This window comes from Eleginops maclovinus, chromosome 12 (genome assembly GCF_036324505.1).
Source record: "Eleginops maclovinus isolate JMC-PN-2008 ecotype Puerto Natales chromosome 12, JC_Emac_rtc_rv5, whole genome shotgun sequence".
Taxonomy (NCBI): Eukaryota; Metazoa; Chordata; class Actinopteri; order Perciformes; family Eleginopidae; genus Eleginops; species Eleginops maclovinus.
Genome location: NC_086360.1, coordinates 15,149,317 through 15,641,882, shown reverse-complemented (window position 1 = coordinate 15,641,882; position 492,566 = coordinate 15,149,317). Strand labels below are relative to the sequence as shown.

Genomic DNA, 492,566 nt, shown 5'->3' with positions numbered 1-492,566 from the left:
AGAAAGGCTGTTACAATGCTCACTTTGCAGCAAAGCACTCAGCGCAGCATGCGGCCAGTCACTTTTGGTACACAGTTGCAACCATCTCTCTTGCCTGAAGTTAAAGATTGCTCACATCCTCTCACACCCTGCCAGCCCACTTAAAATCAGACTCATTTTTTGTATGTCTAGTTTGCTGCTCACAAAAAGGCAGCAAGTCAAACATAACCCGGGCCTGTGCTGAATTTTTTTTGACCATTAAGAGCTTTTAAAACTCCCTTAATGAGATCTTAGAGCCAAGAAGCATTTGACTGAATGTGTGAATGTGAACAGCTTAACATACTTTATCCAACCTGCTTTGCTCCCTGTCTTGGGTTAACATTGCTCCACACACAGGATACTGTAACCCAGCCATACTGTGTGGATATGGATCATACTTCAATCCCTCAATAATTATATTCTGCTCTTCTCAAGTATAATTTGTTTAATTTCATCACTCAACTTTAATGACATGTTTTTCTTTACTTAAGGTGTGATAGTTCTTGAAAATACCTTTTGTGAAGTCTGTTTTGTAAACAATAGTTTGTTTTTTGGTGGACATTTTAGCCTCACAATGTAATTTACTTCCATTTTTGTTCATCCGGCATTTGGTTTTAGAGAAATGTCACCGTCACTGACAGGAAGAGATGCCCATCTGCAAGCTCTTGGCTATGTCTTCTTCACTGTGTTACAAGATGTGAGCTTTGAATAAGAAACGAGAAGGCTCATTTTGCCCTCAACAGGCCTTTTGTGCTCTGAGAAGATTGCAGTCATCATGAGTAATTTTGGCTGTTCTCATGCAACCCAAAGCAGAGCATCAGTGTAGTGCAGGACAGATACTAGTATGATACACTGAGCCAAGATCTCACTGATGTGCAAAGTATATGATTCGTATTATATTACCTAAATATAAACACAATTACTACCTCTGTAGGTCATGTTTTGTATTTGGTTTGACTATTTTCTGTCAGTCTTGTAATGAAAAAAACGATTTGGCTGATTTTATTTAAACTTGGTCGAAGGCTGTATTATGGATTCAATAAAGACTCATTTAATTTGAGTGAATCTTCATTGTGGGGGGAAAACATACATTTTGTTTTACCTGCATTCATATATGGCATTTTGGCTGCATTCATGTGTTGTGGGAAAAATCGAAAACATTAGTTCTTAATGGGACCCTTTAGTTCTCCTAGAGTTGTGATAACAACTCTGAAACGGCTTTGAGCGTGTTAGGTAAACACTGCAGTATAAGAAAACACATACAGAAATACATCAGCTTTTTAGCATCCCTGCTGTTCCCATATTAGCACTTATAGTTAGTTATCTTATTTGCACCATGTATGTTGAGTTGTTGGAGGAGCATGGGATATAAGATTTTCATTGCCCACATATACGTTGTATATGCTGTGCATATGACCAATAAAACCTTGAAACAACAAATGCATGCAAACCAAATTTGGAAGAAAACGTATTCCCCAACAATCAGGCTACATTGCTACAAATTTCCAATGTAAGGCACTGCTGTTTCCTTCCAACAGAATCCAACCGTTCACAAGCCGATGAGTTGGAATAACAATGTTTTTTATATCTTGCTTGTTCAAATAACTTAATAATAATAACAATACTAATAATAATATAAAGGTCTTTGCAAATGAAATGATGTTTTACCTACTCTACTGTATTTTAACTGATCAAATGTTCTGATACATTACTCAAGCCTTCACCATAGTCCAGAGTTAAGTCAACCACTGATGCGGCAAAGCGGTCTTTGAAGCTGTTAATCAGTGCCGAAGTGGTTTTAGTTTTTCAGCAGTAGCGTTGATGCAGCATGTTTACGGTTAAAAGGCAAGGGTAGCTTGGCCAAACTGAAAGAACTAAATCAAAGTAAAGTGTATTGCTTCTTTAACTTTTGCCCCCCCTGGAGACACTAACCCTAACCTCAGCCAGCATCAACCAGTTTTATCTTTTCGAACCTGGTCACAAGTGAAGTGAATTAGTGCTTCTTAAGAGTACCTGGATATGTGGCTGTCGCTGCTGGCTAGATGATGTAAGGAGCTGTCGGGTTTCACTTTAGTTTACAACATCACTTGATCATTGAGATTTTCAATTTATGAGGCCAAGTAAAACAAATTACCAAAGTATTTCACCTTCAGTGAGGTAGATTATTTATCTTGGTCAATATTCACACATTTTCTGGTCCAAGAGATACATTTGCATCAACTGTCGTTGTTGCACTGTTACTATTGATTCATCTAATTGAATGTTATTTAAATTATAACCGTTTTATTTTTAAAAAAATATACAGTATATTACAAATGGATTTTCTAATAGGATCATAAGGTCGGGGCCCTTTCAGTTTCCAGTTTTTCTTTACAGTTACCTTTTCAGTATATTTCCCTCTATTTAAAAAATCCTTATTCTGTGGTGGTCACAGAATCACGCTGTTGGCCTGGTTATGGATCCACATGGAGCAATCAGCTGCTTCTTTTCACCTGCCAGTGGGGAGCTGCACCCTGAGAGTGATGCATGCTGGGGTTCATGCTATACCTCTCACAACCCGTATTTGTACCAGAACCCCAACCATCTAGGAGGAGTCAAGGACATGAACCCTTATTGGTCTCCCACCCTCGAGCACTGCCAGCTTTTGTTTATTGGGACTGAGTGCAGCTGCTGGGAACCAAACCTAGGTCTCTGCATGGACTGTTTTGGTCCGGGGCCATCCAAGATATTTTATAGATATTGGCAGGATATTGATGACCACATACACACTTTTGGCACTTCAACTACACAAATCATACTCATAAAAGGCTTGAAAGCACACTGTGATAGAGGCTTCATGCCCTGCTCAAACACACTACCCAGCAGTGTAGCTTCCTCACAAATCCTCCACCACTCTGCACTCTGTTCATGATGGTTTGCATGATGATTCACATTTGTTGGCCCTGTCAGCCCCCGAGGATTCTTCCACTTTGCCTCCCTGGCACTGTGTGTGAAAGCAGAGATTTTCCTGATCTGTGTCGACATCTTTAAACAGAGATGCCGTTTGACTCTCCACTGCTCTTCTGTCTCACAAATACAGAGCAACACATAACTGATTTCAGCTGACATTTTTAGAATGTCTTTTTTGTGTTTTTGAACCAGGCAGTTGGCGTAACAGTTGGCATAGTTTGATGTTAACGTTGCTCTACGGTGCTCATGATGCCCACTCAGTGTCTCTCTGCTCTTTGCTACTGGACTACCATGTGTACAACACAAGACAAATTTAGCCCAGGCGTACAGGAAGCAGATGGTAGGGTATTATGTTGACGATCCTCCGATACCACCGATGACTCTTCAATGCGGCCCACTCGGCATATCTGCTTCTTTTTTCCCTCACAGAGAGCACAAATATTAAACATAATGTCCCATTTTTGGTTTGTAAGAGCAACTCGTAGGCACGTACATGTGCATTTTATGGACATGGTAAGCAACTGTAAGCATATACACACTCTTATGGGAAAATGAGGCATGTGGAAGGTTGTATTTCCCAGAATACAGACACATTGTACAGCAGATGGCAAGCACTTTCAGGGTCTTTTGGTGTTGGTCTAGGTGAGATTATTGCAATGTCCATCTGCATGAAATGTATACAAACTTTAGATACAATATGGAACAATCATTTTATAGTCACTGGTATAAATGGGTCTCCATGTTCTTTTGAAGTTATTTAAAAGCATTTCACTCTACAAAATCAGGATCAGACAAAGAGCGAGAGTGACAGACAACCTAATTTCTACTGAGCTAGAACATTAAGAAACGAAACATGCTTACCTATTAATACCTGGCTTACCACTCTTGACTTTAACGAGTCCTGAGATTAAGTTATTTTTTTCTTTGAAGTTCCTATGGTTTTTAAAAGCAATGGCTTTTAGCAGTTGCCATGTTGCTAAAGATAAATGTACAAGTACAGTAGCTCAATCTATTTGTTCATATCTAAATGAACAGACCGTTGAGCAATTTGTTTGGAAACAGAAGCAGTGTGTCCTGTGGTGTTGGTAGCTCTGAGCTAAACAGAAAGCGCAGCACCAAAAATAATATCACTTAAAAATAGTGTGTTAGTAAAAGTGGGCTTTATCTAACAGATTTGAGAGCAAAGTTTGCCCACTTTCCACAGTCAAAGTACTGTGGAGTAATCACCTCAAACCAAAAGGTATTCTAATCTTTAAATCCATTATCCATGACTTTTAATCAGTCTGTCCCTCTGAAACCTGCAGTAGAAACTTGAAAGAGCAGTTGAATGTTATTCTTAACCAAACCTGTAATAAAATAAAATATTTGTTGTTGATGCTTTGGAACTTAAGGGTCACAACAACTATGACTTTAAAGGTTTAGTAATTTCCAACTTTTACTCAGATGTTAATAACATGTGTTGCCCATTGATATAGTTTTCTTTTCATGCAATACATCTAGCATAGTTTACTCTTACTCTAATTTTGTCCATAGAACCAAACTCTGTATATTAAATATGTTTAATATATTACGTATATTACTTTTTGGTTGTTCACATTGAGTTTGGGGTGTGCTAGTGAGAGCGACACTGAGAGGAGGTGGAGGTGTATGTGAAACTGAGAGATTATGTGATGGGAAATTTAGGAAAAATAAAATACCACACAATAGACTAACACACACTTTATACCCCTGAAAGTGTGCTACATCAAGATAACAATGATAACACTTAGCATTGGGGATTGATAGGTTTAGATGTTACTATTTAATGGTGTGTGTGTGTGTGTGTGTGTGTGTGTGTGTGTGTGTGTGTGTGTGTGTGTGTGTGTGTGTGTGTGTGTGTGTGTGTGTGTGTGTGTGTGTGTGTGTGTGTGTGTGTGTGTGTGTGTGTGTGTGTGTGTGTGTGTGTGTGTGTGTGTGTGTGTGTGTGTGTGTGTGTGTGTGTGTGTGTGTGTGTGTGTGTGTGTGTGTGTGTGGCATGCATTCTGTGAATGGTAGTCTGTGTGGTGTTTGTCGGTCTGTGTGTGGGGGGTGCTCTGCGGCTGCAGCAGCTGTGTGGAGGGACCACAGCAGTGACAGCAGGCTCATTTGCTGCATGATTATCGACGGGTTTGTTGCAACTGAGAGGAAAGGCCGCCTTCTTACACACTTTCACACACACTACACACGCTGTTTCTTGTTTAAGCCAATTATGCAGGCCAGGAACCTGCCATATGGCTTCTGTTGCTCAGAATCTGTATTTGTGTATAATGTGTGTGTGTGTGTGTTTCAATGGTGTCATTATAGTACAAAGTCAGATAGAGCCTGAGGCCACAGAGCAGATGACATAGAAAGGGAAATCTTAATCAGTCCTAACAATAAGTATGGCAGCTGTTCGGAAAACTTGGTTAAGATGAATAAAAAAACAATTTGTTCTTTTCCGTTTGTTTTATAGGTATGTCAGTTTACAAGATAACATAAATATGACATTTGGTTGTAAAGCCATTGCCAAACTACAAAATCCAGTTTATTTTACATGTTTTGATATAGGTCACACCATATTATGCTTCAGCTGCAGTGCTTTGTCCCTCTGCTACTGCTTTCTCCGAGGTTTCTATCATTTTGACCCCATTCGGTGTGGGGTTTCTCCTTTGCAAGCATCTACAGACAGTGGGTTTGGTATTCTATGCACGCTGTAGAGCCCTCTGAGAGAAATGTGTCACTTGTGGCATTAGGCTATATAACTACAATGGATTGATTGTTACACAGCAGTCTGGTTCAGTCCTACGGGAGAACGGGGAAAACATCACTGCTGTACCTGCCAACCAGATTCTCCCTCTTCCTCCTATTACTGATCACTGCAGCTGACTCTTATTCTGCCAAACTCTGTTCAATCATGTGTGAGAGCTATAATCAGCAATACAGTTGATTTTTTTCCCCTCACAATTCAGCCTTTGGTGGCTATTTTAGGATGAAGTCAACTGCTTCAATGATGTCATTACCGTGTATACTATCTTGTGTTGCATTGCAGTTCGTTGCTGAAAGAGTTACTGTCACAGCTGCCTGCTTTTGGAGATAGTGATTTAGAGTTTCCAGTGTTCTTCTCCTCTTGGTGCTTATGTCATTCAGAAGTTTAGGCAGGTGCAGTCCTTTTCAAGTCAGAGCAAGCTACTGCAACTTGGTGAACCCCCAGTCTGGATTGGGTGGCAAGGAAATGCAGATCTGTATGGTTGACCCAAGAAAAAGTGATCTCTTGGTTTCAGTACATTGACAAGATTTCTAAAAGATTTTCCCTACAGAACATTTCTTTGCCATGGAAATGCTGCTGCTTTTTCTTTTCCCAACTGACTTTATAGCAGAAGCAGTGCTGCAAATGACGGCTTTGGCAACTTGACACGTTTACAGGCAGTGACCTTAGCTTGTCCTTATGATGGCAATGGGGTGAGTGGTTTTAGTCTTTGTTAAAGCTATTGTGTACAGGCAGAGCTTTCAAATAGTCATGCTTCAGTCCACACTATCTTCACAATTTTTTACTCTTTTGCAATAAAACAAAAATAATTCCACACAATTAACTTTAGCAGGAAATGCATGACAACTACAGCCAGTGGCTGATTCATCTAATGGATGTACTTGGAGCGGGGATCTTGGCAGACGGAGAAGCTGACACAGAGACTACCAGCTTCCCAGACAAACAGGTTGGCAGAAGGGCCTGAGCAAAACAGCCTGTTTCTGATCTAGGGTAATCATATCAGTGCTTCCACCACAGTAATCCATTATGGATTAAGGGATTGGAAAATTCACCCAGCATTACTGCAAAGTCACAGGGGGACACTGTTGCATTTTTGAGTTAAGGGAGAATTGAGAATTTGGATTATTGTGGTGAGTTGTTGGAAGCCGATATGAGAAATGTAGACCCCGCTCTTATCGGTGCCAAAAATATATAAAATACAATAACAAAATAAAAACATGTAATAACAGGGACAGGCACAATATCCTGTGAAAGAATTGATTGGTTCATTAAAACAAATGTTTCTAAATCCTATTTCCTGAATTTAAAACAACTTGGACTCTGTGCTTCTGTTCTCAAATATGGTGCTTTAGAATATACCCGAATCCAACGTGTTTCACAGCCATCCCTATTTTATTAAAATGACGATGCAAAATGTGTCACTAGGGGACATTAAATAAGACCATATCCTCTGGTTACTGAGGAAAGTCCATGAAATTCTTAAAGCTGATGAACAACCCACTTTTTTGAAGTGTTGAAAAGAGGAACCAGCCTCGGGCTTGAGGACCACTGAGAGATGAGAAAATATCTCACACCTGCTCACACCCATTGCGCACTCACACATGAAACATACACTCGCATACACATTCACCTTGAAATACACGCAACTTAAGAGTGTGACTTCAGGCTCTCGTGCTTCTCACTTTGATGTGTGTAGAACACAGTGGTGCATATGTGTGCATGTGCTGTCGTAGTCTGGTGTGCTTTTGATAAAGTGGTATAAAGGTTGGCCGTGCAGATCCAGGATAAACGGCACTGTTTATCTTTATGAGGCTACAGGGGCATCCACTGGAACAACGAGTGTGTCTGCATGAAGACTGAAAGGTTAATGCTCTGCAGGCATGGAGCTGTTGCCACATCCTCATCATTTTAGGTAGACATCCTTCTGTTGTTCTTTCCATGTTTTGTTTGATATTGGAAATGGAAAAATGTACCTTTCACAACTCAAAAAAGTTCACTTAGATTATTAATTTTCAGTTGATATTGCAACTTTCTCCTCTATAAAATGTCACATTGATACATGATCAACACTTTTTCCTAAGTGTATATAAAGATTTTGTTGGATACTATTACACTATTGTCAATATAACACATACATGTAATAGGATGGTATGAAAAAAGCTGCTTGAATCTAAATGTATTATATTCATAAAGCATGGCTGAACTGCTTTAGAGGATATTAAAATATTTTTCATCATGTCACCATTCTTAATGAAATATTGCTTTCTTAGCCTCACTGTCTCCTCCTTTTGTGGGCTATAACATACTACCTCTTATCTGAGACTCTTAGCTTTTTTACTCCCATCAATGTCCAGTTTTATCAAGCCCGATTTATTTTGTGTTCATACAAGAGCAGTCCGTATAATCAACCCACTGATATTAATCCATGAGTTCAGGAGTTGCAAAGTATCTCTCATGTGTTTGAACAATATCAAATGTATTACATTTTTCAATTCTCATTTCCTGCTCTTTGGTGGATGATGTGGTAAAACGGCAAATACAACTCACTCACTGTGTGTTGAATTAGAGCAAGTAGGTGAACACTCAAGTACATTTTGTTTTCAGGCCAAGAAAGAGCAGCTAAACTAACATTGCAGGCGTTACACAAAAGTGGAACGGTAGTCTTGTTGATTTGGCTGTACGCCTCAGAGAAAGCTGAAACAAATGATCTGGACTGATTGAATTTAATGGGCCTAACCTCGTTAGAGTATTGTACTAAATAGCTAATTAACTGAATGTCCAAGACATATCAGTTTACATAAACAGGACTACAATCAAACTTATTGTATCATGGTTTGGAAAACACAACCACTATGACAACCTACAGATCTGGCAACCAACCTCAGTCTCTTGATTGCTCAACAAGAAAAATCAAGCGAATGAATGCTTGTAGATGAAGCCTTTACTCGGCTGAGAAATTGTAACTCAACATAGTCTGACATTCAGATGTCTGTGATTTTCGATGATGGTAATTACGGCACTTTATCTGAAACACAGTATCAGCCAAAATCTGCAGTAGGCCACAAATCTCTCATCAGAGAGAAATGTTAATGCTACTTTTACACCTCCACTCCCTGCAGGCTGAGAGAGGGGATGCCAATGGTTGGAAATCACATAAAAAGTAACGTGGGCAGCAAATGATTCTTAACACGTTTTGGAGTCTTTCTTATTTAACGTCATTAACCATGGGCACTATCATTTAAAAAGGATTTACCCAGGTTTAAAACTTGCTCTCAGGAACAGTAACACACCACCACAATACAAATAATGATATGGCATAATATCTATCTAAATAGTACTAAAACTCAGTGTGTTCTTTTTTTCTTTTTGGAAAGAGCGTTGTCCTCATGCTGTCAGAGCGGGAACTGCTGAAACCTGAGCCAGCTTTAACTATGTCCGACAGCCACACACCTGCACCACGTGCTGTGGCTCTCCATTGTTGGTGCTCTAGGCACACTGTGTATGTGTGTGTTGGGCTATAGCACAGAATCATCATGCCCTATGAGCTGTTGTGTTAATACACACCATTATATATTATACAGTCATATTTTACTGTGCATATACATCTGGTTTTCTCTATTAAGTTGTTGCATTTTAACTTACTATATTTGAGATTATTATACGCTTCAAATAAGGAGAGTGGGTTTTCTGCCGCTACCTGCACTGTTTATCATTTGTGATCTTGTTATTTTTGCGTACTCTATTTCCTGAGGAAGCTGAGATCCTTCAATGTGTGCAGCAAGATGTTGGAGATCTTTTACCAGTCTGTTGTTGCCAGTGCACTCTTCTTTGCTGCGGTTTGCTGGGGGGGGCAGCTTCAGAGCCGGTGACACCAGCAGACTTAACAAACTAATTAAGAAAGCTGGCTCTGTCATCGGTATCAAACTGGACCCTTTTGAAGCTGTGGTGGAGAGGAGGACTCTGAACAAACTGTTGTCCATCATGGATAACCCCACCCACCCTCTCCACCTGCAGCTGGACAGACAGCGGAGCTCCTTCTCCAACAGACTGCTCCAGCTCCGCTGTCACAAGGACAGGTACAGGACAACATTCCTGCCCACCGCAATAACAACTCACTGCTCCATAGCCTCTCTGTTAACTGGACATAACATGCACACTTTACACATACACTTTATACTGTACATTTATATGATATTTTCATTTAATGTTCCATTACATCTACTATCTGTATATTTCTTATTAGTATTTCTAATTTTTGTATATTGTATTGTATTTTGCTGCGGTAACACAAAAAAATCCCAATTTGGGATTAATCAAGTATTTCTGATTAAAATTGTTTGAATTAACTTTATCTTAAACTTAAAATAGCAGTCGATAGTCAACACCAAAGCGTATTCTTTGCATGACTGAGCTTGTTGAATATACGTTTAAGGTGAACAATACGCAGCCTTGTGAAGAATGACTATTGGCTGAATATAGTGCAACAATCCTATGTGTGGCTTCCCACTCAAGCTCCATTTTAGAAGCCAAATGTTACATAACAGGGTAAAGATTTTCAGAAATACATATACTTTTGTCTTCATCAAACTTTTGTCTTTATTTTTTTTCTATTAATGATGTAGCAACACTAAAGGTTTCTGTGTTTCTGTATCACAATAGCCATGCGTGTGAATACTATTACTTCTTTATGTTAACGGCTCAGGCTTTATTCCTGTGAGCTTTTCTTTTGAACAGTCTCTCCTCCGACCATACTAGTACATACTGTCCTACATTAGCAACTGTTTGATAATCCTCCACGTAGTTATTATACATACCGAGTTCATTAATTCTACATGCCCTCAGCTCAGGTTGTGCCTCTTTGTTTTGTTGTTGTCTACTTCAGCCAATAATTAATAAAACAGTTAAGTCAAATAATATCTGAAGACTACAGTAATCTACCTGTAGCCTTTTACCACCTTATTTCTTATTTTCTGTAGGTATCAGTTGACCTATTGGTGTATTATTAACGGAAGTATTATTTTAGTGTAATTAGTAGAGCTTTGTTTTCAGCTTGAAAAAGAGCTGCCCGCCCTAGGCTATACATTTCTTTTTCAGGCATGTCACAAGAACCAAGACTTGGTTTCAGGTCGATGCCAATATGCTGAAAACATGAAGGTACATGTTATTTTGCTGCAGCATTAGGTGCGGTAGGCGTGAGCATAAAGCTGTCCTAGGGATAATAGAACATGGGTTTGGGATGCAGTGAACTCAATGTGAACCATGAAGAAGATGCATGCTATTTTGTTCCCTGATAATGCCACACTAAACACCATTTTTGTTGATAAAGTCAGCAGGAGGAAAGCTAGTTTTTATTACCTTATCCCATAGAGTTGTTCAACGTGTATTCTACCAAACAAGAGAATGTCTCTTTGCTTCTGTTGCAATCACTTTAGTGTCTATATATGAAGAAACAAAACTGATTACTTTTTAAATGAATACATCCTGTTGTGTTGCCTGTCCCTGTGAAATTCTGTCACTAGACTTTGAAGAGTAAGGGGGTGTTGTTCTCATCCCGTCGTGTATATTTGATCCTCGACATTCACTAATCAGTTGCGTAAAGCACAGTTTATTTCAAGACCCTTGAAGCCGTGAGTTTTTAGCCCTGGATATGTTGCAGGGCATAGCAATGGCTTTTCAATCAGTTATTACTTGCAACAGCAATGTGATGTTTGATACTGGGTAAACATTGTAATTTTTGTCACTTTGTTTTTCATGATTGTGATTCACAATTCCTGCCTGAAGGAAACTTAGGAAGTGGAAACCATGTTATTAACTCCACAATGGATGCCCGCAGTTAATGTTTGTTAGACTGGTTATCGATTGGTTTTTAAAAAGAGCTGTTACAATGTTATCGCTGTTTGGTGTAGAAATCTCCAGATTAATACATCCTAGTTTAAATGTAATCCCATATCATTACTAATAATCTGTTTAAAAGTGTAGTCGTTGTAAATTTAAGTAATTTAACTTAATACACAACCTTTTACTTTTGTATTACCTTAACACCAAAAAATGCAAACAAGGCAATCAAAAAGAATCATTAATGTGATGACTTTAAACTTGGTAAGGATAATGTGTTTTAACCTTTTCTGCGGCTGCAAGATACATGCACAGTTACATTTCACTGTGCTTGTTAAATATATACATAGCATTGTAACTGGCATTGTAATGTGATGTTCCCCCTTTCTGCTTTGCATACCACAAACAAACAAAATGGTGCGCTCCAGCTGTTTGAAATTAAGAAAATTGTCTTTTGCGTATGAATATGTTGATGTTCCTTTTTTAATAACTTATTTAGAAATTATAATCCTGCAAGTAATTTCAATTAATACCAATTGTGTTTGTAATCGAATACCTGTTTGTTTCTGTAACTGCCGGGTCAGGGTACCGGTTCTTTTCTCCTGTATAATATGCAGTCCGTTAAACATTCACTATAAAGTGGAATTTCATAAGATTTTCATGCAATTGCTGTTGCTATTCCGTACTAAATTCAACCAAATGTGTCCCAAATTATAGAGTTATCAATGTTGGGGAGTGGTTTTACAGCCCATCATCAGTCAGGACCTGAAACACCCTTTAAGTGTACTCTGTATGCACTGTGGTACAGTGAGCTGCAGACACACTCAGACCAATTTTCTACTGCTGTGGTTGATTAGAATGATTTGTCTTTGATGGCATGTCATATCCAACCTACAAGTTGGAAGATGATAAAATGTAGAAAACTCTCTGGGGTACAAATAGGAGTACCCCACACGCACACACTTTCTCGGTTCTGTTTCACCTTTCCCTCCGTAGTCCTTCAGAGCCTGACCTGTCCTCAGTCTAGAGCGTGTGTCTTGGGAATATTTATTTTGACCTCTTTTATTGCTCCCTTGATGCACTGCAGCTGTGAGCAGTCATGTGTCTCATTGAGAGGGATGGAGAGAGTTGTTGAAGAAATAGGGTGGTTGGGTGAGTCATGCTTCTATTTGATAATGATGGCCCATTGGTTGAGAAGTGTGTCACAATCTCAGTGGCAAGGGGAAGCATTTGACACGCTCAGGACATTCTTTGGTTCCTGCCTGCTTCAATTAAGTTCCTGCTGTTTGTGGCTTTAGAGCCTGTGGCTCCACTAATCTGATGTGTCTGTGTGAGTGAGTGAATTAGTGTTTTGTGTGTGTGTGTGTGTGTGTGTGTGTGTCTGTATGTGTGTGTGTGTTTGTGTGTGTCATTGCTTATGCCTGTCTTGTCCATGTTTTTGTATGTTTTTAAGACCCTGCTGCTGATGCATTTGTGTCTCGCGGGTTTGTTAACTTGTTCTTTTAAAGTTGTTGTCTTTCATTCACCTCCAAAACAAACTTTTGGTGCATTTAATCCCCCCTCTACTGACCATTAGGTCAGACAAGGTTAAACAAGGTTTGTACAGCCACACTAGTTTTAATGGCTCATCAAACTCCATAAAAAATCCTTGATGGATGACATGCAGAGTGCCAACTTTGCTGCTCTCAAGATGAAAGTCTGTGTCGGTCCAAAATCAATTAAGACCTTCCATCTTGTGTTTATCTAATGGAATTAGTTTTATTTATCTTGCATAACTTGAGGAGGCAACAATATTGTTATCATTTTAACATGAGCAAACCTTTCTTGCCAAAAGATGATATGTACTGATTTTCAGTTTTTTTATCTTAACTGTTGTCATACAAATGGTTTAGCGGTGCTATCAGTTATTATAGGCAGAAATGGCCCTGCAAGAGCCCACATCTAAAAGAAAGAGATGTAGTGTTGGTGAAAGACGAGCAGTCAAGGCAGCTTTAATAGAAAATGGCCATGTTTGTGTTTGAGTACACCTCAAGGAAAAAAAAAGGCTCGACTTTCTTGACATTTCCTGCAGCATTTGCTCATTTCTCATTTCAAAAAGTAGACAAGATGCTGTTAAATTTAGCATCTGATGAAAAATTGTTCTTCTTGGTTTGGTTGGGGGTTTTCATCTCAATGTCCCTGTATTTTTTAGCAACTGTTTGGAGCTTTCCGTATATTTTTAACCATCTATCTGTCAAAGATTATTTCAGTCCGTCTCTGTCTCTCAACGATAAGCTGTCTCTTACTTCTCTGACATTGATTGCTGAATCCTTCAAGTTTAGTCTGTGCTCCATAAGAATTGCATACTTGAATTTAGATCAAATTACAGCGATGTGCATGATAACTCGATGTGTCCAAGTCCAACATGCTTAGGTAGATTTATCTGCACGTTTGTCATCTAGGATGTCATCACAGAGGCCCCGATGGCATGACAAATCAATCCAGCGCTATATTCAAGAGTACATTCTATAATGAGCTACTTTAGTATGTTTGACCTTGCTACAGAGCCCATATGTTTAGCTTTCCTTTCTTTCCTTTCATGTTCCTTTTTCACATTATATCTTGAGTCTTTTTTGGTACCTTTTTTGTCCTCCTCTGTTCAATGTCCTGAACACAAATCCATTATAAGTGCTTTACCCACAGTTTATTTAAATAGTAGGAACAATGGAAATGCATGTATTTATTGAGGTTTTCAGTGGAACAGGCAGGGATTAAACCCTGAGCCTTCCATTATCATTACCCGCGGATTCACCTCGGCAGCCATCGATGTTTTCAAATACTTGTTGATTTTTCTTTTTTTTCCCCCAACATGATTTTACTGATTTAATTTGTGTGAATATTAATACTCCCTTAAAACCATTGCATAGTTGCTGAAATGTCAGCTAGCAAAGGGGAACATATTAAATAGAGCAGTTTAAAGGCAAATAACCTTCACCTTGCCTAATTCAACATTTTTCTATTCATTTATAATAGATTGCAAATGCAGCAGCTGGGCTAAATATCTCAGTGTTGTGAATATTTTTTCATACAGAGTATAGCTATGCATGACTATCGGCGTTTATGTGCACCTAAGTCAAGTAAAAGGTCCCCTATTATGCTCTACTATGGCCTATTACGGTGGTGTATTGCTATCACACTAAAAAAAAAAAAATTATCACGTTATAACGTGATATTATCACGTTATAACGTGATAATATAATTATCACGTTATAACGTGATAATTTCACGTTATAACGTGAAAATATAATTATCATGAAATAACGTGATAATTTCACGTTATAACGTGAAAATATAATTATCATGAAATAACGTGATAATTTCACGTTATAACGTGAAAATATCATGTTATTTCAAGATAATGACATGGACGAAACAGCGTTCGCTTCAAAGAAATAGCCTATAAAGGAAGTAAAACGGCCCGACGCGCAACCGAATTGCCCGAGATGGATGTTTCTGATAATATATGCTTTTATTTCCTACTTGGCCTGAGACACTGGGAGATATTGGCATTTCTTAGGATGGACGGAATTATAATAAGCATGCCAACGCTAAGGAGGCGACTGAAGTTCTTGGGGTTGTTCAGGAGGAAAGCCCAGTCAGACTTGGTGGAAGTCGCGCTCTTCATTCAGGAGCAACTTAACCATTATGGAATGTTGCATGGCTACAGGTTTATTCATTTGAAATGCATACAAGCGGGTTTGGTTGTTACTCAGACCACTGTTCGCTGTCTCCTGAAAATTCTCGACCCAGAAGGAGTGGAGCTGAGGTTAAGTACATAAACCCAGGCCCGAACTTCTTATGGCATGTGGATTCATATGACAAGCTGAAACCATATGGAATATGCATCAATGGCGCAGTGGACGGTTTCTCGCGTATGGTTATATGGCTACACGCGTATTCCACCAGTAGCAATCCTAGGGTCATTGCGGGGTACTTTATTGATGAGGTTGACAGCAGGGGCGGCACTCCCTCTCGTGTCCGAACTGATCTGGGCACTTAGAATTGTGTATTGGGGCAAATGCAACAGTTTCTAAGAGGTACCCATAATGATGCGTTTTCCGAAAGATGCTACATTACCGGTTCGAGTAACCATAATCAAAGAATTGAACAATGGTGGGGATTTCTGAGAACACACCATGCGCAATATTGGATGAACACATTTCAAGAGCTCAAAGACCAGGATCATTTTTCAGGCGATTTCTTGGACATGAATCTTATTCGGTTCACGTGCTTGGAAATAATTTAGGTAGGTACAAACCTTGGTTTCCCTGTGTGTTAGGCCTATAGCGTAAAATCTTTAAACCAAACCCTTGCAGGCTGTTCAAAATTGCGCCCTGGTGGCCAGCAGGCCACCAAAGTCCGAACCTCGGTACCTGTTTAAAAGCTGAAAGTAAATGTACGCTAAATGTCTAAATGGATATATTATATTAGTTTCAACTTATGTTTGCCTTGGATAACTGTGATCGTCTATTAGAGAGGGTTGTTGGTGAGATTGGGTCCTCTGCGTCGGAGCGCACTCTGAGAGCGCATCTCAGCTCTCAGCTGACGAAATACAAGTTCCAGACGGTGTCGCCAAAATGTAATAGGCTTTGAGTGGGGCACAATTGATTGACGAAAGCACTTTCCCATAGTGATATTTGATTTATCCATTCAATACAATTTAATTTAATACTAAATATGACATATCGCCAAAAGTTCTATGTGGTGGGGATAATTATTTTCCACAATGCTGGTACTGGAGCAGCACCCGTCAGAACTGTTACTTTCTGCCAACATAAATACATTTGGAACTAGAAGCACTCAGAGAGCGCAAACCTCCGTCAAGACCATGCGGTCACTGATGCCATAGCATCTACACGCCATAACATCTAGACGCTAATGCGGATCTAATCACTTGTTCCTTTTGTCATTTCCAACAACTCCACAAAATTTCATCAAAATCCGTTCACGACTTTTTGAGTTATCCTGCTGACAAACAGACAAACAAACAGACAGACAAACAAACGTACGCGACCGAAAACCAAACCTCCTTGACGGAGGTAATCAGCATTATGGTTGTCCCAAGGTTCTAAATAATATATTTTTTCTCAACATGAGTTTGTCTTTGAATGCCTGAATCAACAAACAAAAACATTTATTCTGTAGGCTACCACATTGTTATCTAAAGGGGCTGTGTTTGGTCTGAAAAGGGGCCCCTGCATAGTCTAATTTCTAGTCCTTTTTTCAGAGGGAGCTGCAGCAAGTGGCCCAGCTTTGGAACTGCCACAGAATTCGCCCAAGCAGGAATGCAGTTTCTCCAAGTGGACAACCACTCATATTGTACAGCATTCCACAACTGTTTGGCAGTACAGATCACTTGAAAACTGTACGACCTCAACAAGTACAACTATGCCGAGAGGAATGCCTGCCAAGAGGACCATTTCCATGCGAAGAGACTGTTTTTGATATTTGCTGTCTCGCAATGGCAGAAAATCATCTGCACACACCCTCTACTGCAGAGGAAGCCATTGAACTGTACCTTTTTTTGCGAGCATCCATCCATACTCTGCTGTAAAGGGAGACATACAGACCAAAACACATTTGGGTTGTCTTTTGCCCGTTTTTACCATATGTTCTCTTTCAGACAGGACAAATAATGTTCAAACTAAGTCTTTATTTTCACTTAACTTTGTGGCAATAGGCATTCTAGCTGTGATTTTTTCCCCTGGTTTACACAATTTACCCCATGATTTCTGGAGTATTGATTCAGGACTATAATGTCAACTGTGTTGATTTGTTTTGAACATTTCATATTTGAGGAATAGACAGATCCCAACCATAATATTTTTGTTTTAATTTATTGATCTATTTTGCCTACTGTAGTTTACCAAGTAATGTATAGGCCTACAAGAATTCAGTGTGGTTATGTTTTCTTTTTTTATAGGATAAAACAAACTTAAATATGACACAAAATAAACTCTTGTGTTTCCCAACATTATGATGCAATATGATCAGTGAAAAAATGAGTGATAAGTGCAAGTCTACATTTATTTTGTAGTAACATGTATAGCAACAATTGTAGTATCACATTGCTGCCTTTGGTAACTCATCAACATGTATTACCTGATAAAACAACAGGTCACAAGAGTATAGAAATAGATTTGTGCTCAATTAACATTGAAATCAATCGGTCTTGAACTCACAGCACTCTGGAACTCATCAACATGAATTACCTAATAAAAAAACAAGTTTAGATATAAACAAACAAGAGCAGCACGACCCCATACATATACAGGTATTAAGCATATCGCTCTCTGTGGGAACTCATCAACAGGTTACATATGGAAATAGATTTGAGCTCAACTAACATTAAAATCAGTCACACAAAAAAGTGGTAAAATCTTGAGCTCTGCTCTCTGAAACTCAACATGTTGAAAGAAAAAGGCTTGTTTTGCAAACGATGTGTACCTCCGTCTCTCAAAAATGAACCTGTTACACTGAGACAGATGAGATACATACCACTCTATACAATTGTGAATGCATATGCGCTTTTATCAGTCAAAATGCTGTCAAATTCAGTGCGCATTTCAGGATAGGTAGCATATGTCCATGGCAGTTCAATAACTGCACCACACGTATGGGCCACAGGTCGTCGGGCCAGTCCATCTATTGGGGTGAACACAATCTCAATTTTGTTCACACAGATTATGTCTGACCCTGTGATGAATCTTAACAACCGTCTGAGACCTGTAGCATCCAATCCGCGAACATATTGTTGAAAGAAACGAAGGCTCTGGGTCTCTCTTTGAGTCATAGGAGAGGCTTCTAGTAGCTTCAGAAACTTTTTGGCTGTTGGTTTTTTTTCCTCATACATGTCCAAGACATGTTGAGGGCTTGTGAATGCATCCTTTAGGAAGGCACCAGCTATCAAGGACATCTTCTCAGATGCATATCTTGGCTTTTGGATAAGCTGTTTGTGTGCCACCTTTAGAAGGATGCCTTTCAAATTGTTTCGTGTTGGAAGGGCTGTCACATCCATGCGGTCCAGCAGATCTATCAGCTCATCCCTGTCGTCCTCTGAAAGATCTTCTTTTAAGGCAGTAGTGATTAACTTCCTATCTGATTGACAAACAAACAGAAGAAGACTTTCAAAAAGCACATCATCTGAGACTTCATTCTCACCAAAAATTAGTGAAACTGCGAAAGCGGGGGATAAGCGACAGGGAAAATAGCCATGGTCTTGAAATCCTTTGAGTAGGATTCGGCCGATGGATTTCCATTCTTCCTCTTGCCATTTAGGACACAGAGATGGAACCCTCAGGTCCTCCCCTTCAGCTGTGTGGTCCAGAAGTTGTGTCCAAAATGCAGCATACACGTCCCTTGAGACACCATTGAGGTCGGCTCCTCTTTCATCAATGTAAGTGTATCGAAGGGAGTGCTTGAGAAGTGCTGAATCCTTGAATTGGGCTATCATCTCTTCCAGAAGATTGACCCTGTGTAGTTTAAGTGTTATATTCACAACAGATGAATCTGTAGAGGTACCTGCTACATCATCTATAGCTGACTCGGGAGCAATTTCTGCTGCACTTGTGGAGCGAGACATGCTGGATGAGTTGTCACTTGCTGTGTCTGGAATGATGAGTGCTGAGCTTGCACTGGGGAATATGACTGATATGATGGCAGTGTCCTCATTGAGCAGCAGGTCAGGTTGATATAACAAAGTGTCATCCAGTTGGCCAGCCATGGGTTCTCCGAGAAAAGGGCCAATCATCACCTCAGATGTGTCTAGAAAAGCTTCTATATCGACAGTTTGAAGAGGCAGCTCGTCCTCTTCATGCATGCTATTCTGCATTTGTTGGTTCATCTTTGATTCTTCCCCGACACATTCTTCAGCATCTTTATCTTTTGGAACCTTTGTGCACAGGTAGAATCTCAACACTCCCATTCTTAGTACGCTGTAGAGTTCCCCAACTGTAATAGCATCATCAAAAATAGCTTCTTCCTGATAATCTACTATGTCATGGCTAAATGTTTCAAACTTTCCTAGCTTATTTTTTCCATTTGGGAAGAAAATATCTTTGGCATACTGCAGTATGTCAGTCTTCTTTGATTCTTTGGGTACATCAAGGGTCCTTGTCCCCCCTCCTTTGCGCTTTCTGACTTGTTTGCCTTCGTGAATCCATCCCAACTCCACTTTTCTTGTCTTCCTTTCTGCAAATTTGTTGCACGTTGCATAATGTATTTTCTGTCTTTTGGTAGACGTCTCCTGGTTATTGTTCTCATCACTCACAGCAATGCCCATTTTTCGCTTCAGTTTTTCCAGCATTGAATGTTTTGCAGATTCTTTTGTTTTGGCAGTGGCACTGTGTTGCAAACAGAAGCGTCTTGCCGCAATCCTGTCTCCATAAGTTGGGATGTAGTCAGCCAGAGTGTTGTCATCCATATAATCAAGGACTGTGGCATCAATCTGTGAAGACATAATAATAATTACAACTCAAATACAAGACTACACAACTTACTGTATGTACACACACAGGAATCAAAGAAGGGGCGTAGTATGATACCATTATCTTTATGAACTGAGACTAAGTGATTATAACAAGTAAACAATGAATGCATACAGTAATTAAATTAATAATCATTTGTTTGGTAATTAAATACATTCTAATTCAATCCTTTTATCTGAAATGATGAATGTATTCTTCAATTGTTGCTCAGTGTGTTTTAAAATTCACCTTTTGAAGGAATTAAGACAAAAAAAAATCAAGTCTCATCAATCAACTTCTCACTATTGGCCATATAGCCTAAAATGACACTCCTAAACTCAGATCACTAATTGTCCAGTCAATCAAACCCAAAAAGGGCCAAACATAAAACAAATTGCAATAGTAATGGTTCCTTTTATTGATCCTTAAACCCCATTGTATCATATTAAAATCTACCTGCATCTACCTTCATCTTGAAAAAAGTCTGTTCTAGAAGGTAGATTTTGAATATGTGATGTAGGGGGAATTTTGCTTTTTGTTTTAAGTTTAGCCTGTTGCTGCAACAGCTGCATAGGTCTTTTTTTAAACCACATAGCCTATTTAAGATGATATCTCATTTGGACATTTAATCATCATATTTCCGAAAACTTTTAAAACAAAAAATAGTTGCCTTAATGTGAATTAACAACTGTGAACGTTTCAAATTGATATCTCTTTGGTCCTATTCATAGTAGGCTACGCGGATTTCCCTTTCGTTGCCTCCCTATGGAAAAATGAATAGGAAATCTCCAACTTTGACGTTAAAAAAAAGTATGTTTCACTATATAAATCTGTAGATTTTTCACATGTTATTTAGATATACCTAGGAATGACTCAAAAGTTGGAATGATTATCATTGCTATTTGTGCCGTGGCAAACGCTAGACTGACTGAACCATCACCCGAATCAGAGTTTACAAGCAAACAGCCTTAGATATGGCGCCCTTTAATAGGCTACTCAAGTTCATGTGAGGCCCTGATGATGGTGTGTCCAAAGTGCTGTGCCATTTTAAGGCTCGTAAGAGAGCGTTTACCGAAGTTACCGGGGAAAGTGCCCAAAGTCCAAACAGGACAGCGCTTGGGAGCAGACTCCCATTTACTGGAGAAGCCAAATAGCTAGCAACTATCCCCCATTTTCAGATTAGCTTACCCTTGCGGTTTAGTGCATGCCGTCAACAATATTGTTCTTTATCCGTGAAAATTGAAAACCACAAACATGTGTCAGTCAGAGCTTATAGCTGATATAAGCAGAGACTGTAAAATAGGACTTTAGTATCTTTGATATAAGGTCACATATTTGCCGCATTTTAGCAGGGCTGCGCACTGCCAACACTGCCTATCGCTCGCTACAGCACCTAGCAGCCATGTTCAGCAGTTCTACAGCAAACTACAATTTGAGGACAGTAAAATACACTTACATGATCTTGCTCCATTCGGAAGAGACAGTCCTCTGGAACACCCCGACCTCGAAGAAATCTCCAGAGTGGAGAATCCACATTTTCAGCCATTCTCAAGTAGGCCTAAACGCTACAGATTGGACATTCAAGTGAAAGGGAAGCGCGCTAGTAGACTGGCTTGGCTGTGTATCAAAGTAAAGCCATGTTTTCACGTTATAACGTGAAATATCATGAAATAACGTGATAATTATATTTTCACGTTATAACGTGAAAATATCACGTTATAACGTGATAATTATATTTTCACGTTATAACGTGAAAATATCACGTTATAACGTGATAATTTTTTTTTTTTTTAGTGTGATAGCAATACACCACCGTAGCCTATGTTATAGGTCTTAAATATATTAAAAAAACATGTCTCCGACGTGTTATGTTCAAAATACCAAACAGATCATACATTTTAGCATGTCTGCTATCCCTCTGTTCCAGCCCCGTTTTCGAAAGTGCTGATTCTGTGACTTTCCCTTACATGCAAATGAGCTGCTGCCGGCCACGCCCCTTTGGAGCGCAGCTCTCTGAAGAGAGAAGTTTCTAATAGTCTAGACGGATTTCAGAAAAAAGGCCTTTTATAAGAAGTAAGGAGCATTTATGGGTACAAGTCGGGAACCGGCCTACCTTACATATTTCAAGGGTGCTGAGTCCAAAAAAACCGGTACCCGGGTGAAATTTTGAGGTTTTGACCTTCTAATTTGCATATTAAAATGGCCGCCAAATTGCCCATCTTGCACAGTTATTGGACCATTTCCTCCTAGTTTTTTTTGTAAGTAGGCAATCAAGATGAGGAAATTAAGTTTCTAGATCGATAGTCAAGGGTCAAACAAGGATATAGTGGAGGCTCAGTGCCTTTTTTATGTATATATATATGCAAAATACCAACTTTTAAGGTGAAATTAAGCATTATTTGTGTCATTTTTTAAGGCCGACATAAATATTAAATAAAAGTTACTCTGAAATTTTCCCTGTTGATATGACATATGATGTACACCATATTATATGATAACAAAGAAAAAAATCCATTGCAAGTTGTCTGAGATTTCATGTTTTTTTTTTTTTTTTTTTTTGCAAATTAAGCATTTGTTCTCTAAATTCTAAGACGGGAAAAACCCAGGTGAATAGGGAAAAATATTCAAAAAGAGACCACCATGAAACGTACCAAGTTGAATATTTAGATCCCAGTCCCATCGCTGAGGACCCTTTGCCTGAGGTGAATTAACAGCAAAGAGGATCGTAACAGTTTCACACGCTTTGGTAAGTTTCCTGCTTTTTGATTTTTTTAGACAAAAAATGTCAATATTCCTTAGTTATTGATTGAGCTTGTTAACCCTATTTATCCAAAATGATACTTTTTCAACCATAGTGGGTCAAAATTGTGTATTTCAATGATATTGAGATGGCTAGCAACTGGGAGAAAACTAGCTAACAGTTAGCTAACAGTTTTGGAGGGGAAAAAAACAGCTAGCTAGTTTTTTTCTCTTCCAGTTGTGCCCTTAAGATGACCACCTCTGTTGATACAAGTTTATTTCTTATAATTCCAACCCAAACATAGCCCTGTGGCAGCATAAATCCCCCTACTTTCTAGCTAGCTAGCTAGCTAACAAGCTATCATAGGGCAATGGATGCTGGGGAGTGACTGCTGTGACAGGGCTAGATTTGGGGGGAGGAATTATCAAAAATACATGTGTCAACAGAGGTGGTATATCCTCAAAGGGCCATACCAGTTATGAAACATTCATGTAACATTAGGGGTGGGAGAAAAAATCGATTCACATATACATCACGATATCTTTTTTGACGATTTTTAAATAGATCTTTTTCTTCTTTATTGTGCAATGTGCATTTGTTCGCCTTTTTTACATACAGAGAGTACAGGTTTTGAAAAGGGTTTAAGTTCACTTTATAATGGAGTATGTTAATTTGGCTCCTACAGTATTTGTGTGCAGATAAATGTTAAAAATGCAGACTAAAAATCGAGAGAATCGGCAATATCGTAGAATCGTAATTTAAATCGAATCGCCATCCAAAAAAATCGTAGAAGAATCGCTGGGGGAGGGTGCTGTCATGCTTGTCATGTCAGGGAAAGCATACAACAAGGGTATGAGAGCTCACAAACTGACCTTGCAGGCCCTATGGCAGCTTTTGTTGCCAACATTCCTCGCGTTTGCTGCAGAATCAAACAAGGAATGCCATGATGAGATCTCTGCTATGGCTGCTGATGAAAATCCTGAAATGATTCCTCAGTTGATAACATATCTGAAGCAGGAACAGTTTGACAGTCTCCTCAAAGATTTCATCGCAAGTAAATCTGAAGATGTCAACTTTGTCTTCTGGTGGAACTACATGGATATGGTCTCAACACTGTTGCAGTTTACACGAGCTCAGCGTGATGGACTCTGGGAGCTTCATCTTCACTCCTTCAGCTGGATGTTGCCGTACTTCATGCGATATGACCACCTGAACTATGCAAGATGGGGGCCAGTGTATATTGCTGAGATGCACCAACTCCCAGAACCTGTACTATCTGAGTTCCAAAGAGGCAACTTTGTTGTGAAGCGGTCCGATCAACGATTCAACCAGGTCGATCCAGACCAAGCAATGGAGTGGATCAACGGAACAGGGAAAAAAGGAGGGGGGATCATTGGCATTACTAAGACACCTTCAGCCCTTTCCAGATGGACACTCTCCTACAACATGAGGTCCCATGTAGCAGAAGAGACACATTTGATGTTCAGCAACACACCTGAGAAAACCTACGTCCACAATGAAGCTACCAAATCCCGTGAAAAGAGAGACAACAGAGACGAAATGGCATTGGTTTTAGTCTTCAAAGGGTTCAAGGTGTTTGATTCAGTCTCCTCAGGCTCATTGCAAAATCTCGCCACGAAAGACGTTGCCACAGAGGCTATCCAAAGCTCATTACTTTCTGCCAAAGACCTAGGACAAGAAAAAGTGAATTCATTCATTGAGAAAAGGATGATTGTTCCTGAGGACAAAGATAAACCAGAGGTCCCAATCCATGCAACCCTACATAAGAGCAAAGCTAAAACATTTGCATCTCTGTATGAAGTGGCCAAAAATCCTAAAATCAAAGACAACAGAACTGTCATAAAGGCTGACCGAAACATTCTCAAACGCCTTGTTACGGCCTATGAGGCAGGTCGTCCAGTTGACTTACCAGCTGTCCTAAAACACGAGCTTCTGCCAGTTCCCATATCCCTTGCTGAAATGAATGGGACACTTCGCACTGGAAACAAGTCTGTATTAGTAAATAAGTTAACTGAAGACATAGTCTGTCCTGAGGCTATTGAACTTCCCGACATGTCATCTTGTCTCATCATAGATGGACAGGCACTTGTGGTTGCCCTTGGAAAGCCAGACAAAGCAGTAACATTTGGGGATCTGGCCGACACATTTGTCAGAGCAGTGTTGAAAGCAGGATGTTACTATAAAAGGATAGACGTTGTGTTTGACAGATACAGAGAAGAGACCATCAAGGGTGCTACCAGGACACGACGCACAAAAGCAGCTCAACCAATCAGACGACTTGTTGAGGGTCGTGATGTGCCTCTTCCAAAAAACTGGACCAATTTCCTGTCCCTCCCTGACAACAAAGCTGATCTTGCCAATCTACTCTCTGAAGAACTATGTGCTCAGGCACCGGATGATAAAGAGATAGTAGTTGCTGGTGGGTTCAGAGACGAAGAGACGGAGGTTAGGTCATCAAAAGCAACAACCAACCTGACTCATCTGAGAGCCACACACAAAGAGGCAGATACCCGATTGGTATTACATGCAGTGCACTGCCAGTCAGACACAGTAGTCGTGTCATCTAGAGACACTGATGTACTTGTGATTCTCGTTTCCCATTTCCCACACGTAGCATGTAAAAAACTCTGGCTGTTGTCTGGTACCACAAGGAAGCCACAATATATACCAATTGATGCTGTTTTTAACAAACTGCCAAAGGATTCAGCACCAAGCCTTGTAGCATTTCATGCACTAACTGGTTGTGATACCACATCATACATTGCAAGTCACACCAAAAGTACATCATGGAAAGTCTGGAAAATGCACCATCAATTGCTCAGCAACCTCGGAATTGGTGATCTCACGGAGGAGACTCAAAGATCTTCAGAGGCTTTTGTCTGCAGAATATATGATGTGCATAAAACAGACTCTGTTGATGCAGCAAGGCATATACTTTTCTCCAGGACAGGTAAACCAGAAGCAATGCCGCCTACAAGCGATGCGCTCCACTTCCATCTGCTGAGAGTACACTACCAGGCAATGGTTTGGAGAAATGCTCACTATGCCACACCTGAGCTTCCTTCACCCTTGGACATGGGATGGAAAGATGGTGATTCAGGACTACAGCCCATTCTTATGTCACAGAACCCAATACCAGAAAGTTGCCTGGAAATGATCAGGTGTGCCTGTAAAAAACAATGCACAACACGCCAGTGCAAATGCCGAAAATCGGGGCTGTTATGCACTGCAATGTGTACATGTCAGAGTGATGACCAATGTCCTTGTTTAAATGTGGAGTTGTAGTCCTCAAGCATACCAAGGCAATGGGTAACCAAAGAACTTGGAAAAGGACTGCAGAAAGAAATACTAATCAAAATGAAATTCCAAAGACAAATGGCACACAAGCAAACTAGAAAGGTATAAAAACAATTTACCAAAACAAGTGACCTATGGAACTTACAGAAGACAGATGAAAGCAAAGCAATTCAGCTAGAAACATGAAAGAAAATATACAGAAACAAGATGTGATCTGTAGAACTGTTCAAGGGAAGTTTCATGTTTTTTTTTTCCCTATTCACTTGGGTTTTTCGATGTTTGAATTAAGAGCATTATGCTTTGTTTGCATAAAAAAATGAATTCTCAGACATCTTGCAATGGTGTTTTTCTTAGTTATTATGTAATATGGAATACATCACATATCATATATACACTGGGAACATTTAAGAGTGATATTGACTGAATATTTATGTCGGCCTTAAAAAATGACACAAATAATGCTTAATTTCACCTTAAAAGTTGGTATTTTGCATATATATATACATAAAAAAGGCACTGAGCCTCCACTATATCCTTGCTCTGACCCCAGACTATAGATCTAGACACTTAATTCATCATCTTTGATTGCCTACTTACAAAAAAACTTGGGGAAAATGGTCCAACGACTGAGCAAGATAGGGAGTTTGGCGGCCATTTTGATATGCAAATTAGAAGGTCAAAAACTCAAAATTTCGCTCGGGTACCGGTTTTTTTGGATTCAGCACCCTTGAAATATGTAAAGTAGGCCGGTTCCCAACTTGTACCCATAAATGCTCCTTACATTCACTTTTTGGGTACATCCCGTCTAGTCTATAACGGAGATACTCAGTTAAACGCTGCCGTGATTAAAAGCCATATTATGTTCCAAACCACATCGAGCATTATTTCTGAACACGTCTCAGTGTTTACCACTAGAACAGTGACATTATATGTATTATACAACAACTCTAAGTCCCTCCTGCAGACATCCTGAATACACAGACACACAGAGGTGCTGCAGAGGGGATTCAGCTCCCGACTGTATATTGCGGACGACAGGTTGAGATGTGTCACGAGGGTGGGACGTTGCCAGGGGTTCAATGTAAAGCCAGCCCACATTTCCGATATGAAATCATATCGGCAGCAAGTCTGGATCAGCTCGTTTGTACCCCCGTTTTCAGAGATGTCGGTAAGAGGTAAAGAGAGAAGGCTGTGTTTTCTGACACACTGTGAGTCTGCTTACACACAGGGGACACATATGTATGTATAAAAGACAGCATTTTGCATAATAGGGGACCTTTAAGTAAAAGTAAATTACATTAAAAAAAAAAAAAACGTTAAACAAGATGTTTCAAATCACACATATTTTTATTTTAACACACAATTCATCTCCAATTAATGGATGTAAATAACAAACACAAATATACCTTAAGTAGTTAGAATATACTATATGATTATTTGTTTTTTGGTAAGAAAGCCACAATGTTCCTTTGCTATTTGTTGTATCAATCGTCCAGCCCTAGGTGACACATATTGTAGCGTTGCTTTGAAAGCTAACTCATGTTAACTCTAACCCATGCCACTTCAGCATTCCATGGTGTCAGTATATCAAGGTACAATTACCGGCAGCAAACATGTACAGTGTTCAGCTATTATCCTGAGTCTTTTCAGCTTCTACTGCTTTTTTTGTAGCCGCAAATGACCTTCCTTTGGATGTTTTAAGATTTTTAAAAGGATTTCCATTTTCAATCAATACTGTACCACATTTGTTGAACCTAGGCCCATTACTCCATTACTTACCTTCTGCCATGTCATCGCAACCTTTATACCATTCAGTGTGTGCCCTCAAGTCCGCTATGACTTCTGCATGTGTCCTTCTGACAGGGATCCAATAGACCAGACGGTTATCTTCATTTTGTCTCTGTTAACCCACTCATCCTCCTTTTTTAAACCATTTTTTTTCTATAGCCCTCCAGGTCAGCTGGCTAGACAAAGGATTAGGCTGCCACTCTATTACCTTAGGAGCATTGGCCCTGTGTACATAAAACATGTGTGGGCGTGTTCCACGTGTCACTAAGTATGAAGGTAATGGTGCAAAATGCGAGAGCTTGTAAAACCTGATGTGAGCACCTATAGAGTACAATGTGAGAACTTGCAGAACAGAATCTGAGATTGTGTGCATACATTTATACTTGTATAAAATATCCACGTCTGTCAACAAAATTTGAAGTCACAGAAAAAATAAAAGGTTTTGTAGCTTGTAGAAAATGAACTTTGTGATGAAATTTTCACTTGCAGAAAAATATATATTTTTTCAATATATTTTCCATTACAACTGCAACTTGGTTATAACAACCTCTCACATCAGTCATTACAACTTCACGAATCTGCTCTGTGGCAGTATAAATCGTCGAATCTGCGGCCTTGACTTTTGCTACACTTCTTGCGATGAATGTGTCGCTAAAGTAATTTTGACTTGTAGATGTGGGGGAGGGAGGGCGGTTGGAGCGAAGGGCCTGAGCAATCAGAACGACGAGGCGCAACTTAGGGTCAGTCACTAGGGTTGCAAAGGGGCGGAACATTTCCGGTAAATTTCCATGGGAAGTTAAGCTGGGGAATTTTGGAAATATTCCATATTGGACACTTTCCATGGGAATAATGGGAGTTATGGGAATTAATGGTAATTTATGGGAACTAACTGGGAATTGATGCAATGGCATGACCAGATATATAAATAGTTAGGCTAGATAAACAACTGAAATGAAAACAGCATCACATTTGAGGTAGCTAGCATCTTTATAAGAGTGCCTCATAGATGGTAAATGAAGTGATGCTAGCTATGGCTTATTTATCATCTAAGTTATCAGCTAGCTATCTACTAGATGAATGCATCTGTATGTGATATTTGCAATTTAAACATAAAATAAATATATTACTGTAGGAAATGTTCTTTTATTCGAGGCCCAGGAGTCCATTAAAAAGAAACGAAGTGAAGCCCCTCATATAAGTTTCAAAAGGAGTATTTAATAAAAGGATGCAGCAGTAGGTTTTTACAAAAGTTTCACAGCTGTGGCTCAATAGCCCGGGACACGCGTCCACAGGCCGCTGACTGAGTGGAGCTCTTCAGTAGTTATTGTCTGGCGGTCCGGAACAAAAGAGAACTCGATTGTACAATACCAACATGTTTTATAGAACCACCCCTTTCCGGCCATACAATAAACAACTTCAAAATAATACGTGCTCCGGTCTTCTGCTCTCATTGGTTGTTAGCGGGGGGCTGGATCCTGTTGGCCGCTTGTCACATGGGGTTCTCCGGATTCTTCTATAGGCTGACGTCGTCGGGGGCGGGTTCTCTTATGACGTCGCCGTCGCCATCTTGTTAGTGATGTCCTGGGGCTCTCACCTACGATATTCTATTATGCAATCCTTCTGAAGTTTATCAGTTATTAAACATGCGATAGTATTATTGCAGCATCAATGAGTGAGAGGTAGAGGCGATGTGTTTAGTATGTAACTCCACGCGTCCTTCTCCCTCTTCTCATATATACAATACAATATTAGTTTATGCTATCTGAGGCTAAAAACAACATCCGGTAATACTACCGGAATTGGACAAATATGATCCGTCCAGAAACAGTGAATTATCTTTTAATATTCCGCTCCAATATATTGATTATTTCTAACATTAGCCCATAATATCATCAAACCTTACTTCACTTTGTGTAGTCCACAGGTTCAAATGTGTGGCTTCAACACTCATGTGCTTTGGGCTCAAAAGTGTGGTCCAGTCTTCTAGAAACTGTAGGGGGTGTGGTCTCAATAGCCATGCATGCGTGCTATGTGCATGCGATTGAGGAATGGCAAGGATATACTTGAATGGCATCTGTTTGTTTTAGTCAAGATTATGCTAAAATATACTTCCCCCATTTATATTTAAATTCCCTATAACGAGCCAACCTTCAATTTGGAAATTCCCAGTTTATTCCTGTTTATTTCCATACATTCCTGTTTATTCCCGTTAATTCCCATGGATGGAATATCCATCTTTGAAAATTCCCGGAATTTTGCAACCCCATCAGTCACACAGTCAGCCATATACAGTGGGGCAAAAAAGTATTTAGTCAGCCACCAATTGTGCAAGTTCTCCCATTTAAAAAGATGAGAGAGGCCTGTAATTGTTATCATAGGTATACCTCAACTATGAGAGACAGAATGAGAAAAAAAAATCCAGAAAATCACATTGTAGGATTTTTAATGAATTTATTTTCAAATTATTGTGGAAAATAAGTATTTGGTCAATAACAAAAGTTCATCTCAATACTTTGTTATATACCCTTTGTTGGCAATGACAGAGGTCAAACGTTTTCTGTAAGTCTTCACAAGGTTTCCACACACTGTTGCTGGTATTTTGGCCCATTCCTCCATGCAGATCTCCTCTAAAGCAGTGATGTTTTGGGGCTGTCGCTGGGCAACACGGACTTTCAACTCCCTCCAAAGATTTTCTATGGGGTTGAGATCTGGAGACTGGCTAGGCCACTCCAGGACCTTGAAATGCTTCTTACGAAGCCACTCCTTTGTTGCCCTGGCGGTGTGTTTGGGATCATTGTCATGCTGAAAGACCCAGCCACGCTTCATCTTCAGTGCCCTTGCTGATGGAAGGAGGTTTTCACTCAAAATCTCACGATACATGGCCCCATTCATTCTTTCCTTTGCACGGATCAGTCGTCCTGGTCCCTTTGCAGAAAAACAGCCCCAAAGCATGATGTTTCCACCCCCATGCTTCACAGTAGGTATGGTGTTCTTTAGATGCAACTCTGCATTCTTTCTCCTCCAAACACCACGAGTTGAGTTTTTACCAAAAAGTTCTATTTTGGTTTCATCTGACCATATGACATTCTCCCAATCCTCTTCTGGATCATCCAAATGCCCTCTAGCAAACTTCAGACGGGCCTGGAAATGTACTGGCTTAAGCAGGGGGACACGTCTGGAACTGCAGGATTTAAGTCCCTGGCGGCGTAGTGTGTTACTGGTGGTAGCCTCTGTTACTTTGGTCCCAGCTCTCTGCAGGTCATTCACTAGGTCCCCCCGTGTGGTTCTGGGATTTTTGCTCACCGTTCTTGTGATCATTTTGACCCCACGGGGTGAGATCTTGCGTGGAGCCCCAGATCGAGGGAGATTAGCAGTGGTCTTGTATGTCTTCCATTTTCTAATAATTGCTCCCACAGTTGATTTCTTCACACCAAGCTGCTTACCTATTGCAGATTCAGTTTTCCCAGCCTGGTGCAGGTCTACAATTGTGTCTCTGGTCTCCTTTGACAGCTCTTTGGTCTTGGCCATAGTGGAGTTTGGCGTATGACTGTTTGAGGTTGTGGACAGGTGTCTTTTATACTGATAACGAGTTCAAAAAGGTGCCATTAATACAGGTAACGAGTGGAGGACAGAGGAGCCTCTTAAAGAAGAAGTTACAGGTCTGTGAGAGCCAGAAATCTGGCTTGTTTGTAGGTGACCAAATACTTATTTTACCGAGGAATTTACCAATTAATTCATTAAAAATCCTACAATGTGACTTCCTGGATTTTTTTTTTCTCATTCTGTCTCTCATAGTTGAAGTGTACCTATGATGAAAATTACAGGCCTCTCTCATCTTTTTAAATGGGAGAACTTGCACAATTGGTGGCTGACTAAATACTTTTTTGCCCCACTGTACCCCTTTCCCACCAAACCGGATCCAGGACCAGCTCGGAGCTAGCGCCCGATAAACACTGGTTCTTCCTGTTCCCACCGCAGCGGAGCAATCTCTCGGCCCCGAAAACTGGAGCTCATATGGCTTCTGCTTCTGAACAGGCTCTTCTTTTGAGCCCCGGTTGTGTTCCCACCGCCCAGACCCGGAGCAGTGCTGCGTCATGGCGCTGATTTTCCCGCCAACGGTGCTCAAAACAACAACAACAACAACACTGCGTGTGGTCCATGCTCGTGTTTCTTTTAATCATACGAAGCCAGATAAATTAAATAACTACTTCTCCAACGTTTTTACTGTTCTCCACGGTGCCGTGGTTCATTGTTTATTAATGTGTTTCAGCAGCATTTACCGCCTGCTGCAGTGCTGCTTGTCCACCGGCGTTTAGTCTGCAGTTAACTCGGCAACCGCCTCTTGACAGTATTCACTGTCTGACACACGAGCAGCTGATGTATACCCCCCATCCTCATCAGTGAATGTGTTTCAGTCTGAACTGACGCTGTTTGGCATAACAATGCTGTTATGAAAGTCCAGCAGTGGCTCATTCAGAAGGGGCATGGACTTGGAATCATAGGGTCGCCGGTTCAAGTCCCCGAACAGACTTGAAAAAATATGGAAAGTGGACTGCTACTTGGAGAGGTCCCAGTTCACCTCCTATGCCCTGCTGTGGTGCCCTTGAGCAAGGCACTGGACACCTCCAATCCCCCCCATTGCTCCCCGGGCGCTGCACAATAGCTGCCCACTGCTCCTAGTACTAGGATGGGTTAAATGCAGAGGACCAATTTCACTGTGTGTGCTCTGCTGTGTGCATGCATGTGACTAATAAAGAGGGTTTCATCCTCCGATTCTATCTCGGGTATAAAATGAGTGATTTTAGCATGGCAGCCGAAGCCAATCTGACTACACAAGCAGTTTTCTACAGGTAGACTATATTTTACAGGCGTATTTTTCATTATGATTTTACTTGTGATAGTTGGACATAGGAACCTGTGTAGCCCATGTATTGATTCCATCTGATTGCTGCTATAATAACAAACAGGAAAACGTCTGTCTACTCTTTACAATGATCGATAACAGCGAACAGATGGTGATTACAGTAAGGTAATATAAACAGCACCACACTAAGCCTGGTTAGTGTTGCCTGACTTTATAAAGTGTGTTTTTTATGTAAGTGTGTGGTCCTAGTCACTTTGGTCAGCACTACTGTTGTTACAACTTGTATTTGCCGTACTCTCCATGAACAGTTATTGCTCAGGTTTATCTCGCGCGAGCTTGCGCCTTGTCGTTCTGATTGCTCCGGCCCTTCGCTCCAACCGCCCTCCCTCCCCCACATCTACAAGTGAAAATTACTTAAGCGACACATTCATCGCAAGAAGTGTAACAAAAATCAAGGCCGCAGATTTGTGGATTTATACTGCCACAGAGCAGATCTGTGAAGTTGTAATGACTGATGAGAGAGGTTGTTATAACCAAGTTGCAGTTGTAATGGAAAATATATTGAAAAAAAATATATTTTTCTGCAAGTGAAAATTTCATCACTAAGTTCATTTTCTACAAGCTACAAAACCTTTTTTTTCTGTGACTTCACATTTTGTTGACAGATACGTGGATATTTTATACAAGTATAAATGTATGCACACAAGCTCAGATTTCTTTTCTGCAAGTTCTCACATTGTAGTCTATAGGGCTCTCGCATTTTGCACCATATCTACCTTCATAATAAGCATCATGTAGCTACATTCTCTTGAATCTATTCTAAAGTGACATGATGCATATCATCCTATAGGGCTTGTTTAGTTTGATCAAGTTCAATGGACAAATAGCACTCCTCAAATATTCCAGCAATTACAATTAATTTTTGCTTATGTCTAATGTATGTATTTTGGTATGTTTCTCTAATTAAAACCAACCCAACATGTGTTCAAATGTAATCATGCAAAGGTTTTTTGGAGTGAAAAACCTGACTGAATATCCAGCCCCGGAAAAAATTTAGACCACTTCTGTTTCTCCTATCATTTTCTCTTGATTTATTATTTAAAGGTATATCTTTGAGTTAAATAACTTCTTTCTTTTATTGTATTCTATACACTACTTAAAATGTTTCTCTGTGTTGAAATTCAACAGACACTGGAATGGCTGCCATACATGAAGAGATAGAGATTTAAGAAACATTTGGAGAGGTCTCTTAATTCTTTCTGGAGCTGTAGTTAAGGAGATGTTTTCACAGGATTAAAAATGGATATAAGAAAAGGAAATTTGACCTCAAACAGTAACAAAGGAGTGCATTAGTTAAAGAACATGATATTTATTGCTTTATTTTTAATAAAGCAATAGATCAGATCCAAAGCTAGTTTCAAATCATGTGACTCTTTGTAAAGCCTGATGATGAAGATATACATATTGCATATACAGTGAGGCAAAAAAGTATTTAGTCAGCCACCAATTGTTTAACGCTTCTGAGCACATAGTACTGATATAGAAAGGGTTATCAGACAGTATGTCTATTTACCAAACATTTCATTGTTGAACCTTTATTTGGGGAAGCAGTAGTTTATGCAGGTAGCACAAGAATCAGCTACAGACAGATGGAAGAAAAAACAGTCATCATAATCCCATATTAAAATGTTTAAAGAACTAAGTTTATTGGCTCAAAATCTACAAACATATAAGTTATATACAGTGGGGCAAAAAAGTATTTAGTCAGCCACCAATTGTGCAAGTTCTCCCATTTAAAAAGATGAGAGAGGCCTGTTCATCATAGGTATACCTCAACTATAAGAGACAGAATGAGAAAAAAAAAATCCAGAAAATCACATTGTCTGATTTTTAAAGAATTTATTTAAAATTATTGTGGAAAATAAGTATTTGGTCAATAACAAAAGTTCATCTCAATACTTTGTTATATACCCTTTGTTGGCAATGACAGAGGTCAAATGTTTTTTCTGTAAGTCTTCACAAGGTTTTCACACACTGTTGCTGGTATTTTGGCCCATTCCTCCATGCAGATCTCCTCTAAAGCAGTGATGTTTTGGGGCTGTCGCTGGGCAACACGGACTTTCAACTCCCTCCAAAGATGTTCTATGGGGTTGAGATCTGGAGACTGGCTAGGCCACTCCAGGACCTTGAAATGCTTGTTACGAAGCCACTCCTTCGTTGCCCTGGTGGTGTGTTTGGGATCATTGTCATGCTGAAAGACCCAGCCACGCTTCATCTTCAGTGCCCTTGCTGATGGAAGGAGGTTTTCACTCAAAATCTCACGATACATGGCCCCATTCATTCTTTCCTTTACACGGATCAGTCGTCCTGGTCCCTTTGCAGAACAACAGCCCCAAAGCATGATGTTTCCACCCCCATGCTTCACAGTAGGTATGGTGTTCTTTAGATGCAACTCTGCATTCTTTCTCCTCCAAACACCACGAGTTGAGTTTTTACCAAAAAGTTCTATTTTGGTTTCATCTGACCATATGACATTCTCCCAATCCTCTTCTGGATCATCCAAATGCCCTCTAGCAAACTTCAGACGGGCCTGGAAATGTACTGGCTTAAGCAGGGGGACACGTCTGGAACTGCAGGATTTAAGTCCCTGGCGGCGTAGTGTGTTACTGGTGGTAGCCTCTGTTACTTTGGTCCCAGCTCTCTGCAGGTCATTCACTAGGTCCCCCCGTGTGGTTCTGGGATTTTTGCTCACCGTTCTTGTGATCATTTTGACCCCACGGGGTGAGATCTTGCGTGGAGCCCCAGATCGAGGGAGATTAGCAGTGGTCTTGTATGTCTTCCATTTTCTAATAATTGCTCCCACAGTTGATTTCTTCACACCAAGCTGCTTACCTATTGCAGATTCAGTTTTCCCAGCCTGGTGCAGGTCTACAATTGTGTCTCTGGTCTCCTTTGACAGCTCTTTGGTCTTGGCCATAGTGGAGTTTGGCGTATGACTGTTTGAGGTTGTGGACAGGTGTCTTTTATACTGATAACGAGTTCAAAAAGGTGCCATTAATACAGGTAACGAGTGGAGGACAGAGGAGCCTCTTAAAGAAGAAGTTACAGGTCTGTGAGAGCCAGAAATCTGGCTTGTTTGTAGGTGACCAAATACTTATTTTACCGAGGAATTTACCAATTAATTCATTAAAAATCCTACAATGTGACTTCCTGGATTTTTTTTTTCTCATTCTGTCTCTCATAGTTGAAGTGTACCTATGATGAAAATTACAGGCCTCTCTCATCTTTTTAAATGGGAGAACTTGCACAATTGGTGGCTGACTAAATACTTTTTTGCCCCACTGTACCCCTTTCCCACCAAACCGGATCCAGGACCAGCTCGGAGCTAGCGCCCGATAAACACTGGTTCTTCCTGTTCCCACCGCAGCGGAGCAATCTCTCGGCCCCGAAAACTGGAGCTCATATGGCTTCTGCTTCTGAACAGGCTCTTCTTTTGAGCCCCGGTTGTGTTCCCACCGCCCAGACCCGGAGCAGTGCTGCGTCATGGCGCTGATTTTCCCGCCAACGGTGCTCAAAACAACAACAACAACAACACTGCGTGTGGTCCATGCTCGTGTTTCTTTTAATCATACGAAGCCAGATAAATTAAATAACTACTTCTCCAACGTTTTTACTGTTCTCCACGGTGCCGTGGTTCATTGTTTATTAATGTGTTTCAGCAGCATTTACCGCCTGCTGCAGTGCTGCTTGTCCACCGGCGTTTAGTCTGCAGTTAACTCGGCAACCGCCTCTTGACAGTATTCACTGTCTGACACACGAGCAGCTGATGTATACCCCCCATCCTCATCAGTGAATGTGTTTCAGTCTGAACTGACGCTGTTTGGCATAACAATGCTGTTATGAAAGTCCAGCAGTGGCTCATTCAGAAGGGGCATGGACTTGGAATCATAGGGTCGCCGGTTCAAGTCCCCGAACAGACTTGAAAAAATATGGAAAGTGGACTGCTACTTGGAGAGGTCCCAGTTCACCTCCTATGCCCTGCTGTGGTGCCCTTGAGCAAGGCACTGGACACCTCCAATCCCCCCCATTGCTCCCCGGGCGCTGCACAATAGCTGCCCACTGCTCCTAGTACTAGGATGGGTTAAATGCAGAGGACCAATTTCACTGTGTGTGCTCTGCTGTGTGCATGCATGTGACTAATAAAGAGGGTTTCATCCTCCGATTCTATCTCGGGTATAAAATGAGTGATTTTAGCATGGCAGCCGAAGCCAATCTGACTACACAAGCAGTTTTCTACAGGTAGACTATATTTTACAGGCGTATTTTTCATTATGATTTTACTTGTGATAGTTGGACATAGGAACCTGTGTAGCCCATGTATTGATTCCATCTGATTGCTGCTATAATAACAAACAGGAAAACGTCTGTCTACTCTTTACAATGATCGATAACAGCGAACAGATGGTGATTACAGTAAGGTAATATAAACAGCACCACACTAAGCCTGGTTAGTGTTGCCTGACTTTATAAAGTGTGTTTTTATGTAAGTGTGTGGTCCTAGTCACTTTGGTCAGCACTACTGTTGTTACAACTTGTATTTGCCGTACTCTCCATGAACAGTTATTGCTCAGGTTTATCTCGCGCGAGCTTGCGCCTTGTCGTTCTGATTGCTCCGGCCCTTCGCTCCAACCGCCCTCCCTCCCCCACATCTACAAGTGAAAATTACTTAAGCGACACATTCATCGCAAGAAGTGTAACAAAAATCAAGGCCGCAGATTTGTGGATTTATACTGCCACAGAGCAGATCTGTGAAGTTGTAATGACTGATGAGAGAGGTTGTTATAACCAAGTTGCAGTTGTAATGGAAAATATATTGAAAAAAAATATATTTTTCTGCAAGTGAAAATTTCATCACTAAGTTCATTTTCTACAAGCTACAAAACCTTTTTTTTCTGTGACTTCACATTTTGTTGACAGATACGTGGATATTTTATACAAGTATAAATGTATGCACACAAGCTCAGATTTCTTTTCTGCAAGTTCTCACATTGTAGTCTATAGGGCTCTCGCATTTTGCACCATATCTACCTTCATAATAAGCATCATGTAGCTACATTCTCTTGAATCTATTCTAAAGTGACATGATGCATATCATCCTATAGGGCTTGTTTAGTTTGATCAAGTTCAATGGACAAATAGCACTCCTCAAATATTCCAGCAATTACAATTAATTTTTGCTTATGTCTAATGTATGTATTTTGGTATGTTTCTCTAATTAAAACCAACCCAACATGTGTTCAAATGTAATCATGCAAAGGTTTTTTGGAGTGAAAAACCTGACTGAATATCCAGCCCCGGAAAAAATTTAGACCACTTCTGTTTCTCCTATCATTTTCTCTTGATTTATTATTTAAAGGTATATCTTTGAGTTAAATAACTTCTTTCTTTTATTGTATTCTATACACTACTTAAAATGTTTCTCTGTGTTGAAATTCAACAGACACTGGAATGGCTGCCATACATGAAGAGATAGAGATTTAAGAAACATTTGGAGAGGTCTCTTAATTCTTTCTGGAGCTGTAGTTAAGGAGATGTTTTCACAGGATTAAAAATGGATATAAGAAAAGGAAATTTGACCTCAAACAGTAACAAAGGAGTGCATTAGTTAAAGAACATGATATTTATTGCTTTATTTTTAATAAAGCAATAGATCAGATCCAAAGCTAGTTTCAAATCATGTGACTCTTTGTAAAGCCTGATGATGAAGATATACATATTGCATATACAGTGAGGCAAAAAAGTTTTTAGTCAGCCACCAATTGTTTAACGCTTCTGAGCACATAGTACTGATATAGAAAGGGTTATCAGACAGTATGTCTATTTACCAAACATTTCATTGTTGAACCTTTATTTGGGGAAGCAGTAGTTTATGCAGGTAGCACAAGAATCAGCTACAGACAGATGGAAGAAAAAACAGTCATCATAATCCCATATTAAAATGTTTAAAGAACTAAGTTTATTGGCTCAAAATCTACAAACATATAAGTTATATACAGTGGGGCAAAAAAGTATTTAGTCAGCCACCAATTGTGCAAGTTCTCCCATTTAAAAAGATGAGAGAGGCCTGTTCATCATAGGTATACCTCAACTATAAGAGACAGAATGAGAAAAAAAAAATCCAGAAAATCACATTGTCTGATTTTTAAAGAATTTATTTAAAATTATTGTGGAAAATAAGTATTTGGTCAATAACAAAAGTTCATCTCAATACTTTGTTATATACCCTTTGTTGGCAATGACAGAGGTCAAATGTTTTTTCTGTAAGTCTTCACAAGGTTTTCACACACTGTTGCTGGTATTTTGGCCCATTCCTCCATGCAGATCTCCTCTAAAGCAGTGATGTTTTGGGGCTGTCGCTGGGCAACACGGACTTTCAACTCCCTCCAAAGATGTTCTATGGGGTTGAGATCTGGAGACTGGCTAGGCCACTCCAGGACCTTGAAATGCTTGTTACGAAGCCACTCCTTCGTTGCCCTGGTGGTGTGTTTGGGATCATTGTCATGCTGAAAGACCCAGCCACGCTTCATCTTCAGTGCCCTTGCTGATGGAAGGAGGTTTTCACTCAAAATCTCACGATACATGGCCCCATTCATTCTTTCCTTTACACGGATCAGTCGTCCTGGTCCCTTTGCAGAACAACAGCCCCAAAGCATGATGTTTCCACCCCCATGCTTCACAGTAGGTATGGTGTTCTTTGGATGCAACTCTGCATCTCCAAACACGACAAGTTGAGTTTTTACCAAAAAGTTCTATTTTGGTTTCATCTGACCATATGACATTCTCCCAATCCTCTTCTGGATCATCCAAATGCCCTCTAGCAAACTTCAGACGGGCCTGGACATGTACTGGCTTAAGCAGGAGGACACGTCTGGAACTGCAGGATTTAAGTCCCTGGCGGCGTAGTGTGTTACTGATGGTAGCCTCTGTTACTTTGGTCCCAGCTCTCTGCAGGTCATTCACTAGGTCCCCCCGTGTGGTTCTGGGATTTTTGCTCACCGTTCTTGTGATCATTTTGACCCCACGGGGTGAGATCTTGCGTGGAGCCCCAGATGGAGGGAGATTAGCAGTGGTCTTGTATGTCTTCCATTTTCTAATAATTGCTCCCACAGTTGATTTCTTCACACCAAGCTGCTTACCTATTGCAGATTCAGTTTTCCCAGCCTGGTGCAGGTCTACAATTTTGTCTCTGGTCTCCTTTGGCAGCTCTTTGGTCTTGGCCATAGTGGAGTTTGGAGTATGACTGTTTGAGGTTGTGGACAGGTGTCTTTTATACTGATAATGAGTTCAAAAAGGTGCCATTAATACAGGTAACGAGTGGCGGACAGAGGAGCCTCTTAAAGAAGAAGTTACAGGTCTGTGAGAGCCAGAAATCTTGCTTGTTTGTAGGTGACCAAATACTTATTTTACCGAGGAATTTACCAATTAATTCATTAAAAATCCTACAATGTGATTTCCTGGATTTTTTTTTCTCATTCTGTCTCTCATAGTTGAGGTATACCTATGATAAAAATTACAGGCCTCTCTCATCTTTTTAAATGGGAGAACTTGCACAATTGGTGGCTGACTAAATACTTTTTTGCCCCACTGTATGTCCTTTTAATAGTGTGACATCACACATCTCAGCAGCAACACAAATATTTCCCCCACATATCCAGTATTCCTTTTGTTTCCCTCTCCTCTGATATCCGCTCTGAAAAGCAAATTTGGTCTCATCTGTAAGCAAGGAAAAAAAGCAATAGCAGGGGCAGTAGGGAGAATAGTACATTTTGAAAAGGGATCACCTCCCTCCTTCCACTGCAACAAGTCATCCAGGCAAACAAACGAGCCGGATAGAATACGAGCGTGTGTGAGAGGGAGGATTGATGGGGGGTATTGATAGAATTTACACTCCTGGTTGAATTGACAATTATCCGCTAGATGAAATTGGAATTGGGTTGTAGAAGTGTTGGGGACCTTTTTCACTGTGAAACCCAGATGGAAATATTGGGATAATTTACATGAGCCCTTGATACCCTCTTTGCCTCATATATTCAAGAATATTATAGCCTACTTTCCTTGCAACTCTTCTTGAAAACAGAGGAAGAGGGACAGAAAGGCCCCCTTGATGCTTTTTTCTAGGGTATAAGGGAAAAGAAAGGAAGTGACAGATGCAGAATATAGCTAGGAGCATATTCAGCCCTTAATTTGCAAACCATAAGCACATTATTGGTACACAATGTCTTCCCTCCTGCCAGTAGCTGGTGGTGCAGTTTGTTTTGGCTGGGTTGCATTTCCTCCCTGAAATCCATACGGTAGGCCAAATACCAACGCTAACACTCTTACCCGGGGCAAAACCACACAAGGGGTGAGGAAGGAAACTGAGAGGAGGAAGAACACAAAAATGAGACTGACAAGAAACCCATCCATGAACATAGTTATCAGGATAAAAGGCTATTAATAAAAAAAATGTTGGCTATGTTGAGGAGAAAAACATTGTTTGGCAGTCACAATCAACCCTGAGGTAATGCATGTTTGGAGACCTTCCTATCTTTGCATAATAAAGTAGGAAATGGATGCAAAGGTTGCAATTGAATGGCTAGAAATAATACATTTTTGAGAGACAGGTAGATGATTGAAATCTCAATTGCTTATTATTAAAAGGAAATGTGTATTTTTTCTGACAAGTTTCTCTGCTTTCTATCTCATCACATGTCTTTCATACTGTACTGTCCTGTATTGTATTAATGGCTGAAAGAACACACACACACACACACACACACACACACACACACACACACACACACACACACACACACACACACACACACACACACACACACACACACACACACACACACACACACACCGACTCTCTCCACAGTCACCTGAGTTATTGTGAGGTAGGAGAGCCTCATTAATCACTCCATGCCAATGAGGCGGCAGAAAGCATAGAAACAAGTTAAATAGGAAGTGGGTTTCTTCCTTTGGCATTGTCACACTGTTGCATTTGTGACGGTGATTGAGTGTGTTTGCCTGCATGCATGTTGCTGGAAACTCCTTTGAGATGCAGCCCCTGATGTATCAGCACTTACAAAATAAAGGGAGATATTCTCAATGCGTGTACCCTTGAAATAATATTATACTAAATATTAGCAGAGGGACTCTTTAAACTGACCAATCAACTTTAAGATACAGAATGTGATTTTGACAATGTTGCCTGAGGCTGACGGCAATAAAATAGGTGTGGGAAATTTGGAAAGGAATGGAGTGAACGTTGGATAAAAGTGCAGCCTTACTTGGATCGAAGACATCATAGTTATAAAATATATACCTTTAGGCCAGGATAAAAGGTTAAAAGTAACCTTACTTTTATAATCCTAAAGGGTGCAGTTAGTGGCTAATACAGCAGTCCTCACTCCTGGAGACCCTCTCTGCTGCAATCTCATTTTTATCGGTCTTTTATAACCCCTGATATAAAAAACAGTATGTTTGGTAACAGCTCAGTGGAGAATGTTACACCGCTGGCTAATAAGGGCTTACTTTGTGTGCCATTAATTAAGGTCTGTATTTACAGGGACTGCCGCTATGTAACTACCAACTGTATTAACTTAAGACTTTCCACTAACTTCAGACTGCTCAGTTTTAAACCGTAAACGTTACCTTGCTGCTGCACTATCATTCTGCTGTCTTTGCAAACAAGTTGGCAAAAATGGCAATTGGATATCTTTTTTATGAATAATAGGATATGACATGAATAAAGGACAGAAGGGTGTCCTCTAAAAAAATAACCACTGATCAAAGCAACTCTTGTTACTAAATGATTGTCCCTTACGCTGTACCTGCTGTTAACTGTTTGAACCCACACTTGCACCTAGCTCACATCATGCTTGCAATTTCCCAACGCAGCATCAGTTTTAACAACACTAGAGTAATTGGACAGCTCACCCTCCTTACTTCAGACTGCAGTGTGATCTGTAGGACCTGTTTTTTGTAATTGTTTTTCACCATATTATGTGCTTGACATGGATGAAAGTGGTGAGAGAAAGATGGCAAGAGCCCTGACTAAATCCTTCAAGGCCTGTATCCCTCCATCCCTTGGCTTTTACATCAGTAGTAAAGTATTCAGGCCTGTCCTTGTGTGTGATAGTCGGTCATAGTCATGCAGTGTAGAATTCTGCCTGAAGCACATTTAGTACATGCAGACCGAGACAATTTACTGTATCTAGGGAACCAGTTTTAAAGAATTGGGTTCCTTAATTTCATACATTTAATGCAATAGTGCAGTGACTTAATGCTGCGTTAGGGATGCACTGCTAGGGGATTACATAATGGAAGAATTGGGAGGGACCGCCTCACCCATAAGCAGAAAAATCCCTTTTTTTGTCTGTGATTTGCTGGAAAGATCCATTGATATTGTTACTCATTATTATGACATTCATCGGGTGCTCGTATTAATGATTCTTTAAATGTGGGTGTGTAGTGCAGGGGATGTGAGGCCGTTCCACTTGCTGACATTTCTATGTCCTATTCGGGACTCATAAAAGTTATTGCAAATAAGCAGGCGTAGACAAATCAGAATAATATTTTGACAGTTTTGCCGCTGAGTTTTATAAGACCCAGGCCAAACCATATCTCAATCTTCCTCCCAGAATCTGTTCCAGCAAGCTCAAGACTCTTTATGAAACATACAAAGGTTTTGTCTCCTTTCATCTTTAATCTGTAGTCCTACTCTCACCATGTATTGCCATGGTATGCATTTCTACTTTTTTCTCCCTAGTCTGAAATACCCTTACAGTCCAGGAAACTCATAGTGCGCAACAAGTTATATTTCTAATAGGGTTATGTCCCCATCCAAGTCACCTTTTTTCAAAGCACTATTACTAACTATAATGCTAGTTATCTAGGCTCATAAACAACCTAGCACATAACCAGGATGCCCAACTTTATATTATTTATCCAATATATCTGAAACAACACTGGAACAGCGAAGACCTTCTCTAAACTACGTCTGCTTGCGGCCACTGTAAAGGGGCCCGTACATAACACCCCTGCTGACAGTCAGGTACTTCCACATGGTTAAAGCTATTTTCCAGCTCACTGTGGCCAAAACAAAGGGAAAAATAGATGAGATGGGTTAGACTTTCATATTCATGGACACAATTTTGATGGGTATTCATTAATAGAAACTATTTAAAAAAGACTGACTAGCATGGGACTCATTTTATATCGGTTTAAATTACTTTATTACAAGAAGCTTTCCAGAACGGGGATTTACCACTACAGACATAATGGTCTATAAGCAGGGAGGTACTAAATACAGATTTAAATACAAGCTTTTAGTTTTTGGTATCTACATGTAATACCTGCTCTTTACCATAAATAGGGGTTGGATATAATAATGGTAGACTAAAAATCAAACATTGCTTGCCTTTTCGTTGGATTTCTGTCATCCTCCCAACAAAAGATAATGATGAAGGGCTCTATACCCTTACACAGGCTTTATCTGGGCTTTGAAGAGGCTTAACACTTTCTGCTCTCCTGAGGGTTTGCCATTTGGCACCCTCTTTTGTCAGATAAATTCATCTGAAGGGCTTACAGACTGGCCAAAGGTGCAGATATTATCAAAGAAAACCTATTTACTACTCTTTTGATGAGAAAATTGAGTGTTTAGTGTCTTTGGCTCTAAACTGTGTTTCTATAAATGTTTATAGTAGGTTATTTACATAGAGTACATGGACTCTAAAAGACTGTTTATGACCATAACCAAGGACACAAGTCAAACACATAGCAGGAACAGAGCCCTCTGCTGTTGGATGGAAGTACTACGGGCTTCTGCAAAGCATCCCGTACAGTTTCTGACACTGTGTCAGGCAATGCCCCCACTGAGGTCTAAGATACGCTGTAATACACACAGACTGAGAATCTGTTTGGCAAATATGGGGGGAAAAAAGGATGGAAATTCAGTTTAATATTGAAAATAAAAAAAATGTGTAGTTTGTTTTGATGATAAGAACAGAAAATCAGTGGTGAAGAAATGAGACCTCATCTTCACTTTAGGTGCATGCAGCTATTACACTGCACCTCCACTTATATACAGATATTTCAGACATGTCATATCATACAAATGTTCACCAATCAATCTGAAGCCATCAACATAGCCAGCCAAAGGTAAGGTCCAGATTCAGACCTTATCTTTGGCTGGCTGAATGAAATTGCAACATATTGATCAAATCTAGTACAGACATAGATACAGAATGAATTATTTGATGAGAGAGGGGGAGGCTTTGAGTGAGAACGTAAAGTAGTAAATCAACATGTTTTCTGCATGTTAAAGAACAGGTTCTCGGACAGTTTCCAAAGGTTGAGATAAATACAGCGGAGTAAACTATAAATACTTTGCTCTCACACAATTTAGGAAGTCATTAGCTCGGCTTTCACATGGCTGCCAATAAGTTATAATTATTGCCTTTTGCAGGTTTACAAACAATACCTAGATTTGAAAAAGCAGCTACAATAGTTTGTCAACTGTTTCAGCACAACATTGTTGTGGGGTAATTAACCATCATTTCCTAGCCTATGGAGGTTATGTTTTTTCGTTCAGTTGGTTGCTTTGTCAGCAGGATAACAGACAAAAGGTTTCTTGTTTTTATCAAACCAAGTGGAAGGTCGTATAATGAGCCAAGCTAGAACAAAATTCATTTTAGAGCGAAACAAATCACAGATAAATACACCATTTTTTCCTGTTAACAATGCTAGATAGGGCATCGCCTTGGTGGAGGTGGGCACTCTGATTACAATGCTATTCTTTATTGTACTACTTGAAAATAGACCAGTACATTTTTAGACTTAAAAACAGGCTTTTAAGTCTATCGATGCTATTGTTGTTACAGCCACAGGTTGGGCAAAATGCGGCAGTGCAAGTATACTCCGATGTGATGTCATGATGGCTCCCCCCACCTCTTTCAGTCTTCAAAATCAATCGTCACGTTGCTATCTTCATCACGTTGATTGACTGTAAAGAGTTTAGGTTTAGCTGTGAAGATATAAAGTCATTTTTAAGTAAAATGTGTAGTTTGTGTATGAATAGTTCTCCAGCAGAAGTTTCCTGTCTGGTTTTCTTAGCTGAGTGAAATGGGGACACAAAGAGCTGACTTTGGACACAAGCTTGCCTGTAATCCATCCTGGTATGCATAGCCAGGGGAGCAGCGGAGCAGTGGAGCAGGGGAAATGAGCTTTCTTAGTCAATATTCAGGAGGAGTTGGAGCAAGTGTGCCAACTATTGCAAACATTGAGTCCCAACTCCGATTTGTCACAGGAGCGACTGTACTCACAGCAGGTCTGAACATCTCCAGTCAGAAGAAGTTGAAGTGGTGCAACGTGCAGTGTCATATTGTGTCAGTGAGAGAGATCTGTTACTCCCTTAGCTTCTGAGCACATTACCGTTTTAGTTTTATGTAAGATAAGGTAAGTTGGACAGTGCAGATTCACACAAGGATAATGAAATTAAAAATAACATTATATAAGTAACTGTAAAAACAAGATATCACAACAAGGTAAATCTTGATAATTTGAATGAACATACAGTATATACATATTAGAGTTTGGGTTATATACACATATAAGGACTATCCGAGGCACTTGGCAGAAATGATTTCCATTTTTGCGTTTTCCATTCAGTTCTGGCCAAGGTTGTTTCTTTCAGTCTGTAGTTACCCATTTGTCCAACATTGTTTAAAATCTATATTTGTGTGTCCTAACCACCATTGTATACCACTCAAGTTTTTTGAAATACTGTATTCCATTTTTTCTTAAATTCTTTTAAAAAACCTGTTTCATCATCGTCATGAGATCAACTAATGGCTCTCAAGTCTGTGGAGAACGAGAGGGAGAACAGAGGAGAGAGAGAGTGGGCAGATAAGAATAGCAAGATATGGAAAGATAAATGAAAGATGAGAGATATGAAACAGGTGAGAGGGAGAGGGAGAGTGAGAGAGGGAAATAGAGAGAGAGAAATAGAGAGAGAGAAACATGAAAGTGGATGTGTGCCACAGCTGGGCTGAAGCTGGGGCAGCTTGCTATTAACAGCATGCAACAGTGTTGAGCAGGGACTGTAAAGTGTGCCTCAATCTGTGCGTATGTCAAGCCAAGGGTTTTCAACGGATTTTATTCCTAAGAATAACTTTGCTGCTTTCAATCAACAACCAGCACTATTTCGGATGAGCCCATCAGATCAAAACGTTCTATTTTTATATTTTATCAATGTTTTTCTTTCCAATTAAACACTGGCCATCTGAATTGAGATTTGCCACCTGTGCTTTAACTATTATTTCCGTCTATGACATGGAGTGGTTTGTTACATTCAAATGTCACTTTTAGGAAAAGGACAATAGTTCTAATGTTGCTATAGCAATATCTGAGGTCCATTCAATGAATGGAGTCACTATTCTGCTTACTGTTGTGTTGTTCTAAATCCATATAACAATCAATAGGATCTTGCACTTTGTTTCCTGTATAGCACTAACTGGACCTGAATTGGGTGTTGATGTTGTCCCATATTTTATAGATGTATACCAACTGAGTTTTATTCCATCTTTGAAAGGGTTTGTGATGACACTTTGTCAGTGCTGGCTCCAGCCTAAGGCAAGCTTGAGACGTTTTTTAGGATTTGGTCTAGAGTACTGATCTCAAGCTGGATTCTTTATGAAATCCCTTAGAGCAAAGCATTAAATGTTGCAGGGAGTGCAAATCTTGTAATAGGTTCATATAAGCCTGTTGACATGGACAATAGAAAACACCCCGAGGTTGTTTTAGACGTTGTACGACAATAATGTACACAGTGTGTAAATGCCACAGCATTAGGAACACCCAGACTTTATGAGAAATACTATTTCAAGTTCTGTATTAATGACCAAATAAATCATGTTTGAACAGCTGCTTAATTTCTTAATGACAAACATGGTGCTTTGAAGACTTTCAGCCTGATAGTCCTCAACGTAGTTGTCATACTCTGTTTCTTTTGGAGCTAGTAAGTGTTTTTTGTTTTGTTTTGCGGTTCAAGCTAACTCATAGCAGAGCAGTTCCCTGCTGTGACCTTTTTTATACAGACCATATTTTTTTGTTTTTCAGCACAACAGATAGACTGAACAGCACATTTTACTTTTGTTTTGTGAGAAGTTTGAACTGTAGTTTCTAAAACTGGATAATCTAACTTTGATCATCATCAGATATGACAGGATCCAACTGTGAATATATTAAATAGTGAAAGGAATGGCATTTTAGAAAAGAGTGTATGCCTGGACAGAGAGGGGAAACAGCAGGCTATCCAACATGAATCAATACTAATCAGAGTACCTTCATCCCATCACTGCACTGTGTTCAGACAGCTGCCTTTCAACATGGAAATGTGTTTGTACCTCCAACATGATGGTCATTTGAAATCCAGTTTATGGTACACACTGTTTTAAAAGCCAGTTTAAATGTTGAGCAGTGTGAAAAACTGCACTCTAGCTAGTCTACTACTCGTATCGCTCAGTTTAAAATATAAGCACAGTTTACACATTGTGGACATTTTGAGCTTACAGTAAATGACAGCACTACATACAGTAACACCTTTCAAGAAACGATCAAATGAACAGATGTGCAGAGTAAAGCTGAGACCGTATGGTGAGAGTAAGATTTCAACAGCCTCCTTCAGCAAACGGAACTGCTGTTCTGAAGCCTCATGGGTAGTTGGTTGGATTTCTGCGTTAAGTGAATTAGGTCAGTAACATAATATATAAAAAGGACACAATAAACAGGATTTAGGAAAGGACCCAGGTGCAGAAGCAATAGAGGAGGCAGGGGTTCAAACGTAACAAAGGGCAAGCTTTTGTTTATAAAAAGCTGTCAAAATGCAGACAAAAGGTGAAACGAAGGAAAAGTATCCAATTAAAACATGGACAAACCAGTGGAAGAGGGAGGCCTGAAAAGGGGAGATCCAAAAGGGTTCAGGGAACAGGCAAACGACAAACAACGATGCGACAAAGAACACAAAGGAAAGCACAGACTAAATACAGAGGAGGGTAATCACAAGACAAGAAACAGCTGGGAAGGGGGAGGAGACACACAGGGGCAACAGGTAAGCACTATCAGACAATCAGACAGTCAGACAGGAGGGAAACTAAAGACAGGAAGTAAACAGACAAGACAGGAAGTGACAAAACAAGATATACTTCAAAATAAAACCGTAAACTAAATACAAAACTGAGATCCTAACATAAACACACTTAAAGCTATAGTCTTTTTACACACATTTGTGTCCTAACAATGTAATGATATGAGAGAATGTTTGAAGAAGGGAAACAAACTCGGTTCATACATTCAGAAAACCCACTGAAATAATATCAATACAACAAGACTGGATCAAAAGGACAAACAGCACTGCACTTTAGTCTGTCCTTAATACTGTGTTGAGAACAGAACGAGACGATCTGTTCTTGCACAAGCCACAGTGGGAGGCTCTCATGTTTTTTCCAGCAGAAAGGGATGCTTTCCTAGAAAGGCTACAAAGCAACATAGATTGAGACAAGGCCTACCCTCCTCAATGCACACTGCTGATCTCTAACCTGTTTTAGCTTTGGCTTTTAACATTTCTGCGCAGTCACATTGCCAGGATACGATGGTGATTTCCATATTCGATGGGGTGGACTGTGGAAATACACTAACTGGAGGATGTTGGCATACCACATAACTACAATACTGTGCTACGAAAGGAGAGGGTAAAACAAGGTTGTGTCAGTATTGGTTTTGCATGTGCGACAAAATGTGGATTTCCTGTACATGCTAGGCTTTATAGTTACAGTTACATATTAGTTTTTAAAACCGAGCAGGCAGTGAGATATCATGTAAGACGTTTACTTTATCTCTAAATGCTCTGCGTGCATGGAGCTGCTTTAATGTGATAATGGCTTTCATATCAGATTACACTACAGATCCAAGTAATGCAATAGAGATACAGTATGACAGAGGGCAACAGGGAATCATTTTTTAACGCTTCTGAGCACATAGTACTGATATAGAAAGGGTTATCAGACAGTATGTCTATTTACCAAACATTTCATTGTTGAACCTTTATTTGGGGAAGCAGTAGTTTATGCAGGTAGCACAAGAATCAGCTACAGACAGATGGAAGAAAAAACAGTCATCATAATCCCATATTAAAATGTTTAAAGAACTAAGTTTATTGGCTCAAAATCTACAAACATATAAGTTATATAGTGCCTTATTTGACAGTGACATTTTTAAGGATCCCACCCAACATGTTGCAACTTCCAAGGAAGGGAAGGGGTTTTGAAAGTAATTAAACAATTTCCCCGAATGCTCTTAGATTTTGAATATACTCAACTCAACAGTGCTTCATTCTGCGACACAATTATGGTGAGTTTTTCCAGCAGAATTAATGTAGTATAATGGTGTTTCCCTCACATACGGGCTGCTTTTCTATCCCCCTCCCATTGTCACAGAAACATTAGCTCTCTGATGCTCATGTCCTCTCTCATTCTTACCCGTCACTTCTTCACTTATTTTCCACTTGTCAGATTTTCACTCACCTTCTCCCTGCAGCTGTCCTTCAGACCTGCAGGCAGCAGCTGCACTATGGTACTTCACAGATCCTCTCTTTCATCTTCCACGTAATTTGTTTTTATATATATATATATACATCTTACACCTGATAGCATTTTTAAATCTTTAGGGTGCCAATTGCAACTCCTACTAGGGTCACTCATGCTAAAAAAGATTCTCTCATGGAACTATAAGCTGCTTAGCATAAATGCACTCACCAAATATCAAATGTTGATGGCCTATATTACCATATTTCAGCTCTACTGAGTGAGCACAGCTCCCTGTGTGGCTTTAAATGTCCACCATTGGTGCCCCCCAACTGGGATTTTTTTGTGTAAGTTTCCTTTTGCCAAATTCTCTATTACACGGTACAACGGAAGACGGTCAGTTCAGTGAATACACTAAAGCTGAATGTTAGTACTGACATTCCTCTCTGACATTGCGCATGCATTTAATTGATCTCTGACAGTCCCTGATGGATAATTGGTTTAATAGGGAGCATGCAGACAACCCTCAGGTGGCAGAAACCCCACGGGCAAAGCGAGTCACTGAAGCTGTTAGTGTATGTTTTCATTCCTGCTGGGCACCATTTGTGAAATGCATGCGTATGGTGTTGTAAGTCACTCTAATGGATGAAAGGTAGCACTCCTGACTTTAACAGCATCCGCAGTGGAATGCTCCAATGCTGTGGGCTGTCGCAGTCTGATAAAAATTCTACTTGCCAACACTGCCGAGTGAACACTTTTCAGTTTTAACACTATATTGGATATGTCTCCTGCTGTTAACTGCTGGAGCCTAATAATAGGCTTATGGCAGAGATGATGGCATACCGAGAGACTCTTAACTTTCGTCAGTCCTATATCCTAAAGCTGAGAGCCAACCGGTCCTAGCATTTTCAACCCTTTAAGCCAACCTTTTAAACTAAAGTGTGTCCCCCCTTTGTATAAAATATACAGTGTCTGTTACTATAAAGCACAATTCAAGCCAGACTTGTTACTCACTTTAATTATGTAGGGCTAGTGCTTTTGAAAAGCCTTTTTTTATTAGCTGTCCGGTTGTGGAAAACACATGCATAATTTCCAGCGTAAGAACAAGTTTGCAAGTCATCACCAGGTCCATTGAGGCCTTTTCCTTAATCAGTGCCTCCACGAGCACTTCATTATGGAGTGTCACTTCACATGGTGACACACTTGCAGAGATTGAGTACTCTGTATTAAGAGGAGGGTATAAATAAGCAATTTAAAAGCGGGACACACTCACCATTCTCGACTGTTTGAAGTCACCATCGATACTTACAAACACATTGGGCTTCCAGCTGTTTCAATGTATAATGTTTCCAATGTATAACAGTGAGTCTATAATATTTGCACTCTTGGTACATCGATACTTGCCTGTGCAAAGACAGTGATTTTTTTAAAAACTGCACTTTAGTTTTCTCCAGATTTGTATTATCTTTTAATTGCCCAAAATCTGTTAAAGTCCCACAGCATTGAAATGTCTCCGGTCAATGTGTCCTATAGCTATATTGAAAATAGAACTGGTGTGGATCGTTAACAGAGCAGATGTGCTGTGGGATGTACAGTATCTTTTTTTCGGGCAACTGTGGCTGCGAGGGACTGCAGTCGCCTTTCAACCAGAATGCTGTGGCTTCGGTCCAAGCCAGATACATGTCGATGTATCCTTGGGCAAGATACTTAACCCTGAGTGGCCCCCGGTTTGTGAATGTGTATGAATGTTAGCTTCCCTAGAGCCAGTGGTACTGCTCTGCATGTATGAGGTGTGAATGGGTGAATGACTCGTATTATGTAAAGCGCTTTGAAGGGCGAAAAATAAGTCTTGATAAAGCGCTGTACAAGTACATTTACCGTTTTTACTGGCTACACCACAGTGAAACATTTTCATGGGGTTTGTGTAATGTGATGCGTTGACATTTACAGACCCCAGCACGCTATGTAAAGCATAACGTTACTAAGCAACTGCCAGCTGGATACTGGCAGATCAATTGCGGACAGAAACTTTCAAAAACTATGCTGCTAAATGAATTACTTCCTGTATATTGACTGGTCAAAAATACCTATTGGGTTTTTTCTGTGTAAAGCACGCATTGCTTAAAAATTATAAATAGACGACGAGTCCATTTTTACATTTTATCTATCAATTTCTCAATACACAAGCACAAATAACCCCGGAATGTCTCATTTGTCTGGGACGTTGAACTCTAATGAACATCAGCATATAAGATACTGTGCTGCATTCAACACTATGATGGAGATGTTACCTAAATGAAGCTTTTCAGAATTGGGCCTTTAACTGCTTCACTTTAGTTTCAGCACTAACCTGATGGACAGTTCCGATGCTTAGCTGGAAGCTCGCTGTGTTTCAGCACCATTACACTTGGACAGCTCCCCAGAATGCTTTTGTTACTTTCTGGCAACGCTACAAGCTAACATTATTATTTTCACCCAAAGACAGCGTATTGAATGTTTTCCTCAAACCCTTGACCCACTTTGCGCTGTCATAATTGTTTTAACCCCTGAAACAATTGATTTTTTGTTCTGCATTCTTTTTGTTTTACTTTGCAGCTTGACTTCTGAGTAAAGACTCCCTGTTTTGCCCAATAACAAGTAAAGAGAAATTCATTGAGGGAGTAATGTAGGAACAGCCTTCGTCAGTTTAAAGAACAACTTTGACCCATACAAGATGTTAAATACCTGTACTGCAAATGTCCTTTTATGTCCCCCATTACATCATCACTGGGGACATTTTTTCTTTACTCATTTGCAAACTGATTTAAACTGGATGGTGGCTCGAGCAGTCGCAGCGGCCCCTCGCAGTCCCGAAAAAACTGGGTTTTCGTCGTTTTCGTCTAGTTTGTCGAGTTTGTCGCTGTGTTCGTCATGTCCGACTGATTTATATCGGAAAGTACAACAATACAGCCGTGAGTTTCTTCTTGGAAAAAGTACAACTTTCTTCAATTTAGAAGCCAAACTCTCCGTGGAACTCAGCAGCCTGGGACTACTCTGCTCCCCCTATTGTGCCGACCCCAACCCGGAAAGGAGACGCCGCAAGCGGTGTGAGAGGAAACAGAAAAGGGGGAAGCGTGGAGGTATCCGGGCGAGGCTAGCGGCTAGCCCACACAAGCCGGCAATTCCAACACTACTCATGGCAAATGTCCGTTCACTGGACAACAAGATGGACAACACACGGTTACTTAAAACAACCCGGCGTGAGGTAAGGGACTGCTGTTCTTACGTGTTCACGGAAACATGGCTCCACAACAACATCTTGGACTCCGCTATTCAACTGACAAGCTAACATGCTACCGAGCAGACAGAAACATAGTTAGCGGGGGGAAGACCCGCGGTGGCGGTGTGTGTGTTAACATCAGTGATGCTTGGTGTCGAGATGCTATTGTTGTTAACCAACACTGTTCCCCGCTGGTGGAGTTTATGGTTCTAAGGTGCCGTCCTTTTTACCTGCCGGGGAGTTTTCCGCCATTCTACTGCTGGTAGTTTATATCCCTCCGAGCCCCAACAACAAGGACAGAGGAGGCACTTGGTGAACTTTACAAAGCCATCAGTGAGCAACAGACGGCACACCCAGACGGCCTTCTCATCGCAGCTGGAGACTTCAACTACGCTAACTTAAAAACTGTTCTGCCTAAAATATACCAGCATGTTGATTTTCCAACCAGGGAAAACAACACATTAGACCTAGTCTACACGACCATCAAGGGAGCATACAAGGCGTCCCCCCTCCCCCACATTTGCCTCTCTGACCACCTCACTGTCCTGCTGAAACCGGCCTACAGAGCAAGGGTAAAGGTTGCCAAACCGGTTTCAAAACAGGTACGGGTGTGGACAGAGGACAGTACTGCTGCACTTCAAGACTGCTTTGATACGACAGACTGGGACATGTTCAAGCAGGCAGCTACTTACAACCATCACATTAACATACAAGAATACACAGAGACAGTCACAGGCTACATCACCAAGTGCATTGATGATGTAACCACCACCAGCGCCATCACCACCCGAGCCAACCAGAAGCCATGGCTGAAAGGGGAGGTCCGGACGCTGCTCAAGGCCCGCGACCTTCAGAGCTGGAGACCCAGCTAGGCTGAGAGCAGCCAGGGCTGACCTGTGTTGTTGCATCCCCCCCCCCCAAGCCGACGACCAGGCTCTGTGTCTGTCCCCAGCCAGTGTGAAGAGCAGACTGCTGAGGATTAATACCCGCAAGGCTGCGGGACCTGACAGCATTCCTGGTCGAGTGCTGAGGGACTGCGCAGAGGAGCTCACGGATGTCCTCACCGACATCTTTAACACCTCCCTGAGCCGGGCTGTTGTGCCCAGGTGCTTCAAGGAAACCACCATCATTCCTGTGCCGAAGAAGTCATCTCAAGCCTGCTTCAACGACTACCGGCCCGTCGCACTGACCTCATGTCATGAAGCAGATCAAATCCACTCTTCCTCCCTCCCTGGACCCGTTTCAGTTTGCCTACCGAGCTAAACGGTCCACAGAGGATGCAATCACCTCCGCTCTACACCCAGCCCTCACACACCTGGACACTAAGAACTCCTACGTCAGAATGCTATTCATAGACTTCAGCTCAGCATTCAACACCATCATCCCCCAGCAGCTTGTGCATACACTTACAGACCTGGGCCTCAGCCCCTCTCTACGTGGTTGCTGGACTTCCTCACAGAGAGACCACAAGCTGTCCGGGTCAACAACAACACATCAAACACACTAACACTGAGCACGGGGGCCCCCCAAGGCTGTGTGCTCAGCCCCCTTCTCTTCACCCTGCTGACCCATGACTGCAAACCCAGCTACAGCTCCAACCACATTGTGAAGTTCGCTGACGACACTACCGTGGTGGGTCTCATCCGCCACAACGATGAGACTAACTACAGGAAGGAAGTGAACCAGCTGGCCCGTTGGTGCCAAAATAACAATCTCTTCCTCAATGTGGGGAAAACAAAATCTACAGCACCCGACTCACCCGCAAAGCACTCAGCATTGTGGGGGACCCCACCCACCCCGACCCACCACCCGGACCCCACCCACCCTCCAACAGCCTCTTCAGCCTCCTGCCTTCAGGGAGAAGGTTCCGCATCCTCCGCTCAAGCTCCACCAGGCTGAGGAACAGCTTCTTCCACCAGGCGCTCAGGATGCTGAACTCTCTCCCTCCCTCCCTCTCTCCTCTCACTCTCTCCCTCCCTCCCTCCCTCTCTCGCTCTCTCTCTATCCTCCGTCCCTCCCTCAATCCTCTGTCTCTCTCTCCTCTCCTCCCTCCCTCTCTCCCTCCCTCTCGCTCCCCTCTCTCCGTCCCTCCCTCTCTCTCCCCCTCTCTCATCTCCCTCTACCCCCGCTCCCATCTCTCCCCTGACCTCTCCGCCCTCCGTCCCACCCACCTTTCCCCACAGCCTCAATGGAAATGTACCAGGACATTAATCCCCCTCCCTCACACACCCGTCCCTCATCCAGCACCAGTCACTTTCTATTATGCGCTGCTACTGAAAATGTACTTTGCACAAAGTATTTTTTGCAGTAAAGCACTACTTGCACTACCGTCAAACTGTGTTGATTGTGTCGAACATATGCATATATTACTTAGTTTTTTTTTTGTATACCCCTTTTTACCCCCCCCCTTTTTTTCTACGCTCTTATCTTTTTATGTTATATGTTCGTGTTTGTATTTGCACTGTGGGACTGCCAGAAACAGTATTTCAATTTTCTGTATGTATAACACATGTGGAAACTTTGACAATAAAGTGGACTTTGACTTTGAATTCGCTATATGCATGGAACGTTACTTGAAACTACCGCAAACATATAAGCCAGCTCATAAACTTTGCTGAGACGTCACTTCTTGTTGTGGCGGCATATACAAACTTGTGTCATTTACTCGTTTACTGTAGAAAAAAAAGTAAAAGATGAAAAGGTTTAAATTTCAGCGCTGTGAGGGGACGACAGCTGAGCACTGTGGCGTCCCTCAGTGTTCGTCCTAAGCCAAATTCAACTCGACCATTAGTTTCAACACTTTTCCCTCCGATGACCAACAACGGAAGAGATGGATTGTCAATATTAGAAGAGCAAACCTAATAATCCCACACCATACTCGTGTATGTAGTCAACACTTTGTGTCAGAAGAAGTCACCGAGCCGGGTGAAGTGGGAGGTAGGCAGAGACTGAAGCCTGCTGCCGTACCGGTGTTGTTCCCCTGGAACAATTACTCTCTTTGAGTGAGAAGGCTTGGCGTTTGGGAACGGAAACAGAGACCAGAGAGTGTGGAGACTGGCGGAGATGTTGGCGCTAGATGTGCCAACGACCACGACCACTGCGTTACTACAGTTGACCGGAAATTCCCGAGCTGGCTTATCTAAAACCAGGAAGTAGCCGTGCATAAAGCAAATTGACACTGCTAACCATGTAACATACCTGTAGCATGGAGAAAGCTAATTATATAGATAGAAGGGAGGGACAGAAGAGTAGGAATAAAGGCGAGTTCCTGTGTAATTACCCCTGAGAACCTCCTCTCAGCAACCCCAATAAGTTCAATACCTTCGCCCCAGGCTAGGATCTACCTCTTTCTCGTTCTCCCCCACCCTACTATTTCTCTATATCTCGTAAGGGGAATGAAGGGTATAAATGGATTTCATTGTATGGCTCACTTCAGAAGACTCAATGCAAGTCCAGATTGATAGAGAGGTGAATACATTACTAATTAAAGACAGGCGAGATTTTGGGAGAGCCAGATTCTGGCCAGCTGTTCTGCCTTAGTTACTCTAGACTGTGTGTGCGGAGGGACAGTGTGCTGTGTGCATGTTTGATCTTGTTGCCATAGTTGGATTTACAGCGGCTGGGAATAGGGCTCTCTGGGAGGTGCTGCCATGTTGCTTGGTGTATTTAGGATTAGATGTGGTCCTGTCATGCCCCAAAACACATCCCTCTCTGCCACATTAGGCAGCCATTAGCAGGCAAAAGCCATTGGTAGGTGGACAGATGAAGCACCTCTCAGATATTGCTAGATAAACACAAAATATACATTTAAAAAAGAGGGCCATCCAGCTATTAGCAGAACAATTGTAATTCATTGCATTACTGGAAAGGGGTGGTGATAAATAGCCTTGCGTTGTCTCTCCTGTTTGTAGCCCAATTCTTATGCAAGCAGCACATGCTCTAAAAACAACCCAACTACTACTGATGTTACAAATAGAAAAGTGCTAAATACATGCTATAAATATTTTTGTGCATCATAACACAAAAGGAAAATGATAGTAATAAACATGTGCAAACACAACAGAATGTTCTATTGTTTAAATTACACATGTCAACCTTTTTGATGGTTCAAACAAACAAACAAACAAACAACAAAGACACACTACAGGATGCTACAGTCTTTTTTTAATGTCAGCGTGTGCTGATATTTGTTCTGGTTGTTTTCTGCTCGAGAATAAACCATCTCTGTGGGTTGTTATTGGCTTTCAAAGTGTGTGATGGCTCTCACGCTTAATAATTGCTGTCTGGTCTTTTGTTTGGAAGCATGAGCAAGTTAACACGCATACATTCACATACAAAGGCACACATTTATGGAAGTTTTATTTCCGACACAGTGATCTTTTTGACTGGACTTTCATGTAATAGGTTCGGTGGCAAAATTGAAAGAGAAGCATAGTTGTTTTATTCAGTGTGCAAAATATCTCATATTACTTCACGCACACAACACAGACAATGTCCTTGAGAGCTAGTGACAGCAATAGGCATGCATACTAACAAGCCACCCAGCTCACACCTGAATTATTCTCTGTCTTTGAGGCGTATATACATGTGTCTGCTCACTGTGTTTGTGTGCTGCGTTTGGTCTGTAAGCTCATCAAAAGGCTTTTATGCACATCCTCTATAGCGCCGAGATACAATCTCACTTACACGGCCCCATGAACACCTCCAGCCTGACTCTTCCACCAGCTCACACTAAGAAAGGGCAGCTACCATTTAAGAACAAAGGAGGCGCTTATAGAATTTTTTTAATACTTTTAATCTTATAATTCGATTTGTGGATAAAACCATAAAAATAAGTAGGTAAGTAAAGTATACATTTCTGGGAAATCCAATCCCATATGTGATGTAGAAATTAAGAAATGTCATAGCCGTCTAGACAGTTGTACTCCTAATCGAGTGGTAAATAAATCAAACATGTATTAGTAGGTAAGTGAATCAATAAAGGCAAGTCTTATATAAATATGCAGCCCTCACACGTGTCGAGCATCCTAACAAGTGGAATATAAACTCAGTATAACATCATACTAAAATGATATAGGTATGTCTGTGTGTACATGTTTTTTGTCAGAAAGTTTAAGGAAAATATAGGCTCTGGGCACTTTTCTGAAAAGTGAAAGGATTATGCATACATTCTGCTTTAAATACTACAATGACATTGGACTGCATTCTAATTTATGACATAGTATTTATTAACTGATTAATCAATTGATCAGTGAAAGATACAAATGCAAATTATCTTTGTTTATTTGTTGGGTTTTAACAAAATGTGTTTGTGAATCTATTACTAGAAACCAACATTTTTCAGTCTATCTTCACTTTATTTTAGGTGACCTGTGCTTTATTTTCTCTTTTATTTTACTTCAGTGTTTTCTGCACACACCCCGTTCAAATGTTTCTTTTACTATTGCAAGATACAGGATCTTTTATTTCACTTTATTACACATCTCTTCTCATTAACAGTGTTGATGAATAACGACGTCCAATTACTGACACAAAGCATAGTAGTTAATGTTATGGGATGGACACAGTGAGACCTTTGAGACACTTTCCTTTGTTTGTGTGAGACTGTGCTTCATACACTCACTGTCTGTTTGTGTGACTGCAAGTTACCTAATATCATTTTATGTCAATGGCCATACTTTTTGCAAAGCCATTTTTGCATTTTTATTTTGTTTACTGCCATCAACAGTGAGTGCTCAAAAACTCTCTTCCCTGGGGATCCTTTGTCTCCACCGACAGTGAGATCATACTAGACAGAGGAAAAAAAGTAAAACATTGCTGCAAGGCATTTACAAAGTGTACAACTTGTGTTACCCAAATGGTGTATACGAAACCCTGGGTTTCTAAAGATGCCTGATGGTGAGATCTTATTCTCGAAAGATTATGTTTGTGAAAGTATATTGCAGTCCAAAAGGAGATGAAAATAAGGCTAAATGGCACTGGTATTAGCATAAGCAGTACACAGTACTCTTTCTGTAATAGGGAAATCACTACTACATTTTCAATATGTCCTAAATTGGAGGTGGTAAGTGGAAAGTAACGACACTCCTATACAGTTTAAGTATATCTTTCAGTGCCAGATACAGTCATGTGAATATAGTCTTCATTGCATACACACTAAACCATAAGTATCAACATCTTCCTCAGCTCCCAGTAGACCACAGATAGAGGGATTACAGTTGCGGATCAATCTTCAGCCGACACACAGATTTTAGATATAGAAGTCTGAGTGGCCAATGTCCATCTGGGGAGAAAAATATCCATCAAATTATGATTTACTAACCGATATGAACTTTGTGCTGCAGGGATGCTCCTCAATGTTACTCTGTCTCTTAAGCAACAGTAACAACCCATTTTTCACTGATTAATTCAGCTCTGATCAATTAAATAGAAGGTCATGCCTTTTCCTCTCTATCGATTCTTGAGAAATAAGTCATATCAAACTATGCAAACGTTCTTAATGTTTTTTTAACCAAGTTATATTCCTGCCATGCCAAAATGTGAATTTAAATTAATGTCCGACAGGAATTGATATGCAAAAGGGATGTCATTAGTGTCAATGAGTATGTGTGCATTTGTGCTCTCCATGTGAATAACATTTGTACACTCATCCATATTAATCAAAGGTCCAGGAAGGTCCTGCACTGAGTGGGTTTACTGAGAAATCTAATCAAGGTGAAGACAGAAACGTGTCTTTTGTTGAGGATTTTTCATGCTCAAGCGGGACAAGAAATAACCCTTTTAGTCTGTAGAAATACATATATCAGTGTTCAGTAGTCCATATTTTTGTTAGTATTTCATTTTGATGCATCCACAAACATTTGGTATTAAATAATTGTATCTTATCTTTTTGTGTGCACATTCCCTTTTTTCGTCTTTCTACCTCTATTTTCTTGCTGCACAAGAGATGTTCCCTTTTATGAGTGAGTGGTTATATAAACATTTAATAATAAATCAATAACTTCAAATAGGAGACGTGAGAGCAGCTTTCACAGCATCAGTATCGCTGTCAGTTTAATCTCCCATTCCTTGAATGCGTACAACAGTCAATCCAATGGTAGCCCGAGGCTCCCAACACTCCTAATCCCTAATCCAAAATCGAGGGCAGATTAGGAGGAACCCTTGGGACTCCAGTCCTTCAGGGAGGCAGGGATGGATAAATGGATGAAAGCGGGTGGGGAGAAAAGAAAAGATAGACAAAGGGATGGGAGGATAGTTGCAGAGGAAGAAAATACAATTTCACAGGATGGAGAGAGGATGTATATGAGGGACAGATGTCGGATATTGTATGAACTAGGAAAGCGTTCTTTCCAGGTAAATGCTGTGACTAGTTTTAACAATGAAATAGATAGAGGAAGAATTAAACCACAGTAGAAGGGTTAAGGTGATGAACATCAGTTAACAATGTATTTTCTTTGAGTGCTCAGTTGATTTTCCTAGATAACCTTAACACAAGACCCCCCCCCCCCCATGTTGAAGAGAGGGAAGGATATCTGATCGATGGCTGCCTGCGGTGCCCATGGCAGAGCTAAAATTGACAGATTACCCCTCTCTTCATCTGTCTGTCTCTCTGTTACACACCTCTGATGGGCACATCTCGTCTCTATACTTGTACAAGGCAACACAGACAGCTGCTGCTGCTTATAGTTGCTGCTTCTTTCTCTCTATTTCTCTCTCTCCCGGGTCTCCTCCCCCTATCTGTCCTTCCCTCCTTTCCTCACTTCTTTTCTCTCTCTCTCTCTCTCTCTCTCTCTCTCTCTCTCTCTCTCTCTCTCTCTCTCTCTCTCTCTCTCTCTCTCTCTCTTTCTCTCTCTCTCTCTCTCTCGCTCTCGCTCGCGCTCGCGCTCGCTTTTGCTCTCTCTCTCCCACACGGACGCGGCAAACCTCCACTTCACCAGCCACGGTGCGTGCTGGGGCTGACGCGAGTACCTGCATACGGAGTGCGGACGGGGGAGAGTCGTTGCGCGCATCCTCGGTTATTTCCTCTCCTGAAAGCCTAGCATGCATTTTTTCAATCCTGACGCGGAAAAGAAGAGGAGTTCTCCTTCTTTGTAGTCGAAAGACCCCCTTCATCCCGGCCTCTCTCTCATCTCTACAGGAAACTATAGACAATTACGGAATATGGTACCTCTCTGTGGTAATGCCATGTGACAAGGCTTTTCATCATTTGGTATTTATTTCCCCTTCAACAATAGTCGCTGGATACGCCTGTGTATTCTGGCGTTGGTGATATTTAAAGAGGGGCCAAGTGGATGAAAAATAGAAAGCCCCTGGGCAAAATGGAAGTTTTGGCCGTTGGCTTGGTCCTCTGAGGCTGCTGCTGCTGGTTTGGTGATTGGTGCAGGGGGGAAACTGCGACGCCAAGTCTGAACGGCTGGGAATCACGGGTCATTAAAACACAACCCGCTTTTTCTAGATAACTAGGCTTTCATTCATATTTTGAATTGTTACAGTCATTTAAACGAACGGCAACATCCTGCAGTCCCTCAGTTCGTCTTTAACCCGGCGAGGTTTGGTTGCGGGGAGCTTTCTCTGCGGCTCAGCGTCTCTCCGCTCGCCCAGCATATGATTTAATGTTTGTAGGAATTTCAACAGGGTGCCAGTCCGTGACAAACCCGGGAATCTCCACTTATTTTCATCTGCAGACAAGCATCACGCTCTCATGTCAGGACAATAATATATCAAGGAAGACATTACAGGGAATTTCTTTGACCGCCCCACAGATGGACTAAAAAAAGCTTCGGTTTTCGGGATTTTAACTCCGTTCGCTCTCATTTAGAGAGCTGTCGTTTTCTCTGGTTTTGGATGAAATATTTCTGGACAACATGAAAGTTATCACTGCTATGTTGCTTGTTGCCGTTGTTTGGAGCCAGGAGTGGAAGTCGGCGCTCTCGGATTCAATCATCCACATTGGTGAGTTACTGCGCTTTTCTCCTCCAATTCCCGGCCACAATAGGGCTCTCTGCGTCTCGCAGGAAACGGGTTAAGGGTTTCAGTCTCGATGTGCTGCAATCACAACATTGCTGGAGATGTTTTTTTGACGTCCTGTGGTAATTAGTTTGCTTTGCTATGCAGACTAATGCATTCGTGATGTTGACAACATACTTGAATCGTGTTTCAAGCAGTATTTTCTGGACATCCACTTCTTATACAGTACGAGCCTACTGATGAAATACATTACGGACGTCATGCACATTTAGTTTGCGATCAAATTGGGGACTTATTGAACATCATCTATAAACTTACATTTTCCAATTGCTTTAAAGTCGTTATCGTTAATCGCCATTTGGATCGATCAATAAAGATGAACGCGCTGAATCCCACATGAATGGCTGTGTGCTCACAGGAAGCGAGAAAACAGGTGGTTTGAGATTGCGTGATGTTTCTCTGCATGGCAGAGGGATTACCTAGGATGGCAGCACAATCTCTACTTTTTTTCCCTGATACACAATGGCATTACCACCTTCCCTTGGTGAGGTGAGCCACTGCAGTGCCAGGAGAAAAAAAAAACGTTTTATATCCCAACGTCTTTTCCGCCTTCCACCACCATCAGTTATATATGGCACTGTTGTGTTGAGTGTGATTTCGACATTAGGGAGCGTATTCTTTCAGGCAATTTAGCAGCACCTCCCGCTCTGACTATAGGAGGGGGGGATAGAGAGCGCAAGAGAGATGACGCTAGTGAGCGTGTCTTGCAGGATGAGATGAGGATGCGAGGTGGTGGTGGGCTCACGTAATCGTTGCACAGCTCAGTGGCCTCCAATGGGCAATAAACCAGAGAGAGAGCAGTGTGTATGTGAATGAGTGAGGGTGATGACCACACACACACACACACACACACACACACACACACACACACACACACACACACACACACACACACACACACACACACACACACACACACACACACACACTCCAGTAGAAAGATAAGCACCTGTCCATGTTGAACTGTTTTTTGACCACATCATGCACATTGCCAAGATCACATCCGTATTTTAACAGACACATTTGCACACATCCACGCTCACACATGGTACACACTATGAGCCACCAATCCAGCCCCCTGCATGTTGCTGCCAGGGAGGAAGGACTGGCCCGTTTGATCCATTTAGGCCAGCTGATATACCGAGCATATCCCAGGCCAATTTAGTGGCTACCTCCATACATCTGCCAAGAGCTGGATTGTTTTGTGATCTTCTCTGGCCTGTAGACCAAGCTGGTGCCTCATATCAGACTCATGCCCAATACATGAGTTAGTCAGGTCAGCAGGAACATAATGACTGTGTATTATGGCATGTGCAACAATATGAACATGCAGATGGTCGGCAATCATACCAGGTTGATTGCTCTCCTTGTGCAGACTTAACATGAGGATATCTTTAATATGCTAATAGTTACACTGGCTTCCCAGTTGTATTGACATTTTGTTAGGATATTTTTTTATAAGGTTATACAGAAACCTTGGCTGGTGGAATATTATTAAAGTCACACACGTGCAGAAGTCTCATCTTTCATACAGGCTTGTAAGCTGTGGTGCTGGCCCTACAGAGGTGGCAGTGGAATCCACTTGTTAGATAGATCATCCTGTGACTGGATGGTTTGATCACATCAGCTGCCACATGTTCTGGAAGTGTCTCACAGCAAGACGCTAAAACTTTACCAGCTCACTGACTGTTAGTGTCTTTAGATAGGAGTGTTAGCAGTGGGACATCTTTAGGCTTACCAAGACCAAGACAGGGATATTCAGCTCTGAAGGCTAACTATAGGTTTCTGTCAGCTACTGGAACTGGGTCAAGGTTCTCTACGCTGACTGACTGTCTCTTTTTTTCATATCCAGGCTAACTGGGACAATACTCTATTTTTCAGACTTAGTGTCTCACTGGCTCTTCTTGTTCTTGTTATACACTAGTATGGGACATATATGGGAGGCTGTACAGACGTGGGATATACAGAAGTAAAAGCTCTCAAATCACCTCCAGTTTACAATCTAATCGATACAAATCCCAATGATACTTCATGTTTGAGGAGCACATTTAGTGACATGAATAATGAGAAAGCCAAGCTACTCCTCCTTGATCCTGTAGTGTGAAACAGGCCAGTGAGTGGTTTACAATTAGTAGAATAGTCAGTAAAAGCGATGGGTAGTTTACTGGTTGGCTGAATGTATTCCTGGTTTATTACAAGTCTATGTAAGTGTGGGTGAAGGTGTGTGAGAGAACGAACCATCAGTGTGGGTGGTTGGTTGGTGTGATTTCAGTTATTGTCTTTTTTCCCCCGCTCTCTCTCCACTACGCCTTGTTTCTAATCAATAGTTCATTTCCTGGCTAGCCTGAAGTACTTTGAATCACAACAAGGGTTATCACCCCAAAAACAATCCTTTTCTTTTCTCATTCAGCCTTTCTCTCGCTCACACACTCCAGAAAGCCTTGGAAACAGCAGGTATACCTGGGTTTTGAAATACCAAGTATTATGATAGACTTTCATTCTGTTTTTTACACATGGTGGTATTGTTAGGGAAAAAAAGTAGCCACTAGTTTCTGCATGTCAACATTTAGCATTTTGCAATAAAGGTTTATATCCATAACTTTCAGTTGCATTTTTCACTCCGTCTCCACCCCACTCTCGCACAGCTAACCTGTCTGTGTGTGCGTCATATTGACTTGGGACTGCATGAGAAGGAAAAACAATACCATACCCAGCAGCCACATCACATTGACATGTCAGAAGTAATCCCTCTTTAATCTCTTTGTTGCTGCTAAAGATGGAATGATGGAAAATAAGCGTGGGGGGAGAGATACACAGGCAAAGAGATGTATATCCAAGTGAGAAAAGATTGAAGATGGAAAGTAAAATAGTGATAAACCAGGGAGAGAGGTGGACTTTGTGTTGTCCTCATGTCTCTACTAAAAACCTGTGCCACCCTATCACAGAGTCACCTTTATTTCTGTAATATTAACATCAGTGGTCAGCAGACATTTTTATCTTGAACTGTCCAGGCATTAACTGTGATTGAGCTGCAGGGGATCTGGCACCACTACCTCGTCCATCTCCCTCTTTCTCTCTCTCCCTCTAATGATCAGCATGCAGCAGGAAGGGGGGGGGGGGTCAACTTGCTTCTTGGCCCTCTCTGCATCGTGTGCTGCATTGCAATGGTCCTCTGCTTTTATGAGGGTGGTTGGTATGGATTCTGCTCATGTGTTAGTGAGAGAGAGAGAGAGAGTAAAGTGTCTGTGTGGTTGTGTGTATTCCTGGTTAGTTACACTCAGAAAGTCACAGTGATTTTTGCTGCCAGATTAAGTCCTCACTTTGTAGTTGTACTGTTCTTTAGCCATGCAGTGTGTCAGAGTGCATCCACTGGCTCACCATGCTTCACAGATAAGTGGAATAAACTAGCAAATGAGCATGGTTCAAATCCTGTATCGAACAGTGACACACTGACCAGACACTGACATCACACAATGTAGCATCACTTCTTAATCTGAGCCTATAGATTCATAATATTTGTTGATGTTGACAAATTGAAAATGAGAAGGACATGTCATATTGAAATGATTATAGAAAGGTTACATGTGATATAACATCTTTATCCTCCACTATCAGATAATTTATGGTAGATACAGTAGATTCCATAGGTACCACTGTTTTCGTCTCCTTGCTAGATCAGAGAAGTGTAGAACCTGAACGAATAAACACTTGGAAGAAGAAATGTGTTTTTTGTAAGGAATCATTGATAACTATTCAAGTGAAGACATTGTGCAAGTTGTAATGGAAGAGGAAAACCATATACAATATCAGTTGTTGCATACAGTATCATGTCATGCCTTTCTCAGTGGGTCCTTTGTGTTGGGACTTTAATAATATGATGTACTTAACGACTTTTTGTACAGTTTTATACCGGAAATGAGGAGGCTTCATGGGTTTCATTTATCTTGTAATAAAAGCATTACATGTGTACAGGACACTGTGAATAGGAGGATTACTAGAGAGCGCTTCATATGTAAATCAGTCATTGCTGAGTTTTTACCGCTTTGGAAGCATTTTTAGTAACCCTTGTCTAGCCAATAATTTTGTTGAATCATTGAACATTTAGAAAACCTATGAAAACAGAGGGACAGAGAAGAGAAGAAACCACAGAAAACATTATTTGGAGGGATTTCCTGGAGGCACATTCAACAAGATGTTCCAAATTAGCATGGAATACATCTCTGATGTTACACCATCCATAATGCTCTATCTAATGAATGAGGAAAGTGATTAGTTTAAGGAACATTTAAACTAATGTTTCCCTCAATGTTTTTACAGTTTGGGTCTACATTTGAAATATAATAGAAACATGGTCGTTATTTACATTCATCTAAATTTGATGAATGTGTCATTGCTGACTTAAACGATCAGGTTCTTGTTGTAGAACAGGTACGCTACTCTTTGTGAGACCCATGTGATTTAGAAAAGGACGGGGAGAAAAAAAGTTGCTTTATCCTTTGATCGCCAAGTTCAGCCTAGGTGATGAGGGAGGGAGATGGGGAGGGATGGACAGAGAGATTATTGGATCTATGCAGTGTGTTTTTGTGTGGCCTGTGTGTGTGATTGGGGCTCTATCCCTTGACAGCACTGAGAGACGGACAAGGATTTTGGTCATTGAGATGGAAAGAGTTGAAAGACTGAACAGAGGTTTCCATTATTTGTAGGTTGAGGAAATGGGGGGGGGGGGAGGAGAGACAGAGGGGGAGATTTGGCATGGCCTGATTTCTCTTTCATTTTGGTGCTATCCCGGTGTTTTCCGTGGAGAATGATTTCTAAATATCCCAGTGCTTGTGAATGGTTGTTCCTGCCTGATTTTGTTTCCGAATTTCACAGCTGTCACCACACTTCCTCTTCTGAGCGGTCAGCTTGTGTTTGTGTGTGTGCATGCCCATTGTGCACTTCATCTTCAGCTGTACCAAGATTCAGAACGGTGGGGGCTATGCGGTGTGTATTAAATGCTTCACATATTTTGAGTTATGTATCTGTAAGTGTTGACAGATGTGCTCGTCCATGCTATCATGACTGGGAGATTTAGCACCTCGTGTTTCTGTGTGCATGAACACTGGAGATTCTGTCTGTGTGTGTGATTCACACAGGTGCACACTGTGTGTCTGCTTTGTGTATGTGTGTGTGATATTCTAGGTATCCCTACATCCTCTTGTGACGGACAGAGACAGACAGCAGCTCTGACGTCGGTACCTGGTCACTGAGGCAGAACCCTTAACCAGGCCACTGAGACAAATAAACTGTGTGTGTGTGTGTGTGTGTGTGTGTGTGTGTGTGTGTGTGTGTGTGTGTGTGTGTGTGTGTGTGTGTGTGTGTGTGTGTGTGTGTGTGTGTGTGTGTGTGTGTGTGTGTGTGTGTGTGTGTGTGTGTGTGTGTGTGTGTGTGTGTGTGTGTGTGTGTGTGTGTGTGTGTGTGTGTGTGTGTGTGTGTGTGGATGAGAAGGACTGACAGGTAAATGTGAAAAGAGGCATGATTGCCTGTCTGAGGTTGACTGCAGATGAATGTGAGCAGAGACAGCCCTGCCCTGCCTCGTCTCACGGCAGCAGTGATGCAGGTAGAGCAGAGCAGATGGCCTGCGAAGGACTTGAACAACACAGGCCATGTTCTCGGATGATTGTGAGTTTTTGTTTATCCCATCAACACACACAGAGTCACATACGCTTAATGTCATCTGGGGACAAGAACCTTGGTATTCACCAGAAAGAGCAGCATGCTTGCTTTTTGTGGCGATTGAATTTAACTGCTTCTGGAAGCAACATCATGCATTTAGATTGCACTCAGGCGTGCATGCATACAGACGTCTAAATATACTATACAGAAATGTAAGAGCAAGCTTTTTTTCTGGCTTCTTTAAAATTGTGTTTTATATTTCAACATTTTATGGTCAGTTTGTTTTGAGGAGTGAAAACCCGTCCTGTTATAGGGAACAGGCAGTAGCTAGAAGTTTCCTCTTAGAGCATACAACAGTTGCCACTAGAGGCCTATTTCAGGACAGCTCTCTAGCTTATCACACTGCCTCACATTGAGGAAGCAATCACAGTGTTTGGCAATCGCTATTTGAAGACAAGCAAAAAACAAATATGAGAAATATAACAAACAGTTAAACACACAGAATAAATAACATTTGTATGCAGGGAGTTTCTCTTTCGAGAAGAATGTGCTGTATGGGCTTGGGATATGTCATCATGTTAATAATGAGGGAAACTTCAAAGTCAAGCATCAAGCTCTACTGTGACTCCGTTTTATGTGTGCGTTTTGGCTTTTGTGTACCTTTTTTAATGACACTGTATGGCCATTCATATGTGGATGTAAGGGTCCTAGCATGGTGTCTATTTATTCTGCTCTTCCCACATTCTTGCAGTAGCGTGAATATTTACAGCTGCCCTCTCCCTTTTTCTCTCTTGTTCGATGTCTCTCTGTCGACAAAAGTACTGTTAGTCTTTCGGCAATCTGCACTGTCTCGCAATAAGGCAGAGGTTGCCCTGAATGTGCATAGGATGTTATTTTTTTCTTTTTCAGTACAACTATATTTGCCTCAGAACCTCAGGTGGGCATCTGTGTTAGCATGTTTATGCAATAGGCAATGTGCACACTGCAGATGTCCAAACCATATTCCTTGTTTAAGGGCTCATGCATGCGTGGGCGGTGTATATATTTGTGTATTGCATGCATATGTGTGCACGTGAGTGATTTGCTGGAAGTGTTTCTCTCTTCTCTGAATTCTTTCCTCTCCAACCCTATGACAGCCATGGGCAGGCTGCTGTTCACACAGCACTATAAAACCCAGGAAGCATGGCATTGGCCCACTTGTTTTACAATGTGCACACACACAAACTAAAGCATGTGCACTTATAAGCACACACAAGACAATCTGCACACTACCGCACACATCCATTTTAAATCCAAGGAACCCTTTTATAGCCTTTCCTTGCATCCTTCATTGGTGAATGATTCATTGAACAGTAAAGCAGGAACATGGTTGGCTGTGAGTTGGCTTGTACTACAGCTCCCTCCACCTTTTCTCTTCAGGAACACCCCCTCACATTTGTGGTAAACCCTTTTAATCTAATAAATACAGAATACTAATTAAAAACAAGTGTTCACAGCGAATAATTCTATATAGGTTAGCAACATTACCACCCCAACAAACAATTTACAATTATATAACAGACAGCTCAAAATAAGAAATCTGATTTGTTCAAAGCAGTGTTATAATATCCAAACACCACGGCTACAACTTCAAATTCCCCTGCCATACTGCATCGGAAGAAATAAACACTGCTCGATGTGTTGTCATGGCTGTTAGCCAGCACAATGCTCACATTCATTTATGGAGGCGTGGATTCAGCAGGGCCCATCTCCAGAGAAAATCCATCTGCTTAAAAAACTTAAACAGTGAAGCAAACAATTTGTTTTTAGCAATTGTCTCGCTTTGTGCAGGCTGCCAGCCCATCCTTTTCCTTATTGCGAACATTATTATTATTTATTAAATATATTTAAGTTCAAATGAGCATACTCTGTAACTTTCTTTAATACTGAATGAATCATATAATATAAAAACAATGTGTCATATGTCAGGCTCCTGTTGACAGTGATTTCTCTTTCCTCACAAAGGCTGCTGAGAATATGTGCTGTTACACAATTACATATAACACATTTGTTTTAATGTGTTATATTTTCAACCCCTCAACCCCTTGTCTCTAAACATGAGAAAGCAAAACTGCCTTAACAGATCACAGCACAAGTCATACATGTTGTTTCCTGAGCAGGGCTGGAGCAGGCCAGTCTCTAATATTATTACACCTTCTGCTAATGTTCACATCACTCCCATGGCTCTCGTCTTATATTCAGAAAGCAGTATTTTATCTACCAAGGATGGAAAACAAATATTTAGTTCTTCAATGCATTTGGTCAATATCCATGTTGAGTTTTTTAAGTAGTGCTTGAAAAATAAAGGTTTTTATTTTCATTAATAACCATTAACAGTACGAACGAGAGTTGGAATTGTTAAATAAATAAAAACATATTTGGGGAATTTGTTATTCTTTTGGGGTTTAAACTGTTTGGAATTTCTAATCAATAAGTCTGAACTATATTAAAGCTCTCCTATTATGCTATATTTTAAAAATATATGGGGCAATATCTATACAAAACTTGTCTGTGAGGTGTTTTGCTCAAAATACCAAACAGATCACCCATTGTAGCATGCCTCATACCCCTCTATTTCAGCCCTGTTCCAGAAGTGCTGATTCTGTGACTGACGCTTTAAATTTGAGCGGACCTGCAGCTGGCCACGCCTTTTTGCAGCGTCAGGTAGCTCTCTGTCTGAAGAGAGAAGTTTCTAACAAGATACTCAGCTAAACGTTGCCGTAATTAAATGCCATATTATGTTCAAAACCACATCAAGCATTATTTCTGAAACACTGCTCAGTGTTTACCACTAGAACAGTGACATTATATGTATTATATATACAACAACTCTAAGTCACTCCTGCAGACATCCTGCACATACACACACAGGTGCTGCAGAGGGGATTCAGCTCGCGACTGTATATGGGGGACGATAGGTTGAGACATGTCACGTGAGCGGGACGTTGCCAGGAGTTCAGTGTAAAGCCATCCCCCATTTCGGTTATGACGTTAAAACTGAGACCTTCAGACTAAGCTGTGTCTCTCTTCCACTGTCTCCTGTGTTTTCTCTCACCCTTCTCCCCTCAGTTGCTCCACACTTTTATTATCTCCACCTTTTGCCTCTACGTTAATATTGGTCTTTACTTTTATTCTCGTAGAAGCGCCGCTCTTTCTCTGTAGCTGTCTCTGCCGGTCTCCACCTCCCTCTTGATGTTTGATTTGCTGTCAGTGAGAACAGAAACAGGCATCATGACAAAGTGTTGTGAACATTTTGTTAATCACTGTTGTTGAATTGTTTGTTTTTACTCTCTGACACACTTGGCACCACGTCACAAAGCTGCCTGAATGTGCCCATCTGGATTGTAGCTTTCATCTGGTGTTCATTTAAACTCTAGAAAACACCAACAAATTGAGTGGGAGGGATCAGTGGAGAGGACATTAGCATGTGGTTAGCATATTTGTGTTTTGAAAATCCACTCCTTGGTTTGCAGCTTAACAGCAGCTGACCACTTTTGTTCTTGCCCACATTAAAAATGAAAGGCTCCCGATGCTTTCATGCCTAAAATATTAGGTAACTGTGGTTAGTCATTTGTGTTAACCTGAATAAATTTTGATTCAACTTCTTGAATAAGAAGACGGAGAAGGTGAGAGTTTAATGGTGTGTTGTGCACAGGGCTCGTTCTGTCCTATTAATGCAACGAGCTGTACTGCACATCAGATTCGAACAGATTGTGGGTCAGTCATAGCCTGACTCATTGACCGCAGACTCCCCCTTACAGCTGTAACCCTCCATAATTGACCACTGCAGCCTAAGTACAGTTGCTGAGCAACATCATACATAAAGACATGGGCGTACTACTTAAGGTGCTCTATGTAGTTTGAGAACAGTTTGTTAATTTATGTCTAGGGATGGGACCAAGACCTGGTATAAAACGGGCCCTGGGGCTAAATTATTAAAGGCCATGGCGTCGATAAGCTCTGATGTAATTGGGTTTGCTATCGGTACAGAACAAATTAAGAAAATATATTTCATATGCATTATTGCTACCTCAATTTTATTTTGCTAATTTTATCTTAACAACTGCATTGTTTGCTTTTTCCAATCCACGAGAGAGATCTCTCTGCGAGGGGCAGCTCTTACACACGCTGCCGCACCGTGCATTACACTAACACAGAGATATTTTATTCACCATAGCGTAAAGAACCAAGTGTTCAAAAGTGTGGTTACACTTAACAAGGCTCTATGTGGACGATGCTTATTGCCACAAGTGCAGTCTCTCCAAACATCTGGCGAAAATGCACCCTATCTCACACCTCTGCTGTCACTCCTCCTCCTACAACCACTGGTCCAATCCAAAGACAATTCCAAACCCCGCTCACGACAGCAGCTAGTGGGAGGATGACTGAGGAGGGTGTCAGCCACCTGGCCCCGACCACATTCGTAGTGAAAGGGCTTTATTACATTTCAACAGTGGAGTTTAAGGGCTTTAGGTAACAGTCTGTCATTATATAATAAGTAAAATTATTTTTGGGGAAATAGTAGTCGTATAAAAGGGATTTGTGTTAGTCCCATCACTCAACAATACAACACACACCAGCGTAATGAATGCGCAGCTACATGAGGTTGACAGACTGTGCTCTCCTGGGTGAAAGTCTTTAGTTTGTATGACCAAATCAAAACCATCCGCTGCCTTACGGACTTTGTCGCTCTTAATGCTACCTTCCTCCTGCACGTCCTGGCTCACAATTGCGTAGGTTGAAGACAAATATGGATCAAACGGTGAATGAAAACAGGCTGCCTTTCCACACTTTAGATGCAACAACACAGATCCTCAGGCTAACAGCTTTGCTGTGACATGACTAATGCAGTGATTGCACGCACTTCAAACACACCTTGATAATAAATCCAGTGTGCTAGACAGACAGTGGTAGTCGGGGGCTGGGGTTGGATGTGTTGGCCATTCAAACAGCACTGCGTGATAATATTGTGCTCTACGTAGGTTTACTGTATTAGTGCCGGCCCCATGGTGGGTCTAGTGTGAGCTTTTGTCCCGCATGTGTAGTGGCAAAAAAATACATGCAGGCATTAGCACTTAACAATATCTTACACCCCATATTTCCTACCTTCCTTATGAAGGGGCAGTGTCCTCTGAGTAGAGGTATTGCTCTTTTGTGTTCCTTTGAATAAACCTACAACTGCTTGTCTCTCAGCTGCCCCCAACGGGATATCATTCACAGCTTGATCATAGCTTACAAATGTGTATCCTCAAGCAGGTCCAATAACAGCCTCATCATTATTTACAGCAATTATTCCATCGGGACTGCTAGAAAGAAGGCTAGCATATTGATTATGACTGAATCTTTTTAGCTGAGCACAGTCACTGTTATAGTAACAACATCCACATTATAGGGTTGGATGTTAGGTGCTGGGTAATGTAGTGCTGTTTTATGCTTGATGTGCACTGACCCTTACCAGTTGGGAATTCAGTTTATTGCCATGCAGTTTTTTTCATACAAAATGTAGACATACTTGTAATGCATGTTGGGAGTCATTATCCTTATAACTGTGTGTTTTCTACCGTAGACCATCTCTTGTTAAATACTTTTCTATCATTGATGCTTTTAAAGATAAAGGCGTTGTATCCTGAGTCTTAAATGATCTGAATTCATATTAAGACCATCTGGCAATTAAACTAAGTACTAGAAAAGTACTATAAATCCATCAATACTACAGTATAAAACACATATTTATTTGCTTACTTTTTATTTTTTGTTTGTTTCGTTTAAAGAAAAAAGGTTTCAGTAGCAAACAGAAATGTTCCCATACCAGGAAGCCCTACCGACGGGTCTTCCTCCAGAGAACATCAATGGGAGCTGTTATTGAGACGGCATCATTAGAACCCCTCTCACTGTGGACAGCCCTCTGGCCTCCCTTTTTCTTTCTCTTGTTTTTCCTTTACTCTGCTGTCTCAGCCTAATCCTCTGCACCCCCCACCACCACCCTCCGTGCCCACACTTGCACTCTCTTGTCTGCAGGCTCTTAAATATGCAGACCTACAATCAAGGACAAATTCACATCCATGTTTTTATCTCTTTCAAGCTTACATTCAGCTTCTCTTTTTACGCTCTCTATTTTGCGGCAATTTTTTGTAATATCTTAAGCGTACTCCATTTGTTACCAGCTTCATATATACATAGTGCTGGAATCTCATGGATAGAACATTTACTAACTGTACTCCAATGTACTTCAGTAGACTCTGAGTTCTCATCTCTTATTAATCGCTGTATTCTGTACTGAACAGAGGACTTTAACATCACTTTCACTTAAACTCCACTGTTTCAGAAGTGCTATCAGACAATATTCAAGTTTAGCTGATTTCAATAAAAAAGTTGATGTGCTCATAAACGGCGAGTCATAGAGAGATTTTAAGATTTTAGAGATTTTTTATGACTTCTTCAAAAGACAACAGATTGAAACAAATCCATGCTCTTAGTGCCTCAGGCTCCTAGACTCTTCTCTCTGTTGGTTCAATCTGCCAATTAAGCTGCTTCAACTCCCTGTCTCAGTCCACTTTTCCTGTCTGTCTTCATTTGGCAGAGCTGTCTTTAGACAGTAAGACCGTCAATATGGAGTTTATGTGGATAGTTTAAATATTTGGCTTTTGTTTTTACTGCGTCAGTGTTTTATTACTGACACACCACAAAGGAAGGTTTATGGTTTGTTTGGCTGACCACCAATCAGTTAATTACATTATCCACCACTGATGACTCTAGAGGCAGAATATTAAGATAGAAATTAAAAGTTAAACAACTTTCCTCATTATCAACATCTTGTGTGCAGCCCTGCTCATCTGGCTGCATGTTTGTGCTGTTCCGTATCTCAACAGAGCTTTTCTAGGCATTTTGACTTGTCAGAGCAGGAAAAGCCCAAATTGACATGATAGACATTAGATGGCTCAGGTTTATTTAAGTGTCTCATGAAGACACACCAATTACCCATAATGCACAACAGCTGTGCCCTGGGATGTGATGCCGAAATTATCACTGATTATTTTCTTCTGTGTTGTTCCTGCTGTGACAGATGCTAAATGATCTGCCATGAAATAGTTCAAGTAAAAAATAAAAAATAATATTTCCTATTCTAGTAAAAAACAAACCTTCTGTTGCAGGAAGGTCAATTAGTATTAGTTTTTGTGTGTGTGTGTCATTCTTTCTTTCTTTACCTTTGTTATTTGTAACCACTATTCACCTGACTGAAACTATCTCTCTGTGGTATTAAATAAAAAGAATTAGAACTCGGTACTGGTAATCCTTATGCAAATGTCTTATTCAATTATACCGTGGTCCTGAGCATAAGTCTTGTAGCTAAATCTTAAAAAGTTAAGCTGCAAATCCTCTTTAGTCTGAAGGTCCCAGCTCTAATCGTCAGGATATTGTTGTTTTTGGTCCTATTAATTCCACTGATTTCCGGTGGCGTGTGTGTGTGTGTGTGTGTGTGTGTGTGTGTGTGTGTGTGGGTTTGTGAAGGAGAAGTATGAGTGGGCGGTTTATGTGTATGCATATAAAAGCTTGCAAGAAAAGGTCATTGTGATTTGTGTCCCATTCCCAAATTGTCTACGTAGCTGTCATTATCCTAAAAACCTATAATGGATGTTCTCTCTCTCATACACACTCAGGCAGACTCCTACACACTCACACTCATTGGGGGGAGTTAGCAGAGCTTAGAACAGGACATGCGCAACAGGAAAACGCTGTAATTCAGGAAAGATTTAGGGGTGAGAGGGAGCGCAAGAGTGGATTAGTATATGTCGTGGTTACAAGTCCAAAGTCAACATCCTAAAGTGGAGTTGACTTTTGACAACAATGGTGAGCTGTGAACGAAATGCACAATCACATGCCAATGTTGATACTGTAAAGAAGGTTTGAGCGTTTTTGTGTACTCTGTCATGGATTTGTGTTAAGTAATTGCATTTACGTGACGTAAGCGGGCTGCTGGTGGACTACTGCATTATGTCAACAAAGGTATGTCCGGGCTCGGTGTAATATCATGGTAACACAATATGCACTGGAACAACACATCAAGGCTTTCTAAAGCATGATGGAAACGTTTTTATCTTGCACCTATAGCAGGAAATTCTCAGCGGAACTATGATTCATACAATAAGTGTCGAATGAATATCGTTAAAAAGAATGTGACAAATCAAATTTCAAATGGTTAAACTTGACGGTGATGGCAGTACTGCAGGTTTTCTGTTTTTGTCTGTCTGAACAAATACACATTTCAGATGTACAGTACACATCACAAGTGGTAGAGCTAGGCAGTCAGCTGTTTATGTACACACACACACCGAGACACTCTACTCTTATCAAAGCCGCCCTGTCTGGCTGTGCAGCTCAGCAGAGGCAGAATATGAGAACAGACAGGATTATTTTTCCATCTCCGTACAGTTGCCGAGGGTTATGCACACTGGACAGCCATCTAACCCCAGCGCATTACTGTGCAGTCAAACCAGATCAGACGTCTGTGCATGCTCCTGTAATGTATGTGTGATAAAAGGTCACCTCAGTGCATACGGCTCTGCCCAGCATGTTTGAATGTGTGTTTTTACATTCTGGAAAAACGAGGAAAAAATACATCTGTGTAATGGGCCTTAGTTTCCTAAGGGGAAAACTTTAGTGGTGCTGAAATTAAGCCTTACTAGAGAGAAAAGTACATCAAGCGGTTAGAGAAAATGTGAAAATTCAGCCAACGCTGTGCACCCCCGTGTGTCTTAACGGCAGTTAATTATGTAGTCTGCTCATTTTAAATAATGTTTTAAAGGTCTGCTAATCTCCTCAAGTTTATTGATTTGTCCTCTTTCACATTATATCCAAATTGTCAGTTGGATGTTGATAAAGAGGTTTGGATTTGACACACTGTTATTTTGACAATCAAAAGGCAATTGTGCAAATATATCATAATAGCTAGAAAGTGTAAACCTTAATAGGTATTATATAACACAGTTATGAGACACATAAGCAGCAATCCATGATTTGCACAGGTTCTGCTTTTCATTTAAATGTATTGTTGTATACATTTATTCCAGCCTTTGCCACCCTTCAAGTTAATTAAGGTAAGGTATCTTGCCAAAGGACAAATCAACATGTTGAGACCTATCACGCTGAGCATTGTTGTGCAACTTCGTAACATTTTACTTGATTGGTGATTGGTCACATCCCTGTTTTCAGCCTGACACTGGAAGGAAATCAGTCCTGTATTACTACCACACCTGGTGAATAATTTTTCATAAAGAAAAATAATAGTTTTTTTTCTAACAAGGTTGTGTTGTTATGCAAATAAAGTAGCAGCTGTCAGGTTCCAGCAGCAGATATTGGGAGGATTTTTTTGATTTGGTAGTTAGTACACAATGGTAGAAAGATGATAGAGTGTCATTGAGAGCCAGAAATGAGTGCATGTTCTGCACTCTAATCCAAGGAGCAACAGCATGTTTGTGCTGTGGCCTTAAGACATGTGGTTAGATGTTTCTGGTTTATTTGCATGCTTTTTTAGGTTGTTATGCAACGGATAGTGAATGTAGTCTGAAGGGAATGCCTTTGGCAGGGGGAGACAGGAACGGTAGAGTACATGCTCTTTCAGCACCATTATCTCCTATCAGTTGAGCTGGGTTTCTTCCTTTGCCAGCCACTACTGTGTGTGTTCCTCAGCATAGAAACCATAAGCAGTCCTTTCACAGAAATGTCAGCTTTTATGAGGTTCCTGCACCGCACCCTGCTACGAGGAAATGGTTTCAACTGTTGCTTACGATATTTATAGGTCATTTCATGGTTTGACTATAATTGTTTTGTGGGGTAGGTGAATTCTTCAAAAGGCAAACAAAAAATACATAATTTATTCCTCATGTAAAGAAGAAATATCCTCCTCAGTTTTCCATGGACTGACAATAATGTATAACTTACAATATATTAACTGGATTTTTTTGGTAACAGTTACCAAGAGGGCAACTTGCCACTCTATGGCCTCAGCACATACTATTTATAACTCTGTATCCACATTTATTGCATGTCTTTCAGTAGCCTCATGTGTAAGCTGTCACAACAATTTAGTAAGTATGTTGCATGAAAGAAACAGCCTGCGGAAAAATATACAGGGAGCCACAGAACCATTTATTAAAACTCATCCAGTCAGCGCGTAGACTAATACATTTTAATATAAAACGTGTTGCTTGTATACACAATTATAGATTCAAATGAGCTCTTTTCAATGTTGACGAATAATCCTAACTGACCTTGGACGCTGTTCAGCGAGTGTACCCAGCAGTACTATCAGCAGGGCCAATGGATGTCAGGAGGCGGGTGAGTCTCTCCCTTCATCTGTCTCGGCGGGACATTAATGGGACCTGATGAGGTGTCAGCTACCTGCTTTGCCAACATACAGGCTCGGTGCTGCTGGCGCCTGTCATTGGCATCAAGTGAGACCGCCATGAAAAGAGCCAGCTTGGTCTGCCCAACTTGACTTTGATGAGGAATGGTACAAGATGCACAGTGTTGTCTCATCACTCTCAGAAACCAGACACTATTTGTGGCTCACATTGACCACAACACTTTATTATGATCTATTGTATTTTAGCAATTCAGCTAATGTCAAGGAAGTCCTTTAACAATTACTCCATATTGAAGGTTTATTTTTAAAGGTAAAAGTGACAAATAATATATTCATTTTCTAATTCAATCACAAGCAGTGGTGTTAATGGTACTAGGATTCTTTACTCAGAATAAAGTTAGACGGTTTGGTCAGGTAGTTCCTCACCTAGTCATAATAATAATCTTTATTTGGGCGTAACGTTTTCCTGGGAAACATTGATAATTTAACCTCTTTTGGCATCAGAAGGTTCTTTAAATGAATCCATGTGAGGGGTTTAAATGTGTAATCACTGCTAACCAAGCTCTAGCTCTTTTACCCCTTTCCTACCAAACCGGATCCTGGGCCAGCTCAGAGCAAGAGCCCAATAAACATCGGTTCTTCCTGTGCACACAGCAGCAGAGCCGGCTCTTGGCGCGTTTATCTGGCTCCAAAAAACTGTGGGTCTAGAGACAAGAACCACATTCGTCACTCTTGTGTATATTTACTTTCTTTCTCCTACCTAACCATCGTTGAAGTTGATGATGATGAGTGGGAAGAACATTTGAATGATGCTTGTGACGAATGGAAAGTTTGTGGAGAAGTCGTCCTATTATTTCCATTAGGTTTTTACAAAGCAAAAACAAAATGAGCAGCGATTCAATATAATCTCCCATTGTTTTTGATGTGAGAGATTTCCACGCGTTGTGGCTTTATGAAGCAGGCACGCTAACTGTTACGTCATGATGCAAACGATGTCGCAATGACGTATCACCACTCGGGCTCTGGGTGGTGGAAACACAATTGGGGCTAAAAAGAAGAGCCAGTTCAGAAGCAGAAGAGCTCTGACACGAAGCTGGAGCTGGAGGGGGTTTGGTGGGAAAGAGGCATCTGAGGGGCCACAAGTTAATGTTACTTTTTGTAATATATTGTTTAACCTTGATCTGCAGAGTATTTTGTAACTACAGTTGTCATATAAGTGAAGGGTAGACTCAATCATTTAACAATACAACATATTACATCATGCAATTGAGGCAATCTGTAAGACTAAACTAAAATGTTTGGGATACATTGTGCCAGCACTGAGCGGCTCAGGAAGAGTTTAGGCCACCATCGTCCTAATGACGTTCACTCCTGCTAGTGATCACATGACTAACCCTCACCATAAAATAACAGACATGATTACATTTCACTGTATTGTACCTTAAATAGTTCCATGTTAAAAATCACATTGATTGATTGGTATTTTCAAAATGTAGCGTCTCTACCCTTTCCCTCCCCGCTTGTCTTGGTTTGACTTAAAATACTAACTAAACAGAAAGTCAAGCGGAGGCCTTGCCTTTTACCCTCACTATTTCAGACTTCAGGGATTATTTGAAGTAGAAGCCTCCTCTATTATTAAAACCAGAAACATGCCATTCCCTTCTTTCTCAATTTGGAAATAGATGGAAAGAGGAAAGTACCAAACAGGGAGGAACAGCGAATCAGGTTAAAAGAGGACAGAACGAAAAATGCGGAATTGAGCAGATGTTCGTGTCTATCCCCCTGTATATCTTATAACTTTGATGTAAGAGTTGTTTTATTATTTCTGTCACATCTTTCTAGTTCTGCCTTTTCCTCTTCTGTTTTTTCCAACCAAACATTGCTACGACACCTGTCTGTCTTCTCACACAGACAGAAACATTCAATGAAACAGTGATGCAAAGAACATTATGCAATAATGTGGACAGAAAAATGGAAAAAAAGCCTTAGCTTTGCATACGCTTTATCAGTTGAACTACCAATGTGGCAAAAGGGGTGTATATTGATATGCTACCGACATTTGTTGCAGATTGGCATATTCTATGCAAATGTGCTTCATTTAAAAACGTTCCTATTCTCAAAGATTCAGGGTTATAGCCACACAGTTAACGGTAAAAGATTAGCATCTTCAGAGCACGTGTTTTTCTCTGTAATATCATTAGCGCAGTATTTTGTGGATCTGACATTGTAAATAATGGATGGAATGATGCCCAATTCATGGTGCTCTCAGCGGTGTACACACTGCTATCATAGGAGTACAGTCATCTCCAAATGCAAATCAGATGTGGATACTTTGATCATAATCTTGTATATCATGCTCTCTAACCCTCGCGTAGTGGTTCTTTACAATGCGTTTCTACTCATTGTTTACCTTATAAAACCCAAACATTAATAGAGTAATACAACACATAACGCATAAAGCATACTGTAGATTGTGTCAGTATTGGTGGTATTGTGGCTTAATGTTAATATAAAGTGTTGAAAAGGAATAGTGTTGTGATGTGCTTGACAATACGTACCACCATAATTTGCTTCATAAAGCTACATGGCTTTTATTTTCCTTATGAAGACATCACAAATAATGTACGAGCTCCTTCAGTTGTTGTACAGGCTTTGCAGGGATAAGGCGTATGCTCATAAAACATTCATGAGCTCCATTCTTTAAATAAAGGGAAACTATGAGAGTTTAAGTGTTCCTCTTTGGAAAATGTATTTCATATTTTTACTAAAAACGTTCTTTTGATATCCCACATGGCTACTTGCACAGAAGAAGTTCATTATTACATTAATAAATAAAGAAATTAAAGCCAAGAGTTGAAGATGTATGCGAATGTAGAAGAGAATGGCAAAGACAGACTTTGCTAATGTCGGACATAGTATGCAGATAACAAAAGCTGTCATATTCAGTAGCATACAAATCCACCGTGATGCGTCATTTCTCAAAAGCAGTGTTGGAGTCTGAAAACATGCTCCACTGGCGTATCTCAGGGGCAGAAAGAAAATAAGACAAGGTCTGATCAGTGGAAGGTATTGAACTATTTAAAAAATGGCATACATCACTACATTACAACATAACTACTTCCTAGGAATTTAATACAAAGTGATAGCTATGTCTGAGGGCATCCGTCTTGCGGACATTTACAAGGAAGAACATACAATTTCCCTCACTCAGAGACACACCAACAACCTTTTAAACTCTTTGCTTGCTTGACCCATGAGTGGTAGACATAAGTGTGCCTTTAGAGACTTGGCACAAGCACATACAAATCAAATGACAAGAAACAATATGTTCTGCCCACATTTTTTATCATTCTTACCTTCAGTATAAGTCCCTGTAAAAAAAACGAGAGTGCTGTTCTACTTTGAACACAGGTACATCTGTAATTGAGTTCATTATGTAACATGTATTTAGTCTATCTGCTTCTCCTATCTTTCACCCATCAAAATGTGGTTGTTTAAGGATAGTGGGAAGCAGATGCTCCCTATAATTTCTCATTCTGGTTTTCCTATTGAGTTACCAAGCAACAGGAGTGGTACTTCAAATCACTCATGAAAAGAGGAGATGGTGAAAGTAAGTAAAAAATGATGTTCAGTGTTTGTGCAAAAAGCTGAAATGCATAGAGATAGGACTAGTGAGAAGAGTTGTAGTTGGATGTGTATGTCATGATTTCCTCCTCCTCGCTTACACAGTGTGTACAAGAGCAATGTGATTCAAGTCAAGCCAACAATGCTTTGGGCTAACAGACATCAAAGACAGCATGGAAATGAGAAGAGTGAATGGCAGATTTACACAGTCAGCTAAATTGACTTTTTAAAATTACAATTAAATTATTTCTATTACTTAGTGTTGATTGCTGTTAAAACCTAATATATGTGGCTACATTTTATGATAATATGACAATTTTACCATTTTTTAATACCCCCAAAGCTGTTTTATATTATCAGTTTTGCCATGAAGGGTGTCAGTTAAAAATGACATTTTAAAACAATATTTAGTTTAATTTGTTAATTACAGCCTCTGGAGTAGCGCTGTGATTATTTCTCTTCCCTTTGTTTACTGTCCAAGGGGAGTAAATACGTTGTGGCGCCAAACGCTTTAAACAGGAAAGTCATGGCTAATAACTATCGTAAATCTTTTTAAGTCAACAATTTCATTTCCGTTACATTGGCTGTGGTAAAAAAAGAAAATAAGGGAGGTAAGGGGATGGGCAGAAGAAGATGGAAAAAAAATGGAAGTAATGAGGCATTTGGAGGAGGAGGTTAGGCATAGAGAGAAGTTTGGAGTGAGAAACGAGAAAATGAGAAAGGAAAGTTAAAAAGATCTGAAGAGAACTGAGGGCAATTACAATGAATAAGTCATTAACAGATTAATATTAAATTACATGGATTAATATTAAAATGATAAGATATATGAATATATAGTGTCAGTCTGCCCTATCATTTCACAAAACAGGAAAAGATTAAATCAGGCAGAGGGTTTTTCAGATCATCCAAGTCCATGCCTGAGACATTGTATTTAAAAAAAGGAGCAGGCTCACTTTATCAAACAAACAATTCTCACTGTGCATTAACTGTAGCTCAGAGTATGACTACAACATGTAAACAGCCATGGACCACAGATTAAAAAGCAAGATGAAAGGAGGGAAACGACTAAAGAATGATGTGGTGCCATACGCTCTACCTGAGGCAACCGAGCCAGCAAAGCAAACTAAATTAAAGTTGACGTGTCTTCAGACTTCTGTCGAAGATACCGCTGCAAGCTAAACATAAAGACACTCACTGCTTATCCAGGTCTTCAGTTTAATGGGCTCCACACCAGATGAAATAGGTTGTGAGTCACAATAGCAACAGATACAAAAGTACACAGCATATATCTTGTAAACAAAAACAAACATCAATTTACAAACACATGCCCTTGTGGAACAGTTGTAGGCTACAGTTTATAGAGCAGAAACGTGGCATTTCCAAATGCTGTCATTCAGGGCTAATAACAACAATCATTTTGGTGAATGCTGAATACAAGTTTTTTAATTTTCCTGACCTATAGCTGAACCCTTCGATCATGAACCACTAGCTAAACACATTGCCTTGCATGCAGGTAGTGATGCAGTTGCATGGAAAAGACATGGTTTTTGCTAGTGTCCTAGTTATGGCATAGCATGTAAATGCATTCTGCCCCACAATTTACATCTGAGTTAACTACCAGCTACTGTACTTCTCCAAATAGTATTTTTACAAGATCTCGTCCAGATCGATTCTGTTTGCTTGGGTAACTCGCACATGATTGTCTTAGATTAGAATTCAGAACAGAGTGATTAACATTGATTGGAGACACAAATATTTTTAGATACTTTTTTTGCATCCAGGTTGAGTTTGTCCTAGTTGGTTTTAAGGAAATACATCTACAAGTCCTTAAAACTGCAGCTCATCCAATGGCCATCTGATGTTGACTCCGATAGTGGTTGCTTTAACTCGCCTCAACTCCACCAGTGATGCCTGTCTTTGGATAACCCATGAGATAGGAGGAGTGGTATCACTGCCTAGATGGCCACCCGCACAGTGGCTCTTCATAAACAAATTGGTCATGTCACAGAGACTCCATCCATATTTTATACAGTCTAGGGTGAATCTGTGTCAAATAACTCAACATGTAAATGTTATTGTTTTCTAAAGTCAGATTCAGCTCCTCTGTCCTGGAATTGAAGTTTTTTCAGTTAGAATCTGTTGTTTGACTTCTCAAGGATTCTCTACTGCATATATTTCAAAGCAAAGGTCCCCTGCTTGGGGCAAGCATCAATGGGAAGCAACATCAAATCACCTTTTCTTGCCCTGCATATAAAGAAAGAACAGCTTTACAGAAGGAACTACAAAGCATTGCAGAACACAGTTAATCACTGTGGGAGAATGCCAGGGGTTGATAAACAGAGAGACAGAAATAAGTAAGCACAATATCAGCTATTTGTTTTCTTTCTTGTGGATTTTCTGTACACCCTCGGCATTGTTCTCTTTCTCTCTTTATTTCCCTACTTTCTGTCATGTTGCTCTCACCATGCTCTTCAGTCTCCACTTTTCCCTTGTACTTTCTGTTTTTCCTCTGTCCTTCTTCCTCTCTCACCAACTCAGCTCCCTCACTAAAATGCTATTCATGAAGTGTCAAAGGTCCAGGCAAGCTTTGTGTGAGACTACAGAACGTGTCAAAAATAAACAGAAAACACAAGAGATTGATTTAACGTTTATCGTAACAGTGCCGGGGCAGAAAATAGCTGTAGGACTGCAGCGTTGGATATGATGCACACTTCCGTCGTCTACGTTGTTATCATTCTGAGCACACTGCTATCCCAACGCTCTGATACAAGTTGTTTCCATAAACAATTTTTAGCTCAAGTGTTTTTTTTCGATTTTACATTGCTATGATGTTTGGCAGAATCTCAAGCACTGATCTTATTGATAAGTTGGCTGTTATTTAACACAATCAATTAATTCCTTAGAGTGGGATAAAGTCATTGACCTGCAATAGTCTTGTGCTGTGTGTGGGCTAATGAATAGCATTTGTGGCTGTGCGTGTGTGAACACCTCAACTTTGTGCATGTTTTTGGCTGTATGGGGTATGAATTGGTCTACGGTCTTCAGTGTCCATAGATAATTGTAGTGACAGCGGATAATCCTTTCAAAGAGTACATCTGAAATGACGCACACTTCATTATTCTTGAAGTTGCACTTTGTTGGCAGTGAAGCTCTCAAAATGCTATACAAATGATAACCCCTTTTTTATATCAAATAAGCAACAGCATGCATGAAAGTCAATCAGTTTAAGGAACCACTTATTCATTCTCTATGCTAAGCTAGTCTGCACTATTATTAGCTTAAGCCTATGGCATTTTATACTGCCTAAATCAGCAGGCGAGCCGGCTCTTCCTTGCTCTTAGCTCTACCTCCCTTACTGGTTTGAATCACTCCCGAGAAATATCATGGTTGCATGTTTTGAGTTGAAACAAATTTGCTCTCAAATCTAGTTTTGGAAGAAAGAACAACAAGTGAATGGTCTGCAGAGTATTTGAATGCTGTCTCTCCACAGTTGGCATGCACAGCGAGTGTCTGTTTGTGTGGGCAAAGCCTGCATTTCAAACCCAGAGATCAAAACAGAAGAGCGAAGCTGGTGTGACAGTAAACCACAGCATTGTTAAGACTTTCAAACTGAGCTGAAATGAAACAATTACACACAAATTGGTTAAACAAAATACTTAGTTGTCTTGCTTTTTAGGGGGCGGCCCACATTTGATATTGGTGTTAAAAGGCCAAACATTTGACTTTGAAGCTAAATGAGTCAAGCACTTTGAAGGTGGATGAGTGAGTTATGGTAGCTAATGGGTCCCCAGACAGACCTTTGCTCTCTGCTTACTGGTGCAACTTTTCTATAAAATTCAAAAGAGCCCTGGTATGCACACTAATGAAAAGAAAATCGTTGTACAGCGCAGAATTGCTTAGAGCAGCACTTGTGGAGCATCCGTAGTATAATTTGAGCTCATTCCTCAGAAGGCATCTCATCTTCAAATGGACACTGTTGTAGCAATTTGAGAATAGGCAGCGACATTTTCAGGTCACAGTTGTTGGCGGTGAGTAAGGTATTGAGTGCTGTTCCAGGTAATTGTCAGTGAAATGGGTTGTTTGTATACAGGGAGATGTGAGTTTGTAGTTATTTAGCTGTAATGGAGAAGGACTCTCTCGCCCACCAGGGAGGATCCCATCATTCAGTGACAGCACTGTTATTATGACATTTTGTCTTTAACCATCAATCCAAGATCTGTCCTTCAACAGTGTATTGTCTGACATGTCTCTATCAAACGGTGTCATTCTTTTTAGTTCACCAGGGAGCATCAGAGGCAAGTTTCACAATAGACGGTGGACTCTGCTCTAGATGTCTCTTATTTTAACATAACTCCTATATTGGTCCCATGTCTATTCTGATGTCATGATTTTTAAAAGATTTTATTTGGCTTTCTCTTTTATCCACCTCTTTTCTTTGTCTTTAAATGACAGCTTGTCCAACATTTGAGAGAGTTGTAGTGCACTGTTTTGATTTTCAAGATGGCCATCTAACTATCAACATTTCTGTCTCCATAGTCCCATAAGAGTTCATGTTCTGCAACTTTGATGATTTTTGCAGGAATACACACTTCCAAACACGTTGTTCAGTTATACACAGTCACACAGCTGAAACAAGAGTTATATAATCGGACATGGTCGTGGCTTCATTAAGATGGACCTTTATCATCCCCTGAAGGGGAAATTCAGTTTTCCACTCTGTTTTCTATACATGCACATGCCAAGTTACATACAGTACATACACAGTCCACACACAGTTATATGGACACATGCACATGCATTTTTTAGAGGATCCAGAGCGGAGAGGAAGCTAGTCTAGCTGGCGCCAGGGAGCATTTGGGGGTTTTGGTGCCTTGCTCAAGGGAACCTCGGCCGTGGCTAACGAGGTGAACTCTCCAGCACCAGTCCACACTCCGTATTTCTTGGTCCGAGCGGGTCGAGAACCGGCTGCCTTTCGTTCCAAAGTCCAACTCCCTACAGACTGAACCACTGCCGCCCCAGTGACAATTTCGACCCACTTTGAAGCAACTCGGAGCAAACTGTGCAACCTTGAAGTTATTTTATGGATGTACTAAATCTTATGTAAATACATTTACGCTGCTGATAAACCTAACCTCTCTGAGTGATTCCACAGCGCTCTATTTACTGAAACTGTCACATTCAGATCGTTCCAACTTGAGATTAGAAGAAGGATGGGGTCCCCAGCTGGGCCATCAAATACTGCTTTATGTTTATGTGTTTCTCTTTGTAGACTTGTGTGCATGAATGTGATTGTGTTGATTTGCAAGTCTGACAGGGCTGCATTTTTGGCCCTCTCAATGTACATTTCTTCCAATACTAGTTGACATACTTTATATATAGAAACATATTAAGGTAAGTCAGAGAGCTGTTCACTGTGAAAAATGTCAGTTTAATGAACTGAAACCGTTGGTGGAAGGACTAGAACTTCCACCACCTAACAATGACTGTTATACGAAGTGTACATGGTTTTTTGTTGATTTATTACATTCTATAAATTGCATGTCAGTATTATTGAATGACAGCTATTTGTCTTGACGGCTAAATTATCATCAAACTGACACATAAATGAATACATTTAGTTGGTAAAATAAAAACAACTCTTGCTATGTAGCATTCATCCAGCTTTAAGATGCTTCTGGTTTGGTGTGTATGTGTATGCATGTACAGCTTGTGTGTGATTTCTTGGATCTGCCTATCTCTGCTCGTCAGAGCCAGAGGGATGACTGCAGTTGGCAGCATTTCCATCTTATGATTTCACTACAGAAGCCAAATAGCACAGGAGATGCAAGGAAACGTGCAAGGCTGAGAAAGAGAGTGCATGTAATGTGGCTATCGGCTAAATGACAAAACAGTTTGTCTAAACCACTTCCGTCTGTTTCTGTCTCTTTGCTTTAGTCAAGCTGTTTAGTTTGTGTGTGCTTCTGTTTCTGGAAAGTTTCGAACGAAGGACGGCCCTCCGGTTCAGGTCACATATGCAACACAGATACAGATGACCCCATTTGAAGCCTCACACTTCAGACAGACACACGGAGAATATATCTGTCCATGGTGGAAGGCAGTTTCAACTCTCCAGGAACAAAGACGGGCCTATTGTTATTTAAATTGGTGTGCTTATCAGTGGTCGCTGAATAGTAAGTGATTCTCATTTTCTGTTCAAAGAAATATAGAAGGAGCCTTGATTTCACAACATTATGGCCCAAACCAGAATGATACTGTAGAGCTGTTGTAAATTAAATCATCTTTTTTTTCTAAAATATTTCTTAACACCTTAGGTTTTGATATACAGCTCTGGAAACATTTAAGAGACCACTCCAATTTTTCTTAAATCTGTATCTCTACATGCATGGCAGCCATCCCAGTGTTTGTTGAATTCCAACACAGTGAAATGTTTTCAGTAGTTTATAGAATACAATTACAAAAAAAGTAATTTAACTCAAGACATAAATAATAAAACAAGAGCAAATTATAATGCTGAAATGGTCCCTTAATTTTGTCGGGGCTGTATATCCTTGTCCCTCCTTATTTCCGTGGTTTGGGCTATGATTTATTTTGATTAGACCATTAGACATGTATTAAACACAACGCAACACTATTCCCTATTTTGGTATTATTTGCACATCACGTAACTTAATTACAGTTGAGCTGCTGTTGCACACAGAATATTTTATTGAATATATAAATTTAACAAAGCGCAGATAAAATAACCTCAACAGAAAAATGGAAAATAGTAGACGGAATCACATCACACAATTAGGGAAAGATCAGAATAAAAACATCCTGAACTGACAGGAAATAAGAAGGCGAGTGACATCTTTAAGTGGATGGATGCTGAGAAACAGAGCCATGCTTGCCAGTGCGGGTCCCTGCATTCAGATGCAAATACAACCAGGCAGGGTAGACGGGGCGCGGATGAGCTAAATATAGGCAGATAAAACCGGGGATCAGAGAATGAGGGACAAATGATAAACTAAAAGACACAGATAGATTTACACGATGCAGGATGGATGTCAGATATAGAAGCGAATATAAAAAGGATAGTCTGGTGGAGAAAGGGATAGAGAGAGAAAGACATCAGTAAACAAAAGAAGATGGAGACAATTCAACCAAGGGAGGATAGGGGTAAAGACTGGAAGGTGCAAACGAAATGAGGCAGCAGAGCCGTAGTTATCCTGAGGGATAAGAGGAGGTGAGGATGTCGGTTTCAGTAGATACTGGGTTTAATGGTCGACATACTTTCTTCAGTCAGATATAGATGGGTCTGTGCTGAGATTCTGTTTGCCTGCACCTGTTTGTGTGGGTCTGTGTGGTCTCTTTATATTGATTGTCTCTTCATGCAAACTGGAAGGGTTTGCTCTGAGCATGCAAAAGATTGAACTGAAAACTCTTTGAACAGAAGCTGCCTACACGTTTGTTCAAATCGACTAATGATGGAGCTGGGCCAAAATACTACAGTAGGTTCTTTCAATTTGAGCTCATACGTTACGCTAAGTTTAATACAAAATCATCAATCACGGCTCCTGTGGATAAACTGTGCTGGAATTCAGCAGGCTTAGAGGAATGTTGACTGTTGTTGTAGCTCACTGCTGTGGGCCGCGTGCTTCTTTGTAAAGTTTCAATCGCAGTGTGTTATCTGGGGTCATTAGGCTGCCCACTGTCTTGGCACAGATCAAGATCGTCTATTATATCTAGTCAGTTGGATGTCTTTTAACTCTGAGAACATTGTTTATGATTTATAGCAAAGATAGTTCATTTATTTTTTTCTTAGCATGTACACTATATAGACAAAAGTATTGGCACACCAACACATTACACCCAAATGCCAAATTATTAGGCATTAATATGAAGCCGGTCCCCCCTTTGCAGCTGTAACAGCTTCCACTCTTCTGGGAAGGCTTTCTACAAGATTTTGGAGTGTGTCTGTGGGAATTTTTGCCCATTCATCCAGAAGAGCATTTGTGAGGTCAGACACTAATGTTGAACGACAAAGCCCGGCTTGCAATCTCCGTTCTAGTTCATCCCAAAGGTGTTCAGTGAGGTCAGGGCTCTGTGCGGGCCAGTCAAGTTCTTCCACCCCAAACTCATTCAACCATGCCTTTATGGACCTTGCTTTGTGTCATGCTGGAACAGGAAAGGGCCTTCCCCAAACTGTTTCCTCAAAGTTGGAAGCATAGAATTATCAAGAATGACTTGAATAGAAGCGTTAGGAATCCCTTTCACTGGAACTAAGGGCAGAGGCCAACCCCAGAAAAACAACTCCATATACCACAGTGTTCCAGTATATTTGTCTATATAGTGTATATCTGGCTACTTTTCTTGAACACACTTGCAGAATAAGATGAATATACCCTTAATTGTCCCACAGAAGGGGAAATTACGTTCTGCATTTGACCCATCCTAGTGTTGGGATCAGTGGGCTGCCATATGAATGGTGCCCGGGGAGCAGTGCAGTTAACGGTACCTTTTGCTCATTGACACCTCAGTAACACTCTATTCGGGGACTTGAACCAGTGAGCTTCCGGTTCCCAGGCCAATTCCCTTTGGACTTCTCCACCAGTGCCTTATTGATGTTTTTAGCCAAAAAATGGTATTTCCTCACATGATAAAAAGAGAAGATTTAGCATTTCCACATGTTGCCTGATCCCCAAATTGCAGCTGGCTTTCAATCAGTGCGTAGTGTATTTTCGTACACAGAAATAGAACACTAACAGTGTGTGTAAATGCATCAGCACTTCCATTTAACATCCATTTGCACCCCTCCAAGTAATATTGATTTACCATCTATGTTCGATGTTCTTTCAATCAGTGTTATTCACTCAATGATTAACTACAAATGAACACTGACGCAATATAAAATCAACTCTGCTTTATATTCAGAGTGATCCAGTGTTAACCTGCCAGCAAATCAGAATGTCAATATTCACTTTGTACAGTCTGAAGCTAAGTTGGGCTGCAATTCAAAGCATACATAATCACCAAGCCAATAATAGAGAATCAAACCTCTTAATGCCAGAGAGTAAAAACAGTGCATTTTAAGTGTGTATTCAGTTTGACGCTAACTTTAATCGAAGCTTGAATGAAAAAGAGACTGATGTCAACACATTTGGATTAATTGGTACGCTTTTTTTTTTTTTCCTGTTACTTCAACTGTGCAGTCTCACTCTCAGGTGACATGCCTGAATAATAATGTTAAATCTACTTAACTGAAGGTATACAACCTTACTTGAAGTAGAGCTGGGCAATACAGCCAAAAGCTTATATCCTAATAAAGGTCATTTCTAATTTCAACTACATTTTATATAACAATATATCAGGTTTTTCACGCTTCAAAAATTAATAATCAATATATGAAAAACACAGTAAAGCCTGATTTCATATACGCTTGTATTCTCTAGTATAATGTTTAAAGTGGATCATTCCCAGCCATTGTTACGCAGAGAACAGCGTGTACCGAGCTGCTGTTGTTTTCTGGAGTAATGAAGCTTAAAGGTTGGAGATACTTGTAACTGGAAGGCTGCCAGTTATAGTCCAGTGTGTTAATCACATTGGATTGAATGGTATTGTGGCAGTCTAATATTTTCTCTCAAAATACTTCACACTTATGTGTATCACTATGTCTTGATATTTGATTTTAATATTTAAATTTGACTCCAAATAATCAATGAATCCTTGGTAATATTTAACAAATGTTTTTTTTTGTCATAAAATGAAACTGCTTCACAACACAATGTGCCGAGAGGAAAAAATGGCCATTGAGTTAGCCTGGTGATAGTATACTCCAAAATGAAAACCAGTTGACATCCAGTTAGATGTTCAATGCAGATCATGTAAATGTGAACTCAGATCCATCAGTGTCATATCTCACAATTACAAAGTTATTATTACATTTGACTCCAAATAATCATATTGAACTATCATCTTAATTTATGCCAGACCTTATTCACAAAATGTTCACAAGCTAATACAACCAAGTGATTTAAGCCAGGTGTTGGTACAACAATGGTCAGAATCAGTAGCTCCGTTGGTAACAATGTAAGGCAGCAGCAGAGTCTCTTTAGCGGAGACTGTATACTATATTCCTCTGTATAGTAAGCTGAGAGGTAACTACTAGACCGTGTGTCAGTGGAAGTACTGTAGCAACAACAGCAGCAGCTTAATCATACCGGTCCACAGAGAGAAACATGAGTGCTACTGCCCGGCAACATATCCTCTCCAAAGTGAAAGCCCAAAGAGAGATGGAGTGCCTTTTATCCGGCCATTACTTCCTGTTCTGTTTAAAGTAGCAAAATGATACCACGACAGACGGGCTGGGGCTCGTATATACTGCTAACCACAGCAATATACTGCAATCCCTCCTTTCTCCCTTCATCTACCAAAGCACATTTAAAAACAACCCTTTTTCATTTCCATTCCAATTAATACCACGAGTCCCTGATACCCTATCATCCTGTGACATAATAGTTGGTTTCACTCTGGAGAAGCAGAACTGGGACCCACAATAAATCCTTGGTAATATTTAACAGAAGTTTTTGAGTCTGCCTGGTGATAGTATACTCCAAAAAGAAACCAGTTGGCAGTTAAATGTTCAGTGCGGATCATTTAGATGTGAACTCGGATCCATCAGTGTCATATATGATAATTACAAAGTTATTGTGGAAAACAAATCAAAACTGGCTGATGTCCTTCAGATAAACCTAACCATATGAGTCTCTTTGTGCCCTCTTCTCACAAATCAAACACATAGTCTGACAATAAAGAAACAAAGCAAGGCATATCTGTATTGATATTGAGTAAATTGTTTTGCACTTATGACAACATGATTGTGAATCCAGTAAACTGAAACACAGAGGCACACATACACTATAAACACAAACACTCCCACATGCACCACAATTAAGCAAAAAGGGAAACAAGTCAATAAAGATGGCAAAAGCTGTATGCGGAAATGGTTTTGTGCAGTCAGTGCATGCATTCTTTAATATTGCAAATGTATCAAGAGAGCATTCAGGCAAAGTAGAAAGACATTTATTTGGAACACAGCTACAGTATATTCCCTTTTGGCAGAGGCGTGCCAGAGATTTCCCTTAACTAATAACACATAATCGTCTAGCCTGCAATATCATCTTCATTTGAAACAGGGAGATGCTGTAATACCTTTAAATCTTTCATTGCAAGTGTATTCGGCCAGACACTTAGACTGTTATGTAATAATCCAGTCTGTACGTTTCATAACATAGTTTAGATTTATGCAGATTTAGTATTTGAATGCCCTCCTTTTTTATGGGCCATTCACCATTGGTACTTTAGTGAAATATAGGCTGTGTAAATAACAGTAGTCATTATACAGAGAATCTAATAAACAAGTTCAAATCAAAAGAGTGTGGGATTTGGATCATACTGTGTTCCTGCTATAAATCTAATCTCAGGCAATAAGCTGCAACACAAAACAAATAACTCTAAGGGCGAGATGAGGGTAGAATATCATATTTAATATTATATTCTGCACACTGTGGCAGTACAAGGTGAAACGTGGTTTTCAACAGGAACATTTTATTGTACTTCAGTTACTCAGGAACAGTGCAGGCTCATAGACTTACCTTTGGTGCTTGCTGACATAGCTTGAGCTTTACAATTAGGAAGTTACTCATGGAGCAGTCTGGGACGCCATACATTAGAATCACTGTAACGTTTTAAACTAACCAATCAACAATAATTCACAGCCATCAAGTCAAGAGGAGTTCATTTCTGTATAAACAAGTCATTTAAAAGAATTATGAGGCAATTCTCCAAATCTCCTCTTCAAAGGGGCCGTGATAAATACTGGAACAGTGGAACATCTCCCATCTCCCTGTGCCAGTCCCACACTACGCAGTCGGGGAGTCTAAACATAAGTGACTGGAATACAAAAACTCAAAAGACAGCAGGCCCCTTTTCTCTGTTGTTTAACATTCATTTAGAAGATTCACTGCCCAATTTTCTCATGGTCTCCAAGTCCTGTTTGAATATAGAGAATGCCTTAGTAAAATGTGCACATTTGTTGTTGCAGCTTCACCAAATCCAAATATGTCAAATCTTGTATTCCCTTTAATCTAATTCAAAAAGACCAGGGGCTCTTTGAGAACAGCTTGCCATCCAGAGGAGAGTGCGGCTGTAAGGGCTGAGTGTGTGTATGTTACTGTCTATGTGTGTGTGCGTGGGTGTGTTGTTTGCCATGCATTGTCAGGCTGGTAGGCAAGTTCAGGAATACAGGCTTCCATATTTAGAGAGGGATGAGTCGATTGAGGCCATGCTGAGAGTGACTCAAATTCCCACAAACACATCCCACTGACACGTTCCTTTCATTCTCTCTCTCCTTTTTAAACTCATACCCCACACACACTCTCTCACTCACTCACTAGCTTTCTCAGTGCTACAATGCTACCATTCCTCCCCTTGTCATGCTAATGCTTCACTTATTTTGTACTTTATTAGAAACTGTAATATATGCAGTTTTCAGTGTCCTTCAGGGGCTTTTCTCCCAGCCATGAGACATGCTTTATAAAAGAGTTGAAACGGCGACAGACGGAAAGAGAAAACAACCTCGGTCTGTATAGAAAAGAAGAAGAGTGTACGTTCTGTCACTGGAGAGCTATTGAGGGGAACAATGTGCCTATGGTAGGAATGTAACAATGCTTTGAAGACCCTGAATGTGCCATTCGAATTGGTGGGAAGAAAAATTAATGGCAAAACTCTTTAAACTTCAGAGGCCACTATCTGCTTATAGCTTTGGCTTTTCAACATCTGGCGTCACAAGGTGAAAAGACATAGCGTGGCAGGCTGAGTATTTCATCAGAAGTCATCACGTGGCTTTGGCTTTTTTATTTTTATTTTTGTTTATTTTTGATTTATTTTTTACTATGGTATTTCAGATAAGAAAACAAATATATCCTGTAAAATGTTATATTGATCGTGTTTTGTCATAAATCTTAACAAAAAAACACAACATAAATTGTCGATTGACTTGCAACCCTCACTTCAAGTACCAGATCTGGTACCACTTTACAATAAGACTACCCTTATAAAGGGTTTATGAATAGTTTGTAATTCATTTATTATTTGGTTGTGAACACTTTATAAATCATTAATAAGCTTTTGTAAGACAATAGATACACAGAGATGCCAAGAAACATCAAGATGGATGAGGAAGAATCAACTCATTGAACAGACACCAAGGATGTCGGCTGATGAAGAAAAAGTGAGCCATGTATCCAATAAGGCTTAGTCATCTAGCCAAATAGTGAGCCTGTGTTGATGTATGAAAACGATGGTATAACTGGTTTATAAATGGTTCTTAAGGATTAATAAAGAGGTTTACAACCTAATTAATAACCTAATTATAAACCCTTTATGAATCCTTTATAAAGGTAGTCTTATTGTAAAGTGGTACCCAATATCCTCTATAAACACACACACACACACACACACACACACACACACACACACACACACACACACACACACACACACACACACACACACACACACACACACACACACTGATTTGTATTCTTACAAATGCACAGCACTGAAGACATTGCACAGGACGTCCCTAAACAGATACTCCCCTGCCCTGTGTGTGTAATAATATTTTGACATTGCTTGACATACGCTCTCTTAAGTCAACACAAGGCTCTTGCGGTTTGATCACAGCCTCACTTTATAATAGCCCTGAGGCTTACATGCTATTTTCATTCCAACACACAGCAGCTCTGCTAGTTCTGCCCTTCACTGAAAGAACAAACTGACTCACCGCATGCTTCGACATGAACTTCATCCTTGGCATTTTTCCCCTTGTGTTCGTGGCTCATTAGGTCTTTATTGGTTCAGTTATCATATCGGGCTGATGCTCAGTCCTTACTGCACACCATCAGTAACCCTGCCCACTCGCATTTCCACAGGTGGTTTCTGAGCTTTAATGCAGACATGTTGGGAAAGTGCAATCATGGTTCCCTCTCTCTAAATGCATAAATCTAATATACATAAACCGAGGCCCATACATTTTGTATAGCACTGCCTGACAACTTAACAATAGCAAAGGATTCTTACTGATTTGCAGTGCTGGCGTTTTAATTTGCCAGGCGTAACTCCCTAATCACAGGCCAACATTTCATTGTAATTGCTGGGAACAAGTGGGACTGAGGCATAGAAAATGATACATGCTTGCCATCATTGTGTGTTAAACAATGTGGCGCAAGCCGGATGATTTTAGAAAAGGCAGTAAAAGATGATGATTCCTTAGGCTTAATTAAATGCTACATTTAGGAAGCTCACAGTGTATGCACTACTTAAGAGCTTTAAGTGAATAATTAAGGTCATTTATTTACCCCTCAGATGACAAGTTTGTTTGCAATCTGTAAATCTATATAAATTCATAACAACTTAATGAGTAACCACATTTTAAATGGTTATTAGCCGGACTGATGATTTCCGGATTATCTTTTTGTCTTGACAATTTCTTTTTTTGGTTTACCTGAAATTATTATTAGTATTAATAATACATATTATTGTTAGTATTATTATTAATAACAATACATATTATTTTTGATTTGTACAAAGATATGAATTGTATTAAAATGATTTAAAACAAGGCAAATATCACGACCGCTGACGACCATGTTCTTAAAAAGAGTAGGACTAGAAAAGTTGTGTGCTTCTTCTTGCCCCTTTTGAACATAAACTTTATTATTTATACTCTGTAAAAAATAAATATTTTATTCTTTGTTAACATGTTTTGACTTAAAAAAAAAAGAAAAAATCATTGTTCTGCAAAACACCTGAAGGATGGTAGTGGTGTAAAATATGAACCAGTAGCTATTAACAGCATAAGAGCGCAGACTGATGGCACACTATTCTGCTCCATCTAAACCAAAAGCACTATCTGTGATCTCCTGACTACCCCCTCACCCCCCCTCACTCTCTTACCGTCCATGTCCATATGAGCAGACTCCATATATATCTCAGACATAGTTAAACACCATAGGCGGTGCTCATAAAGTTTAATGTGGGCTCTAACAAGATGTCAAGGTCACGCTGCTGTAATGCTATGGGAAGCCTGGCTCTCACAATGGGAAGTAATGAAGTTCTATTGGTCATAGTTGAGAAGGCTTATTGTTGGTCTCGGAGAGGGGACATTAGTGGAATGGATTATTCACAGCAGCCTGTTGAAAGGTTTATCACTCAGTCAAACTGGGATATATTGTGTTTACATGTCCCCTGTTAGTGTACTATCTCTCTATAGCCCAATACAAACATGCACACACACTTTCACATGTACACACCATGTTTGGTTCCTTCTTAGAGGGGTTCAGCATTTCCTGGACCTTCCATAAATGTAATTGTCTGTATTAGCTACACTGCACTTAAGAAACATTGCGTAACATTTCCTGACAGCATTAAAGACTACAAACGATGTATTCCTTTATAAGATTTACAGACAAGTGGCCAAGGAGACAGCAGGTCATCTTTAAAAAAATATATGTATTTCCTTTTAAAAAGCTTGCTATTAAATAGGTTCTGCTTCAGAAGTCTCTGCATTAGCTTGAGATGTTACACATGCTCTTCTCGTAAGTACAGGACCAGTTCAACTCTGACAGGCACTTAGGGGAGGAAGCTGTCTGTGCATCTCTCTGGGAGATTATCAGGCTTCAGGAGCAAACTTCCATTCTTTCTCCTTCTCTCATGTTCTCCCTGTTGCTCTCTGAATTTTTTGATCAATGCTATTAATGGGTGAATCACTCTTGGGTGTGAAAGGAAGAAAAAAACACTCTGAGAGTGAAGATGAGGAAGAGGATATTGAAATGGAGAGAAAGTCTGAGTGTGAGCAGCAAAGAGCTTAAAGAGCCAGGAACACGTGTTATTTGACACAGGAGGTAGTGCAGAAGGTCCCGAGGGTGTTTTAGAGAGTGCTGGTAGTTGTGCGTTGACTCATCACCTCCCCATCATTAAATGCCTCTCCTTCCTTTCCTCTTTGTATCTCTGTCTCTCCTTTGTCTTTCCCGCTGCTGGTCCCTCCATCGGTTTCCCCATTCCTCACCATCAACATCCTATCCTTCATTTACATATGTCGTTCTCCGACAGTTCTCCTTATAGAGAGCACATAAACGAGATGTACAGCACTGTTGTAAATCACACCATCCCAATCTTCTCTGGAATGAGATGAGGAGGAGACCAGAGGCTGGGTTTAGCAGTGGAACGCTTTAAACAGTAAAGTTAATTGAGAATGTTGTGTTGTCTAATTATGATAGCATGTTTGACAGAGCCGTACATTGTGAGGTACCAGTTTGTTGGTACCACATAATACAACTGTCAGATAAAGATAATTAATTTCCCTTTTTTCTGCTATCCCCTGTGTTTTCAGCTCTGACAATTTTTTCGTAGGTGTTTTGATTTTCCTTCAAATCAAAGGTTAATTAAGTATTTTTTTATTTTTAAAGTCTCACATTATGGATGCTTTGTAGTTTTAAAATCACACATGATGTCATTGTTTCTTATGTTCGCCGTGGAAAATGTTTGCAGTTTATACATCACATAATAGTAATAGATTGACTATTGATGACATGTGTGCTCTGTTCTGGCTTGTCTCCAGTCATTAAATAGGTATATTAGGTTCCTCATTTGGATCACAGATATATGAAACATGTCTAACCAAATGCTGTTTTGTGTTTTCAGTTTTCAAAAACTTCAAAGCAATTGTTATTTAACACAGTTGTTCCTGGCATAATCACACATAATGTATGTGTCATCAAACATTGGTTTGTATTCCATCTTTTCATATCGATGTCTTGTTGGAAAGCGTAGTGAGGAAACAAAAAACTAAAGCATTACTTTTTGGGTGGTTAAACATATGATCCTGGCATCCAAAAGCATTGTCCTAACCCTCACAGAGGCTCAACATATCTAAATGGCAAACTTTTTAATTCTACTCAATGCCAATACACTGACTGTTTGCTCTTGGCATGGATCGTCAGACAAACAAATAACATCACCACTCAGGGTTTAACTATTTTTACTTGAACCACATTTACCCATCTCATCAAGGATCATTTACATATCTTTCACTCATAGTGAACACTTTTTCACCTGAGCTGCAAAACAAAGTAAGATGCTCCCCAATCAAAATTATTAGTTGTCAATTTCAAGCAATTTAGCCATTTTTCCAAGGTATAAAAGTTAACCACCCGAACGCTTGAGCAATATTGTCAGTTTTGATACAGATCATGTAATTATGAACCACAGCACATTCAAGTTATTACAAGCCGACACCATCAATGCTTCTCCAGTGCAAATGCATTTTTCCATGATTGCCCACAGGAAAGCCAAAGATAACCTCCGTCTCAACCTCATTTCAACCCAAAGATGATGAGCTCTATTTTGGTTGGCCTGATTAACAGCGTGCCTTTATCTAGGGCTCCTATGACCCAACGTGATATCTAGGCTGTGTCTGCGTGTGAAAATGTGTGTGTCCGTTTAGAGCTTCCCGGTGGGAGCTTTATATAATGTGTTCTGAACCAAGGACACAGTGTTAATGTGTATGCATGGGAACAGGCCTGTTTAACTATATACGTGTCCATATGTATGGAAATGACTCCTCTCACTTGTGTATAGCCTTAAAAAGGAAGGCCATAGTCGAGCATCTTATGATGAGGGGAAATATTGAATGTGTCACTGTCAGTGTCTCTCTCTGGGTCAGTTGAGGCCAGTGCAATGATTGCTGGAGTTTACATTAAAAGCATTTTTTTCCTTGACGAGAACAGATTGAAGCAATTTCCAGAGAGCTGCCATTCTCGACTACAAATCAACCATCCTATCATTTAAGCAAGACATAGCTTTAATACAAGTGTAACAAATGTATAATGTTGTGGTTATGTTTACTGTTTCTTATTTCACAATTCAGTCACTGTAACATTAGATCCATTTTCTAAAATAATGTAATTATCCATGCAGTTTGTTTTTCTTTACTGATAAGATAAGGATGTATTGTCAACTTATTATCTTAAACTGCTATTGCAGATATCCAAAGATATCCAACCAAATTATATTGGTTTTCCATATAGTATCTGTGAATAGAAAATACTTTCTAATCTGTCTCACTGTTAAGAAGCAAAGTGGTAGTCCACAATAGTTAAATACAAGGTGATCAGCAACTATTCTATACCATTCCAGAACGATCTATTACAAGGTCGCCTATGGTCAGGCAGAAGTATCCTTACAGTCAGGCTGGAAAGCATCCTAAAGGCAGTGGGATCTGCTGTTACATTGTGTTCAGAGAGCTATTAAAACTGGTTAGAGATAATGAAGAACAAATAACAATGCTCAAATTGTGATGCTGAACAAGTGTATGATAACACAATGAAAACTGATTTGATGGATTAAAATAGAAACATGGGAGTAGCAAGAGAGGGGAACAGAAGGACAGAGATGTAGGATCTCAGAGACAGACCAACAAAGTGAGTGAAAGCAAAAACAGAAAACTGCAGATTGAGCTCAGAGGGTGGTCGAGCTCTATGCTGGGAGCCTTTCAGGATATACAATATCAAGAGTCAAAGTTTTTACTTCTAGCTGAAGGAAAAGACAAAAAGTAGGAAGGAAATTAGAAAGGTGGGGGTCACTGGAAGCAGAATTGCAGGAAATGGACAAAAAGCTTGAAGGGAATAAAGAAGCAAAGAGAGAAAGGCTTTTCAATGACTGTAAAGAGAGGGTAAGGGGCAAGGACACCAAAGCTTTAGAAGACATGAGATCAGGAAAGGAAAAGGGAAGGAGGACGGATGTTAGCAAAGAGCAGAAGGGACAGGGGTTGGAGAGCTACACCATAGCTGCACTGCATAATGCATGTGGTGTGATTTGGTGCATGTAAACGGTCTGTGAATCTTTTATAAGATCAGGTTGACCAAGTGATACCATGTGTAAGAAACAAAAAATGGTCAAAGTGGACAAAGCTTCACAGTGGGGGTAAAAGCCTGGAAAAAGGACATGTTTTATTAAATATGTCTGAGGTACATTTGTGTGTTTGTGGTGGTGAGGTCGACGTCGAAGCAGAGAAGGGGTGGATGTTGTGGTTCAGTGCTCGGTTTGGATGGCGGCACACACTATCTCCTGGAAAGAAATGCCTTTTCACAGTACAGCAAGCACGTGAATTGGGGTATTATACAAAACCATCAACAGGACAAGTTTTCACTTCAAAGAAATACGGGCTTTTAAAAGTTTCATAAAGATGCCTCTGAAGATTGTCTGAAGGACAGGCAGATTGGGTGGATCGGGGACTGCAGTTTGTGATTGTTACTTTTCCTAAGATGACTCTAGATATTCACCAAACCAGACCAATTATTATGGCTCAAAATGAAATCTAAAATCAATTTTGTTGAACATTTGACAGTGAGTTCCATTCTCTCCTCACATTGTCCCCCTTTCTTCTTCTTAGTTCTGAGTCATCAGGAAGCTTTAAGAGTTTGTCCCCTTCCTTATATGAGTGTTTGAAATGTTCCACAGATTCTTCCTTGACATGTCCAGATATTTTGGAAAACATTGTAAATACATTTAACATAGTAGTATGATTCCAGTACTGTTCAAATACCATATTAGGCAAAGTCCCATTTGTGCAAAAGTTTGAAAGAGCTTGCTGACTTTCTGAGTTGGAGACATGGAAAATAGCGGGCACAGAGGGTAAAAGGCCAACAAAGAAGTCAAGTCATGGCTACAAAAAGCAAGTTGATCATTCGTTATGCCTTAAATATTGCAGCACTAAGGCCAGCTTAATAGTGAAACTTTTAAAAACTGCTACCAGGATGGAGACATTTAATATGTTGACAGAAAAGAAAAAAAGCTACAGACTTTATTTTCTTTGATCACAAACCTCGTTTCCCATCAGGGCCTCTGCTGCAGAGAACTAGTGTTCTAAAGTATTCCCAAAAAACTTCAGAAATCCTTGGTTCAATGAGTCTTCAGAATTCCTTACTGAAACGACAGAAAAAAGAGTTCACCTGTAATATGTATACATATTTAATTTGTTTTGTTAATTATTAAGCACATTAATCAAATCTTTTGTCTAACCTGCCAGCACTCACACAAAATGAAACCTTGTAAAATGAATCCGCTCCAGAAACAGCGACGGTGCTTAGCTCGCAGACTGCAGTTCAATTGCAGAGGGCACAGGAATAGATTATGTTGACACAATAAGAGTTTCCGTCAAATGAAGACTGACAGGGTAGTTATGCAGTTAATAATGTGTTCAACGCTCTTAAGTTAGGCATATTTGATGGATGAGATTCTCCTAAGTATTAAGTTAAATGTTTTATCCAGTCTCAAGAATTGACCCGCTGGCAAAAGTCCTACATAGTGCAACTCCCATGCTGTCATTACCAACTGTGATTTACAATTTTAGAAGAGGCATTCATTTTTGAATTAATGATGGAACAGCATCACTGTCTCTTTCTCCTACTGAACTTGACATCAAGCTGCTTTTCAGTTGAGGGTGTCCACATTAAAGCCTTGAACCTGTAAGGGAAAACTCTTGGGTTGGGAACTTGTATGAATACTTCTTCCTCTGACGCACTAGTAGCATTGAGTTAGTCAGCCACTTAACCCTCAGCAGATTCAGTCGAGTAGCTCGATGGCGAACAGCAGAAGTCTGAGGTTGAATGTGTGTTATTGACCCTAAAGCAGGTGCTTCTGCTGAAGATCAGTTTGCTCATGAACACATTTAGAGATTAATAGCTGAAGTGTTAGCTGCTGAAAGAAACAGGTCAAATAGCTGGTCCCTCTTTGAAGAGGGTCGCGAAGATACAGCATTTTCCTCTCAGTTGTTAATTATGTGTTTAAACAAACTGCTTCACAGTCATTTGAGACACTGAAAATCTAATAAAGGAACAATTCAACTCTGTTCATTTTACTCACATGGGGGGGTCTGTGTTAATGTGCATAAACACACAAGGACTAAATGAATGTTGTCGCAAAACCACAGCTCTACATGCTGAATGCTTGATAACCATACTGAAACAGTGCCAGAGCAAACCCTTAGGACACTAATGGAATATTATTTATCACAGGAGATGGAATGGATTCCTTTTTTTTATAGACGTATACTATGTCGTTGCCAGGCCGTGCGGGATGTGAATAAAAAGCCTTCAAACATCAGGAGTCAATTATTGTATCCAAGTGTGTTCATACATTTTAATATCCCACCAGGACTGGAGACACTCTTAACTGAGATTCGCTCTTTACACGTTAATTCTCTCGGCATTCACATGTCACACTGGTGCTCATAACAAATTTAATCTTAGCAGAGATACATTCGAGCATTACTGTCAAGTATTATGTGGAGTTGCGGAATGCTTTCAATGATTCCCTCTAATGAGCAGAGATGCGGTGCATGTGTACGGGGCTTTTAGTGGGAAAGGTAACATCGGAAAGACTGAAGCGGCAATGTTACATATAGGTTGCTAGCCAAAAGAAGGCAAGCAACTATTCACAATGTTTCCTTCTTTACTCTGAACTGCTGAATGGAACGAGGTAGAGTGAGAGGAGAGAATAAGTAAACACAGCTCACTTAATATCCGGACATAGGTCATCTGAGAACAATTCAATGCAGCAGTCCACTATGTAATCTTTATGTGATCACCTCAGGTGAAGCAGCAGAACTGTGTGGAAGATTTCTTATTTTTCAATACTAAATATCACTAACTGCAGAGAGACTGGAGATCAAACCACTGATTCATTACATCCCAATACATTAGTTCTTATCAAATTCCTGTGTAACATGTTTCTACCCGGCCTTTTGGAAAAAATGCATCAATGATTGGAAACAAACTCAGGTTTCAGGAAACTTTAGCAGATGCAGAGGCGAAGAACACAATGATCGTGAAAACAGGCAGGAAATGAGACAAAGGGGAACACAGAGGACGTAATAACTATCTCCTTTGCCAGCATTTATCTATATTTTATTGAAACACTTACTTTACCTTAGTCTTGCTTTAGAATAAACACTGTGGACATGGAAAACTGAAACAAAAACAAGAGACTGCACTCGGCTGACTCAAAACATGTTTCCATCTGTGTTGCTGTAAGAGAGTAGCAAGCACATGAGTATTAAATACATTGCAGAGCCAACGTCTTATCGGCTCTACAAAGAGCCTTTAAAGACACCACAGATCTAACTATTTAGAAGCTAAATCTGACCGATAGCGATGGGTAGCCGATTGATAGGAGCACATTTTTCTTGTAGCGGATGTAGATTCCCCCGTCTAAGTACCTGGTTCATTGTGTGGATGGAATGTTTTCCTGCCAGTGGTTGGGCTGTAAACATTACAAGCATGTAATTATTGAACAGATAGGTCCATGTGCACTTTAACCAACTGAAACCATGAACATCTTTGTCGGTTTTCCTGTCTGTCTTGATAGTTGGTCTGATTACAAACCCTGTCAGTAATTTAATCCAAAACCAGGTATAATAATCCACTTCATCATCCAACTTCTTTGCATTAACACATATTCCACTGCAGAACCCATATCAAAACAAGCAGGTTTATCTGTGTACCAACAGTTAACATACAGGAGACCACTCCAATTGTTCTACATGTATGGCAGGCATTCCAGTGTCTGTTGAATTCCAAAACAGAGAAAAAAATTGTCAGTAGTTTATAGAATACAAACAAAACTAAAAAATGGTTTAATTCAAAGACGTACCTGTAAATAATAAAACCAGAGAAACTGACAATGCTGAAGTGGTCTCTTAATTTTTTCCACAGCTGTAGGCTGGAGTTTTACATGTACAGTATTTGACTTGGGTTCAAGGTTGAGTCAGAAAAATAAGAGGAATAAACTGGATTAGAGTGAAGGATGTAAGACAAAGGACATGAGGCATAGAAAAATAACAAGGATTCATGAATCAAATGCTAATATTAAAAAAAGAGAAGGAAGGAGAGAGACTGAGACAGTACAAACAAACAAAGGGGGAGGTGAGTATGTGTGAGTGAAAGCAGATAGATGAAGTGCTGATGTATGGACTGATTCAAAGTCATGGAGTCTAAACTAATGGAGCAGGGAAGACAAAGTGTGGTAGAGCAATTAGGAGATCTCCAGCAGAAGGCCATGTCATTGATGCAAAGTCTTGAAAGAGATATTGGTCTCATCACCCGCCTCACCCTCCCCTGATTGTCCTTTATACTTTTTTAGTTTTGGCTCGCTTTTGCTTCTATTTTCTCTGTCCCCTGCAGACCAAACAAACAACAGTGAAACCCTTGGAGATGTTCTTTCTTTTCAACAGAACCTTTTACCTCTGTCTGGGGATTGGACATAAAACGAAGCCTGTCGTGCAATCCTGCCGTCTCTCTTATGCATTATAATTATATAAGTTAATGGGCTGTCTGATAAAAGCTTTTATCCATGGAATCCAAGGTGATATAGGGAAAACAGTGGCTCATGCACATACACACAAAAAGCTTTGGTGTTGCTATGAAAGAAAAGGAAAAACTGCATTTAGCTGTCGATTTACCACGGACAATAACCCGCCTGTATCATCCTATCAGAGTGGAGACCAGGTGTGGGACATGCTACTAAATAGTGAAATAAACAGAATGTTAGTTTCAGTTGCGTAATAATTAATATATATTTTTTATTTTAGTTTTTAATGTGCCAGAGAGGGGGGTAAATCATGCAGCAGGAATCCTGTGGGTGACTAACAGCTTGATGGTGAGAGTCACACCAGCGGATGGCAAAAACTGTGCAAGCCAACAGACTGGCTGCAAAGAGGCACAAATTGGCTGAGTATCGTAGTGCAGAATGCAATATCTTCCAGTCACTTCTTGTCATATGTGGGCTTCGGTAACAAGAGGATTTTCAGTTGCTTATTTGAAGAGATACTTGTTAAGGGCTACATTGTGCTTTTTGGCCTCACTCATTGATTTTTATTCCTTTTGAATCTATCTCAATTCCTTTCTTTATATCTTTCTTTAGTGATGATTGCTTTAAAACAGTATTGTCCATTTAAACCTCTCTTTCTGTTTCAGCTCTACACTTTATTGTTTAATGACATTGCTTTTCAGACACTTTTATTTCTCATACTCTTTTTTTCTGTCTCTTACCCAAGGTGTAATATTTGGCTTTGTAGTTTGCTAGGTTGGCCATAGCCTGTGATGCCACCTTTACCATTACTCCCACCTTACAAAGGCTTGTGTGAACATTATTCCAGCTCCTGGCACTGAACCTTTTCGCGCCACCTGTCCATTGAATGGCTGGATTTAAATTAGTATAATTACTAAAACAGGCCCGTGCTTTTAGTATTATGATCTGCATAATCATGGTGTTGGTTGAACATGTTATGCATATGGATGCTATTCCTTAACACCTCCAATCATTTCTACTTTAATTTCTAATTATGTGCAATGCCTTGTTTTGTTTTATCCTGCTGCGAAGTAAACATTTCCCAGTTTGGGATCAATACAGTACCTCTTATCTTATCCTCTTATGGCCTGTCCACGTTTCTGTTGGGAGCTTCAACGGAGACACTTCCCGTTCACTTTGAATGGGGTGACATCAAGCTTAGATGAACTGAGTTGTGGTTCCATTTCTTCACTTTACTTACGTTGCTCGTGGTGAAAGTTGATAAAAGGTCAACTTTACAAGTGTCGACGAAAGCGCCAGCCAATCAAATCCTGTTTATCCAAATATGCCAGTACAAGCGCTAGACAATCAAACCGCGTGTATGTAAATAGGCTGGGCGATTCATAGCGCGGCTCATTTTGTCATTTTCCCCAAAAATGGAGGAGAAAATAATAATACCAGTAGGGAATCACCCGGGCTTATACCAGTGGTTCTTAAACTTTTTGTCTGACGACCCCACAAAAAAAACTGGAGAGGTTTGGTGACCCCACTTTCCCAAAAGTGTGTAAGTGTGACGTCACGTTTCCGTAGCAACCGATTTTTTGTTCCAATCCAAACAAATTAACAATGTATGACGATTATTTTATGGAAAAGGAACGATTTTGTGTGAATTAATTTACGAGTTTGCGTCTCCAATGATTTGAGTGATAGTCATACATTTTGAAAGAAACAGCAATGCCATCTGCAGTTTGGTTGTTTGGGGGCGGGCTGTAAATCGCGTTGCCAGGACAACGTTATGCATTGCAAACCCATGGTAACGACTGTCAATCAAGCAAAAACAAATAGGCAATGTGTAAGAAAAGGCCTGGGCGGCAACAATTTATTAACGCAAACAAGAACTGGAACAAACAAAGCAATGAAACAAATGTCCAAATCAAACGGGAGTCAAGAGTCAACAGAGAGTGTGTATGATTGGAACGATCTCACTTCCTCTTATACGGACGCCATGTCAATGAGAAGGATGGGCCTGCTTCCGCGAGCATAGCAGGTCAATTCGGGGATCGATGCTGCTCACAGCAACACGAAGATTCTCCTCCATGCTGTTGAGACGACATCTGTATTTGTTCTTTATGTAGGCCAGGGACGAAAATGTCTTTTCGCACAGATAGGTTGATCCAAACGGCGTGAGGATGTCCATGGCAGCCTTGGACAACCCGGGGTATTCCTGCACAACTGACAGCCAGAATTCATCTAGAGTTTTTGAGGCAAACGACGCCTGCAATGTGCGGTCGCTGGACAGCTCAATCAGCGCATCCTCGAGCTCAGATGGCAGGTTGTTTGAGGAGCAGTTGGTGAATGGTTGTCGTACCCAGTCAAAAGGCTCTACATTCTCCGTGAGGAAATACTTATTGAATTTGTCGAGGAGACTACGAAGATGACAGGTTATTGACTCTTTCAATGAATTGGCATTCATGTCACTCTCCAAAAAGTCGTGCAGCTCCGAGAACATTTCAAAGTCCCCACTCTCTGCACGGGCTGCCCAACGCTGCAATTTTTTTGTGAAAGCATTCACTTTGTCTGAGAGGGTCAGGATGTTTGTGCTGGGGCCTTGTAGTGACAGGTTGAGACTATTTAATTTGTCAAATATGCACGCCAGGTATGCAAGACGTGATAACCATCTCGAGTCAGTGAGATGGTCTGCAAGAGGGGAATGCACGTCTGAGAGGAAGGTGCGCACCTCGCTTCGCAACTCGAACAGGCGTGTAAGAACTTTGCCCCGTGAAAGCCACCTTACCTCTGAATGAAAAAGAAGGGATTCATGTGCAGACCCCATTTCCTGGCAGAGAAGGGCGAAGAGTCGTGAATTTAAAGGGCGCGATTTGATCGAATTCACTATTTGGATTGCTGTTTGAAGAACATTGTTAAGCTCGGGTTCAAGTGTCTTGGATGCCAGGGCCTCCCTATGGATAATGCAGTGTGTGAACTTGACATGTGGTGCAACGCTAAGGACCTTGGCTTTCAGCCCTTTGTGTTTTCCCATCATAGCCCCGGCACCGTCAGTGCATATGCTTATGCATTTATCCCAATCCAGGCCTGTCTCCTCCATCCAACCATTAAGACAGTTAAAAATGTCTCCACCAGTACATCTTCCTTCCATCGGAGAGCAGCACAGCATGTCCTCATGCAGTTTCCCGTCATGACTGTAGCGAATGAAAACCATTAAATGGGCTACATTAGTCAAGTCAGTAGACTCGTCTAACTGCAAAGAAAACCGGCTGTTTTTCACTCTCTCGATGAGCTGGCATTTCATATCATTAGCGATGTCGTTAATGCGTTTGGACATGGTATCATTGGAGAGGGGAATCTGTTTAAGCACACTTGCGATCTTTTCACCATGCATTGCTGTGGTCATCGCAATTGCTGCAGGAAGGATGAGGCTTTCAGCAATTGTGTGTGGCTTTTGTGCTTTGGCTACAAGGTGGGCCACTTTGTATGACGCTGCCAAGGCTTTGGTGGGCACAGTAGCTTGGCTATGCACAACGGTCTTTTGCCCATGCAGCGCAGCTTCTTTTCGTAAAAAAAATGTCATGGGTTTCTGAGCATCATCTGGATGTCGGCTTTCGAGATGTCGTCTCATTTTTGTGGGCTTTAAACTTTCATGTGCCAGAACATCGCCGCAAATAACACACTGTGGGTGGTCGAGCTCATGTTTTACCTGGCACGTGAATCCATATTTAAGAAATTCTTTCAGGTATCGGCGACGCCTCGTTGGTGGGTCTTTTTTATTCTCACCACCGGCCAAACTTGTCCCATCTGAGGATCGCGGAGGAGTAGGTGCACAACTGGAGGTAGATGGCACTTCTGAGCTCAAATCATTGTTTTTTAGCAGCCACCTGTCCATTTTTGATGAAAGTTATAACTAGGCTAGTGGCTAAAAAAGTGGCTAGTATCACAAACGTGGCTAGTAACGTGGCGAGTTAACTATGACGTATTGTAAAAAAACCGGGAAGAAATTGAGTTTGAACAGTGGGCGCAGATTGTTACATTGTTTCTATCATAGGACCAATAAACGATTCGAAACGCCATTTAAAGCTGGGCAACTTTTTTTTTTCTCTCTCTCTCTCCCTCTTAACAGCGTGTAGGAATGAGAAAAAGGCAGATTTTCATTGTATTGACATTTTATTTTTCGTTGTTTCACCAGGTGTTATAACAGCTAATTTCCGACTGAAGTAACAAATAATTTTGCGACCCCACGGAAGTTTTTGCCGACCCCGTTTGGGGTCGCGACCCCTAGTTTAAGAATCACTGGCTTATACGACAAGTCCCTGTACACATACAGGGATTCAAACAGGAGGAACCAGGCATGGAGGGAGGTGGCAGAGACAGGGTGAGTGTCTGGGGCTGGAGATTAATGTGATTGGTTGTTGGTCTCGTTAACCCAAAGCCCCACACACGCCCACCGGCAAGCGTCAACGCAACAGAACCATGTGTCCACTGCGTTTCTGCGTTGTCCACTGAGACACAGTGCTGCTGCTCCGACCTCCGAAGTATCTGCTGATGGAGGTCTGAGCGGTGCACGACTTCTTCAGCAATTATACATAAACAGGCGATGCGTACATAAAAAAGGGTTTGTAAAGCGATTTTGAAAAATCCTAAAATACATGTGTACACACACATATACACATACACATACACATACACATACACATACACATACACATACACATACACACACACACACACACACACACACACACCATAACATGGTTTGGTACTTTCAAGGACAAACAGTAATGGACACAATAACTAATACCATTTACCTACACTACAGCCTGTCGACCCGCCCTCTGTCACCGTTAACATGGCATTACATGGCCAATGGTGTGTACTTTAGCACATATTTGTTGGTAGGTGTGTGTGAGTTTATGCACCAGTCGATCTGTGTGAATGTCAGGGCGTGTGTATGTGTTCAAGGCATTTACATGTCACGAAATGTGATATCATGCCTGGCCGTAACTTACTTGCGCTGAACACAGCTGCCGCTTCCCAAGAAGTGCACATGCTGCTCTGGAGTAAGTAATGACAACATAAAGCAAATATATGGCTGTGCCACTCATTTCAATGGGGAAAGGGGGGTGGGGGGGGGGATATGCTGAGATGTATGTTGCCATGCCAAACATTGATCGTTTCAGCGGTGTCTTGTCCGTAGGGGATAGATGGGAGGAGATAAAAGGGAGGAGAAAGAGAGAAGGGGAAAGGATTACAGAGAAGAGGTTGATGAACGAAGGAGGACATGGAGAGAAAGGGGAAAAGTAGAAAGTAAAGGACTAAAGAAGAAGTGTGAGACAAAGTGAGGCCTGCTACATATCTAACCCCACTCCATGAAGTTAATAAACTGCCCAAGAGCAAAGCGTCATGGTCATTCATCATTCCAAAATTGGAAGTATGATAGGGGGAATGAGGCAAGGAGGGGGCAGAGTGGGACAGAGGGGAATGGGTCAAGGTCTAGAGGAGAAAGGGAGGAGTTGAGAGAGTAAAATGGACAGTAGACATTAAAGAGAATGGCCCAGAAATGTGCTGACCTCGTCCTCATTCCCCCCGGCTGGATGCCTGTTAGATGGCAGAGGACGTGAGGGACGGCAAGAGACGGAAACCAAGTAGCAGATGACGAAGAGAGAAAGTGGAAAAAGATAAGTCTGAGAGATACTAAAAATGGATGTGAGGGGGGGGGGCAGAATAAGAGTGTGCTAGATTAAAGCCAAGTATGTCAGTGTGAAAGACTTTAATTTCCTTCTATTTCATCCTTGAACGACTCCTATAGAGAACCTGGAAAATTTTGATTCCCACATTCATTGACTCACATGTGCCTCATTACCAACACCGCCATCTCAATCTCGTATCCAAGTCAAACTTCCTGTGTGCTGATGTGCAATTGCATATGCCCTCCAGTCTTCCTCACCCTGTCTTTGTGTTCACCTCCCTGTGACACACATGAATTGGCTTCTTTTAATCTAGGTGGAGTACTTCTCTCTGTAATGAGCAGCAGGAAGTAAATAGGCGGAACATTTGCATTACATTGCACATCATACTCTGTGAGGCAGCCCACCTTGTTTCCTTAATAACGACAGGATGAGGCACAGATGTTTTATCTGGTTTTTAAAACAAATATTTATAAATTCAATCACATTTATATACAGTATATATAGCCCAATATCACAATTTCTACATTTGTCTCAGTGGACTTTACAGTTTGTACATAATATGAATACAAATATGACACCCTCTGCCCTTGGACCCTCTCATTGGACAAGAAACCTTGGGGAGAGCAACAGAGAAGGGATCCCTCTCCCAGGAAGGACAGACGTGCAATAGATTTTGTTTAAATTCAAGAGATAATACACTAACTAAGAAGACGATGGATCCAGGTGGATGTCAGCAATCGTATTGCAAATTCTGTCGTTATTAATCACAAAGAGCTTCTAAAAACCTTGACCAAACTCCCCATGGGGTGTTATTAGCACCCAATTTAGTCATTGATATTCTAGTCAAATTTTAAGGAGTTTTTTTCTTGAATTTCCTCATGCCTTTCATTTTTGTGTCCTATACACAATCTTTGTTATGCAATTCTTAAATAGTTGACTTAGCCCTTTGAAATAATTTCTGTGGTATGCCCCCCAGAGATCTCTTTCATTCAGTCAGTTTAATTCAGAATGACATTATTAGGCTCTGACCCTAATGCCTCTCTTTAATGTTAAAGTTCAAATGGTGACGGCCTGGCTCATCGCTATATTTGGCCCATGACACAGCACAATACCCCTCACATGTCGTATCAAAATGTACAAACGAATGAAAGGTAAACCCGGAAAGTAAGGGAAGAGGAAGAGAACGTTTGATATCAGGTAGCAGATTGACACTCGTAGGGCTCTACAGTTCTTATGAAAAAGGTTTAGAAACAAATGCTGGACTAGTTGTTTATTGTCTTTTAAAATGTTTCATGTGAGCATATATAAACCAGGGTTGAGCAAATACATTACACATTGTTATGGAGGACTTTTTCCAATCTGTGTGGAAGAAAACTAGTATTGGTAAGCCTATATAAGGTGCATTCTGCAGTGGTCCCTCACCATTTTGGCTTTAAGAACTGTTCATGCTTAATTTACTGATGTTGGGACCGAACCCAGCTGTAGGGATTCAGATGGAATAGTTCAAATTGTGGCCTTGGTGATTTTTCAGATAGCATTGATTATATCTAGTCTATAAGGAAAGTAGATATGGGCCCTAGTTATGGAAAGTCTTTGATTAATGCTTACATCCAAGACACTTATAGCACAGAGTGACCAGGTGAATCTTTCCTTCACAGATGGGTTAAGTTCAAACCGTGCTTTGTTTCAAATGCAGACATTTGTGCAAAATGGGTGTGACAAATCTCCCGAGGGGAGAATGAGAAAACGAAACAATTTCATTAGGGTTCCTCGAGGCATTTTCTCTGGAGTGATGCCTCTAGTTTACTTAAATTGTTTCTCATGGAGGCGTGCTATTTACAGCCCCTTTCAGCAGCTTGTGGCTACCAGCCTGCATCATAGCAACGATGCATTAATCACAAACTGACTCCTTTACTCTCCAGTTTAAATAATGCCTCTTCTACATGTCAGAATTGAATCGTTTTCTGAACTCCTCCAGATTTTCTTTTTCATGACACAGGAGAAAAGAGAGGTTATTAATGCATTCATGAAATGGTGCAGAACTCACTGCCTCTCTGCTCCTCTCTCTCCCTCCTACTCTATTTTGTCCAATGCTCTATCGGGGCAGACGTGTTGGCCTCCTGAGACTAGTTTCTGCCTGCTGGTTCATTACAGTGCAGGTTGGAGGAAGCTAGGAAGCCATTGTGGCTCAAAAGGCTTGGGATGGAACCAAGAAGATGGGCCATTGACTCACTGGAAAATTATTTTATAATGTTCCTCTCTTCTAGGGAATACTTTAAAAGCAGTTTGTGAGTCGGTTAGCATGTGTTTTATGAGAGTTGTTTGTATGTCTAACACTTTGGAGAGAGAGAGAGAGAGAGAGAGAGAGAGGGAGCGAGAGAGAGAGAGAGAGAGAGACAGAGAGAGACGTGTGCACACTGGTGTATGAAACACCATGCATGTTTCTTGCCTCTGTCTGCAGATGCTGTATGAGATTGGACAAGCCCAGTCAAAGCCGTGTGGGATAAATTTAGCCCATGCTAACACCCTTGGAGGCCTCTTAATAATTGAGAAGGCATCTGCTCCAATTAATGTGGCCCTCTAAATGGAATCCCTATTTAAATTTTCTCTAACTGGGTCACTCTCTTTCTCAGTCTTCGTCACTCTCTCTCTTCCTCTTTCTCTCTCTGCGGTGCAGTAAGAAAGAAAATGAGCTGCCTTCTACTTTTAAATGGTTTTTAGGGTTTTTGAAACATCATCTGGGATGTTTTGCCTGAGGTGTCCCAAACACACACAGACACACACACCGACACCGACACCGACACACACACACACACACACACACACACACACACACACACACACACACACACACACACACACACACACACACACACACACACACACACACACACACACACACACACACACACACACACACGGCAACACATACTGAAATAAAGTTGACAGATTTTTCATAAAGCTCTTTTGAAAGAGGCGGAGGAGGAATTTGGAACTTCTTTGAACTGTGATCTAGTTGATAGATTTAGCCTATTACATCAAAAACTGGAGGGAGATGTTGAGCTTATTATGAGTAAACAGTTACACAGCGTGCCTTCATTTTAGTTACACATTCAGCCTGTTTGATCTTAAATTGGATAAAATGTGTTGATCTGTTTGATATATATAGCTGAATTAATATGTAGGCTCATGTATTTGGTTGAAACATATTTGAATGATGGAATGATACCATGAGATAACTTTCCTGCCAATGAATGACAATTATGATTCATTTATCAGTTCTCTTTATCTGATCTTCAGAACTGATGTGATTAAACACTGATATATATTGTCAGTATTAAATATATGAGTAACCCAGCAGTTTAGACCTTAGCTCTTAATGGACTTACAATGTTCTATTCTGTTTTGGAATATTAATTAAAATAGCAAGTTCACTAGACTATGTCAAATACATTAGTTAGTGAATGATGGAAACCTGTTTTGTTAAATCCTAAAGGTAAAATAGTATATTGATATGACCATTAAGGCTGCAGTCCAACATGGTGCACACATGCTTCTGATCATCTTGACTTTATTATGAAACAGTTTATAATTCTTTTCAAAGCTTGGCCTTTGAATTAAGCCTTGTTCACAGCTGCTGAAATAGGGTTTGACAAGTCTCGTCTTTATGTGTTACAGCAACTAATTAGAACTGTTTTATCTCAGTCTGTCGCTGAATGAGCTGGTCTTGCCCTCTTAATGACTCCCTTCCCTCTTTGCTTTCCAGTGACTAATTATGACACCCTGGCTCACCTGCTCAGTCTTTCACATGAACAGCAGTCATATGAAGTTACAACTGTGGTGTAATCCCCAAGAGATTTCCTGAGTATGGGCTCTCCCCTTCTGATTCACACACACACTGCTTGGTCTGTCTCTACATTTCCGCTTTTCATCTCAGTCATTGTTTTTCACCTCCTCCTGTTCGCCTATTAATCCTCTTTTCTGTCTCAATGTATTTTTGACTCTGGCAAAAGTGGGTGTGGGTGTGTGTGTACAGTGAGTGTGTGTGCATGCTGCTTGAGGGTGGATGTGTGATGCTAAAAATAGCTCAGTGGGCCATAGCGACAGGGAGATCCAGTGTGTAGCTGGAGGCTGACTCATAGGGCTGGACACTTCACTTGATGGATAACAAACTGCTCCTTCAACCTGCCCCCACGGTTCTCCTTTACTCCCCTCTTACATACTTTCACCTCCCCTCGTAGTAGAGGAACTAAGGCCCTAAAAAGTTTCTCCTCTACTATCTACCTTGTCCATCTTTATCAGTACTGTTTTTACTGTCTTACTCTCTATATGATAGTCTGAACTCACAAGTTAAAAAAAACATAGTGTGACAGTGATGGTGTGGAAGAAAAGCAGATTCATCTTGGTACAGTACGTGAGTAAGAGATCAATAATTTGGGTGAAGGAAACTCACCTGTTGCCACAGTGTAATGTACTGTATGTGACGTGAAGAAGAGAGAGTGTTACAAGACACATTCCAAAAGACTGAATCACACTGGCAGTTTCCAATTGAATATGTTGCCTGTCCCCGTGCACCTATAGCTAAAAGGTTAATGCCATGAAACAAAACACAGAAGTGTTTCTACCATTATTATTTGGTGACAGAGTGGATGTTTATTTAAAAAAGCCACCAGAATCAAGCAGGACTTGAGAGTTGCATGTTATCTGCCTTTGACTGCTGCTTTATCCCGACTACACACTGTTCTTATATTTCAATAAAGGGATTTTCTTTACAGCAGAAAGAAGCTGTAATGCTGACATACTGTGACTGTGATGACAGAGATTTTCACTTTAAAAGGAAAATAGCTTTTTATATTGAAACTGAGGATTATGTATCGTCTACATATGTATTTATTTTCTATCCACTTTCTTTCGATTTATTTGGAATCCTATTTAAATAAAAAAACACATTAGAGTATAAGATGGAGAAATGTTGGCGCATGAGGCGACAAGTGAAAAGAGGGATTGGAATAGCATGAGATGGAAAAAGGCCAAGAGAGGGAGATAGGGTTAGAAAGAGAAGTGGAGGAGAATCCACTGAGAACAGCAATGTTAGGGGAAAAGAGAGTGAAGGGGAGAGAGTATGTGTCTGACATGAATCTGTCTGCTTGTGTCTCACTGTGTCCAGTCTCTCTTCTCTCCTGTGCCTTGGTGATGCAAATTGAAAAAGAAGTCATAATCTGAATTTAGCATGCACTTTGACCTGCATCTCAACACAATTCCGCCTTTTGGTTTTTACAAAAATAAGTCGGTGGGGGAAAGTGCGAGAGCAAAGCAAACTAGGGACAGAGGAGGGGCAAATGGAGAGATTTAGGGGAGGGAACTGGCAGAAAGTCAGACTGTATGACTCAGAAGGGGTAAAACCCGGGCTATGGAAGAAAAAGGAAAGAAGAAAGATGGCTAGGAGAAAGGAAAGGGTTCACATTATTGTGATAAACCAAATAACCTAATTCACTCTTTTTACAGTGGACATGTAAACCTTTCCAACACATGGGCTGGCAACATATCAAGTCCTGTCTGCTAATGCTTGAGTTAATGTACTTCAAAACTATTCTGAATGGGAGCAGCAGCTACTGTAGATCACAGTTGCCCTCGGTTACATTTCTAAAGGTCGGCACACACAAGCTTTTAAATTAAACAAACTGACTTAAGGTGCAGCCCAATTTACAAGCTGCAGTACATGGTTTGTTTAGAGTGAGTACAAATGATCGAAACAGTGTGTTTCTCAGTCCACTGTGAGCACTAACAGCTTGTTTTTCGGGTGTGATAGGCCTCTCACAGCAGACATTTCGACTTTTCATCGTAGGAGTAACAGTGAGTAACCATGCACCAGGAACGTGATTGTTGACCCCTGTGCTTTTCCTACTGTGACGGGTCAACGTGTCTAAAAATAAAAAAAAATGTCATACAACCTGAATGTTGCATTTTCTTTGGTTCTTTGGGGAGAGGCTGTGATTTAAGTGTCAGTGCTTCAAAGAATAGACATGATGTGTGGGCTCGCATGCCAGTTTGAAGACAAAACATGACTGCTTGTACTCGTGTTGAGCTTTAAAGAAGCCCCTGTGTAACGGGAACACTGTCTCCTTTGAAAAAACACCAAGAGTGAGACAGAGAAGGGGATCTACTTAGAAACTGCTTAGCATACATATAGGGTTCACATCACACACATGCATACATTCACACATTTAACTTCCAGGACCTGCACTCTTCTTTGATCATCTATTCAAAACATGCATGCAAATTTATGCTCATGACCATGTGCCAGCTATAACACACCAGACTCGCATCTACACGTGCAGACGCACACGCTCAGATCATTACAGCACTGACAGCACAATTCCACACGCGCACATCCAGGCGTTAAAGCACACTGCTCAATGGAGTGATGGCTCAGAATTAATGTGAGCTTGATCCAGTGGCACTCAACACAAGTTTCTCAACTAAATAAGGTCACAACAATAGACATACAGAAGGTCTGAAGACAACTCAAACTAATATTAGTTCCAGTGTAAGATAGCTCGTAGGTCATTAGTTCATTTTGAAACGTAAGCAAACTAACAAACCAATTATGGAAAAAGAACACAGCCGAAGTGTGTGATTTGTTATTCAAGATGCCTCATTAATAACCAGCTCACATGTTGGAAATATAGTCATCCCCCTTCCTGAAAGACTTATTTTTTCGATACTGCAAATGAGATTCTAGCTTTACAGTACAATTTCCTGTCTATACTGAAGTGTCAATTACGTTTATTTGCTGCAGGGTAAAACCACACCTCCCATAGTGCACTCTCTACAGCGTTATGAGCTTAACATGTACAGGTTCCTAAATTATTTTGTTTATACCATTTTGTGGACCTTATGGTATATCCTTTCCTCTCCTGTCTCTCCAACCATGTTCCAAATGTTTTTTGAATTGTGTTTTTTAAATGATCGGATCATTATGTTTATTTATTTGCTAAAGAGGGAAAAGCAGTTGAACAATGAAAGTTCTAAGCTATTCAATTGAATTTAAATAATCAATGAACCCAATACATGTAATTCCAAAGTAATAGCATTTTAACTGAATTTGAACTCATCACTTTAGCTTTCTTTTACCTGCAGATTTTTGTTTACTTTTTATATTATTCTCTGGCCACCAGTGCCTTTATTCAAGTGACAGTGTTGGATGGCTGCAAACCAGTGGCGGCTGGTGAACATTTTTTTTGGGGGGGCGCAGTTGGGCGGCACGGTTTAAATAGCACTTTTTTAGAGGTTTAGCTTAAGACAGTTGGTTAGGTGGCTGCGGCCACATTCGTGCTTCTTACATTTTTGTGTGAAGTGCTTTAGATCCTTCATCCCGGTTGTAGTCCAAAGTGTTTCAGTCCCAGGACTTTGAAATAACAGACAAGGGAAACAAAAAAAGGCATTGCTCACTGTACAACCAGCTAACCAATTCCGCTTAGCATACAAGTTTGAGGAGAAAGTCCGAGTGTAGGTTCTCCCGCGATCAGTGGTCGTCTGTTGAATGTTTAAATCCGGACGCTCGGGTCCCAAGTCTTTCAATTTCTTCTTTTCGACATCTGATAGTCGATGAAACGGTGTTTTAAGTAGAGCTTGCACGGAGTTCTCAGCCATCGATGTCGCCATATTCACTCAATCTAAGTTTCAGCTAGCTACGGTGCTGCTCTTTACGCTTGTGGTTAGGGAATGATAACGATGCTGATTCGCCGAAATAGTCCAATCGCGTATCTAAGAATGTCACATTGAACTAAGAAACAATGCCATTGGCAAAGATTTGCGCCCACATATCTAAGTTTCATCCCCCAATGAAAAGCTATCCTTGCTAAAATGACTGAGAAAAGTATAAGCTCTCCTATAGACTCCCATGTTATCGGCGCCCACGGACGGTAGCCGACCTGCCTATTCTCAGAAAAGGCGAATGGCAATATATTATGTCCGGACACATTTTAGCGGTTCTTGACAGTGGTCTCCCATACACATTTAACCCATAAACACGGTACATTTCTTATTTCAATTATGTTGTATATATAACGTTTTTTAACTCAAAAAGTCAGGGTGGGCGGCGCCCAAGCGCCCACTATTGACGCACCGCCACTGCTGCAAACAGTCCCAGGAGGGATTTGATGAGGTCTTTATCATTCAATTGGATTCACTATTTGGCCTAATTGTGGATGTTGATCATTTGATAACAAGGGGTCAACTTTAAAGGTCCCCTGTTATGCAAAATGCACTTTTTGTTGTCTTTTATACATAAATATGTGTCCCCGGTGTGTAAGTAGACTCACAAAGTGTCAGAAAATACAACCCTCTGTCTTTTCCTCCTAACCCACATCTCTAAAAATGGGGGTACAAACGAGCTGATCCAGATTTGCTGCCAATATGATGTCATAACCAAAATTTGGGCTGGCTTTACATTGAACTCCTGACAACGTCCCACCCACGTGACACGTCCCAACCTATCGTCCCCCATATACAGTCGCCTTCTGAATTCCCTCTGCAGCACCTCTGTGTGTGTGTGTTCAGCAGGATGTCTGCAGGAGCGACTTACGCAGCGAATACATGGTTCTGTTGCGTTGATGCTAGCCAGTGGGGGTGTCTGACGCTGGGGGTTAATGCGACCAACAACCAATCACTCCTCCTGTTTGTATCCCTGCAAGTGTATTATTATTTCCTCCTCCATTCTGGGGAAAATGAGGAAATGAGCCGCGCTATGAATCTCCCAGCATATTTACATGCAGGCGGTTTGATTGGCGAGCGCTTGTACTGGCATATTTGCATAAATGGGATTTGATTGGCTGGTTTTTCCGTCAACGCTTGAAAAGTTGAACTTTTTCAACTTTCACTGCGAGCAACGTAAGCAAAGCGAAGCAACGGAACCACAATTCAGTTTAGCAAAGCTTGACGTCACCCCATTCAAAGTGAACGTGAGGCGTCTCCATTGAAGCTCCCAACGGAAACGTGGACGGGCCGTTAGAGTTGTTGTATAATGTCACTGTTCTAGTGGTAAACACTGAGCAGTGTTTCAGAAAAAATGCTTGATGTGGTTTGGAACATAATATGGGGTTTAATCACGGCAGCTTTTAGCTGAGTATGGTAGAAAACTTTCACAGTGGAGAGAGCTGCAAAAGGGCGTGGTCAGCTTCAGCTCAGCTCAAATTCAAAGCAACAGTCACAGAATCAGCACTTCAGGAACAGGGCTCAAATAGAGGGGTATGAGGCATGCTCGAATGGGTGATCTGTTTTGTATTTTGTCTTTACAGACAAGCTTTGTATAGATATTGCCCTACAATATATTGCTAAAATATAGCATAATAGGAGACCTTTATGTTGCTAAACAAACTTTTGACAATTTGTCTGTAAACACTTAAACATTTGACCCGTGTGACTGTAGGAGAATAGATCACATGTCTGGTTCAGTGTAGCAACAATCCAACCACTTTGTTTGCCATCTAAGATCTTCTTCCTTTTTAAGGCTTGCATTTAGATTAGAGTAATACTGCAAGTCTTTCATTTAATTGAGGATTTTTTGATGATATATTTCTAGGCTCCTAAACGTATATTTGATAAAGAAAATAATATTTTGTAGAACAAGTGGGACGGTTGGTTTCTTCAGGACTCTCTAGAATTGAAAAAGCAATATATATGACAGTTGTGCCTAAAGGTTGAATTAAACGTTTAAAAGACCAGGCGTTTTGAAAATGGGGGAAGTATGATAATGCATGTTGCAAAACACAACTGTGGTTGGACTGGGCAGCTCTAAGCTATTCAGGGGGGTAACATTTGAAGTATGGTGCCACTATCAACAGGTAATGTACACCATATACAGAAATACATAATTAGTCATGCAAAAGATCAAACTGACTAGAATTGAAATGTGGACCTGCGGGTTATAGGCTCACAGTGTCCCCTGACCCCTTCTGCCTCTCTGCACACTGCATTCTGGGTCTAATAGACACAAGGTAAAGAGACTCGACAACTTCCTATTAGCATGTCCATCTCCTCTGACCCTCTTAGCCAGGCTTAGATCTCTGCACAAGACAAGTTCAAGGGGTATCATTTGCACATAAATTTGAATTTCCTCGGGGTAATATGTCAAGCAATATATATCAAAGCCCCCAAAAAGACTAAATCTGAAAGTGATGGTCTGGACTTGGACTCGAAACAGATTGGTAAAGCAGATTTGGAATTTCAAATGCAAACCTCCTGGTCTGATTTGCATGTGGTGCAGAGCAGATTGCTGTGGAAATACACTAATCTCGACATGAACACGCTTCCAACGTAACTCTGACTGTCAATTGTTGCAGCAATAGGGTGCTTATCTCTTCTCTCTGTTCTGCTTTCAGAGACTATTTTTATTCATGAATCTGTTTTTTAGAGAGACCAATGTGTATCCAATGATTATCTCCTAAATTATAAGACAAAATCATTTCAGGATAATGCTTTATTATTCATCTGCAGTTTCCCACCTCTTTCAATAAACCCTTCACTACTCCATTTTATGCTTTCCCTTTCGGTTTTGCCTTTATTTTGTTAAACTGTATATTGTTGATCTTTATTGTTCCACTGACTCTCTAGTGTGGTCCTGTGTGTGTTTCAAGGAGGCGAGAGGTGGCTGCATTACTTCATTTTTATTGTCTTAGGTGGTAGCAACACAGATTACTGGCCTGCATTTGACCTCCTGAATTCTCTACTTAATGGCTAATTTGCGTAACTGGTTGATGGGGAATCATTTTCTTTTTCTGTGTAATAGTTAAATATATCTTCACCGATGCACACAAATGGAACTCGTAGACGATGTTCAGGCAAGAACATGAAGTTATTTGCACCGCCTACAGTACGGCTATCTCCCTCCACTACACAGTTCCCTGCACATTTAAATAACAAATTGGCCCATTTAAACCCGCTCAACGGTTATTTAGTGCTGCTGCTACTGAACACTATTCACCGGTCAGTGGCCATCACTGCATCGCAGCCAGCCAAGCCTCTACCTGAAAGCTTCAATTTAAGACGGGCTCTTTATGCTTTTAATGGCTGTTTGAAGTCAAATTCGGATGAGTTGTTTTAATGTTTCGCAATGTCTATAATACACTAGGCATTTTATAATGTATTTATTTTGTTGTATTTGATCACATATGCACGTACCGAAATGAACAGGCTTTCCTTAAACTCCTTTCCATTGAGGGATTTTGCTTCTGTTCTGATGATAGTTTCCTGAGTCGGAAGGAAACGGCTTTGAATGCAGCGAGTACATCAAGGTCAATTGTATTTTCCCCTAACAATGAGGATGTTTCACATTTTACAGACATTACTTTAATAAATTCTCATCAGGTAGTGCACATTTAATCACATGGTGTCTTTAAACTCTGTATTTAAGTGCTCTACAAGTATTTTCTTGTAAAAATGATCTAACCTTTCTAACAAAACTGTGTCTTATTCTGCATCTTTATCAGAATAAGACGGCTTTTACACAGTTCAAGAAGTTTCCTTTTTGTATTTTATTTCAAGGATTTATGGTTGTTGGGTCTTAACAGCTTATTTTATCCGTCAATGGGAATACACCTTTGTGGTGACATTGCTATCCACCTTTAGTTGCTCATGAGGCCCAGGGGAAGCAGGTTGTTTCTCTTTCAGTGATTCCTACTGTACTTGCTGCTTTTCTGTAGCTGACGTCCTGCTGAACAATACTGGCTTATTAAGTGGAGAAAAGAAAGACACAGAGGTAACAGGTAACAATAAATCACCGGGCTATAAAAACACTTTTAGAAGCAGGGGAGTGATTGCAGAGTGTGTGCCATGACTCACTAATACAACAAATATATATATCGCAAATACACTAAAATATATACATGCACTCACAGACATGCACTCCGCCACCCATACCTCATGCACGCAGCTCTGTGGGTGTTGGATCCTCAGGGCCACCTACCTTACCGCAGTGATGAATAAAACAACAGCCACTTGGAGCTGCGTGTGTGTGTGTGTGGAGAAGTTGTGCTGACATGCTGGCTTTTAAATTAACTCCTCTGGCTGACTGTTTGGCTGGCAGTATGGCTGCTTATTGCCCTAGCTGATATGAGTGCCTCCGCTTGCAATCCTGTCTGCATGCATGTGTGATCACCTGAAAAAACATTACCTGACCAGAAACGGAAACAGAGGAAGAATCGCCAGCATGGCGCCATTTATATTTCATATGCCTGAGTATTTTCGACCAAATGAGGTTGGCACAACTTTCAAATGACCCTGCTTTACCTGCATGAGAAGGGGGGCGAGAGTAATGCATCATAATTTGGCTGATTTCCACCATTTTTGACATGGTTAAACTCAACATTTAGTTTGATTTCCTGGTTTTATAGACTCAACTCTGAAACTGAATAAATCGTACACTTTGAACACAACTTTGTGATGGATAGCTGCACTTTCCATCCGACATTATACACACAGCAAATTTGCCAGTGTGAAAATCCTGGTGTTAGGGCTTTTTGGGGTAAAGTCTTGTGGTTTTGGTGTTACATTTATCATGATAAAAATAGCCTGTTGTTAATACACTATATAGTACAGGGTTGGATCATGGTGTTAAACATACTTAACGACGGATAGTGTGTTTTCTCAATCCGGGTACTTTTACGTGATGTGCGTGACATTATTTCGATCTCCGACATCTTTTCGATGCAACCGTCAGTCTCGAGAGACCGCAGTCAATAACGGTAAGTTATCGCTACGTTTCATAATTTGTTCCCCAGATAGCTTACATTAATTTTGCTTGAAAATACAGTTGTGTGTGGTAGATAGCATAATAATGTTTTTGTTACTAGCTTGCTAATACTATTTGACTGTACCTGCAGGAGCACGGACCAGATGCATGTGCACGGACCATACAGTCAATGCTTGCTTGCTAAGCTGTCAAATTAGATATGGATATCAAATTAACATTAGATATGTAACATAAAATGTAATCATTACGAAGACCAATGTATTGCACATGTCTATCGTTAGTTCGACAGCGAGCTAACAAAATCTAGTGTCCGTAATAAAACTGTTCGATAATTGCCGCCTTTTCCTTTCTAGCATGTTCTTCTTCTATGTCTAATGGAAGCAGCAATCAGTCCGTCTTGCAGCAAGTGTCGACCGTGTGGCTTCGACAGACTGCAGCCAGTAAGTGACGATAAGTTATCTAGATAACGTTACATTTAATTTAATTTGTTCCCCAGTTAGCTAACATTAGTTAATTTGAAAATAACGTTAGCTCTCAGCTTAAAGATAAAAAAACTAAAAGAACAATCAGAGCATAAATTAGAATTTATTTATCTAAAGACAGTTCCAATTTGTATTATGCCACCCTTACACGTTTTGAGTATTTGCTTGCTTAAACGGGGGAAGTTGTGATGCATCATGTGAAAAATCTAATAACTTGTGGAATAACACATGTTGTTGTGTATCTCAATTTTACCCATATAGGGCTCTTGCTCATCTCTTCTGCTGAAGATGATAGTCAACTGTTAATGATTTAAACTTATATTTGGTCTTCAATCCTTTTAGTGAAAGAGAGGTTTTCCATCCCTGTGGACAACATCTTATCAGTGGAGGATGAGACTGGCACAGAGGTGGACGACTACGCGTTTCCAGATCTACTGACTACCAGTGGAATATGCTTTGTCATCAAGGATGAACTTTATCCTTCTTGGATATGTGGAATCTTTCAGTGCAAACCATTACTGTAGGATGCGTCTCACTGACAAAACATCAGCTCAGACTCTGTTCACTCAGGATGAACATTACAGTCATCTCATTCAGAACCCAGGTGAAGGCCATTGTTATGGTATCAAACGTAACAGCATACGCAATACCTTGACATACTCCAACATATGTGATAACTTTGTGGCAATGACACTCTTTTTTATGTTGTCTTAGACAGCTAAGTGCTGTCATTGTTCCCTCACTACTGAAACACTGTGGGTGTGGGTGCGCGTGTGGGGGCGTGTGTGTTGTGAGCGTGTGTGTGTGTGCGTGTGGGATAGCGTGTGTGTTATTGGTGTGTATGTGTGTGTTGTGGGCATGTGTATGCGAATGTGAGTGCGTTTCAGTGTGTCTGAATGTGTGTTTGTGTGGATTATTGTCTGAATCAGTGTTTCTCTTTTTGAAAAAGCACACTTTGATTTCCGATTCTGTGTGGAACCTCAGGAAGCAGTTGAGGTCCAAAAAGGTTGTTTGTTGCCTGCCGTGCCATAGAGGGTTATTTATTTATTTTTGTACATGTACATTTTTGCTGTTCAACAATATTGAATGTTGGTTTAATTGAATATTGTGAGAATTTGTCAATTTCAAGAGACATGTCACCATTCAAATAAAGCACTTTATGCTGATATCTGGAATGATTTATTTCTCATTGTAACTTTTAATGTCAGTTTGTTATACATCATAACACCAATACACTACATTTGACACTAGATTAATATTAGTATATATATATATATTAATATATAACTCCCAGAGGGTTGAGGCTAATGCAAAATGCAACACCAGTATAATGTGCATTCAACACTAGCTAAGTGTACATTTCTAACTCTTAAGGTGTTGGATGGGAGAGTATTAATCACTACTGTAGTTTTACTCTACACCAGGACAGTGTATAATTGAAGCTGCAGCCAACACTGTAGTTTTGTTCTTATGGGTGTTGGTGTTCACATTTTACACTCTTAGTGTTGGTATAGTAACACTGTCATAGTGTTACATTGTTAACAATTTGGAAAGTGTTAATTTAATACTTTGCTGGTGGTTTCCATATAAACTCTTTCATAGTGTTATAATTAACTATATGGGTGTTGAATTTTAGATTTCAAATGTCCTGTGCATGAACTCCACAATAACGTTTTTTTGACATTCAGTGTAGACGCTTGTACTTCATCTTTGTTCGGCTCTTTGTCTTGACCTTGTTTGCACTAAAGCCATCTGTAAATGTCCCCTTGCATTGTGAAACTGAAATAGGCTGCATCCATCTTATCTTTTTCTCTCCAAACAAATAATGTTCTTTTCCTTAGTTTAAAGTCTTTACACCTCTCTGTGTGGAATCATGTTATTATTACTATTCAAATATGTGTATTGATTTTCCACATATGACAAACAGCAGCACTCAACACTCAAAAATACAGCAACTTTGAGGACGAATTTGAGAATTTGTTCTAAAGTAGGACAGAAATGGTTGCCATATCTTATAGTACTTTGCGATAGAGCCCCGGCTAGTGTGCTTTAGCTGCTCAAGTTTAAAATGGGACATTGCTTCCTTTACCCAGCACTTATGAGACGGCGGTGCAGCTTTCTTCCAACTAAGGAGTATCAGACGTCTAGCAAGCAGGGTAGAGAATGCCACAGCCACAGCCTGATCAGTTGTTAATCCAGTCTCCTGTGGTACCACGCCAAATAATGCAGTCAATGGGTTAGCATCAACAGCTGTGTTACACATGTACGAAAAGGTCTTAAACATACCAGTCGAAAAAGGGGCCAATTTTGGACAGAGTCAAAACATGTGTCTTAGGCTTGTTGGGTCTAAAACTGGGTAAAATGTGGCCAGTTTACTTGGAGATAGATAAGCTATGCAAAACCTTAAATTGTAGCAGCCCAGAATCATGTTATATTACATGCTAAGATCTAAAGGTTTCTTATGTCGCTCAACATGTCATATTCATACTAGCTAGCATAATCTTCTGGTAAGTCTTCAAGTTCTCTGCGTGATTTGCATTGAGGGTAGCCAGTTTGTCCTCTCTCCTGGTTTACCCATAGTGCATCAGTTTTTCATATAGTATTTCTCAAGATTTCATGCATACTGCAGAACATTTCTCTGTGCGTTTCTCTCTCCTGTTACTTTAATCACTGCTGAATTGGAAAGCATTTTTGATCATATTCAATTATGGAACAAATTCTGATGCTGCGAGCTCACAACTCCCATGAATTCTTTACTATCAATCCATCATGTAGTTATTGAGACTGCTGTCTTGTCTCTGTAATGAACAGCTATTAATGCAACACTAGCATTAATTAGAAGCCCATTATTACCGCCTGACCCAATGTGAGGCACAGTCTGTCGTGTTATTAGTGTGTTCTGTGGTGTGTGTTGTGTTCGCGTGCATGGCAGTGTGCTTGCACTTGCTTGTGTGACCCTTAGGATTGACCACCGCTAATAGGTTTGCAGATGGATGAGCTTTATTATGCTCTGTCTTTATGACTTTTTAACTGACTCACAGCTGTGTGTGTGTGTGTGTGTGTGTGTGTGTGTGTGTGTGTGTGTGTGTGTGTGTGTGTGTGTGTGTGTGTGTGTGTGTGTGTGTGTGTGTGTGTGTGTGTGTGTGTGTGTGTGTGTGTGTGTGTGTGTGTGTGTGTGTGTGTGTGTGTGCACGTGTGTGTGTGTGTGTGTGTGTTATTAATGAATATGTGCTGTGCGCGCGTGTGTGTGTTATTAATGAATATGTGCAAGGGGCTGCAGGTTTGGAACAGAAGGTATTCCATGGGGGAGGTATTGTACTGAAAAGAGGCCTTGAGGGAAAGGGAGACTGAGAGATACAGAGAGAGGTTGAGATAGTATAATGAAAGGGTAGTGAGGGATGGAGAGAGAGTGTGTTTGCGAAAGACAGATAAATGGAGAGAAATACAAGGGAAAAGAAAGTAGTGGAGGAAAATTGAGGACAGTGAGAGTGGTACTAACTCTGCTTTACTGTGTGCAGGGGGGGATGGAGTGATTATAAAAAAGGAAGAGAACAAATTAGTTGGAGCTAATGAAATACACAGAAGTAGATAAGACATAAACACTCAAACAGCGCATTACTGATGATGCATTAGAACTGCTATATCGATTATAAGGCGTCTGTTTAGTTGTAATTTAGATGCCTCATATCTCTGCTGGCTACTAGGTTCCTTTATGGACGAGATACACTCATCTCGGTTGGCTTGTGTAATCTACAACAATGTGTTAGTGTTTTTTTGGGGGGTAATATTTTCTAAGTGTTGCTCCCTGTTTTCAATAGTTTGTGCACAGCAAAGCCTGTAGGAATTGCGTTTCTCTTCTAAGTCCTGGCTCGAGCATAGGAGCACGGCTGCAGCAGCGCCACGGACAGGAAATAGAAAAATATGCGTAACTGAAGTGCTTGAGTAATGATGAGCAGAACACGAGGGAGCGGCATACGTGGCTGGCCATTGGATGTCGAAGAATGGAAGGAAAGATAAGGGAACAGAATACAAGGTGGGGATGACATAACAGTGTTTGTGAATGTGTGGAGGAGGAAGAGGTAATGATGAGAGGATAACAATGAGAAGGTGAGGGAAGGGTATAAAGCAGAGCAGTGTAATGGTGGAGCAGACTGGAGAGGGCAAGAGACAAAGGGGAGGAGAGTTCAGAAGTTTTGGAGCGATACATTTAGGAAATTCAGGATAGGATTTGATAGCATGGGGTTGAAGGGGTCCACCTAACTAACATAAAAGTAAAAAGCTGCTGAAGAAATGCAGAGCAGGGAAGAAGGGCAAGAGAGCTGGGATCCTACATAATCAAGTCCTCCCTGAAATATAATATGACATTTACGATGTGTACAAATCTGGGGCCTCTTACCAGCGCTTCAGGCAAAATCCTCCCAAATGTTGGGCATTAATCAGGAGAGTGAGCTTAAAGACTCAAGGGTGCTTAAAAGTGATTTGTGGGTTCACTTTTCAATATGGTTGTTACGCCGCGTGTTTGCACCTATAACAACATGACAGAGTAACACTCTTTTCATCTTTATTTGATTTTTACTATCTCTTCATCTGCTTTTTTCATTTCCTCTCTCAGTTGCTACCTCACTTTTTTATCCTGTCTGCTTTACAGTATGCTTTTCACAAGCCTCTGACATTGGTATTTGCCTTACATATTTGTTGTTTTTTCGTAATATTGAAGCCCCTCTCATCCCCAGTCAACCTTTTTTAGCTAGATACTGTGGCTTTTACATGTCCCCCCCAATGTGTAACACTTCATGCTAGAAAGGGACCCCGTTACAATCAAAGACATGGATCTGTCCTTTAAGCCACTAAATGTACTATAGTGTTGCCTGTTAAAGCAGCTGAAAGGACAAGTTCAGATCACGGTTTTCAAGCATTGCTTTTCATCAATGTGTACCTATTGTTTACCTGTTGGGTTTTATTATTTCTTACTGTACAGAATGACTGTTACAAATCTCAAGTCTCTACCCTCTCAACCTGCACCACCACTTCAGTCAATCAAGTTTAGACCACGCCCCCACCAAAGCTTTTAAAGCTCCGCCGTTCAGGCCTGTCACTCACTTCCTTCCCACCAGAGACTGAAAAACAAAGGAACTATCCGCCATCTTTATTCACTTTTATATATACCTGTTGAAATAAAAGATAACAGTTTAATCCTGTGGATGCATGCCATAAACAAAATCATCCACAGTTAACAGAACCCTTGTCAAAAATCATGATTGAAGAATAAAATGATAAACGGCCTGCTGGATCCTATGTGCACACAACATGAGATGTTCAGTGAACCGACACTCCAACAGCTACTGTATATTTTTTCAATGAGTGAAAAGCTCTTAAACCAGGGGTGTCGAAACTTTTTTCACAGAGGGCCACCTACAGAAAATATACGGAGAGCTGGGCCACTGATAGAGGTGAATATTGCCTCAAAAGTTAAGTTATAAGTTAGCAAAACAAATCATATATAGGTGAATAATGTGCGATACATGAAAATGCTTTAAGAAAAAAGTCTGTCTTTAGGGTTTCATTTATTTAGTTGGCAGCTCATTCCTTAAAACAGAAGCCTCAGATTGCTGATAATAAGAGTAAATATGAAGGTTAAATTTCAAGCTTGTTAGGGAAATTAGTTATTGGGCTTTTTTTATCAACTAAGATTTGTTAGAAAATGTTTAACATTTGAAATGACTGAATTTATTGGAAAATTGGGCTCATTAATATATTTGAACATATATATTTGGGAAGTACAATATAAGACATCAAAAGTTTAATTTGTGGGCCATATTGCATTATAGTTTTAGAATTAGCAGAGGGCCGATTCAAAATGGCCTGCGGGCCACAGTTGGCCCCGGGCCGTAGTTTGGACACCACTGCCTTACACCGACCAGTATAGAACAAGAACCCGGTTCTTTGAACTGCATTGCTGCAACATTACTGTTACTTTTGCTAAAGAAATATAAGATGAAAACTTTTCTGTCGTGATGGATTACATCTCTCTGCAAGGTGATTTACATAGTTGCCTGATGCATCTGAAAAGAACACTGATTTAAAAGCTATTGGTTTTATAAAATTGTTTGCAATGGCATGAAATATTCAAATATCCGTTTGTATTATCCACGCAAATGTCAGATGCTATTTAGATTTCTCTCTCTCATCCTGTTCTTGTGTCTTAAACTTACACACACATATTTATATACACACAGCGGTCTTCAGAGATATCTAGGCTTTCCAGGCCAGGGCACGTTCACTTGGATTAAATGTCACATAGGGCGTCACACTGAAGGCGGGAGTTTGAGAGGATGAGAGCGGAGAGCAGGGAGAGTGAGAAGAGTGGGGCTTAGAGAGATGGAAGGATCTACAAAAAAAGGGAGGAGTCAAAGGAGCCAGGGAGAATTCAGGGCCAAAGGGAAAAAGAGATGGAGATGTATGAGAGAAAGAGAGCGGAAGGTGGTTATATTGCAGATTAGAAAGTGAGATCTGAGGATGAATCAGAAAGGTTCAAATGGGGAGGCATGGTGAATGAATAAGAACCAGAGGGTTTTTCTTTCTTTTTTTCATGGAAAGTGTTGCGGAGAGAATTTAGGGCGGTTGCAAAATGCAGCAATAATTGTGCCTTTGCTGTCCAGGGTATACACAGGTATACTGTATACAACAAGGGGCGTTTAGAGAGTACACTGCTATCATCCTAATTATCATTTACTTATAAACTGGCTGAAGCTGAGACGCTCTCTAACCGCTGGCGTGCAGCCACCGTCCTCACTGTTTAAAGATCCCAGCCTGGCTGCACTGGAGCTGAGTCAGCTATGGTGTGCAAATGAGCTGGAGCAGGCCAAAACCGTCCAAGAGCTGACGTGAAGAGAAATACAAAAAGAAAAATGGCGTTGCCAACTGTCCGCCCTTTGTTTTGCTGGATGCACACTCAGTGAGTGGATCTAAACGTGCCTTAGATTAATTGGTTGTTTTCAAATTGTGTTCAGTTTGCTTGCTAATGAATGGAGACACAAAACACCTACTCAAAATATGTTCATTTGTGTGGGAGGAAGCAAAGCCTGGGATAGCTAGTCGGTCTTTGCAAAGACAGGTGGCCAAATGTTGTGTTTTTTAGGGGAAGGGAACTAGACGAGGCAAGGCAAGGAGAGGCATGGCAGGGATAGCAATGACCTTGGTTCAGCTTTGTGTGACAGAGTGGCAAAGGACCTGAGTGCTGCTGATCTATGACTACACACTCATGCATGGCTGCCCTCCTCCCTAATGATGGAGCAAATTCATTTACACGCCTATAATAAAAGAAGTGAGTTGAGGGAGAGAGATGGGAGAAGGCTGAAACTGTAGGAGAAAGAGATATCTACAAATCAGGTTACTATCGTAGAAATGATCATGTCTCTAATTTAATTGTATATATGTTATTATGGTATGTTTTATACTGCCTTGGGTTTCTTGTCTCACAGTTTAAATGTATCCGTTCTATGAGAACTACAAGCGTCCCACTCAGGCTTTTATCACACCTTTAATATAAAAGATGGGCATCCTTCTGTTCTCAGGCGTTCGACAGACACTGCGACCATTGTCAGGCAAATTATCATCGGTTATACTTAACATGTCAAAGCTTCACCCCATCTATCTGTCTTGTAGACTATGATTGGCTGTTTCCCTTCCCTGTCCCGTCTTCCTTCCCTTAAGAGTGTTCTTTAATGTTTGATCGGGGTCAGATCATTGTACTACATTGGTTGTGCAGGTTTCTGGCATTCCAGCTGCAACTCGATTGTGAAATGCTTTACTCTCTATTAAATAACACAACTTTCATTTGAAGCTAGTAGATTTGTTATTTTTTTACCAGAAGGTGATACGTGTGGCATTTCAACCACAACAGTTACCTTTTAGATCTCTAATTATACACAGAAAGATGCACTGATATCACAGGCATCCCTCTGTTATTAAGTCACTTGCATACTGTATATGTTGCTGTTATATCAGACACACAGACACACGCACACCAACAGACATACAGACACGTTTTGTCTATTTCCAATGCTCTAACAGACCATGTGTATTATATTCATGATATACTGATAGTAGACTACTTATTCTTGCGTTAAGATCTGCAGGCTGCGGAGCTTCTGTGCCTGGCCGAAGATGATCATGGATGATTCAGCATCTTTGCTCTATCTACTGTCGTATCTACATTCCTGCTAAAGCAAAAACACAATGTTATCTTGCTGACCTGCTATTTTTACACACACACACACACACACACACACACACACACACACACACACACACACACACACACACACACACACACACACACACACACACACACACACACACACACACACACACACACACACACACACACACACTATGGATTACCACTCCCTATACTTTGACAAATTGTGTGTGTGAGAGCCTATGATAAATATAAGAGCTGTTTCCATATCTGTCCTTTTCATATGCCTCTTGCTTCCTCTGCCCTTTTGTTTCCATTAATTCTTTAACCTCCGCCTCTCCGTCCCTTACACACGCACATTAATTTTGTGCTGTCCTCCCAAGTGTCAAAACTCACCCTCTTTCAGGTCACACATCACTGCTGTAAATAACAGCATGTTTGTGTGTTGTTGCATCTGTGTGTATGCGGACATTTGACACGGTAGGATGATAACCTCCCCCGTTCATCACCATCATCGCTCAGTGCCACAGTCACCTTGCTTTCATCTTCACATTGAGACAGCACCTCTTCGCTCCAGCCTTGTCACTGATCAGCAATACATCAACTGTGTGTGTGTGTGTGTGTGTGTGTTCGTCCTTAGTTATTATCCTTGTCAGTCTGTCAGTGTTCCTGTCACATTAATGTCAACCGCTGCAACAACAGGTGTGTGAGTTTGCTTGATAGACAGAGGAAAGGGGTTTCGGAAATGTTCAGTGTCCTGTTCAGATTCGTTGCCATGCCCATTGGAGACACCGACAGATCCATGTGGAGATATGGAGAGTAAACGAGAGGAAACTATAGAGTGGTGCAGGAACGAGTCCTAAAACCCGGCATTTTACCACTTCTGGCTCCCTCGTCTCAGAGTCAGTCGGATATCTCCATAGGGTTTTGAAAAATAGCTCGAAATAAGGTCTGTGGTTGACACAAATTTAAGAGAAGGATCACATTTTGTGCTAAGACCTTAGATACATCAGCAGTGACCACAGATCTTATTGTCTACAATATTCCAAAATGCTATGGAGAAATCGCATTGCTTTTTTGTCGAGGGAACCCATGCGCAGCTTACTTCCGGGTCCGCCTACAAACACACATCATCGCTGCACCACTCTATAGAGAGGAGCTTGTGTGAATGAGAGTAAAAGGCCAGGAACCAGGTGTGAAGACAGTCGGGTGGAGAGAGATTTTCTGGAGCTCGTTGCTGTTTCACCTAAAGGAGTCAAACAGATGGTAAACTCAAAACTGTCTTTTAAACTGAAGGATAAAAACCACATTATGCTTTCACTGTATAACATCTCTAATTTGTCCTGACCTCCTATGCCCTCTTCAAATCATTCCTAGTAGTCATTTCCTCACTCATGCTGAATGATGACCCTGAGAAGGAGCTGGCTTAATTACTGGCTCTTTATAGAGTGTGGGAACATAATAACTCTGCATTGGATGATGGGCCATCCTAATTTGTTCATTTAAAAAGGAAATTGAGCTGTGTTTTGTACGTTCAACAATGTGCCTTTGTCTGCATGAATGCCATCATCTGATTTTGTGTAGGTACTTGGATGGATGAGCTGTATGAATTATCACCCGTCAACGACGTTTCCCTGTTTCTGCTTTGGACCAACTGTACTGAAGCTTATGGAAATAGTTTTAATGTCTTCATGTTTTACCATGAATTAATGCATACACAAACTATTTAACAATTATCCTTAAGCCTCAATAGGTTATACATGGTAAACACAATAATTGGTACAAAAGATGGAGAGTGATTATGTTTAACTTTGGCTATCAGAAACAATTAGGTGTATAAATTTAGAGCTGCCTTGGAGAAGACTTGATACTCTGAAGGCTGGTTTAGAGAGGGGGGAGGCAGGAATGGATCTATGGTACCGAGAGCGTGGGTGAAGGGAGAGAAGGTCTTTGAAGAATTGGAGCCTGTTGTTGAAAGGCTTAGCAACCGAGGAACACTATTTTGTTATGAATTCAGTGGCAGAAAAAACAGTGAGTTTCTTTTTTAGTCCTGCGGTGATGTGGATCCTGATTTTTCTGGCAGATGCGTCAACCAGTTGGAGGCTGTTGATGGAGCGAACACTGAGAGCAGTAGTGTTTCCTACACAAAACCACAAGTTGCTTATGTATGAAAAGGCATACAGTAGTCAACTATTGAATATACATCCAATAACTACTCCACAGACTCATCCCATTATTAAATGACTTCAATGAATTCAGCAATAAATAAATCATGAAATAAAGACCGTATAGACCAGGTCCAATCAGTGGGGATTTTTAACCAGTTCAACTGAATGAGCGAACCACTTTGGAGCTGAAAGGCTATGAGAGAATATTTGTGCAAATGTATTACTAATCCTGTTTTGATGGGAGAGTCGACCCATGGTCAAACCTATAACCCCTCTTAACCAGTAACATGTATTGTTTCATGGTGGTTTTGATGGCCAGGGAAGAAGCAAAACTGGAGGAAGGAGGTTTTTAAGCATTCTTTCAGCTTGAATCGATCTGACCATTTCACTCTCTCATAGCAGGACGTTTGTACCCCCCCTATGCTTGGTTGAAGGAGAAATAGCAGCTTTTGCCAGTCCTCATTAAATCCAGAATTTCCTTCTTCCCACCTGTGAGGTGTGAAATGTATGCCCCCCTCAGGATCAGTCGAAATCCCAGTGGTGATCCCTTATCGTTTCCTCAAGCTATATCATCTGGTCAAAATGTTCGTTCATTCAGTCCTTTCTGACTCAATACTACACAACTATTAAGATTCACAACAGCCTCAGCTACGCTCAGTTACAATAAAGAAATGTGAGCATGTTGACACACCGAAATAGCAAAATATCAGCATGTTAGCATTGATATTTAGGCGTTGAACTCTCAGTCTTCTCTTGTGAAAGTCTCTTCTTTTTATCTTACCTCCAGCATCCGTCATCCAACCCAAGAGGTTATTTGGCAGTAGCAGGCAAACAAGTTATCTATTTCCTGTTATCAAGGAAAACAAACTAGGACATTTATAGCAACCAGACACTTGACCAAAGGGAGACAGTTGATCAATACCTCTCATTCAAACAATGTAGCATCTCTACTCAGGGACGCTGCATCGCCTCTAATTGACCACTGTCATCAATGATGCTGTTTTTGATTGAAGGGATGGTTTGGAAATAGGTTGGTGATTTATTGCTGCTCATTGTGTGTGTGTGTGTGTGTGTGTGTGTGTGTGTGTGTGTGTGTGTGTGTGTGTGTGTGTGTGTGTGTGTGTGTGTGTGTGTGTGTGTGTGTGTGTGTGTGTGTGTGTGTGTGTGTGTGTGTGTGTGTGTGTGTGTGTGTGTGTGTGTGTGTGTGTGTGTGTGTGTGTGGTGTGTGTGTGGGGCAAGATTCAATGCTTTTATTTCCTGGTTGATTTATGTGGTGATGTTTGCGCTCACAATCATAGTACTGCAGAGGAACAGGCAGGTTTCTGTGTTTGTGTGTGTGTGCACATGTCTGTTTTGTAAATCAGAATGCAGTGATATTGTTGGAATATAATAAGGCATACAAAGGAAGACTCAGCAACCCTCATTATTCTCTCACTGCTTTACTTTCCACTCACACATTCAATACACTATATCCATTTTTGCACTCTATGGAAACTACTAATCACACATTGAGAGTGTTTTTGTTTTGCTACTTCTAACCTACAATATATGCACATTAAAAACAGCCACCATTTTCTTCAATTCTTTCAGAAGAAAAACACATTAATAGATGTACTGTAGGTAGATACGTCTGTAATATCTATCTACGTAAATACATTTCTTATTATGAAAATATCTTTCAGTTATTGTATCTTGTTTCTGTCTCCTGCTCTTCACAGTACATAAAATAGTTTTTAATCTAATGTGGTTGATAAATAATTACACAGGCGCAGCAGCAATCATACAGCAAGAAAGAGAAGGAGGATAAGAGATTGTGGGAGAAGGCTTATAAATAGCTCTTTTATTGCAAACAAGTCATAATCCAGACAATGACAAGAAGTAAGAACAGTAATAATCAATACAGAGCAGTACAGGTGCATACAATTTAGAAAAGGAGGACAATGGGGAAAAAAGAATACTTGAAAATTAAATAAAAATATGTTATGCTCCATTATCACTTCAGGGTCCATAGAGAGTCCTATAAATAGCTCTTTTGAAATGGTATTTAGAATAATACATGTTGTAAAAAATGCTACATTTGAATACCCTCATTGTAGTCATTGTGGCCAGTACTCAATCTACACATTGCTCGCAAATATACTTCAAAGAGAGAGAAATAACAAAAAAAAACATACGAAGAAAATGGTGTACAGCGCTGCACATCTTTTAACGTACGTCTGGAAGAAAGATTGAGGTTACTATGGCAACACCTTTGTAGAAGCCGAAAGCCATTATTCTACTTTTTCATTCTTCTATTTTAGTATATGCTTTTATGCTGTGGATACTTTGGACTGCAATAGACACTAACCCAAGGGCCCTCTGTGAACATTAATAAATAAATGAGTCCAACTTTTGTCTGACTTTCTCCATGGAGCCTTAATTAAAAAAACAAACACAAGAAGTCTCCTCTCCTCTCTCCATGCGTTTGTCCTCTAGAAATACACAACCTTACTTTGCAGTGTCAAATTCAAACTGATTGCAACGCCATTCATTATTCAGCTCTAATGGAATACTTAATGAATCTTTGTGTTTGACTGTTTATCTCTTTGTCTCTCCTCATCTATCGTGCAGAACTGTTGAAACAACCTCGGCTCAATCAGCAGGGGGGTATTTACGGTTGCCAAATGCTGACGGATCAAATTATTGCAAAAGCCACACTAAATGAGTCCTTTTGATGACGAGGCCGTGAGCATACCATTGAACTACTTTTAAAGCAATTGCTTTTGAATTTGGTGAATGTGTAAAGACGTTGTTGTAATAACTTGTACTTTTTAAAGGTTTCATCAAAACCTAATTTGAAATAGGGGTAAGAATATACAATTTGTGTTACGTGTTTTAGACAAAGGGCACATGCTACAGCTTTCATTTGAGCTGATTAACCGTGAAAGTAAGTTGATCAAACATACTAATATTATCATGACAAGTATCCACGTGCTTCACTTTGCTCCGCAGCCTTTGTTGTATTAGCACCAGACTCTACTCAATGAACTGTACAAGACCCAATAACAGCAGTGCTCATCCAAATGTGGTACAAAATGGCCCTTAGCCAATGTAGCCAGCCTTGATATTAATGGAATTTGCAACCTGTGCCTCTCTCTCACACACACACACACACACACACACACACACACACACACACACACACACACACACACACACACACACACACACACACACACACACACACACACACACACACACACACACACACCCACACTCACACACTCCCACACTCCCACACTCCCGTACACTCCCAATCTTTACAGTAAAAGGCTTATTTTCTGGTCAGTGAAAAACAGTTAGCAGAGCTTCACTGCACTAGCTTACACAATTAGTTGCCCAATAGGTTCAAGGGATAAATGGCTTTAAATGAGAGGCTAAAAGGCAAGAAACAGAGATATACAAAACACATAGTTAATTGTGTGTGACAGACCACAGCAATGACCAAATCGCTAGCAGCCAGTCAACGCTCCATGTTTCTGCTTTTTTTTACTGTCAGCATCATTGCATGTTGACATTATTTTGATGAGTAATTGAGTTTTGACTAGTGGGAACTTTATCTTCCACTACAAGTACTGGCATTCCCCTGCCTTCATCTCTTAGTCAATGTGCCCTTGGGCCGTATTCCACCTTAAAATGAACTATAGTGTCAACCCATTTCTGTCTCACACCCTGTCTTTCTAAAGCTGTGTCACAGTCAGAGGCTATGCTCATACATCAGTCCACAACTCCAGCCCACATACATGATAAAATAACAGTTCAATAACAGTTCTTTTGCAGCCCCAAGAATCCCAAAAACTACAAAATGTTGGTCAGCTGGTTAAATAAGATTTCTGACAACTGTTCTTATGTCCATATAAATAAGTAAGATGCAATTTTAAATCAATCAGTGCCTTAATTTGGCACCTTTCGGCTCCCGTGTACCGCACTTCTCAGGAAGGAAGAGCTGAAATATTTGTAAAGTAATGCAAGGCTGGCTGGGGCAACAAGTGGGGGTTCCCGTCAGGGTTGCCTTTGACCTTCTTAGACCTCATTTTGACCAATGTAAGAATGTATGTGTTTTAATGTATTGTTTTAGTAATGCATATCAATACACTTGACGCACTGTATCCACTGTGCCTTAACAAGCAAACACGAACAATGCACATTTACAAAGTTAGTTTTTTGCGTCTTTGCTACTGACAGACTTTTGAAATTGGGAAAAAATGTATCCCATGGAAGCGATGAGAGGTCAGCACAACTCTCTGAATTTGTAATATAATTTCCCAATCATGCAAGCCCTTGCTCAATAAGACAAACTACCCACAGCACAACAGCACCGCTGCTCCTCACGGAGAGGAGAGCTGGAGGGGATAGCAGCAGACGCGCTTCAAAGCCCTGGCCCGTATTTTTGTTCAACATGTGGAGAACTACTCTAAGTTAGCGGATCACCATAAGTGTTTTGAACTGTCAAAATAATAGACGAGTTTAGATTTTTTCGTCATTACGGAACATATTTGAACTCTTAATGGAAAGCAACAACTCTATTGACTTGTTTGTTATTAAAAAGGGTAACGTTCCAAACAAGGGTTCAATTCAATAACATTACAGAATTCCAGGTAACTATATTGTGGTGCCAAACACTACATATTATTTATATTCAACAACTTGAAATCTTTTTTTTTTTCTATTAACATTGACCAGGGTGTCAATGAAAGGAACTGGGTGTACACTTGACTATTTCACCTTGTTATCAACTTGAATATGTTGTAATTAGCAAAACAATGCATTAATGTTGTTAATATTCACATTGTTGACATTGATATCATGGGATTGGCCCCAATTAAGTGTTTTACACTTTACACTGTCATCCATTGAGCAATTACTTGCAGATACAAAGTTCTTGTTTTCTATGGGTCAGGGAATACTGTAGGAGGGTTGAGCCTCACGCGACGTTCTCTGGAACTCACCTACTGGTCATACACTTCTGAAGCTCTGTCTCTATCCCTTTTCCTTTATAAAGTCTTTTAATACTGAGTAATATATTCCTCTTCTTCTTTCTGCTTCCTTCCTTGACAATAGGCGCCATATTTGATGAGACAGCACGGAAAGATGATGAGGTGTTTCGCCTTGCTGTGGCAGATCTCAATTTGAACAACGAGATATTGGAGACGGAGAAGATCACCATCTCTGTGGAATTTGTTGACGGCAACAACCCCTTCCAGGCTGTGCAAGAAGGTAGGATGATAATACTTTCTGTAACAATTCTGCCTGGGAGCAACCAGGCCAGGCAGGTACATCAGCTTCAAGGTCATAGTTCTTCATGTGTTGACATAAATGATAGTCCGCAGAGGACATCAATTTGCTTTTGGGTTTAGTTTCCTTTGCCCTACAAAAATCTGAGCAGGGGTCAGACTGAAATTAGAAAAAAAACCTTCCTCAACATTTATCCTGTCACGCTTTCCAATTTCCACTTTTGTTGGACAGTGCAACAACTGCTTTGGTTGAAATCTTGTTTAGGCACAGCGCTGTCATTTTTTTTGTTGCCAAACCCAGCCATTACATAACAGTATATCTTCCGTGTATACTTCTAAACGTCATGGTCATAGTCAAAAATCTTTACAGTAGTTGAGATACAGTACATTACCTGAATATGAACGAAAACACTGAATTTCAGCATTTGTTAAGTAGGTAAACAATAAGTGCTACTTATTACAAAATAATATTAGAAGCGTGAATGAGCTCACTGTTCTGACTATCAGGGGTGGATTCAACTTTTCTGGACCAGTGTCCATGAACTAAAAAACATAGTTCACATTTATGAAGCCCTATGATTAATAAATCCAGCATTAAAAGAGAATTTAGCATTATACAATGTAGCCACAGTGAACAAGGTAAGCCTGTTTCCTAGATACGCCAATTGCAACCTGCACTTCAAAGCTGTGAAGAAGATGTGTGTCTTGATAGGACATGCAGTCTTACTTATTTAAGTTGAGTTCATCATTAAGATAAACAGGCCAAGAAAGATTATAGACAATCTTTACCATTATAAATTATGAATAAGGGTAAAACTTTCTTATCATATACAGTTTGCAGTATTGTCTTATTGACCGGAGATAAATAACAACTCCATATCATGTAAAGACGCAACATAAAAAAGGCCTGAACATATTATATCTTTATTGATTTAATTAACTGATAACAAATAACCCATTATCAACCACCGTGCATACACTGAAAACACACACACACACACACACACACACACACACACACACACACACACACACACACACACACACACACACGCTTAAAAGCTTGTTCGGGCTGTTGCTTTGATATAAGGGCCCTGCAATGTTGTTTCGTAGTCGGGCTGTAACTCTTTGAAGTTCCATTCTGAGTTCTATTATCTGGGCTCTGTGTGCATGGAGGATAAATGTCTGTTGGTTTTTTCCTTCTGTAGTTTGAATTGTTTGACGTCAGTGAGCAGCTTATGTCTCAAGTGTCTTATTTAGGATATCAACATTGTGTGAAATAAAGACAGTGAGTAAAGAGCCATGTGACAACACAGCAGGAGGCAGCATTTCAACGCTCCCCCCTCGACTGAGCTCTCTGAGCCAGCAGCCTGTTCCTGAATCTTGCACAATGTCTATCCTTGTCTGTCTTTGCATTTTATCCATTGCTTACATTATTGTGTATTTTAACTAATCCTTAGCCAGAGTTATTCTGTAGCTTCTTGTTTTAACTTTCAGTTAAGGGATCACTTTTGTTCTGATTATGCACAGACTTGTCCTCGGTCTAGTACTGTTGACTCTAGTAACAAAAAGGGGATATAGTATCAACAGGCCGTACGGGATTTGTCAAAGACCCATTAGATGCTGTTCAGCGATTGACCTTGTGATTTCGACCAGTTATAGTTTTCAATCACAATCTGATCTTGCCTTTCATTTTTGCCCCAATCACGACTGATTAAACTCCTGCAGGTCCCGAAATTCTTCAGTCTGTTGCCTAGTCTGTCCAATGAACACTTCCTGTCTTTCTGCCTGCCTGCCACTGAACATACTGCCTGACTCATTTCCATGCCTGTCAGTGTTTCTGTTTGCTCATCTGTGCATTTGTGCAGTTATCTTTTTGATGAATTGACTGCCTGTCCCCCTATCAGCCTGTCTATCTGTGTAATTATTTAGCCAACTGGTAACCTGTCTGGCAAATCAATTGTCTTTGTTTCTGTCTCTCTCTTATGTGATACAGTTTGAGATGCCTTGCTTGGGGCCCCTTTAGGCCGACACACAAGACCTCAACTACAGTATCTAAATGAAAAATGTAAACGATAATCTGTGCATGTTCTCAATTAGGCAGACAATCCAACTCTCTGATCTTACAAGGTCACTGACCCTTTTCCTTTTCCTAGTGTTTTTTATTTGTTTAAATACTTACTTATGAATTATGCAATAACATGTCGCAGTTTCCTTCACACAATCTGCTCATAAGCAATATACTGCATTGTTGAATTTTCAGAAAATCTCTTAATGTCCTTGCACTTATTGTAAATGACATGAACCTGTTACCCCCTGTAAGGTGTAGCTTCACCTACTGTATATCAAAGTGTAAAGGTCTTTGTATTCTGCCTTTGATGCAGTTTGTCACATCGTCTCAGGTTACCACAGTCTGCACACATTCATTCACAAAGATCCATTCTGCTTAAAGCTGAGCTCAGTGTGTGCAGCTCAGTGTTGAGATGATTCAGAAATAATTAAGCATGACTAAATCATAGTTGTAATAATGCTTTATAGAAAAACAGACAAATTAACAATGGGAAATGTAGCCTTTTAAATACGAGCAGTGCAGACACAAAACTGACCCTGGCAAATAATGTGAACTTTAGTAAAACATGTGGAATGTGCTACTTTTTTTTACATATTCACTTTCAATTGATGTGTGATCCATGTACAAAACCTACTGTCTGCCTCACAGCAAGATGGTTTTTATTTAATTGGGAAATGACTCAATGTATACACGATTATAATGTATACACGATTACAAGAGGCAGATTTCTAGATCAAAGTCACATTTCAAAGAGAATTTAAAATCACAGATTGTTTTGTCCAGCCTGCATCACTGCAGCACTTCATAACTACTGAGCTCTGATAATGAATCTTAGCTGCATTTTACTGAAATGAGTAATCACAATTACCATGTGTACGACAATGCAGACCTTATTACAATAAAGGCCTTCAACTAGATGTTTTAATATAGTTATCTATGTTCATTCTTTATGCAAATGTATGTGAGGCATATATGGTGGTTTGGTGTGTGTGTATGTGTGTGTGTGTAAAGGGGCAAGGAATAAATCACTCTCCCTCCCTCTCCCTTTTGCCTCCTGCATGGTACTTAATTGTGGATCTGCTCCTGTCACTTATATTCACATTTCACTCCCTACTCCCCACTCCCCCATCTCCATAGTAACCAGGCTAGACACTACTTAGGGAAGGGGTGGATTCGTGTGTGTGTCCGTATGCATGTCAGTGTGGGCCCGTTCATGTCTCCATCGATTAAGGCAATGAGAATCACCTAATTGGATAACTGTCTATGGAAAGGTGGGGGGTGCGAGAAAAGCAGAACAGGAGGAGACCACAGGAGGCACAGGACTCAATAGTCTCTATATTTCATCTCAGTTTAGTCCTGACACACAGGGCACACTGCTGCATTTATGCACACTGCCACAATCACAGATTAGAAATCCCCCACCCCCAACTATGCTGGAAGGTGTTCAGGTATAAAAAGTACATTGTCTTTCAAGACCTTGCAGGTATCTATGATTATTTGATGTGTGTACCATTTATTTTAAAGTGGCATTCGGGAGTCTGCATCGGAATGGGAAGGGATTTAGAATTGATTTTATTTGATTTCAATTTAAAAAAAGATAACGCTGATCATTCGACCCTATATGTTAAAGCCAAATGGGAGGTAGAAGCAAATCTAACTTTAACAGAAGAAGAATGTTCTAACATGTGCAAAATACAAGCCACCACCTCCAGCTCTGGCCAGTGGAGATGATTTTCATGGACGAATATCAATCAGAATTGAACAAATTATTATTAGAATGGCGGACCAGAATCTGGCCATGGCTAGAGGCATTGTAGCAATATTATGGCTGATCACTTCCACATATTCTGGAATTGTCCTGCTATCCAATCCTTTTGGTTGTCAATAATAACAGAAATAAATGCAATAATGGGATTTGAAGTGGATAACAGGATATATTTAGCTAAAACACCTGACACATTTAATGTTTGGGACAAGTAGCTTCTTAACATATTACTGAGTACTAGCAAAAAAAGCAATCACTAAAAAATGGCTAGTGAAAGAAGCTCCAACAAAAGCAGAATGGATACACATTGTAAATGACTTGTTTCATATGGAAAAAACTCTGTAGACTCTGTAGTGATAAATGTGATAATTACTGGTCCATATGGGTGTTCCACATCAAGAGGGATGTTGCATAATATATGTTTTTTTTTCCTTCTCTCTGTTAAAGTGGATCTGTGGCTTCTTGGTTTCCTGTGTGGGAATTGCTTGCATGACCACCTTGTTTTATACATGTATCTACTAGCCTCTTATGCTGGACTCAAATCAACACACATTTGATGTGAGCGCGTTTTGGGGGATGATACCCCTTGGTACTGGACCAATTGCTGTGAACATATTCATGTAATGTATTGCCTCTGGTGACTAATATGTTGTCTGTTATGTTTTTGTCGTAATGTGTTAACAACTTTGGAAAAAAAGTACCCAAAAAAGATAATGCTGAATAAGTGTCCGCATGCATTTGTGTCCGGATCACAAAAGTCTGCACCAAATGGCGTCTTGTGAGGACAGTGGCAGCTATGGGCATGGTTTAGGTGTGTGTGATGGATGAAAGCAGGGTGAGGCGGTTTATTCAAAACAACTATGTCCTTTCATTAGCGCCAATTCTGCAATAACATCAGTTCATCAGCAGAGACTTACTTGCACAAGATGATAAAATTGTGAATTCCCGTCATATATCTTATGAGGGAGGTGCAGCCCTGCACCCCGACCCCGCAGGTGGATGAAGTGGAAGAGGGCTGCAGCATCAAGCCTTAATCCACAGTCGATGGCACTAGAGAAAAGAACAGATTTAAAGTTTTATTTTAGCACAATGAATTAATTATAAGGGCTGCCGATGCAAAAGTGTATAAAAATGATATTAAAATTCCTCTCCTATGTTCTAAATTAAAGTTTTAATGGATGAGAGTGACTGGAAATATATTTGGAAGATTTGTCGTCGTTTCAATTGATGTATTCTGACACAGTGGAACTCATTGAGATTCACAGTAATGATGTGCTATAGTGCTAAAGTCAGCATGAAGAAAACGCCTCAGGGTGTGTGAAACATTTGACTGAGTGTGGTGAGAATAACTAAAACTGACTTTGTCATATTGATGAAAACACTGTGATAATGTAAACATGAAAAAAGGGTTCACACTTAAAGGACAATGCTTCCTCAAATTAAAGTTGAACATGCACTCATTTTACATTTCTTGTTCATCAAACTTCAATGTGTCTTTCTCCCTCTCTCTCTCTCTCTCTCTCTCTCTCTCTCTCTCTCTCTCTCTCTCTCTCTCTCTCTCTCTCTCTCTCTCTCTCCCTCTCTGTCTTTATGTATTTTTAAAGTAGGATTTTTTATTCAGAGTTCAAACAAATAAAGGAGTAGAGTTTTGTAATCAGGGCATTTTGAATTTCCCCCAAGAATATCGCAATTTGAGATGACCTTCCTTGTTCATAAAACATTAACGTCCTGTTTCACAGGCCCCATCTTTTTTTGCAGTCTCAGTCTGTAACCCAAATATAGACAAAAGTGTCAGTACCAGCAGAAAAGTCAGCTCTAGATGTGAGACTTCTATGGCACTGAATATCTTCAACATGGAATCTGATTTACTGCACAGGACAACAGCAGAACATGTCTTTACATTTGGCATTGAAGATCAAACTAAGTCTTCCTCCTTTAACTTTGAATGTATATAGTTGGAACAAACTTATGATAGAAAAGCTTTATGCTAAATCAAACATGTCTCAGCCGCTGGGTCGCACATTTGAAAATCAATCCAATAGATACCACTTTACAATAAGACTACCCTTATAAAGGATTCATAAAGGGTTTATAATTAGGTTGTGAACACTATTATTCATTTAGAGCCATTTATAAACCACTTCTAACATAGTTTTCATACAACAACACAGGCTCACTATTGGGCAAGATGACTAAGCCTTATATTGGCTACCTAGCTTACTACTCACTGAGTTGATTATCTCCCCATCCATCTTGATGTTTTGTTTATCTCTTGACATACAAGCTTATTAGTGATTTATAAAGTGTTCACAACCTAATTAATAAATTAATTTCAAACTATTCGAAAAGCCTTTATAAGGGTAGACTTATTGTAAAGTGGTTCCGATACGATTTTTATCGAGATGCTTTGGCCAATGGGACAACATTTTGAATTACTGGTAAAGGAAAGAGGCAGGTAGTACGTTTGATCTTGCAGTAGGTGTATATCTTCATCTGTGATTGCATTTTAACCCATTTAAACCGGGAAAGCGTTGCCGCATTTCTACCATTAAAATCGGGGGCGCTGCTGTTGCTTCATTTTACCATTGAAGCCGGGAAAGCGGATACGTCATTTTCTGGTACAAGAGCTCTGTGGTATTTTTTTGCACTAATTATCGGCCTCTTAGCCCAGTGAAATGCATCAGAATATACACGTGGCATTGTTTGGATTTTTTTCGAGCAACCATGACAGACTTAGACTACTGCAGAGGGAATTCTGAAGTTAGTGAAGGTAGTGATATCGACGATCTGCACAGCGCTGATGACATTATTGCTGACAACTTTGAACCCGTCGAACCAATCGACCGGGATTTATGCTTAAGACATATGTTTGAAGACGGCAACAATGATGACCATGAGTTCGAAGGTTTTGAAACCGAGTGGAGGACGAAAAATTACCACTCTAATCCACAGTTTTTTCAACCGCACCCCAGGATTGAAAGTCGATTTGCCAGCAGAGGCCACTCATGAAAGCCACAGCTGTAAGCTCTCAAATACTTTTTAAAAATTTGGTTTCTATCTGCTACAGAGGCTGAGAAATCAATTATTTAGTAAGCGTTGACACAATTGCTGAATTTCCAGAAAAAAACTTCAGGTTTTAGGGGGTTCTTCTAAAAACGGCCATATGTTTTACAGGATTTTTTTCCCGGGCGTTTTAGGCCTAAATGGGCTAAACCCATGCTTTATCTTATGTTCATATTTATTATGCACATCAATCACTTTTAGTCTTTTGCATATATCAACCTCTATCTGCAAATTATCATCATGCGATAAGTCACAGATGCACCTTTACCACATCTTATAATCTCAAAAGTCAACCATATTTTAGGTCTATTGGGTTCCTGTCCTCTTTTCATGTTCGGCCCTGCCTGCTGTCTGTTTCCTCGAAGAACAGACTCAAACTGAAATAAGCTGCGATGGAAGCCAGGGTCAACACAATTTAGCTTCCAACCCTATTCTTTCCTTGACTCCTTGGCCATGTTTCTGTCCATCCATTGCATCTGTGTGTGTGCATGCTCTGATGTGAATTCACAGAGCAGTCTCATTAGCTGCCATAGGGACCAGAGACATCTCATTCTCTGAGGTCGTTCAATCACTCAGAGCCGGGAAACCCTCCTTCTGCTGCCTGCCTTCCTTCAGCATACCATTTATCTAACTGCCTAAAAAACAACTATGCACACACACACCACACAACACACACACACACACACACACACACACAACACACACACACACACACACACACTTGCACAATTACTGAGCACACTGGCTTTCATGATGTATTGACATTCCTCTGCTCATCTTTCTCTACGTATCATTATGTTCTTCCTCCTCTCTGCAAGAGTCAGGACTAAATTACAAAAATGATAAACGTTCTCTTCTTTGACATTACCCTCCAGTTTTTCTCCAATTCTTTTTTTCTATTTTTAGCATTATTTTTACTCTCTATCTCTATCTTTGCCTTAATGTTCCATTGTACTAAATGTGTTGAGGAGGGCTAGCAATAGATAGCTCTGGCATTTTACAAGAGGCTATATGACGCTTTAATACACGGCTTAGGTGAATACTCAATTCTGATTGGTCAATATGGACATTCCAGAGGTCTGCTTTTTTTCTCTAGCAGACTGCCACTAAGGATTCCAGATCGTTGATTAGGAGTACGCTCTGACCAATGGACCTGAGTATGTGCACTCCTATCCATCGATCAATCTGCAGAAAAAACAATTTAACATCAGCTATGGACAACTAACATTCATTTGAGATGAAAAAACAGAAGAAGACGGACAGGAAGTAAACTAACGGTAACACAGTACGAACTTGATCATTATTTAAAGACTAAAGGTTAATGGAAAAGGATATGTGAACACAAAAAACCTTGATCAGTGACGCTGTGATTTTTAAGTTGTAAATCAATTAAATCGTTTTTTAATCAATAGTGTGCGTTAAGTTGTGGTTTAATTTATTGCGAAGCTGTGAAACGAGCAGGAAAATGGACAGGGAGGCGGTAATTCACGAACAAAGAACACTGTGTGTGTTTGCGTGCGTGCGTGTCTACTGAAAGTTGGAGACAGACCCAATCCAACCAGACTTTCCAAGCTTTATTTGTGTGTGTGCGCTCAGTTGGTGTTAGGCCTGATGATTGGTTAGTAGATAGAAAGTGTCATTTGAAAAGAATCAGCAGTGCATCTCTATTGTACGGGTTTCTTCCTGCTCCTACTGGGTTCCTCCTCCCTCTCTGTCTCTTTCTCTCTTTCTGTTTCATTCTTTGTATCGGTCTGTAAAGCTGCTTGACAGCAAACTTCCTCTTCTCTAAACACACACAAAGACAGTCCTTCACTGCTGAGGAAAAAAGATCACCGTGAAATTATTTTTTTCGAGACTTCTCTTCGAAATAAGCACTGTCATTCAACTGAACACTACATTTAGTTTCTTGAAAGCGTATAGGACTACTGGAGAGACCCTGCCATTAATATGCAGCAGGGACGATGGCCTACTGTAGGAGAAGATGTCTTCGCCCCGATAAATTGCATTATGACAAAAGGGTCTGAATATACCAACATTGTAGATTGCATAACATACCTTTATTTGCACAAACACACCCACCACAGCCCCTGGCATTGCTGTCAGATTTCACTCGTTCCCCTCCTTTCTCTATTGAACACAATCTACCATTGGTGGGACCAAGTCACTGTTTGGCAAGTCACAAGTCAGTCCCAAGTCTTAGCAGTCAAGTCAAGTCCCAAGTAAAGACAGAGAAGGGCAAGTCGAGTCCAAGTCCGAGTCACATCAAAGTCGAGTCCAAGTCCGAGTCACATCAAAGTCGAGTCCAAGTCCAAGTCCCGATCTTTTTCAAGTCCTGAACAAGTCATCATGTACTCTTCACTTAGTATTGCAATTATTAGACTATCGATCATAATTTTAACATATCAATCTAATCTACAGTCTAATTTTATAAATACAGATTGAAATATGTCCTATGTTTCTGTATTGAAATCTTTTACGATATACACTTGCACCCTAAGACCTTCAAAGTATCTTAGAGAAGAAGTGAGAGTGAATATTGGGTTTGAATTGTATTAGCACGGAAGGCACCAATGTGACCATAAAGTTAGTAAAGAGCCTTGACCAGTGAGGCATATGAGCTGAGTGGATGTCTGAAAGCAGTGCTTGAGCATGCCAGTTACAGTACAGTAAACATTTTCCTTTAATTACAATGAGACTTAATATTTCAATAAACAATGTTTAATCTGCATTACAAAACTAGATTACAAAGACAGCAGAGTTGAAATAAAATAGGGGAAGTTACTGACTCGAGTCCAAGTCATGCGACTCGAGTCCACATGTCTGCAATCTACTAAAAAACAATAAGAAGTACTAGCAAGTCAGAGAATTAAGTCATCTGTTACTCTGACAGCAATGCTTTTATTTTACTAGCTGCACTTGGTTGTCTTATGCCATGCAGACATATGTCTTCCTACTGCAACATTGAGCAATACAACAAATCAAGATGTTTAATTGATTTCCCCCGCCTCATGTTGATCTGTACTCCACTCTACCTCACTATGCTGTATGACTCTAATGTCATGACAGCTTTACATTAATAGTCGCTGGTTAAACAATACAACTTGTTTACATATTTATATTACATATTTGACCCTTCACAGTAATACAGTGTTAATAACATTTGGTGCATAAATATAGAAGCAAACAACAGTTAGCTATGTAAAGATATAGTGAAGTGATGTCGTCCCTATGGGTGTTGTAATCAGAGTTTCTCTATGCTTTGTTTTAGGTAGCCAGGCCGGCCGTATACAGGTTAGTGCAGGTTAGGTCATTGTAGTCCTTTTGCTCCTCATGTGTATGTGATCCACTGGCTACCTAATGGCCACCGCTCAGCTCATACAGCAGTTATTTCTGATAACGCCGTCACGACCCACGCAATTGTCTCGTAAACTTATTGACCATCCTTACAGTTCCCCTATTATGTAAAATGCACTTTTTGCTGTCTTTTTTACATAAATATGTGTCCCTGGTGTGTAAGGAGACTCACAACGTGTCAGAAAACATCTCATATCTCTCAAATTGGGGGTACACATGAGCTGATCCAGATTTGCTTCAGTTATGATGTCATAACCAAAATGTGGGCTGGTTTTATTTATACTTTTACTTTTTCAAGTCTCAACCTATAATCGCCCATATACAGTTCCAAATGGGTTTAGCCAGCTTCAGGTCCGCTCAAATTTAAAGCGACCGTCACAGAATCAGCACTTCAGGAACAGGGCTGAAATAGAGGGGTATGAGGCATGCTACAATGGGTGATCTGTTTGGTAATTTGAGCAAAACTCTTCACAGACAAGTTTTGTATGGGTATGGCCCTACAATATATTGTTCAAATATAGCATAATAGGAGAGCTTTAAGTTGCTCCTCAGGTTAACCATATCACAATACTCACCTGAGCTCTGGTCATTTAGCTTGACAGTCTGGCCAGTTTGTTTAACTGCTGCAAAGACACAACAAAGGGATGTGAAAACACACACACACACACACACACACACACACACACACACACACAAACATAGGAAAAAGCAGATACAAATTGAAAGTAACTCCCCCATGAGCATTTGGCTTAGTGAAGTGCTATTTGACCAGCAGACAAAACACTCAATAAAGTAATAAACAACACAAATATATACGGTGACAGTGTGAGTGCACTCACAAAAGAACACATACACACAGTGCAAATACAAAAGCTACCCCGCCGTAATGCTTGTGTTTTATTAGAGTCATAAAACACACATGCAGAGAGCAGCCAAAAACTTGATTTGATGTTTTTTTGGGTATAAAGTGCTCTCTTGTGGTCTGTTTGCTTTTATTCAGCCCAATTGAATGCAACTCCAATAATGCCATGAGAACTGATTGCATTACAAAAATAAAATACTCAACATGTTTTAGACTATGACTTTTACATCCACTCTCTTTCTCACGCACGCACGCACACACGCACGCACGCACACACACACACACACACACACACACACACACACACACACACACACACACACACATGAGACATGGAGAGCTGCTAAATGTTCCAAAAGTGCAAAAATATGCTTTGTGTTCAGGGACAATGAAGAACATCCTCTGTTGTGTGTGTTGTTAGTTTGTGTGTTTGCACATGCGTGTGTTTATAGCTCTTTCACTATATCCACACCTTGGGGAGATAATTCTCTCTCTTTCTGTAAGTTTAACATCAGGTGGAGAATGAGGTCTGATGATATCGCTTAGAATTATTAAAAGATGATCACGAGTTGTTTTGAAATTCAAACACATTCTTGATCTGCTGTTTCCACTCACTTTTACTTATGAATTCGATACAATTTAATGAAGCTTTATTAGCACGATACAAATAATAATATTAATAATATGTCTAAAAAGTATCATAAATGAAACATTTGCAAAACACGAGGACTATTTATTGCCACGTATCTATTCTGTTTATTTTCCATGAGTTGAGTCTAGTAAGTATGAGTCAGCTCAGCCATTCGTCTATCACTGGGGGGGCTGGGAGTGATGATTACAGGATTCTCTTTGGCAGATGGTTGACGCCCAGCTGACAGGCTGTCAGTCAGACCATAGACTTACCATATATCTCAAACTTTTCTCCTTGACGAATGGGAGGGGTGTGTAAATCACCTGGACGACACTAGTTGAAGGAGAAGTAGCACAACTGAGGACCTGAGAGGGTTATCAGAGATATTTATACTGTTCTTATAGGAAAGAAAGAGCCAAAGCAGTGGCACATGCCTCATTCAAGCACACTACCAGATAGACAAGAACAGAATGATAGAGATGCAGAGAGATTAAATGAAAACAAGTGAGATGCATGGAAAAACAAGATAAGGCCCTCTGTTGTTTGGGGGGGAAAGTTTGGGGAGAGATGTGAGCTGTTTGACTCCTAACGGTCTCTTCATGCTGCTATCGGTGCATTTCTGGGTGAAAACTTTAATAATGATTGAAACATCAGCGCCACATCATGTTCAAACCCAATAAACATCTAACAAATGATGTTATTAATAATGTTTAATATTATAAATAATATCTATGTGTTTAAATTCCAGCTCTGACTTCCTTTGCTCAGATAGCCACAATACATTCAACTTTTAGTTAAACTGCTTTTATGTTTTTTTCCTTGATTCTTTAACAGCCACTCTTCATTTCAAAGGTCCAAGCTCTCAGTTTGCCCAGAGCAGACCTCAACAGAGCCCCTTGACATGAAAAAAGTCCTTGATATCTTAGAATAGATATAATCAGAGGATGAAACCCTCTTTATTAGTCACATACATGCACACAGCAGAGCACACACAGTGAAATTGGTCCTCTGCATTTAACCCATCCTAGTACTAGGAGCAGTGGGCAGCTATCGTGCAGCGCCCGGGGAGCAATGGGGAGGGGGGATTGGAGGTGTCCACCGGTTCAAGTCTGTTCGGGGACTTGAACCGGTGACCCTACGATTCCCCGTCCAAGCCCCTACTGACTGAGCCACTGCTGTATTTAACGTTGCTGACTTAGTCCTACCCTGCAGCGCCGGTCTTGTGCACAGCAAATATCTTCAGCAAATTGTTACTTTCTTATAGAGGTACAAATCCTCCTCCTCACCAGTTAGATGGTTATTACCACATAGCTTACACGGTGTAAATCCCTATTGTTAAATGCTAGACCAGCAATTTGACATGTTTGCATAAGAGCAAGGTTTTTTCCTGCTTAAATTTGTTTTTGGAGAATAGGATTTCTCAGGTTGTTGTTTAAACAAAAATAAACAATACATTGAGTAACTTTATTTATGTTTGCTGTGACAATTTCAACACCGTGCTATTTAAATATCTCTGATTATTATTATGATTGATATGATTATACTGCTCTGAAGTGCTTGGTGCTGTCCCTTCATCCTGCAACCACTATAGGCTGTTTCCTGTCTCACTGAACCCCTCTTTTTGTTCTTTCCTTAAGACTTCTGCTGGCCATCATTTCACATGAGGCTGACACCATGGAAAAGAGAGAGTGCAAGAAATTTTAAGTCGAAGAGATTGAGCAATTGATAAATCTCTGCAGACATTTCCCTTCTTTCCCTCCCACATCCAGGCAGTCCCAGAGGCATGCAGGCATAAAGGACATTGTTTATAGACAGGAGAAAGCACTTAGTTCCTCCTTCACACCTTTTAGCTGGAAGGTCTTCTGAGAGTCAGAGAGAGAAAGTGAAGAAAGTAGGAGCACACAGAACAAAATAACAAAGAGTTCAGAGGGTATAGAAGGTGGGTGGTGAAAAGAAGAGGGGGAGGATGGTGCTTCTTTCCTGAGACAAGAAAATAGGGGACAAAGCGAAAGAAGATGAGCAGATGGGTAGAATAGAGGAGGAGAACATGAAAGATGCAGGGTAGGGGGATTGACAGGTAGAGAAGAGAGAGGAGGCGAGAGGCCAGAAAATACATGACAAGGGATGAGGAAAGAGGGCAACAAGTGGGGGGCGTAAGGACAGGGAGGTTTGAGAGGACTTGTACTGCCAGTTGGTTTTGAAATGTGAATTCATGAGTGTTGCCTCATGAATAATGGGACAGGGGTATCTAATCCCTTCATCGCAGTGGCTGGAACAGTAAGATAAGGGGGCTAAGCAGGTCAAGAGAAGGAAGGAGAATAGGTCAACAAAAGTCACAGTTGATGTAAATATATTCTGAGAGCTAAGAACAGAAAAGAAGTACAATGCCCCACCTCATTAAAGTTCTATTTAACATATTTTATTAAAGGTAAACTTTGAGTTTGATAGCTAAAGTAGAGTGCTGGCACTTTATGTACATTATTAATTATTCAATCTGCACAAACAAACAGAGATCAGAGTGCAGAGGAAAAAGTCAGCAGAAGTTAAAGTCATTGTAAAAATGTAAACTGTACAAAGACTAGCATTGAGAAGATCTAAAGTAGTTCAGAGGGTTTGGTAACAGTATTAAGTAGTGAACAAAGATGCAGAAAGCAAATAGGATTGGCGATAAGGATGCCTAAAAAGTTGCCGGTGAACCCTTATGTCGTTTTTTCTTGGCTAGGGGGCTGGGAAATTGATGTAGGAGCTTTGAGAGAGTTAGGGAGGAGGTCTGAATAGCCAAGAGGATAAAGCTTTCCAAGGTGTGAGAAGTACCTGGAGAAATGAGTGGGTGGACAAAGGAGCAAACAAGTGCAGAGTCTCAGAGGAGAGGATGATGAAGGAGGAAAGATTGTGGGAACAGATAACAGCGACTTTGGAGAGCTGGGGATAGGAAGAAGATGCACAGACTGCAGTGTATCAGCATGGGACCACAGTGGTTAGAGCATTCTCATGTGCTGTCTGATGAACAGTAATGGCTTTCTGTTTTCTCTGTGTGTATGCACATGTTCTTGGCATCCATCAAGCTACAACTTTATCACATACTTCCTTTGGGAGAATTGTGGCCGGTGTAACCTTCTTAAAAGGCAACTTGAAAACATTTTGGTGTGAAAAAATCCTGTGTCGACACTAATGCATCCATGTTTTATCATTGTCCTGCAGAGACCACAAGCACTTAATGTCGGTGGGAATTTTTTGCACCCTCAGAATGCTTTAGTGTAGTCTGTCCTTAGAGGATGCCAGTCACCTTTTCCAGTTGTCCTCATTCATTTGGTATCTGAGGACCTGCAGACTGAGTGTTTGCTGACTTATTCAACAATGCAGACAGAAACCACAGTTTCACTAACCCAAAGTAGCCTTTGATTTCTGAAGTTGCACAAACTCATTTTGCACATACAGTGCACGTTACATATAGAGCCTTAAGCATAAGTGAGACAGCAAATGGATCATGTCAAATCAGGTGAACTATGCAGTGGTACAATGTCACACATACATCTGAATAAACTTGAAATTGGCTGTTAAATGTCAAACCAACATTAATAATAGCTGTCACAACTAAATGCTGCATATTGTTAGGGAGTATTTTGCTTAGATAGGTAACCTTCGACTCAGCTCATCATTTATTCCTTCCTCTGTGTCTTCCCCTGCCATAGGCTAATGGCCTTGGGGGTCTGTTATCTTCATTAAGGAGGAGCAGACTATAGGCTTCTCTGTTTTGCCCATTTTAGGATTAGAGCACAAGCTGACCTGAGATATTGTTTAGGGACACTGGGCGCCTATTTATCTGACTCCAGGTGCCCTTTGTGCGCACATTATATTGCCCTGGATGACAGTTTTAGTTAGACATAGTGTCCCTTCTTATTTAGTCTGGCACTTGAAGAATGTCGATTATCCATTCGTAACTGGTTAAAACCTTTTCCTACAGTGGAGATCTTCAGAATTGGTCGGAGAACCGCTCTGTCAACTTGTGGCTGCAGCAAATGTCTTGTCAATTCTCCGACCATTAACTTCATAATAAACCTTCAGTGTTTGCCATCAAAGTTCCAGCTCTCCTCTGTCTCTCTGAGTTCCATCTCCATTGTTCCAGAAGTTTCCATCACACATATGCTTGTTTGAAACACTTAGCATCACAGCCTGAAAAAATATAAGCCACATAAAACCCTGGCATATTATAAACACGACTTATTAATACAATTTAATTCACTCTTTTTTGGGTGTTTTGCACGTGAAGGCAACCAACGCCCAATGCTTTATATTCACATGTATCACATTTTTAAACTCCCAATGTTAAGCACTTGGTATAACACTTGTGTCACTTGGTACAGTGAATAAATATAGATTGGTTATATGGCGAATGTGAAAGGGGAAAAACATGTCTTTCTAGCTGGCACTGACTGGCTCTCGGGGTTGGATCCAAAGAGATGGTAGAACATGAGACTAATAAATGCCATGTAGGCAACAATGTCACATTGTTTGCCTCCAATATATATTTCCTTGACCCTTTACTAATCCCTCTCAAGACAGTTGGTGCTGTTAGGAAACAAAGAAGCAGCCAAGACCTGTATCGCTCAAATCCATGTACAATAACGTACAAGTGTGTTGTTTAAGTAAACACAATTGTAAAATATTGACATGATGAGGGTCGTGGAGACCTCCCTTTGCAACATAATTCTACCACACTGTAGGGAAGGTAAACATTTAATATGTTTGGCCAATGGGACACCACAGTGAGAGCGTCACTCTGTGCTGTTTGGCTAGAGCCATAAACAGGTGTTATGTTTGTCCAGACATAATTTATCTACTGAAGGATGTGACACTTGTTTGATGATCAAACAATTCTGTGTAGGAAGCAAAGAAAGCATAGCTGACATAAAGATTTGTTCCACCTCATTGTTAGATTGTGATCATTCAATCCTAGGCACCAAATCCTTGCAACAAAGTCAAAAAAGAGCTGTGATTTCTACATTTGCTGCTCAGACACTTTCTCCCTGTGTTCGTTTTAGGGTACAGTGCCACAAACATAGGGTAGATCTCACTCCTCTTAACTTGCATCCCTGCTTCCCTCACTTGCGTCTTTTCCTTGCGCACTAGTCCCTTCCACGGGGAATGCAGAGAGAGATGCAAGGAAACAAGTTTTAAGAGCAATAGGACGTCCTTTCCTCCGGAGCGTCGTGTGAAGCGGTGTCTGTTCGGGATGACGCCGGTACAGCTGGATTGTCTGACAGCAGCCAGCTCTGCCCCCGTTTCATTCACACACACAAACACCCCCCAACCTGACGCCTCTGTTAGTACACATTTTTATCATTAAATAAGAACTTTTTTCCATAAACAGATAAAAGCCATTCTTAAAAATGTACAAGCTGTTCCTGCAGACAGATATTAAATCTGTCCCTTTTCATTTTATTGTGTTCATAACAAAAAGTCTTGATCATTTTAACCCTGGGACTTTGCCTGCTGTGGTGGAGTGATGTTGAGTTGGGTTTTCGGTCAGGAGGAAAGAGTTCAGGAGAACCATCACGTTACTTGCTACCTTCATCAAATTGTTACAGCAATAGTACAGAACATGTATCCCAGCAGTGTTTACCCTTCAATATTTAACACATTACATATTCAGTGATAGCAAAGAGTTGTGAAGCCTTAAGAGTTATATCAGAATGCAAAGCCTGTGCCTAAATTAAAGCTGTATAATTCCTCAGAAACAGGATCAGAAGTAATGGAAAGCATACGTAAGTTTAAGTAGGTGTGATAAAACATGCACAAACCCTAATATGGTCTTTCAAGCAGTGGCATGAAGTCCTTCGGTTGAGTAATAAAGGCCAAATGAAAGAAAAGCGAGTTCACCACAACGTTTGGTAAAAGAAAAGTGACACACCAAATCCCCTCTCACTGTCTCCCTCTCTCTCCCTCTGTCCGTTCGTCCGTCCATCCGTCTCTTCTTGCCCTCACTGTCTCATTCTCAATTCTGTGCTTCAGCTCCGAAAGATGGTGTGTACTGCATAGCAATGAATTGGTCGCACTCCCCCAAAGCCTGCAGAATGGGCCCCATTAAACTGCATTAAAACACAATAAGGCCTGTGTGTGTGTGTGTGTGTGTGTGTGTGTGTGTGTGTGTGTGTGTGTGTGTGTGTGTGTGTGTGTGTGTGTGTGTGTGTGTGTGTGTGTGTGTGTGTGTGTGTGTGTGTGTGTGTGTGTGTGTGTGTGTGTGTGTGTGTGTGTGTGTGTGTGTGTGTGTGTGTGTGAGAGACTGAAAGCCAATATTTCGCTTCCTCTCACTCTGTATTTCGTTCTCACTCTTGATTTCTCATTCATTGTCCGTCTGGCCCGTGGCTCTCGGTGCCCTTGCTCCCCCTTGTCCCTTTACCTCCTGCCGCCATCCATCCTTCCTTCCTCTCTCTGCCACTTCTTCATTCTGTGTCACCAGCTATCCCCGGCTCGAACATCCATCCTCTGCTCCCCTCGCTTTCTCTGCTTTTCAGATTAATATTCAGTAAAAGATGTTTTGATTTATGAATAATTTTTTTGTTGTTGGCGGCATGGAAATCCAAATGGCCAAAGAGCTTTCTCTGTAATCAGATTGCGGGAATAAAGCTTGTGTGCATGTTGTTGCTTAATTTATTTTTTGAGCTCAACCCTCTGGCTATGTCTATGAGGGTCCATGTCTTTTTAATGGTGTATGTGTGTGCACCCCCCTTTGTGTTTGTGTGTTACTCCATACCCTCTCGTGTCAATGCTGCGGGATAAGGAAGCCTGATTTCCTATTTCCAGACGTTGCCTTCGTGCCTTTCAACCCTTAGACTTTCTAAAACAGACAGTAAAAAATACTAAGCAGCTCAGCCCAGCACATAGCACAACACAACAAGCCAGACTGTAAAGTGGAATCCACATCACCACAGAAAAAAAACCCCAAAAAAAAACTAGTACCCCAAGAGTTGCAGAAAATGTATGAATATAAAAAAGCTGATTTCCTCAGATCTGTTCCTTCCTGCCCTAGGCAAATATTTGTTTACATTTAATATTTCCCAATGCCAGGCATGAACAATAAGAAAGCTCACAGCGAAATCAAATTGACTATTTCCAATCCTTTTATTTTAGGTCTATGCCTGACTTAAAGGGCATTCATTATCTGATGACCTTGAATTACCTGCAGCAGTAGTATGTTGAACAAAATTAAAAAAACAAGAAACCCTTATCCAAGAAAGGTACATTTCAGAGCAGAAAATACAACCTTCAGTCTTGTAAAGATGTAGTTGCTGTGGTCATTACTCTGATTGGTAGTCAGCTATTTTTGCAAACGACTTGTTCATTATCCTAACATAATTGGGTCATAGGTCTACTGGAGGTCTGTTGTTGCCACAGTATCAAAGATGTCTCTCTTTATTGTGCTTCTGTTGGATCAACGGGGAAAAAAAAGTCTGTCGTGTTGCAATTTTGTATTCTCAGTAAAGCAATGTTCCAATTTATACTCCCAAGAGGGAAGAAGAGATGAAGACACTCTTAATCCATTCAGAAAAAGAGTATTACTCCTCAGAACGGAGACTAAATGAGTTAAGAACACTCTGTAGTCTGCATTCCAATAGCCTGTATTAGCAACTTCCCGACTGTAAGAGCCACAATTCTTGTTGGCCGTAGTTTAATATTTATATTATAATGTTCATTTCAGTTTAACCCACGTACCATTCCTATTGGTTATCACCTCCGGTAATTGTCAAATGGATGTGGTTTATTGGTTTTTAGGTCACCTGTTTGATGCCAGTTTGGGGTTGATGACACAGAAGAGAGGGTGAATTGCTTGGACACTTTATGTTGATTGTGTGGTCTGGATTTGGAAACTGTTTGTTTTGTTTGTTTATCATCATGAACTTAACCTGAGTACAGATTTGTCTATGGAGCGCGTCACAGCGAAGAGCAACGTTTAGCCTCTCAGCGACATAACCCTTAGGGGTTAATGCCGCTACACCGACAGATTAGCCAATCAATGCAGAACATTCCATGATCTGTCCCATGATGGAGTTGTTCGTGTTACGTAATAAGCTTTGGTCCAGGATGTCTCCTGACTGATGTCAAGGTGTAAATTAGTGATGTTAAGGCTGTTAACCTCTTAAGAATAAGATAAAGATAAGAGTTACTTTATTAATCACAAACTGGGACATTTTGTGTTGCAGCAGCATAATACAATACAAGACATAGAAAATAATTAGAAATAAAAAGAAGAAATAAACAATGCTAAAGTTTAGGGATCTCAAAGAAGAACCAGAAATAAAAATAAACTGGCATTAGAGAAAATACTCACATACAGTGAACTATTAGGATAAATAATCTATAAGTTGTCAGACAAGTAAACAGTTTTGAAATCAACAGAGTATAAAGAAGGATATGATATACATATTAGTGCAATGAATGGAATATTAAATGAAATATAAAAGTACAATGTAGTGTAAAATGTAAAAAAGAAATGCAATGTAGCAGAGAGTTGTCTGCCAGCCAGAGGGGAATTGTTGTACACTTTTTTGGCAGCAGGCAGGAACATTCTCCTGTATCTGTCCTTGTGACAACGGAGCTTCTTGAGTTAACTGTGTGAGGTATTTAGAAAAAAAGTATGTGTACGTGCCTAAAGCTCTCCAATACAAGCACTGGTCCCCTCTGATCTGTCACTCTTATTTCCTCAGTCCCATTTAGCTTCTTTTGTCTTGGGAACCAGAAAAAAATAAGAGGTGGAATTCTGATGATGACACTTCAATCAATCCGTCTGGCAGCCACTCTCATGTAGGCAGCTGTAACTGAAGATCACAGTGGAACATGTAGCAGTATGGGTGGCACTACATTTCTCTAGAGTGTTCCCATGAACCACTGGGGCTTCGGCACAGACACTGCTCAATCTTTTTGCTTCCATCCTTGCATAGACATCAGTCTCACTCTATTGCAATTTGTTTAATAAATGTTACTCTTCTGTCCTTTTGTTTCCCCCACTTCCTTTTTGTTTTTACCCTTCCCCCCCTTCTCCCCCTTCTCCCTCTTTGTAATCATCATTATCCAACTTGTTCTCATTTTCTCCCTGCTTTCAATTGTTTCCCTTTTTTCTTTTTGCAGACTCGATTAGTTTTTGCTTTACTATTTTTCTTTCATCTTTTCCTATCCCCGGTTCCCCTCTCCTCCCTCCCTCTCTCTCTTCATCACCCCTGGTGGCAAGAATTGTTATAAGCCATGATGGCAGCCCTAGAGAGCACCCATATTCTGGTTTATTTAATACAGTTTGATTTTTAAAATCTTTCTTTACACCTCACATTTCCTCTTTCCATCATTCAATCTTTCCTCAATAGACCTGGGAAGAATGGTCCCACAGAGCCAATCAATGTTAACATGAAATGGTGTGTGTGTGTGTGTGTGTGTGTGTGTGTGTGTGTGTGTGTGTGTGTGTGTGTGTGTGTGTGTGTGTGTGTGTGTGTGTGTGTGTGTGTGTGTGTGTGTGTGTGTGTGTCTGTGTGTGTGTGTCTGTGTGTCTGTGTGTTACACTAGGTAGTAATTGTAGGTGAATTGCTGTTGGATTTTCAGAAACAATAGTAAGGAGTAACATAAGTCTAGACATTAGGTCATTTCAAGGCTGAGCAATGTGTCCTGTTAGATACTCTAGTTCAGTGTTTTTCAACCTTTATTGAACCACGGAAATGTTTTTACATTGGAAAAATCTTGCAGCACACCACAAACCTAACATATTACAGAGGGACACTCTGTAGCCTAATACAGTATATTCAATTACAATGTAGTTTCTCAATTTATTTACACTCACTCAGTGTGAAACCTGGGCCTGTTTAGATGAACACAAAGCCGATATCCTGGCAGGAATGGAAGAAAGACACACACGAAGCTCTTCCTCAAATGTCTCAGTCTCTCTCTGCTTGTTGTTTTTATCACAGTCAGGCTTGAAAAGCTCAGCTTACACAGATATGTTGTGGAAAATGGGAGCAATGTCAGAACAACTTTGTTGGCCAGAATGGGGAACTCCTTGGAAGCAGTTAGCCAAAAACTGTCCAAAGGAAGATCAGCAAATCTTAGCATTAACCAATGTTTCAGTTCAGTTAGTTCCTGCTCCTGTAAAGGCATGTCCTTTCCAACAAGTGATGCTGAGCTGTATGGGTCCCTAACCCAGTTGAGACATTCAGTGGAGGCTGAAGAGAAATAAAATGACAACTTCTCCTCAAGAGTATTCAAACGTTTATCTATTACCTCGCACAGTGCAGCAGTGTGATCTTGCCATTTCTCTCTGAGTCGGAACATCTCAAGGTTGGCACTTTGCACATGTTGTTGCCAGAGATGCACCTTTAAACGGAATCCATTTATTCTATCTGTGCTTGTAAGCAGGTTTTGATTTTGGCCTTGCATCCGGGTGTTGAGTTCATTCAGATGATGAAATATATCTGCCAGGTATGCCAGCTTTGCACACCACTCATCACTTGGAAACAGATTGGAGTAATCGGACCTCTCAGTTGTCAGAAACACCTTAAGTTCCTCCCGCAGCTCATACACATGGGCCAGCACCTTGCCCAAGACAACCATCGGACCTCCATATGGAGCAATAGGTCTGTATGCTCCGCTCCCATTTCCTCACACAAAGATGCAAATATACGACTTTTCAAAGGTCGTGTCTTTACAAAGTTCACTATGCGCAAAACATCATCCAACACAGGAACTGGTTCTGCTGGTAAAGTCTTCGCAACGAGGGCCTCACGGTGCAAAAAACAGTGCATAGTAATAAGATCAGGGTTTCTTTCCTTCAATCTGCTAACGAAGCCTTTGGTGCGCCCGACCATGGCTGCATCAGGGCCGAGCATCTCGTTGACTATTGCTTTGCAGGCAGGTAGTATTAATGTCTCTGCCACAGTGTGGGACTTTTTTGATTTAGCTACGAGTTCAGCCACTAGGTCACTAGCTTTGAGGGCTTTCTCATCTACCTTTGTGGTTTTTCTCATAGAAGTTGACTGTTTCGCTGTGTTTTCACGCAGGCGAACAAAATAGTCCATCGGCTTGTTTAGAAGCGACGGGTGTTAGTGTGGAGATGGCGTTTAAGCTTGCTTTGCACCATGGCACTGTTGGACAGCTTCTCCCCACACACTAAGCATAATGGAGTCGGTGTCGTCTCATCCCCGGTGAAAGTAAATCCGAACGAAAGATAGCTCTCGTTGTATTGCCTCGAGCTCACCGTCTTTGCTTTCTTTTTACCACCACTTGTACTAGGGCCTTCATCTGTGTCAGAACCTTGTCCAGGGCCAAGCTCGGGGTATGCAGTTTTCCCTTTTTTAAAAAACTTCTCCGTCACTGTCACCATGACCTGTCGCAGGCATCACTAATTCTCTTGTCTCTAAGAAGGAACAAGGCAATTAGCTACCTGTTGCCACCCAGACGAATATTACATTACTCTGCCAGTAACTACATTACAGCACAGACACTCCACGATGGCATATTATTTGCAGATAATAATTAATAAATGTTAATTTTTGAAAACAAAATTAAGACTAATGAAGTGCAATTGGATATTTTTTCATGGCACATTGAAAATCACTGCTCTAGTCTATGGCACCTCAAATTGAAGATTAGCATTTCAAATCAGTCATATGTATTAATTATTTTTTTTACCGACGATAGAGAGAGGAGATAGGAGAATAAAAGAAATCATCTAATTTAGAAATCACAGCTTCAGTGTAAGCCAGTGTAATTTCCCTATTGATTTAAATTAAACTATAAATCGACGCAGATCATTGATCTCCATTGACCTTTTTTAATAGTTTGCCTGTCTGACCATCATCATTGGGCTTCTTGTAGATAAAAAAAAAAGCGGGTATCTGAATGTTCTGATGTGATTGCCGGAAAATTCAGGACTGCCATTCAAATTTCAAATCAAAGCAAATGTTTTCCCCTAAAAGTGGGCGGGACCGTCATTTCGCCACAAACGGAGCTGGTGGTATTACATTTAACGTGTGATAAGTAAATCAATTGATTGAATTGTCTGTTACAAACATTAGTTGTGTTTTGCTTTTTACGATTGCCTGCACTTTCTTTGTTAAACAATTAGGAAAGCACGAGTCCACAATCACCATGAATAGTACATTTACAAGGCTGTTAAAGGGTACCTTGGCAACACGAATACACACGTTTATTTTTTTCTAAACTAATGTATCTGGTTTCCAGTTCATTAGGTCTATATTATCCAGTTTTAATAGTGGCTAATATGCCTTCAACTCATGCTGCAGCTATCCAGTATATGAGTCATGCGACTATCCTGCAGCAGTGTTTTAAATCTTTTTGATCCTGAACACTGATCAACTGCGCCAGTATTTAGCCAATATACATGTCGCTCCTCAAGTGATCAAGGGACTATGCAAGATGACTAGCAGGGAAACTATACTCCATCCGAAAGTTTAGTTTTGACAGGTTTTTGGATAGACTTCTGTATGGATCAGTTAAAGGCTGTCCACATCTTCTAAACAACAAACAACTAAAACAAAACATTGACCAATAAGATCCCAAAAATGATTATTTGTGTTACACACATTAGTCTGGTTTCCATCAGAGAGATGATTTGCTTCACACATTATCTTGTTTCTGCTACATTTCTAAATAAAGCTAACCACATATTCATTTCTAGAGGAAATGACTCCCTGCTTATTGCCTCCTCTAAACAAAGGTAACCAAGCGTTCATTCAATAGCCTGCTGACCATACCTGCTGTAAACCAGGCTGAACTGAAACGGTAAGCCTTTATTTTCCATGTAGACTTGTTTTGTTTTAATATGGATATGTATATGTCTTAACAATAGCACTGTTCAATCTCTTCTCACTTCCATTGGCTCTCTGCCAGATGTGTGTCAACCCTCTCTTTGCCTCTTTCCTCTCCTCTCAGCGGGTATCTATCCTTTTCTTTATGGCACACAAACTCTCTCCCCCCTCTCTTTCTCTCCCTCTCTCGCTCAGATGTGTGTGTTTGTGTGTGTCTTCTTCCGTATGTCAGGGGCATTCTTTATCAAAAAGAATTCCGTAGGATTTGCTGAAAAATTACAACAAAGTGACACAGATGCTTTAGATGTTGTTATTTAGTATGGCTGCCAAACACGTAGAGATAAAGATTTAAGAAACATTTGGAGGGGTCTCATTTTTTCCGTATGTGCTATTCATGTGCACAAGTTGTCCGTTTTTGAACAGGTTTCAGTACATTTTATGTGGATCCTCTCAAAGACAAGTAGGTATTAATTAGGGCTGTGCATCTTCACTGGTCTCAAGATTCAATTCGATTACGATTAGCCTGTCAATGATTCGATATCACAATGCATCCGCAAGTTTCTATATATAGCCTCCCTAAGTGTGAAATGTATATCCTAAAAACAAACTAATACTTCTGCAGTTTAGCTGCAACTTTTAGCAACTGTCTTCAACTCAAAAGGACATGACATTAGTCTGAACACAGGAGACAACAGGAGTATTTACAACAGCATATTGAAACAAAAACACTGCATGTGGGTGCACACATATTATCTGTCTTACTGTAAAATAAATCCCATGGATTTATGAGATTAAGTTAGACTCATCATATCTCAATCAGAGATCAACATTTGTTTAAATAAATAATAAGGGGTTTTTGTTGTTGTTTTTTTTTAGATCATGCTCTTTTTAAGTATTTATAATTTCAATTCAGCAATATTTAGCAAATATAAGTCTGAAAGCCAATACTTTAAAAAACGCAGAGTATGAACGTCTACTCGCGATCTTCAGAGGATAAATACTTGTGTAAAATTTGTGAAGGCAGGAGGAAATAATAATGAGTGACATGTTGATAGTAACCATAGTAACACGGCAGGGTGCAATCCAAGAGTTAGTTAAATCCACCCAAAACCTGACATGGCGGTAAAACAAGTTTAAAAAAAAACAGAAATGCATGTGTGTCTCTGAGCCGCACCGACACGCACTGATTCATAGCGGGTCATTCTGCCTGTTGATTCTGTGACTGTGTTGCTTTTGTTGGTGGATTCAACAGACTGCTCTGTGTTTGGTGTCGCTGTGCCGCTGTCACTTCTGTTCCTTGATCTCTGCGTCAGCGTCACAGAGTGACATACTTTAAACAAGCCATAGAATGGAAACTGTACTTACCTTGGCATAGTTGAATAAGGAGAGTTCCGTGCATTGAACTGACATACCGTGAACCTCAAACACCATTGTTTCCTCCTTCACGTGCAAATCATGAATATACATATCACAGCAGTAAAACGGGTGAATTACAACAATCCCTGTGTGTGACGTAACACACGGTAGTCCAGCCCCAACATTTGCATACACCAGCTGCTGGAAACACTAACGCTAACACTTTGTAACGTTGCTCTCCAATCTCCGACCAACTGGCTGTTCTTCAAATTCATCGGTTTCCTCCTCAGATAAAGGCTCAAACATGTAAGGTTGGATGCCTATACCCTCCATGGTTCATCTCTCACAGTTTCATCTTGTTTCATTCTAGGACCAAATCATAGGTTTGTAAATGGGTCTGTAAAACCGCATCTGGACCTTTTTTGGATCAACCAAAGTTATATACTTTCTTTGTAGACATCAGAGAACAATTTAAAATACCAGATAGATGCTTTCTATGGCACCTGTAAGCGTGCATGCTTCCCGTTTAGTTTATAAAATCCATAATGTGCCCACTGCCCAGAGGTCTGCTAGGGAATGGACCTTGATGTTTATGTGCCTTGTTATAATGTATTGATATAATTGTTCAATAAAGTAAAAGAAAAAAAAAAAGATAGAAACGTTATTGTCCTGCCGCGGCCGGAAAATCAAGAAGCAACGTTAATACGCTATAATCGATTATGTCCTGTTACTGCATCGTTGCAGAATTGTTCACGTCCGCATTGCGATGCATCGTAGAAACGATTAATTTCAACACCCCTAGTATTCATTCCATATATGTGTTTCTCCTTTGTGTGGCTCACAACACACAAGAAAAAATGAAGTATGTATGTAGTATGTATACTTGTGTATAGTGTTAAATGTTCCTGTCGGCTCCCAGACGGTGGTCAAGGAAAACAGGGGATGACCAATCAACAGACTTCGGGTTCAATAACCCACTTTGTCCAAATAAGGTTGACAGTCAACCTCTTCTTTGGAGGCCGTTGTATTTGTTATGAACCTGTTACACATACGCTGTTCCTGCTGCTGTTCCGTTCACCTCTCTAGACACATACATGCTCGTTCACTCTTGTGCACACACATTTATCTACGAGCCACAACCCCCTCTCCCTCTTAAAGGTACAGGCGATCTGCCGCTGCATGACCCTTATATCATAACAATACATACGAGTTGCCACAATTATTTATCCAGGTTTTTCATTACAATGTGTAGAGTGTGTAGCTTCTAATGGATCTAAAGTTGTGCATTTTGTGCCGTACCTTCTAGCCTGTATGAGTGAGATCATATTTGTCATATATATTATAACTGTCTACCATGTGGTTGCTTTATGTTTCTGTGTGTGTCCTTCAACAGCCGTAATCAATTTAAGCAGCCTTAGAAAACGTTTTATGAAAAACTACCGGGCTCTACAAACCATTCCCTGAGGCCACTGTGTTATTATGTCTTTGTTTCCAGTTGCCACAATATCACTTAAATGTATTGGAGTAGAATACGCTGATTTATGTGGAGTGAAGCCCTCAGGTTGTGACCTGCACATAACTGACCATGGTAACACATGTGGCATATGTGTGCTTGTGTGGTGCCTACAGTATGAACAGCAGGATGCAGTCAGATGCTTTCCCCCACGCTTGTTTTAAACTCTCGTGATCAAATGAGGGCAGCTATTGTTTTCATAATTTGAATTCAGTCATGCTTCTTTTTAAAATACCTAATGTATTAGATTTTATTCCATTTTACTTTTGCCTCCAGAGGGTTTAGACAGTTCTGACATATATTGTTTTCCCTGCTATTGAGTGGCTTCACTTGAAGACTAAGGGAATAAAGCACACAGGTTCACAGGATCTCTGCAGAAACGGGTACAGAATCAGAAAATCTGCCCTGTTTAAAACAAGATTACAATTGACTTAATGAGATCAACAGTAAATATAACATGGTTATACATTTACTTTTCCAGAAGAGTGTTCATTTGTTTGAGCCTGAGAAACACAATATGCATTTCGACCTGACAGTGATGCTGTTGGGCTGTGATAAGTATACTGATTGTGGATATGACTATTACATTGATTTGCTATTTCCAAAAGTCTCATGGATCACTGCAAATCAAAGCATGCTTTACTGGCTAGAGTCACATTTTGTGTGTGTGTGTGTGTGTGTGTGTGTGTGTGTGTGGTGAGCATTGTGCCAAACCTCACTGCCTCTTCCAACTGTCACATGGAGTCTATGATTATGATAAGGCCACAGATACAGACAGACACAATGTACATGTACACACACAATACAGCAAAGTATAATTAAACATGCTCGGAAAAAAAGCTACATTATTGGTGGTTCAAAATATGTAAATACTAATAAACAAAAAAGAGAATAACACATGAATACTTATCATTTGAGGATTGGATGTTTCAGTAGAAGACAGAATGGTTGTGTTAGCACAAGAGAAAAACGTTCTGATACATGCAGACAAAACCGACTGGACCAGCGAGTGTCAACAGTATCAGATGCTCAGAGCATAGAGATCAAACACCAATACCAGGAGTCCTGATTGGATTGTTTGGTCATGGTTGCTGCTTAATGTCTGCAAGTTATTGCAAACATGCTGTTGAAATGTATTGTTTTCTGATATCTGATTTCAGGCAGAGGAGAAAGAGGAATCATGAGTGGAGTAATACAAGTAGTGAGGGGTAAAATGCAGAGACAGAGTGCCTCCAGAGTGATACAGACACACTCTGACGCTGATGTAACCTGAGCAGAAACAGAAAGTAGAAGGGAGTCTACTTAATACTGTTCATCAAACTTTGGGTTAGGAATGATTGCAGAGCCAGTAATGATTGCCGAGCCAAGAAAAGTACTTGAAACATTTATAGAACAAAAGTAGAGGGATTTGAGATAACTATGAGAGGATCCCTGATTAGTGCAAACTTCTCTTGAGAGTGCTACTTGGACGGTGTCTTGAACGTATCACTCAAAACCCATATCAGTACTCTCATTCTCTAGTTCCGCTTTCGAATGATCTCATTCAGAAAAAAAGCCACAAAAGCGAACTCCTCTTCATCCGATACCTCAGGTACATCTTCATTTCCAGAGTCGTCAGAACCTTCTCCATACCCGACACACTGTGCTGCCATGGTGTGTGTGTGTCTCAGCATGAACCGGTCAGGTTTGTTTGCTAATGGTTAATCAAAATGTTTAAAAACCTCCACATTAGACTGGCATACTAACAAAGTGGACAGATGGACAGTCAGATGGTTAAATGACCACCAATAAAGGTGCAGGGATCGGCAGGCCACAACACACATTTGCAAACACATGCAGGGCTACACACCGATGCAGACACTTGTTTGTCTCTGAACTTTCCAGACCAACACCAAATTAGATGTACTGACACAATCACATGCAGACACCAGCAACCCACCCACCTATACTTACCAGGTTTCCCTAGAATGGGTTTGATGGATTTGTGACAGCAATTCTCCTGCTTCTGCCTTCCCTAATAAATCCCCCATTCCTCATTCAACTCATTAGCTAATTCACAAATCAATATCAGTGAAACTACCTTTCAGTCACACAATCCCTCCTTTTCTGTGTGTGTGACGCTCGTCCAGTTGGCTCTCCTCCCGACCGCCTCCTGATACGGTTCTCTCACCATAACAAATCAATATCAGTTAGACCACCTTTGACTTTCACACTGTGGTCGTTTGATTTCCTCCCTGGACACATTCCTAGTGTTACATTCCTGCCTTACTTATTTTCTGTTACATTCTCTGACAAACACACATAGCAATGCTTGCTTGTCAGGAAATGTTGAGTGACTGTTGGGGAAGTCTGACAGAGAATCCTGTGTTGATCCATTTGTGTGTCATTAGCAGGACTGCAGCCTTGTGTGTATATGTGTCTGTGTGTAAAAGGCTTATGAAGGAGGCCTTTGTATCGATTGGCCTTAAAAATGGACTCATAATCATGAAACGCTTTTCAAGTTAATACACTTAAAAATAAGAAATAAGATGCTGTCTGCCACGCACATTATTCAAGGTTTGTTGTGTTTGTGATGTGTTAATCAAAGTGTGTGGATCATTTTAAAACCACTCACTAAGACACATTTTGAGAATGAGATAACTTAAGAAAATCAGCAAATCAAAAATGAGTGACATCAAAACGCAACATCACAAGTCATCATTATCTTAGAACAACAGACAACAACAGACACCCTTTTGCTCAAGTCTCTTGAGGGGAGCTTTTGGAAACGTAATGTTTTGCATGTCTCAGTTAACTTTTCAGTCTAAGAGCATTAGTGGATTTAAACAGCTTTTTTAATCTCGCACCTAATCTTTTGAAACACTTTCATGACAGGCGCGTTTCTATGAACACAATGCTTATGAACCACATTGGCAAAGGCTTTGTAAATGTGAGCCTCAGTGTCCTCTGTGAATGCTGGTTTGGTAAAGGGAAACACTGCATATGCTGTTCATTCTAGGCTGGTACAGAAACACTGTGACTGTTCACTGATTCTGCCATATAAATTGCATTTCCTCACCACCTGGTCTCTCCTAGCTGCAGTGTTTAGTAGCATGCTGTCTTCGATTCACGTATTAACACAGGTATTGATTTATGACATATTCACACTTGTACTCCATCTCTCTGTCCTAATTCTCACTCCCTCCATCTTTTACACATGGTTAACTACATTTGCCTGAAAGGGCCCCTATTTTCGCCATGTTGTAATCACAAGTAAACTTGCTTGAAATATTTTCCTCAAAGGGGTCTCTCCCTCTTCCTAGATCTTTCTCTTTTTCCCTGTGTATTCTATTGGTATTTTTCAGTAAAGTTTAAAAACATAATGCGTTTACAAACACATATTCCATGTGATCAGCCTAAAAGCTGTTTCAGACTAATGAAATGTTCATCCTAATTATTCAAATCAATTTGAGCAATATGTACCTCAACACCTGTTAGTTGATACAACTGTAACATCTGAGTAGCATCTCTTTATCTTGTTTACTTTTTCTTCAGACTGCAGCATTTAAATGTGCAGTCTTCAGGAAGAGCTGCACATTGTGATATTTAAATGTTGCAGTCTCTTGCTCCATAAAGTTGGCAGATCCTCACAGCAGAAAGGCCAACTCTCAAAGGGAATGCTCATTTTGCCCAGTTCAGTGTTTCTGTCAGATTGTGATGCCATAGTGTTATGGCACTGTGACACTGCCTGCTAGTAGCTTCTAAATCTGTTGCATTCTTCTGATGTTTCACCTTACAGTTTCCACTCACTGAGCACTAGACCAGGTTGTTAATGTATGATAATTAACTATCCTAAACTACAGGTTACAACTCCTAAATATTCTTTGTACATTGGCCACATTAGAGTATCTTCTTTCTTTTGAACGTTTTATGATAACAGAACTGTGTGGCTTATCGCAGACAGTAGCAGTCTGAAGTGTGATCTCCAGTTTGCCCTGCAGCATCATGAACTGAGTTATACCTGCAGGAAAACAGATCAGCTTCTGCAAGGTAGGTGCTCACCGAGGTGCCAACTCTGTTCCCCTCTGTCCTGTGACATCTCAACAGTAGCTGCAGATACATGCAGAGAGGTTCCACCTCCCTGGAATCCATGTCTCTATACCCTTAACCTGTGTTACTTTGGCACACACAGCAGCATTTTCCTGGCGGAGGTTAAGCTGTTTATACCTTGTGGAGATACCGCTTTCCTCCTTCTCGCTGTACAGCACTCGCCCTATACGAGGCTGCCACATTCTGGCCTCTTCTTGGCAGAGGCTTTATAATCGCTCCTGTCCACTGGGGCTTTTGTTCTGCATGCGGTTGGAAAAGGCTATACCAGCACCTCTATGTTGGGATCTTTCTTGCAGCAAGTCAGGATTCAATCCCAACATTCTGTCAAGAGCACATTTCTCCGCTCATCAACATCAGATTGGGATATTTCAAAGTATATTTTTTGATTATGTTTGACTGGGGATTTTTATGTCGAGTAAACTTCAAACATCATGTCTTTAATATTTTGAATAATATTATTAATAATTATATGATCTATTAATTTGCTCACACTTATTTTCACTGTGGGCAGATTATAATACATGTATTCAGTTGTATAGCTCACAAGCCAAGGAATATGGTTGAACAAGTTATTCTGAGGATCACTGACCAGACATCTTGGCCTGAACCCTTTAGGTCAGTGAAGTACAAATGGCGTACTCTTGGCTGGGTATCAACTGCTTGTTTTGTCTTACACTTGGATTATGCGTCCATCGTTTGCCCTCTGTTTGCCAGGTCGCACTCTGTTCCAGATAATGCCCTGCAGGTTGTCAGGTTTGGCAGCTTCCTCTTTGTGATTCAGTGTTTTAGCACTCTTGCTGTATGTTTTTGTGCCCGTCAGGGCCAGTGAGCAGAGAGCTGTTACCTCCTGCTCTACCATTCCCTTTTGTTTGCTCCTTTTCTTTCTGACTCAGTCTTTAAGCTGAATGTGTTTTCCTTTGTTCTTTGCTTCTGTCCTTCGTTCTTTATCTGTTTTTCCTCTTTTACCTTACTCTGTCCCTTCCCCTCTGTTTCCTTTTCCCCTTGATGTATCATTCCTTCTCCCTTGTTCATCTGTTGCACTGTATTTTCCCTCCCACTCTTCCCTGCTGTCATTTCTGTTTTTTTTGTCTTCTGTTTTTTGTGATCTTCTTTTATCTGAGATGTCTACATGGTGGGCTGACAGAGACACATACACACATAGGGGAACACACAGCACATTTATAGAGAAAGACACGGTCAAAGCTCAAAAAACAGGTACAAAGGAGAATCACAACTACATACATCCTCACATGCATACACACATAGACAAACACTCATGTCCTGCTGCATGACTTTACCAGCAAGAGGGCTGCTGTCAGGATGAGTCACTCTATACAGTGTTTATTTCCCTCTCCCTGTTGAAACAACAGCCTTCAGAAACTAAAACCATGGCAACAGCCTCTGCAGCCTCTACTCTGAAATCTCGGCCACAACATCACTTTAGGAGGCACACATAAGCAGACATGAGACCATGGAAACACACACACACACACACACACACACACACACACACACACACACACACACACACACACACACACACACACACACACACACACACACACACACACACACACACACACACACACACACACACACACACACACACACACACACACACACACACACACACACACAATTGCAATTGTGTTCCTGCTCATGACAATGGACTCATTCTCTCAGAGATCATGGAGAGGGCTTATGTCTGTTCTCATCCCTATGATAGAACATCCTATTGTTGTTCAACTCCATGTGCACATGCTATAATGAGAACACAGAATGCTTGAGTGACATACTGTTTGTACTATTTATGATTTATTGTACTAACATAACAATTAATAGTTTTCAACTTAGAGGACGGTCCCCTCAGAGAAAACGCAAAGGCAAGAACATTTTTTGAGAGTGTGTGATCCAAGTCTGTTCCACTGTTGAATATCTCTTTTATCTTTCTCTGCGTCCCTTTGTCTTTATCGTTTACACATAAGCGGCTACATATTTGTTTGGCATATTACCATGGACACACAGTGGAAAAACTCCAAGCATTTTGTGCTATTGAGTCATAACTTTTTTTTAAATTTTGATCAGATTCTTTCTTTATACAAATATGCCCCTTTTTGTAAGACAGGCATTACCACTGAGAACAATTATGTTGTTTTATTTTTTCCTGAGCAAACAATACAACATTGGTGACTATCCAGCACACCAGTACCTGCTGAGGGATGGACGCTGTTTGAACATTGAAGTAATGGCACAAACCATTTTTGAATTGTAGTGTTTGTTGTGCAGCACTGTTTTGGGTGCTATTCTATAAATACAGAATATGTTAGGGAACATGTGCGTCCTTTCCCTAGCAGCAACAACAGAAAGGTTTATCTGTCTTTGTATGATGCATTTGTAATGAGAGTACACTTCTATTGACAGGCAATTGACAATGTAGTGTTCTCACTCAGAGTGTAACAACTCTGATTCAACACCAAGTTAAACCGTGTCCAATGAAAACATGAGTCGTAGTGGAGTTGACCTTTTACTCTGAAGTCTTCATGACATTTGGTGAAAACTGTAAATAAGCAACACATATTACATTTTAAACAACTTAAAATATGAATTACTAACATTGTTAACACATTTAATTATTGTAATTATCTCCAGCAGAACGTTTAACGTGTAAATAACATAGAAAAAAGTGTCCTTTTAATTACAAATAATATATATATTTTTAAATAACTTTAACTATTTAATGTTTTTTAAGACGTTAAACATCATGTTCTGTGTACTTACGGCGTTGCCTGTACAATATTTCTAAGTGGATGGCTTCAGAACACAACTAGCATGTCTGCCTCACTCTCAGTCCACACAAGCAGGGAACATAAACAGGAAGTTGCGAGTACACAGGTGACCTTATCAGGGAGTGATGTCATGAGTAACTCAACTGTCAAAATAAAATAATCTTAATAACCTTTTTTAACCTTTTTACTGTTATTATTAACTACAATGGATATAAATGAATTATTACACATTACAGATAAATGGTATAAATGCCTTAGAGGCAACACAGACAAGGACAAGAAAGAGGGTCCTCTGAACATAAAGGTACATTTTCTGGCTCAGAGCATGTCAAGTTCAACATTGTTCCCCTTCACAGTTGCTCCAGTCTTTGTAACTCAAGGACATTACAGAAGAGTGTCTGAGTCTCTTCATTCTGTGCCTACATATTTAGCTCTGCTGGGGAAAGAACAAATACACTCAGAACGTATGATCTTTAATAAAAGTTGGATATTTGTGTGGATTGGTGAGGAGGCTGAAAATCGTTGTTGAGGAGGTCAGAATGTCAGGGGTCTTGATGGAGGAGACACTGAGATTACTCTCTTTGCATCCTGATGGACGCAGATCAGGCCAGCTGTTGGGCATTATGGTCAAGGTTTGAAACTTGAAACTCCAAATGTTTAAGAAATACAATTTTCCATTTTTATTTAAATATTCACTTTGGTATGAATCTGCTCATTGCTAATGTAAGGAAGAGGTCATCATTCTCTCTTCCGATTATCTGATTCATACCATGTATTATTGAGAAAACATATTTAAAAAAGATTTTTGGGAGTTTCTTGTTAAATGCATGAATAAGCTCATCATGATTATTTTATATATTAAGTATTAAGTATTTTGATCTTCTTTGACTGAAGGAAGGTCATACACGAGAGGGCCTTATTAGTAATGCATCTGAAAACATTGTTACAGTGTGTAGACACTGTAAGACTCTGTGAGCGCAACAAAGGTATATCAAATACTGATTCACTTGACAAATCCAATCAATGCTGCAGTGCATAGTATTGGCAGTTTTAAATTCCCACAGCCTTCATGCAAACTGTAGAAGACCTACTGTTGAAAACGATCTACATTGTTGCTGTTGTAATAAAATATGATGCACACGGGAATGCAACCTATTAATACATCCCAAAATGTGTTTTCCAGTTAACATCATATTGATACAAGTCAATAACAAATGTATATATTTTACACTTTTTAACTGTGAAAACAAAAAAACAAGTACATATTTCTTTCAGTTGGGAATTTTTTTATAAACAAAAAGGCATCTTGTTTTGTATGAGCCAAATTTGAACAGGTTTCCAAGGGGTTGAAAGGTAATAAGAGTGTGCTTAGCCGAGAAAGGAGGGGGAAAAAGGAGGGAGTGAAAGCAGGCGATAGAGAGGAGATGGTGGTTCTCTAAAAAAAGAGCCTGATGATTGCTCTCACTGGGTTCTGACCTCATGCATTGGTAAACAGGCACGGCGTTGGTTTTCCTCAACACAGAGACAAAGTGGCATACATGCACTCACCCATACACACTATAGTTTTTTGTGTCTTGCCCACTAGGCGAACACTTGCACACACACACACACACACACACACACACACACACACACACACACACACACACACACACACACACACACACACACACACACACACACACACACACACACACACACACACAGCAGATGAGTCATTCTTTACATCTCATTTCATTCAGGGACCATTTAGAAATGAGAGTTTCTCACTGATGGTTGAACTGGTCAACAAGGGGATGTGATAACTTACCCGTCTGACATTCCCTGAGTAGCTCCTTGACACATTTGGCAGGGACACACAATTGTAGACACACACAAATAGACACATACTTTTGAGAGTTTTCTAAATTACCTGGCCTCTTTATACCATCCCATTTCGGGCCAAAGTAATTTTCTAGCCTATCCAGCCAGAACAGCTCCACTCATAAAACAAATGACTCCCCAGAGGTTTTTTAGTGAACCAAAGGATGATTACAAAGCATTACTCTAATAAACATGAACATATTTATTTTTTTGGGTTTCTCCGGTGTTCCTTCATTCGAGGTTTTGAGGCAACTGGCAATACACTGTTTTGACCTGAATATAAGCTCTTTTCTGAAGTAAACACTTGCAAAAGCCAAAAGCCATTTCTCAGTCCAAGCTAAGTTGTGTGACCGTTTTGATGGGAAACAATGTTACCTGCATGAAACATTTGTTGATGGCTAATATCCACAATTTGTCCATATATGCTAAATTTGTTTCAACATATGTTTACTGTTTATGTCATTGACTGACCTGTTATTTATTAAAGCACTCTTTATATTTTAAGGCTTTGCACACCCTATATTGATAAGAAATCTTCTCAAGATTTTTTCCTGTTGGAAAAGGGAAGGTGGGGGTTGTTTCCCCTAATCAAGGTCTATTTATAAATGGGTCAAAATGGCAATTACTCACCCTGTGTTGAAATGATGAATCATTATTATTGTTATTATTGTTGTTGTTGTTATTGTTGTTATTATTGTTATTATGCGTGAAATACTCTGCCATAATCTACGTGACACTATAGCCATTTGCTATAAAACCAAAAAGAGCTTTTAGAAAAACACAGAAATTATGTTTTTATTAGCCATTTATATCATGTGCTGACAATGTATTACGACAAGATTCAAAGTCACTTCATATAAAAAAAAATCCATCATAAAGTGTGACATATTCTTACATCAACCGTTAGCTTTATTGATAATCAAAATGAATACATCATAACAATAAATATTATATTATGAGTAAATATTAAAATGTTTCTATGATAATACAATATTCATATTATCATTATGGAGTTCCCATGCTCTGTCAGATGTTGAGGTAATTATAAGCTTGCAGGAGGAACTAAGCACTCTCACATTTGCCCTATAGGTAAGTGTCCTTGAGCTACACATTCAATTTGAACCAGAACCAGTGGACCTGCTCTTTTGCTTCCCTTGTCCTCTGATAATCCTATCAAGAGTAGACATCCTGCTTCCCTGTGAATATTAAGGTGTATTGTTAATATCACAAAGGAAGTGTTTGATTTGACATTAGAGAATTTCCAGTGCAATTGTGAGTTGGGACCCAAACTGGAATTTAAGGCTGTCAAGTGTTCCGTCTTTTTTGGCTGTGCTTAACCCCCACTTGATAGGGAGGCACCAATTCTGAATGTTTTAACTGGGTTTCACTCAATGACCAGGCTTCTTGTATCTTTATCCGATTTATTCCTTTTGTAGCCCAGACAGTACAGGTGAAAAACCTTAAAAACCAGAGAACACCAACCATTTACAAATTTGCACATCTCTTATAAAAATAGGCACAGGAATCAACAATGATCAATTATCAAAATGTTTGACCTGACACACACATGTATAAATAACCACATATATATATAAATAAATAACCACATGTATATAAATAAACACATTTGTTAAGTTAATCATTTTAGCTTGAATCCATCACAGATATTAAATTAGCCTACATTTTCTAATACGAGAACCACAATGAGTGACTGATCAACCACATGGATCACTAAACAGTTAAATTGTTAGCAGCATGTTTAGCACACCATTTTTTCCCATATAAATATTTACAATACATATTCACTCCCACCAAGTTACAATGTGCAATTTCAGCAATTCATTTTAGACAAACTTCATATGATCTAGGACTATGCACGTTTTAAACCATGGCTTTATGCCAATCCATCACAGCAGTATTCCATATCAAAGAGCTAAATCACTGAATTAAGCAAACTACAATAAAACTGACTAACCAACGTTTCCACAATACATTCTGCACTACCCGTGAATATTTACAACACAAAAGCAGATACTACCGTGCACAAACACAAATGACTTTCCCGCGGCAGCATTCAAATGCGTCGTCGGCGTCCATCAAACAATCAACAAGTGGCACTCGCAACAAAGTCTTAACGTAGCGATCTTACCGGCTGTCTGTTCAGTCTTTGAATAATTGGTACCAGATTCAGCACAACTTCGGAAGAGCTCGATGAGAATGCCGCCTCTTACTCTCCTCGTGCTTTACTGACGTTTGTCTTTTTAAACAGATATTAAGCCGGAACTGCGTGCGTCTTCTTTTCCTGCTCGAGTGTTCACATGCGAGTGATAATTAGTTCCGCTTGACTGCCGACGACGAAAAAGGGGCGTTCACCGTGACACCTCCCACTCAACCTTTTTGTACTTGGACAGATAGGTTGCAAACTTTAAGGTGAACCTAAACAGTGAGGATTCTGCTCTTCTACAGGGAGAAGGACTACCAGCCGTCTGACATCTCTTCGCAATACCACCCCATTTGACTTCTCTGACCTCTCTGAGGACTTGGTCGCTGGCCTTTGATGCTGAACGGAGGCACAGTTGCTTGGTGTGACAAGAATCTCAACATCTCTCACGATGTCCTTTGAGTCGGGAGCTACAGTGACGACTCTGCCGAGCCTAAAATGACCCCGTAGAGCGTTTTGATCGCAAAGCCACACAACATCCCCAACGCTGACATTTCTTTCTGTGGTGTGCCATTTGGTTCTAATGAAGAGACTTGGGCCAGCAAGCTGGCTCCACGCTTTCCAAAACTCATTCACCTGGGTTTGAATTTCACGAAGGCGCTTGTAGGGGTAGTTGTTAAAGCTGAAGGACTTCACGTCACCACTGGGAGATGCTCGTCCTAAGAGAAGCGAGTTTGGTGTTACATACTCAATGCGGTCCTCTCGACTCTGGATTCTTGCGTCAATGGGCCGCTCATTAGCCAGGTTAGCTGCCAACTGGAGGGCTGTCAGGAACTCATTGAAAGTAAGGCTTGCCGTCTTGCTCAAACTTTGAAGTGCTCTCTTGGCAATCCTTACGGCAGCTTCAGCAGCTCCGTTTCGATGTGGTGAATCAGCGGGGAGCACTTTCCATGTCCAGCTTGTCCCATTTTTTACAGCATACTCCTCCAGGCTTGCTGTGTCTTGGCTTTGCAGAAAGGTGTACAAGTCCTCCAGCAAAGATCTTGCACCAACAAAATTGGTCCCAGGGTCTGACCAAACCTTGAGGGGGTGGCCCCTGATGGCAGCGAATCTCTGATAGGCCATTAGAAAGCTCTCTGTGGACAGACTACTGGCGAGATCTATGTGCAGAGCCCGGCTCGCCATGCAGCAAAAGACGACCCCCCATACTTTCATAGATACTCTTCTTTTGATGTCATCTCTCACCAGGTATGGTCCAAACAAGTCAACAGATATAAACTGGAATGGCGCAGCAGGTCTTGACCTTTCTACTGGCAGATCACCCATCACTTGTTGGCATACTTGAGCTCTTGCCTTCCTGCAGTGGATGCACTGGTTGACAACTTTCTGGGCCAGCCTTCTACCTTGGATGACCCAAGCCTTTTGCCGCATCCTTAACAGAGTCCCGGCAACCCCTTCATGACCTTCCTGATGACTTTGGCGTGCCAGTAGAGTTCCTAGCCAGGTGTCGAAAGGAACCAGTGGAACAGCCAAGCAGTCTTCTTTGAAATACTGTATTCGGCCTCCACACAGTAACAGCCCACTAGCTCCATCCGTGTACACAACCAGCCGGTCTGTTGTGGTGCTGGGGAAGGTAACTCCTTCTTGTGCTGCTAAACACAGATCTCGGAATGAGTCCTCCCTCTCGGCCGCAGTGATGATGCCAACCAATGGGACTGCCTCCCACTTTGGTCTTCCCCTGGCTCTGCAATGAAGAAACTTCTTTGCCGCCCTCCAGACCAGCGCTAGTGACTTCATTAGTCGTGTTAGGCTACTGAACCGCTTGATATCCAACAGGCTTGAAGCTGCAACCTCGGCTGGTGGCCTATGCAGATCCGCGGAGGTCGAAGTTGGATCCTGCTTGGGCTCCTGCTTTGCTCCAGCCCGGGTAAGGGCAGCAACAAAAGCCTTCTTTTGGATGCGTGTGAGGTTCTCTCCCGCTTCGGCAGCAACATCCTTGGCGGACTTCACTGGCCACTCACTCTCTGGGAGACTTAAGAACTTAGGACCCAGCTGCCACTCTGTGCCTTCATCCAACTCTCTGGGGCTTGCCCCTCTGGAAATAATATCCGCTATGTTGAGTGGACCAGGAATCCACCACCAGTCTTGGACGTTCGTGCTGCCTTGAATTTCCCCAATTCTATTTGCGAAGAACGTCTGGTAGCCGTAGCTTTCGCGTTGGATAGCCCCCAGGACTGTCTGGCTATCAACCAGGTGGTACCACCTCTCCACACGAATTCTGCAGTGCTTCTGGAAATACTTCTTCAGACGGGCAGCGTAGACAGCTCCACAAACTTCAGCCTTGACAGCGTCCCCCTTATGGTCTAACGGCGTCAGCCTGGCTTTGGATTCAACTAGCCGTATGGTCACGTCTTGTGGCAATTTCCACCGCAGGTACAACACAGTGCCGTACGAGCGCTCACTACCATCGGAGAATGTGATACCGCAGGGCTCAGCGGATGGGTCAGGAGGTGTCAAGGCTCTGACGAAACTCACCCGACCGAGCTCAGCATAGTCCTCAAAGAGGCAGACGGCATCTTCCCGGAGGCCCTCAGACAAAGGTACGTCCCATGTATTTTCTGATGGACTCTCTTTGCCCTTTGCTTCTTGGAAAGCCCTCCTCACCAAGATGGCTCCCTTCTGCTTGACAGGCGTCACAAGCCCAAGGGGATCGTCCAGTCCAGAGACTTGACTTAGGAGCTCTCTACGAGTGAGTGGATTTGGCACCCGTGCCCTTACTTCATCTTGCAACAGGTTTTCTCCCAATCTCATTTTCTTTTTCTTTTTAGAGAAGTTCACAGCCACCATCATGCGAAGTTTGTCACTCTCTGGGTCATACCCAAGACCCAGAGCTTTATTGTTCTCTTCGGAGAGTTGGTTTGGAAGGACCATCACTGAGGGTTCTTTCCTCTCCAGGTCTCTGTGTCCTGGCCTCCCACTTTGGCCAGAGTAGACCCACGGCTTCATGTAGAATCCGCCGGCTTCCAGGATCTTTTTGACATTAGCTGTTATTTGCTTGAGCTGACTCGGGTCGTTGTGCGAAGTCAGGACATCATCGACATAGGCGTCTTGTTCCAGCACACGGCGCTCTTCTGCAAGGTGGTTGAACATTGGCAGATTCGCCGTCTCACGCATGGCGACTTGTGCGATGCAGCCTGCCGGCTTATCTCCGATGTTGACCCTCGTAATCGCCTTTTCAGTCCTCATGAAGGTTGCTTCGACAGCCCTCCTATTGTTGGGCAATGTTACTGGATCCTCTATCCAGGGATATTTCGCATGCCAATGTGGCTTCTCACTGTGACGATCTCCGGTTACATACGTCAACCCACTCTTTATTTGCTCCAGCTCCCGCTCCTCAGAAATGGTCATCTCTTTCCCCCCAGGTTGACAATGTCCACATCTACAGTCGCCGCACCTGGGCTCACAGGCAGCCCCAATGCTGTCCCACCTCCACCAGTCCAGGAAGTCTTTGCTGGCCGCACACGTAGTGGCTTGGGTGAGTGGAGGCTGTTCAAGTGAGCCTTTACAGATGATTTCCTTATACTCTGCAGCTGCTGTCCGCATGGAGCGTGCAAAATGAGTTCTGGAGCCATGGGCCGTGATTGTAACATCTTCCAAAAGGTCTGGATGAGAACCACCCACTGTCGTCCCAAGGGGACCATCCCACAAGACAAGGTCACCAACGGAGCGCACCTTCTGAGGGACGAGCTGGCCTTCTTTATGGCTGATGAGGAGCTTGATTTTAGTGGGACGGACCAGTTTATGGAGGGGAACGTCAGGAAATATTTTTTGCAGTCTCTTGGGTGGCACGTGCCGATTTACTTCTGCGATGCTATTCAGCCCATAACACACAAGCTGGTGGGATCTCAAAGTTCCCTTTGAAGTTGTGACCCGGATTTTCAGTAGATACCGCTTGGTCTCAACTGTTACTTGCATCCCGCCAACTCCATGGACTATGAGCGTGACATCCTCACTCCGCAAGTTCAGCTCCCAAGCAGCCTCGTGAGTGATGTAATTGGTGTCGGATGCCAAGTCTATCAGGGTCCCAAGCTTCTGCCCAGCATTTGCAGTGACTTCGAGGATCATCATTATGACTGGGAACTCATCAATACCATTCTCCGCCATGACTGAACTGAATGTTTTTGAGACAGAATTACAGAACACATTTCGACACCGCTGAGCCAAGTCGGGGGCCAGGCTTGTCAGGAACTCTTCCTGGGTCTCTGTGTACTTTTTCAATTCGCCTCTTGCAGGGCTCGGCCTCAACTTCCTCAGCCCATCTCTTTCTCTTCCAGCCTTGGAACAGAGGTAATAGTGATGACGTGGGCCTTGAGTGTCCTTACACCCCTCGCTTTTACACAAAAAGGTGGTCTTGCACTCTGCATCATTGCCGTGAACCTCGAGACACCTCCCACAAGCACCAAGTTCCTTAACTGCTTCTTTCTTTTCTGCCACTCTGAGCTCTTTGAACTTCTTGCAGTAATACAGCTTCCTCCCGTGGCCTCTATCTCCACAGACAACACAAGATGCTTGGGAGCTTGAGGAGTTGGTGGACTTTGTTCGGGCGTGCTTTTCTGGGATTCTTGCCTCTCTCTTGCTGGGATCATCCCTTAATTGATCCAATTGCTCATAAATCTTCTCCTGACTTTTCAGAAAACCAAGGAGCATGTCGAACCTGTCTTCAGGTGATACGTCTTCCGTCCCTTTTGATACATAGACCAGCCACTCCTTCTTTAAGCTTTCAGGCAGCTTGCTCTCCAGGGACTTTGTGACGAGAGGATTTTTCAAGGCGCCCGTGTTTCCCAACGCGCTGAGGTCATACAAGGCTTTTTCAACAACCTGGATCAAGTCCACGATCTGCCTGGGTTGGTAGCTTTTCACCGGTGGCAGTGCCTGCAACTCTTCAACAATTTCCAGGGCAATTGCTGTTTTATTTCCAAACCGGTTTTCAAGGACGCGAAAGATTTCATCCGCCGTTCCATATGTTGACAGGCGAAGGTCCCTCGCTACCTTTTCCTCAAGGCTATCCAACAGCTGGAATTTCCTTACCTCCCGGGAGCCGGTAGGTTCCCCTTGCTTTTGGAGTGCCTCCCATTCCTTCTTCCAGAGGTAGAAGTTTCGCTTATTTCCATCAAACTGCGGGAGTACTGTTGGCTTCAATTTGATAGCAGGTGTCCGACGTGGCTCTTTTCCTGGGGACCCATCATTCTCCAGCTTCGCCTGTAATAGGGTGGCTTTCTCTGAAATCAAGTCAAGCAGCCAACCTTCCACACGCCTCATGCGCTGCTGGAAGTCAGGCCGCTCTTCATCTGGGACCCAGCGAGTCCATTTGCGGATGGCTTCTTTTCCTGCTCTCACCAGCCCCTCAAGGTTACTAAGCATCAATTCATATACCTCCAATTTCAGGCCAGATTCCTTTTTCTGCATCCGCTCACACTCCCTTTCAGCTGCCCCCAGTGCCAGGGACAGTTCAGGGTTGCCAAAACTTCCCCATAGAACCCTCTGGACAGCCTGCTCCACCTCCTCAAGTTTTCCTTCACATTCATCTGATGTCTTCTTAAGGTCTGCACTTACGTCCTCTTTGGCCTGCGCTTCTTCCTCAGTCCAGGAAATTTCCACCTCCTCATTTGCCTCCATCACCCGGTCAGCCTCGAGTGCGACCTTGCTGAAGGCTTCCACCAGTTCTTCCGCCGACATTTTCTTGCAAGACTTCAGTAGTGAGTTTGCCAGTCGGGAAAACCGCTGTTTGGCAGTCGTTCTCTCCTTCTTTAACTGCTGCAGAGACTTTGACTCCATTTTGGGCTTTGGAAACGAACTTGGAAAGCTGCGGGCGTGGACTCAGTTGCAGGTGGGCGTAGACTCCGCTGACTTAGTTGCAGGTGGGCGTAGACTCCGCTGACTTAGTTGCACGTGTGTGCCCAACTGCAGAAGCTGTAGCCTGGCTTGCTAGGAGCCTCTTCAACCAGCTCGAGTCGGTTTTTCACTGTCAAGTGTTCCGTCTTTTTTGGCTGTGCTTAACCCCCACTTGATAGGGAGGCACCAATTCTGAATGTTTTAACTGGGTTTCACTCAATGACCAGGCTTCTTGTATCTTTATCCGATTTATTCCTTTTGTAGCCCAGACAGTACAGGTGAAAAACCTTAAAAACCAGAGAACACCAACCATTTACAAATTTGCACATCTCTTATAAAAATAGGCACAGGAATCAACAATGATCAATTATCAAAATGTTTGACCTGACACACACATGTATAAATAACCACATATATATATAAATAAATAACCACATGTATATAAATAAACACATTTGTTAAGTTAATCATTTTAGCTTGAATCCATCACAGATATTAAATTAGCCTACATTTTCTAATACGAGAACCACAATGAGTGACTGATCAACCACATGGATCACTAAACAGTTAAATTGTTAGCAGCATGTTTAGCACACCATTTTTTCCCATATAAATATTTACAATACATATTCACTCCCACCAAGTTACAATGTGCAATTTCAGCAATTCATTTTAGACAAACTTCATATGATCTAGGACTATGCACGTTTTAAACCATGGCTTTATGCCAATCCATCACAGCAGTATTCCATATCAAAGAGCTAAATCACTGAATTAAGCAAACTACAATAAAACTGACTAACCAACGTTTCCACAATACATTCTGCACTACCCGTGAATATTTACAACACAAAAGCAGATACTACCGTGCACAAACACAAATGACTTTCCCGCGGCAGCATTCAAATGCGTCGTCGGCGTCCATCAAACAATCAACAAGTGGCACTCGCAACAAAGTCTTAACGTAGCGATCTTACCGGCTGTCTGTTCAGTCTTTGAATAATTGGTACCAGATTCAGCACAACTTCGGAAGAGCTCGATGAGAATGCCGCCTCTTACTCTCCTCGTGCTTTACTGACGTTTGTCTTTTTAAACAGATATTAAGCCGGAACTGCGTGCGTCTTCTTTTCCTGCTCGAGTGTTCACATGCGAGTGATAATTAGTTCCGCTTGACTGCCGACGACGAAAAAGGGGCGTTCACCGTGACAAAGGCTGTTTATGGTTCCTCCCTTCATGTGACTACTAGTGGGTTTTAATGATACTGTATCAAATATGTTGGGGCTAGAGTAAACATTTTTCCGAGTTCAAAAAACCTACTTTTAGAGAATGTCCCTGCTCTAAGGGTTTCTTTTCTGCTGGACAGTACATTACCATTCTATAAAAGCAAGATTCCTTTTGCTCTTTTAGTGTTCATTAAAAAAGTACATTAATCAGCAGCAAGAACCTTTTTGATGTTGGTACTTTACCTTTGCTGCTATTCGCCTGACTTGTAATTACCAGGAAGTGTCCACATTTTCTATGTGCAAGAAGTTGAAGGCCAATGGCAGATTTTAGGCGTTCCAGGGATCTGCAATTAAGAGTTGCTTTGTCACCTGCTGACTTGCAAACATAATGAACTCTTCTTTCATAGAAAGTCTCCAATTATTGTTGTACAAAAAGGTTGAAATGGAAGCTCTTGATATGAACCATACAATATGTCACAGTTAGGTAGTGATTGGGTTTTATACATCATGTGGACCATTTAGTCCTGCAGATTTCTGTTAGCACTTTTATTTAGAAAGTACAGCTAGGTACATATTTATTACAGCTACTCCCACTTATTCCCATTGCTGCTCACCTATGCCATGCATGTACTGTTGGATGTTAAAATAGGCTAAAAGCCAAAACTGAATTTTTAGACAGTCTTTTGTACTATTTAACAGATTGATACCACAGGGTCAGCCTTGAGCACATTGGCTCCCTTGTCACCAAGCAGCAGCACTTATCTATTGGACAGCCACATGAGGCTTGAGTCATTTTTAATGGCGTTTCCACTATCTGATACCCCATAAGAGGGTGAGGTTAGTCGTGAACCAAAGTCACAAAACTTTAACGAATGTGTCAAGTCAGACTCCTTTATCTTTATCTTATCTCCTTTAATGCTTTTAAAAAATGGAAAGGTAATATTAACATTTTTGGATTATACTTTTTATCCTCAGGGGTGTAAAGTTACCTTGATAGTTTAAAGCCTACCAAGTTATTTATGTGTACCTCATTTTACACAATTTGTAAAAGTTTAATTCAGAATCCAATGGCAAAAAAAAACAGTTGGAGTCATGTGACAGTTATTGGTTAAATGTATCAATCTGACCGATATATCGTGCATATTATCCATTCCTGTGTATAAAGGTAGGTCATATTCCTGCTCCTTTAAAGCATTGTCATGTGAAATGGTGCAATACTGAAAGCTTTACTTCTGAATCACTGGGTATAGTCCTGTAGTGTTTTATCAGTAATGCAATATATTTACCAAGATGCAAAAGCATTAAGAGCATAAGGGGCTCCTTTTAGAGTGTGTCTGCTTGTAGCATTAGTTAGCCAAAGTGATTTCACGGTATAAAGGATGTATGCTGCTTCCTTTTAAGGTCAGTCATGGCAAAACACAATTCTTTGACTTTTTTGTCTCGATATAATTAAGAATTTGGGTATGTTAAATGTTTATCATTATATTGATGGTTGAAGGCAAAATCAACTTTCAACAAGCTTGTGTTCTGGTATGTTGATTCATTTTGTTAGTTTAGTGAAGTCACCTGTGTAGGTAATGTCCAATTCTACCTTTAACCTAATGAATTTGCTTGATGTTGGGCCGGTAGTACCATAGAACATGTTCTTCTTTTAAAGCTAGAAAAGAGAGTGGCTGTTTTTAAACACATACCCAGGACGCAGTGAAAAACTAATAATAAAAAAATCAAAGCATGTTTGAATGAACATGAATGGTTGACATGGTGCAAAGCTAGCCGAGAACAAATTATTGTTGATTAAAAATAAGATGTCCTTTCAGAGCAATTCACAACATGCTCTAAAAGCTTGTCCCTCCTCTCAAAGCTGAATTGTTCCTATTGCTATTAAAATGCTATCATAGGACCAGAGTGAAAGAAAGACCTTGAAATATTATGTGTGTTTTTGTCTTTCTACCGATCACTGGGTTTCTCTTGCTTTTCTCTTCTCCTTTCTTTTCTCACTCTATTTTTGTCAGTCCCTATGTCCCTACAGTGTCCTTCATTCATGACTTACGGTTAAAAGGCAATTACCCAGTAAGACTGGGGGAGTCTGAATCAATACATGTGCACACTCATGGACTGACTTAATAGATCTCCTGGGAACACAAGATAATTATTAAATAGTTACTCTTTTTCTGGGTTGGACAGTTGCGTAGATATAAATGCTGTGTGTATTTTCATATATTTGAATGAGAAGAAAATGCTGGAATCTGTTATCGATTCTGAGTTGTGATTGAGGGTTCTTTCAATTATTATTATTTGTTTCTATCAGGCAGAGAGACAGAGGTGACATAGGGAACATATTGAACAATATTTCCCCTCTTCACAAAATCACCAGAAGACATCCTATGGTTCGCTTCTATGGAGCGTGTGCATACGTCTTTAAAAACGGGGGTATCCACTATGAACGGTCAATGTATGAAATGACAGGATTACCACACAGGTCCAAGTCTCTGTCTGTAAGAAAATGGCACTGTTATTCCCTCAGATACATATATAATAATATTATTTAATTACACTGAAAATACAAACATGAATGTAAGTGTCAGTTATAGAAATGTATCGTTTTTACTGTACAGTGATAGGAGCAGTAGCAGCATGAGGGTGCTGGTAATTGGTTGGCTTGCTGTAGCACTAATATGGAAGCTGGGCGACAGGAATGCCACTACAGCCCAGTGCACATGCTACCATTTTACTGTCAAATATGGTAAGTGGATTTGATTAAAGAAATAGCCGTGTAATTTTTACTTAGTAGTAAAAATCACTGAGGCGGTCAATTCTTGCTTAAATGCTGTTATGAGCATATGGGATAAAAGCGCATCAGAGTACAGACTCTGTGGGAGAGGGATAGAGGGAGAGAGAGAGAGAGAGAAAGAAGGCGCGCAGGGTGAGGTAGGCCTGCTTCGTCGCATGAAGAAGCCCGCAATTTTAGTTTTTTCCAATTCATGACACAGTTTTTTTTATTATTACTTTTTTTTAATGCGTTCTGCAGAGAAAGGAGGCTGGTATTGGTCACAGTTTGGAATGAGAGAAAACAGGACAGAGTAACACGGTGAATATCGCTCATACTTTTTTTTTTTTGGAAGATCTTAGTTCAGGCGGCCACCTAAGCTGTAAAGTGCTGCGGGAAACCCTGCATTATTAAAGAATGAGCTGCAAGTCATTGGCTCCTGATTGTAACAAAAGATGTCCATAAAACACATGCATGGCTGCGAACATTACCAATCCCCCCCACTCCTTACTCCAGAGAGTTTAGTTCATATAATTATTATGGTGTGCAGTTACCGTGGCAGTTGTGATTGGGGCCATTCAATCAATGACTATGTAGAAACATTAGATTTGCTTTGCTGCTGAGCACTCTAACTAGACGTCCTACCGTCAGATGTATAATCTGCTCATTTGTTGTTGTTTATATTGTTTCTTAACTGTATGGTCCAGATAAGGTGTCCGATATGGGCTTACACACCATTTGTGTCTGAATATTTCTACAATAGTAATGCACAAAGGGTTTGAAATACTGTCTTCATCATAGCAACACGTGTGAGGAGGATGGTTTATAAGTTCATTTGCAATCTAGTTCAGAGATGATTAAAAGCTTTGTGACTAAAGATGATGGATTATATAACACATGGCACATGTTTGTTTGTAGTAAAAAAAAAAAAAAAGAATTCAAGTTGAGTAGTGCCCATGTTGGATTCCCATTGTAGAGTTATATATTGGAGAATGCGTGCTCAGTGATATTTGTCATGACAAGCTCACATTACTTCTAAGTGGTAAAAGCCATATCTGCCTTGATGAGATGATATACTGTAGGTTATGCACTCCCCATGGCAACCTAAGTATATACATGACATGCACCACTCAAACGCTCCATTGTGCCCATGAAATACATACAACGGTCAATGGAAATGTTCTTTGGCAAATGTTTGTTGACACAGAGCTACCCTAGTCAGTATACACTGCAATCATCCTTGACATTTACTGTTACTGTAGCAACACTGCAGATTTTCTTGAAAGGAATGTCAAATGCTCCCCAGCTTTCGTCTTTCCGATGACTGCTGTAACTATCTGCCCACACAGTCGGAAATATGGTGATGATTATAGCGTGAAAGTCACAGGTATTTTAATTTAACCTTTTTATTTTAATACATGGTACTAAGCTGAGCATATCTGTTTACAGTTTCACTGGTAAATATGAAATTTAATAAGCAATCAGAAACTGAAAATAAAAACTGAATTTGAAAGCTATTAGCAATGTATTAGTTTAAAAATAATCTAAATGTACATTTGGTTTTGGGTGACAATGTAAATGATTACTTTTTTGTAAAATACAGACTTAATTATTTAGGCATTGGGAACCTAAAGCATTAACTAGGCATTGAATCAAATACATATGTGCCTTAATATTCTACATTAATCAAACATAAGATGTAATAGTAACCACCAGTATTAAACTTGTAAGAGTAGACGTTTTTGCATATCTGTGATCCCCATAATCCAGAACTCAGGCAGATCCTAATTACACCAAGCATTCCTTTTACCACTGACAAGATATCAGCTTATATTCCTTTACACAAAAGCCAAGCTTTTCTCACACACTGTAAGCACATTTTTCCAAAGTGGAATTATGATGAGTATTGTAAAGCTTAGCCTCTGCCTCACAACACCATGACTTGTCTGTCATCTGTTTTTGATAAATCATTCAGTTTGTCAAGAATGAATGTGCAACACAGTGTCATGTTAGATATTGACCATTAATGTACAGAAGAGTATGGAGCCTTGTGGCACCCCCATCCTGTAACCAGCAGTAATCCTGATAATTATTTCCTTATAAAGGCTACTGTTACAATCTTCAAAAAAATAATGAATCATTTTGTCCAAGGCTTTTGGTACAACCCAGTGGGTTCGCTATACTTAAACAAAGGTAACCCCTCAGACACCACATTTAAACAAAACTAAAAAGCCATTGTCCTACAAAATGTTCTCTAGTTACATAATATTTGATAGTGAATGAATTCCTCCATGTACTGTACTGTTTCTCGCCATGACATTGTGGTATTGCCTCTTCAGCTCCACAGAGTGTAGTGCTTAGCTCTGGGTTCTGGAGCCTGTTTGCCCAACATGATTACCGGAGTGTAAACTAGACCACTATAGCCACAGACATTGTTTCCATATCCGGAAACTGAAATAAGCAACAGGAAAATAAAAACCAAAAGAAGTCCTCCACTCTCTTAACATTTAGATTTGTTTTTAAAGCGGTGCAGTTCGGTACAGTAAAATGCAGGCAAAGTTGACATGACAAATTATAACAGAAAATAAACAATTAATGAAATGACAACAAGAACTCAGACGAGGCTGCTGGCTTCCACAAGGCTGCTACCAACTACAGCTGTTGTAGCACTTCATTCGTGTTTGGATTAGAGACATTAACTCACAAATTCTATACACAGAACAGTTTCCTTGGCTCATGTGTTTGCCATTAATTACATTTTCTTAACAAGGTTGGGCCATACAGTATAATGTGTGCATGATTAGGCTTGTATTGTTTAAAGGAATTGTATGTGTATTTACCAGCTGAATTAGACAGCTATATCCTGGGTTAAAATTGTCCTTCATCTGGGTAATTTCATTGGTAGTAAGTGAATGCACTGAAAAGGTAGTATTCTTAATTACATGCACTCACTTACAGGAAAGGATACTAAAGGATGAGCCGGTCTACGTCCAATTCTATGTTGTAGAGATTTACCCAACAAAGGATTTGTCTATCAAGCCTGAGAAACACATATTGCAAAGAGTGAATGAAGTGGTATAAATGTGGCAATGGAAAAAAGATTAAGGGTGCTGCTGTCCTCAAATACTCTACATTCTTTGATTTCTAAATACTTTTAAATGTCTGAAATAATAATCATTTTAATTCTACAATCATGTGTTAATCTTGTTTTACATATAAAGAACAAAAACATAGTTATTACTGAGGATTATTTCCATTCCAAAGACAATGTGTAGGAGAGAAACAAAAACAGGTTTTATTACAATACGCTTTTGGACATTGCATGTCTTAATAAACTTAAATATGCATGTTTTTCTTTTAAATACAAATGTTTTAAAATGGTAGGAAAATAGCTTTCAAGTTTAATTTTCCTTTCTGGGGTTAAAAGACCGCCTGGTAGACTTGGTCAGTCCCGATGTTGAATCCATGGCTCTGGCCCGTGTACAGTAAACGATATGCAGTATGATGGTTAGAAACACACTTACTGACAGTCAGTCAGTCTTACCTGAACTTTTGGTGTATCCAAGTCAAACAGTTGTGAAGTTAGCCAGCCAAACAGAGTAACTCATCATTCATGAATTCAGTCAGACTGTCAGTCAGAAAGCTTTGTGTCTAGTCAGTCAGTGGATGTAGAACATCAAAAGGCTGGAGCCTCACACTGAGCTCCTAGTGTGAATACTCTATGAGCAGAGTAATGCGATTAGAGTAGACTGTGTGATATTTCAATCGGTTAGCACCCTGCAGCAAGATGGGAAACATGTTATGAATATGAAATGCTGCTTAAGAGGGCTGCTGGATTGACTGGCTTTATACAGGAACTTTTAAGACCATTTGTGCCCCATCACCCCATTTAAACCAATGTTTACCACTTAACTCACTGCCTCTTCAGTTGTCCACGTTCTTGACTGGCAAAAACAAAAATAAAAACATGATTATCTTGGAGATATGTGTCTGATTTGAAGTTGAATGTAATTGACAATGAGCAAATAGTTGAGTGTTTTACTTTTGAACATTTATTGATCCAAAACATACTGAGATTTGTGTTTTGTATGCCCTCAGTTGTGCGAGTTTGTTAGTGCCACATTTTCACCTCAATCAGACCAAAGAGCAGATCTCCCAGTGAGCAGGAGATAAAGGGTGAACCGCACACAAAAAGATTGAGTAAAGTAGAGGGATTATAGAGATGAGAAGAGGCAGTACATTTTATATTCATGTCTTGGTTTTCTTGATGGGTGTCCTGTCTTCTCTGAGGTTTACTCCACTCACCGAAAAAAGTCGTGCTCTGGTGTCAAAAATTGTTGCAGGCATCCCACAGTGAAACCAAAATGATTTCTGACTAGACGGAAAGGTGAATGTGGCAGCAACTGACTCTGTCTGCATTTACTGGTGTGTGTGTGTGTGTGTGTGTGTGTGTGTGTGTGTGTGTGTGTGTGTGTGTGTGTGTGTGTGTGTGTGTGTGTGTGTGTGTGTGTGTGTGTGTGTGTGTGTGTGTGTGTGTGTGTGTGTGTGTGTGTGTGTGTGTGTGTGTGTGTGTGTGTGTGTGTGTGTGTGTGTGTGTGTGTGACTTTATTCTTCACATGGTCACATTAATGCAACTTGACCCTCTGATCTGTAATAGTACCATTAAGTACCCCGTCTAAAATAAAATTGTAATCTTGTTTCATGTTAACCATATTTTAGCCCACCGACTAATAGAATATGGACACATAATTGTCAAATGATTTGAATTGACTCATTTGTTTGTTTGTCATGCTGATGAATTTGCAGTAGACTTCAACACAAGCTCTATTATCTGTTATATATTTTTGTTTTTACTTTCGTTTTAGCAATAGACTTTAGGACAGAGTCAAAAAAACAAAACAGAAACAATAGTTTGGGGTGTACTTGAGTTTGCACCTTTCCTTTTTAATAAGCAAACACAAAATGTATCAAAAATTATAATGTGACGTGTAATATAATAATACAAAACACTGCACAATTCCACACCGAGGAACGTGTTACAAACTTGTCTTTCATAGACACAGCCGTTCAACTCCCGACTTTGGTGATTGATATTTCTGTGTGTTTGTGTGCTTGTCTGTCTGTCTTTGTGTCGGGGGGGCATGCTTATCTCCTATCTATTCTCCTTCCACCTCAGTTTGTCAAAGAGGAAATTGTTAATTTGAATATTTTGAATACAGTATTATTATCAGACCCTTATGAATATGCAATGTGCCACAGCTCTCATATACACAAATCAACAGTAGCAATTACCACCGTGAATAATAAAGTATTGCTGGTGATATAAAAAGAAACCTACTTGATGAATGTTAACTAGTGCAACACAAGCGCATCCATATGTTGTTAATTATTTTGTCCAGGGAATTAAAAGGCTGGATCAAAAGCTGCTGATATGGACCCCTGAGCAGTAACCATTAAAAGTCCAAGAAACATTGTTTCCATCTAAGAATTAATCCCAATGTAATAATTACCAATAAGTGTTAGCATTTATCAATGTTAATTTGTAATACTGTATATATGTTTCTACATTATATACAGTGAAGGAAATAAGTATTTGATCCCCTGCCAATTTTGTTATTTTGCCCAATTGCAGAGAACGGAACACTCTATGCTTTTAATGGTAGGTTTATTTTAACAGTGAGAGATGGTTTGCGCATGATGAGACATAAGTATTTGATCCCGTTGCAAAACATGCCTTAGTTCTTGGTGGAGAAAGCCTTGTTGGACAGCACAGAGGTCAGATGTTTCTTGTAGTTGGTCACCAGGTTTGCTCACATCTCAGGAGGGAGTTTGGTCCACCCCTCTCTGCAGATCCTCTCAAAATCCTTAAGGTTTGGAGGCTGATGCTTGGCAACTGGAAGCTTCAGCTCCCTCGACAGATTTTCTCTGGGATGAAGGTCTTGATTTTCATCTGACCACATCACCTTCTCATAAGCCTTCTCAGAATCATTCAGAGGTTCATTGGCAGACTTCAGATGGCCTGTACAAGTGCCTTCTTGAGCAGGGGACCATGCGGGCGCTGCAGGATTTTAATCCTTTACGGCGCAGTGTGTTACCAATAGTTTTCTTGGTGAATGGGGTCCCAGCTGCCTTCAGATCATTAACAAGTCCCTCCTTTGTAGTTCTTGGCTGATCCCTCACCTTTCTCATGATACTTGATACCCCAAGGGGCGAGATTTTAGATCATGGAGCCCCAGATTGAGGGTGATTGATGGTCATTTTCTGCTTCTTCTAATAATCAAACCAGTTGTCTCTTTCTCACCAAGTTGCTTGCTGGTGGTCTTGTAGCCTATTCCAGCCTTGTGCTGGGCTACAATCTTGTCCCTGATTTCCTATGACAGTAGTTCCACCATGATCACAAGACCTGTCTACGGTCTTGCCCTCGGTGGAGAGGTTGTAATCTGATTTACAGGTTACAACATATATATATATATATATATATATATATATATATATATATTTACATATATGGACAGTTCTCTTATCCAGGTAAAGAGTTGACATCAGGAATACTTTCTTAAAGCAAGGGGGCTTATTTATCTAGTCCATGGGAACCAGAGTTCTTGTTGAATGCAAGGGGATCAAATACTTATTTCACACATTTAAACGCAAATCAATTCATATCTTTTTTTTAATGTACATTGCTGGATTTTCTTTTTGTCACTCTGTCTCTCACTGGTAAAATACACCTACCAATAAAAATATAGACTTTTAATTTCTTTGTAAGTGGGCAAACTTAAACAATCGGCAGGGGATCAAATACTTATTTCCTTCACTGTATCTTCTCTAAAAATAAGCACTGAAATTTCAACTGGCAAATGTGTGTACATAAGATTATTTTAGTTCTTAATATAATCAAACTTTAAACACAATAAAAGGATTGGCCTTAAAACATAATATTTTAGCTGCATTTGTTCCATCTGAAAAAAAGCCTCAACCAAACTGAACCATTCAAAAAAGCACTTACCTAAAAAGTAAAAACAAAAAACACTTATACTAGTGACCATCCTCATATGGTCTACTTTATCTCTCTCAATTCTTTCTTTCACCGCCCTCTTTTCTCCCTATTGTCCCGCTGCCTTTTCCCTATCCCTTCCTGTCGCATATTAGAAGGACTGACATGAGATATCGGGTCCCTTAACAGTTGTTTGGGTCAGCCGAGCCCTTTTATGACCTCATAAATGTTTTCTGGCTTGGTAGCGCAGTCGACTCTTGAAAGATTTAAATAAGGATGAAATGTGGAAATGCTGTGTTGCAGTGATTAATTGGAAAGGCAATCAGGCAAGGGACTGGGAGAGAATAGGGGCATGAGAGGGTGAGTGGTTTTGAGGTACAATGATGTAGAGCCAGAGAAAAAAATGGGTTGCACAGTTGAGAAGGAAGCATTTTGTGTGTGTGAGAGAGAGAGGTGGACAGGTCATTTCTCCCCCTGAGTACATCCATTTCACAGTGTTTTCCTCGACTGTCCCTCCGGACATCACCTCTCTTCCCCATCAAGCGATTATCCCTCCATTTGCCATTATATATAAGGCAAAAATCCTTCACTCACTCACATCTGTGCTCTCTCACCGCAAAAAACAACAACTGCAAGCTTCCTATGGTGACCATTAGAAGAAGCCAGAGATGTTCAAATGCTGCTGATAGCAGATAGTGTGTTCCATATTTTGACTACTATTATTATTTATTGTTTTATCAGCTAGGGGGAGGCTTTTGAGGTAAAAGTATTGTGTGTTATGTGGCAGCATAAGCTTCCATAACATGTCTTCTTTCAGACTACTTGTGAAAACAAATAAAACATTACACTAAGTAATTGTTGGTCTGTAGATTCCTTCTAAATGGTTTTTTGTTTAGTCAGTGACGTTAATTATCATAGCAAAGCCAAAACTGGATAATGTTTACCAGTGGGGGTGTTTGTTTCGTGTTGAGTAACTCCACGCAACCAATAACTACATGATTGACTGACGTCCTAAAAACCAATACGAATGATGATTGGCATATGCTTGGGCAATCAAAAATGACCCCGATTGCAAGTGTCTTTATGGGAGGTCAAATGCCATGCCTGGGACAACGGTTTTACCACCCTTCAATATGATGAACGGTCCAGATAATCAATTAAGATCATAATATTTGTAATGATTAGTTTTGACCTTGTCCTTCATAAGAGATGACTGGACCAGAAATATGCAGTAAATGCACTCCTCATCAGTGTGCAGCTTATTTAACGAGAGGTCTCGAAGCATGCTGTGCCTTTCTTAAGTCTATACTTCACCTGCATGTACCCAAGTTTGCAGTACCCTAAAAAACATTGTTAGAAGCACAGAAGCAATGTAGCACCAAGGAGGAAACATTTCCCCTGATGACGTGTAATCTGAGCAGAGCAGTTTTTTTCTTATTCTATGGCTGTGATCTCTGCAGTTACCCAAGCAATCAACATCCTTTTCTGAAGATGGATTTTAATCATGAAACCCTGCAGGGTGTGCTTGTCTGGTTTACCGTGTGTGTAGTTTGGCAGTGTTTTCGCTCATGTGGACTCTATATTACAAATAACCAGTATTACAGACAACAGATGTACTGGTGCGTACAACTACCATCAACTGGGGAATGGGGAGAATGGCCTTTAGTGATACTCAGTCAACAGATGCATGATGATCAGGGAAGTCATAAGACGTATATAAGACATTATAACCATCTTATCCTGAAAAATGCAAAGCATGGCTAGGTCAGACATATTTTGCTACCAGTGCTAGTTATTTAAAATGTTAATTTAAATTATTTACATTTCAGATCAACTACATACAATGGGAATCATAATATGTATTCAATATTTCTATTAAAAATGTATCATACTCCTAAGCATGACTGAAAACAAATGTTGTTCAGTGGGGGGGTTGTGTTGAATCAGTTATGGGTCACCAGTGTGTCTGCTGTCTTTCAGCCGTGCAAAATAAGTGTTGGGTCTAAGATCAGGTGAAGGGCGCTAGCTCTATTCCATACACTTGCTGTCCTGTTACACGCTCACTATTACCACTCCATTATAAATAAACAACCCAAAAATATGAGGGGGTAAATACACTGTAGATGCAGATACATTAAGGTGAACATATGCCCACATATCATTTGATATACTGTCTTCAGAATGTCTTCAGTATAATATATTGTTATACTACAAGACACATGGGGAAACATAATGATACACATGTTAAATGAGATTATATACTTGGTATTATTGCACATTCAATCATCAGCCATTCAGAATCAGTTACATTTATCGTGCCAGTTGGATATTCTTAATGCAATTTATGTCAAGTTGGATCATACTTACTACAGAGAAGAAATGTGATCTTTGAATAATATCATCATGGTACTCATGTATAGATATGGGCCAATATGAAGAATAATTAGGCTCTTTATTTCCTAATGTTCCACTGTAGAAATCTCTACTGTGTTGATTGTTTTTTTTTCTGTTCAAAATAACAAAGAGAGAGACATGCATACTGAATTATAAAAGCAAGCCTCCAATATGCTTTTTTAATGAAATTCAAAGGCTGCTTCAACCTCCTGCAACGGTACATTGCTGTTTCACTATTGAACAAAGATCCAGTAATGTGAAGATGTTGCTCCTACACTTATTCTTACACCTACTAGATGAAATGTAAGAAATTAGACTCTCTCCATGCTTGAGTACACTACCCTAAATCCCCTTGTCTGAGTATTTTTTTTAGCTACAGTAAGTTGGAGACTTTCAGAAAAATGAATAAATAAAGGGAAACTAACATCCACGTGATAAATAAGAAAACGAGTACCAACATCTAAAGCAATGTCGTTCTGTAAAGCTGCATCCTGCTGTGCCCTTGAATCCCACCGTGCTTGGTATGACGCTATTTTTCAAAGACATTTGCATGGGTCAATACAGACTTGATAGATTACAGGTCCATTGTTTAATTAGGAACAGGGCTCGGACCATAACGTGCTCTCCTGGGTGCCGGTGGTTGAAAGAAGGATAATACTCTCCGTATTGCTGATTTTTGCCCGATGTGTTTAAACTCCCTGGGTGGTCAATGTTTCGTCATCAGCACAAATATATAAAACAATACATCTAATGTATATATTTATGTAGTACTTAATAATGTACTTGATCCTTGCAGTTAATGTCAATTGTTTTAATGAAACCCTGGTATAGTTAAACAAGTGGACATTTAAATGGCAATCAGTTTTCACTTATCTCCCTAATTATTTTTTAAGTTGTTGCCTGTCATGCTCCTCTAATATATTGATAGCAGAAACAAAATCCTTGACAAATAATGAGAAAAAAGGTCCCATTATTTTTGCAAAAAGCTTAAAATTATTTTGTTTGCTATGAGTTGCATAGGGAGAAATCAAGCTCAGACAAATGCAACTACCAAACAGAGTTGTGTGTGACATACAGACTGTTACTGCCATGTAAACCAGGAAATGATCAAGTTGGTAACTGCTGTGGAGAGGAGGAGCAGTATTACAACTGTAGGTTTGGGGGTGTACCCTTAGAAGGAAAGCACAACCGTGATAAAGCACAACACCGAAAAAGATAGGGTAGCTGTCTTAAGAAAGACAGCCAGGTGAGTAAGGTGTTTTAAACTGCTCGACTATCAATTTCACTGTGAGAGAAAAATAGATTTAGCTAGTGAGAAGAGTAGAAACAACAAGACAAGGATGAGAGAGATTGATGTTACCCAATCTATAGGCAGCTAGTGTTCGGCTTCCCAGGAAGTTATTGATTTGAGGCAAACATTGATCTTGACACAGTAAATAAACACCTCAACAATTATGCAAGCAGAGTCAGCTAAGAAGTAAAGGGTAAAGAGGAATGCCCTTGGAGGTATGACAAACACTGAGTTGGAAATCCTAATGTTCTTTGTTCTTATTCGTGGCTAAGGATGTTGCAACCAACATGAGAAGGTTTCAAGGTTTTATTGGTCATATGCACAGCATATACAACGTATATGTTGGCAATGATAATATAATATCCCATGCTCCTCCAACAACTCAACATACATGGTGCAAATAAGATAAATAAAATAGTGCAAAAAGAGAGAAGAATATTTACAATAACAACAATAAAGATTTGAGGATGTGAAATATATACAAATGTGGAATACATTGAAAGTATTTAAACACTTGACACTGTTGAATGAGGAGGTATGGACAGATGCATATATTATGTATAACAGATGTACAGTGGGGAGAACAAGTATTTGATACACTGTTGAATGAGGAGGTATGGACAGATGCATATATTACATATAAACAGATGTATATGGCAGATATGGCAGATATGTATAATATACATATATATATATATATATATATATATATATATATATATGTGTACTATAAACAGATGTGAGTAGATTCACAGAGCTCAGGAGTTCAGCAGTCTTATAGCCTGTGGTATAAAACTGTCCCTGAGAACACATCCAGCTTTGTCAAACTAAATGCTTTTTAATTACGAACTTATTTTTATTTGTATTAATGGTAGTTCTGAGTTCATCCAACCGACTTTCTCACTGAAAAATGTAATCATATTGCTGTGAGAGTTTACTTTTCAAACTAATGGTATAACGTTGTCTCTACCCTTTTCCCCCTCTCTGTTGTATTGTTGCCGTTTAATCGACAGTGGACATGTTGGATCCCTTGTTGGCAACACTTTTCATGGAATTCCAATAGTAGTGATGCACATTACAGACTTCCCTAAATCCTTCAGTGCGTCCACTGTGAATAAAGGCTTTAAATTGGGTCGACTGGCAGATGATTGTTGTGTGATTCCATACTAAGAGTGTAAGGGATGCTTGGACAGAAAAACTTTAAGAATTTAACAATATCATGTGTTGTTTCTGTGCATGCTCTTAATGTGTGTACAACAACAAAAAGGACCAGTTAGTAGACGGCAAATGATGTCCTCTTTCCCTAAAGCTGATAAAGTGCTCATGAATCTTGCTTCAAAGTGCAAAGCAAGGCCGCATGGACCCATTGGTTGGGAAGAGGAACTCTGTTGAATCATTAGTTCCAAAAAATAGCTATTTCATGCAGTTTCATCATCCAAAGGCAATCCCAGAGTGTATGTGTGTCTGTTGGCACATGTGCAGCAGTTTCTAAGTGCACCCTCACCACTATTACAGTTTGATGAGCAGAGAAAGCTGTGTGTATTTGAGTGTGTGAGTATGCAAGTGTATTAGTGGGCAAGAGGATAACAAAGAGAATTTGTAACACAGACTGTTGACCTTGACTAGGGAGCTGTCCTTGTAGATCCCTCTTCATCCTTGGGAACTGGGGCATCAAAAGCATATTGAGTCTATTGGTGTAGTCACATGTAGTCCTGTGTATGGAAATGTATAGGAGCAGCACTGAGAGCCAAGTCAGCACTTTACAACCTTGGTTTGATGTCTGCACACAACCTCACATACAGAAGGAAAAACTAAATACACACATGCCATCTCATGCACATATCAAACACTCACACTCTCACACAAACTCAGGCTCACACTCACACAAACTCAGGTTCACACAGGCTAACAGTAGTTGAAAACACTGAACGATCCCTCAGTGAAAGATGCAGGCTCAGCTTTATGAGCTCACGCTATTTGTTTAACTCCAGACAGGGTTCCCAACTGTAGATTTCCCCAGAGGGATGAGTGAAAACAAACGACCTCTCAACTATAATACAGTGATGGGCATACTCTATGCATTTTTCCTTTCTTTCTCTCCCTCTCTTGACCGTCTAAAATGTGTTTTCATCCCTTTTAAAGCCTAAAAGAAACAGTTCATTTCCTGCTAACCCTTCCTTTTATGTTATGGAAATATGATACAAATAACTGATCTATCTTAATCAGAATCCAATATCCACAATCATCAAAGGGTGTTTTGCTGAACACAACCTTAGGATGAAGATGCAACTGGTACATGCTTTTGCTTTTAATCATTCTCATGCATGCATTTGGTCTGTTCTTCAGGTAAATTCAGCCCAGTACAAACTCGGACTCAAAAACATACATCATACATGTAGAGTCACACAATCATCAACCTCTTATGTGTTTAGAGATGAATCTGTGTGTTGTTCAGTAAGCCAGCATCCATGTCGATGTGTACTGTTGTAGTTAAGGTAAACACACACTGTACTATACTAGTCACCTCTGTGGAAACATTGGTATAACTGCCTTTTTCGTGTTGTATGTCTTTAAAAAAAGAATGACCTTGAGTCTCTTCAATAAAGCTGATTGATTGTACACACACACACACACACACACACACACACACACACACACACACACACACACACACACACACACACACACACACACACACACACACACACACACACACACACACACACACACACACACACACACACACACACACACATTAAAAAGTCATCTCTACATTTAGCATTTGGAAAAGACACTGACACTTTGTTGTACTTAGATTTACTGCTGAAACCAGGACGCGCACATGGAACAGGAAGTATTTTTAACAACAAACTTACTGATCACACCATAACCTTAAGGACGGACACAGAGAAGAGGAGACAATGTGGCTGCCTCGGCTCCAACAAACAAAAAGCAAAACTCACTGGGCTCACACAACTGTTCTTGGTGTGTGCATCCAGGCAAAATGAAGTGTGATGCATTGAGAGACGAGCTGAGTGGACAGAGAGGCTCACAAATTGAAAAGACCTTTATTGTAGGACAGTCAAGTTCCTTCCTATAGAGAGACCCCAGGGCTATGAGCTCAACATTTTGTTCATAAAGGTTTTTGAGGTTCAGTGACCAGTATGTAGCACTATGTTTAGGTCCAGAACAACAAAGGTTTGGACTCTGGGTAGAAGGGATTTGAATGCTTTATTTTTAATCACAAGTTATAGTAATGTGATGCATTTACTGTATCATTACTAGAATCATAGTAACACAGAGAGGGAGACAAAGAGGAAATTACAACTCTTCCTTCTCTCATCATTGGTGGGACGGAAATGGTTTACAGCAGTAACATACTTGAGTATCTTGAACTGGCATTTTATATTTCCTATTATCTATCAAATGCACTCTGTAGGCTTGACTACTTGCCTAAATGCCCGCCACATGGACATTAAAAAGGGAATGATGATAACACAGGACAACAGTGTGCATATGCTTTCACCCATTTCTAATCCCAGAGCCCTGTAGAAGAAAGCATTCAATCCTCCAGAGCATAGGGCTTGCTCACAGCACTGGGTTATCCATGCATAACTTCAGGCTGTTGCAAGAAACCAGCCAGGGTATTGCAATCACCTCTATATTTTCTTAATATCTGCTATTTGAGCAAGACAAAATAACAATCTGTGTTCCGAAATCTTCAGCTACCTGTCACAGCCCGGGCAGGAAATGAACAATTATACTTCTCATTTGCTTGTTTGTTTACCACTCTGTGTCAATATCCCCCTGTCCGTCTGCAGAATTTCCTCTCAATCACTGAACTATAGAGCGGCGCAGGAAATAATTATTCTTCTGAATCTCTATCAAACACCAAACAAATCAATGGCCAGCCCTTATGTCGGTTTAGTTTGTGTTGGTGTGTACACACAGGTGAATGTGTTGTGCAGGTAGTAAAGGTGCTGAGTAAGTCGGTTCGGTGGGCAGAGAACAGCGTTTTGTGTGTTAAAGGTTTGCTTTGGTGAAAGGTTTTCTTTTGACATGAGAACAATCATGCGGGTGTTGACCTTATAAACACATGTTGTTTCAAGCTGTGTTTGTTTTTTTAAGGATGTGTGTGTGTGTGTGTGTGTGTGTGTGTGTGTGTGTGTGTGTGTGTGTGTGTGTGTGTGTGTGTGTGTGTGTGTGTGTGTGTGTGTGTGTGTGTGTGTGTGTGTGTGTGTGTGTGTGTGTGTGTGTGTGTGTGTGTGTGTGTGTGTGTGTGTGCGTGTGCAAAAGGTATGTGCGAAAGTGTGGCTGCATTTTCGCCAACAGTAGTTGTTGTTGTTCCATTTTCAACCGATGCACAGTTTTCATTACACAATAATGTGACTTTAATCTTCTAATGCAGTCTTGACATGACACACACACACACACACACACACACACACACACACACACACACACACACACACACACACACACATTATTATTTAAATACAAAGTGCAACCAGATATCAGTTAACCAGTCTTGTGTGTCTTTCTCTTTCTGTTTTCATGCATTCTCTCTACCTTGATGTTTCTTCTCTCCAACAAAGGTAAGAGAAACATGATTGTAAACTGCTGTGTCTGTTTGATGGTTGCATGTGTAATGCCAGTTAATGGTATAGTAGCGGATAGCCATGCCGCTTCCCAAGCAGTAGACCCAGGTGCAAATTCCAACATGTGAACATCTGAATAATGTATCCCTGCAACTTCACTGCGTCACAGTCCATCCATTCGTCCTCCGATCTTGCATCATGGCATCGGAAGCAGGGCTGCAGTGATGAACCACATTTCTGATCTTACAAAATACTGCATCACATATTGTTTGCTTTGTGAGATACAAAGTATATTTACTATACCATGAAATACAGCTTAGTCCTACTCAGACACAAACATTTACATATTAAAACGTTTAGACTGTAGAACCATAAATGTTGATCTTTGTGTCTACTTTGCTAATAAACAGTGTCATCGTAATTTGACTTCAGCCCCCGCAAGTATATTTGCACATTCAATTGAGATATTGTCCAGTTCCATTTTTCATAATCTTGCATTTATTGTTACAATACTAACACATTATAGTCAAATGTAACTAAAAACAACCGCTCTAAAATGAATACCATTTGTGCGTGGCTCTTAAGGTAATTATTGGCGTTCCTGCATGGGTTTGCATTTTACAGCATTGTAAAGTTTTCCTGTTACAGTTTTTGTGCAGTTCATGAACTAAATAAGCAATTTCATTTTGCCATAATCTACTTCTAGTAGCTATGGCTTTGGAATTCCATCACACTTCTCTCACACAAAGGTGTTCAGGGCATTCCCTCTTGTTGTGTTATTTTGCATGTTGCAATTGTTGGACTTTTACCTTAAACTTATGAAAGCATTATTTGTCTTAAAAAATAAAACGGTTATAGCATTTTTTGTTCTGTAAAGATAGAAACAGTATGATCTGAGTTCACAACTGCAGAAAGGAAAGTGTGCCTACAATCGATAATAAGAGAACAAAAGCATAACCTGTAATATGACACATCCATTAACGCAGGACTATCCTTGCCAAGAGGGAGTTCTTATTACATTAGCGATTGGCAGGTTCACACATTGTAAAAACTTAAGAGACATTGTACATTGCTGAACTTCAGCAGCCCAAGAAAGTTAGAATGATTCAACACAAGACAGAAACAACCATGTATGACACTTGACACAGCCTGAATTAAACTTGACTCAGTTCAAATGGAAACAGAACATGGCAAAATGATGCATGTCAGTTCTGCTTTATATTATCGGATGTTGTGTGACAGTGCCATCCGTGAAAGAACATTTACCCTGAAGGAATATGTTTAGTTGTGACAGATGCATTTCTTTAGGATTTTCAGGTTGGTTTGCATCTCAGCTGTATTGTTTTTGACTGCCATCCAAACAAGGCATCCTGAGAGACGCATCATTTATCTTGTCATGCCATATTCACTGTAGCAACTAAATTGTGATTCTTTAATATCCCCAATCCATTTAACATTACAGTAAGTTCAGAAATATAATCTCCATAATTTGATTGTATTCTTTGGACATCATAAATGATTGTGGTTTCTCCAACGTTTTATCTGAGCTGTTAAAAAAGGATGGCTAACAAATCCAAAGTCTTTAAGCTTTGTCTCTGATCTAGCTGTGAGGCAAAGAGTGTGCGTGTATTTGGAAAGAGGGTGCTGCTGGAGTTAAATGGAATTATAGTATTTATCCCCACAGCTAGATTCAGAAATAGCTTTGAATGGTTTGAAAAATAACCGGGGGAACTGTTACATCTACATTAGAACATTTCTGTACCCATTTGAATGCACGTATGCCAACAGAAAAGAGACAGCTCAGACACGTACACCTCATTATGTCTAATCACAGCATCAGACCCATCATCTCACATACAGACCATCACTCTCAAGGGTCAGGACAGAGAACACACATGGTGTCAGTATTTCGGTTTGTCTGTCAGCGTGGGCAGATTCTAATTATCCTCTTTTTGGAAGTGAAATGGATAGTATTCTAGCTTTGTTAATGAGCTAGTTATTTATACAGTTATGTGAGTTATGCATTCTGGATGTCCACAGACATTGATACTGAAGAGCCAGCCTTCAGAGTTTGAACCAGCCAAGTGTATGGACTCTGGTAATCCAGCAAATTAAGCTCATTATTAACCCTGCGATTGGCTAGTGTTGCAAGTGCCTCAAACATAACCGTCTATACCTGTAGGGGAGACAGAAAGGTGTGTGTTTGTATGTGTGTCCCTGTCATATTAATAGGGTTAGAGCCAGAGAGGAAACACAATGTGGGTGTAGAGTGAGGAGAAGGAGTGACAAATGGGGTCAGAGGGATGGGTGGGACCAATGAGGTAGAGATAGGGAAGCAGGGGAGAGGAATATGTCTGGAGGTCAGCGAGTGTATTATCTGAGCATTATTGTACGAACTGGAAACCACACAAATACACACATACAAATACACACTTACGCAGAGCAGCAGAATGCCAGTGCCACTAGTAATAACGTCTTCATCCATCAACTGTATCATGAAAGATTCATCATGCCCCACACATGTCTGCTACTTCCGACGCTGATGTCAACCCCGCCCACATGCATGCATATTTGAAGCGTAGGTGGAGACATTGTGTACCACTACCTATAAGCAGATAGAAATTAGTAGTTTAGCAATAGTTTATTTATGTTTTCATCTAACATTAAGAGTCATTTTGTTTCAGAAAAATAAAAATAGATATGAGAAATACCAGGCAAAGAAATCATTTTTTAATTTTTATTAGTTCTTGGAGAAAGCCCGTATTATTTCACAAACCAAGAGCACATTTGTTATTCTGTTCTGTTTTTTTTTTTCTTTTCTTTTTGAAGTAAGATTTTCACTTTTATATTCTCATATTCAAAGAAAATCCCTCACAGGTTATTTATGGAGAGACATTTTAGACTGCACTTTGCTTCTTGATGTATTTTTGTAGGATTAAGAAAGACATGCTGTCGATAAATCTAAAATGTTCAGCATAGGATTGCAACTGTACAAAATCTGACAACACAAGCTGTGTTTGCAGAATGTAACATTAACACATTTTTAAAATTCAGAAACAGCTGGAGTGTGTGTGTGTGTGTGTGTGTGTGTGTGTGTGTGTGTGTGTGTGTGTGTGTGTGTGTGTGTGTGTGTGTGTGTGTGTGTGTGTGTGTGTGTGTGTGTGTGTGTGTGTGTGTGTGTGTGTGTGTGTGTTTTCTTGCTGCTTGTCTGCATGGCTGTGCACATAACATTATCCAACAGTTTTTGTTTTTCTTCAATTAAACCAAAACATTTTCCTAATCAAATCTGCATTTCATAAGATGTTGATAAAGCAATAGCATTCCACGCCACTTCGGTATGCGTTCTCGAGCTCCTCATAGCTTCAGACAGTCGTCCTGTGGTTCCTATCAACATTGTGAATTGTATATCATTTACATATTTCCCCTTTAAAAATAGCAGCTAACAATAACATCGCCCACATGGTTTGTTCAAAATATAACTTTTACTTCTGGTGTGTGAGCCAATATTTTGTAAATTATCCAAATTAACAAGCCCGCGTTCACTATCCATGTCTGAGATTTTAGCTTGGGATTCACTTTAAATGCAGGCTTCATATGTGATATTTATCCATATTTACTTTAGCTTAGCTGAAAGTCACTTCTGATTTATTTTGGGCTTGAGTGTTACTTCCTGTCTCAAATGATTAAGCAAGACAGTGACTCATTCTAAAGTCTGATTGCAGCCGCAGTGAAGCAGCTGCCAAACGCTCCATGCTTATCATCTAGGAAAAGGGTTTGAACGTTGCGTGCGTGCAAGTGCATGCATGTGCATGTTTATGTCCTCTGTTGATGTAGACAGGAGAAGACATACTGTGCCTTTATCATTAGACAGATCTGCCCTGAAAATGTTTTTCTGCATTTCCTCCTGGGGGGCAGACTCTCCATTTTGTACTGATAAAGTAATATTTCACTTTACAACCTTAACTGTTTTCTCTAGTTATATCCTTATTCAAGTTCCTCCAAGGTTAACCGACATCCACTACTGCCCCGGTATTCAGCAAGGACCCTAATAAGGGTTAAAGTCACATGGGGCTGCTCATGACTTTATATATATCATTGATAAACACAACTTTTGTTGCTTAGTGTTTTAGTCATTCAATGTATTACAATTTTTTAATTAAAATAAGAAAATGCTATTCTGATTACTCAGTTAAGATTGTAGTAATACATAATAATGCAAATGGGTAGTATCTAGAGCGTAGTGAGAAACCCTTTGGACAGCAAAGAGTAAATGTTGTTTTTAGGACACATCTAACTTTATCGTTTTTAAACGTTGTTTGAAGCAACTTTCAGATTGTAGGAGCAGTTTGAGCCATGGTTTTGTGAAAAAAAAAAACAAGGAAGATGTGTTGTTTTGATCACTGTTGACTAAACATTCCTCTTAGCAGGCCTTTTCTGAAATGTGATTGTCAGATTGTTGGAATAAACTTTTTGCAAAGATGACAGAAAGAAAGACAGAAGCCCAGAACAGACTGTAAAACAGCCCGCAGACTCTCAGGGTACACTCTCTGCATTCACTCACACACCCAACTCTCCCCATTCATTTCTCTGAGGGCTACAGTCGCAGGAAAAATGTCAGATACACACACACACGCACGCACGCACGCACACACACACACACACACACACACACACACACACAAATCCAATATGTTGTTATGTTGGATCTGAGTGAATGCACACAGTGAAACCTCTGTTGTGCTGAAACACCAGGTTTCATATCACATGTGTATCATAGCCAGATCTGTCATCATCTCTGAGCCTGTGTGTGTGTGTGTGTGTGTGTGTGTGTGTGTGTGTGTGTGTGTGTGTGTGTGTGTGTGTGTGTGTGTGTGTGTGTGTGTGTGTGTGTGTGTGTGTGTGTGTGTGTGTGTGTGTGTGTGTTTGTGTTTGTGTGTGTGTGTGTGTATCTGTGAGTGTGCCTTAGTGTGTTTGAGCAGAGACTTCAGCCATGAGCAGCCATCCAGAATGCTTATCTAGTAGATCCAACAGCTTGACTGCTTTTTGCTGTGGCAGCAGCAACAGACACATTTTTTGTCACACAGACAGCTCAAACACACACACACACACACACACACACACACACACACACACACACACACACACACACACACACACACACACACACACACACACACACACACACACACACACACACACACACACACACACACACAAAACACTTGCCCCTCGCTGTTGCTGCATGCCCGACATGCCAGCGTATTGACTGTGCCATTAGCTGAGCTCAGATCTGGCCATCCTTATCGCTTTGAAGTCCCAGCTGCAGTCGTGTGTGTGTGGTTGAAAGTCTGGACACAGGCAATTTGTATTTATTTTTTGAGTTTTGGATTTCACTTTTACATTGTTCTTCCAGTGCTGTCTCTTGTTTGCACTCTCCTTTTTTTTCCTTCCCTGTTACCTTCTATCTCCCCTTCTCTCTTCCCTCAATTCAAATAAGATAAGCATTGAGTACCACTGCTCTCTGTTAACTGCTTAGCATTCCTTCTGCTCAGCTAATACCTGACATGAAACAGTGAGGATAGCGTGTTTTTTTGCTGGATACTATCCACTTGACAAGACTGATGGTGTGTGTACATGCATGCCCCTGTTTATGTAAGTTATTTGGAACAACTTATTTCCTCATTTCGATAAAACCAAATCATATAAGATATACAGTGTTTTCGGTAAAGGTGGTGATCCAGAGAGGCAAAAGCTGAGTTTCGCATCACAGTTTGGTGTACTGTAGAGTGACATCACAGACAATTTTGGCAGGATGAACTTATTGTGTTGTTGAATGACATACATTTTGTGTGCCGTCCATTACTCTTATTCAAAGAATAGTAAGGCTGATGTTATTTCTGCTGGCTTTTGCTTTTCCTGATGTTTGTCTTCTCTCTGTTTTGCTGTCATTACATTCATCTTAATTACATTGAGTAATGCTGGTTTCTGATAGTCTTTCCTGCATGCAATCGATCTGTTAGTACCATGAATGATTTGTGAACAGCTTTCTTTATTCAAGGTATAACACGGAACACAACTCCACAAAGATAATGCTTTGCAATGTTTAGGTGGGTCACTCCACAAATGGATACACGTTTTATTCATAAATAATTGTATTTGTGACTATGGCTTTAGTTTAATAGGGTCAGCCAACTTGAGTGCACCATGAGGCAGAGAGTGACACAGACAGCCTAAAGAAGGTAGACAGTTCAACCATTTCCAACCCATTGTTGGAGCACTACGTCAATTTATATTTCTAAATGGGCCAACTATAAGCAACCAAACTGACAATATAAAACATTTGGACTCAACATCTTAATGCTCCCCTAGTTCTCACTGAAAATACAAGCACTAATCACGCGTTGGTGTCTGCTTGAAGCTGAAATCACCTTGAACAGGGGCATAGGTTTCAGAGCTGCACTGCTTGATGAACAAAGAACTTGATAAACATAGTTGCATATTACGAAGAGAAGCACATTACTAACATCAGCACTTTGGGGTGTGTGTGTGTGTGTGTGTGTGTGTGTGTGGGGGGGTGTGTGGGTGGGGGTGTGTGTGTGTGTGTGTGTGTGTCTGTGTGTGTGTGAAGAGAATGCCCTCAGGCTGTGGACGGCTGATACACATTTGTATTCCCTACTAAATGGCATCAGACACACACACATACATGCTGACACACACTCTCTCTCTGGCCGTCTTCAAAAGAGCAGTCTAACCTGACCATGTATGTCTGCCTTCAAGTGGCCTAGAAACAGACAGACGGAGAGTAATGTGTATGTGCGGTGTGTTTCAGTGAGCCTGCCCCGTTTAGTATGTGGGTTGATGTGAGAGTGATGCTATATAGAGAGGCGCATGCTTCTTATCCAATAGTTCAAACGACAGACGAGCTCGGAAAGGCTCCAGAGAATCCTGTCACTCACTGTGTGTGTATTATTCCAGTGTCTGATAACAGGGTTTCTGACTGGAAAAGCTGAAATTGCAATTATTGTGTAACCGGATATGGACCCATGTGGACATGTTTTTCAAGATTTTTTACTATAATTTGCATCAGCTTCATTGCCTTTTATTATAGTGTACTAAAACCTAATTGTTTGCCATGCACATTGATAACATGTCAGGTTAATCAATAGTAATCTTGCACAGGAGACTTACATCATTCTGCTAAATGATACAGCATCTCTCTGGAGTCTCTTTGGAAGCTGCTCAAATGTTGTTTATGATTTGTTTGGTGCCATTCTCATACATATTATCTAATCTTAAACAATTGAAAGTGTTAATGTTTTATGCCAGTGTCAAAGGTTTAGATTAAACTATTTCCCAAATGTCTCCTGCTTATTGCTGTACAGTCACAACTGTTTAATTGTATAAGGAAAATCACTAAAGATAATCCCTACTTTGTAATTATTGAATACTATTTCAGAGTGTTGAAAACAGGAGAAACGCCACAGCCCAAATGAAAATGAATAAACATATCTTGTGACTTTAACAACTAAATCAACTGGCCAAATATAAGTTTGTTTATAGATTCTGCTCTCAGGAGTTGAAAAATGACTTGATTAAAGATGACACCGTCGGGCCAGAAACACACACACCACATACACACAGACACACACTCCACCACACAAGCTGCATGTCAAGTTCCCCTTGAGCAAAGTCTGTACACTACTGTCACTCCTTATACCCCAGGGCCAGCTACTTTAAAAGCATCAGCAGTTTGGAAAGAACACTTTAGTTTGTGTGTGCGTGTGTACGTGCATGAACAGAGTTTTGTTTGTGTTGATGTGTTGTGTGTTGGACAGTCATCTAAATGAATCAGCAAACAAAGCCACTCTCCAAGCCATTACTTTGAGACCTTTGATAAAAACATTAACACCTTAGTGAAACCTGAACTTCCATTATCAAACACACAAACACACACACAGGGGCACTTGGCTTTTAATGTATATTCAAAACAGACACACGTCTAATGTTTACAATTTCCTTTCAAAAGCTCTGCTGAGATAGGAAAATGATAAAAGGCAGGTGGGTGTAAGGGTCCTCATATGAATTAATAGAGGTCTGGAGTGGTTTCTGTGTGGCTTACTTTGTCTTTGAAAGTCTCTTGACTGAAGAGCAGGATTCACACACCTTGTCATCCTGTTTGGTGACATTCACAGGAACATTGTCAATATTGATTATGACTGAAAACCAATGGATAGATCGGTACTTTTTGGGCTGTGTCAAACTGCCTTGCTGAGACTCGAGAAAGGTTGGGCTTCATCCAGTGCTGATGTAGCTGAGCAGTTAAAACTAAAGCATAATAAGAAGAATTCAAGTGAAAGAGTGAACTACTCATTTATTTTGTAGAGAGATTGAAGATAAATGTTTTAACACAGAAAATCTTGTACTGACCTTGAGTGGTTTACCTTCTGACCTTGCTGCCATTGTGTCAACGTGTACAGTATTTGGTGCAGTTACTAGAGCAACAGAGCTGCTTCGGACCACACCAGTCAGAAGTGGTGGCTGTGGGTCAGAGGTAATGAACGTTTCACATATTCCACTAAAGAGGGCAGTGAAATACTGCTTTAAAGCTAGACTTTCTGGTGAATAAATAATTGCAGTACTGTTTTTATTTTATTCAACTAAATAGCAAGGCAAGGCAAGTTTATTAATATAGCACCTTTCAACACAAGGCAATTCAAAGTGCTTTACAAAAATGAAAGACATTAAGACCATTAAGAAATAGTGCAGCAGAAACACATTATAAACAAAAAAACAAACAGTAATTAAAAAGCAAAGATAATAAAATAAACATAACAGGTTTAAAATACACAAATAAAAGTTACATCGCAATGCTAGATAAGAATAGTTCAGTTAAAAGCAGCGGCAAAAATACATGTTTTCAGCTTGGATTTAAAAGTAGTAAGAGCAGTGGACCTGCAGGGTTCCAGTAGTTTGTTCCAGATATTTGGAGCATAGTAACTGAACGCGGCTTCTCCTTCTACTCTGGGGACAGCAAGCTGACCCGTCCCAGAAGACCTAAGAGTTCTGGATGATTCATAATGTAGCAGTAGTATGTAGCAAATGCATTCATTTTTAATTGTTGGCCTAAACCATTCAGTGTTTTATAAAGCAGCAGCAGAACTTCAAAATCAATTTTTTGACTGACAAGAAGCCCGTGTAAAGACCTCAGAACTGGACTGATGTAGTCATCTCTCTTAGTGTTGGTTAGGACTTGAGCCGCAGCGTTCTGAATCAGCTGCAGCTTTCTGATAGATGTTTTAGTGAGACCTGTTAAGACACCATTACAGTAGTCCAGTCTACTGAAGATAAAAGCGTGGACACGTTTTTCCAGATCCTGCTGTGACATTAGTCCTTTAATCCTAGATTTGTTCTTCAGGTGGTAGTAGGCAGACTTAGTAATTGTTATAATGTGACTGTTAAAATTCAGGCCAGAGTCCATGACTACAACTAGGTTTCTGGCGTTATATGTTGATTTAGCGACAAAATACCTTCTCTATATGTTTGCTTGCAGTTATTCATCATTGACAGTTTTCACTGCATATAGAAAATGGCTTGATTGATGAAAAAGAGAAAGGAGGAAACAGATATCAACTGACACTTCATACTTTAGGTAGAATAACTAATAACTATTGATCTCACATCATCTCTAAATAGGTGCATTAAAGACCATGTCTATTTAGTTATTGCGTTTCGCCTTTGACTTTTTCATTCACTGATGTCTTAATGCAGTGGTCATTTTTCTCTCATGCCCTTCTTCAGAAACAACAGACAATTCATGTCGACATTTGTCATACAGTAGATGTTGTATGAAATCTAATGACCAAACTGAAAAGAAAATGTCACTGTATTGTGTTTTAATTAACAAAAAGAACGGCCTGTGCCATAAAAGGGATTTAAAGCAAGTAAAAACACGTCCTTAATAATCCAGATGTTGATGAGTATGTTATTATGAATATAGAAAAAAGGATATGCAATGTGTCAAATGAGTTTGTAATTTAAGACTGTTTAACATTTGCAGAGCTGGCCAGTAGCACATTTCGTATTGTTAGCCCCAACAAATAAGCTTTCACCCAAGACCATATATGTAAAATATCTCAGTCATATGCAAACATGGCTGAAAACATGTTGATGTGTTTGCTCACAAACTTCATCTGTTCGCGGCTCATGTCACAGAGCTATACAGGGCCAGTCGCTGGCACTGTTGTTGTGAGGGGCGCTACAGTACATTAGTCAGCAGGCACGACACAGCTGGGAGGTGCAATGTCTCTTGCTCATTACACTTTGCTTTTCGCTAAGCCAGTTTCAAAGAGTTTCAAAAAGCTGTATACAACATACCTACAGCTCATCCATTCATCACCTTCACCCCATTCAGACCAACAGAACCCTTTAGCCTACACTTGTTAAATGAAGAGCAAATTAATTTAAATCAAAACTATAATGAACAGCTAACCTTCACATCAGTGTTAAATACCTTTGATAAATAAATAAGGGGAGTGGTGCTGCATCTTTAATTGTTGTTAAAGATTCAATGATTTTACAACATAATGTGACACACAATTGTTCACTATTTTTTCAAAGTAGAGCAAAGGATATGCTCTCTTGGTAATTGCATATGCACTTTAGATAAATTAAAACTGACAATGTCAAAATAAAGCAAACACATAAATGTTTCTCTACTCTGGCAATTCCCTGATCGTTGCTCGGAATATGTTTAAACTAATCTTTTCCGTCACTGATGACGAGAGATCCTAAATGGATGAAACCACTGCCATCTACCATGCCAATCTTTTCTCTAGACAGTAAACAACACTGTTCCTAGAGTCTGGAGATGAGTGTCAAAGAAACATCAGGCAATTCTCTCATTCTCACTTGCCTTCTTCGCCTCTCTTCAATCTCTTTCTTCTGATGTAAGGTATGGAGCCGGCTATTATCGGTCAGGAGCTCATTTTCTGGTTCCCACACTCTGCCACTGTCGCCGATCAGCATCTGATGGGATAGGCAGTTTCAGACGTCTAATCCTAATGATCTGTCTGCTGAGAGAGAGTGAGTGACGAGGGGAATTAGGGAAAAAAAAAAAAAGCTTAATCTACTGTAAAGTTGCGTGAGAGAACAGAGACACACATTAGACTAACTGAAAGGTTAGCGAGTGAATAAGCATTGGGATTGTCGTGGTAAGCTGTTGAATGGGCCTGTCACTGTCACTCACTCACCCCCCCTCTCATTTGCCCTGCGATGCCTTGCAGTCCTTCTCGTTGATGCTTGATCTGTCTGATGCCTTTATATTGATAGCTGCTGCTTTTAACATAGCAACCATGTGTTCCTTCTTTAGTTCAATGATCAAGAGTGATTATGATGCATGCATTCACACAAAGGCTCAACTGTTTGATTCAAGTCAGTGTTAGCCAACTCTGTCACACTGTCCCAGAGAGAATTGGAAGTCAAGAGGGGTTTATTCAAAGAAAAGCTACACAATCATATGGCTATTATTGCAGACATACACAAACTATAATTGTTCATGCCTATGTTAAGCAATATTATTAATTGCTTTCAATGTGGTATGTATATTTTAGACGAGTGTGGGTCTTTAAAGTTTGCCTTCAAACCCTAGCAATGGGATCATCTCTTTACACATTCAGCTTGAATTTATTTGGTATCTCCTCCCCGTTGGTTGCCCATTCTACAGTAGTGTCTCCTTGTTTCTCAACTCTCTTTCAGACAGTATTTTTTTGTCTGTCTCCCTTTGTCTGTACTTTAACCAGTGATAGCTTTTTCTTGGCAATTATCTCTCTGTTTCTCTTACTTCTATTCCTGCTTGATTTCCCTGGCTAAGTCTCCCAATCCTTTTTCTCTATTTTCATAACCCTGTCCATCCTAACAATTACTTTGTCAAGACCACATTGATGGAGTGATGGAGAGGAGTGAGTTGGACCTCAGGTCATGGACTGTTTACGGTGAGCATTGATGTGAGATTATAAAACATAGGTACATCACTCGAAAAGGAATCAAAGATGTTAAAATAAGCATATCAGATTGAGCCTATTTAAGCTCCAAATAACGTTAACAACATTCTCCAGAAATTCATTCTGGAATGATTCTACACAAAGGTCCAAATCACGATCCACAACAAGTTTCATCACCAAATGCAAGGTTTTATTGTCACTTGCACAGTAGCTACAGTGTAGATATGGCAATACAACAATGTAAGTCCCAGGCTCCTCCAACAAAGCAACATGAATATATATAGGACCTAAAACTAATTTGAAAGTTTTCTAACATTGTGATTCAGTATCATTTAGAATTCACTTCTGCTGGCTGAATCTCTGAACTTCATTTTTCTGATTAAATTGGACTGGATAGGGAATGAAAGAGACATGTTAAACCCACAAACAAATTGAAGTATTATACATTATAAAATCCAGATGTCAAAACATGAACTTAGACAGTTGTGTGTTAGCTTTTGTTTCTTGATATGCCATTACTTTGAATAGTTTTGCATTTGCAAATGTCAATCAAGTAAAACAGAGACAGTTGTTTTTTAATGACATGTAAGTTAAAGTGTCTAAGTTGTTGGGACTGATCAATGTTCTGCTGTTATAAATATATCCAAATGTTATCGATAAGAGAGAGAAAACATGCAAATGTGTTTCTGTGTTTATGCCCAATAACAGACTTGTGGTAATCATTTTTGAGATAGAACAGTATGACAACTGTAAAGTAGTTTCATCTGGGAACTGGTAGAACGGCGGTTAGGAAAAAAAACAAAAACATGCTCTTTTATCCATCAATGCAACACCACAAGATGTTTGTAAGGCGGGTAACAGATGGTCTTGTTTCTTCTGAAAAGCCCTCTGTGTTGTTATCCACTTATATGTTGTCTCACTTTGTAATTCTCCTCCTGCATGAAAGCCCATCTGTATTGCCTCTAAATATTGTTGGAGTATAATGACTAAAACAGTGTTTTACCCTGAGTGACTGATTGTATTCTTTGATCACATGGTCGCTAAAAAGCTGGTGAATGAAAACTCTGAAAGTGATATCTGGTCAAAACAACTAGGTACTGTATAAGCAGGCAATGTTAGAGAAAAATAAAGGTTTGATGGGTAAAAACTACCCGCATTACAAGTGGGAAAAATATACGTTAGTATGTAAAAGGCATAGGCACACAGAAAATATAAAATGTGTGTCTTTTAGTCACTTTTTCTTGTAAATGTGATTAATTTGAAGTAATGAATTTTGAAGCAACGAGTTAGCACTAAGCAAACACATGACAATTTGTCATGTGTTTCAGTGAAACACATGACAATTTGTCATGTGTTTCAGTGAAACACATGAAACATTCAGATCGATCAGAGTTGGAGCACTGAATTCAACATCTTAAAAAATAAAGGCAATGTCTCTACTAAACCTTCAAAGTGGTTCACTTAGGGTATTTGGTTTCTAAAATGGTTTATCTCACAAATTCCATTTCCTCTTGCGTAAGAAGTAATAATTAAGTATGAAATCCATTACAGATTGCATTTCTTCTCAGTTATGAAGACTGCAAGAGATATGCAAGGTTTTCAGTGATATTCAGCTTTGAGATAATTAACCAAAAATGAAGTTCATGACATTTTCCTGAGTTTAAATTAAATGTGCTTCATAATGTTGGTTGGTATATGTTATTTGAGTTGCATTCAATTTGTCTGCAAATGTTTGTTGCACAAATGATGATTTAATTACATACCTACTGGTGTTTAAACTTTGTTGTCATTATATCACTTTAAGATGTTTAATACTAAAGCGTGTACAAACTAAATATGATCACTTTTTAATGCTTGACAGTTGTGTTTGCACTTAATCTAGAGACAAATGATCTTCAGGTATTTATTTTGATCACTTGCCAAGTAATGATACAGGTCTTCAAAAAGGAATAAATATGGTGTGAAGGTGTGGGACACACACAAGCACACTTTACATCACACACACCCCCATACACATCAATGTGGATAATCCAATTTATCGAGAAAATTGTGCTGTCTCTGTTGTGGTTTTTGCCTCTATGCTTCCTCCTCCATTTCCTGTAGCAGTCACACTACAAAGACTCAACTAAATTATGATCCACTGTAATATTGTTTCAGCTTTAGGTATGATGGAAGTGCTGAAATTTCCACCTTGGAGGGTAGCTGTTACAGTGGAATGGCTGAACCCATGTCTGCTGTGACTAATCCACTCTATGCTGTCGGGGACTGCCTGGCTCGCTGATTGCTTGTCTTGTCTGGGTTCTATTGACTGGCTGGTTTGGTAGCTGATTTGCAGACTGTAGTTAACAGTGTGAGAGGCATGCTGTCTGTTTGTCCCTTGACTCCTGAGACTAATCAAATCTTTATTGGGTAGTGGTTTGTTGTTTGGCATATTGTTTTTGCACTCTTTGGCAGGTTAGTTTTTTGGATTAGCATAGACTATCAACCTTTTCTGTTTTTATATTACACATAAGGTTGAGGCAGCAGCCAATTTGTACTTATAATGTACTTAGAATGTCTCTTAGTATGCTATGCCAAAGCTGAGTAAATTCCATGATAACACACCGACTCTGTTATTTTGGTTCGAATAGTTTTAAAGTGCTAATTGTACTAATTTAACTTGCTTTACAACGCTCAACTTGACATATACCGTATGTTCCTTGCCTTTGACAAAAACTACTTTGTTATTATGTTAAACAACTAACTAGATTATTTGACCTACTTGGTAGAATAGCTTACATCCGATAAGACAAGTGTTTTAAATGTGAAAAACAAACTATATTACTCATTACAGCTGTGTATTGCACAGTCAAACTCAACAACAGTCTTTTAAGGTAGATGAGGGTCACATATAAAGAAAGTATAGAAATACAATAAAGAAGACAAGGCATCCCCATTTCATATACCTCAAACCAACGAAAGTTGTGAAGCTCCTGCCAGCTCCATGCTTTAGAACAGCTTATAACCTACCAAAATGTACAGAAATGATCTGTTTTGTGACAATTCAACAATATAGCCCAAAACAAACCTTTGATGGTGAACCATCCAGATTAAACGTAAAAACCTGACTTCCACGTTAGAAAAAAGGAATAGACAGAATGTACAAAAACATTGCAGTGTGTTTGGCAGCAATACATTGTGAGTAATTGGATTTCACATTGCCGTAGATTCAGCTCTTACCTGTCAACCTACTGTCCCATTTTGAGAGAGAGAGAGAGAGAGTGTGTGTGTGTGTGTGTGTGTAGGACCAAAAGAGAAGATGATTGCTTCATTATGCATCAGAGAGAAAGAGAGTGAAGGATTCTCCATATGAATGGCTGACTATATAACTAATGCATACATCCAACTTGACTTTGCAAGTGTTTGAGTAAATAATAGATATGTTTGCCCTCTATAACCCATTATGTTATGAATCACATTTGAGGAATCCTGTGAACAGAACTAGAGAGAAGAGAGATGAGAGAAAATCTGGGTGAACTGAAACGCAGACAAGAACCTACAAAGTTGAGGAAAGTTTCTGCAGTACACGATAGATATGAATTGTATTTGACTTACAGAGTGGAGGTGAATGTTAGCACTATTTAGAATGTCAGTTGTTATTATTACTGTGTTCTAAAATACTTTATGACATACATGTTACATTGCTGTACTCTAAGACTATTTCTTAATTGAATCAACATAATGTTCATTCCAGGGTGGGTATTCATTCGACAAGCTAACATAGACTTTGATTAAGACCAGAAATTGAGGTATAGTTTATAATCAATCACACATTTGATTGTATTTTCATTTTCCATGCGTGTCCATCATGACTCACTAGCACTTTCATCTCCGACCAGATGACAGTTACCCAGTGAAAAAACACTTATTTGGTATTTTCTCTCCAGTGAATGATTTGCCATTAGTTTTCCTTTTTTTTTTTCCTTTTAAGAATTCCAGTAATGGATTGATTATTTTTTGAAACTATGTGCTGCCTACATTAAATTCAGTGTGACCTTTCACATCTTAAAGTACAATGAACTTAATTGGGCATCTTTATGGGCATTCCATCATCTGGACGTGTCTTTTTTAGTATTTCTATTGATAAGTATGGGTCTGAATGAAGAGTAATGTACTGAAGAGAAAGTCCCTGAGTCAGTTTAAAAAGTATCAATCTAAGCAGAGGAGGCTTTTTTGCAAGATAACACTTCATAAATGATGAATATGTGTTGACATTGTTCACATTTGGTTCGACAATGTGCACAAATTATATTTTGCACACATTATAGGGCTCCTGCCTTTCCCAATTCCAGGTATTTATTTATTAAACACTTCAGAATAGTTTCCAAAATCCAAAGAGACTTTGCATTTGCATTGTCTTAAATTAGTATATCCAAAAGAGAAAGCCAGCAAAGCCACATTCCCATTCCACATTATGTAAAGGGACTTTACCTATTGTGCTAAAGGTCCAGAAATTAAAATGACAATCTTTTACATTTTATAAAGCAATTGAACATGACCATGTAGCTAAACAATCGACAGGGACAGACTTGAACCTTCTTTTCAAAAATAAATTGTACAATCAAAGCCAGTTGAACAACGGCTATTTGTGATGTTGGTCATCCATCCATTCCAACTGATCCAGGATTGGACTTTTTATTGAAATATTTTTACAGTTTACATTAAACCTCTGGCAAAACATTATATACATGTCTAAGATCCATTTGAATCAGAAACATTATAATTGGGTTTTCACTTCAAGGCGCTGAAAATATGTGCATCTTGGCTTTTTTCGCTTGAGATACAATCACATAGACATAATCTCCGCAAAAGGCCATATACTATGAGCTCTTGTCAGTTTTGTACTTCAGAAATAACTGCATATATTCTCATCTCCACAGTGATAAGCGAATGAAAGGCTTGCTATTCAACATTGTCGAGTGTAAATCAACCTACACAGCGTGATGGCTAATATTTCCTTATAGATCAGAAAATGAACAGTGGGAGGGGGATCAGTGTTGTTAATGCACAAGTATGGGTTCTATGTAAGATAAATATATACCATCATTGATCCCCCGGGGGGAATTTTGGTTGTTGTGGCAGGACGTGGATAGGAATGACTAAAGATAAATATAGAGTGTAACACAACCAATTATAGGATATATATATAAGCTAAATAAAAAATAAGAGTATCTGGAGGCAAATACATTTCTTCCTGTATTAAGTATTGCTGATAACGTTGGTAGTGTGGAAAAACTGCAGTTTCCTGCCATGCAGTGCAATGTTTATACTGACTAATTGGTGCTGCATCAATGTTGATTTGGTGGCGTGAGAACTGTAGTAAACACTGGATTGTGTGACCAATTTTGCAGCAACATGTCTGCCAACACTTTAGCATCTGTCGTGACAACGTTTTCGATATAAGCAGGAAAGGACTTGGACGAGAGACCCTATATCCGGCCTGTGTGTGCATGTGAATTAAACATCTCTCTGAGTAATAGCGGGCCCCCGCTAGCTAGTTGTCTCCTTATTAATTAACCTTTATGGACTGTCTGCCAGCTCTTCACTTCATTCTCTGACAAACACACTCACACGCACATAGGCACACGCACACAGGCACATACTAACTGCTGGCTGGCTGTTCACTCCTGCCTCTCTGTCTGTGACATTTACCACTCTGATAGAGGTACACTTAAAGGTGCTAGAGACCTAAAATGCAAATGGGTGGCTGTGTGCTCAGATTGTGCTGTACTTGTGAGGACAAAGGTACAGCACACATATGATTAAGTTATTAATGCAAGCTTATTGATGAATGCAGGAAGGTTGGTTCTATAGGTGTCAGGTGAGTGTTTGTGTGTGCTTGCGTGCTTGTTAGAACTTCTTTGTATATTCATAAAGCAAGTATTGCTCCCTGCAGACCTTTATATACTAACACATGTTTGTGTATAGGGGCAGGAAGGTCATGTTCACAAACATAGAGTAAATAGTCCACAGCTTGGAGGGTTAATGGGCTTATATATAGTACAATAGTTCCATTAACACGCTAACAGGGATCACATCCATGTGTATTAAAGACAACGGCAGAGAGTGAGAATAACAATGAATAAGGGAAAGGAACTCTAATTTGGAAAACTAAATAAGTGCATTGATAAGAACGTTTGCAGCAGTAACAATGCCAATTATACAAGTACGACAAGTATTCAGAAAATAAAGTTTTCTCGTTTTTTCCTGCAACTTTAAAGTACACATTAGAGTGGGTTCTGTGCGTGTAGTCTGTCCATCATTTTAGCGTCCAATGATGTAGTTAGGCTTCTGGAAAGGATACATGTTTCTGACATATTTAGCTCAGTCTAACTGTGACATTTTTGCCAATAAACATCCTCTGACCTTGTTTATATTCACAATAATTATTGAGTCTCTGCTGATGTAAAAGGCTTCTGAATTGGGCAGTTGGCATGGCTAAACTTGGCATCCTCCTCCTGTCCTCTGCATTCTTCTGTTCAGCGCGCAATCGCAAAAAGACAGCAGATTGTAGATGGAGGACTCTCCTCTCTCTTTCTTGGTCTAGACAATTTTCAGCTGGCAGGCACTCAACATCCAATGCCCACAGTTCTTGTCTCTTGCTTCCAGATGCAGCATATACTTGGCAGCATCCCCCACACTGCTGTCAGCTCTCCAAGGGAAAGGAAAGCCATACCCAGACCCCCCCACCTCTTTTTCTGAACCTTCTTACAGACTAGAAATATGCCCTTTCGGTACCCACACCAAGCAAATCATTGGTGCAGAAGAAAAACAGGTGTAAAAGAAACAATTCCTGCCAACTGAAAGATTCACAGCTGTGCATACTTTCCCTGAATACGTTACTGCACAATTAAATCCCATTTTGTCAAATACAGTAAGTAAGCTCATCATGTGTGCTAAGATGCTTTTAAAATAAACAAACATAGTCATTTGTCAAAACAAACAGCATGACCACATTTTTTTTAATGGATTATGTCTAAATATGAGGTATAGTGAAGTTTCAAGTGCAATCCTATAAAAACAGTCATCTTGTATTAAGGAACATGTGGGTCACAAAGATCTGGGTTTTTATGTCCTGAAATGTTCAGTAGTGGTGCCTGTAGCTTTTCATGTGTTCTCGTCAACACAAGGTTTCCACTGACCTAGTGAATGCTGGTTGGCTGGACCTTTACAATAAAGGGTGGTAGGGGGGGCATATATTATTTTTTCCTACCTAGTTTATATTTGACCATGTCCACCTACACGTTCCAAAAGCATTGACGCAGCATCACTCACCGGCGGCATTTTAAACCCGAAAAATATGAATTTGACAGTTACAGTAGCTTCATAGAGCATCATTCCTTAAGTATTCAGAACATTTGGAATCAAATTTCTGAAGCAAACATGTACTCTATGAATTTGGGACAGCGCAGTTCTCTCAAAGAGCTACGTAAACGCTTATGTTATTCAGAAAAGGGCGGGATCAAATCTAAACTGTGTTGTAAAGCCAATGGTAACCTCATATTAAACTCTATACATATAGAGTGATATGTATCGTTTGAGAAATAAATGTCTTTACCCTGTCTAAGGTCCTTTGTAAAGAAAAAACAAGCACCTTTTCAGGATTTTGACTTGTGATACCTCCAGAGATTGCTCAGAAACTATGGATAACAGCTGATCCCAACTCAACCATGGTCGGTGTTGGCACACTTTCTCTTTCTCTTTAGCCTTGGACCAAAGCACCAATGTTGGCACAATTTTTCACTTTCATCACTGCTGTCTCTTTTTCTCTTTGTTTCAACCATAGGGAGTCCGAGAGAGAAAGAGGGGAAGTGGGTGGGTATGAGAGAGGGAGAAAGAACAAGATAGAGGGAGAAAGCTAGCCAAACAATCACGCCCCGACATTAATTGGCGAACAATAAGCCTGTTTCTACCAGCCAGTTATAATCTGGCCCCTTTGGCCTGCCTGCACTTGATTGGCTTGATGTGCTCACACAGCGCCCTGAGTGCTTCACGGTTTGATGATCCCCTTTAATTTCTTTCTATCTGCCCTGCATCATTTCTCTCTTTCTTTCTATCTCTTTTAAGCAATTGTATGTCCTTTCTGCTCCCTTTCTCTCCCTTGCTCTCTTACTTTCTGTGGATTAGGCAGCCAATAAGGCATGACATGAGGCCAGAGGGAATTGTGGGTGTTTGAGTTTATTGGAGGTCACAGTCTGAAAGAGAGTGCAAATTAGGTTGCCAGACAGATTTCATACTGGTGCCATATTGCACACAGGGAATATTTGTTTCTGATTGACAGCTTGTGTGTGTGTGTGTGTGTGTGTGTGTGTGTGTGTGTGTGTGTGTGTGTGTGTGTGTGTGTGTGTGTGTGTGTGTGTGTGTGTGTGTGTGTGTGTGTGTGTGTGTGTGTGTGTGTGTGTGTGTGTGTGTGTGTGTGTGTGTGTGTGTGTGTGTGTGTGTGTGTGTGTGTGTGTGCGTGTGTGTGTGTGTGTGTGTGTGCGCGTGCGCGTTGGAAGAGGGAGACATACGGTCTGCTCTTAAGTGCTATCACCTGAGTGTTTAACTGCTATTATTAATGACAGTAAAAGAAGTCCCTTCAACACTGAAGCACGAAAAGATGTGTTAAGGATATTAACCTTTTAAAATTGAGGATGATTGCTTATTTAAATAAAACATTTTGAATCAAATTTCTGAATTTGAATTGAGCTATTTGGCGATGTTGAGGTTTGAATAATAATACTGGCCCTGAGCAGTAAATCTTTTTAATGTAATAGCACCCAACACAAACGTTAATACACAAGGTGACACGGATGGACCAGAGAGAGGTACGTCTTCCCCCCTAGTGAATGTCATTTGTGAATGTCTTAAGTAGTCCATCAAGAGAGACTGATTGAAAAAGAGAAGGAGATAGTTTGACAAACAGGGAATGTTTAATTTCTCCCTGGTGTCCTCTATGACTTTCTCATTCTTCCTGCCTATGTTTGTTCCATCAGCGGTGGTCTACATAAATACACACACAGTGCAGATTATCTAAGCCCCTTTAGATCCTGTTCCACAATTATTCCTGACAGTGCTCTAACCCTTTCTCTCCCCGTCCTCCACACCCGCCTGTCTTCTCCCCTTCACTTGTCTTTGCTCCTCTCATCTTCTGCTCAGTCCTCTCATCATTGTGTTTGACAGACGCTTTAACCCTAACATCCCGTAATTGCTTTTTCCTCTACACCTGACTTATTTTTCCTCCAATTTATATTCACTCGCCTTTCTCTTTTTGCCATCATTTTACCTCTCACTCCACCTGTTTAGTTCTCATCCTACTCTACTTGTTCTTTATTGCTTTCAACATTCTGGTGACTTTCTTTTCATTAAACTTCCAGTACACACGTCCTACAGTACATGCTGTTTTTTATCCTGTATACTGAAATGTTGGAACATTGCATATGACCAGAACTTTAAATATAGTGTGTATGAGTGGATAGCAAAAACTACACAGTAAGAACATGTGTTCATTTACTTAGTTCCAATTAGCTATACAAAAATTACATGTAATAATCACAGGGGTCATCCAGGTTGTTCCTGGTTGAATGTCCCTACCTGCTAATTAACCTAGTAATAGTGGTAATGGTACCTCTGTTTACTTGCTTTTATAAGTTATTAATATATTTTAAACAGGAAGCAAGACAAAGGTCCAATGCATGATAATCATTTAGGCAGGGTAGCAAATAGGGAGGTAAGCAGGGACAGGCAGACAGTGCACATCCTCTGATACTTTGTAAATAGAGAGAGGTATTTAAATATATCACACTAAAAGTATTAAAAATAGGACATTAAGACATTGTTAGGTGGAAGCTAGATGGAGATAAACAGAGAGATAACAAGCTGTCACAAACACAGACAGGAGCTCATATAACATGGAATTTGTTGCCGGGCTCATTTGCACTGTGCTACTGTGAAGACATTGGAATGCATCACAGCACTGAGGAAAGGAAACACCATTGAGACACAGGCTGAATAAATGAAACATATTAGATATTATTTTTGTATTACTACTCCTAGACTGATTATTGATTGACATTCTGTGGGATCTATTTTTGGATTGTGGATCAACACAAAAAGATGATATTATTGACATGTTGTACTTAATGTGATGATTTAGACTGAATCACACACATGTCAATTGTGTTTAAAAGGTTCGGAAGAGAGACTGTCAGGCAGAGAGATACTATAGTGCGCTTTCTTCGCTACTTTTGCATAGCACAGAAGTGCTGTAATGCAAATACTGATCATTAGAGCTTGATAACGAATATGCATGCATAATATTAATATACTTAAAGAAACTACATTGTAGTAGTATTATTGTACGTGTATACAGCGTTTCAGTCTGTCCTATATCAATTAATTAGCTGGGATGAATCAATCAAATTAAGTTCAGTGGCTTTACCTAATGAGCTGCATTTATCACTCAGGGATCCGACAGGGAAAACAATATTACAATTGAAATTGCCAGAATCCTTTCCAGACCATTTGTTATACATGTTTTCCTTTCTCAAAAGCTCTCTTATTAGGGTCATATAGGGTTTTTTGCACACTTGTTTGAAATGCAGCATACTGTCATTTGTAACTGAGAAAACAAGACAAAGGAAGGAGCAATCTAATTATGGTATTCAGAAAAAAGGATGTTTGTTTATTAACTGTATGTAAGGCATGATTTACTACTATTGATTGAAATAGACATACTTTTCCAGGGTAGCTGCAAGTAACAGCTGGTGACATTGCTATAATTGTCCATTTGAAACTGAATAAGAGACATCGATACAGAACCTGAACCTCTGAACAATCAGTCCGGGAGAGGAGAGTGGGAAGATGGTTAGTTTCTGTGTGAATGAAAGACAGAGCGTCAGTATTGCATGCCTGCCTGTGCATTTTTTAACATCAACGGCTTTACTGATGTGAGTGGTGTGTCCCTCAGGGCTAGAAACGTGTGTGTATATTTCAGTATAGTGTGTGTGTGTGTGTGTGTGTGTGTGTGTGTGTGTGTGTGTGTGTGTTATTGTACTGTAGCTTCTCTCTATCTGTGCTTTGCTGCCTTGTTTACATTGATTCCTATCTTTGCTGTCGTTCACCTCTGTGATGTCATTTTCTTCTTCCCATTGAGATATCACCTCCACCTTATTTATCAAGGGCTGCACTTTTTAGTTCATTTGGCCTTTTTCACTCCATTCTGTTTCCCCATCATAGTTATCCTCTCTATCCGCATGCACCCACTGTCACTCTCTGCATTTAGTTTGAATAATTGTATTTCCCTGACACACTGTTCAATCCGTTACTAGTACTGTGTCGGTGGTCCTTCTCTCATTTGAACCCACAAACCCCCCCAAAAAAGACTTAAGCTAACCTTTAGCACAACAGAGGATACATAGGTATCAATGTATATAAAATCACACCGACTCGTGAAGCAAAGTTATTGTTTTCAAAACACACCCATTAACATTCCACACCTCTCCCCATGCCTGAAGAGATACAACAGATCCCTGTAGTACACACATACACACTCACACTCACAGGCAACAGTTTTTCTTTTTTATTTACATCCCTTGCCAGCATTACAAGCGGTATTGACAGTGCAGTCTATCTGATCTAGCTCACAGTTAATTGCATGAAGCTCATGTTCAAAGCTATTATTCACCCCTGCCCGCCCTGGGATTACTTACCACACATACACACTCACACACACCCACACACTCACGCATACATACTGTTGATGAAATTATAATTTACACACATTTAACAAAAAGCAGTCATGTATGTGCTGTAGTCAGTTGTAAACACCTGCTGATGTGTGTCTGTGTTCCTATAGAATTTATTTCAGAGTTTTATATTGCACTGTGACCATTAATCATTCAGACACTGTCCCCCTCTCAGACACACACACACACACACACACACACACACACACACACACACACACACACACACACACACACACACACACACACACATACACACACACACACACACACACACACACACACACACACACACACACACACACACACACACACACACACACACACACACAGACCGTTGCCTTTAGAACAGAAGTGCACACACTAAATCTGATTTATTTGGCGCACTATTGCATTATCGCGATAGGAATTAGCTTTTGTAATAGCAGGGAAACATTGGCACACCTTGGCCATTGTCTCCATTGTATCACCCAGCCCCATAATCACAATCTGATTACCGTTTCTGTGTGTGTGTGTGTGTGTGTGTGTGTGTGTGTGTGTGTGTGTGTGTGTGTGTGTGTGTGTGTGTGTGTGTGTGTGTGTGTGTGTGTGTGTGTGTGTGTGTGTGTGTGTGTGTGTGTGTGTGTGTGTGTGTGTGTGTGTGTGTGTGTGTGAATATTTAAATTAGTTTGAGGGCGTCTGGGTGAGCCGCAGATCTGGAGAGGTTGCAGGTGCTCTTGTGTGCGGCTGATTGTTCTTACTTCCATGCAATAGGATTAAATACATTTGTATTCATGTAGTGTGTGTGTGTGTGTGTGTGACATTGTTTGCATTGTTATTGTATTGAAGACAATATGTAAAATAAGCAATGATGCAGGTGGACACATTTATTATGGTGAAGCAGAATTTCAATAGTAGTCATTCAAACAATGTACTATAAATAAGGACCAAGAGGTTCACTTTCAGTAGTGTCTCTCCAATTTGGCCAAAGCTTTCCACCACATTGTTTAGCACTTCTCGACTCACATCATTTTTATTTCACTGCAGATCGTATTGACTCTGTACTGTGATTAGGCGTTTGCTATAGTGACATACAGAATGCTTAAAGCTTGCAACCAAACAAAAAGTCATCTGCACTTTTTCAATCATCAGGATGTCGGTTTTCTCAGGGGTTTGAGTCAAAAGAGAAAGCAGTGTTTTAATGTATCTTGGTACTATACACACCGTTTTCTAATGGGAAGCCAAAAGGAGTTTTCCTTGGAAAAGTCTAAAGGTGCATTTACAATCAATACATAATTATCACATCTCTTTTTGAAACTTCAAACAATTGTTTTTTTTTAATTGTATTTCTGTGGTAATCTCCTTAATTTGCTTTATTATTTAAGCCATGTCAGCCCATGTTGATTGGCTTCAACGTTATTGAATGTCTTTATTAAATTGGCTGAATGTGCTGAATTGATGTAAGTGTGATATTGGTGTATGCAATTGATTACCTATAGCAACTATCATAGTTAAAATGGCTAGCTCTAGGTTCTGTGTGTTCGATACCAATAATTTAGTAACAAATGTGTTAGTAAAAAAAAGTTCAAATGTGGACTTCTTAAAGTAAATAGTTAATTATAGTACGTTGTGCATACACTAAATATTGCCAAATTTGAATATTAGTTGTGCTCTGGTCCCCACTGGCTCCCGCCCCTGTAATTCCAACAGTGTTTTTGATTGCCTGACTCAGCACAGAAATTACATCTAATTACATGTGTCCCCTGGGGCTGCAGAAAGCAAGATTATGTGTGCATAAATGGGTGTATTTGACTTAACGTGGGCCTGAATGCTTGAGTGTGTGTATAGACTATGCATATGTGCACCCCCTGTGTTCCCTGAATTTCAATTTGATGTATCCTCTCTTTTTTGTTGTAACACAGTATCAAACTCATAAAAGTAAATGTCAGAGGGAAATTGAAACAGCAGAAAGAGAGAGGAGTTGGTTGGGTAGTGGTTACCAGATCTGTCCTCACAGTACAAGGGGGATTGATGCTGTGATCAGAGTTGGAAGCACAAAGAGATGTTGCTTAAATGTCAGCTACAAAGCAGTTGTTCATACATTACGTAAACTTTGCAGAAGGGAGGATAAAAGGGTAAAGAGAAGATGTACGATCCAGTAACAAGAACAGTCGGTTTCTGAGCAAAATTGTACAAGTTTGAAATGTAAATGTAAGACATTTTAAAGTAGAATCAGAGAATACTCTTATGCTTAACTGTGGGCATAAAACCACAATAATGGTTTTGAATGAAGATATAAACAAGCAAAATAACAATTTATCATTAGACCATCAAAGACAATAACACACCAACATTGCATCCGTACTAGACAATCATTTTAGAGTGTTATTTAATGATAACTACAGGGTACACTAAGATGTAGTTCTATACACTAATAGCCCTTTAACATACACTATCTGTTCTTTTGAAATAATATATATACACAACTCTCCCCATTTGTTTTATCCATAATAATTTCTCTAACTATTTTGATTCCTTACTTTATCAGTTTTCCGCACGTTGTTCTCTCTCCTTGCTCTGTGCCCCACCTGTCGCTTATAAAAAGGTCTGACATGTACCTAGTAATTGGTTTTTAACTGACATGATTCACTATCCTGTGATATCACTGTATCACAGCACCTTAATCACCGCTTATCAGTGAACAGGCCACATGTTTCTATAAAGCATCAGGACTTTAAATAGGAGGAGATGGAAGGGAAGGCAGGTGGAGAGAAATAAGTTATATATATATAGATATATATCTATATATACATACAGAGGTTTAGTGAATTAGAAAATGCAGCAAAGCGATACCACCGGTGATTGAAGAGATGTGAGAAAGACAGAAGGATGAAGACAAAGGTCTGGGCAAAACAGTCATTTGAGCCTTTGTGAAGAGGCACGTGTTCGACAGTTTACTTCACAGTGTTTGCTTTTAACCTGCTGGTTCTTTAAAAGGCCATCATATTTTATTTCTAATAGCTAAGTCTTCATCGCTCCTCTCTCTGCAGGAAATGCACTGAACATCGACAAACAGTGACATAAAATGAAGATACATTTACTTATTTTAGAATGAGGAAGTGAAATCCAAAATATGATAGGGAAAATAAACAAGAATAAATAGGATGATGCTGCTTTTAAAGCTTTATTTCACTAGAAAAGTATATAAGAGTATGGTTATTAAGGTTTCTCGGAAGAGTCAGCTAATGGTCAGTAAGTGGATACACAACATAATTCAGTTATTCTTAAGAAGACAAACTTCCCACTTATCTGTTTACATGGCTAAAGGAAATGACTTTTACTCTAATATCCACTTTCATATGAAGCTCTGCATACTCAAAATTACTCAGATTTGATCAAATTGTCCAATAGTGTCTGAGTTATTCAACTGGAGGAACACAGCCTCCCTCTTAAGGTCAGGGTTGCAATATTTGGAAATCAAAAACCTATGTGTATTCCTCTTTCCAACCTTCAATGTAGGCTTTTTCTGTTACGTCTCTATCAGCAATTCAGCCTTAAAAACTCTACACTGCTGGTGTACGCTGTTTGTATGTCCCATATCACATACTTAATATTGTCTCATTGTGTGGAATGTTAATGTTAGAATGTAAACATCAAGTCAATGGTTCTCTCTCCTTCGTCCATTGCTTCAATTCTCCATTAGACATTAGAACAAAACATGTCAACATTAAGTGAACGTTACAGATGACAAGCACACCCAGTGTTTCAACCAGTGTTACTGAGCTTGCTTTTGCCACAGAAAAAAAAATACTAAGGAAGTCACTGCTAATTACTGGATATGGCAGTGATACAATTGGTTTAGATAACTCACTGTCTTAAAAACACATATACGTTCATTAAAAACACATTCCAACATTTGTATTTAGGAAGATTTGCATAGAATAGCACAGACAATAGATTGTGTTGTGCACAATGCACTCACTGAACTGACAGTATTCTGTATCCCGTGTTCTATTGGTCCTTATCTTGGTTTATGGCAATATTGCAATCCTCTGTCACAGAGCATGGTCTAACAAGCCAACCGAATGCATTATTGCTGGCACTGCAAGAAAATCAATTACCAAAATGTATATTACAAATAGAAGAAACTTTTATCAAAATGGCCTAAATGCGATAACTGTGAGATTAAAACTCTCAAGATCAGATCCTTTTTTTTTTTGTGACCAAATTTTTATTAAGCAATTGCACATCAAAATACAGAAATACAATACAATATTGAGTGGGCATGAAAAGTATAAGTCGGCTATTTGTCACAAAAATATGCATCCAAATTACAATAAAATATAGCACAACTTTGTGACGTAAAGAACAATAATGACCCCCACCCAAACCAATTTAACCAAAACAAAACTAACACAGCTCAATAAACATGTAATAAGGAAAGCAAAAGGGAAAATGAAAATGAAAAAGCAGCCCCATGCACACCTGCCTGTATGCAAAGGGATGCATCCAAAACACAATGGAAATGGTATAGACACACAGACCTACACAAAGACACAGACAAACACAAACACATACACACACACACACACACACACACACACACACACACACACACACACACACACACACACACACACACACACACACACACACACACACACACACTCATCAAACTTCAGAGGAAAGAAGGAGTCATAAAATGAATGTCACAAGGGGTGATGATAGTTAAGGTTATAAGGTTACCCCAATAAGCCTTTCAAAGATTCAGCTGCTGTCTGCCAAATGGACAGAGTTTTTGCAGTAGCTCCATGAATACGGGCAATTGACAATTCCAAATATAAGTAACTGTGAGGGTTTCCATCGCGTAACAATCACTCTTTTGGCGGCCGTGAGGCCAGCTGGGATGATGTGCTTATTTAGTCTAGAAGTATGAAGCCCTGAAAAATCATTCAAAATCAGAACAGGGACCGACACAACAACTAGATCTGACAGCGTCAAAGCAACATCATACCAGAACTGTGCTACTGGTGGACAATCCCATCATATGTAGGAACGTTCCTGGAGACTTTAGAGTACAAAAGGAGCACAAGGGAGAGTCTATCAGTTTCATGTAGGAACGTTTGTGAGGGGTTAAGTAAGTTCTACGTATGAAATTAAAAGGATCAGATAATTTTAAATATAAACTGAACGGTCGGCATGTTTCCAGACTGATAATCATGATATTCATAAACCGTGTTTCCATGCAATCAGTAATGTGTGGGTTTGGTATGGAATCGAATGCAGCTTAGATTAACCTTCACTTTGTGGTTATTGCATTTTTCTGTAGCCTAGATGTTGGTGGAGATGCATGGGTATCACACACACACACACACACACACACACACACACACACACACACACACACACACACACACACACACACACACACACACACACACACACACACACACACACACACAGCACTGACATGGTGGGATTATTTCAACAGAAACAGCTGGGTGAGATTGTTTGGCATATTGCATTTTGCACCTGCTATATAACATTGATTAGTAGTATGTTCTGAATATAGCCTTCCATTGGTTGCTATTTTCATTACTTTTATGTCCTCTCCCTTGCTTACTTCTTAAAAGTTACTGTTTGATTAGTGTGAATACCACATTTCAAAATGCATAGCTACTAAACAAGTCCCATCTTTAAGAAAAATCTAAATAAATTATATGGATGCAGCACAATTGCTTCTCTGGCCCCCATTGCCAGGAGATGGGGTTTAGAAAAAAATCATACTCTCTTTACTGCCATCCGTGATAAAAATGTGTGGTAATTATTCGGTTGGAAGGCACACAGCACTAGAATGTGTTCTTAGGATAGAAATGAGAATAGGGGCAGTAAGTAAAAAAAAAAAAGTACACCAACAGCTTCATCTGCTCAGGAAAATTGTCATTATGTTAAACTGTACATCTATAGCACAGTTTACTGCAGGATTATACAGGCCTATTCAGAATATGTGGTTCCTCTATGCACAAACCCTTTTATGTGCACTGCCAAAGAATGTCCTGTAAGAGCTATTTGCATCTTCAGACCAGGCATATGTCTTTTGTAATCCAATCATAAGGGGACAGCTCTAAGTAGCATCTTCAGTTTATGTGACCATGTTCAGACCTGGCATTAACATGTCTTTTGTGATCCTCTAAGCCTTAATTTCAGGTGTGAGATATAAGTGTGAATGATACTTTCGGAGATCGTCTATGTACTATGTAGAGATGTGACACCTGCACACCTACTGTTAAATATGACTCTCTGTAGCTCTGTGTGCCACATTTGACTGGCAAAGGTGATGATTATGGTGGCGCATATATGAGATGTATGAGAGTAACAACTGAAATTATTAAACCAGCTTAAAACCCCTTAACAATCACACATGCCGACACATCCAGACACACCCTAATGCCAGGTTTCAACTGACATACTGTGAGCCCTCCACTTCGGAAAACAAGAGACGCATGTTTATGCCAGGTCTGGACAGAGCATGTGTCTCTGTGTAAAAGAGTCTGAAGAAGAAACCTCCACCACATTCTTTGCTATGTGCCAAGTAGCCCACTTTCCACACTGAGTTGAATTAGTGTTCAAGATCACACAAATGTGTATACTGTATAATATGTAGCAAGGGGAAACTAATAATAGCTTCTCATTTAATAACTAAGTGTCTCTCATTGCTAACAAAGAAGTAAACTCTGTACATTGTCAATACGTTCACAATGCCTTTCAGTCAGATGGCCTTCAACAGGCATTTCAGTAAATGTGGAAACTTCAGCTGATCGTCAAACTGAAAATTGTTCTAATGGCTTTGACAGTATCACTCATTGTCTATCAGAAATTTGATCTCTCATCCAACGTAGTTTAATAAAAAATAAAGCACACAACGAGTGTTCAAATGAATCCAGTGATATTCAGAAACAAGGATCATCTCATGTACAGCTCCGGAGAAAATGATCGGACCACTCCAAATGTTTCTTAAATCTTTATCTCTACGTTAATGGCAGCCTTTCCAGTCTCTGTTAAATTCCAACACAGACAAATGTTTTCAGTTGATTTTAGAATACAATAATAAAAATTTTTTTAATTTAACTCAAAGACATACGTATCTATAAACAGTAAAACCAGAGAAACTGATAATGCTGCAGTGGTCTCTTAATTTTTCCAGAGCTCTATATTGTAAACGATTATCTGACTGATACTGCTGAAGTAGTATTATATGCAGTGTAGTTCAGAGCACCTGGTTTCAATCCAATTTGAGAAAGTCAGCCCTGAATTCCACCAAACGTGCAATCAAAAAGATAATCTGTAACCTTTGACTGCTGGGTCAACAAGGATGTGGTTGCTAATGAAGAGCCATCCAATAGCTGTTAGCTCTCATCACAGAGGTGGGTTTTGAGACTTGACAAGGCCAATGAGGGCATCCGCCTTGCCATGACCTCGTGAATATGTATGAGCCAAGCAATGGTAAATCCTCTTTGATAGGCTATATGTAAATTGTTCTGACTCGGGTGTCTGAAGTGATTTTGACTACACCGTGTTAGGATTGGAAAAAAGAGTCAGAGGGAGTGACAAGGGAGAGAAGTAGGGAGGAAGATATTGGGTGGGAGAGAGAGATAGAGAGAAAACAATATGCAAAACACACCATTGGGACATTTATGTTCCCCTGTATTGGCAGATGTAAATACTACTGAAAATAGTAATAAAGACATAATTACACAGACTAACATATGCCAATTGTGCAACACTCAGTGACCCATTACTGTTTTTTTTAAATAATGAGGCCCACCACTTAAGAGTCTTACAAATAGATTGACATAGAAACCTGCTTGAGTCACACAGACTCAACAGCTTCCACTCTGCTAGATTAGGATCCTCTAGTTTACAGGTCAATTCAGTTTATTGGGTTCAAACGTTCTTGGGGTTCTCTGGTCTTAGGAAAACCCTTTCCAATTGAAGAAAGAAAAATAATATTAACCCCCTCCATGTAGTGCTGCTGGGCTCTCAAAAGTGTCTCTGCTTCTGTCTGTCAACATGTATAACCATGTTCAAGCATGGAAATGTTGATTTCTCTATTTCTATCCCACTAAGTGTAAAGCAAACAGTTGAATGCTGCTCTGTGGGTCGCTCACACTCCTCGTCATTCGCCCCTTCATGCGTCGTTCCTGTGTGATGTGAGAAGCTCCAACAAGCAATGCTCTTTCATCACACCAAAGGTTTTATGTTGGTTTACTTTGTTTGCCAGCATATCAGATCAATGAAATTCATTTTGGAAGTCTAGTCAAGTGTGAAATTTCCAAAACTGTATGTGTTTTAGATCAGGACACTCTGCTTCAACTGATCTTACCGCCTGGGTGTTATCATTGGTCTTGTCCTGGCACCTTTGTCAGATAAATGCTCTCTCTGAAAAGATGGCTCTGAACAGTCATCATTCTGATAAATCATGTTTTTTCTTTTGGGAAAGGGGACATCAATCATTTTTTTTTAAATGAGAACACACAAAACAGTTGTTTTCATCATGGCAATGTGAGCACCTTTTCTTTATGTGCTTGGTTTTAAAAAAACAGTATTATCCTTTACATTTTAAAACATGCTACCTGACTATAACCCACTATGAGCAGTTTATACTGTACGTATATTGTGCTCAGATTATTAAAAACATGAATAAAAATGGTTATCATGGTCAGTGCTATAAATTGCAAAACAAATAGTTGGATTTTACCTGCATGAGCAGCATAATCAGCACACACAGATCATTTCACATTAACAGCCTGAACTGAAACTATACGTTGTCTAAGAAGACCGTATGACCTCCTCCTGTACATAGCCCGAACTTCTTAAATCGGAAAGACAAACAACAACTCCTATTCTGCTCTTTTATGGCATATACCATAGGTCTCAGATATATACAAAAAACATGTCTCTGACGTGTTTTGCTGAAAATACCAAACAGATCATTGCTTTTAGCATATCTGCTATCCCTCTGTTTCAGCCCTGTTGTCGTAAGTGCTGATTCTGTGACTCACTTTAAATTTGAGCTTAGCTGAAGCTTGCCACGCCCCTTTGGAGAGTCATGCAGCTCTGTCTGAAGACAGCTAAACCCTACAGTGATTGAACTCCATATTATGTTCCAACCCACTTAAAGCATTATTTCTGAAACACTGCTCAGTGTTTACCGCTAGAACAGTGACATTATATGTATTATATCTACAACAACTCTAAGTCCCCCCTGCAGACATCCTGCTGAACACACAGTTAGTGCTGCAGAGGGGATTCAGCTTGGGGACGATAGGTTGGGACGTTGCCAAGAGTGTTTAAATGTGAAGCCAGCCCACATTTCCGATATGACGTCATATTGGCATCCAATCTGGATCTGCTTGTTTGTACCGCGCTTTTAGAGATGTGGGTAAGGAGGAAAAGAGAGAGAGGGTCTTATTTTCTGACACTTTGTGAGTCGCCTTACAAACCGGGGACACATATTTATGTATAAAAGACAGCAGAAAGTGCATTTTGCATAATAGGAGACATTTAAGTCATCACTTTATAAAGTGATAGTTAATTAGTTTCTACTTTGCACTCCTTGCACTTCCTGCAGTTTATCCCACCAACCAATACTTATTTTCATCCATAAACACATCAAACCATGATAGAAAATTACAATCTCAAAGCCATTTCATGGGACATTTAACTACAAAGAATACCACTTACATAGCAACCCTTGTAGTAGTACACTGCACTTGGCAGGGCGTTGTACCTGCGAGAATGTATTATTGTCATGGTGAAGATCTTTTCCTTTACAACCTGTGCACATTTACTATTTTTGTCACATGCTGCGAACTTGATCGCTTGTAGAGTAGCAGTAAAGGAGGGGGTGTGTCAGCAGCGGTCAAGCAGCGCAGTGCAACTTAGTAAGCGACTGATACCAGCTGCTACCTCACCTACTGATTATATATTCCCACTGTAGTTTCCCCATGTGTCTAAAATGTAGACATATCTGTATTCTAAATGTAAATGTGACAAGGTTGCTGAACAAATGGCTGTCCACGAACACTAAGAAACTGATTCCATGTCCTGTGTGTCTGTGACAAATTCTGCTGTTTATAAAAATAGAACCTTGAAATTAAAATGTTTCTTTTTTTATATATAGTTTATACATAAAAGAGTTCTCCGTCTGCAGAAAGTCTGGTGTAGTGACTCATAAAGGGGAAATGAGATGATGTGTATTAAAGTATATACAACCATATTTCTATCAATGCTTGTGTTCTTTCTGCCTTGAACCCATCATCATTTCTATCTCTAGTCGTGGTACTTACTGATACGCCTCAGGTGAAACCTTCATGTGGGATTTATTTTGTGACCTCTCAAGTGCAGATTATTTTAGCCATAAAAGGAAAGCAAACTGAATATGTGTATTACCCTTAATAGCACAGAAGCATTTAACATTGTGAGGCAGGGATTATACAGCTGTGTTTGTATGTGTGTATATTTTTAATAATATATGCTTTTTGTGTATTCTGCCAAATGTTTACTTAGGAGGACCAAACTCTGCAATGCAGATATCCTAGCTGTTAAAAGCCCCCCCTTGTGAGCCACATGCTGCCATCATTACTTAGAGCATGCCCTCATTTAGCCGCCAGCACTAAACACAAAGTGGTAGACACTGTGCCTTGTGGGGTCTTTTAACTTCACAATTGGTTGTCCCAGTTATGTCAAATCACCATGAAACAGAGTGCGTACAAATACACATGTGACTGTGTGTGTATATGTATATAGGGCTGTGCGACTCTTTGAATGCACATCTTTGTGTGTGTGAATATTTGTTTTCTCTGCCTGTCTTAAACAGTGTTTGTTGAGAGATACGTAGCTAAGCTCAGGCACTTTGTTGGTTAACCGATAAGCCAGACACTAGTTTATAAGCAGGCATAGATTTGTAAATGCATAACTTATATAACTTGTGGCTGGTAATGCTCGTTAATTGAAATATCCTTCATACACGGATTTGCTTTTCCTCACAAATGTTTATGTAAGCCAGATGTTTCATACTTTGAGACAAAAAATAAATAACTGGCAATCCCTGTTAAAGTCAATTAAAAAAATCCAAAAGTGTTGATTAATTTACTCTGTTTCTCATCCCTAATCAACAAATATGGTAACATGTGAATAGTTAATTAATTACATAATTAAATAATTAATTAATTATATATAATGGATTGTCAAAACTCTAGTGTGGTGTAACTTGGGTTTCTGCGCCTGCATTTTTTTGCTCCATTATAAACACAATGCATTTTAAAAGCAGCCTCGGAAATGGTGATTAAACATAGATTAAAGCCAACACTCCTCAGGTGCACAGCATGTATCAAAGGATAAGAATGTGTTCCTATCGAGAAGCAACCCAGACTGACCGCACAGCTCATCCCCAAAAACTTGGCAGTCAAAAACAAAATACACACACAAGCAACACAAAAACACACATTCAATGAGCCACTAATTAAGTTGCAACAATAGCCACCTGCTACTATTTACTCACTGCTTTTAACGTTTTTGAATATGAAATATCACAGGGGAGCATTTTCATTGTTCTCCTGTTATATTTTTCATTGTGCTTAATGAGCACTTAACATCAGCTTGACAATGGGGTTGAAATGAATGGGCGTAAGGCAGGCTATGTTGGTGGGCTCATTTGACTTAGTATTGTCTTGTAGATAGTGATTTGGATGTGTGGCGCAGCTGGTTAACATCCGGACAGTAGCTGAAACTTTTGTCCATGCCCACTTCTTCTGTCCACTGTCTCGATTCAGTACATCTGCAGGACTTTGGTGAGGGAACAAAAGGATATTGGACAAATGTCTCTTGCCCTCAATAGACACCTTAACCTCTGTTAATAAAATACTCTTAATCACTGGCCAGCAAAACCATTTTATATGTCTTACATTTAAATCTAACATAATTATTGTGCAACTTAATTCAGTGTCATAAGATAATAGTAGGGTGATGACAACTGGCTGGTCATTTTAAGGTACATCTTTAATTTACAAAATAAACGTTCACATCCAAATGGTGTGTTCGTGTACATTAGGTCTGCTGTGTAGGTTCATGTCTTAGATGGTCTTCATATAATCCATACATTCCCATACTCATCTCTCCAACAGCCCTACAGACATTCAGCAGGAGAAACAATGCTTAGCTCTGCATTTGGCTTGAACAAGTCCCAACTGTTGCAGCTGCAATGAGTCTCTGTCAGTCCCGCTCTCTACATGATGGTTTTAACTGAAAATGGAAACACTAATATAGCGTGTTGTCTTTGTATTGTTTGGCTGGTTTCAAACATATTTGTGCACGCAATGCACATCTGCATCCAAACAAACATTGCATATTGGAAGAATATGTCATTTAGCCTTCTGTGCTATTAACCTCCACTCAAAAGAGATTAGCCCACAGAATCTGAGCAAGTCTCACTTGCCAAGTGGACTACGTCAACTTATATCCATTTCAAACAAAGGCACACCACTTCCATACATCAATACTAAAAACAAAACTTTACACAAGTTCAGCTTCATTTAAGTATGCACAAACATTCATGCTTCTGTTTGAACCTATTTAAACTTAACCTTTAAAGTTAAGCGGTTTACGGTTCAAATTTTAACCTAGCAATGTGAGGCATGCAATAAGCTGTTAAAATAGTCAACTCATGATTTGTGTGATTTCGCTAAAAATTCTACTAGCACAGGCAGAAAGGTAAAGACAATAAAAATGTTTTACGCTTCCTCCTTTGTATTTTAAGTAACACAGTTTTAATCTTTGGTTTATGAATTGTGTTGCCAGGTGTCCCTCTTTAACACAGATGGATCACGGCTTCTCTCTTTGAATCACATGTTCATATTGTGAATCAACCGACAGGAAAGTAGAGACATGTGCCGGGATAAAACATGCAGTAATTACACATTGCCCACAGCGGTGTTGTTTTCAATGCCAGCTTGTGACTTTTATAGCGCCATCTTTTTTAAAGTGTGCAGTCAGGGGCTTTAAGACCTTTACTCCACTGGATCCTGACTGGCTCCTGTGAGGATAATCAAACCAAGCCCACTTTGATTGACCCTGACAGATTGTCCATCAGTGAGCCGTTTAATGTTGGCCTTACTGCATGAGTAGGCTAGTGCAATTGCAGAGGTTGGTCTCAGAGAAACAAAAGCCAGTTACCACACTGCAAGGAAAGAGCCGTAGTTCAAACTGTTGTAGGCATTGGTTTATTGCATTAAGGCATCCAAGGTCTTTGAAATATAAACCAGAATAATGCTAAAAGCTTGATGCAATTAAATGTTTTACATTTATATATTTTTAACATACCAGAGGATGATAAGTTTAATCCTTATAGACCATAATTGTATGGAACATTCCTACATGTCAAAGTATGTTGGCTTTACATTAGGTCTAAACATATTGGTTAGTATATATCTGTCTACTCTCTTACATTTCAAAATGATATGCAAAAATTCAAATAATGGAAGAAATATTTGAAGCCAAAATAACAGAGTTAGATGTAACTGGCATATGTAGCACAGAAGAGAAAGCACCTACTTTGTTGCAAAAATGGATTTACATTGTGGTATTTCTTTTTCAGTTCATATCTTGGCAGCTCCTGCAGGATTTGCCTCAGTATGTGAGGCAGAGCAATTGTATGTTCTGGATAAATGGTTGCATCCCTGGTCATTTTATCTCAATGGTGCATTGATCCTGTTCATCTTAACTGTACACCTGAGGAAACTCTGGACTAACATGATCAATACTGAAACCTTCTGATCTAACATTACACATAATGCTCTGCACTTTTCACCTCGTGTGTGCAAACATTCAGTGTGTTAGTCAATGACCTGCACTCAGTACTGATGCCTGCTGCAGAATTGGCTAGTCATCAAGGCACCGCTGCTCTGAATTTTCGTCCAATTTTGTAGCACAACCATACTCGGTGAGCTGCTTGCTCTTCATATTACAGGAAAAAAGTGTGTTTGCTTACGCTGCTCAAACTAATGCTTCTTGCCTCCACTACTGATATTGTCGATGTTTTATGGAGTACTGGACTGTGTGTGTGTGTGTGTGTGTGTGTGTGTGTGTGTGTGTGTGTGTGTGTGTGTGTGTGTGTGTGTGTGTGTGTGTGTGTGTGTGTGTGTGTGTGTGTGTGTGTGTGCGCGCGCGCGCGCGCGTGCGTGCGTGCGCGTGCGTGCGTGTGTGTCTTTGGGCTTTTTTTCTGTCGTTTGGCTTTGAGCTGGAATGGACTGTGTTTGTTTCTGTCTGGACCGATAAGAGGAAGCCGCTTACATCCCTCTCTTATCACTCTGCTCAGGGCTAATATCCCTTTCATTTTTTCTCTTTCTCACTCATCGTCACCCTTTGTTAACAGTGGACTGGAAAGTGGTTCGGCAACTTTTCAACTGTCTCTCTTTCTTGTCCTTGATCTTCTTTTCTTTCTTTCGTATCCCTTTTCTCTCTATGCAACTCTCTCAGTACCAAAGTAATTCAAGTCACCAGCATATTGTTTTGAATTGCAACAATAACTCATTAAGGGGTCATGTTTACTCAGATCCTGAAGCAATTTGTAATTAAAATATATCAAAAATAATCTAATTTGTTTTTAGAATATTTAAGAATATCTGTGTTTGTGTGTTATACGTATCTCCACAGGCTAGTTAAAAAAAAAATCCCCCCACTCCCCCCCATCTAAATTGAAAGTCATACACACACTATCTGACGTAGGCAGAAGGTGGGATGGGATCAACATGCTAAATTTAAGTTCTCAGTAACTTTGCCATCTTATTTCCAGTTTTGCTCTTCTTGCTGATGATTTTTTGTTGGCATGGATTGCCTTCCCTGATGTGTTTGCTGGAGAGATAAATTGATTTCTGTTGCAAGTGTGATGTGCTGTGGCTCTCTGCCTGCCATATAGAAGATGCTAACTTCAGTGCTGCAGTACCACTTAAAAAAGGAAGGAAACTATTTACACAAAGTGTTGACATCAATCAATACATGCAACAGCCAAGACAACAAATACAAACAAATGCACACCTATGTTGTATGTACACACACTCTAACCATAAGTCATGTCTAGTTGTTTACAAGAATGTTAACATGTAATTCTCTCCATTAAGCCAAAACTTCGTGTCATGTGTTGACTATTTAGGTGTTTGTGTACATGCTCAGTTTAGGGTTGTTTTTTAAGGTTTTAACGTCTCCTAGGAGAGAAAATGATCTTGAAGAAAGGTAAATGCTGCATTAATATCAGACATCACATTACAAAACACATACATTAAATAGAACACATGCAATCAACAATCTGAGATAAAATAATAAACTAAAATGAACTCATTCAGCCAATTATTCACACATTATTCACCATGCAGACTGTCCGACTCTTGCTTAGTTGTCTGTTACATTCGTTGGGAATATCTACCTGTATACGATAGGGTCTATTTTTAACACAATTACCCACTAATTAATTCCATGCATACTTTCTTTTGGAGATTGACAATCACAAGTAAAACAATTGGTTTTAAGTTTGCAAAGGAGGAAACGGGTGGACTGGAATATTTGTATAATGTAAATCTGAAACTTCCAAAGGAGTGCAGACTCCTGCAAACATTTGCATTAACCTAGCCAGCGTTTTGAAAGCATACATGGTAGAGTTTGCAGTTTTTTAATGCGAACCCACACCTCGAAGATTCCTTTGAAATAGAAAATGGTATTTACTCTTACCTTTCTGTTACATCTGCTGGTCATCAATGTTGGTGCACAAAAGACTAAATAACGTCATATACATTAGGTTGAATCTCTAGGATGTTTCTTCTAATGGTAAACATACACCAGACAGCAACACTAAGCTCCAGAGCTCTACAGCCTCGACGATGCCGACTGCATAACCTTTGTGAACAGCAGCGGTGAACAGAGCAGGGAATGATAAAGAACATTTCAATGATGAAGAGGGAGAAGATGTGCCTCCAGTCTCTCTTCACAGTTGTTGCTTACAGTTTCTATACTTACACTATAAGCATGTAAACAAGAGCATGCACCTTCACATCCACTTTTGTAGCAGATTTGTGCCATCACTGGAGATTTGTGCTCCCTTTCATCCTTAATATATGTGCTGGATACCAAAGCCACTGTCCATGATTAGACAAGGGGCTCAAGTCATCCAATCTGATTGATTTCTTGAAAGAATGCAGTGATTTAGTGAATACACAAGCATCAAGGAATATGCTTGATGTTTTTTGCTTGCTTCAAAGATATTCTTCCAAACAGTGTGTCCTCCTGGATAAACACATGCTAACCGTGCTAGGTAACCACATTAAGTGGCTAAAAGATTGAATTGTAAAGGTCTTTGTACTTTTATATTTGATGGTACCATTGCCTTCTTGTCCTCCAACCAATGTTCTCTATAATGGGAGAGTAGACCATTTCCCTGAAGGTGTTACCAAGGTTACCAAGAAAAGGCAGATTAAGCTGCTGCAAGGAAATGGAAGCATATTCCCTGCACACTTCTTTCTCGTTTTAAAGTATGCTTTATGTACACAAAAGGGACATATTTCAGTGATCTGACAGTGGGGACAGAGGAATGCTTCTCTGAATCAAAGAAGGGCAAGGTTATGTAGTTATCACACATTACTGTTTGAGTGGTCACCTTAATGTCAAGGCAGCTCTTTAAATGTGGTAAGTGAAGATGCTCAGAGGGGCCAAAGAAACACCTGTGAATGATAGGCACCCAGCAACACTGCATTGAAATATCTTGGCTGGGAAAACGGCTCAAACTTCCTTGCTTGTATAGCATGTGTTACTGCTGATGTGCCCATAAGCAAGTCACTTCTAAAATTGAGAAACAGTAGGGTAATCCGGCTGACTTTATGTGCAGACCTGACAAATTGTATAAAACAGTGAATCAAAAAAAGACAGAACTGCTTGAAAAATATAATGTTAACTAAGTACATATGACTTTGAGCTTCTTAGGCACTCACCGAGACACCAGACTGTTTCATTTAAGGTGTTACACAATGAGTCTGATCTATACCTTAGAGAACACCTTGGCCATGCAGCAAGATGTGACTGGTCAGTAATGAGTAGGATAACGTCAACATGATGAGGCCATTCGGGCTAACAATGCCATCTGGCTCTATTTGTATACAAATTATGAATGTTATGTTCTCTCTGTAGGGTTGAAGTCAACGTAATAACAGAAGTTTAACTTAAGTCTATTCTTCTCTTCACTTTGAAAGCACCCTGCAATCCTGTTGGTGAAAGGACACTGTGTATGTCTTTAACAAAGCCTAACAATTCAGGAATAAAATGCAGGACACTTTGTATTAGTAATTACTTTTGTACCTGCTTGTGATTGTGTGTGTGTGTTGTACTCAGTCATGTTTTGGTTTATGATGTTCTGTAAATAATGACACACATTGGTTGATTTATTTTTTGTGTGATACTGGATAAGATAAATATAACACTATTCTGCCTTTTTCTGTCCCTCCCTTCCTCTTTGTCCTCCCGACATCTTTTTTCTCCCATCGCTTCGGGATTTCCCTCAAACAAGGTAAGAGCCAAGTTTAGTACACCGACAACATTTCTAATTTGACCTTGGTAGTTCCTGATCGCCCCATATAAAAGCAAAGTTACCTTTGAGATTCTTTCAGTACACACACTGCTAAGAAATGAAAGCATTCTCGTCATCAGATAAATGCCACAGCCTCTATTTAAGGTACCAAAGGCCAACACTGCTTTTGCTTTGATTTGAGCCTCTTGATTTTCTTCAATTCTTTAGAGGTATGACCTTTTTTGCTATGTTGCAAAAATGTGCAAATGCCATTTCGCAACAGGTTGGTTCAGATATCTTTTCTTTTCATTATGTAATTTTAAGAGATTCAAAGGACTCGTTCAAGGTGAGAATGTTCCCCCAGTGAAACATAATCTGTTTCGGTTTGAGCTGTCAATATTTATCTGTATCTGTACAGTATTTATCAGCATCTCGGGAAGATATCATATAGATAAAATCACATTCACTGAATGCTTGTGGATAGAAGAGCTCATGTAACGGTCTATCTGTTTTTATTAGATTAGACTGTCACTTGAATTGTCTAACAAATCTTCATAGCACAAAAGTATTTTTTTCTGAGCTACAGCTATTTTATTAACTTACAAATAAACGTCAGTGGCACTAAAATGTATTTTTGACTGCTGCCTGTGAAACCAGACATGAACAAAAGTGCAGAGCTTTCACCATTATTTAACTTTCCCTGTGTCATATCATTATATTTCATAGTTTTTACACTCATTATGTCGGATCACATCTTTCACTGAGAAGGCTGTTGCTTTTAACTACTGAGACAGTGTGCATCAACAATCTAAACCTCATTCAAAAAAAGTATTACTTACATTCCCTCTTTGAAAAAGCATTTCTGCCCTGACCTGTATGAGTTGTAAGGTAGCTTATACGTCTGTTTAACCTCTAGCAACATGACTAAAGCTATGCTGATTGTTGGCACACACACACACACACACACACACACACACACACACACACACACACACACACACACACACACACACACACACACACACACACACACACACACACACACACACACACACACACACAGGGAAACATCCAGTATGTGGGCAAAAGTCAAGATAAGAGTCACACACACCATTGCTGTTCTTTAGCCACTTCCTTCCAAGCGAATCAAAGGAAAAGATCATTGGTCAGACTATCACATGTAGCACAGCAGGTGGTTGACCTATTGGGATGGAAATATATGTGTGGTGTGCATGTGTGCTTCCATGCATGTGTGGGTGTGTGTGTTTGCATATGTCACTAGGATCTACGGTATCCCCTCTACTGTTTGTTTTTGGCTTCGTGCTGTAAGGTATTTTCAGATGTGCTCATAAAAGGACTTGCAAATGTTCAAAAATACAGCAATCTAACAGAAATATGCAGGCACAAACACATCCTTTATCCTGATTTGAGAGATGAAATGTATCCCTGCAAAGTCCAATTGTGTGTTGTCAAAAATGCATAAACTGAGTTCTTAAATAAATAGTCATGTGTTGTCATGATTAGGTCAAAGTCTGCAGACCACTGACATTTTTATTAAGGCTATTTAAGTAAATACAACATTGTTTATTTATAACAAACAAGAACAAAGTTTTTTGATAGCTTGCGACTTTAACATTGTCTTTGCTTGATGAGACAAGTTCAGACAGCGACCTTTAGTCAATTAAATCGCAAACAATCCGATTAGGTCTTCAGTTAATCTTCCCTGACAGGATGTGGCTTTTAACTTTGAAACAGTCAACAACATTCCAAACAAAATGTGCACATCTCTTAACATGAATAGTCACTGTAAAAACAACTAATAAAAAGCTTATTATAATGTTAACTGGGTAGTTTTACAAAATAGGTATACAACATATTGCATATAAATCAGAATCAGAATACCTTTATTCGTTTTTCATTTGTACAGCAGAAAGAGACAGCTTAATAATATCACACCCAAGATACAAAAAATCTATACAAGAAGCACACATTAAAGAAATACACAACAATAGACCTCAGAAACCATTCTGAGTATTGCAGCCAGGTATATATTGCACAGGTTTTAACACAACAAAGGGGGTGTTATAGTCAGTGTTGTTATATGTGTGGGGGTCTACCGGGGGCCATGTTGGTTATACAGTCCGGCCGCTGCAGGAAAGACGGACCTGCGGTATCTCTCCGTGAGACACCGAGGGTGCAGCAGCCTGTCGCTGAAGGAGATGCACAGTGCGGACAGGGTGTATACACAAACACATAAAGACTAAAGCTTTGATAGTATTAGGTACTGTACAATACAGTCACTGTTAGATAATTGTTAACAACCAATGATATGAAGTTCAGCTGAGTAGATGAATTTTGAGAATCAGGGAGTCTTAAAACCTAATTTATTCTAAAATGATAACTTAAAGCCTCAATATATTGGCCTCAATACACTGACTAGTGTATTTTCTGGCAACGTTAGACAAACTGCACAAAGGAGATTAGCTTGCTGTTAATTAATAACCTAAAAGCATAAGTTGTAGTTAAACAAGAGATAAAGTAAAGGCAGGAGTCGTTGTGATTACAGCTTGTCTGCTTGTGCCTTTTACACTTGTAAGTCAGCATCCGAACAGTGCCATTTTTAAAGCAAGATATAATGTGTTCCATATTAAGCAGTTTTTAACATCACAGCTGATAAATGCTGTGATTTTTGTCAGTCATCTGTAAAATGTCACATGTGAGAGCCTGCATGTAGCTGGCCATAATTGCATTACCACACTGCAATAATATTAAACATCATCATTTAGCCAAACACTTGGTCGCTGTGGCCTAACAACTCAAAAAGAAGTTTCAGATTCACTCCTGAAGGAAAATAAGATATTGTTGTTGAGGGAACTATTTGTCTCCTTTGTTCACTAACTCACACACGCACACAAGCACACAAGCACACACGCGCACAAAAACATAGCTGTCTGTCTTATCACGCCAGTGAATCTCTCTGACATCACTGGCTATGCCAAGCCAGCATTTTGGTATTCCTATATGGCCTCTCTCTTTATAACTGCAAGTTATTTTTACTTGACTTTTCCTCCCGTCTACCTTTTCATTTCCTATGTTTTGGTTTCTTTCTGCCTCTCATTTTCTTTATCTGTTTTTTGTATCTTTAATCTCTGGTCTCTGTTGCTCTGACTAGTTTTTCTCTTTGTTCCTGGGGTCATGGGTTAGTGTGTGTGTTGTTGTTTGAAGCTAGAAAAAAGGAGGATGTGGCTGAAAGCTTGGGTCAGTTCACTGGGGACTAAGGGATTCCCTGTCTTCTTTGCTTCCTTTGTACAATAAATAACACCAGTAGCTACGCTTCAAGGTTGTCCAGGCTAATACTAAACTATATTTTTTTCTGTTGATATTCTATAAAAACAAACTGTATTATCAAAATATTTTGAAATGACACAGCAACAGTTAGTTGTTTATTTGTAATTATTTGCTTTTATTTGATTGTCCTTTTTCAGGTTCTGTAAAGTAGCTAAGGTTTTTCAATACTTCCCTCTTATCAACCTGACCTATTTGTGATTCAATATTAATTGTTTTCGGAAGATGACAAATGAACGCAGTCTCTCCTTATATATAACAACCTTGTGTTTTTACTCCAAGGGTTCGCTTTCTGGTCAGAATAAGGCTGAAAGCAATCTAGATCAAAATATATATTTCAAGAAAAGGCACGGGCATAATCAAGTGTGTTTACTAAAATTCCCCTTACTTCCTCTTTTCACCTCCTCCTACACAAATTAACACGTATCCCCGATTAGGCGAGTTACTTCGCTCATTTGACGACTTGTGAATTTGTTCATTTATAAGCTGTTAATTTGTCTAACACACTTTGGCGGCTGATCTCGAATAGAAGTTTTTTTTCAAAGAGTGTGAAAAGAAAATGGTTAAATAGTTGCTAAAAGTGGCTAAGTGCTGTGAGAAGTGTAACTGTTTAACACCCATGTGAATAGGACCCCTGCTAGAGTGTGCTGAAGTCTGACTCACACATTGTCCCACGCATGCAAATATGTTGAAAGAGATGTGTGGGTGTGCTTCTGTGACATTACGTTACAACGTTAGACTTTTAAATATGATCATCTGGTAGAACAAAACCAGGACCATACTGTATTGGCTCTCCAGTGCATCTTCAACATGCCAGTTTGTATAAAATTATTTTTTTTATTATACATTACTTTAACAGTGATAGCTTCTGAACATTCTATAAAGGTCTTAGTCCACCAAAGCAAAGAGTGGAAATAACATGCTGCAATTACATTGCTCTAAAAACTCTTAGAAAGGAGTTCTTGATAGATGGTTTTTTGTTTAAATTAGCTTTGATGTGATTTGTATCACAGCTCCGACCAACAGTGTCTTTCCCTAACCTTAACTTAGTTGGTTTGGTTGTGAAAACTCATATCATGCGTTTGAAGTTCCGAAGAATTTGCATGCTTCATAAATGTAAATGTTGAAGGTTGGATTATGTGGATGCTTACTTGGCATACGAGAGGCTTATTTTTTAGCAAGCAGAGAGTGGTGAATCATAGGCCCTTAAAAAAATCTACTTTAAAGCCTTTTTTATGAGACTTTCATGAAGGCAAAGCACTGAACAAGACCAGTTTTAACTTCCTTCAATGATAAGGCAGTCGATGGAAGCCTTTTAAAATGAATTTGGGATGCCTTTGATCCGCTTTTATCCGTACATAATACTGACATCTGAGCACTTTGTGCATTATGCGTTGACAATGTACGGTTAATGTGAGACAGATGAAAACAAAGACACTCAGAGCAATGTCTCATACAGGATTAACAGATTTGTTTTATTTTCTTTGTGTCCTTTTGTATTTCTTTTATTTGTACCAATGAAGGCCTATTCAAAATGACTTAATGTCTTATCAACCCCATTTTAAACAAAACTCTGTCAGCTCATTTTCTATAAGAGATGATGCCATTTCTGACAATCAAATAAAACAGACCGTTGATTATAAATATGTATCTTTCTATGTTTGAAAATGATTGGAAACATTTAGGTTAATGTTAGCAAACAACTCAACAAAATATATAGCATAGGTTGTTTATAGAAATATTACATTTATCTTCAAACGCTTCTCATAGCAAGGCCCAATATTTACATTCAGAACCTGACATTTACCATATTGTTTCGATTTTTTTTTTACAATGTATAAATTAGCTGTTTTATGGCACTCACAATTCCCGAAATATTTGACAAATGTGGCTTGCTTGAGTAAATAATGTCATTTCTCCATGTCAAATATCTTTGCACAGAATACAAAATGTTTGAAAGCTGGGAAAGTTTTAGAGTGTCTGCATGGTGATGACCACGTTCATATGACAAAGTTTGGCCAGAAGATACAACTCTTTAATAATGCTTTCAGTGAGCAGAAAAGTTATCTGGAAGAAACCAACATCACATAAGAAAGTTTTTGGGGTTGAGTTTTTAGCCTAAAAAGGCTGAATGAGGACGTAGGCAGAAAGGCTACAGTCTGGTGTGACATTTACACATGGGCACATGAACACACACTTTTAGCTGACCACTTTATTGTGAACTGTTGAGCCAGGGAAACAATGGAGAAGAAGCAGTGACATAAACCCCTAACAGCAGGTGCTGAATAATGTAGTAAACACAAACACACATACCTGCTTACACCTGGTTTTTGGGGTCTAGGGGGCATGAGGCTGGCATAAGGCCTGCTGTGCATGTCAGAACCAATCAGAGCATTTCAGCTGACGGCTGGCATTTACAGCTGATTTGTCAAGATCGGCGGGCCCATGGGGTTCGGCCAATAATAAACCTCCACCTGTGGTGATGGATCACCTGTGACACAGCTGGCCACACGAGGAGAGACATGGCCACCGGCATGCTCTGAGACAAGACAGGACTTGACAAAGGAAGAAGGGGATGGTGAGAGAGGAAAGATGGGAGAGTGGGTGCAGAAAGGAATTGTCCCTCGGTGTTTGTACCATACACAGTTCCTAACTATACATGTTTGGAAACTATTTGAATCAACACTAAACAGAAAAAGTCAGATTTAGTAAATGCGTATACAAATTTAACCACCTATGCATGTATAATGCATATTTTAGTTGTATCCACTTGAAAGCACCTTAAGCAATATAAGAACAATAAGTCTTGCAAATAATTCAAGTGCCTACATTTATATCATAATGATGGGCTCAAAGCACGTCTTGCTGGAAGTAAGTGAAGGATTTTGACAATATTGGTGATGATTCTGTTTAATTACTGTAAAATGGTCCCTGCCAGTTAAGTAAAGTTGTTGAAACTGTGATCTAAGAGTAGTTATTAGTAATATTTGTTATACTAGTAAATACAAAAACAAAATTAGAGGTACACTTCTCATCTTGTGAACACAATTATTAGTTCATTTTCGACAGGTAAACAAGACAGTAGACAAGCTCAGAAACAATACGTAACTAAACAAGGAGGAGTGGGTGGAATGTTTATAGAGCAAGAAAGGATTGGGAGACAAAATGAAAGACAGAGGACTGTGTAGCGTTATGTGAGTGATACACTGGTGTACCTAGAGAAATCAACTGAAGAGAGATGAGATTTTACCAACGTAGAACAGTGTCCAGCTATACATATAATTCCCTCTGCATGATATATGTGTGGTGTTTACCATGGGTAAGAAGAGCCTGACCCACATGATGATGATGATTGATGATGACGACAAGATGATCTGTGAAAAAAAAGATCCGTATATTATCACGTGAGAGTGATGGATGTTTACCCTTCTCATGTTAACTTGCCAATAGTTTATGTATCAGCTCACATACATATATGCAGACATTGGCAGGTGGCAATATATACCAGTATTAATATACATGATACGTGATCCCTGAACACGGCTAGCAACTTATGGTGCCCTGAGAGAACAGATAAACTAACCTTTTTATTACTATAGAAAATGGTGTCATTTGGTTCAAACAAGGTTCAATTCAAGTTCAAACTAATCTGCACAGTGACAACACTTCAGCATAATTAGCACAGTGACTGGGCAGAATATGCCAAGCTCACACTACTCTCACACAACCCTTTCGATAAGCTCCCCCGTCAAACTTTACTTACCTGTCTGTAGGAAATAGGACTGCTGGTTGTCAACGGTGCATGCATACATATGCACTTCTCTTCACGAAAAATCTATACTCACAGAAACCAACGCACGCACAGCAAACTTTCAAAACCAGAGCCTTTACTTAGCTCAGTGCCTTGTCAGTCCTTCAGTGTCTTATTTTAAGTAGCAGTCATCAATAATAAATGTGCTGAGGGGAATAATTGATGGGACACACAGCTTCCTCTAATGCTGCTTAGTTTGACGGATGAAGGGACAGCAGGAACTCTTTGGTAAAATCGCCCTCCACCCGCCTACGCACACACTCATATACACCCACACTTAGTTTGATGGATGGTTGAACAGCAGGAACTCTTTGGTAGGATCTTTTCCAGCACTTTACAGCAGTTATTAGCTTCATCATTTAGAGCAATATTAATAAACTGATCGGTCAGAAACCCAATAATGGACTGCAGTTCTCGTTCTATGTGTGCCACCAGTGAAAGTGTGTTTGTAGCCTGGAGCGACTGAATTTCCCCATTATGAATTTTAGAGTTGACAGAGATTGAGCCCCGGACTATGATCTAGATTGCAGCTCAGCACCTGAGTAGACTGAATAATTGGCATAGTTAGACAGTTGTTTGCATATTAAAACATGGCCACTTGGTTAAAAACTGTTGACTGACTGACAGATGTGTCTTTAAGTTGGCTATGGGACACCTAAAAAAAAGTTATTGTTAAAACTTAATCCATTATTATAAATAGTGCTCAAGGTATATCAAACTAGATTTGACCATATCAACAGCACATAGTATTCATGAAACATTACCAGATAACTGTCCTCGTTGAAACCAACCGTGCACTGGGTTAAATATGTGTGTTTGTCTCTAAGTAGCCATGTCTTTAAGTAGCCACCCAAAATGCTGTATACAAATATCACGCGCATTAGGATTCAAACGTTATACTTGGCGTGTGTTTGTCTGCTCTATATCCGATGCATTATTGGAATCCCTTAGAGGGACCCATGCCACTAGATACCCCAGTCACCCAGTTGAACCATGTGCTTTTTCTGCTTGTTTTTGTGTTATGTGTTAAGACCAGAGAAACTAAGACTGCTCCCTCTGCATTGAAAAGTCAGCTCTTGCCTTTGGAGATGTCCTTGTCATGTTATGTGCAGCGACATCTCCTACACATCTATTTCTAAACTGTGAAGAGGGCACAGGTTTGTTTAAGGGGAGGCCAGAGTATCAGTGTATGCTGAAGTGTCCATGCACACCTGTCCAAACATAGTGTATGCCTATGTTCATCTCTTACGGCATTTTCCTCTCTCCTGTTTAACAAATCCAACAGTCTCTAAAGCCAAAAACCAAAACATTATCCTGCACGTCACACAACAAAAAATGTATTTCCAAGAAGAGGAACACATTCTGTCGTTCCTCAAGCAGTAATTTGATGAAGAAGCAATAATTTATTAAAAATATATCTTATTTTATTTATTCTTTTATGAAAGCTGTCTAATCAAAATGTTTCAGCTCTACAATAAAAAGTATAGTTTTTCCTTGCATGCGTGCATGATAAAACCGTGTGTTCTCTATGGTCAAAGCTGTGGTAGATTTGGCTGCCATGTTGGAAAAAACAGTGATGCCATCTGGCAAGTTGCAGACACATCACTTCAAATCATTTGGGGTGCATAACTTGTAAACACATATTCTTTGTGCACATATAAACAAACCTAGTTTTATTATATACTTCTCATTCTATACCCTCTGTGATAGCCTTTTCAAAGATGCACTCGACCCTTCTAAGGCAAATCTATTTATATGCTTACGACTCTTTCGCTAACCTAATGGCTGCTCTTAAGTAACCTATTTATCCATTAACAATGTCCTGCTACCTTTCCACTGTGGGTTTGTTTAAGGGTCGGTCCCTCAAACGGGGGTCTTACAGGGTTAAAATAACCACTGAGTCTGTCAAAGATGCTATGTGCCTGAAACATTGTATTTTCCTGACATTACTTCCTTTTGAATAACATATCTGCCGGATACATTTATTTGAAGAGTGCAACTGTCTTCAATTATTCTCCCATGTTCCGTAGCTCGTCTTTTTTTCTTCTTTTTTTTTCTAGGATTAGCTCGGATGAAGCCATTGGGCTGCTGCTCCAAGACAGGAGCAGGATAGGACCATCTGGACACACACACACACACACACACACACACACACACACACACACACACACACACACACACACACACACACACACACACACACACACACACACACACACACACACACACACACACACACACACACTGCCTTGCATAGGCACCCAAGCACAGGCATGATATTTTAACCTGCCTGGTTTGTTTACTCACACAAACCCCATCATTGGAAAGTATGTGGCGGGAGCTAACCTTTTCTGAAACATTTCAGAATAATTAGCAAAATAAGAGATGAGCCAAGTGATCCTCAAGATGTATGGCTAAAACCTGCAGGGTTAGTTTATCACTCAAACGCTGGCCAAGTCTAATTTGATTTACATTGAGCACATTGGTGCCAACTGGCTGTAATTACCCCCTACTTTTATGACTTATTATTCTCTATGTAAAACTGAGCTAGTTTAACAAATAGGGCTTGTTGTGATTGTTACACTCTCACAAGATTTGGGCATGCTGACAAAAAACTCAGAAGGATCTTAAGTCATTATGATGAAACACATGACTAGTCTGTGTTCAGGTTTCAGATGCAAAATAGGGTGGTGTCAAATCCATTTATATTACTACTCTCTGTCATAGTAATACTATGTTTTAAATATTCAGGTAATGTAAACATGTCATAACATGATTACAAGTGCTGGACAATGTTCAACCACATGTGTCGATTCAGAAGTGTTCCTGAAAAACACGCTTGAGTTGCTAAATGCATTCACAACAGCCTTGATGTGCAGAGCCATGTTTAATGTGTGAGAGGATGAAATAAATAACATTGTCTGAGTGTGTTGGAGTGGATGTGCACTCTGAATGACCTCCAAAGTGATTCAGAATTATGCATTATGCAAACTCGCTCTGAAGCATTGTTAGGGGTTAGTAGTAGAACTTTTTAGTTGTAACCTCAAATTTTTAAAATTAATATAATGAGCCTTATTTGCTAAATTATAAAAACTCTCGGCAAAGCTCTTATGAATATGAAGAGGATGGTCATTTCACTATGGGAATGTCCATAAGGAAATGTTTTGTACCACAGATATAGGTGTCGTTTATGTTTCTTCTGCAGACACGTAGAACCGTACAATTCCCTCATTTTAATATATTATTTTTCGATCTGAGAATGGTCAGACGTTTTTCTTCATTTGTTTTATTTTTCTCCCATGCAGCCACACCAAGCTAAAATATTCAACATGCTCTAATGCACCATTACCAATGTGTTTACCATTATGAGCTGTCTGCAAGCTACAGGGGCTTTGGCCAGCATACTAAGAGACTGGCACATGAGAAAACTGCCATGGGCCCTACTGTAGGCATGTGTGTTTGTGTTTGTCCAGTTAACTCTTGAACAACAGAGCAGGAACAACATGCCTGAGCGCACACGGACACACAAAAATACAAACACACGTCACGTGCATGACCAGATTATTGGCTTTTTGTGTAGGTTAACCTTTGTTATGCTTTCTGCATTTTATTTATTAATACTACTTTCCTTTTAAATGGCATTTATCTCCCAGGTCCAGATTACATGCTTCTACAGTGTAATGGCAGCCTTTACAAAGCAAGCATAACAAACTTTCAACTTCAAAGCAAACAAAGTTGAAAAGAGGAGCTAAGCCTTACAAAATGTGTTGGAATTAAATAGTTGTTCAACCCTCCCAGAAGTGGCTCTTGAGTATGAAACCTCTTCAGAGAGCTGATGTTGCCATGGTAGGAATCCAACTCCTAACAATTTGTGTGCTGCAATACATTCACACTTTCCATCAGCTTAAAGTGATTTTCGTTTTTCACAATTATTTGAATGCAGTGTGCATTGAACTACGACAGTATGAGTAGTTGCTTATAACCACATTTGTACGGTACTTTAAGGACATTGTAATACACTAGAAATATGAGCATCAGATAAAGTGTAACCAAAATCCTAAACATGACACGGAAAAGATGAAGAAACTGTTTCATTTATGATTCTTCATTATACCAGTGTGCGTCCCCTGGTGTGTGTTGGCAGAAGTCCCAATTAAGGGATCTGAGAGTTTTCCAATATTGTGTTCCCCAAGGCACAGATCTACTAAACGTATTCCAACTGACCCATTGCAGATTTCCAGCGAGTGACTGGCTTCCAGAAGTGACAGTGAGATGGTGAGACAGAGAGTAGAGAGACATAGATCGTTCTATAAATACAGTTTCTGAGGGGATGGTGGTAATGGTGTATGAACATTTCTCTGGGATATGGAGCCAACTCATTAATTTAAATGAGCAATTAAGCTTGAAGGTAGCATGCTAACTGTGTGAACTGGCAGTACCTCAAGGGATACTGTTGTAGTTGCTATTCTGTTGCTTTAATATGTGTTCTGCAATGTTCACACATTTGAGGACATTTTGAGAAATTATTTAAATGAGTTTTCTCTCTTTGTTGTTATTACCTCTCAGTTTCTCAAACAAAACTTTGCACTTGTTCCTGGCTGGTTGAGTAGTTGTCATCTGAATGTTCCCTCTGTGATAACACTTAATAGTCTGACAAATGCAAACTTCAAAGTAAAAAGACATTGAAATGAAAAAAACCACATGTATTATGTGCATATGTATACACATCTATGATTATTGGTGTAATAAATAAGAGGGTCAGCTTGATACAAAATACAATTATATATCTTTTAATTACAACTGAAAAATATCTGACCTTAGGGTACACATGACTTGATTTAACATCACAATTAATTACTTAATTACATGCTGTTTTGACAGCAAAATATAGCAATTTGTTAATTGGATTGGATTAGATTCAACAGTATTGGCATTCCCCAGAGTACAAGCACTTAGGACAACCAAATGTAGACATATATATATATATATATATACAAATTTATATACACATGTGACGGATATAAACAAACTAATTGAAAGGGGAAAAAAATCATTCAACTCAAAAGACGTACCTTTTAAAAATAAAACAAGAGGAAGTGATAATGCTGAAGTGGTCTCTTAATTTTTGTCCACGGCTGTATATAACTATATATGTGTGTGTATATACATATATATATATATATATATATATATATATATATATATATATATATACATATATATATATATATATATATATATGTATATATATATATATATATATATATATACACACACATATATATACACATGTGACAGATATAAACAAACTAATAGAAAACGTCCTTCCTTTGTTACTAAGTGTTGGTTTAATTCATACTCAAAGTGATGACCCTCAGTAAAGCACAACAAATTGAGTGACCTGTTATTTGTGACCAAATGTATACTTTAGCTCATTAACTAAAGAGTGTCCTTGTTTGACCTGGCAGAAAACCCATTGACATGACACTGAGTTATCAGTATAGTTGAAAGGAACATGGGGCATCCAGTTCACACCACAGACAATAGGGGAAAACACTGGCAGTCTGTGGCCGGTACTCAAGAGCCAAACCTCACATTAAAAGTGCATGATATCTTAAATAATGGATAAGGAAGCAGAAGAAACACAAGACCCTGCAGGGACATACTGTACACTCACTCACTCACTCACTCACTCACTCACTCACTCACTCACTCACTCACTCACTCACTCACTCACTCACTCACTCACTCACTCACTCACTCACTCACTCACTCACTCACTCACTCACTCACTCACTCAACCATAATGTGTGTATGCACATGAATATTGTCGTCTATAATATGCAGAAGAGGAAATGTCTGTTTATTTACAGGCAACTTATTTCTTTCTTTTTCTTTGTTAGCCTACAAAGGCAGAGCAGAGGAAATTGTTTTTGTTTATCTGAGTTCAAGTGGAACTGATGTGCGTAGGGTCAGTGTTCCTCATGGGAGAGATGAGTAGACCACATCATTACTGTGCAGCAGCTGTCCAGCCATGGACGTTGGTAAAACACTGATATCTGCTGCAGCGGCTTAAAACCACATTGTGCAGTGGGACCTTGAGGACGGCCACAAAAATGGTGAAAGAAAAAATATGTTAATAAGACATCAAGCTGATTTCCGAAAATGTCAGAGTATTGCTTTAAATGCTTTACTTATTTACTACCAACAGAATGAGGCCTAGGGAGTTTAATGGAGTTATGATTAAGTGCATCGTATGCAAGACAAAGAAATACTTTGGCTAAAGCTCACAAATTCACTAAGAATTATCTTTTTTTTCAAAGTGGATTATGCTATTTTCTTGACTTATTTAAGAATGCTTAATTTAAAAAAGCATATAAAGTGATAAAAACCACACCAAGTATCGTTACAGTTCTAACTTCAAATAGCTCTTGCATCATATAACTAATAAATCCTGCAAAGTGTGTCAAAAGTCATTAATGCACTGAATACACTCAATCCATGTTCGTTCCAAGTAGAATGATTTGTTCATTTTTTTCTTCCAATATTGGAGAGCTGCAGCAACCTTTTCATGGTTCCAGTCACTCATTCAATCAACACGCTGCCAGACAATCAGAGTCACTAATGTATAAAAGAAAGTGTGCGATGCAATTTTTCATCTGTGACAGTCTGATGGACAATTAAGTCCTCAAACAGGCCTTTTCTGTACATCTGTTTTTACGTAGCAGACAGAGATGGCTCCATTATGAGCTGCCAGCCTTGAGTTTGTCTTTATTGTTTATTCATGTATACATTGGACTGATAAGCTAACTGGGTTCAAGCAACAACTCCATACTCCATATCACTTCCAGTTCAAAAGTCCTCTATGAGGATTATTATGTAGCATAGGAATGTTAAGAATGTTCTCAATTAGCTAATTGTTTTTATAAACATTTGCAACATATACATGGCAAGGTTTCATGAGATAAACATACAGCAACAAGGAATGAAATCAGGTGTGGATGTTTCTTTCCCAAAAGATGTTTGTACAATTTCTATCACTGATTGTTGAAACAGCTGTTCTGAATTCAAGGATTTCTTGAAAGACACTAGCATTTTGTGACAGGGCAGTCAAATTGCAATTAAAGCTGTGTTTGTTTGTTTTTTGTAAATGGAATCCATTATGTGTTAACTTCACACATCTGTGTACCACCTGTTGGAAAAACCTGGCATGGTTCACTAGGCTGTGCAGCCAAAGAACATTAATCTGGGTTAAGGTGGCACAGGAGGTGCTTGGATTTGTCTGAGACACCTACATGTCTAGGTGTATGTGAGTGTGTATGTGCATGAGTGGACTTCATTCATCTTAATCTTTCCACCTTAGTATCTGTGTGAATATGAGAGTGTCCACATAAGACTGTGTGCTCAAGCTTATGATTGATTGGCTGGCAATGTGCCTTGCAGGGAGCAACAAAGGGGAAGAATTGGGAGAGACAGGTTGTGCAGTGGGAAGACCCAGGTTGGGAACTGTGCTTTCAGACAATCTGGTAGTAGATCATTCAACCTGCCTCAGCTTTAAAAAGGACGTTGACTTCTTCTGTTCATTCTAAATACAAGTGTGTGCTGCTTTATGCTTGTGAGTTTCACTTAGCATCACACCTGCATTTCTCACACAAACACATCCACACACACGCACACGCACACGCACACACACACACACACACACACACACACACACACACACACACACACATGCACACACACACACACACACACACACACACACACACACACACACGTGCACACACAGATGTACAAACAAGAGTGTGCTCATTAGGGATCATCCAAGAACTGCACTGTAAGCTAAACCAAGACTAAATATAGTCGTCTAGCCTTGAGGTAGTGATTAAGCTTCAAAAATCCTCTTTCAGTGGAAAGCAAAAGTTGAGAAAGAATGACAGTGTTTTAACACAAACTGTAAATGGAAAGAATGAAGATTTGCTTTACAATTTCTGGTGATTTAAATACAAAATACATTTTTAATACAAATTATACAACCAACTTCCCTTTAACAACTACTCTAAACAAGGTTGAATTATAAGTGGTATATGTCTACCAAATGTATAATTGTTTTCTTTCTAAAGTGTGAATGTTTGCAAGACGTTTTATGGTATTAGTGTTTTTTTTTTAAATTAGTTATCTGGCAGTGAGTCAGCTCGCCTACTCTCTCAGCAGATTTCTGCTATTCAATGGGGGTAGTCGCATGTTGCCAAAGACTTAAGAAAATAATTACTGTTATTCAGGATTTCTTTAATTTGTGAGGTGTTGAGGTCTATTAAAACAGTGATAACGTGCTCTTCAAGACACTGAACCAGTTCTGGCAGCTGGAACTTAGACACTAAACTCTCCAATATGTCAATGAAATTGAAATCCATCCACTTAAGATGCATGAAAGAGGTCACAGAAACATGAAATGAATGATCTGGCCCAGGGAAACTTAGATATAGATGTAGATTGTAAAGTTACACTGTGAGGATAGTTCAACGTTGTCTGAAGGATTGTGAATCACAGTAAACTTGGGAAAATAATAATAAGAACCCAGACGTAAATAAACTTGGATTAATGTACCGTAGCTATATGAAAAACACACGGCAGCTTATGTTCCACTTCTCTCTTTAAAAAACAGCACATATTTAACAGTGCTGATAAAGCCCACTGCGCACAGAATAAGATATCTTGGTATAGAATGAGCAGCAGGCCTCACCGAGTACTTGAGATAAACTTAAATATGCAAATCTCCCCAAGCCATGCATTTTTCTTAGATTGATGATTCAAAGACTTAAACAAACGGGACAAACCAAAAAGTTAACAGCTGGTCAGAGACTGATTAAGATACAGAAAGAAATAGAGTTTAATCAGTGACATACTAAGCATTTAGGTTTAAGTTGAGCATTTGTTGTGTAGATAATTGCATAGCCATACAGACAGAGCACCATAAACAAGAAACAAGGCATACACAAGTTCACACCTGGGTAATTCACAGAAGTTTGAACATACTCCACTATCAGTGTTTGTGATGCTGCTCAATAACCTCAGAGGCAATGAAGAGGTTTTTTTTTTTTTTTTCTATGACTATGTTTCTTAATGTGCCGCCATAAAACAAAGCAACAACAACAAATTAAAGCTGTTGTTTACTCATCTTATTGCATAAGGGCTCATTTAGTTTGATCACATATTATACAGCCTTTCACGTTCACTCACATCTTTTCAATTGCCGACTGTGTTGGTGCATTTAGAAAGTAATTGCCATCAGATTGCTGTCTACTAAGACGCAATCTTTTGCTATTTTGTACAGCCTATAATTGGTACAGATGGCGTCTTTTGTTTTCAATGAAACCAAACATTGTAATTGGGTGTTAAGTTTTGATACATGTGGAAGTGAAAAGTGAAATTAAAATTAACGACACATTGAGTACAAGTTTGAGCCAGAGGATGCAGAAGTATTTACTTATCAATCATTCATTTATTTGCCTGGCAGCGAGGAGCTAGTTTTGCCTTAGGCTGGGTCTTTGTAGCAGCAAAAATACATTACTCCTAGATTGTTCGTGTATGTCGTATTCCTTACTTAGTTTGGTCATAAAGGACATGTGATTATAGCTTTTTTATAGCTGTTTTTTTGTAAAATGCTCAATGCTGGTCATATTTCATGCATGCTGATTATCATGATAATTGCATGGAAGCAACACAATGCACAAACCCAGTGTAATTATTTTAGGAACACCTGTGCTTTCCATGCTTTAATGAAGGTCATTAAAGGGCTGTGAAAAAGGTCCAATTGACTTTGTCCTTTGCCATATTTTTTGTTGAGTATGATTCTTGAGTATATCACAAGGGGAACATTTTTATCGTGTGTTAATATATCATAAATCTACGACTGTCTCTGTTGTAGCTGCCGACATCATAAAAAAGTTCAGGTTCCTTCAGAGCGCGGACTAATCAAATATGTATGGACATTTTTGCATATCCTCTGCAAATGCTGCATTTTTATATTGTACATTTCTAATTCCATGCCTACTATTACTTTCCTGAAATCATCATTATATCCTGCTCTGGTAAAAACAGTAAAGGCTGGCTTATAACAAACATTCGTTCCTGAGTGCCTCATCTACAGCTCCGGAAAAAATACAAAGATCACTTCAGCATTACCAGTCTCTCTGGTTTTACTATTTATAGGTTTTTTAAAAAATTATATTCTATAAACTACTGACAACATTTCTCTGTGTTGGAATTCAACAAACACTGGAATGGCTGCGATACATGTTTTCTCGGGCTGTGTATTAATGGTTATAAACCACAACTATCTAACAAGTTGTGTCTTACTTGTCATATTTAGAAAATTTGACATGGAAACAAATGGGATGCACTCAAATTAAAATACCTCAAATAATGCACTTACTATAGTTTGTCTGTGGGCTGTCACACTCTTCTGTTCTTTACAGCGAATATACTTCATTGTTGATTCTGTGTTGTTCTGTGTCACGATAGACTCCATTGTAAGGAGCGACTGTCCTTGGCCTGGTGTACTTGTTACTCCCAAATAATACTGACAATACCAAACACCTTGATACTGTAATCATAAATCTGGCAACCACCTCACCAGCTGTCTGTGCAAACACATGGGAATCAGTATATTTTTTGTTCCCCCGTGCATCGTTTTAATAAGGAAGATGCACTACTGTCATTTTTGTTTTGGAGCAGTGGGAAAGAAGGAAACAAATCAAGGGGAGAGTGGGACTACATACTGAAATATTAATTTGTTTTAAGTTGCCTGCTTACTTGCTCAGAAATACAGCTAAATAGGCTGTACTATGACATGTATGACATTTAAAAGAGAGTTAAATGTCACTGAAGGGAATACAGCATAGCTTTGGGGTCATGGGTCCAAAGTTGTGTGGGTGTATGTGAGCACATTTGCACAAGTTGGTTTTGGATTTATGTGTGTTTCCTTTCATCTCTTTCCCTCTTACATACACCCCCTGTAGTCACTTTTTTAAACACATGTGAAAGCAGTTTGCCTCCTCAAGTTTACTATATAGAAAAGCAAATGTCCTGTGTCCCCTCATGTGCTTCAAAGTCAAACAGTGCATGTGTGTCTAAGGATATAAAAAATGTCTCAATGGTGTATCAACAGCTATTTTCTACAAGTAAGCCACGGGAAGCCTCTAAAAGCCAGGCCTAGGTCATTGTTTATCACTAGGCTTTTCCTATGCTTTCCAAAAGCTTAGGTACTAACACAGCACCACAAAGGGTGCTTTAGATACTCACATAGTACATCAGTGTCCTTTGGGAGCAGACATAAGACTATAAGAGGCGATTTGGAATCCTAATGCAAGGGATAGTAACGTTAGTAAGAAGCAGAGCACAAAAGGGATTTAGTTATGTCCTTGTGCAGGACAATGTGTGTCCATGTGAGTTGTCCTTGAGGTGGTCAGATAAATCGTTATGCATCTTCACAAGCATGGAGAGCGCAACTCAGAGTAATACTGGTGAATCAAGCATATTCAGCAAACTGTTCAAGTATTTTAGAGGTTGCAATAAAAACTACAAAGGTGAGATACATTTAGTTTTGGGGAGAAAAGCGATGTTTATTTCACAATTTGTTATGTATAAGGGAGAGGGGAGCACACTTTTAAGATAAATCATATATTGTTTCACATCCTTTTCTTTTCTCCTCTAGGCAGCAGGTTAGGATTTATTTTGAATGAAAAAAAAATCCCATTTGTGATTAAACTTAATTTTGTTTCTCAATCTTTCGTGCACTCTCGTTCACTACCTCCAGCTAAATTCTGCAGACTCCGACAGAGACAGATACATAAATCATCTCAGGAGGCTTGTTGCCCAGAGAAACAGACTGAGATGATTGGAAGGATTATATACAACTCTTTGGTTCAGCCTTGGGCCCTCTGGTAGGCTGGTGCCATATAAACTGCAACCATTATTGTAAGCAAGATGACTTGGTATTACTTTTGTCTTGTAATGTGTTCTTTGATTGGCTCCCTGGGCTTGTGTCATCATTTGGCTATTGCGTGGGAGCCCTGGCCATTTCCTCTTTTCTTTGTTTGTACTGCATATGATGTACTTTAGTTGATAAATAACGAAGTACTTTCGAGAATAATCCATACTTAAAATAATTGCATTTATACAAAAAGTATTTCCCTTTTAGGAATGGAAACCAAATACAACCATTGTTGTCATAACCTAAATGGATGCTTGAATAGAATTGCCAGGGCCATGATATTTCCATCACAGATAGTAAACACCACTTTTTTACCACTCACTTTCCCTGACATCCTGAGATTATTGAGTAGTCAAGCATTAAATTGAGTTTAACTAGTTGTTTTCTAGATACCAGCAACACTCATACAAAGCCATTGGCTGAAGAATGACACAATTTAAAGGTGTTCCACACTTCTGAACCATCTGAACACAACAAACCATTCATAAAGCACAGACACCAGTACTTGGTTAGCAAACACTTTTATTTGAAAATTCAGCATTGTGGTACAAGTAAATTTAGTGACATGCTTAAAGCAAAAAACTTGATCAACAGATACATTTACCCAATAAGAAGGGGAACAAAGGTAAGTAAAACAACCCACCCAACAAAACACACAGTAGAAGATGGCTTTCAAACGTTGGAAAGGTTTACTCAAGCAAGCATCCTACCCCACAGCTGCTGACCCGTTTGTGGCTCCTTGGTCAAATTTCATGTACACCATACTAATTATTTAGAACAGGAAATGTATGGATACTTTAAAAATGTAAAAATGTGTATCCTACTCAGGCTCCTACACCTTTTTTATTATAACTAGCTCATCCCCATGTGCCTTTCTCAGTCCTTTAACTATGGAGTCCTCTCTACTCCTTCTTTTATTTGCAAAATCAAACTTGCAAGCCCATGCTGAAGGATATGTAAATGAAGGATTGAAGAGGTATCAGGAACATCATGGACGAAAGCTGAGAGCAGGGAACAGACAGATGGGCGTGTTGGTGACGTTGAAGGGAAATCATAAACGTGGATGACCATTAATCCTTCAGTCCTACAGACCTTCCTTCAGCTCATTCAGGGAGAGAAATAAATGGAAAAAAGTGGCAAGGAGATGGATGGATGGAGTGATTAATGTGTAAATGGTCTGATAGATCGGCAGAATGGTAGATGAATAGATAAGGAAAGATATAGATGTGTGGATGGTAGGATTCACTACATTACAGCTTCATATACAATCAGATGGAAAGGAAAAACTGTTATAGGGATCGCTTGAGGATTAATGGAGGAAGGGGTGTGGAGTGAGATATTTAACGAATGAATGCACAAAATTCACATACTGTAGATGTACCGAGATTAAAACTGAGAAGTATAGCTGAAATAGAAACAGTTTCCATCTTCTTCATGTTTAAGCTCGACTACATCGCTCGACAACTCACCCATAAAAAAAACCTGCAAACATTCTTCCCTCCATTCTGCTCCATTTGAACCAATTATCATTAGCCTTTCTTTACTTAGCAAGCACGATTATATAAATTGACTGCCTTCCTTCCACATATTTGCCCATCATACAGTGGTTGACTAAATCGTAGAAATTGCTAAGAGAGCAAGACACAATAGATCAATTATCCTGTATGTTAAGGTTCACATCATATTAACCTCTCTTTGACAGGTTTCATCATGATTACCTTGGTTCATTCCCAATATAACATATTTAGACATGTATTACTTTCAATTGATCGATGCTTACTAGTTACCAGTTTCCCTTCAGTCCCATTATATAATGGCAGTAGATATAATGTTAGTTACTTAACTCATTGGTTAAGTCCTGAATGGTAGTACTTGGTCATTGTGTTAACCAATTAACTGTAAGAGAACAGATAAGTAAAATGCACATAAAATGATATATTTGCATATTTACAACCAACCTTGGTGTTTCAAGTTGTTTGTGTGCACTCCATGTGTCAGTATACATTTACTACATACTTTATTTCAGCTGTGTAACTGAGATGGACATACATGAAGATGTGACAGAAATGTAAATGCAGTATCTTACGGAGAAAATCTAGTACAGTTTGATTGGTGATATTTTGGTCTTGTGTTTTTAAGTTTAATAATGCCATGCATTAATTGTTACAAAATGATATCAAGGAAAAACATTAAGGCCTATACATGCTGTTATTTAACAGACTATATACCAGAATCTGGACCAAATGACCAATTAAAACCCTCATTGTTTCAAATGGCCTTTGGTCTCAACCTGTGTCTCTATCATCTGTTGCCATGGCAATCTGCAGGGAGCCAGCAAAAAGTGATTAATAGATGAACAGAGAGCAACAAATGGACTGATGGACTGCAATGGGAGAAAAAACTAAAAGGTGGAATACAAAAACAGAGACTACAGTAAATGTCTGTGAGGGAGGCAGCATTAAAACAGACAGAAACTGACTCAGAGATACGGGGCAGATTACTGTTAAGTGAGTGCTCTGCACTCATCAAGGATTCACACTGCACCTCACACTATGATAAGGTTTAGATTGCAATATTGGATCTTTCGCATACACTCTATGCCTTACTCTCTGTGCCCCTGTCGCATTATAAGCACATTGGTTCCCATTTCAGACTGGAATATGGGTTCATCTGTTGGCTGAATTGTGTGTGTCTAAAGCACAATAGAGCGACTCTGTCGATATTCCATTATGCTGTATAATGTTAGGGCTCCAGAGGACTTTGAGAGAGTGAAAGCAAGCGAGGTAGAGAGGGAAATAAGGGGAAGAACAAGAGGAACTCATGTAATCCTTACGGTGTTCTACTCACAGAGCTGTGTTACACAGTACATTATCAGCAGATGAGATTTGATAGGCATATTATGGATGATTTTTCTTGCTAATATTCACTCTAGAATAGCACCTCTCTGATTGTTTTACATTTCTTATCTGCGTAACAGTTTTTCAAAAATATCAATTTTATGTTTCTCTCAGTTTAGTCCGATTTCCCTCACAGCTTCCTCTGTTTCTGGCTTCTCTGCCAGATCTCAGATTTTAATGTGCATGGCTTTTTGTGTAATGTTTCGAGGGAAGAGTTGGCTGTTTCATATAATGGCTCAATACTCCCTTCTCTCCACAGTCACACACTTATCTTTTTGATTTAATGGTTGAATTTTCTTCTCCAGTACTTTACATGTCCTTTTTGTTTCCCTTGCAATGATAAATGAAAGCCCACAATGTGTTTTTGTGTCTGCGCGTAGTCTCGTGTTCCCCTGAAGAATTAAGGAATTGCTTTTTTAAAAAAAATGTTTATAGAAAAACATAGAGAATGACATAAAAAGGTTAACATTCAAAATTATGAAGGACACTGATACAAGAGACAGCAGAAGGCATCATGAGAGAGGGAACAGAATAGACCCTGGTGAAGTGCACTCTGTTATTGGTTGACTATATACTGTATGTGTCAACAAGATATATGATTAATTCAGAGTGGAAATTAAGATAAAAACAGACATTCACAAAGATTGTGTTTTGGGTAAACTAAGTATTCATGTATTATATTTCATGATAACCATAATTGTCCTTCTGCCAAACTTTATTTCCTGCAAATTGAAGTTGTTTGCCTTTCCCTTTTATTCTGGCACCCTCTACTTTATTTCACTCCCTTTGCAACCTCTTGCTCACAGCCTTCCTCCCACACCAGAAGGTTGTTTATAATGTTCTAGCATGGTAAGCAGTGGTTACATTAGCATGAAATTGACTTGTTTAAATAGCCATAAAACATTCATGGTTGCAGTGATGGCACTGTTGCCTCTCACATGCTTTCCCCTCATTTAAAGATATATCATAATTTATGATGTGTGTGCACAACCGCATAAACCAGGCGATAGGGGCAACAGTGGCTTAGTCGGTAAGGGCCTGGACTTAGGTCCAATGGGTTGCAAGTTCACATCCCAATTGGACCAAAACAAATGGAGTGTCTTCTTCTTCTGTTTCTTCTGCTGCTTCTGCTGCTTCTGCTTCTTCTGCTTCTGCTTCTTCTGCTGCTTCTGCTGCTTCTGCTGCTTCTGATTCTTCTGCTTCTTCTGCTTCTTCTGCTGCTTCTGCTTCTTCTGCTGCTTCTGCTTCTTCTGCTTCTGCTTCTTCTGCTGCTTCTGCTTCTTCTGCTGCTTCTGCTTCTTCTGCTTCTTCTGCTTCTTCTGCTGCTTCTGCTTCTTCTGCTTCTTCTGCTGCTTCTGCTTCTTCTGCTTCTGCTTCTTCTGCTGCTTCTGCTGCTTCTGCTTCTTCTGCTTCTGCTTCTTCTGCTGCTTCTGCTTCTTCTGCTGCTTCTGCTTCTGCTTCTTCTTCTTCTGCTTCTTCTGCTTCTTCTGCTTCTGCTTCTTCTGCTTCTGCTTCTACACATAGTATTGTGGATTGTTTCTCTGCATTCTTGGGTTTGTCAATGCCAGTTGTTTAGTAGTGAAGTTAAATGATTCAGTTATTCAGACTGCCTCTTCCAAAAAATCACTTTCTTTTTTTTTCTTAACTATGCCAATTTATCTCATGCTATGATCATACACATTGATCTTAACTTTTTAATTAGCTTTGTTAAACTATTTTATTATAATCTCTGCTTGTGGGTGAAGGGTTTATTGTCTGTGTGAGCTCCAAGGTCAATAGTGCAGAGAGAAGGGTGGAAGGAGAAAGAGAAGACTCCATAGAGAGAGAGAGAGAGAAAGAAATGAAGGGTGAATTGAGAGAGTATATCCCTAAGGAGATGAAGGGGGAGTGATACTGTAAAGGCGATCTCACTTGTATCCTCTCACTTGGTCTTTAGGGAAAAAAGGAGTTATACCCTAGACACTGTGCAAGGACATGGCAGCATACATATGCCTACTTCTTACACATATGGACTACAGTTGAAACCAATATGGTGATATACCTCAGTATGACATTGTTGAAGGTAACTTCTACATTTGTTTATCTGTGACATTGACTAATTATAAATAATCATAACACATGATCCATCCGTTTGAACATGTTTGATCAATCTCAAAATGATCCTACATTTACAAAATCCTTGAGAAACTGTTTGTGTAAAAACTTCTTTTCAACAACATCATTTTAAAAAGTATTCCAATCTGGATTGTCAAACTACATCTACAAAACAGCTCTTTTAAGGCTTACAAATGACTTATTAAGTGCTACAGATTCTAAACACTGCTCTGTACTCAACACGGCCGATCATGCTACTCTAATTAGCAGAATTAAGGATCGGATGGACACTTATGTGATGACTCTGGAGTGGTTCTCCTCTTATCTGTCCCATGTCACTGTTCGGTCGGAGATATGCAGCTATATCACTCCATTAAACCCTCTTTATGCAACAAGCTGGCCTTCTACAGAGCTGCACAGCTGATGAGATTATGTGTCGCTTTTTTTTTTTTTTTTTGCAGTTGAGCCTTGACAAAAGATAGGTGCTTATCATCTGCTCTGTGCACTCCCATAATTAAGTCCCACTTTGTCCACTCCTCCCAAGTATTAGCAGAAGAGAGATTAACAATGACATTCTGATTAAATTAGTACAGTATTTATTAACAGTTTATTGATGCACACGTAACATTTTATATGTTAGGTTATTTAGTATTCATTTATTACCAAATGACTTAATAAACCTGTAAGGAATCATCCGTAAAATATAAATGTTCTAAGTAGAAACCAAGTATGCATCATTAAAAAAGTATTAAATTAGTATCTGAACAAATTCTACGGATGGTTCACCAAGCATCAATTAACAACCCAAAGTGTTCATTTTAAAATGTGCCACTTTTCAATAACCATCCAAACTTGTATTGTTAGCGTTCTTTAACATCTATTAAATACACCAGGCTCTGTCCTCTGTAAACTCGGGGGCTGATTCCAGAAAAATCTGACCACATTAACACTGGCCATTAACATTACAAATGTCCTGTCATAGAAGATGCTTTGCAGACATTAGTCATCTTCACACTGGACCACAATTACCATCAGTAGTTCATGTGATTTGAAATTTGCAACTGACCTCACCTGGGTTAAAAAAAAAGGTTTTTTGTGTTTAACCTACATTTACATGTACAGAGTTTCTGATTTAATTTTCTCAATGAATGATTAGAATAAGCCTGAATTTGCACCGAATATGCTAGCTAGGATTTCATTAACATTGAGACTGCAAAATTAAATCCAGAAACAAACAAGAATATAAAAAAAGTATTGTAATATTATCGAGATGCCTATTGCCAATCTGCAATATGGGGTTGGAATCAAGAATTTTCACCTCAAGCAATATGGATTGGAAAGTTCACCACAGATAAACTCTGCAGTTATAACAACAATAACAACAAATAGCAAATCAGAGTAGCACACATGCAGACACATGCCAGACTCTCACCTGGAGGCATACCCAGTATAACCATTAGCAGTTCAGTCGGAGCAATGTGTGGTGAATGACTTTGCTCTACAATGTATTGGCAGTTCTTTGTGGAAAGATGGTGAGCGCAGCTTTCTTCTAAAAATGATCCAAATGATGAGGCCAAAAGATTGTAATGGGACAAACGATTCAAGCAGACCACACTATTAAGAATAGGATGAGAGATTGAGAGACACAAAGAGACAATGGGGGAAGACAAAGTACTGCAGAGACTGCTGTTACTGTGTGTGAGGCTAAAGAGGGGGGAGGAAAGTGTAGAATCTGATATGGTGCGATGAATTCAAAGTGTTGATAAGCGAGAGAATCCCTGCCATGCGCTGCTTGAACTGCAATTCTTCTTGCTGAAGGAAGGAGTGAGGCAGGGATGAAAGGAGGAAATGAAGGGTGCAAAGTTCAGGGTAGGGCAAAAAACAACTCAGTGTGAAGTGTTAGAATCATTGGTGAAAAAGGAGGGGGGGGGGCAGTGAGAGAATAAAGTATGAAGGCAGAGGGGAGAGTAAGGGGGTAAGATGGTGAAGGAGGAGTGATAATCAGGAGGTGCAGAAGAGGACACAGTAAGTGGGAACTAGTGGAGTAGAAGCGGCCAGCTGGGTGTCAACATGACCAGAGTATGAGAGAGGGAGGGTGCAAGAGATGAAGTGTAGAGAAACCGATGCTTCAGGCTAAGGAAAGACAGAAAGTCAGCTCCCTCAGAGCAAGGGAGGGTGTAGGAAATTGCTCGAGAGGAGAGCTTAGATGAATGTGGAGAAAATTGAACACGAGGAAGAAGAGAGAGAGAAGATAGAGAGGGCATGATTGCATGTTGAGAGGATAGAAAGACTACCTGGCTCGCCACAGTGTCTAAGGTTGGACAGGGAGGAGGGAGCGTACAGAGAGTGAATAGCTCAGTGAGAAAGTGATAGAAGGTGAGGAAATGACAGTGTCCTATTTAAAATGAGAGAAGACAGAAGCAAAGTAGGGGCAATGAATGTCAGGCAAGAGGACACATGCAGTATATGCCTTTTTTCATTATTTGAATGGCACATGATTGTAAAAGACAATTGAGACTGAGGCAGCTCAATGTGAATCTGACATGTTAATGGATGGTAAAGAGAAACTCACGGGACATTCAATGAGTGTATACAAAGGCAAAAGTCAATGCTTTGAATTTGGTTGGAAGCAAAACAAAGAGAAAGCTGAAAAACAAAAGCATGTCTACCCATTCATTTATCTTTCTATAGCTTAGGAATTAGCTGCACAAAAATGTAGGGTGTTTTAATTCCCAGCCCACACAGTTGCTTCTGGAAGAGCACTGAGATCTATGCGTCATCATCTGACAGCTTGGTGCTCATCTGTGAGTCTCACAGTTACGGGTGTGAGCCCAGACCTTCCTACTCCAGGTGAGAGTTCACCTCCCATTGGCCTTCTATATGTGACAAAGAGTTGGTCTTTGTCTGGCAATTCTCCTGAGACTGAATTGTCTGTATGAGATGCCACCAGGAACCAATTCTCCAGACACTCAAGATCCCAGGGTCATGTGGGCACTAAAACCTGTCAACTTCAATAAAGTAGCAATTCCAGGGGGGTAGCTTCTCCTTCAGAATCAGATACAGAAACTCCTTCCCTTGTGGAGAGAGGCAATTGTAGGAGGAACATACTGGTGACAGAAGAAAACTGGAAGTAACAAGGGATTCAAAGAGATGGAAAATGGAAAGGAAGAAAGGGAGAGTGAAGAAGGGAAGAAGTGTAGTAGCTGAGCTGGAGCAAGGGAACGGCCTGAGGCAATATAATCCATGAGGAGAAATAGTAGCAGGACAGGAGTGCTCCCCTGTGAGATCAGAGTTAGAGAGCAGGAGACAGAGCTGGCAGTGTGTGTTTGCCTGGAGGGAGTTAGGGGAAGCCAAAGAGAGGCAAAAACAAGCAGGAGGGAGGGATGTGGAACAAGTGGAGGAAGGAGCAGAGTTCAGTGAGCTAGGGGGGGAAGCAGGGCACCATGCAATATAAGGGAGAGGAAAACCCAACAGGGCAGTCAGAGGTGCAGGTGGGAGGAAGAGTCAAACTGTTTTTTTGTTGGCACCTCGGCTCGCTACGATATTGTTGGGCAGTGTTGTAAGGCATATTAAATTGCTTGTACACCAAATGGCACCAGCAATTTTAAAATAACTTCATTTTGATGTATGAGAGGTTTCAGAACCTGGCAACACGTTTTTCTCTCCATTGCACCACACAATGATATTGACGGTCCACCATGCTTTAACAAATATAGTGTTCCCTTCAGGGGACATTTAGAGCACAAACTCCTAATTGTTGCTGATACATTTTTCTAATGTCACTCAAGATTCAGTTTACCCTCTGCCTGGTACCGTTAATAAAGATCCCCTAAAATCATCCACCACATATGCATGCTGCTGTCATGACATATTTGCAGTTATCAATAAATCCATTGGTAAAATGTTCACAGAAATTCAATTGGGTGTGGAAAAGAGCAAGAATAAAACTTAGAAGATGGCAAGCCACAATGAATTTACATATTAAGAGGATCACAGGGATACATATAGGTGCTGATAATGTGGTGTAAAGATTTATGCGTGTGTGTTGACACTAATGTAGTCTCCGGTTAAACCTTGCCAGTTCTCGAGATGTTTAATCTTCCTGTCTATGCCTCAAAAGACTGGTAGACAACACATAACCATGCAGTAAAATGAGGCTACTGTCACCACTCTTTTTAAAAATTGTAATATTGCACTCGTCAGTATTGTTAACGTTTAAAACCTCTCCCAAGGGCTAATATCATACTGATATTTGTTTTGATTTTCTCATATGATAGACATAGCCAATCACCTGAAATTATGCACCAACACTTTGTCAGTTTATTAATCCTTTGTGAATGGAATCCAATTTAGCCAGCAAAAGGCAGAGATTGAGTACTCCAGTCCTGGACTCGGACTCGAGACGGACTTGATTGCCGATTTTCGGGACTCGTGACTCGACTCAGTCTCGCGCACTGATGGACTGGGACTCGAACTTGGACTGGTGAATTCTCGCATATGAGGACTCGGACTCGTACTCGGACTTGAACATTGACGATCGTACTTAGACTCCTACACAAACAAGTTTTTTCTTTAGTCCGGATGTACTCAGCCCCAGGCTTGTATAGCTGCAAGGCAAGTTCCCGTACCGTGTGCCCCCCGCATTGTGCTGTGTGCTTTGACAGAAAGAGCAGGCAAAATGCACTTTCTGTGAAAGGACAATTAAGGACATTTCATGACCTAAAGTTGTGTTACATCCTTTACTATCGGTATCTAGGCTCCTTAACCGTAGTTTGGATGCTCAGCGGTAAGGTCTGACATGGCTCGTTGTCAGCCGGTAACCAGCTGTCGGGACTATTATTTGTCATGGCGAAAACATGAACGGGCGTTCAGGTGCCGTTGGAAACATCTGTTATTGCTGGTTCTTCACCGTTATCAATAAACAGACACTGTAATACATCAAGTTCTGATGTCAACTAAAAACGTAAAAGAATTACCCAGCATGCTTACAAACATAATCCAGAATCTACCTATGCTTCACTAATGAGAATACATGTGTTCCATTGCACATCATTAATGGAAAAAGCATATAATATAATATCTTTGACTTTTTTAATGATGTTAGACCTTTGAAACGCAAACACATGTGTTATGGATAGTGAGATGGATATGTTTAATGAAAACAGGGCAAAAGGTACAACACTGGAACAATTAAGAGCAAGGCAGTGTCTTTGTTTTCTTCAGATGGTTTTCAGGAGACAAACCAAATTCATTAAGAAGAAAGAGACAACTCTATTGGGTCCTTTCTCAATTTGTTGCTCCCCACTGCAGCCTTAACGGCCTTGTCGTTCTCCCATTCTTCACCACTTTTTCTTCTGAAGTACTATCTGTTCTCCTCTCCTGCTGGTCTTTACTGGTTAAGAAATTAAAACCATTAAGCTTCAATAAACATGACTGCCTCTTGATCATGTTAATCATACCTTGAAAATAACCCTGTGAAAGATTTAAGGAAAGGTTGTGACATTTTCATTTAATAATTCCCAAGTTGAAGCACCACAATCACATTACCTCCTTGGATGCTGAGATGAGAGGAATGCATGCATGACAACATGTATAATTTTAATGATGCTCACTGTGATCTAAAAGTAATTATAATTTGGTGTAATAATTAAAATGATGCTGATGAAAGTATTGCATGGATACATTCAGACTCAAGTAAATATCACACACACACACACACACACACACCCACACACACACACACACAGCTGTATTCTTAATTGCTCCGATACATTAAGACGTATGCACACATAGACATACACAGGCTGGTACATCCAGTCGTTCTGCCCATCTCTGTGCAACTACGTGTGGCAAAGTTTTCCTTTTTTAATTAATGCTCTTGTGTTTTCTCCGATAAACACCCAACCAAGTGGAGAGTTTACACATTTGAGATTAAGCTCATGTGCACAGAACAAATAATCAAGACCATGGGTGAAGCAACATATGGAGTGGGAGGGAGGGAAAAGGAAAGATTAATGCCGTTGGACACAAGAGAACGAGAATAGAAAGAACAGAGGGAAAGAAGGGATAGGGGTGGAAATCCAAACACTGATTGAGAATACAGAAACTGAAAAATGTTCTGACTGTGCCACAAATGACATGATATAACAAGAGAATGAATTACTTCATTTAGTTTGGTTCATTGTGTCAAGGCTTTGTTAGATAAATTGGTAATATGCAGATTAAAGTTAGAGAACAAAACACAATATTGTAAGGTCACGAAAAGGTGACCATGTTTTAATGAGAAAAAACTCAATGTAGACATTTACCTCAGGAAGATCAAAGTTTTGTATTCATTTTCCACACCTAACAAATTAGTATTTTCTCCTTCACACTACCTGATGTTAGTAATACATATTTTGTACTGTTCATCGTGGGAAGTGCAAACAGTATTCTTTAAAAAAATAAGTGTTAACATACTGCGTAACATAATTGTAAAGGTAATCGTCTCCTTTCATCAACAACTTAAAGCCTGTATTTGCAACCATGATTTTATTTCTAACTTCCAATGATCGTTTTAAATCATTTCCCTTGTCTTCCTTTTATAAATGTTTCAATGATTTCCTTTCCGTCCATCCTTCCTACAATCTGTCCTTTTGCACCTGATCTCATTTAATCAAGATAATGGCCATTGCAGTGTGTCATGGAAGTTAAATGTTGACCATTAGCCGTCTCTCGGATATGAGGGACTAGATGGAAAGAATCACGGTGGCCTTCAAGAGCCCATTTAACCATTGCTGAATTTGATGGAAAATTATTTACGGTTAAGAGAGCCCACTCTGGTGTCAGTGTTTCCCTGGACATCTCTCTGAGCCTTGTGCGATGAGAGGTTGTTTCCATATTGTGCATGTGTGAGCTCAAGACGATGTTGTCTTAAACAGTGATGTTTTAAATGTCTCACTGACCTATCACACACATTAAAATGTCAGAATAGTGCACACATGAACAATTGAACTATCCTCAGAAAGACACACATATTATCAATCATCTGTTAAATGATCAACTGACAGCGAGGCATTTCACTAGATTGGAGGAGAAATGAATAATTATAACTCTCCATTTCTACAAAGATGAGCCCCCCCATTTTTTCTCTTCCTTTCTGTCATGTATTATCTTTCAGTTTTTCTCTGCTCTCCGCTTTTTTATTTTGACTTCACAGCAGACAAACAAAAGGGTTTGGGTTTTCTGCGGCTTATTCCACCACAAGAGGATAACCGTCAAAAAAAGCACAGGGTGCGGTTTCCAAATGTCTATTTTTTAGCATTGAGAAGCGTAAATCACATTACAGCATTGCATTCTGAAAAGACAAAATGGGGGAAATACATATGAGACAGGGAGAGGAGAAGAAAGGACAAGAAATGTAAAGTAAAAGCCTAAAGAGTACAGACAAAGTCAAATATGACAGCGAACAAAAGAGAAGAAAGTGGAACTTCCCTGTAGTCTACCAGCAGAAGCATGGGGCAAATCAGAACATCTGCTCGAGTCTTCTGCTGCATGTTTTGATGTGTGTGTGAATTCTGACAGTATGTGCTAGGTGGTTTTGTGAAACAAACACTGTTCCCTTTTTTAGGATTCTGTACTGTAAATGATAATCATTGAATGAAGCATGCATAATATAAACTCAAATGGCAGACAAACACACAGAGAGGCTTGGAAGAGCAGAATGCAGATTTGAAAAGAATACTTTTAGATGACAGTTTGACTATCACCATAAAAGTGAACACATTATACTCACTGTCAATTCTTGTATTATGGGTTTCTGCTTTCTCCTTAGTTTGCATGCTTTAATATGACTGTATTTCAAGAAGAAAAATAGGGCATCTTTGCTAAGGCAGTTTTAAGCATTGGGAGGAGATACTCAGATGGGGGTTGGTATGTTTTAATAAGATGCAAGTGCCATGAGAGTTTAGCCAATATAAATGGTTTGTTGAATCGCAAGTTTTCTGAAAGAGATATCCTACAAAAAAGGAGTAGATTTTACAGTTTGTGGGTTGATAGACCCTATATGTGCACTAGCACTAAAAAACTGAGTTTTTTAAATAAAATGTAAGCATTATTTCAGGTTGTGGCATGATTTCAGTGTCATATAGTTTTGTCATAATCAAAGAATGTCTAGAGATGTGCACCGCCAAATCTCACCTCAGTGAAAGCATCAGCATGGACACCATGCGCACTAACATAATCATGGGCAAACACACACAAAAAACTTGGACGCATTGATTGACACTGGCTGATTGATTATTTTGAGAATTAATTCAATTACACTCCACTCTAAATTAGAGCAAATGGAAAACTGTGTTTAGCAAAGAGCAATTACTGAAGGATGTAATTGTTCAGACATGTGTTCAGTTACACAGGGGGATAAAGCTCATGGACCTGGATGATAAGATGAAATATCCTCAGTGAGATGTGACAAACTCATACAGGTGCTGAAAAACAGAAATAGAAATAGCTATGATATATAATATGTCTTACATCAGATATGTGGAATTGTTAAATGATGGGCCTTCTTAATTTCCTTCATTAGTTTGCTTCCACACTCTGCTTCCCGATGTGCTTCTTTAGGACTTATTATCCAAAGGCCATTGTCATGGAAACAAAAAGCTCACATTGTTTTGTTCACGTTTTTTCACACTGTCTATACATTCAATGACAAGGTGATAGTTTGTCATGGTGTTTTATTTGCATTTTGACACAAATAAGTAAAAATCGTTGTGGTATTATTTATTTATATGAATTTATCAAATTGTGTCGAGCCGCTGCCCATTTATTTTGGACATTTTGGATCTTACTGTCCTAAATGTACTTGTGGACTAAAACATTGTGTTTTAACAGTTAATGCCATCCAATGTTAAGCAGTATTTCTTTGTGAGCCTTTGAAAGCTTTAGTACTTGTATTGCAATAAAAAAAGAACAAGACAAAACAAGTAAAAGCCATTACTCTTTGACTCAGCTCTGAAGCTTTGTATATTTGGGGGAAAAACAAAACAAGTAAATTAAATATGGATGTCTGTGTTAAATTTACTTTCATGTTAAACCAAACAGATAAGACTCGGGAAGGAAAAAATGTGCCCAAATACACACACTCACACACACACACACACTCACACACACACACACACACACACACACACACACACACACACACACACACACACACACACACACACACACACACACACACACACACACATACACACACACACACACACACACACACACACACACACACACACACACACACACACACACACACACACACACACACACACACACACACACACACACACACACACACACACACACACACACACATTATAGTTTTTGCATGTACAATATGTGTCCTTTTTTATTGTATTTATTTTATTGTAATGTTGTTTCCCCGTGTACAATTATGTCTTTATTATTTTTTTGATTGCTGATTGTATTATGTTGAATCTGGAAAGCACTTTGGTCAATTGAGGTTGTATTAAATGTGCTTAATAGACTTGACTTGACTAAAATGTATTACGCTTAGACAAAGATGGGGCTTTAATCTGTATCTCAGGTTTGGTGTGTTCCTTAAGTAATTATTCCACCTATTCTCATTCGACATTATTGCTTTGAAACTATTTCAACTAGAAGGAACTGACAATCTTGAAGTCAGTACAACTTCTCTGCGGCAAACATTTTAATAAATGCGTCCACGCTTTGCGTCTTTTTTGCCCATTAATAGGATTTTGTTGACGTTGTGGAGTTGAGAGGCTAACAAAATGACCCACACAGGATGTTGGCAGGCTATTTACAAGCTGATTGTGACAACTGCTTTCATAATTAAACAGCTTGCCTTTTTAGCTTCGGAAATGTTTAATTGTTCCAACTATTTATGCCTGGTTCCTACAACAATACACATTTTTTGAGCAGGCAGTTGAGCTATGTTATTTGATGTATCTGTGTCTGACATTTAGACTTGGCATGATTCCACCTTCCTTGTTACACACATTGGACACTTTGTCACACAAACACACACACACACACACACACACACACACACACACACACACACACACACACACACACACACACACACACACACACACACACACACACACACACACACACACACACACACACACACACACACACCTGCCCCCAGGCATCTGTTGACCTGTTCAATTTGAATCAGTCAGGAGGTAACGATTTAGTTGGTGCCACATATTCCAACTAAGCTTACTATTGTCCTGCGATAATTTTTTCCTGCTTGTGATGTTTTGAACAAGGACTGTCCTTTTACCATGAGCTTCTCGCATTTATATCTACAACTAAAAGTAAAGAGTTGTTTTTTTGCTGTCATATTCACAATACCAACACCAGGATGTAAAATGTATGTCAAAAAGGATTCATGAAGTAAAAAGTTCCTTTTGTGGTCAAAACAAGTTGTTGCACTTATTAAAGTGTCTTTAGTGGGATGAACACATAAACATATGTGAATTGAAATGTTTTGAAACTTTGAATCTTGAATCTTTCAGTGAAGACTGAGGAAAAATCCACGGATACATAAACTGAGGTTCTCTTTTTTGTCCCTCCACTATTTTCTTGCCGAATTGATCAGGTACAATAAAAGTTTGTATTTTGATCAAAATTAATCATTTAGACGACAAGGAAAATTGAAAACACAACTTTCTTTTATTAAAAGGTTTTTATCAAGTAGCTTTTACATGCAAGACTTTGAGGCATTTCATTTCTATTGTCTGTGCCTGCGTGTGGGATGCCAGATGCCATGTTTGCAGCTTTGGACTGAAACTGAGCCTGCTCTTCCTGGCCATCGATGTCAGTGGAAATACAGGTGAGATGAGTTATTCTCATCCCTGGCAGAGAAGCATACAACATAACCACACCTCTTTTATTTAATTTAGGATTGCCACATTAATATTCAATCCATGTCTGTGTTTTAAATGAACACTTTAGATGAACATTTTAATGAATACGATATGTACTTGTTTAGGTACAATGCTGCCTAATTTATAGTCATGCACTGCTTTTGGTAATTCATCAATCCATTTACTAGTGTCTACTTATTTATTGTGGCAAATTGATCAATTTGAGTGAACAAGCACTCAAATTGATGCTTTTCTGAATATCATCCCATTACTGTACTGACAGTAATTTGTACAATATTTGGTGGATGAAAACAGCTGTTCCCAAATGTTTTACGTCAAGAAACCCCTGAATTGACATACGTTGGACCTTGGAAACTAGATGTTAGATGTTTGATTGTATAAAAACTTTGACCAAAATAGTCGTTATCTTCTTCATATTAACAACATTGTGTGTTTGTATGAACAGTCTATGGTGTTACTCTGTTCTAACCCCTTTTCCCGATTGCATGTGTTGTGCTGCTCCAGGGTTCTTCTTGCTTCTCTGATACACATTTCAAACGCTGCACTTCTTAACCTGGCAACTTTAATTAGAAGTGTGTTTTTAGTGTGTTAATGTCGGCACTTGTGTGTTTGTGCACTTTTTTTTGCTGCCAAACAACAAATCTCTCTGTGTCACAGCCCTCCCTCTGATGCAACTACACAAATCCATGCAGTGAAACAAGTATAAACAAGCGCCCCGACAAACATGCCAACACACTCAAACAGCACAGAGGAAAACCTTGCCATCCCACAAACCCCTGTGTGTCTGAGCAGACGCCAGCTTGCCCAAATTTGATCACTGTGTCTTCAGTGGGACTAGGTGTACTAGTATCAAAGCGATTGAAGGGCTGACAGCGAGCCAAATTAAAGCATTAAACCCTAGCATCCGTCTGGTTTCTGCACAGAGTGGGGCAGGAGAGAGGAGTGAGTGGGAAGGAGATTACAGAGAAGAGATTTGGGGAGGGGGCAGGCAGGTGTTAGGGGGTGGGAAGAGAGGGAAACGGAGAACAGTTGCAGCATGCAATGGAGAGGAGGGAGAAAACACAGGGAGAAATCAGTAAGCAGTAGAGAAAGGAAAGATATATTTTCAGAGTTAGAGATAAAATGAGATGTCCCTTTATTAATCCCCGTGCGGAAATTGATGAGTTTATGCAGCAACAGATAGAGAAAGAAAAATGGTACAGATTCACACAAGAATAAAAAATAATAATAATAAAAAAAAAATATATATATATACAACTATGTATAGTTTTAAAACAAACTGTTTGAACAAAAAAATATTAAGAATTAAGTGGGCATGTTAAATATATTCACATGTTTGTGTGCAGCAAAAAAGTGCAGGTCAAAGTTGTAAAGCATAGTGCAAAAAAGCAAGTCTATTATTCTCTCCTTAGTGTGGCTTTTCATTGAACTTTGGCAAATAATTATAATATCAGCAACACATCCAAATATTTACAACAATAGCACACAAACTGAACTTGCTCCACATGTATTATGTCTCATGTAAATGAAGCTATTTTTTAAAATGTATATATAAGTTAAATTTGCTGCAGGCAAGGACAACATTATATGTGTGTTAAATGTTATGAATGAAATGAACATGGCTATTGTTTTTAAAGTTTCAAGCTACAGAACAAAAAATAAACAAGTATCAACATACTTAAAATGCATATCATACATTTAAAGGCATTATGGTAATTTATGTTGTCTTAGAAATATCAAAGGCACTTTTACAGAAAATAAAAACCATGTACTGAACTTCTACCCCAGTAAATGTATTCTCAAACATACATTCATAGCTATTTTCAATTCACCAAAATGTATAATGTTCAGTCCTAAAATTCAAGGTATACCTGTCTAAGAGAAACATTCATATAAATAAATCATAGCCAATGATTTTAGACATACAGCTGCGGAAAAAAATAAAAGACCACTTTGGCATTATCATTGTCTCTTGTTTTATTTTTTATGGGTATGTGTTTGAGTTAAATTATTATAAAAAATGTATTGTAATCTATAAACTACTGACATTTGTTTCTCTTTTTCGGAATTCAACAGACACTGGAATGGCTGCCATACATGTAGAGATAAAGATTTAAGAAAAATGTGGATTGGTCTCTTAATTTTTTTCCGGGCCTGTATATGCTGCACAAATTCAATTTATACCCTGGCAATTGGTAGCCAAAATGATCGCTATAGGAGACAATCCCTTTTCCATTAGAGACCTACTGTTACCCTTTTAGCTGAGAGTGAATGTAGCTGAGTGAATGTAAACCAGCATGATGGAAAACGTCAGACCATTTCATTTCCGGAAGCAATAAAAAGGAAAAAAAAAATGTTATTTCACTGTCAACCCCCTGGAATGCAACTGTTACTTTGCAATATTTCAAAGGCGTGACGTTCATATATATAATACATTTGGCTTGTATTTTCACTTTCAAAAGCTGTTGTTCATTGCCACATGAGTCATTTGGATTTTAGTTTGACTGATTATGTAGATTAAGTTGTCTGCCAATGTTTGATGTTTAAAAAACAAGCTATGTTTAGCCCTTAGGTCAGAGAGATAGAGATGGAAATGTGTTGCTACAGAGCAACAGATAGTGAAGTGCACGCAAGCCTTGATAATTTTTTGGATGGAGTTAACATGGCAGCTGGTACACAGTATGCAGTCGTTGCAATGATGTTTTTTGTGTGTGTGCTTGTGCAAATTCATTATTGTCTGATCATGCTAAATTATGTGTCTGATATGTTTCCATGTTCTGTGTATTGATAATTGGAAAAGCAGAATATGTCTCTCAGTTGCATCTTGACATACAGTAACGTTGTGTACAATGTGTTTGCGGAAGATATTGGCGTGACTAATTAGGATGTCTCCTTAAAACCATGTTGATAACAACCCCCCCATTTGATGAAAGTACAAGATAACACATAGTTGCAAACAACACAACAACACGTTTACATATATGAGTGAAGGGAAGGTAAATGTGCTTCAGCTGAAATAACAGGACAGTTTAAATTGACAACAATAGACAAACAGGAGCTCATCCAATTTCATTCATCCATAACCCTGTGTAGGAACACTTTCTACAGGAATTAAAGTATGTAGATGCTTCTAAATATGCACATTACCATATAACAACATTGTATTGCTCTTCTTGGCACTGTTTTCTTTAAAGCTTAAACTGTGGTACATTACCCCTTGCTGCTGATTTTCATATTGTGGTTTATCATTTGTGAACGGCTTAGAAAAACTGTCAAATCTTCTCTGCATGGGTCCTCAATCAGCTTACTGTGCTGCAGTCATACATCCCTATTCACTGTTGTACTTCCCCTTACCACAATACCTCATGCATTAACCCAACACGGTTATTTTAGACACAAGTGTAATTGATAAACAAACAAAGAAATGTCAATGTCACAGTGTTGTTTTTTTGCTTCACACTTACCCTAGTATACTACATAGTTATTGTCACCCCCCCCCCCACACAAACACACACACACACACACACACACACACACACACACACACACACACACACACACACACACACACACACACACACTCAGGCCAAGATTGGAAATGCAAGTTTGTATATGCAGTAGGTGTTAGCCTTTTACTTGTCATTGAATCATTATATTTTTATTTAGAAAGTCTCAACAGTCAAGTCAGATAAAATATATTAAAAAAAAACGTATAGAAAAAAATGTTTGCAATTATTGCTCTGTCTATATGAGGTACGTTTTGTTATTGCTGTTGAATTATTACATTAAGATAACGTATTCTAATTGACCTTTCATATTTTCCCAGCCATTTATACTGTTGTTTCTGTTTTTTTTTAAAATCAACAAAACTCTTAATGGAAAGCAACTAGAAAAAAGTTGAACAGTTCTTAGAAAAAAACTAAACTTATTCCAAAATCTGAATTAATTTCAGAATCAGTTTTGCCAGAGGGATGTTCCAGTAAGACAACATTTCCAATCAGAGTTTTAGCCTCAAAGTCAATTACTTTCTATCATGGGCCAAACAAACAAGCACTCAACAATGGGCTGCTCATTAAAGCAATCAATATTTCGGTAAACACATCAAATTGAAATTATGTTGAAAAAAAAAAACTTTTGTTATTCACTGCTCATACAAAATATGGTGAATGTAGGCTTTTTTTTCATTTCATTTTTTTAATGAGTCTTTGCTATACTTATGAGATGCAATTACAACTAATTGTCGAGTGTGTGTTTGTGTGTATAAGCCCCAGTTTGTGTCTCTAGCTGTGTGACTCTCAGTGGTAGTCCCACTCTTGTCCCATTTACCCGGCTGTTGGTGGCACGCACAGCGCTAAAAGCTGTTTTTTGTTGTCATTGTGTTCAAGCAGTTTGCATCTCCCATTGTTGTTACTAGTTACTGTTATCTGAGGAACAACAACCAGTTAACTGAAAACCACAATCTTTGAAAACAATGGTGTTATTTGCTGCTCATTAGAGGTCAGTAACCTAAACCATAGCCCTTTTTACCCAGCTTTCAAGGCGGGACCTTTTCACTGTTATTATCCCTCGCTCTTTGGTATGAAAGGTAAGAAAGAGAGGGAGTGACAAAGCTGAATCTACATCTTTGTCAAAGGGAGAGCCAAGACGGCGCGACCTGACTTCAGGCAAACACACTTTAGACGCTGACGTTGTGTTGTCTATGTATGCCAGCATTGTTAGGTTTAACATGAAAAGAGGAACGACATTTTTGTTGTCAATTCACGGAGAAAGGGCTTCCATATTCTAGATTTGTTTTGTTTAAAGGAAATGCATCAGGTGTTTTATTGATGCCATTTAAGATAAGCCAGACTCTTGGTGGTTTTGTTCATCAGACCAGCAATGTAAAATTATTGAGATTCCACACAGTTTTTTGGACTCTATAGAAACAATACCATTAAAGATATGTTTTGTTGGAACCTTTGAAGTCATCAAGATCAGGAGAGCATGTTAGCAATGTCTCAGTGTTGATGTGAAGGTAAAGTGCCTGCACTTGGACTTCCGTCATGTGCACACTACATTTTTCAACACACACACACACACACACACACACACACACACACACACACACACACACACACACACACACACACACACACACACACACACACACACACACACACACACACACACACACACACAGGCACATTTATGAACCCCAATATCTGATCAAAGTATTGCTTCTGGATGCTGTAGGACCAGACAACCACTCACATAGAGTTCCCTGTTGTTATAGCAGGCTGAAATCCAACAGAGATATGTATGGTACTGCTTTAACAACACATTAGCTGGCCACATTATTTTAAAGACTTCACCAACAAAATGCACAGTATAGCAAGCAATTATACTTGAAAGCTGAAATATTTGTCTTGTTTCCTTCCAAACACTTCTCATTTGACTCTGAAGCTCAGGGTCGGTACTTATTGTTGGAGTGAATGACACGCGCCATTGAGCAATGCAGTACTCTGCAGTACAGGAAAAAGAGCCGGAGAAGAAAGAGTGGGAAGAAAAAGAACTTGTCTAACAGCCTTGACAGACTTCATGTGTGCAACCTTTCAGAAAGCCTACAGCTATTACAGTGAACATCACAGATTCACATTCTGATAATTAAAGCTAAAACTGACAGCTGCTTTAATGAAGATGGGTATTTATTTTACACATGTCAAGTCAAGTAACCAAAAATCACAGCATATATGTTTTTTACTTTTTTCATGCTGCGTAATTGGCTACAAACACTTGCTCATTCAGTTATGGATCAACACCCTTACAGCAGAGGGGCTGTTCTGTGTACTTTAAACAGATTCTGCTATCGCGTGTTTATTTCAGTGGCATCAGTTCTTTGTTACTCTCTTCTCTTTACTGTAGGTCTTCACAGGGGGCTTGCCATCTGTCATATGGCTCACAAACACCAAGACACACAGTGTGTACAGTATATGTTTTGAGAAACACAAACACACTTGCATAAAAGAAAGATCTGGGAGAAAGCATGCAGTGGCACAAACATTTGTGAGACAGAACTGAGCAAACACCAACCACGCACATGCACGCCCTTTTCCCTTCCTCTTAGCGCATTCATTCTTGTTACAGCAACATAAAACATATCAAGAAGGCTGCCAGGGGAGAGAAAAAGACAGAGGTAGCGAGAGAGGAAGTGGTAGGCTGTGGTACAACTCTTGTAGATTTTTCTCAATTTAGTTTTCTGGGACACTGGGTGTGTACAGTGTCTGTATGCTCTTTAGCAGTGTTTGATAGTACACAACATGTGTATAGTTTTGTATTACCCCACATACAACTGTTCAATTGCAGTTTGGAAAGGCATTGTGATGCACTGGGGAAGACTGTGAACTCTGTGTTTTCTCTGAAATCTTTCACAGTGAAAAACACTTTAAGGACACTTTATTCCAAACAAGGGTTCATTTCTGCTAATGATTTGGGAGGAGAGACTTGGGGAGTCGCATGCTGTGAACGTAGGACGATTCAGTTCAATACAATATGTTTTGTTGCTGTTAATGTCTCACTGAGAGGGTCAAAAACAATTGTAACGTATCCAAGAAAACATGAATCTCTTTCTCTCTCAGCTTATTCTGTCATTACTGAGATATGGCTGCTCTTTAATCTCTTATTTGTCTCCCTGCTGTCTCTTTCACTGCCTCTGCTCCTATTTTCCTCTTTCTGTCTCTTTACCTTAACCTTTTATGTGTCAGGCTCGCTTTTTGTATTTCTCTCACATACACCTCTCTGTCAGTTTTCTTTCCCTCCCCTCCCAATCTCTCTCTCTCCTTTCACCTGCCCGTCTATAAAATAAAAGGTGAATTTAGCCTTTAGCTAGGCACAAGCACTTCAAAGCCCTTTCATTTTGCCTCTCTTTTTTTCCTCACGGGCAGGTTGAGAAATGTTATAACCCCAAAAAACCTTTTCACCATATGGTCCTTGAAACTGTCTGATCTCTCATAGATTTTAGTTAGGGAGGCTTGTATCTCAAGTACCAGTGAGCACATATTGTAAATACAGTTTTAGTATGTTTGTAGATTTGAGTGGACTCAGACTGTAGGTTGTGGAGAGAAATCTGAAACAGTTCTTCCTTTTTGGAATTTGTTGTTTATTTGTTTGCATTTTTTTAATGTAAAACAACTCTTTACATTTTAAAGGCCTTTGATTAATCAATTAAAACAGGCCTAATGCTGTTAAGACTGAGCTGATTTAACTGATTACTATATCATTAAGCATTGTTTTATTTTGTGTCAGATGGATAACAAATGAGGGTCATGTAATCAACTCCCCTCTGACTTTCACTTGACTGTCCTGCTTACATAATACATTTTAGATTAGAAACTATCGATTAGGTTGGATGTACCTAAACATTTCTTTGTTTTTAAAGCAACAGTTATTTAATAATGCATTACCATGGCACTTAACATAATTCCTGTGCTGCCACCAAGTTAGCTGGCTGCGTTTGCTAGCTGATAATGTTGAATTGCCTATTCTACAGGCTTGCTACCCACACACTTACAGTATGTCCAATGTTTTGGATTGTGTTTGGTTATACGAGGCTCCAGACTTGAAACGAGTACACTGACCCTCCTGTGCTCTTTCCCACAAATCATGTGTGCACTCTAACACTTACACACATGTATGTTGGAAAATGTTTGTAGTAATGTGTTTCACAGTTGTAACCACCATCTGTCAAGTGGAACATATATATAATTATACCTTTGAAGTCACTTGAGATTGTTTTGGTAGATTGGCGTCTATCATGCAATAAATGGGTAGCTACTGTAACACTGATATATTGTAGAAACAACACTTCAGCCTTAAGTCAGGACTTTAATACAACAGTGGTAGACTAATGTGTGTTTTATTATCCTCCATTTGTATCCCAATGCAAAATTTAAACCAAAAGAGAAGAGTATATTGATTGTTGCACCTAATGTTCACCAAACCGTTATCTGTTTTACCAGTTAAGTATATCAACTCAATTGTAGAAAGACAATGCTTGAAAACCCAACACACTCTCACTTCTAATGTATTTGCTGGCTCTCAAACCCACAGTTGATTACACATTTTAAGTATTAACAATAATGTTGTGTTTTCTAACATATAGTTAAGCAGTGCAAGGAGAACATTTAATCCAAAACTGTTCATTGATTTTTAAAGGAAAGGAAAACACCTCGCTGTTGCGAGAGTTGGAGATACAGTAGCAGAACTGCGTTACTCTTTGTATTTCACCATTTGTAAGATAAATCTTAATATACATGCAGCACCATATCAGAGTTATTTCATGATAAGAACTAATATTAGTTGGAAGTTAATAAACTGATATGTGTAATAGCCACATTGATGTTTTAGTCAGTAAATGCAACTGTATACTGTATATTACATGTATAGGGCAGGAAAGGTCATGGTTATTGTGCCTTTTCTATATGACTAAAAAGGAAGAAGGTAAGGCTGACATCTTGGGTGAAAACACAGAATAGCTCAGGCATGGTATGTCAATATGTTTGACTTTGAGGACTAAAACCCAACCAAATCTTAGAACACATATATGTAGCAGTAGTATGTGTCCAAAGTAATCATGGAAGATTCAGAGGTGAATTAAGCGAAAAGCAAATTGTGTAAAGTAAACATAATGTAAAATAACCTGCGTCTCAGTTACCTTTATAGGCATGAAACAAACAGTGAGTTGTTTATTCTCATCAAGAGGAAACTGTGATCCCTTCCCTCCTTCAATGCAATGCATGTTTTATAATTAAATTGTTTAAATAATTATTTATGGTTAATTATGCTAACCTTCCATTACATGCATGTCAACTCCTCTCTGTTGTTCCTCACTCTATTCCCACCTCTGTCAGTGAGGGAGCAAGCACTTTCTTTCTCATCGAAGTAACTCTGTTACAGTCATGTATAATTATGGAGTTCCCACAGTCTCTCCATAATTCATCCATCTTTCATTCCCTTCCTCGTTTCATTGAGTTCACCCTCTCCCTTTCCTGACCACTGATTTGCATTTGTCTGTGTCTGTCTCCACAGGCTTTTGTGCTTTCTTCATATTTCAGAGCACTGCAATACATCAACTAAAGAATCTCTCTTTCCCTCTTACCAATCATCATTTACATATTCCTTCTGAAATGCACAACTTACTCTTTATAGACCAAAAAGGTCCCTTTTCATCTTTTCTTTGTCACATTTCCTGTCATGTCCCTCTCTCACTCAATCCTTATTGTATAAAGCTTTAGCTAAATAACTAATTCTAATGACTAAACATGGGGCTGTCAAATACAGGAAAATGCACTATAGCAGAAGGGAAAATCTTAATAAATGTTTAACATATGATACTAATTATCTGTTACTACAACCTGTGTAACACCTCACCGACACACATCCACCCACTCAGGACATGTTGTTTCCCATGATTAGTACAGTTTTTCATTGGGCCATTTAATAAGAAGCAAACACACATGCCCCGGCCATCACATCAAACATCATCACTGCAATGTTTATAGAGTGACATGTTCGGGATTGAGGTGCAATTAGCCCGAAGTCTTCGTCAAAATGTGATCAGATGTTATGTTTGATGGAGGGAGGGATGAATAACTCAAGATCACATAAAATGTCTTTCATTTCATAATGGGGTACAATCAGCCAGGCAGGCTCTACGGGAAGCTGAGAACCAGTTACATTTCACTCATCACATTCAATTATCAAATAATAATCCAACTCACTAAACATAGTATTTGTTTTTAGTATTATTCAATATCTCAATTTCCGCTGAGGATGTCTATACACAGGCGTGAAAGCACTCTGACAATCAGAAATATAAACACCTCACATGCACACAAACACCTGCATGCAATTGACTATTGAGACACCAAGTGGGAAATATGACATCTGCTGTGTACACAGGCAATGAAAACAGAGACACACCGAGCCATTAGCAGTGAACAACAACCAATCCATTTCCTTAATATGATTAAAGCTTTGACAAATGGGTCATTACCCTTGCTGACAAGAGAATAGGAAAAAGATAGCATGAAGGAGACTGGGGGTAGGTGACAGTCCATTAGTATTTATAGTACATGCTTATTACAGTAACATGCTCTTTGCCTGAGTTTGTGTTTCTTTTTGGAAAATGGTATCCAGTAGATCACATTAGAATCTGTTAGAATGCTAAAACCGAAAGGAACATTTAAAAAAAAAAAAAGAGCAAATGTAGAGGTGGGCAATGTATTGGCTATTGTAGTGTTTAAATCAGGCCAACATGATGCAATTTTATGAAATTTTTTTGGGGAAACAGGTCATAGTAAAATGAACACACCATGCTTTGCATTATACTGTTTAAAAGATAGATTTATTTCCTCTTTATGCTTCAAGAAAAGCAGGATCTGCTTCTACTTTTGCCACAATCCCTGAAACATCCAACATCATATCACAACCTCCCTAATATGTAAACATGCAAGAAAGTACATTTTTGTTGGCCTTTATCAATTAAAATACAAAAATAAAATGGTTTGCTATTTTTATTAGGTAAACAAACTAGGTAAGTACAGTTGGGTGATTTTGAGAATTAATTTATCATTCTCACAAACCATGACATTGCTAGTCTCACGTGTAAGTGTGGAAGGAGAGAAAGAGATGAGCGAAAACCTATCATGCTAAAGTAATATGTTGCAGGCAAAGGCTCCAGGGCTGTAAAAAAAAGAGCTGTGGAGTTGCAGGGGACACGTTATATTCCTCCACTTCACTAGACCTCCGACACATAGATATACAGCGGCAGGTCTCTTTGAATGGATTGAGGGTAGATGGAGTTAGGAAGAGCCGAAAGAGACACGAAAATGAGAAAAGGCTAAAGTATCGAGGCCTTTCACACCAAGTCTGATCCTAGTGCTGACAACCTGGGAAGTGTGGACTGTGTGTACAATATGGTAACAGCATCAAGAAAAAAAAAAGAGGCCTATATGATACTAACGGAAGGCAGGCACTAAGGCAAAAAATAAATGATCTCAATTACAAAAAGGCAAAAGAGTTTCCAACACTATCCACGGAGAACAGAAGGAGGGCCAATGTCCAGACGTGTCACTTGTTCGTTTTTGACCTGTAAATCTTTTCTTTACAAATTCACACCATACTTGATGTAAGAGACAAATGGAATGAAATGTGCACCCTTGTTCTCTTTTCTCTTGGATTGAAATGATTTGGTGTGGAAATGTCTTTAATGTGGAACAGAAGCTTAAGGTAGGAATGGAAACAGAGAAAGAGATATGAACCATAGATCAAATGGAAGAGAGGTTGTGCATTTACAGGGATACTTGCCAATCAAACTTGATTCCCATACAGTGCAGATCTTTAACTGCACACAATTCTAAAGCAAATGATAAGGGAATAAGGCGGTGTGTGGTCAGATGTGAAAGAATCTCTGCAGAATATTAAGAGAGAATGAAGTTAGCACTCGAGGTAAAAGTGACCATAGTTCAGTCTAATTGGATTTGGCAAACAATTGAGTTGATGGATGGATGGTGGAAAGGTGAAAAATGAATTCGCCAACAATGATCTACTGCACAGCAATCTGAGATAATGGAGTTAAGGATTAAGTTGAGTCTGGATTGGTGGCCAAAGGTGGAGGAAGTACAGATAGGCTTGCAGTAGAAAACAAGAGCAGGTTGTGGAGACGAGTCGTTCTCTCGTGCCCAACAACAGTGAAAGCAACACCAAAAAAGCACATTTTTAACAATGAATTCCACAATGAGGACATTTTATCACTAGTAAATACATTTGGGGACATCACTTGTGTAACAAACGCCCTGTAACACTCTGTTAATTGGCAGGGAGTTAGTGTTAGAGAGGAAGAACATATATGTGGATGAGGCAGAAAATGAAGTGAGGCAAATAAAAGGACTATGTATGAAAAAGTAGGAAAGAAAGGCAAGTAGAGCATGTGGCAGAGTAAATGTTTACATTAACTGAAAAAATAGAGAGAGATAGACAGGGATAGAGAGATGAGGATTGAAAAAAGAGAAAAGGGGAGAAAGGGGCATTCAGTTGGTGAGGATGATAACTTGGTGACTGTAGTGTTGAATTGAGGGGCAATTGCAGGGAATGAGGAAAGGAGCAACATTAAGTTGCAGAAAAGAAAAGTTGCTGGATGAAAGAGAGGATGAATTCATCTGCAGGGCACAAAGATTGGAAGCTAGCTAGGAATAGATGAAGTTAAATGTGATAAGATGAAGGGACCAAAGGGGTCCATTAAATGTTAATGGGAACAGGAGAGTGTGTGGGGGTGTACTGGGGGCAGGAATAAGAACAGATTGTGTTTGCCAGAAATCATCGGTCTAGTTTTCAGCAACAGGAAGTCCGAGGAGTCAGAGAACTTACAGTTATACATTTCAGAAGAATCATAGATGGAAAGGACATCTTATTTGTTGCTCACTTACATCCATGACTACTTTAATTTCAGTGCTGATTCCCTCAAGGATGCTATATCGACAAACCAACAGTCCACACAGACAAACACAGAGGCATGTACAGTGCAGCCGCCAGCAATGTAAGCATCTCTCTGCCACTCAGTGCTTAGCTGTGTTTGGCACAATGCATGGCAGGAGTTTGGAGCTGTGGATCTAGAACAATACATGAAACAAAACACAAACACAAGTAGGTCATCCGCACGAACACAGGCGCACACTAACGGACAGTTTTAGACAGAGATACACTTTTGGCTTTATGACAGTGTTTGCTACGCTTCCTCTCTCTCTCTCTCTCTCTCTCTCTCTCTCTCTCTCTCTCTCTCTCTCTCTCTCTCTCTCTTTCTCTCTCTCTCTCTCTCTCTCTCTCTCTCTCTCTCTCTCTCTCTCTCCCGCCTCTACTTCCCTTGCTCTCTCTTTGTGGATTTCCAATGAAACCAAACACTTCATTACGATTACACACTATTCCCACAGCAAAAATATATTCAATGTGTTTTTGTTTTTTTCAGCTTATTGCTCTCAGCTGCATCTTAAATAAACAGCTGATGCAAATGGAGTACATGCTTCTGATTAGCAATGTCCTCCTGTTGAATGAAGATTGATTACCATGATCATGACTTATTTCAAGTAAGACCCTCAATCCTGTGATAGTCAAAGGGAAATGATATTATAGCTGTGTATAATTGTGTTTAACTCTGTTTAAAACAGGCACCTAGCATTATTTCCCTGGTCTCTTATAGTGTCTAACTCTCTGAAGAAATGCCCTATAGCTACAGGCTTACGGAAACTATTTTATTGGTTTTCTTCAGATATTGATTTCCGTGCTTCCTACCCTTCTCTCTTTCCTCTCCTTTCTGTCCTCAGTCACGCTGCCACTGAAACTAGAGGACTGGGTATCAATGTGATGAGGTGTGTGTGTGTGTGTGTGTGTGTGTGTGTGTGTGTGTGTGTGTGTGTGTGTGTGTGTGTGTGTGTGTGTGTGTGTGTGTGTGTGTGTGTGTGTGTGTGTGTGTGTGTGTGTGTGTGTGTGTGTGTGTGTGTGTGTGTGTGTGTGTGTGTGTGTGTGTGTGTGTGTGTGTGGTGGGAGGAGATCTGCTTGGAGAAACTCAGATAGAGAGAAGAGTCTGTCACACCTGGGTGCAGGTGAAGTGCTTGTAGTCCATTTCTTCTGCAGACCAACATGCTGGAGAGTGAGCTCAATAACATGCTCTGTTGCAGACAACACATGTACAATACACACTGACATTAACAACATACATTACATCTGAAATGTAAACAAGGCCAGGCTCACGGCAGTTTAATATACTTTGAAAATAGGAACGATGACAAGAAACAATTTATTTATTGTATTTTATCATTTGCGGAGTTCCAAGCACAGTCATGTGGTGACGAGATAAGATTTCACTCAGGCATGATGACCTCCCAGCAAAATGAATAAACCCATAGCAGAAGACGAGTCCCATAGTAATCCCTGTGGCTGACAGCCTAACACTGTGTTTGGCTGACATGCGTATCCCTCAAATAAACACCTCTAAATGACTGCTTTACATCTCTTAGCTGCTTTAGGGAGATTTATCCCGGAATGATTTATCATGAGTCAGTATACTGCTCATCTACAGCGAGGTTTTAGATGTGTGAGTGTGTGGGCTGGTGATAGTTTGGGAGTGTTGTAGGCGGTTATGGTTCAGGATGATAGGTGAAAAACTTCAAATAGCGTCACATTTGTATTTGTTTCCACACCTCCTACACACCTCTCCCTATGTAGCCCAAATCAGTTTTTGCTCCAACTCTCATCATGATACACAGTGGTTGTTCTTAGACTTGTCGGCAAGTCAACAGGAAACAATATCCACCTGTACTGCTTATCACTAAACTCAAAGTTATTTATATAAACCTTTCAAACTGTACGCAAAGTGCCTCTCTTAGGTCCTGTCATACTCTTCATAGTGACATATTTTGCTGCCCACGCACCTCTCACTCTCCTTTTACTGTTGCCTACCTCGTGAGTGATTGGGCTGAGTGAACGCAACGGGCCCTTTAAGTCATTAGCAAAGAGCAATAATGAGCCGAGTGCTTAGAAGCCCCCTGCAGACTTAAGAGTGTGTGATGTAGAGGGGATGAGGGCACTAATTCTCCAAAGCACCCTAATAAGTAGAGGATTAGCCAAGCCTTCTATTAGCCGAAGCCTTGATGATGCTAAGCTAATGCGCTACAGCTAGACTCGAGCAAGGGCGGCTAAAGCATTAGTTAGCATGACTGCTATAATAGAGAAATGAAATCCGGATAAAGTAGCTTATGAAACACGACCGGTTTTAAGCTCAAATGTTCAGAGAAATGCAGACTCACATACTCAGGCACACAAGGCATTTATACATTTATTGTGTGCCTGAATAAATCCACAGGTGGACCTTCCCACATTCACCAACATGTTAAAAAAGGAAAGTGATAGTCGATAGAAGATGAATCCTGGGCTCACTGGTTTGAAGAATAATGGCCATGACTAAGCAGTATACTGAGACTTAGTGAAGTTTAATCATATATTGTTACACTTTAATTAATTCCTCAAAATGTAGGCTTGCACAATAAGCAGTGAGATTGAAACAGATTTAGCTTCGACTCATTAATCATCTACATCAATGGGGAAATGGTTGCCTGAAATAACCCTTCAGCTTTTGCTAAAGAGGAAAATCATTTCTAACAATGTATTGCCAATTAATTACAGAATGGGTTTCATGTTTAAATATTTATAGCTATTGACTCCAAACTTGAATTATATCACCAAATTGCTTAAGACTTTAGAGACATCTGTAACCACTTTACCCTATACACTGTGGCTTTCTGGAGCAAAACAGAAAGTATTTTATTTTGTGTATTAAACTTCACTGATTACAAATGCAGAATGTTTAAGACAATTAAAGTTTCTTGAACGGGTGAATACATGTGTTTTAAGCGTGACTTGTACATCTTAAAAGCAATATATCAAAATCAGTAATGATTAAATGACAAAAGCAGTTAGGTAGACACCCTGTTGTGCATCACTAATAAACAGACAAACAAATGCTTGGACTAGTAACAATTTAAGAATATATCCTTAAAACAAACTTTGAATTTCTACTTATTTGGTTGTTTTCTGCAAACCAGTTGAAATGGTTATATTGTATAACTGTTATGTTCTGTTTTTCACACACATGCAGACATACAATGTTCTATTCTGCTTTTCTCAGCACTATGAATCTGTCTCCTCAAGCTTTTCTTTCTTTGAAACTCTCTTTCCTTTTTTTTTTTTGCTGTCTTTATTTTTGCAGTGACGACAGATTAGTGCATGTGGCATTACACAGGCTGACTGTGTGCTTTAGATTGTGCTTTTTGCCACTGTGCATAGCCATAGCACCATCTGTCTGTGTGTATCTGTGTGTTTGTGTGTAGTGTCTTTAAACTTGTTCTACTACTTTTTTGTTTAACCAAGTGTTTCTGTGACAGGATTTTAGTCAAGTAGAACTGAAATACCCAACAAATGTTGGAGCACATAGTGTTGAGCTGCATGCGGGCACAAGATAGGGAGGAAATAAGATGGATGAGGGATGAAGGAATGGGGAAAGAACATAAGGGCAAAGTGTAAGTGACCTTGTTGGTAAAAGTAATGGAAGAGCATATTGAAGAAGGCAAAGAAATGTGGAAAAAATAGAGTATTAAAGAGGTGATGAATCAAAGGATGGCTGGATAAATGGAAGGTAGGAGGATATGTAGCTGTTTGTGTTGCCATGAAGTATTACAAAAGTTGAGGGAAATACGGCCACTGAGTAAAGATGAAAAAGATTTGTGGGTGGAATAGAAAAAGATGCTGTAGAGAGATGTTAGAAAATAGGTGGAAGAGGAAGGCAAATGACTGCACATTGAGCACAGTGTACAAAATTGAGTGGTGCTGTTAGGCAACTAAAAATGAAAATCACTGCAAGACTGCAGCTCTGAAATGATTTGGGCTGAAAGGTAAGCACTCAGAGGGCGTGTTTTGGACAACAGGGGAGATAACAGGGGACTGGCTTGAGAGGTATGTGTTAGAGGTGATTTTGACAGGAGGATCATTGAGAAAGTAACACCCTTGATCCTCAAAATAACTATGCACCGCATGTGCAACAATCAGGAACATCTCAATATATATTGACCTGTGTCTTTGGTTGGCGCAGTAGTTTCATGACCTGAAGAACGAATATAATTTGCCTTGGTGGATTCTCACCACGAAGACCAACTTTTATAAAAATTGTGCCTTGGTATTGCCGAGAGTCATAACACATTCTCTTTTTACCACTGCTATTCTCCACCGAAACATAGTTCTCTTTGTATGCTTTGAAAAATAACACGATTCCTCCTTTGTTTTCTCTCCATCTCTCCCTGTTGCATCACTTCCCTCCATCCAGCCTGTGAGCTGATGAACCGTGGGATCCTGGCTCTGGTCAGTTCAATCGGCTGCATGTCTGCGGGCAGCCTTCAGACTCTGGCCGATGCCATGCACATCCCCCACCTCTTTATCCAGCGCTCCCCTGCGGGATCCCCTCGCTCCGCCTGCCCACCGACCAGCCGCTTCCCTGGAACAGATGACTACACCCTCATGGTCCGCCCTCCCGTCTATCTCAATGAGGTCATCATGCAAGTGGTGTCTGAGTATAGCTGGCAGAAGTTCATCATCTTCTATGATTCTGATTTCGGTAAGGATTTAACCATCTAAGCAATCATTAATACTGGCATTTATTAAAATACCCTATCTTCTTGCTTGCCTGCCTGTATGTCTATTTGTCTAAATGTCAATCAAATGTACAATTTTAAAAAAGTAGATGCAGTTGCCGAGCTGTTGCCTAACCAGCTGCTTTGTCTTTTTTGTTTTTATAATGAATATATTTGGAAACAACCATATTTAATTACAATTAACAACTAGGGACAAATAGGTATGTCATCCTACAGCACACACAAAGGTGCTTATACTGCTGTTTTGGTTATTCTTTTAAGTAGTTTGTTGAGCAAATTAATTTAAAAAAGCTCAAAATGAGCAGAAACTACTTGGTTCTATTAAACTGTTGTGTTAATCTGACATTTAAAGTATATGAAGTAATGATATGAGTGGTTTCTCAGAATGGTACGAGCTAATTAATCTCTCTTTAATTCAGAAACTGGTCAGTCTTTCTCTGTTTCCCTCGCTTTCCCTCTTTCAGTCTTTTTTGTATATACATTTTATGCATTAGTGACATATCAGTCTGCCTGCGTTTGAGCATGCTGTCTCATTTTACCGTGCTTCTCTGTCTCTCTATCTGTTTGCCATCTCTCTTTCCAGTCCATTACCTCTAACGTTAAACCAGAAACATCCATGTCCCTCTTTTTCAAAGTGCCACTCTGTTTTGACACTATCTTCACTTCTTTCTACAGAAATATGTCTTTGATTTTTTTCTGGGCGTGTATTTAAATGGTACTGGGTGTTTGTGTATGTAGTCTGTGTGTAATGTGGTGTCCTTTGTGACGTCAACCTTTTCTGTTGCTCGGCTTAAACAAGTTGATACCATCATGCCTTGTTACACAGGTGTGGCTCTCTTTGGAAGTAAGGTACCAAACGTAATCAAACTTACATAAAGCATGTATTCATGCAGCATATGGCCCTGCTCCACCTACTTTGTACTGGCACTTTCATGTATAAAAATCATTTTCACTCTGAGTCACACAGGGCAGTATGCTGCTGTAGCACTGCTCCTAATGGGCTGAAATTTAAACGCAATGAGTGATGATGGCGCAGGTTTTGTGCTAGCTATTTGAAAACACCAGCTGTGATATCACTCATCAGTAGTTGGACAGCCTTTATAGAGCAGTGAATTAGTTTTCTGCCTTACGCAATTCAGTGTTGATTTAATCCATATAGCCATAACGTGCCTCCATCTCATTCATTGTAGTCATTTAACACAATTAATGCGTTGTGTATATTGATTTCCAATGGAATCTCTGCAGTGGAATTGTTTAGCAATGTGCTTTGCAGGCTTGAACTAGATCCTCTAAAACATTGAAGTTTTTTTTTATGAATGGATTGCATGTGTGCAGTAAAACGAAATGTATTTGGGTTAACACTTTATATGAAGGTTAGGTCTTTAATGCATTATAAGGGCTTTTATTATACAGTATAGTGTAATGCATTTATAAAGGTTTAATAAACTCTTCATGAATATTCATAAACATGCAGAACAACTAATGTTCAATCACAATGTATATTAATAATGTAATTATATGTTAAGCCTTCATTATGCTTTAAAGCTCCATACCAGTGCTTTAAAGAAGACTCTGAGTCCTGGGTTACAAACTTATGAGCATTGTTTGCTTCTCTCCTCTATTCCTCAAATAGTTGTTATTGTGCTGTGGCTTGTCTTGCTTTGGGAGGAATGGTGTTTTACCAGGCTGTTAACACAATAATATGAAGTCAAAACACTAGCACAGAGATGTCTGTGAGAACATGGATTATGCTGCTGCTAAAAGTCTGGTGACTATACATGTAGATAACCAAGAAAACATCAGTTGAATTGAAGAAGCTTGCTCTCATGATATATGCAGTATGTTTTCAAGGGGATGCCCACCAGGACAGTACGTGTAAATATTTAAAGTTTTTCTAAAAGAACCATCAAACACAGTACACTGCTCGGTGTTGGTGCTGTTACTCGTTCTGCTTATTTAACTATAAAATATAAAGTACTTTGCAATAAGAAATGTAAAATTGACCCAAAATGAACATAGCAATGAGAACCCAAGCCAGGGGCAAGAGTGGATTGTGAATCGTTTATCACATTCTGAATGTTAAAAATGTAATAAAAAATCATAGACCGAGAGTTCAAAAATATGTTTTCTTCAAAATATTGGTTTGACTGCAGGTCTGCAGGATTTTGATTGTTGATGCCCTTTTTATGGCACTGAAAACTGAATCAATTGATGTGACTCTCCTTTGCACTACTCTGAAAGCCTAAATTGCATAATATGAATTCAAAGTTGCATGCAAATTGACGACAAATAATTTCAGGCCGGTTGGGGAAAATATTTTACTCTTACCTCAACCCAACACTAATCAGGACTGAAAATAGGAACACCATTTTTTTTCTCAAGCTAGACAAACTTCAATCAACTGGTTATAATCCAAAATGGGGCTTAATTCACAAAAAATATATACAAAAGACCCTATACACATGGCACATATACACATGCAAGCAAACACTTTCACACATGTCTGTACCCCCCTTTAATCCCTCTATCCCCTCTGTGCTCTGTGACCACTGATTCAGCACATGAATCCTCTGGGTTTTAGCAGTGCTGTTTTGTCAGCCACAGAAGGCCCTTTAAAGATATCACCATTGTTCCCTAATGGCCTCAACCCCTGTTAAAGGAGAGAAGGGAGAAAGAATGAGTGCAAAGGAACGAGAGGGAGAAAGCAATGTAGAGAGACAGAGAGGCAGAGATGGTCTTTTAAGATGATAGCATAGTTCCCTAAAGACCTCGCCTCTGTACAAGGAGAGTTCTTTAGAGAACAGACAGTCGAGTGTGTCCTCTCAAATGAAGCTACAGCGCAACTCACACAATCCCTATTTTCAGCTCTAGTGGTGCATTCCGGACACTGAGAACACATGTATTCTCTCTATCATCGCTCTCCTTCTCTCATAGTTTATTTCTCTCCATCACTTATCGTCCTTTCTTTTCTCCTGTCATCCCTTTTGTTACTCTTTTTTTCTCCTTCACTTATTTTCAGTCCATCCTAAGATGTCTTGAATTCACATTGCAACAAGGACATTGTTTTGCACACATGGGAAGTATCATTTTACAAAGGAGTGAGACTTTTAGGTGCCAGTTTATTTTATTGTATACAATTAAACCATAGAAGTTCTGATATTTTGAAGAAATAAAGCTTTCTTTGATTAAATACAAGTATGTGAGCACGTTGAAAGACCGTAATATCACATCATATAAGTAGAAGTTCTTCAAGTATTAATATGAGAAGGGTTTGGTTTCTCCAGATTGGCTGTTTGAAATAATGCACTTACATGGGATAAAGCTATTCACACAGGGTAGCATTCAGGCCCTGTGTGTCATAATGCTGTCCAATAATATGCTTCCCTGTTATAGTGCTGTGTGCTCAATGTGTGGGTTGGAGTTCAGGTTGTAGCCCTTTTCCGTTGTTATTTAAAATGTTCTGTCACCTTGCATAGTGCTGACTAATACAGCATATTTATATAGTTCTAAACTAAATCTACACCTTGAAATATTATTCACTCTTTTCTTTAAACTCCCTCCTAATAATGTGCTTATTAGTGAGTAGTGGGCCAGAGGATAACAAGGAAAACTCCCCATCACACCGTTAAAATGTTATTCACTGTTGTTTTGAGTTCAGACAAAGAATAACAGTGTGGACCATATTATCCTAATGTGACAGTGAACAGTGTCAACTCACCTTGTTGAATGTGCTACTTTGTACAGATGGAAAGGACAAAATAAATATGTGTCAATGCAGTTGCATTGAGACATTTAATGAGGGGAGGAAAGGGTCCTAACAAAAATGGAAAAAAATAGCACTTAAACAGAAATGCTTTGTTCATTGGACAAAAGATCAATCCTTATCTCTCTCACACCAGCAACCTGCGTCAAATCCAGGGTTATCTGTCCCATGTTCAGTCCTTCTTTTGTCAATTCAAACTAAAATTCAAGCGAACATTTGATATCCCTGAGGTTTTTAATATTGGAAAACAGCTAGCAGAGAAAAGGAAGGTACTTAATGGATTGTCATTTTGAATTTTTATTTTTAAAAAGCCTTGACTTCCTCTGATATGTAAATAAGACATGTAAAATGTTTATTTGCAAACACAAATGCTGAGCATCGATGTTAGAGTATCCATCAACATATTTAAATTTAGTTTTTTCTGTACCTTAACTTATAGCTAAAGGTTACCATAGTTCAACCCCTGAAAAACGGCAAAAGACAAATTGAGTGAGGGAGGCAAAACAGAAGAGAGGAGCGCAAAAAGTAACCGCACAAAGAAAATTGACAGTGACAGGTGAACAGGGACCTATGAGTAAAAATAGATATCAATCCATAGATGGATATTTCTTTGCAAAATATTGTGAAGCCCAGAGACGCTGCAGGGGTGACAGAGGAGGTGGAAAATGCGTAAAAGCTGTGCAAAGGGAGACATGGGAAGGTTGATGATAAAGGCAGATTCAGAAAAATGGAGGCAAACTGGTGTACTGTGTGGCAATCACCAAAGGTATACAAGGTTTATACAGGGAGGTCATGTCTTACTTTGTCTCCTCCAGAGTAAAAAAGTTCAGAGAGAAAAAGAGAAACACAGATAAAAGAGATTTTGAATATATAGGGAAAACAGAAAGGATAAAGCAGAGGGGATAGGGACAGAGATCTTAAGGCATAGCATATTTGGTATGGCAAAGTTAAAGGCAGTCAGGAAACCACAAAAACATAAAAACAACTGAAAGTAGTAAAAAGCTATTTATAAATGTGAATCCTTAGTCATAGTTTGGATCCTTGGGGGACATTTGAGTTGCAATGTATTTTTTTACAGAGACAAACTTGAGAAAGAGACAAACTAAAGCAACATAGTATTGCATTCCTTCAAAAACATTTTCAGTGCAAAACCTAAGAAGCTTAACCTTTCTTTGGGTTTTTGAATAACTTCAGAATGTGTTGTCAAAGCAGAATAGGAGGCCAGTCACCGATAAATGAAATGATTGAAGAAATTATCCATCAGTTGTAGCCACTTTATTTTCACCACAATTCAATCTCCAGGTCAGCTTTAACTCAGAGGCCATTTTCACATCCCTGAAAAACAATATAGCATCTTTCCCAGGGTATCCATTGAAGGTGGGTATTTTGTGTTCCAGTAGCTGCAGCACAGAATATTCTTCTGTGCAGTTCTGTCATGGGTCTATCATCCACTGGAGCTTTAGCCAGAGAAAAACATGTGTCGAAGGTTATAATATACAAACTGTTACAGATGTCAAAGAATTCACCCCATAAAGGTACCTATATAAAACAATGCAATATACTGTAAGTCCAACCAGTGAAATATGTTTCCTTTAGTTCAATTGAGTTGTAGTCATCAATGCATCAATGACATATGCATTTTAGAGTCAAATAAAAGCCACTCTGGGTTAAGGACGCTCAAGATCAAAATTGATCATAAAATAGGAAAAATGAGGTAGCTAGGAGAAGTGAAGAGAAGTTAAGGCACTTAAGAGAAGATTTGGGGATATAGGGAAGGTGATACACAGCTAAAAGGTGCAGACCCTTTTATAGAGTGTTGGTTTTTTGTTCAAGTGTTGGTAAAGTTCTCTGTTGGGAATGTGAGGCCTGGGGCTTTGAGAGAAAAACCTGTGAAAGATGAAGAGAAGGAGGAAAATAAAGCAAAAGAGTAGCAGACGAAGATAGGCACTTAGATCTAGGAATAGGGCAATTTACAGAGCAGTTGTGGATGGCTTCATGGCCTAAAGCATTGTATTTCCTATGTGGAGGTCACTTCCCAAAATGTTCTACCGCAACTTCAGCTGCTACTTTCATTCTCTGTTTAGGCTTATGAGGGACAGGACTGCATTTCTTATTAGGTTCAATCCATATTTTAAGAGCAATTGCCTTTGAGCCATACAACATTAAAATGCCTCGGGCAGGGATAAGGATAGCCAGAGGTAAAGGCTGACGGGAAAGACAAAGCAAAGAGATAGAGATGTCAGTCTAACAGCATAACATGGCGGAGATAGCAAAAAACGCAGTTTCCCCAAAAACTGAAATTATTATTACTATTAAAAATATATTGAATTTGCATTCCTTAAGATGAAGTGTATTGCTTCAACCCAATGTGTATTATACTGAAACAAAAGTGTTCATAGTTGCGTACAAAATACAGTTTTAAAACACTTCTATGTACTACCGGATATTGAAATTACATGTGTACTTGCCACCGGTTTGGCTTTGATCCATGTTGTCATGTACAACATCATCCTGGAAGTACATGGATGAAAAAGTCAAGCAAGGTCACACTTACCTTACCTTTCTCCTCCTTCAGGTCGCCTTGCTACTTGAGTGAAACTAATGTATGTCTGCATGGATTTCATGGCAGCAAAAACTGACATTGTGATAGGGACAATGGGGTGTCAAGCTTCACTCCCTGCTTGAGAGCTAGCAACTCAAAGCTGTTACAGTGGATGGATGGATAGACGGGGCCCCTTTCTAAAGTCACTATGGGTTATGCTTGGCTGTTCCCCAATAGCTTTCTAACAAAAGTTACAGGGCAAGGCGTAAAATGCCTCGGGCAGTTAGATGAAGGTTGAAACAGGAAAGAGCCTGTACCTATAAAGTCAGATGCGGCATCAAAGTTAACAAAGTTGGGTATTTTTCATTTTATTATTTGAAGGTTGGGATGACTTGCAAGTAAAGCAGAGGGAGTGAGATCGGGTGAACGGGGGAGCTGGGATGATCTGACAGACAACCAGGGAGTAAAAGGCTGAATCTCATTTGCAGATGTTTGATGTTTTCCTCTTACTTCATAGTATACTTAGGGGAATCTCCTATAATAGTTGATGTGTTAACACCTCCTTTTGGAGCGATGGTCCATTTCAATCAGGCAGAGTGCAAAGTACTTATCAATGTTTTCTCCTCCCTTGCCATCCTCCCTCTCAGGTGGAGTTCTCAGTGCCGATTCAAACAACTGATTTATTCAGATCATTCATTATTTCCCGTTAAAAGTTAGCTAATTGAGCTCAAATCTCGTGAATTGTCTTGATGTTCTATGATTATATTAACAGAATTGGCTGGTTCAATAATTTCATCTTTAGGTCATGTTGATTATACAGCTCGGGAAAAAAATGAAGGGAACTCCAAATGTTTTTTAAATCTTTATCCTACATGTATGGCAGCCATTTCAGTGTCTGTTGAATTCCAACACAGATAAATGTATAGAATAGAATAGAAAGAAAACAAATGCATTCAACTCAAAGACATACCTACCTATAAGAACCAGAAAAAATGATAATGCTGCAGTGGTCTCTTATTTTTTTCAAGAGCTGTATGTTTATTTGGTGCATTAAGACATTAGGTATCTGGATTTATAATTTGTTTAACTTGATTGTATACTTGTTCCTATCTACTTACCTACTGTATGAGGCTTGTCAAGTCTAGGCAATAGTCATTGCTAAGGTGAGGGTTTGGTTAAAAACATCACTCCAAGTTAAATGAACTCACTGTTTGTGAAATGTGAACACATGTCTCCAGTATGGAATTGACAGGTATTACCCATGAAACAGAGCTCACCATGTGGAGTGGAAAAACTGCTTGGACTTTACACACTTTCAAAATGAGATTCAGCCCTTGAGAACACAAAGCAAACGGGGGAAATGGAGGGAGGTTTCAGATGAAAAGCCAAGGGGAGACAGAAGGATGAGGAGAAAACAAGCAGGGGAAAATGTGTGGGGGTTTGTGAACACAGACCACTGCCACTGAGCTGGTCGGTACATGCAGGTGAAATCCCTGCGTGCTGTTGGCTGCTACACCACATTAACTCGAGCTTTCACTTTGAGCCAGGGACTTGGAGGATAGACTGGGAAGACGGAAAGCCTGACAAATGGTGGAAAGGGACACACAGAAGACCATACCATATAAACCTAAATCTGTTTTATATAGTATTATGGAAACTATTCCACTTGACAGAGTTTTCATTGCAAAATGCTTTTTCAGTTCTAATTACATACTATAACATTGGAAAGTAATTATCTGCAGTGGTATATAGAGAATTGGAGGCATTTCAGAGTAGGCTGGATCCTTGCTTTTGGTCTTTTATTATGAAAGGTCGAAGAAAACAACTAAGAATATTGCTTGCAAAAATGAACAACAATAAACCTGGTGGTACACAGTATGGGAGCATTTAAAGGTAATAAAAGAACAAAGTATGCAAGGTGGTGGTGTACAAAACCTGTGACTCAGGGTCACATAACCATGGACAGATTTTAAAAGTTTGTGGAAACAAAACATTTTGATTCAGCATTTGCTATTCTGGAATAGCATGGCATTGGTAATACAGTCAACCCTATTAGATGAGGATGAAGATGCGTGGGACTGGATGCACAGTATGTGAATACGGTGACAGCACTTAGGGAAAAAGCTGTTAAGGTGATGGGTGATCATGATGTTAATGGACCGGTACTTTCTCCCAGAGGAATGATTCCCAAACAAGTTGCCTGGATGGGAAAGGTCGGCGGCAATTCTACTCGTCTTTTTATCTGCTACAGTGTCCTGAAGATCCTTGATGGAAAGCAGTTGACGGCCAATGAGCCGCTCAGCTTTAGGGAGTACATGCTCAAGCCCATGAACGACAGGAGGCAAGAACTCAACCGTACCCTTTGGGCGCCAAAGAGGTTGCTTTTGACAATTAATGTGTAAAATTGGGACAGAATTTGTCCTCATTTTAAAGTCAATATTTCCTGATGGTGATCAAAAAATATATGAATATTGTTATTTATGTAATTAAATATACTATTGTTTTGCACTTTCAAATATAAACCAAATTGCGGATTGGTGGTTCAGTTAGTATATAAAGATTGTTTATAGCCTACATACATCTAAGTTTGTCCTACATTATCCCTAACGGGGTCAAACAAATATAACAGTGAGTTTGACGTGCTATCTGGAGTGAGACAGTCGGGTTAGTTATTTAAGCTACTTATAGAATGGACCAAGACAAATCTATTAGACATACAACCTGGAGTATAAGCCAGTGTGGAGAAAGGATTGATGAGTGCAAATAAAGCCAGAGTGGCCCTGTAGTCAGTCAACAGTTGCAAGCAGATCGAGTAAATGGCTGCCAGGTGAACTACAAGGGGACAACGATGTCTATAATAAGAAATAGACAGAAATGACAGAAATCTCTTATTTGATTCTGTTGATCTACAACAATTTTTTAGCATAAAGAAAACTACATCAGACACTGTAAAATGTGTATGTAGCTTGACCCAATTGTGTATGAATTGCAGTGGCTGTGCAATGGTAATATAACCTGAACTGCTTAGTATGGTGAGCTTTTGCTGTGAACAGTTTGTGCAAACATATCTTTCTGACTGTTGATGTGATATCCAACACGCACATTTTTTTGAAAAAATGTTTCGTAATGTCCTTGCCTAACCTTCTGAGCTCAGAGACTTCTTGATATTATGAAAATGGGCTTACATGTCTCTCCTCTTAATGTGCTGTTAAACCTCCAAAATTTGGCATTGATGCAATCAGCCCTCTGGCCCTTAACAAGTCTAATCAATCCAGTTAATTGCTCAGTCATGACACCGGCAATGACGGCAGTGTCATCCGTTTTCCATATCAAATATATCATTAGGTAGTTGCTTTACATAACCACACTGACTCACAGAGGCGCACACACACATCCTCCGACATCATTAGCAGTGGTCTCAACCAAAGGGCCTTAATTAGTTATTACCTTGACCTGCATCGTATCTCATTAACAATAGAGCATCTAAGAGTAGTATTACTGAAACCACGATCTTGTTTTTTCTAATTATACAAACATAGCCATTAATAGAGATGATTACAGTGGTTTGGTGCTTTAATCTAAAATGTTTTAATGTCATGACTGTCATTGGTTTGTGTCCAGGTTGGAATAAAACTGTATATGGTTTAAAAAATTTTATGGGCCTGTTCTAACAGCATGAATAATACAACAATTACGCCTTACCCCCGTTCTGTCTTTTTTCCTGTTATAGTTTGAGCCTATCCCTGCTCCCATACATACTGTACATACTCCCTCCCAATCGTTCTGTCCAAAAACTGTTCTAAACTTAATGTTTTTCTATTTCTACAGCAACCATAAGTCTCACTTTAACTTTCACATTGATAGTTTTGTCTGTCATTATCACTAAATCAAATATGTACACCAATAGATCACACAAGCAACCAACAGGCCCCTCACTTTGGATGAGACACCACCATGTGTTTCTGTTTGTGTGTGTGAGTTGGAGAGGGCTTGTCTCAATATGTCTGTTTTGGGTTTCTTGAAATAAAGTATTCAGCACTGGCAAATGCCCTATGTAGATGTATGTCTATCTGCCCTGTTTTTTAAGCATTCACATTTTCAGATAAGAGAATTTGCCCATACACCCAAAAATAGAGGTCATAATTTGTCTCCATCTCACTTCCTCCAGATATCCGTGGTATCGAGGATTTCCTTGACCGGAGCTCTCAGCAGGGAATGGACGTGTCCCTTCAGAAGGTGGAATCTAATATCAACATGATGATCACTAGTCTGTTCAGAACAATGCGTGTGGAAGAGCTACATCGCTACAGGGACACACTACGCAGAGCTGTGCTGTTCATGAGCCCAGCCACTGCCAAGGCTTTCATCACTGAGGTAAGTCAACTTAAAGATACTCTCATACATCTATTCATTGGGAGGTTAGCATCTCCTAATGATCTTAATGCTTTAAAAAGGTAAGCGCAGATCTAACTGGACTGGATTCTCTTCATGGAAGTCAGAGTTCATTCCATTGCATCACCACTGCAGCTTTTCTGCCCAAACAAGTAAATACTGTAAATCCATGAAGGTTTTTCCCTTGGCTTTTGAAGGGCTAACGAGGTGTGCAGCTGTGGGGTTTAAGAGTTCTCCACTTTTTTAATTGAGATTGCTATTGATAGCCTAATACAAATAGCCACCAAACCCTGGTTTTCCAACTCCGGACAACCATCCACCCTTACTAGGTATGGGTAATATCTTAAATGTTACATTTCTTCAAATGCCACTGTATCAATCTTTATGTGGAGTGTTCTATCGGGTTGATTAGCTAATGAAGAACATGGATATTTTTCTGACTTAAGTACGCTCTTTGTGTCTCTACCAATTAACCAGATAGTCCTGTCAAGTCCAATGACGTATTATTCATGCCCCTGAACATGGTGTGCGCTGATAAAAATGTACATTAGAGATAGGAAGATAATTTCTCTCTGCTCCTCTAGTCTCTTTCTTTAACATCTCTCTCTGTAGCGAAGTCAGTATTAATGGTATACAGCACAGCTTGCGACAAGAAAAAACAATATAAATACATCTCCGGAAAAATTAAGAGACCACTCAATGTTTCTTAAATCTTTATCTCTACATGTATGGCAGCCATTCGCGTGTCTGAATTCCAACACAGAGAAACATTGCCAGTAGTCAATAGAATACAATTTTTTAAAAATTGAAAAATTAACTCAAAGACAGACCTATAAATAATAAAACAAGAGAAAATTATAATGCTGAAGTGGTCTCTTAATTTGTTTTGAGGCTGTATATACATACTGTATGTCCTGTGTGTTCATGTAGACTCACACACACACACACACACACACACACACACACTTCTGCACCCCCCCTGCCATGTTCTTTATCTCTGCAGAAGAAGACAATTAGGGGAGTTCATTTTGCTCTTATACATAAATGATATGGAGGTCATGGTTGAAAGCAAAAGGCTCAAGCATTAGTTATGAATTCATAATTTAAAATGATAGGATGGGGCTTAATCCCATGTGTCATGTTCTCATCTCAGTTTAATTATAAGTGACCTCAGAAAGAGCAATCACGATCTAATTTGCTTGGAGGCGTGACAGGGAGGGGGTGAAAGATGGGTGTTATTGTGTGTCTGTAAGTGTGTTGGTGTCAGTATTTTTGTATAAACGTGTTACTCTGGTTGTGTGTAGGTGTTAGTGTATGTTTGTATTCTAAGCTTTTTAAGTGTAGCATGGAAACACACTGAAATAAACTGTGGACGACAAAGTGTCTCAACATTTCAATCACCTTGGAACCTGTTGACAAAACATTTAAACCTGCTTTAAGCTATTTCTGACCAATCGATAAAGACTTAAACCAATCAATAATGCTTTTTTTAAATTTTTGAATCAAGGCTAGGTCAACTGCCTACAGGCCTTACACATCCTGCACATAAATATTGATATCCCTTTTTGTTCATGGAACACAAGCAATCGGATAGGCTTACATGAACACATATACACAATATCTAGACCCAATGAGTACAGAATCTATTAACTACATTTTATTCCAAGTATGTTATTTTCCTTTTTTTCACAGCAACACTGATCACACCTTTTATTTCACTTTTAGTAAGTAATATATATATTTCATTCATGTCTATTTAACCATATTCACTGACAGCATGAACCTAGGTTACAGTTTTTCATCCATGTCCCATTTTAGTGATCCCAAAACAGAGCTGATTTGGGCATCAGTTTCAAATAAATGTCTGAACAAAAAAAAAAAGGTCAAAACACGTGGAATTGTTGATTCAACAAATCCTTATTGTCAATCATTCATCCGTACAATGAGATCTGATGTACAATAGGTGTGGAAAATTGCTTTAGCTATCAAGATATTCAATATCGGAGTGTCTGCCTCCGTTTCAGTGGAACCCAAATTAGTTTTTCAGAGTTTTTTGTCCCCTTTCGAAAGGTTGACAAAGCAGTATTTTAATCTAATTTAGTCAGACATCAAGTGGAGTGAGGTTTCTGAGATGAAGTGTCAGTAAATGGTAAAGATTGGTGGATAAGATTAATGATCGCATCTCTATCTCCATGGCAAGAATGTGGGGAGGGGGAGGAGGAGGAGAGACAGATACAAGGACTGAGAGACATACACTGGCAGGCAGAGAGACATATGCAGACGGAGAGAGATGACATGGACCTTGCCTTTTATCTATCAGAGTTATTTGTGAGGTCATTTTTCACAGAGAGCCCCTCCCACCCAGATGCATTAGGCCCTGATGTAAGATGTAAACTGGAAGCTGATCCAAAATATAAAGAGTTGGCAGAGGTATAGAAATAGGAGATGAGAGATATGGCATGCCTTGACAGTGATTAGAGGATAGAAGGCAATTAAGGATGGAAGGCAGTCTAACCTTCCTTAACCTTAACCAAGAAGGTTTATTAAACTGAAACAGTTTTCAGTCTCTTTAATTATCCAAACCCTCCAAACAAAGTGATCAAATGAACAGGAAGAAATACAGATTGGGAGTTGAAGAGGTACACAGTGCAATCAGGGCATATTCAAAACTAAATCAAGGGAGCAAGCAAATACTGACATTTTCTATTCAGTCTTCAGTCATAATTCGAAGTGCTGCACCTGTATTGAGGGCTCATTAATCATGTGAACACTTATAGTATATGTATAACTTTGTTGAACAAATAAGTAATCTGTTTAATTGTCAAATGACATGATGTGCTTTCCAACTTGTATGCCAGCTCATATGATATTGGTTTGATATTTTGCAACAGAGTTTCTTATTTCAGTTAATGGTTGCATTTATAAACACCACATATGCAAACCCGTACATTTGAGAAAGAATAGTTTTGAGAGAAATCATGCTGAGTGATAAGAGTTATCATCAGCATCTCGGCTCATTTCTTTATTACTCCACTTTTATTATTAGTCTGTGTCCTTGCTTTTCTGTGATGTATGGGTGTTTATGTCCCTGATTTGATGTGAGCCCAGAAGGACATATAGTTTAACATCTGCTGGATTCTCAGTAGAATGTCCTTCCACCATTCACATGTATGCATTTCATCTTAAAAGCACCTTGATATACTCTCACAACCAATGTGCTCATTTAATTTTCTGCATTGTTTAACATTTTCTTGCTCTGCTGCCTTTGTTACAGTCGAGTACATGTGGGTGAGAGTACCAGCCACTGCCAGAAATGCTCCCTCCTGGCACATACTTTACATCCCCCTATTCCACCCACTGAGTGTAGTCAGACAAGCTGAGTGGCTTTCTTGCCCTGAGACCATTGTGGTATTACAAGTGTAGCTTGTCTTGAGTTATACTGTATATGGCTCTACTGGACCTACCTAGCTCATAAAGAACTAATAACTAGATGAGCTTAAAGAAAATGAAACTTGATGGTAGGAAGTTTTCTTGTGGTTCTTTCTTATCATGAATAATGCATGAGTGTTAACCAAGTTATAAGTAGTGTATTTGACTGCATTGTCAGTGTGTATTACAGTGGGATGTGAACCTTACCATAGCATTTTCTTTAATAAAAAAAAAAAAAACTAAATTCATCGATATTTGTAAGATGTTATGTTATGAAAACAATAATGTTCTGTCCATCTGTGTTTTAATATTTTAGTCTGGGCTTTTGTGATTACATATTTTCTTGGAAAAAGAAGCAGGAAATAAGAAGTAGTACAAAAGTACTTATAAACTACACAATAGTGCCAGGAATCAGAATTAGCTTGTCTGTCCCTCTTTCTTTCTTTCATTCTATCCGTCTCTCTCTCATACATATACTACCACACACACACACACACACACACACACACACACACACACACACACACACACACACACACACACACACACACACACACACACACACACACACACACACACACACACACACACATGTGATCCAATCAATGCTAAAAAAAAAAGTAGATACTGTATATGAATTTTCTTATGTGATCTGAGAGCGTCATCACTTAAAAACATTGCCTATTTGGGACTATATTCTCTTTAAGTGACTTTTCCCACTTGAAGGACAATCAAAAGGGATGGAGATTATTCCAAAGATGACAGATGTCACAAATTAAACATGAAGGAAAATATTCAGTATAAGAAATCTTGAATAATATATTCGCTGAAAATGGCTTTTATTCACTGCAAACATTTTTCTTTTCCCCTAACTTTAGTCTACTTTCATCACTGTCCACTGTATTTCATGCCTCTAGGACGACAAAATAATCAATTATAGATCTGGTATTGATGTTTGAACTACAAAGATTATGTAATGTAAGAATATATTATATAATGCTTATATAAGCAAAACATGGAGAGACCAATTGACAGTTGCATATGTCTAAGAGAAAACGTCCTAAGACATTTTCCACAAAACATAAGTTCAATATACATCAGATGTGTGTTTTAGTTTAGTTTTGCCTTGGCTTTTGATGAATTGTAATACTAACCTGGCACAGCTTTCTACTGTTTGATATTTTTGATCATACAGGTCTGTTTTATTTTTCTTATGCCGACAGTTCCCCAGACTCAGACAGGAATGGCATATAATAACCCTATGATCTATGCTCCTCTCCTCCCATGTCTGGAATAGCCTGAAGAAAAGGCATTTGGAACATGGGGAACTTGGAAGTTTTATACTCAGTGGGTGGAATATTGTTTTTACCGTCTGGGTGGGTGGTTCTTCTGGGAGCGGTGTTTAAAAATGTTTGTTGACAATGTTGTTGTCGTATCTTCAGGAACATGTTTGACTCCATTTGTATCTCTATAAGTGCATGGTAAATATGTAACTATCATTTTAATGTTTTTTTTTTTGTTGTTTTTTTTTTAAAGCTGTACCACATTAGCCTTCCTAACATCTACTAGTTATAATGCAATAGACGTCAAGTTGAATTCATATAAAATCTACAGATGTCTCTGAAAATTCCTCAACACACACCACCTTAAAAGAGTAAGGACTACAACTAATTTCAACTGCAAAGTAAGCTAATTATAACTACAAATGCCAGTGTAAGGATATTTAACACAAGTGTGCAAAATGTGTTTTATTTAGACGAGGTGTGACAACGATATAATCTGAGTGTATTACACACCGTTTCTTCCAAAAAATACAAAAACGATATTTGTTGCCAGAATTGCAGATGTATTGGTCACAAGCAAAAAATGACTTTCTTGATAACAGCACAAATAGTTATAATCATACACATGCAAAGAGTGTAACTCCATACATTTCAGTATACCTGTATCTTACACACTTATGGGATAGTGGAATTATGGAAAAGTAAGCACTCACTCTTAACAAGAAATAGTATACAATCTTAGTTTACCTTAATGTAATAACATGTACTTGGTCATACTGTATTTCAGCACTGGACAGGCAATTGAGTATGTAAATCAAACACTAGCACTCCACTCCACTGTCCCTCATCATTATGTGATAAGGGGGAAATTACACTTTAAGTGTAGAAAGATTTAACAAGATTAATGGATTCATCAGCAGTGCAAATATTAAAATACAAGTGGTATAAATACAATACAACATCAATTGCTTCCTGGATGGGTGTGTGGCATTTTGTTGTCCCTTTCGTTGATGTGCACGTGATTTATATCCTTCATTTTAACAGTTAAATATAAAGCTTGATTAAACACAAAGCCTTCGACAAATGGAGCACTTCAGTATAATTAAATAATGAGGGTGCTGAATTGATTAGAGAGCTACTTAAAAAAGAGGCAGCAATGGCAATGAAAGGGGGGACTCTTTGGATTTTTAGCCACAGGAGTTTGTTGATCAACAATTTCCAATTCAAATATGGCAACTCAGTCTGGTCAATTTCTTTGATATCTGCTAAACTGATCTGCACTGTTTCCTGCCTATTCATCTACTTGTATTTATTTAAAAGCAACACAGAGGCAGAGAAACAAAAAATGTATGACCACAACAGTTGTTTACATTTGTATCTCCTAAATAGTGTAGGTTTGTTTAGAGCTTTTCCTAGGGTTTGTTCTTGCTAGATATAGAAGTTAGTTCCCTGACCACAGGTATTGTAAAGTGGCACCATTCAAAAACATATTATTTTGTTTGTGAACAAAATAATATGTCTCTGTCCTGTTCAGAGAAATATATTTTTCCTGGGCAGTTTCCGTACTGATCTCTCGTCACCTTTTAAAATACATTTTAATAATTATTCTCTACAATTATTCCTGAAGGGATTGGGATTAGCAGGCTACTACTGATAATGAAGCCTTACATCACAAGCTGTGATTCTACCCTGCTCCATTTCCATTGATGAATATGTGTTTTCTCATTCACACCCTGTGCATGAGTTCACTCAATGTATAATGAATTACCTCTGACTAATTTTGTTCCAAAGGGCCATGAGTTAAGTTTTTATAGAAGACAATGTAGGCTTTCAATTACAATCAAATAAAGATTACTTTATGCAAGGTGCATTATATTATATTAAGTTGATCCAACAATATAAATGTATCCACTATGTGCATAGAAACTGTATAGCTTTACTGATTGATTTAGTAACCTTGGTGTTATTAATAATCTGGCAGATTGATAACTTTACATTACTTAAATTATCAAATAGGAACAAAGACATTACTGAAAAACAAAGAATCACACTGAGATTAAGAACAGGTGTATGGCTTGTTATTCGTAGTCATATATAAAGAATTACTATATCCCGAGACAGCTCAACTTAATGTCAAGATCTTTATTGAAGTAAAATTGGAGAAATGTCTTCATAAAAAAATATGCAACACGATGATTATATTTGGTTGAATTGAATTAACATATGCTATAATCCTTTGCTTTGCTCTCTATTTCTTCTGCTTTTCCTCACGGTTACTGAAACATAAAGACCAACGTTTTTTCATTTCTCTCAATTGGGTTAGTTTCACTTAACATACCCACATTAACATAAGTTCAAGGTTAAGAAATGACAAAGATTAAAAGGATGATGTATAATTTGGTTGGATTCCTTAAGGTTGTGTTAATCTTGGCGAAGCACATAAAGATCTAGTGTCATTCCTGTCACGTCTTTGCTTTGGTACATGTAAGAGAGGGTGCAATAATGGAGGAGAGGAGTTCATGATGGAATGAGAGACAGAGAGAATGGCGACAGAAGGGTACTGAGGTTAATTTTTGGAAGAATAGAGATAAATGTAGTGATTTGAAAGAGACAAGATAGAGGAAGCAATTTGGGAATCCGCAGAGTTAGGTAAAATGAGCAGTTTCACTGGATACAAGCAGCAGTTGAGATAAAAAGGATGTTTCTTCATATAATACTCACATGCATTGCTCTGGCTTTTTTGACTTTGGAATGTATTATTTGTCTTTAGAATAGGTCAGTGGAAATCTGAGTTAAAAGAGCAAGGCAGAAAGGAGGAGAAGACAAAGACACATAAATGGACTGTGTAGAGTGTGAAGGATGGGCGTGTGAAGAGCAAATCAATAGAAAAGGTTGAGAAAAATGTTAATGGGGAGGGATCAGAAGGACACTCTTTCGTATAGAACAAAGTTGGTAATAAAACAAACACATAATCAAATGAAAAGAGCTGCATGATGATAGTTAAGGGATTATATTTATCTTCCAAACTGACTTTAAAATCGCCTTATCAAACACATTTCTAAAGGCCTACTCACCACTTATAGCTGTAATATTTATGGTTCTATAAAAGCACAAACAAACATGTTTACAGAATGTCAATATCTTGTTCAGCAGTTTTGATAACAGCAGTAAAACAAATAAAAAGTCATATGCCAGCTTATCACACACAATTATTTAGGTAGCAACCATGATCGCTAAACAAAGATTTTTTTTGCTAAATGCCAAGGTTGTTAATTTAAATGCTTTGACAAAACATCTAGTCAATCAATCAATCAATCAATCATAAATGTCAGTAAAAAAGGGATTAGATGTTTACGTTGTTTTCTTTAAAGATGGCCACTGCGTCATATTAGGGAATCATGTATAAATACTTGTGTTTTTGTAGACTTAGAGATGGCAGACTGCCCCATTTCCCCCGGCCTGCTGTTTTGTATTACTTGCATGATATACTCACATTACGTGAATGGCAAGGAAAAGAGAGGGACCAATTTCACCGTTCCACCTGACAGAACCAACAACATGTTTACATATGTAGGACTCTTTGTCACTCTGCGATAAAACTGGGCTTTGTTTTTTTCCATCCAAGTAAAAAAAAAAAAAAATGTAGTTGTACGTGTGCAACATACCCACAGGTGTTATTCATTTTGTATCATGCTCCAAACCAGAGGGTAACATAACTAAAAAGTTACAAATGCACAGAAATTAAACACAACATAACTCCTGTCGCGCTTCAGCGTGTTTACAGCTTTGCATAGAGGAGCACTCTCTGCTCCTGTGGGTCCATTTCACAGAACATGCCGTAGCAGTTATGAAATGTTCTTTTGTTAAGCTGTTGTGAGACATGCTAGATGCTGCTTCCACAACACTATTTGGCTCTAAATTGCTAATTTCACACACACACACACACACACACACACACACACACACACACACACACACACACACACACACACACATACACACACACACACACAGATAAAGAGAGGGATAGAGATAGCATTCCATGCTTTCCACTTTGCTGTGCAGTTAAAAGGGCACTTCAAGGGCTTGGCTCTAGCTCTCTCCTTGAACTTTATCACCAGACAGAGATGGCATTATGTTCTTATCTCAACAAACAGGGTGTGTGTGTGTGTGGTGTGTGTGTGTGTGTGTGTGTGTGTGTGTGTGTGTGTGTGTGTGTGTGTGTGTGTGTGTGTGTGTGTGTGTGTGTGTGTGTGTGTGTGTGTGTGTGTGTGTGTGTGTGTGTGTGTGTGTGTGTGTGTGTGTGTGTGTGTGTGTGAAGTGCAATGACATTAAGGTTTTATCTTTAGCTGGGAGCACAATGATTATAGAGCATTACTGCTAAAGGACTGAAAGGTTGGCTGTTTGTGCATTCGTATGTGTGCACGTTTTTGCGTGCATGTGTGTGTGTGTTGTTGCTGGTGTCTGAGTGTTGACCACCAAAAGTGAGCGCTATTGACTGCCGCTAGCACAGCCACTAATGGGGATGCCGGTAAGTACTTTAGAGATGATACTGTGTGTGTGTGTGTGTGTGTGTGTGTGTGTGTGTGTGTGTGTGTGTGTGTGTGTGTGTGTGTGTGTGTGTGTGTGTGTGTGTGTGTGTGTGTGTGTGTGTGTGTGTGTGTGTGTGTGTGTGTGTGTGTGTGTTTATCATCACATTGTTTTCACAATGCCACTGTGCTTATCTGTTGTCTCTTTCTCTCTTCACTATTTTCCCACTCTTATACTCATGTATGGGCATACACACACAAACGCTTTACACCACCTTCATGTACACATTTTTTTCATTTGCTACTTTATGGCCTACAAGCATCCTTTAGCTCCTTTCTATTTAGCTCCCTTCCATGTTTCCACATCTATCAGTTAATGTTTTCTCATGTATCCCCTTTCACCCTCAAGCACAAAAACACAATATCTTGAATAACTGTTGTTCATTTTACACGTCTTGGTCTCTCAATATATGCAACAGATCATTACACTGTATGAACTGATGGTGAAAGGAACAAATTCAAGTCTTCCCTCGATCCTTTTTTCAGTGCCCAAACCTCTGCTACTTCGATAATGGGACATGTTCTGGGATGTTGCATCCTCCGGTTATTCCTGTGCTACATTCCCTGCTATTGAAGATTTAGAAAATGTGCAGCTCTAATTGTCCTGGGTGGAAGGAAAAGTAGGAAGATACATGGAGCAAGTGCTTGCTAACAGCAGAGCCTTACTTTGTAAAGTTCAATGGGCACAAATAACATGTTTGCTTTTAAGAAAAAGCATCTGACATCAACACTCTGGTGGAAAGCCTCTGCTTGTTTTTCTTTGTTTTTGAAGTTCTTGCAGAGGGCGAAAATATTGCCGAGAAACCCATGCAGATACACATGTTTCTGAACACTGAGAAACACAGAGGAACCAGTGGGGTTTCGATGTTGCCTGCAAAATTGAAAGGTGTTGTCACGTTATTACCATTATTTCTTATTTTTGAAAATACATGCTTTCTGTTTATAGTGTATAATCAAATCTTGTGATAACTCATGCACCATTTAAAAGAAATGACTCCAAGCATAATGGAAATGTTTCTGTAACCCCTGTAATTTACCTAAAATTGCATTCGGCAACAAACTTGAGGGCAAAGAATTGCAAAGGTGTTAGTCCTGATCAAAGAGAATTTATGTGGTAAGATGCTTTGTGTTGAGTAGCAACCTACATGCATCATACTTATCAAGTACCTTGAAACTTTCTTTTAGGGATGGGGTTGAGTAAGGTGACTAAATTTGTGACTTCTGCACCATTAACCGTGCTTTGCTTTGCTGTCTCTGTAAATGTTGTTGTCCAAGTAAAGTATCAAAGGTTTAATCCCTTCAAGATGTGTGGACTGAGGCCTGAACTGCATACTGTATCATGATGAAATTTGAGCTATGCTTTGTCACAATAAATACAGTACACGGGGGTTCATGGGGGATCACACGTTTGCATGGACTTTATTGCTATACGTAAGATACCCATTCATTTTGTGTCAGGGTTGTAGTAAAGGACCCAAATGCAGCGAAACAGGGGGAATCAGGTATTGGGGTTTAACAAAAGGCGAGCTTTATTTCACAAAAGCAAAACTCAAAAAACGGTGCGAGCAGGCACGATCATCAAAAGTAAAAGTAGCAAACAAAAACTCAATCAAACCAGAAAGACAGGAGGGCAGCCGAGGGAAATCCAGACAGGGAGACAGGACTGGGAAACAAACAGAACTGGACTACGAGACCCAGGGACAAACATGGGAATGACGACGACCGAACAAGAGACAAAAGGGGAACCAAGACTAAATGCACAAGGCTAATCACAAAACAACACACAGCTGGAGAAGGGAGGAGAAACAGAGGGGCAACAGGTGAAGACAATGACACAATCAGGGAAAGGAGGGAAACTCAGACAGGAAGTGAAACTTAACATGACACAAGAGGGGAAAACATTTCAAAATAAAACAAGAAACAGACACAAAACAAGGATCATGACATTTTGTTCTCTATTGATTAGTCTGTTTGTCACATGTGAAAGCCGAGACTGACTGGGTTTCATTTTCACCTAACTTGCAGAACAGCCACAATTTACTACACTACTTCATAAAATCAAAGTTAGTTTTTGGCTCAGAACGACGGACAATATTCTTTGACAGACAGACACTTTATCACTGGCTTGGGGATTCCTTTTAATCTTCCCTCTCTTTTTATTTTCGGTCTTCTTTTCCTTGCTGACATTCCCTTAGCTCTCAATTTATCCTCTCTCCTGTTCCTATTGATGTTTTTACTGTTTTCTCCTCCTTGGTGGTGTGTTGTTCAAACTGTGGAGTTCTCTGTTCTCTAGTACTTGAAGATGAAGCTGTCTATCTGATTCTCAGATGCACACCAATAATAATCTTGAACACGATTGCCCACTTGCAGAATGACATTGTATCTCCTCCCTCGTCTCTCTAATAGGGTCAGGTTCAGGGTCAGACATGTTCCCTCTGACAGGGCCCAGCAGGAAATAGAGGAATACAATGATGTGATAATTGAGAGGGCAGAAGATGTAATCCGTCTTAAGGGTCAGCTGATATCTCATCTAAGCTTTGCTTTACTTTTGGGCACAGTGGCCCACGGGGCGAGATTTGTTTGTTTCATGTGTTTAATGACTTATTTATGAAGCTTTCCACATGCTCTCAGCAAGAAGTCCAATTTATAGTTTGTTAGGGAATTTAATTGATTTTTATATTAACACAATGTAGTCTATCTCATTCTTTGTTTTAGACAAATTGCATTTCTTCTTTCGCATGCCATCCATCATTTTAGTTCAATGTAGCATGTATCATTGTTGTTAAGACACCAGGCCACATGTTTTTTGGTACATTTGCAGAACTTTATTGAGTCAATTAAATCTATATTTCTGTACTGTATGTCCATGCGTCCTAGAACATGGGTGTGTAGCACATTGTTGGCCACCTACTGGGACTTGTATGGATTTGTAAAGCTTTGCAGCTCTCATAATTAGAGAGTTCCATAAAAAAAGTCCAGAGCTTTTAATCCTATGCGACGTAGAGTCTACTTCAACTCCAAAATGCTTGAGAAACTGACATAACAACAAATAATTGAGTGAAATGAAATAGATTTTTTCAATGTTTTAATCATACTAAAAAAGCCTTCATCATTTTAATGAATATTTTATTCCATAAGGGATCAGTATTTTGATGCCTATTTTTGTATTTGTATAACTCAGATGTGTCCACTTGAATGTCCAACTTCTCTATTATGATGCAGTACATCTGCAGTTATGAATGTTGCAGCTTTGATATATTTTAAGTAAAACATAGGTTGCTTTTCCTTCTGAAAAGTACATTTTGTTGCAATCTGGCAACATTATATCTCTGTGAAGCAAAAGTGACGCTCTATAGGCTATTAACTCTAATAGAAGCAGGAAAGGTAAGTTTATTTGAGAAATACCAAAACTATTTTGACAATGGAGCAATATCTAGGGGTCAGTTCATCACTGAATAAATTAAGTGTGAAAATAATAACTCAATTTCATAGCTGACTGCTTTTCTAAGGACAGTTTAAATGGTTGTATAACATTATAATGTACAATTTTTCATTCAAGCTGAGAAAGAATCTTAATGTGAATGTTTTAAAATTACCTGATTTATGTCAAGCCACCATCAGCCCCCAGTTACCTGTAAAACATTAGTGCGCAGTAGGGGTCAGCGCCTCTGGCTGACAATTTTAGCATATGGACCAACCCCTGGAGGAAGATTGGATGAGTAATTGAAGGCTTTAACAGCTGCTACTCTCACCATATGCAGCGGGTTATTCCCTTCATAGCTCACCCTCTCAAACACCAAATGTTAATTCTGTGACACTTATATGACCTGATCCCCCAATGGTAACTGCGTAATCTCATATTGTAAAGCTGTGACTTATAGTGACCTCACATGCAAAAGAATGTGTTAAAACCAGTCCGACCTGGGTGCCCTCTGGCTGAATTTTCAACAAACCCCAAGGCATGAGCAATTTGAAACAATGAACCACCGTTACAGCTGTTATCAATAAAACACTGGACGAGTAAATTGTGAACGATGAAACTATTATTTTGTTGCAAAAACTATTATCTTAGATGACAGTATGTTTTGCCTGTTTTTTAAGCATTTTCAGATGAGAGAATGCTTATTCTATTTTACATTTTAAACATGAATTAGCTCTATAACAGCAGACATTTTGGCCTGATCCTGCGCTGTCTGAATCCTCAGTAAGAACAGGTGCACATGTTTGTGGCTGGTAAAACAGAGTACAGTGCTTGAAGTACATCCTTAACTATAATCATATAATAATAATTTATAATTAAACACAGAAATGGCTCTAACAGTAATCATGTGCTGTGTGTGCGTGTGACCTTGTGTGTATGATTGATACTGGGTGTGATTCATAGGGTACCTATGGTAGACTTTGATACACTTCATACAGTTTGATAGATCAATGGACAGTTGGAGCACCAACAGACAGAATATTTTTGTATTAGGTCAAAGATTAGTCCACCTACAAAAGCCAAGCTATAAATCTTACAGGACCTCTTCACTTGGTCAGCGCACACACACACACACACACACACACACACACACTCATTCTCCCTGTCTAAAATAGACACACAGGTGTGCACACACAAAGGTATAAAAGATTGTTCTTCCTCTCTTGTCTAACTGTCCATCTCTATCTGTCATGCTTTCATATTCTTACTCACAAACACGTACACAGTCAACCTTTCATTCCTGTTATCTGACCTCGCCATTGGCAATTTCAGTTGGTATGGTTTCTGACATTTGAGGGCACAGGTTAATCTTTTAATTCTCCTGGGTTTTGCTCTTGTCTGCCCTGTTTTTATCTGCACTGACATGACCAGTGGGCCACTGAGCTAATGCTGGGTATGTTTTTGTTGCTGCAGTTGTCGTAAAGTTATTTTACAAAGGCTAATAAAATAGTGTCAGCGAGAGATGATTGTCTCTTCTTTTGGCTCTTATTCTACTTTTAACTAATATTGATATTGCATCGAGATGAGTAAACAGCATTACCTGTAGTTTCTGGCCCATGCTCGGATGTGTAAAGTATTTTAAGTGTACAGAGTGTCATTAATAAATGTACTGTTGTAACCTCAGTGACTTTTTTTGCAGTAGTAGTAGGATAAGTACACTATCGTCATAGAGAAGAGCTGTACCTCGCTGGGGTTATTGTGTTATACATTTATTTATTGATTCCTGCTTTACTGCGTCACCTGGTCCAGCCTCAGTTTCACCTCTTTGCCCATCTTAAGAATCATCAGGACTTAATCACTGGCGTGCCTGCAAAGATTGTGATGACCATTTATTCACTTTGATCTTTAAAGTAGCTCTTTAGAAACGTATGAGTGACATCACAGAGACGACATTCACATTATGCTGTATATAGTCTATGGTTAAAGCTAATTTATATATGTTATCAAGTGAGGGTTACAGAGTAATATTAATTTAATTAAGACAATTAACCCTGAAAATAGCCTTTGCCCTTTTTAATGTTCAGAAAAATCTGATTTTTGAAAATAATGGGAAATATATATAAAAAATAATAGAGTTTTAAATTCTATAGAAGAAACAGAAAGCAAACATGTGAACTGAATTTATTTTAGTACTAGCCAGTAATTCCTATATAATCTGGTGGTAGATGGAAATTGAATATTAGTAATTGGCATGCATGAGAAAAAATACCCTTTCCACCTAAGAGAGAGACACACACACACACACACACACACACACACACACACACACACACACACACACACACACACACACACACACACACACACACGCACACACACACACACACGCACAATCAAACTGTTTACCTTAGACCTATCAAGACAGCTTATTCTATTTGTTCCAGCCATTGATCTGTTCATATCTAAATGTCAGGTTGAATATCGTCATATTTCCTGGGGGTGGTTGTGCTCTATGTGTGTTATACGTTCTCTCCGTGGATCCGTGGTCTAATCAATAAACTGAAAGGCCGACATTTACACACATACCCACACAGTCTTGTGAGCTTCTGCGTACACACATGCTCACAGGCACCCACAGAAACAAACACTCACTCTACACACAGTTCAAGCATGATGGATGTCTTGCATGTTGGCCCTTTTAACCTTTGCCATCACAACATAATATCAAAGACTTTTGCTGTCGTAGCATTACAGCGTAATATATGTCAGTGCAAAATGGAAAGGGAGGATTTGGTGAGGGCAATACAGAAAGAAATAAACTTAAAGCTGCTGATAAATGTCTGCTGAAAAGACAAAAAAAGTGAATGACTCTTCCACTTTCATTCGCCTTGTTTTCATCAGAAAGTGAGTGACTGATCAATAAAGTCATTGGTGTGTGTGGTGGGTTGGAGAGCAGGGCGAGACCTTGTCAGGATGAGGTTTGGTGGCTTTTGTTGTGTGTGTGTGTGTGTGTGTGTGTGTGTGTGTGTGTGTGTGTGTGTGTGTGTGTGTGTGTGTGTGTGTGTGTGTGTGTGTGTGTGTGTGTGTGTGTGTGTGTGTGTGTGTGTGTGTGTGTGTGTGTGTGTGTGTGTGTGTGTGTGTGTGTGTGTGTGTGTGTGTGTGTGTGTGCTTGCGGGCGGGTGTGTCTGTTGGGTGGATGCAATAGAGAGAGGGAGAGACCTTATCAGATTGGGATTGCAGAGAGACACTGTTCTTGAGCAATCACTAAAAACCTCACACTGATAAATGAACACTCAATCAAGCCTTTTCAATACTCTCTGTATCTTTCCCTCATTACTTCTGCCTTGTTCCACAAGGAACAAGTATGCAAGCACAACCTTTATAGACTTTGTTGATCATTGGTGTGTGTCGACTGCTGGATCATACTAATTAAACAGACAGTAATGGTTGTGATTTAGAGTCATTAGTGGTTGGGAGACATCACACAGGCCTTTGCCACCCCTCTCACTCATGTAATGATATGGTCCAGTGCATCTAAGTCTAACACGTTATCACATCGCCTTGTTTTCTGAGATATCCTTTTGACACTGCAATAAATTGAAAACACTATTTTCAAATCTCTAAATATTTTTTTTGTGTGTTTTCATGTAGCATTTTTCGCAAAAAAATAAAATGCATGTAGGTTTATCTAAAAACAGTTTGTCTATTCAATTTTTGTTAAAAATCCTGGGTAAAAATAAAGAAACTATATTATACTATATATAATAATGTATGGTTGCGGCTACTTGTTCTGTAAAAACGATTTACCTTTGTCGACTTAAGATGAGCCTCACAAATGACTATGCTCACGCTCTGTCTTTTGCTCTATCTTTGCCGTAAGCAACTGTGCAGAATGAGTTCAACCAAACACATTGCACCAAAATAATGGAAAACATTCCGTCACTGCTCCCTCTATTGCCGGTGCGGCTCAGCAGACAGCATGACTACTGCAGGCTGGAGACATGATCTGCAGTGCATTGCTTCTTTTCCTGAGAAAGTTTTATTTTATGGCAATGAGGGGCAACAAAACACACCAGTATGTGACTCTCACAACTACAAATGGAAAATATTCCAATACCATATCTGCACCATATGTCAAATTTATTATGGAATAAAGCACATTTTGTTTTAATTGATTTATTATTAATATGCCATTTGTCAAACTCAGTGGCTGAACACTTTCATCAAATTACATGCCATTACTCTACACTGCCATGACTGCATACCTCTTATGTCTGAGTGGCCCCACTATATTAAATTAGATTTATTGCTTACCTCAGGTTCCCTGAACAATCAAATATTTCCTAGACTGTCAGTGTTTCCCAAGACAAGGGGTCTAGTTTCTCCCTTTCAACAAAAAGTATTCTGAAGCAATATGAACACAAACCATAGAAAAGTAAAACCCAATATTTCACGTTTAAGCATGTCTGTTCATATTTACTGTGTGTTGGCCAAAGGTCTATCTGCAGCATGTTCTCTCCAAAGATTGTATAAAACGTGGCCTTGTGATTTTGCATGTCATGCATACAATGATTGTAATAACAAATCATACTACACCTAAGCAATGTTATTGCCAAGGAGACTATCTAACATGGCAATTAACTGCTTCAGATTTCACTGTCGTATCCCAAATGCGTCGGTAGATGCGTGTTGGCAAACTTTATGTCTGTACATGAAATGCAGGTAGCATATCTATTTTCGGGATGGTGAATGTGACCGTGTGTAGTTCCTGATATATTAGTTTATTCATACAGCATGGCAGTGAAAGAGAAAACTCAAGTCTTTAGATTTGCAGTTTAAGCACCTTATGTGCTAGCAGAGTGCATGCCAATGGAGTGCCTGTTTTTGCATGTGCATGTGTATATTTGCTTTTGCATGTGTGCATGCCTTCAATCAGTGCTCAGTGCACCTCTGCCAAGTATGCAAATCCATAGAGCAAAACAGTGTCATAATGTATCACCCTCTGCTTGACATCACAGCTCTTTAACATAAAAATATACACGCATATACACATATACTTGACTCAAAGGCACACACAATCAAACATGCATATGGTACACTGTGGGAGTTGCACGAGTGAGGCAAGTGGCATCAAGCCTAAATGGCAGAGTCGACATGAAGCAGTTATGATGTATCAGGGAGAAAATGCCTCTGTTAGCATGGAATCAATTCTCATTTTGTAAACATTGAGGATAAAAGAGAGGGAGAATTAATGTGGGACACATGTACAATTAAATGAAGTCGGAGGACGAGGGGGTTTACTCCTCACCTTTGTGTAATTGCGGTAATGTTCGAATGTGTTTTGTAACAGACTTCAGAGACATGCAAGTAAGACACTGCAAAAATAGTCTGTGATAAGGTAGGACAGAAAAGCAGACAGACCACAGGGAGTGAGGTTTTGAAGAGAATGGGATTTATTGCAATGGAGAAGACCTACTTTTCTTAATCTCACAAGGGACAATTCAGTTTTCACATTAGGTCCAAAATACACACAGACACACACACAAGCAATTTTTAGAACTAGGTGTGGGCAGTTTAGCCTTGCTCAAGGACACCTCGGCAGTGCCAAGGAGATGAACTGGCACCTGTGCTGTCTGAGAGGTATTGCTGGTTGGAATGATGATGGTGGAGGAGCAGCGGATCATGTAGAAACTAGAGCAAGCCAAGGTATATTGGTTAACAGGCAGCTAATGCAGGCGCACTGCCAAGGACGAAGCTGGGGATGATGTGATCTTAAGGAACAGAAGAAGTTTCAGTAGGAAAACACACTGGAGGAGTATCTACCTCTAAAGCTCAAACATTATCTGGCCATGAGTTGATGGAGAACCAGAAAAGATATACTGTGGAGCTGATAAGTAGATGGGAGTCAGCTACATGCAGTATTTGAGGTGAATGAGCTGTTAGTAGGACTTAGCTCTGATAATGCAAGGATGGGAAACACACCCACACTACTTACGAATAGAGACAGACAGGAACAACTAAGAGTGTTTGAGTGTTGTGAGCATTGAAATGGGCAGGAAAGTGCTTGTTCTGTCATAACACATTCTTTACTAACTACTCACAATTGTGTGTACCTTATTGTGAGGTGGAAAATCTTCAATCATCAGCACCAACCATTAAATCAATAGGAAATCAGATAAAGAAAGACATCACAAAAATAGTTACTGGGAATTACAGTAAACAGAATCAACTTCTCTTCTTGCTTCTTTTCTGTCAGCTTCTCCCCGCACTCTGTCACTCCATTGCACTCTCCTCCTATCATGCCTACTTTCTTCCCATCTCTCTGATAGTTTAGTGTCTCAGTTCTCCTTTATCTTACAGCCAAGGTGGAATGGAGGGTTTGAGATGATAACAGTAAGCATAATCACCTCAAGACCCAGACACTGGCATATTATCCCCCCACACACATATGCAGACACAGAAACGGAAATTACAGTAATCAGAAAGCAGGCTCAGGTGGACCAGGTCAATAGCATGCTATGTTGTTTTGGACATAAATAGATGCATAACCTGAACAGCATATACAATATTTTTTGCAGCATAAGTAATGCAACAGTGGCCGAAATGAGAGAGAAGGAAGTTATGGAAATGGATCTGTGCAAGTGTGAATGCTCGTGTTTTAGATGTCTGCCTTTGTGTAACTTGCTATTTGAGGCTGTGCTTTCACAGCTTGTGCTTGCATGTTAAAATGTGAAACTCAAATATTAAAATGTGAAGCTAAAATATTCCTACTTTGGAAGCTCGGCTGCAGGCTATTTGCTTGATTTGATCACAAATAGTGCATGAAATTAAATTACACAACTAATTTTCAATTTGGTGTACTTAATTCAATGGTAACGCCCACTCTCCCTCTTTAAGCTTCACCCACTATTTATTACGCAATATCTGCTTTGGCATTAATATTCCTTGCCCTCTCACATAGAAAAACAAATATATGCAAACACATAGATACACTGAGTATGTAATAATACAGAAAACCTGAGGGGCAAAGTTGAATTATTATTATTTAAAAAAACGTGTTGAGATGTGTCTATCTTTCTTCCCTTTTTTCTACCGCTCACACTGAATCTTCCATCGTCTTTTATGACAAACACAAGCACATGGCTTAATAATATGCAAACCTATGGCTTTGGGACTTATAGCCTCCTGAGGGTGTGAAACATTAGGAGGCAGGGCCCTCTGATGGCAGGTGATGAATCTTTCTAATTGGGGGGAGAGTGTGTGTTTTGGGAAACAATTTGCCTTTGCCAAATAAAACTGAGACATTAATTAGTTCAGGCAATAATAAAAGGTTTTTTAATTACTGATTAAACATTTTGCTAACATTGCAACAGGTCATTACAAGATCAAAATGATGTTAGGAGGTATCACAGCATCTATAAAACACACAGGAGCCTGGAGTTCACAGTGGTATGGTGTTGGAAATCAGGCTTAGTTCAGTCTGGCTGCATTCAGACTTTGAGAAAAGGCTTACCTATATTGGCATTGAGTGATTTGATTTGTCCTGGGCTGCAGAGCTGGTGTTTGTTTGATCCAAGGACTTCAGAAATTAAGCTTTTGTAGAGCTGGCCAAAGAGGTCAGAAGGTACTTTCAGTATCATTAAGGGAAGCCACGGGACTCTTCCCTGCCATGTTGGTATTAAGTTGTTAACAAGGCTGTGGTAGTGTGTATGAACAAATTCAAATATAAATGCACATGCACACACACAAGGTCATTTTTAAATGTTAGCAGCAGTATGTATTGTAACTGTGTTGTGTGTGCTTCTTTGTGTGCATGGGAGAGAAAGAGAGAGAAAAAGTGAGCGTATTGAACAGTTCCAACCATTGAGGAGTCACGTCTAGTGTAAGGAGTCTGCCCTTTCCCTAATTAGCTTGAAACATCTGTCCAGGCGGCTGCCAGAGGGAAGTTATAATAGGAGAAGTGGAAACACTCGCATCCACCAACACTTGCAAACCAGCGAATAACATCAAATACATGTTTGCATTACTTTACATACTGACTTTAGAAGATCTGTTCATAATCCAGTGTAAATGTTATCTAAAACCTTAATGAGGACACAGGGAAGGGAATAGAGAGTAGGGTAGAGAGAAGATAGAAAGATAAACAGGGTAACAATATTTATTTATTTTCTCTCTCATTCACTGCTTGTCTTTTCTTCTTTTGCAATTCTCCAATAGATAGAGACAGAAACAGCATGAGAGGACAACAAGGATTAATAACCTGCATTCTTGGGATTCTCATTGTTTGGTTTCCAGCTGTGTTTGAAAGAAAAGTGTGAGAGAATGGCTAGAATTAGAGACAGAGATGCTGACAGAAAAAATGAAGGCAAAAATCCAGTATTTTATCCCTCTCCTTAATTCTCCCTCCCGCCTTAGTCGTTGTCTATGTCGCAACCATGTTTCCTGTAGACAAAGTGTTTTACTGCAGCCGCAGACAATGATGAAGTTTTATGGAGGCTCTGTGGGAGATTAAACCACTATTAGCAACGCTCTGTCAGCTTACTCCAGCTGTTGCCTTTTGTTTATGGCTAAAAAGTGTTTTATGACACACGGTACTATAGTCACCTAAACAATTATAGCAAATGATATATGACTGGTGCTGTATTTTAACACGAGGGATGGATGGGGGAGAGGGAAGGAAAGGAGCGGATGCAGTCAGAATGAGAAATGAGCAATTACAGGAGAGCAGAGATGATGGGATGAGAGGTGAGGCAAGGAGCATCGATAAGAGAACACAATTTGAGGGTCAGGTGGGATTGGGAGGAAAAAATATGAAGCAACAGCAAGTGTTTCTGAGAGAGCAGAGTCAAAAGCAGAGTGACAAGATTAAACACAAATCCTTATCAGTGTTTAAAAGTAAACGATAAAGGTGGTGATAGAAGTTGTATGCCTTGAAATAGTGTTGTAAAGATAGAAGAAATGGATAGGAGACAAGATAAAGACAATACAACAGAGAGAGAGAGAGAGAGAGTGGAAAACAAGTGACAGTACCATTTGGTGTGAGTTAGCAGAGAAAGAGAAACAGAAAGCTACACTAAAACACCTCTTTACTGCCTTCTTACTGTTGTAGGTACTTAATGGCACTGCCATTTATGTGTTAATGTTCCATTCACCTAACATTAGGTGATTGTCTAGAGTAGCCAACTTGTAAATGCTTTTTAAGGAATTCCAGAAATGAAATGTAAAACATTTAACACTATTAATATCTTGGGAAAGACTCAAAGTGTTGATGTTATGTCAAGTACCTTGATGTGTTGTGTTGCAGAGATACACTACGTTATTTTTGGATGAAGAGCTCCACCAACTTTGGGGTTTGAACCCAGGGAAAGGGACTTCATACTTTTCCCCAAACTTCTTTCAGACCAGCAGACTTTCTGTTGCATCAGTTACACCGTTTAGACCCAGTGTACCTAAAATACACATATTATAACATACTATTGTAGGCTTCTTAACTGATGACTGCAAACAACATTTTGATAGATCCAGTGGTAGAGGTGACATTTTTTTCAGAGGCACCTTTTTATGTCATGTGACTACTTAATCATGTTCCTTATTTTTAACCATTACATTGTTTGTTTTTTCTCAATTCTAAATGTGATGGTGTGTTTTGTTGTTTTGCAGGTAGTTGAGACCAATCTGGTGGCCTTCGATTGTCACTGGATACTGATTAATGAGGTGAGTGCCACTCAAATGATTTATGGATCCCGTACTGGGTATGACTTCAATTCACCTTATTGCTTCCATTATCCTGGGAATATTTATGGTTTTAGATCCAAGGCCACTTCAATCTCCCTATTGTCTTGTGTGAAGAAGAGAGGAAAGCCTAAACAGTTGTTCTCTTCTTTTGTTCAGTCACAATAACACACAAAACTTGAGGACCAAGGACAATTTAGTTTATTCAAGTTGGATTCAGCTCCTGCACACCACAGGCAAAAACAATCTAATAAAGATTTTATATAGTTCATGCTCACGACTTATTGAAGATAGAGCCACTGTCTACAAACACTAAATTTGCCAGAGAGGAATAACGTGACCTTGCCAGACTTTCATTGGATATAGCATATATTCTGGCTCAGTAATAGTCCTTAAATAATAAAGGTGTATTAAGGGAGCAGGCAACCACTGACAGTCAACAAAGTAACTTTCCTATCCACTCGGACTGTGCAGCTTTGGCCCTGAGATATATTCAATCTACTTAACAATTACTTATCAATATCTATTGATCATAAAAGAAACATTTAAACTTTAATATTGACTTGACTTTCACACTATTTTGTAAAGGACTACATCGTTGATCTTGCTTAGTGTGAATTGCCTTTTACAAAACCACCCAGATCAGCTACTTTTGAGTGTGTGCGCAAGAGTGTATGCTTGCCTGGGTGTTTATTTACACTTCTAGCTAATGTGCTCTGTCGTGGTAGCCTTGGGCATCAAAGTGAACTGGCAGGGCACAACAGGGGGTCGATGCCCATACTGCCACCAATTCCTCCACATAAGAGCAAGAATGCAAACACAACCATAAATACAAATATAAAAAAACAACATCTACTGTAATAGCTATGAAAAACCTAGCGTTATACAACAATAAAAAGAAACTCAGATGCTTTACACTGCAGTTTCTCTCACTCCCTGTTCCACTTGAAAGTCATAGCCTTAAAAGTCATAGCCTGCAAGGCTCAGCAGTCCTATTACTTGCTCAGTTATGCAAAGAAAGTATTTCAGTTTGAACCAGATGTTAGTATGCATGACATCCATTAATGCTGCAGGGACAGCCAATCATTATTTTCTGATGTTCGCTTTTAGAATGTCAGTCTTGCTACATGATGTTTTTTATTTTTTCCTATTTGATATGGTTGAGAGGCTGCAGTAACATTGTCCCAATCCCCGCAAATACCTCAGACAACCTCTCAGTATTGTTTTTGCATTTTTTCAAATGCTAATGCTTCCAGGGAGTGAGGGAAAATAATGAGAATCGTCCCTGCAATTTAATGAAGATGGCAGTCTTCTCAGTGGTAAAAATCTGGATAAATCTGTTCAAAACAACCACTCTGTATTAGTTACTGGCTCCATAGAAGGACTGGTGTGCCACTTAAATGTGTCTCTGTTGCTAATTGAAATAAATGGCATACTATAATGTTCATTTCATAATGTAACACTTGAAGCTTAACTGCTAACTTGTAAATATGTCTGTGGTCGTACACTCTCCTGACAGCCTGTTTTTGTACAGAGGCAGAAGGCAATGTCAAGCAGCCTTCTGAGCAGTTTATCATTACTTGACTGCCTGATAGGCTCAGTTCACATCTAGCCATCTAATAGACTGCTTTGCATCCTGCCAAGCATCTGGTATTGTCTAACACCCTTCAGGCTTCTTGGCAGCAACCATCTCTTTGCTTAGCTTTCTTGGAGGCCTAACATGTCATTCTGCAGCCTATGTATACAACATGTACAGTATAGCCGCATGCAGCTTTTAACACTTTGTACTCGCTGTCTTTGAAGAATCAATTGTGAAATGCAGTCTGGCAGGTAAATGCACTTTAGGTTTTTGTTTTTGCAATGGCATAATATCACCACCGTATGCTTCCTTACTGTTATTACAGTTAGATTGAGAAAAACAATGCAAAAAATGTAAAATGACAAATCACAGTTGTGAATTCCACCAAGTTTAGCTTTGTTTTTGCATCTTACTGCGTTCTTTCAAAATGTGTTTTTGTTTAACTTCCCAATTTCCAAGAGACTGTGTAGCAAACAGTCTTGGTTGTTTTAGATTTATTTGAACATTTTGTAGATCGGTATGTGGTAAACATGTTATATATGGTTACCACTTGTAGTGGGATCATTGCAAAAATAAACTTGGATTCAGTTCACTCAGGGAACAAGTGTATCTCTGGTACCAGTAGAATCTGGTAAGTCAAATCAATTATATGTTTTACACGCCATGTTTCCGGGGTACTATCTCCAGTGGAAAACTATAAAGAAAAACTCATGTGTTAACATAAGGCAAGTCAAGGATAGTCGTACCATGGGGTGAAAACAGGTATTTAATTCTTGACAAATCCTGTGTTTATTTATTGTTTAACATTTTCGTTGGCACAAATTATTCGGAATGAGGAAAGCCGTAGAGAAATGAGATCCAACAATAGGTCCAGCCCAATGGAGCCAGGGAATTATATCTTAATAACTTGGCTATCTTTTCACCCTATAAAGTTGTTGGCATGATACTCTACAGCTTGTTATGTCCAGTTGTTTTGGTTCTCAACCACATCACCGAATGGTTTAAGATATGATTTAAAATTCAGCGAGAACCAGTCAAGCAAAGTCAGTATGATGTGAGGAAAACAGATTGGGTCATAGGCAGGACAGCAAGACTAAATTCCCGTAGCTGTCTTGTCTCTTTTGCTGTCTGTACACATGCTATGGCACTTTGTGAAAATGAAGCATTTCAGTTTGCATTCAGATATCTTCACCAATGTTATTACTCAGCATAAATTTGTTTCATATATAAGTATTACACAACTAATATATTTTATTTGTGCTAGCTGCAAACATGCTGAAACACTCCTGGATACCAGGGTTGTCGTTTTTATTACTTAGCAGATGAGATTTTAAAAAAAGCAGGAAAAGCAGAATAAATACAGGGGCCATGAAGAGTTGAAGAGAGGTATGGGTTGAAGGAACAACAGATTTCAAGAGATCAAGAGGAAGATTAAGAAATCTGCACATACTATATACAACAACATACTTTTCCCCCAAGTTATATTGAAAAGATAATAATAATTCAATTAAGGCAAGGCAAGACATGTTTATTTATATAGCACCTTTCAACACAAGGCAATTCAAATTGCTTTACGAAAATAAAAGACATTAAGAGCATTAAGAAATAGTGCCACGGAAACGCATAAAAACAGTCATTAAAAAGACAAATAAAATAAAATAAACATGAATAACATAGTTATAAAATATATGAATAAAAGTTACAGTGCAATGTAAGATATAAATAGTTCAATTAAAAGAAAAGTCTTCAGCCTGGATTTAAAAGTAGTAAGACTTGCAGCGGACCTGCAGGTTTCTGGAAGTTTGTTCCTGATATTTGCAGCATACTAACTCATAAACATAATCATAACTATGTTTTTAAATCTAATTGTGCTAATTAAAAGTTTGCTAAGTAACAATGGCAAGATGTGGTTGTGGAAAATGCTGCTTGGCGCCGTCTATAAAAAATGCCCATTAAATATTTTAGGAAAAGCTTCATTCCCATGTTTTAACTGTTAAAATGTCGGCATATAAAGAATAATGGTTTGTCAAAGACTGTTCAGATGTAGATACAATATTCCCATCATTGGCTTTGAGAAGTCCTATACTGTAGCAAAGTGCTTAAAATGGATGAGTGGATACAATATTTTGCTATACAATTTCCCACTACTGGTTCTTTGGAGAATGAATATTCCTCAGTGTAAAAGCACTCTCCCTCCCTGTGGTTTATTATGGATGAGGGGGCACTGTATGGTTGTCATAACTCTGCTTTATCTACAGCTAGCAGTCAGACAGCCCCAGTGAGGGGGAGTTCACAGTTCATAATTGATCATCCTTCCTCTCCCTATCTCCTTCGTTCTGCTCAGGCTGAGGGGATGAAGGGGAGGAGGCATAGACATAATAAGGGACACTCATGGCTTCTCTTTTTCTCTGTCTTTCTCTCAAGTTTGGAGGATAACTCCACTATTGACCTTACTCGTTCCGAATCACTTCATGGTCTATTATGTTCTGTCATGCTATCATTCTCAATCTTAACTATTGCTGTTCACTCTCTTTTTCTCTGTTATTCTCTTTTTCTTTATTCATTTCTGCCTTTTTGTCTCTCATGGGAACAAGGATGAGATGAGATTAGGCTTCTCTGTCATTTTGGCTGTTAAAATATCACTGCTTGATATCCAAAGCCATGAAACTGAAATTTTGGGGATTTTCATGCTTCAAATTATGATTGAAGGATTACATGGTCTTATGCCCGCTAAGATAATTATAGAAACCTTTATTTAATGAAACCCCATCAAAACCCATTGTATAGAAATATTTGCTGGTCAATGTAATGTATTCTTCTTGGAAACATGACATTTATTCTAGCCTGCAGTAATATCTAAGTTATAGAACACTTTATTTACAGCTACAGTGCTTGTTAAAATGAGATGCCCAGCTGGAAGTTACCCAGTATGACTGCAGCCAGATACCACTGTTAAGCGGCTGTTAGAGTTCTTGGATATTTTTTTTTTATTCTATTGAAGCCAAACGTAACATTTCCAACCTATCCAATTTTCCATTATACTAACCTCTTTCTTCTTCTTGCCCTTCGCTCTATTGTTGTTTGTAAGGATATTAATGAAAGTCCTCAACGCACAGAAATGAAAGGGTGATGTAGTTAGAGGCATAGAACATATTTTTGGGCTACTCAGGGAAAAGATGAAGGAGGGGGTACAACGTCCAAATGACACAAGGTTCTTTTCCAGACTTGTTTTGTTTTTTTCAAAACATTGACCCTCTCAATACGTGGAAAATAGAGGAATTGTATGTTGTCATAAAAAAGTACAGAGCGAGAAAGAGTTTTGAGGGTTAGAATAGCAATGGGAGGAGCAGAATAGGTTGAATAATACATTAAATCAGCTGTTTCCCCTCTTCTGCAAATAATAAGAAGAAAGGAAGGATTTGATGTCCCTATGGGAGATAGTTGTTGAGGGGGGAAAGCGCGGGAAACAAAGAACAGGGGTCAGGGAAGAAGTGCAAAGAACAATTGTGGATGGAGGATATGTTTGTGGTGTTGACTCCCATCTTCAAGTAAAACACTCAAGACGAGGATTTGGTGCCCTCAGGGGATTAGAGGGAAGGTCAGAGGTGATGGGTTGAGGTTGATGGGGATGCCTGCAGACTAACACCTTCTAGTTTATGGAGTAAACAACTCATGATTCACTCTGTGTTAGAGCTGAATGGCTGTTTGGGGGTTACACCTTACTCAAAGCTTCTGCTTTAAGGCAGTCGGTCTTGGTGCTCACATGTGGGGAATAATAAAATATTCTCTGGACTGCATGAATTTGATACATAGGAATGGATTTAAAATAGTGTGACTTGTGCTCCAATATTTTATAGGACTGGATTCTGAATGTTACATTGAAAACTAGGCAGTAATATTGCTTACGTGTGAGTGTGACAATGATTTTCTCAAGCTGTTAAGAAGTCAACCACAATGATGCCTTGCTTGTTTCAAATGTGATATTAAATAACTCAGTTTGAGTTTATTTTTGTGGGACCAGATTACACTAAATCACGTTATACCAGAGAGTATATATGTTATGCATGTATATTATGAAAAAACACAAAAAAGTAGCAGTTTTATAATATGTGGTCAATATGTCAATTGTGCACTGGTCCCTTATTCCTCCAAGGTCCCCTGTGTGTTTGGATGTGCTGTGAGAATGAGAGCCTGTGTGATTCGATATGTGCAGTCCGGTCAAAATATGTGTATATGATATGTGAGTATATATGTCACATTCATTTGGTCTTAGCCATAAAAGGCTAACAGGAGACGAAGAGGCAAATGGAAAGTGATGAACGAAGAAAGATGGACAAATGTCTATTGAGAAAACGAATCTCAATATGAAACTTTCCTTTTAAGTTTTAGCTGTGTGTCTGTGTGTATATGGTTTTGTATTCCTGTCAATCGGTCCATCTGTATTTGTTTGAGTTTGATCCTGTGAGGGGCACACTGGATAATTCTTGCTTGCCAACATTTCTTAGCATGCCCTTGACTGCCCGCTGTGAATCTTGATTCTTTTTTGGCCAACAGATCTGCCTTTTTAGCAATTTTCAGCCTTTTCTCTCTGTCTTGCTCATTCTTTGTTGGCTTTTTTATTCTATTCCCTTCAGGGGTTTTATGTAAGCAACTGTTTGGGATTTTTGCCACGTTTTTACCCCCAAAAGCTGAAAAATGGCCTCTTTGCTTGCGGAAAAGAAAGTAGATATTTCAGAGCACAAACCATGCATACAAGGTTCATCAAGGCATCACATATTCATCAAGGCACAAAAAGCACTTCTTTCTTATGTTTAAAAAAAATATATAATTAAAATCAATTTTCGATGCTGCAATCTTTAAAATATGAAAGTGCAAATTTGAATCTTAAATCGGACGTACCTTATTTCAGATATTCAAAACAACATCAATTTGATTTCATAAGCAAATGCATATTTGTGCTTATATAGCGAGAGCCATAGATCAGCCTAATTGCTGCAGATGAGTACGGCTATACCAATGAAGCCTGTATAATATTACCTCTAATCACCACTGATCACATCCCATGAGGACTCACCATCCTTAATTAACATTAATTACATTCAAATGTAATCCATTGAAATTAGTCAATGAACCAGTGGTACCTATAATATTACCACTCACTACTATAATGTGTTTGTGATGGCTTATTTATGTTTGTGCGTGGTCTGTAGGCAGAGTCTCATCCATCCTGTCAAGAGAGGCTGCCATGTGCAAATGAAACGATATCAAAAGTGTTTCGCATGATCGAAAGGCTTGAAAACAATCTCTGAAAACATATGCACACATTACACATATTTCAACATAAACTGGCTTGTGCACACAACAGGCACACACACAGATGATCACTGCACAAAGAGACAGCAAAGGCAGTCTCGGTTGGTGGCAGTGTTACCTCCACCAGGGACGTTAAATGTCAGTTCTCATCTCATCACCACATGACCCTGTGCACTTGCAGAGGATGGATGGAGATACATGAATGAAAAGGGGGAGAGAGATTGTGTCCGAGGTTTAAAATTAGCAATGATTCCTCCCCCAAGGTTTTGCAAGGACATGCAGAGTACGTGCAAACACACATGTATGTGCACAAGCACACACAAACACAAACACATAGACACTTTATTGCCTCTCTCTCCCTACTTCCATCTACTGCAAACTACCTTTGTGATATATTAGCTTTCGCTAAAGATGATGTTGACATTGTATTTTTAACTGCTCAGTTAGTTGATTTTTGGAGAAAAACAGCTTGAATAACAAGACCTAAATAACTTATATAGTTTGACGATGAGGTACTGTAGAAGCATTACATTTAAAATGGACTTTTATGGAATTGTGTCGAACAAAGACTTTGTTTTTGTTACTGTGTTTTTCTTGTCAAAATGTTAGCTATAGGTCTGTGGCAACAATAAATAATGTGGTGGTGCAGCTGTTGATATTGATTCTCTCTTATCTCCCTTTTTCTTCATTTCCTAAACCCCACCATTCCTCCTCCTATCTATACCACCATCCTTCTCCTCTTCACCCTCTTAGGAGATCTCAGACTACGATCTGCAGGAGTTAGTCATGAAGTCGATCGGTCGGCTGACGTTGGTGCGGCAGACATTCCCCATGCCCCAGAACACGAGTCAGCGCTGTGTTAAACACAACCACAGGATTAACAATTCCCTGTGTGACCCTAAAAACCCACGGTCTCAGCAGCTAGAGGTAAGTTAGTTTACTGATTCGTCTTGAAGGTTTTATACCTTCGTCCTCTTATGTTTGATTTTATACAGCTCTTTTTGTTTGCATCTCCAACCATCTCAAATATACGTATGTATTTAGAAGCTGATCCGCCGCTTCCATTTGGTATCATAAAACTGCTCCAGGTGTAAGTTTGACATTTCAACATGTTTCAACCAAAGCTTCCCATTAGACCAGGCTTGCTGGTTTGACATTGTTACAGCTTGTGCCTGTGAGGTTAAGTACCTGGAACATTCATCATTTTGGAAATAGTTTGCCCCCTCCCCCCTTATATGTACATGTTGTTTCTCAAACCACACAATTTAACTGACAGCATGCCCAAGGAAAGCACTGTTTTTTTAACTCCACTTCCACATTTTCTTTACTTTTCTAACATGTCCCCAGGGTGGCAATATGTATGCAATTATTACACTTCTGTGTGTATGTGAGTCATCAGGTTTCCATCAAATACAGCAGAAAAAAAAGGGAGCACACTCTTATTTATGTGTCAAGACAAAAACATAAAATTGAATTAATGTGCTGTTGATTTAAGAGGATGCATCAGACCCTGGGGGAACACATTTGATGAAAATTAGAAAAATACATACAGAACAGAGACGTGATCTTGATGCGTTATCTCCCTTTTTTATTCCCAAGAAGCAAACATACTGTGCTTACAACCAATGTTATCCATGAATGGACTTTTTTTGGTGATCAAATAACATAGAATTAGGTGAATAATATACCAGAAAGGTTAAATGCTATCTTAATTCATTAATGTATTTTTAAATTATCCTGATAAAACCCTAGTTTGGTTGTATCCTTGCCACACAGTATGCAAAATACATACATGGGTAACTCCCAAAAGCCTGAGGCATTAAATAATACACGTAGATAAATTCTGCCTTGTGTGTCTTATATGAATCAGGTTCTTCTCAAGTGTAAAAAGCTAGCGTCGAAAATCCAAACCATTTCAAGACATTCATTATTAGTTGTTTGGAGTCTAGTCATATGTGCTCATTCTACTGTGGAGGGCCGAGGGTGTGCATGTGACTACGTATCTGTGTGCATTTGAGTGAAACTCATTTTAGCCAAGGACAATGTGTTTTTGAAATGTGAGAGCGAAAACATTGGTTGTGTACAGTAGAAACACCCTGTACACATGTTCTTTTTGACATCCGGTGTTTTGTGTGTGTGGGAGAGTGAGTGAGTAAGTGAATGATTGTGTAGGTGGTAGATGTCTGAGCAGTAACATTTGAAAAAGCTATGGGAGAGAAAGAAAGACAAACACAAGGGGAGAGAGAGAGAGAGAGAGAGAAGCAGGGAGAGAGAGGCAGGGAGAGAGAGAGGCAGAGGAACCAGATCAGCTCAGCAGTCAGAGAATGGCTCAGAAGACCAATTTCACACTGCACTGAAGCACATCAACTGAGGCTGACCACACACACACTCTCACACACACACACACACACACACACACACACACACACACACACACACACACACACACACACACACACACACACACACACACACACACATACACACAGTGCAGAGCCCACTGATCATTGAAGCTCCCAACAGTGTAGCAGATTTTCACTTTAATTTTCAGAGACAGTGAGATGGAATGATAGACGGACAAAGACAGCAAGTGAAACACTAAGACAAAACTGTGAGAGCAAGGCGACTTCTAAAGAAAGTGAGAAAAAAGTTTGATGTGAGATAAACTTGACACTATAGTTTTCCTTTTGTCCTGTCTGTCAAAAAACTATTTTACATTGAACAAGGAGTATTTTGTCATTTTATCATCTCTTGTATAAATGTTTTAAGTGAAATTTGACATTGCCACATTCCCACTTGGTTTCTATGCATTTCAGAAAAGCATGCTGGAAGGAGATTGATAGACTGAACAAGCCAGACACTGCTCAAACTTAGAGTGTACTGTGCGTGTACTGAATGTATCTAATAGCCTGGAATTAGGTTCAACTGTTTGGGTTAGCATACCAACTATTTAAAATATTTAACAAAAATGTTTATTTCTTAAGAAGCAGGATAGTCCTAAACCATAATAGCCAGGTGTATTACATTTGGTTGAATTATTACTTATTATTCAAAACCACAAAATGTAACATCTGTCTTTGAGGTTACTGTTTCTGATAAAACCTATTCAGGAAGGAATGGGCAACATTAATGTGAAAACAAAATTGACACACTTAATGAGGATGCAAAGTGTCTGCATTTATTATGTCGCACTTTAAACATTTTTGTATCTCTGTTTCTTTTCCAATAGATCACCAACCGCTATATTTATGATTCTGTGTTGCTGCTGGCCAACACCTTCCACAGAAAGCTGGAGGATAGGAAGTGGCACAGCATGGCCAGTCTGAGCTGCATCAGGAAGAACACCAAACCTTGGCAGGGAGGCAAGAGCATGCTGGATACTGTCAAGAAGGTATGAGAGTGCACTCACTGTTCTCCTCACGTCTTGCAGAAAGGAATTCAACCACAGAAAGTGTGCAAGCATGCATTCTCTGTCGCTCTGGCACACACTCAAGCACATACAAACACACGCATAGACACACAACCTCCAGACAAACACACACGCAGCTGAGTTATGGTTGCACGGACACATATGGTTACACACATTCTAACCCCTATGAGACGGAAAAACTCTGCAAAAGTTAAAGGTTCTGCAAAATATTTTGTCCAGATTCTCCTTGAACAAATATTCACAGGCATGGAGTGACTATGAAATAACAAATAGTATCTCTCTTTTTTTTCCAAAACAAATGTTGACAGAAGATTCACTCAAATCTTGCAGTGATAATATATAACATATTACCAAAAGTATAATTAATATCCATGGTTTATATATTGTGTTCATAAATATATTATGGGTTCATCAAACAATATTCAGACTAAGATACAATCAATATTGAATTCATAAGTATGCAACAATGAGCCTTAAATGAACAGTAAAAATGATCAATACAATCTGATTCACTATCAAGTAAAGCAAAAAGTGAAATTCTCACCATTCCCTGATTTATTAGGGTCTGAGACCAGAGGCTGAAGCAAAGCGAACGACGTCCCACCAAAGGCCGCACTAAACAGGGAAAAGGAGGGGCAAAAGCCCCGTGAAGGGGTCCGAAATCATAACAACAGGGTAGCCCGCGGGTACCAGGTCACGTGGGCGCAACCATGCAAAACCCATACAAAACAGGGAAAACGAGGGGCAAAAGCACAGTGTCCGAAATCATGACAGTAGAAATCATGACAGTAGAAATCATGACAGTAGAAATCATGACGGTAGAAATCATGACGGTAGAAATCATGACAGTAGAAATCATGACGGTAGAAATCATGACGGTAGAAATCATGACAGTAGAAATCATGACGTAGAAATCATGACGGTAGAAATCATGACGGTAGAAATCATGACGGTAGAAATCATGACGGTAGAAATCATGACGGTAGAAATAATGACAGTAGAAATCATGACAGTAGAAATAATGACAGTAGAAATCATGACAGTAGAAATAATGACGGTAGAAATCATGACGGTAGAAATCATGACGGTAGAAATCATGACGGTAGAAATCATGACGGTAGAAATAATGACAGTAGAAATCATGACAGTAGAAATAATGACAGTAGAAATCATGACAGTAGAAATAATGACAGTAGAAATCATGACGGTAGAAATAATGACAGTAGAAATCATGACGGTAGAAATAATGACAGTAGAAATCATGACAGTAGAAATAATGACGGTAGAAATCATGACAGTAGAAATAATGACAGTAGAAATCATGACGGTAGAAATAATGACAGTAGAAATCATGACAGTAGAAATAATGACGGTAGAAATCATGACAGTAGAAATAATGACGGTAGAAATCATGACAGTAGAAATCATGACGGTAGAAATCATGACAGTAGAAATAATGACGGTAGAAATCATGACGGTAGAAATCATGACGGTAGAAATCATGACAGTAGAAATCATGACGGTAGAAATAATGACAGTAGAAATCATGACAGTAGAAATCATGACGGTAGAAATAATGACAGTAGAAATCATGACAGTAGAAATCATGACAGTAGAAATCATGACAGTAGAAATCATGACGGTAGAAATAATGACAGTAGAAATCATGACAGTAGAAATCATGACAGTAGAAATCATGACAGTAGAAATCATGACATGTCACTGGGCACGAACATTATTGAAATTGGTCCGATTATTATTATTATTATTCTTCTTTTTATTTTGCGTCTTTGAACGCAAATTTGACCCCCACAACATATGTGAAAACTCACGAAAATTTGCCAGCGCGTAAGCGCTGGTGAAAATAGACATCTGAAATTGGTTTCGGAACTTTCCGATAAAAATTGCGTAGGCCACGCCCACTTCCGTTTTTAACGTTAACTCCCCCTACTTTAACTTTCTCGGAAACTAACGAAAATCGCTACGCATATCCAGGGTCCGGAGACGAACAAAAAAGCCTCTTGGGCCTGTATGAAAAAACGTACAGGAAGTCGGCCATTTTGAATTTGGCGTCGGAAAAACGCGATTTACTTGAACGAACTCCTCCGAGGGGCCTTGTCCGATCGGCTCGAAAATCGTCGGGTAGCGTCTTGAGACATGGGCGACAAAACGATATCACGAAATCTAACTTTTTTTTGCACGGCATAGCCGTTATTTAGCACCAAAGTTCGCGTTCGTACGATTTTCGGCGACCCCTCGCCATGGAACACGATGATGTCATATCTCCGACATGCTCAGAAAGTCACCATTCCAATTCCAGGTAACATGCTCCAAATGGCCCAAAACGTAACGTTTGATATTGATGCAGCCCTGAACACATCTAGGAGTATTATGGGATGTCATCATATGCTGTTGCCATAGGAACGCAATGCTCACCATAAAACACAATGTCATCAAATGGAAAATCGTCCAAATCGTACCAGACTGCAGATAATGGTTACTGGCCACACGCTGACCAGCTCTATGTTAATTATGGGATGTCATCGTATGCCGTTGCCATGGCAACACGTTTTTCTCTTAACTCCAGTTAACATGCTCCAAATGACCTAAAACGTAACTGCATCAATGTCATCTAGGAGTATTATGAGATGTCATCATATGCCGTTGCCATGGCGACAGATCATGTTTGTGTTAATGCTGTAACTCCCATGAATGTCGTCCGATCTGCCTGAAACTTCCTGCCTTTTCTAACGAGTGACTCTGGAAAACACCTGCGCGACACATGTCGACGTTGTGAAAACATCCTGCCAGCGTCTCAGACCCGCTCATAGCTGCTTGCAGCTTTAATATTAGATTGATATTTGATTTGAGAGACCCATTGTAACCTGACTCTCACCTCAGTTCATGTGTCCATCTGTTTCATCGGCCTCCTGTGGTTCTCTGCCGCTGTGTAATGCTTGTAGGTCAGTGCATGCCAATTTCAAAAAGGCTCATTAATACTTTTTTTTTTTAAATGAAAAAACAAGTTAGACCTATTAGCAATTTATCAGCCAGAAATGAAGTGTTTATAAACTGCCACTTGACTAATACAGGAAAAATAGCAAAAGCATTTGCCTATTCCCTAAAATAAATACATATGAGTTCAGTTTAAGTTTTTCACTACTTTCTGATGTGTCTCAGGTTTACCTTTCAGCTGTAGGAAAGAAACACATTTTCTCGCACTTTTTATGTAGGTGCTCATATTAGCATTTCAAGACGTTGTGCTCATTAAATGAAACTTTGGAAACCATGCATTATTGTTCCTCGGCTGAGACACTCTAGTTGAAATAGCAATGTCATCCCTAGGTATAAATAAAATCCCCTCCAAGGGGGGAGAATGACATGGAGGAGGCTTTAAATAAGCATTTGTTTATAATGTTCTTATCAAATGGAAATCCAATTTGTATTCATTAATTAGAGCAAAAGTTTCTAAGGTGCCATCTGCGTTTAGTAGACTTTATGACGCCAGTGCTCATAAATTCAAAGGATTGCATACCAGAAAACACGTGCATCAATCACTAAGTTCCTGAACAGTTGACTTTTTGGAGATAGCGGATTTCATCCTGCAGCTGTAATTTTGAATCTCTGCATTTCACCTTGAGTTCATTCTGGGGTTTGGCAACACTTTCATCACTGTTAAATCCAATTGGATCAATGCCCTCTGTTTTGATATTAATAAAAAAACTACTCCAGGGATAGTACTTTGACTGAATAATGAAGCCAAGTGAAATGCTAATTTTGGATTAGTGTCAGACAATAACAAATGATGTGCAATGGCTTTCAGATCTATCACTGCATTTCACCTTGAGATCAGACTCTAATTTGGCAACACTTTCATCAGCCAGCCCTGACTGTTAAACCAACCCTAATGTCTGTCTCCACAGAGCTGAGCTAAAGAGCCCTGAGCAGTAATAGAGTTGAGTTCAGCAGACTGGCATCAGTTCCATTTTACACAGTATCAGCAGTGTGCTTTACTTACTCTGCATGCCTGCGTGATTAATCAACGTTTTGGTATGTGGGGCCATTATGGTAATAAAACACTAATTTTTGGATGTTGATGAGGAGCTCTATTGATGTTGTTGTTTGGATTTCATTGACAAATTCATCGTGGAAAATGCACCTGTAAAACAGCTGTTACAATCATCCTTAAAGTCAGAAGTGTATGCTGTGTCTTTGTTTGAACTGTTGATAGACTACTAGTCCTTAACCATTCAGATGCCATGTATACCCCCTTAGGTATCAGTGCCTAAAGCAGTTAGGTTTAATATTCATTTTAAAATTGTATTGATAATTTTTAATGCACATTGAATCTTAAAATGCAGCCCAAAATTCCCAAAACCTTTGAGGGTCTTTTAGTGGGGCAGATAACAGCATTTTTTCATAAGAATCGTTCAAATGTGGATACAAGGGCCAAAATTGGCTCAATTACTCTATGGGTATTGCTCTTCCAATAAAGAACGTTAGCCACCGCGAAAACCCTCATGTCGGCTGCAGCGGCCATTTTGTTTCCGCCATTATCAAAATATGCGTTTTCCATGATATCTTGTGAAAAAAACATCAGAGCACATATAGGATGAGGTCTACCCCTATGTTTTGATGGTCAAGGATTACAATGATACCATAGAAAGAAGATTCATTCAAAGAAGAGAGGCCCTGCATTTGAGGTCAGCATCACATCACTGTTACCTCTGCTTCGTGATCAGGCCCACTCCGTTGCTACTGTCAAACATGTGATGGACAAAATTAAAGACATTGTAGCATTCCTGAACCCAGGCCAGGTACCTGTTCTTGCTGCTGACCAACCAATCTATGCAGTAGCCAAGCAGGTGCAGTGGCACTGGCCTGAGAAGTATGGTGAAGACAATTTTGTCATCATGTTCGGTGGTCTGCACATAGAGATGGCAGCACTGAAATCAATTGGAACTTTACTTCAGGACAGTGGTTGGACAGGGGCTCTGGTGGAGGCAGGGATTGCATCTCCTGGTACAGCTGAATCATTTCTGACAGCCTCAAGCATCACTAAAACACGGCAAATGCACCAAATTACAGCATGCAGCCTGTACAAGCTCCTGAAGGCAGCTTATCATAACCACAATGAAGAGATGCTTGACTTTGAAGCTTGGTGTGAGAAACGGAAACAACAAAGCCCCCAATTTGAATTCTGGCATTTGGTCTTGTCAATGGAACTTGTAATTCTCCTGCTGATCCGGTCATTCAGGGAGGCCAACTTCAGCCTGTATTGTCAGTCTCTGGCGGAGCTAATACCATATTTTTTTGCCAACAACAACGTAAATTATGCACGATGGCTTCCTATCCACCTCAGAGACATGGTGACTCTCAAACATAGGCACCCTGAGATAGCACAGGAGTTTCAGAGTGGAAAATTTGTTGTGCACAAATCAGCCAGAGACTTCTCAGCAATTGCTATGGACCAAGCCCATGAACAGGCCAATGCTTTCATCAAGTCAAGTGGGGGAGCCATAGGTATCACTGAAGATCCATCAGCACTGAGGAGGTGGATGATAGCTGGACCTGAGGTCAGCCGCTTGGTTCTTCAATATGAAGCATCATCCAGTGCCAGGGAGGGTGCAAAGCACACCAGTCACCACGAACAGACGGCAAATGCTCAAATATCATTCCTTGATAGAGTCAAGAAGCTAACCAGTGTCCTGGAAGATCTGGGAAATCCTTTTGCTGAGGAGAGCCATGATCTGTTCTCACTTGACACAAAGGATATTGCAAACCCAAGTGTCGCCATGTTTATTCATACTCACTTTGAGAGAGGTAGCGCCCGTTTCCAAGAGTTCATGAAAGGATTAGAGGAAAAAGATCCCAAGATTTATGAGCCCATCAAGAAGAACTACACCAACTTCTTCCATCATGGCTCACCCTCAGTCCATTTTTCAAAAGAGAAAGTGCTGAAGGAGGACTGTCAGCTTTTCTCCAAGCTTTTCATCTCTTGTCAGAGCAGAGAATGTGACCTCAAAGAGTTTTTCAAACATGAGAATCAGCCATTCCCTGCTGCCTTGAGTGATGGTGGGAGGCTTCACACTGCTCAAAAAGCTCAGTTGGCAGCCATACTTGAGTCTCTTGTCCCAATCTATGACACCGAACCAGAAGTGGAAACCTGTATTATTGATGGCTCAGCTCTTATCAACAGTTTGCCCCCACGGAGCTCAAAGACATTTGGCGACTATGCTTCATTTGAGTTTCTCCCAAAACTTGAGGGATACTCTGTGAAATACAAAAGAACAGACATAGTCTTTGACATCTACCGGCAATCAAGTTTGAAAGCAGAGACCAGGTCTAAGAGAGGACATGGAGCCAGAAGGAAAGTGACCTGCAATGGCAAAATACCAACTAACTGGCGGAATTTTCTCAGAAATGATGACAACAAAACTGAGCTGTTCCACTTCCTTGCTGACAAGGTTGCACAAACATTTTCACCAAATGTGCTTATAGTGACCAAAGAGGAGCAGGCGGTCAGCAATCAGTCCATCGACCTTGACGAAGTGAGTTCATGCACACATGAGGAAGCGGACACCAGGATCTTTGTCCATGCCAAGCATGCAGTGAACAATGGCAGCAAAAACATCATGGTCAAAGCCAACGATACAGACGTCCTTGTTATAGCAGTCAGTGCGTTGCCAGTTCTTCAAGCAGCAGGTTTACAACAGTTATGGATTGCTTTTGGTCAAGGAGTTAACATGAGGTGGATCCCTGTACATGACCTCTGTCAGTGTATAGGAAGAGAGAGGAGCAGAGGAATTCTTTTCTTCCATGCCTTTACAGGCTGTGATGTTGTTTCAGCCTTTCGTGGCAAAGGGAAGAAGACTGCTTGGCAAACATGGGGTGTATTTGATGAAGCCTGTGAAGTCTTCACCAAACTCAGCCACTATCCGCCAAGAATAGGTGACAGTGACCTGAATATTTTAGAAAGGTTTGTGGTCATGATGTATGACAAATCAAGTGAAGCAGCAGGAGTGGATGATGCCAGGTTGGACTTGTTTGCCAGGAAACAACGGTCATACGAAGCCATTCCTCCGACGAAAGCAGCATTGCTTCAGCATATAAAGCGTGCAGCCTTCCAGGCAGGCTGCATTTGGAGTCAGGCAACTGTACTTCAACCAGAACCAGAGAGTCCTTCTGAGTGGGGATGGACCAAGATAGATGACCAGTGGCAGGTCCTCTGGACAGAGCTTTCCCCAATAGCAGAGAGTTGCCAGCAGCTGACCAAATGTGGATGCAAGGGAGAATGCCAAGGACGATGCAAGTGTTACCAGTTTGGTCTTACCTGTACAGCTCTGTGCAGCTGTAGGTGTCTGGCGTGATGGCAATGAACTTTTAAACCTTTGATGTGAATTGATGTTTAGATGTCTCTGAAACAAAGTAGATCCAACCTTAAGAAAATGATACATTCTGTTAATTAAACATTCTTCATATTAAATTTTTTTTTTCTGAAATAATTTTGTATTTTCTGTCCTCTTCTATGTTATTTACTTTGTCAAATCGCACCAAAATACCCTCAATCATTAAGATGTTTTACATTATGGATGTGCCCAGGGCAAATAATAGAGGATTTAATGGTAAAAGTAAAAAAATATGTCCCATGGGTACAATTCTGTGACAGAATATGTCTGTCAATAAGCAAAATTGGCGGCCATCTTGGAAAATGGCGGCCATCTTGGAAATTTAAGTGGCTAACGTTATTTATTTAATTAATGACCCCAAAGGTATACATTGACCAAATTTAGTGCTTGTATCCACTTTTGAACAATTGTTACAGTTATCTGCCCCACTATTTCTGATTCCAAGCTTGATGCTTATTTTATTATTGCTATTATTATAAAACTGAGTTGTCCACATTAATTTTACTTAAAAGAAGTTTGAAACATCATTAAACATATTTCACTTCTTCCTCCTTATTTATTTGTCAGATTTATTTTCCAGTCTCATGATTCTATTGGCATGTTTCTTGTATCAGGGACAATTAAAAAGAACCTAATTGGTATGAATGTATAACTCCAATATTGAGCTGCCAACATTCATTTACTAAATAATTCCGCAAGGCAGTGAACTGTATCCAAGCAGATTTCAAGAAGCAAATAAACGTGTGTGTGTGTGTGTGTGTGTGTGTGTGTGTGTGTGTGTGTGTGTGTGTGTGTGTGTGTGTGTGTGTGTGTGTGTGTGTGTGTGTGTGTGTGTGTGTGTGTGTGTGTGTGTGTGTGTGTGTGTGTGTGTGCGTGTATTCTTGTGTGACTGACCTTTTGGAATAAAGTAATTAATTATGGTAACTACATACTGCATTGTCAATGTAAATCAATGAACTAAATGCCACATAACCATCATTAATAAACTACAGTATAGTATCTCTATGCTCACAAAGGAAATACTGCATAAAATGAGATCAAACCCTCCCCCTTTTTTTGTCTGCATTAATTATTTCATGCATGTCTTCATTATGAACATGTATTCTCACTTATGACATTTATGTGTGCAAACCACAAATATGTGAATATATATACTGATTTGAAAGTCTTAAAAATAAGGCTAATGTACAGATATAAATCCTTTATTTAAGTGTTATCACCTTATACACACGGTGTCTGTGCAAGTTTTTATGTGATAAGGCAAAACAATATGCATGTGCATATTGTTTTGTGCATGCTTACATCACAGCCCAAACCATCCCACACACATGGTACAATCCATGCCTCATACACTGATAAGCAAGCACTCACACATACACAGAGCATGATTCATATGAAGATGTCTAACACCTCTCCTCCCCTAAAGCAGGAACAGTGTCACTTTCACTGACAGGTCACAGTACCGGGAGGCAGGGCAAGGGCTTGGAACTGACACCGTTTGTGTTTGTGTGTTTCAGTGTGTGTGGATATGCATGTGAGTGAATTTACCTCTCAAAAGAGTACATTGTACGTCGCTAGTGCAAATTTCAGACCCACTGTTCTTTCATCAGCGTTATTACACACACCTCTGCGTATGTATTTATTGCTACACATTTTTGCAACAAAGCAAAAGTACGATTTTCCACAAGCTGCAATTCAGAGTTCTTAAACGTTACATCTCTAGGACCCATAGATAGTATAAATGAACACATACAAAATCCCACATATACTCTTACTACAAAAGATGTTAATATTCAGTAGCTGTTCTTAATGAGGAGATATAATACGTCTATGGGTCAGGCAGATGATTCATGTATCTGATTTACTGAGAGCACTTACCGTAATATATCAGATCTTTAAAATTTAATTTGATGTCAAATCTTTCAGCTAGAATTATTCATGAGTTCTATTACCGCCAAAGAATAGTGTACCATTGATGACAACAAATCAGATTTAAGCTAAATCAAGAATAACAACTGTTATTAATGCAATACCATAATAATTGTGCCAAACCACAGGAATTGTGAAAAGATCAACAGTCAAAGAAACACCTTTGATCTTGTGTTTGCAGTTTGGAGTGAGCGGCCTTACCAGTTTCCTTGAGTTTACTGACAATGGCTCCAACCCCAACATCTTCTTTGAAATCCTGGGAACAAATTATGGAGAAGACAGGGGACGAGGTGTCAATCGGGTAAGTAGTTAAAACAAAACCCCTTGTGTTTGGTCTATTACTGTGGGTGATGGGGGAATTATTCCTGTTCTAAAGCGTGGAGTGGATTAACATAATTTTTGAATTTTCCAGGAAATTTCACTGCACCTGTTCTCACCCGCACAGTATTTTCCATCTAATATTCATTCAGGTATCCGTTGAGGCTATCACTACTTTGCTACCTTTCTGTATTTACTAATGGTTGATTTTAGAACTTTTTTCGTGAAACCTTTTATAATTGTAGTATTACAAATGTTTTATATCTTTGAATTCCTTGTCCTCTTCTTTGTTTTCCCTTGTTTGGTTGAATGTTTGTTTTCTTTATTTTGGATGAAGAATCAGCTCAGCATATTACCTCCCCTTCAATAGGCAAGCAACCGTAGTATTAATTTGATTAACCTGAAGATTGTTTAATGGTAATTGGTTATGACATATAGCAGTGTTGTTCAGTGGCTGCAATGACTACAGATTCTGTTTCAATTGTTATGATTGTCTTGTTCTGCTCACACATGTAAGATCACGACATACCCCTTTTGTTTGTTACACAATTTATGCTTGGATAAGCATATTTCCTTGAAATATATCAATATATGTTTTGAAAAGGAAAGTATTCTCTCACAGCTTTTTTTTTTTTTTTTTACTTGCACTGATGCATTAGGATCCGAAAAGTCCATACTGGCATTGTCATTAACAATCAGTGTTAGTGGATTATGCTTTTAGGTGTGAAACCAGTTGGGTAAAAATATGGGACGCAGACTTGCAATGTTTAATCCCATAAGTTTCCATTGGACACAGAGATAGATATACACACAAAAACACACCGTATAGTGTGTGTCCTCTACACCAGAGGGGTCTCTTTGCAGATCACAGTTAAGATAGTGAGCTGTGATTATGAATAATGTGGTGGGACAGCAGCATAATGCAGCATACCATCACAGACAAATTTAATCTTAAGGCACAGCATATAATTACATTTAGGGACAATTCCCTAATCAGAGAGCATAATTACTTCTGAGGGAATTAAGGCACGTGTTATACAATATTCCTGCCACAGTCCCTTAATACAATGAACATTTGTTGGTCTGTCATTGGGATTCAATTAAATGCATACATGGAATTAAATGACTTGGCAGAGGGTAGTATTCCTCTTGTAGCTGAATTGTGCTTTTTTGAGTGATGTAGCCCTCTAAAGTGGTGTTAATACAGAGCAGATAATTTGAAAGCAGAAATCTGTCCCCCCACCACGGTGAAGGAAAGCCAACGAAAAGCCCCGCCTGACCTGCTATATGTTATAATGTAAAGGAAAAAGCTAAAAGGAAATTAAAACCCAAAGGTAGCGGGGGTGTTCTCATGTTCAAGCATTACATCGTGTTATGTTATCATGTGTCTCTGACAATAACTATCTATTAAAATTATTTATTCTATTCTGCATGGACAGACAGAGACAGGTTAAATGTGAACAATGACCTCGATGGAAATTGATAGTTATGAAAAGCAAAACTCTCTCACCAAGGTTAAAGTCTTTCTTGTATGATGATGGCATGAGTGACAATACTTAATTCTCAGGTTAATAACACCATAGGTCCATTATGGTTGTGGTGCTTCCTCTTAAAGTACCTTCTCAAGTAGTTTAACACTATGATGATAGAAAGAAAAAAGGGACTTAAAAATCAACCTGAATTGGAAATATTTTGTTTAACAATGACCTTGGAGTGACCGATATGCTCAAAGCAGCTTTCTGTGTCAACCTTATAAAAGAAAAAATGCACAAATCATGATGAAAATGGTGTAAAAAGCCAATCAACACATTACTGTACCCATCTGCCAACATACTGAATACATCATAACATATTTGTTGGCTTGGTGTAGCACGGAAACTTATATTAGATTACCTGATACTTTGTGAATCAGCTTGCATTCCCAGTTAGCAACTTTAAGAGACCATCAGCAGCCATACATTCATCGAAGTGTTATGTTCAGTGTTGCAACATTATAATGTTTGTATTAACATTCCCCACGGTCGCATGTTAAGAGACTCATCTGCTTAATATTTGATCCTTAGCATTTGCAAGCCTTCTTGGAGCATATTTTGTTCTATTATTTAGCTTTTACCCTGTGGTAATATTTTTGTCTTAACAGTTGGGTACAATGACCTGCCCTGGAAGAAATATGTTGCACATTTATTTTGAATAAATTATAGATAATGTTTCTCTCTCTCTATCTCTTTCTATCTCTATCTCTATTTGTATCTCTCGCTCTCCTTTTCTGCCCATGCCATGTCCATTTACTTCCATGCTTTATGAACTCAAATGTATTTCTCTTACCCTACTGCTTTCAGGACACTGATGTATCCATAAGAAATATAGATAATGGGTGCAACCCCATGTATTTTATATAGGAGAGTAATTTTGTGTCTGCAATGAAGATTCTGAATTATTGACAGCCATCCCAGAGCAGCCCAACTATATTGCATTGGCTGTTATTTTGAAATATAAAGTGAGTGTGTCTCACTGACCACACCATTACCAGTATATGCATACTCTCTTAATTATAGTATTAATATGACATTCTGTTGAGAATACCACTTATCTTGATCTTGTTTTCCAATCCTCCCTCAATGTTCTTTGCCTCTTTCAGTCTTTCTCTCTGCTGTGTGTCAACCTAATGACGGACATAGAACCCAGCATTTCCTATTGTCCCTTTTAACCTTAATTAACTTCATTTTACTGAAGGCATTTCTCGTTCTCCTCTTCTCCCTTCCCTCTTTACCTTTTTTTATTTTTTTCCCTCCCTTAACCTGCCCCCTACCCCCCGTTTCCCCCCTTATGCAATTGTTAGTACTTACTGTCATGAGATAAACCCCTATCATACTTCTCACATATGCATAGAGTCATCTTGATAATGATAATAGCAGACACATCAGATTGTCATAATTGTTAATGTGACACTGGCAGAATTGGTTTTCTGCTCCATTACCTTCACTGGCTATACATTGGAGCCTATATTTCTCTGTGTATACATCTACAGGCATGCCAGGCTCCACTGCTCTCTTATTTTTTGCGACAAGTCTGCCATGTGTAATTGCTTTGTTAGATTTCTGCAAAATCTTAAAGAACATCAAAGAGAAAAAAATCAGATGTATGCTTCAGAAGCAGCACAATAAAACAGGTTGTGGCTAAGCAGGTAGAAAAGGGAGGAAAGGGAGGGGTAGGTGATGAGTGAATGGAGAAAGATAGATACGGTGCTAGATTAAGGAAAGGGTGAAGGAGATAAAGGTAACATGAAACAGAGAGGAGAGTTAGGGAGACAGCTAGCACGTAGATAGATGACGTAATCCTTTTAGATAGCATACAGGAGATAGAAATGGCTGCACAGGTCGTAGAAGAGTCACAATAATAAAACTCTTACTCTCACACACATGCGCTCTTATCCCTCTCTTATATGAGCACGCATTCTGAATCTTTTGGAAAAGACACTGATGTATTTTACCTCTTTACAAGAATCAATGGCCTGCAAACTACAGTGTTCTTAAATTGAGGTCAACTTCAATTATCATCTCTAGTCTCATCTGACATATGAGGTGAATTACGCTAAGTGATTTCAGAGAGTCATGAGACCTTGGTACCCTGCTCACAGTCCTGTCATCATGTGAGAAGCATTTTTTCCATTACATGTTTTGAATGATTGAAGCATCGTTTTTATTTTTATGGCTTAATCATCCTATCAACTCAAACACACACATACTGTAGCTGCAGTTAACTCTCCAACACATGCAAGCCACTGCACAACCATTTACATAAATATTCTGGCATGATTGGAAATGCTAAGCTAACCCTTTTGGGTAAGTGTCAGTAAGTAAGAAACACTAGGCTTCTCCACTTTCTTCTAAACAGAGGGGTTCGCCATAAAGCATTTCAAATGAGTTACAAAGAGTAACGTTGTTTTTTGGAGAGAACATCAGGCCTTTCTCGGGCACTACACCGTGCCTTAAAACATGTTTTTGGTTCTTCTCAAACACTCACCTGTTATTGGCTCACAGACCAATATCCTTTCCCTGGTCTTTATCATATGTCATGTTCATCAGCTCACAGTGCAGAAGTACACCAGACTCTTCCACATATCAGCTGTTCAATCAAACCTAACTGAAATAGTGTATGTGCAATGGCTTCTACCTTAGTTGATCTTAGTGTAGTGTATTAGCATGCTTACATTTGCACACATATAGCTGAGGCTCATGGGGAAGTTATTAGTTTATCAGCTAATGTCTGATAACCCCGGCATTAGATGAAAAGTTATTACAAATCTTCCTAAGGGGAACATGAACATCTCTACCAAATGTCATGGCTTTATTCAGTAGCTGTCAAGACATTTAACTCAAAACCTCAAATGTCAACCTCATGGTGCTGCCAGAGGAAAAGTCAGGGGGTCATTATTAGAATACATCATGTGGGAACCATGAATGTCTGTGAAAAATGTAATGTCAATCCATTTAATAGTAATTAAAATATTTCAGTCTGGACTGATAGACTGACCAGCTAACTGACATTGCTATCCCTCAGTTGTGATCAACCCAAATTAAACAAAAGACTGTGAGGAGGCACATCCTAATATATATATATATATATATATATATATATTAGGATGTAAATAAAATAACATATATATTATATATGTTATTTTATTTACAATTTGTATGCATAGTTCGATAAACATTTTGGTTTTGTTTCGAGGCCTTGCATGCATCTTCTAACCATGGTACAAAGTGGTGAGGATTCAGCTCTAAAGGGCAAACTAGCCAGAGCTATTTTAGGGAGGTGTGATGGGGGGCAACACCACTGGAAGTCATTATTACAATTATGTAAAACAGCTCTTGCAGGCACAGTGGAAAGGGTGATAAGGAAAGAGATGGTTAGTTAGGAGGAACCAATGACTCATATATAGAAAAACAATAAAAGAAGAGTAAGACAGTTATTAAGTTAGAGAGGAAGTCAACTAACGATGAATAAATCAGAGGAAAAAGAAAGCTAATCTCTGTGAAACAAGAAAAGAGTTAAGGGCGGAAAGACAATGACAGAGAAAAATATCTCTGAGGAGAAAGATCCCTTTTTGCATCAAATGTTCTGTTGTATTAGATAGATTTGCATGTATCTTTATGCAGTGTGTCTTTCCCCACCTTCAGGCCAGGTGCGAAAATGTGGAAAAGGAAGAGGGGGGGTCGGGGAGCAGTGAGGGAGGGAAGAGAGGACGTCATTGATTTGTTCTGCTTCACAATCTCTTACCCCTCCTCTACATTCGTACTCCGTCATCTAACCTGTGTGTGTGTGTGTGTGTGTGTGTGTGTGTGTGTCTGTGTGTGTGTGTGTGTGTGTGTGTGTGTGTGTGTGTGTGTGTGTGTGTGTGTGTGTGTGTGTGTGTGTGTGTGTGTGTGTGTGTGTGTGTGTGTGTGTGTGTGTGTGTGTGTGTGTGTGTGTGCATCTTCATGAGTTGTAGATAATGTAAAAAAAAGTTTGGAAAAGAGGACAAAGCACAATACAGCCTCTCCTCTCTGCCTCTCAAAGACAATTACTATTTTATTTGGGTTATAGCCTGAAACCATTATATTGTATTCAATGGATCTTCAAGAAAATAATCTTTATCCTATGTTCTGTTTTCATTCAGTTTCATGCTTCAATATATATAAACAAAGAAAATAAAAGATTGTTTATTTATCAAGCAGATATCTTAGCCACTACAGCAAACAACCACTAGGCACAGTGAAAGCATGAACTGTTTCATTCGGTAATCGTGTTCTCACAGTCAAGTTGCTGGTTTATCATACAGTCAAAACTAAGAACAAAACCCAGGTGGTCGTTGGAGCAATTAACGCCCTGATCTTTTTTTGACCAAGATTAACTGTTTCCTCTTGCTTCGTCAAAGACTAATCTCATAATTAACTTATATAGGTTATCTTGATATTTATCTCCTCGACTATTAAAGGTCAGTGATTTAATATCTCCCGTTATGTTGAAGTATTGTTTTAATGCATTCCTTTTCACTCTTATCTTTGATGCTTTCCTTCTCAAAATAGCGATTTTTCAACCTTTTTGATAACAGCTTTTACCCTTCTGAACTCATGAATACTTGAGTATCCTCTGGCTTCTTCTGTGGCTTGATTGATGTTGAAGATTTGTTTTAGCTGGAAGGTCATGTCAATCATGGGTGAACACACAGCCACTGACCAGCAAGTTATATTCTGGGTGACCACAGCAGCAGTGGACACTGGACAATAATTGAAGCTGACAAACTGCCTCTGGTGTCCTTGGATCAGCCTAAGTGTTGCAGTGCATGTGAATTTGTGCTGTGTATCTCTTTAGATGTAAGAGATACATCAAAGAGTAAAGAGAGGGACAAAATAGAGGGGATATTTAGAGAGAGAGAGAGAGAGAGAGAGAGAGAGAGAAAGAGAGAGAGAGAGAGAAGAGAGAGAGAGAGAGATAAGGGAATAAGTAAAGCAGACGAATATGAAAAGACAGATGATTGGGAGACAGCCTTTTTAACTATTACCTACTGTCATTCTAACCCATTTGGGAAAATGATTCTGGTGCCAGACAAAAACACACATTCTGTAAACAGTATGGGTTCCACCAAACAGTGGCCCAGCAGCCACTTGTCTGTTTATCTGTTTGTTGAGACAAGCCAGGAGAAGTTTTATTCCCTTGCTGTCCAACTCTCAATCACGTCTCATGTCTTAGCCAAGACAGATTCTGTGGGGTGACATAAAGAGATTGAGCATAAACATGCAGATTTTTTAGAAAATGCTGCTGTTGTATCGGAGAATGCATTTATTACAATTTAAAGATTCCAACAATGTGTTGTAACAGCTGCCAGGGTCTCACAAAAAATACGGAAAGCAAGAATGAACTAAAGGATGAAAGAATAGCATTGCTGTTATGTTTGCATACTCAAAGGTTTTCATTCTGCTCCATTCCTATGTCTGGGATACTTTAGGCAGTAATGTCTGTATAATCCTGTGCCTGAAGAGAGAGAAAAGGCATACAGCAGAGGGCTGATGAAGTCAGCATTATAGATCTTTGATGGCAGCCCTCTTCACCATCGGTAACACGGTGCTGAAGTGAAGTATCTGTCTGGATTTTAAGAGGAACATGCATTATTTAACAGTGTAACACTATAACAGTAGTTGGATCTTGTATACAGCAAACCATACATCTTCACTGTTGAATATTTGTGTATTATAATGACAGCATTTTTTTATTTTTTATTCTGCAAGTTACTACTCATCACTTTTGGACCAAGTCAGACCACTCTATAAACACTGAGTACATTCAGGCAGGAAGAGGAATGTCATGCTATTAATAAAACATAACCCTGGGTTATAGTTGAGAGCTACAGTACAAAAAAGGGCTCGTTTGTCTGGGTGGATGGGAGAATAAGGTTCAGAGATATAAAATACAAGTGGTGGGGGTACTGGTCTGAGTACCGCCTGAAGTTGTGGGTGGATAGGAGGAGGGCTGCAAACAGGCAGAAGAGAAAATGAAGTAGCATCCATGTTTGAGCCCTCAAGGTAATGTTTTTATTTCAGTCAAGTCACAGAGATGGATGGAATGAAAAGTACAGAGGTTGAGTGATGGATGGACCAACAGGGCAAAGAGAAACAGGGAAACAAGATGGGTTGTCAGTCTTTGGGTTAATATTTGGTATGGAGTTGATGGATGGATGGATCTATGGAATAAAGCATTTGGCAGGAGCAGGGATGTGAAGAAGAGCGGAAGGCCTAATTGCCTGTGACCTGGTTGTACACAAAGCACAACTAAGGTGGCAGTGTAAAAATGATGAAAGGACCAGTGGAAAAGTAATGAGAGTGTTAAGGTTGTGTCATCGTGTCAAAAACACCATGGCTGTCTGGATGAAGGCAGAAAACCAGCCTGCTAAGAGAGGAGGACGGGACCTCAGCCAAAACTTTGAGGGAGAACAGGTCAGAAACACTGGTGAAAGTGCGGACAATAATAGCGTTGATAGTGGGGAAAATGGTGAGTTTCTACAGAGACAAATGTCACTGAAGCCGGCCAGAAGTATATGTGTTTCGACTCTAGCTTTAGCAAAACAAACTGCTATAGTATTATTAAAAGTGTGTGTCAGGATTAATGTGACAAAAGGTCAGATCAGGGAGACAGTCCGCCTTAATGTCCATTAAAGCAATATTACAAGAATTGAATCCCATTAGAATTTGACTAATTGCATCCTTATGATATCATATCCCATGCCTATTGTCAGTGGGTCAGCAATAAGCAAGAATAGCAACGATATAAAGAGGCCCAATGACAAATTGAGCTGTTTAAGGAGAGTCTGTCAAACTGGACAGATGTCTTCAACACCTTACAGAACATCACATCATATTGGCAGACTCCCCATATCTTTTCACACTTCTTCAAGTTAAATCTGTGCTGACCTGTCTAAAATTTGCACACCCTATGATTATGCTTTTTAGCACCAAATCTCCTGTAGAGAAACAAAGTGGAGCTGCATGACCTCACTTAGGTGTAGTCCTGTCTCTAGAGGGCAATCATGGCCTACTTACTCTTCCAGTGAATAATCAGTAAATATTGGCCCTAAGCTATTAAGAACAGCAGCCAATTATCCCCCTTGTAATTACTAAGATCTCATTTTTAGTATGACATTTTTTTCATCACACTTGGGTTCCCCATAATAAGAGTTCCCCAGGCAGCAGTTAACCCTGAGAGCTACTACTTTCTTCAATCCATCCATCAATATGTATATTTGGGGCACCATCACCCCACACCAAGCATCCACTTCTCATTAAAGCTGCAACCTGCCCTTTACACAAGGGGATGTTGAACTGTTAATGAACGTTGGGGCTCAAAGCATTGTCTGCATATGGGTACCTGTCCTGGATAGATTTTCTTACCTTCTGCCCAATGTTCCCTAGGATTACATGTGAAGCCATATGACCCTTAAAGGATAAACATATTAAACTGAGCTGAATATGGGCTATCTACTAATGAAAATGTGTTGAATTGCATCCATACCTTGTCCTTGAAATAAAATGCTAGACCTAAGAATGCAATCTGAAGGGTACTGCTTGATATTCTTATATCTGTCGGTATTTATTCAAAAATAAGTATATATTTTTATATTATCTTTTTTAGATTTGCTGTTCCTGGTTTCTATTCTTTATTCCCTGATATATGCAAATATTCACTCCACAACTCACATCTCAGTCTATCAGGAACTGAATACAAAACAATAGTATCATGGAATAATCTGCAAGGTAATCAGCACCTGCCTAAAGTAGATTTTCTTATTGGCATAATAAGCATAGGCAAGAAGGATTTACGGTGTGTACATTCCTGTGTGGGTGTGTGTGTGGTCACACTCACTAAAGTGATTACATTCTGGGGAACAGATTTGCATTGGTTTGATCCATCCATCCATCTTTCCCTCCCTCTCCCTCCACCTTTTGTCAGCCCTCCCTCTCTCATTTCATTTCCTCTCCTCTCATCTCCTCTCCTGTCATCTCATTCAGTGCCTTGCTCTCTTTCACTAACCTCAGACTGCAAACATCTACACTGATGCTGGTCTGGTAACACTTATTCTGTTTATCCTATTATGTATTTAACCTTCCCTTCATGGCATTTTATGTAATTGTTATATTTTCAGTCATACTCATGTAGCATGTGTATAGGGAAAGTGTATGGTTACTATAAGCAAAAGTACCCATCAAATGAATGGAATATTAGTGTCTGATTGGCTGTATTGAAACACCAAATGATGTAAAAGATAACACATAGTCAGTGGCCCACTGTAAAAAAAAAAGCAAACACACACAAGAGATATGCATTAACATCCATAATTTAAACCGATGATCTCAAAGGTTTTTCTCTTAGTGATCATTGTAAATGACAGCATAGAGCAGAGCAACATAATACAGTCACAATGATCTAAGATATAAAAAAAATGGATAATGAGTGCTGCACTCAACCAACACGACGTATTGAATTGGCATTATTTTTCTTCTTAGCCTTTCTATCATGTGTAGATCTTTTAGTATCACGATTTCGGATGAATAGTATTCTTCCAATTCCAAACATACTGTCTTACCTTAAAAATAAACCTTCTTGGTGAATGTATCTACTTCACTATATAATTTTCTTCCCTCCCTCTCTCCTCTCTCCTTTCTTTGTCTTTTCTTCGTTCATTTATCAATCTAATATGTGTCTCTCTGAAAGCTACTCTTTCTTGCTCCTTTATAATGTCTCCACTTTCTTTTTTCACCTCGCTCTCCTCCCTTCTGCCAGCTAGGCCTGCAGGCTTCTAGCAGCATTACAGCGTGTAAACCTCGGATTACAGCAGCCAGAGTCTGCCTAGCACTGCATGCCTCTATGGATCACAAATACACAAGTGTGTAAATACACACCCACCCACCTACTTACACATACACATGCAAGATATTTAAATAGCTGCGGACAACACATGAATCCCACAGACATAAAACACACTCATGTACACAGCACACAGATATACAAATAGTTAATACACAAGCAGTATGGGTGCACATTCAGTGCACACACACAAGCCTGCTCTACAACAAACACCGTTCTGCTCCATCTCAAGTTACCTCCCTCCTTACTCAGCATTCACTACCAGAACATACTCGCCAGAGGATTAGCTTCCCTCTTCCCCTGTGTGTTTACTTAACTTCTCTACTGATTATTGCAACAGTTCACCCTAGGTGACCTTACTGTGGTCCACTCTCCACTCAATGCAGGTTGTGAAGGACATGTTTGGAGATAACACATTTGTTATGGGCCTTGCTTCTGGGAGGCTCTTCGGCAGTGCATCTTTTTTTTTGGTATTAGAAAGACATACACATACCAACACAGCCTGCAAAATACATCACATTCAGCCCGTGATCTTGTGTGCGGTTCTCCATGTTTCCTTGGGCAGTGCATCTTAACCAACTGTGTCTCCTAGAAAACATGAATGAAATATTTTGTTAGACAATGTTTTACAGATACTGTACATACAGCATGAACAAGTATGCAACTTGGCAGAAGCTTTTTCATGTTTTTAATGAAAGCTTCTGCCAAGTTGCATACTTGTTCATGCTGTATGTACAGTATCTGTAAAACATTGTCTAACAAAATATTTCAATTAAATGTCCCTGCAAACTCATCTCTTGATATGATAAAACATTACGGTTGTATTTAAGCACTCACAGCACTTAAGGTCCACAGAGACTTGAAAGATCAGCGCGTGCATTTACTTTATTAAAATTTTACTGAAGTCCCAGTTTTTTCAGAGCTTATGTTGCCTAAACATGGGACTTATTTACCCGGGTCTGCAATATTAAAGTTCTGAGCTACTTCACAAGTAGTAAAACTATATATGATTTCTTTTAGTCGATAAAAACGTTGCTGGTGAACATATTTGCTGTATATATTTTATTTTCAAACATATTTGCCAAAACGGGTTTATAAATAGATGTTTTTGTAAGGGGACAACCTCAAATGCGCTAATGAAAATGCATGCGTGCGTGGGTGTGTTTGTGCTCAGAAAGAGAGAGCGAGTTTAACAGCAGAGAAGTGAAGGATATCAAGTCTATTATGCTGTTGTCAAAATGCCAGCCCCTTACTATGCACATGTGCAACAAACACACACACACACACACACACACACACACACACACACACACACACACACACACACACACACACACACACACACACACACTTGCATACTGTATATGTCAGTGTCCATTTCTTGACAACATCCAGCTGTCAGACATGTCAGATTTTAAGAACTGACTCACACTTACTGACTGAGTGACCAGCTTACTGGCTAGCTGCCTTACTATCCACTGCAATGAGTGACCGGACTATAACTGTCAAAATGACTGACATGCTGTTGAAATATCCTAGTGCAGCTGATGTGTATAATGGCATGCTAGATGTCATTTCTTCTTCTTCAGCAAAACAACAAGATTTATACAGAAATGTATAGGTGTTATTATTGAGATTGTGTACATCAAATCCACTGCATCCCAGCTTTAAAGATGAGTACAGTGTGTGTCCTGTATGCAGTCACAAAATATCAGCTATCGTCCAACATTTGCTGTTTATTTCACAAACCCTGTATTACTCAAACTGCTATGAAGGTTTTATACATTATAATACTATTTTTTTCATTAACTCTCTCCCTGTTTTGTAATCATGTTTCCAATACAATCACCTGGTGGAGTGGCAATAAAGAAGAAGATGACATTAACACAGTAAAACTGTCCTGGTGCAGTCTCACTTATAAAACAGAAATCAATCTACCTCAAGATTTGTCAGTGAGCTTTATGTAGAACCTGCCGTGTTTCCGCAGGATAATGGCTCTCTGCTTCCGTAAGATAGTGATTCTCTAAGTTTTAGTGGAGAGCCAGATGGATGCTCTATAAAAGGGGTTTTATAAATCACCTGTGGTTAGGTAAATGAAAGCTGGTCCATTTTGGTGGATTAGTCATCAGAATGTTTTCCATGTTACCCCTTCACACACTTTTTGAAAAAAAATTATGCAGAAAAAAATTAAACCATGTTGTACGTGACGCCTCTCTCGGGGTTTAAAACCACATTTCTAAGTCTCATTTTACATTCCATCCCATTATGATATTTCACTTCATATGCGCATGTATAATGCATAGCCCAGTGGTATTTAATGACTTAGATTATTCCTGCTATGCTTAACTTCACTTAACAGCCTCTATGGATTTTCTGGCCTGTATGTGTTTGTGGTTGGGGGGATGGAGTAAACCAGGGGGTTGTGCATACATGTTCATCCCCATGCAATCTCTGCATGCTGGCTTCTTCAGCTCTATGCGCTTGAAGTCTTGTTAAACAAATGTAACCAGGGAGAAGCCACAGGTATTGAGATACAAATCACATGAGAATAAGGTAGTGATACATAATAAACCCCTTAGATTGATGGAAAAGAGAGCGAGAGATACCTTGAGACTTAAAAAGACACTATGGCCTCTCTGCCTGCATTTATGCCATACAAAAGGCTTACAGGCAGACATCGATAAATAGAAAGGAAGAGCAGCAGGGGAGTAAAAGAAACCACAGAAAATAAAGTTTAGAACTTTTCTTCCCATTAACACTATCGGAGATCTTTGCAGTTAACACATGTCAGGTCTAACTTGTATTCCCAACTGGTTCCTCAACCCTTCCGCTCATCATTACACTGGGCTGTCTTACTTTCGTCCCATTTTTCCATAGGGACAGGGAAAGCAGTGACAGCACAAATCTTCAAAAATGAATAGATAATACTTTACCCTGTATATTTCTCCAGTCTCACTTCCATTTTCTGTCTGCCTCTTTTCCCTGTCAACTTCACAACAATGAGAACATGAAAGACACAAACTTTAAACACACTAAAAGAACAATTGTGTAAAGACCTTTATCAGTCATTTGAACTGCATTTATTTTATCAAGCATAGTTTTGCACACATTTTTCAAATGTTATTTGTCAAAGATGTCTCAAACACAAGGGTTAATTGATTGGAATCTGATGAACCTCCTATGCATTCATAGTTGTATTTATCATGCCAATACTTGATAAGACAGTGCCTTCCTATTTAATTAAAAACAGACACAAAATACATCAAATGATAATGCAGTTTAATGATTTACTCACTCAGTCATTTGAATGTTGTCATTTTGAAACAAGTTGGAATTGTATATACTGTACAGCAAAACACCATTGAACCCTCCACAGTGCATGCACACACACACACACACACACACACACACACACACACACACACACACACACACACACACACACACACACACACACACACACACACACACACACACATCCTCCAACGATTCAAGCAAGCAATAAAACAGCTTGCAGCTCATCTGGGAAATCAGAGCAAAGCTTGTTGTTGTCGCTGTTTTAATGATCAGTTTGTATAGACTACTGTGTGTGTAGGAGTTGGTGTGTATGCTGTATGTTTAGGTGTGGGAGAGGGAGAAAAGGAGAGAGAGAATGATAGTATATGATTGATCTGGCAGAAATAAAGGTATAGTTTATTGCTTCAGTGAACCGTGTACCGTGAATCAGTCTGTTCTTCCACGTCAAAACATTTCCATTTCCAACCTTTAACACAAAATTACAAGTGCCAGCCATATCCACACAAGTAATGTGTATAGTGTGCCCCTTCCCATCACAACAAACAGACTTAAATGTGATTATAGGACTGCAATGATATATATCTTTTTTTTTTATATATAGGATTTGGATAGATATTCCATATGACAGGTACTGTACATATGTCGTGAAGGGGAAAGGTAGGACATCTCAATTGACTTTCTCCTGCTGTCTGACAATCATTCAATTAAAATAAGCCGTCAAATGGCAGAATAAATAATAAACTGACTGGCAGGAATATAACCATACTACTATTTAAACTACTTTTTGTTTTATTTTTAGATTTCCAATATGATGACAAAGACATAACATACAGTCACCAAGGCCTAAAATGCAATGTACAGTGTGCAATTGATGCAATGTGATCTCTGAATACTGTCAGCCTTTAAAAAACCCACCTCTTACACTATTCAAACCAGGACCGTCATGTTTTTCACATAGGTCAATCAAATCAGAAATAAAGACAACGAGCATCACTCTAAAATAAAGCCCTAAAGGAGATAAGTCTCATCCATTATTCAGTGTGACTTGAGGTGCTCGTCCAAATGTCAGTAACGATATCCGAAGTGATTTTCTTGAGTCTTAATAGAAAGACAGAATAAGAATGAAATATACCCAAAAGATGTAGTCAAGCATATATTGTGCTATTAGCAGTTGAGTTTATTTGTTTTGAAAAGAGTTTGAATGTTGTTGTTTTTTCTGTGTTTATATGAGAGAGAGAGAGAGAGAGAGAGAGAGAGAGAGAGAGAGAGAGAGAGAGAGAGAGAGAGAGAGAGAGAGAGAGAGAGAGAGAGAGAGAGAGAGAGAGAGAGGGCATTCACCAATAGCTTTAAAATCATTTTTAAAATTGCAAAGCCAATTTTCCAACCCGTGCGTTAAAGAGATAATGTAACCCTGCTGAGAAAAAAGTGGTATTTTTAATGGACCGTATTTCCTTTTACATTATTAGCTTACATATTACACAGTTTATCAGTAATTTGCCCACATTTTTTATTGCACTGGTAATTGTTTTCACTGAATCCAATCCTATTAGGGAAGTAGGCAGTTGGGCAGAACTTTGCCTAAGTGGCTTTTTCAAATATAATTGCTTTCCAGGTAGTAGTCTCATTATCAAAGACACAATGACTGTAATCGGCCATATTTTTCTATATTTTATCATTTTATCATACCAGCTTTTTGGAACAAACATATCACATGAAACAAATGAGCCAGAAGGGCAGGGTTTAGCAGAATGGTGTTTGAGCAATTACTGGAGACTTGGATTTGGATGAGTGAAAACCTGCCATGCAAACACATTCAAACAGCAATATAAATACCTTTATGCTTGGAAGTGAACTACTTTTTAAAAGTGGAGAAGGGTGGATGGGCACAAAGGACTATATGGTGGAGATTAGGCAGCTGGTGGTGCAGAGTGCTGATACTAGTGCAGCCTGGACTGCTTGATACAACAAGCTGTCTCCTCTCTGTTAGAGGATGGTGACAGAGGGAGAGGGTTGAAACGCAGAGGAGATCAAGAAAGGGTTTGTTGGCTAAAAAGAAATAGATGAGGGATTGAAGTAAAGAAAGAGAAGGACTGGTTTCAAAGCTGTTGGGGGAAACACATGTTGCTCATCAGCAGAGGAGAAAGAGGTTGTCTGGGGACACTGTAGGGGAGAGTGGAAGACAGGAGTGGTGAAACAGCTCAGCAGCTTGTTTATGTTTGTGCCTGGCTACTGTCTCTTTAGAGCAATGGCAGACATATGAGTGTTTGGCAGGGGCGACAGAAGCAGTGTGACAGACCTACAAAGATAAAGATAATAAATGTAATATATTATATTTTTAAAGAGTAAGAATTTGAAGTTCTAGCCGATAAGAGTAGTCTACACTTACATTTCAATATTGCACTGCATTACAAACCCGAAAATCAAATCCCCCTCTCTACTGGTGGAGCTGATGATGTGGGGTGAGAGGAAGTGCAGTGGCTAATATAGCAATTGCCCACATCCAATTTCATGGAGAGCTGCCCTTTTGTGTACCAGCAGTAATTTGAGGCAGTGTAGGATACAATGTTTGACATTTATGCATACTTTTCTGACTAACTTTAACAACTTCCGGCATATTGATAGTGTCAGAGCTGCAAATCTCTCAGTGCTCTGCACACAGTTCCCTGCTCTTTTTCTTTAAAATGTCACGATGATTTCCTTTTGAAGTGCTACGAGTCATGTACTGTATGTAACAGTTGGACTAAAAGCCACAGTTTGTTGCACAGTGTGTTATTTGATTGTGAGATCCCATTTAAACAAGAAGTATACGTGTAATTTGTGTTCTGTGTGTGTGTGTGTGTGTGTGTGTGTGTGTGTGTGTGTGTGGGTGTGTGTGTGTGTGTGTGTGTGTGTGTGTGTGTGTGTGTGTGTGTGTGTGTGTGTGTGTGTGTGTGTGTGTGTGTGTGTGTGTGTGTGTGTGTGTGTGTGTGTGTGTGTGTGTGTGTGGGGCTGGCTGAGCTTTTAGAGTGAAAGGCTTTTTTGTAAGAGTAAATTACTCTTCTGGCCCCCACACAGAACAGGTCGATGGTCTATTTACTTTTAAATATTTTTGGTTACACATCCCAGAACAGAGCTGTGTTTATGTGTGTGTGCATATGTAACTGGTAGGCAGCCACGATGACAGTGGAAGCAGGGAGATGACTTAAGTCCCCTTTTCAGTGTTACACTAATGTAGGGAGCTTGTCAGGTCATCATAGCCTGATAATGCGGATGTGTGTTCCAACTCCTTTAGCTCATAATCATCTTGTTCCATCCTGCACATTCTCTTTCTTCTCTCCACCAAAACAAATAGCATTATGACAATTTCATTTTCAATTTAATGAACAACACTAATTGAAAGCAGGTGTTTTCAATCCACAAACACAGTTGGAAAGAATACACTGCTGATACAAGCCTTCATTCCCTGAAGGATAGAACAAACAACAATCCTAGATGTAAGGTTTAGAAAAAGTTAATGAACAATGTGAACTAACATCAAGCTGAGATGAAAAAAAAATGGATGCCTTGCTGTGAGATGTACAAAACCTCACTTATCACTGCAGCAAAATGACAACATCTGCTTGAGAGTGATATGAATAAATCAACACTTATGTCATATTGTTTGCTGAATATGTGTTTGTTCTTACAGAAGCAACATTTGATTTCCCATGAGAAACACATAAAGCATTAAAGCTACAATTTGCCAAATCTTATATTGAATCATTTTACACTTGGTTGCTATATTAGTCATGAAAATTATACTGACTCCAACAAAAGGAGCACTAATGATAATAGCAAAAGCATCGTCTTGATGGCTTTACAGACATTCATATTTATTGGATTCTTCTTGCTGTGGGAGATATTGTACTTTACTGGAAATTCCTATAAGTGAGTCTTTTTAATATGCTGATCTTGGTCCCCATATATACTAAACATATTTTCAGTTTATGATAGCATTTTTAGTACTTTACTGTAGAAGCAAGCAACAGAAACTCATTCTTAAGGTACCTGGGATAAACATTGCAGGAGCTATTGTTTTGCTAATTGTTAAGCCACATGCCAGAGGTATCACTTTTGTGTTTTAAGTAAGTAAGCAAGCCCATGCAAAACAGCAGGATCAGCAGGATCAGCTCCATCTTTGTATTCATTTGTCTGTAGTCCTACTTTAGTGTAAGTTCATTTATCCTGGCACAGATGGGTGTGTTTGTTGTTTTTTTCGATCATATACTGTCATTCCATAGTTTTTTGTTATCAGTGGTATGACTGCAGTGCAGAGTTGATTAGACCTAGTCGGGGCCTATAGGTCTACTCTATGGTATAAGTATAAGGTATGGTAGGTATACAGTTGACAAGCATTTGCCGCCGGACCGGCTTCTTGAAAAAAACACTGAGAACTCAGATTACAGCACACAGAGGAACTGTGACTTTATTTACAGCTCAAGTAGACCTCGATCCACAAAATAAAGGAAAAGCAAATTATAGTTTGAATTGAAATTAGATCACTATCATTTAAGTGAATGTACAATAAAGCATATCATATAACTGAGTGATCTTTAATGATCCTCCTAAAATATATACAATAGTACTTTATCTACGCTAGCTAGAATACTGGCTTTAGAATAGCTAAACTATAAGGTTTGTCATTGCTCTTAATACTAATGTGAATATTGGGCCAAGGTATGGGTCCAAAACGGTTGCTTAGATTCGTGCTGGTGCATGCACACAAAATTGTGTTGTCTGATTCAAGGGATTTAAGCAAGTGTTGCAGAGAACATAGTGTTAAGATGGGAAAGACCTATGTGTAGTGAGTAAAAGAAACACAGAGAACGTTGGTCCAAAGCATGAAAAAAAACTGAATTGAAAAGAATAAATAAGCAACAGAGGGAAGCAACGATAGAAGAATCGAGAACGTCTTAGATAAATAGTGGGGAAAGCATAGTTGGTTGCTAATGGTAATGTTTTGAAGCCTCAGTCTTCATGGTAACGGTCTACGCACAGTGGGCCATTCACTTAACATGCACACACGCACACCCCCACAAATGCACATTTATTTCATACTGTCGGGGGGAAATGAGCCCTTATCTGGAGCTGTGGAGATAAGCAGAAGCAGTGGGCCACTCTGCTAGCCAGGCTGCCATTTTAGGTCCTGACTCACACACAAAGCAGCGTTCACACTGTTATGTAAAAGTGAAAACAATGTGATCAACATAAGAAATAGTGGAATTTGGATATTGTAGCACAAAAACTTGTGTATAATCCTGCAAACAAGGTTATTTGAATTCCAATGTACTGTTCTGTTCCTCATCTACTCATGTAAGTTGGTCTGAAAATCTAAATATATTTGATAGATATGTCAAATGGAATTAAAGGAGGGGTGGAGACATTTCAGCAGTATTAATATGTGTCAAGCATTTGGGTAAAATGAAAAATATAAAAATATATTTGATATATATTTGATATAATATCGATTTTTTGCAGAATGATAGGTGTTGATAATATGGCTACTGAATCCAAGTGTCTACATTCCTACCTATAATAGTATTTTATTTACTATAATTATTACAGAGATACACAGCTCCAACCAGAAAATAAACAAGTACTATCAATCTTATTAATTATAAAAAAGACAGTTTTTTAAATAAAGGGGAATGTTACCAAAGTGGCATTTCAAATGGTCATGTGCTCCCACAAATAAATGCACAGTTAAATGCAGTTGAACCAAGAAGACACTTTTTAATACAGTGGAGTACCATAACCAGGCAGCTTGGATGATAACTCTAATCGTCCTTAATCCAGAAACTGAGCTTTTAAAAATACAACTCTCAGAGGCTGGGAAATGGCTCATTAAGTCATTTAATCATACTATTCAAAATCCATAATGTATCATGGTCAATCCATAGTGAGAGCGGGGGAGTTTAACTCAATTTGCCTTTAATGCATAATGTGTGCGAAAGTATGTATTTGCATTGCAATTGCATACAAAGCCAGCCTGCCGCTGATTGATAGCCTCTGTGAATACTGTGGGGCTTGACAATGTTGATTGATGTGTTTCTCCGCATCATATTGACTAATGTTTAAACACTGTGGGAATTGCAGCACAAACTACTTTCATTACAGGCCATTGCAGACTGTTCATTGCTGCATCTTCTTAAATTTCCTATACATTCTCTTTCACAGCTGGAATATGCAGTGCTAACAGGATTTAGCACCTCACGAAAGCTGATGTTGTTTTTATTGACTTATACCAGGAGCAACATGTATTACAGACCAACCAACATAGTGTAGTTTTCAAAGTATTCTGTTATAGGAAGTGTTGTTTTTTTAACGCAGTCAAGAGGAATCAATATTAAGTGCCTTGCTTAAGGGTAACATGACAGCAGAAGGCAATATTTGTCTTATAAAGGCAGTACAGGAAACACTGTTAAAAAAGAACACACATCGTTTTGATTTTGTAACTCTGTCTTACCTGTGAATCTTATCTACACTATTCACACTTTCGTGCAATATAAGGGCTGGGGCTCAGTGCCATATTGTTAAACCGCTTATTGCAAGCCTGGAATACAATGGGCTTTGGCAGGTGTGTTTGCCAAGGTTCTATTGCTTACTGTATATTTCACTGTTCATTACCTTTTTCACAGGGCTTTGGTGTTAAGCCACCCAATCTAAGACAAGGGTCAATACTCTAGGAAGTATACAACCAAATGTGGCCGAGGGGGAAGCCCAGAATGCTATACAACACCATTTCAATTTGCGTTTGTCCTGCTTTATAGATTTAAACTTGTTTTAACTGTTAATTAAAAACACTTCCCCTGTTCCCACAAAAGAACTCTGTTATCATGCTGTTTTGGTGTTTAATACATTGTATGCACATTATTACTGTACTCAAAGAACCTTTCTTCAAACTATTATTTGCAAGTCTCTCAATTGCCAAGCTCTTGTAGGTGTGATGTGTAGGTGTCCCAATACTTTTGTATTGTATGTAGCAGAGGAGAAGTGAGATACAATTACGAGTGATCACTCAAAAAGCATGTGTAGATGCATTCTAATGTCATGTGTGAACTAATGTTCCGGCAGCTGTCCTCCTAAGATCGGATACCTCGGGATGCATGGTAATGCCAAGTCTGTTCTGGGCTAGGGTTAGTTGTAAAAATCATCTACTTGCCAAAGTTGAGATTCATACCTGTCAGAGCTATGTCATGTTCAGAGTTGGGTGTAACTCGTTACAAAAGTAACGGAGTTACAGTAATGCATTAGTTTTTGCTGTAACGCAGTAATATAACGCATTACTTCTGAAATGTGGGTAATATAATACACGTTACAAGTCTCAGTAACGCAGTTACAACACATTTTAACCCAAAATGATGTGGTGTTTTGTTTTTAACAATTCACAAAAATAGCGAGACATTCCGACACCAGAGAAATACTTGTGCAGGTAGAATAGTAACTCAGTAAGTTTACTATTGATTAAGACGGCTGCAGAAACAGATTCGCGATTGAGAGCTGCTTGCTAGCAATGGAGAGCTGCAGGCTCACAATGGAGAGCTGCAGGCTCGGAGAAAAGAAAAGAGACAGGAGTGTGCGCAGGCCAAAGCAACAGAAGATAACTTTCTCTCTCGGTCTGCTGTGCTGGTTGAACCCCGAGAAGTTCAGAGACTCGTTGCAGTGTTGAAAATATGCAGCCTCTCTCCTCGGTGGAATCGCCAGCTTTTAGAAAGCTTGTCAGCCAAATCCCCGTTAACACACCAATGACAAGGGGAGCTAACATTGCCAAAGAGACTCGATCATATACAGCAGGTTACAGGGCCGTGCAGAGGCTCCACTAACATGTTTTTTTAATAACAAACAGCGACGTAATGTTACCGATAACTCAAAGTAACGCAAAAGTAGTGTAAAGCATTAGAGTACAGAGACAGTTATAATGTAATGTAACTTATTACTTTAAAAAGACAGTAATAAGTCATATACTGAATTACATTTTGGAAGTAACTTGCCCATCACTGGTCATGTTATAGTTCAGCTCTTTGAGTGGACGATTGATACTGATAAAAGAAGTCGCTCAAGAATATATACTTGCTGCATCATTTGTCAATATATGATTTTTTTTTGCTTATTTTTGCCTTTTTACTATTTTTTTATGTGCACATATATACACCTGAATCAATTTTATGGCTGTTTATGTGGGCATACATGGCTGCAATCTTTCCCTGCAGGTGTGTTCAGGTATGAAAGTAAAGCAAAAGCTCCCTTGTGCTATTGGTCCTTCTCATTGCCGTTTGGTTGCACCAGTAATGTTTTATTGATCATACGCCTTCATGTTTTTTACAAGCACTTAAAACAGCTGCTCTGCTGTAAATTCACCTTTTTATAATTTCTCTCATCATTGCTGCTCACCACGTATCAGTATCTTCTTCATCTGCTATGTGCTCCCAATCTCTGTCTGCTTCTCTCTGCTTAATCGGGTTTTACTTTATGTTATCTACTGCCTTAACATGTGTTTCCTTTTGATCTTTTGCATTTTGCACCCACATATACACAGCCCATAATTAAAAAAAAACGGATGGGGGTTAATGGCAGCATATACGAATGGAGAGTAGGGTGTTGACACATGTTCACACACTATGAAGGGCTGATGACAGTGGGATTTTAATGAATAGAAGGCAACATGTAGTTTTTGTATTACAGAAAGAAGGTTAGTTTGCTCATCTTCAACAAACAAAGTATTAAAAAAGCCTGAATGCCTTAGAGGATAAAACTAAAAATATCATACTGATTTTAAATGTTGAGAAGAGTCAGATTCAAGCTCCACATCCCCCCCCACAGGCTGAAATGAGCACTTAATGTTATGTTATACCTGGCTGTTTTTTTGTGTCTGTGATGCATACATGCAGGGTAAAAGTGTGTTCACTTTTTGAAAGCACAGCGATGTATTAATAATAAATACAGTTGGGTATGATGTCAATGCTAAAGATACTTTTGAGAGTTTTTAAATTAAACCTATGCTGGGAATTACAGTATGTGAGGTTGTGGGACTGAACCTATTCAAAAAGCAGTAATATTTCCTGCCCCAACAGGTGCAGTAAAGCTAAATGGAAAGTAAGAGAGATGTCAATAAATCTGTCCAAATCATGCCAACTCAGTCAACAACACAGTGTGTGTGTGTGTGTGTGTGTGTGTGTGTGTGTGTGTGTGTGTGTGCGTGTGCGTGTGCCTGTGTCTGTGCCTGTGTCTGTGTCTGTGTCTGTGTCTGTGTGTGTGTGTGTGTGTGTGTGTGTGTGTGTGTGTGTTTGTGTGTGGGACACACTTCCATAGTAATAATGTGTAAGGTGTTAACAACAATAACATGACGTCCCTGCCTGTTGGTCAACCTCAGTGCTGTCAAACTGTAGTCCAACAGTTCCCTTCAATGCAAAAGTCTGCTCCAATCCTCAAAGGAACAAAATCCTACCAGAGGAGTGAGTAAAACTGTTGCTTTCTATTCTGTCAACAATGCTCCAAACAGGATATGAAATGTTAACTAAATGGCATGGGATGTAAGAGAAACCAGTTTAGCTAATCTTCACTGTGGTATTGGTCCCGAAAGGGAGATGATCAGAAGTGGCAGAAAATTGCACATTCAACAATAACCTCAGGCTTTAGTTAAATGGATTATCCCATATTTCCCACTACAGCCTGCCCTCTGCTTCTCTGATGTGTTTGTGTTTTTCTTCTAAGCACAAATCAGGCCATGCAATGTTGTGTGTATCACAGTGGTGTGTATGGTTGTGTTATTTTGTCGTTGATCACTTTCTTTTTTCCCCATACCAATCTCTCTCTCTACAGGGTAACAAGACTAGTTTGATCTTTGAATCTGAGAACAATATTTTATTGAAAGCAGAAAGCAGCACGTAGATGAAGAAAATGTGCTTTGGGACTTAAATAAGATGGTATTGGGGAAATACTGGAGGTTTATGATGCAATTTGAAAGACATACTATAAGAGTCTGGGTCACATTTATAAAGCACCTTAATGTTTAATAAAATCTGCATACTCTCTGCAGGACCAGTGCATAGACCAGGAATTAACCTGTATGTGTACTAAACAATATTTTTGCAGTCTTAATGTTGTGCATGAGCTAAAAATAAAAATGTGATTGGTTGCGCTATCTACAAATCCTCAGAATCTAACTTTTTTGGTTGTGTTTTTTTGTGTTTTCAAATTTCAGCTGGCAACATGGGACCCAGTTCATGGCTTGAACGGCACCCTGACAGACAGGAAATTGGAAAATAACATGAGAGGAGTGGTGCTAAGAGTCGTCACTGTCCTGGTGAGTATTGCTCACATGTGCTTTTCCTCTCTTTGTTTGTGTATTTTTCTGTGATTTACAATTGTCCATTCATAAAAAAGACCTGTCTCAGTGTTCCCTGTTTGACAATGGTCCTGCTCTACACTCAGAACAATCAAAGACAGGCTGTTGAGTCCATTGCTGGCATGTCAGATTTCAGCCTTCTGCTCTATTGTAAAGCCGTCCTTTTGTCTAGTTCTAAGCCCATCATTCAACTCGGTCTCTGCGGAGATGTATAGAGCGACAGACTGAGGATTTGTGTGAGAGAAGGAAAATGGCAGACAAACATTTATGAGACAAAGTGTTGAAATGAAAGCAAGGTATCAGAAAAGGCAAACAACACAGTGAGCTGTAACAGTATGAGGTCACTAATGGACGAAACTATCATTATTTAATTAACTTCCATTTTGACATTTGACAGCTAGATGATAGAGAACATTGGAGTCTTGATGATAGTCGGACTACAGCTCTTTCTGCTTTGCCTGCAGCATCGATTTGAGTACATCCCATGAGTGCTTTAAAGATTTACTGCTGTAGACTCTTCATATCCCATCGTTGAAGTGAGAGGCAGAGACGAAAGAGATCATACTAGACATCTTTGTGGCAATTTCATATTCTGTGTGGGGGGTGTCATTCCATGCAGATTGGCCATGTTACACACTTTAACTAACAAGCATGTTACACTCACAATAAACTCTAAAATGATCTGCTCATTGTATTCTATCTTTCAGACGGTTGAATAGTTATCGATTAGTTCATTGGCGATGAGATTGTGCCACTATTAGGGCCAATGACTCTAAATCAATGCTATTGAATGGTTGGAGCTATAACGATTATTAAATGGATGTTACCAAGGAATGGCTACATAGCTATAATTATGTGTTCATGGTTCCTTCAGGGCTTTGTAAAGTTTAAATTCAGGTCACAAATGAGACCAAAATGTATATTTTGCAAGCTTTGAAGCTTTGAATCGTTGATCAAAAGTTGACTTTCTTTAGATGTAACACTCTGAAAGTGCAAAATCAGACAGCCTTAAATAACCAATCACTGATTTGCATATGTTCCTAATTTGGTGAGATTCACCTCAGCAGCTGAGTTTCATCTTTTGCAGATTGTTCCATTATACTCTTAGCTTTTGAGTGTTCAGCCTCCTTTCTATGGCTCTACTCGACATTTATAGATGCAAGCCGTGAATATACAGTATATTCTAGCGCAAATGCAGCAAAAGGCAGAGCATGTCCCTTATTAACTTTAGATTACATTTTTGGAAATAAGGACAGAGTGCTCGGTGTCTCCCCAACTGAACCTGATGTTTTACTTTTAAAAAATGATAACGCACACAGTTACCACAAAATTGAATTAAAGATAAATCTGTGCCTTAATTTAAAGTGTTGTAGAGACTGAGGTTGATTGATCATCATGATAAATGATGATTGATAAAATTCCACTCAATTGTTTTAGACATTCAGTAAGATTAAATTATATTATGGGGGACACCTTCATTAGCAACAGTAAAAATATGACCAAAATACAAGAGAAAGAAATATCTGTGGTGCACCGTCTAAATTAATCACCAGTCACAACGTAATGCACTGCTTGTCTGTTGCTTTTAGAAACATACCCCCCATCCTTACCAAACAGAGACAGACGGAAAATTCATTTTTAGAACAGAATAATGTTCTACAGACACTGGCAGGGTTTTCACAAAATGCATCTTACACCAAATTTGGGGCCAGTCAAAAGAGTGTTTTGGGTATGCTCACTGCTACATATCACCGCATGACACTTGGTATGCCAGGATCTTGTCAGAGGAATTTTCCGCCATCCCAATCTTGTCTCCAAAAACTCCTTGCAACAGGAAGACAGCATGTGGTAAATTCAGGGAAGAGGAGACAGTGGATAAACTTGTGCCAAAGGTATGAGAGTAAAGGGAACGTAGTAGGATGAGGTGAATGAGAGATGGGAACAATATCAGTAAGACAAAGAGGGGATGAAGGAAAAAGGATTGCTGGATATACTGTAGATGGATGTGGTATTGCAAGGGTGAAATGTGATGTTTTCCATCTTCAACGTATGAATAGATTGACTGAGGGGGAAGAGGGGTCCTGAACATAATGTTTTGGTAAAGGTGGAGTTGTGGAAAGATGCCGAATGGTGTATATATCACACTGCTGGTGAGTGGCAGGGGGAAGAAATAGACTGGAAAACAACAACAAAGGTAGAGAACTAGAACCCAAGAGAACGCCACATACCCAGAATACATCTTAGAAGGGGATTTTTCCTTGATTTTGTATCAATCTATTGCACACAAGTGAAGCAGAAGGCAAGAAGCAACTACAAGAGCAATGGCAAGAAGAAACTACAGAAAATCTAGGCAATGCTCGGGAATACATAACAAGAATAGAAAAGCAGACATGGATCAACAAAAGACCGCAGTGGCAGACGAACACTGCACTAAAACCAGACAAAGAGGACCAGATAATCCCTCAACATCATACAATTAAAGAATGAGATAAGAAAACGGCAGTTACAATTCAGCAAGTTTTATGTTCAACTAGTCAGAAAGGTTAATGTAGATGCCCTAGTAAAAAAGAGAACTGTCATGTTCTTTTCTGCCAAATTCAAATGGCTTCAGTGTCAAAGCCTGTCCCCTTGGCAGAGGACAGATAGCTGCTCTAAAAACATTGGTTGAAACTTGAGAGACATAAGTTGCTTTTATGGATCCCAATTTCACATTCCTATACCTACAATTCACCTTAATGAGATGCCCATCTTGCTACTTTCAAACACTTACACACCCATACACACACTCAGAGCTGTATACGTTCGGATTCTTGGTTTGCATTGATTTGCAGCTGCTATTTGTGGTGTGTTCCATTGTTAGCTGGCAGATTCCTGTAGGCGTGCGAGTGTATATGCAACTACAGGCACGTGTACAGTGGATATGTTGTTCTAGTGTGTGTTTTCACTTTATATCACAAAGCCTGTTTACTTGGAAAGGCATATGCATAACAAGTTGAATAGTAGGCCGGGAGAAAAATGTGTGGCTAATATTAAAACACTGTCATATGTTATTTGTTTGTCGAAAAAAATAAATCAAAAGTACCAATTAAATTACAAAAGAATATCATAGCAATGCAATGCCTGGTTTACATTAGGAACAAGGTTCCAGTGTGAACATTCACCAACAATCAGCATGTTATTGGAAGTGTTTTGGGGGGGGTTACTAATTATGTATGTGTGTGTGCTAGTGGGTGTCCCTGCCCTGGTGGATAGATGTGTGAGGTGAGAGAGGGACTTGGCATGCATGTCCACTCACTGACTAATAGCTTATTGAACAGCAGCAGCTAGCAAGGATTAGAAACCGTCATGTTAATGGTGATAGCCTGTGTGTGTGCGTAGGTGTGTGTGTGAGTGTATGTGTGTGCTTAATGTGCAGCCAGTATCCAGTCAATAACATGCAGGCCCTCATAAATCTGCAGAACATATTGGCCTTAAACATTTCGCTCATCAATAGGGATTTACTAAAGAATAGAGAAAAATCCTCTATGAAACACTCAATCGTAGTACAGTGAATAAAAGCAAACGTCAATTTTGTTTCCAGCATCTTTCTCTTCTTGTTGAAACATACATTGGTTTCTCCCTGTTCTGTGTTAATTTGGTATCCAGTGTTTGTCAGCATTGTTGGATGTCATTTAACCTCCACAGGACGCTGCCCTTTAGATGCCATGGAGATATTGATGAACAGGAGGTTCAGCTTTCCCAAGGGCAAAGCAAAATGAACCAAGTAAAAACAAATCTGCTGAAATGCATGAGACAATTATTGATTTCAACATTTTAATTCACTTGAAAAGGTTTGGTAGGTTATATTTAAATACATTATTAAGGATAGGCCCCTCTTTATTTAAAAAACACAGCTTAAGAAGGGACTTTGGGAACCTACCCAAAGCAATATTAAGGAGGTTCGTCTTGTTTTTCTGTAATCCAGAATAAAAAAACAACAAACACTTAAACAGGTGAATCGATATAAAACTACCTCATGTTGTCGCATCTGTTTTGGTTTCAACACAACAACAGTAGGCAGAATTATTTCTGGTCAGATTTTTTTTTTATCTTAAACTTTCATTTTTATCCACACTGGTTAAAAGGAAAATGTGCTACCACTGGCATTTAGCTTTTTTCAGTTTCCACCTCTTGTTAAACTAAACAACTTTAGAGAAATGTTTTAATGAGTCACAATGCTCTTAGTGCTCTATGATGTATAAAGGACGGCAATTGGTGTCACAACAGAGGTGGATGTGATACATATTATGCCCACAGGGGTGAGATTTCACCCTGGCTATGCCATTTCAAGTGTCAGAGGGGTGACAAATCCCATTTGCACCCAAATACATAGGATGGAAATTCATATCAAGTGTAGAACAAGGCTATCAAAGGTAAGTGTGTCAGTAAAAGGGAGTAGAAAGCACAGACTGAGCCGATGTAAAACATGCAGGTCTTAAAACAGAACAGGCTTTGATTTTGCTAAGGGCAGGAAATGTATTTAACCATACAAGATTAGTAATTTTTTTTAATGTACTGTAAACTCCAGAGGGAATCTTTATCTGTAGTAGTTACAACAGTAATGCTGTAACATCCACTTTTACTTTTCAGGCATTTAACTGATGTTTGTTGACCTTGAGTTATACAAAAAGTGTGTTGATCACAACCTTTTTGTACTGTATGTGTAATGTAGGCTCTTTCAGAAGTTCTACCATGCTTTAAAATTAGTATCTGTGAAGGTTTAATGGCCACTTGAGTAATTGGGTGATTTAATGCTTGAACGAGCGGTGTATTGATCGCCTGCTTGACTGACTCACTGACATGGATTGATCTTTGCCTTCCAGGAGGAGCCTTTTGTAATGGTGTCAGAAAACGTTCTGGGAAAACCGAAGAAGTACCAAGGCTATTCCATTGACGTCCTGGATGCTTTGTCCAACTACCTGGGCTTTAAGTATGAGATCTACGTCGCTCCAGACCATAAATATGGCATTTTGCAGCCTGACGGGCAATGGAACGGACTGATGGGGGAATTAGTTTTTAAGGTGAGCGGAAAAAAAAGATCACAAACAAACACCTAAAATACACAACAATAAAATGGAATCCAGGAGAACAATGACATGAGTAGATATTTGAAGAACTAGCCCTAGATATATGGATATATGTTGCCTATACAAAAAATGAAACTTATGTTAATTGCTGTAGGCCCATCTTCAGGTTGAGTCTTCACAGACTGGATTCCAATCATAACATTTTGCACTGAAACTTCAGAAACAAATTCTACATTAGGCTACTATAGAAATTACTTCAACTTCTTAACATATGAGAGGGAAATTCAGACACTAATTAATCAACCAATGCAGCATGGTGTCTAAAATCAACTGGAATTGGGTCATTTGGTATATTTCTGAGGACAAGCTTCAAGCATCTTCAACTACTTGACACATCTGGCAGGCATTTTAACTCACTTAGGTAAGTCTAAAAATGGCATTGAATTGTTTTGCTTCAGTTACATTTTTTGTTACTGTTTGAAAATAAGTAAAAACTGAATTCATCATTAATATTTTTGAGAGGAAACGTGTGTTTATGTGGGTGAGGTCTCAAATCGGCAATAACAAGTGCTTTAACGTGAACATAGCTGCTGTAGCAAACAGGTTACCCAAGGTAGCTTAACATTTGCAGTCTGAGAGTGCAGCACTTCTCTGCTGTGAAGTAATTGAGCAAATCAATCTTATGTTCTGACAAGTTTATTGCCCTCAAAGTAGATGCTAATTGCTAAAGTAATGCTTGTTGACCGTCTTTATGTTCAGCAACTCTAGTAGCCAGTACGGAATATTTCAAATGTAAAGACTGAATATGTTTTCCTTTATAATGTATCAGTTTAGGCAAGTGAGCAAAAGAGAAACAGAACACAAAAGAAAAACCTTTAAAATATTGTATGTCAAGTCTGAGTAGTCACAGTATTGCAGATTTTTTATCTCTGGATCAATATTTCCAAAAAAGATGATAAAATGTTTTCACTCATTAACATCTTTAATCCTTTTTCTTTAGAAAGAAAAGGTTGATTCCGTTTTATACAGTGACAAACCCTAAGCGAAAAACATGGAAACATTCAAATAAGCATAAAAAATACTGAAAAAGCTCATTGTTTCTCAGACCTCACTGTTCCTTTGGTGTCGTTTCAACATTCATTGAGTGTTGTCATGTGGGGGCCAACCGTTAAGGCTTCAGCTCACCATACAGTCACGTCATTCTTTTTCTTCAAAATAATTAAAGGACTGCTAAAACGGGACGTAAGATATTTGGGATGGAATTTCCCATTCAATAGCAGCATTAAATAAAGGCACACATTAAAGAGATGTTTTAGATAGGTACAACTTTTAAATGTTTAATTTGAGTTTGCTCAACTTGTTTTTAAATTCATGACAATTAGCAGAGCCACCTATGCAATTAAACTATAGGTAGATTTTTATATATAGTGTCTGTGCCAGAATGAGGAAGACATAGATACTGTATCCTGAAACTAAAGTAAAATAATTTGCCCTTAAAATTGCCCCATTCAATTCATAAATGAATATTAAAAATTCATCAGTTTTTTTCTAGCAAATTTGGTTATATTATTTTATGAACACATGACAAATATAATATAACCTAGTTAGAATTGGTATGTAAATAAAATGTTAGATGCAGCTAATATACAGTATGTTTTGGTCAGAGTTGTAACATAAGCCGGATAGCACAGGTTACTTTCACTTTAGGTCATTATATAAACAATATATTAAAAGAATATAGTGAAAGAAGTCAATTATCATCCAACCATCCTGTCACATTTTCAAACATTGAAGAAAAATCGAGTCGTCATTTCTAACTGTGTGCATGCTTTAACCTTTATGTGAATGATTGCTGCAACTGCACATTTTTTCCTGCACCGTACTGTAGGTCAAGGATATTTCATTTTATTTTCTGAAATGTTTTTCTCACAACTTTCCCTTCATTCTTTTGTTTTTGCTGCATGTCAGGCCTTTTAAACATATTTTTTGAAACTGGGTCTCTTTTCACTGACCGTGTGTGTGTGTGTGTGTGTGTGTGTGTGTGTGTGTGTGTGTGTGTGTGTGTGTGTGTGTGTGTGTGTGTGTGTGTGTGTGTGTGTGTGTGTGTGTGTGTGTGTGTGTGTGTGTGTGTGTGTGTGTGTGTGTGTGGCCTTTGTACCTCCCTCCCCCAATGCAACATCTGTCAAAGTGATAGAAAAATGCTTTACAAAAACTGAAAAATTAAGTTGTTAAAAAAAGAATTAAAAAAAGAAAAAAGCTTTGAGCACATTGCATATTTATGTGTACACAGACAAGCACAGACTGAACATTTTGTTTCCCCATCAGTCAGCAACGCAGTTTATCTCTCCGAAAACCCAATTATACCACATAATTATTACCCAGAGTACTCTCTGAAAGTTTCCATGTTGACTGACCACAGCAGTCAGCATAGAAATTAATCTGTATTCACACACACACACACACACACACACACACACACACACACACACACACACACACACACACACACACACACACACACACACACACACACACACACACACACACGTGCACACACACACACACTGCATTTGTATGCATATCGTAGTGTTGTCTCAACCCACAGGCATCCTGTAGGGCTTCTACAAAATGTCTTCTTATGCAGTGTAAGTGACAATTTCTGCACATTTAAGCACTTTGTTTCCTCACTCGACTGTGAAATTAGCAGATTTTTTATTTTTTTTTGCCTACGGTAGATTAAATGTTTTATTTGTTTTGTGTGTGTGTGTGTGTGTGTGTGTGTGGGGGGGGGGGGGAATATGGATGGGGTAAACATGCAAGTGTGTGTTTGTTAGTGTGTAATCTGAGTGTGTGCAGTGGCTGTAGGGCTTAGTATTCGCTGGCAAAATCACCTAACTTGTTACAGTCAGTTGTTTAGAGTAAATACAATCCTATTATCTAACAAGTTTATAATACACTATGCTAGGCACTCATTTTCAAACATACATGAGTACGCTTACAAAAGGATCTTAAATCCTTGTATTAATACATCTGCTTGTAGCTAAGCTAACTGAAACTATTTTAATTAGCCTTTTATTGTGTCTGCATTTAAGCTGAGCTTAGCCAATATTCATGGCAAACATATTCACGAACCATTTACGCTAGTCATCCCCTCTGTCTCCCCATTCCAACCCTGTCACTCTCCAATAAATGCCTATCGGGCCCTTTTTTTGGTAAGTACACAGGCAAATCATGCATACATTTACAAAAAAGATATATAAACATACGTTTTCTTTTAGGCTTCTTTTCATTTCTGACCTTAGTAGTAGGAAATAGTACCGTTATGCTGATGAACCTGTCCAAAGTTTTGAAAGTTTAGTAAGGCTTTAACAACATTACAGAATTTCCCATCAATACATAAATTGAGTTGGCTCTATCAGGGAAACTCATGGTTAAACAAATTTGAAACATTGGGGAGGAAAGCAGTTCTGCAATTTTGTTAACAACTCAACAAGCTAACTGTTTTGTGATGTGTTTAAAAGATGTTGTGGAAAATGACATTTGGACATTGGGCATGTTCATATACCCAAAGGGATGCTAATTTAGTATTCTGGTTGTTGATTTGTTAGGAAGGAATTTATCTGTTGAAGTGTCAACTGATTAACATTAAAACAGAAGTAGGTCTAAATTAAATGGATATGAGAGAAGAGGTCCTCCTCCGCCGTCCACCCCCCCTTCACACTGAATGCCCTTCACCCTCCTGCCTGCCCTGCAGCTGTTGAATCATTTTATATCAGAATTATAATAAGGGATTTTTTTTGCAAAGAAAAGAGGAAAATAACACTATCATTTAGAACTTAGAGCTGGTTATGGTTTTCTTTCAACTAATACCTCCTACGGTAATACAGGTTGATCTCCTTCTTTCTAAATTATATAAGAGTGGCAGCCTCCTTAGCACACAACTATATTGAATGGTTCATTTATGTTCCAACATAGAAGTGTGCAAAGACTACTCTGAAAGTTCTGTAAGAAAAACACCTTTTGCATTTACTTTCAAAGAAAACGACTGTATAGTGTTGAAAAAGGGTTTTTACTTCAGAAAGACAATTTTTTTAGCTACCTGCAGCCCAGATGTTTTTAGGAAAAAAGTCAAAAGTATTGAAATATATTATTTTAAATTGTTGGAAGGCACCGAGGCAGGACTTAAAACATTTGCCTACCTATGATTACAAAAGTCTAAATTGTTCAGCTGTCTTCCTCACCTACACATTTTCCGTGTTGACACTTAAAAGTCCTCTTTTCACCTCCGCCTCTTGCAGCGAGCAGATGTGGGACTTTCTGCCCTGACCATCACGCCTGAGCGAGAGAGCGTCGTGGACTTCACCACACGCTACATGGATTATTCTGTGGGCGTGCTGCTGCGCAAAGCTGAACGCACTGTGGACATGTTTGCCTGCCTGGCGCCATTCGACCTGTCACTGTGGGCGTGCATTGCGGGCACCGTGCTCCTCGTTGGCATCCTGGTGTACCTGCTCAACTGGCTCAACCCTCCCCGGCTACCAATGGGCTCTGTGTCATCGACAACACTGTACAACTCCATGTGGTTCGTTTACGGCTCCTTTGTACAACAAGGTAAGGAACAAACGCTACATGGAATCTTAAAAATGAACAAAATTCACGGCGCTGCAATTATTGTTGGAATATTGAAGCGATTATGGGAAAGTAGGAAATATCATGATCAATATAACAAGTGATCTTTAGCTGAATTATGGCTTGATCATTTATTCAATCAATATTATTCCATAGGGCTACATACTTCAATAACAAGCTTGCAGGGTCCATCTCAAAGGTAAAAGATAGAGAGATGCTGGGAGAGGAGGGAAGGATAGAAGAAAAGGACTAATTTGCTAAAGCAATCTAATGTCAAAAATGTGATACAAATTGTCAGCTCGGTGTCATAAGTGAGGATTGACCTTTCACGTTTGAGCACAGTAATCAAATGAGAACACAAAGGAGTAGAGGTTTTATTCTGCATGGATTGAGTTGAGGATAATGACCGTATCCTGGTTTTCCCCCCGAAGATTTCCAGACTCCATTTGAACATGGAGATCAGGCAATTGACAGCCAGTGAAGGATTTAAATATCAGTGCAGGAATAGAGAAATAATAGGGGGAGGAGAGAACAGTGGAAAAAAATCTGATCATATAAAATGGGCATTTCGCCTTCAACCTAACTGGTAAGTATTTAGTATATAATAAAGATAAAGACAGAAAATGTTCGTATTTATAGGATCATTTTTGTGTTCATGCCTGTGCAGATGTGTGTGGGGTTTGCAGTATATAAATTAATAACTGCAATTTCACAATGAGCACACTGTGCCTTATACATGCTTCTGGACCCGCAATTTTTTTTTTTTTTAACTACAGTAATTATTGAAATTAGGAGGATATTATTTTCTCCCTGTAAAATAGTTCAGACCCTGAGTAAGCAGCTGATGAGCATTACACTGTTTGGTAAATAACCTTCCATCTTTTGCTGCAGCTAATGGTGGTAATAATGATGATACATGCTAATTGCTGTTTGATATTTGCAATCATTTCTCTTTTTATCCGTAATTAACATTTTAGTCATGGTAACATTAGGGAGAATAAAGGAGAGAGAGAGAGCTAAGGGTTTTCATTTCTTGAGGCATGGGTTTGTCCATTGTGGGTTGGGTATATTCTTTCAGCGTGTGTGTGATATGTGTTGTGTACTAGGTGCTCCATGTTTTTTGTGAGCAGAGCTGTCTTTTAGCCACAGGTAATTTGTTTCTGATTTGGTCAGTCAAAAATCTCACTCACTGCGAGGCTAAGTGGGCTGACCTTCACTAGCTTTAAAACTCACCTGGTATGTGGTTCACTTTCCTCCAAGGAATCGTTTATTTGAGTAGTCAAACATGACGCCAGACTGTAGCTCTGGGCTGTGTCTTACCTCTCTTAACCATTTCATTTTTCCTGTCCAATTTGCCTTTCCATTGTTATTCGTGTCCCTTTTTCCCACTTATATTTTACTTAACTTCTTCCACGATTGTGTCCTTCTGTCCCTCTATCCTCCATTCATCACTCTTTCTTTTTTCTCCTTATCCTCCTTCATTCATATGTCTCTTACTCTCTAATATTTGCATGTCCGTACGTGTGAGTGGGGGTTATTGTCTGATTAATGCATGGGTGTGTTTGCATGTAAAGGCCAATAGAGGGAGAGACACAAAGGAAGAGGGGAAAAGGAATGGGAATAGTGGGAGAAATATCAGCACGTCATAAACTATGTCTAACTGGTCTCAAGGAGAGGGAGAGAGGGAGAGAAGAAGAGGTAAATACACACAATGTGAAGGACTGCATCAGACATAATCTGCTGTTTACGGCTCCATCATTAATACTGGCAACAGGCTGTGATTTGTTTTTTCACCTGAAGTAAAGGTGGCCAGAGGTAGGGACCATCTTCTGGCTAGATTCTGGTTTGGTCGCACTCTGCCTGTCTTCTTTTGAAAGGAGAGTGACCATATCTGCATTACTGCCACAGAAATGTGAATTGGGTAAAAACAGACAGTCAAAGATGCAGGAATATGGGGAAATAATTTGCATGTGAAGTTAAATAAGACCAGGAGACAGAATGAAGTATGTAAGTAGTGCATGTAGAAAGGAAGATGTGGTAGAGAGGATACGATTTAAGAGGATGTGAAATGTTTCCTAAGGAGATTAATTTTCAGCTTCAGTTGGATTACTCTTTGGCGCTGTCTGAGGTGGGAAGGTCATTCCAATATTTTTCAGAGCCAGGAGGGAGAAGAGTCAAGGCTGGGATGAGTGATTACCAGGTCACATTATTAGGAGAGCCAGGCAGACAACATTAGCGGAGTGCAGGGCATCGACTGGCTGGTCTGGAGCGCCTGGACACACCATGGCCTGAAGGGATGTGGAAAGTGCACTGATTTGCAGTCTTGTATGCACCAGGTTTTGGATTTGAAGTGAACCACCATAGGCAGTCAGTGGGGGGAGAGCATGATGAAGGTGACATGCAAGAATTCAGAAGGACAGAAAACCTTGCAGCGTTTTGGATGAGGTGTATAGAGAGTGGTCAGAGGAATGTTGCAGCACTTCAGATAGCTTCAACAAGCTGAGCGCAAGTGCTGATAAGAAAGTGTCTACTCTATTCAGTGTCCTGAAAGATTGTAAACCAGCACGAGCTAGAGAATATGCTTAAGAGCAAAAAAAGCCTTTGTGAGATGGAAGAATTCATACATGGCTTGGAATGAAAGTGTATTTCATGGTCTCAGATGATGATGCCGCTTTAAATACAGCCTCTAAAGTGGATTTAACACAATTGTCATGCATTTTAGAAACAGAATAAAAACGGCAAATTAAATTGACTTTAATTACATGTACACTGAGAAGTCCAAGTCAATGCAGTCATTTCAGGGAAGCTGTGGCGCATTGGGATATTGCGCTGATCTTCAGATCAGGGGAGAGTAGGTTCCATTCCCACTGCAGTCAGCATGTTGTTGTGACCCCGTGCAAGACACTTTGCCCCAAATTGCTTCTGTGGGGATTGCCCACAGTAATGAATGTATGTAAGTCGCTTTGGATAAAAGCACCTAACAAGTAACATGTAATGTAATTTCACAATTTATTTAAGATCAATTTCCTTAAAAGCAATTCTCAGTTCTATAAGAAAAACACAATTCTGAGAAAGAAATAAGGAAGAAACAAGGTAATACCTAATACCAAAGAGAGCCAAGACATAGCAGCAAAGTCAGTGAAGGGATCATTTATCAGTTTAAAAAAAAAAAGTCTTACTGCAGAGAAAAGTTTCTGGGCCATTTTACACAGAAAGCTTGATGTCTGAGGTGCCCTCAGGTGTTGTTCGGTCAGCTTGTTCCACCGCAAGAGATCTGCAACAGATTGCATCTGAAAACCAACATAGCCACCACAATACTTCTTTTATAGTATGTTTTCCTGCAAAGCTGCACTCGAAGAAGAAAAGTTAAGTGGCCACAGTTATCAAATGGACTGTGACCTTTAACTGTAATGTGAAACAGGCGACAGAAGCTGAGGGGGCAAATCTGCTGATGTGTAACCTGTGTAGGATGGAGATAGAGTTATGGAAGGTTGTCTTGTTAAAGAAGAGAAAAAATTAAACTTAAAGAGACACTTTGCGAGAGTCAACACATTACATCGTTCCTCCATCCCATTTCCTGTTTCAGTACCTCCCTGTCTCCCTCTATCTGTCTCTTCATCCCCCACTTCCCCTATGCTCTGTCTTGACTCCTCTAAGTTTTGTCTGCATTGTTTGAGTTAAACTAGAACAGTCAAAAGCAAAACTGTGCTGTCACACTGAATATTTGTCTCCTTTCACAAATGCGCTCTCCAACTCAATGTCTGGTGTTTTCCCCGATTTAAGTCCCAACTAGTAGGGCAGAAGACTGACACTGTGAAAATCAGTGTCAACTGTGTGTGTGTGTGTGTGTGTGTGTGTGTGTGTGTGTGTGTGTGTGTGTGTGTGTGTGTGTGTGTGTGTGTGTGTGTGTGTGTGTGTGTGTGTGTGTGTGTGTGTGTGTGTGTGTGTGTGTGTGTGTGTGTTACTCGTTTGAAATATATTCAAAAAACTGCAAAGAACCGCAAACACACACAGATCTAGGACCATAGGCCCTAATCAACACTTTAATATTTCCAACTGCTGCTCTCTCTTTGCCTCTTTTCTTGAACTATCTCATACTCTGCCCCTCTTTCTTTCCCAAGCGCCTCTGTTGTGCTTGTATATGTGTATGTGTGAGTTTGACTGTGTAAGAGAGAAAGAGTGTCAGTTCCCTGCCTTGTTGTGGCACCATATAGAAAAAAATGTGTTTCCTACCTCCCTCCTTCCTCCAGTTCTCTACATTTTCGAATTCCTTTAACTTACTGCTGAGTTTTCTCAATGTGTGTTGCGTTCAAATTCAGCACTCCCCATTTCCTCTCTACCTTCCTCTGTGTCTTTCCCTCCATCATTATTTCTGCTTCTGCTGTGCCATACTGCTGGGAACCATCGTTATAATCATTTTCCTGCTCTCTTCTTTTCTTTCTCTCCCCCTCTTCCTCTCTTTATGACTCCCTCTTATCCATTACCCCTCTCTAACGACTGTGTTTTGCTGCTGTGAAGTGGACCCAACTTTAGCATGCCCATTCTTCCTGACTGTGCACTGCTATTTCTCCATCCATCCTCCCTCTTTTCTCCTCTCTGTCCCTCTCACAGTCTCTTTTTGGCAACAGAGATGTCCCACTGTGAAGAGTGACCGTTGCTCAACAGTGTCATTAAATACACGTCTCTCTCTTGCTCTTTCTTCCATGCTGTGCTCTCTTGTTTCTGTCACAGTTCTCGCCATTTCCAGAGATCTCACTTTCCCTCCCTCTTTCTTACCACTCACGTCCAGCTGTTACTAGTCCAACCATATCCTGTTTGGACCAGAGTTCACCCCTTCTGACCTGAAGAAATCTGTCCATGCATCCACAGGAATAATAATAAAATAACACTTCAATAGGAACCATTCTGTTTTGCACTTTAACTTATCATTTTAAATGCAGTGCTTCAAGTAAGCTTTATCATGGCTACTTAAACTAAACTTTACTTCTTTTTTTTCGTGCAGGGACAGTGGCAAAAGTTATCATCCTTTAAGTGGTGAACTTGTTAGCAAACAGTTGCTTATTTACAGATGGGCTTTACTAACTCGATTAGAAATACTTGGCACTAAAGCTGCTAAACGCTCCACTCCGGCGTGAGCTACAAACTGACTTGTTTTGTCTGCCATTTGGCGTTGAGCAGCTAGCATATGTAGGGCTTTGGATGCTTTTTTGCTGCTGTCAAAAATACAATACACAAACAGTTGATTTGTACCTCAATCACAATATAGCCTTGGTGGAGGTTTGTGCACTATGATTGCCCTTTCTAGTAGTCTGTGCATTCATTACCTAAAGCTAACCCTTTACATCTAAGGGGGAAAGCTATTAATTGTTATTAAATGAATATTGATTATTGCTACTTCAAGTAAAGGATATAAACACCTCCTCAACAACTGGCCCCTTATACTGTATATCCAGCTAAGTTTCATAAGTCAATATGGTGATAAATGAAACACAATTATATGCTTGCTAAAATAATGGTGAACATGATTCAGAATGTATAATAAGAGCATGTTAAGCAGTTGAAAATGGAAATGTGCCTCCCACTGTAAATAGATTCACGTCATAAAAGAACAGATTTGGCCTTCAACTTTAATTCCCCCCCTCCTCCCCTGCTGTGGGGATGGGAGTTGCAGCCACCAGCTGAAGTATGATTCATACAAACCAGCACGTTTGCGTTATACATGCTGATGAGGCTATACCTATCTACCTCTCTCTCTCTGTACAGTGCTTTAAATGTTTAATAACGCTTATTAAGTTTAATAGAGAAAATGGACCCAGTGTTCTACTATAGTAAATGTCACATTCAGCTATACTACAGAGAGAGACGGCAACATAGAAGAGCTACTGCAGTGCTACAACACGCAGAGGAAAACAATGTGCATATAACATATTTTTGTGATGTTTTCTAGAGCTACCAGAAAAATATCTGCCAAAGCAGCACTAAAGCACACATGAAATTGGTTTGTCTTGTTTTGAATGGATCTTTTTTACCTGGGTCTCTCGGAAGCATAAGCTAGAAGGGACAGTAATGAGCAGGGAGACTTACTTTTGAATTCAGTCTATTTCCCTATTGTGCTGTAAGGGTCAGAATTTGAGCAGATTGCAACTTGAATAAACAAGGGACTTAATTACTTCTCAGTGTTATGCAAAACCTTTTTCTCAGAATTTAAATTAATGTAATAATGCTCTTGGGTACATATTTGTGCCTGAATAAGAAAAAACAAGCTCACTATATGTTTTAAAACTCAACCTAATGATTATGCAACCTGCGGCTAGCAACAGACAACAGAGTGAAATAATAGATATGCTGGTTCTCTTTGTTCAACAATAGGCATGGCAAAAAAGAAAATCCTGATTTCCCTCAATAACTTTCTGCAAATCCAGATAATTGCACAATTTACGAGATCATTCATTTTGACAAGCAACTCGCAAAACCCTCTCTACACCGAGCCCCCGACTAGCAAAACTCTAAACACCTCAGCTAGATGGAAAAGAAAAGAAAAGGAGAAGTACAAGGTAGGTCAATCAACAGGGATAAAACAGCAGAGTTGAGTGCTACACACCTTGTTAAACACTGTGTAAGTGTTCGGTCAGTCATTTTAGTTGTTTCTGAGGAAGAACCTATACTAACAGAGAAGATTGGGAAGAAATACAGAATACAAAAATAAATGCATTCCAAGGTAGACTATAGTGAGGCAAAGAGGCTTACATTTGCCCATTTCCACCAAATGGTATGGCTTGACTTGAATCACTTTTGATACCAGGACTTCTTCAGAATTTAGTTTTCAAGATAGAACATATTAGAAAGAACCCCCGCATCTGTTGAAGCTGGCAGGATCAGCTGTTCAGCGTAGTGAAACCACAAGAAACTGTCATGGCAATGGTTCATGCGCTGAATCGTTTCATTGGCATCAACCAGAGCGATGATTGCAATAATAACACGTTGTGTATGCCGTAGTTTTGCTGGCTACTATTATATATTATTTGTGTTGAGTGTATTTTAAGAATGAGATCGCAATAGCAGTAGTTTGGTGTTTAAAATGCAGAGCCGTAACATGCAGTAGAAATGCTGTTGTGAATGCCACAAATAATGTCGTGGGCAAGAAGCAAGAACACATGATTACATACTGCTGTATGTCATTATATCAGGCACCGTGGGCGCAGATGTGTAATACTGACAGCTCATAGGCACATGTAATTCAAATGCTAATAAGGATTAACATTGTTTGAATTCTGAGGACAAGTCTGAATATGATCTGATGATTTGAGCTGGTAATGTGTGAAATTCAATATCTGATTTATGTCTAGTGACTGTGAAGACTTTTATAGTTCTCAAATGTTTTCCCCTCTTGAGTGACATTAAGTTAGTATCCATAAATGTCAATGCAATTGCCTTTATTTATCCATGTTGGAACATGTATTTATTGCATGCATCTGTCACTCTAAACTGCTTTATCGTTGTCACTCTGCAGAGGGACGAAGAGCATCTGGCTCTTATATTATCCACATCAGTGCTGTCATTCTTTGATTTTAAAGGGGTGGAAAGAAACATTTGAGTGAAATATGTCCTTTTTTGCTGGTATGACTATAGTAATAAGACAAATTAGGCTGCAGTGAAATAAATGCAAACAGGAACTGAGAGGAAAGTAGAGTTTATAAGAATAGAGAGCAACTCTCAGAGCTCTAGTGAAAACCATTCCCTGTGGTATTGCCCTCAACATTTTCTTTCATGTAACTGCTATGTTCTCTAAAAATGAGGAGCACTTCGCTGCCTGATCAAATGATAAAAAAAATGCAGTTATGCCTTTATATATCAAAAAAGAAACAAGGCTTACTTTTGGCCAATCAAAACATCAATTGCCATCCATGACATTTAACAGAGTTTCCATAATCAATATTGTCTATCTCTGTGCTCATAACTCATATCTGCCCAGACAAAATTACTCAGTGTAATATTGGCTGTGAAACAGAAATTAAATGGGTGACGGGAAGGTGGAGTGAGGTCAAAGAGATAGGGAGAAAGTTTTCTGAGGCAAACATTGTTTTGTTTTTGCCTAAAACGAAAAACACAAAGAAAAAAAACTTGAACCCACTCATCAAAGCTTTGTAGTAGGATCTGTGAGAGGGCTTCAACATTTGGTTAGTTCAATGGGTAACTCAGAAGTTGCCGATCAGCATAAATTGGCACAGTGAGTGTAGACATGCTGCCTTGAGAAAGGAGGGAGGACGTGTAAGGTAAGATTTTGGAGAGGAGTGACAGAGAGGCGGGAGGGGGGCATTTGGGTTGCGAGATGTGAAATATTGAGAATGACAGTGTTAAAATTGAACATGAATGACTCAAACACAATCACTATCAAGTGAAAGGGCTTAGAAATACAGCATGTGTGCACAGGAAGACACACACACACACACACACATTGCCTTAGTCAAGGGAAATTGCTGAGAGAGCCATCTGTCAGAATTTGCACTCACAGCAACAGCCATGGTGTTATTGGTTTGATGGAACAACACACGGTCTGCATGCAGTCACCTTTAATGAGATGACATTACTGTGTGTGTATGGACACATGTGTATGTTTTTTGGCTTAGAAAAATAAAACATTTAGAGATTCCTTGGTCTGTCCTGCACGGCTTTATAACGTAATTGTTTGTGGTTTGAGTTTGCTTGCACTTCAAAGTTTCAACAACAGTTTGATATTAAATAAATTACAGTTAATTTCACTCCATTACTAGACTTTATGGATTGGTTAAACACTGTGTGATGTGTGAAATATTCTCTATCTGCAGGAAAAGCCCTAATTGTTACCCTTTAGAGCACACATAATAGTGCCAGAGCACACGTACAGACACGCAGATAGCCATGACTTCCCGTTCGCTGTTGTAACCCTTATTCTGTACACAGATTGTATTGATCTATATATAGGAGGCTAGCAATGAAACACAGCCTGTAAATAAGCTTAAAGACATTTCTGCTGACTATCATTTTTATATTCCTTTCAACTGAAGGAAGCAAAAGTGCTGATGAGGCTTAAGAACGGAGGAGAAAGGAGGAGAAATGTTTCTGTAATAAGTCCAATGTCAAGCAATTTCTGCATATGACACACACACACACACACACACACACACACACACACACACACACACACACACACACACACACACACACACACACACACACACACACACACACACACACACACACACACACATTCAGAGCCCAACTTCTACCACAGGTATTCTGTAGGGGCATTAGGAAATTAACAGACTAAGCCATACCCAAATACAGATGCAAATACACACTCACAGAGGAAAAGGTTTATCGCCGGTCTACACACACTCTGCCCGGTGCAGTTTGTAGATTCAGTGGCTTCTCCACCTTCATTCATTCCAGGGAATAAGAAAAACCTCTCTGAGGCGAAAAAAGCAATGAATGATTATAAGCGATGATGCAGCAAGTTGGTCAAAGTGTCTCGTATCCCAAAAAAACGCATCACAAAATGTGTGTGAGGCAAAGGTGGTCTAAACTGAATACAGAGCAAATCGATGATTGAGAGATTTCCTCCACATGGCTCTCAACATGGTGATGGCTTAGCAGCCAGCTAGCAACTAACTCTGCCAGCATCGCTAACAATGCAAATAACCGAAACGGCGGTGACAGTGTTGTTTTTTGCTAAAGTGTCCTTGGGCAAGATAATGAACATCAAATTGCCTCTGTAGGCATGGCCAGCCGTGTGATCTCTATAAGTAGCTTTGAAAGCTGCATACTGTATAGAATTTTAAAGAATAATACATTGAGATTAGCCAGTATGACTGAGTCAAACGGTAGCAACTATTTTGATCACAGTCTATTTGCCAGTGCAATGCAATCAACTTGAAATCAAAACAGACATAATCCAACAGGCTCTACGTATATTCTCCGTCACACATTGACTACACAGAGGCTGATGCTCTAAAGCAAAATGCTATATCACAGAATGTTGTTACAAATTAAACAAACCTACCTACACACCTAAAGTGCGAGAGATGTATGAAAATGTTCACCCATATATATATATATATATATATATATATATATACAGTATATATATTAATTATTCCTTCTCCTAGGAGAACGATGCGTGTGTTTGACTCCCTAAAGGCCTATTCACTCGAAACAAATATCTATGAACCTGGCCAAGCAGCACAAAACATAATGAGCTTATAATTGCCAGCAAGCCATTTCTCGTGGGCTACTTGTTTTGCCAAAACACCACACAAATGGCGGCCAACCACCATAGCAGGGCTCTGTAGCCTCGCACAACAGTTAATCATCTTCCAATCCTATTCCTATGTAGCCGTTAATTTTAACATTGCTTTTTCCAGAAAGAGAGAATAAAAATAAATATTATAATAATTTCAAAACAGCACAAATCCAATCCAGAACCCAACGCTTTTCTTTGTAAAGCAGGAGGATGAGTAAATGTTGTTGTTCGGCTACAGTAAGTTGCTGTTTGTGCACCAGTGGCTTTCAAGCTGTAGTCATTTCACAAAATAAGATCATTACAAGTGAAATATCAAAGCCAACGAGAGAGAGACAGCGAGAGAGAGAGAGAGAGAGAGAGAGAGAGAGAGAGAGAGAGAGAGAGAGAGAGCAAAATGCTGTAAAAATCGATTAACCACGTTGTCTTTTCCAATTAATTTCAGTTATCTGTAAAGTACCATCAAAACACACTATGCTCTTTTTTCCCAGATGTACTGTATAACATGAACTGTACTATTTTCTATAGGGATAAAGGGGGTAATACGAAATATGTTTTCTGTTTCGTATAAATACACACAAAAAATAACTATATAGGTAAGTATAAGCATAAATAGTCTTTTTCAGTTTTGCATATACAAACATTTGCAGACAAAGCCAATATCTGCATGTGTGCACACTCCGAAGCACAACTTAGTGGGGGAATAATTTGCATTTCAATCTTTTAATTTACTTCCTTTTTTGTGAAATTGAGCTGACATCGACAAGCTAAACACAGTGAGCACAGAATCCTATTTCAACGTCAGCCCTCAGGGTGATTCTCTACAATTAGAATTTTTCTTTTTCCACAGTTGAATCCAAAGCTCATACTCCTATTACACACATTGAATTTGTGAGGGTTTTTAACATCCGACATGTTCTCAACATGTCAATTCTGCAAAGATAGAGTTAAAGATTACGTTCAGAATTCAGAATGGGTAACAGGGAGTTCGATTTCCAAACAAAGATTCTTCACAAGGCACTGCAGCACTTTATGCAACTTACAGTAAATGTTCCCAAAAAAAGCTTCCAGCTTCACAAACTGTTATTTATCAAAATCTGATATGTGTCAAAGTAAACAGCTGTGGTTAAGATAACATTTTGCTCAGAAAAACAGCAGCCCAAACACAACAAAATAATTGTGTTTTATCTTTTTGTGATAACATGTTTTTTCATGAAATGGCAAAGAAAAAGTAGTGCCCTATTTGAAAGTTATGCAACAAAGCAATCAGAATGTAATTTAGATTTTAATTCACAAATGTAATTGCCAAAAGTCATAATGGAGAAGAATGTTCTAACTTTTACAATTACTGATATCTTTCTTCCCATTTACTTAGAATGAAACTGTCTGGTTTTATAGTTTATTTATTTGTATTGTAACTTTATTTAACCAGGATAGTTAGAACAGCAATAGTTGTGACTCCTAAATTTTGATAATCAATACCAAAATGCCATACCACATATTTTTCTCAAATATTTTGACATTGACTGATTCTTTTGCCCCTTTTTTACCTTGTTTGGGTGAATAAATCACACTTTAAATGAATGAAAGATTGAATCACTTACACATAACCACATATGCTGTCTGTCCAGTTGTCTGTTTGTCTCTGACCATTTTCCTCCCCTTTACTCAAATTGCTCTCTCTCTCTTCAGTGATTAACAATAGGTTTCAAGGTTTCAAGGTTTTATTTGTCATATGCACAGCAGATACAACGTATATGTTGGCAATGAAAATCTTATGTCGCGTGCTCCTCCAACAACTCAACATACATGGTGCAAATAGGATAAATAAAATAGTGCAAAAAGAGAGAAGAATATTTACAATAACAACAATAAAGATTTGAGGATGTGAAATATATACATATGTGGAATACATTGAAAGTATTTAAACACTTTAATCTGTTGAATGAGGAGGTATGGATAGGTGCATATATTATGTATAGCAGCTGTATATGGCAGATATGTATAATATATAGATATATGTGTACTATAAACAGATATGTATGGCAGATGTGTATAATATATATATATATATATATATATGTATATGTGTACTATAAAAAGATGTGAGTAGACATTCACACAGCTCAGGAGTTCAGCAGTCTTATAGCCTGTGGTATAAAACTGTCTCTGAGTCTGGTAGTCTTCGTCCGGATGCTGCGGTACCGTCTGCCAGACGGCAGCAGACAGAACAGATTGTTGCTGGGGTGATTGGGGTCCTTTAATATCCTACCGGCCTTCTTCCTACACCGCTGGGTGTAGAGGTCCTCCATGGATGGCAGCTCCGTCCTGGTGATGTGCTGAGCAGTTTTCACCACCCTCTGTAGAGTCTTACGGTTGACGGCGGTGCAACTGCCATACCAGGCGGTAATGCAGCCAGTCAGGATACTCTCGATGGTGCACCTGTAGAAGTTGCAGAGTATCCTGGAGTCCATGTTGAACTTCCGCAGCCTGCGGAGGAAGAAGAGCCGCTGTCGAGCCGTCTTGGATATGAAATTGGATAATCAAAACAATAGATATTTTTAACGTGTTTGTAACAATCAGCAATGGAAAATATGTGTTTACTTGAAGTATGCCATTTATTTGTTCCTAAAATCAGTTAATACCTTTTGCACATCATTTCACTTTTCTCCACTCCGATCTTCCTCTTATTTCACATTATTGCACACACTCTTTTATACCCTGAAGTTGAAAGCCTTTACTGTCTTTCACTGTGTGTGTGTGTGTGTGTGTGTGTGTGTGTGTGTGTGTGTGTGTGTGTGTGTGTGTGTGTGTGTGTGTGTGTGTGTGTGTGTCTGTCTGTGTATGTGTGCACATGCCTCTCGTGTGTACAAGTGCACATGTCTGTTACTGTGTGTGTTTTATTATACATATACATGGGTGTCTGTATGTAGAGCACATCCTTACCAGCAGAGACCAGAGCAATTTGTCAACATCAGAGGTGAATCATTGCCAAGATGAAATATTAATATGTCATTCATGAATATTAATAACTGTATTTAAGCAATTACCATAACACCAACACCCCTCTAGCACGTGCTACACTTACGATGAAAGGGAAATAAAATATACACTTAATAATATGGATTTATTCTCTTAATGTGAGGTTTACGTGAACATAGAGAGAAATTAATCTGCCCGCCTCTGAGCGGGGCGTCACACTTCCAGCTGTTCAAAGACCACACATGAGGATTGGCTCTTAGCTACATTTCATATGATGCAATATACATATACGTACGTGTGTTGCTCATTGCCCCTTTCAGATTACAAAATTAGATAAATATGTAAATAATATTGATATATTGTATGAGCATGTGCACACACAACAAATGATAGTGCTGAATACTTTGTCAGCTGAAAATAAACAAAAAGTGAAAGAAAGATCTGTGAAAAGTTCCTGATTGCAAATTGTATTTGTTAGGCTAAATTTAGTCAAGACCTCTTTTATCACAATCCAAAATTTGGCAGTCATATAACAATCATTTTAAATCTCACTTGTATTAAACGTTGTCTGGCAGTTGGAGTGATGAATGCAATTAGCCAGATGTTACATGAGCTGAAGACTTTCACATTAACATAATAACCCATTAAATGTTATGATTGTTGGTAGAATATATGAGTCATTGTCAATTGAGTATTACTTTTTGAGAAATATAAGCAAACAGGCTGATGACATTTGCCATGACCTTTTCCTCTCTCCTTTTATTCATTGCACCTTTGCCCTCATACTCATTGCCCTCATACTTCTCATTGTAATCCCGAAATTCTCCCTGAAACTCTTTTTCCTCTCATTTAAGGTGATACTTATTTTCCATGATGTTTTGCTGATGGCCTAAGGTTCTTATAGGAAATCAAAGAGCATGCTGGAAAGGGAGATACCTTTTAGCGCATCTCAAAATCCTAAACTTGATGCATCCTAGCACGAATCCACAAAATTACCGACCTGCTGTATTCTTATACTGGTGGCACATGATGGCTTCAAAAAATTGCTAACAACATGGAAAGCCCACCTTGCTCTGGTTGATAGCCAGCATTACAATGGAGAAATTGAAGAGCAGAAGGCAGGAGAAGTGCTGGAGGAGTGATGCATTCACTCCACCTTCCTCCTCCCTCTTTCTTTTCTCTCCTTTTTTCCACTTGTCACCCTGGCCCCAACCCCGTAATATGTATTTCCCAAGTTATTTATAATCAGTGCGCCCCCGTCAGTCCAGAGTGATTGATGTGCTAGAGGAGAAGTACATGGTAAAAAAATAATAATAACGGTTCTTGCTAGTCATCAGAGAGCAGAGGGGTATAATCTGAAGACGGAAGGTGCTTGCTCAGTGGTGAGATTCAGAGCTTTACAAGGAAACCACATCCTTATAAAACCCTCCTGGATGTGCCTGCCACTCGGCTGCTTGCATTCAAAGCGGTACTCTTCTGCAGCTACCTTTAACGGCAGCATGTCAACAAGGATGGAGGAAGGGGGAGAGAGGGGAGGAGAAAATAATTGAGGAAGGCAGGGATCAAAAGGAAGTGTCCAGGCAGGCAAAAAAACAGGGAATGTGTTTGATGCAGACGAGTTGGCTCATGGAATATTGTTGTGCTTCAAACCTGCAGGAAACAACAGTTCTTGAATTTGAAATCGTCCCTGTTAACCTCACTCTGAATAAATAAATAACTGAGCAAAGACATATGTTTAGGTGCTTTATGTGAGTCTGTGTGTATAGCTTTGAGTCTGTTTGCTTGGTTCAACTTCTGAATTTGCTGACACATACAAAAAGAAATCAAAAACTACGAAAGTAGAGCTTACATTTAGACGAACCAAAGTTCTTTCTTTGTCAGATTATCCATTGTAACAATTGTTAGGATTCTTCCGCAGCCCGTCCTCCTTTTTAACGTTGGTATTCATGTGGTATTTCTGGAGTTACATTATAATGCTTTTTTTTGTATTACATTTTTTAGGAAGCCGTTCTTGACTGAGTTTAGAAAATGTGGTTATCACTAACAGTGTGACATAATTAATGCCATGCACATTTATTTCTAATCAAGCATGGAATATGCCTGAAGATGCTGTGTTAACTGTTAATTACATAACCCATAGTAACATATTTTGGAGATACTGGTATTTACTAAAGCACACACATTTTCTCTTTTGATTTAAAATTGAAAGAACATCTTGTTTTTTCTCAACGTCAAGAGGCTCTTCTAACACTTTGAGAACACTCTAACATCGTATTTCTCCTGATTATATTTTCTTTCGGCCCTTTTCACTCAAACTAGACACAAATATAATACGTGATCATACTATTTGAATAATCATGTTTTATTTCTGACTTTAGATGGAATATTCTGCCGCACTTATAATGGAGAAGTAATTTCTTCAATGAGATGCTGTAGCTCAGAACAGCCTGCTGTTATTGCAAAGTAAAAAAAACTAGACATCATTATTTTGTTTTGTAAGACTTAAGGCTTTGAAAAAACATAGAGAAATCTGTAGAAAAAGCTGTTTAAAAAAAGATAAGACCCTTTCATAAAGTGCATTATTGAAGTATGTTGTGCAAGGTTGTCATCATTGTTAAGAAAAAAATTCTTCCTTACATTGTTATGGTTATAACCGTCTCTGAATCAAAGAGCCTTTCAATGATTAGAAACACCATCCCATCACCACGGCATTATTCTTTCACTGCACCAATTATAATGAAAGCAGTGCTACAACATAATCTTACTATCAATGAAATTCAGTTTGGAAACTAGAGATAAATGTATATGTTTGCTTGTAATATTATAAACAAACATATTTGATTATTTTATTTTTTAAATACAATTTTGACAGTAGCAAGAAATAAAGGAAGTAATGAAGTTGTTCATAATACTGTACAGTTTCTGTAATCCACTCGAATGTAGCCTACACAGTCAGTAGCTGTCAGGAACAGTTTTTGGGTTGATCAGTAAACAACTAAATTCAAATGGGGAGAATTATGCATGAAAAACTACATGACATGACCAGGAATTCAGTATCTCAAGAAATGTAAATTCAGTGTTCAAAGACATTTCTGAATGCCATACACTTTATCCACTGCTTCTATTATTATTTAACGTGAATGGGTCATTGTGGTTTCCCTCTACTGTGATCGATACAGCTGTTTAAAACATATTAATGACTTAGTGTCACTAAGGAATATCATTTATGTTGTAGCCACAGCCTCCTGGATCTATACATGCTTTTGTGATTCAGACTTCAAAACGGAACAAGCTACTTGAGAGATAATTATTTCTTCCTTTTGTCATCCAAAATGTCAAATCTTTTTGATGTGTCTACCTTTTCTTTGCTCAAAGAGAAAACCCTGCAAATGTGTTTTACCTGTTCATCACTGTTTTACAGGGCTAAAATGTCATTCAGAGGCACACTTTAAGAGCTCTGAAAGAATATAATCATCCAAATGGTAGTAATAAAACTGCATATCATTGTGTGGCAAGATTGCAGTGATTCCAACTGGGATCTGACATCAGCTCAACATTTTTTAACTCTCCTTTACTTGAAAGGTTGGCAGCAGGAATATAGATTTTAAAAAATGATGGTGTGATTGATAGAAGTGGACTTCCAGAGCTGTGGACAGATACTGTGGATCCGCCTCACCATCTCAAGATGTAGAAAAGACAGCAGTGTGTGAGAGATTATTAAATCATGTTGTTGCTGATGCTGTTGTGGGATGACGTTATTGGTGAGACAAAGGTCTTTAAAAGTGGATGCCTTGAAGCACTTTTCAATTGACTACTACACTACATAATAGTAACCCACCAGACTCATGGTGCTTGTTTGAAATTGACAGTATGCAGTAAGGAGCATAGCGACTATTGTCTTTAAGCCATTCACATTAACTGAGCTGGTTCTTAACAGCAATTTCTCAAGCTAATTCTTCCAGCACTTGACCCCCTTTGTCTTATTTACCCCTTTGTGGTTATTTTGCTGAAAGATAACATAAACTTCTCCATTTGGCTGCTGTATTCCTCCCTCCCATCTCTTCAAAACATTGTATTCATTGCAGATTTTATACAAAGCAATATGTTTGGAATAGTTTTTGTTTTGTCAGCGGTCAAGTGTTAGAGCACAGTTGTTTTTATAAGTTGATGCTGAATACTGAAATTCTGCTTTCTTACTCAATTACTATGTTATTATTATTGCTGACGACATTTTTTAAGCCACCCATGACAAAATCATTGTGTACATTGACTGACTTTATCATCACTCCCTCATATACTATTGTAAAGAGCAGCTGTAGCTGGTAAATTCAGAATACCAAACCAAAACAAATTATAAGTACATAATAATATTGTGTTGCCATTGTAACACTATTCCCCAATCAAAAGTACCAGCACTTAGTTAAGACCTAAACTGAAACACTCTGATCAGCTAAAACTAGGTGATTAAAATAGAAGATTCTAGAAACTTTATTTAGAAAGGTTCCTGACATGTCATTCACCTAATCACGGCAGCACTACCCCTCAGCACAGACAGGTTAAAGTCAAGTAACAAAGATACCACATTTCTTACAAGCTCCCCTGAAGTGGCTCTGTCTCGCAGCATGTCCCACCTTCTACACAAAATGTCTTGGCCTCACAGTCAACACATCAGATTTACCGCACACGTGCCATCAGGATCAAGGACATTTGGTCCAATCATGTTCTTATGATTAGTTTGTCCCAGGTCTGAGAGATGAAGCCTGTGTCCGAAGCACTCATATATCCGAGGACTTGATGTACTTGTTAGATATCTGGTTAGCTTTGTGTGTGTGTGTGTGTGTGTGTGTGTGTGTGTGTGTGTGTGTGTGTGTGTGTGTGTGTGTGTGTGTGTGTGTGTGTGTGTGTGTGTGTGTGTGTGTGTGTGTGTGTGTGTGTGTGTGTGTGTGTGTGTGTGTGTGTGTGTGTGTGTGTGTGTGTGTTTGTGCAAACTGATCCTATTGGACTATCAAACTGGATTTTATGAATATACATCTAGAAATGAAATGATCCAAATAATGTTTTTTCTAAAATAACCCTATTCCTCTGTAAAGTGTACTATAGTATCTTAGTTAGAACAACTTTATTCAAACTGATTGACTTTCTGTACAGTATGATTTATTATTTAAACTTATCATGATTTCTTCAATTAACACCGAGATCAGAAAAAGGTGGAATGACTTATTACCAGTGAGACTGTTTTGCTGCCCTGAGAGGGAGACTGTGCAGTTGCCTTTTCTGTTGAGTGCAGCTTGTGTAGGGGGTGTAGTGCTACTGAGCGAGAATGAGGGAGCATGTCTTCAAGGCAGCTAAGAGGCCAGCAATGTAGCAAGTCAATCAGTCAGTCAGTCACAGAGCCAAGGGACCGGGTCGCCAGCCTGCAGCCAGATATCTAATGAACCCATCCGTTATGTAGACATCCAGCAATGCAGTCACTCAATCAATCAAAGACGGCAGACAGCAAGTAGGCCAACAGACAGGGTCTGCTAGTAGTAATGAAACAATTCAAGACAATCTGTAAGTTAGGGCAAATACATTTTAATATTTTACACGGCAACATTGATTGACAATATTTTCAGCTGCAAAATAGCACACGTAGTTCTGGGTTTGATTCCCCAGTTCTAGAAGGTTCTTAAAAAAAGGGAGAAAATATTTTAGCCCACAGCTAGAGGGGGAGAACAGCAGAGAATGAGATGGGAAGCATGTAAAGTCTAGAGACGTGATGGTAAGAGGGGACACACAAGGGTGCCTTTGAAGCTGCCAAACTGGGCACAACAAAGCAGCTTCTCGCTGTCAATGACTCCTTTTGAATCCATACACACGATGCAAACAGAGACACTTATACCTTCTCACCTTCGATAGGAATGTTCAGGAATGCATTAGGGAGAAGCTTTATTCTACAAAGGCTCCCACTGTACTTCCCTTTAGTAGTCCTGGTTAGCATCATTGAAGGAGCCAAGACGAACAGCTACCTCTGTTGTCAACACAAGTGAATTTGATCTGTATTAATCCAGTTAAACTGATCTCATGTAAATCACTCCTCAGGAACCAATTAAAACAATCCTATGCATAAGCAGCATGGCCTTTGAGGCTGTTCATTCGTTGTTAGGGTTGAAATGAAAGCTATTTCTGAAATCTCCAATTACCTTTTGTTGCAGTGGCAAGTTATATTTAACTATAACCTGCCGCTATTATATATAATTTATATTCAAACAGTTAGGCCAGCTGGCATTTTGAAAGTAATTGTTTAATGGGACAGGCCAATTTTACCTCATTATATAAATGTTATCAGGTCTGTAAAATGTAGCGAATATATCTTCTTTTGATGTCTTTCTAGAAGAGGATAAATGTAATGCTCTGCAGTGCCTCCCACTTTTGGTGTACGTCTGATCTGTGCCAAAGCATCAGCTCAGATCTGTTAATCCTAACATAATCTTTGCTGTTTTAACAGCTTTTCCTCCTGCAGCTTAAATTGCTTGAATTTATTTGTGTCTGTTAGTGTGCATTATTTTAACTTCTTTCATTCTCTTTTTCTAGGTGGGGAGGTGCCCTACACTACTCTAGCTACCAGGATGATGATGGGCGTTTGGTGGATGTTTGCTCTGATTGTCATTTCCTCATATACCGCAAACCTAGCAGCATTCCTCACCATCTCACGCATAGAGAACTCCATACAGTAAGTATCCAACAGATTGTCCTTCTCTGTTGCAAGTTGTGGCAAACACTTGACTTCAAAATGTGTTTTTGTGTTACCTTCTGAAAAACTATGTTCTTTTGACATAGGTATTGTGATACAAAAAGTAAAACTGTTTAACCATTACCCATCACCAATATTAAGTTTTTGTAAAGTTGACATCTACACAGAGGTTCCACCACAAAGTATTTGGCTGTTAAAAGTGCACACTCACACTTACGTTTGCTCGAATATATTCATCATAGTTGGTGTGAAGCTTTGCGTGCTTGACAAATTGTTTCTAACACACTGAGACACTCTGCAGTCTCCCCCAGTGTGCTTGATTATTGCTTAGTGTGGAAATCCATTTTAACAAGCAGGTTTAATGCATAAGAGAGACACACACACACACACACACACACACACACACACACACACACACACACACACACAGTATTACTCCCATATCCTTTCCATTCTTTCTCCGCTCCTTCTCTCCATTGTAGCATAGCAATTTCCTTTTACGCTCAAGTTGGAATATATCATCGTGTGTGTGTGTGTGTGTGTGTGTGTGTGTGTGTGTGTGTGTGTGTGTGTGTGTGTGTGTGTGTGTGTGTGTGTGTGTGTGTGTGTGTGTGTGTGTGTGTGTGTGTGTGTGTGTGTGTGTGTGTGTGTGTGTGTGTGTGTGTGTGTGTGTGTGTGTGTGTGTGTGTGTGTGTGTGTGTGTGGAATCCATGATTTAAATACTGAAGATATGGAGAATCAGAGAGAAGAAGAACAAGAGAGTATTTTTGCATGTTCCTCCTTGGTCCTAGGTGGGGGGGAAACAATGTATCTCATCCCCCTTCAAATACTCCCACACATTATTTCCCTAAGCTCAGTGCCCTCTGTCTATCTATCCTTGTGATAATATGTTTGCCTTTTTCTATCCTGGTGGCAAAAGGAAACGCTCATCTCTCATTGGACTAATCAGCATGCTGAAGCATCTATGCTATGCCCGGCAGTGCCACAGTTAATTGTGCTTGGCTTTGGAATAAACAACATTTATTTCTCTAAATCTCATCTCTATCTGTCTCTGAATTTGTTTCTGTCAGTTTGACTATACGTCACTTTCTTTTTCCCTCTCTTTTTCGTCTTTGACAGACCTCCTTTTGTTACTTTTGTCTCCACTTTTTCATTCTGTCTCTTTTTCAGTCCTTTATTCCAATTATCTTTTCTTAGAACCTTAAAAGTGTGTCTTTTGGATGTTTTTTCTGCTTCAATTTGCTGTCATTAGTGAGTGCCTCTCAGTTTACCGCCTCATTCAGCATCCATTGGGCTAATTAAGGATTTCCATAAATTTTAATGTATTATTTTTAATGTGTTGACTCTTCCGGGGTCATTAGTGGTATAATTACCACCTTAACAGCCGCACCCGCATGGCCTTGGGACTCCAAAGATGGGTTGTAGGATGAGTGGTGAGAGGGAACATACCCAAAACAAACAGAGCAATTGTAAAGCATAACAAAACTTCAACGCAGAGATGAAGAGAGCATCCAAGCAAGGAAAAAAAGAGGATTGTGATTAGTGTGCACTTTAATCAGATGAATACTTGATTAACATATTGCACAGATGGTAAGAGAGCAAATGGTTTAGTGAGTGAGTTATTGAAAGAGAAAATGATTTAAGTATGGTAAAGAGCAAGCAAGAGACAGCAAAGGAAAGGAAGGCAGGGGAAGGATGGAGGCATCGCTCTTCTTAGCGTCTCAGTGAGCCGTCAGGACAGACAGGGTTTTTAAGTATTAATGCCCTTGTTTCATCCTGGAAATGAAATAACAAGTGAGCATTCAGAATCCTCTCTGGACTATTTCACGCTTGGATGTTTTCCCTCAATTTCAGTGTGAATCCTTTAGGAAAACGGGGAGGGATGGCGCCAAGGAGAAAGAGAGAGCAACATACAAAGAGAGAGATAAAACAGTATAAACTTTATAAAGTGGAAATAAAGAGAGGAAGCATGTGGAAGAAAAGATGAGACGGATACGACGAAAAAGAGGAGCCAGGAGATAAAAGTTAAAAGGGTAGAGTGAATTAAAGTAAATAGAAATTGGAAAAAAGCACGCAAAAAAAGAGAGAAGAAGCTAGTGGTGAAGAGGAGAATGAGGAATAGATTTTGGAGGGGTAATAACTTGAGTTAAGAGGTGGCAACTGTTGTGAAACGAAAGCAATGGAGGGGAACAATTGGTCAAGATGGGAAGATTGAAAGACAGATGGAGTGTTTGAGGATAAAAAGCTTCTCTCTCTGGCTCAATCTCTCACAGCAGGTGTCTCATTATGTTATGGTCGCTAATGATGCCAATAAAGTCAATCAGGTGGTAAGTGTTCTTGTGTAAGCTTCATAATGGCTGGTAACTGTTCTGTATGTATGTGTGCATGTCGGTAAAATCCCAGTATGTAGCTCAGACAGCAGAGTGGCTCAAATGGTCAGCAGCTCATTTGCTTATTCAAAGTCTGACATGTTTTCTTTAGGGCCATGAAGTCCAGATTTACTGTCACACTCTAACTTTATCGGCCTCTATTAATGAGAATGGGATAGTAACAGCATTGTCTCCTTGACAGTATATGTTAAAAGCAATGAATAGAATAATGTTAATTACTTAAACAGTAGTGCATTATAGCTACAGCACTGGAGAGATAACAACATGTTAAGACATTGCTTGTGAGTGACTAACGATCTCATATGGAAAAGATTATCACCTATAAAAAGACCTCTTCATTCCTTATGATGATGCATATATGAGACCCACAAAGAAAACTAGCATGTGTATGACCTACCCTTCTCTACTACAATTAGTTCAAATATAGATGAGCTAAGTCTACTCTCAAGACAACGTTGGTTTGGCTTCAGTCAGCACACATTACTTGCTGTTCAAGGTTGCACAGCTGTCTGCAGGGCTTCAACAGCAATTTGTTAAAAAGTTAATGGACTGATCAAAGCTCTACTGCCGTTCTCAGAATTAATTTCCCAACAGAATCACAGATCCAACATCATCTTTGTCTTTTGGCTCCCAAAAAACATTTAAAATAGCCTATCCTTTGACTCCACAAGTACTTTGTTTTTTAAACTATTGCAAACAGTTGGCATAGTAACTCAACTAACTCCATCAAAATAAGAGATTATTTTCTTCATAAAAGATTAGTTGCATTTTAAGTTTCCTTTGATTCTTAATCAGTTTATATCTTTCCCCTTTTATCACCAATAACAAAAGGAAGACGACCAGATGACCAACTATGCTGAAACAGAGATAGAGGTCCTTCCATATTTCATGAGTAATACAGTAGATTAAACGTCATGCTTTTGCATTTTGCCAGTCCCACAGCAGGGACTGCTTTTTTATAAAATCTTCAAGTCTTCAATCAACAAAACTATTGCCCGGTATGTTTTGATTAATATAATCAAATAATAAACATGAGTTTTTTATGGAGATTTAATACATTGTTGAATGCCCCTTTAATATTTTCAGCTATACATTTCTGATAGTGTTTTTCTTTTACAATGCGGGAGTAAAACTGGGTTAAGTCACTGCGAGTCTCATTTAATCTTTCTTTTGGTCTCAGTAAAATCTAAACTCATCTGACATTTTTTTCTTGTCTCTGCTTACATATGAACACGCCATTAAATAACAAACGCAGAGTTATTACCCAGTGAAACCACAGATCGGAGTAGTGGGGTGGGGAGATTATTAAGGCCAAAGATTAATTGAGGGTTATAAAAGATTCATGTTCGCGGCAAAGTTCATTAAAATCTTCAAAGTTTTTTTCTTTTAGAGCAGGTCAGGGAGATAGTTAAGGAGGGCATCAGAGAGAGAAAGAAATTGCAGGATTTGTGACCTTCAATAAAACGACTGAATATGTTATTTTCTGTGTGCAGTCTGATTCAAATGTGAACACAACATATTTATGTTTTTGCCCAATGTTAAATCTGCTTTGGTGTTTGTATTACAAGAGAGTTAATGAAGTCATACTGTAAACACGTTCTTCATTAAGAAGGACATGTTGACTGTTTTCATGCAAATGTTTTGTTTCAAAATGTGGGTCTACCAAATCCACGGGTGGTATGTAGCAGCCATTTAACAAACACACAGTAATTAGTTCCTGTAATGGTTCTCCATTACATTGCTCAGCGGCCAAACTCTTTGAGAGGCAACCCGAGCATGGTTGCATTATAATTACCAATAGCTTGTGTATTCCCCCAGAGGTGGCAATTTATTTTTGAAGGGTAGAGCTAGAGAGGAAGGATCAGAGAGAGAGATGGGATTTAAAAAAAACTGAGTGACTTCTTTTTTTTCTAATCCTCTGATATTGTCTTCCTGTATCTTTGTACAGTTGTAAGTATAAACGTATGTGCAGTAAGCCAAACATCTTGTTCAGCACTGTGAGTAAGTGCTGCTGTCTAACCTGCTTCCCACCCCCATTTTTCTCAAATTTGTTGGTCACAGCCAATTCCCTTTGTTCTATTTTTATTCCATATGAATTTCATGTCATCACCAACTCCCACTTCAAAATCACTCTTATAAGGGGAACAGATAGGGTGGCCAACGTTCAGCTGGCCACTCCATTAACTCTCTGTATGTACTGTCCAGTGCCCTCTGTTTAGTGTTTTCAGCTTTCACAGGGAGTTACTTAGACAGCAACAAAGACCCAATCATTCACCATGTCCCATAAGGGCAAACATTGAAGTGCAAAGGCGGAAGCACCACAGTGAGGGATTTGATCCAGCTCATTGGATATGGACTTGCTTTTAATTTTTTTCTTCTTTTACCTCTTTTTCAACTGATATTATTATATTTAATCATAAATCCACTCGTCAAAATGATGATTTAGATTCGAAATACATAATGAGGTATACAGTAGAGCTTCCAATGTGTCAATACATGTTACATCATCATTCCCTAAACAGCCAGTCCAACACAAATGATCATTTGACTTTTGCATGTTTGTGAATAATAATACAATCTACTGCATGAAAGTAATAGTAAGGTATTATGGGGGAAACCATATTTGTTTTCATTGATTACCCTGGACTGGCTTTGTTGACATTTTTGGACAGACTATTCACTCCAAATACATGTTAGAAAGTGTCATCACTGCAGTAGATGAGATAGCATGGTTGTGCATTGTGGATACTTGTTGCAGAGAGAGAGCATTCTATTGGAAACAGGGCATTGCTATATCCATTACTATAGCCACCTAGTACCTGCAGTATCACCACAACAGTAATACCCAGGGGATGAAGTGAGCCCCATGTGAGATGTGAAGCTGATCATTCTTCCAGAGTCTGCATTATGCTTAAAGTGAATGGATGACTGGAAACAAAGACTAACTCCTACCACTTTTCTCGCCAGGTCCCTCCAGGACTTATCCAAGCAGACGGAGTTGCCTTATGGTACGGTGTTGGACTCAGCAGTATATGATCAGGTGCGCTCCAAGTCTATGAACCCCTTCGAGAGAGATCCAATGTACTCCCAGATGTGGCGCATGATTAACCGCACCGGAGGAGGAGAAAATAACGTGGAGGAGTCAAAAGAAGGCATTCGCAAGGTAGGACTTTACATTCATTTTCATCTTTAACAAATGGACGTAAAAACTTTAAACAATGTTGAAATCGTTTCGGATCTGGGAATACTGGGAACCAAGTGCAAATTGGCAGAAATATCGGAGTCATTATTCATTACTAAGGGGCAAAGCTTTCACATTCAAGCATCTTTTGACCTTGCCTTTCTTGGAAACATAATATTCTTGGGAATATATTGGTTGTATTATAAAATCAGTCTGAAGGTCAAAATTACATCAGTTACTGAGCTTGTCACATGCCTGACTTGTATTCTTAGTCACCTCATTTTTTTTTAGTTTTCAATTTTTATTAACCCTCTATTGCATGACTTTTCTTTGTTGGAGGAAAAAAATGTTTCACCATGTGTTTTAGGAGCTTTGGGGTCCCTGATATTATATCCATATTTAAATGTGCCCCGCACCCCTCAACCAGAGGTTGGTTTGTTGCCTCAGGGCAACAATGCAACAATGTGCTATGAGGGTATTGAAACACCAATGATTTCTACAATACAGAACAATAAGAAAAACAAACAATAAATGAATTCAAAAGGTTTTATTCTGACAAAAAAATAACCACAAATGGTAACAACATATAACAGAAGGAAAACATTTAACAATTAAGGACAAATATAATTTCATCTATACATTTTTCTTACATTTCATAACCTTCTAAACATACAGTTTATACAGTACTACTTTCAGATAGTGTTGAAATTCACGTTACGAATAAAACATCAAATGAAATCTCTTTTCTGCGATGAAAAGAGAAAGTGTTAGGGGATCAAATTTGAAATCTTACATGTTGACATTTATTGTTTACTTGGCATTAACAATTTGATAGTAGGAGATGACATTTGCCCTGAAACAAGGTGATTCTCCTGGTGGGATCCCACTGCAAGAAATGCCGTGCATCCATGCTCTTCAATTTCTCTTGAAAGCATTGCTGCCCAGCATTATGCTAAATGTTGAAACCAATCATAAAACAGTGCATGTACCCAGTGTATGCAAGTGCTGTTGTCACTGAATAACGTGGGCAGCAGGCAAATAGTGTCACTTTGCTTTGCACATAGGGATTACTTAGTATATGTGATGTAATAATGCCAGTGAGGTTGAGAGACATAATGCATTATGGCAATCGCTTGTAAAACTCCTAATTTATGTTTATTACATATAGCAAATTTAATATCCTTCTGGTTTACCGTGAGTCCTTATGGTACACGGCTCAGCTTCAGTACTGTTTTGATATACAGCTCATGCTACAGGGTCGTCTGTGTTGATAGGGAATAAATCTATCTAAACGATGTTAACGATACACAGATAATGCGTGCATGGTTAAATACTTAATTCCCTCGGTGATTAACCAGCATCATAAATACCTGACTGCTTCATCTCATTTGCATGCATCCCGCTCTCTGTTTGCATCGCTCTGCACTCCTCCGGTGAGGATCTCACTTTATCCCCCCTCCCTCCCTAATATATTAGACTTGAATTGAAGCCAGCATTGGAAGTGTTTGGAGGAGTGATTAAAGTGGCGGGTGGTGTTTTTAAAACGATGAGATAAATGCAGCACAAAACAGCATATAAGCACGCCACTATTAACATTCACTCGCACACATTGCTTGTTGCCAGATGTGTTTATCGAGTGCATATAACTAATTAGTAGTGTGTCCAGGATTATGCATCTGTCTGTCATTTATTGCTAAAAGGAAAATGTATGTGTAAATTAAAAATACATTCACCATCATCATAACCTACTTGACACCAACAGCAGGATAAAACAGTACTCTGATCTAACTAAATTAGTATGCAATGAGTAAAAACTCATAATATTGTTATTCTAGTATAAGTGCCCCCCCCAAAGTGACCACATTTAGAAAAGTATCTAACAGTCTTGAAATGCCCTTAGTAATAGGAACCAGTTCCCTATCATAAAGCCACATTGTACAGAAGGATTATTTCCTCACAGCTTTATTTGTTGACATTTCTGGACAGGCTGAAAGTGTCATCATTGCAATATTTGAGGTAGCAGTGTGGTTTGTTATGATATCTGCTACCACTGAGGATACCGTATGCCGGGCCAGCATGATCAAAGTCAAACTCTGTGTTTTTTTCCACTGATTGGCTACAGGGAGTGGGGAGAATAAGTTCCACCCTGTGAATACATCAGTGCCACATCACAGCTCCAAAAACGAGCAGCTAAAATGGTACTGCGGTATCACTACATGATGCTGTCAGGGTCCTTTTCAACATCAGTTTGCTAGACTAGTATGGTAGCCATGGCAGCGTCAGAAGAATAGGGCAATATTTTGTGAAACATACACATTTTCCTACTTATTTATCTAGATTGTTTCGGTGTAAGATGGCTGTAGAGATGCCTGCCTTCTTTCAAAGATAATATAATGTTGTGCTCAAAACGTCTGAAAATACATTATAAACTCAACACCAATGTCTCATTTTAAAAAGGTGATTTGGTTACACAAGATAATCCACAGATCATGTTGTGAGCAGCTTAATTTACGGACTACATTGCCCTACCAGTAACTCATTTCAGAAATAAGATATTGGTTGAGTTTTTGCACTTTTAGCATCACAAGCAGTGTCATCTAATCCCATTATACTAGAGAGAATGCATAAATATCTACACCCAGTTTCTAAAAAAAAAACTGGCATCTCACACTAAAACAATTTACATTGATAAGTATCACTACAGAAGAAAATGTACCATTTTCATGTTGTGTTGGATCGACTGACACTTAATGATCATTGATAAATAAATCATATGAAAAGGACTGCTTTCCAATAGCAGCAGAGTGCGAGAAGCTAGTAGTGACAGACCTGGATCATGGGATGGTCATGAGCAGGAATTAGAAAGATCACAAGGAGGAGGCCCACCTTTGCTTCTGACTTTGTCTCTTCTGATTTTATGTTTTTTTTTCTATCCTGCATCTGTTTTATTGCACCACCAAATTCTTCAATATACCTTCTGACTTTGTTTCCCCGACTTCACCGCCCTCTCCATATTTTTCTCTTTCCTTTTTACCTTATATATTCCCTTTTCCGCACCTCCCTCTGTCTCTGTTTCAGTGTCTTACTCATCGCGGTTGTTTTAAAGGCTGCAGGGTGCACTCTAGTGGTACACTGATGCCCGTCCCCCCCCTCTCAGCTGCATTGACACAGACTGATTTTTTCCTTCTGCTGCAGTGGCATCATCAGGGAAACTGTTGCCATGTTTCATTGTATGATCAACTGTCTAATGAAATTGTATACACAGAACTATACATTTGAACCTAAGTTCAATGTACTTAATTCATTATTGGTTATATTTTTCTTCACATTTAGTATTTAGTGCCTGGAAAAATGTTCCTTTTAGGGGAAATTCCTGAGATACAATTTTACCTTGGAGATGGTCACATGGAGAAACAAGGAGTCAAAAGGCTACAGTAAATTAGTTTTACAAGGTATGCCAAAATAAGATGAATAAAATAAGCCTGACTCCAGTATTAATCACTTGCTTTTAAGTGTTGACCTAAAAACAAATCCTTGAGAAGAGACTTTAAACCTGTTATGATTTCGTCTCACACTGACAAATAAATCTGGAAGGCGGTGAACAGTACCTGGAATAGTGTTTTCAAGCTGGAGGCTATTTGGAAGGCCATGATGTTATTAACAGACCCCATGAGTCAGTCAGACTCAGACATATTTTGTACTCTGTCTCCGTTTGATTTATTTTGATGTGTTTATCGTCTTCAATCCAGTCCCTTTGCTATAGTTTATTCCTGTGAGGTTAAGAAGTTGATATATTTTTCCCCTCAGTGTCATGCTCTCTCTCTGTTTCCTGATGCTGCTTTGCCTCTTCCTCTCACGCTCTTGCTCTCAGGCCTTTTCTCTTTCACAATAAACCTCTTACTCGTCGTCTCCTGTGCACTATGGATTTTCTTCCTTTTCAGTTTCGATCCCCTCCAGCAGAATAATATTATATGTCAGAACGGGTCAGTGTCTTAGCTGTCTCTGGAATCACTTGCTCAAATATATGCACACACACACACACACACAGATGCCTGTACATGTGGAGGCACTCATATGCACGGAAAAACACATGTCCATAAGCGGTATGCTTTATACACCAAGACATTTACTCACAGGCATTGATACCCACACACACACACTCTCTCACACACACACACACACACACACACACACACACACACACACACACACACACACACACACACACACACACACACACACACACACACACACACACACACACACACACACACACACACACATGTTAAGCCAGGCAAATTCTGCAGGGTCAGGCTTGTCACAGGGTAATGTATGCATCTCTCCCATTTTAGTCAATGATCAAGGTGTTCAATAAACTAAGAGGTGTTGCACCTCAGACTTGATATCTCATTAACTTGGTGTCACACATATATCAAAGACAAGCATGCTGTATGTCACTCTTTGAAATAATGCCGACTTCGTTTGAGGCAATGCCTTCCTCAACTATGATCTTCTCTATTTTTTCCTTCACGGTCTCAAGAGGGAAATAAAGTATTTTTATCCCAGTCCTTTGTGTGTGTGATGTATGCAGGCCTTTTAACTTAAGAACTCCTGACAGCTCAGCTTTGTCGGTTGTGCTGACTTGTAAAAGAAAGGAATGAAATTAAGTATCAATTACTTACGCTCTTAATAGCTTAACCTCTGCAACCCCTTGACTTCAACGTGTAAATAACTGACACAGAGCATGATGGTAGGTGCTTATAATATGAAGCATCATATTTTCATTCAAAATGAACATCAGGGACAATAGATGTCATACTGATTTTTTGTTAATGCATAATACCATTTAAATGTACTGCTTATAAAGTGTTTGTGTCCAGAGCTGGGTTTTATAATATTAGGTCAGTGATCATGTAATGATTTTATTTAGTCAACACTGAATAAATCTGAACCAGGGGAATGGCTTTTAAGACCTTACACGGCAGCACAAAAGTGAGAGTGCATGGCACACATTCAGATATAAATATATACATACTCAACCTTAAACAACCAATAAAAACTTCACATTTGCATGCTTACACACATATTTCCCAGTGCAGAACCACACACACACATACACACACACACACACACCTGACTGGGCTGATGTAAGTGTCCTTGTGTGAATATATGACAGCTACTCTCTGTCAAGCCTCAAGAGTCTCTGATGACTGCTGAGTGATTTTAGAGTTGAGTGGATTGCCAGTTTGAGTGATTTTCTGTCTCTATGACTTTCTGACTGCACTATGGGAAGGATCACTTTAGAAAATGTGTCTTTTCCCACATGTCCTTGCCTATTATATATTACCATTACTCCTAAGTAGCATGATGATGGGAGCTTAAAGAAAAACAGTCTTTTTGAAAAACATCCTGTAATGCCAACTAAAATCAAGGCGAGAAGTAAAGCTTGTTTCCTGCATTGAATTTGACTGAGAAAAAAAGCCCTCTTTAATTTTTTTGTCATTTGTAAAACTCCCATTTGCCAAGAAAAATAACCATTTCTTGGATTTACATTTCAAATGTGTTCTTTTGAATCAACATGCTGAAATGAATCCGACCCATTCAGCTAATAAGGTCACACCAATCAACAGAAACATACGGGGTTAATTATGTTGTATTATAACTTACATTCAGTTAATATAACCTGTAAACATGGAGCTATTTTTGAACTTATGACACTTTTCTGGCCACTGTGGTTTGGATGTTACTATTCCTCAAGCACACCCCTAATACAAGTTTCATTATAGAATTGATGACGGAAAATGTCTTTACTTCTTTCACATATGCTTGAATCCATTCTGGAACCGGCCTGTCTCTTAATATCTCCCCATCACCGTCTGCCGATTTAGCATAATGTCTCCAGAAATTATGATAAAATATACCTTCATTTATTCACCTCTGCTACATATATCTTTATCCTGGAAGTAAGGAGCTGTATAATGCAAGCCTATAAGCTTTCACCAATCTACCGTAATGACCTCAGTGATGATGATGAAGATTACTCCGATTCCTTAGATAGAGCTATCTGCCAGATTGAGCCGATGGTAAATCAACCAAGACCTGTTTAGGTCCTCGCCCTATGTGAGGCCATCACAGCACTCTGGAGGGCGATTGAGACAAAGCAGAGGAGGGATGAAGAGAGGAGGGGGAGATGATATGGATGGTAAATGGGTTTTCGGGGAGTGGGAATGGGAACATTGGGATATTTAAGAAGTTCAAAAGAGAGAGACAAGGGAGGAGCGAGGGATAAAAAAAAGACTGGAGATTGAGAGATATTGAAGATGGTTGGGAAAGGAAAAGAAATAAGAACAAGGAGAGGGAAGGATGGAGTAATACATGAAGAAACATAATGACCTTTTGCACAGGGATTGTTGGAATTGAGGAAATAAATGAAGAGAGGATGATATTAACGAGAATAAGCACCGACACAGGAAGTAGCTGGATTAACACCTTTGTTATTACATACATTTTTTATTTTCCTATTGCTTTGAGTCTTGGATGAGTTAATCAGTTTGGCTAAAAGCTATCAAAATAAAACAAACTCTCAATCAAACATAAGAGAGGGGATTAAGTCAGACAGTTGAAAGGAGGATTTGTGTGACTCGGAATGAGGCCCTTTCTTTCAATGATAATAGTGATTTAAGTGGTTGGGTCATGTTTTTTTCTCACAGTAAAACCTAATTACTTAAAGCTTGTATTATTATTTTCACATAAGAGGCAGGATTAGAGATAAACATAAACGAAAAAAAGGAGTAAAACGTAGATGGATTGATGGACATGAAGAAAGAAGGAAAGATATTACCAATACAGGGAAGAAAAGGGTGATAAAGTGAGGAAGATAGCGGAACAAGGAAAAGTAGGAATAGGAGAGAGACTAGTGAAAATGATGACGAAGAGATTAATTGATGGATCCATGGATAGATAGTAAACACAACAGAGAGCACTCTTTGGGAAGTCGGCCGAGAGAGACTGATGGTAACCCGAACACAGAAAATGTCATCTTTATTGTCTATTTTTCATCTCTCCCTAGGTTTTCCTGTTCTCTCCTCCATCTCTTCCTATCCTCCCTCAAGCTGCCATCTCATCCTTGTCCCTGTTTCCTAATTTATAATTATGTAAAGTCCTGTAGAAGGGTCTGAAGAATTTGTCTGTCTCTTCATTAAGCAGTCAAGCAATATAAAGCATGGTGTAAGGGGAAAGATGTTGTTTAAGAGCGCATCAGTGTGTCTCACCCCAGATGTCTCACAATGTGTGTGTGCTTGTGTCAGTGTGCTCTCGACATAGAGGGGCCACTCTAACACCTGTGTACCCTCTCAAATCACAGCCAACAGGAGATCTGTAGGCAGCTGTGCTCTCTGAGTGTGTGTCAGCGTCACCATCCTTTAAGAACCTCTTCTCTACCAGCCATTGGTCAGGGAGTTGCCAAGGTTACAGAGCATGGTGGCCCAGCTGTGTTCGGGTGACAGATCTCAGTGTTTGTGATCTACCTCTCCATTTGAGAGAGCGACTTGGAAAAACATCCCTCTTCTTCCTTTAGCGTTTTTTGTTTTTTTTAACTCAGGACTGTTGCTTGTGGTAATTCATGTCTGAGCCTCTGTGATGACAGTTGCAGCAGGGCTGGGGCAGGACACATTTCATTAGATTTCCTAAAAATTAATGTCATATTTATGTGTTTGTCATGTATTTTATTGGATTTGAATGAAATTTCTGCCAAGTCATAAGCTTGCTTGATATGTATCTATCACTGTGTCTGGGTATGACAGCTGTAATATCCTCTGTAATAACCCAGCCTCTGCTAAAACCAGAAAATGCCTTTTTGGCTGCTGGGTTCTCTCATTTTCTATTTTCTAGTCAAATCACCCTGACAGGAATCAGAGAAAGCTCCTTTCCTGCAGAGTCTGATAGCTCATTAGGATTCAACACAACCAGCCCAAACAGCAAACATATTTCCCTGCTGTTACAATCCTCTGCTTGTGTGATGACAGTGTTTCTGTGTTGTGACTCAGACTCAGGCAGAGAAGATGAAAAGAAGAGGGAAATGGGGGAAATGTGTTCTACATATTAAAGAAAGGCAAAGATTGAAAGAGACAATTGTAATAAGATCATGATAGATGCTAGATACAAAGAAATGGAGAGAAACTCAGATAGAAACTACCTTGTTCTTGCCAATTGTGGTGATTTATTAAAAGCTGGCATGTTAGCCGAAGATGTGACAAATCGGGCTCGAGTCAAGGGACAAGAGAGAGATAAAGGAGGGAAATAAGGAGAGGGAGAAATAAATGTTTGATTTAATAATAGTGGGAAGAAATAAAACAAAAGAGAAGAAGAAAGAAACAATTATATTACCTTTTCTGTCCATCGATACTTTCTCATCTTCACATATCTAATAATAAAGCCTATTTGCCTTTTTATCTGTTTTTTTCTCCCATACCATCCACGACTCAACAATCCATCAAGCCCCACAATTGTCTTCCTCACAATTTTTCTACTTTTTCAACCCCTCTTCCTTTGCCTCGCTTCTTCTCTTGCCCTCTCTGTCTCTCGCTTTCTGTTTTTCTCTGGCAACACCTCTTGCATCTGTAATAATTACAGCAGTAACAAAGAAATCAATGAAAGTCAGCGGATGAAGACTGCAATTAATGTGTTGTGTTATTGCCTGTGAGTAGGTGGTGTTATGTTTGCTGTGTGTGTGTGTGTGTGTGTGTGTGTGTGTGTGTGTGTGTGTGTGTGTGTGTGTGTGTGTGTGTGTGTGTGTGTGTGTGTGTGAGTGTGTGTGTGTGTGTGTGTGTGTGTGTGTGTGTGTGTGTGTGTGTGTGTGTGTGTGTGTGTGTGTGTGTGTGTGTGTGTGTGTGTGTGTGTGTGTGTGTGTGTGTGTGTGTGTGTGTGTGTGTGTGTGTGTGTGTGTGGTTGCATACCATGCTGTATGCAGGCATGTCTTTTGTTTGTTATAAAGATTGATAACAAAAAGAGGTTTATGGATACAGAGAAATACCTAAATCAAGCGATAGGGAGTCACTGTTCTGTTGACTAAGTTTCATGTGGACATTCTGGGCATGAATGACACACATAAAAAACAACCGCTTTGTCAATCCTGAAACCCGGAAATATAGGCTGTATTCTCAGCCACATTTTAAAATTTATAAAATGATAATTAATAAATAATGAAATAATTCGGTGAAAAAAGCAGTTCCTTTAAATATGAAAGAGTCTTATACCTCTTCCATGCAGCAATGTTTCTTACATCTGTATAAATACGGTATAGTATAGTGCATCATCAGTGAACATGAATGTAGAGCTTCTGCAGCACCAATTTTTTCCCCTAAAAATGAGTTTTATTCCTTAAAACTTCATAAGACAAAAGAAACAACTCATCTTTCTAATCTGTTTCTCAGAACACACCATATTTTAACTTGCAGTCTTCCTGCTAGAATTATTATTAATTTCTGTTGAATTAAAAAAAACACAGGGCATCAAGCTGATTTTTGAAACACAAAACAACCTGCTTATACTATAGAGTAATAGTCGTAGTATTTTTACAAAAATCAAGTAAAACCAAAAGATATACAATTGAGTACACAGACAATATTATTAACTAAATATATTTTGGTGTTATTCAGTGTGATTTGAATTTAGTTTTATTTTAAGGCTCTGTAGCGATTACTGCTCAGAGGTTCAGTCTCGCTCAGTCATGCAGCTCATTACGCATTTTGTATGATTTTAAAGCCTGAGTTTGACTCTGATTGCCCTGACATTTCCTTCCTAATAAAAATCCTCCAATAATGAGCTCCGTGGCTTCACTGATATCCCTCACACCCGTAACGACACAACTCACCTTAATGAATCAGAAAAGGTGGCCATGTATCACTAGGAAATATTTACACAAACAGGCGGCACATACTTAGCTAAGAGAAATGAAGCAAATAGAAACTTAAAAGGATGAACATCACCTGATAAACAAAGGGATAAGGGGTAACAGAATATACATTTTACATGATAGACAAAGGCAGCTAGTGGTTGGCCATGCAATTAAAATGTTTTTTTCCACTGGTTAGGATATTTCTTTTTATATTGCTTTAATCCAAGACACAAAGATCATTAGTACATGTAAAGGCCTGTAGGAGATTACAATGCAATCACACATTGACTGAGAGAAACATGGAGGGGAGCACCGAAGCAATTAGGCCAATGGAAACACAAAGAGCAAAGTTTCTAAACTTACAAAACAAATTAATCAAAGTGCCAAATGCCCCTGTTGAAAGTAAGAGAAAAAAAACACTTCTTAAGCACATTTTTCATCTGCCTGGTGTGTGTCATGTCTAGCCAGCTCTGCGACCTAAAGCTAACCATTAAATAGTATCCTCATTTCCAAGATAAAAAGAGGATAAAAAAGAAAAGTGGAGGATGAATCACTGTATCTCCCCGGCGTTTTGTTTTGAGAGGAAGTTCAATTACTGGATTGTAGATAAATTAGGAGGACAAAGTAGGGGGAGGAGGGCTTTAGAAACGGAAGAAAAGCATGATATGAATGGTTTTGGTGGTGGAATATCTGGTTATAATTGACCCCTCTGTCTTATCCTCACTTCACCCTCAGCCCAGTTCATTTCTTATTCTTTCCTCCCTGCCATCCTTTAGTTGTCCTGTCTTACTCTGTCTTTACTACCATCATTCTCAGTGGAGAGCCTGCACCTCTTTTGTTCCTCAGTATCCTCTTTCTCTTGTATATCTCCTGTCTTTTCTTTCCCTCTTTCTTTTTTTTCCCCATCTTTTTTCATTCTTTCACTTCACATTCTTTGTTTTCATAATCTTACTCTTTTAAAGTCCTTCCCCTACTTCATTCTCTTCTCTGCTCCTTTGCTCTCTGGCCCCAGACCAATATCAGGGTGTTTTTAGATCCATCATCTCTTTTACGCTATCTTGTCTCCGTCCTTTTCCTTGTCGCTCTCTTTCTCCCTCTATCTCTCTTTATCTCTCTCCCTCTCAACTGTCCTCTCATTTTCATGCGTCTTGCTGGGCAGCCATGCTCCGCATGTTTATCTCTGTCTGAGGTGGAGGAGGCGGCCTCATGCCAGCAACTAATGGACTTTTGGAAAACACAGACAGCGATGCATCACAGTCCGGAGAACTAGTCAGAGAGGGAGGGAGGATTTGGCATGAAGCCGAAGGGAGAGTGGTTTCTGAGAGAGTTACTCGGGATGTTGTATGTCTTCTTTCTGTGTTAGTGAAGAACAAGTTAAACTCAGATGTTCCTTTTAATGCAACACAAGAGAAAAAAAGTGTGGGAGAGAAGTCCCAATGCCTGTGGGAGCTATTATCAATAATGAGACATCATTCTACGATGTAATACTGCACAACACTTCCCAAAATGTACTGACATTGAGACATCCTGTGTGTGGAGGCAGCAGTTATTCTTTACAGCTTGTTTATATTTACTGTTAAGGAGTGGCAATAACTTTGTCGGTGTTGTAGAGAGAGCGGCTGTCTCACCAATTTCTAATTCAAAGCAAAGATATGTTTTTTGTTTTTGTTTTTTTATCCATTACACCTCCCAGGCTCCATACATAATTGTCTTGTTTTGTACTGAATATGGAGCACTCTTTCTTGCTTACCAAGAACAGTGATTGACACAAGTTTGTCTTGTGTATCAGTTTTGATATGTGTTGTCATTTCGATCTTACAATTTTTTGTTCTTGTTCACTCTTATAGACCCAAACAATAGTGTGTGACAGTTTGGCATTCATTGTAAATTAAAACATCTGACACGACCAACCTTGATTCAGGGCTCAAAAGTTGTCTAATGGCACCAGATGCAGAGGTTTTCAATTCTCCACCTTCCTCCGACATGCAAGATGACCTACACGCTTGATAAGATTCCCCTGGGAAGCAGAAACACAGAGGTTTTCTACTTAAACAGGATCAGTAGCAATTAGAAATTATTAACATATAAGGAATTTGCCTTCTTTTCTTAGTGCATAACTAAAATCAAAGACAAACTTTGAACCTCTGCAGCACCATTACCAACTTCCACAAAATGTAAGTAGCTTATGAAAAGATGTGAAGGATCTATTGGGATATAAAAAGATTGGTGAATACAAACAGAAACTCACTAAGAAATGAATGATTTGCAGTAATTTTGCACAGAGAAAAATAATCTATCCCAAGAGCCTAAGTAGAACAGCTTCTTTAGCTGATGCCCTGCTGACAAGGTAGCACATTTGCAAAGCATTCCTCATCACCCCAGAAACATAAACTCTAGCAATGTTAGAAGAAAAGAAAAACTTGTTTTATTGAACTAATCAAACACCATGATGGCATCCTTGTTTTTTGAGGAATTATCTCCCTCCAACACCATATGGAATGTTCCATGAGGACCCAAGTACCAAGCAAGGTTTCCTTATTTGAAATGCACCTACCGAGAGAGAAAAGGAGAGCGTCTGTTAGCTCAAAGCTTAGCAGGTGGAATAATCTATGGTGTCTAGGTCACCAGAAGTTGAGGAGAATCTAAAGCATGTATACACAAACACACACACACACACACACACACACACACACACACACACACACACACACACACACACACACACACACACACACACACACACACACACAGTCATGAAGTCACACATACACACATTGTTATGGAGTCTATACTGCACCACTTAGTCATGACCTCTATACCTGGGCTGTGTTCCATTGACACAAATGCACACACAGACACACACACAGACACACACACACACACACACACACACACACACACACACACACACACACACACACACATACACACACGCACATGCACACGCACACATACACACACACATACATACGGGGACAGCAGGGATCATTTCCACACTGCACACACTCCCTTAACTGCATGTGGTCAGGCGGACATTGAATTGTATCTGTAATGGCTGAGAACAGACCTTTATGGCAAACTCATTTCGAGTCTCTCAGCAGAGCCCATCAAACTGCAAGGCATGCATCCCCAAGTATACCTGCAGCCTGGGAGGGAAGAAACTCAGATGTTAACATTCAGCTCAGGTATGAGTTGAACTCCAGGGCAGGTTTCTCTGAACCATACTCATAACTAAATGCATTCTGGCTAATCTGGTGTCTGATCTTTCCTTCCCTTCTGACAGGTGGTTATGTAGACTGGATGAGTAAGAAACTGTGAAATATTGCCACTCTGTCTCTCTGTTTACACATTTTTACATATGCAAGAGTGACTGGAGGCCTTTGAGGGGCCAGTGTTAACAGCACTGCTGTGCCGTGAATGGTGAATACGGAATGGTCAAGCAGCGTTACAATAGCAGATGCTTTAAAATGTAGACACATTCATGGGTCCAGTGGGACAGTATGATCTAGAAGATTCCTTTTAGCAAACACCAGCTGTTCATTAATTCTGTGTGAGTGGGGCTGTGAAACCACTCAAATTAACAGAACTGCTGGGAAATATTGGCACCGTGTGTCTCTCAGCCTGCTAACCGACAGTGAGTTTCTCCTCTAATGACAGATCTTCCGTGTCAGGCTTAAACACATTAATTTACTTCTACTGTTCTTTCAGGTCCTACAGGTGAGATTTCTCTGGAAACTCATATTATTCTGGGATAAATAGCAACTGTTAAAGTTATTTGATTTAATTACCCTCAGGAGTAGATGGAGCTACAGTGACTGATGGTGTGAGAGCACTCGTGCACCTCAAGCTGTTGCTGGAAAAAGCATCTGAGTGTATCAGTCATCATTTTCTCTCCTTGCCTTTATAACCATGTCTTTCCCATGGTTCCAATTAAAACTCCTCCAAATCAGACTGTATTGCTTCCATATCAACATTATGCAAGGCTTTTTAAAGTTATTTTTTTATACTCAAGTGGTATGATAACTTTTAGGTTCTTAGAAAATCCTTCTTATAAGGTGCTTTTTGGTTCAAACACAGAATCCATATGTGCCAGTGTTTTCTTCCACTGTGGTGTGGATGGCCTTTGGCACTGTACTTAGACCATTTGGCACAGAAACTCACCAGTGAAACCATTACTAATTAACTGAATTTAGGAGGGCTGGCAGCTTCTCAGTCGTGAGTCGAACACTGCAGCCTGTATTTAATCAGGCCTTTATATTCTCTTAACTGCTTTGGCAGCTAATATGTTAAATTGGCAGAAGACGTTCAGGTACCCGTATTAAATCTGAGGCTGCAAAATGATTACGTTTAAGTGGTATGCTGTGCTTTTAGCTTCTCTGGGTTATGATTTCTAAGGTGCTATTCAGTGCTTTGCTGCTGTTTGTAATAATGTAATGTCAGCACTTTCCTTTCTTAAGACTGCACTCTATCCTCCTAAAAGATGTCCTGTACCCTCCAAATCAAATCAAGCCTGAGCATTTTCTTAAAGTAGATCATTTCATGCATCTATGCTGATCTTTCTCATAAGAAAGGGTATAATTATACAATTTCCCTGTAAGTGGCTAACACTAAAGAATTTCCAGACGGAGAAAAAGGTTTTGAAGCAAGTGCTTTGGAGTGAAGTGCAATTAGAACAGCCACACACTTTTTTTCTTTCTGACATTTATCTACTGCCTAAATTTGCGAGTTGCCAAATTATGTTCCTCCAGAGGGTGTCAGATCTCATTGGCCTGACAGGCTGAGTAGCTGAGCAATATTGGGCAACCTTGATGTCAGCCACTGATCTTCCACAACGAGAGGAGCAAGGTGGCGGAAACGTTTCACACATTTAGTGTGCCCTCTGAGCTTGATTGAGGGGACGGGGATGAAGGTGACAGATTCCATTTAAGTAGGTCTACTAGGTCTAGGCTACTGTATCTGAGAAGTGGATAGAAAATATAAGATGGACAGACCAATGTTGTGTTGTAGGTCTGAGTGACTTAAAGGATTATGTCTCCACTGTAGAATTGCATTGAAAATGTTAACATTGTTTTATTAAACAGTAGTAGAGATTGTTGAGGAGAGAGAAAAATGGCAGCTGGGAGTACTTCAGTTACCCTTTTCCATATATTTCCACTGAGAGAAAATAAGAGATCAGCTTAAAAAACACATTTATATGGTCATAAATGAACTGGCACCACAGTGTAAGGAGGAGATGGAAAGCTCTCTGGGCCACTTCCATTTCTGTATTCCCACCTGAAAGCAGTAACATGTGCAGGTGACACAGTGCTGTAGAGATGGTGAACACTCTCATGGCCTTGTGTTCTGTGTTGTGAGGGTGAATGTAATAATGCAGACATTTCCAGGTGTTAGTAATGAGATTGTTGATATGCTCACTATACTGAGATGAATCTACAGAGGAATTCACATACGTCTAGAATCCTAGTCGCTTTGTCTTTCTCGTCTTTCTCATCATTTTTTTTTTTTTTTTTCACATTTAACTTGCTCTCACTTCTGTCTTGCTCTGTCACCGTCTGTTTGTCACTGACAGATTTCTCTTTCTTCTTTTTTCTCAATCTGTTTCTGCTTCCCAAAGCGTTCCTGTACTTGGCAGCCCTGCTGTGTAGGGTTGTTGATTCTTTTGTTTTTGTTTTTTTAAAGCAGAGATCAAAGAAACTAAAACAACACAAAATGCATAATGAGTGTTAATTTTGCAAGGGTTTGCTTACCTTAGTATTTTCAAAACTTTGTTTGATTGTATGTTTTTTTTTTTTTTTTTTACTTTCAAATAGAAAAAATCAACTTAGTTATGGAAAAATATTGGCCTGGTACTACTGTCTAAATAAGGGCCGAACTATTTTGTAAAAATATGTAATTGTGATTGTTTTGACTAATATTACAATTTTGATATGATTTGAGATATTAGAAGGAATGATTGCATTTACATCATTATTTTTCATATAATTGAAAACCATAATTAAAGGTCTCGTATCATGCTATCTTTGAACAATAAATTGTAGGGCAATATCTAAATAAAACATGTCTGTGAAGTGTTATGCTCAAAATACATAACAGATCACCCATTGTAGCATGCCTCATACCCCTCTATGTCAGCCCTGTTCCTGAAGTGCTGATTCTGTGACTGTCGCTTTAAATTTGAGCGGACCTGACGCTGGCCGCGCCACTTTGGGGCGCATGCAGCTCTCTGTCTGAAGCATGGATGTATAATAACAGAGAACTTTTAATATTGACGAGAACGTTCACTCTCAAAACCGTTCCGGTATGGTACTGCACCTGGGGGGCGCTGGTGGGCCAGTGCAGAATGAATGTGGTCCTATGGAGCCCCACCCAGTAGATCTACATTTCATTGGAATAATTTTTTTTTAATCACTGCTATAGCTTTTTAACATGGCATGGAAATCTCACAAAGAACACTAGCTAGTTTTTTTTCGCTTGATTAATAATCAATTAGGTTTATATTGTTTATAAATGGATGACGTTCATCGTGTAAATTGCTTTAGGCCCTTTGTCTTTCCTTCCCTTTTTTTTTTTTCCATTTTCCCTTCGCATGCACATCTGCATTGATCGCAGCTGATTTGTCACTGACTGATTTGCATCTCCTTACTTGTTTCTAAGTGTGCTTTTGTTCCAAAGCGTTCCGAACTTGGTCACCTGCTGTGTAGGTTATCTTGTTTTGTTTTAAAGCAGAGTCAAAAACTAAAAAACAAAAGCATTATTCTTTTGCGGTTCGTAACCTAGTATTAATTGTTGATGATGTTTTTTTTTTTTTACTTTCATAATAGCAAACAACTGTTATGGAAAAACTGGCCTGTCTACGCTAATAGAACTGGATACAGCGTTGGAGGCGGGACCTCGTTCACTTCTATGAGAGCTGCTCATTAGCGCATGAAGACAAACTGGCCCCAGATTCTCGAGAGCAAAACGTCACAAATGACCTGTCATGCCTGGCTGTCAGAGCATAGAGCATGCGTAGTTGAGTTTCCCCTTAAGCCCCGCCCCCAATCTGCAGCTTTGGCTCAGTAGAATGAATCGAGAGAGAAAATAAATGTGGATTCAGCTTTTAACGCATTTTACAACTTTAAGGACACAATATTTTTAATAAGAGCTATAAAAGATTTCATACTGGGTAGTTTATTTAGTTTAAAAAAAAATATCCACTGATTTGCGGACGTCTCTTTCCCAATGTGAGTCAATACAAAAAAGTATTTCTGGACCGGGCGACATCTCGGACTGATACGGAATCTGTATTACCCGCTGTTTGGCCACTACGAATATTTTTCGAAGTCCAGAGCACTTCCTGGCGGCTTGGTTTGATGAGAACATTTTCTAACGGAGATACTCAGCTAAACGCTGCCGTGATTAAACCCCATATTATGTTCCAAACCACATCCAGCATTATTTCTGAAACACTGCTCAGTGTTTACCACTAGAACAGTGACATTATATGTATTATATATACAACAACTCTAAGTCTGTATATTGCGGACGATAGGTTGGGACGTGTCACGTGGGTGGGACATTGCCAGGAGTTCAATGCAAAGCCAGCCCACATTTCTGATATGACGTCATAAACAAAGCAAATCTGGATCAGCTCGTTTGTACCCCAGTCTTTAGAGATGTGGGTAAGGAGAAAAAGAAAGAGGGTTGTATTTTCTGACACTTTGTGAGTCTCCTTACACACAGGGGACCAGTGATGTCGGTAACGTGTTACTTAGTTATTTAGTAACGCGTTACTTTAATCTGACCACTTTTTTCAGTAATGAGTAATCTAACGCGCTACTATTTCCAAACCAGTAATCAGATTAAAGTTACTTATCCAAGTCACTGTGCGTTACTATTCTTTTCATTTTCCTTAGTAAAAAGATATTTTTTTGCTTTCTTGCGTCTCGGGGGAGTGACGTCTATGCGACAATTAAGTCACGTTTTCAGCACAAGGACAACTTACATGTAATACCACGCAGCGACACAAACATAAACAACAATGGAGGGAGGAAAGAGTTGCGCATTTTCTAGCTGCAAATACAGTCACTATGTTGAGTTTGTGTCAGCTAAAGATGACAATATTAAGGTTTGTTTTAAACTCTGTGCTGGTGACAAAGTACTATCTAGCTTCAAAAACACTACGTCAAATTTGAAGAAACATTTAGAGTCGACTAATGCAGGAGGTCCCCCACCGCCCAAACAACAAAAGCTGGACTTCGGTACACAACCAGTAAGTGAGGGAGAGTTGAAGAAGTTGATCGGGCAGTATGTTGGACTCATTTTTATGTTGAAGCAGTGGGGGGTGTTGTCGGCAGCTGGTGAAAGAACTAATAAAGTAACTTGTAATATAACTTAGTTACTTTTAAAGTCAAGTAATCAGTAAAGTAACTAAGTTACTTTTTAAAGGAGTAATCAGCAATCAGATCACTTTTCAAGGTAACTGTGGCAACACTGCAGGGGACACATATTTATGTATAAAAGACATCGAAAAGTCCATTTTGCATAACAGGGGACCTTTAAATGATGAGTGTGATTAAAATGAGGGATTTAAAGTATATTAAACATATTTGTTTTTGTGTGTTGCTCGGCAGTACATTAATATCTTTTTAAAATATGTTATTATGTACTTATTTCACCTCTTACAAATATTGAGAAAGCCATATTGTAATTGAAAAAAAGATAAGTTAACCTCAGCCATAATCTAAGGAACGCATGCATTCCGTCTCCACTAGTCAAACAAAAACACAAACTCCTTGTTTGTGTTTCAGAATAAAATCCATCTTCAGTAAGGAAGTAAAGACATACTAAATATATAGTAATGGGGTCAAATAAAGCCTCCCCTTGTCCCCCTGGAGACACAAATATTTGATATAGTCATGCATGTTATGTCTGGACATCTTTTCCAGAAACTGCCAAGAAATCATTTTAAAATGTTGTTGTCCTTATTGGTGTCATGTTATTGTCTTTGACCACTTTGATATGAGATTTAATCAGTCCTGTCTGTTATGAGACATTAATTCAGCCCTCTCTGGGATTTGCACCTACAGTAAAACTTCCATAGTAATCACTTGTTTGTGTTTTTATCAAAACACCAGGATCAATACCAGGAGTAAATTATTGTTCATCTTTGTTGATGTATGTTAAATATCTGCCCAGGTTACAGCAACACTGTACATCAGATTATCACTTTCATGCAGAAAAGATTGTTTTTAAAAAATCCCTGTCCTGTGGGAGCTCACTGACAGAGTTTTCATTAAAAACACACCATAGAAATACTTAATGAAAATTCCATAATAAAAACAATTTAGCAAATGCCAGATTCATGATTTGTTTGTATCGCACTCAGGGAGTAAAATATTGCATTTCAAGTTCTTTTCTTCAATTAAATCTGTGACCTCTGGTGACCTCTGGTGACCTTTGGTGTCGGTTGCACTCATAAAGTAATTATTGAGACACCTCTGAGTTCCCTGCTGGCTGTGACTTTATTAATATGTTCAATTAACTTTGTTGCAACATGTTTATTTCAAAACATTGCAGACATATTGCTCTGAAATGTTCACGTCATGTGATAAGTAGCTCAACAACTTTTTGTTGCGGTCTTTAGATTGACTGTGGACTATCGGTCCCTGTTCCTTTGCCCTGTTGCTAGGCAACGGGAAACCAGCATGGCAGACACATACACATAATGTGCGTGTGCAAGAGATTAAGAAAACAAGTACACAAGACCGCATGAAAAAGGAGTGAGTCTACTTTTCAGAGGCAAGCAAATGTAACATAAGACTTCATTATGAAAAATACAGTTGAACAAAGGGAAGATGAAAAGGAAACAGAGAGAAGTAATAATTTTTCTGCCAGATCCTATTAAGGACGGCATCTTAGTTTTGGCTCACTGATCCGTCTCGGATGATCCGTCTCTCCAACATCTGTCTCCAATTACTCCTCTCTTCCACTATCACATCTCTCATCGGCTTAACGGGGTTTGAGCAAAGATTTGCATACAGTGTGGCAATAGGCGATTAATTTCTCCTTTTTTTTGCTCCATCTTCCTGGAGAAACAAAGACGACTAATGACAGCTGAGGGTAATTAAACAACAGAGAAAACAAAGAGGAAGGGAGCGAGTGAAGAAGTTGTCATATTGCGTCTCAGGGGATGAAGGAGACTGTTATCACTAGAGTAAGCAGTTGGACAGAACGCCTCATGAGGGATGGCTGCCACCTGCGTGCCAGGCTTTCATCTTCTGAGATTTGGCTGTGAGCGTCTTTATGTATTTTGCTTCTTCGAAGAGGGAAATGATTCATCATTAAAGATGAGAGAATGACAAGTAAAGCCATTTTTACTTGCTGTGTAAGAAGATAGAGCTGTATTTGGGTAGTATAATCCAAATACTAAGTAAAGATGTATTGAGTATATTAAGTGTGATATGTGGAAGAATTAAACGTGGTCTTGTGCTTCAAGTGCTGCATTTCCCACTTCAAAAGCATATCCGAGTCAAAGGTAATACAATGATTTTTAAGATGTTTTATTTTTTAACTCTTCGCCTTTTATTTTCTTTACATCCCGTTCTCTATTATAATATGCTGTGTCTCCACACTCCTGCTCCTTACTATCCTCATACTTTTCAAGTGTCCTGAAAAAACCTTCATCACGTACTGTATATTGATGCAGTTTGATGCATCGAAGAGGAGGTGCCATCTCCCAGCCTTGATTGATTTGCTCGCACCTAATCTTAACTTTATTCCGATATTCACATATCTGCAGAAAGCCAGCAAGTGCAGAATTAAACGTGGTCTTGTGCTTCAAGTGAGGGGAATATTTGGCTGGGCCTCTCATTGTAATGCTTTCTGATTTGTCAAATGAGGCTCAAACAAGGCAACACAGATCATGTAAGTAAAAGAGACAGAGAGGGAGCAAGCCAAGAGACAAAGCCAGCTGGCTTAAGGATAAACATAACCATTTGTAGTGCTTTGAGGGTTGTGTGTGTGTGTGTGTGTGTGTGTGTGTGTGTGTGTGTGTGTGTGTGTGTGTGTGTGTGTGTGTGTGTGGGTGTGTGGGTGTGTGTGGGTGTGTGGGTGTGGGTGGGTGTATAGAGACTATCATAAAGTTGAATAATTAGTAAGACCTCTACATATAATGGTGTCTGTGATGCTGGTAGAAATTGACTTGAGCTTGTCTCTGGGCTGTTGATTTTCTATCTTTCTCTCTCTCTCTCTCTCTCTCTCTCTCTCTCTCTCTCTCTCTCTCTCTCTCTCTCTCTCTCTCTCTCTGTCTCATTCCTCAAGATCAAAAAACAAAGTTGGAGGACAGTGATGCAAGACATTTACAGCAGTACACAGTGTACTGTTTGGGGACATGTTTAAGCTAGATACATCATACTCCATCGAGTAGCGTTCATGTCAGTACACATAAGCACCAGGTCATGAAGATTGTCAAATGCCACATCTAGATTAATTTTTCATTAAGCCTAATTTTTGTTTCCCAAATTCAAAAATATTCACATTTGCTATTTCATGCTCTGATCAGAGCAGATTTCCTTCTGTTTAAAGCTGTGATATTATTATGGCAGTGCACTTGTACTAGGTTGACTGCTGTGGGGATAAAGATGTGCTGCCACCTCAAATCCATGAGGACAACAGATTGCTCAATAACAAAATAATGCTTCATTATGGCTATGAGTCTTCATCTGAAGTTTCTACTCTTCTACATCCCCTTCATCAGTGTATTCCCACTGGAAACAACCTCCCATGTGTGAAACATTTTACATCCATTGCTTTAAGAACATTTTAGGATCTGATTTCACATCAGGGGGCGGTTTGTTATGTGCCACTTTAAAAGTGTTTGTATAAATGTAATTTTTTAATGGATGAGGAAGAACACGTTGTTTGATATATTCAAGTTTAAACTTAAAGCAAGATGAAGAATCTGCTATTCCTTTTTCATGTTGGGTCCCTTGAAGGGTTTTCTCTGAGAGAGAGGGGAGGAGAGAGAAAAAGACAGAGTTGAGCAGAAAGAGTGGACCCTGGAGTAGTTTAGCCTTTTTTGAAGTTTCAGCATGGCTAGACTCTGAAGCCAAACTGTTTGAACTATGTATGAGATAGAAGGACCCCTTGAAACCTGCCTAGACACTCATTGGGCCGGTCCTGTCATATAATGTCAAAATAACATCCAGGGAGAGTTGTATAAGTCACTGTGTGTGAGCTCAGCTCGAAGAGCACGATCATATATAGGTGGTTTTCTTTCAGGGGAGCAATTCCAAAGTTCACTTTTCACCTTTTATTTATTCATGCATTTTGGTTCATCTGCTGAGGAAGAAAGATGTAGGCTGACCTCATTTTGAAAATGTTTTTTACTTTTGGTAGATTCAGACTTTGTAAACAACCCTGTTGATCCAAAGTGTTTATTTCAAGTATTTATTTGTGTATTTTTATGGAGGATTTTAGGAAAAACTATTTCAATACTAATATTATTAAGGTTAGAAAAAAGAATGAAATTGGAAAGTAGAAGAAAATTATATATATATTTTAACTTTATAACAGGATTTATTATTCTACTTCCTACGTATGTCCTACATTTTATAAATAAAACAAAGTGCCATCTGAATAATATAACACTATCTACATCCTTTTCTTTATGTTATAAAACTGCATTGATTAGCACCGATACATTTGTGCCTGACTGCTACACTAAATTTAATTCAAATTATGTATTTTCTTTCTAGTCACATCCTTGCCTGTGATATATTAGATTTAAATTATATTATGCTTTTTATATTATTTAAAACAATCTTTCATTATTGCCGAAAATGTTGAACATTTACTTTCTTTTCAATTATTCCCTAATTACTGTTTCCCACCCCTTTGCCTGAAAAAACCCAAATCAGAGCTGCAGCAAAAACCGCTCCGGCTTATGGTTCAGTGTTGTTATGTATTCACTAGATGAGCTCCACCATCACAAAACCCTTTTAAACTGATCAACAAGAACAGAAACATTGACAACAGCAGAATTAGGTTAGTTTTCTTTCCTCCCATGTAATGATGGAATTAAACAGCTGGCATTTTTTTAAAGAAGAGAGACGCTGAGAATGCTTTAATTTAGTGATTATGAATCTCACTGGGTTTCCTGAGTCACCTTCATGAGAGAGAAAACAAGGTCCAATGCAATGATTACAATTCATATGTGGATGTTTGTTTTTTGAGTGTGCGTGCGTGCGTGTGCATAGGCGTGTGTTTGTGTGTAATATATGAGGGACATATTTAGGATGCAGCAGTAACTGTTGAGGCAGTGAGCTAAGTGTTGCTTGAATATAAATGCTGCATGGGCATGATAACCTAATCTCACTGCACAGACATTTTTCTGCCAGGTTAAAAACCTTTGACTGAACACATTTCATGTAGAGTTCACTCGAAAACAGGCTCACAAATACAACCAGTACAATATTTGCTAGCAATCATCAAATGCAGCTGCAAATAAAAGAGCTAACCTTTCTCTAGATGCTCAAACGGGATGAGGGGTAAGTGCAAAAAACAATGTGTCCCCCATTTGTATGATGAAATTAGGCTTTAACAAAACTCTAAATGTGCTATTTAAAACACCTTATGAAGACAGCCCCCTGGTGAACTGTAGTCATAAAGAGTGTTTTTGGATGTGTTGATTGGTTTGAGGGCTGAGCACAACATTTCAATCAGTGATAAGCTGTTCCTTTCTATAGTTGGACAAACTACTCCACTGAGAGGTAGCTACCATTTTATGTTTAATCATAGCACCAGATGCAAAATTGTGCAGGAAGTTAAAAATATTTCTGAGACCAAGGTTCTCAAGTATGTTGTTTTGTGTGTTGAGCTTTAGGAAACATATCAACAAGTCTTTAGCTGTGTTCTTCGTTCCATTCGTGCTGCTGCTCTACTCACCTTCTAATGGCACTGAGGATAGGACGAGAATGTATCTACCGTTTCTGTACATTTTAATTACTATGAATGACAGGACCATGGATAGTTTATTGACAAGCCAGGCTACCTTTATAAACTTAATTTATATATAGGACCGTTATGACCTTAGCCAGTGGAGGCATTGTTATATTTTTGTAGTTCTTCTTATTCTTTTTCTCTTTCTAGTTTAAGGGTATGTTTTATTCTCTAGGATATTAGTTTAAATGACACCAGAAACTCAATCGTAGGGTATCAAAGGTGCATGTAAACAGTTTAACCTGGATGGCACCTTAATTGGAGCTCACTGCCAAGTTACACTGTGCATGCAAATGCAGCTTGGAAAGCTTATAAAGCTGCCTTGCCTAGATAATCCCACTGAGTCCTTAACAAACAAGAGAGCTCATCCATCTTGTTTGTCAATGACCTTACATTTCCTATAGCAACAAATAGGAGGTCGGGTTTAAGTGTCTACCCTCCTGGTAAAATGCTGTTTTCTTTTCCTTTCATTGTGTGGACTTAGGCAGGCTGCAGACCTCAGGGATATGAGCTGTGAGTGCCAGACACTTGAGTGCAGTAGTCTTTCTAATACATTGGGAAAAGAACAACATGAACAAAGAAAAAGCAAAACAAAGTAGATACATTTAACATACTCTGAGACGTGTGCAGAGTAAAATAATAGTGAACATTTTTACCAGATCTTGTTTTTCGGGTCTGAAGCTCTTAGCTGTCAGAAAGGTGCAAGTGTTTTCATGTGAGCTGCTTAAAAAAAAATACAATCATAATTACAGTTCAGTCAAGAGCAGGGGCAAAGCTGACCTTTAACACATCACTTTATTAATCAATCAATTCATTATGAATTAATCAAACTTGAGCCAATGTTAAACCGGTTGCATATAGAGTGCTTTTCTGCTACATCGAATCAAGTCCTCCCTATTCTCAGGTGCAGTGGTCCCATTAATGAAACACAGCTGGAGCTGCAGGCAAGACCATTTGTTTTCACATGATCCATTGTAGGGATCATACATCTTCTTTATTTGCTTGTGTGTTATGTTGCAATGATATTTATTTAATTGAGTCTAGTTTAATTATTATAACTTTTAATACATTTCATTTTGCAAACGCTTTTATCGAAAGCGATTTATTATAGGTCTGGATTAAATATTTGAGAAACACAATGCTATTAATAAGTTATGTGTTGTCCATTATGTTCGATTTTTAAACCAAAATAGACTTTACGCAGGAAGAACAAAATGCAGGCGTTTAAACCCTTCCCTCCCCCCTATTCACTTTCTAATGTGCAGCACTCTCTCTACTCTCATTTTCATTATTCTATATCACTTTATTTGAAATCCATTTCATACCCATCTTGTACTTTTTCACGTTATCCTATTTTTTTCCATATTGGTCAATATGTGCTATATCTATCAAAGTCTGATTTATTTTCTTTCCATTCAGCATTATCTCAAGAGTCATTGAAAAACATTAATCCCGCTATGTCCTTGCATTTGAAAGACATATGCATGATCTGCTTTAAAGCAATTCAAGCTTTTTTGCCTGTTGTGTTCTTTACATTAAAGGCATATCCTGATATAAAGCTAAACTAGTATCTAGTAGCTTTGTTTTCAGTTTGGCTGACATCAGAGTTCACTGCATACATTCTGCGCATCATAATACATTTTCAATGTTTTTGTTTTTACCCAAATAGCGAGAAAGACTTATATGCAATTGTAAGCTGTTCAAACTTTCTTTTTTATTTCCTTTCCACCAAACCCATAATCTCACCAATTCAAGAGCTAAAACAGAAAGGGGATAACATTTTTCTTTAAAGTAATAAAGTGCTCTTATGGTTGTCAAGAGCAGAATGAGCCATTCTGATGTACAAACTTCATAGGACTAAAAACTGTGAAATTAACCATTGAGAGGCAGTTCTTACACAAAAGCCATCACACATAGGCCATCTGAAGTGACACACACACATACACACACACACACACACACACACACACACACACACACACACACACACACACACACACACACACACACACACACACACATTCACATACAGGCAAGCAAATGGGGGATTTAACATTAAAAAAATCTCCATCAAAGTTAATGACACACCAATTCCAAAATAGTGTGAATGAATTGGCAGCAGAGGATGTGAATATCACATCCAGGTGGTTTAATCTCTACTTTTCATTTTGGAGTTCAAACAAAAGTTCATTAAACAAGAAGCAATGTTCACAAGCATTTTATTTTTTATTAAACAAACTTCCCAACTTGGGACACTTTTACTGTGTACTCCATCTCAGTAAAGGCTGCAAGCACGTATTTTACACACAGCTACAATTGCCCATATGCCCAAACATAATAAACAAGGACATACGAATATACACAAAAAACCATATCCTATACCTACATAGTAATAAAGATAAGCCAACAAACCATTGTTGCTTGTTTACAGTCAAGAGGACATGTTTAACTATAAGGTTGCAGTTAAGTCCTGCAGCAGATGAATCATGTAATATTGTTGCATTGTTTTACTAAAATGCCAATAGAGTGTGTAATGAAACATCTGTGTGCCTAAGGCCTGTCATTTACATCGTACAGGCATATGTGATGAGGCTTCACCTGAATTAAAATACTTAATATAGTGTTTGTATTACTGTCTAAAACTATATGTAGGCCAAAGTTGGCACAGAAACAGTCTCTGTTAGTAGAGATTTAGCCAAGAAAAAAAAGAAAGATACAGTATGCACAAAGAATAGATGCATTTAAAATGTTGTTGCATGTGAAAGTCTGTTTTAACAAATACATTGGTCAATAAGTGATAGTAAAGTCAATTACAAAATCTTTAAACAGGTACAATTTCTGGAAACTGCCAAATTAGAACCCAGTAATCTCAATAATCTCCATAAATCTGCATATTGTTGGATGTTTAACTCTCTGAATATTTGTCCACTGTTTATAAATACATTTTATTCTTCCAGGTGAAGTATGGTCGATTTGGCTTCGTGTGGGATGCGGCAGTACTGGAATACGTTGCTAATAACGACGAGGACTGCTCCTTCTACTCTGTTAGTAGCAATGCACCGGACCGTGGATATGGTATCGCCATGCAGCACGGCAGCCCCTACAGGGACATTTTCTCCCAGAGGTAAGACTTGTAACTGTAAACAACAGACAGCAGCCCCATTGACTTTTTGTTCCATACTGTTCATCTTAGTCATATTGTCTTCAGTTTTTGTGGCCACTCCCTTAATCTATGCCCATCTTTCTGCTTGAAAAGTCTGCTCCTTGAGGCAGACGCCAAGGAAATCGCGGAAAATGGTCATTGTCTCAATTTTCTACCGCTAGCTTGATTAACATCAGCATAAACCATTGGTTCACATAGAAGTAAGCTCTGCTTTCTTAATTCAACACCTTTCCTACAATCATGCTCTCTGAAGTGCTTACACTATCAGTAAGTCTAACAATGCAGAATCACAAACAAATCAACAGTACAACAGTATGTGCATGCATCCAAATTGACCCCAGCTGTTTACCTTGTTGCTGGAGTGCACCGTTGGGGGGGGGGGTGTTGTTCTGTCAAAGTATGTAATTGACCAAAGAACAGAATTCATTAATTAATCCTTTCTTTCTTTCCTTACTTATCTTGGCCGTCATAGTTATAAGAAAGCTTGGTTAGTACTGCAAACAGTACAGTGATGTCATTGAGTCTACTTCTCCCATGCTGCTCATCTGCTATGTGTGCTGTGCAATATTGAGGGTCCATTCATTTTTTTTATTAAAATGGTATGATATAAACCACATCACCAGACTGCAGGTTCAGTCATGAGGGGATATGTGTCTGTGAAGGACATGTAAGATATTGCCTGCATCCCAAGAAAGTCAGTTATTTATTTGGGCTTGAGATCATCATTTCAAAATATGGAAAAAAATAATGTGCAATGCCTTTATTATGCTGTCGTTATTTATATTATGTAAAATAGTCTGTCAGTGTTGATTTATATATATATATATATATATATATAGTGTGTGTGTGTGTGTGTGTGTGTGTGTTTATAACCACATCCGATGGAGCGTTGCGCCTCAGAATTTTTGCCTATCATGGCTGTTATTAAAATAAACAAGCAATTAATTGACAGGCCATGTTTTCAATTCCCTCCTATTATTTCAGGGGAAATGTCACACTTGTGGGAAGATACTTTTAAACGGTTTAATCCCACTGGTTCCCCATGGTTCAAACAAAAAACAGACACAGAAAATATCGAGAGAAAAAAAATTGCCTTGTTTATTGTTTAATATTTTTTTCATCTAAACATTCTGTGTCATGCAAATTAGCTTTTGGACAGGGATTGTATTAGCAATCCGTGCCCTGATACCATGATGAGAAATCTTTCTCTCATTCCATTCAAAATAATAAAAGGTTTACTGGAGTTTACTGGGTTATATGGTATTATTCCATACAATAACAGGAATGGATTAACAGTCCATCACAATCTCTAACAACCCAAGGATTTGAAAGGGAGGATTTGTATTTTTCAGGATACCTTCTTAGGTGCAAGTACAGAGAGTCTCAGTGTAAAGATACTGTAGCTCCTGTATCAGTATGCTCTGTCAGGTGTTTTATTTGTATTTGTTTAACTAATCTTTCAGGTCTGTTTATGAAATGACACAAAACAAATATTGACTGCAGGCTCAGGCTTTTCTGTTTTTAGAAGAACATATTCCAGATGGATGTCATTATTTTTTTTATCTATCACAACAATACGTTTCTTGTCATGGGTTGGGATTCTTCTCCAAGCATTTTTTCTTACAGCGTTCAGGCAGAATTTATGCTCTCAATACCATTGTTTTATATCCTACCCCTCAAATATATATGTACATAGGTATGTACATAGGTAAGTTCCGAAAATAACTTTCATTTATTTTAAAAACTATAAGCCTTCAACATTTGCTCAATGGCCATAATTTGTAGTTTAACATTAAAGACACTTGAATACTGGCATAATCACTAATTAACAATAGTAATAAAGATCCAGATAGCCAATGATTGAGTGAATCTGCAACTACTTGCTTTATGTGCGCATTTATAAGTGGGTGTTTGCATTCTGTATATAGTTTTTACTATCTACAGGTCTCCGTAGGTAATAACAGAGATGAAAAAGAATGTATTTGCTTTAACACTTTGAGAAATAGAGAAGGGTGTTGTCAGGAGGAATAGACAGACTGCTACAACTTAATCATTTCCAACCCTTTTGTTTGTTTAAGAACTGAAGCCATTACCAGAGTGCATCACTGTGCGTGCGTGAGTGTGAGAGCTTGCATACGCCTGGTGTGCGTGTTTGTTTGTTTCTACTTGTCAGCACTGTAATAACAGCGCTGTAACACAAATATAATGCTACTGTGTGCATGCTTGTGTGTTTTGGCGCCGCTGTTCTGTGATTGATGGACACAGCCTGCAGATTTATCAGAGTCAGAAAAAAGTAGTGTAAAGAGCTAGTCCACTAATTTAAACTGACAGCTACTGACAAGTTGTTTTGAAGTGCCAAGGGGGGCAAGATTTTGAAAAAGAATAAGCCTTCTCTCCCGGGCATATATTATGTATTTCTGTGAGTGTCCGCAGGCATTGATGTGAGCATTTAAAAAAGAAGATTTAATCCTTAGCAGGTGGACATCTTGAGGTGCTGCAGTGTATGGAGATAAGCTGCAGGCCAGACATTTTATTGTGCATATTGAACACAATTACGTTTTTATTCAATTGCAAGATGGATGAGGTGCATTTGTGTGTGTTATTATGTGCAGGACTGCATCATTTCGATCTTGACACCATCTTCAGTACACTGTCAATATCGACAAATTCAAATTCAATAAAAATGGATGTCATAAAAAATACTTTTTATCATATTACATGCTTTTTAGTATGATATCAAGGTCAATTTTTTTATTTGATAAAAATCATTCTACCCAATTTATGCACACATGCGGTGAGCAAAACGGGCCTCATCTGGCATATTCATTTTACTAGGGTCCCACCACTTACATAACATTCATCACCAGCTAACATTCATTCATTCATGTTTTTATGACCTGGCTGCAGGCCAGTGTTCATCATTTGCCTAAGGCCTGATATTTGAGTGCTTCTAAAATAAAGTGACGGTCCGGTACCCTGTATCTATGTGGGGACCATGGCAGTGCTGTCTGGTATGCTTGAGGGGCTAAATGACATACACAACAGCGACAAGTCATTGCTGCTATCACAGAAATATCACACCACATGATACTATGTGTTATATTGTTATGGTTAGCTTGCAGCAGATGCTGGCTTTATTCTGACATTAGCCTGTTAGTTTGTGGATTGTAATTATTCTGACATGGGTTATATGAAAGTAATCACAGCAAAAATATTGGCTATTAGCTCTGATTACACGCCAAATAAGTCTGTATGTTGTACAGCTGTGAGGAAATTGAACTATTTGATGGTTTGAAAACACATGCTTTCTTATAAAGAGAAAATACAACCATTTACTTAGATGTTAAATCTCCATAGGGGGCTTGCTAAAGTTCATTATAATATTGTTGATTATGGTTTCATGTAATGTGAGTGTCAAAAGGGCTGATTTGCTCGTTTACCCAGCTAATGTGTCTCCCTTGTCTTTATATCAGTCTACAATCCAATAATCCATGCATCCTTTCCTTCTAATTAAAGGGCTCTGGGTCCCAGTAAATACAAAGTAAAATGCTTAGCACTCATAAAACAGTTTGTGATGCGTTCAGTATTCAGACAACATTTTACCATAGAAGCACTCATGACAATAAAGTTGTCAGCAGTCGTTAAAAAAAACTGATGAACTGACTGAAGTTGGGTTATTGCAAACATTGAAATGAAATATAATGAATAGTGTTGTGGAGTTTTCTTTTGAAATGTATTTAAAGAGATAAAACAAATTGCCCCATCGAAGGAAACATATAAATGGCTTTAAAGCTGCCTTTGTAAATCTTTGATTTTAGTCCCAGCAGAAGGCTTGTAAACAGAGACTGCAGAGAAGGTGCATTACACTTGCTCACAAACTGTTAGCTCTCTGTCACAGCTGTCTCAGGCACTATTGAAGGACTAATTTCATAGTATTCATGTAGGGGGAAATTGGTTTACTTGTCAAGAGCTGTCAATACAGGTAATGAAATGTTCTTACAAGAAAGTCTTTGTAATTTTCCTTGTAGCCACTACAACATCTCTATTGTTACCTGAATCCACTCTGTTTAAAGACTTCTATTTAATCCTTTCTGACCGCCAGAGGCGATGATAACACTTGAAAAATAAAAATGGTTTATCTTGCACGTGTGTGTTTATATAAGTGTGACACTGGTATCATCCACAAGATCAGTCATTATTATTTACTTTCTAACTCCAATGTTCCATCCATCAATCAGTAAATGACCCTTAGAATGGTTTAAATCAGTTTCATTTATTTATTCATGTTATAAGATTAATTTAGTTTTTTTAAATCTGCTTATTATTTCAGAGGCTCTTGGTAGTACCATAATACCATGATCTTTATACATAATCCAAATAATGCTTGTTCAAGGCTCCTTCTAAAGAAACCAAAAGCGTAAGAACAAGGCTTTTGAGTGGTCGTCTGTCTCTCCATCAGAAACACACTCATTCACACAGTGAGTTCAAATTTGGTTGGAGGCTCTGAAGACCTCAAATTTCAATCCATGGAAATCTCTAGCCATGGGAGACAATATCTGGTGGTGAGCAAGGAAAGAAGGATTTGGTGTGTGGTTAAAAGCATGCATCTATCAGTGTTTTTGCATCCCTGACATTGTTTCAGATGACAAAGTGATTATTCTATGATGCTGATCCCATTTAGGATATTACATTATATGTTCCTAAGGTTGCTTTTAAAACAAATGCCTCTGCATTTGTGAGGGCCTGATTTAGATGGTTATAGATTAGAGGTGTCCAGGTTTTCACTAAACTACCTGCTATAGTTTAATAAACTCCTCTCTGGAAGGGTTATCCGGACAAGTACGGCGGATACAACTCGAGTCACTTTACGAAGTTTTATTGCGCACACATACACAATACATTCACCCACTGATTATCCCAACTGTTTCAGCTACATTAGCCCGTTGGTAACGTTAGTTACTTAGTGACATTTAGTTAGGTTGTAAACCTGCAATGCAAACACAAAACAAAACCCGAATTAACCAATGAAATTATACACTTGTTCATATTAACATTAATTCCTCATTTAACCTAGCTTAGTTTATAGTCACTCACCGACAAGGCGTACCAGTCCTGACCATCAATTGAATGAAAACAACAAAAGGGGGAGGCACCTTGTGGCGAGTCGTGCATATACACACACACAGGTCGGAAACCAAGTATGATAACAAAATAAACCTTAATATAACATGAAAGATATTACAGCAATCAGTAACCTGGTTTGATTACAATATAAATATAAACATTACTTCCTATCACTTATAAATATATATATATATATAAAGCAATAGTTTCCTCTGCTGGAAAGTTCTACAAGAGGGTTCCCGTTAACATCATATTAGATTTCTGTGTCTGAAGGAGAGAAGAGTGTTAAGTCTTTGCAAAAGTTTAGACTGAGAGTGTGCATATCTGCGCTGAGGTATTGCTCCTTGAGTGTCAGTTTCAGTAATCAGTTCTGTTTGCAGCTCAGCCCTACTGCTTTTCTCTTTTCCCTTTTATTTATTGCAATCTTTGCCACAAACGTCTTTGTTTTTAGTTTGTTAGTTGTTTTTTTGTTATTGCGATTGTGATTCTTGCTTGCTGATTGAATTTTGTCTAACTTTTTTCATTTCAATTTAATATATGTTCAGATCAGCAAGCAACATTTTACATTGTTAATTTTTGTTGCTATTAGTTTGTTGTTAACTGTTAAACATGTCCCACAACTGACTCCTGTCTACTCTCTCTCTCTGTCTTCGTCAAAGCTCTCTCACTCACAAGCTGTCACTCTCCTACCAATCAATCAAAGCACAATTCAGCCCACACACTTAGTAAATTCATTAAATCTTTATTAATCACAATTAATGATGTCTCTCTCTCTCTCTCTCTCTCTCTCTCTCTCTCTCTCTCTCTCTCTCTCTCTCTCTTTCTCTCTCTCTCTCTCTCTCCTTCTGTCTCTTCCTTAGCTCTCAAAGTTCAAATGATGGGTAATGTCTGCTTGGCTTCTCTGTGTTGTTTATCATTGTACAGCTTGATAATCTGTTCTAGCTCACCCACACACTGTGGCTTAATGGTGCTTAAATGAAAACTTTGTTGACAAAAGTGTATGACATTGAACCCTTGGTGTGCTAATTGGAACAATCAAGCTTTGCAAACTTTACTTCAGGGACCAAAGACTCATCGGTAAACTCTTACGCCATGCTTTAAGCCTCAATTTAGCAACGCTTTGTTTATTGATCTACATACAAATATGGATATGGGCCATAACTCAGTTTAAACAAACTCTCTCTTGCTGACATCTTAATTCCTTATCTTACCATTGTATTGTTGTATGCGTACAACAAACTCTTAAAGCCATGAGCCAAACCTTAGAGAACTCAGATTGTATAACTATTCCTCATAATAGAGATGAAAAGTTGTCTATCGCACCTCACAGCTCTCAAAACTCTGTCAGTGTCACAGACATATTCTACTGAGAAAATCTACAAACTTGAAATATTCAACATGGCTGACATGGTTCAACATTATTTTCTCCGATGTGTTACATGTGTCAAGGTAGGCTGAAATCCTCGCTGTTAGAAAAGAAGCAAATAAGTCAATGGAGAGACCTCAATGGCTCACTCTTATTATTTGGCCCAACAATAAACCTGCTCAAAAACAAACTCAAATATGCACCACCAGTGCTATAATAATATGTCTTCTGTCTGAGACAACCCCAGCTGTCTGTAGTTGAATAAACAGACAAAGAGTATTGATGTGTGAGTAGGGGTCAGCAACTTTTTTTGACTAAAACACAGAGAGAGAATAATCAAGAAGAGGGTGCACTTATCTGACTGGGTCGATGCTGCTGAGTGTCTTTGCTCCTGAATTACACTCAGTCCCGTTCCTGCTTGCACAATTGGTAAAGTTATTGGGACCAATAAAGTAAAGGCTGCAGCAAAGGTCAGTTTGTACCTGATGTTTTGGATATTTTGACAGTTTTGGCTCGTTCCTTTAAGCAGGTCACATTGTGAAACAGAACATGATGTAATTATAATAATCTGATGCTCTATTGATTCCTCCTCATCTCTACAGGCAGGTTAAAAATCTGCTTCAGCAGACCTTTAGCTTGAGGTGATTCAGCATTTATGGACACTTCAGTGGGTTGCTGGCTGACATGGGTTCTTGAGCTTAGCACTTTAGTTGAGGCTGGCCTCTCTAATCACTATGACACTCTCACCTACCCAGAGAAATTGATATACCTGCAGCCACACAATCTCTCACCTTCAAACGCCTGCTCTATGTTTGTTCTGCACTTTTTTTTAGTGCCCATGTTTCCACAAATTATATCCGCCTTTTTTAAGAATGGAATTCTGACAGCAAAATGTTCTGACCCTGCAGTAATCGGAACTGCAGGAAAACTACCTTTTTGACTATAATATGAACATTATTTTCCATCATGCTGAGGCTAACAGCAGCAAGGCAGCCTATGTTCTTCTCATCTTAAGGAGCTGACAGCTGACAACCGTCTCAAAGAAACAAACTCATTTTAGCATAACACCTCTGTCTCTCATCTCCAGTCATCTACCCCCTGTCTGCTCATTCCATGTGACACTCTTCCTCGTTTTTTTCTTCTTCATCTTTATTCCTTCCAATCTCTTCCCATCTCTTTTATTCTATCCTGCCTCCCCTTTGTTCTCACCTGCACTCTCCTTATCTTTTCTCCAACTCACTCACATCTCCTTCCCCTTGTATCACCACCTCTCACCCCATCACAATTTCCACTTTTCACCGTCTGAAACTTTAAATTGTGTTTGCTGCATTGGTGACAGGACAAGAATATTTGTTATAAGAGCGTTAGACTGTTGTAGCTGCAGACATATTCCTCTGTTCCTGAGACTGAAGTGTGCTCTGCGATGACACACCACGCCTTGATACCTCTCACAGAAACAGTTAAGATGTCTATCTAGCCAGTTCTAAAATTCAGTGAACAGTTTCATGTAATGCTTGATTAACTAACCCCCACCATTCTACATTTTAACTGGCTAACGCTGCAGTAAAACCTGTTAATGGGCAAAGAGCAGCATGGGACATAACCTGTATGTATAGAGGCCTTATGGATGGGCCGGGAAAGGTCTGCAGAATCAACACAATACATGGAGTTACAGTGCATTGAAAAGAGCAATAAGGGAGATTTTCACTGTCCTATACTACAAAATAGCCATAATATATCTTGAGAGGGTAGATAGCTGAGTTGATCAATACCAGTGACTCAACGATCAGTTTGCCAGGTGCTGAGATAACAGCCTTTCAAAACTCACTGTAGCCTCTAGTCTCAGTTTGGCCTCGCCATCCATTTGAGTTAGAAAATGCACTCCCCATACCCCAGCTGTATCGCAGCAGCACAGTGTGAAGCCTTTAACAGTCCATTTTCACTCCAGTAGGGGTATCATTTATAACAGTAGAGGCTGCTCATTAAAACTGTTACAAATAGATTTTGCTGGCAAATGAACTCCTAAATGCCTACCTTTAGGTTATATGGAGGAACACTTGTCCCACTTTTGTACATATTTAAACATGAAGCACTTTTTTGAAATAATACATTAAAAAAAGTTAACTTCAGTAAGTTATACACATTACATTACAATTGGATTTCCATTGTAAAGACTACTAAAGGCAACTTTCTACTTTAAACACAATTTCCTTGTGACTTTTAGCTTACATGTGAAGAGAGTGGATTTATATGTTTGTGCATATGCTTACACGTTTGCACTTTCTTTACTTGTGAGGACTCCGAGGAACATAATGCACTCCCTAAGCCCTTTCCTTCACAAACACATGCCAAACCACAGCCTTTACCTCAACCTTAACATAGACTACAGTCTATGTTTAAGTAAAGTAATAACAAGTCTTAATCTGTAAACAGCAAAATATGTCCTCATTCTGATGGTCTTAAACTGACACACACTTTTAGAACAGCACATGTACATCTTTATATGAAAGAAGGATAAATGAAAAAGCAGTATTTGTTCATCTCCATGTCTTTCTTGACCTTCCATTTTGAGAAGTCATGTTTCTACATTTAATGTGTCCACAGTAATTACGTGCATAATTACGTGTAATAATAATGTGCAATGAAACCTACATTTTTCTCAGTGAGTCACTTTCTCTTTGTCTCTCTCTGCTTCCTGGTATGTGATCTCAGTATAGTTTCCCGTGGATGTCTTCTGCAATCAGACAGAAATCGCAGCATTCTCTCATCTTTCACATTTTCCCTTTTTACCCTAATGTCCTTTCTTCAACTCTCTTGTGTCCCCTGTGCGCCTTTATCCAAATCACTATGTGTTGTCTTTTTCATCTTGAGTCAACTAATAATGTGTGATCATCCCACCATCAAGGCTGCTGCCAACAAGTTGCCATGGCAACATCTAGTCAACGCAGAAACGGCCACTGCAGAGAGAACGGGGAGGCAGAGACATAGCATACACACACATACACACACACACACACACACACACACACACACACACACACACACACACACACACACACACACACACACAGCAGTTTGCTCCCGTCCCACCACACAAGCAACCTTTGCTCATTTGCTTTAACAGCCAGTGGGAGTTTTCAAGTCATTATAGATCTCCCCAGTCAAAGTCAACGATCTTAAAGCAAGGTGATAACTCATTACACACACAAAGTGTTAATGCAGCTCATAGCTCCCCAGCTGTTTCATAAACATAGCCACTATTGCAGGAAGATACAGACATGCTATACCAAACATACTAGAAACTAGAAACTGATGCAAAGTCCAAAACAATACCTTAAGTCATGAAAGAACATAAGGTCCATGCCACTCTCTTTGCAGAAAGTTAAAAAGCCTTTATTCCGATGGCTATTTCATAGTGAAACTCACAATGCTTATAATATGTTTTGACACATACTGTATACTGTAGTCCTGCTGCACATGAATACACATGCACATATAGGAGAGTTGTTTCACATGACAAAATGATGTAACAGCTGGGTAGACACACAAATTACACTTGTTCTCCTATTACTTTTCACACATATTTTACTCCCCTCGCACATGCAGTGGACATTGAAGCCCTCACATAAATGTGACAATGGTGCATTTAATTACATGTTAACACACAGTTACATATGGCTGCCCATGTATTTAACAATGCAGGACTTGACAGTTATACTATACACATTCAGACCGCTGTGAGTAGATGATTAAAGTGATCTATATCCCAATACCTCAGGCAGCGGTGTGATGACTGATGATGCCTTGAGAAAAAAACACTATCAGACCCGAAGGAAGAAAAAAACATCTAAGTGTACACCCCCTCAGTTCTATATTCTACATATTCAGACAGAAAATTAAAGCAAAATAAAGGTTTGGGATGTCTATGCAGAGAGAAGCACATTCCTTAGGGGAAAATAAATGAGTAGTCAGATTCCCTCTTCAGTGCTTTATCATGAACTCCATCAAACTCTGTGTAATGTAGTGGATCCTTCAGGAGGACATAAAGACCGTGACACACACACACTTTAATTAGCTGCTCCTAGCTAGCTCTCATTATGTCATTTGTCATTGTTTCAAACTAAAAATGCAGAACTGTAGTGTATTGTGTGGGCTTCATATTTGATGGTTGTGTGTTTGTACTTATTTGAGCACAACCAATTCTCGTCAGGCAGCTCACAGTGGCCTTTCATCCTGCCTGTCAGCCATGGGATACAGATAAATAAAAGCAGTGGTAACAACTTTTGTGTTTGAATCACCATTCTCACTTTTCCTTACAAAGTTGAAGATCTCATTGCATAGTATTTGCCAAGGGGGAAAAGTGATCTCTTCTTAGCTTGTAAGTAAATAATTATACATGCACTGAGTCATTCTCAACACTATTGCATAATAAATAACCAAACGCTTGACAGAAACATTTAGAGCGTTAGAACTGGAATTACTCAGGCAAGCTCATATTCCATGTACAAGAGATTAAATCTGGATTGCCTTCTTAAATAAGAGGCCCCTTTGGTGTAGCATTTTAACATTTTCCACTTCACTTTTGGCTTGCACCATCTGTCCAAACTCAGACACGCTCTATTTTGATGTCGAGAAAAAAATGGCAGGGTGTTTCACATAATATTAACAGCATCATCATCATTTCTATCCTTTTTCCTGCAAGTATTCTAGGATGGTTTGTAGAGTTCAATCAGTGTCAGTATCTGCTGGTAGAATAAAGCCATCTGAACCTAATGAGATAAAAGTAAATTGTATTGTTTGTGTACTATATGTGTGCGTTCTTGTGAGTGCATGTCAGCGTTAGAGTTTGATTCAAGGGCCTTTTCGGGAAACAGCTTTTGCATAATTCTGATAGTCCAATTAGTGCAGAATGATAGATGATTAGCTCCATGGGCAGACAGGGTCGTAATAGTGGGGAGAGAGAAAGAACTCTGTCCTGAATCTCAAATCTGTTTGGCTATGTCCTCCCTCAAAGTTACACACAGCTCAGTCACATAGCAATAATTCCTTTGATCAGTGACTACTTTTGGCGTGTTTGTTTTCATGTTTTGTTCTGTTAGATCTTTCATCAAGTTGTGGAGAAGCCTTTTAGTTATTCTTTTTTGTTTTGTTTGGCATCCTTTTGATTGTCTTTTGGAGAACGGTAGGAAATGTTGGTCCTTGAATTAATATGAAAATCAAGTATAACTTTGACATGTATATTCAGCTATTGACTTTGACACACAGCAAAATCGTATTTAAAATAGCTGGGTTTACTATAGGATTTTTGACGGTAATATTCACTATTTCTCCCTGCAAGGAAAGAAATATTAATTTTCTTTTCCACTGTTTATTTATTTTCCACCAAAGGTCAACCCCTTTTGTAGAAATGTGTCCACAAAGGCATTTGCTGTCTATAGTCATTATGTTCACAGATGTTAAAGTAGATGTAACAAGAAAATGCCACCACTTATTTTCACTGGTTAAGTGCCCCACTAAACCTGTTTGACATGACATTTGTGAAACATAAGAACCGTCAACTGATGAGCAGAGATAACAGATGGCAGCTCCAAACATAAAGCATGCCTCCATCGAAAGACAGACATAAAAAGACATCAACTCAGATGAGCAATCTTCAGAAGTTGGCAGAATTCCAAGCAAGAAATGATGAAATATTTTAACAAAACAGTGCGTGGCTTCTTTGATAGGTGGGATCGCTCTTATTCTATCTCATTAGCCTGTGTGCATTCCTTCTTTCTCCGAAGCCATCTGTCAGAGTGCAGGCTTGTTTGTGTGTGTGAAGCATCTGCCGTCAAAGTGACAGATAAAAAGGTCAGTACTGTATGAAAGGCACAGCACTTCTCTTGGAAAAATCTTGTTTTAACTTTCATGAACAGTCATTTTTACGTGATACTGTCATTGGCTTGGAAAAAACTTGTAAGGTTGCTGTTTAAATTTTCATTAAACACTGCTGCGGATCTTAGCCATGTCAACTTGCGTATCAACAGTGCGCCATGCATGCAACAGTGAGTTTTGGCTCTTTCAGTGATAAACAATCTAAGGCAGCACTGAGAGGTAAAGCATGAAGAAAGTTCGGTGTTGCAGTATATGCAGTATAATATTACAATCAGAAAGTAACTTAGTAACATGTTTGGAAGAATAGGAGCAGGGCCCAATGTATTACTGAAAATATGCTGGATTGATGTGAGATGAGGGATTTCTTCACTGACTACCTCTTCTTCATGCCAGTCGGTTAATAACCAGGGCATATAACTAGGCCAGTGCTGTCACTATACTACTGCTGAACACTATTGCAGATCATTTTTTCTTAATTTGTTTTCAGTCAATGCTGCATATCATCTACACAAAATCTTATCTAATCTTGGCAGTAATCTGCACTGATCCAAGCCAAACTATCCTACAATCAAGTCGGCAGTTGGTGGACATGATCTCGTATTACAATGACTGTTGTTGGATTTGCTGTTGAAATTAGTTTTTCCTTTTTTTATTGTCTGTCTGTCTCTCTTCTTGTCTCTGCTCCTCTCTTTTCTTCTTCTTTCCACTGCTTTCCCGTTTTCCTCTTTCTCCTTTATTCTGTCCCATGAAATACAACCGCAAGCACGATTTAAACTATGTCGTTTCCTAGTCTTTGCAACTCGGTAAAGCCCAGGAAATGATTGAAGAGAGAAAAGTGTTCCTCAAGGACTGGGTATAGAGCAATGTTCTGTTTAGCCTGTTTATCTGATTTAAATTAAAATTAGCTATGTTTTTCTGGCTATTGTGGATACAATTAATTACTTAAACTGTCTGCAGAGCTCATTTGCATTTCTTGATTGATTTCAGTGCGTATTCTGTATTCCGCATGAAGAAAAATGAAGATGAGAGATGGGCTTTGTCATTTATGTCAGCATGTTGTCACTGGATTGTGAGGAGGATCTGCCCCCAGGAAGTTGTGAAGATAATTGCAAACATCTGTCTCTATCTAAACATGTATGAATCGGGTTTAAGTGCATGCAGTCCAGTGTGGGAGTGATCATTTGTGAATATGTAGCTCCTATCTACCCTGTTGGTTTCAGTCGTTGTCATGGCTTAGTTTATCTATGAGGGATTATTTTCACCTGTATGTTGTCTCTGTTAGTCTGTATATGCTCGTGTGGGAGGCATACCTACTGTATGTGAACGCACACATTCCACATTGCTTTTTTCCTTTTTGTCTTTCCTTTCCCAATGCCCGTCTCTCGTCAGATCGCCTGTTAAATATCCATCCGGATGCTAACAGAGCCTCTGTACGCCTGTCTGTCTGTGTGTCGGCAGTTCTCCTCCAAACCAAAATGAACGACCCAGTTAAATAATAAGCTGAAGGCTAACAGAGGGATCCCATCAACCTCTGAGCTGTATCCTCTCTGAAGCCATCAATCCTGGGACTAAAGCTAGGCTGCATAATGACATTGTGGCAGTGTACTCGCGCTGTGCTGCAAAACATATTAATGTTAGCCATAATGAGTTTGACAGCCCAATATGGTTGTCAGGGATCAGAGGGGATTTTAACTGGCAAACACTGCCCTCAAATGGACAAGAAGAGCTATAGCATCTGCAATGAACTCTGCAGTGTTGTCAGGTTTTGTGCAGTTGACGTGTGGAAAGATTTTTTCTCCTCCATGATTGTTTTGAATCGTTTTGAATCTGTAATCATTCAAATGACCCTCAGAAACCATCAATTATAATACACAAAATCAATCCCTACTCTTGACAGTGTAAGGCTTGTTGCTCATTCATGCATCTACAAATTCATTCATGTATTCTTCCTTGTCAGTATGTGCTCTTTCTGTACATTGATCTATGCTTACATGCCTGTTTCTCTCGCCTATTTCCTAGAATCTTGGAGCTCCAGCAGAATGGTGACATGGATATACTGAAACTCAAGTGGTGGCCCAGGGACAGCCCCTGTGATCTCTACAGTTCAATCCAGACACGACAACAGGGTAACGCCCTGGACATCCACAGCTTTGCAGGTGTTTTCTGCGTCCTGGCAGCCGGTGTGGTGCTCTCCTGCCTCATTGCCATGGTGGAAAGCTGGTGGTCACGGAGGAAGGGATCAAGGGTCCCCTCCAAGGAGGTAGGGGGAAAATACAACCCAGGTGTTATGTTTTCAGAGGGAGAAGAAGCAGTATAATGGGTAGAAAAAGGGATAAAAAGTAAGAGTCATGATAATGATTGCATGGATGATGGGTTTAGTTTCAGGTGTTAAGGTGCAAGGACAAGGGTGTAGAATGACTTAATACAGAGTCTAGACTCTGTCGCGAGGGATGCTAAGTTGAAAAAGAAATGTATCAGCCAAGGTGCGTGAGAAAGGGAGATATGAGTAAAGCCTGCCTTGTGAAGGACGTGTTACGCTGAACCTTTGAAAACCTCTCATCTTTACAATGTCACTTCCCCTGAACTAAATTTGCACACAGGCAACATCAGCAACACCATGCTGAAAGCACAGGCTGGAGCTGCATTTGTTGCTAGGCTTTTCCCTCTCTGTCAAAAAGAATCCTGAAGGTGCTATATTAGATCTCCAGTGATATAACCGCCATTGATCTTATGCGTAGACTCTTGTATATAAATTGCTGCGTATGTAGGAGTGGAAGGAAAGGTCATACAAGACTAAAAATGTTTTAGAAGCCATGATAACATTGTATCCATTTCCCCTTCCTACCCACAATAATGATCTTGATAGGACTGTCAGCTTGACAGCATCCTTTTTCTCTTAATTCTAATAGATAAAGTTGCCATCAAATTATCTTACTGATAAGCCAAAGAGACGTTCTCTGCCAAAAGCTAACTTATCTGAAGATGGTGATCATTTCTCACTCATGTCCTTCTAACATCCTTGATGTAAGCACTCACATTCATTGTGCCAAATGTAGTGTTAATGATCATTATGATGTAAGACTACAGGCCCTGGTAGACTATCCATGATACAGATATATATATATATATATATATATATATATATCTATATATATCTATAGGTATATGTCTTTACGGTTAAATATTCTGTTTTATTGTATAAATTCTAACCCTGAAAATGTTGCAGTCCAAATCCTGAATCTGTATTTAAATGTGCAAGTATTTTCTCTTTTGGTCCTATCATGTAGTCTGTATTCCGCTGCAGCATACTCTCACCTCTTTCTCAAAATGTTATAAATGATTTTGATGGTGTCTATTAATTTAAAATGAGGCAAATGTGTCAGTGTCAACAGGGTAATCAACCTTATTTTTATGAATAGTAAATGTTTTTCAGAAAAGATGACACTGGCAACGTTAAAAGCTGAATACAAAAACAGCCGGAGGGCCTGTTTGAATGCTGCTGCGTACCTTGACCAAGATAGAGTCAAAAAGAATGACACACAGTATTAAACATGGATATTTATACCAGCGTTCTGTTCAAAATAGTGGCAACACTCCACCTTGTGAATTAGCAGCAGTGCCCTGTGAAATATCCAATCAGCCTATATGCGGTTGATCAGCTCAGCAGGGATATCATTCGAGGCAATCAAAGTGACGCTGGTAACATCTCCCCCTCGTAGATACCCTGCAGTCTGTTGTCATTTGCTATCTTTATATGCTCTTACATAGACAATACAGGGGAAATAATGAAATAAAAACCAATGGCAGCATGTTGAGTTGTATTTCTAATTATGGATTTAATTCAGTATATGACTAGCCATTGGTGCAACTTAATATTTCAGTAGCTGTCTAATCTTCATAGGGATTTGACCAGAAATTGTGTCAGCTTCTTTATCATCTTTCAACGCCAACCCACATTGTCACCTCTCATGCCTACTGCTTTGTTTACCACGACACAACAGGGAGAAAATGTTCAAGTAAATAACTTTAATCAAAACTGTGAAATTGCAGGAAAGTGTAGCAAATGTGGTTTGCAAAACATGCCAATGATGAACTGAAAGAAATGTAATTATGTGTGAAATAATATTTTCACTTTTGGTTCAGACTTAATTATTTATGTGTTGGTAACAACTTTCACTGAGGCATGAAGCAGCATAGATTAATTTAAGCGGGAAATGTTTTTGCCATCAGGTCAATTACTTGAGCTTTTAACAATTGCTTTTTCCCCTCTGAGGAAGCTATTTGATAAAAGCAGGTTAAGGTTAACTTATGAATAATGACTTTCTGGAATTAATGTAGCATGGTTTCCTTACCTTTCATTCAGCTCCCAGTCCTTACAGACAAAATCAAATCACCGTCATTTAGAAAAGAGCTGTTTGAATGGTTTCCTGTATTATATTGCTAATGTTGCCTACAGTTACCAAAATGGGTTGTAACGGACGGAAAAAGATTGCCATTACAGTACATTAGCTATTAGCCGTGGAGAAGAGATAGAGAGAACAACCTGGTAACAATAGTAAGCTGAGTTGATTAGAGTTGAGTGGAGCTGAACCACACAGTGGAAATCAGGCATGACTGAACATCTCTCAGACACAAATAAGAGAAGCCTGGCCCATCTCCTCGATCTGTGGTGTCGTGCTAATTTAAAGTTCCACCAATGATTATTAGAAAAGAGGAGAAAAAGATGAAAATGAAAATTGTAGTTATAGTCAGAGTGATTTAGTATCAGATTAGGTTACTTTAATTTAATGATCTGCAATAACAAATGAGAAAACAACCAAACCAAATTATTAAATGAGCAACTACAGGTTGGAAATGTGTTGTATAATCACACATTATTGCACTTTTACATCACTACAATTTCTAGCTTTTGGAGACTTCTTTCACTCACAAGTCGTCATGGATGTGGTGTGGGTTTGGTTGACCTCCTTTGACGTAAAAGACAGAAAAAAATAGCAAAGTAAATTGAAATCGGATTGTTGTAGCAGGAAAATAAGTAGTTTGTGAATGTGTGTCACCAGTTGTCACAGTCAGTGTCACAGTCTTTTTTGACTAACTGCCGGGAAGTTTCACACAGCTTTGTTTACTTACTGCAGTCCAATACAAGACATGCAACTTTTAAACAGTGACAAATCATTTGTTGTATTTATTAAATGTCCCTCAGGCTGTGGTATACATTGATTGATTTCATTGTGTAATTATATTTGCACTGCAAGTTGTTTCCTCTTCCCTCTTTAGAAAATAAATCAGCGAGGCTAAGACTTGCTGATGTTGTAGGAGAATTGGTACACTTTTGTGAATACAGAAGCAGGAGCTATAAAGCTGCAGGCAGACTCATGTATCTGAGTCAATTTGTTATGTGCAAGTTCCCCATGCATCTGGCATGATGTGCCGTTAAACTGGCTGCAAACTGCAGTGACGATAGAGCCACATGCTCAACAGCAGGTTTACTGCCGCTCAGTCTACTTAAGCTTAATTTGGTTTCTTATATATTGCTGCCATGATTAATGCCTCTAATTGCTTTGGTAAACCAAGTTGCATGTATTTAATAATGACTTTGCATGCTACCGCCCACCATATTGAGGTACAGAGGTAGGTGACGAAAACAGATATCCGCTTGTATGAGAAACACAGTCATCAATTGAATCTCAATCTCAACGGAAATTGGTCTGTTAAACTAAATGCAGGATTGTTTGTAACCTTTTCCTAAAGTCCGAGATTATATGTTGCCACACAGCTGACTGCCAATGTCCTCTTGTTTTATATCCGGCAACAGTATGTTTTCCTTCAGTACACGCAGCGACAGACACACCCTTTATGCCCCCTACCTCTGGCCCCCTGCTTAGTTACCAGCTTTAATCTGTCATTAGATCAGTGGTCATGTCCAACCACTGAACAGCCACAAAGACACCAAACCTTTGACTGAGCACAAAGTCATGTTAAGCACAGTGTGGTTCAGCTGCAACACACACAATCACACCCGCCCCCCGCCATCTTCATTAGCCACTAAAGGCAGCGAGTGGAATCAGCCACTGACTTAACGCAGGAGTGGAGACGCAGCAGTGAAAAGGAGGGACAGCAGGGATTCAACAGCTGATAGTCTTTAATTCTCTTTGTAGATTTTCAAGGTTTCGCATATAAACACACCATGCAATAACTGACATGGAAATCACTATCATAGATGAAGGAGTCACATATGGATGATGTATGTACGTTATTACTTGGAAAAAGGAAAATGATCATTTCCAGCAAGTATTATTACTATTGTTCTTGTATTCACCAACAATATGAGATGTGTATAGTTAACATATTTGGCTTTTTATGCATCAACGAAGGAGTAAGATAGTTTTTAATGCAAATCAAATCAAAAACCAAACATTGGGATGATAGTGGGCGCAAAGAAATGGGTGATCTTATGTTCAGTACAAAGAGCATCATTAGAAAAGCCCTGTCAGTGCTTCCATGTTGAAGATGAAGTTGGCTCAGTCAACCATGATTGTTTTTGATAGTTGAACCCTGACATTTATCCGTCACCCTATCAAAGAATTGACCTATTGATTGCCATTAGTTTAGCTCAAGGTTTGCCCACAATAACCACTGAACCTGAAGAAGGTCAGTACACTTCTAACAGAGTGCTTGTCAGATCATCAAACGGCATCTGAAACCCCCCGTTGTCACTCCTTTTTGACCGGTGACTGGCGACAATTTTGGTAAATCAAATTATTTGTAATTTCTTGTTAAAGTTAACCTGTCACAGTGTATGTAAAAACTGTGGGAATACCATACTCAGATCTCAAATCACCATCTGTGCAGAATGTTTCCAAATGGGCAACCAGCTGCAGAGAAGGTTTCTGAGAACAGAAAAGGAGGGAGTCAAGCTGGGACCACTGCAGCATGTCCTCACTCAGTGGAGGGAAGAACACAAATTTAAGTCAACTTCAAAGCAGCTAATTATATAAATTGCATATGTTGCATTTTATCGACTGGGGAAAACTCTGCCTCTTCATGCAATTTGGCCTTAATCATGGCCAGTGGAGTAAGTCTAGTGTGTTTAATGTCATCCAACTTCTAAAAGTTAAATTAATAAAGTGAAGCAAACCATAAAGCTTGTAATTAACTCCACCAGACACCTCACTCTCTGTCAGTTTAAATGAAGAACTCGTTGGCCTCTGTCTTGATGTCACAGTAGATGCTAACACGCCTTGCGCATTTTGCAAGCTTCACATAAACTAAGAAGTCCGGTGACCCAATCTTAATACATGGGCCTAGAAAATTGGCTTATCAACATACATTGGCACCAGGAGTAGGAATTACTCATGAAGACTTGGCTTTAGGAGTCTATTTCCAATACAGTGAGGTACTGGGCCCAGATAGACATATTAAAGAGTTGCTGTATAAGTGATTCAGTATAATATATGGATTTACATGGTTTCCTCAATTATTATTGAATATATTATGACAGACTGACAGTATGTCTTTTAAACCATCATGGTGATTGTTGAAATCACTAAAATCATGTTGCTACATAGAATATTATATTATTTTAAATTAACTTGGATGCTCTCGAATCCGTCTCTTAGATCGGCTTAATCATAAATGAGCAAGTGCATAAAATGTAAAAAGGATTGATGCACAATGAGTGCAGTTATGTCATTATGATTATCAGTTGGGTCTCGGCTATCACAGATGCTCATTGAATACATGAAGTACACTGAGAATGCTAATCACTTCTAATTACCAAATAACAGACTCGTCCTCATTTGTCTCCCTTGAAGATGAAAAACGGATTGCACAATATGGCCACTCACTGTAACACACATTCACACAATAAGCATACACTCCCCCATGCATGCATACATTGCCTCAACTTTAGCTCTCCTCTTGCTACATGTCAGGCTTGTGTCAATATAACAAACAGATTTGTGTCAGATATGACTTATCATGAACCCCATTAATGCAATATATACATGTGTTCAGTGTGTTTTAAGGTGTTTCCAGCTCATGCATTCAGTGACATCAATCAGTTAACACAGCCATAAATCATTTTCATCCATTTGATAGTAAAGCCAAAAGCACCATCCCTTCATCCCACACACATACACTCGTGCTTTACTCTATACATGCAAACCCACAATCCACTTTTAAACTCTAATACATCTAATCTGTAAGTGTTGTGTCTTTTGTGTTTCCTATGCATACTAAAACATACATAATCACACAATGTACATCTACATGCCTTTACATTCATTGTGTAATGCTGTGGTAACTGCTTTTGACTGTGAGCTATATGTCAGTGTTTGTGTCTGTGCTATGTTTTGTGAACGGCTGACATTGCTATTGCTATGCTATGAGGCTGCATCTCAATATATGCCGATAATATTGTTAACGAGATATACACTCATAAACACAAATATACGCACACATACACTATGATGTATCATGTGCACATTTCACAAGGATATGCATACAAAATAAAGGGAGTTGGTGGAACTGTGTAACAGTCACCAAGGCAGCACTGCGATCTTGGGATGTTTGATAGTTCACATATGAGTTAAATGTATCAGAGTGAACTACAGTTACTACTTCCTGAATATACCCCATCTACAAATATATAACGATAGGAATGTACTGTATATGTATTCTGGTTTGGAAGCTAGTCTAAATTTTGACATCTTAATTCTTTTGACGAACGTTTTCCAAATGAGTGTCTAAGACCCATTTCATTCATAACAGGGCAGCTGTTTTGCTTTACCCTTTTAGCCTATGTATATGTTCTATGAGAGGTATATATGAAAGAGTTCTGTCATTGGATTCAATCACATCTCTAAAAGTTCAATCCTAAGAGGAACTATAATGCTGCATATTGCCATTGTCAGAACTCTTCCATAATGGTAACGTCTGTGGTTTTGACCATGTCTGATATTTCATATAATCCGTGTAGATTTAGCTTGAGTAGAGCACGCACTTCCTTGTGTATCATCATCTTTGGTACACCTAAAACAGCTGACCTCTTCTTTTCGAGGTCTGGATGGGAGTTGCCAGCCTACTTGTTCTAACTCTACACAATGATCTGTGTCACTGTGGCTCAAAGCTCTCATATTTGTTTTTGTTTTGTTTTTATAGATAAGTACTCTGTGTTGAGGGGTGTAGCGGGCGAGGGGGAGAGAGAGAGGGAGAGAGCAATACAAAATGCCATTTAAACATCTCCCCTTTCCAGGTATATAACCACTGTGTGAATGTCTCTCTGAGGACACAACACAGAACGACCTGCTTAACTGTGTGTGCTGACTGATTGCCGTGTCTCTCTTCTCGCTCACCCCCCACCCGTTTTGTCTCTCCAATTGACTTCTCTCTCTCCTCCTCCTTACAATCATTTCATCTGCCTGATCTTGTCTGTCACTCATCCCTTCTCTGTCTCTGCCCGGCTGCTGATTGTCTGCTTGTGTCTCTGTTTTGCTTCTTTATTTTGTGGGGTTTTAAACCTCCCTGTCAACTTGCATGCACACAAACACATTTATACAAATTATGCCATATCTCTCTCCCATAACCTTCTCTCTCTCCTCCTGCCCTTTTTACACACACACACACACACACACACACACACACACACACACACACACACACACACACACACACACACACACACACACACACACACACACACACACACACACACACACGCACCTCACAAACTAACACCAGACGGCAGATGGCCCATCTGCCAGGCAAGCTGCTGATCCTTGCCCTCATACCAGAAATGAGCACCCTCTTGCCCTGGGCACTCAGACCCTGAACCAGAACCCCGGCATCGGCAACACCAATGCCCCCACCACCACCCATTACCAGCCCCCGGCATGCTGCGACATTCCTTGTGCCCTGATCGTGCAGCACTCCTACGAACCCACCAACCCCTCCGAGCTCACCCCAAAAATGAGAATGACCACCTTCACCACCTCACCTCCCACCCCAAGGTTATACATACAATAGAGGATAGAAATAAATACTTGGTTAGTAACGTTTGAAGACAGGCTCTGTTAGAAATGGTATGATATAGGAGTGAAAAAGTATAAAGAGGAACAATGGACATTAAGGTGCAAGGTTGAAAATGTGGTGTTCACAGCCAAGCTTACTGCTGGGAACCAAAATACATCTTTTTAAAAAGTGTATACACCTGGCATGTTGCCAGTTGATTATGTGTGCAATGGTGCTTTTCTGCCATAAGAGGGTGCTCTCCCTCTACCTAGAAGCAAGTAGAGCGTAATCTTGAAACCTGCACGTTATAGCCTTCCATTAAGTATTTGCTTTATGTAACATGGAGATTTACTAAAAAGCTACTAAATGAAGTCAAAACACAGTTTGCTGTGTAAACTTGGCTTTTATCCAAAGTAAAGCCTTTATATTGCACACAACAGATGTATATTTAAATACATTTTCAGATACATTTAGATTTATAATTGTATTAATGTCAATATAGGTCATGATCAGGTGATTCAGTATGTACTAATACAGTGAGCTTTATAATGGAGGAAATATTCCTTCACAATAATATAAATATAGTCAGGTCCTGAACCCTTGTATCCACAGAAGCCTTCCACTTCTCCTTTCACAGTACCTTTCAGTCTGTCCTTATATCTTCCCATTAGTGTCCTTTAGCTTATAGCGGACTGACCATTTGTGATTCACTCTTTTTTTTCATTTCCCTTCATTTCTTTGATACCAACTCTACCCTTGGGACATCCCCTCCATTAAATATAAAGTGTGTTTATGATAGTGTCACGACAAACACTAGCGCCCCCTCGTCCTCTCCTTCCTCCCACTGTCCCTTCCTTAGATGGCAACCAGGGGGCACCATTGCTTGTCCCCTCTGTCTGTGAGCTTCATACAGTAGGTCCAGAGCCCCCTTCTGAACCCCAGACCCAAAGGACACGGTCAGTTACTCTATCTTTACCCCAAATAATGTGACACCCTTCCTCACAAAACCCTGTGACTTTACCCAAATTGTGAAACATCTTAATGGTACACCTTTAATGATGTGACACCCCACACTTCCGCAGACCTAACTCTCAGACCCTTACCTTCCATAAAACCACCTTGCCATGTGTGTGGACAATGGAAGCATTTTAGGAGTATACCTTTCAGCTAAGCCTGTTCCTCCCGCTATCCTCCCCTCATTCATTGCAAACTCAGCTCTCTCACACGACTTTCCCCTGTACAGTAAAGGCATGCATCACCTCTCAGTGAGTGTAACCATCCTTCAGATGTGGATAAGTTATTAATATGTGAATATAGTTATTATAAGTCTCATTTAACATATACTGCAAGTTAAGTTAAAGCCTAAGTTGATGTATGCACTTTCTTTTTGAACTGTTTAGACTGTTAAATATTGTTTGATTGAAGTTTAATAATGTATCTTCTAAAAATGCATTTGATAAATGAGCCATATTGTATGTGGCCTGAAAAAAATTCACCTGAAAATGAGATGTCAATCTCAATGTGAATTTTTTGGCATGTTGGCCATGATGCAATATTGACAATAAGCAGGAAAAATACATAGGTTAGGTAAGGTATTGTTAATCATTTGAACTTGCTTATGTAATAGAGGTTTTATTTGTAATGTTATGTTATTGTAAGGGACAATAGACCAAGCACAAGCCCCCTGGAATCGCAGAGCGCACAGCATGATGGTGGTGGGCTTTCTGTGTGTATTCCAGATTATCTGCACTCCCTTAAAGACCTTGTAGAAGTGTGTGTATGTTTCTCTCCTTCTATATCCTCACCACAGCTCAGAATGTGCTTCTCTTCCCTCCATCTTCCCCCTCCTCTCTTTTGCTCTCTCTGCTTCCTGTCACATTTATGGTTCCCATTAACCACCAAACATTTTTTATGTTGGGTCATCCCCACTTTCTCTCTTAACTTAACATGGGTCTCATTTTTAATTGTGCCAAAACGTTTGTCTGGCTACATGCATGCGAAAATGTCCTTATCATTTTGTCACCTGCGTTGGCCTTTTTCTTTATTTTACTATTTTTCTCTCCACCCATTTGTACTGGTCGGATGGCCCTTTTGCTAAATACAAATACACCCAAACGTTTCCATTTCCTCTTTTTCAAAAATACACCCTCTCTGCACATCCTCCCGTGTTTACTTCACTGGTCTTTCTATTTCCTTTCTTCTTTTTTTGCACTACCCTCACTCCTCCTCCATTCCTTTTGACCCTCTCTCTCCCATTGCCTTCCTATTGAACTTTATTTGATTATCCCCCACATCCTTCATCTTCTTTTCACTTCACCACTTACCCACCTTCATCTCCCACCCTTAAACACTAACCCTGGATCTTTCTCCTCAACCATCCCTTTTAAATCCTACGTTCCAATGTGTTCTTCTAACTTATCATTCCCTTCTTCCATTTACCATCGCCACTTCCTCTTCTTTGTTCTACTACTCCCCTGCCCCTCCCCACCTGCAGGACGATAAGGAGATCGACCTGGAGCACCTACACCGCCGGGTTAACAGCTTGTGCACCGAGGATGAAAGCCCCCACAAGCAGTTCTCCACCTCTTCCGTCGATTTAACACCCCTTGACATGGATGCCCTGCCAGCGGCACGCCAGGCACTTGAGCAGATCAGCGATTTCCGCAACACCCACATCACCACCACCACCTTCATCCCCGAGCAGATCCAGACCCTCAGCCGCAGCCTCTCTGCCAAAGCCGCTGCTGGATTTTCCGCTGGTTTCGGTAGCGGTGGCGGCGTCCTCCAAGACCACCGGACTGGCGGGGTGGGCCCTTTTAGGCAGAGAGCCCCCAACGGTGGCTTCTTCCGCAGCCCTATTAAAACAATGTCCTCCATCCCCTACCAGCCCACAGGTCCAGGACCCAATTTTGGATATGGCAATGATCCAGACAGGGGCACCTCTATATGAGGAGTTTCTAAGGATATGGTTGGCTCAGGAGGAAGAGGAGCAGAAGGAGGTGAGGTGGCTAGGGTCAGTCATGGGATGATAGAACAAATACATTATGGCTAAGCTAAAAAATCCGATAGAGAGGTGTACATAGGAATCTTTATGTTTTTAGTTTCTGCTTGGGTGTTTCCAGGGGTGTCCAATTTTTATGTCGAGAAGACAAAAGAGCTGGAGGTCTTTTTGGGTGTTCCTTATCCTCCTGCAAACATGCTGGTAAGGTGCAAAAAGGGAAGGGGGTGGGAAGGGTTGAATCTTTGCTTTGTTGTTGTTGTTCTTGTGATTGTTTGGGGGATTATTTTTAGTGATATGTGTGAAAGGGGATCTTTTTCTATTGCTTCTGTTTTACATTATGAGGACTGCCTCATGTAATGGAGATCTGCTGAAATGACCTGACTATTATTATCTAAATCCCCTCTTGGAGGGTTTAGTTTACACAACTCCTACCACAGGAAACACATATATATTCCTGTTTGCTCCAGGGCTGCCATTGGTGGATGATAGGTTGTGTGTTAGCCATTATCAACTCTAAGGGGCTCACACTACTAAGCAATTATTGAGTTGTTATTTTATGAAGGCGTTTATAACTATAATTTTGTCGGTAGCCCTGGGAATACATACAGCAGCTGCTTGAAGTTTTGAAAAGGCCTGATCTCAGTGAATACTGGAAGACTCCACTTCTCAACTTTTACTCTGCCTTTTCACTATGTGGGAGCCCATACTGAGTTTTCTCTTCTCTTGCTTCACCAATACCTGGGGTTCTAAATGCGTCCAAGGTGGTGTCCATACGGGGGCAAGACTACTCTAAGACTTTACAGTTGAACTCACACTGACCCCATCACGGTGAATCCATCTGAATACTGCTTAAACGCAATGACAGTGCAACAATATGACACTGAATCACCAGTTTGGTGCGTCGGTCTTTAAGTATCTCTGCCATTTTGGTGCATCAGTCTGAAACTGTTTTCAACACTTTGATGCACATTGTAGACTCTTTGTCAACCCCACTGCACTGTACCAGTGCCCACAGACCTGTAAGTGATTGTATGTAGATCTGACCTTTTCTTTCTCACCTGTACTGTGCTATCTGCTTTTAAAGTCAAGGTGAGATCCTCTTATCAGACTCTCAGAGGGATAGTAAAAAGGGATGATACAAAAACAACTTAAAGAAGAAAAAACATAAAAGACAAGCCGAAAGACTTCCAAAAGCTTATGCTTACTATATGTCTTTTATTGAGTTTTGTTTTGAAAAAAATAGATTTTATTGCGTGGAATGTGTTTTGGTCAGGAAGTACAAAAAATAACATTGTTCTGAGCTGTCTACTTGTTTTTTTCTCTCAGCAAACTTTGAAAAACTGCTAAATGAGTGCTGTAGTCTCTGGTTTTGCATTATTAAGTCATTCAAACTTTTATTTTTGATTTTTCTTTGTTTTGCTTAATTTAAGTGCTGCCATAGCCTGGGTGTTTAAAAGATAAAAGCTCATTATGTTAGGTTGTGTCATGTTGGAGTTAATAAATCACTTCTTATCAGGTTCATGTGATGAAAGGGAGTATAATTTGTGTTTTGGAGAAGCCATTGCAGCAACATCTTCAGGACAGGCCTTATACGTATGTCAACTAGCTAGCTTTTCCCTCTCGGCTTCCAGTCAAAATATCACAACAAACTGGAAACATTTTAGAGCAGCAATTCAGTCGTTGCACTTGAGGGTCATAGGAATGTCACGCAGAATCAACAACCATCAGAACCCAGTGGCTGCCTTTTGTGAGATAAGTCCGAAACATACTTCTATTTCCTACTGTAATGTTAAGAATACTGTTTATATAACTTGTTTTTTTTAAGTGCCAATTAATTCAAACCAGACCATTAAGGTGCATTTTGTGGCGGGGAAGAAGAACAGGACAGTGAGATCATAAAATGAATATTTTGAGGGGGTGGGGTGGCGAAATGGAACCAAATCTTCTTCACTAACACTGTATTAATAAATGATAATGTTAGTTGTTTAGAAACCAGTTTTCAGTTTGTTATCTTTAAGAACTAAAACTGCAAAATGTTGTGCGTACAGAACTCAGTCGAGCCACAGTGTTTTGAAGCAAGCATTCTTAGGCATTATTTTCTTAGGCTACAGTATGGCTATTGAATGACAAATAGGACACAGACATTTCAAAGGTTTTATTTAGTATAAATGAAAGAGACATTATAAAATTGTATATTTTACATGTTGATGCTATTTTTGTTTAACAAAAAGAAAAGAGTATATCATAATGAGCTATAGTGTAGAGTTAAGTGGTCACATTACTGCATTTGGTTTTATACCTGTTCTGCCCATGGTCAACACAAACTTTTTGCTTTTATCATGTCATCCTGAGTTCATTATATTATTTGCTGGCTAAATAACAAAAAGTGGCAAGTTGATTAAAAAGAAAGCATGCACAAACTTGCTCTTGCGCTATATGTTAACATTTTTTATTTCATACATAGAACTACAGGATTTACTTGAGAATTTTCAAAAATGTATGATGTACAGTATTTAATATAGGCCTATTTTGTTGTATGTGTTGCATATTATTCAAAAACTGAACAAACTGGGGCCTCTGTTACAAGTGGCAAAGCTTTCTGTGTATAATTTGTCTAATAAACAGGTTTTCTACAGAGGTATGATATTTTCCTGTTTGTGGTAAGTTAGACAACAGTATATAAAATATGGTGAATAAATCTACATCTTGTCATTTATCAACAGCTTTGAATACCGTTAAAGATTATTTGTAATTTGACGGCTCACCTCTTGCATGCATCCCACAAAACACAGGAAAGTGTCCTCACTACTTTGACTTGTCAAAGTAATGTTTTCCTTAATGCTAAATCGCTTTTGTCTTTTTCTCTGTTTGCTTCAAACATCTGTGCATTTTCTAAGAAACGAGCATATAGGAGGCACCTCGCTAAAGAGCAACTTTCCACCTTCAAATAAGTGTACAGTCAATGTTGAACAAAGGTTAAAGACGACATAACATCTTTCTTTTAAAGTGGCAAAGTTTTTTCCGCTCCTCAGCTTTCTGACTCCAGCGCATGCGACTCGTCTTCTCTCTTAGAAATGGTAACTAACTCTGCACAAGTCACATCTTACCGGTAGGTTGATCCAGAAACTGGTAGGTATGCTTTTATCAAAGGGTTAAAAGGTAATTCTCCTTCATTCTCCCTTATGTTTACATTGTTTTTATAATAAGCAAAGGCAACTTCTTTCTAAAATGGGTTGATGCAGTGTGTCATTTAATTATTGCAAAGTTGATTGTAGTATCCTGTTATAGCTTCAACATTAAACCTATAGATTTGGGACATAGGGTAAAAGTGAAATTACAAATGCCAACTATAACATTTTAAATCTTTATTTTCTTTGTGAAATAAGATGATTTGATGCGTGGAATATATTTTAAGTTCAAGCATGAGCAAAGCTTTTGTGTCTTTCACTTCAAATGGTCTATCACTTCAAAGGCCTGTGTACTGCTGTTAACAGCTTGATAGACACACTGCTGGGACCAATGCTGTCAAGTTCAGTGGAGCACTACATTGAAGTTCTCCAATTTAACCAGTTGGTGCCACTATTTAGCCCTTCCCCATTGTCTCAGACCTCAAGTCTCTCTCTCTGACTGTATGCTTTTCAACAAGATAAATGACAGATAGTCCCCAAATTATCGAAAATGAATGGAAATAGTTCATTTTTAACAGATATTGATGGTGCTTATAATTTCCCTTGACACATTAAGTAATAACCAATTTGACATCATGCGAGACATTTTGTTCTTATTGTACAAGGCAGAGAAGAAATCTGAGTCAGCATCAATAATTATCATAATCTGTAACTCACCTCTATGAAGAGTAAACCTGTTCCTAAAATGTTCCTGCTCTTTTTTGTTAAAAGTGTATCTGCATTGAACATGTTTGATGGGAGTTAAACAACTTGGACTAAATTGTAAGTCATTAGAAAAAGGGGAATAACTATCTGAATATTTTTACTAAAAAGATTGAATACAACGACACATTCAAAACAAAATGTCCCGAATGCATCATTATAATTGATTGATATAAATGCCTTAACGTATCTGAAATGTTTTCCCTGACATTATTGAATACTTGATAAACTCGTATAGCATCAAGTTATAATTAGCATTATAACGTTGCTGGTTGGGGAGATGAAGAAACGTTTCATTAAAGCAGTACAAACTGGACCTACATGTGTACCCTTACAACATGTGTGTATTGTTAGTTCTCAAAAGCACTTTGTTGTTCAGGTATTTGTACGGAAAACGTAAAAGTTGTGAGAGAAGAAAGTTTCCTTAGGTGTGGCTACCTTTTGAGCCTCGACATTATTATTGTTTAGCATTTCTACAAAAACAGTAGGCCTACCATGTAGTGAATCTAAGGTTTCAGAGTTTCGAAATCGCTGTCCAGCTCCTCCGACCCCGGTCTCGTGCCCGTCGCGCCCCTGTCTCCCGGGAGATGGGAATGAGAAGCGGCAGCACGCAGACTCCTCTTGCGCATTGGAATGGGAGCCTCCCTGCTCTCCCTCTCGAGGAACCCCTAGGCGTGACCAATGGAACATAGAGTCTCCATTGTGACTCCGACACTTTAATAATCGCCAGCTACAATATCCAACCTGTCGGTAGCTTCAGGAGCCCGGCCCGGCCCGTTGGATGGGGGCTTGTAGGTGGGAAGAGGGGGCGAACGCTCGGCGCCAGACCTCTGGCCCACAAGACGTCCCCATGATGAATACATGAATAAAAAATACAAAAGATTGATGCCGGGTTATCTCTGAAATTAGGGGATTTCTTCCCACAAGTTCCAGCTCGCCTGTAGTTAAAGCAGCATTGTCTTTAGAGAATGAAGCCCACATGTTTAACATCGATAAGCGTTTTATGTCTTTGATTATAAAGGTGGTGGTGTTTTATAAATATAGTCTTAGTCTGCTTCTATTTTTTTCGTGCATTAGATTTTGCAATTATTTCATTTTACAGAATGTTGTGATAAATTGGACTGGGCAGGTAGCCTAGCTAACCTAACCATCCCTCGGTCATTGTGGCACATACATTAGGCCACTGTATCTAACATATAGATACAGTTAAATTCCTAAATCCACCGTGATAATTAGGTGAAATTGTCAATTTCCACTCAGCAATTAGCCCATTGTTCATTTGCCAGGTTAGGCCTAATGTTTGGATCTCAGTAAGCATGGTTGCTTTGATCAGTAAACTGGTTACCCAAACAGCTGAACGATATTCATTTTTGATTTTGTGTGCACCTTTTTTTTTTTTAAATAATGAATATTGGAAATAATGTATTGTCACTAAACATCGTATTTCGTCTGTGCGAGTATTTGTGTCTGTGTATGTGTGTGTGTGCGTGTAGGCCTATATCTCGCTGATTGATATTGCAGTTACAACCGCGCCGCACCACACACAACTTGTAACAGTGTTTAGCGCGAGCCCCCTGCTCATGTTTCCATTGTGAAGTCCTTTCTACTGGCAGGGCGTTGCGAGAGTTGGATCAAACGGTTGTAGATCCGCTAAAAAGGAAAATGGAAACTGGAGATGATCTGAGAATGAATGAATTGACACTGAGTGTGCGAGCCCCATGGAGCCCCAAAGTGTTTCCAGCTGACTGTTGATCAAGTAACTTCGCCCCAAGCTCTTTTTGGCCAGGATTTTTATCCCTCAACTTTTTTAACTTCATCAACAAATTCCCTGAATTTGTGTCCCCACTAAGGGATGAAATAACGTTATTGCTTCAGATTTGACAAATAATAATTTCATTATTTGAACTGATTAGGGGGCACATTTATGCGAGATGTGATGCCCCTTCTTTGGTGATTCAAACTTTGGAGTTGGGGGTTACAGTAAATATTCAAGATCAACTGCTGACAATGGGATGCTAAATTAAATGCAGCCTTTACGCCAGACAGTGCAGAAGAACATTTCAGACAATGGACGAAAGAAAATGAACCCTTTTCAGGGTTTATCCTACCGGTTTTTCCTCCTCACCCACGCACAGATAATAATTCGGTCCCAGCTGCGAGTCTCACGCTGACCACGCTTCTTACCTAAAAACGTCACCACCATGCACGTGCGTCCTGTGGGAGGTTCCCCTTATCTCCCTCCTGTTAAACACTCCTTAAATTGTAACATTATCATAAACATTCCGGCTTCAGGGGTCATAATCACCTCTCTCGGGCCTTACCGAGACTTCTCATTGGACGTCAACACGCGACCAGCGCGAGGAGGGGGGCTCCCAGGCGCGTGCCGCTTTTTAAACGGACGCTGCGCCTTGAGACATCAGAGAAGGAGTCCAGCACGCGACAGTCATACTCACGAAGTGCGACAGGAAAGAAGTGGTGCCTCCAATAAAACTTATTGATTCAGTCGGGTCAACTTTTCCTACTTTTTGAGTTCGTTTGGAAACATGGATGTCCAAAGTGTGGAAGACTGGAACAGAGGCGCACAGGAGGTGGCAGTGCTCCACGCGCGGCTGCAGAGCATGAGATCTGGGGAAAGGATTGGGGAGCAGCAGCGCGAGGAGTCTCGCTACGAATCTGGGCTGACACTCGTGGACAGCGGCAGTGACCCACGCGCCTGGCTGGCTCCGGTGCAGCCTTCTGGCACCTGTGTGGCACACGCCACTTCACCCGACTACCTGCAGCACTCGCCCTGCAACAGCACCGGCTCCTATCAAGGTGAGAAACATCGCTAATAGTGTCCATTTTCGAACACTTTTCAAAAACACCATTACATGCAATTCAACCCCACATGCAACAGGCATCTGGGATTGCAGTGGGTTTATCGCAGTTATGGGTCTCAAGGCAGAATTAGAATTACTTGTCTTAACAGTCAGCTTAAGTGCCGTTATTTTGAAGCCTATACAATTATAACATTGTTATGCTCAAAAAACATTTAATCATCCTCAACAGGTTGTGCATTTATTATAAATTAATCAAACCAGAACAGTTCAATAAATTCTTGCGTCTTTATTTTTCAGAGAGTGGTTCACCGGATTCCAGTCCTCCCAGCTACAGGAGAACTGCCAAGAGCCCCTCCTCTTCTTCGCTCAAAGTCAGGGACTTGTGCCGTCTTCAAGGCACGGCCACGGGGTCGGATGACGAGACATCCACGAGACAGAGAGCTCCGTCCAGCAGACCTCACAACGGAGTCCACAAGCAGAGGCGCGTGGCCGCCAACGCGCGCGAGAGGAGACGGATGCACGGGCTTAACTACGCATTTGACGAGCTGCGCAGCGTCATCCCGGCGTTTGACAACGACAAGAAGCTCTCCAAATATGAAACTTTACAGATGGCGCAAATTTACATCAACGCCCTTGCAGATCTGCTCGAAGGTCCGGTCACCTCCAAAAACAGCAGTAACGACGGCTCAAATAACACCAACAACTCGCCAAAAAGTGACACTATGCTTCCAGCCACCGGTGGTATTGACGGAGCGAAGGACAGGGCTTCCCCGTCCCCGACCACTTGTAGGACGGCAACGGCTGGCCATATTAGCGGGATTCCTTTCCGCCCCAGCTTCGACGACGGTTCGTTCTCCGCTATGGTTGAAGAAGCGATGCGTTCGCCTTCTCCTTCCACCCGGGCAGGCAGTTCCCTTGTACCAGTCGGAGATGGGAGGAAAGATTCTCCCCGAAGCGACGGAGAGTTTTCCCCGCACTCTCACTTCAGTGACTCGGATGAAATAGCGATGGAGCTCCACTCAAGTGAAGAAGATGACCTATCTGAACTCAAGCTACAGCGCCACCACCACCATCATAATCATCATCACCCCACTGTTGCCTACTAAAATAATAATAATAATAAAACATAGCCTAATAATATCAATAATTACAGACTCTATTAGAGTCTCAATGTTGCCTACAGCAAACATAATGGCCGTAGCCTACAGTGTCAATATGCAGTCTATATGTTGCTAACAAAATTAATTTGAAGTTTTGCTTTTTCAAAGAAAAAAATAGAAAATAGACTTATTCCTTTTTATCAACATGTAACATAGTCTTAATCTTGTTTTTTTGTGTGTGTGAGAAAGGCCTAATTCGGTTCTGCCAATAGCTGTTTAGCCCATAATTTCCAGTTTCCATGGAGACGTGGCTGGAAGACCCCTCTGCCATGTAGCGCGCAGCACAGCCATGGGCATTTCCCACGTCACTCCGACCAAAAAGCTGTCTTCCACAAATCATGACTTTATGGATAATAATGAAAAGAAAATAACATTTTGTAGCTTAAATATGATCTTTTTTTCTGTTTGTATCTGTGAATTTTAAAGTATAATGTATTTCCTTTTGCAACTTTAAAAGTTCATAATGTGCACTTTAAAAATATACAAGCCAGAGGCTTGAGAAATGCGACTTTTGTTTCCAAACCACGACTACTGTTTGTTTGCTACTTTAGTAGCCTACTGCCAATTCCATACAAATATCCTATTTAATGTAGCCATCAATGCTGCCTTCTTTTGTATTTTCTTTTGTATCTAGAGATCAACCTGTGTGTCTTTTGCTTTCACTGGATGAGATTAATTGACATCTATTTATTGCTGATATGTTTCATTTGATTTGCTTTTTATAACTCCATAGTTACAGGAAGAACTATAATTTTGCCATTTATTATGTTATTTTGATTTTGAAAATAAAAAAGCAAACGAATATATTTCTCTCTTTCTGTCTGTGTTGTTTATAACCTCCTCACCATAACTCTATTATCAACTCTGGGTTTTAAAATGCATTTATATTTTTATACCTCCATATAATTTTCAACATTGAAAACTAAATACAAAAATAAGACAGTTATAATATTTCTTATCATAGTAGGAGTATTGTTGATTGAAGGTGATATTTGTAGCTTGTTAGTGGCTTCTTGGCAATTAAATCGACCAATGATAATAATAGTAATAATAATAATAAGGTACATGTTATGAATATAGAAATACAAACTATATAAACACACACACACACTATATATATACGTGTGTGTGTGTGTGTATATATATATATATATATATATATACACACACACACACACACACACACACACATATTGCCTAACGAAATCTGCATCTAGTAAGCTGCCTTAGACTAAGCTTTAAGTAAGTATTAGAGTTCAGCAGATAATGAATAACAAATAAAAGTTTGAAGGAACAAAGTGAATGATATACGTTAAACCACACAAGTGCTTTCCATTTAATTAAGGAAACTTTCGAAACTTGATATCTTCTTACGTAATTTATCGTAAACTGACGGCGACATGAAACGTGTGCAACACGCGCTCGCTCGCCATATGTCGCAAGTCCACGCGCCCCCTGGCCCACAGTCCTGTGTTTCTGAAATGTGTATGGCAACGCACAGACACGCTGCATGCACATTATACCACATAGGGTTGTTACCCTGCAACAAGTTTCGCATCATTCGCGGATTCTTTTTTCTATTTTCTGAACTGTTGCCATGTCTTCCAATTGGTGAATTCTAGGTAATGGGGAGCGTGCATTAATTTTAGGCTTTTGTTGGCAGGCTCGTGGGCCGAGGTGTTGGATGGCCTCAACGAAGCACGCGCTGTCAGCTGGTGAGCGCTCGCGGGTCCCCACCGGGTCCCCGAGGATTTGACTCGAGAGGGAACACACTTTCTCAACTAAAGAAAGGACTTTGTGCACAGGACACACACACACACACACACACACACACACACACACACACACACACACACACACACACACACACACACACACACACACCTCCCTCTTTCTCTCTCTCTGTCAACTGCTGCCGAAGTTGTTTCTTCTCCAACTTATTTGCCACTTATCTAATGTGTCCAAAGCCTGGTTGACTCAGGGGTGCGATACAAAAACGGTGAAAAAATAAATAAAAAAGCAACTTCGAAATAATTAATGAAACTGCCTAAAGTAGCCGTTTGCTACCTGTCACTGCTCTGTCTCCCACCCACTGTGTTCAGCCAATCACAGCTCCTGCCCCTGTGCTCGCCTCCTGAAGGCAGGGAATAAAGGGAAATATAATGAGGATGCTATGTTAAATAATTAACAGAATTTATGCAGGTAGAACTTTATCTGAGTATGATCAGACAGCCATCTGGAGCAAGTTCGTGTTGCGGTGAAAGCAGATCTAGTTTCAGTAAACACTTTAAAGGAATACCCTATGGAACATGACAGCTAAAATACAAGGGAAAGCATGACGATTTCTAAATTAAAAATAATTAGATTAGCTTTAAACATAAGACGTTTTATAGATGTTTTAGAGCTGTTTGTATTTCTTTAAATAAGACATGAGTGCACAAACCATCAAAATACTTACGAGTAAATCCAAACGGAGCTTTGCTGAGAATGAGTTTTAATTTAATTAACCACAACAAAAAAATAGCGTGCTCTATCATTAGTTTAATATCTTAAGTATGGGGTGATGACTTTAGTAGCTGTATATTTGATTAAAGTTATTGTAACCAACAGTTCACTTTGCATTGTAAAAGGACCTACACTGCAAATGTTATTTTTCTTGTTTCCTTTGCAGCTTTTCTATTTGGTCAAAGTAGGTGGAATAATAATGACCACTAAGATGCTTTGTTCGTTAACCAATGGTGTTTACTAGAAGGTGGAAGTTAAAAACAGTTTCAACAGGTGGGATGCTGGTCAGGCTGAGGTTTCAGGGACATCCATTATTTACGCAGTACCGACGTTATGAAAAATAACAACAGAGAGGAGGAGATGGGGGAACCTAAGACGCACTGACGCGTGTGGATGCTGTTGTGAGTAAAATAATACATCAAAAAGGAAAATCGACAGAAACTCACGGCATAAATCGACCTTTCTGAAGGACTAAACAGTTCCTAAGTATCAAAAAGAATTTGTCTTTTGACGCCAATTGTTGTGGAATATAAAATAGTGCATAAATTAATATAAATGTAATAAGATTAATATCCAAAAACATACAGTCATACTGAAATCCTTTGCAATGGAAAGGTGTGACGATCTTTAAGTATATATTGCACTCAAAAAGCGTCAAGCCTCTGTAGTCATGCTCATTTCAATAAATAAATTCAGAATATGTGCATTCCACAGCTTCCCTTTTTAATGAAAAGAAAGGCACTTGCATTTTGTATGAGATATGGGGAGTCGAGCTGTGTGCTGTCCAAAAAGCCACGGGTCTCTCAGGGGACCCAGAACAAAAGGCAGAACTGGGCCATAGTCTCCATCTGCTGTCCCAGGGAGAGAGAGCGGGAGAGGGTGGCGAGTGAGGACACCATGGGCAGATAGAGACAGAATAATAAGTGAGAGGGAGGGAAAAGAGATGGCAGTAACAGGAACAAGATGGGGAGTTTGGGGGAGTTAGAGTAAAGACGATACAGAAAGTTCAGATATGTTTCAGTTTGGTTCAGTTCAGCCAAAAGTAAGTTAGTCGAAAGGCTAAGAACCATGACTACCACCTTTGTTTAATCTTACCTTTAAATTAGCCTGCAGCCCTCACCTCTCATTAGCCACCACAGCCTTGTATTATCATTTACTGTTGCGTAACCTATAGTGATCAAACACACAATGCAGCTGTGACTCAATGAGCACCTGTTGCATTGCATGCTCCAACTCAGTGATGCTTTGAATAGTTAATGAGTTTCCTTGGTAGTACTGTGTCTCAGTCAAACAAATTCTAGCATTTATATTTGAAAAGTTATCTTTTGTTAAAATGAAATCACTGGGTATGCCTACAAGAGGCTCATATTGATGCCGTATAAATGTCAGCATACAGTATTTACAGTAAACATGTATTCAGTTGTGATCCAAAACATAGACAGTGTTTGAAAATAGAGTAAATTGTAAATCAACAATTAAAAACTATCAACATCAGTGGAGACACAATGACTAAAAAGTAATTAAGGAAAGTTGCAAAGCAACATGAAGCAAACAACCAAACTGTTTTATAACATCTCAATAAGGCGGTCTTTGCAAGAAAAGTGCATCATCAGCCCCAAAACCAACAACTTATGCAGACACAAGAAGATAAATAATTTGATGTCTAAATCAAGCAATCTCATTACAGTGAGAAAATATGGCCTAAGTTCTCTAAATGACCCTTTAGCAAAGGAGTTAAACCAGGACACATGCGAGGTGAACATTTAAACTGTGCCCGCAACTTAAGAATTGTGAAAACTTTAAAAATGCTATTATCAGTCGATGTATGTTTTACTGTGACCTATGTTCTAAATTTGAAAGAGACAGAACATATACACTAAAATAATAAGTTAATTTCGAGTAAGTTTAAGTATCTTCCTTTTTTTAAAACTGTAAATGCTAAATAGTTTACCTTACTAAAAAAACATGCACAGGCCCCGGCCGTGGCACAACTGGCTGGGGCACCTGCACCGTACGCCGGCAACCCTGGTTCAATTCCCGACCCGTGGTCCTTTCCGGATCCCACCCCGACTTTCTCTCCCACTTTCCTGTCACCCTCCACTGTCCTATCCGATTAAAGGCAAAAAGCCCCCAAAAAATATCTTTAAAAAAAATAAAAACATGCACACAGACTTTCTTAAAAAAAACACCTCACTTGCCTTTAGCAGAGCTGCCAACATTGTGTTTTAGAAAATAGTAGCAAGCCGAGCGGAGCGAGGCAAATTTTTTTTCAAAGCCGGGGGTCCGAGGTCCGCCGAAGCCCCCTGAATGCCCCCTTATTTCATTTTTACTTTACTTATTTCTATTTATCTTTTGTATTCAACTGTTATTATTTTACTGTAAATTGTATGTATATATAGTTCCCTATTCCTTTTCCTATCACCCTGCTGCTATAACATGTGCAATTCCCTTACAGGATTAATAAAAGTTATCTTATCTTATCAGAAGCCAGAGACTTTACATGCTCTGAGATGCAATCTAGGTCATATTAGGACATGTTTTTCGTGTATAATTTCTCCTTTTCCCTGTACTGTTGCACACAATTAAACACCAACATACACAAAAAAATATTTTTATTAACCGAACAGAATTCATCATGAAACAATACTGAACAATAACACATGAAAAACCTTTACACAGCCTTTTTTTAGAACAGAGTTCAACTCAAGGGAACCTTTGGCTGTGACATGACCATCTCATCAACCTCTCACTTTAGATGGTCATAGGTTGCTGACTTGGCCTTGGCAAGAGTTGTCTTGGAGTACGCCTGCTTGTAGCAGACAGACCCCTTTGCCACCATGAATTGTTTGTGGGTAATGAGGTTACTCAGGGTCTCCATTCCCATACTAGGTCTGAACTCCGTTCTGTTTTTTGTGACAAGACTGAAGATGCGTTCGCAGTCTGCATTGGAATGGAAGATGCAGAGGATAGCCAGCATTACCTTGCAGAGTAAAGGGTACTTGAGATGGCCATTTCCATCCTTCAGCTGACTCATCAGGTGCCACTGTGTGTCTGGTCTGTCACAGCTGGTGATGCTTTCTGGCAGAGCATCGGTTTGGTAGGTCATGAATTGACCCTCAAGCTTGTCCATCTCCTCAGCACTCATCTTCAAGCAGGGGAATCTGCCTGTGAAGTACCTCACAGAATTGAAGTCTGCGCTGTCCCGTGCAGACATGTCAGCCACAGAAGCATTCCTTATCACTGGGTCATCATAGGGAAACTTCTTCACCATGTACTCAACAGCCTTCATGTAGAATGCCCGCACAGCGCTGAAGACCTGGGCAAGCTGCAGCTCCTCAAGCTCAGGGTGATCTCTTATGAAGTCTCTGGTGTTTTGCCCAATGAACAAGGTCTCATTGCTCTTCTGGTTGCTTGGTTCCCTGAATGGTACCTGGTGAACCTTAGCAGCTGCATTGATCACCTGAGGCTTCACAAATCGGTTCAAGAGATTCTTCAGCTGTGTGGTCAAAGTCCTGTGTAGTATTTGTATGCAGGGTTTGTCTAGCTGCAGCAGAGTGTTGGCCTCATCAAATATCGGCAGGACCGCACTTAGAAAGTAGCAGTAAAGATGGAATGTTGGGTCCTGCAGATGTTGACATGCCCTCTGCACTCTCTGTTGTGCCCCTGTCTTGGGCTGAGTGGTTCCAGTGCTAGATGTATTGGGCTGAGTGGGTGCAGTGCTAGATGTCTTGGGCTGAGTGGGTGCAGTGCTAGATGTTTTGGGCTGAGTGGGTGTAGTGGTAGATGTCTTGGGCTGAGTGTGTGCAGTGCTAGATGTCTTGGGCTGAGTGGGTGCAGTGCTAGATGTCTTGGGCCGAGTGGGTGCAGCGCTAGATGTGTTGGGCTTTGCCGTTGCAGTCTTGGGCTGTGTGGTTGCAGCTGCTGGTGTTTTCTTTCCCTGACAGAATTTGGCTAGGTTTTGTTGGCGAAAGAGATAGCCTGCCAAATCAAACTGAGAATTGTCCTTGCTGCCGCTACTGTGGGTTGATGTGTCCTTGCTAACACTGTGGGTGGACTTGTCCTTGCTGCTGCTCTGCGTGGTCTTGTCCTTGCTGCTGCTCTGCGTGGTCTTGTCCTTGCTGCTGCTCTGCGTGGTCTTGTCCTTGCTGCTGTGCCCAGACTGTTCTGACTCAAAGTATTGCAGCAATGCAGGCCACTGCTGCAACAACCTGGCGATGCATTTATCTAAAGAGAGCCACCTCGTACTTACATGTTTAACAATCTTTCTCATTTCCACTCCACACAGATCCTGAAATTTCTTCAGTCCCTGTTTCCTCTTGCTGGATTTGTCTAGGTAGAAGTATATGTCCACCAGCAGCTCTTCAATGGACACTGGAAGCTGAGCAGCAGCTTTTTCTGCAGCTAGATGAATTAGATGGCACGGGCATCCCAGCACATATACTGCACTGTTTTTTTTGTTGATGTAGCCTGCCGTGCCAGCTTTGAGTCCCTGCATCACCATGGCATTATCTGCCCCAAAACTCATGCAGTTGTCCCAGGATATGCTACGTTTCTCAAGTTCATTGTCAATGAGTTTGAATATGTTCTGCCCAGTAGATGCCTCATGACACTCTGGCAAAGATAGGAGTACTGTCAGAACACGCCCAAGTCCTCGATCAAAGTACTTCACAACAAGAGGATACAGCTTACAGTCTCCATAGTCAGTGCTCCCATCCGTGGCTAGGGAGTATGGAGCTGTCCTCATTGCCTCCGTGATCACAGACGCATCCTCCTTGGCAAGAGCTCCAACAATGGCGCTGCTCTTTGTGCGACCAGACCCATACTTTCCTGCAATTGCAATCACAAAAATATTGCATTGTATTATCATGATTATACTCTAGATTACACAGAATTGCAGAATTACAATCATGATATTAATCCTCTGTAGAGTAAGTTGGCCTAGGCTATTTTTTTTTCACCTTTACATAAAATGAAAAATGTTTATTAGAATGATACAGTATCAGTAGGCTATAAATTAGCAATGATTAATTTGCAAGATTTAAATCAGATTATCAACCAGGGCAGTACTGTAACTGTTTTATATAGTCTGTACAGATTGTAGAGTGTATTGTGACAGTATACAGATATAAATCTATGCCTATGAATGCTTGAGATGAATTGAGGCTATTTGTCATTTGAGCCTTACCAGCGATTTTCGAGTCCGGAAACATCTTTTTCACCAGTGGCCCGATGTGGTCGGCCACCGCGATCGGGATGTTGTGTTCCACCAGAAAGTCCACAGCGAGCACTTCGGCATTTATGACACTGGTGTCACTGTCAACCGTAAAGAAGCCCGCGATGGGCCTTGTAGCTTCCACTGCCGCCTTGTATGACGTGTGTTTAGCAGTCCTGATGTGCTTTTCAACGTCGTGTCGGCCCCCATGCCTCACGCTAAAATCTGTCTTACACAACATACAGTAAGCGTGGAAGTCGTCCAGCTTCGACCGGGTGATGGTCGGCCATTCTGCGTTATATTCTAGCTTGAAGCGCTGTTCAGAAATTCGCCGCTTTTTCAGCGGAGGACAAGTACGTTCACCATCCATTTTTGATAGACTTCAACTGACAGCTCGCTCCGCGATTTCGCGGGCATAGTGTATTCACGAATTATCATTGGTCCATTAGAAATTAAGATAATAAAAACACAACACATATGTTAAATTATATAATGAAAAAAACCCAGATATTAATATGTTGTAGTGACTGTAATACACATAATTCACCTCCTTCTAAAGTGTGGTTCTACACACTGTTGTTTCATGCCTGTAAGCAGGGTGCGATTTGTAGGGGGGGATGGTGAGGATTTCCCCCCCTCTGGTTTTCCTATCCCTACCTCTGCTAAATTATTTTTATCTCCGGTGGGGACAAGGATTTCCCCCCCTTGATAGCGATGAATGCAACTTAACTGCTAGCCTACTTAAACTCTTGAAATCTAACGATCTTCAGTGTCTTTACATCAGAGTAGGCTATTCAGCAGCCTTCTGGCAGACGGTGCATATTTCTGAACGTCATCGAACACAAAAACATTGTAACATTTTTGTGCGGGAACTTCGCAGGAAAAACAGCGCTGAACCAAACATGAAACGCGTTCAGAGCAGCATATCATCTTACTTTACAGGACCCATTTGCAGAATTGTGGATAGAAGAGGGCCGAAATGCTGCAGACAATGCCCCGATAGGAAAAACGAAAAAGCCACCACAAATTTGTCACCAGAGCCGACTGTTTACTTTGTCTAGTTTTCCAGACCTGTCCCTGAGTGTTGACAGCACGTTGTGCTATTTAGTGAATTATTTTGAGTGTTTGATTTAAGTTAATTGGAGGGTCTTTTCATGGAGAGCATTGATGCTGTTCTATGGTGCTTTCTGCCTGTTAGTGCGTACGCATGTTTTTGTGACGTTGAATAGAAATCCATGTATGGGTTATTAAAAGTTTTGCCATGTTGTGATGGGGACTAATCCACGGACCCGAAAAAAGGGCCTGTCTACTTTTTGCGTTTTTTTCTCCCTAGTTATGCAAGTTAAAAGTCCAATGTTCTTGTCTATGAATAAATTAAAAAAAACATCCCCCCCTCTGTTTTTTTGTCAAATCGCACCCTGCCTGTAAGTATGACCGTTGGTTTATGCTTGAAAGTACAACTGTAAAAAGGGATCGTGGTCCCTTTAATTAATCTGTGTTTACGATGACGTGGAGCCCCATGCTTGTTGGTCAGGACAGCGCCATCTTGTTTTGTTAACTTTGACTGTGATTAAACGAGACACGCATTCGTGTGCTGAACTGTAATGAACGTCTCCTGCGTTTCATTACGATCTCCACAATGTTCTACTTATCTGTGCTATAAATGTAATTTTTGTATGATTCCAATGATCTTAAATAATTTTATAACCAAAATAGCTGAATTTGCTCGTGACCTGAGCAGAGGAGACAAGCGGGGTAAGGCAAAGAGCGGCGCCTCACGTCAGATTGAGCAATCCCTCACAAAGCGGAGCTAGTGAGAAATTAGCACCTCCTGTATAATGCCTCCCTGCTCTGTAACAAAGATGCAAGTGAGGAAATATTCCCTCCTGTATAATGCCTCCCTGCTGTGTTACAAAGATGCTTGATGGATTTTACCCCGATATATATATGTAACAGTATGTAACCATAATGATTTACCCCGATGAATCTGCCACAAAATACAACAATGCAAATGCAGACGAATGGAAAGCCACCAGTACGTTTAATTATTAGCCAAGATTACATTGATATCCGAGTGTTTCCGAGGGGATTGTTTAATGTCTGTCATCCATTTAACATCATACAACGTCGTTGTGATCACTTTGAACCCAACGATCTTTTTTTTTAATGTATTGGTGAGCTGAGTTTGAGAAATTAAACTGTGCAGCTAAAGTTGTGTTTTTTGGTTGCTATAGTTATCTAGTTGCTATGCTAGCTAGCTCAAGAGACTTAAATAACCTAAACGATTTAAATGGAAGCGTTCAATTCGCATGTAATGATAGCTAGTTATCGAGCTGATGTTATAGTTTCCCCGATTTAACTCATTGTATTTTAATGGGTAAAGGTAAAAATCCTCAGGGTGCCTGTGCATCTTCGCATGAAATAATATATTAGCCTACCAGTTATTAACACGAGTTCTCTAGCTACCAACTGCCAACTCGTTGTACCTATCATAGGTGTGTGTGAAGAATGCTGAGATAAAATATGAAAAACAACCAGTAGTCAATGTGCAAGCTGCCAATTGAATTATGTTTTAATAAACTCTATTGACTTCACATATTTTTCACCGCACGGCACTGGTCTACATGAATAGAATTCTTCATCAACAGCGGGAGCCAAAACAGCATAGCATCCTGGTAACAGTAGTGAGGGTATTACAAAAAAGAAGTACAGCCGATCCTATTGGCTCTTTGTCAACGCAAGGGACGAATCATAAAACGGCTTATATGTGAGCTTTAGGGCTGGTTGGATGTCAACACAGGCACGAGGCTGCCAGCTACACGATTCATTTTTCGATTTGTTGGGTAATGCGTAGGATATTCAAGTCAAGCGTAGCGGCGTAATTAGGGCCTGGAAATCGTATCTGCTACGCCAAAATCGTGTATGTTGGCAGCTCTGCTTTAGTGACGAAGACTACATTTGGAATTTAGTATAATAAATGGTTGTTCATGTAACTTTCAAATAAACAAACACTTTCAATTGAAATATGATATCCATTTATTGCAAACACATTCATTTAAGTCGGTCAACTTATACAAAATCTCCCGCCATTTATAATGGTTCAGTTGTATTTCGTTTAATTGTTCAAACCATGCAAATCAATTGCTTTAAAAAGACCAATAAGAGTTCCTTTAATAGCTTAAGTGCTTTAAACATCCATTATACATTAATAAAAAGGTTCCTTTCTCCTTAGAAAAATGTTGACATAAAGAAAATGAACTACTGACACAATTCAAAGTTTATTTATTTGCCTTTTATTTGTTTTTGTACATTGAACAACTGATATGTAAAGCATATGAGAGCCCAAACAAGAGGCCAAGTCAGATTGTATATTACAATTCCTCCCAGCTATGACAGCAGAAGACACTGGATCAAGGTGGAAAGGATTTGGAGACACTAATCTCCACAGATGAAAGTTTGCATCCCAGCAAATACTTGTGCTCAGGCCTAATCACTGTCAGAATCTAACGGTGTCCTTTTAAACATTAATTAGTAGGACCAAAACTTTGTACGTCTAGTTTTAAGTGGTCCAGTAAAGAGCATAACAAATATTATGGCTTTCTCAAGTTCAATTTATGTGCTGTCCTCACTAGCTTGAAAATAAACAAGCTCTGCACTGAACATACGAAACAGCATTCATTTTTTCATCTGACTGTCAGTTACATACCCACAAATACAAAGTCAATATCTGTACAACACTGTGTAGTCTCTCAAAAACCCATAAGAACTTACAAAGCAGCTGCTGTAAAAGTAACTGTGGTCCTCATCATCAGGGAGGCCTCGGATTACAAGGGTCCACATTGCTGTCACATTTGTTTTCTAGAAGTAGATAATACACAAATACATTTTAAGTTCATGCAACCATCCAAATGTATAGTATGGGTTTGTCAAAAATGTTTATAAATCAAATTTCACCACAATGTTTGTTTAAAAATACAGTGAAGCAAAATGTTACTGATTTGAGATAAGATCCTTAATATACAATCCAGAGCTTAGTGTTATAGAGTGACCAGAGCTCTTTCAGGTTACCATGTAACACTGAAAACAATACAAGTAGCAACATTTGTTCTGTAGGAGTTGTAGGTTGTACTCACCTTTATGTACATTTCCTAAGTGATTCCCTCTTAGTTTATCAGTAAATTAAAAGATAAATGGGAGAGATTAACTTTTTTTTTTACTAGGCTATATTAAAAAACCAACCACCTAATTTAAATGTTTCAGGTTTAAGGCAAGACGAGCATCACACTGACAAAGCAATCTACAGACAAAGCATATAAATACTGTTTTACTGCAAGAGAATACATTAAATAAACATTTTTTACTGAAAGAATCCAAAAAAAGTGAATGTAATTGGCATTTTAAGATTAGAAAGGGCAATGTTGGCGATAAATGCAGATTATAAAATAACTTGGACCCACAAAGTGACCAAAGTATCGCAGTGTTATACAAACATATAAAAGGTAACAGTGCAAAAGATTATACGACGGTCAGTAACAACATTCATAATTGGAAGGGGCAAAGTAAGGACACATCGGCCCATTATTTGAGGCTAAAGGGCGATGTGCAGCTTCTGCAGACTTTTACCTCTTTAGTCACATGAATGTAGCATGGAGCCACTGTCTCTTCAATGTTAAGTTTAGGTTATGTGTTGGACATACTCGATGAGTACAGCAGCAGTAGAATCATTGGTTACAAATAAGTAACAGAGACACACTTAGATGTAAACACACTAACGTAAACTGTTGTTTACACGTGTTAGCTAGCTGGCCAATGTTTAGCTAACGGTTAGCTAATGCTAATCAAACGGTTAGCAAGCTTACCTTGAGAGCAGTCAGAAACGGGAAATCAATCACACATAATTGCTTGACAATTTACCTTGTTAATCTTTAAATTCTAATTAGGCTACTCAAAATGCAAGCAACCTCACTTCCTTTCTTCAAGTAATCCGAGACGCTAACTGCGCATGCTCAGTACCCGTGTCTTCTTTGGTTTTTAATTCAGCCTTTTCGGGTACTTAAGGTCCCTTCACTTAAAATAAGACGTCATTTGTTGTTGTTGTTGTTCACCCTGGCCTGTAATTAACTTCAAAAAAGAACCTGTAAGAACTTTATTTTGACGATTACTGAGTATGTTTGACAAATGAAAATAAATAAGCACAGGTATTAAAATGTCATATTTTTGTCAGATCAAATGTTTGTATCCGACTATCATGTATTTACGCCTGTTCACCAATGTATTTGTGTCTTTTATTACAGCTAAAGAAACAAATGTAAATGTGGATGGACCAAACAGAATTTACTATTGTGGCAAGTAACCACTGCAAAAAACGGTAAGCATGAGTTTGGGTACTGAAAATCCTCTGCAAAATGCTATATATTCAACGTGGGTGATATTGATAAAGATAAAGTTATTGCATACACACACTTTCTTTTCTCTTGATTTTGAAAGCATCACAAGGTTGAAGGCTTTACATCTTCTCAAGCGGTAAAGTAAAACTATTTTGACAAAATACATCCTGTGGTTTCTATGATGAAAAGAAGCCCATCCCTTAAAACATGTCCACCTTCATATACCCATGCTGACGCTGTCACACACACATTGTATACACACTGTCACATGGAAGAAGATCATTCATCTCTGTGGTTCTCTCCATGAAAGACATCTATGGGTGAAGCATGGTCTCCCAGGGCTTTGTTATGGGCAGGGTTCAGCTCTTTGTGTGCGCCACCTTCAAAGCAAATGTACATGAACACGAACATGAGGCTTCTTGGGTAACCGGCCCATTGAAGAGCAGCACAATAGTGCTACAATTATCCACCGTGCTCAATGCTTCTGCGGAATCAGTTACATGGCTTTGTTTGTGTTTGTGTGGTTTGGTGTGTGTGTGTGTGTGTCAGTCTATTTGCATGTTGGAGGATGTAAATGTTATGTGTGTGCATAGGTTTCTGTTCGTATATTTCTATATTAATTTGAGTGTGGGTTCATTGGTTTGTCAACACTATCATATTGTAAATAAATTCCCTGAAACGTTTCTCTTATCTTTATTGTGATGTTTTATCTATTATTTAAATTTTTATATTACAATGTTAAGCAGAAAATATCTTCTATATTTTGATCTTCTATTTGCTGCTTTCATTTTAATTTACCTTATGCCATTTTCTCAGTTTACTTTTCTGCAATGTGTGTGTGTGTGTGTGCGCGTGTGCACGTGTGCGTGTGTGCGTGTGTGCTTGCATGTCTTGTATTTTTGTTTAAGTGTGTGTAGGTTACTTATACCTCCCAGTAGGAAACACCTTAACTGCAAGGCTATATACTCCCTTTTGATTGTTTGATCTCCAGCAGGTTCGGGTTACCGAGAGCGTGCAGGCGGTCCTCCTCAGCTGAGGATGAGATCTTCCCTCTGCCTGACTCAACACACATAAAAAAAGGAAACCTCCAGAAGCTTCGGATGTGATTTAGCTGGAGGTGCTTCTCCATCTTTTTCACACTTTGGAACATGAGAGGTGTGTGAGAGGGTCAGAGTGCAAAGAGGTAGGTTGTTCTTATATGTGTGTATGTCCTCAAACACAGGTGAGTATTCGTGAGTATGTTTCCACCATCTACACACCCACCTACTCACTTGAATATGTAATTTTCACCACAGTTAACCTCAGCTGGCATTCTGTTGCGTATACTGCACAAACATGAATATATGAGAACACAACCCATATGTCACTTTGTTGAGGAACCAGTTTTGTGCATTCGCAAAAACCTTTAATAAATAATTTAATTAATTCTCATTAAAACCTTATAGGAAACATCATTTTAATGTATGGAGGTAAATCTGTCACATTCTTTTGAAAAAGTGATAAACAAAAGACTCCTAACAGACTGTCATCTTCAGTTGCAGAAGCAAAACATTATTAATAAAATATCTCTGAATGTGCTGGAGTATTTCATTCAACATTGTTTTCTATCAGTCTTAGCTAAAGTGTGTGTACACTTCTTATGAAACACACTGTCATTTGGATTATTGGCTTGGAGAATTGTTATGGTGTCGCATGACCACTTGCAAAAGGGCATGAATACACACCAATTGCCTGTTTGAGAAGGAGGAAACTCTGATGCCCACTTGTGAATCTTCTGACTTTATGTTGGTGCAATGGTTGAAATCAGAATATTTTTTAGCAGGTAGCAGAGGAGGATTCTCCTTCCTCTCCTTTCTCACTAAATCTTGCTATTTTTGCCCCTCACCTGTTAAACTGACTACATCTCTCCTCTCCTCTCTTTTCCTCTGTTGTCCTCTCGAGGCCTATTGTACAGTTGCCCCTGCGGATCTCCTTTCAGCTAGCTGCCCTACTCAGGTGAGGGATACAGTATATTGAAGGAGATTTTGCTTGTATTTGATTCCGCTTCTTTTCATAGTGGCTGAAAGCCTGGTCTCCATCCGGCCCCCCCCCCCCCCCCCCCCCCCCACCCCTCCCTGTCCTGTCCAGTTCCCAAGGGACCCCCACTCTCTCCCTGGCTGGCCTGGGTGGAGCGGCCTCAGAGTGGGGCAAGTAGGGATCAGACAAGGGTATCGCTTACAGCCTCCCTCCCGCACTCACACAGAACACAGAGCACAGACAGCGACAGCGCACCCCCCAACCTTGCCTGTCTCCCTCTCACAGGTGCACATAGACACACACCGTGCAGCCGATGCACACTCACACGTACTTGCACATGCACATCTTTTCCTCCATCTTACCAATTAGAGATACATGTACTATCGCACTCCCCCCGCTTCTTTTCAATCTGCCCCTTGAACAAGTGATCCAGGAAAGAGGTAGAGCACAATGAAGTTGTAGAAAGCCATTTCTGTGCACTGAAAAGAAAGCAATTGAGATTTGGCGACTAAGAGTGACACAGAAGTTTAGATGGAAAATGGCACAAGTGCATTTGCAGGGACACAAACTTGATGCATACACATCGATCAGATAACATCCTGTTCAATCCTGCACCATTCAAGTTAGACAATGCCAAAGTCTATGTGTTAACATGTCTGGCTTCAAATTCAACTGGTTCACTGAAATAAACCCACAAGTCTCAGGAATCTTCCTCATAAAATTAGGCCTGGACTGTTTTTACAATACTTATGTTTGAATGAACTACAATTGAAAGGGATAGACAGTATACAGTTTTGTACTGTAACATTTTGATATGTCTATGTTTATCCCCTGTAATTAAACTTATTTAAAAATAGCAAATATAAACATCAACTGCCTTAACAATCTGTTTAACAGGTGTTTATAATATTTGCTGAATCACGTTGTTAAGCTCTAGCTGTTACTATCCACTGTTGGAATTAAAAAACAGCTACTTGAAATGAGGATAACACATAATTGCTATGTATTTACAATTAACCAATTATGTTAGGTCAGGTATTGTCTGTTTATCAGTGTCTTCTGTAACCAGAGTCTTGAGGGAAAGCCCACCCAACTGCAAACATTACCCACCATAACACAGGAGCGCTCATATCATGTATTTCTCGAGTGGTCTCCTTACACTCAACAATAGCTGCAAGGCACTTTCAGGAACAACAAGCCCCCAGCTAGATTAAAACAACAGCACACTACTTCCCGCGGTGAAGGAATTGGATTAACACAACATTTCCTGTCTTTTTAGAAAGACAGGAAATGTAACAGTGGGTATATGAACCTCAACCCTCCCAAAAATATCTTAAATACCTTCAGTCAAGATTTCATTCTTCAAGAGCTGCTTAACAATGTTACTGTATAAAGTCTATTCACAATATCTCTTGATCAATTAAGCACAATTCATTGTTTAGCTGTTTGTAAAAGGAAATGCCAGCCCTAAAGTTTGTAGTGGGTGAGAAAAACTTGTTTTAGATGGTCTTAACTTTATCCATTTCTCTGTATACTGTATTTGTTGTCTGTTGGTTGGTTATGCCTGTAGGGCATCTTTGAGAGTAAAGGACCCTCACTGAGACACAAGATCCCAGCAGGATAACACAGCTAATAAAGCCAGACATTTCCTACTTCTGTAATGGATTAGCAAGCCTCTCTGCAGGGAAATACAAACACATAAAAAATAGTCGTTTGACTGACTATGAGATCGGGCTCACATTCCACCTGTTGCAATCACTATTTTGTATAGTGTGGCATTTTCTCTTTCTCTGTGATTTAATTGTATTTACCTATTGCATTGATACTTCTTTCAATATCATTACAAGGTATAAATAAAAGCCTTTTTGTTTTAGTTTTTTGAGAAAAGTTGTCTTTCAATACAGGCTCTGAACCATAAAGTAGTGAAATCGAATAAATTGCCCTGTGGTTAAAATTTAATTTCCGCGAGAAATTTCCAAGCTCATGGATTATTGTTTGTTTGTTTGTTTGTAGATGATTTGGCTGCCCTTATCTTCCTCCTCCTCCCAGATTAGTGCTGCACTCTGCCTGTTTTCACACCATTAAGGCCAATCCACATCCTTTTTTGTGGAGGGAGGGCAGGCTCCCCTGGAGATCAGTGATGCTTCACTGACCACATCAATCAATCATTCTCCCTCTGACTACCTCTCTCCCGCTCCCTTTTGTCTCTCTCTGTATGTCTCTGTCTCCATATCTCTCTGTCTCGCCTTCACAACTTTAATATCTGTCTCATCCCTCTTTCCCACACATGACATGGGAACTACTTATCATAAAAACACGGATAAATGTTGTTGTCGAGAGCAATACTTTCACAGGGTCTGTCTTGGAAGCTGTGTTTGGCAAGGGAACTTTACTATTAACAAGTAGCTGTTCTTTAAAAAACAAAAACATTAATAGATAATTAATATTTAGTTTTAAAATGATTGACCTGTTGAAATTGCTGTCTTCATCTCTGTTCATTTGCTAATATTCTGTTACTGTTACAATACACAGTTGCATCTTTCAGTCCACAGAAAGTTGTTTGACATGCACATGTCTGCCTTGGGCAGTCATTCATCTTACAGTCTTCCAGAAAACTTGATACTTGTTCTTATAACGGGGTCAACTACGCAAAATGTGAGAGAATTGAGGCAACAATAGAGATCGGTTGAACTTGTGCTCCTTATATAGCAAAGGGTTTTTGTCCATACATTGCCCTCATGGGAGGTAATGTACTGTGACACAAAATTCAGGCCACATATGTGTATCCCTTGTACTGTGATAATTATATGGACCTTTTCAGTCCTTTTGTGAAAGCCTTGGTTCACTCAAAGTTCACTTTGGACCCTCAAGCTAATATTTTAGCTGTTGGTGATAAGTCGTTGAGGTTACCATTGGGAGGAGGAATAACACACGTTCTGTATTTGTTCACTTTCCTTTCTGTCTGCCTATCTGCGTATGATAGGTCTTGTGATACATTTTTGACCCCTTGAGTGTAGATTATAACTCTAGCCTTAACCCTTTAAATGTGCCTAAATTCATGTTAGCACATTCTTAATTTAGATATGCCAATCTGGTTGTCTATAAGATTGAAGATGAAGATTCAACTTTATTGTCATTGCACAGAGTACAAGTACTAGGACAACGAAATGCGGTCTCTGCATTTGACCCATCCTAGTGTTAGGAGCAGTGGGCTGGCATTATGTACGGCACCCGGGGAGCAGTGTAGGTAACCAGTGTCTTGCTCAGGGACACCACGGTGGCACTTGGTCTTTCGGGGACTTGAACTGGTGACCTTCCAGTTCCCAGGCCAAGTCCCTATGGACTTCGCCACCACCGCCCAGTCTAAGTCTGCTTACCCAGTTTTACTTTTCTGCCTCTTAGTGAATTTTGTTGGTGTCCTGCTGCCTTCTTAACTTCTAACATCCCTACAAACCTGTCATACTATCTCTCACCTGTCGGTGTGCACACCAACCTGTCTGCTACCCAGTGTGCCTTTCTATCTCAGTCTATATGTCTGCCAGCAGGGGAAAGGTCAGTACCCAATGGGCAGTGTGTAAACAATGCCCTCAGTGCCTAGGACAGGGACAGCTAGTGTCCCATTGCAGACATGCTTGCATGTGATGTGTGGCAACCCCCCCTTTCATCTCTCCCTCTTCCTCCTCTCTGCTCTTGCTGTTTCTTTTTTTTCCTTCTATTTTGCCGCCCCTTTTCTACTCTTGCCTCCTTTTTGTTCTACTTTTGGCCACTTCTCACTTTTTTTTCTTCTACCTTGTTGTCTGTCCTTTCCTGCCTTCCTTTCCTCCCCTCCTCTCCCCATCAGTCCCCATCAGGAGGAACCTAATAGGAAATCAAAGTTTCTGGTGGAAGAATGGAGTGGGTCTTAGCATTACCATCCCCTGGGTCCTCCCTGCTGAAAGAGAAGTGCAGAAAAGACTCCACACTGGCACTGTGGAGGGGAAGGTTAATGCAGCAGATAGTCTTTCCCTTACTCTCTTTCTGTGTGTCTTTATCCATTATTTTCTCGCTCAGACACACACACTTTCTCTATCTTTTAATTCGTACCCCCCCCCCCAGCTCCCCCCCCCCCGCACACACACAAACACACACACTCTCATGGTACATGCATTTTTCCACTCAATGAGCGAAGGTAAAAGCAGGTGAACTCAGCTGCCCCCAGCTGAATGGTGTTTGGCCAGGTCGGATTTGCAGCCTGCCGCTGCACCATGCATCCTTTGGGATGTGTAGTGTATGGTTGTGGAATGGATTGTGTGTATATATGTGTGTGTGCCACCCCCAGTCAGGAACGGCATGCACCCCTGCCCTTCAAAGCACTGCCTATGTGTAGCAATTGACTCCATGGCCCCTGTGAGCTCAGGTACTGCTACCTTGTCAAGCATGTCAAGAAGCATTTACAAAGCCTGTCCCTGAGCATTGCTACATACAAAATGATGTTTCCCATAATGAGGATCATCACTATGGGAATGATGTTTGGGAATCCCAGTTCAATAATATGGATTATTAAATATAACTCATTGTAATCCTTCCAACACAAATTAATTGGATAGATACTGTTTCAAAGCCTTTTATTTATTATGCTTAAATGTTTTTCTTGGAAAGAATTGATCTTTGTTTGAGGTCAGATTACAGTTAGAAGAGAAAGAACCAGAATCCGTACTAGAAATAAATCAACATTAAACATATTGTTATAACCATTTTTGGAAGCAACTAAAACACATTATTTATTTTCAGCATTTTTAAATCAGAAGATCTTTTAAAAAACAAGACCTTTACTTTACTCCTGCAGTGCACCTAATCACCATGGGGTGTCTTGGTGGTCTTTTTGTGTCTCTCTCTCTTTTTGCATGCCCAAGCTTAAAAGAGTAACCCTTACCTAAATTGAGTAAAGTTGACAACTCCAACGCTTTTTTCGTTGGAGAAAATGTTTTGAATGTTTTGGCAGACATTGTGTGTTAAATGCACCTTTGTGTCACGCATGCACATGGTTATGCATGTAGGGCGCCACACATAAAAAGACTGCTAGAAAGCGTCACGTAAATGTACGGGCTTAGCCTAGCATTAGTCTTATATTAGCTGTAAAACATCAGCCTATACTGTAGGCTAAGCAGTGCAAGGCCTGCTGTGTTACGCTGCTTTAACACTCAGAGGAAGAAAAGATTAAACAGCATGAATGCCTTGGGGCACGAGGGAGCGCTGGAGGAGAGGGCAGGGTAGAGAGCTGTATGGAACAGGGTGGGGCCAAGGAGGCAGAGCAGGAGGGGGAGGCAAAAGATAAAAACACATTAAATTCAGGAAAGAAAACCAAGCAAAAAAAGAGTAAGACTGAGAAAGAGATGATGCTGTTACTGAATGCAGATTAATATAACAGAAATTCCAACCACCCAAATTTGCTCCTTTCTAGGGTCTTCATATCTCCCCTCTGCTGCCTCTTCGCCCGCCCTCTGTACTCCCCCACAGAAGAGTTCAGATTCTTGGAAGGTGTTGGGTGTCTACAGTGTCACAACTAAACAAAACCATTTGAAAACAAAGTGGGCCGGTGAATGTGCCGGCGCAATCCGACCCCTTTCCCTTTGTGGCCGTAGAGAAAAACGGCCTCTCAGAATCAAGGGGATTGAGGGCAGGCAGGGGGAGGCACACCATTTCAATCCACAGGTTACCCCCCTATCCACCCACCCAGACCCGCTTTTACCGCCTCCTCTCCACCCCACACACACCCACACTTTTAAGTGCACCCTTCAAAGGTGAACCTGCTATCTGAAACAGAGCTGTCCGTGTTATAGTACCTGCAAGAACAAGAGACTCCCTCTTTTTCTATTAAAGCCACTTTCATTTACTCTTTCCCTGATCAAATTTGAAACATTATCATATTCTTGCAATGATCTTAGTGCAATTGGCAAAAGTCAAATATTTGCCAATCGGAGGGAGTTTGGAACTATTTAGATGTGATTATTACAGAACGTAACAGGAACTAATGAAATACCAAATTTGATAGTTTGACAAGACCATATGAGTAGAGTGAAAATGAATATGAATAAGTGACAATGTGTGATATTTGTATGACAGGGTGATGATGAGGTTTTGAGTCATCCCATTGCTTTCCATGTAATATGAAAATTTGGAAAAAGGATTTTATACATTCTTAACTGTGAGAAACACATAGAAAACAGGTCATCTGGCTTGTCTACGATGCTGATAATGGGAAAATAATAGCCCCTGTCTGTGGGTATATGGGTTGGCGTGATGAACTGTCTGTCAATCAAGTCAAAGTTAATTATTTTGTCACCCTGCTGGGTGTGAGTGTGTGTCAGGAACTCTGACCTGGAGACCTGGGGTTAGATCACACACACACACACACACACACACACACACACACACACACACACACACACACACACACACACACACACACACACACACACACACACAAACACACACACAAACACACCACCAATGTCTTTCCAAGGATAGCCTATTGGCTACCTGACTTTGCTAACCAGGTAGTAAGTAAATTAGGTGTGTATTTGTACGTACCGTAGTTGTGCACACACACTTTGCAGATTGACCTTTCTATGATTAAATGTAGAATATTTTATTTCTTTGCACATGTTCTTTGAATCCCTACACTGTGCAGTACATGGAGGGAGTTAGCACTGACTGCTAGAGAAGGACATTTTAGCAACTCTTTAAAAAACGTTTAACTTTAGGCATATTTGGTAACAAGTTTAAAAAACGTGCGCCCAATCAAACAAAAAAGCAGAACTAATTCTGTAATGTCTTTTTTTTTACATATCTTTAAGGGTATAATAGTGAAATAAAGAACTTCAACATTCTAACACTTATTCCTCCATTCGCCTGTGAGTGATTGTGTGTGTGTGTGTGTGTGTGTGTGTGTGTGTGTGTGTGTGTGTGTGTGTGTGTGTGTGTGTGTGTGTGAGTGAGATGAGTGGAGACGGACAGGGGCAGGACCCCTGGGAGATCAAGTAATCCCGCTTGCAGCACAATGGCCACCCCTGGCCTAGAGTCCTTTCTGTCAGACCATTTGAGGCAGGGGACAGACAATACCACAATAACACGCTCCCATGTTTTACTGGCTGGTTAAGTCAGCCTGTGTGTTTGTCTCTTGTCAGTTTGTGTGTACCGTATTTCTGACTTACAGGATTGATTGCTTTCTACGTGTAAAATCACTAAACGAAAATAGCATACTCAAAACACCTCACCTATACAAT

The 492,566-nt window shown here is 39.5% G+C and overlaps 4 protein-coding genes across 5 annotated transcripts; 2 read left to right on the top strand and 2 right to left on the bottom strand.

Annotated features, from left to right (window-relative positions):
- Window positions 1-17,286: 17,286 nt before the first annotated feature.
- Window positions 17,287-21,712, bottom strand: LOC134873154 (uncharacterized). The gene is made up of 2 exons (XM_063896594.1): window positions 21,527-21,712; window positions 17,287-20,051 (listed from the first exon to the last, which is right to left on the bottom strand). Exons 1-2 carry the CDS (start codon window positions 21,614-21,616, stop codon window positions 18,108-18,110), a joined length of 2,034 nt encoding a protein of 677 aa, XP_063752664.1. The 5' UTR covers window positions 21,617-21,712; the 3' UTR covers window positions 17,287-18,107.
- A 40,499-nt stretch (window positions 21,713-62,211) lies between these two features.
- Window positions 62,212-464,947, top strand: grid2 (glutamate receptor, ionotropic, delta 2). Of its 2 annotated transcripts, XM_063896522.1 has the most exons (17): window positions 62,212-62,618; window positions 140,166-140,321; window positions 297,130-297,417; window positions 307,928-308,133; window positions 330,534-330,587; window positions 338,251-338,424; window positions 340,727-340,888; window positions 350,447-350,566; window positions 374,498-374,599; window positions 379,504-379,701; window positions 384,006-384,318; window positions 404,168-404,306; window positions 409,685-409,880; window positions 436,731-436,897; window positions 451,320-451,560; window positions 459,042-459,310; window positions 461,806-462,125. In XM_063896522.1, exons 1-17 carry the CDS (start codon window positions 62,531-62,533, stop codon window positions 461,909-461,911), a joined length of 2,979 nt encoding a protein of 992 aa, XP_063752592.1. In that variant the 5' UTR covers window positions 62,212-62,530; the 3' UTR covers window positions 461,912-462,125. The 2 variants fall into 2 exon arrangements, with proteins under 2 accessions (XP_063752592.1, XP_063752591.1); XM_063896521.1 differs by lacking the exon at window positions 459,042-459,310 and having other exon boundaries at window positions 461,806-464,947.
- A 3,798-nt stretch (window positions 464,948-468,745) lies between these two features.
- Window positions 468,746-470,226, top strand: atoh1a (atonal bHLH transcription factor 1a). Its single transcript, XM_063898162.1, has 2 exons — window positions 468,746-469,016; window positions 469,319-470,226. The coding sequence occupies exons 1-2, from the start codon at window positions 468,746-468,748 to the stop codon at window positions 470,125-470,127; spliced, it is 1,080 nt and encodes a 359-aa protein (XP_063754232.1). The 3' UTR covers window positions 470,128-470,226.
- A 5,055-nt stretch (window positions 470,227-475,281) lies between these two features.
- On the bottom strand, window positions 475,282-478,507 carry LOC134874078 (uncharacterized). The gene is made up of 2 exons (XM_063898071.1): window positions 477,872-478,507; window positions 475,282-477,513 (listed from the first exon to the last, which is right to left on the bottom strand). Exons 1-2 carry the CDS (start codon window positions 478,266-478,268, stop codon window positions 475,433-475,435), a joined length of 2,478 nt encoding a protein of 825 aa, XP_063754141.1. The 5' UTR covers window positions 478,269-478,507; the 3' UTR covers window positions 475,282-475,432.
- Window positions 478,508-492,566: the final 14,059 nt, after the last annotated feature.

Coding starts and splice junctions, on each gene's coding strand:
- LOC134873154 (XM_063896594.1), bottom strand. CDS start 21,616: ATGGCTGAAAATGTGGATTCTCCACTCTGGAGATTTCTTCGAGGTCGG. Junction 20,052..21,526: donor TCCGAATGGAGCAAGATCAT/GTAAGTGTATTT, acceptor ATGTCTTCACAG/ATTGATGCCACAGTCCTTGA.
- grid2 (XM_063896521.1), top strand. CDS start 62,531: ATGAAAGTTATCACTGCTATGTTGCTTGTTGCCGTTGTTTGGAGCCAG. Junction 404,307..409,684: donor CGCATAGAGAACTCCATACA/GTAAGTATCCAA, acceptor TTTTCTCGCCAG/GTCCCTCCAGGACTTATCCA. Junction 451,561..461,805: donor CAAGGGTCCCCTCCAAGGAG/GTAGGGGGAAAA, acceptor CCCCACCTGCAG/GACGATAAGGAGATCGACCT.
- atoh1a (XM_063898162.1), top strand. CDS start 468,746: ATGGATGTCCAAAGTGTGGAAGACTGGAACAGAGGCGCACAGGAGGTG. Junction 469,017..469,318: donor CAGCACCGGCTCCTATCAAG/GTGAGAAACATC, acceptor TTTATTTTTCAG/AGAGTGGTTCACCGGATTCC.
- LOC134874078 (XM_063898071.1), bottom strand. CDS start 478,268: ATGGATGGTGAACGTACTTGTCCTCCGCTGAAAAAGCGGCGAATTTCT. Junction 477,514..477,871: donor TCCGGACTCGAAAATCGCTG/GTAAGGCTCAAA, acceptor TTGCAATTGCAG/GAAAGTATGGGTCTGGTCGC.